Source organism: Camelina sativa, chromosome 11 (genome assembly GCF_030686135.1).
Source record: "Camelina sativa cultivar CO46 ecotype springtype chromosome 11, ASM3068613v1".
Classification (NCBI taxonomy): domain Eukaryota; kingdom Viridiplantae; phylum Streptophyta; class Magnoliopsida; order Brassicales; family Brassicaceae; genus Camelina; species Camelina sativa.
Window position 1 is genome coordinate 12,337,171 of NC_141890.1, and position 557,597 is coordinate 12,894,767.

A 557,597-nucleotide genomic window follows, 5' to 3' on the forward strand; every position below is an offset into this window, starting at 1 on the left:
CCTACTTAAGAAAGTATTCCCTAAATGGTTTGTATGCATTTCCCATACTACACTCTGGATAAATCTCATCTTATCCGTTAAAGTAGAGTATTTTTCTTTTCTTTTCACGTCATGTGGGTTATGTGATCGTCGTCATATCATTAATGTGGCAGTTATCCATGTTTTCCGGTAACATAACGTTATAAATTTATGAACACCCCAGTAAATCGAGTTTGAAGTATGATAGATACCAATGGTATCATACCATTGTAGTTAGTTTTCGTATTCGTTTGAGAGACACCCAAATTTGTTTGTATCATATATAAAGATGACAGTATAGTAAAACCTCTATAAATTAATAATGTTGGGACTAAGACATTTTATTAATTTATAATGATATTAATTTATGTATAAATTAATAATTATTATTTTATAGTGTAAACTAATAATTATTAATTTATAGATATATTTTTAATTGTTTATTTTTTAAAAAATTATGAATTGGAACAACTATAGCAAAATAAGATTAAACTTTCGGATGTTATAAATTTTATGGTTTAGGAATTGAACTTGTAATATTTAGAAAGTACTATTTACAATAAATTACAAATATTATAGACAAATTGACTTATACACATGAGACACATAAATTCAAATCTATGAATAATAATATCAATTCTCCTATTTTAATAATATGTCAAATTATCAAATTGTAAATGATGTATATCTAAAAATTAAAACTTTAAATTTAATTATTTGTATGACATGTTATAAAATATTTTAGAGATATTATTATAGGTTGAAAATACAACATTACAATTGTTCTATAGAATTGAGCTTTAGGAGAAACATACACTATTATATCAGTATATATATATATATAAATTTATATAATTATTAATTTATGATATTATTGGAACCATATTTTATAAGAAGATTTCGAAAAAATTATTATCTTATTATCTTATCGAATATTGTTAATTTTTACACTGGCCTGACTTGGGACCAACAAAATTTATTAATTTATAGTGTTTATTAATTTATAGAGTATTAATTTATAGAGGTTTTACTGTACTATCATGCAAACATTAGTAGTAAATTATTAGTATCATTTATGATTAGAAACTGAAAAGTGTCACTTGATGGAATTGATGAAGGGTTCTTCAAGTCTTCAACAACCAACCGAAAATATGGACGCACTTTATTTATAGACTTTTTAAAGTGTACAAGAAATTACTCTTGAATCTAGATGTCATTGTCAGGCCAGCGTAACTATCTCAGGTTTTACAAGTTTTGTTAGTATCCGATCCATATCAAACTGTTAAAATTTTTTCCTAAGGTTTTTTTAGTTTCCATATATTTTGCTCGTTTTTATTACGGTATTATCCATCCTAACATAGCAGCATCTACCTATCTGGTTTATGAACCATAGCTAAATCTCTACTGTAAATATATGTTAAACCATTCGCCGTGGTACCATTTTGTGATTTGTGAAGACTAAAGAAAAAATTTTCATTATGAATATTTTGTAGGTAAAAACACTATACCCATCTATGATTAAAATTTGTGGTGCACATAAAACTGCCAGTTGTACATTTGTCCGAGTAATCGTTTTACCATGAGTTAGATTTACATACTAATCGTGAAAACAAAGCTGATCATTTGTAATATGATAGAAAAACCTAAAATATTTTCAGATGGTATGTAGAATTATAACTGATTCGAGGAACCTTTTTTTTTTCCCAAATGAAAACACTTCGGATATACATTGAATGTTGTATCGTATTGTGTTCCCATGATCCCATCAGAAGGGAAGATGTCTTAGCTCCAGAACTCAAACTTGTAACATATCAAATATCAATGGCCATGAGCCAAGGATCACGGGAAATCATTTTGATGTTATTAGTTTGATTAAAAACTCAATCACATGTTTTAGTAACCAAAAATAAACATTTTAAATATCATTATTTTAAAACTTATTGGGACTAAAAAGCTAAAACAAATAAAATATCATTGTCAAACAATCAAATACGTTTTATACTAAAAATACTTTGGGGCATTACACTGTGAATTAATACAACTGTAAATCCCTTCTTTCGACAAAAACCCGAGACTAATTATTTTAGTGATATGATATAATAAGTTAAATTTTTGATTAAGAAAATAATATAGATTGATTGGCATTATTTCTAGAAATAAATTCGTAAAGCTGATGCGAGAAATGTCGTCAGATCAACGCAATCATAAGCGAAGAAAGTTCGAAAAAGATGCAACTAATGAATATAATGCACAATGTTCGTGTTGAATTCATAATAATTATGTCACTCAATACAGTAATATTAACCATATCACGATCTGCTCATACAAATTAACGTTATTGGTCGAGTGGATAATTAATAATATTGTTATTGACAAGATGCGCAAGTTTCTTTTAAACAGAGACTTTGACTAATACGCCCATCGAATTAACAATAGTTAAAAGACTTTTTTTTGTTAGAATTACGAATGTAATGATGGACAATAACTATAATTTGTACTTTCAAGAAGTGACTTGGGTGGTTACATTTTTTCTTAATGCGCATGCAGATTCTCTAACCTCCCACTATTTACATTTACATTCGACATAGATCCCATTCACACGTGACTTTTACAAATGATATTAGAAAATAATGGACACTTTTGGAAATCAGTGTGTTTAAAATGGTTTGTTATTTGATTAGTAATTCATCAAAGAAGTATGAAATCAAATTATTATTACATGCTACAGAGTTTACATATATTTGCATGCTTGCGTAGATCATTTTCTTCCTTGAGGGTTTTAAAAGTATTGATTGTTTATTGCATTTACTATATTAGTACTATATTTGATTAACAAAAAAGTGACTTGACTTTAAATGATACAATATATTTAAAAAGTTCTTACAATACCAAATCGGGATTTTGTAACGATATCTTAGGCTTTTGAGTGACGCTTTACGTCATAAAGATAGAAGAATTAGTTGTTAAGATTTCATAACTTTTGTGTGGCAGAAAAAGACTTTAATTACTAGACATTGTTGTGTTCTTTTTCTGAGTTGAAATTAGTTACCTACTGTCGCAAAAGTCGTTAGTATAACCGTCAACTAATCACGGTTCCCTAATTTATACGTCGAGCTCTTCAACAATCAAGTTTATGTGTGCCTAGTGATGTTAAAATGGGCTCAGAGCCCGCGGGCCTAAACGGGTACGGTTATAAAAATTTAGGCCCGTGACCCGTTTATTAACACTATAAAATAAACGGGTTTTAAACGGGTAAGCCCGTTTAAACCCACGAGCGTGACGGGTATGATAAAACATAAATGGGTAGCCCGTTTAATATTTTTTTTTTTCTGAGTTTTTGTTTTTTTGCAAAACGATGTCGTTGAGTTTGAAGGCATGAAGCATCTATTGTTCTTATGTTTTTTTCTAAATTAATTGCGTTACACCATATCACTCGACTTTCTTATAGAGAGTTCGAATCTTTTCCCCTTCATATAGAGAGTTCGAATCACTTTGCAGATTTAAAAGTTGAATATAATTTGACAAATTAGAATTCTTCTGTTTAAAGCACAACTCAAGAGATACATATATGTGAACGTATATAACTCAAGAGATTCTTGATGAGTTGAAAAAAGGCTTATAAAGTCACACTCACACCCTCACACGATTACCATAATCATAGGAGCTAAAAACAAACCTAAAGAAAAAGAAGAAAAGAAACTGCAAAATTTGGTATCAGTGGTCGAATCCAACGACCATCACGGGCTTCAAAGAAACAAGTGATCCCTGCGGGTCTTTTCAAGACCGCTTGCTTCCATATTTGCGAGAGACATCAGCGTCCAATAGTGTATCCCAAACCTGAAAACGTAAACAAGATTAATTGAAAATTTATGAAAAGATGATATGTTTTATAACTACATGATTGATTAATCTTCTTGCATCTGATTTCCCACTCACATGTAGCTCTCCCTTTGAGCCACCAATAGCAAGCAAGAAAGGGTTGTCCACCGCAAAGGAAATGGAAAACACAGCTCCCTGATTACAAAAATCAGAATGGTTAGGGATAAAGCAGTAGAGATACTAATGGGAAAGGAGGCAAAAGATTAATGTTGATTTGGTTCTTACAGCTTTTGGTTTGTGTAAAGCAATGCACGAAGGTTGATTGTTTGAAAGATCCCAAAGCTTTACCGTTTTATCCATAGACCCCGTAGCCAAAAGCTGTTAATTCCAGCTCATAAATGGTGAGAACTGATTATTCAAAAGAAAGAAAACGAAATGCCATAAGGACATAGAAGATAGGGAGAAATTTACATTGGGTGCAGAAACGTTGTATGAGATGGAGGAGACTCCTTTGTCTTGGTCATGTGCTTGGATAGTGAAACTTGGTTTTAAATCAGAATCTGAACCTGACTGCGCGGTACGTATATCAAAACCTTTCACGGTTCCATCTTCAAGACTTGCCTAAAGAAACAACAAACGATCTATTTAAAAATGTCTTGAAACCACTGATTTGTCTATCAGAAGAAAAAGGAAAGTGTCATGTACCACAAAGGAGTGTTCACTATGAGGATCCCAGGCTAAGCTTTCGACATCAGACATGACAGACCATTTGAAACCCGAGTGTGAAGGCTGTCTTCCGTCTTTCTGCAACATAATGTACATACAGATATTAATGATCACTGTTAAGGGAATAGACCGGAACACACAAAAATAAAACCATGGAATAAAACAGTTACCAAGACAACAGTTTGATCAAACGACCCACTGAGAAGCACTTCCGGAGCATAATGGTTCCAAGCAACAGCTTGAACCTGTAATCATACAAACAATAAACCCTGAGAATGCCATCGAATTAAGAAATTTCTCGTTTTACGAATTTCCTTCTTACCTCCTTTGTGTGATGCTCCATCGTAATCTTACATACTCCAGTAGCCACATCCCAGACCTTAACTTTTTTGTCGGCACTAGCACTAGCAAGTATGTTCCTTTTATCCAAACAAATCAAACGAAAATCAGACACGCCTAAAGAGCAAACCAGATTAAACTTACAAAATTATGCGCACTAGTAAACTTGGACATACCTAAACTCCTTATTCCAAGCAAGACCAAGTACTGAATCAGTATGGCTACCTTCTTTGTATTTCTATAAAGAAAAAGACAGACCACATACATCAATATAAATACACAAGTACTTGCCATAAAAAACAATTTAGAAGAACTAGAGACAGACAAGTTTGATGCACACACCTGTTTCTTACTCTTCTCTTTCTTACTCTTATCTTTCTTATTCTTCTTTTTCTTAGTCACTAACATCTCCTCTTTTCCTCCTAATTGTATACAAGGTAGCACCTCGTCTCTCTGAAGCATTATAATAACCTTATCAATAAGACTCATAATCGATATAGGCAAACATAAATAAAAAGTCAGTTATATTTACATACAACGTCAAGGTCCCATATCTCGATTGTCGGTGATTCTTTTGAACCAATAGCTACAAAATTCCCTGCCAGTACCAAGGCAAAAAAAAAAAGTAAGAATGATATTTCATCCATAGTAAGAAGGAAAAAACCAGACTCATATGAATTTCAAAGCGTACACCAACCTTTCTCCCCGCCTTTAAGAGGACAATCAATCCATGCAGTACATAATGGAAACTCCGGTATAATTATGTGATGATGAACATACATGTTTGGTGAGCCAGATGATTCCTCGTATACATAAACCTGGTTGTATGTATACATAGCTTTCATATGAGCACCAATGTTTTTAACATATATAACCTACAGAGCAAGAAGGATTGACCATACCTCTAGATGGCTGACTTCATCTTCATTCCTAGCGCAGATAATGACTGAATCGGTTGGCTTGATTGTCGTGTCATCAATATCCTCTTCATCATCCTCATCCTAATAGACCAAACATTTAGGTTGCATACAAAAGGAATTTAACCACTATAAGTTTCAATGTAGATAGAAACAGTTAAATGGCTTACTTCAACATCCTTCAGATATGGATCCATCTCATTACTTGGATAATAAAGATCCCCAATTCCAGAACTGAAAAGTTCAATTCCTGAGTCCAACACCAACCAAAAAAAAAGGTTACTTTACATATGGAAGACACCAAATTTGCTGTTCTATTCAAAATGACACAATTGCAGAACAAACACCAAAAGAAAAACTGAATGAGCTAAAAACGTACCATCATCCTCTTCATCATAATTATCCATGTCAAGTTCTTTCAATCCTTCAGCTACCTCATCAACCTCCATCGATGAAGAAGCAATCTTGCTGTTAGAAGTTTTACCAAAAGCTTCAGCTACAGCCTTGGCATGATCAACTTCACTAATCTCTTCTCCATCCTCTTCAATCTCTTCATCATCCTCGTTACTACCGTCCACGCTATACATCATATAACCAAAATATTATTATCACAATCTCCTCATTTCCTAATATTAGAGAAACAGGAACAATATTATTAAGTAAAATCTCACCTTCTAGCAAAAGCTCCACTCTCAATAAGCTCTTTGAGTTCTTCCTTTGAAGGAGGCTCAGCTACATCAGGAACAGCTTTTAGATTCCCTTTTGGTATCCATGACACTGCAGTTATCATTCTGCAAAATACGCAAAACCAAAGAACACTTATTTCGAATTGAGCACAGAGAGATGAATCATCAAATCGGTGAAATCTCTCAAAAAGGTACGTTCTTGGGTACAGGGCAGCTCGAAATTAGGGTTTTTTTCGTCATTTGATCAACACAGCACAACGATTTCATAACTGAGTTACAGTTTTTGATTAACCTTTCTTAAACTCTTAAGAGGAATCAAAGAGAACTTACGTTTAGAAACGGGACCTAACGCGGCGTAGAACCAAGATGAGAGCACCAAACAAAAAAGGTTTTTATTTTGTAGGTTTAGGGTTTAACAATTGAAGACTTGTTTTGCTTCTCTGAGGATTTTTTTTTCCCTGAGAGTGAGATATAGCGGCGCTAAGCGGCGAAGAAGAAGAAGAAGAAGAAACAAATTAAAGGAAATATACTTTAAAGCCCCAAAACTATTTAATTGTTTTACTAAAGACGTTAAACTTCAAAATATACATAGAAAGCCCTGAAACTGTTAAAGATGCAAATTAAGTAACTTGTTCATAATTTTGTTTATTTTATTTTTACTCTATGAACTAGAAGAATTTTAGAGAAATAAATTTTCACAAATCAAAATAATCCTAACTGAAGACCCCTTGCTTACCACATACATATGCTTGTTAAATAAGTAAATAACTTATAAATATACTGAGCTTCTTCTGATGAAATATATATATATATATGGGCTTTTGTTATGATTAAACAAACATTTAGGCAGAAGTTATAATAGCCAAATTAGCCATCACAAGAAGAAAAAAAAAGAAACTACTACAAAATTTTGGTTTAAGTGTGTCCGAATGTGAGACGACCAATCATAGCTTAGCTGGACGTTCACGGTCGGACAGGTCTGGTTCCGTATCTGTTGGAGACATTAGCGTCCGAAAGTGTATCCCAAACTTTTAACTTCCCCTTTACGCCACCCATAGCGAGTACGAAAGGATTGTCCGGAGAGAAAGCAATGTAAAATAAGCCTCCCTGGGTGATATCAAAAGTTTTGAGTCATACAAACATATAAAACAAACCATGTTAATATAAGGGAACCAATGTTTTTTGTAAAAATGGTTGATTATTGGTTCTTACAACATTGGGTGTGTGTGTAGCAATGCATGAAGGCTCATTGTTGGAAAGATCCCATAGCTTTACCGATTTATCCGTAGATCCAGTTGCCAAAAGCTGTTAATTACAACTCAATGGTGAGACCAACTAAACAAACATCACAAAGAACAATGACACAAAGAGCTAGAGTACTACTGGACGTAGGGGCACATAAGTCCAAATCTATGCTAACTGAGTATAGTATGTAACATATTCATAGTATAATAGATGTTATGTTTTCAAAATTTTAGTTTTGTGATTTGTATTACTCGTCCTAACATATAGTGACTTTTTTTTAATATTCGCTTTGCTCCATAGAACTAGAGTTATTCGGATTTTCAAATCGAATCACTTGACAGAGAGACTTACATTAGGTGCAGAAATGTTGTATGAGACGGAAGTGACTGCTCTAGTTCCATGTTGGAGAATGAAACTTGGATTTAAATCAGAAGTTGAACTTGAGGCTTGACGAACATCAAAGCCATTCACAGTTCCATTTTTGAGACTTACCTGTAAAGAAGGGAAATAAATGAAAAATGCCTCAAAACCGCTGAAAATCAGATAGTAGTTTAAACTTTAAAGTGTAACGCACCACAAAGGAGTGTTCGCTATGTGGATCCCAGGCTAAGCTTTCAACTTTTGAATTGACTGACCATTTGAAACCCGAGTGTGAAGGCTTTCTTACATCTTTCTGCAGCATATATATAAATAAATATGTACAAACCGGTATTGATTAATCAATGATCACTTTATTTTTTTTATAGGTACTGATATAAAACACTTACCAATACAACAGTGCGATCAAACGACCCACTAAGAAGTACTTCCGGAGCATAATGGTTCCAAGCAACCGCTTGAACCTGTGTGAACCGCACAACCAATATATAAGCCATAATAATGCCACTGAATTAAGAAATTAATCGTTCTATCAAACCTTTTTATACCTTATATGTATGATGCGCCATAGTAATCTGGCATGTTCTAGTAGCAACATCCCAAACTTTAACTTGTTTGTCGGCACTGGCGCTAGCAAGCATATTCCTAATTTTTTCCAATAAAGTTTCAAAAGATAAATAATCAGACACGTCTAGAAACAAGCAAATCTAAAGAAATATAATCAAAATCGTATTGGGCATACCTAAACTCCTTATTCCAAGCAAGACCAAGAACTGATCTAGTATGGCTGCCTTCTTTGTATTTCTAAGACAAAAGACGAGAAATCAAATTAACGGATACATTTTGTTGTTGCCATCAAACGAAATGAAGTACTACTCACCCCTTTCTCCTTTTTTCCTCCAAGTTGTACACAAGGGAGTACCTCCTCCCTCTGAAGCATTACATACAAGTATTTTAATTACAATAGATTCTAAGAGAAACAATATATACTATACGCAAAAAACATATTTTACTTTCTACATACAATGTCAAGATCCCATATCTCTATCTTGGACGTTTTATACGAACCAACAGCTAGAAAATTCCCTGCCAACAAGAAACGAATTTTAGAAAAATATGAAAATTTCATCCATTGCATGAATGAAGAGTCCCATTGAGATGATTGATAAAACGTTTTTGTTACATATCACTAACCTTTTTCTACTCCTTTAAGTGGACAATCAAGCCAAGCAGTACACAATGGCATTTTTGGTATCATTATTTCATGATGACTATATACGTTTGGAGGGCCAATAGATGTCTCCTCGCATAGATAAATCTGGTCACATATTCATTTTACAAATTCCATGTGAGATCACTACTATATTTTCACAATTAATTAATAATTATATTGATATCGATCGAGAAGGATTGACAAACATCAAGATTATTGTTGGTCCTAGCACAAACAATTGGTGAATCGGTTGGTAAGATTGTTGAATCATCATCCGAGTCATCACCACCATCCTGGAAAAAAAAATTTATATTATATATACAAAACATATACGGCAAGTTTCCATGGAAAAAAATATCAAAAACATATAAAGTGATATACTACAAGAAAACAGTTTAAAACTGACGAGCATAACTGTCAGTAAGCCGTCGGAAACATCTATTACCGACAAATTATTTGACAGATGGCGTTTGTCGATTCTAGATTGTCGGAAAAATAAATCTGTCAGAAATCCGACAGTAATTACCGACGGAATTCTGACAAGCATTTACCGACAGATTACCGACAATAATAGTAATGGTAAACTATCAGTAACAGCCTGTCGGACAGCCGTCGGAGACGTGTTTGTCGGTAATTCCGTCGGTAATTTGCTGTCAGACATCCGTCAGAAATATATTTCCGACAAAATTACCGACAGAACAATATCGGAAAATATCCGTCGAACCGACAGAAAAATCGACGATTTAACGACGGAATTTCGAGAAATATCCGTCGGATGATCTGGAACGGTAACCAAAATCGAAAGGAAAAGAAACTCTCAACGCATGCACAAAGATGGCGGTAAGTTATTAGGTGCTACGATTACTGGCCACAACGAATATTGTCTTCCATGCTTTCCAAATGGGTTGAAACCATCTGTAGATAATCCTAGGTACACATTTCTTGGCTCATACGCAAAATCTGGATACACAGATTGGAAATGCCTCCATGCTTCTGCATCTGAAGGATGCGTAATCTCTTCGTTTGATCTATGTACTGCGTGCCATCTCATTGGACCAGCCGTACGCTCAGATTGATATAATCGCTTCAGCCTTTCTGTGATTTGGTAAATACCACATCCGCTTATATGGAACTGGAACCCTACCGCCTGTTTCCTGATATCTTGGTTTTTGACAAAATCGACACTGTGTCCTATCTTCGTCTTCTCTCCAATAGATCATGCAATTATCTTCGCATACATCTATCATTTGATACGGCAAACCAAGACCAGCGACCAATTTCTGAATCTCGTAATATGTACCTGGAAAATGATTATCTTCACGCAAAATGTCTTTCACAAAATCTGTTATCGCATCCACACATTCCTCAACCAAATTGTAGTCCGTCTTTATGGTCATCAATCTGCTTGCAGATGATAAAGTCGAATGACCTTCCCTACAACCTTCATATAACGGCTGCTTAGCTGCGTCCAACATAGAAAAAAAACTTGCATGCCTCTGCATTAGGTTCCTCTAACCTATCAACATTTTGACCCATCGATTGCATATTTTCCCTATATGCATCATTCACCATCTCAACAGTACTCACACCATAATCTACATATGTTATAGGTTCCTCTACGCTATCAACAATATATGGTTCGCTAGAACTAATATACTCTGGTCTTTCACCATGGAGAAACCAAATTTTGTAACCCGGCATAAAACCATTCGAATAAAGAGGACCCCATACTAAATCAATCCTAATATTGTGAGAATTTCGGCAAATCGAACATGGACATTTCAACTTACGGGTTTGAAGAACGATCGGTTGTTGACATGCCAACTCCATAAACTCGCCTACACCATGAGCATACTCATCATTCAATAAATTTGATTCTGGATCGAGCATCGGTCCGTCCATCCAAGATCGAAAATAAGAAGAAGAAGACATTTTTTTTTCTAAAAAAATGAGTGAGAGTATGAGAAGGAGTGGTTCGTTTTTATAGAGAAAGTAAATTTTGTATCCGTCCGTACTCTGTCAGTAATCCGTCAGTAATTTTTGAAATTTTCAACGGCTATATTAACGGATATATTTACCGACGGATATTTATTTAAACGGCTATAATAAGTTTACAGACGCATTTTCGACGTCTGTAAATTAATACCCGTCGGAAATCTGTCGGTAATTGAATAATATATAAATGACACCAACAATGGATATATTTACCGACAAAATTCCGACGGAAAATACTGACGGTAGTATCTGGTCGGTAATCCGTCGGAAATGTTGATTTACCGATGAAATTCCGACGGTAATATCTGATCGGTAATCCGTCGGAAATGTTGACAAATTACTGACGGATAATGTTTATCGATAAATTTCTGACGGAAAACTGACAAACTTTTATGGTGTCAGAAATCGGTCAGTATACCGTCGGTAATTACCAACAGATAATTGTCCGTCAGAAGTGCCGTCAGTTATGACCTTGTTTTCGTAGTGATATATATACATCATTGTTCTTGAGGTATGGATCCATCTTATTACTTGCGTAATAAAGACCCCCACGTCCGGAGCTAAAAATTTCAATTCCTGAATTCAAAACACAAAAATGAGAATATAACATTACACAATGAAAACGGAAACAGAGATTCGAAAAGAGATATAAGCCTAGCTTACCATCATCCTCTTCATCGTAATTATCCATGTCGAGTTCTTTCAAACCATCAGCTACCTCACCATCAACCTCCATTGAAGAATTAGCATTCTTGGTTTTGAAAGCTTTTCCAAACTCTTCCGCTACGGCTTTTGCATGAGCAACTTCACTATTCTCTTCTTCATCATCGGTCTCTTCGTCCTCTTCTTCATCTTCACTGTAAAATTCACAACTCTCTTTGAGCTTTTCGATTTCCTCCTTAGAAGGAAGTTTAGCATGATCGGGCAAGGCTTTTGCTGCCCCTTTTGGTACCCATGACAATGCAGTTATCATTCTGCCAAAATAAAACAAAATCTAAATCAACATAAACCCTTTTTATCAGCCTCTCACCGAAACCCTAATAGAGAAGAGCCTATGTAACAGTACAATAAGCCATATCCTAAATGAAACGTTACCACAACGGAAAACCCTAAAATCACCGCGACCGACGAAGAAGATGACCAAATTATTTAATTCTCTTTGATTGAAAAGGAGAAGAAGAGAACTTACGTTACAAACGAAACTACACTTAACGCTGGAAATACAATCTACCGACCGCCGAGAAGGAAGACAGAGAAACAGGGAACACTTATGTAGGGGTTCGGTTTGGTAACCCTTTTTTAATTACTTGGTAATAAATCATTTCGTTTCCAAAAAAAAGGTTTCAGTAAATATGGGCCTAAATTTTGCGGATTAAGATCATTTGGACATGTAAACTGGATCCAATAAGCAATTTATTGACTCATATGTATCTAGTTGAAGTAGCAACTCATATTGTTCGTGCAATTGCGTACGAACTGTGTAGCGTATACGTTAATGGAAAAGATAAATCACATGTGGTCGTCATTGTAATAGTTGACTCCCACTTTTTATTGGGTTTCATACGACTTTAAGACTAAAGTCTTTCAACGTAATCTAGTTTTACGTTACTTAGCTTAAAATATGCAAAATTTTCAACGATAGATACTGATATTTTCTCACGTTCACAATGGTTACGGAAAGTCCAATTTGGCTTCATTGTATTATACGAAGCCGATTATAATATAACATCACTAATCTCAAATCGAATTTCCACTTATAATTAAACAAAAAAAGCTTCCAGTGATAAAATAGATTCTAACTACAACTTTAGTCAAAAGAGCCAACCAAAAAAAAAAAAAAAAAGTATAAACAGAGCTCAAAATGTCCTTTTTTTTCTTTTTCTTCTTTTCTCTCAATCACCTTTCAACATCACACTTAAAAAAAAAACAGACCAATTAAAAAGATGAGAAAAGAACTACTATGATAAGAGAGTTTGATTGATGATAGTAAACGACATTTGATTGTTCTCTGAAATCATCATCTGGTTCTTGAGTTTCCAAGTGTAAGTTCTAAATCATCTGAAACACATTCTCCATGTATCCTTTCACCTTCCCAAGGCTTCACCATTCCTATCACAGTGGTTGCGTTACAACCAAACGCAAACTCAGCCGCCATTCCATCAGCCATTGGCACATCAGAGTTCTGATCAACACCAGCAGGAATAGCTGGAGAGCAGTTTCCACTTTGTCCAGGAGTCCACATTGGTGAATTACAATCTCCCATTTTAAAGGCCTCTTTGTCGAAAAACGGGTTTCTTGAAACTAAGCTGAACGTAGGAGAAGAGGGTCCGCTCTGTGGAGTTTGCATTCCAGAGAGCCATCCAGAGTCAGGGATGGTTACTTGATCACGAGTAGGGCTTCGAGCCAATGGCGGAGTCACAGGAGCGCTTATGGAGTTTCCATGGAAGAATGGGAGCTTGGAAGGTGAGTTTGAAGAGAGGTTCTTGAGCCAGGGGATTAGCGAGTTAGCATCACCGAATGGGTTAGTAGGACTCGGGAATGATGAAGATGAAGGGCTTGGATTGTAAGAAGCACGAGGGCTATGTTGATACGATGAACATGGACTCGCTGAAGTAGAACCATTCATGAGTTCCATTCGATCCATTGGTTTGCATCCCTACACAAGAGTTTATGCAAAATGTAAGAAATAGCACAAAACATATATTAACCAAAACAATCCTCTTCTGCTAGTGGACTAATTACATAGAGGAGAGTTAAATTAATGTGTCTTTCTTTTTACATAATGCAAAAGCTGGTGAGCAACAAGCCAACAAACAAAAAGACATTATGATTGATAATTGTAAATCTAAATGCACCAAGAAAAAAAACGTAGAGCACAATGATTTTGTTTGGTTTATAATGGTCAAAAGAACAATCTTTGCTAATGGATTATTTACATAAAAGAGAGCATAGAATGATTTTTTATCGTTGTCACAAAATGTAAGAGCTGGTGAGCATGAACAAGATAACACTATGATTGAAAATCAAAATGCACCTAAGCAGGAAAAAGCGTAAAGAACAATGATTTTCTTTGGTGCTATATAAGTGGTCTTAGAACAATCTTTAGTTCTTTACTAATGGATCGAGAATCTCTCTAAGTAACAGAGAGTTTTTCTTTTTGTCAATAAAAGAGAGTTTAAAATTGTTTCTTTTATTCTTTTGCCATTTTACGAAATGCAAAAAGGCTGGTGAGCAACGAATAAGATGACATAATAATTGATAATTGAAAATCCAAATGCAACTAGGTAACAAAAAAAAAAAAGGTAAAAAAAAAACATTGATTTTCTTTGGCATTTAATGGTCAAACAATGAAAGAATTACAATTTATTTTATCCCCACACAAGCAAAATCAAAACATCATCATTAGATGTTGGCAAAAGGGAAATCATTTCCCCAGTCTCACCATTGACTGGTTAAAACAAGAATTAGCATAAATAAATTAAAGTATTTAAACCAACAACAATAATAAACACTCATGGAAACTATTTGATCACACGAGTCCAGAATTCAAAAATCTTTATTTTAGTCTATTTTCTAGTATTACATATGCTCCTAATAAATGTATATGTACTACATACTATTGGTATTGGGTCTTATTTTGATGTCAATGTAACAAAATGGATTGTACTTTATTAGTGTAAGTGTGAATGTGAGCAAATAAAGAAAAAGTTTTTTAACGGGAAAATTTGTATGATTCAAGAAAAGAAAAAAAAGAAGCAAAATTGGAATTTCAGAGAAAGCGTCAGTCTGAAAAGGAAAAAATCCATGTGGGCAAGAAGAAAAATAAAAAGTCACCCTCGATCGTTGTACTACAAGGAATCCAACCCATTACCAAACAGCAGTTTCGTGAAACAGACGTGTCCTAAAGTTAAAAAAAAAAATTCACATAAAGCAAAAGGTTTTGTAAATTGAGACCAAAGAAAAACACAAAAAGAAATACCTAGATAGACGAAAAGCACCCTGAAAAATTCTGTTAGACCGTGTGATTAGTTAAGGGTAAATTAGACATTAAGTAAGTAAATTCTCCATCTGAAAGTGAAACAGAGAGTGTCGAAGCAAGCAGCAAAGCATCAGCGAATCTTAAAAACATATTCATGCTTTTGTTTCAGTTCACCGGAACGGTTTCGACCTGACGTTTGCAATGACTTTTTACTAAACCCGGTCAAATATTAAATCACAACCGTCCATTTTTTTATTTTTCTCCCCCCCAAAAAAAAAACTAACGCTCAGATCTATTCGCAACTCTTAACAAGCAAAACCTTTTTAAAAAAAAATCTACAAAAATCGATTAAAAAAATTAGAGCTTTTGGTTTGTTTAGGGGTTTGGGTTGTTTACCTTGCGGTAAGTAGTTCCGTCGTCTTCAACAGTCCAGCCAGCTTCATTGCATAACGCTTTAAGGACTTCGTTGTTGTCGCAGTGTTTAGGTAGCTTGAAGTTTCCATGAATCCTAAGCCCTGCGAAGATCTTAGCCGCAATCGCTCGTCTTCTCCTCTCTCGCCGCTTGTTGTTCTCTCTCTCTTTCCATGTCGGCGTTCGTGTCCCCGACGTCATTTTTTAAGGATCACCGCCGGAATATTGGAGAAAAACAAAGAACAGCGTCGTTTCTACTTCTTCTAATCTTTATAGCTCGTCGTAGAAAAGACAAAACAAAAAAAAAAAACTCGCGCTTTATGTTTTGTTTTTTTTAACGATTTCTCTGGTTTTAAGTTTTTTTGTTTGTTTTTCTGGTCTGGTGACGAGTAATAAATGAAGAAGCCCTTAGGCAGGGCTGAAGGAAAAAAAAAAAAGGTAAAGGTAGATATCTAAAAAGACGAAATTACCCTTAAAGTATATTGTAATTTACAAGGATGCATCGTATGTGTTAACACGTGCTCAGGCTTTTTTTTTTTTTTTTTTTTTTATTAATAAAGCAGGAAAAAGATGAATATGTGTATTTTCACCACCAACGACGTCGTTTGGTGTACATTGTTATGAAGAATTAGAGTTTAGTTTTTTTTTAAAAAGTCAAGAATATCAAGCTGCTTTTATGAGTTATCTTTTATAAATGTCTATTTTTGGACATTAGTAAATCTAGCTTCTATTATTATTAATAAAAAAATTCAACTTTATTCTTTATTTATTGACAGCATTTTCCAACTATCCACATCTAAGAGCCAGGAACTATAAATTAAAGAAGAAAAAAAACATAGGAGTATTATGTTACTTACTAATCTAGATTTAGCTAAACTAATTACATTACTAGTTAATGAAAATTATTGTGGACTCCAATATACGTGGCAGAGATTGCGGCATCTTCTTTGAGGAATGTGACATGTCACCTTTCAACTTTGTTAGAGAGACCACAAATCGTTTTTATGTAATATCTAATCATAACCGTTAAATCGGGTGGGTCACGTGATGCTCTCGATCTGCTTCCCATCAACTTGTCATTGCTCGTGACTCGTTTGCTCTTTCTTTTCCATTAATTTCTTCTTTTTTTGATTAGTCTATAAAGTATTAAATCAATTAGAATAAATAAGCTACTCTTCGACATTTTTATACTACAACATTCATACCATCCCAACCAATAAATATTCATACCCCTACTATTATCGAACACATTCCTATGATGTTCGTGTAACCTCTAATCTATATATTTGCATCTTTGATTCCCAGTTTCTTATAATGAACAACAGTTTTGTGTGTCTTGTCTACTACACACATGCCTTTTATCATCCGACACTTAATATTTTGTAGTACTACTTGCCTTTATGTCTCTCTCTATATATATTTGGTTTTAAATTAGACTTATTATTTATACTATATAGTATACTAACCAACACACATTACGTAATTAATATGTCAAATTTGTGTATATATGACTCGAGTATGAAGGAGACACTTCGTTCGACCAACAATACTCGGCCCCCAAAGTTGAAACAATATATTTCATCATTATCAAACAATTTCATTTAGTTCCATGTATATATTGTATATCAATTATACTACTGGATAACAAAACCAATAGTAAACCACATTACATATGTTACATATTTTAATTTCCTTTTACATGTAATTCCGATTGCATGCTGGTTATCTACGATTTCTAGAAGCAATTTACTCCTGAATTTAAAACTGAGTTTTTCTTTTCATTTTTTTTTTGTTTTACTATTATAGTTTAATTAGACAATTGAATTTTTTTAATAAAAAATAGTTATTGTCTTATTTAACTGGAAAAAAAATAAATTTATTTTTTCTTATCAGAATTTTGGAATATACCGTTGACTGGGGACAGTGAACTAAGCACATACGTATACATTATTTGGAGAAATATTAATATTTTGCTCGTCGAACCGGATTGATAACATCACAATATTCATTTACATGAACACTGCCACAGGTGTAATCTAACGTTTGACATGAATTTAAAATCCTCTTTCAGGTGATACTTGAAATTCAAGTTCAATCCGACTTTTTCTTATACACAAGCGTTAAACTTACATAATGAATACAGACTTAATATTCAGTTTCTTGTTTACATAATGCGAAATCTGAATAAATTACGTATGTCGTTGCAAGCTAGAGAGCTTTGAACATGTATGTCTTTCACGAGCATGTTTAGTCTACAGATGAGTTCTAGTACTATAAGTGTACAACAGTACAACTGCAGATTACTAAGCCAAAATTGGTATATCGACAACGTACGGCCACATAAAAACTATTTACATATCCTCCTATTTGTTTTACCATGAAACTAATACAGTATGTTTCATGATAATTATTATATGTTCATCAAAATTAACAATAAAGAATTTTCAGACGTTTAATTAAACAAAAAGAAGGCATGCATGATATCTCTACGAAATGCCATCACAAATTCACAATAGAATATTCAAAGTGGACCTTTCGATTTCGTTTCGTGCCCTCCAAAAAAACAAGACTTTTTATTAAATTTTATTTATAAATTCCAAAAGATAATAACAACTATAATTTTTTTTCTCACGGTCATAAATGCTTCTACATTACCACAAACAAACAAGATCTCTAAATGATTTTTTTTGTTTTTCTGTTATATTCATTGACTATTTCATATTTTATATACTTAAAAAAAAAGTTATATGCCAAAAACAGCTCTATCATCATCTCATGGGGTGATTTTGATATAAAGAAAAAAAATAATAATAATAAAATAGTAAAAAAAAAATTCGACCAAACCCAATCTTAGCAAAAACAATGAAACAGCTGTTCTGTTCTGATTCGAACACGGCTTCATCTAATAAAAAGCTTAAAAAAATTTCCTGACTTAAAAACTCACAAATCCCCAGAAATTTATACTCTCAGCAATTCTTTCTCCTGTTTTTGTTTCCCAATTACGCGTAATTATTAATCGATCAAATAAAAAACGACGGAAAGGTTTGACGAATCTTCTTCGTAAATCTGCAGCAGCTGCTTCCCCACCGGGTCAATCGACTCGTTTACTTTTCTACGGTCTTCTCTCCACAGATAAAACTTTGATATTTCAGCAGCAATAATGGCAAGGAGAGAGGTACACGTAAGAAGACAAATCGTTTCTGTTTGATATTATTCTCTGTCTGATTTACTTAAATACCCACACAAGTCGAGAAGCTTTTCTTTCTTTCTTTCTTTCTTTGTGTTCGAGAAGCAGAGAGGGTTCCAGAAGCAATATAAAAGGTTGTTCCTTTTTTTACTTATCTGATTAAGTGAGATTTTAATGTTAAAAGGGTTTCTAGATTCGTTGAATTTTAAAGGGGTTTATGGTTTTAAGGGCTTCTTAGAAGCTTTTAGTTTCATTTTGAGAAACAGTGGTGAGGTTTTGGGGTTTTTGTTTCAAGTTCAAAACTTTCTTTTCTTTTAAGGGAATTTTGGGTTTTGGGTTTTGAATCTTATCCAGTTTTGATCGAAACTAGTGAGTCCTTTAACTCTAGTTTATGTGTACTAAAGTTATTGACTTGAAAAGGTTTTATCTTTTGGTTCTTGAAGCTTATAGTTGATATAAAAGACTCTCTCTTGCTCTGCTTTTTTTGAGTGTGATTTGTATAGCTTTTTGTGGCAGTAGATTGAATCAAGGAGTTGAAAGTTTTAAAAGATTTTGAAAGTGTTTTAGAGATGGATGAGAATAATCATGGAGGTTCATCAAGCTCACTACCACCTTTTCTTACAAAAACATATGAGATGGTTGATGATTCTTCATCGGATTCGATCGTCTCGTGGAGTCAAAGCAACAAGAGTTTCATCGTTTGGAATCCTCCGGAGTTTTCTAGAGATCTTCTTCCGAGATTCTTTAAACACAATAACTTCTCAAGTTTTATCCGTCAGCTTAACACATATGTAAGTGTTGTTGGTCTTTTGTGTGTTTGATTTTGAATCAGTCATCTTCTTTGGTTTGTTTAGTTCAGTTTGGGTTTTTGTATTGTAGGGTTTTAGAAAAGCTGATCCTGAGCAGTGGGAATTTGCAAATGATGATTTTGTGAGAGGTCAACCTCATCTTATGAAGAACATTCGTAGACGCAAACCTGTTCATAGCCACTCTTTACCGAATCTTCAAGCTCAGCAAAACCTCTTGACGGATTCAGAACGAGTGAGGATGAAGAATCAGATCGAGAGATTGACGAAAGAGAAAGAAGGGTTGCTTGAAGAGTTACAAAAGCAAGATGAGGAACGTGAAGGGTTTGAGATGCAAGTGAAAGAACTAAAAGAACGGTTACAACACATGGAGAAGCGTCAGAAAACAATGGTTTCGTTTGTTTCTCAAGTACTTGAAAAACCAGGGCTTGCTTTGAACCTCTCACCGTGTGTTCCCGAACCAAACGAGAGGAAAAGAAGGTTCCCTAGGATCGGGTTCTTGCCTGATGAACCGATGATGGAAGAGAACCAAACATGTGTTGTTGTGAGAGAGGAAGGTTCTACAAGCCCGTCTTCACACACAACAGAGCAGCAGGTGGAACAGTTAGGGTCATCAATAGCGATTTGGGAGAATCTTGTATCGGATTCTTGTGAGAGTATGTTACAAACAAGAAGCATGATGACACTTGATGTGGATGACTCGTCTACTTGTCCAGAAAGCCCTCCTCTTTCTTGCATACAGTTAAGTATCGATAAACGTCCCAAATCTCCTCCTTCACCAAGGATCATCGACATGAACTCTGAGCCCGATGTTACGAAAGAACAGAACAACACTGTTGCTGCTGCAGCTGCTCCTCCTCCTTCAGTAGCAGGAGCGAATGATGTTTTCTGGCAGCAGTTCTTCTCAGAGAATCCTGGCTCAACTGAGCAACGAGATAAAGCTGAAGATCGTAGTGAGAAATCGTGGTGGAATTCAAGGAATGTAAATACAATTACAGAACAGCTTGGACATCTGACTTCTTCAGAGAGAAGTTGATAAAGTCAAAGATTAAACTCTTTTAGTCTGTTTTAGTTTCTTGTAAAATAGGTTTTGGCAGTTTTGTTGTCTTCAGTTTATAGTATTTGGATCTGGTTCGGCTGTTTATGATCACATGTATGTTCGGACTAGGAGCTTAACCGAAAAACTTATTAATGGATTCAAACAAAAAGCAGAAAGAGATGGTAAAGCAACTGTTGTACTAACAAAGACAATACTGATAAACTTGAACTTCAATGGTAATGATAATAAGCTAGAACTTATGGATGTTGTTCACTAGATGCGATTGACTTCGAACGAAATCATAATTTGCGAAAGTCCTATAGGCTGAAGTCAAACCTCTAGATCCTTTACTTGCTTCGCCTTCTCCTCTTTAATACTCTCTCGAATAATGTTCTCCATAAGATGAGGTTGATCGTTAGTGACAAAAAAAAAAAAAGATGAGGTTGATCTCGGATAAAATTCTCATTTGCGAATTCCCATTTCTCAGGGTCGATCATCTTAAATCCAACCCAAAAAAAAAGATAGAAGATAACAGCTTACAAATATACTTACATAGTTACATATACAAGTAACTTACATATATTATCAAGTCGAAAGAAGAAGGATCATATTGTTGTAAGGAGCTTTTTGTACTCATGAAGCAAGTATCTTTCAAAACTATTAGGTAACAACCCGCTACTGCGGTATAAAATAATTATTAAATGTTTTTATGTAATTTTTATTCACAAAATCTATTATACTTATCTGTAATTGAAATCTAAAATTCGATATATATAATTTTTGTATAATAATTAAAATTTAACCCATGAGAATTATTATCATCTTATATAAACAAAAAGTTCTTAAAATTTATTTTAAAGATTTTATGAAAATATAATTAAAGTATATAATTAAGTTAGAAAGAGAATATAAAATTTTAATTTTAGGTGTTAATAAAAATACAATAGTATAGAAATGTAATTATTATTAAAAATACAATAGTTTTTAAAGGCTTTTGTTTCATCACTAAAGCCTAGAGCTGGCATTCTGGTTTTGTTTTTCTCGTGTAGGATTTTGATCCGGTAAAGCATATTTTGAAGAATGTGCTGGATGATTAAAGTGAGCTAGCTTATTTTGAGAAGGAGGTATTAACTCCTCTCCGGGAATTGAATATTGGTATATCCTGAATGATTAAGAATGCTGTTTTTAGCATAAAACATATCGGTTTTGAGCATTAAACAAGATGATTAAGCATATAACATATCGGTTTTTGCGCACTTTGTATTGGTTTCCCGTAGGTCAAGGCGGTTGAAGCCAGTTATTGTTGATCCAGGGCTCTATCTTATGGAGAAAACCAATATGTTTTTTGCTTCACAGAAACGGGAGTTGCCTAAGGCTTTTAAGTTATTCTCATGTATCTTAATCTTTCCCAAGCTCCGTTACATGTCGTCTGTTCTCTAACTTATGTTTTCTGCTTTTCTCTGTGGAGCTATCATCTTGTTTTTGTTTGGCATATTGTGTGTGTTATGCAAGCATGATGTTCTGGATACTTATTTCCCTATTCATGCTGTTCTGTCGGAAGTAATTCATTTTCATAATTCTGTAGGTAAAATACGTGATAAAAGATGCTAAAAATAGTTGTTATGTGTAGGTGAAACCTCTCTATTACTATAAACTTGCGTGGAAGAATATAGGCTACAGAACGTGTTGTTTAGACCATTTTCAATGTATATCTCTATTTTTTACTCTATTATAGAGTAACTCTAAAATAGAGGATGATTTTTCTCCAATGTGTTACTTTATACTTGACTCTAAAATAGAGGTAGTGTAAAAAAATAGAGTTAGAATAGAGTTACTCTAAATAGAGAGCAATCTCATCATTTTCTCTATATTAAAGTAAAATATAGAGCAAATATTACTCTATAATAGAGTTTTGATTCTAAAATAGAGTGGGGTTGGAGATGCCCTATGAGTAGTGTTGTTAATTATCACTAACATAGGTGAAAAGAATTCTAAAATAGAGTGGGGTTGAAGATGCCCTATGAGTAGTGTTGTTAGTTATCACTAACATAGGTGAAAAGAATGGTCTGAGATAATGTCATACGTCTTTGAGGATTATACTAAATGCAATCATTTCTTTTTGGCAGGTCCATCTTTCTCCATCTTAAGCCGTAATTTTTTATAGAGCACTGTGTCTTCGACACTGACAACTTCCCTCGGACTCTACTCATGTACTTGTCCAACACACCTTGTCTCAACTTCCCTTGGACTAGAATATTTAATTTATCTTGTCTCATAGTGATACTTTATGCTAGAAAATCTCAATTGTGTGCTCCAGATTCAACCTTTTGTATAGAGTTATGTTTTATTATAGACTTTTGTTTTTTGGCTTATTTGTTTAACAAAAGTAAACATAAGTTTTGATATCTAACAATTTCTTCACATGATAACTATATATATGTATATATATCTATACATATATATATTATAATTCGGTAGAGGAATATAAAGAGTTAATTTGATTATAATTGGGTAGAGGAATGTAAGGGTGGTACTCCTTTGTGTGCTTGAGAAAATTTTCAAATTGAACTCTAAGATAAGTTTTAATTATTTTAATAAGGTAAATGCAATCTGATTTTTATTTTATTTCAAAATAAACACCATATAAAATTAACCAGGGAAAAAAAACAAAAAACAATCCCGCGGCATAGCGCGAGTACTATCCTAGGTGTTGTTAAATTATCGAACTACAAACTTTTTTTTTCAGTCAAAATAACATTTACCTGCACTTTGATATAAAAAAACAGCAAGTTATTTTTCTTTTAAATATAATTAACATTAAATTCAAAAATAAATAGATAAATACTTAGAATTATGAATTCATTAATGTCACTAAAATGAATCAAATTTGAACAATTTATATTTGGGATCGTGGCCTAAAAACTGTTTTGTAGTTAGTGACTTTCAGCATTTGCCCATTTTTCTTATAGGCGAGTACACCAATTGTGCAACTAACAATTTTCCTCAAAGTCTAATCTCAAATAACCTTAAATTTTACAAACTATCATTACTTTTGAAAGTAAATGCAATTGGTAAAAAACCTGCATCGCTCATTTAAATATGGCTCTATCTATTGGGCTTCCAATAATCTCTTTTTCACCATCCTAAGACCATGACTGTTCTTCACAGAGGCATTTGTCTCCCCATCTATTCTTTTAATAGCCCGTATCAAAACCGCATGCCATGCTTTGAACTTAGAATTTTTTGATTCATGTCCACAATACTTTCCCTAAACAGATTAGAAAATAACATGCGGTTTCAATCAAAAACAAGTTTATATATACACTATTAACTAAAATTATCATAGAAAATTACATAAATTGCATTACTTACGTCTTCGACTCGATAGAACTCGGAAAAGAAGATAGTCATGCGAGATATCTACATACATGTTTTACATAAATTCCATGGAAATATATTGAACATATTTTTGCCATAAAACATTAAACTTTACAAACTATTATTACTTTTGAAATGATGGACATATCGCGTTATCATCCAAATCAGCCAAATAGTCCAAATAAGTTTTGCTGGTATTTTGCTTTAACTTATCTAAGGAAGCCTATGATCAAAAATGAGAATTAGAAAAATATTAAAAATGAACAAAACATAAACCAAATACGAAATATCTACATATATGTTTTTCATCATCGGTCATCGCTTTTGAGGCATAGATTCTAAACAAATTTCAATAATTATAATCAATATAACAACATAACAAATTTCAATAAACTTTAAACTACCAATAAATAATTTATACCAAAGATGGCTAATAGAACCATGTTTTCATAAGGTAAGAACAACCTGTGTATTACATTTCTTTTACAGATCCGTGTTTGTAATCTCTTTGATTGCCACAGCAATACATATTAAATTTCTTTCAGCCATGTTGTCGTTAGCACCTCAGTTTTCTAAGATGATAGAAGTTAATTAAGAACAAAAATATGATTTTGACATATTAAGAACAAAAAATTTATTAGAATTATACTAATTCCCTTTCTAATAAACATATGTTGAATATTATGTTAGTTGTGGAGTTTGTTGGTCTTATATAATATATTAACGATGTTTTATCATAATATACTTATGTTCTGTTTAAGCAGTTGAATATCTTGAAAAACCAAAAGAAAAAATTAAAAATGTTGAGAAATTAGTTTGAGTAACAAATACTACTACAGTATTGAAGTTGTGAATTTACAAGAATTGCATTCGAGTGAACGTGAGGTGGATATATAAACATGATAAATCAGTTAGGTATGTTGTTCATGTTTATAACTATATATCCACTAGGTGGATATATAAACATGATAAATCATCTAGTCCAACATTAAAGTTACGCTGGTTACATTAACGTATGTTGTTCCTTAATCCTGTGATATCGAAAGATCCAAACAAAGTTTACAAGCCCAATTATAGCCCAAGAGAAAAAGATTCTCAAAGACATCACATGTGACATACACATACCCTTGGATATTTGAAGTGTGCTAAGTAGTGTTGGACAAGTAACACCATATGGCTTTCCCGATAAATTTAAAGGTGACACCCATAAGAAAAAATATCTTCATTTTCGCGAGAAGTTAAAGTATTTGAAGTGTGCTAAGTAGTGTTGGACAAGTAACACCATATGGCTTTCCCGATAAATTTAAAGGTGACACCCATAAGAAAAAATATCTTCATTTTCGCGAGAAGTTAAAGTATTTGAAGTGTGCTAAGCAGGGTTGGACAAGTAACACCATCAAATTATGTATAACACAAGTATAACGTCCAACATATGTATTTAGAAGGAACTTTCAAATATGCGATCTGTCCAAGTTAAATGTATGTTTTTGTTGATAGTTGGTATATGTTCCAGTTAACTATATGTATTTGTTGATAGGCGAATATGTCTCAACAAAAGTATATCTAGTTATGTTTTAGATATAAAAAAATGTGTTATGCAATGCAATAAATGAGGAGAGAGAGAGACAGATATATAGTTATACTCTTTTTATTAATATTAGGTTTTTTATAAATTTTATACAGAAGATTAAAGCAACTAACTTTCCACGAGATGTTAAAAAAAAATTCAAATGTTCTTTTAAGGAACTTTTTGAAAATGCTCGTATCTTTTTGATGTGAGAGCAAATGTATTTACTAAAGCAACTAATTTACTGCATATGTAAATTTCAATTCGAGAAAACCGTGTGCTAATCAATAATGAAATAATTGGACGACCTCCAAAGATTCTACCATATATAGTCTTAGTATAGTAATATTATTTGAAATGAGTCGATCCATTAAGTGTTTTAGCTCTATATATTGTTGGATAAGCTTGAATTAGCTTGAGGCCAAAGATAAATATATTTAGTAGAAAAACTAAATATACATATTTGAAATTTAGGGGTTGTGTGATAAATTAGTTTTTCAATTTGAATTAGGAAAGTTTGTCTAAAGATTTTACTATATAAAAATATGCAAGGGTGTTACATAACTTACACATAACTTATGAGTTTTAGAGAAAATAACTTAGAGAAAGCTTTAGGTTTTGAGTGATTTTCCTAAAGATTAATAAAAGAGAATAATTCTTTTAATCTTTTGTTCTTAATTCTTTGAAATTCTTTTGTTCTAGTTTTATATATATATTATGTTCCTTAAGATTATCCAAAATAACATTAAAAGTATAATGTAATTTATAATCAGAAAACTTTTGCTGGTATATAGGTAGCTCCTGATCGTATTTCTCTTTGATTAATCAATGTAATTAAAAAGAAAAAAGATATAAACCAGAATACATGTGATCAGTAACTTTTCCAGTAGTCAATGTAATTAAAAAGAAAAAAAGATATAAACCAGAATACATGTGATCACTAAACCGCTTCCACTAATAAAAAGTGGATGTTTAGAAATTCACTACTCACAAATGGAAAAAATAAGAATTAGAGTACTACAAAAAACTAATTAATCTGAACTTAGAGATAACGCTAATGTGGTTTTAAAAAATAAATTCTATACAATTCTGAAAACAGTAATTCTTAATGCAATGTGCTGGTGGGTACAACTTAACAAACGATTTAGCAAGAAATAATATTGCTTACACAGTCATTGTAAACCACATCCGATCAAGTTTCAAACAATTTACCGGAAATGATGATCATAGCTTCTTTCGTATTATTGTAAAAGACCTACCTAAAATGATCACGTCTCGGCTATATAATTCCATCTTAATCACCATCATCTTCTCATCTTAATTTCATTTCCCAAGCTTTTACTTTACTTTATTCTTTTTTTTTTATCTGGTTCATTTGCAAAAACTACAATGGCGGAGGAAGTCGTGAACGCTAGAGAAAATATTTCCGATGTGTTAGATAGGTACCGCACAAATGTTGTTGCGCACGTTAATAATCTCGTAGACGAGGTAAGCTTCAAATGCTGCGTATTTTATTCACTTAATCTTTTAGTTTATTACATTTTTTTTTGCGGTTTGCTAATTAATGTTTTTGTTTAGCTAGAAGAACGAACGTAACTGAAGAAATAAATTTCTTAACAGAATATATATTTTTTTTTTTGTAAAATTTGCTACAAATTTGAACAGTGTCTAGCATTAACATGATATTTTCTTAAATGTTAACTATGAGTCTAAACGGTAACATATGTTGTAAGGAATTTTTGAGCAATTGTTGAGAAATTTCGAAGGAAAAAAATGTTACATCATTTCAGAACTTAAAGAATTCTTGAAGAATTGGTGGATTTTTTTGATTTTTTTGATTTTTTTTAGATATTAGTTTATTTTCCTTTTCTAGTTTTAATTAAAAAAAAAGTTTATGGAATTTTAGATATTACCATGCGTATTCAGTTTCCTCCGTTCATCCATCCATAGGTTCATGTTTAGAAGGACCGCTTGGAATGTGTCCTTTCTCACTCTTTCTCATAGTTAACACCTAAAGAAAATATCATGTTAATGCTAGATAATGAAAAGAGTGAGAAAGGACACATTCCATCCATGCCTGGTCGATCGTAGGTTCTTATCTCCTCGAAAAAGTCGTGATCCCTTGGCAGTGTGCTTCACGACTTATCTACTCGAAAAAGTTGTGATATCCATGCTTTCTACAGTGATAACATACACGAACCGCCATCTGAACTGCCGTTGTAGCACTCCTTTAGGGACAGCTACCCACCTTGTGGTTCATATTACCATATTCGTAGCACCCTGCACCACTCGACTTATGCGTAGTCTTCCATTTCTTCTTGCCAGAACCTCCTGCATGCTAAGCCTTCCTCGGCTGGACCGCTGGACTAACTGTCACAACATATGCCCAGATATCCTACTTGATTTCCACTGCGGTCTCTACCAGCTCCGCCTTCGTAGCATAGCTCTGTCCTCTGCAATGAACCCTCAAATCATCATGAAATGTGCCTCCTCAGACTACATCGCCCAGCCCCCATATATCAGAAGCCGACTGAACTCCATGTCTAACTCATGCACAGTCCAAGTCTCCTGAGACAACTGTAGGAACTGCACCTCCAACTGGTCTAGTGCCTCAGGAGAAAAATACTTGCGGTTGAACTCTTCCACGAAATCAACCCAAGTTATCTCCCTCTGCACCTTCCTAGCAGCAACTGACCTCCACCACAAGTGAACATCATCTACCAGGTAGTGGACCCCTATGTCCATCCAGTACTCCTAAGGACATCTCAGAGACTGGAAGTTGCGTTCCAGCCTCGTTCTCCATGCATCAACTACAGTAGGGTCGGTACCACCCGAGAAATGCTCTGTACCGATCCTACTTATCTCCCTCAGCATACTGACATACTGAGAATGTGTTCCTGCACCTGCAGCCATTGGCTGCTACAACTCTGCTGCCAAAGACGGCACCACCTGAGCTTGTGCCGGTACAACTTCCAGTAACCACTCCAAAAACTGCGCCAACAAGTCCACCAGAGGCTCCACCTACTGAAACTCTTGCACCCTGAACTCCAATACCACTGGCCAACCCGGCACCGACACCACCCACACCGACTCCATCAGCGCCTATGGTCCTATCGACACCACCACCGGCCACACTCACAGACCCCTTCTTGAATGTCTGCGACTTGCTGATGCCCTCTTTTGTCACACTTTGATCCACAATGTCATTAACCGCTGGACATCTGCCCCTACCACAACCATGTCCGCGTCCACGACCACGTCCACGTCCTGCAATAGCACCACCTCTAATCATCTGCACTACCATGATCAGAAGGCTAAACAACAATCTAAACCATACACAAAAACACAACTTACCGTGGAATCACATTGAAGGCTCGAAGAGGATTTTTAGGAATTCATGCCACACACAATTGACTAAATCATATATTCAATCAAAGCATATAAATCCACAACATCAACAACACAAAGCCTAGTGAACTCGTACCTAGAACCATAAGGGCTCTGATACCAAACTGAAACGATCTGACCCATTTTTATTGTTTTAAATATATTATTAAACTAGTGATTTTATACTCACTAACATTCTAACTCCAATCAACATACAGCGGAAATAAACAATAACATTAAACCAGAAACTCCACAGAAATAATAACCAATAACTAATGAATTTGATACCAATAACCAACAGTTATAAAGCAATGAGATAACATCCTAAACAACCATTCTAGACCACTACAATCCATTCTAGTAGCATTTCCATCAATGATACTCTAATAATTGTCTTAAATATTAATTAATAATAAAATTAATATTAAATCTCCCACTAACTTCTAGTTATTTTTTTCCTTCCATTGGTCATCTTTTACATATGAATGTCTTAAGAATAAAAAAAACACAAATATATTGCATTTTTGATTCTTTGACGACAAGACAAAAAAAATATCAAACTAGAGTTTTGATTCCAAGTGACACCTAAAAGCTCCAGTACATGAAGATACAAAAACAAGTTGTAGATAGGAGAGTGAAACACCTATCTTAGGAAGTTGATGATCACCAAATGGAGGACTGAGTTGCAGAGAACAAAATCAGCAAAAGCTCTCTCCGGTATCAATCTGGTTGTTTGCAAAGCTCTCTTCAACATCTTTCTTATACATGGCGGTGATTGTGTTGATTTCTCGTTTTAATGAACCAAGCCTCCTTTTAAGAAGAATATGAATCTCTCTCTTCATTTTTTTTTCGGAGCAACAACGAGCATAATTAATCAGAGAAACAAAGTGAGAGAGACCACTAGATTTCGTGGTCTGCATATTATTGTCAATAGTGTCTTCTATGTCCTCTCTGCTTCTCCTAACGATACATGTTTCATGGAAGAATTAGTTGCTGCTTCTTCAGGGTTTTGAGGCTTCGGCAATGACACAACAACTTCTAACACCAACGCCAGCCTTGATTCTTCATCTTATGAGGATTTGTTATTAGCAGATGGCCAGTGTAAATAGGATCAATCAGAATTTCTTGATACCTTTAAAAAAGATACAAAGCAATCAGACTCCATTAAAGACTCCATTGTATGAGCTCCCTTTAAAAAAAATTATCACCATGTCAAAGAGGTGTTAAATACCAATTCAATAACATGGGTTCACAAGCCTAAAGCCTTGCATTGTATGAGCTTCAAGGTTTCTCCATACAAACCAATAAAAATAAGGATTCACACATATTCTCAGCTCACACAAACTAAAAGAAACTATTCTAAAAAAAACAGGATTAAAAAACTAATGAAGAGCCTTCAACTTCTTTAATGGGAGGAAAAAGCCTAAAATTCTAAAAGCTTCGAATGATACTACTGTGAGTGGACAAACAGAGAGAGTTTTGAAGAAGGGGAAACACTTATGGGTGTTATAACAGAGGATACAGAAAATATGATCAGAGAGACAATGAATCATAAACTGACTAAACCGCAACGATCTAGTAGAATTCAAAACAGATTGAATCTGGAATCAATCATTAGAAACCAAGGATTACAATTTACAACAACGGAAACATGCTTACCGTCCAAAATTTCAGCTTGATTTACAAAAGGAAAACGAAGAACTCACCGTGAAGACCTCTTCCAATGATTATGGGGATGTTAGCTTCTATGTTAGATAGCCATTAACCCACGATCAAAGGACTCGAGGGATTACATAAGGAGAAGGTGTGTACGGCTAAGAAGACTTGTTTTTTTTTCAATTGATGAAGAACAAAAATAAGAACCAATATAATAATGACACGTAAGGTGTCCTAAAGTAACTAAAAGTGTCGCGGCAGAGATATTTAGAGACACGAAATCTCTTCTGTTCACCTATTAATTTTTTAATTTTATTTTCTTTTAATCATTCTATATTTGTAGACACTCAATAAAGTTGTGGGATAAAAATGCCCTAATAGCAGCATAGAACAAACAACCGAGTTTCTAGAACATCATCTTCTTTATTGCCTTGATTCTACGATTACACTTTGCATTTACCTGCACCACAAAGATAAATTGAGATGCATGAGTATTGTCATAAACATTTAGTGAGGCGATCTTCCCATCTACTGGGCTATACACAAACAATTGAGAATCCGATGTTAAACAATCAACAAACAACACAACAAACCAGGATAAACAAGTATTAGCCGCCTGCTGAAAGGGTTGGTGTCAACCGACACTCTCCTGGTGTCGATCAACACTAACTTTTGATGTCGAGTGACACTGCCTCTTGATGTCGACCGACACTACTTCTTGATGTCGACTGACACCGCCTCCTCGTGTCGATCGACATTCTTCCCCGACCTGAAAATCCTAGCACCGACACATAAATCAACAAAACTATATATCATGACATGATTTTACAGAAGTAATCATATAAACAACTTACATGTGTATCAAGTGAAAGGAAAAAGGACATTAAACTGTTGTCCTTGAAACAGAATTTTTGAATGAGATGGTTGTAAAACTCTTCCGAGTTCCAAATGATGAAACTCTTGCTGCTCTGGCTCCAAGAAATTATTGAATCTGATGAACTATCATCGACCATGTCATATGTTGTGGTGATGAAAAATGATGTCGAGGTTGACGAGCCTTCATTTTCAGTCATGTTTACCATTTTTGAATCTATAATCGTTACACACTGAAAACCGAGATGGAGATTATTATCTAATTTATCTCAACCAAACTTCAAAATCCAAAGAAATCTGCTTTCAGTCTAAGCACCCTTTAACTTTTTTTTTTTTTTTTTTGTGCAAAGTTACATATACTCACAATCTATAAATATTTACAAGTAAAATAGGTCCAAAAATTAAATGTTACCCAAATAAAGTAATTTTCTTTTATAAAAAATCCACAATAATACTATTGTATCTTGTATATTATAGGAATTTTAATAATAAAATTAATATTAAATTAAGAGTATATATTTTGATTTTTTTTCTAAAATGTATTAAATTTTGATAAAATTTTATTATATTTAAAATTTAAAGACCAATTTGGGTAACAATCCAATATTCCCTACATATAATAAATACTAGTTTAACAAATATAGTTTAAATTCTAGATCCAAAGTTTAAGTTAAATAAATTTTACTAAATTTTATTACTGTAATTTATACACTGTATTTTAAATTATTGATCCAAAGTTTAACTTAATAAAAATTTACTAAATTTTATTATTGTAATCTATACACTTGATAGATACAAATTTTAACTTTTTTTTTTTTTGACAAAATTAAGTTAATAATTTGAATTAAGTTATTTTTCTTGGAAAAATAATTTGAATGAAACCAGCTAATGAAGTTGTTAATGCAAACCGAATAGATACGGTGGACCGGCAGAAAGTGGATTCCCACAAATAAGGGTCCAAAAAGCCCAAAAAGGGAACTTGTTGGAAAAATGGGAGAGAGTTCCATTGTTTAGCTTAAGATACACAGTAGCAAGAAAATATATCTTGTTACGTTAATGTTAATAACATTTTCCTATGTTTTTGAAACAACCTCTCCCCCACCCTCAGGACCTTGCTTATTTTTCACAATCTACTGGTAAGTTAATCCATCTTTCATGATGATATATGAATATGATTTAATCATCTACTCGCCATGAAACCGAATAACCGATTGTTCTAGTAGTATGTGTTTTCTTGTGCTTGAAGGTGAACTTTTCTATAATTAGAGGGTCTAGAGCTCACAGCTAAAACTCAAAATTTTGTCGCGTGCCCAACATTATTTAAAAGATAATTAAGGTATCGCGTGTTAAACTTATAGAAGGTTGAATTGTGAGTTAAAGCTGGTTCATATTAAGTGTGTGTTCAAAAGATTCGTTGAAACCACATGCTGGAGTGACATTGTTGTGGATGGAGGTTAAAATCGCGTTCATTGGGCTGGGTGTGTCAGATTTTTGGTCAATAGCAATATCATTTTCGTCTAAAAATGTGAAAAGAGTTGAAATGTGAACTTTCTAAGAGCTAGAGAAGTAACATGTCTAATGAGCATGCAGTTTCGTTTTTACCAATTATTATTCGTGAAATTAATTCGTTTATCTTAATTAGATTTGTGCATACATATATCACTATTTAGAGATGAAAAAGAACATCGTAAATTCGTTATATATAATAATTCCACATAATTATATTTAGAAACGAGCATCCTATTTTGTTATAAATTATAACGTTTGTCTATACCATCATCAGCTAGGTTGTCTTAATAGAAACAACCATAATTGTTTAGAAATTATAAAAGATAGGTCATCATCCTATCTCGTTACATATATATTATTTCTTCATAACTTTGATACCGCCGTACGTGGACGTCAATCATGGTGATCTTTCAGTTGCCGATCATGGTTTCGCTTTGTTGGCCTTCGATGGTTTCTCCGATGGTCCGGCCTCTCCCTCCACCGGTCTCACCGTGATCGCCATGATATCAATGCAGCACTGGAGAAGCTTCTCGGCAATTGCTTCTAACTCAGCCTCCGTCGTCGTGTTGTTGCGCACGCGCACATTGACGGCTTTAGTCAGGTCGCACAAGTTCTCAGACAATTGTTTTCTCTTGCTCTCCATAGCGCTCTGTTCTTACTCTCTCTTCTTCTCGATTTTTTTTGTTTTTTGTTTTTTTGTTTGATAAGAATAAATTTCGTTTGTGATACTGTAACTAAACGCAATCACCTATGTAATGTTTATATATGAGATTAGCTTATACATATCATGTCTACTAGACTTGTTCTTTAAGTTTTGTTTCGGCTACTACTTATGAGCTATATGCATGTTTGCGTTAGGTCTTCTTAATTACCACTTTTGTATACATGATCTGTAATTTTAATTTCATCTACACGTCTATTGCTATTGCTTAGTTTAAACCACAAATGCGATGATAGTTAATTTATTATCTATATCTATAAAGTTAGTTTTCATTTCTTCTCATTCTGCCATCTAAGCAACATTATTTTTTTAACTTAAAAATAAATTTAAAATATTCATTTAGCCCTTACCTATAATTAATAGAGAGTTTAAATAAATAAAAAATTAATTATGTAAAATAAAAGAAATGTTAAAATAAGAAAACAAAACTATAAATTCTTTATTAATGATAATAATAGAATTTAACTTTTCTTTTAACTAGCCATAATTTAAAATTTCAAATGTGTAAGCAATTTTTAAAATGGAAGTAAATTTTAAATTCATGGTAGGATAAAACAAAATTAATGTAATTGTATTTATAATATTTTAAACAAAAAAATTTGAAAGTGAATCTATATTTATAAAGTTAGATTTCCTCTCTTCTCGTTCTGCCACCTAAGCAACATTATTTTCTTAACTTTAAAATAAACTTAAAATATTCATTAGTCTATATTTATGTTACCTATAATTAATAGGGAGATTAAATAAATAAAAAAAATTAATTATGTAAAATAAATGAAATGTTAAAATGAAAAAACAGTACTATAAATTTTTTGGGGATTTTCAAAAATACCTCTTTTTCGATGTCACTTTTCAAAAATACCTTTTTATAGTGTCTATTTTCAAAAATACACTTTTTAATATATAAAATGACAATATTCTAGACCCTAAACCCCAAATACTAAACTCTAACCCGTAAAAACTATACCCTAAATGTAAAATGGAGAATTCAAACCTAAAAAAAATTCTAAAATTAATTTAACATAGGGTAATTGTGTAAAAAAGGGCAAAAATAAAAAAATTAAAAAAGATATTTTTTAGAAAAGTTATCTAAAAAAGACATTTCTAACAAATTCAGTAAATTTTAAATTAGTCATCTTTTTACACTACCCACGGCAACAAAGTTCCCCAATTTCTTCAAAGAAAAAATTTCGGTAATCTAAACACAAAACCTAAGATAAAAATCGATATGTATGGATTAGAGAACCAAATACACTTTTGTTACCTTAAAGTTTAATTGTAGCCTAAACTAGTTTAGTACTACTAGTGCCACTGTCGTATCACACAACATGAGTTCAAGTATGAGTTGTAGTACTTCTAGTGATAATAACGGACATATGCAACATTTAGGAAACTGAACCAAAAAAAAAAAAAAAAATGAGTGTTGTTAGTTCATCATCAACTCTTCAAGTACCGATTCTGACATTTACAGAGAGAGCGAAATCTCTGTCGGAGATTAAACAAGCTCATGCCTTTATGCTCAAAACAGGTCTTTTTCAGGACACCTATTCCGCGAGCAAGCTTATCGCCTTTGCTGCAACCCAAACAAACCCAGAACCCAATACTGTCTCTTACGCTCACTCTATCCTCAATCGGATCGATAGCCCTAATGGGTTCACTCACAATTCCGTCATCAGGGCTTATGCTAATAGCTCTACCCCTGAGATGGCTCTAGTCGTGTTTCGTGATATGCTTCTCGGCCCTGTTTTCCCCGATAAGTACAGCTTCACGTTCGCGTTGAAAGCTTGTGCTGCGTTTTGTGGGTTTGAGCAAGGAAGGCAAATTCACGGTCTTTTTATGAAGAGTGGTCTGATGACTGATGTGTTTGTCGAGAATACTTTGGTTAACGTTTATGCGAGGAGCGGTTACTTCCAGATTGCGCGTAAAGTGCTCGACGAAATGCCTGTGAGAGATGCTGTTTCGTGGAACTCGTTGTTGAGTGCTTATCTTGCAAAGGGTTTGGTAGAAGAAGCTCGTGCGTTGTTTGATGAGATGGAGGAACGGAATGTGGAGTCTTGGAATTTTATGATTTCGGGTTATGCTGCTGCTGGTTTGGTTAAGGAAGCCAAGGAGATCTTCGACTCTATGCCGGGGAAAGATGTGGTTTCTTGGAACGCTATGGTGACTGCTTATGCACATGTGGGTTGCTACGACGAGGTGTTAGAGGTTTTCAATGAGATGCTGGATAGTTCCACAGAGGAACCAGATGGTTTTACTCTTGTTAATGTTTTATCTGCGTGTGCTAGTCTTGGATCCCTGAGTCAAGGTGAGTGGGTACATGTTTACATAGACAAGCATGGGATTGAGATTGAAGGGTTTTTAGCTACAGCTCTTGTAGATATGTATTCTAAATGTGGGAAGATTGATAAGGCTCTTGAAGTGTTTAGAGCTACTTCAAAGAGAGATGTCAGTACATGGAACTCGATCATCTCGGGTTTAAGCGTCCATGGTCTTGGAAATGATGCTTTAGAGATCTTCTCAGAGATGGTGTATGAAGGTTTTAAACCAAACGGTATCACATTTGTTGGTGTTCTGTCTGCCTGCAATCATGTAGGTTTGTTAGACCAGGCTCGCAAACTTTTTGAAATGATTAATAGTGTTTATGGGGTTGAGCCAACTATTGAACACTATGGTTGTATGGTGGATTTGCTTGGTCGGATGGGAAAAATTGAGGAAGCAGAGGAGCTTGTGAACGAGATTCCAGCAGAAGAGGCTTCGGTTTTACTAGAATCTCTCCTTGGTGCCTGTAAAAGGTTTGGAAGATTGGAACAAGCAGAGCGTATAGCAAATCGGTTACTGGAATTGAATCCACGTGAGAGTTCAGGTTATGTTCAGATGTCAAACTTGTATGCCTCTAATGGGAGATGGGATGAGGTTATGGAGGTGAGAAGAAAGATGAGAGCAGTAAACGTAAACAAGAAGCCTGGATGCAGCATGATTGAAGTTGACGGGGTTGTCCATGAGTTCCTAGCTGGAGAAGGACTAAGAATCGACTAAAACTTGGTAATTTCCAAAAATTATGTTGCTCTTATTCTGTCAATTATATAGAATAATTAGTTATAACCAAGAAGCATGAAGTTAGGGGAGGTACATCCTAGAAAGCTTAAACTATTCACAGATCATAATGATGAATCATGCACTGATCTTTATATTACTATATATTATACACCAAAATTAATGAAAATTCATATCATTATGCACTTGCTGAAACACATGGATGATCATATCATGATATTCATTGGTATTGAGTCTGAGATAACAAACCAGAAGCTCTTTGAGTTCTTCAGGGTGGTTGATACCATTCTCCATGATCATTTCAATCATTGAATCTCTAAAATCCTTCTGAGGATCGCTCGAGCATTTCACTACTGCGAAGCTTTCGTTCTCCATTCCTCCATCTGCTGTTTCTATCAGAATCTCGTGCTCCCGTGCTCTCAGTTTAGCCTTCTTCAAGTCTTCGATAGCTTTAACTCTGCATTTTTCAGATGCTCTTGGTGAAAACACTCTAACCTTGTTGTTTTCTTTTGCTCCTAATCTGTTTAGCTCCCTTTTTAGGTACAGAGATTTTCTCTGTTGGTCAGCCTTCAGCTTCACTTCTCTTAGTTTTACTTCCTTGAGCTTTTGCCATTGAGGAGCTGATTTTGTTACAGTATGACCAAGATTCATGGAATCCTCTTTACTGTAACTTCCTGTACCTGTCCTTCTCGCTGGTTTTTTCGCCTTGACCTCTACATCTTGTTCTGATCTCTTTGGCTTTTGTTCGAGAAGCCTTTGGTCACGCCTCTCACATCTCTGCTTATCTCTGTTCACCTGAATTCTTGGCGTCATGATCACAGTTCCTTTGTCTCTATCCATTGCCTCTACTTCCAGAAAGCCACACGTCTCTCTTTTGAAGTCTCTTACTTTCTTCCTTACACTGCTCATTATCTCTTCAAACTTCTCATTGGACTCCCTATCTGCTGATCTTGTTGCAGCGTTCTCCTTTTCTATTTGTACTCTCTGAAAGCTTTTTCTGCTCTCACTAATATCATTCCGACGTTTAGTAGAACTTAAGGAAGATTTTGTAGACATGGTCTGGCTAGCTTCATCATCTTGCTTCTTCTCTTTTGCAGGTTTCAAGTCAGAAGAACCGCTTAACTTTGAAAACCAAGAAACAGGAGGAGCACGAGACAACCCGGAAGAAGAAGAAGATGAAGAAGAAACAGGTTTCTTCCTTCCCCATCTCATCATTCCTAATGATGGAAGAATCTGAAAAAGTTTGGTGCTGTCTTTGTTAACCGGGTTTCTTAGGCTATAGACTATGAAGAGATGTATAAAAGTGAAGGGATGTATCTAGAGCTTACTGCTGTAATATTGTTAGGTCGTTGTGTTTAATAGGGAGATGAACTTTAACGGGTAAAAGCTAGTTGCAGTTTGAAAAAAAGAACCAAACCCGCCTGAAGAATCCTGTGACCACTTTTAGCCTAGTTAACTTTTTCTTTTATTGGTTCTGTTATCTCTGGGTACGTTCTGGAATTTATAACAAAGTGGGGGACCAGTTTTATCAATCAAAAACCAAACTTCATTGATGACAAAGACGTAGGCCTCTCTCTCTCTCTCTTTCTCTTCTTTCGGTGTAACGTGACCGACCCAAGAACCACAAGAATCTTCCCATCCTTTTAGTTTGTAGTAGCTGTCTTAATACCGTAAGAACATTGAGTTCTTAGATCATGGAATCTAGTGGCTTTGCAGTGGTTACATGATTTACACATCCTTAGTCATGTCGCAAAGCTGATACAAATATTACCCTCGAAACCCGAGTGTCGTCCAACATAACAATATGATTGGTACTGGTCCCGGTCTCTCTCTGGTCCTAGTCTGAGAGGTGTTATATAATCATGAAGAAGGTAAAGTTGATGGATTTTGTGTTATCTCAAAGTTAGAGATTTTGTGAAGTTTTGAGGAAGATGTGGTCCTGACCTTTAAAAGAACAGCTAAAAAACTCTCCATATGGATATATCACCTACCTTGAGGTATGGTTTGTGTCACCCCCCCCCCCCCCCCCCCCCCCCCCCCCCCCCCCCCCCCCCCAACAACTTGTTCATGATTTTAATTTAATTTTAGTTTCTTTTTTGTTTCTTCTTCTATATAGTATAGCCATCAAAATGGGGATAGAGAAGAGTTTTGAATTTTTATACATTATTTTTGTGTGTCGCTTGTATTGTCAAGACTTGGGTTTGAAGCATTAACCAATTTCAGTCTCTTCTACTTTACTATCTGAAAAGGAATAAAAGAATAATTACAAAAAAGAATAAAACCCCATCCCGTAATTTTTTTTTTTCCTGACCAAGAAGATAAATAAAACTGTAATTTTGTAGTTATATCTTTTAAGATTTTTTGGAGACTAGTCTCATTCTCATATATATTTATCAAATAGGACAAGACATTATAATATAATCACGGCTACGTCCTTGGTGATAGCGACGATACGTACCCCCGTTATGTTTTCTTGATATAGAAGAGTACATACATGTTGTAAATTAATTTTTATGAATAATTTGAGTTATCAATTAAACCCTGTACTAAAAAGTTAAGTAGAGAGTTAAAAGATGGCTTATTATATATTAGAAGACTATAGTTTGAATGTGGTTAATGTTAGCCAATAGCCACGTGATTAAATTGATTGGTTTGATCATGTGGTTAACATAACAACAGCATTCAATCTTTGGTCTACTACTTATTCAAGATTATTTTCTGTGTTTACTTGCAGATTAGTTTATACAAAAAAAAAACATATATAAAAAGAACATACAGTAAACATATATAGTTTGTAGAAGAAAAAAAATATTGATCCAAACAGTCATTATTTTGGTTTTTTAAGAATCTTTGACCCCCGATCGGATCCGGCCGAATGCAGTGATCCGCTGATACCAAAAGACATTTCAGGTCGTCGTTGCGTGTTGTTTTACAAACTTGTTGTAAATTAATACACGATCATCAAGTCACCTTTTGACTGTTTTAAACTTTTAATTGACTCGATTATTGTTATCATGTAGTATTAAATTGTGTTTCCACAAATCAGTAGTATCATCATCAATGCAATGTTATTTTGAAAAACATATGATTTTCTTGTTGATACTAAAATTATAGTTGAATATTTGCGTTCGGTATGGTATTCATTATTAGCAAACAAACAATTGGGAACACTGTATATGTAACCAATCTACTTTTATCATAAGTCATTTTTAACACTTAAATATCCGAAAAATTAATGGTCCACACAAGAATTATTGTCTTCGTTTTCCTCGCTCTCACCATTCTACTTGCGGGTAAGACTTGTCTCATTAGATCGAAACCGCATTAAAGGGGTTCTTTTATTCTGGTTACTACTACAGTTTTTTTGTTTTTTTTTTTTTTTGAAACAGAATTACTATACTTTAAACCGAAGATTTTGAATATGTGGTGTGTGTGTATACGTTGTTTTGCAGATATTGAAGCGACAAAGGTGGTGAATGAAGATTCAGTTTGGTCTTTCATTAACAAAGGAGCTTCATTGTGTCGCAACGATCACCCTGAATTTGGAGTATTTACTAATAATAGTAAGTGTAACAAAAGAGGTGGCTTTTGCAAGATAAAAATTTGTCATTGCTACTGCATGTAAACTATAAACTCCACACTTTTCAATAAATAACTGATTGTTAGGATACAAACAATGTCCCACATCTGAAGATTAGAAAATAAGTTTCTAATTTATAAGCCAAGACCAACTCCAATTAGTATGAGGTCTTTTAGGAATGAGCCCAATAAGAAATCCGTGCGGGCTTTACCACCTGGGCCCAAAGCGGACAATATCATACTAATAAGAGAGTTGGCTTGGGCTTGGAAAGCCCAATAATTGGTATCAGAGCTCGGGCTCAGGATTTCACAGACTCAAGCATGGCCTTGTAAACACACAAGGAGGATCCAGAGACTTTAAGGTGGAGTTATCTGCAGTGTTTGATTCAGGTTCAAGGCTGTGAAAGGTGAATTAAAGCATCATCCAAAAGGCTCAAACTTGTCAAAACAGGAATTCAATTTCCGCTGCGATCACAAGGTAATTGTGATGTTCTGTTTTGAAGCTTCTGAATATTCAAAACTGTTTCAGCTTAGGGAATCTAGACACTAGGAGAACACAAGGATGTAGACGTCTTCAACTATTGGAAAGTCAGTTTTCGGTTGTTGAAAGTCTATGTAGTGGTGTTCGGGAATTGGCTGAAGTTACAACTATAGGAGTCACAGATTTACTAAAGGACGCCTTCAGAGGTGAATCTGTGTGTAAGAGGGTTGTTAGGTCAACAAGTTGTATCGAAGATTCAGATGAGTATGAAGATGGACCAGACAATTTACGTTGAAATGGTCAGATTTGAGAGGTGCTGGGTGAATGGTTAAGTCTCAGGAATGGACCAAGTTGTCAGATATTTGAAAGGACTACAATCAAGGTAGGTTTACAGAGAATGGGAATGCAGAAGAGTACCAAGAGTCGAAGTTGCAGTCAGTGATATTTTCTTTGTCAAGGTGGAGTTTGTTCTTCAAGGTGACTTAAAATCTCTAGAAGACTTCTGTAGACGTTGTAGGACTGTGCAAGAGTTTGCAAGTAAGTGCAAGAATCTACAAGGTTGGCGCAAGGTTTCTGGGGTTAGGTTTTGCATTGAGAATAAAATCACAAACTAGAAAAGTTTTGGTTCACCTGTATGCATCTACAGAAATGATCTGGTGGATAAATCTTCTGAAGGTATCACTTGTAGAAAGTTTAAGTGTTCTGTAAATAACACTCAATAATGAAGCTTGTGAGTATAAGGGGAAGATTCAAGTAGATATTTGTTGGTTAAAGATGCATGTTATGATAGACAAGACTAGTAGAAGACTAGTGGGTCTAGTAACATCAATAAGTTTCTCAAGAATCACTTACATGGAGGTTAAGCGAAGATTCATCAATGGTGAAGACATGTCAAGTTGTATTGATGAATGGTGAGAAAAGGTATGATGCTGGTACCAAGTTTCATCTTGGTAAGGTCTGCAGAAGTGAAGAACTAATGCAGAGTTATGTTAACAGTAGGTGTGGCTTCTGGGATTCTAGAGTGAAGCACTAAAGACTGTTACAGGGAGACTAGCAGAGGTTCAAAAGCTGTTGATCGGACATCCGTTTTAACATGAGGTTGAGCAAGAGTTTGTATTGTCAGATCATACAAGCTGGGTTTAAAAGTCAGTTGGTTAAACAAATGGGATGTAAACTCAATCTTAGGAGTAATGCATTGAGTTGAGATTGTTTACATGATGAATCAGGGATTGTTTCAGGTTTGAAGCATGTATGATTCATGTGTTCTACATGGGATTCAGGAGAGTTTGGTTCAAGCTCAGTGCACATGAGGGGAATCAAAGGTCGACCAAGTGAATCAGGTTGCAGACGGATACAGATGATATACAATCATGATAACATGTCTGTGGTGTTTATCAGAAACCATGGAAAAGGTTGTGATGATTTGTGCTGAGAGGTTGATATCTCAGGCTTTACTTGTTATAAGGGTTTTCAAGACCAAAGTTCTACAAGTCAGGTGTTACCTGTGGTTAAATTAGAAGTTCTGGTTCTAAGTAGAGCTGTTGTGAGGAACATAAGAATCAAGTAAAGGTCTTCATAAGTGTTTCTAAGACCAAGAGAAATAAGATTGAAGAAGATGATTTGTGTAAGGAGTTACATGAACTTGTTGGGACAGCTGAAGTGCATCGTAAGCGATTCAGAGAAGCTGTCAAGAACAAGGGTGAAGTTGTATTGCTTCACAGACTGAAATTTCAGAAAATTTGAATATAGTGACAGTCATGAGACAGTCTAAGGATTCGATAGGTACTGAGAATTTCATAGCAATGTCAAAGGATGGCATTGGAGGACACAAAAGAACAGTCAATGTTGGTTGTGTTCTGTATTGATGATCAATGAATCAAGGTTGTAAGGGTTTCTTCAGATGTCGGATTCAGTGGTCAGAGTTCGTCTACAAGCGGGATTACAATCATAAGGAGAAGAAAGCTTGAGGGAGAGTCGCGAATCTCTTGAAGTTTCTAAAGATGAAGTTGAAAATTCCTAAGGTTGACGAAGATAGAGATCATTGCAAGTTGCAGGTTCTACAGAGAAGGAAAGTTTTGTTTATTCTTCTCAGGAAAGAATCAACACAAAGGGGATTTTTTGAGTTGGACCAAATGAAGCAAAAGGTGGAGTTTGTTGTAAATGTTTGCTTCATATGGGCTTATTTGGTCTGAGCTAGAAACTGGGCCCATATTGGTATGTAGCCCATACATGATCCAGGTTGTGTAATCTGCAAGGGTAAACCGACATAAGCTCTAGGGTTTCACTATAAAAGGGAAACTAGGGTCGAAGAAACAATATATGTGTTAAGCAAAAAGACGCACTAAAGAAGTTGGTGGTATGTTGGTGGCGGTTGTAGGGCATAGCGCAGGGCGCTGTGCAGGGCAGATGCAGAGACGCAGGGCACAATATAGAGAGCATGCCCAGGGCGTCGTACATGGGGCTTGAAGCTGTGCGCAGAACCATGATAAAGTAGCAGAAGCTTGGCTAGGGTCGAAGGGCTGAGAGCCGGGCATAACCTTGTCTAGGTTTAAGGTGTCTTCAGGACACTCTGATGAGAGACGAAGGTGGAGCTGCTTCTTTGGGTTCTGGAAGTATTTCAAGGTTATATATGGAGGTGAGAGCTGAACCAAAAACAGAGAGAGGGGAAGAAGAAAAGCTAGATCTATTATGTGTTTTCTTCTTCAGGTTTCTTTGTAGTTGTTAGCTCTCTAAGCTTGTATGTGAAACAGTAGTGTAAACCTTGGTTGATTGATAGTGGATGTTTGTGGGAGAAGGTTCCCACACGAGATGTACCCTCTGCATGAGGAGAACTCGTTAAATCTATGTGTTATGTTTATGTTGCATATTGATCTGTGAAGTAGAAGAGGAGTAGTGGCAGAGTCGCGGTATGCGGTTCACTACAGAGGTGAATCGGGGTCTGCGATTCTCAACAATTTATATGAGAGCCTAGGTCGAAAATTGGACCTAGGGGAATGGGTGTGGGCTCTCTGTTCGGTGTGGGAGGATCTCTCAAAAAGATGACATGATTAAGGATGCCTCAAGAATACTTCAGGAATAAAGGGGTACCGGAGCCTAGGTTCCTGGGTTTCGCTGAAGGGGAGGCCAAAGTATCATGGTACATAGGTTGAGAGGAGGTTTGTTGGGATACAAACAATGTCCCACATCTGAAGATTAGAAAATAAGTTTCTAAAATATAAGTCAAGACCAACTCCAATTAGTATGAGGCCTTTTGGGAATGAACTCAATAAGAAATCCGTGCGGACTTTGCCACTTGGACACAAAACGAACAATATTATACTAATAGGGAAATTGGCTTGGGCTTGGAAAACCCAAAACTAATCAATACAACTATCATTCTGTTCACATTTCGAGTTCAAATGTTTTTGTTTCAAACTTCAAATAATAATAATTAGTAGATGAAATCTTTAGGTGTAATAAGAATTAGTAAATGGGCCAATAAAATAAAACCAGTAGGTATTTGTATAAATAGCCAATCCTAAAATACATTTGAAGCTTGAAGCTGAAGCCACCTAACTAATAATACTCTTTCTTAACATTGACGTCATCGCAGAGACAATTTTGAGATTTAATTTTCTGTACTACTACTTCGCTTTCGATAGTCTTTATGAAAATATTATATATTTGGATTTGTGCTTCCTTGTAATCATTAAATCTGTTCATAAATTGTAAATCTGTTCTTAATTCAAAAGTTCACTAAAAGTAGTTAATTAATTTGTTTAAATTTCTTTTCAATAACAGTATATGTATATTACAGCAATAAAAGTGGATTTAAAAGTAATTTATCTAATAATATATGAAAAAATCAATCTAATAATATTAGATTTTAGAAGACTTTTTAACTTGACTAAATACATTCCTTTAATTTGGGGGTAAAAGAACTAAAATATTTAAATAATGAGATCTAATCTATATAATAATAACAGTATGAATAAATACCAACAACAGTTACGATTTTTTTGTCGTACCTTTTCATTATATAACTTTTTAATATTTACTTTTTTAAAAAATCGTATGATTGCGTCTGTTTATTGTAGAATTGTATTTTTAACAAAAAAAGAAAAACATATGGTTGCTTCTGTTCATTGTACAGTTGTGTCTTTTCACGATATCTTATTCACAACTTTTCGTTCCGATAGTTATGTTTATGTTTATGTCTTTTGAACTATATATACTAGATACCTGCCCGATGTACGGGTTTAAAGTTTTGTAAATAAAATTAAATTTAATAAAAATATAATAAAATTTATTGTACATTATTTATAACTTTTGTTTTTGCTATAATACATTGATTTATATCTATATACAAATCTTTGATTTATGTTACCATTAAAAGTGTATTTTTTACACCTATGTATATTGTATGTTACAAATATATTATTTATCACCACCTAGAAAATGTCTATATGAACAAATTAAACCAACGTCTCTTTAGTTTCATTTTTGCATAGTTTCTTTAATCACTAAAATTGTTGGCTCAAAAGATATTTTGAATAAAAAATAAATTACATCACAATAGTGTATGACTAACTAGGGGTGGGCAAAAAAATCGAAAACCGAAAAACCGAACCGAACCGAACCGAAATAATAGGTTTGGTTTGGTTATGGTTAAGTCTAAAAATCCGTTTGGTTTTCATTTTAGTTAAGCATTTGGTTTAGGTTTAGTCTGGTTAAAAACCGTAAAACCGAATGATTTTTTTGGTTTTTTTTTTTAAATATGATAAATTAGATATAATTAGTTTCTCCAACTTATAACTTTATATTATATAACAATATCAGTTCTGCCCTCCTCCCTTATGGAGAGAACCTTGCGTCCAACCTCCTCCATCATGGAGAGAACCTTCGCTCCGCCTTCCTCCCTTGGGGAGATAACATTGCATACAACCTCCCTCACCTTCCTTCCTTGGAGAGATAACCTTGCGTCTAACCTCCTCCATCATAGAAAGAACCTCGGCTCTTCCCTCCTCCTGTGTGGAGAGAACATGTTCACGTCTTTTAGCTATCTCAAAGTTGCTTGCTCCAACAACCAATGAAACTAAAGATCATTTTCCAACGTCACAAAATCTTATGTTTTTCAAATCTATCTATGTTTGTTGTAGGCTTGTGTTTGATTAGCCTATTTCATCCAACCATTAGGTTGATAACCTTCTCCTCTTTATCTACTTTTAAGATTCAACGAATGGTAACAATTATGTTTGCACAAAAAAAAAGGTCTATGACCAACCAATCAAGGTTGAAAAATAAGAAGAAAATTAATTTAATATAATTTATGAAATAATAAAAAATTGTAAGCGCAGTAATATATGAATCTCAAATAGTTCAAAGATGAAAATATAAATTAAATAAAACAATCTAAAACTACTACAATAAATTTTAAAATACAATATTAGAAAAAGAAGATGCATATATTAACCTTCCTTTTTTTTTGTCAACATATTAATCTTACCATTCCAAACAGAAAAATAGAAAGTAGGAGTATATTTTGGTTTAAAAATTAAGGGAAATTTGTCTTCCCATTAAAAAAAGTTTGACCAATAGAACAAAGTTGAAAACAATATTTTGAATAAATTATTTTGTTAGATGAATAATATGAGACAATCTATGTTTATATAGAAGTGAGTATTTACATTTTTTAGAATTAATATTTTTTTGTATATTTTCTTTAAGGGACGCTTGCAAAACTAGACCCCTAACTTGGGTCAATTGCAATACTAGACCCCTCTTTTTCTCTCTCCAACATTTGCCACTTTCTCCCAAATAAATCCTTATGTGTTCATTGTATTCAAAAAATGCCATTATTTCTGATTTATTTTGAATTTTTTGCGAAAAGCTTTATTACATCCATATCCTCATCTTCTTCTTTTATTTACGGTTGTGCCACCGCCATCAATTTTCCACCAACCATGACCAACCAAATTTGAAGCTCTTAATGCTTCAACAACCCGAATTTGTGAGCTTAAATAACACACAATGCTATGAAAACTTCATTTTTTTCCATCTCCTCTCCATTTTACTCCAAAATTTTTGCAAGTGCGTTTATCTTGTTATATGTCGTGATCGATTAAATTGGTGCTGGGTATCTTCCGTGGTGACTAAAGACGATGTTCTTGGTGCTTGACATTGCGAAACAACCACCGATAAGGTTATTTTCCGGTATATTCGTGATTTTCCTTGAGTTTTTGTCGAAATTAGACTTTATTTTTTAGTCCAACCGTCATAATATCATGTAAAGTCTAGTATGTGTTCAGTCTTGCAATTTAAAATTTATCGAGTTACGAGCCCGTAGACTGAAATTTCAGTCTGCTTAATTTCATTTGAAAACAAAAAAAATATGGTTTAGACTGCATTATAATCTTTTCGTCGGATACTTTGTTTGCAGTCTGCTAAGGTTTATATTTGCAATTGACCAAATTCTTAACTTTTTAGTTATGACTGCCGGATGAAGTCTTCTTACGATAATAAAAGAGTAGACTTCTATAGTGGCTATTTTTGGGGTTGACCAAAATATAAAAGCATTGACCGAAATATTATTGATAGAAAATTAATTAGTTGACTGCAAAAGAAGTCTACTAATTAAATAAATTAAAATGTTGGTGAACCCCAAAAATGACCACGGCAGACTGCAAACAAAGTCAACGTTTATGGAGACTTTGTACGTAGTCTACTTGGGGAAAATCTAACTTGGTCAATTGCAAAACTAACCACGACAAAGTTTACTTTTTCTAGTTGACGGATAGATGAAGTCTACTTGTTAGCTAGAAGTCTACTACAAAGTCAATGGTTTGGTCAATTGCAAAAATAACCAGAGTAGACTGTAATCGAAGTTAACCTGTTGAACTTGCCCTTGAAGTCGACTCTGTTCTATGTATTTAATTGCAAAATTGACCAAAAAATTAACAAAGGAAGACCACAAAAGAAGTCATCTATCCTAGTAGACTTCGTCCGCTGTCTATTTTGTTAAATTGTAATTGTAAAAATAGACCACACAAAATAGACTTCAAGGGGAAGTGTCTGCATAGAGGCTAGTTGATGTCTACACGTTTGACATCAACATGAAGTCGTCAGAATTTAAAAACCAATTTATTGCAAATTGGTGACTAATTTTTAAGAATTTCTTGTTGTATTCTTTGATATATGTTATGTACTTGCCTTTGTATGTTTTCGACATGATTATATATTATACATATGGAGAAATCAAGTTTTTGGTTTTCAGGCAGTTAGGTCATTAAATTAGACTTATTTTGGAAGTCAAAATGTTGAAGTTATCTGTGAAGTCTGTATAATTGAAATAGTCTTTAATTGGAAATTTATAAAGATTTTTTTTTTGATTTTTTAGTGCTTTTGTTTTATATCGGTTATGTACTTGCCTCTGTATATATTTTTCATGATAATATATTATACTTTTGGATCAATCATGTTTTTGGTTTTCTTAGGCAATTAGGTTATTAAGTTAAGACTTCTACAGATAGTCAACCATATAATAAGTATTTAACTTGCTGCTTAGCTTTCAGGTAAATGGCGCAAATACCTGTTGTTTTCGGAGTATGGCTGACGAGAAATGGGTCTTGGCATTTTGACATGGATGGACGCAAAGGTGGGAGAATGTTTTTTTTGCGACACGGTTGTACATACGCTGAGCTTGTTGAAATGGTTGTAGAAGATTATCTGATTGACAAAGAAACAGAGATGGTTCAGTTATCGTATCCCTTAACAGAGATGATGCTTCAGTAATTGCCCCAAGATACCCCTCCTGTCTATGTCACAAATGATAGATCAGTTCAGAACTTGATAGATTTTAGTAGTAGGAATGTCGTTCGCCTTTGTGTCTCTACGCGATGCATGGATGGACAGCCGGTTAAAGAATGTGTTAATGATATAAACAACTCTCGTTCTATTGATGATGGGGAGCCAACAGATGAATTTGGTAATGATGTAGATCCAGGTGCCGAAGAATGTGCAGAAGCTTTCCATGATATTGATCATACAGATGAGAAGCCGAAAGATGTTGATGACATGGATTTCGATTTCAGTGAGTACGGAAAATTTTTGAAGATGAAGATGACGATGGAGATGGAGATGACCTGGATGTAGATGCTGAAGAAGGGAAACCGTTTTTTGGTGGTATTCATGGACAGTTAAATAATCATTGGATAGACCAACTGAAAGTAGGTCAATGCTTTCCATGCAAAGATGATGTCATAACTGAGGTGCGTTTGACCGCTGTTATGTTAAAATTCTCTTTCAAAATTAAGAAGTCCACAAAGTCTTGGTTGGTGGTAATATGTTATGTGCCAAGATGCACATGGAGGGTCGTGGCCACTGTGAAGAATGATCCAAATACTTTTTGGATCACCAAATATCTGAACGTGCATACATGTTCTATTGTGGACCGCGTAGCTAACTGTAAGCGTTGCACCCCAAAATATATTGGGAGGCTTTAATTTTTATAGACCGGGTAGGAATAATATATTGTGTTGTCCCACAACACATCGAAGATTCAATGAGGAAAATGTTCGGCAAGAATTTGGATTACATAACTTCGTACAGGGCTTTACAATATGCTCAAAAATAGGTGAGAGGAAGCGCCGAATCTGGATATGCGAAGTTACCTTATTTTTCTTAGGAAAATAGAGCAGTCAAACCTGGGAAGCGTCGTTGACCTTGTTGTTGATGACGAGCATAGGTTTAAGTACCTTTTCATATCTTTCGATGCTTTAATCCGTGGTTTCAATTACGTGAGGCAAGTTATTGTGGTTGATGGAACCCATCTCACCGACAAGTATGAAGGTGTATTGCTAGTCGCTTGCACACAAGATGGTAACTTTCAGATATTTCCGTTGGCTTTTGGAATTGTCAACTCGGAGTGTGATGCTTCATGGGATTGGTTTTTCACCAAATTAAGTGAGTGTATCTCAGATGAATATCCATTCGTGGTAGTTTCGGATAGGCACAGTTGAATAGCTAAAGCATGTCGCAATGTTATGTCATGGGCAACACGAGGGATATGCACAGTTCAATAGCTAAAGCATGTCGCAAAATGTTATCAATTTTCTCATCTACTTCATCCTCTTCCTAAACAGGGCTAATCATGCCACCAATGGTTTTGAAGTGATTGAAACGAGTCTACAATTGATATAAAACAGTATAGTTGTTCAAATGTAACACAATAGTGGTTAACAGTGTTGTTAATAGACAAATCTAAGATAGTAGATAAACTATATGACATATTTTAAGATTATAGACAAATCTAAGATATGCGTACCTGTTTTAGAATGCCCTCTCTGACATATTTTATACCGCGAGAACCGTGGTAAGCAAGCAGCGGTGGATTTGGTTTATTAGGCAACGGGTCCCCAATTTCCTTGGAAAAACCCAGCATAGATTTGTACACCCATATCTGCAGAGTTTCGACAAATCCGTCTATGGTGTAACTCTTGTTTATGTCCTTCTCCTTCACAGACTGAATCAGGTTCGTGAAAGCAACTCTTCCCCATGGATAATCAAGAAATGCATCTAAATCCATGACTAGCCTAGCCATATTTAGACGGGTGGGCGTTGAGGGTTTCCTAGCTTCTATAAACCCAGTGTAGATGGCTAAATAACCCAACCTAATACGATCTACTATATCCCAATCGTGAGTGTTCTTACATGCTGTGACGAGTTGCTCAATACTCGGTCCGCTGTCTAAACTGACTCCAAGCTTCTCCCAAAACTCTTCCATCTCATCTAAAAGTTCAACCTGTGGCTGCTCCAAGGACTCGACATCTTCACAGTTAAGTCCAATGATGGCTTCAAACTCATTCAAAAAAAATCTTAATGGGTTAGATCCAACCAGAATCCATATCTTGTACTTTTTGTTGCAGACTATCTGAAAGCTGAGCATATAGTGAACCAGTTTGGAAGCCCATTCGAATTGGAGACGGCTGAACTGTAACAAGACACCCAGTCGAGATTGATAAATCTCATCCCATTCATCCGGTTCGAAAGCTTTGTACAGTTCATCAAACAGCTTCGTATCGTTGTTGTCATAGTCGATGCTTTTACACGGAAGTGGCTCCTCACCTTTTGTGTAAAACCTCTGAGGAAATTCTGGATTGTTCGCCTCCTCCATTCTACAAGATAAGATTAGGTTTGGCGGGAAATTAGAACACGGGAGATTGAGATGGAAGAAGACAGATACAATAAGTCTACAATCGAATTGAAAAAGAATGCTAAAATCGAATTGAAAAAGAAGTCAACCTTTAGTTTAATCAAAGAGGAAACGACGGCGACGACGAAGCGGTGGGGTTGAAGAATACAGAGTTCGTCAAGATCTGGTACAAATAAATTAAACAAAGTAAGCAAAATAACAATCCAAAAGATAGAGATTTAAGTTTAACACGAAAATAGATGGGAAAATCAACTGTAACTGATAAGCGAAAGAGATCAGCGGAAGAGAAAAGTTTACAAGAATATGAGCAAGACAGAATTAGAGATAACTGTAGTTGTTATCTCGGTTTTTAAGTTGTATAAAATTATAATAATTATAATAACCCTGGTTTTATAAAACTAAAACTTTTTTATTCGAAACAGTACCGGAAAATTATAAAGAAACCAATTAAAACCGGATCCCGCTTATCGGTAAAACAATTCTCGTTTATCTGTAAATTAAACATATATATATTACCGCCAACTAACGTCAAATCAATTTAAACCTTGTAATGATAATGTTGATGACTTCTCTGGTAGACTTCTCAACGGAAAACTGAACCGTCTGCAAATCCATCAAATCAAATTAATATTTGTACTGATTATGCTGAAGACTTATCAAGAAGACTTCTTCCTGGAAAATTAATACATCATTAACGACGATGAACGAGTTTCTATGGTATAGGGACAAAGGTTGCGGGTGAATATAGAATTCTACACTTATAAGTATGAAGTGAAATGATATAGAAACTTTCTAAGAATTATCCAACCGTGAATGATAGAATTCTACACTTATAAGTATGAAGTGAAGTGATATAGAGAAAGCTTCTATTACCCAACCGTGAAAAGTCTCCAATTTCTGCGTGGATGTGATGATTTAGATTGACTGATACAGGTACTGAAAGACTTTCAATCACCAGTTCTCCATCGTGAAAATGAACTACGGACTATTTTTTTTAGAGAAATGAAATGATTTACTGATAACTTTTTTGGGTTGCAGTTTTAAAATAATCAAAAGGCCCAGGGCTTGGTTTATATATACGAGACGAAGTGGTTACAATGAACAGTTACATATAATTAATTAATAACGCAAACCTTCGCGTCGTAAATCATTAACGAGTAGACTGTATTGCCTGACTTCTTTACACAGATTAACAAGTAGACTTCATAATCAAAATTTTAAGTCTTTATGTAAACGGTTGATGTCTACTAAGTTAGTCCACTACTGAAGTCAACGAAGTCGTCCAAATATTACAAAAACTGAAGCAAGTTCACAGATTACAGATATAAATACGTCATTCAAACAAACGGACACAATAAAGAAAGGTTCACATATTTTAGAACTTAATTGAAAGATCTACGAAACCAACGAGATCAATACAAAAATGAGGATTATACCAGCGATTAAGACATTCTCGACCACCCCGCGTACACAACGAACTGACAGACGTAATTTCTTCATCTGATCTTTCACCTTGTCTAGCTCTTGCTGAACCCATAGCATATCATCATTTTCCTGGATGGCTGGAATAGAATCCATTTGGTCAGCTAGTCCACCTCTCATTGCTTGAAGTTCTTGCATAATAGCCTCATCCCACCACTTCATAATATGGTCCTCTCCATCCTATACCATAGAAATAAATATACCATAAGAATATTATTTATACTCAAATAATAATTATACCAAACGAATAAACCACCAGAAAATCTAACAACCTTATGGTTATTGCATCCAAAGAAAATCCTTCCATGATTGTCGGCTGTAGTGGAACATTTCCTAACGGTTTCCCTTCCGCAGAAACATTTGTCAGGAATTCCAACTATCAGGCCAAGAAAGTTTACTTCAAGTGGACCTTCACTCCATACTTGCAAAGAACTAGAAGATGGTTGAGTGTAGCTATGTAACCCCATATCTGTGTGCAAAATGAACAAAAAACGATGAGAACATATATATTTTCGAACAAAATTAGCTAAAGCGTTACAAAAACAAATCGCCGACGAGAAATGATGAGAATACTTATCAACTGATGTCCTTGACTTTCGAAGACGATAAATGATGAGAATACAATCTGAATTTTCGAGAGCAACAATATCAGAATTTTTGAGAGAGAAATTTTGGAGAGAGAGATAACATAAAAACTAGGGTTAACTTACAGAAAGAAGTATATATATCGTTAAGTTATCCGTTTAGGTTAAAATCAGGGAATCGGTACGCATTCGGTTAGGTTCAGCTATCGGTTTGGTTAAATTATCAGTGAAATTAAAATAATAAAATATTAATGGTTGATGGCAAAACAAAATCAACGACCAATAGTCTACAGAGAAGTCTACTTAAGCAAACCCTAAATCAAATAATTTTAACCTAATCAGCCTTTCCTCCCTTAGTTTAACTCGTTTATATGTAAATTTATTTTATTTCAATGCAGGAAGTCTATGTGGTTATTATTTGGTCAATAGATTTATCAAATTATTTTTTATAATTTTTTTATTAAAATTTTGAACTATAATTAAGGAGTAGAGATATTTTTATGTCGTCTAGTTGACGTCAATTTGTAATCCACCTTAAAGAAATCTATTGCAGACTTCCTCCGGGTTACATTTGTCATTTCGGCTTCTGTTTTTTGTTTGGTCGTAAGGGAGTCAACTGTAATTTCAGTACCCTTAGTGGTCATGTTTCTCAAATATCGAATATGGGGTCTACTATTGCATTCAAGACCAAATAAAGGTCTACAAATTGTTCATTTCTTTAATCCTTTTTCTATTTTATGAGAAAATATATTCCAATGAGCCTGTTATTTTTTAAACAATTTCTTTTTTCCCACTTTCTTGTAAGACGTACTATCGTTTGACGATAAGAACGCTTTCTATTTAGTTGATCTAGTGTTATATAATCTTTGTTGTTATCTTGCATTTGTGTATTCATCTTTGTTTTGTGCTAACTGTCCTGCAAATTAATCGAAATAATAATAACACCGTGAGAAATTTGTTATCTCAAAAACCTTAGTTATTATGCATAAGAACTTTGTTAACACTACAAAATCAAAGATTGCATCGTATGCATTATGAAATTGAGAAACGAAAGAAATTTTTAAAAAACGACGACGAAAACACGTGGTAATATCTAGGAATCTTTTATATAGTTGCTTTGATTAGACAACAAACAAATTGCCTTCGAAACTTGTTCAAGAACGATGATGTGTCAAACAAAAAGTTAATAAAAAAAAAAATTTACCCAGAAAAATAAAGCTAGTCGAAATTATTATGTTTGGTGAAAATATGTCATCATCTATTTGCTTATATAGAGGGGTGTATTTACAATCCTTTTCCTTTTAGGATAAAGTTTTTTTTAATATAATAACATTACAATTATCTTATGCATCGTTTTACCAAGCTTGAAAACAGTGATTTCTAATCGTTAAAATTGACACGTGTCACGATCTGATGAGTTACTAACTTTGATATGTGATTTCTGATCGTTAAAATTGACACGTGTCACGATCTGATGAATTATTAACTTGGATATTTAATCGTTAAAACTAACACGTGTCACGATCTGGTGAGTTTTTAATTTTGATCTCTGATCGTTAAAACTAACACATGTCACGATCCGGTGAGTTACTAACTTTGAGAACCAAGCTTTATATAATAGGATATTGTTCTCTTCTTATATAATTAACAAATCATTGTTTGCTGACACAAATTTTCTGTTTCCTGTTGAATCTAAATAATAGAAATTTTGATATTCAATATCCAACGTTATTCTATAATCTAACAAAAGATTTTAGAAATGATTATATGTAGTAATATAGAAATTTAATCAACTCTAATTATGTAACTTATAGTTGCGTTTATTTATTGTAATTCTTCGTAAAATATGTGTTTTGTTTTAGATTTAAATATTTAATCTTTTATTTTTAGAAGATGTATATTATTATTATAATTATTGGTTGATAAATTTTCACTGAAGATGTGGAAAAAAAATACCTCAAGATAAAATTGATTTTATTTTTAAGATTATTTTATCAGAAAGTTGCATTTACTTATTATAATTATTCATTTGATATTCTCACTTAGGATCACTTCGTCATAATATTTGTTTATGAGTAATAGAAATATTAATAATTGTTATGATGTTTGTTACTCTTTAATAAATTTTTCATCAAATATCTTATAATTATATTACATACAATAACTTTTTTTTAAGGTTGGCTCGATTCATGATGACTTTTCATTTAATAATTTTTAACTTCAATTAGAGTTGAGTCTTTTTTTTATAATTTTTTTTATTAGAAGTTTTTATTTTGATGGTTGTGTTTTTAAAACTCCCTCTTATATATGTTTGAAATTTGTGTAGTTTTAGCCCTACTTAATTATTATTATCTTCTTTTGAGATCATTTTTAGTTTTAATATTTTACATATATTTTCAAACTATTTTATTACTTTCTAATAATTTTATAATATATAATTTTAAAATTTGAAATTTAATTTAAATTTTCTTTAAAAAAAGATAGTTGTAAACCTAAAATGTCACATTAGACAAAGACACATTATACAACGTAGTTTTTTTTTATTTTTGGAAAAAGACACATTAGACAACGTACGTAGTTGTTTTGTTTGTTAACCAATTTGGTCTCTAAATTTTTTTTTTAATAAAGAGTAACAAATTTAACTCAAGTGGTTCGGTTGGCGCTTGATTTATCTATCAAGATGGTTCCATCTTTTCAAGACACAACTCAACTTAACTCAAGTGTGACAGATTTTGATCTTTTGTGATCGGAAAAGGAAGACACAGACACAAAGTAGTCGTCAGCATGTTGTTTACACAAAAACAATGAATCCGGTTTCACGATCTAACAGTTAGGTACATAATCCAAATTCCAAAGAGTCAAAGACAATTAATACTAATTAATTTTCCATATAACTAGTTTGACGAAATGAAGAGTTAAACCTTAACTAATCAAATCTCTTGTTGTTCTCTTTTTCACTCTGCTTTCTTCCTTTATCCAACTGATCAATGAAAAAAAAAACATTTTGTTATCTCCAACTTTGGCAAAGCGTATAAAAGAAGCATGAACATTTTCATTTAGCAATGTAATACTCAATCTTTCCGTTGACTTGGCCGAAATGTATCCAAATGTATATATATATATATATATATATATATATATATATATATATATATATATTCCTAAGAAGAAAGACGAAAACCTGACTCAGGACATTGACCAAATATGGGTCCATTGTGCTTTTAGAACTAGAAGTCTAGAACTTAGAAATTGATGTAAAATTCAAAACGATAAGATCGTAAGTTGGATATAACTTATATTATACAAGTCAATCAAACCGAGACGGCTAGACAATGCAAGAGCTTCTGACGTAATCTGGGGACGGTATACAAAACATCAACCCACTCAGCTTTTCCCCAAACCCCACCTCCAACACGCTTTTCCAGCACGATCTGTGCGCCCCAAATATGCTTATTATCATTATCGAAACTATGGTTCCCGCACCCTTGCCAAATAAGCAAGAGTTTCCCTCCACAGCTAACCAATTTAGTTGTACTACCGTTCCAATCAAACCTATTCCTTAGTAAGTCTAGCCCTTTCACATTTTTCCACCCAAACTTTATGTCATACCAAAAGAACCCGCGGCGACCATTAGAGTCTCCATAGCAATACAATACATTCTCCATCACACATTCTGATCTCTCGATACCACCACATCCTTCCCACTTACTTTGTCTCTTCTTGTAGTAAGCATACATATTGATTCCACCCCCGGTGTGAATCTTCCTTTTTCGATATCTTCAAGTCTATAAGGAATGTACCAGTTACGTAACTCACTACCCGACGGGTCAGGGAGACGTTCCCAAGTCTGAGCCTTAATGTCGAATACCTCATCACATGATTCCACCCCAAGGCACCCTCCAATTACATATATTTTGCCATCGTGTAAACTTGCCATGGCATTCATCCTGACTATATTCATGCTAGGTGCATCGCGCCAAGTGTGAGTACAACAATCAAGCACCCGAACAGCGGAGGACGGTGCATAGTCTACTGGTCCGCCAATTACATAAATGTCTGAACCAAGACATTGACGAAACTGTGGATCCAATTTTCCAAAGTTAAGGATTGATATTTTGTCCCTATATGTTATGCAGATACTGTTATTTAATTTGAACTTGAAGACTGATGTTGAATTCCAAAAAAAGTTAAAACGACTGAACATACCTTGGATACAAGTCAATCAAACCGAGACAACAAAACAACGCCAGAGCTGACATGTTCTGGGGACACTATGCACAAAATCAACCCACTCAACATTTCCTCCATCACGCTTTTGCAACCCAATTTCCCCACACCAAATATTTATCCAATTAGTATTATTGGGATTGAAGTTCGTACATCCTTCCCAAAGAAGCAACAGTTTCCCACCAAAGCTAACTACTCTAGCTATATGTCCACCATTTTTGGCACCACTCCTCTTATAAGTTATACTTGTCTTTTAATGATTCTAACCCTTTAACTTCTTTCCATGCACCAGACTTAATGTCTTCGTTCATAGGAGTAGGATACATTCTCTATCACACATTTCGACATCGGAAACGTTGCAATCACACCTTTACCATATTCCCATTTACCTTGTTTTGTGTCATAAGCATACATCATCTTGTCTCTACTACCAAAGTAAATCTTTCCATCGATCTTTTCGATTCTATAAATGTAACACTTGCGTACCTCAGTACCCGGATCGGGGTGGCATGCCCAAGTCTGAGTCTTTGTATCATATACTTTCGCCCATGATTCATTCTCTAATACTTGGCGACCTCCCATTACATAGATTTTTCCATCGTCGACATATGTCATCGGAAGCATCCGGGGTACGATCATGCTAGGGACATCACGCCAAGTGTTACTGCGACAATCGAGGACCCGCACAGCTGAGGACACTTGATTCTAGCAAGTGGAGCAGAAGGATTTAAACATCCAATAACAGTATACTAGGTAACAACCCGCATTATGTGCCAGATAAATAGATTTAAAGAAAATAATTATAAGTATTATCCTAAAACTAATATATATTTCTGTCAAATATAATATCTAACTAAAGTTTTTTATTTATTTATTCAAAGCCGCGTTTTTCATGTAAAAGATATGTTTCACCCGTGAAATCTTTAAATGTGTAAGAGGTTTTATGTTAGAGAAAATATTGATAAAATGTTACTATTTATTGCAACATGTCTTTTGTGTGGTTTAAAAACCAAGTTCATATTTTCTTATGTTTTATTTTGTAATCATAACAATTTTGCATGTTTCTTATTTAATCATAACAACATATACTAAATTACTCGGTAGTTTAATTATTTAATTTTATTATATGTTAGTAACAATCGAATTCTAAACTAAATTTTCTGAAGATAATCTAATTTATTGATTTAATATTTTTGATTAGTCTATTTAAATATTTTGAGTTAGTTGGTTTGTTAATATTTTCTATAAATGACAGATTATTACCAAAAAAAACATTATGAAAAAATTAAATGAATTCCAAAATCAACTTATTCGTGTAAGAATACATTTCACCCATGAAATATGTGAACATGGTAAAGAGAATATTTATAAAATATTATAATTTATGGCAATATGTATTTTTGTATGTTTTAAAAATCAAATTTATATTTATGGTTTATCGAGTAACTATAACAATTTTGCATAATCTAATAATAACTCGTATTAAATATATTATGATTTTTTTTGGATACTAAGTTTTCTTTATAATGATAAGGGTTATTGTCTCATTCCTTTTTAATATCACATAAATGAATATACAATTAGAACATATATTTCTATTTGGTTATCAATATTTCTATTTTTAATGAATAATCACACTAAATGTTGAGATTAATTAGTTTACATACTTAGATATATATATATATATATATATATATAAAATCACACATCATGATATCCCCTAATTTGTTGTCATTTTTATATTTTTTATGAATATATATAAATCTATATTTATTGGGAATTAAGTTTCTTTTAATGAGTTGGAGATAATTCAGGGATAAAATACTTCTTTTTATAATCAATTATAATAGCTATTGAAAGCTTGTTATTTAAATTATTATGATAATAATACTAACATAAAAATAATATTTCATTTTTATATGATTATGTTAATAAGTTATATGTTCGTTATTTTTATTAAATTTATATTAATTGATATGTTTTTATAACCTTTTTAGAATATTTTACTTATATTGATTTTAAGAAATCAATATAACTTTGACTTGTATATTTGAATTGTTTTTTTTTTAAATATAATGATATGTTAATATAGGTAAGTAGAAAATTTAAAGATATTTTGCTAAAAAGTGCACAGAGCTCTCTAGTAGCGACACATGTTTCTCTATTAATATATACTAGGTTTTACCCCGTGGTACACCACGGGTCTATTATTTTGTTGATATATATACTGTTAACGGTTGTAGGTAGAGTTTTATAGAAACTCTTGATTCGCAAGGTTAGAATATACATTTTACGATTTGTTAGTTATGATTTAGGAATGAATGATCTGGCATATTCTTATTATGATTCTCAATTGATATTATTGGATTAATAGTGTACATTTAAAGCTAATAAGATCTTACCAAATATGTAATCGTTTCGCAAATTAGATATTTCTTAAGATGTATTCATCTTGAATTAGTTGATATATTATAATGATGTGATTAAGAGGATGTGATTACATAAATTAGGTTATCAATTCTTTTTGTCAAATTCGGTTCTAAAAATTCGGTATGCAAATTAGATATTTCCTAAGTTACAATGGGCATTAATTGGATGTAAATAAGTATGTTATGGATTAAAAACCGGCCCAAAATATTCGACAATCTTAAGGAGGATCCGGATAATTGAATCGGTTATAATTTTAGCTAAAAACCCGACCCGAAGTTGGCAAAAAGTGATAGCACCCTATTGTACTCCAAAAATGTATTCCGAGCTCTATATGTGGATATACATGTTTAGTTACAAATATCCTAAGATAATTTTTAATATATATTTGTTTATAAAAATTAAAATCACATTATATGCTGAATAAAATCTAAAATTTTATTAATTTTATGTATTGAATAGTAATTAAAATGATTAAATTTAATGTTAATAAAAATGAAAGAAAAATTATATTTTAATCTAACATATTTATTTAAATTAGATAGATATATTTTAGGAAATTAATATTATCAAATAAGGAAATGATTGTGTTTGGTTGTAAGGATTGTAGAGAATTTAGTTGAGACTTGTTTGGATACAAAGATAAGAGAAGATGGCACAAAAATGTACTTCAAAAATGTTAAGATAGACTAGGTTTTACCCCGTGGTACACCACGGGTCTATTATTTTATTGATATGATATTGTAATAGTTTAGTGGTGCTTGTAGTCGATGGTAAATTGCATTTATATATATATTGTTAACGGTTGTAGATAGGTTTTGTATAAACTCTTGATTCGTAAGTTGAGAATACAGTAGAAACTCTATAAATTAATACTCTTTAAATTAATACTCGCTATAAATTAATAAATTTTTCTAGTCCCGAGTTGGGCCGGTGTAAAAAATGACACAATTCGATAAAATAATATGATAATACTTTTTTTTGAAATCCTATGTAAAAATATAGTCCCATCAATATCATAAATTAATAATGATATAAACTAAATATATATATCAATATCATAAATTAATAATGACATAAACTATATATATATATATATATATATATATATATATATAAGAAAATTTAGTGAAATATGGCTCTATTGTTGTTTGTCTATTCTTGAATTTGCATTCTTGTTAGAGCTCTTCTATAATTTTTGTCATTGCATCAAAAACAATTTGTATTGTTTTCTCAAATTGTATCCAAAAATTATAGAGCGTCTTACACGCGACAGTTGCTTCTTTACGGGTAATTGGTTATAAAGATACCATAATATCTTCTTTGACTTCATCACGAAGAATAGTAACAACAGTTTCTTCTAAACTATGAACTTTTAAACATTTATCATTTTCACTTTGATAATCTAGTAAACTATTGACATCAATCATATTACGATAGCCAAAATTATAAATTAAGAAATATAAAAGTGTGAATTATAACAAAAATATCTTATTTTTAATCGAAAATATTCAAAACTATGAAAATAGAAATCTCTTCATTAATTTATTGATAAATGAATAATTATTAATTTATCGATAAATTAAAACCTCTATAAATTAATAAGGTCGGGACCACAATATTTTATTAATTTATAGAGGTTTTACTGTATACATTTTATGATTTGGTTAGTTATGATTTAGGAATGAATGATATGTCATATTTTTATTTTGATTCTCAGTTGATATTATTGGATTAATAGTGTACATTTAAAGCTAATAAGAACTTAGCAAATATGTAATCGTTTATTAAACGCATATTAGATATTTACTAAGATGTATTCATCTTGAATTAGTTGCTATATTATAGGGATGTGATTACAGAATTTGTGTTATCAATTCTTTTTGTCAAACTCAGTCCTAAAAATTCGGCATGTAAATTAGATCTTTTCTCAGATACAATGGGCATTAATTGACATTAATTGAATGTAAATAAGTACATTATGGATTAAAAACCGGCCCAAAATATTCATTAATCTTAAGGAGGATCCGGGTAATTGAATCGGTTATAATTTTAGTTAAAAATCTGACCCAAAGTTGACAAAAAGCCAAAAAGTGATGGCACCCTATTGTACTTTAAAAATGTATTTTGAGCTCTATATGTGGATATACTTGTTTGGTTATAAATATCCTAAGAAATTTTTTAAAATATATATCCGTTTATAAAAATTCAAATCACATCATATGCTGAAAAAAATCTAAAATTTTATTAACTTTATGTATTAAATAGTAATTAAAATAATTAAATATAAAATTAAATAAAAGTGCAAGGAGAATTATATTTTAATCTAACATATTGATTTAAATTAGGTAGATAGTTTTTAGGAAATTAATATTATCAAATAAGGAAATGATTGTGGTTGGTTGTAAGGATTGTATATAATTTAGTTGAAACTTGTTTGGATACAAAGATAAGAGAGGATGATACAAAAATGTACTTCAAAAATGTTAAGATAGATAGAGATATATTACAGTAATAAAAGGGGATTTAAAAATAATTTATCTAATAATATATGGAAAAAAAAATCAATCTGATAATATTAGATTTTAGAAAACTTTTTAACTTGATTGAATACATTCCTTTAATTTGGGGGTAAAGAACTAAAATATTTAAATAATGAGATCTAATTAATTAATCAAAGAGAAATTTGGTATTTATTAAACCGAGATCACTTTAGGGATTTGTTTCACTATATATTGTGTATAACCCTTGCTTTCAAAAAGACAATCGCACGAAACCATCACAATTTCACAAGGTCCCGATCACTTCTTCTTTGTTCTTGTTATGATGATATCTCTTATCCGATCACTGTCTGTTTTGATTTATTTCGATTCGATTGCTTGTTTTTCAGTTTAAGGGATTTCGTAGTTTTGAAAGTCATATTAGCAAGGGATAATATATATGGATGGTGACAATAATAATCATGGAGCTCCTCATCCTGTTTCTATAGAACAGAAGAAGATGTGCTTAGATTTCATGAGGAAAGCATATGCGATGGTAGATGATCCTTCGACGGATTTGATAATCTCGTGGGGATTTAACCGTGATAGTTTCATAGTCTGGCATCCTCCTGAATGCTACAGAGACCTTCTTCCTCGTCTCTTGGGTGTCCCAGACTTCTACAGATTTCGACTATATGTAAGTCACTCAGTTAATTTTAGTTACTTGTTCTTCTTTATAACATTGTAAAAATTGGGGCCAAATTAAAACATCTTTGTGTGTGTGTGTGTATATATAAACAAACGGGGGATGGCATTGGCAGGGGTTTAAAAAGGTTGTCTCGTCGGTACATTTGGAATATGCAAGGGATGATTTTGTTAAAGGGCGACCTGAGCTTTTGGAAAAGATTGGCCAAAGCTTCCTTGAAGAACGTGAGAAGAAGATGAAGCCACTTAGAGATGCGATGAGAAATTGCAAGAACATGGATGAGGAACGTTTAGTCACCAAGGAGTGGATGGCGACACTGGAAAGGGAGAGAAGAGTCCAAGTCGATAAAGATTTTTTAAAGGATGCTGATCTTCTTTTGCTACGCATCTCTAAGTATAAGGAGAGAAGGGCCAAATCTTTTACCAGATTTGGTGGATATTATTAAAGAAATCTCTTTTTTGATTTCTCTCTACCAAATGAGAATTCATTTATTTGTTTCTAGTAAAAAAGTATATTTGCAAATTTAATTTGTTCTAATTTGTTCTGTTGCATATGAAGTTTAAGATTATTTGTAGAGGCTGCAACACAAGCATATTTTCCAAAGATGATTCATTTGGTATTTGTGATTGCCCAGCATTCTCCAAAACTAAATGCTACATTAGATCTTAATAGGTGCAGATGTCTCCTAATGTAGCTAGGGCAAAAATTGATAAAGCTTTAGCAAATGAGAGGTCGAGGATTTTATGCAGAATGTATAGCATTCGAAAGGGAGAGAAGAGAAGAAGCTTTACCAAAACATGTTGAGAATCAATTACAACTTGTAGTGGATAGCCTCAACAATTTGATCAATCTTGCTGATGTTTGAGTTAAAAGTTGCAACATATATATTCATGAATAATCTCATATCTATTTTTCATTTGTTGCATAAATTTCTTTCATCTATCTAATGAGATCTTTAGTGTTGTGTAACTTATGAATACTCTCTACCGTACTTATTACTCTTTGGTCTCAAAGTTTTGTTTTCCTTTATGTTTTAAAAATCTCCGCATGATTACGTCTCGTAAAATCGATACACCCACCCTTTCCGCCTCGATTTTATCATAGATTATCTGATTATATTTGTCTAATTTGAATATAACCCGTCTAATCCGATCACTTTCCACTTAATTTTATGTATACTGATTATTCTCTTAAATAGCGATGATGATCTACGTGCTATTTTGTGTATACTGATTATTCTCTTAACTGACACAAACCGTGATCTTCGCTATTTTTGTTGTTGTTGATTGTTCGCTTATTTGCATTCGTTTCGTTTGTGTTAATTTAGTTTGGTTCGAATGATGTACTTAGGGCTGATATAAAATGGATGGTGAGAATAACAATCATGTTTTGCAATTGCCTGGAAGAGAAGAGATCTTTGATTTAGTGAACAAAGTATTGGGGATTAGGTCGGTTGTATAATTGGGCTTTATAATGATGGGCTTGTTACGTATTAGTCACGTCTATGACGGTTGTGTAAACCCTAGTGGTGTTGTGTATATAAGCTGTTCATAGCAGATTTAATAAAGTAAGGCAGTTTGATATCCAATTCTACATGGTATCAGAGCTAAGATCTCATAAAAACACATAAAATTTCTTTCGCTGTCTTTCTTTTTCTTCTTTCTCTGCTCGATAATTTTGAGTTTTCTTCTCTAAGTTTGAGAAGTCATGTCTGAAGAGTCCTCTGTTACGAAAAGCAAAGAAGTGGCGATGTCTCAACCCTCGTCCGTGATGGTTTCGCCCTATACTCTTGCTAGCTCTGACAATCCCGGTTCCATGATCTCTGGTGTTGTCTTGACCGATGATAATTACAACGAGTGGGCAACAGAGATGTTGAACGCTCTTCAAGCTAAGCGTACAACAGGGTTTAATAATGGTACGATTCCCAAGCCAACAAGCAGCGATCCTGACTTTGAGAATTGGCAAATCGTTAATTCGATGATTGTTGGGTGGATTCGAATTAGTATCGAACCAAAGGTGAAGTCTACTATTACCTTCATCTCTGATGCTCATCAGAAGTGGGTGGATTTGAAGGAACGTTTCTCTGTGGGAAACAAGGTGTGTGTTCATCAAATAAAATCTCAGCTTGCTTCGTGTCGTCAAGATGGGCAGACGGTTCTTGATTATTATGGGCGACTGTGTACGCTCTGGGAGAGAATATGGTCTTTACAAACCAATCAAAGCATGTACGTATGGTATGTGCGTCTGTGGCGCTACTCTTGAACCAGCTAAAGAACGTGAAGAAGAGAAGGTGCATCAGTTTGTTTTAGGGCTTTATGAATCCAGGTTTGGAGGAATTTGCACTAACATTATCTTGATGGATCTGTTGCCTTCTTTTGGTGAAGTGTACTCTCGAATAATAAGAGAAGAACGTCGTTTGTCTACGGTTCGGGTTTGCGAGCAGCAAACCGAGGCTGTGGGATTTCTTGCTCGTTGTGACCAAAGTGATTCGTCGTCTAATGTTGGAACCTCTCGGACTGACTCTTTTGTTGGCAACAAGTCAGACTTGTCACTTGTGAGGTCTCGGACGACCTGCTCCCATTGTGGACGTGTTGTTTATGAGAAAAAGGACTGTTGGCAGATTGTTGGTTTTCCGGAGTGGTGGTCGGAACGTAATGCTCTTGGTCGTGGTTCTGGAGGACGTGGTCATGGTGGTCGTGTTTCAGGCTTTAATGGCTCTGTTTCTGGTCGAGGTCGTGGGCAGATTATTGTTGTTCATGCTACAAGCGCTAACCCTTCTGCGTTTCCCAACTTTATTGAAGATCAGTTGAAGGTGCTGGCTCGAATGATAGAAGAAAAATCGTGCACTCCATCAGCGGACAAATTGTCTGGTAAGTTAGCTCTTGGTGATGTTGTTTTAGACACAGGCGCGTCTCATTACATAACCAGCAACCTGTCTTTTTTGCTTGATATGGTGCCTATTCTGCCGTGTTATGTGGGGTTTGTTGATGGTAGTAAAACAAATGCAACTAGCATGGGAGTTCTTCCTCTTTCAAACGAAGTCAAGTTGACTAACGTTCTTTATGTCCCTGCTTTAAATAGCACATAACTCTCGGTCTCTAAAATTGTGAAACAAATGAAGTGTTTCGCAACATTCACTGATACTATTTGCTTTTTACAGGACTGTTTTTCGAGGACTCTGATTGGGACCGGGGAAGAACGTGATGGGGTGTACTATCTTACGGATGTCACGACCGCAAAATTCATACGGCCGAAGTCTCTTCTGATCAAGTCTTGTGGCATAAACGCTTAGGATATCTAAGTTATTCAGTGTTTTCGTTTTTACCTATGTTTTCTCATTCGTCTTCATGTATTGGAACTCGATCTTGTGATGTGTGTTTTCGGGCAAAACAAACAAGAGAAACATTTCCAGAAAGCCTTACTAAACCTAGTGATTGCTTTTCTTTAATACATTGTGATGTTTGGGGGCCGTATTGTTCCTTCTTCCTGCGGAGCTGTGTATTTTTTGACAATAGTTGATGACTTTTCCAGAGCTGTTTAGACGTATCTTTTACTCGAGAAATCAGAAGTGCGTGTTGTTCTCAAGAATTTCTTGGCTTATACGGAAAAACAGTTTGGCCAGACGGTGAAAATGATCCGCAGTGATAATGGTATATAATTCATATCTCTCTCTGCTTATTTTCGTGAGCAAGACATTATTTACCAAACGTCCTGTGTCGGGACTCCACAAAAAAATGGACGTGTTGAACGTAAACATAGACATATTCTCAATGTCTCTTGGGCATTGCTGTTTCAAGCTCATCTTCCTACTAAATTTTGGGGAGAAGTTGTCCTAACTGCTGCTTATTTAATTAATCGTACACCTTCCTCTGTTCTTGGTGGTCGTACTCCGTACGAAGTTCTTCATGGCTCCAAACCTGTGTATGATCAACTTCGCATCTTTGGATCGGCTTGTTATACTCACCGTCTCTCTCGTGATAAAGAAAAGTTTGGTGAAAGGAGTCGCTTTTGTATGTTTGTTGGTTATCCTTTTGGTAAGAAATGATGGAAGGTCTATGATCTTGAGCGCAACGAATTCTTGGTCTCTCGAGATGTGGTTTTCAACGAAAATGTTTTCCCTTATGTACAAGCGGTTTCTCCGTCTTTGGTTGTTGTCCCTTCGGTCTCTTCCTCTGATGATGATTGGGTTGTGTCTTTGTCTTCCCTAGTAAGGGGGAGTGTTACTATGGATCATGTCGATTCTTCTGTTCCCGATGCTCATACTGATGTCCAAGATAGTGTTGTCGCATCTCCACCTGCTCGATTGTTCGAGCTGCCCCTTGTTCCTTCTCTTGTCGTTGAGCCTGATTCGTCTCTGTCTTCCTCTTCACCGCAAATAGAGGACTTAAAAACAGAGGACTTGCCTTCTCCAGCTGATTTAACACAAGTTGTGTCCACTGTTGTAGAGCCAGTGGCTCCTCGCCAAAGTACAAGACCAAATAATGCACATTTTTAGTTGAAAGACTATGTTACAAACTCTGCGATATGTACACCCGACTTTTCTCACGTTCTCCCTGGCTCCACGTCTCAGTCCTCTTCATCGGTTCCAGGTAATGTGCAATATCCTTTGACTGATTTTATCTCCGATGAACATTTTTCACCTCGTCATAGGGCCTTCTTGACTGATGTTACAACAAACATCGAACCAAAACATTTTGAAGCGGCTGTCAAGATTAAAGTACGGAATAATGTCATGACAAAAGAGGTTGATGCTCTTGAAGTAAAGCGTACTTGGGATGTTTGTGATATGCCGCCAGGCAAAGTTGCTCTTGGTAGTCAGTGGGTTTATAAGACCAAGTATAATTTTGCTGGATCGATTGAGTGTTGCAAATCTAGGCTTGTTGCTCTTGGTAATAATCATATTGAGGGAGAGGATATAATGAAGCATTTGCTCCGGTGGTGCGCATGACTACTGTTCGTACTCTCCTACGTCTAGTTGCGGCTAATGGCTGGGCAGTTTACCAAATAGATGTTCACAATGCGTTTCTTCATGGTGATTTGGATGAAGAAGTTTACATGCAGTTTCCTCCGGGTTTCCGTCATTCTCATCCTTACAAAGTTTTTTGCTTACGCAAGTCTATATATGGTCTTAAACAATCTCCAAGGTGTTGGTTTAAAAAGTTGTCGTACTCTCTTCTTCGGTTTGGCTTTGAGGCATCATATGATGACTACTCCTTGTTCATCTATTCTCATAAAGACATTGAATTACGGGTGCTTGTCTATGTCGATGATCTTATCATTACTGGTAATCATGGGTATATGATTCAAAAATTCAAGGAGTATCTGGGACGTTGTTTCTCTCTGAAAGATTTGGGCAAGCTTAAATATTTTTTTGGTATCAAAGTTAGTCATGGTACGAAGGGGATTTTCTTATCTCAACACAAATACACATTGGACCTTCTTGCTGATAGTGGTACTACAGCTGCACGTCCTGCTCTTACTCCTCTTGAGCAAAATCACAAGCTGGCTCTCGATGATGGCCCTCTTCTTGCTGATCCTCAGCCGTATCGACGATTCGTTGGTCGTTTGCTTTATCTCTTACACACTCGTCCAGAACTCAGTTACTCTATTCATGTTTTGGCTCAGTTCATCAAAAATCCACGGGAAGCTCATTGGAATGCTGCATTGCGTGTTGTTTATTTTTTCAAAGGATCCCCGGGTCAGGGTATTCTTCTCAAAGTCGATCAGGACTTGTCTCTTCACGTGTATTGTGATTCTGATTGGTCATCATGTCCTTTAACACGTCGGTCTCTTAGTGTGTATGTTGTGTTACTAGGTGATTCACCTATTGCTTGGAAAACAAAGAAAAGCAAGATGTTGTTTCTCATTCTTCAGCCTAAGCTGAATATCGGTCGATGGCTTTTGCATTGAAAGAAATTATGTGGTTGCGCAAGCTGTTGACAGGATTGGGTGTCAAACAGGTATCTTCCGCTCATCTCTATTGTGATAGTAAAGCTGCTCTTCACATTGCTTCAAATCCGGTATTTCATGAACGTACCAAACACATCGAAAATGATTGTCATGCTGTTCGGGATGCTGTTCTCAATGGTACGATTGTGTACGATTGTTACACATCATGTTCGTACTAACGAACAGTTGGTGGATATCTTTACTAAAGCTCTTGGTCGGTGTCAATTTGAATATATCATGTCCAAGTTGGGCGTTCAGGATCTTCATGCTCCAACGTGAGGGGGAGTATTGGAGATTAGATCGGTTGTATAATTGGGCTTTATAATGATGGGCTTGTTACGTATTAGTCACGTCTATGACGGTTGTGTAAACTCTAGTGGTGTTGTGTATATAAGCTGTTCATAGCAGATTTAATAAAGTAAGGCAGTTTGATATCCAATTCTACACAAAGCATATTCGATTGTGAATGATCCTTCAACGGATTTGATAATCTCGTGGGGATCGAACGGCAATAGTTTCATTGTTTGGAATCCGCAAGAATGTTGCCAAAACTTTCTTCCCCGACTTTTACAAATCGACGACTTTGGAAGATTTCTAGAATATGTAAGTTTTTGTAAATTCCTTCATGAGCCAAAAATTCAATTATTATAAAATCTTTTGTGATCGATGTTGCTAATATATACAGTATGTTGTTTGTACGTAACGTAACGTATATAGGGCTTTAGAAAATTTGAGCATGGACAAAAATTGCAATTTGCACGCATTGATTTCGTGAGAGGCCAACCTCAACTTTTGGACAAGATTGTCGAACGTTACTTGCTAAGGCTGAGAGATATTCATGCCACATGATTCCTTACCTTCGGAACCTTAGTTATAGCTGGGTGAGTTTTTTTTGGTCTCTTGCTTTAACTTAACTTAATTAGTTAAGTTAATCATATCATTAACCATTTTGAAATTCTTATTGTTTAATAATATATTCGCAGGAGACTTATAATGGGCTTGTTCGTTGGTTGACACAGGCAGTTGCGGTTGCGGCAGCGGCAGCGACTGCGTTTACGTTTTTAACCGCTAAATCGAAACTAACGTTTAAAAATGTTAGACGCAGTTGCCGCAGCGTCATGACGCAGGTACCTGCAAAAAACAAACGAACAATTATACCTGCGTCTGCCGCAGCCACAGGTACCTACGGCAGCAAAACGAACAAACCCAATATTGAAAATTTGCAAACTGGCCTTAAGCTTTTGGAAGATATCGACAACCTTTTAAGCAATTGGAAGATGTCCACTGAACCAGATGGATCAAATATCATCTCCTTGTTGCAAAACTTTCATTTACCGTCCTTCTCAAATAATCAAATGTGATTGAAGAAGACTTGAAGTGCTTTGCCTTTGTTCATCGATTTTACAAGACAAAACATGTTTTTGGCTTTTAACGATTTAAACTTTTCCAGCATTATTGAGATCTTGATAATTGACACACAAGATCCGTAGCTTGTGTTCATTGTGTAAACGCACTTCTTGATGCGTTAGCGTTTGTGGTTTACATAACGCAGTTCTTGATGCAATGCAAATAAGCTGTAAGCCTGTAATGAATGGTTCTAACAGTTAAAACTAATTCATTTATTATTTTGTGGTAAGAACATATCGATAAACATTATAAATTGCAAAGAAGCTACACTGATTTGTGATGATTACAATAAAATCTGCGTATGAACCGATCAAAGAACAAACGCTTTTTTTTTTCATCTAGTTGGAGATCTAGTCGACAAACATTTTCCGCATGACACGAGCTTCAATAACGAATGTGGTCTTGCCCTTCTTGTTCTCACCTTCAACCTCGTGGCCTATCATTTACAAAGTTTCCATTTTTTCAATTACCGATAACCAAAAGGTTTTGATTTTTACTTAAGATAGAGAGGGTTTTGTTGTTTACCTTGCGACGTGTGCCTCTTGAGGTTTTCCAGCATAACAAGCTTCTTGATCTTGGTTCAAGTCTCCTGTAAGAAATAGAAAGAGTCAACAAATTTACTTGATCTATCTATAGGATGTTCGATTTGAGTGTTTAGAGATTCTTACAGATTCTCTTGTTCCAGCTTCTCGGCTATAGACACGGCCTTACGTTTAGACCAACCGTTTTGGAGTGAGCATCCGTCAGCTTGCTGGATCACATGAGCCAACGAAACCTTACCTCTCACAATGCTTTGACTCTGGCTTGCTTCCAAATGTTTCCTTCTAGCTCGGGCTAATGCAGAAGAACCAACTCGCTCTGTCCTCTCTTCTTCCTGTTGCTTCTGTTGTTGTTGTCGTCTTTGTCCATTAGATTCAGTAACTTCAACTATCTCACTTCTTCCACTTCCATCAATGTTGTAATCGTGGCCAATGAGTGCTAAAGATTGTGGCAAGCTTTTGTCTTTCACAGGTGGGTGAGGATGATGATGATGATGCCCATTGTTTCTAGGATCTTTCTTTGTCTCGCATCGGATCTCTATAGTGATTGGACACTCAAGAACCTCCTCAAATGCTTGCATAATATGGCCACGAAATTTCTCAGCCGTGGATTTGGTTAACGGCGAGCTGAACATTAGATGCACAGTAGGAGCTGCCATAACACACACAAAAATCAAAAACATTTAGCTTCCAATTTTTTTTGAACATCTAATCAAAATACGAAATGCATTACCTGATCCAAGGCTAAGAGAGACAATCCTTCCTTCTTTATAAAGAAACTCTCTCAAACCATTAACTCGAAGCTTCTCGATAACTTCTAACCAAATTTCTTCAACAGCAGGTCGGTTTTTTCTACTATCACCTCTTCTTCTGTCCAAACCAGAACTTCTTCCACCTGCTGGATCACTAGAAGGATCCAGATGGTGATCTGAGCTATCTCTGCCTCCATTGTTCTCTAGCGGTAATGGGCTACGGTTAAAGCTAGTATCTGCAGTGGACGAACGTTGAAGCAGATAGTTCTGATCAGGAGCTAGTTGGAGCAACGCAGCTGTGAGCCAAGTCAGTTTATCGTTTGATACTCTCAGCTGTTTCTCTGCCTCGGATAACGTCTTAAGGGCCTGTCTCAGTTTCTCCATATCTTCTTTAGGTACTATAAATGGTGAACAAAACCAAAAGTTGGATTAGAACAAATGACCATAAACAAAGCTATTGTAATATGTTAAGGTAGGTTGGAGAATGTAGAAACTCACATGGTTGTCGCCGGAAAAACTTTCTTTTGTGCCGATCTTTAGTGAAATCGTAACTACCAGCAAGAATATCTGTTATGACCGTTGCAAGCTGAGACATTAAAGCCAATGGTTCTACACTTGTTTCCATTATAGTTCTCAGATTCTTCACAGTATTTACAGTATCTGCAGATAAAGCTAAATCAAGAAGATCCACTAATTTCTCATCAGAAACAAGCCCAACCTGAAAAGATTAAAAGAGAAATTTCAGTTAAGAGAACTTTCCAACTTCCAGTTGTTATACCGGTGAGACAGAGCAGTGCTTACCAGTTCCTGAACTAAAGGAACAGAGATCCTCTGTCCTAACAAACTCAGCTGTTCAAGAGTCATCTCAGCATCTCTTAATGAACCATCTGATCTCGAAGCAATAAGCTTCAATGCATCTTTATCTATTTCAATCTCTTCTTTTGATGCAATCCATTGCAACGAGTAAACTATATCCGCATCCTTCAGTTTCGGGAAAAAGAATTTCTGACATCTCGATATGATCACATGAGGCAAAACATCAAGACTCGAACACACGAGGATAAAGACTACACGGCGCGGCGCTGCTCGGTCCACCACTTTGGACAATGCATTCCAACAATCAGATGACAATGTATCACAATCATCAAATATGAACACCCGAGGTGACTGAGATGAAACCATCACATTACCACCATCAAGTAAATCCATGATGTTCTCAAAGTCATAGTTCCCAACAGGACCCACTTCACGAATGTTCCAGCTTTTACCCATATCATGTGAAACACAAGAACTGCAAGCGCCACAAGGCTTTGGCTGTTCCATGGAATGACAGTTCAAAGCCCTAGCAAATATCCTAGCGCAAGAGGTCTTTCCAGTTCCATTTGGACCATGGAAGACATACAAAAGTCCAAGCTTTCGTCTAGCAACTGCATTAGAAAGAGCTTGTACCACCAGATTCTGCCCCAGGAGATCCCGGAACGTTTTAGGCGTGTATTTCTCCGTAAGACTCTGATGCTGTTGCTGATGTCGATGCCGAGCATTTATATGACTCTTCTTTTTGTGTTTTTTCTCCCCTGACCTTCCTTCTGAAGCAAGGTCAGAATCATCTTCGTTCTTGAGAAGATTGTCTGCAAAAATCCCTAGCTCCCCTGAGTAATCATGCACCCAACCTTCATTCTCTGCACTATCAACTAGTAAAGGAAGTGCTTCACCATCAGAGTGGATAAAGGAGCTTGAGTCATCATCAGATTGTATCATCATCATATCAGAACCATTTCTCTCATTGGTTTCACCTTTCCTTCCTCTTGAATCAGACATACCACAAGACAAACTCCTACCCGCCTTATCAAGAAAAGTTTTCCCTCGGTGATGAATTCTCGACCAGTTAAACGGAATCCCACAAGCCTTAGTCATGTTCTGTTCCCCAAATCCTTCTTTTTCTACCTCATGCTTCTCACCTTGAGGCAATGTATTAGAAGCAACGGACATCTCACTCTTACCACCACCACCACCAGTATCTCTACTCTTACCTCGAACTCTCCTCGTCCCTCTAAATTTACGCCTTTTAGGCCGACTCATTCCACCCGTACATCCCCGAGTATTACCACCTCCTCCAACTCCATACCTAACCCGTGGACGAACATTAGATGAAACCACATCATCACTATCACCTACAACAACCTCATTAAGCTGATCAGATAATGTCTTAACCATAGCATCATTAACCCTGCTAAGCCTCCTACTAGCTTTTGATCCCGAATTAACTGAAGCAACACCATGAGAAATAGCCTCATCCCCAATTCTATAACTTTTCCTACTAGATTCCTCTCTCTTAACTCTCCTACCACTGTCCCTTTCACCACTAATAACAGGACCCGACCTCTCATCAGAAGGAGTCACTTTAGATGTACCAAAATTAACAACAGGTGAAGAACCGCTCAAAGCAGAGAGCCTACGACCAGACTTCTTATGATCAACAGACCTTCTTCCTCCTTCAACATGATCTCCTTTCTTCGGAAGCAAATCAACAACGGAAGGAGGAGTGCTCCAAGCAGGAGGGCTAGCAGAAGGATCTCTAAGAGAGCGTGACCTTTGGAGAACAATGAGGTCTCTCATTAAGGCACGGTTAGTTAAAACAGGACTCTGCTTATGCATATGGTTCTTCAAGTGAATACAGTTGGTTAAATGGATGTGGTTACGGAGATGCTCACCGATGTCTCCATTTGCATCTTTGAGAATTCGATTCCGAGTTGAAGAAGAAGAAGCAACCCTTGTCGTAGTAGTAGTAGTAGTCGTCGTCATTTATCAGAGCTTTGTCTCTTTCCTCCTCGGAATCTTGCACAAGAACCAAATCGAATTGTATCTCATTTTTTAAAAACCAAATCTTCGCAAGTTACCAAATTTGAAGTGATTTTGTTGGGAACAAACTATGGCAATTAGCTTTGAATTCCACAAAAAGATTGCAAAATCTCTCACAAACCCACTACAAAGAGAGAAGTTCCCAAATCGAACTAAATTAGTGAAATTGAGAAAATAAAACCCAAATGGGGAAAAGAGTTAAAAATGGAAACTTTGGAGCTCTGCTCTGTTAGTCTGTTACAAACAAAGTCAAGGGAGGAAGCTAAAGCATCAAAATTTCTGGTTCTTGTACACTAAAGATGAGAAAACTTTGTATTCTCATTAAAGATGAGAGAGAGGGAGATAGAAGAAATTGATGAGAGTGAAAAAAATAAAAGAGAGAGGCAAGTGGGGATTGTCGTTGTTGTTAGTGACCTCATCAGCCACAGAATCAAACAGAAACCAAGAGAAAGAGAAAAAAAAGCAAAAGAAAACGGCAGCGTTTTAAAAGGAATCACAGATCTCTCCTCATTTCTTCACCAAACTTTCACATGCAGGATTCAGAGGAAAACTAATGGGGGTTTTTGATTTGTGGAGAAAACGATGGCTTTTGGCAGAGAGTAGTAAACACCTCCCTTTCGGGTAGAGGCTTTTGTTGTTCTTTTTTATGTTTCTAGTGAAAGAGAGAGAGAACTTAAAAAGGAGGGGAGGGGAGGGGACAGATCTGTTTACAGACACGAACACAGAGGCATATAATATGAACAATAAAGAAGTGTGTGTCCGTTTGTAGGAGAAGCATGCAAAGATTAAATTATGTCCTTTTCTCTTCTTTTTTTGCTGAATTAAAAAAGTTACGGCTTGGTTTTTTGTTAATCTTTGTTACGGGTTTTTTATAAAAAATAGTCGAAATTGGCATTTATTTTTCTTATTCTTGTTTTTTTTTTCATTTTTGTTGCTTTTTTTGTCCCTAATATGATTGGGTCATTTGAAAGCTTGGAAAAATACATTTTAAATGTACAACAATTTTAAGAACTTCATCTAATGACAAAAATACTTTATTAGATGACATTATTTGGGTTAATAATAATGTGTAATATGTTTGTTTTCTAATGAAATAAAGTTAAAGGAGAGGTGTCCACTCAAGCTAGTCAAATCTTTCTAGTCATCAAAATAACAATACAACTATTTTTCCTTGGTAATATGATTGGGTCATTGGTGGATTCTACCGTTAGAATCCATTAAAAATATTCTTACATTAATCCTCAATTCAATGACAAAAGTTTACATTCTTACTACATTAATGATTCATTTTTATTTACTCATAAAATATGGTAAAAGGATTAAGAGATGTCCACTCAAGCTAGCCAAATCTATCTACTCATAAAACAGTAACAATCCAAAGTACTAATCATATTCTTTTTCCTTCTTAACCATCATGGATATTTGTAGAAGCTCTTTGATTTATATCCTCCTTTGTTTAAGTTAAGGTTTCTACTTGCAACTATTCAACATGGATATGTCTCATCAATTCTAAATAGAATCACTGTTACCAATCATTAAATGATCGAGATGAATAGTATCTACGTAAGTCGTCACGGACTAAAATTTATTTTCTAAATGGACGGAAAACAAAAGAAAGTCGTATGCGTTATATATAAACTATATTGAAATGGTTTCTATCTCAAGTAAGATTCCATAGTTCCATTATCAAAATATGTACTTAGTGTGTGTTTTATTGCCAAAACTGCAATTAGGCAAGAAATAGGATACGACAAAACGAAAACAAAAAAGCATCCGGGGGATAACTATTGCGGTCAACGTCCGATCACGTGCGCACATTGAGAGTTTGAGACTGAGATTGATCATTACAAAACAAAAAAAAATAGTATGATCACTAAATTTATATATCAAGTTGCTTTTGTTATTACTATGGGATAAAAACGAGGAAAATGTAATATATCATGGAGAGTTCATATGATAGTTGATAGACTGATAGCAGGGGCGGATCTAGGTGTAAAGGAGATGGGGCACGTGCCCCACACTCATTGTTAATAACTCTTCAGTTTGACCTCTTTTGTATATGTTAACTTAGCACATTTGGTAAGAAGTGCCACATGCTGTCCTAATGGAAGAGGGTTCAATTCCTCTTATCTACAATTTGTTTATCATTTTTATGTTTTGGCCTTCAATTAATATTGCTAAAAAAAAATCTTAAGGTAAGTATCCATTCATGCCCCATGTAAATTATCGTCCTGGATCCGTCACTGACTGATAGTATATGACTGATCATAACTGCGATATATCGTATAACTTTTACTAACTAACATTGTCAAAAGATATTAAATGTTAGTAATTAGTACAACACAAGTGAAGAAGGCATAGGATTCGGATAAAAATAATAAATGGGGGGAAAGAGGGTACGTATGGAGTAGCAAAGCATGATGGACCACCGATTTGGGTATTGGAAATTAGTAATATAGTCTGTCGAAGGAAGGCGAGATCACGTGTCTTTTGCGAGACTCATATCATGAGACATTTCTTTCACTAATACAATAAAAACATATCAACATGGATTCATGTGTCTACGTGCAACCTATGCTGCCTATATACAACATATATGTATATACACGGTAACACGAATTTAAATTTAGGCACCTGAATTTTTTTATATGTTGAATCGATCTATATATACTGTAGTACTTAAGTTCGGTACGTAGAATTAGAATGCTTTTAACTGCGACATATAGATAATTCATAATGGTCAAACTATATTATATCTAAATATCTCTTCTTATTGACACATCATCTAGTCAGAACTTTTTTGTGTGTGTATCTTTGCTTTCACTTTTCATGGCCTAGTTGAAGAACTTAATACCTAACCTTACATTTTTTTTGGACCAAAATCATAATTTAAGCGAAACATTAGACAAACATTAGACTGGTCCCAGAAAAACAAAATTTATGTTTTATCGCAGCTAATAGATTTTATATACATGGGTAAAAAAAAGTCATATATCTATTGGACTCTTCTTTATAATTTGTTATAACTGTAAGTTGATGAATTATCTTGAGGGATTATGTATTACCATTAGCAAAATATATACAAAGTTGTGTAGCGTAATTACAGGGATTATACTTGTTACAAGAGGATCATATCAATCAGAATTAATTACACAATATTCTAATATCTATCACCCTTCCTCAGTGAAAGCGTTGGGCTTGCAGACGGTTAAACTGGATCGGAAATCGTTGAACAGGATGGTTGGGAGACCTTTGGTGAAGATATCTGCAAATTGAAGAGAGAATGGTACATGAAGAACTTTAACCTGTCCCATGGCGACCTTCTCTCGAACAAAGTGGATGTCGATTTCAATGTGTTTGGTCCGTTGATGCTTGACAGGATTGCTAGAGAGGTAGACAGCGCTCACGTTATCACAGTAGACTATGGAAGCTTTCGTAATGGGGCATCCGATTTCAAGAAGCAGATTGCATATCCAACAGAGTTCAGCGACGGTATTGGCAACACCTTTGTATTCAGACTCTGCACTGGAGCGTGAGACGGTAGGCTGGCGTTTGGAGGACCAAGAGATCAAGTTGGCGCCAAGATATACACAGTATCCAGAAGTAGAACGACGGGAGTTTGGGCACCCTGCCCAATCAGAATTGGAGTAAGCTGTGAGTGAATCAATGCGGCCTTTGAGTAATTGTAAACCGTGAGTTTTCGTGCCTTGGATGTAGCGAATTATGCGCTTAAGAGCTTGAAGATGAGGTTGGCGTGGAGAATGCATGAATAAACAGATTTGTTGGACAGCGTAGGAGATTTCTGGGTGAGTGAATGTGAGGTACTGCAACGCGCCTGCCAAACTCCGATAATAGGTTGGATCATAGATCAGTTCACCAACGTCTGCGGAGAGCTTGGAGTTCGCGTCAACGGGAGTTGCACAAGGGTTGCAGTGAGTCATGCCAACCCGATCGATAATGTCTTGTGCATAAGCAGCCTGACTGAGAAAGAGACCGTGAGTTCTGAACTCAGCTTTAATGCCAAGGAAGTAACTTAATTGGCCTGTATGTGTCATGGGGAACTCTGTTTTGAGAGAGGTGATGATCGACTGAAGAAAGGAGTGATTCGAAGCCGTGAGTATTATGTCATCCACATAGAGGAGAAGATAAGCTTGTTGTGAGCCTTTGCGACAAACAAATAAAGACGTATCAGATTTGCAAGTGTGAAAGCCAAGAGTGTGAAGAAAGTTTGCAAACTGGGCATTCCATGCTCTAGGGGCCTGTTTAAGGCCGTATATAGCTTTATGAAGCTTGCAGACATAGTCAGGATGTTGGGGGTCGACAAAACCAGGAGGCTGATGCATATATACCGTCTCATCAAGGTCACCGTGTAGAAATGCATTTTGAACATCGAGCAGATGGATAGGCCAGTCGCGGGCAAGACTAACATCAAGAACAGTTCTTATGGTGGCTGGTTTGACAACAGGACTGAATGTTTCATCAAAATCTATTCCAGCTTCCTGTGATTTGCCATTAGCCACCAAGCGAGCCTTGTGACGTGAGAGAGACCCACCTGCATCATATTTGTTTTTGAATAGCCACATAGAGCGAACAATGTTGGTGTCTTTAGGTCGAGGAACCAGATCTCATGTCTGAGTCTTAATCATAGCACCATACTCAGTTGTCATTTCAGGATTCCAATTAGGATCAGAAAGAGCTTTTAGATGGTTGTTTGGGAGTGGGGAAACAGAGGTAAGAAGCGAGAGGACCTGTCGAGGCTTATGGATGCCACGTTTGCTTCTCGTAGTCATGGAGTGACCAGAGGGAGCAGGTGGAACAGCGACGACATGCGGTTCAGGTTGGGTATGTGTTGGAGTGTTTGGGGTGGTTTGAAGTATGTCAAGGAAAACTGGAGATGGTTCATCAGGAATGTCAAGAAAGTGATAGAGCTGAGGTGGAGGATGCTTTTCTGCGGCTGGAAAAATAGTTTCATCAAACAGAACGTGGCGAGAGATGATAATTTTGTTTGTCTTGAGGTCACGACAACGGTAGCCACGGTGTTGAGAAGGATAGCCGAGAAAGAGACATGGTGTTGAGCGAGGTGACAGTTTATGGAGATTGAAGTGGTTCAGACTGGGAAAACAAAGGCACCCAAAAACACGTAAATGGTCGTATGACGGTGGTTTGTGAAAGAGGATAGAGAAGGGGGTTTGGTTGTTAATGGCAGAGGAAGGAAGAATGTTGAGAAGATGGACAGAGACATGAAGAACTTCAACCCAATAAGTAGGAGAGAGATGAGCTTGAAAGAGAAGAGCATGAATCATGTTGTTGATAGTACGAATCATACGTTCGGACTTGCCATTTTGTTGAGAGGTATGAGGGCAAGAAAAACGGACTTTTATGCCATGAGTGTCAAAATAGTTGTGAAAATCAGAGTTGTTGTACTCACCACCATTGTCACACTGGAAGGATTTAATGGTGGCTCCGAATTGTGTTTTAATGAACTGAGTAAAATGGAAAAATTTGGAGAATACATCGCCCTTGAGAGGAACAGGATAAACCCATAAAAAATGAGAGTGGTGATCAAGGAACAAAACATAGTAACAAATGCCACTGATGCTGGAGAGAGGGGATGTCCAAACATCATAGTGGATTAAATCAAAGACATGAGAAACTGATGTATCTGATGTTTGAAAAGGAAGTTTTATTGCTTTTCCCAAATGACAAGCCGTACAAGACTGTGAGAGGTTGTCTTTATTACAAGAAACAGAATTAGAAGAAATAATAGAGTGAAGAGTGGCATTATTTGTGTGTCCGAGACGTTTGTGCCAGAGATCCGGTGAAGCAAGGAAGGCAAATGAAGTTGACGAAGAGGGAGGTGAGGAAGGTGTGATGGGATAGAGTTCACTGGAGCTGTTGCTGCGGAGCAGGATTTGGCGTGTCTGGAGATCCTTCACAGAAAAACCAAAAAGATCAAATTCAACCGAACACCAATTGTCAGTCGTGAATTTACAAACAGACACAAGATTTTTGACAATTTGAGGAGTGACAAGAATTTGTTTGAGGGAGAGGGGACGAGAACAAAGAGGGAAGGAAGGAAGAACCATAGGAAGTGACAGGGATAGAGGATCTGTTTCCAACAATGATAGAGTGTTTGGTGTTAGAATTAAGAGCGGAGGGAATCATACCTTCTGAGGCGGCTAAGTGAGCAGTTGCGCCTGTGTCCATGTACCAGTCAGCAGCGGAGGGATCAGGCAGCGTCATGGTGTTGAAGGCGTGAGAAAAGTCAGTAGTCGGCTATGGTGCGGTGAGAAGAGCCTGCTGAGGATGAGGGAAAGCAGGGCGGGAACCAAGGAGACCACGGTTCTGCAGAGGAAGAGACCATGGCATGGGCTGATTTGGCCACTGCTGATATGAGTCGGGCCAGAAATTGGGGGCCCAATTAGGATAACAAGGTCGAAAAGAGTTGTTGTGACGACCGCGAGATTGGTTGTTGTGTTGGCGGCAAGAACCGCGGCTGTGCGGAGGGTAGTGGTTGTCCGGTCGAGTGGTGACGGTGAGAGCGGAGGGAGATGAAGCATGGTCGGTGTTTGAAGCCATTGGTTTATGTAACTTCTGGAGACGAGATTCTTCTAACTCAAGCATGAATTTGTCCGTGGAGAAACTGGGAAACGGATCTTTGTGTTTGATGAGATTGATGATATTGTCAAATTTGCCATTCAATCAATTGAGAAGGTACATAACCAGGTTGCGATCGGAGACTGGGGCATCAACGTTCTCAAGACGATCGGAGAACGACTTTAGTTTTTGACAGTATTCCTGAATGGATTGGTCGCCGATTTCGAGGGTGCGAAGATCGTTATCAAGTTGAATCGCCCGCGCCTCCTTGTTGTTGCGGAATTGGTTCTCGATGCGAAGCCAGATGTCCCGGGCATAACCACCAGTTTTGAAAGAGCTGCAGAAGAGTTGAGGAGCCAAGGTGCCATAAAGCCAAAGTTTGACCAAGCCGTCACGCTTCTGCCAAGCAACATCAGCATGACCAGTGGGAAGAGAGGTACCATCGATGTGGCCAGACACATCAAAGGTGAGACAATGAGTGAGGAAAAGTTCACGCCATGCATCATAGTTGTGGTTATCAAGATCCAAAATCAGAGGAATGTGAGATTTGATGTTGGTGACACGAAAAGCACGCTCGTTATTAACGGGAGCAGCCATGAGGAGAGGAAGAGAAAGGAGAGATCGAACTAACGAAGAAAAAGAGAAGAAAAGAAGAGGAAAAAAATCAGGAGTAGAGAGGCTATGATACCATGTAAGTTGATGAATTCCCTTGAAGGATTCAGTATTACTATTAGCAAAATATATACAGAGTTGTATAGCGTAATTACATAAATTATACTTGATACAGAAGGATCGTATCAATCAGAATTAATTACACAATATTCTAATATCTATCAATAACGTTATTCACGTTATTTTTGGTTGCATATATTAATAGTTGTTGTGTATATATAGAAAGAGATGGGTGGAGCTAGTGTGGATGATTTAAATTTATCAACTACTTTGGAAAAAAGGTTGAGAATCGGCACGGCTCGTGAACAAGAATTTTTTTTTTTCAACTTTAAGTACAACGATCATGATGATTTAACAGCATATTGCATCAATTTGGTTAAGTGATTCATATCTTATAAACAAGGATTATGCTGTTTTCATGTTTCTGCGTTAAATATATTATCTTCATATTGTTTTGGGGTCAAATATATTGTTATCTACTTACTTCACTAATTATCTATACCAAAAAAAGAAAAAGAACATATGGAAACGTTGACAAAATAAATGGAGACAAATTAGGAATATATAAAATGAAACAAGTACTACTCCTCGATTCCTAAATAGTTTTCGCTTAATAGACCAAACACTGACAAAAATTCTGTACCAAATAAAAACTATGTAGTCAAAGGTTAATTTTCTTAATTCTTTTTAAGTTATAGGTTATTCAGTATCTACTGTATTCTCTTAATAATTAAGGGATGGAATGCACCTAAAAACGAGGTCTTTTGTAGTTGCAAAATTCAATGAACTAACTAAAGTGAATCCACATATTTTTGATAGACTCATGACACATTAAATTAAAGTTCTATTTTGGAAAGTATTTTGATTCCCGAGCCCAAACTGAAGCTTTATCTAACACTTGGAACTTGTAAGAGTGGAGTGGAAAAGAATATTTTATCTATAGACTCATGTAACTTACTGCTCCTAGCTATAGCTATATAACCTTTTGTATTTCTTATAAATTTATTCAAACTACAGTGACAAAATGTCAAATTCCTGAAGCTAATGTAATATTCAATTATCCATTGGTGGAGGAAGCTATTTTTGGAATATCGAGATAGAAACTCATCCTTATTCAAAACCATTTAAAATCGTAACAAAAAATCAAAAGAATAAATATGTGAAAAATAAGATCATGGTAACAATCAGTAATGAATATTTTTTATAGTCATATGAATCTGATGAACTACTTACTATACAAATTCCAGATGGAATCTTCAAACATCCATGTCTAAAAATTCTCAGTATCGAACCTAAAACCTAAATCACGTGCCCACCGTTGCTATTTTGCGGCGGCCCATTGCTAGTTTCCACGTGCCAGTCTTGAATTTTAAGCAAAAGTAAACAACACAGAACAAAATGTTTCCTCCACATGTGCTTCTCAGTAGTTTGTTCGGTAAAAGCCTAGTTTTAATTGTCCCAGAAAGGTTACTAGACTAAAACAAAAGTCAAAAGCTGAAGCTAAAGAAAGACATTTCCATTACATACTACTAAATCACTACTTGTTAGTATGATATTGGCTTATGAATAGTACTTACATATAGCTCAATAGTTTCAAATAAAATTTTGTATTTATCTTTTTCTGTGATTATATGAAAAAAAAAAATGGATATCTATAGTTTTCAGGTAATACAAGTTTCTAAACTTATGTTTGTTTTACTAGGAATCCGATATTTAAGTTATAGTTTCGATTCAACCACAAAGCGTCTGTAGTCCAACGGTTAGGATAATTGCCTTCCAAGCAATAGACCCGGGTTCGACTCCCGGCAGACGCAATCTTTTTTTTTCTTTTAAAACTTCATCGGACTATACCGTTTTAATTAAATCAGTATCACCACCGTACCCGGTTATGTAAACCGAAAAACCCAAAACGTTTGAGTTTGAGACTTCCCCACGTGTGTGGTCTACAAATCTCTCTCTATCGATTTCACAGCACAAAAATCTCCGACGCTTTTGAGATTTTTCGAGTGTTGTAGAATTGAGAAAATGGAGGTTTCGTCTTCACTCAAGCTCTCATCGTCGTCGTTATCTCCTTCCATCATCAACCTTCAGGTTTACTTAAAAAACTCGTTTTTTTTTTCTTTTTATCTCTGTCCTCTGTTGTTCTCTGTTCTCTGTTCTTATTATATTCGTTTGGTTTCTGAAACTGGGTCTGCTAATTCTTGATAAATTCGAAGAATTTCCTATTTAATACTGTAATCTCTTGCAGGGTTCTTCATCAAGTGTTGATTTTAAACTCTCTAAGTTCAACACTTCACTTCCTAAACCGTTTCTTCAACTTGATGATAGAAGCCGACGTCTTCGTGACCAACAAGTTTCACATTCTCTCAATCTAAGGTCATATAGAAATCGGGTTACTGCAAAATCAGGCTCTCAAGGTTGGGACTTTGGTAGATTCGTCAAAACATTGTACTTCTTCAACGGACCACCATCTCCTTTAAAGGTATATATATGAGCGTTTCATTGATTCTCATTTCTCGTTGAGGTGTAATATAGTCGTTTGGGGTAATTGATTGTATCTTGCATGTGAAGTTTGTTTCATCGGTGTTTGAGAAACTGACTAACGGATCAACGGAGGAACCGGTTAATGAAATGGAAACTACTGGAATCATACTTGTGGCTGGAGCTACTGGTGGTGTAGGAAGAAGGGTTGTTGATATCTTGAAGATGAGAGGGTTGCCTGTTAAAGCATTGGTACTTAAACCTTTACCATGGATTTCTCGATGCTTTTGTTCTCAAAATGTGGTCACAGTCTTTAACTTGTGTGGGGAATTTTCATAGGTTAGAAATGAAGAAAAGGCTCGGAAGATGTTAGGACCTGACATTGACTTGGTGAGAAATTTTACAGAAACTTTCAACATTTTGTTTCTTGGTGTCTTTTATGGTTATAACAGCGATAACTATTTGCATATATTTCAATGTTGTTAGATTGTTGCCGATATTACAAAGGAGAATACACTGGTTCCTGAAAAGTTCAAAGGAGTGAGGAAAGCGATCAATGCTGTTTCTTGTATTGTTGGTCCAAAGGAAGGAGATACACCTGAGAGACAAAAATACAATCAGGTCGCTGAATTTTCCTGAAATAGAGTTTTCTTAGAGCTGCGTTTTTTTATATTCTAGCTTTGAGTATTGACCCTGTTTAAAATTTGGGATTTAAATGCAGGGGGTCAGGTTCTTCGAGCCAGAGGTACTGGAACTAAAAGAGCATCTTTTGAGTTTTTGTTTGTGAAATTTAGTGCTCATTGTTCAACAACACTAAACCATTAGATTTTGGGGATGCACAGATCAAAGGCGACTCACCTGAGTTAGTGGAATATATTGGAATGAAGAACTTAATCAATGCTGTTAGAGATGGTGTTGGACTTGAGAACGGAAAGCTTATTTTCGGTGTTGGAGGTAAGTTAAGTCACGTCACTTGATTAGGCTTTTAACTTGTTATGGCCATTTTATAATGTTTTCCCGATGTTTTTGTTTAGATAACACATTTAAAGATCTACCTTGGGGAGCCTTGGATGATGTTGTAATGGGTGGTGTCAGCGAAAGCAACTTTCTAGTAGATCTAACTGCTGGTGAAAACGGTGGACCTACCGGGATTTTCAAAGGTTTGATAATATAACAACTCTATTTGCCATTTTTCTTCTCGTAGGGTCTTACTTATATAAACATAACTTGTTTTGTTAGGAACTGTTTCAACAACAAATAATGGCGGATTTACGAGTGTCCGGAACAAGGTAAAGGGTACGACTTAATGTCAGAATCTCTCTTATCCTTCGTAATCTCACTGAAGCATGAGTCTTTCTTAAAAATTTCTTATAGAACTTTCCAGAGGCGGAGAATCTCTCTGCTTATGATGGTCTAGAGCTACGATTAAAAGGTGATGGACTCCGTTATAAGCTAATCGTCCGGACAAGCCAAAATTGGGATACTGTTGGTTACACCGCTAGTTTCGACACTTCACCAGGCCAATGGCAATCTGTTAGTGCAATCACTCTTCTCATTTATTTTTGATCTAATTTTGTAAGTAGATCAATTATATTTCTGTTAATTCAAATCGTAGGTACGCTTACCTTTCTCGTCTTTAAGACCTGTACTTCGTGCACGTACAGTGACAGATGCACCGCCTTTTAATGCAAGCAGTATCATGTCACTACAGGTTTGTTTTACTTTTCCCACTCAACCCTCTTAAACTTTCCATTCTAAATGTTTGATTCAGTGTTATTGTTTTCAGCTTATGTTTAGTAAATTTGAGTATGACGGTAAGCTTAACCCGACTTTCAAAGAAGGACCTTTCGAGCTTCCTCTATCGAGCATTCGAGCTTATATCCAAGAACCTGTCACTCCAAGGTCTGATTTTAGTTTCTTGCTCTTCAGACACCAAAATCTTCACTAAACGCTGAATTGGCATTTTGTTACTTACGGTTACAGGTTTGTTCATGTTGGCTCTGCGGGAGTGACCAGACCAGAGAGACCTGGTTTGGATCTAAGCAAACAACCTCCGGCTGTGAGATTAAACAAGGAGCTTGATTTCATTCTCACTTACAAGTTAAAGGTTTGTCACTCTATACTATCTTCTTTGCAGAAAATTGGAGTAGTCACTATCACAAGATGTTAAAGCTCTTCTTTCTTTGGATGAATAGGGAGAGGATCTGATACGCGAAAGCGGGATTCCGTTTGCGATTGTACGGCCATGTGCTTTAACAGAAGAGCCTGCCGGAGCTGATCTCATTTTCGAACAAGGAGACAACATTACGGTATTTCAATATTGCTTCCCCTCGAAACCAAAACTCTTTAACTAACTTAACCAACTTTGGCTTTATTATATAGGGGAAGGTATCGAGAGACGAAGTTGCACGTATATGCATCGCTGCATTGGAAAGCCCATCTGCTCTAAACAAGACATTCGAGGTTTTAAAAGAATAGATGACAAAATCAAGTTCACATTTTTCGAAGTTTTTTACTTCCAAGATGTTAAATTTTGTCGATTGGGCTGTTTTGTTAGGTTAAAAGTACAGTTCCGTTTAGTGAGCCATTCACGGTAGATCCTGAGAATCCACCACCAGAGAAAGACTACAATGAGTATTTCAAGAATCTGAAAGATGGAATCACCGGTAAAGAAGCTCTAGAACAGAGCACTGCTGCAGTTTAAACCAAGTTTCCTCTACTTAAGATGTAACTTTTTGTTTTTGTTTCTTCTCCGTCATCAAAAAAGTCTTTTGAAAAGTATAAAAACAACAAAAAGAGTCGTGTAGAAACCTGTTTGTATATTCCATATATACGGATCCGTACATTGTAGATTAGATTTTACAAAAAGATTACTGAAGACAACAGTAAAGATTGTACCTTTTGATCCGTGGAGGTGGTTGTACAAGATTCTGAAATTTCTCTGCCATGTCTTTGTCCGTGAGAATTTTGCCTTGTGGTGTAAGAAAAGCACTGCGTTGAAACGGTGGAGACCAGATTCCGCTTGTCTGGTAATCGAACTGAAACTCAGACACATCATTGTACTTGTGAAGAAGTTTGTCTGAAACAGGTTTTGGTACGTTCTGAGTTAAAACAGATGAGGATGGAGGTGGGGATGAAGAAGATGAAGACATTCTTTAAAAACAAAATACCAATAGTTTTGATTGGAGGGTTTCATGAGGTAAAAAAAGCTGGATGGAGACTTTTATGGTAATGACAAAATAATGGATTCTTTTGCAAATAATGGAGGATGAGTGGAGAGGAGCACAGAACATTTGAGTCTCTCTTCTTTTTCTTCTCTTTTTATTTTGTTTCTTTTCTTATGTACAGATGCGTTTTTGGATTTTCATAATGACAAATCATTGAGCTCTTTCACATACAAATGTGTGTATTGTGCTAAAAACCTCAAAAGAATTTTAAGACTTCAAATTAAAGAACTCATATGGGCTTCAATAATTGAACATTAATTAGAACCCAATGGGTTTTCCTTGGTAGATAGAGCCACAAATGTTTCATTTTTATTAGATCATCATCGTTTTTGCTTCTTCTTTTTTTTTTTTTTTTGTCGAAATTGAGAGAGAGTGACTGAATGAATTATCGCCGTTTACCAATGTAAAACATGACCACCACCACTTTGTGACCTTTTCAAGAAAGTGAAAGCATTTAAACAATGGATACAAAACCCACAACAAAATGTCAGATCTGCCCCTTGTCTCAGAGCTTTTTAAGGGACTTAAGCCGGGGTACTTTGGTAAATTCAGATATTTTTATTCACCGAGAAATCCATCGGTGGTGATTAAGGAAGGTACAGCTAGAAGAAAGGCAGCACAAGTCTTACCCTAAACCTTTTTTTTTCAAAGTCTCTGTCTTTCTGTAGAAATCTGGGGAAAATGTTTTGAATCTAAGGAGAAAAAGTAAAATCGAAGTTGAAGTCTTTTTTTTTTTGAGTTGAGGAAGCGCAAAGTGTGAACAGTGTTGTAATGGCGGGTTACAGAGCAGATGATGATTATGATTACCTTTTCAAGGTGGTTCTGATCGGTGATTCCGGTGTTGGGAAGTCCAATCTGCTTTCTCGATTCACCAGGAACGAGTTCAGTCTTGAGTCTAAATCAACGATCGGGGTTGAGTTCGCGACTCGTAGCTTGAATGTTAATGACAAAGTTATCAAAGCCCAGATTTGGGATACTGCTGGTCAAGAAAGGTTGGTTTAAGCTCTCTCTCTCTCTTCATTTCTCGATCTGGGTTTTATTAAAGTCTTGGCCTTTAGATGCATTGGTGGAGTCAAGACCAATCCCTCTCTGTTTATAGTTCTTGAGAACTGAATTGTTTAGGTTAAGCAAACAAATTTAGGTTAGAACTTGTGTTTTTCTGTGGATCAGTGTGAACTGTGGCGTTTATGGTTTGTTCAATTGCCAAAGGAGAACTCAAATGGAGCTCAAACTATGTTTAGATCTGTCTTAGTGTTATTGTAAAGAAAGCTTGAGAAAGAAACCTGTGATTGTGTTAATTACTCTGGAGATGAAATGATACATTGTGTTTGTGTATAAGGAGAGAGCCCAATGATATGCTTTTAAGTTACCAATTTTGTAGAATGTATGTTATTTTGCTGATTTGTTTAATCGACTGAGATCAGCCACAGGTAGAGAAGCTAATTCATTGTCCATATATATGTTCCTTAATTCTTATTTCTGTTGTTTAGGGGATCTTTAGGATTGAGTGTATTCGTATATCGGTTTCTTTAGTGATGAGTTTCTACCATTGCAGCTAAAAAGCTTATTGCTTTGAAGTCTTTTTTGACGTTTTGGTTCTTCTTATGCGTTTGCTGACTAAATCTTTAACGGGAATTTTACCATCTCTCTTATTTTTAGATACCGAGCAATCACTAGTGCATACTACCGAGGAGCTGTTGGGGCACTTCTTGTCTACGACGTAACCCGACACTCCACATTTGAAAACGTTGAGAGATGGCTAAGGGAACTCCGTGACCATACCGACCCAAACATAGTCGTGATGCTAGTAGGAAACAAATCCGATCTTCGCCATCTTGTGGCTGTCCAAACCGAAGATGCGAAATCTTTTGCAGAGACTGAATCACTCTACTTCATGGAAACCTCAGCTCTTGAATCTACCAACGTTGAGAACGCGTTTTCCGAAGTACTCACTCAGATTTACCATGTGGTGAGCAAGAAAGCAATGGAGGCTGGTGAAGACTCGGGTAATGTTCCTTCCAAAGGAGAGAAGATCGATGTCGATGTTTCCGCTGTGAAGAAAACTGGTTGCTGCTCCAACTAAAACACTACAAAGATTGAAGGATTTGGTCATGTATCCTCAAGCTAAGATCGTTTTTTCTTTCTTCCTTCCTGTTAACATTCAAAATTCTTTTGAAGATGTTTGCTTTCTTAGGAAACAACAATCTTATCTTATGCTTTTGATTTTTGCTTGCTTGAAAAATTGCTTAGCTTTTGGTCTGGTACTATTGTATCGGTTAAGGGATTTTGTAATTTAACCGGTTCCAATCTATGGGTTTATTCAGCTCTGTTTTCTTAATTCAATCCGCAAATATCTCTAAACCAATAATTGATAGTGCTAATTGGTGACAACTTACAATCAAAACCTAAATTCTTGATCATTGATTCAGCCTCTAATATTAGAAAATCTTGACAACATTTATAATTCAATTTTAGAAAAAGTTACCTTTTTTTTTTTGGTTTCGTTATTGACTTTTCTTGACTTTTTTTTATTTGTGAAAGAAACAAAAAAAAATCCATGTGATTTTTAAAATTTTCCTTAAAAAATTACGTCGTCAGTAACGCCGAAAGAATATTCCGTTACTAAGATGACGGATTCGACCGTTTCCCGCCAAGAAAACAGCCCAAAGAAACCTAACGACAGTAACGGAGAATTCAAACGTCTCTTAGTTCCCGAAACCTCTGACCCGGAGGAGGATGACGAGCGCCGCGAATCGCCACCGGAGAATCAAATCCTGAACGTCGAAGAAGAAAGAGACAGAACCTACGACACGGTTCCTCCGTTCTCATGGGCGAAGCTATGGAAATTCACCGGACCTGGGTTTCTAATGAGCATAGCGTTCTTAGATCCAGGAAACATCGAAGGAGATCTACAAGCCGGAGTTGTGGCTGGTTACTCTCTCCTATGGCTTCTTCTATGGGCTACGCTAATGGGACTTCTGATGCAGCTTCTCTCTGCTCGGATCGGTGTCGCGACTGGTCGGCATCTGGCGGAGATTTGCCGAAACGAGTACCCATCGTGGGCTCGGATCTTGCTTTGGTTCATGGCGGAGGTCGCTTTGATCGGAGCTGATATTCAAGAAGTCATCGGAAGCGCCATCGCTCTTCAGATCTTGACTCGTGGGTTTTTGCCTATTTGGGTTGGTGTTATCATCACTTCGTTTGATTGGTAAGTAAAAATTAGGTCAAAATTGAAAAAAAAAATATAGGTCAAAATTGAAAACGTGAAGCTTAAGCATGTGATTGATTTGTGTTCTTGTGAAAAAAAAAAAACAGCTTCTTGATTTCGTATTTGGAGAAATGTGGAATGAGGAAATTAGAAGGTCTTTTTGCGGTTTTGATTGCGACGATGGCTCTTTCGTTTGCTTGGATGTTTAATGAAACTAAGCCAAGTGTAGAAGAGCTATTCATAGGTATTATTGTTCCGAAGCTCGGATCAAAGACGATAAGAGAAGCTGTTGGAGTTGTGGGATGTGTAATAACGCCTCACAATGTGTTTTTGCATTCAGCTTTAGTGCAGTCTAGGAAGACAAATCCAAAGGAGAGTAACAGAGTTCAGGAAGCTCTTAACTACTATACAATCGAATCAACGGCTGCGCTTTTCTTCTCTTTTATGATCAATCTGTTTGTGACTGCGGTTTTCGCTAAAGGGTTTTATGGAACCAAACAGGCTGATAGTATAGGACTGGTTAATGCGGGACATTACTTACAGGAGAAGTATGGCGGTGGGGTTTTCCCGATACTTTACATTTGGGGAATTGGTTTGTTAGCTGCTGGACAAAGCAGTACTATAACTGGGACTTATGCTGGACAGTTTATAATGGAAGGGTTCTTAGATCTTCAGATGGAGCAATGGCTATCAGCTTTTATAACTAGAAGCTTTGCGATTGTACCTACTATGATTGTAGCTCTTATGTTTAACACATCTGAGGGCTCGCTCGATGTTTTAAACGAATGGCTTAACATTCTTCAGTCGATGCAGATTCCTTTCGCGGTTATTCCTCTTCTGACTATGGTTTCTAAAGAACATATCATGGGTGTCTTCAAAATCGGACCTTCGCTTGAGGTAAAGCCATTTTGTTGTCATTTGTCTTCTTTACTGTAATGTGCTTTTGATTGTAACGAGTTAGTTGGGATCTTTTGCAGAAGCTAGCGTGGACTGTGGCAGTGTTTGTGATGATGATAAATGGGTATCTTCTTCTTGATTTCTTCATGGCTGCAGTGGAAGGTTTTTTTGTTGGGTTTTTGGTTTTTGCTGGAATAGTAGGATACATCAGTTTCATCATCTATCTTGTTTCCTATAGAAGCTCACAATCTTCTTCTTGGTCGAGCTTAGAAATGTCACAGAGAGTTGTTTCCACAGAGACGTAGCAACCCATAACTCCATTGACTCTTGACTTCTTCAACCCCAAAACTTATCTGAGCAATGGCAGATGCGGTTTGGTCTATTTTGAGGGATGGTTTTGCTGCATTTGCTCGACGATTTGAATTGAGACAGTAGACTAGAGGAAACTCAGATGTGAGATGATGCAAAGACCGCTTCGGTTAAGATTGTAGATTGATTTGTTAAGTTATCTTCTAACATTGCAAATGTAGAGTAGAATTATGTAAAAGACGTGAACAGAGAAGTGATTAACCAGAAACAAAATTAGAGAAGTGATACTAAATCTCAAACTTATTTTTGGTCAGAACTCAAAACCTTATGGAGAAGCTATACACCTAGACCTGGGCATATTAACCGAACCCGAAATCCGAACCCGAATCCGACCCGAACTAGGAGGTTCGGTTCGGGTTCGGGAAGTATGTAAACCCCGATCGGGTGTAATCTATCTAAGGTTCGGATACCCGAAGTAAAACCCGATTAACCCGAACATATATACATACATATCCGAATATATACATATATTCTAAATCCCTAAATCCCTAATATTTACTTTACTCTTTCTCTTTTATTGCAGAGTCTGTTCGATTTCCTATCTTAAAAAAAAATATATATAATCAGTTTTAATCCCCAAATCGTCAAACTGGATACACTAAATCACGTTGTCGCATCTTCTCCTCCTTCTGAAACTTCACAGAGGAAATCAAAGGTTTGTCTTCTTTCTCTTCATCTTCAAAATTGGGATTTTGTTTTTGTAGCTCTTTGTATCTTAATTGTAAAACTGAATCAGTTGTATTGTTGTTATCTTTACCAATGATTGCGAAGTTTAGCTGAAAAGATTTTGATAGAATTTACTGTGAGTTTTGTGGCTTTGTATGGGTGTTATCGGATTGTTCTTGATTGGTATCATTGTGGTCTATTTTTGTGTGTAAATGTCTAAGTAAATCAAATAGAAGTTGTAGTTATAAGTTGAGGGTTGTTCAGAGATACTATGACTTATGCTAATCACGACCATCTTATCTTTCTTGTTGCCATGATTTTTAACCTTCTTTGAATCTAACCAAGTCCTATTGATATCTTATTTTTTGTTTCACCTGTTGAGCATTTCGTAGCCCTCTTCTCTGGTCTATTGTTTGTCACCTTTTTTAGCCGCATTATGTTGTTGAGAAATGAATTTACCCATTCACAACGGCTATTATGGTTAAACTCTATTATCCTTGACTGATAATGATGATGCATTAGTGTACTTTTAATTCTTTAGCTCTTTGTTTCCTATAAGTTTGTTTAGCTCTCTGTTTATTTAGCTCTTTGTTTCCTATAAGTTTGTTTAGCTCTCTGTTTGTTTAGCTCACTGTTATGGATTCCTAGAAGTTTGTTTACGTCTCTGTTTGTTTAGCTATCTATTTATATTTTAACTATCTGTTTATGTCTCTGAGTTTTGTTTTAGTTTGAACAAGCAATACAAATTAGTTCTTAAAGTGTTACTTATGATTTTGCAGATGGATTCATCATCTCCAAATTTTAATGATGACGAGAGAGATATACACGAAGAAGAAGAGTTTCTAACACCCGAGTCTAATCGAAGGAGCAAAAAGAAACAGACTCGTAATAGCGGATCAGAGTCTGAGCAGCCTGAGTCTAAGACCCAAAGACTCTCAACCCAAGATCAAATGTATGGCAACATTTCACGAGATTGAAGGACAATCGTGACAAATGTAACTGCAACTATTGTGGAAAAGAATTCAGCTGTCCAACAAAATCAGGGACAAAAACCTTGTGGAATCATCTAAAAATATGCAAGGCATATTTGGCATGGGAAGACTGTCAAAATCCATCCGAAGGTCAACAGGTTATTAGTAAAGATGGGAGTTTACAATCTGGAAAAGTGCCTGAGCATATTTTTAGAGAAGCTTTGAATGAAATGGTGGTGATAGGAGAGTTACCATTGTCGTTTGTAGAATGTGCGGCAATGAAACATTTTTGCAACAAGGTGCCACTTCTATCTTCTTAGATGGCTTGTTAGTAACCTGATTTTAAGACATGATTCTAATCAATGTTTTTTCTTATGTAATCCACTTAAGTGAACCTGTACAAGCCGCATTCAAGAAGGACAACAGGAAGAGACATAGTAAAGATTTTTGTTGAGAGGAAAGCTACTCTTAAAAAATGGTTTCTCACAACCAAGCAAAGAGTCTCACTCACAACTGATATATGGGTTTCCTCTGTAACTGGTACGGTTTTTGTAAATCAAATTGCAATATATTCTGATTAATGTTTCTACTCAATTAGTGAAGATGCTTATCAATGTTACATTTTTTTATTCACAGGTTCAAGTTATATGGTTATAACTGCCCACTACATTGATAAAAATTGGCGTATAAAGAAGCTAATTATAGGATTCAAGCATGTCGAAGATCGCAAAAGTAAAACAATCGCCAATACACTGCTGAAATGTCTAGCTGAATGGGGGATAGAAAGGTTGTTTACTATTACTGTTGATAATGCAACAGCTAATACTAGTGCTTTGAGTCAGTTTCAGTTTGCTTTCTCTTTAGTTAGTGAGGATTCTCTGGTTTTGGGTGGAGATTTTATGCATATGAGATGCGCTAGACATATTATTAACTTGATAGTGAAGGATGGGCTGACTGAGATTGATTCAAGTGTGACTGCAATCCGCAATGGAATCTCATATGTTAGAGGAGGACCAAATAGGAGGAAGTCATTTCAGCTGAGAGTAGATTCTAGTAAATTTTCAACAGGAAGTTTGCCACTAGATGTCTGCACTAGATGGAATTCGACATTTTTGATGTTGAATAGGGCGTCAAAGTTCAAAGGAGCATTTGATAGGATGGAGTTTGAAGATAAGTTGTATTATGATCATTTCTTAGAGACTGAGAATGGAGTGAAAAGGATTGGACCTCCTCAGAGAGATGATTGGCGTAAGGTTGAAAGGTTAGTGAAGTTTCTCCAAGTTTTCTACCATGCGACATTGGTTGTATCTACATCTACGACTATGAATGCATACAAGTGTTATGGTGAGATAGTTAACATAGCATTCAAGCTTCAATTGCTTTGTCATAGTTCTGATAATGACGTGAAAGTAAATGCACAAAAGATGTTTGACAAATTCGACAAGTACTGGGATGGCATGAAGAACATCAACAAGATGTTGGTACTTGTTAGTGTTTTTGATCCGAGAAAGAAGATGCAGTATGCAAATTTGTGTTTTGAGGAGCTATATAGGGAAAAGAGTATAACAGCTACGTCTCTGTATGATTCAGTTTTGAGCATCCTTCGTGATATGTATAAAGAATATAGTACAAGATACGATGCAGGAGCAAATGAGGAACTTTTTCATTCTCAGTCTTCAACTCAGAGTACTCAAGATAGACAAACAGACCGAATATTTGACTCCATGGAGGATGAGTTTGATGGATACAACCCAGTGGACCATAAATATGATACATTGCTTAGAAAGATTGGAGTTAGAAACACAAATGAGTTGGATACTTATCTCAGGGAAGAAGTTGAGAATCCTGAATTGATGATGGGAATTGAGTATGATGTACTCTTTTGGTGGAAAGTCAACAGTGGCAAGTATCCTATTTTATCTCAGATGGCTAGGGATTTATTTGCTATGCAAGTGTCTTCAGTTGCGTCTGAAAGTGCTTTTAGCACTAGTGGAAGGATAATAAACCCATATAGAAGTTGTCTCACACACTATATGGTAGAGATTTTGATGTGTACAGAGCAGTGGTTCAAGCAAGACCTTAAGTTTGAAGATATTGTGCTTACAAATGCACAAATTCTTGCTGAGTTTGAGTTTGAGGATGGGCTTGAAAGAGGTTTGTTTCTAATCTTGCTTAATGCTTACTATCTTAAGTTTTTGGTGTTAATATAAACTTATCTCTCAATGCTTGTAATTGTTTTTTTTTTCAGAGTTTGAAAGTGATTCAGATGGACCTTAAGTTATTCACATGCCAAAGGGAATATGCAAAAGAGAAGTGAACCAAATAATGAAAGAAGCTGTTTTGGAAGATTTCAAGTTGATTTTCTCTTTATTTCGAATACTTGAACTTCTCAATTGTTTGTAGAATGTTTTAGAAGACTTGGATTTCTTTTTTCTTTTGCTTTGAACATTTGACATTGCATTTAAGTCACCTTTGTAAGCATTTGACATTGCATTGCTTTGAACATTGACATTGCATTGCTTTGAACATGATCGAGTTTTGATCGGGTTTTGGACAATCCGATCGGGTTCTTCGGGTTTTGGGTATACCCGAACAAAACCCAAACCCAAAGGAACCCGATCCTAACCCGACCTGATAGTAGATAAAACCCGATCGGGTACTATAGGTATAAACCTGAAAACCCGAAAACCCGAGAACCCGAACCCGATCAGGTTCGGGAACCCAAATGCCCAGGCCTATATACACCAAATGATGAGTGTTTTTTGGTAGTAAACAATAAAAATGCTATTTCTGACAAAGACATATGAATTTTTTATATTTTATCATTGTATTATGCAAAATAGTTAAAACAACTTTTTAAACCAGTTGACATAGGTTGTAATGGCGTGCTTTTCCTAAACATGAAATGTTTAGGAAAAATTTGAGTGCTATGGATTTTGTCGTTTATACTAAAAAAACTTAAGATATCACAAATCTAAAAAAAATAATAAAAATGTTAGCTTGATAGAGAAAGTATGGTGACGCTTAGGAGGCAAGCAAGCATCTACCGCTGGTTAGAGACAAAGAGATATGTGTCACCTCTCTCACCTGAAACTTTCCTTCACTTTCCCGCAAAAATCATTTCAAAGAAGTCCCAACACTTAGCCAACAAAGCAGAGTGTTGTGTTAGCTTACCCATCAGCTTTCTCAGAAAGAAACTTCTCAACTTCCGATTTTTTTTTTTCACAATCCACCAAACTTTGTTTAATCTTCCTTTTTCCCTCCCCTTACAAAACCTCAACTCCATGGCTTCTCAGACTCGTTACCCATCCAAATCTCAATCCCTAATTAGGTTTTTGTTTTTTTCCTATCACTCTCTCTGTTCTCCAAACAGGGGTATTCCAAGATGATGGAGTCTAGGTCTCCGATCTGCAACACTTGTGGTGAAGAGATTGGTGTTAAATCAAACGGAGAGTTCTTTGTGGCTTGTCATGAGTGTAGTTTCCCGATCTGCAAAGCTTGTCTTGAGTATGAATTCAAAGAAGGTCGACGAATTTGCTTGCGTTGTGGCAATCCCTACGATGGTAAAAAAATCATATAATTTGCAAATCTTTATTCAAAATGTTTACAACTTTTTCGTTAATAGTTTTTGGTTTCTTTCTCAGAGAATGTGTTTGATGATGTTGAGACAAAGACATCTAAAACTCAATCCACCATTGCAACACATATCAATAACACTCCTCAGGTGTGTTGTCCTAAGATTAGTTGTTTTTGTTTTATGTCTTCAATTAGAATTTGCAAATTTGATAACTTTTCTTGATTTTTGTTTTGCAGGATTCTGGGATTCATGCTAGACATATAAGTACAGTCTCCACAATTGACAGTGGTAAGAGAACTAAGAAGCAAACTCCAATATTTTCTTAAAACGTTATGATGAGGTTTAAGTAGTTTGAACTAATTTTAAGATTGTGATTTTGTTGTTGAAGATCTGAATGATGAATATGGGAATCCAATATGGAAGAACAGAGTTGAGAGCTGGAAAGACAAGAAAGACAAGAAGAGCAAGAAGAAGAAGAAAGATGCAAAAACAACCAAACCTGAAGAACATGATGCTAAGGTTCCTCCTCAACAGCACATGGAAGATATGCCACCGTAAGCACATCCTCGTACTAATCAAATCTACGGTTTATGTTCTCATCAGAAAGTTTGAGACGTTGGTTTTGGTCTGTTGCCATTTGTATTCTCAGGAACACAGAGGCTGGTGCTACAGATGTGCTTTCGGTTGTGATTCCTATTCCAAGGACAAAGATCACTTCATACAGGATCGTTATCATCATGAGATTGATCATCTTGGCTCTATTTTTCAACTACCGTATCACTCATCCTGTCGATAGTGCTTATGGTTTATGGCTAACATCTGTGATATGTGAGATTTGGTTTGCTATTTCATGGGTGTTGGATCAGTTCCCTAAATGGTCTCCTATTAACCGAGAAACTTACATTGATCGCTTATCCTCAAGGTACACATCTTTCAGAACCTTTTATGTTCTTCTATGAGGTAGTACAAATCTTGAAGTCTTATATGAAATCATTTGTCAAAACTATGTAGATTTGAAAGAGATGGCGAGCAATCACAGCTTGCAGCTGTAGATTTCTTTGTTAGTACGGTAGATCCATTGAAGGAGCCACCTTTAATCACTGCAAACACGGTTCTTTCGATCCTCGCCTTAGACTACCCCGTGGATAAAGTCTCTTGCTATGTATCTGATGATGGTGCTGCGATGCTTTCATTTGAGTCTTTGGTTGAGACAGCAGATTTTGCTAGGAAATGGGTACCTTTCTGTAAAAAGTACTCAATCGAGCCACGAGCTCCCGAGTTTTACTTCTCGCTTAAAATCGATTACTTGAGGGATAAAGTTCAACCTTCTTTTGTTAAAGAACGTAGAGCTATGAAAGTAAGTAACCAAGGGCTCATAACACTATCCAAGAAACTAAAATTGAAAAACTTATCTCTGATTGCTCTTTGTTGTAGAGAGACTATGAAGAGTTCAAGATCAGAATGAATGCTTTAGTCGCCAAGGCTCAAAAGACACCAGAAGAAGGATGGACAATGCAAGATGGAACCTCTTGGCCTGGAAACAATACTCGTGACCATCCTGGGATGATTCAGGTTTGCTATGTCTTACATTCAAACATGTCTTAAGAAGATACTTGTTGAGTTTTCTTCTGAATCTTTTATCTTCTTTCTTGTAGGTATTCCTTGGATATAGCGGTGCTCGTGACATTGAAGGAAACGAACTTCCAAGATTAGTTTACGTCTCTAGAGAGAAGAGACCTGGATATCAACATCACAAGAAGGCCGGGGCAGAGAACGCATTGGTACAACTTTTGCATTTTTCGTTATTTTTCTAATCGAAAACTTAACATTTGAATGTTGTAACACAATCCTCATGATTTTGTTCTCTTTAGGTGAGGGTGTCAGCGGTTTTAACGAATGCTCCATTCATTCTTAACCTTGATTGTGATCACTACGTCAACAATAGCAAAGCCGTGCGTGAAGCAATGTGCTTTTTAATGGATCCTGTTGTTGGTCAAGACGTTTGCTTTGTTCAATTCCCACAGAGATTTGATGGAATCGACAAGAGTGATCGATATGCTAACCGCAACATAGTTTTCTTCGATGTAAGTTTCCGCAATATTCCAACTCATAAATTTAAGCAAGTTTTGGGCTTTCTTTTGATATCTTGTGTTTTTGATTTGATGATTTCAGGTTAATATGAGAGGGCTTGATGGGATTCAAGGGCCAGTTTATGTTGGTACTGGTACTGTCTTTAGAAGACAAGCACTTTACGGATATAGTCCTCCTTCTAAACCAAGGATGTTACCACAATCTTCTTCCTCGTCTTGTTGCTGTCTAACTAAGAAGAAACAACCTCAAGATCCTTCCGAGTTATACAAAGACGCAAAGAGAGAAGAACTCGATGCTGCAATCTTTAACCTTGGAGACCTAGACAACTACGATGAGTACGAGAGATCAATGCTGATCTCACAAACAAGCTTCGAGAAAACGTTTGGTCTCTCTGCTGTTTTCATCGAGTCTACTCTTATGGAGAATGGTGGTGTTCCTGACTCTGTAAACCCTTCAACGCTCATAAAAGAAGCCATTCATGTCATTAGCTGCGGATATGAAGAGAAAAGCGAATGGGGAAAAGAAGTAAGTTTTGTTTTCTTGGAACCAAAGTTATCAAAGATCTTATCTATGGAATCCCTTTGTTAACCTCTCATTCTGTTTTTCGCAGATCGGATGGATTTACGGATCAATCACGGAAGACATTTTGACGGGTTTCAAGATGCATTGCCGCGGATGGAGGTCCATTTACTGTATGCCATTGAGACCAGCTTTTAAAGGATCTGCTCCAATCAATTTATCAGATAGACTTCACCAGGTGTTGCGTTGGGCTCTTGGTTCAGTCGAGATCTTCCTTAGCCGGCATTGTCCTCTCTGGTATGGTTGCAGCGGAGGACGCCTCAAGTTGCTCCAGAGATTAGCTTATATAAATACTATTGTTTATCCATTCACTTCTTTGCCTCTTGTTGCTTACTGTACCCTTCCTGCTATCTGCCTTCTCACCGGCAAATTCATCATCCCAACGGTAACTTGCTCAACACTTCATACTACTGTTTGTGTCTTGAACACTCTAATGATTTGATATTTGCTTGCTGTTCGTTATTGCAGCTATCAAACTTAGCAAGCATGCTGTTTCTAGGTCTCTTTATATCAATCATCTTAACAAGTGTCCTCGAGCTTCGATGGAGCGGAGTTAGCATCGAAGACTTATGGAGAAACGAACAGTTTTGGGTTATTGGAGGTGTCTCAGCTCATCTCTTTGCTGTTTTCCAAGGATTCCTCAAAATGCTTGCTGGTCTCGACACAAATTTCACAGTCACATCGAAAACCGCAGACGATCAAGAATTTGGTGAGCTGTACATTGTCAAATGGACAACTCTCTTGATCCCTCCGACATCACTACTCATAATCAATTTGGTCGGAGTCGTTGCTGGATTCTCTGACGCTTTAAACAAAGGTTATGAAGCTTGGGGACCTTTGTTTGGGAAAGTGTTTTTCGCCTTTTGGGTGATTCTTCATCTTTATCCTTTCCTCAAAGGTCTTATGGGAAGACAAAACAGAACACCCACCATTGTTATTCTCTGGTCTATCTTGCTTGCTTCTGTGTTTTCACTTGTTTGGGTTCGTATCAATCCTTTCGTCTCCAAAACCGATACGACCTCCCTTTCTCTGAACTGTCTTTTGATCGATTGCTAAGAGAATATGTTTGTATGTTGAACGATGGATGGTCTGTTTTTGGTTGTTTTATAAATTTTTCCTCCCTTGTGAGAGAAGTTATCTCATATAATTGCTTGAGACGCAAGTAAGTACTGTTCTTATTTAGCAGCAAGTTAGGTTTCTTATTATTTTCAACTTACAACATGTCTTAAAACAAAGTATTTTATATTTTTCAAATTATTAGTGTGTGGTGGAATCTGTCTCGTATAACATAAAAAGAAAACCAAAAACAACAAAACGAAGGAAATACAAATCAGATTCCGTGAACAACAGCATCAATGTCAGGCTGAGGAATGTCATCAAGCAAAGAGTCAATGCTACATCCTTCCTCAAGCAGCTTCTCATTGAATCCAAAATCATCAGTAAACACACATTCAGGCACAACCCTGTCTTGTCCGTAAATCTCCTCTTGATCCTTCTTCTTCTCCTCAACCGCGGCAACAACATCCTTCTTCTTGCTACTCTCTCTGCGTCTACCTCTTGCAGGAACAGATGTAGCCGACAGAACTCCCAAATTCAAGCTCTTGATGTAGTCCTGCAACAGAGAAGGTCTTGGATACTTAGACCTACATTTTCTTTTAGAGAACTGTCTTCGTTTTGTCGCGTTCCAATGGTTCTTGATTGAGTTCTCTGTTCTTCCGGGGAGTCTTTTCGCAATCTCTGCCCATTTGTTTCCAATCTCTTTGTGGAATTCTATCAACACTCTGTCCTCTTCTTCACTCCATGTCTCTTTCTGTCAAAAAAGATTAAAAATTAGTCCTTTCAAAATCATTATCTTTGCTTTCCTTAATCATTCATTACATGATTTGATTAGCTACTAGTTAATACCTTGATGTCAGGTCTCAAATGGTTATGCCACCTCTCTCTACATTGTTTCCCAATCCTTCCCGGTAACACTTGAGCGATATGCGACCATTTACGCAATCCATGCTTCTCCACGAGTTGAATCAATATTCTATTATAGCCAAAACAAGAAAACTTTTATTTAACTAAGTGTCACAAATTCCATATAAGTCACAAAATCTTGCAGAATCATATAAACTAGGAGTGTATAGGGTGCAATATTATAATATCATCAACAAAATTGATAATTTTAATTGGTTCTTCAGCTTTGTTATGTTAATTAATGACAAACCTGTCTTCTTCAGCAGTCCATTGGCCTTTGACTAAGGTTGACGGTTTCTTTTCTTTCCATGATGATGATGAAGAAGAAGAAGACAACTTTCGTGTAAGATATGGTTTGGTCTTGTTGAAACTCGACGATGATCTATAATAATCATTATCTGCAGAAACACATGAAATTTCATCTGGCATCACGAAGTTCATAGCTGGTTTCATGGTCTCTGTAGGAGGGTAATCAAAAGGGATCATCCTCATCATCATCATGTTGTTTTGCTCCAAATCCATATGATCATTTTCATCGACCAAATTGATCTCTTGATGGTGATGAGGACGATGATTACGAGTGAAGTATGTTGGGTTTTCCGCAGCTTGGAAATGATGGTTCATCAATTGTGGTTTAGATTCATAAAACTCGACCATGTTTTCTTGGTAAGAGCAATGCTCGAAAGGAGCGTTATTGATACAAGAAGACATGGTTTGAAGACCTAGCAAATGGTTTGAAGATGACGAGCCATGGTGATGATGATGGTGGTGATGATCGAACTGATGATCATGGTCAAGATGGTGAAAATCTTGAAGAAAGCTTGTGGGTTTTGATTGGTCGACAACTTCGAATGGGAAATCTTCTTCTTTCATGTGTTCTTGATGATGATCACGTGTGAAGATGTTTTGGTTTAGAGGAACGAAACCACTCTCGTCGACAAAATTCTCCATTTTTTGGGAAAGGAGAAAAAAAAACTAATTAATTAGTAAAAAAAATTATGAAAAAAAGAACTAGTGAAGTCTCTTGAGGTCTTTGTGTTAGCTTTGTTCTTCCTCGTATTTGTAAGGTAGGGAAAGAAAGAAAAGACATTTAATGTGTGTTTTTACTGTACCCATAAATTTGTTATGGAATTGAAATCTAACGTTTGGTGTTTGTTGGTAGCATTAGTGTAATTTTTTAATATATATTGAATTAATTAAGTAATATCTTAAATGCTTAGCCATGTTGGTGTTTTTCTCAAAACATATTTCAACATAAAAGTGAGGACAAAATGAAGTAAATTAATTTACCTTTAAACTTAATTAGTTTATGATGAGAAAGTAGAAAGAAAAAAAAAGATATTACTAATACTAATTAAGTAAATATAGTTCAAGTTAATTGTTTATTTAGAATATATTAATCTGAATTTTGATGGAAATTAAAACATCTTATAAATCAAGTTAGAAATTGTGAGATTATAATCTTTGTTGACGTTACACATTAGGTGTTGTTGAATTTGGGGTAAACATAGTTGAATGTTTGTGAAAACGCTAGGAGAACATTTAATCTAGTTTTTAATGTGTTAACAACTCATTAATTGTGTTTAGTTAATTGCTCATAAGTGTATTAATATAGTCAACATAAATGTAATTACCATTTTAAAGGCCAAGGACAAAAAGTGTATTGACCATTTAGCTCTAAGCTCTAAATTAATCGATTCAAAAAGAATAAATATCTGCTGTTTCACGTAAAAAGGAATAGTCTTACTTATATGGTATAGAATACTATACTAGATTTTGGCACTCTTAATATCTTACAAGAGTTTGTATTAATCGTTTAGTTTATTGTACAACTTAATAGATGGGATAAAAACTTGATACATGAGTTGCATGAGCCCATCTAGCCCACGTGGTTGCTTGAGGCGTAAGTGATTTAGTGTTATCTTCTGCCTAGCACGAGAACCGAACAAAAATTAAAGGAAAGTTTGAACCGGCGGAGAAAACTTCATCAACATAAAGTCGATAATGTATGTGTGTGCGTGTGTGTGTTTATATACGTTGATTTGAGAATTATAACATGAGTGAGCATGTGCTATATTATGAGGAACTAGATTTGGTCGAGAAGATCATCAAACGCTTCAATGTCTCTTTTTTGTTGATAGAAAATGTTTTTATATTGAACGTCAAAAAAAAAAAAAATGGTTTAATATAACATGTAAACCGATGGAGCAAGTGTTGAGAATGGGCAATGGTGTTCGTTTCGTTCAGTGTAGGTTTAAGCCATTAACTTAGTTCATGTAGATTTTCTCTCAGTTAAGTCAAGTTTGTCTGTTTGTGTATGAACGTGTACAAGTTGGTTAGTTCATAAGTTCTTCTAAATCTGAAGTTCTGTCCGAAACTTTATACTCAAGACCTTTATTTATTCATGTATGGGGGGGGGGGGGGGGGGGGGGTTACCAAAAATAAAATAAAATAAAAAAGATGATTCCTATGATATTCTTCTTGTCTCCACTCAATGCATAAGGACTGGACAGCTGCTAATTTCGATGAAGTTTTCTTTCTTTTACAAAAGTAAAATCAACAGACACTTATTATTACATTTACACGATCCAATCCAGAGCAGAGCATATAAATCGTCCGCTAAAATAGCATTTGGTACCTTATTTATATACTCTTCTTTATAGATTTTGCATGAATGGTTACAATGAAACAGAGAAAAATGTAGTGTAAGGCTACTAAAATAATCATGGGTCAGTAACGAAACTATCATCTTCTATGACAATGACTATAAAAATGTTGCCAGGCCCAACTATCATATTTAACTAATAAACATTTTGAATGTTCAAATGAACTTTTCCTTGTTGTCTTGGCCTTTTGATGTACATTTGTCAAAACTTGTCCGTATGAGTAAACACATTGAACAAACGTAAACAAAAGAATCCTTATCCATCCACAATTTAACTAAACGAAAGCCTAAAATAACCAATTAATGCAACAAAACAAAGTTCAAACTTCAAAGTACATTGTGAAAGAAAGTCCTATAAATAAAAGAAGAAGAAGATTAGGAAGAAGGTCAATCTCGTAATTAAACCAAAACAGAAGCCTAAAAAGTATACAAAACTCCAACTGTCACATGACCCATCTTTGAAAAATCCAATCTTTCTCTTCTTCTCTTCTTCTTCTTTCTTTCTCTCTTTTACTTTCTCTGACACACTTCCTTCTCTTTCTCAATCTCTCTCTCTCTCTCTCTCTCTCTCTCTCTCTCTCTCTCATTCTTCACAATGAAACCTCCGTCATTACCGTTACTCATCCTCCTCCTACACCTCTCAGCCACTATCTCCGCCGCTCCTTCCCTCTCTCCAACTCCTGCTCCAACCACAGCTCCCATTCCACCTCTCAAAAAACCCTCTTCCTCCTCTGCCCCATTAGACCCAAAACAACTCAAAGCCCTCGAATCTCTAAACATCCCCACCGCCAAAGATCCCTGCAGCCACCATCCAACCACCAAACCCACCTCCGTCGTAATCTGCGACGCCAGCTCACCATTTCGCCTCGTCACTTCAATCTCCTTCACGAATTGCTCCGCCGATCTCTCTATCTCCACCACAGCTCTCAGAGCTCTCTCCCCATCTCTCACATCTCTCTCTTTCCTCAACTGCCCATCTCTCTCGCCTCCTCCACGTCTCCCTGGCTCACTACACTCCTTCACCGCCGTCTCGTCCTTCCTCCGCCGCCGCAATGGTCTCTCCGGAGTCTTCCTAGCTCGTCTCGTTAACCTCACTGACCTCACTGTCTCCTCTGTTCCTGTCTCAACCTCTGGCCTCTTCGTCATCCTCGGAAACATGCACAAGATCGTCTCTTTGACAATCTCACACGCGAATCTCTCCGGAAACATACCTAAATCGCTTCACTCCAATCTCACATTCATCGATTTATCAGACAACTTGCTCAAAGGCTCAATACCCACTTCGGTAACTCTACTCTCCAACCTAAAGTCTCTAAATTTATCCAAAAACTCCATCTCCGGCGACATACCCGACGGAATCGGAGACCTAATATCCCTAAAAAACCTATCTTTAGCCTCCAACAAGCTATCAGGACCAATCCCAGATTCAATCTCGTCGATTCCAGAGCTTACACACTTAGATCTGAGTGGGAACCAACTAAACGGCACCGTTCCAAGGTTCATCTCCAAAATGAAGCATCTCACTCACCTGAATCTTGCTAACAATGACTTCCGTGGAGTCCTACCCTTCAATGCGAGCTTCATCAAGAACCTCGAAGTCTTCAAAATCGGTGGGAACAGTGATCTTTGTTACAACCACACTGTTCTGTCATCGAAGATGAAATTGGGTATTGCAAAGTGTGATAAACATGGTTTGCCTTTGTCTCCGCCGCCTCAGAAAGAAGATTCGAATTCAGATTATGATTATGGTAATGAAGATGACACTAGTGAGAAGAAGAAAGAAGAGCACCATGGTCCTAATAAGGTTGTGCTTGGTGTTGCTATTGGACTTTCTTCTCTTGTCTTCTTAATCATCTTCATGATCCTTCTCGCCAAATGGTGTGGTTGATTCAAGATAAACAAAGGTGTAATCTTTTTACTTCTCATTCGTTCGTTAGTGAATACAGATAAAGCAAAAAAAAAGCCCTAATGGGAGATTAGGGTTCTTATGGGATGATGATTTTTTTGGAGAATAACCGAACCGGTTCTCCGCACTAATCCCGGTTTACTCTTCTTTGCTTTTCCTATTTTACATTTGATTTCACATTATAGGTCTTTGGTATTGTTATGAGATTTTGTTGTAATTTTAAGTGTATGTGGTTTAAAAAGGATTATTTTGTAATAATTATTGAATTATTCTTATCAATTATTTTTCTTCAACCATAACATTGTTCCTTATGACTTATGAGTTGTGTGTTTATATGTGTAATACGGCACATGTGGTTGAACATGGTTCAATTGATCCAAATAAAGAAACGTGTCACTTGTTACAAATGATTGAAAGTTCTAACAAACACTTGAATGTATAAAGTACATGAATCAAAACAGTTTGATTTTCACCAGAAACCTCTGCAAGAACAATGTCCATCTTTAAATTGGTGAAACCGGTTTGAATCTCTAAGGACAATTTCTCTTCTGGTTAACTTAGACATGAACTTGGCCATTTCGTGACAATCTCCACAAACTCTTAGATTCTTAGTAACTCTTATGATTTTTCCATGTCCAGAGCTAAAAATCCCTAACGCCATTGCCAGTTTCTCACTATGACCACACAAAGCTTCTTCCTTTTCCATCTCTTCCGCATCTATCAATGCATATTTAGTCTGCGGTGAATGCCCTTCTTCTCTCATTCTAGCTCTTACTCTCCTTAAAAAAGCTTCAATCTGCTCGGTTTCCGGGTTTGAACTGTCTCCAGCTACAAAGATGTTAACTTTACCTTTAATCTCTATCCAGCTACATCCCGGATTCTTCCTCAATCCGCGTTGCCCTATCCTCCTCCTTAGCCTTTTTACTTCTTCCCATTTCTCAGCTTCCGCGTAGATGTTCGCCATGAGTACATAATACCCTGTGTTCTCTGGTTCAAGCTCGAAGACCTTCTCTGAGACTCTCTCAGCTAGCTTAACATCATGATGTATCCTGCAGCCACACAGCAATGCTCCCCAGATTGTAGCATCTGGCGGAATTGGCATGTTCTCGATGAACCTATAAGCTTTTGACAAGTTTCCGGTTCTTGCAAGCATGTCGACTATACAAGCATAATGTTCTACCGTTGGCTCGATCTTGCATTCATGTCTCATGATGTTAAAGAATCTCCATCCTTCATCCACTAGTCCTGAATGGCTACAAGCATACAACAAAGATACAAAGGATATTTCGTCAGGCTCAATACCCGCTTGTCTCATTTGATTGAAAAGAGCTATCGCTTCTTTTCCAAACCCGTGCATCCCATATCCAGCTATCATCACTGTCCAGGAAACAAGATCCTTGGAAGCAATACCATCAAAGAGCATACGTGCGAGTAACAACGCTCCACATTTCGCGTACATGTCTACCAGGGAATTAGCAACATGCCTATCTGAGAAATACCCGTTTCTCATGATGTAACCGTGGATCTCTCTGCCTTTATCGAAAGCAGAAAGACTTGCACAAGCTGGAAGAACACACGCCACTGTTCTCTCATCAGGACTAAATCGCTTCTCTTCCAACAGCAAATTAAACAGGCTTAGAGCTTCATTGGCGTAACAGTTCTTTGAGTACCCACCAATAACAGTGTTCCACGAGATAATATCTTTCACACGCATCTCAGAGAACACTAGCTCCGCCTCTCTCATGCTTCCACATTTCGCATACATATCCATCAGAGCATTCGATACAAAGATATCAAATCCCATATCATTTTCCTTTATCCACTCATGGACTCGCTTACCTTCATCTAATAACCGATTACGTGAACAACAGTTCAAAACCGCAGTGACTGTATAAACATCAGGACTAATACCTTCTTCCTCCATTTGTTCAAATAACTTCACAGCTTCACCAGCCAAACCTTCCCTAGCATAACCAGCAATCATGGAAGTATATGACACAACACTTCGATCACTCATCTCCGTAAACACAGCTTTAGCAGAGTCTAAATCACCACACTTCGAATACATATCAAGCAACGTATTACAAAACCGATCTTCTCTACTGTAACAAGCTTTCATTCCAAAACTATGGACAGCTCTACCTAATGAGATCAAACGAGAATCAGCACAGCCTGCAAAAACGCTAACAATAGTAGCCAAATCAACCTCTACTCCTGAAACCAACATCTTCACAAAAACAGACAGCCCTTTTTCAGCTAACCCGTTAGATACATACCCATTAATAATCGAATTCCAAGATATAACATCCCTCGCAGTCATTCCATCGAACACCTTACGTGCACTATCAACTCTCTGATTCTTCAAATAAAACGCCACCAGAGAATTCCCTACAGAGTTCCGATCACCAAAACCTGATTTCAGAATATAACCATGAAGCTGCTCTCCTCCGTTAACACTTCGCAAAGACAAAAAGCTCTTTGAAATACAAGAAAAAGTATAGCTATCCATTTCAACACCAGAACTCATCATCTTCTTAAACAATCCAATACTGCCACTGAAATCACCAGACTTTGCTAGCTCGTTCATCAAAATATTCCAGAACAGAGGTTTCTCGATCTTAACCTGATCGAAAACTCGAGTCGCTTGTTTCAAATCTCCGCAATTTGTGTACATGAGAGCTAGTTTCGAACCCAAACTCGAATCTATCAAAAACCCATTACCACGGATAAAGGAATCAACTTCTTTACCATCTTCGAGAGATTTCGAATCGGAACAGAGTTGAAGAACAGAGCATAGAGTTCTGGGATCAATATCCCATTTTCCAGATACGCGGAGAAGCTTCACGGCGCTCTCTAGGTTCCCTGATTCGCAGAATCTACGTAATCGAGTGTTCGCATCCGTTGCGCTTCGATCAAACGTCGAAATCGAATCCGTTCTCAACGAGGCTCTGTTGAAAATCACATTTTGTCTAACTCTAACATCGCTTACTAATATCTCTCTCTGGGTTTGGAACCACCGGTGATGAGAGGAAGAGAAACACAAGCTTGGCGAAGACAAATTCGCCACCAACATCGCCATCTCTCTCTTATCTTCCTCTACTCATCAAACGAAAAAGCGCGGGAAAATTAAAATGATTGATTGTTTCAGTAAAAAAGAAAAAGTTTCAACAGACTTAGTTTATAGTATCGTGAAAGAGCAGTCCACCCACTCGAGAGCGATGTTCTTAGAAAAAAAAACTTAAAAAGTTTAAACCTTTACTGTCCACAAGTTTCTGCGTAGCTGTAATTGGACCCCAAACATATAAAGGTTAGTTTTTTTTTTTTTTTTTTTTTTTGAGGATAAATTTTTGTTTTGTTGTTGCGAGGAAAGAGGCCAAAGAGAGAGAGAGAGATTGAGAGAGAATCAGATTTTTTCAGGGAAGGTGTCAGGAACTAAAAAAAGCTATGGATTTGGCTCTTCATATTACTTGTGCTTACCCGTTGATCAAACAAGGATTAATGAGAGCCAAATCAACCAATCATCTTCCTGTTCGAGGTTATCGAAACTTCCCTATAGTTACAGTTTTTCTGATAATTTCTCTCGGATTCTAGACAGATATAGTTACAGTGTTTCTCTACAGCTAACTGAATTTAGACAGATAGCAGATAAACTTTCGCCGCGGTTTGTGTTGCAAAACTCGTGCCTTGAGCTGAGTCTTTCAAGAATCATGCTTCGAGAGAACCCTTTGTCTTCAATGGGGAGAGCAAAGAAAGTATCTGTTTGTTGCAAGAAACCGTCTAATAGAGGAGCTTCAAACCCGAGTAAATCTAACCAAGAGGAGATCATTTCTCTCTTGAAACGAATTCAATCTTCAATCTCCAAAGAAGCAGCTAGGGACGTTGAAGAGAAGAACCGTGATGAGTCTTCTGAGAGCAAGCCGCTGACCAAAGCTGTTGTTGACGTTCTTGAGAAATCAAGAAAGAAAACTGAGGGTAATCAACTATTCTCGATCAAATCCCAATCCATCTTCTTGCCATTTGTTGATATAATGACCAACTATTCAACTGTAGGAGATTCTAGTGTGAAGAAGGAGCCACCAAAGAGACAAGTAGAGGTTCCCCGACCAGCGTCTAGTTTAGTTAAGAAAACTCCTACATCTTCTGCCTCAGGTCCAAGAGGTACGCTTCCAGTATCAATCAGCGATAAAGCTTTAGGAGAAATGACAAAGGAGGAAGAGAAAGCTTCATTGATAGAAACTATGAAACTTGCAGAGCTCAAAGAAGTTGCAAAGAAGAGAGGAATCAAAGGATACTCAAAGTTGAGGAAGAGTGAACTACTGGAGCTGATCAGATCGTCCTAGTGGTAATCTTGAGACAAACATTGTCTCTGACATGCAAACCAGATAACAAATGTGGTTGGAGTTGTTACATTTGGAAACTTATTCATGTAAAGTTGATAGATGTTCAAGAAGTTCAACCTTGTAAAATTCGGTTTTTCACCATCTGTTGTCAAACAAAGTTAATAATAGGAAGAAAAAAATCCCCAAAAATGGTTCATATCTCGAAGGCACTTGAAGATTCTTAACCAAAAGAAGTCAAAAAGGTTACCACAACACGAAATCCTTACTATCCAGAATCGTAAATATAAGAACTTGAAAACAGAGCTAACGCCAGAAAACAAAATAGCAAAAGACTCTTCAACCAGTGATGTTCTGAGACTTGTTGAGGATAACACCTTCATACTTAACCTGGAACCACTTCATGGCATCATCCTTAGTAACTCTATGCTGAATACCAACGCGAGCCTTGCATCTACGGCGACGGGCCACACGGTACCCTGGGCGTTCAAGAACAACGTAGAAATCCATACCGTAGATACCGGTAGAAGGATCATACCTAAGAAAGAAAGAAATGCAGAATGATTAGAACATCCCCCTCACAATCAAATTTGTTTCACTAAATCAGCCCATAATGCCCTTATCACCACACTTACTTGATTCCAAGATCAATGTGCTCCTGGATACCGAATCCGAAGCAGCCAGTGTCACTGAAGTTCCTCCTCAACAGCTCGTACTCCTTCACTTTCAAGCCACTCTCAAGAAGCTGCATTGCCTTCTCACCCCTAACGGTGACATAGCACGCAATCTTTTCATTACGCCTGATACCGAAAGACCTCACAGTGTACCTTGCTGTTTACAATTAAGACCACTCTAAATCAAAACTCTAAAGTCTTTAAGTTACAGATATAAAACATCAAAGATTCAACATGAAGATGATTACATACCCTTGGAGAAGACAGGGGTTTGACCACTGAGCTGTTCCAAAACCTACAATTACCAAAAGTGGAAAGGATAAAACTTTTAACTTTCAATTACAATACCTCAGTGCCATCTATGAACTAAACAACCCATTTCAAAGTAGCTAAAACGTAAAGGTCTCAATTTTTTTGCAGTGTTTCCTAGTAAATGATTATTCTAAGAGGAAATAAAGAACGAACCTTGGAGGCACGAGTGAGACGATCACCACTCTCACCAACAGAGATGTTAAGAACGAGCTTCTGAACCTTAATATCCCTCATAGGGTTCGAGAGCTTCTTCTCCGACGCCTGCATCACGTAAACACACAATTAAAATCCCAAAAAATGAGAGGAACGAAGATATATCCATAGATCAAAAAAGGATGACACCTTACCATCTTAAAGACTCTGGATTCAAAATCGAAGGGAGATGAGCAAAAAGAGTGGCAGACGAATTGCGTCGGCTGCGAAGTGTGATAGTTATATGAAAGAATATTAGGGTTTCTTCCTCTAGAAAATGACGAAAGTACCCCTTACCTAGGTTTTAAAATTTTAAAAAAGCCCCGTTGCCGGGACTCGAACCCGGGTCTCTCGGGTGAGAGCCGAGTATCCTGACCCGCTAGACTACAACGGATTGATGTCTTCTCATAAGATTCGGAATTCTTAACTGGAGATACTAAGCTCATTTTGTTATCACTTTCTTATTTTCTGTTCTTTGTTTACTTTGATTGGTATGGTGAATCTTTACACAAAGCCAAGAAAGAGTCTTCAAGAATTGCATTTGTAAGAGACTTTGAGTCATAAACAAACCATCTTCATTAAACTTGGTAACAAAATAGAAGAAGACAAACATTCAAAAGCAGAAAAGAAAGAAAAAAACCAAAGGAACCCCTTAAACTGCAGCAACTCCCGCCTTTTCTCTCTTCATGGTAGACAGATGAAACACTTTGTATCACCTTCTCCTCAAACTTTTACTATATAAAAATATCTGAACTAAACTCATTTACATATGCAGAAACAAAAGAAGAAAAGAAGCAAAGAGGAGATTTTGTGTTTTTTTCACCAAATTCAAAAGGAGAGAAAGAAGCAAGCAGATACAACTGGAGGGTTTTTGTTTCAGCAGATTTGGGGAAGTTGGTTGGTTTGTAGCAGCTGGCTTTGACCATCAAACTTGTCTGAACAGAACATTTCTTGAACGAATTTGAGGAGGTAAAACTTCGAATTGTGTCCTCCGCATTATCTTCAACTACTACTACCTTCTGGCTCGTGTAATGGTACATTATATATATAAAGTTGTTTGTCTTTTGCAGATTCTTTTTATGTTCCAGATTGACTCAAGAAACTAAGACCCAATTGTCTCTTGATATGGTCTGGAATCAACTTGTTGACCAGTTCAGGTGATGCTCCAGCTACCTCTTGTTTGAAGTTGAAGAGAGGCGGGAATGGCCGTCCATTTGGTAAACGCGCGTTTGGTTCTCTAAGTTCATCAAAGAACGGATGTGCACAAGCTTCGAGCTGTAATACGTAGAACATCAAAAAAACATTAAGCATTCAGTTTATATTTTTATAGACAGAAGATATGTCAAGACAATGCTCACCGCGGTGCATCTAAGACTTGGAGAATATTGAAGCAGCCTTGATGCAAAATCAATCGCTTCTGGAGGCATCCTTTTGTGGAAGATCTAAATTAAAATGTAAATATAATTATGTTGATGTACTAAGTGGAAACTGAAACAAAACAAAATGTATGTAAAAGAGAAGAAAAAATAACAAACCTTGTGCCAAGGGTGTGCCTTTATTTGTGGAAACCTAAAATCTGTGTAATGTGGATTCATACAACGGATCTCTTCTCGAGTTGGTGTACCAAGAACCTGTGTCCAACAACTCCATACAATGAGGATTTGTAGCTAATAAATGTAACTTGAAATATATTATTGTTAAGAATTCTTACCTTTATAATTTCAACGAGCTGATCCACAGCATTTTCTCCAGGGAACAACGGCTGTATAAAAGAAAAGATATCCTCAGAAAGAGTCCTACCGCAAAATTACGAGAGGCTAAAGAAGCAACTTACTGAAATATTGTTTACCTGACCAAGAAGAAGCTCAGCAAGAACACAACCAGCAGACCAAATATCAATTGAAGTTGTGTACTCCGTGGCACCAAATATGAGTTCAGGTGCACGGTAGAATCGTGAACAGATGTAAGATATGTTGGCTTCGCCTTTAACCTGAAGCAACAGTAAATTTCATCAGTAAGTGGCAAGATCACACAAAACAATAAACGCTAAGAGTTCATATGTGCCGAAGTCTTACCAGCTGTTTGGCACTGCCAAAGTCACAGATCTTGACTTGATGAGTAAGAGGATCAACCTGTGTATAAAGAGACCAGAAGAGATACATTAACAAAGAAAGAACCAAGAGATGAAACAATACATAAAGCTGTTTCTTGAATGTAAATGCATACCAGCAGATTTTGAGGCTTTAGATCTCTGTGACAAACTCCAGCAACGTTGTGAGTGTAGGCAAGTCCCCTGAAGATCTAACATGACAAAAGGGTATATAATATCAGAATAAGTACAAATTTTTATGTACATCAGTTATGTGTACAGAAGATGGCAAAGTGTGATGTTGTTGTTACCTGGTACATGTAGAGTTTAACATAAACAAGCGGCATTCTTTGGTTAGCACTGCTATAATGTTTAAGAACTCGATACAAGCTCTCAGGGACATACTCCATAACCAAATTAAGGAATAGCTCATCTTTACTTGTGGTCGAAAAGAAGCAATGCTTCAAACAAACCACATTTGGATGATCCATGACACGCATCAACTGAAGTTCTCGGTTCTTGTATCTTCTGTCTTGCAAAACCTTCTTTATCGCCACGGTTTCTCCAGTCTCCAAACACTTAGCTTGGAAAACTATTCCGAACGAGCCTGTACCTACAACTCGCTCCGCCATGTAACTAATTGTCTAACAAAAACATAGGAAATAAATATCTTCGTTAAGGAACAAATCTTTGCATATACATAAAAAGTGTATCTACTTGGTTTAGTCCTGCCTATATAAATATACCTGTTTTGGTTCACCATTTTTGCCTCCGATTGTGGTGGAAATTATATGACCAGTGACTTGATCATGTCCGCCATCAACTACAGCATCAGGCATCTCCTGCAAAAGACAAAGCATCAAGGTCAATAAAAACGCAAGTAAAAGCTGAAAAGTATAATGCTCGTCTGAGAATCAAAAAGCCTAAAGAAGGAAACTTTATCCTAAAAGAGTGGTTAAGAAATAGCCGTTACGCAGAATGAAACTGATTTTAGTAAAAAAAAAAACATGTACGTTTTTTGTCACGCCAGAAGAAAGGTATAACAAAAATAAAACTAGAATGAATGAATCTATATAGCTCAATTCTGGATCTAGCAACTTGTGCAAACTGTGGATTCAATTACAGATCGAGACAAATTAGACATAAATAAATCCCAGCAACAGCAAAGCTACTGATTTAGAAAGTCAAAAGATGCTCAATTTACACAACTAAGGAGATACAAATCAGCTATAAAGAACTATTTTTGTTTCCTCAGAACTCAAAACTCATTGAGAGCAGGCCATATCTAGAGCTAACTCAAAAAAGGTAAAAACTTTGAACAAACCCAGAACTCAAAAAACCCCCTTTAACTTCAAAGAGTACTAAAACTAATAAGACTTCTCTACAAGAACAAGAACTCTCAAAAAGACCAGTAATTGAAAAGGTTAAAAAAAAAAACAGGATCTTATTCTATCTGAAAGACAGCAAAAAGGAACACAAGTAGGTTTACCTTATCGTCAGCCATGGTGATAGATAGAGAGACACAGAAGAAGAGAGAAGATAAAGAGAGAAAGAGAGAGGGAGTGGATTTGAGAGAGAGAGAGAGAGAGAGAACAAATGAGTTTCAATCAGTTTGGTTGGTAATGATGATCATGGTGGAGAGAGAGGAGAGAGAGAGAGAGAGAAGCCGCAAGATGAGAAAGAAGAAAAAGGGAAGAGAGAGAAAGGAACAAGAGCATGTGAATCCAGCTCGCTCTCTTTCTCCCTCCTATTATCTCCCCTTTGCTTTCCGTTTTCTTCGCCATCTTCTTTCTTTCGTGTTTTTTTTATTATTGTTTTATTTATTTTCTTTTTATGGTTTGTTAAGACGAATTTACAAATACATCCTCGGACTTGTTGTTTAATTACGAATACAGACCCGGTAAACTCTTTTGTGGAAATTTCGTCATCAAAGGGAGGGAGGGGGCATCATGTTCTTGTCGGTCAAATTTGAATCCCCCCTTTCAATGGACTCATGGTGCTTTGCTTACTAATCTTCTTTTTTTCTCAATATTGACTGACATTTTCAAGGTATATCTCTCATTGTATGTCAAAAAAAAAAAAGTTCAAAGGTTTTTAAACAAACAAACAAAAAGTCAAATGTATTATCAGTAATCTCTATGAAAACTTGGCTAAAACGGTTATACTATCTCCGTTTCATAATATACGATGTTTTAGTGATTTTTCTTTGTTTTATAATATAAGATGTTTTTAACTTTTTAAGTAATTTTTAGATTACTTTTATATTTTCTTATTACTTATTTTATGCAGTTTTGTTTATGATTGGTTGAACTTTTTTAAAGTGGTTATTTTTTAATCTACGGGTTTTTACTTAAAACATATTATATTTTGAGATGGGGAGAGTATATAATTCCATGGTCCAATTGATAACACAAAACGGTATAAGTTTTTTAGTCTTATCAATAAGTGGTATACAAATATAGTTATAAACCGTAAGTTACTAACATATACATAATAATATTTGATAGCGGTTAATTTCATATCGTATTCGATATTATTTTTACAAATGATTACGATGAAAGTGATATATAGAATTGACAATCTAGTTTTGGTCGGCTGCTCTATATTCAATTTATTAGATCTAAGTCTAGCTAAATTGATCTTAGTTTACTCGTTACTTTACATCTAGTTTTGTTTTGTACCTATCGATGAATTACACCAAACATTAACTATTTAAAAAACACTTATCTAAGGCATAAATAGAAAAGTTAGAGCATGATGAACTGGAACAAATTTGTCAAAGATCCAAGTTTGACCATTTGGTGGGAAAACTTCTTTTTTGACAATTGATGAAAGAAAAAAAGCATTTATGTTTCTTTGGTCTTAGCTTTTTAATGTTTTTCTTATTTTATAAAAAAATTCAGACTTAAATTGGCTTTATAATTATTACCTAATAGTGTAGCTTTACTTATTGTGTTTTTTGTTTTCTTCTTTATATTTTTTTAATATATATATTTTTTTCTGGAGACATCAATATTAAAATCAATGATGATAATGATAGCAGTACTAGCATTTTTGCAGAAGACAACAAAATAAATAATAATATAATTTTCTTTTTGTTCAATTATGCATGGGACATACATACTTTTGGCTGTATGGATGGATTTACATTGCATATTTTTTGAGTTATCTTTAGACTCAATAATTTCTATGTCGATAGATGTATTATCCAACCGTATATATATAGTATACAATAGCAACCAGCCAACCAGTTTAAATGTTCATATACACATACGCTCAGGTTTTAGCTGCAGATTTGCACTGTAGTAAGCTGTTACGATTTATATATATAGTTTAGTAAACTTGAACCTATTATTTGTCTGCAAACGCGAATGAACCTAGTACACTTGAAATCATTGTGCGATCTAGTTGTAATTTTATACAAATTACATTTTAATTTGTATAAAATCATAATTTCACAATGTTTAATGAGACAAAATACATATATCTAAGTTTTCTATAATAATGTTTTTGATACTTTATGTCTATTGTTTCATTGTACGACTTTAAAATCTGACGAATATAATACATACAATAGTAAAACTATTGAAGCATAGTGAAATGACTAAGAGAAAATCGGTCTCATTCGATAAGCTTTTGGGTTTTTTCTTTTCTTTTCTTTTGGTGGATAATGAAAAACATATATTTTATACGAATAACGAAAATACTATAATTAGATAAAAAGATTATGTTTATCTCTTGTGGTATGGGAAATAACAGTAACGTGCACCATGTGAAGAGGCTCGAGACAAGGCAGAGAGTGAAGAACTAATTATTTTGAATAAAATTGACTAATAATGTAATGTAACGAAGAAATATGACAACATGAAAATGAAACGCAAAGTTAAGTATATATATACATAAAGAAGAGAATAATAATTGGATTCGTACGAAAGGGAAGACAAAATCCTAAAAATGAATGATCTGTTTTTGCCTAACTAACAGCTAACCGTCGGCAAGAGAAATGAAAAAATCATAACACCTCTCCTTGAAGCATTATTCTTGCCATTTCTTCAAGCATCCCAACAATATTATTGTCTGTCTTCCTTAGTTTGGCTATTGAACTTTTCTATATTTGAATTATTGTTTCCCTTCTAAACTCTCTTATTAAATATATCCTTTAGTACAACATCTATAAATAAAATATTTGAATAACCAAACTTAATTTTCAAACATATATAAAGTCAGTTTTCTTACGTCAAAGATATCTATAATGTTCTGAAGAAACGGTGTCAAATTAAAACATTTAATTAAGTTCATTAACTAGTTATAAATGTTTCCCTAACTAACGTCTATGGTATTCCAATATCATACTAACAAGTAACAAGTTATTATCTACAAACAACATATGATGTAGTTTAATAATGAATGAAAATAGTCCTAGAAGTCTTTTTTTTTCTTCTAATTATTCATTCAAAGTTCATAAACGTATTTATCAATTTTGAATTCAGATTATAGTTATTCCGAAAGTGTGAATATTACAAGTTATAAACTCCGGTAATTTGCAATTAGTTTGCACCATTTTATAATTGAAGTTTAGACCACACTATGAGTAGAAGAAAACTAAACAGATTTGAAAAATAAATGTATCGAATTTAATAGGAAAAAAGATGGCTAATTACACGAAGTATAGAAGAATACATGGTCACACATACCAAGTATACTATTGTATCCTCAACTACACAAAGTATATAAATTACATGGCTATATGCATGAACTATATGACGTTATATGGTCAACACCATAAACATACAATTCGGTACACTGGTCGACTGACTCCGACGAAGACCGACGTTGACTCCGGCGAAGTCCGATGTTGACTCCGGTGTTGACCAAAAAAATGTATTAATTTTTTTTCTATTAAAACTCAAAAATAAGAAATATTATGTAAACATTTTTGTTTTTCATGATTAAAAAATATATTCAGTTCAATATCTAAATATTTTATATCTCTAACTTATTCATTCTTATAATTAGTTAATTTTTATTTTTAAAGCTAAAATAATGATTAATTATAAATCTTTGATAATAAGATTATTTAAATACTACAAAATCATAAAATCAAATTCAACTACTTTCATTATAAAAAATAATATGCAAAAGATTGAGTATATGACTCTTTACTTTATAGTTTGCATAGTAAATGTTGTATAAAATTTTAGATATTTTTACTATAAAATTTGCATATTTTTAATAACATGTATACAACAACAAAATAAATTCACAATATTTACTTCTAATATATAAAAGATAAACATACAAAAAATTGATTTTAGCTAAACAATATAGAGGGTATGTTTGCAAAAGGGTATAAAATAAGAATATTTTTGCAAATACCTTTATATTACATCTTGAAAATAATTATCAATGATTTTTATTTTACTATTAGTTTATGTTTTAAAAATAAAAATTAACTAATTATAAGAATGAATACATTAGAGATATATAAAAATATTAATATATTGAATTGAATATGTTTTTTAATCATAAAAAACTATTAATGATTTAATATAATTTTTAAAAAAAATTTAGAATACAATTTTTTAGTCAACGCCGGAGTCAACGTCGGTCTTCGCCGGAGTCAACGTCGGTCTTCGCCGGAGTCAACGTCGGAGTCAATCGACCGGTGTACCGGATTGTATGTCTATGGTGTTGACTACATAACATTATATAGTTCATGCATGTGGTCATGTAATACATATATTTTGTGTAGTTGAAGATATAATAATATATTTGGTATGTGTGACCATGTATTCTCCTATATTTGGTGTATTTAGCTATTTTTTTCCAATTTAATATTATGGGAGAAATGAAGACAGAAGATGGGATTGGAAGACGGATGGGTTGGCAGTCGGTGGGAGAAGGTGGCCCTGGTCAAAACTTCAAACTTGTTTTAGTCAAAAACTTCTCATAACTCATTATCTCCCTCTGCCTCTCTGTCTTTATTTATTCTTTTAAAAGACAGTTCTTGTTGTTGTTGCTGTAAAACGTTAAAGTCCTTTTATAGTGCACTTCACCATCCATTGTGATGTTAACATTTGGCAGTCTTCGGTTGAAAGACTAGTAGTAATTTAGCCTACTATACCAATACCATACATAACCGTTGCTAGCTACTCGTGGTGGATAATGAGCTTTTTTCTAACAAGGTCTATAAATTCATACAATCTCCTATGTACAATACATGGTCTACAAGAAAGATAAATGAGAACTTAGGAGAGTTTAATTTATTATAGTTTTGCATAATGGTTTAACGATATATATGTTTTTTTGGTTCTTATTCACGTGTAAAGATGTGATATATGGCATCTCATTGAGGGAACTTGTTTATACTTTGAAGAAATCTATAATATAGGCCCATTTTTATAGTTGCCAAACTGATAAAAGCCCAAATCTGTTGCTTTTGAAATACAAAAATGTTCAAACTTCAAACGCCACCTAAATATGGACTTACTGTTTTCAGGCTCATGAGACCTCTCTCATGGAGATTTTTGTTATTTTTCTCATAAACTCGTTGAGAAATCAAATAACAGGTTTTCTTTTGAAAAATAAATAGTCAATTGAGCCGATATTGACAACGGTAACAATACTAGGGATCAAATAACCGCATTTGATCAAACTGTTGATCTGACGATATGTTTTTTTTTGTAACTTGTAAGCGTACTTATGAATCGTAGCGGTCTTAGGGCAGGTTCGGCAGGAAGACATAAACGACTGTAACAGACATCGGCCGCATTCTCAAATTATTCATAGGATTGTTAAATTCAATTGACAAAAAAAAAAAAAAAAAGAAAGAAAGAAATAAACTTGTCTGATTTGCTTACAGCAGAAACAAAAGAGAGGTGGATGCCTCCACCCAGGTTATGGTTCAAGTGCATTGTCGGGGTGTCTTGGTCGCGAAAGAACCAACTTGCAGGTTGTTCTTGGGTTTTGAGAGATGATGGGATGGTGTTGTTGCACAGTCGCAGAGCGTTCACTAATGTCCCAAACAAAGATCAGGCCAGTTTCCTAGCTATTCGATGGGATGTGGAAAACTTGATTAGTCATAGATGTGTTAATGACAATTTTGCCATTGAAGATGTTTCCCTAATGCAATGTCTTTTGAGACCCAAAGCATGGCCATCTTTTTATTATGAATCCGGCAAATTGTTAAGTTTGTTGGGGGTTTTTGTACAGTGGAGATTGGAAATAGAGAGACCAAAAGTTTATAGAGGAGTTCATCTCATCGCTCATAGTATTACAACTTACAAGTGAGTGCAGATTTCAATCTTATGTTGCTTATAGTTTTCCAGCTTGGCTTCATAAGCGTTCGAAGATAAGAGGGTTTCATCTTCTATTTAGCTAGGATTGTATCTTTGTCTCCCGATGGTTTAGCTTTAACCATATTTTTGTAAAGGTCAGGTTTTCTCAATTGGAGTAGATCAGTTTAGACAGTATGCTAACTTTGGAATCTTCCGGTTCTGTTGCGAAAGTATCTGAATTTCTTTGTAATCTTTTGGAATCATACCAACAAAATCCGTAATTTAAATCAGTTGACCAGAAAAAAAAACTTGTTTTTTTTTTTTTGTCATCTGATTTTATATTAGAACTGAACTGAACAAATTACAATCTCTTGATTACAAAAAAGGTGAAAACATAGAAATCACCTAAACTAAGCCCAAACAAGGGAAGCATAAGCTGACAAGTTACACTTCCAGAGACATAAGCCGGCAAGTTACACACTTCCGGAAACAAATATACAAAGGCTAAACAACCTAGCTAAAGAACAGGTTACTAAGGAATAAACAAGAACCAAAGAACTAAAACTGCCCTACTGAACCAGAAAGAAACTCGCAAGCTTTCCCATAGAACCTGTAAACGTCGGAGAGTACCAATAAGACCGGAAGAGCCATAAACATAATAGCACACCGTCGACAAACCATCATCAACACCGGCAGGAAAGAAAGCAAGCTCGAGCGATATTAGAGAAACAGAAGCCACAACCATCCAGCCACACAAAACCAGTCAGGAGAAGGCGAGCCAAACTAGGTACAAAGAATAAACCTTGAGATTCGACCTGAGACAAGCCAAAGAGGACTAACCGCTCTTACACGTGGACCCTCGTCGACCCAGCTTTAACCATCTACAAAATCAAAACTGGTGACCTCCTCGCAAGAGAACAGTTGAAAGACGATTCCACTACTATGCCTAAAACCCAAAACCACAACTCAAAGGAGCCGCCGAAAAGAGCTAGTAGATGGCTAGCAACAAAATACCATCTGGATGACAAGCAGAAAGAACGAAACCTAGCATATATCACAAACACTCACTAGCCAGGAGACCTAATAGAACAGAAGAACTAAGGAATGAGTTCCAACCAACAGAGAAGGCAAGTTTGAGAGAAGACACAAACCACAAAATTCACTAAGCAACTTGAAACCAACGGTTGAAGCCAAACTAACACCAACAACACAGCCTAGTTGAAAAACCCACAGTCCAAAGAAGAGAGGATCGAAAGAGAACCCATACCAGACCAGGAAACGTTCTTCTCCTTCAAACCAGCAGTCGCAAGAGAACCACCAGAACCAAATTACAACCAAGACTAACCCAATAACAAACGGATCTGTTTCTGCCACCACCAAAAAAATCTTGTCTTTAAATATAGAAGTTTGTTTCAAAGTACACAACAAAAGCTCCAAGAGAAGAATAGTTGAACCAATATACGTAATATATATATTGAAATGGGATCCTCTATAAACGTAACATATAATCTGGGCCATAAGGCATTTGCCTCTTTCGTTTTGAATTTGCCTCATTTGTTCCAAGGTAGGCACGAATATTGTATACCATATAGTCTTCTCATCTATGTATTACATTTACATAAAGAATTAACATATATTAAATCATGTAAACAAAACGTGTGTGCGTACAATCTACGAAGAAGACAAGCTAAATCTATGTGAAAATATTAACTTAATGCAAGTGCCAAATGCGATTGTACTATATAGTCTATAGGAGAAAAAAAGTTGTTATTCAATAGTTAGTGTGGAACATTTGTAACCAAGCAAAAAAAAAAACTTGTGTTTTCTTAATCAGCATCAAAAGAATAGAGATAAAAGGAAAATTATCTAAAATATCATTTACATCATTATCGTTTCAAATGGACTATCTAACCTTTTTTCATATGATAATTACTCTTGCTTATAATAATAAACTCTTGACCGACCATTACGTACGTTGACCTTACGACCCCACCAACCTTCTTCACCAACCGTTACAGTAGATTTGGATTCGATTATTACAAGTTAATTATTTTAGATTTTTCTTAATCAAACCATTTTATAGTATAGTTTGAATCAATGAATTAGATATTTTCGATCGAGTTTTTTTGGCGTATGAAACGCTTATGAATTTCTGGTGAAATCACTAGTATTAGTATTATACTAGTATAGCTTGATTCCGTAATTTCCGTGACTCTCTATGTAAAGACAACAACGTTTTCATGTGCCGCAAGCCAACGGCTGTGGTTAAACCCAACAGCTGTTTGATCAAATGACGTAGGTCCCAACACTAACCAGATAGAAAGCTCGAGACTCGAGACTCGAGACCACTTACAATAAAGCAATCGCTGAGTAACAGCCACGTGTAAAACAAATCTAATAAACTACCGTTTGAATATACAGCCACAGAACACACTAATGATGTCATCTTTAACGCTACGTGGAATTTATGATGTGATGTGATATTTATTTTTTATTTTTTGAACTCATATGTAATCTACGATCTAGATTCGTCTCGAGACCACCAACTTGACCTACTCCTCTCATATAGCTATTGGTGGTAATTGTCTTTCCCTATCATTAATCAAGTGTATTCTACGACTAATTATTTTTCTTAATCCCATGTAATTAACCATTAAACATAGTACTTACTTATTTGTTTAGAATTTTTGAATTTGAAAATACAAAAATATACAAAAATCATTCTAAGCCTTCTTAATCGTTCAGTTTTCTTAAAAGCGTTTATAATGCAATGTATCTAGTTAAAAAAACTATTGAAAAAACAATGTTATTAAAAATACAAAGTCGTTTGGACCACAACTACAATAATTTAAAATGATTCAACATCAATCCGATTTTTAACCATTTTTATTTCTTCAATTGTTTGCGTTATTGTTTGACATTAGCGGTTCTAAACGAAGGATTTATAGCAAAACAAAAGCTATGATAGTGACTTATGTTTTTGTTTTGAGTATTTGTAGCAATTAGCAAACAAGTGGTGTATATATAATTGATGTACAGGCATGAGAAGTACGGTTGGTTGGAAAAAAAACAGAATACATGCAGCAAGTAATAAAACCAAAAATGTACTAACAAGTTGTAATAATAAACTTTACGGATGATTAAAATTGTATTATCTTCACGTGAATGATGATCCTACTAGAAAATGATCGTCACGCGTCTTATTCATCGGGTTCAATACGTTTTAAATGTACCTTCATGTTCAAATAAAAACAATTTAGAAATTGGCAAGTTGATGATATTGTTTTTAAAATTTTGAAACAAATTATATATATCGTCGGGAAAATGACGCATTAGTACTAAAAATATCTTACAATAAAAGTGACTTTATAAAGTGATACAATACAAGTCGATATCTTATTTCAAGAAAAAAAAAAAAAAACGTAACCGTATTTTTGGGTCATTAGAGAGGAACACTCATAAAAGCATATTCCCAAATATATATGGCGACGATATAAACAGAAGCTATTTTTAGTGAATCCCTAAAATACACACTAGAGAGAGAGAAAGAGAGAAGAGAGAGAAACTTCGTCTTCTTCATCTTCATCTTCTTCTTCTTCCTCTACAACAATCTCCAAATTTTCAAACAAACGAAAGAGAGAGAGAGAGAAGAATCAACAGGTGAGAAATTCGAAATCTTTGCGAGCAACAAACTCGCCCAGATTCTCGATTTCTCCCCACTCCCCCTTTCTCTCGATTCCTTCAAAAACAGAACAAACAAAACCCCCCCAAAAAAGACTCAAACTTTAACCATCAATGGCCAATAAAATAGTGAGAGAGACATCTTTACCAAAAGAGAGAAGCAGCCCACAAGCTCTAATCCTCGGAAGATACGAAATGGGTAAGCTTCTCGGCCATGGAACCTTCGCTAAAGTTTACCTCGCTCGTAACGTCAAAACAAACGAGAGCGTAGCAATCAAAGTAATCGACAAGGAGAAAGTTCTCAAAGGCGGTTTAATCGCACACATCAAACGCGAGATCTCGATCCTACGACGTGTTCGTCACCCAAACATCGTCCAGCTCTTCGAAGTCATGGCTACGAAAGCTAAGATCTATTTCGTCATGGAGTACGTTCGCGGAGGTGAGCTTTTCAACAAAGTAGCTAAAGGTCGTCTTAAAGAAGAAGTAGCTCGCAAATATTTCCAGCAATTGATCTCAGCTGTTACCTTCTGTCACGCGAGAGGTGTTTACCATAGAGATCTGAAACCTGAGAATCTCTTGTTGGATGAGAATGGTAACCTTAAAGTCTCTGACTTTGGGCTTAGTGCTGTCTCTGATCAGATGCGTCAAGATGGGCTTTTTCATACGTTTTGTGGCACGCCTGCTTATGTTGCTCCTGAGGTTTTGGCTAGGAAAGGTTATGATGCTGCTAAAGTTGATATTTGGTCTTGTGGTGTTATCTTGTTTGTGTTGATGGCTGGTTACTTGCCTTTTCATGATCGGAATGTTATGGCTATGTATAAGAAGATTTACAGAGGGGAGTTTAGGTGTCCTAGGTGGTTTTCTCCTGAGCTTACGAGGCTCTTGTCTCGGCTCTTGGAGACTAATCCGGAGAAGAGGTTTACTTTCCCTGAGATTATGGAGAATTCTTGGTTCAAGAAAGGGTTTAAGCATATTAAGTTTTATGTGGAAGATGATAAGCTTTGTAATGTTGTTGATGATGATGAGTTGGAGTCTGAATCCGTTGAATCGGATAGAGACTCTGCGGTTTCTGAGTCTGAGATTGAGTATTTGGAGCCTAGAAGGAGAGTTGGAGGGTTGCCTAGACCAGCGAGTTTGAATGCTTTCGATATTATATCGTTTTCTCAAGGGTTTGATTTGTCAGGTTTGTTTGATGACGATGGTGAGGGTTCTAGGTTTGTTTCTGGTGCTCCGGTTACGAAGATTATATCGAAGTTGGAAGAGATTGCTAAAGTTGTGAGCTTTACAGTGAGGAAGAAGGATTGTAGGGTGAGTCTCGAAGGTTCAAGACAAGGAGTGAAAGGTCCATTGACGATTGCTGCTGAGATATTCGAGTTGACACCTTCGTTGGTTGTTGTGGAAGTTAAGAAGAAGGGAGGTGATAAAACCGAGTATGAAGACTTTTGTAACAACGAGTTGAAACCTCAGTTGCAGAATTTGACAGCGGATGAAGTATCAGAGCCTGCGGCTGTTTCAGCGGTTGATGAAACCGAAACCGCAATCGCAGCAATCACGAATTCGCCGCCCGTTTGTTACTTGCCTTCTGACACTGATGAATAGAAGATGAAAAAGGCCACAGAACCAGAGATCATGAGGGGTTATGTATACGTACTGATTCTCCTTTCCTGTTGTCTAATGGGAGTTTTGGGTTTTGGTTATCTGAATTGAAAAGAAGAAAAAAAAAAGCTGCTTAGGGTTGGTGAAAGTTAGAATCATGTTATGTAACAATGTTATTATGTTTTATGTTGGAGAGAATCGTTAGAGAAATTGAGTTGTGTCTTTTTACTAACCTTTTAGCAGTTTTTTTTTTTTTTTATTGGTAAGGGAGAATTGTAAACAGTTTCGCATAAATCATATCTTTGATATGTACAAAGACAACGATATGAATAAGAAAAGTTGCTTTTTTCATCTTTGTAGTTCATCTTTTTGTCATTCTGATGATAATGGTTTTATTTCTGTTTTGGGTTTGTCTTATAATTTGCTAAAATGGGTAAAGTACAAGAAGAGAAGAATGTTCTTGTTCTTTGCTCTTGTTTTTGGTTGATTCTTAGAAGATTTTAATGGCGGGAGACTCTTGATGGTGAAGTTTATTTCTTTTCGTATTGGGAATTTTTAACTATTTGTGGGTAGAGAAATTGACCAACAACCATGTGAAGTGTTTTGTCTTTTGGTGTGAAGCAAGTTGGTTTTGATTTGATTGCAGTTTGTCTTTTTCTACAAAGATATTTATGTTTTGTAAGATTTGACAATCACGGATACAGAAAACTGTTTTCCTTGATGTGGCCAAGCTTTGCTTGATTTACATGTGAGAGTGTAAAGCATATATGTTTGTGACAATGATTGTGATGCTGATTAATGATGATGCAATTGATGATATAACTAACTTGTAAACTTCTTTGTTTTTTTTGAGCTTTTGTTTAAATGTGCTTAATGATAATCATCAGTCTCATTGGTTTGTTTCTCTTTCCCACCTTATTTGGTTTTTGTTCTATTGCTGAAAAAAAAAGTTGAAATAATGCAATATCATCACTTGCTTGGGTATTGTGATTTCAGGGTTTTTTTAGTTACAGATGAAAATTAAAATGTAACTTGTTGCCTTGTTGGTGTGTAAGAAACATAATTTTGTTTTTAAACTTACAGCAAAAAAAAAAAAATCAAGTCCTCCTTGTCTTTTTTTTTGTGCAGAAGAAAGAATGTATTTGCAAGTGGTGAGTTTTGGTGACCCAATTTAGCAACAGAACCCACATGCACCATTAAAGCCCATCTGCAGATGTCTTCTCTTTTGCGCAATAATAATAATAATTTGGGAGAAAAACTAGATCGACCCAAATTTAAGAGGTTAATTACTAAAGTAACTCATAAAATGTGAGAGTTATATGAGTTATTTTTTTTGTCTAAAATACTTTTTTTGTTTTGTTAGGAAATAAAAAATAAAGTCAAATTTACCCTCCCAGAAATTTTCTAAAGAAAATTAAATTATTTTCAAAAGTCTGCCACACTAGTTATGACAGATTTATTTGTGTATGAAAAATTTGTTTTTGTACAACCGATTTATTTTTGTATGACAGATTTTTTATGACAGACTTATTTTGGACGACAGATTTTTTAACTACAGTGATGACAGATTTATAATTGATGAGAGAGTTATTTTTTACGACAGACTTATTTATAAAGACACCACAGACTTTCACAATATATGACAGATTTGATATAATATTTGGCAGATTTATTTTCCACAGTTATTTCAGATTTATTTTCTTGATTAAAAATTTGTCGTAGAAACGACATATTTTTTTATAGAAAAATAATTACTAGGTTGACCTCTAGTGATAACAGATTTGTTTTAAGTTACGAAATTTTTTTTAATTTAACCAAAAATATGTCGTTTAATAACAAATTTATAACGTTTTTTAAAAATTGCTAAAGTGACCTATGTGAAAACAATATGTTATGGTAAATTTGTTATTGTTATGAAAGTTTTTTTGGTTGCTTCCATAAATCTGGTATTTGATAACAGATTTATCTCCTATATATTAAAAGAGGAACATTTTGACAAAAAAACTGAGTTGTCAGCATTACAGAGCTCATAATACTTTTTATCAAATAACCCTCAAAACATCAACTTATTTACAAAAAACTGCCATTATATTTATTTAAAAGACAATTTTTAAAAAACAAATGATACCTACACATGCCTATATTGAAGGCATAACCTATACTAACATGTACCTTCAACACGAAATCATAAAATGTTTGATTAAAGGACACACATCAATTTTAAAATATATTGATCACCGTTATAATGTTTGATACGAAATCATGAGTTAAAATGTTTGATTAAAAGACACACAACAATTTATATATACATTTTTTGAAACATTTATAAAATAAATCCTGAAGTTGACACTTATTTACAAGGATGTCATTGGTATTTATTATCTAAAAATGAAAAATTTAAATGCTAACGATAATTAAGGAAATATTTTCATGGTTCAGTGTTAAATGAGAAACAAATTATATGGTATATTCTCCATATATTCCGTGACATATTTGAGAAAGTAACATTGCTTAAATCAAATCATCATCCATGAAAATTAAAAAATCTTACCTAATCTCACGCGGAGCTTTTATTTTGGTACAACATATTTTTTATCTCTCTCGCATTTATATCCTTCTTCTGATAATCTGATTCATTATTATCATCTACAATGGAGATAAAACATGGCTTCATCACAATTCCAAAGGCTTATTGCAGTTTTTTTATGGATTACGCAGAGAACTCGAGGGCTTCAAGATTATTAACCGATAAGATATGTATGTGCTTCACATTGACAAGAATGGCATCAGGTTAATAAAATTTTCAATTTTTATCCCATTTCTATTTATTTTTGATAGGTTAAGATTTTTCAAGTAATGTTCAATTTATTTTGTGCATATATACAACCTACAGGCTGGTGAAAGTGAAGGGGATTCTCAATTTATGTTTTGATTGAGGTTAGTAATTTGATTCATTTCTCTGCTCTATAAACTGATGATTTCTCTAGACAACATGAATTATGTATGTATTTGTCATTTTTTGTGCTAAATTTGTAGGGTATATACATATATGTGTGTGTATTCACTGTCTTTTTTTTTTTTTTTTTTGTGAAACTTTGTGTTGGTATCTCAATAGATAATGACTAGAAAAAACTTTGTGATTCTCTCTCGATATGGTGAAATCGAGATAAGGATGTGTGCCAAGATCACCATATCAACATTTGGGATTTTAAAGGTATTTTCCTTTCTTTCTTTTTTTTGGTAGGATTGTTGTTGGAATCAAGTGCAAAAACGGGATTGTAATGGTTTGATTCTTCCTCTTTGCTACTTTTGATTTTTTTAATCATACTTTATGAATGATAGATCATGCAACACCCTTTTAAAGGGATACCTAGAGTATGGAAAACAAGTGCAAGAAGAGAGAATTTATGATCTGATGAGAAAATACGCTAGCGTTCATAGTAAAGCTTGACTATATCCTGACATCCTGAGCTTTTTTAGTGGAAGGTTTTGGAAAAACGTTTGCTTTGTTGTTGAGGCTTTACTAATTTGGATATTATGCACATGTTTTGGCAGGTAACTTTCGGAGTTACTTGTGGAGCGTCATAAACTTATTCCATTCTTTCATGTGCTTCCACACGCATATCGACTACTAAACCAAGGTGAGCGTTGTTGTTTGTGTTGTTTATAATCTATGTTCATTCCTTGCTTCAGAACTTTTAAGCTCTCATATAGCTGATGAACACTTAAATTGCTGTTAAGAGATACATATATAATAAGTAATAGCTAGCAGTTAAAGGTAATATAAAAAGTGGGTTATTGTCTAATCTTACAACCCACATAGAGACTAATGTTAGAGTAATAGAACACAAAATTACTAATTATGTATTCTTATAGTCACTTATGTCATTCTATTTAACTATAGGGTAAGAGCAAAAAAAGTAAAACTATTCTTTGCCAACTCAATTAACTATGTTGTCTCTCCATTCATTGGTGTCTTGCTGACTACATTTGTTCACTACTTCTAACTGTTGCGTCTTACTCTTGGAAATTGACAGATTGGGAACATAAATTTTGCGGTGCACCACACTCTTGGAGAATGCCACAGTTTTTAGTCAGAGTGAGCTTGACCACCATAGCCCTCTGGCTTTTGGAGGGATATTTCAAAATGAAGAGCTGACATGAACGGATAGGCGTCACAGTTTCCGTCATAAGCTAACAATTTACATAACTCTTTTTGTCTAATACAATACTACTGCGATTGATTATTTATTTTATTGACTTTAGTTACGCTGACGTAATTATATTGGTTTCATAATTATGGTGAGTTTTTTTGAGTGGATCTGAATGTAAGTTTGCTTTGTCTTTGAGACTTTATTAATTATATACTAGAGTGTTAGATTATTTATATATGAATCAGTGAAAATGAAAAAGCTAAATTGTCCTTCACTAACAGTTAAATTTATATGTATAATAAAAATACTATTAGGTAAAAATTAAAAAATTAAATAAAACAGTGTATTTCTTCACGTACCAACTTCTTAGTCGCTCATAGATTTTAAACGATTAAACATAAAACATGGTAATTGAACACTAAATGATTTAGGTTACCATGTAAAATATTAAAAGAAGTATTAGTCAAATATATAGTTAATTTACTAAACAAATTATATTATTATTATTTTTTTAAATAGTCCCGTAGTGTACCGCGGGTGAAAATCTAGTATATTTGTAAGTTAGCCAGCATACGAAATCATAAAATATCTGACTAATTATTAATTCGGTAAACATTAGATTCGGGTATACTATGTTGTTTTGTGAATCTTAATTTTATGCTGAAACCTTTATTATTTCAAAAATCACAAACTGAATGAAACCAAACTAATATAAGTTTAAACTGTAAATAATTTAACAAATAATTATATCTATAAATGTAACTCTATGTGTAAATAATATATTACAAACTTTATAGTAAACAAAGTTTTTAAAATCAATTACGCACGTACGTGCGGGTCTGTACCTAGTTAGATGTAAAATGTAAATATAGTGACAATAGATTTGTTTTAAGTTATATTTTTTCAGTCATATTTTTTATTAATTATATTTTTTTATAAATCATACTATGAATCATATTTTTAAACTCACATATTTAAAGCATATTTTATACATTTTAAATTTCCTAAATCATATTAAATAATTAACAACATATTTTAAAATCATATTTTTATATATTATATTATTTTTGATAAATCTTACTTTAATATTTTTTATATACATTATTTTTAGTTATAATTTCATACATTATATTTTTTATAAAACTTCTTTAAACTATATTATCTTAAACTTCATATTTTTAAATCATATCTTTATACATAATATTTTTATAAATATTTTTGAATATTATTTTTATACATTATATTTTAAGTCATATTTTATTTTTATAAATTATATATATATATATATAAACATTATATTTTTTAATCATTTTCTATTTTTATTAATCATATGTTTAAATCAAAATATTAAATACTATATTTTTTGGGTTTTTCGTTTTTCAAAAAAAATATATATAAAAAAATTCTGGGCTTTTAGTCTTTTTACGTAAAAATTGTGTCATTCTAGTTATTGGATAAGATGGAGTGTTAATCTAGCAATTAATTGCCAATTTTGTGTCAAACTGGTATATTTTCACTAATAATTATTATCTCCTATCTAATAAAACGGAAGCGCACAACATTGTTTTGTAGACTATATAATTTTAATAAGTTGGTTACAAATAGGTTACAGATTAACTTTTATATTATTTGTATAGTCTGGATTAATTGTTTCCAAAAATCTTAAAGAGAATATTCTAAAGAATCATTTGAAATCATCTAACTTACCATATTAATTTTCTTTATTAAATTATTCATCAAATAAAATCTTTTGATATCTAACTTAACATATTAATTTGTTAATTATTATTATACTTCACCTCTCATTTTTATATATGAGTCTATTTTGTAAAACAAATAAATTCTCATATTATTTATTATAATTAAAAAAATAGTTTTATTTCCGGATATACCATAAGTTGAATTTTTAAAAACAAATATAAATGATTCAATCTATAAAATATTCAATTTTTATTAATATTATTCTTTAAAAATAATATCTATTGAATTAAAAAAATTACTGAGTAACGATCAAAATTTGAATATTTAATTCAATTTCATACTTTTTGTTGAATTTTATAATTTTCTATAATATAATAAACTTTAAATAATTTATTTTGAAATATTTTTAAAATATTGAAACTTGATATTAAAGTTAGAAACTATAAACACTCTAAATTAGTTTGTTATAGGCTTATAGCAATGTCAATAATATGTCACTATAATATGAAAGAATTTAAAAAAACCAAGTATATTAAAACAAAAAATATAACAATATATTAAATTATTCATATTATAATAACTCGCTTTTTAAAAACCAAATTCACAAAATTATGTCTTATAATGACATTCAAGTCATGAGGTAGAATATACATTGTTGAAATAATTTCACGTACATAAACTAATACAACATATTAAAATTTTATTTTAAAATAGCAAGTATACAAAATTTTATATAAAATAAAATTTAACTAGTGTTATAGCACATGTACTTATCTAGAATCATTAAAAATATAAAACTTGCAAAATAAGTGTCTTTTTCAAGTCATCATATTTAACATATGATTTTATTACATAATATTTTATCCAAAAAAACTTTTATAAATAATCACATAAATTATATTTTATAAAAAAATTACAATGTAAATAAAATAAATTTCAACCCGTGCTCTAGCACGGATCTTAATCTAGTATATATAATATTAAGAAAATTGTGCATTGTCCCTAAAAATGCTTAATGATTAAAAATTATGTACAGACTGAACAAAAAAGATAATATATACATGTAGCATATATTTATTACTCTCTCCATTTCACTTTAAATGAAATTTTAACAAAACAATTTTATTTCATTTGAAGTAATGTTTTTAATTATATTTATTATTTTTTAATCAATCATATTTTATATAATATTTTGTTTTTTTTTTTAATTCTGGATTTATTATTGATTGTAAATAATGAGAACTATTACATATGAATCTACCATGGACAATTCCTTTCTCTATGCTCACTTTGAGTTGTATGTAGAATCACGGTGAACGGTAATAATTGCATATCACTAGAGATTGTCTAGACCTCCTGGTGTAGAAGCATTAATGAAGCCTAAACCAACCACGGGACCAAAAAGGTTTCCACTATTATATTTTGTTATTGGTTGAATTTATTTTAGTTAATGATCTTTCTATATAAAAGAGATAAATTAAATTATATGTTTTCTTAATTGGTGTACAAAAAATCTAAACAAACAGAAGGAATATATTATATGAAACAAAAGTAATTTGTAGAGAGTTTTAAGTTAATTTGCAACCCTCAGTTTAATTGGGCACTAAGACCATTCAAACATTCTAAGCTTAATAATACGTCGAGTCTGGTATTTTATAAGTACTTCTTTATTGCAAGTCCTTGTGCACTCTCCATCTAGCCAGCGTGTTGGGGAACAAGGTGATGTAGTTGCCACGCACACCTTCTACTCATCGGCAGATGTACATGTCAGTATGTCATACCTTTTGAACCTTCGAGTGTTTGATTTGTCTGGTTCATATAAATATCTCCTTCTGGTTACCAACAAAATATACGTATAACAGTTTTTTACTTTGTAAAACGGAATCTAATTTTTTTTGGTAATAATGATTATTCGAATAATATAAAGATTCAATACTGCCAAGCACCAAACTCCCACGTACAGTATATTGATAAAATCTTTTAGGTTTTAAATATGTTGTTCAAGATTATTTACTCCAATCTGTGTGAGTCATTACATCTAAAATTACAATATTTCAACTAAGAAAAGAGAAATTGCATAATATATACTTTACTCTTAGATAGTGAACAAATAAAATTACTCAAAGAAAAATCATGGTGTTTAGAGCGAAACCAACAATTTATTTTGTATTCATACAAAAAAAAAAAGAACGTCTCTTGACATTTTGCAGCTTTTGTTATTCATTATATAAAACAAAAGCAAAAGCTTATGCTTGCATCATCTCCTAACTGCGCCGCAGGCCGCACTCACTCGTACACATTTTACTAGACACTTAACCTGTTCTTATCTCTACTTGGACAAATATTACACAAGATTACAAAAACGTACTAAAACGCAAACTTACCCTTACATTCAACTTTTAAACTCATGCACGCTCACATTAACAAGTGGTTGACTTCCCGGTTCCACTTCTTGCGGCGGTAGCATCCTCAGCACGTGCACACCCAAAACGTCCCTCTTCTCTTACTCTTCCCCACTCGTGCAACGACACGTGTAGTCTTTTCCCGGCGAGCAAAAACTCCGCCGCTTGAACCGGCGTAACAACCTCCACGATCTTCCTAAGCGTCTCAAACCTCAGCTTATCACCTTCCGTCACTAAAGCCGCCATGTCCTCCTCGTGTTTATCTAAAGCATCCTTCACCACCACGTTGCCATCAACCAAATCCATGGTGTAAGCTGCGATGGCGATAGGCATATCCGCAACATTCTCTTGCAAATTCGCCGATTTCTTTGTTATCTTGTCTTCTTTCTCTATGACCTCCATATGCAACTCATTGATTTTTGCAAGCTGTGTCGCGGTAAGATCACTCATGAAACCACTATGGTTTACTTCGACGCTTTCATCGATCTTGAGAAGATATTGGGAAAGCTGCGTCTCGGCCTGTGATCCACATAGAGCGTAAATAACTCTGATGAAGGACGAAGGGCGACATCCTCCCATCCATAGCAAACCATTCTCTAGAGAAGAGTTCCACGACGGTGAAAGGTAGCTTGAGCAGCTTCGGTGAGACAGCTCCGATCGTTTCTCGGCGTACTTTTCGAAGTCATTGAGGATTTGACCAACGAGCTCTCCGAGTTTGTGATCGTCGTCGCTTGCTCGATGATGATTTATGAGTGCTTCTTTGAGATCAACGATGTGTTTAGCTTGTAAACCCATCCACTCATAGTAACATCCTTTTCGAAGTTGTTCAATCCCATAACTCGAAGAACCAGCTGCCATCTCTCTTCGTTGGTTAGTTCGTGAATATATTTTAACGTTACTTTATAGCCTTAGAGATACATTGGGTTGGTGCAAGTATATGTTCTCTACATGTGGTCTAAGATTTTTTATTTGTCGTCATATACTTTAACAACATGCATATACGACGATACGTGGAATCAAGATACGATGGGCGTTTATGTGAAATCGTGGGTTTAAGTTCAAACCTCTCTTAAAGTGGTAAGTTTCTCTCTTGGTTTGTGGATCTTTGCTTTTAGACGGAAACGACAAAAGGGCACATATGAAATATACGAGTTACATGCTGACGAAAGAGTGGTATACAATCGTAGATATTTTTCAAATGATAATGTATTACTACTTACTAGACGAGAAAAAGAATTCATAGATAGGATTATATTAAAATATAATCTAAATCGCAGTCCTCTTTTATTAATTAATGTTAAGATATATATGTATTACAATATGCTTGGTAGTATTTGATCTTATATCTGTAAACCATGTTTAAGAGCTTTTATAATTTGGTGCTATTCAGTTCAATTTTGATAAATACTTCATCGATGAAATCCAGTACTAGTATTTAAAATCAAATAATTTTTTTTTGTATGAATTTTATGAGTAAATGTGTATACTGATCAGTGGAATCTATGAGTGAATTACTAGAAACACAATCTAAAGTATACTGTAAAGATGTTAGAATCCACAAACGTGTATCTTTTCTTACGAATCAAATTTTAAATTTTGAAAATAATTTTATATCCATGATTAAATAATATTTTAACAATAAAAACTATATATACTAGGACTCAGACTCCCGCGATGTCGCGGAAAAAGTATTTTAGAAAAAAATAATAATTTAAATTTAAAATTTAAAAATATACATTATGAAATTATTTGAATGTAATAGAATGGTTTGAATACATAAACTGTTACTAAAAACACAATCATCAAAATGAAAACTTATAACAAAAAATATTATATAGAATAAACGCAACTTTGCAAAACATATTGTTTAAAGTATTATAAATATAAGTTATTTTTATGAAGAATTATGGTAAAGAGCCTACAACTAAAAAAAATCATTATGACGAAATGATCATTACTGAAAATATCAAACTAATGGTTATAGTGAATAATGTAATTTTCTAATAAATAACTTTAATTAAAAATATATTTAATAATGAGTGAAACAATATCAATGGAAATTTAAATTAAAATACACAACTCTTAAGAACAAAATAAAATAAATTTTAAATATTAAAATAGTTTTTAACGAAAAGTGATGATAAATAGACACAACTGTAAATTCTTTATTAAGTTTTATTAAATTTCTATATTACTATAATCATTTCTAAAATTTTAGTTAGATTATAGAATAACATTGAATATTAGATATTAATATTCAAATTATTTAGATTTAACATAAAATGAAAAATTTGTTTCAACAGCAATGACTTGTTAGTTATTGATGAAGAGACAAATATATAGAGAGTTCAAAATATATGAATAGACACACCTAATATAACAAAAAGTTGTGATGAAAAAATATGAATAAAATATAGTGAAAAGACACAACTCTACAATGAACAAATACAACTATTTGAGTTTTTAAAAAAAACAAATAAAACCAATTTTTTTTCAAAAAATACTACGAAGTCTCAACTGTTGTTCTTATTTATTCAGGTTGTTATTATTATTTTTAAATATTAAAATATTTTTTTAACGGAAAGTTAAGATAAATAGACACAACTGTAAATTCAATATTAAGTTGTATAAAATTTCTCTATTGCTATAATCATTTTTGAAATTTTAGTTAGATTATAGAATATATTCAATTATCTAGACTCAACATAAAATGGAAATTTTGTTTCAACGAACTTGTTAGTTAGTGATGAAGAGACAAATATAAAGAGAGTTCAAAAAGCATGACTATTTAAAATGACACACCTATTAAAACGAAAAGTTGTGATGAAAAAATATAAATAAAATATAGTGAAAAGACACAACTCTACAATGAACAGATACAACCATTTGAATTTAAAAAAAACAAATAAAAATAATTTTTTTACGAAAAGGTACTACGAAAAATTGCAACTGTTGTATGTGCACTTGATTATACCTACAAACTCATATAAACTGGTTTTAAATAGAAGACATCTTTATTACCATATTCAAAAGTCAAATCTAAAAGCTTATTATATAATCCATTTAACTCTTCGAAAAAGACTCTAGGTATAAAATTAACTAAAAGTTGTAAATTAGATTCATCATTCCAAAAATCTTTTTGTTAAATCAAGAATTGGAGGAATCTCTTTACATTTAAAAGAATGAATGCTAGAGAATAATTTAGAGAGCTGTAAAAACCATTGAAATTAAAATTTTATATTATTTGGTGTCATGGCAAAAAAATGAAAACAGTTTAAACAAACAAATATATATATATTTCAAAAGATACGAATATTCGAATAAACACAACTCTACAATGAACAGTTGCAACTTTACAAAAAAACCGTTACAATAAACAATCGCAACTTTGTGTAAAACACACAATTTAAAATTTCTACATATTTTTTTGGAAAATTATCCAAAAAGTACGATTGAAAAAACACAACTTTGGTTGCATTTATTCGGATTGCTATTATATATAGGTATTTTCATTAAATTTTTATATAAAATTAACTAAAAGTTGTAAATTAGATTCATCATTCCAAAAATCTTTTGTTAAATCAAGAATTGGAGGAATTTCTTACTTTTAAAAGAATGAATGCTAGAGAATAATCTAGAGATCTGTAAAAACCGTTGAGATTGAAATTTTATATTATTTTGTGTCATGGCAAAAAAAAAACAGTTCAAACAGACAAATATATAGATTTCAAAAGATATGAATATTCGAATAGACACAGCTCTACAATGAGGAGTTGCAACTTTAAAAAAAAAACCGTTACAATGAACAATCGCAACTTTTTGTTAAACATATAATTTAAATTTTCTACAGAGTTTTTGGAAGATTATCCAAAAAGTATGATTGAAAAACACAACCTTTGGTGGCATTTATTCGGATTGTTACCATATTGAAAAGTCAAATCCAAAAACTCACTATGTAATCCATCTAACTCTTGGAAAAACACTCTAGATATTTTCATTAAACTTTTATATTTAAAATTAACTTTTATATTTTCATCATTCCAAAAATCTTTTGTTAAATCAAGAATTAGAGGAATTTCTTGACTTTTAAAAGAATGAATACTAGAAAATAATTTAGAAAAATGTATAAACCGTTGAAATTAAAATTTTAGTTAATTTTGTGTCATGGCAAAAAAATAAATGAAAACAGTTCAAACAGAAAAATATATATAGATTTCAAAAGATACGAATGTTTCAATCAACACAACTTTACAGTGAACAGTTGTAACTTTTCATAAATAACCGTTTTAATGATCTATCACGACTTTTCAAAAGATATTCAAAAGGTACGATTAAAAAAAACAACTGTTGGTCGTATCTATTCGGATTATTATTATTATATAGATTTGTAAGAGTTGTAAACAATGGTTAGTAAACAAAAAACACAACGAACGAAAAACAAAAGAAAGTTAAAGTAAGAAATATCCACAGATTGACTAGTGGTTGACCAAGAAAAAAAAAAAAAGACTAATTACTGTTTTATTACTTAAAGCTCATCTTATCTTATAGTACGAGATTCCTAGTGTTATTTTTAAAAACGATGGTTATATAATGTTTATTATTTTTATCTGTAAGCTTAATTTACACTCCTAGACCAACAATATTCCCATCAAACAACATGCATACATGCATTAATATCTATACATGTTACATGACTTCTAGTTCAAATAAACAAATTGGCATATAATATCTTACTAGGTAATAACCAGCATGTAGTGTGGGATAAATCGATTTAAAGAAAATTATTATAAGTAAAATTATTACCTTAGAACCAATATTTATTTGTGTCAAACATAATATGTAACTAAAGTTTTTTATTTATTTTTTAAAGTTGCGTTTTTCATGTAAAAAATACGTTTAACCCATGAAATCTTTAAATGTGTAAGAGGCTTTATGGTAGAGAAAATATTGATAAATTGTTACTATTTATTGCAACATGTCTTTTATGTGGTTTAAAAATCAAATTCAAATCTCTTATGTTTTATTTTCTAATCATAACAATTTTGCATGTTTCTTATTTAACCATAACAACATACAGTAGAACCACTATAAATTAATAAATTCTTCCAGTCCCGAGTTGGGCCGGTGTAAAAAATGATATATTTCAATAAAATAATAAGATAATAATTTTTTTAGAATTTCTATGTAAAAATATGGTCCCCTTAATATCGAAATTAATAATCAAATAGACTAATATATATATATATATATATATAAGAAAATCTAGTGAAATATGACTCTATTATTGTTTGTTTACTCTTCAATTTGTATTGTTGTTGGTGCTCATCTCTAATCTTTCTGACTACATCAAAAATTGTAGAGAGTTCTATATGCAATAATTGCTTCCTAACGTGTAATTGGTTCTGAAGGTACCACAATATCTTCTTCAATTTCATCATTACCATGAAAGATAGTAGTAGCGATTTTTTCTAAACTTTGAACTTCTTAACAATTATCATAAAAATGGAAGAATTCATAAAACAATATGTAAATTATAAAAGAATAACAAATTATAAAATAAAAAATTACTACAAAAATGTGAATTATAACAAAGTATTATCTTTTAACAGAAAATATTTTCAAAACTATGAAAATGAAAAATCCTCTTCATAAATTAATAAATATTAATTTATCGATAAAATTAACAATTATTAATTTATCGATAAATTAAAATCTCTATAAATTAATAAAATTTCATGGTCACGACCTTATTAATTTATAGAGGTTTTACTGTATACTAAATTACTCTGTAATTTAATTATTTAATTTTATTATATGTTAGTAACAATCAGATTCTAAACTAAGTTTTCTGAAGATAATCTAATTTATTGATTTAATATTTGTGATTAGGCTATTTAATTATTTTGAGTTATTCGGTTTGTTAATATTTTCTGTAAATGACGGATTATTACCAAAAAACCATTATGAAAAGTTAATGAAATTCCAAAATCAACGTATTCATGTAAGTATACATTTCACCCGTGAAATATGTGAACGTGGTAAAGAAATTATTTATAAAATGTTACAATTTATGGCAATATATATTTTTGTGTGCTTTAAAAATCAAATTTATATTTATGGCTAATCGAGTAACTATAATAATTTTGCATAATCTAATAATCACTCATTTTAAATATATTATGATTTTTTTTAGGTATTAAGTTTATTTATAATGATAAAGGTTATTGTCTCATTCCTTTTTAATAGCACATAGATTATGTACAATTAGAACGTATATTCCTATTCGGTTATCAATATTTCCATTTTTTTAATGAATAATCACACTAAATGTTGAGATTAATTAGTTTACATACTTAGATATATATAAATAATCACACATCATGATATCCCCTAATTTGTTGTCATTTTTATATTTATTTATGAATATATATAAATCTATATTTATTGGGAATTAAGTTTTTTCAATGAGTTGGAGATAATTCAGGGGTAATATATTTCTTTTTATAATCAATTATAATAACTATTGAAAGCTTGTTTTTTAAATTATTATGGTAATAATACTAACATAAAAAATAACATTTTGTTTTATATGATTTTGTTAATAAGTTATATGTTCTTTATTTTTATTAACTTTATTTAATGAAATGTTTTTATAGCCTTTGTAGAATATTTTACTTATATTGATTTTAAGAAATCAACATAAAATAAAAATCAATATAACTTTGATTTGTATATGTATCTAAGTAAATTTTAGTGAAATTTTGCCTTAAAATAGTATGTAATTATCTGATTAGTTTGAATATGTGATATTTAAATTTGTGTGAAAAATAATACACATATCTAATTATTATTCGGTTAATTATTATTTTTTGAAAATATAATGACAAGTTAATGTAATTAAGTAAGAAATTTAAGGGTATTTTGCTAAAAAGTACATGAAACTCTCTAGTGACAACACATCAGCTTTTTCAACATTATACTTCTCTATTAATATATACGGACGTAACATCTTCAATAAAAAGTGAAGCTTTAATTTTTTGCACTAAAGGATGTTTAAAAAACGTCATGTCATAAAATCGTCTAATCATCAGTAACACGTAAACTTATAATCTCTTCGGATCGGAAATCATCAAAAATTGTAAATTTAACTTCTTATGTCACTGTGATTTTGAAAAAGAACTCTATATTGTTCTTTATATCACTCTTCATAAGCATTAAAATGAAATAAAACGATACTCTTTTTTTTTTTATCACTTCTACTCTACACACAAAAAAAACAAAGTAGCATCGACACTCGCAGTGACATCAAAGGGGTAAACATAACAATTATAACACTATTGTTTTCATTATTTTCTACTAACTTATGAGACTGTGGGAGTGGGACATGTCGTTTTTAAGACTATTCCGATTTCCGACATAGAACAGTTAATTGTTGAACTGTTTATTAATGGTTTGGGACACCTCAAAATAAAAATGAATGCACGTGAGTTACGAGTTTCAACTTTCAACTAATCCATTTACTTACTACTAACTTACACAGTAACACATTATTGTTGCTGTGAACTACAAAAGCCCAACATTATTTCATTTTGATGCTGGGCTTAAACAATAATTATGATCCACGCATCGATTAAAATAAAAAATGATACCATAGTTGAACTCATTTCGATTTAAATTTCTTTAAATTTATTTGGCTTTGGTTTTGATATTCTAATCTACATTAAGAAGATAAGAATTGGGGCAGTAGCAACTTTAGATTGGATGGGATCGAAAAATATATCACTACAGTAGATACAAATGTTTTCCAATACTAGCCAAAGTTGATATGATGTTAAACAAAAAATTAAACTACCTAGTGCCTAGAGCAATGTAAAAATGTCTTTAATCCAAGCTTAAAAAGTGTTGACCAAAAAACCTTTAAACAATTGTATAATTTTGTAACGTCTATAAAATCAATCATGTGATTAGTTCAAAAAGGTTACCCCAAAAAAGTCGATCTTACATTTATATACTTGTTAGGTAATTTATGGACACACATCATTTAATTAACATTATTACTATTTTCAAAGTGTTAGTAAAACAGTGTGTTAAAAAACTCGTAGGGCTGAGCTGTGCAAAAGACATCGTCTCTCTCTCTCTCACTTAATAATTCATTTCCCTCTTCACTATCTCTTCTCCTTCACTGCAAACTTTCTCCACAAATGTCATGAAGCAATGAAGACGAAGATGATGATGAAGACGACGACGACCATGTCTCAGATCTATGTTCTTCTTTTCACCTTCTTCTTCTCGACGAGCCTCTCTCACTCTCTTCCACTCACTTTCAATGACAACCTCTCCGACAACGAAGTCCGGCTAATCACAAAACGTCAGCTTCTCTACTACCGCGACGAGTTCGGCGACCGGGGCGAGAATGTCGTCGTCGATCCGAATCTTGTCTTCGAGAATCCACGCCTCCGTAACGCTTACGTAGCTCTCCAAGCTTGGAAACAAGCTATTCTCTCTGATCCCAACAACTTCACCACCAACTGGATCGGCTCTAACGTTTGCAGTTACACCGGAGTTTTCTGCGCTCCAGCGTTAGATAACCGCCGGATCCGTACCGTCGCCGGGATAGATCTCAACCACGCTGACATTGCTGGCTACTTGCCTCAAGAACTCGGTTTGTTAACGGATCTCGCTCTGTTTCATGTTAATTCAAACCGGTTTTGTGGAACCGTACCGCATCGGTTTAATCGGCTTAAGCTTTTGTTCGAGCTTGATCTCAGTAATAACCGGTTCGCCGGGATATTCCCTGCCGTTGTGCTCCAGTTACCGTCGTTGAAGTTTCTGGATCTGAGGTTCAACGAGTTCGAAGGACCTGTACCGAGAGAGCTCTTCAGCAAAGATCTAGATGCGATTTTTATTAACCATAACCGGTTCCGGTTCGAGTTACCGGATAATTTGGGAGATTCTCCGGTTTCAGTCATCGTCGTGGCGAACAATCACTTCCACGGTTGTATTCCGACGAGTTTGGGTGATATGAGGAACCTTGAAGAGATCATCTTCATGAACAATGGGTTTAACTCTTGTTTGCCGTCACAGATCGGGCGGTTGAAAAATGTAACGGTATTTGATTTCAGTTTTAACGAACTTGTTGGGCCGTTACCAGGGAGTGTTGGCGGGATGGTCTCGTTGGAGCAGTTGAATGTGGCGCATAACAGATTCTCCGGTAAGATTCCGGCGAGTGTTTGTCAGTTGCCGAGGCTGGAGAACTTTACTTTCAGTTATAATTTCTTCACCGGAGAACCGCCGGTATGTCTGGGGTTGCCTGGGTTTGATGATCGGCGTAATTGTTTGCCGGCGAGACCTGCGCAGAGATCTCCGGGACAATGTGCGGCTTTCTCTTCTCTTCCGCCGGTTGATTGTGGATCGTTCGGATGTGGTCGTTCTTCTCGGCCTCCGGTTGTTGTCCCGTCACCGCCGACGACACCTTCACCTGGTTCCCCTCCGGTTGTTGTCCCGTCACCGCCGACAACACCTTCACCTCCATCAACTCCTGGTTCGCCTCCGTCAACGCCTGGTTCCCCTCCATCAACGCCCGGTTCCCCTCCGTCAACTCCTGGTTCGCCTCCGTCAACTCCTGGTTCGCCTCCGTCAACTCCCGGTTCGCCTCCGTCAACGCCCGGTTCCCCCCCGTCAACTCCTGGTTCCCCCCCGTCAGCTCCTGGTTCGCCTCCGTCAACGCCCGGTTCCCCCCCGTCAACTCCTGGTTCGCCTCCGTCAACTCCTGGTTCGCCTCCGTCAACTCCTGGTTCGCCTCCGTCAGCTCCTGGTTCGCCTCCGTCAACGCCCGGTTCCCCTCCGTCAACTCCTGGTTCGCCTCCGATCACTGTCCCCTCTCCTCCGTTAACTCCCGGTTCACCTCCGTCAACTCCTGGTTCACCTCCGTCAACTCCTGGAACTCCGCCTCCGTCAACTCCTGGTTCACCTCCGTCAACTCCTGGAACTCCGCCTCCGTCAACTCCTGGTTCACCTCCGTCACCGTCTATTTCTCCGAGTCCCCCATCGCCATCTAGTCCACCATACACAGGCCCTTCTCCGCCGTCAACTCCTGGTTATCCTTCACCGCCTATGATTCCTAGTCCTCCCAGCATTGTACCGTACCCGCCGTCAACTCCACCCTCAACACCTTCCCCTCTGCCTCCGTCTTACTCTCCTACGCCGCCACCTCCACCGTCAACAGGATACTCTCCACCATCACCACCGCCACCACCTCCGCCAACATATATTCCGTTCCCATCACCCCCACCTCCTCCGCCGCCAACATACAATCCACCGCAGCCAACTCCATCACAACCACCGCAAGCTCCAGTTTACTACATTCCTCCTCCTCCACCTCCCCCTCACTCACAGTTGTCACCCCCATCACCAGCCCCCTACTACTACAGCTCACCACCACCGCCGCCGCATTACTCATTACCGCCACCACCCCATGCACCATGCATAGAATACACACCACCTCCACCTCCAGCCGTACATTACAATCCCCCGCCGCCACCACCGGAGCACTACAGTCCCCCACCGTCACCACCGGTTTACTACTACAACTCACCGCCACCACCACCAACAGTACATTACAGTCCCCCACCTCCACCGGTAATTCATCACAGCCCACCACCGCCGTCTCCAGCATACGAGGGACCACTGCCGCCGATTCCCGGAATATCATACGCTTCACCACCACCGCCTCCCTTCTACTGATTCTTTCTTTTTCAGAATTTTCTCAAAAACGGGTCCTACCACTTACGCTAAAACCCGAAGCCGAAAACGATGTCGTCTCAGATTGATGGAAACATCAGACACACGCCGTCGTTTTACCCATTTCTTGCCGAGAGAGAGAGAGAGAAAGAGAGGGGTACGTCCGTACGCGTGGTTGGTTGGATAATCTCCGAAAGATTTATTTTGGGGGGGTGAAAAAAAATTTAAAAAGAGGAAAATTAGGGTTTGCAGGTAAAAAAAGTTGTATGTAATTAGAGGGAAAATTATAATAAGATATATGGAGCAACCTCATCTTTATGCTCCTTATTACTCGTCTATTTAACTAATATAATAATTATCATTTTTGCTCAAAGTGTCCTGTTTTAAAAATATTAAACTCTTATCTTTTTTGGATTTATTTGTGGCTTATGTATTTATAATTTGATTTATTAGAAAATATATATATATATTTATGGTATATGTAGTTTTGAATTCAATAATTATATGATACATGCATGAAACATTGAAAACGTATGTGCGAGACTGAGTGTGAATCCGGGAGTGTGAAGTAAAGTCATACTAATAATAATACAAATCCGGTCCAGCACGAAACGCCCTGTTTTGAATGATGAAGCAAAAGTAGGGAGTAGGGACAATGTCACATGTGCCCAGCACCACGTACCTGACTGACTATGTATTTGGAATTTATTACACCATCAGATCCTTGACTGCCGCTTTAATTATTTTTTCTGAAAACATTTACCGTCTGTCTCTAATAGTTTTGATTTGATGTTTAGGAGTTTTTATATATTTTTAAAAAATAATGATTATTAATTTTAATTATATTATTTTCTTTCACTATAAATATATTATTTAATTTTAGACTATTAACAATTCAAAAATTTAAATGTTTTCAATAATTACTTTTTAAAATTTACAAAATATTAACTTTAATTAATTTAAAATTGTAGAAAATCAATCTTTGAAGAACAAAGAAAATTTTCTAAAACATCAATTTATATGAGATAGAAGTAGTAAATACTTACATTGTATTATTATAGTATAGTACTATTTAATTTAAGCTTTGTACTTGTGAATAATTATTATGAGATTATGATAATATATATATATATATATATATATATATATTTACACTTTGTCGGCAGAAAAAAAAACTACTTCGCGTGAAAAAGAATTGCCTCGGGTGGAAAAATGTGGGTGAAATTGAATACTAGTTCCTATTTCCCAAGTTATGTTTATTTTACAAACTCAGTATTTGGGTTTGGGTGAGAACTATAGTTTTTTTCTGCCGACAAAGTCATACAATAGATAAACATTTGAATCTGTCTAAGCGTTCTAAGTCAAATAGTATTTGGAAAACAAAACAATTACTACTATTCGTTCTAATCAAAAATCAAGAATATTTAAGAATCATAGTAATTGTTTACTATTTATAGTTTATAAATGAAATATGGTGAAAAAATCAACAAACCCTAATCGATCGGGCTATTTGTTTTTGATAACCTTAATATGGTGTGAAAATTCATACTACTTCAGTAATTCTCATTTCCAAAAGAAACACCAAAATGGGCAAAGGAGAATGGGCGCTGTTGGTTTATCGTATATATTGGCTGCAGGTGCAAGAGCGCAATGGCCTTTGCTCCTTCGATTGCAGAAGAATATGACTCATTCATTTTTTGGTACAATTTTCTGATTATAGCATGCTCATTTTCACAATTTACATGCTCGTAGAATTAGGTAATTGTATTTTCTTTAGTAAAGCACTAAGCATTATGGTTAAACAACATTAGTTACTTGCCAAGGTAAGAAGTACTTTTCTGTAATCAATAGTATAACATTTCAATTCTCGTTACCATTCATCAATAATCAATACATATTTTCTACGATACGCGCGAGAGTCGACCCCGACAAAAGAGATGACTCACCTCTAATTGACAATGAAAATGACTAAATTAATTTAAAATTGCGGCCGAGTCTTGTAAAGAGCTTCTGACCGAGTGCCGACTGTCAGCCGAGAACAAGTTACCGCCACATCACAAATATCCTACCATCACCAATACTTTTTATTTGTCATTTTTTTTCCATCTATGTTACGTCACTTTTTTTTGTCGACACCGTACTGTCTATCACATGTGGACGTGGACTGGGTCGAGAAATCTAAAACCGAATACGTAAAGTTATAGGGTCCGTCCGACTCGTATAACTCTGTCTCTATCAATACAAGACAAAAGATAAACTTACACTAGAAATACCTAAAGATAGAACAATAAGTATTATAGTATAGCGATATTATCCTAAAAATCTACGAATTAAAGCATTTTACTTACTACGAAACTAAACAAAACAAATTTTCTAAAAATCAAAAATACTACTATATAATTATTGCCAAGATCAGTCCAATCTTTTTTAGTTTATTTTTTAACAAAAAAGATCAGTCCAATCTTGTTATTATTGTACGACTTAACTATTGATTAATGACAACAATCACTCTCCGGCAGCTTCTCCATCCGAATCACCACCAACATAAGCTTCGACCCGGCGATGTTCTCTACATCTTCCCCACTCATGCATCGCCAAATGAAGTTTTTTCCCGGCGAGAAGAAAATCCACCGCCTGAACCGCCGTCAAAATCTCAACGATCTTAGTCAACGTGGTCAACCTCAGCTTATCCGCTTCAACTAATAAACCAGCCATATCCTCTTCATGCTTATCAAGCGCACGCTCCACAACCACGTCAGCTTCGCCGATCTCCTCTTTGTAAAACGCCGCCATGGCCATAGGTATATCCGCCGTGTCCTCTTGTAAGCTTGCAGATTGCTTACTCAGCTTGTTCTCTGCCTGCACCGTTTTCAGATGAAGCTCGTTGATCTTGAATAATTGCTCAGCCGTTAGATCACTCATCGAATCTCCTCCTCCTATTTCGCCATGTGTCTCACCAAGAGCCATGCTTAGATCTAGGGAAGGGCAAATGAAATTATTGTTATTTATTTATTTTAAAGCAATAAAATTTGAAGTGTTATCATAAAGAATTATCATGAAAATAATCTTAAATTTTATATCAAAGCTATATATACTACATTCCATCCTTCTATATTTGTTACTTGTGTCCATATTACTAAAATTCCAATTGTATATATATGTTAAATCCAAAAAACTAGAAAACTAACCTTCAAAAACTATATAAAAATAATAGACCCTAACTTAACAATTACAAATCATAAATATAAATCTATAGTTTCCAAATTAAATGCACTTAACCACCAAATAAAGAGTTTTGCAGCTTTCATGCATGGAACCCTAAAATTTACATATACAAACTTGGAAGTATTCCTGAGCTAAGTCTTACCGTCGATGTTGTCGTTACGGAGGAAGTTAGAGAAACGGTGCTCAGTTTGAGACCCACACATGGCGTATATGAGTCGTATAAACGAAGAAGGACGACAACCTCCAATCCAAAGAAGTGCGTTTTCAAGACAAGTGTTCCATGTCGGAGCGTAATAGTTTGAGCTATATCGACGGGAGTGTTTGGACCGTTTTCCGGCGTAATCTTCAAAGTCTCTGAGCGCCGTTCGTGCCAAATCTCGAAGCTTGGCATAATCTTTTTCACCGTTGGATAGAGCTTGTTTAAGCTCCGTCATGCGTCTGGCTTGTAAACTCATCCACTCGTTATAACAATCTTCTTGAACTTTTTCTATGTTTGAGCTCGGATTCTCCATTTTTCTTTTCCTTGAAGTTTTGTATTTTTTGTTTTGGTTTCGTGCGGTATATATTGTTTGAGATTATGCACCAGTACCAAACTTGCAATATTTTATTTATATATGTATGTTTGTTTTAACGTTTTGTGTTTATGCTTAGGAGTTAGGAAGTAGTAAGAAATGCGTATTTTGAGGATAGAAAAAGCCAAAACAAAGTCATGCATGGATGCGTTACGTGCAACCACGGTCACGGAGACGGAGGACTTCTCGTTTTTTACAAAACTAAAATAAAATTCACTACTAACTTTTGTCGTTTATTAACATCAGTTTATTTTCCGTATGTTTTATAAATAAAGTAAGTATTTTTAGTTGCATACCCTCCTCTTAGGCTCTCACTGCCGAGCGGTCATCATCGAAGGCGGAAAAGAGTAAACCTCTCGACTAAGTTACCGAAGTTTATATATTCCAATTGATGCAAATTAGAAAAGAAAGGTAGATATAAAACGACAACAACCTAAAAACTATATTATTGTAAGATCTTTATCAGTTGTCGAAGACATATAGTGATGTAGAGGTTTTTAGATAATGGAAAAGAAAACTGTCTAACACGAAAAATAATTAGACAACACCCTTACAGGTTTAGAAATCATAAATCTAAGGGGTTCGATAATTTGGGGTCGAAAGCAAACTGAAATGAATAGTCGATATATTTGATAAATTGATGCTGTACAATACACTAAATTATTAATTAATACTCAGAATGAATTTTCTAAATGACAAATATATAATATTAGGTTTTAACTCCTACCGCAGGATTATATTTTTAAAAGTAAAATAAAAATGTAATTTTTTAAATAAATAAATAAATTATATATGACTAATGTTTTGTAAATTTTAAATATATATCCCTTTATATCTATATATAGGTTTACCGGTTTAAAAATTTAGGTTTACTGGTTTAAATTATTAAATTCAGAATATAACATGTGGTATACCGTAGTAATATTTGTTTATTTTACATAATCGTAATTTAATAAACTTAATTAGATATACCTAATATGCAAACGTCGATGGTGTTAATAAAATAATTTTTAATTTATATTAATATCCAAACTCATCCCGCTAGATATCCAACACCATTTTTCTTCTTTGTACAATATGCACGTTTTTCAAAATCTAAATAACGATAATGCAAAAAAATATAGTACCAAAAATCTTGCTAATCAAGTATACATTATCTTCAAAATATCTTAATTTTAGAATTGTTTACATATGTGATATATCATGGTTTCTACGGTTTTTTAACCATGATATAAGTGTGCTTTATGAGTCCTTTGATTTGTTTTCTAGGATGTTTTAGAGTCTTAACATGTTTTCTAGGATTTTGGCACGAAAATAGTGAAATGGAGCGATTTGGATCATTTTGAAGCATTTAATGGAAGAAATCAATTTGGAGTCTGATCATATGACCAGCGTCGACCGACACCAAAGGAGCATCGGTCGACACCAAGACAATCCGACTCAAGTCTTCATAATTGGAAGTTTTACAAATTTTGCCCGAAGTCTTCCATAATTGCAACACAAGTCTCTGACATGTTTTAGGACATATATATAGTATTTTTAGGTTTTAGAAACCCTTAAGTTATTTTCCAGCAAGTTCTATTCCAGCAAGTTTTATTCCAACAAGTTTTATTTTCTGCAACCCTGTGAGATATTGAGAGCTTTTGGGAGAGAGATCTGAACTCCTTCGAGAGAAGAATTCCTGAACTCCTTTCTTTACTCTTTTAAATTCAGGTGCTTATTATTCAAAATTATGTTTTGTTCTTCATTGAATATGTCTGAGTAGTTTGCTTGTTAGGTTCATGGTTTTTCACAAGGATTTTATGATTTATTAGATCTGTTTATTTAGGATTCATTATCATTCTAGATCTTCATCATAGGTTGTTCTTCGTATTAATCCTTGATTGACCATCTAGAATTAATACTCTAGGAAAATAAATTAATATGAGAATATAATTGATTTTCCTGATAAAACCTTTTGATGAGCAAAATTACTTTCTGCAAAGAGATTTGATTTAGTAATTTTGTGAACTTATCTAAACCTGTTTTTAAAGCTGATTTTTAAACTAGAATTTTACAAAGAGATTTGGATTTTTTGGTTTTAAATTTAGATAGTATTTGCAGTTAGAACTGATTTATTTTACAAAAGTGTTTAGAGTTCTAGATCTGATTTTTAATTGCTTGAATCCTAATTTATTGATTGATTTAATACTTCATAATTTCCTGAAAAATTCCCTAGACCTAGCTTTTTAATCCCTTGAATTTACAAAAGTTTTATTTTAATATTTTGTGTTGCTTTTCTTATTTAAATCAACTTTTTTAGCGTAATCATAAAACTCTATAATTTATTGTGTAGTCTAGAGTCCTTGTGGAATTCGACCCCTAAACACTGTAGTGACCTCTTAATTTGAGAGAGTAGTTCTAGGGTTTAATTTGAGCATATCAAATTTTGGCGCCGTTGCCGGAGATCGAACCCGGGTCCCCCGCGTGAGAGGCGGGAATACTTACCATTATACTACAACGACCAAAGGAATGACTTTGAGTTGAAGCCTGCTTACTTCCAGCTGGTTGGGCAAAAACCCTTCTCTAACCTGCCCCATGAGAAACCTTTGGACCACATTGAGCATTTTGAGGATCTTGTTACCAGTATCAAGGCCAATGGTGTGACTGAAGACTACATCTACTCCAAGCTTTTTCCATACTCACTTGCAGGAGAAGCATCTCATTGGTTGAAGTAGTTGCCAGCTGGATCTTTGACATCTTGGCAACAAATCAAGGTGGCTTTCCTGAATTATTTCTATGATGATGCAATGTCTGATGAGTTGAGAGTCAAGCTGTCCTCCTTCAAACAAAGACCAGATGAAGCTTTCAAGGCAGCTTGGGTGAGATTCAAGGCATATCAGAGAGACTGTCCACACCATGACTTTTCAAGAGTGCAACTGCTCAGTATCTTTTTCAGAGGGATTGACTGGGAATATCAGCTAGCCTTGGATGCGGCAAGCCATGGAAACTTCAAGACAAGATATCCAGATGAAGCTGAGAACTTGATTGAGAATCTGGCCTCCAGCAATAACACTAAGAGAGCTGATGCTGAACGGAAAAGACTACATGGAGGTTTTGATGCAAACCAGCTAGCTTCAGTCAATGCTAAACTTGATTCAGTTCACAATCTCCTAGTTGGTAAGAAATCAGTTCACTTTGCTGCTGAAGTTGAATCATTTGAACCACAGCCTGAGACAGGGAATGAAGAAGCAGATGTCAACTTTGTCTATGGAAATCAAGAGCAGAGATTCGGTAATCAACAAAGCAACAAGCCTTACAGTGGGAACTCTTTAGGTTACACTCCTAAGCCGGATTATCAGAAGCAGAAACAGAACAATGGTTATACTAGAACCTATGGGAACTCATCTTATCAGTCTCCTCCTCCATAGACTTCTTTTGAGAATAAAATAGAAGCAATGCTAGAGCAACTTTTGCAAGGTCAAGAGCAGTTAACTATGACATTCAATGGAAAGATTGATAATGTCTACACAAAGCTTACTGTAAGGATTGATGCATTGAGTATTCATGTTAAGAAGCTGGAGAATCAGGTTGCGCAGACTGCTGGGTCTGTGAAGAGACAAGAGGGTTTTCTTCCTGGAAGAACTGAGTCAAACCCCAAGCATGCTTGCAATGTCATATCAGTGAGGGATGAAGAATTTGATGAAATTGCTTCTACAGAACTGAGAGAGCAATCGGCAAATTTCTCGGCTTCAGATGATGGTGTCGATCGACACCACCTAGGTGTCGGTCGACACTCATCTCAGACAGAACCCGAAACTGCAAAATCTCAGGTTCCAGCAGCTGTTGAGAGGGTGTACAAGCCTAAGGTCCCTTTTTCCTAAGCCAAGAAGGTCCAAGCAGGAGATTGAAGATGCTAGATGCAAGGCAATGATGGACAAGGTGATGATTGAGATGCCTTTGATTGATGCAGTAAAGTTTTCACCACCACTTAAGCGTTATGTGAAGAGAATGGTATCAAATGGTTTGAGCCCTGAGGAAGGAGCTTTGCTAAATAAGGATGTCAGTGCAATTCTTTTGAACTAGTCTCCACAGAAAAAGAAAGAGAAGAAGTAAGAGGTGGTTGTCTTTAAGAAAGTGAGTGCAATGATTCAGTGCAGAACTGCTGAGAAATTACCAGATTTTGGGAGCTTTTTACTTGATTGCACTATCTCTGCAGAACGGTTTGCTCACTCACTCTGTGATCTCAGTTCTAGTATCAACTTGATGCCACTATCTATTGCTGTAAAACTTGGGATGACCGAATTCAAGCCAACTAGATTGTCTCTTATCTTAGCTGATAGATCTCAGACAATTCCTGAAGGTGTCTTAGAGGATATTCCAATTAAGGTTGAAAACTTCATGATTCCCACTGACTTTGTGGTGCTGAAGTATGATAAAGAGCCTAAAGACCCTTACATCTTAGGAAGATCTTTCTTACCTACAGCTGGTGCCATCATAGATGTGCTAATGACTTAAAACAAGGGTTTGATGGGAGGCAACCCACTGGTAGGAACTACTTATCTTTCAATTTTTTTTTTTAGGATTACTAACTTATTGATATTTGGTTTTGAGTTTTATTTATTCAGAAAAAAAAACAAATTGAAAAGTTTTGGACATCATCGATCAAGGAGGAGTGTCGACCGACGCCACCTGGGCATCGGTCGACACCAGTTGGAGAACTGTTCAAATTTTTCATACATTTTCCATAGATTTTTGTTTCTTTCCCTTGCTTGATAACACTGGGGACAATATCGTTTAAGTCTGGGGAATGTTAGTACTAACTACTAACATAGTTTTGGTTTTTAGTGTGTCAAAATCGTATTTTTGTTTTATTGAGTCAAATTTTTCAAAATTTTGTTGGGAACTATGATTTTTAGTTTTAGTGTATTGCCTTGGTTGATTAATGCTACAGACTGAATCCACAAATCGACTAATGAAAAATCCAATGGCTGACCAGTAAACCAGAGACATCCAAATTTCCAACAGAATCCATAAAAGTCTGAGGTAACTTCTGCACTTTTCTTTTTACCTCATCAAGGAGATTGATGTTCATAGAACTTGATTTCTTGTTCATACCTGACAAGTTAGATTTCAAAAAAAATGGTACTCCTCTCCTTTATTCAAGTTTAAAAAAAAAAGTCCCTGAAAGCTTTGTTAAAAAAAAAGAGAGAATAAAAGATGAAATAATTTTGATCAGTTTAGAGAGGTAGATAAATTACTTGTGACCTCATTATTCTACTCTTGAGTCAAATGATCACACAAAGCTTGGAAGGGAGGGGTAGGTAATTACCGATGATCCAATTATTCGCCTACAACTTTGAAAAAAAAAAGAGTTAGTAAAAAAAAAACAGCAAAGCAAAGCTCAAAGGAGGATAAGAATAGAATAAGTCTGGGGGAGAGAAAGAGTACCACATGTGGTAAAAGCTATATCTTGTTATGGTATAATACGGGAATAAGTCTAGAAGGTTCTTGACATTGATCAAATTGATGAGACCCACCGATGAAGGCTTAATGGAGGAAGTAGTGGAATTTGGTTTGAATTTGGGATGCTACGAATGTCAACGGAGAAGTACATGGTGGTTCGATTTGGATTTATCTGCTAAGCATATGGATTATGGTTTGAATGATCATGGCTAAAAGAAAATGAGTTTCTGTGTTTTCAAACCTCTTTCACAGATTTCAGTTTATGTTTTGCTTGAGGGCAAGCAAATGCTAAGTATGGGGGAGTTGATATATCAGGGTTTTTACGTTTTTTAACCATGATATAAGTGTGCTTTTTGAGTCCTTTGATTTGTTTCTAGGATGTTTTAGAATCTTAACATGTTTTCTAGAATTTTGGCACGGAAGAAGCGAAATAGAGCGATTTGAATCATTTTGGAGCATTTAACCGGAAGAGATCAATTTAGAGTCTGATCATGTGACCAGCGTCGACCGACACCAAAGGAGCATCGACCGACACCAAGACAACCTGACTCAAGTCTTCATAATTGGAAGTTTTACAAATTTTGCCTGAAGTCTTCCATAATTGCAACACAAGTCCCTGACGTGTTTTAGGACATATATATAGTATTTTTAGATTTTAGAAACCCTAAATTATTTTCCAGCAAATTTTATTTTCTGCAATCCTGTGAGATATTGAGAGTTTTTGGGAGAGAGATCTGAACTCCTTCGAGAGAAGAATTCCTGAACTCCTTTCTTTACTCTTTTAATTTCAATTACTTATTATTTAGAATTATATTTTGTTCTTCATTGAATATGTCTGAGTAGTTTGCTTGTTATGTTCAGGGTTTTCACAAGGATTTTATAATTTATTAGGTCTGTTTATTTAGGATTCATTATCATTCTAGATCTTCATCATAGGTTGTTCTTCATATTAATCTTTAATTGGCCATCTAGAATTTATAATCTAAGAAAATAAATTGATATGAAAATATAATTGATTTTCCTGATAAAACCTTTTGATGAGCAAAATTACTTTCTGCAAAGAGATTTGATTTAGTAATTTTGTGAACTTATCTAAAACTGTTTTAAAGCTGATTTTTAACCTAGAATTTTACAAAGAGATTTGAATTTTCTGGTTTTAAATTTAGATAATATTTGCAGTGAGAACTGATTTATTTGACAAAAGTGTCTAGATGTGATTTTTAATTGCTTGAATCCTAATTTATTGATTGATTTAATACTTCATAATTTCCTGAAAATTTTCCTAGACCTACCTTTTTAATCTCTTGAATTTACAACAGTTTTATTTTATTATTTTGTATTGCTTTTCTTATTTAAATCAACTTGTTTAGCATAATCATAAAACTCTATAATTTATTGTGTAGTTTAGAGTTCTTGTGGAATTTGACCCCTAAATACTGCAGTGACCTCTTATTTTGAGAGAATAGCTCTAGTTTTAATTTGAACATATCAATATGATTCAGAAATAAGTTATGAAATATGATAATTTTTTTTATTTTTCCTTTTTTTTGCAGATAAAATGGATAAATATGTATTAACGTAAAGATTAATTTGGGATTTGCACATACATTTTTATTATTAGCATTAAATATTGTAATGAATTAAAGAGATTTTTTAGAAAATATTTAAAAATTTTACAAAACAAATATTTAATAAGATATTGTAATTAGTCGTTGATTGATTAAAGAGATATTTTAGGAATTTTGTTATGCACAAAATTTTGGTTTTAAATTTCATTTTATAAATTAAAATTAAAAATATTTATTATCAATAGCATGCTGATAAATAAATATAAACTTCAGAATTTATTTCATAAATATTTCCAAAAATATATATATAGATATTGGGTTGACAAAAAAAGAAAGAGTTTTGATATATTTGGATTCTATAATTTGGTCATTTTCAACAAACCAAAAAACATAATTCTTTCGATTTCAACGGTGGCCATATACATATATACCTCATAATATTAACATTTTCTACAGCTAATTGTTTCATTTATACGGAACATTTCATAGAAAACTGAAAATAGAGATAATAGGCAAACTGGCAAAGGGTAAAAATTCAATACAACAATCAGTAAAACTCTCTTCTGACTATTTAACTCCTCCTTTTTTTTTTTTTTTTTTTTAATAATAATTTACCCCGCTTAATTACTCGGCGAGCTAATATAGAACATTGAAAATTTTAATAAAGGCTCACTGAAGTTAATTAAGACTTACGCTAAAGAGCATCTCCATTGTGCTGCCCTCAGCCCTCTTGTCTTCTTCTCACCTGCGCCTCTCTGCGCCCACCGAGTCATGTGCTCTCCACATTTAACTTTTGTTGTTGGGAATCTCTACTTTCTTCTCCTCTTTAGTTGTTTGTTTCTTATTGCCAAAAAAAAAAAGGTATCGGTAAACCTGCCAAAAAAATTATGCTTAAAATATATCCACATCTTCAAACTTAAACAAGTTCACACGCATTTTGAAATCTAAAAAAGACACAAAAAAAGAAAAAAAAAATTGGTATAAACTAAAAGAGGATCCTATTCATCAGTCTTGAAAAATATGAATCTACAAAATCATACTAGTAGTATATAAAAAAGAATCAGTTTATTTCAAGGATAAAAATTTGGTAGAATGAAGTTGTTTCTATTTATAGTTTAGTGAATCTAGACAACGTACTTTGAGAACGCTTCCGTCCATGAGTTTTCGCGTAGGCAGTAGGCTCGTCGACACGTAACATACGTGTCTCGTTTTCAGGTAGCAGATCTGTAACGCTTGACTTACTCTATATGTACCGTACTTACGTAATCTTCATATCCAAAAACAAAGAGAAATTTAGGGTTTTTTTCAGTCAATCGAAACAAAAATAAAAATTGGAAATTATTCGATTAGAATTTAAAACTAACATTAGTATTGTAAACCCGAAAATTTTAATTGAATTTGGAAATGTCTGTCTATCATTTTTTCTTTCTTTCTCTTAGTTTATCATCGACTCTCAAAGAATAAAAAAACAGATACGAAACATGATATCTTCTTCCGAAATCGAAAAGATATAAGATAGGAAGGATGTATGGTTATGTGGTTTGCAACGAGATGATCACGAAACCCTTCTTTGCTTTCGATTAGTTCCATATATATATCTTGATAGACATTGTTTTATTTTCTTCTTGTTTTTTCTCTCTCCCAAAGTAACTGCACCAAAAAAATTTGCATACGATTACATGAACTCAGTTAATAGACTGACAAGCAAGATCGAAGTCTCACATTTCAGAATTTATAACGAGTCCCATACTCGAAACAATTGACTTTTCCACCACGTCCTTAGCCGTACTTCCGTTTGCAGCCCATCAAAGGCCAGCCAACCAGAAAAAAAATTAAGAAGCCCACTTTAAATAGCTCTGGTCTTAATATTATTGGTTTGTATCTGTGTAAACTGAATCCAATACCGCTCTGCATGTTCATTACTTGGAGTTTTAATTTGTACTAGATAAACATCCCCACAAAAATAAGTTACAAGACTACAAAAATAAGGTTAACTTTGACAAATATAGACACAAAATCATCCTTTTTCCTGAATTGGCTTTGGTGATTTATATTTAAATACACTCTTTATCCAAAAGTAAACTTACAAACACATATCTCTTCTTCTTTTTTTTTTTTTTTTTTTGAAACACACAAACAAACATCTCTTCAGAGACCAACCTTCAAAATATAACCAAAACTTGATGGTATATAGATTTGATTACATATATAACAGAACTGTGCATATGTACATTTTACATGTACACACTAGCTAAGCTAGTAGACGTTGACTGGCAACTTACGTGGGAGATATGTTCCACGTTGACGCTAATGGTGGCTAGAAGAGTGACACGTGAATCCACGTGAGCCATCTATTCTCTGTATGACTTGCCGTTTCGGGTCTCTCAGAGGTCAAAACCCGTTAGCCATTTTTTCGATTGTTCTTCACATTGAAGAAAGATGTTTACTAGTATTATAGTATTTCATTCTTATCGATTTTATCAACACATCAATTTCTGTAGCTGTTGATATATATGCATAAATGTTCTCATTGTTATATTAGTAGTGGTTTGTTAAATAACATGCGAGGAATTAAATTCATCACATTATATATAATTAATCAAGATAAGTAATTTAAATTAAATTAAAAGACTATTTAGTAATTTTGCAAAGCGTCACATATTTGCAGTCGGCCACTGATGCGCGTAAGCCATGCAACTATTGTAATCTCCCTTCCCTTCCATCTGTTACGTCTTCTCTTTCAAGGTTTTGATTTTTCTTTCACAAAAATTAATTTATATTGTTGAATTTTCTCCGATGACCGTTACGAAAAAAATACACGTATATATATATATATACACATACATATATATATATATATATATATGTAAAACATAGATATACGTTTCACATTAAATCACATGTTGCATATATGTCGACATTGTCGACCGAGGTCCTCGTAATATTGTTCTATGCAGCACTATATCGTCAAATATTCCTCCATGTTTTTTATAAGATTTTGTATTGAATATTAAAGGCAAGACTCAAGAGAATCCACCATATTAGTAACATAAACTAAAATATGAGTATTTGATTAGCAAACCAATAAATATTGTTACGATTCCGGAAAATTTTCGTCCTCTGTATAAATTTCAAATTATATATAATGTTTTTGGTTATTGTAAATATGTGTTCGAACATTATTTTTAGTGATTTAAAGGTTTTGTACCTACATCCATATACATTTCTTAAGTCGAAATGTCACTTTATATGTTGAATTGTGTTGACTTCTAAGTCACTTTATTATAGTTGAACTGTAGTACTTAGCTTGATGATCATTTTTAATGTATCGAAATGTCATTTTATTTGTTTAATGTTAATCTATTATTTGCTTCATTTCCTAAACTGACTCCGTACGTAGTGTTGGTATTATAAAACCATGACGACGATGTAATATAGTAAGATAAAAAATGATTACATATGCATGCACCTGCGCGGAAGACATATAAGCAGTACTGTAAGTGTATGTATATATAGATAGACGTAGGTATATATATATATATATATATATATATATATATATATATATATTGTCCCACAATGCAAAGTTTCTTAAAGAATATAACAAGTAAAGAGCTAAATGAGAAACCGAGTAGAAGAAAAGTTCCTAGAGTTCTACGAGAATTGGGTTATTCAACTTGAGCAATATCTTCATCAACTTTTAATTGCTCATAACACTACTATGAGTGAGATCGAGCTTAGAGCTTTGATCTCGAAGCTAACCACACATCACAAAGCTTATTATACGGCAAAATGGGCAGCCATAGGAGAAGATGTCTTAGCCTTCTTCGGACCGGTTTGGCTAACCCCGTTAGAGAAAGCTTGTTTCTGGTTAACCGGATGGAAACCTTCGACGGTGTTTCGGATGGTTGATAGGCTGAGGAAGTCGAGGTTGGTGCTTGTGGAGGCTCAGGTGAGGAAACTGGAGGAGCTGAGAGCTAAGACCAAGTTCGAGGAGCAAAAAATTGAGAGAGAGGTTGAGCGGTATCAGGTGGGTCCATGATTTGATCCGTACGGATCTTAGATTTTTAAAACTATTATTTCCAAACATTTGGTATTTTATTTATGAATTAGAATTCTTTATTGAAATTTCAACTGGATTTTTTTTTTCTTAGAGAAATATGTATTTAACAAATTCATTAAAATATGTTTTTCTTGGAAAATATGTCATAAACTTTAAGACTGTCTCTAGGTGGCTATGGGTGATAGGAAGATGGTTGAGCTTGCGAGGCTTGGATGTCACGTAGGAGGAGAATCTGTGGTGGTGATTGAGGCAGCGGTGAAGGGTTTGGCGACGGGGCTCGAGAAGATGGTGAAGGCGGCGGATTGTGTGAGGCTGAAAACGCTTAAAGGTATTTTAGACATATTAGCTCCACCGCAGTGCGTTGAGTTTTTGGCAGCGGCGGCTGCATTTCAGGTTCAGTTACGTCGGTGGGGAAACCAAAGACATAATGTCACTCACTCCTATGGTTACTGACACATACGTACCTAAGGATAGTTTCGTCTTTTGTCATGTGTTTTTTTCTTTTCGTATTTACAAAGTCAATGAGAAAATTTTAACTTCCATCAGCAATAGAATGTAATTTCATGGCTTGAAATATATGATGCATGTCCAATACATCCAGTGACCACAAAAATAAGCTATACCTAGTTAATACAAAAATAATTATAATTACACATATTTCATCAGAAATATAATACGCGCGTCCAATACGTGATAGATACTAGTACTATGCATTATACACACACATATTGAAAATCGTATATATCAAATCCATCGAGAAGGACTTATTGCATCTATAGTTGATAGTGGCAATGACTTCTTCTACCTTAAGAATTATAAAGCAATATCAAAGAAAACGCCGAGGGTCGTAACATTCTTTTTTTTCTTTCTTATATGAGCTTTTGGTTTCTTAATTCAACGTTCGGTTTGTTTTATACACACATATTGCATCTATAGTCAAACTTTATTTCATTTGGTAGCGTTCATAAGTTTGGCCTAATAATTGGTTTGATTTATTCCTTATTGATCAACCATCGAAGGTCATCTTCTCTCATTCATAACGTTGACATATATGTATGTTGGAATAGTGTAGAAGTTGTACCATGAGTCAACGATCTAAATTTTTTAACTCCTATAAATTATTTTCTTATAACAAACTAATAAAATATATAATCAATTTTGATCTATTATAAAAGAAAATTTATGAAGGGAGATTCTCGTAAATAGCATCAAAATAAGTTTATTTTCCAAATTTAGCACAACATTTCTAAAATTTCAAAAATAACATTATATTTCAAAATTAATATTTTAAAATTAATTATTAAATTCAAAATACTAAACCCTACCTCTTAAAACTATACCTTAAATGTGAAATTGAGAACTCAAATCTAAAAAAAAAAGTCTAAAAATTAATTTTAAATATTATAATATATTAAATAATGTTATTTTTGGAAATTTATGTAATGTGCTATAATTGTCCATTAAACTTGTTTTAGTGCTATTTTAGGATATTTGTGTAAATGACACTTCATTTGCGGCGAATACAAGAAAATTTGGTATGCAATTATTAGGTTGTAGGAGCATTTCATATTTTTTAAAAATTCCACATACATGGGGAAAGTTGAACAGTGCACTGTTGTTGTGCATAGAGTCTCCATGTCCGTATAAGCTCTTTATCGATTCTCGTACCTTGATAAACGATATCATCCTTGCAATACTCTCTGAACAATCGTAAGGCATCTGCTAAAATCTTGATATTTCTATCACCATCAATGGTGGTCAAACTCACTGTTTTCCTAACCCCAACTATTGTCCATATTTGTTATGCTCTACCTTTGAGACGCGACACTATCTCCACGAGATGAACTTTCCTTCCTACAAACTGGAAAAACTGAATCAAGATTTGATAGTTGAGAAAGTGAAAGGAAGTCTTTACAATCACACACAATCCCAAATGCTCATGTAATTTGGTTCTTGACTATATCATAAGCATGTACGTCAGCAGTGTTCTCGTAAGCAACTCTCTCACACAAGTCTGAATCATTCGCTTTCGTTCCTGAAACTTTTCTTTGTTGTCGATGCTTTTCAATTCACCTGTCAAGGATCTAATCTAATTTGCTTCCTGTTAGCTTCATCTCCTCATTTCCTTGCAAATCAAACCACCTTAGTGTCGGAAAAGCACATCGGACACAATATACCAATGAGGTGAAATTATTATGTTATTATTGAGTAAACATTATTTTTCGTTCTATATGAGTATGATGAAGTTGCAAGTTTTATACATCAAGGACTACAAAAATAAGAGAAACCTAATAAATAAAATTTATAATTACACACATATTTCATCAGGAAAATAATACGTCCAATACGTGACATATACTTGAATGATACAAATGCACATATCGAAACTCGTATATATCAAATCCATCGAGAAGGACACACTAATCAAAACAAACTGAACGTTGAAAAATCAAGAAACCAAAAGCTCATATAAGAAAAATAGAAAAAAATGTTACAATGTAAGAGAGAGAGAGAGAGAGAGAGAGAGAGAGAGAGAGAGAGAGAGAGAGAGAGAGAGAGAGAGAGAGAGAGAGAGAGAGAGAGAGAGAGCATTAAATGAATAGGAGAAACCTCTGACTGGTCAAGTTGCTTCAGAGGACAAGATCTCGAGCTCTGCCCACCAAAGAGGAGAGGATCTAGGGGTAGCTTTCTCGGGAGTTATGTTAATAACTTGTTTAAGTTGTTCCGCTACATCTTTCATTGAAGGTCGATGTCTCGGCTCTGTTTTCAGACATTCTCGTATCACATCGCATATCACTTCAAGCTCTTCTTCTTTGAATGTCTTTAACGATGGATCTATCATTTCTCCTGAGTCCTCGTTTCCAAGGTACTTTGATGCCTGAAACATGGACCGGACCGTTTAGTATATGGATAAAGTTCTATGCATGTTTTGTTGTTTCGGTTAGAGTGGTGTTATTAATAATGCTTATATATATATATATATATACCCATTGCTCGATGGAACCGTATTCGTCTGAGAAAGAGAGCTTTCCGGAGATTATTTCGAGCATTAAGACTCCGAAGCTATGGACATTAGCCTCTGGCTCTGGAGGTAGTAGCAATGACGTTTGTTCCAAGTCACCACTCACTTGTTTCTTCGGATTTAATCTTGCCTCTAAGTTGAAAGGAATCTCCGAGACCTACAAATTCGATTAACTAACTCTTTTTAGCATCTTAAAGACAACAAATGCAGCTTAACAAAACACCTCTAAAAGTTTTTAAGAGATTTTAGAGCAAACCTTGGCTGCATAGTCATCAGTTAGGTAGATTTCTGATGAGTTGACGTCCGAATGTGCCATGGGAGGGTTCATCTCGTGCATATGTTGCAAACAATAAGCTGTTCCCATTATTATTCTCATCCGTGCGCCCCAATCAAGATGCTCCATCTCCTTATCTGATATGCGAAAAAACGTTATTAACTGAGAGCTAGAGTGATGCCAAGAGAACATCGATCATGAGACCGAGACCGATGTTTTTACCGTGCAAATGCTCGAAAAGGGTTCCATTTGGAGCATATTCGAAGACCATCATCCTATTAAAAGGATCATCTTCTTCACAATATCCAATCAGATTCACAAAGTTCTTATGGTTGATCCGGGACAGTGAATCAATCTACAAAAAAAAAAAGACATACACCAACTCCAGTTCAAAAGACTATAATTAATGTGGTAACACCTTTTTTTTTTCTTTCTAGTAAGGAGTAATTAACCTTTCTACGGTATGCCATTTCCATGGCTCTTGTCCATTCTTTAGACTCAGCAATCGCGGTTGAAGCCACCGCTATCTCAACACCACTCGACAAAGTTCCTTTGTACACAGTGTAACCGTCAAATGCCTCTATAATATTGCTGAAATCCTCACACGCTGTTTCTAGCTCAGCCCGATTGAGCTTTGGTACCCCTAGAAATTTTTGTTCATGTCCTCAGTTTCAATGTTAAAAGAAACAGAGTAAACATGGAAACACTAGAGAAAAAAAAAGATTTTACCGGTAACAAAAGCTTTCTGTAACTGTCCACTAAGACCAGTTTTCCAAGGACCTATGCTCTTCACAGCTCTTTTCCGGCAGAAGAATATACCCGCTACTATAATCAGTAAACCGACGAAAGAAGCAACCGCAATAACCACGTACAGCCACACATGTTTTGACTGTTTATTATCTTGTGGCTGATTCTTAGAGGAATCAGGACTAGTGTCCTCATCAGGAGAAGGAGGGAGTAAAGGCGGTCTTCTCTTCTTTGCATTAGTTACTGCTGGGAAAGACCCGCTGCTTCGAGGGGAAGCTTCAGTTATAATCCCGGGAGAAGGACTAGGAGCGGAAGGAGCAGGCTCAGCTGCCAAATTACTTGTCTCCTCGAGTAACTCACGTCGTTTGAGGATATCAGTTTCCTCCAAAAAACCTGCAAGAATCATATATTGAAATTTTCAAGTACTAATCTTTAGTTTCTACGCTAAACATTGATGAAAACAGAACTGTTTTGGGCTTACTCGGGAGTGCTTTCAAGAAACGTCTGGAAGTCGCTTTGATATGGAATACAAAAGCTTCTATCTTTTTTACTCGAATGAAACGGTTTCTTGAAACACTGTCAAGAGAGATGAACTGTGAAGAGATGAATAAACCAAAAGACACTCTCCTGTTAGATGAATTAATATCAGACAGAGCTTACCAATGTCCAAGTCTTCTGTTTGCACATCCGAGAACAGCCAAAGGAGATAACTTTGGACTCTTGTTTAACCGGACTTCATACGATGCTTGAAGTCTCAGGATCTTTATTCTCACATCACCCGGAAATTTGTTACCAGAAAGCAACCTAAGGTCATAGCAACAAAAGGTAAGGTATACTTTTTTCAATACATTTTTGTTAAGCATTGAACAATAGAAATGTTAACTCACAAGTGTTTTAGCGATGAGTCATTGGTTAGCTCAGGTGGAATCTGTCCGCTCAAATCGTTATCTCTCAAATCTAAGACTTGCAAGTTTTCGAAACTCCCATACTCCTTTGGAATTCCACCAGAGAAATGATTCCTAGAGAGTATTCTGTAAAAACAAGAAAGCAGATTAGTCCCGCTTAAGTTACTCATTCAAGATTCAAAGAGAAGCTATAGAGAAGAGATCCTTACAGAGATTTTAAGTTACTCAATTGGCTAAGCTCAGGAGCTAACGTTCCTTCCAAAGAACAACCGCTAAGATCCCTATATCAAAAACAACACTTATAAGAACATAAAGACAACTAATGATGTCATCTGCTCATAGTCTTAGTCTACAAAAACAGAGGAACTTACAGAATCTGCACTTTACCGTCAACACAAGTAACCCCTGACCAAAAGCAGAGATCATTACCAGAAACATTCCAATTTGCAAGAGTTCCATGAGGATCCGAGTTCACTCTTGCCCGGAACTTCAACAATGCGGATCCTATCAATTCATCACAAACTATTTAAGAACCAAAACCCTAAAACAAAAAACATGAGAAGTAAAAACAAGAAGATAGGATCATAAAAACAAAGTCTAACCTTGGGAATTGAGGGACAATGAGAGAGGAGCTTGAAGGCTAATGATCAAGAAGAGGAAGCAAGGGAAGTGGTATCCACCCATTATACGGTTTTTTTTTTATGTTTTTACAACAAACACTATACTAAAAACTTTTTCCTAAATTACACAAATCAAAATCCCAAAAAACCCATTTCCCAGAAAACCAAAAAAAAAAAGATATGTTCTATATATTAATTACAATGTACAACAGGATGAGGCAGAAGAAAATTCTCGGATATCAGGGTCGACCTTCATCATTTTTTCTCCTTAGGTTTGAAAATTTGATTTCACAAAACCCTTTTCATCACTGTGTTTGATATCTCTGGGATCTATAACAGCTCGTTATGAGTCTTTTGATACCTGAAGAAAAATGCAATAAAAATTCAGATAAAGAATCATTACAAAAGGGGTACCTTTACGAAGAAGCAATGTATATATATCCAAAACAAATACAGAGAAATCATCATAAGAAAGAACATTGCAAATTACGTAAAGGAATCATTTGTATGATTGGAAAAAAGAAAAAAACTTACTGTAAAAAAGGGGGTTCCTTGTAATACGAGCAAACGTATTATTATGTTTATGGCAAACAAAAAACAAAGTGAGCGGGTAGGGCAAGCAAGATAATGTTGGTGATTTTGGGAAATTAAAATATCCTCAGAAATCGATGTTAACTATATTCAAAATTAAATAAAAAAATCGATTTCTTGTGTGTTTGTTTGCAGGAAGATGATGATGATGATCTCAGAGTTTTCTCTCTTCGACCATCTTTGGTCTCTCCAGGGCCAAAGGGGGGGTGGTAGCCTTCTCTCTCTCCTCCTCCCTCTTCCCTTTTCTTCCCTTCTCTCTCTTTTGCAACAATTTGTTGTCTTTTTTAATTGCTTCGAAACTTTTTCCAATTTCACAACCCTCCTAATTCCTTGTAATTTACTTTCTTTTTTTGTTTTTTTCTTTTTAATAATCATACGTGCTTAATTATACTGCACTAGGACACGTCACCTTGCTGCATAAATATTTTAAACACAAAATGAAAATGATTATCTATTTTAAATTTGGTTAGTATCCAAATCTCTTCTCATTCTTTATTTTATTAAGAATCCAATTCAATAACACTTATGGATTATGGGACGTGCCTGCCTCTTAATGCCATTACTAGTGGGACCGGTGATAGAATAGTGAATCTTTCTGACCGTTGGATATCGTTAATCTTACGGTTATGTATGATGATGAGCACTTGAGCACTATCACACCCACACAGTTTTTGGGAATTGATGTGCATGAATATCATCATTAAACTACATGCCTCCCATTACTTCTTAAATATTCCGTCATGATCAAAATGTCAAAAACAATTGCAGCTGATGATATTAAGAAAATACAAAAGTCAATCAAAAACTTATACTATTAATATTTGTGCATCCTTAGTCTATTAGACAAAAGATAGCTCTCTAGTTCCAATTTGGGGGTTTTTATTGTTTAAAGAAAAAGAAAAAACATTGGATTGAGTATCTGCCGCCAGTGGATTTAGATGTTTCGTCGGTTCCAATGAACCGGAAAATTTCTTATAGAGGCCACATGTTAAAATTATTGAATCGATATTATGATTCAGCATGGTTATGTTGTATAATTATGACGGTCTAAACCGGATAAGTCTAAACCGGTTCGCATCAAACATCAATAACATAAATTCCTTCAATTACAAAACATGCGGTCGGAAAAACGAAACCACAGTTATATAACACGCATTAACACACATACACAAAAAGAATTGAAACACAAAGAAACAATCTCTGGTACATTTGTGTTGCCTACAAGAAAAAGAAGAGGCAAACCTTAAAACTATTTATTAATTTAATTGTAACGTGAAAAAAAACAAGTAATTGTGTCTGGTTTTATGTATTTTGCTGGCGAGACGATGGATGAACAATCAGCTCCTGCATATAAATTTCACAAAAGAAAAGATAAATACATTGAACCAAAAGATAGAAAAAATAATATAAAAGTTATATTTGGATTTTTAAAGAACCAAAAGATGTTCAAAGAGTATTATTATTTAGTAGTACCTGAGAATAACGAGCGTGATCGTTGTGAACGTACGATGTTTTAACGATCGTTTCCCATTTCGTAGATTCAAGAACTTCTTGATCATGTTTCTTGGTACCAACTTGACCTAAAACGACTCCGTATGGTCTAGGGTTCACCGGCGGAAGGAGGGTTCGTCGGAGCCAAGACCGAGACGGAGTTTCCGGTAACGGCGGAGGAGAAATATCCGGCGTATATTCCGGCGATGTTTTGAGAAGATTCCCTGACCTGTTGTTGATCCTTCTTCTGTTTACTTCCTCCACAAGAAACCTCGAGTCGGGAATCGCCGTCCGTTGGTTCCTCGAAGGAGTTGAGACCGAGTTTCTGAACGTTCTGATTTCACCAGAGTTTGAATAATTAGGAAGAATCAAGTCTCTTCTTGTTCTTGTTGGATACAGTTCTTGAGACTTGCTTATTCCTCTGTTTAGCCTTTTGAAGCTCTCTGTTGGTTTCTCTGGAGTACCGAGAAAACCGGAATCAGAACACGAGGTTCGGTACGGAGATATAAAACCGGAGAGACGCCTAGTTGACCAGTTTGGTAAACTGGTTTGTTCACCCGACGAGTGTTTCATAGACCGGTTTGATGATACTGAATCCAAAGGAACCGGGTTTAGAAACTTGAATGAGTTCTTAGCACAAAGCCTTGGCAAGAATCCGCAAGCTTTCTTGGTAACATTTGGGCAGATCTTGTTGTGATCACCATCACCATAATCATCATCATCATCATCATCGTCATCATCGTCATCATCATCATCGTCATCGATGTTTAAATCATCGTAAAGGCTCTGAACAATGGCGAAATGTTCATGTTCTGAGACTAATTGACTTCTTTGGCGGATTACAAGAGCTCCTTTGGTCTGAGTGATTTGCTTCTGCTCTGAAGAGTTATATGAAGATTGATATTTCTGAGGTATCTGAAGAGCCATTGCTTTAGCAGCCGGTAAGAATCTGGACATCATTAGATCTAGACTTTCTCTAGATTTCTCATCATCACCGTCCGACTTCTCACCATTCTTCTCGATTTCGCTTACTCCACTTGTGCTGCAGTTAACAGAGAAGCTTTCATTTGAATGAACCGTATCCAAATCTTCATCTTCATCTTCGTCTTCTTCTTCATCGGTTTCTAGTAAACCTGATTCTTGAATCAATGTAGCCATGTCATCTTTTGGTTTTCCAGGGCTTTGTTCCCACACAAAAGGAACTGAAGCTGATTCAGTTAGATGATAGAAGCTCTGGTCTGGTAATACAAAAACCGGCGTTTCTTGTTTTGTACTCGGACATGATCTAAGCACTGGTCTTGTAATCATCGTCTTCTTGTTCTCTGATTCACTCGAACGCTCTATAAAAGATGGTATCCGTCTTATAGATGGTAATGGAGCATACAAATTCAGTTTCCTCCCCTCCATTCTTAAGAAGGAAAAAAAGAAGAATGAGAATTAAAGAAGTAATAGAAGAAGATCAAAGAAATATGAAAACGAACATGAAAAAACACAGAAGCTTTTAAAATACCTCCACTTGGTTAAATCAAGAATCAGCTTCTGTTGTGTGTTTGAGATTGCAGTTGTTCTTATTAAAGTAAAAGAATAGGAAAAAATAATAATAGAGAGATAATATATATTGTATATACTAGCGAATGTCTAGGGCCGAGATTGAAGGCTTGAGTTTAGGGGAAATAGCAGATGAATCTAAGAAGAATTGTGTGTGAGAGACTAAAGAATTGTCAATAAAAGAGACTTTTGCTTTGATCTTATGTTTTCATTTTGTATAATTGAGTCTCATAACAAATCATATATCCCCACAAAGATTTGATTGAAATGTAATGATGAGAACAACTACTTTTGTTTTCTTGTTGGAATTTTTATGTGCTGTGCCGATAGAAAACGATGTCGTTACTAAATTAGCAGACGAATACAAGAAGATCATAGACAAGCAAAAAAAGTGGCATCAAGGTGATTAGGTGAATTAATCAATAGGCCAAATTGCCAAAACGTGAGGAGTAGTTGTGGTTCAAGTTTCTAAAAGTAATGAAAAAAAAAAAAAAGTTGGGAAAAGACAGTTTATGTGAGCCAAATAAGCACTAGTGAAGTGGACCGACTTTGGTAAATGTAACACATGTTCTGTCCTGTCCTTTTCCGAGCCACACAAACGTTTTGTTATGCTGCACTAATTTTTCCATTTTCCCGAATGCACTAATTTATTTGTTTAAACTTTTACAAATCTTTGAAGAAAAGTCGCGGCATCGCCTCGACGGATGATTGATAGGGCTTGATTTTAGATTAATTAATTATTTTAAGTTTACACACAACATGAAAACTTTTTAACCACAAAAAAAGTTGCACACAACATTCCGAAAAAAAAACTAATTAAGAATTGAAAAGCAAAAAAATTGACTTATAATTGCTGAATAACCAACTGGCATTGGTGGCTAAAAAACAAAAAGACCAACCGGCATTAGAAAACACTCTTTCAAAGTCTTACTTAATGTTTACGTCTTATAAATAACACACATATAAAGATTTTACTGTTAGATACTACTACATGGAGTAGTTAAGTCATCGTTTTGAGAAAGGAAAAAAAAAACACTCAGCCACTTCTTTCCAATCTCTAAACATACAAAGCTTTGGTTTAGTTCAAAAAATAAATAGAAATAGATATAGAGTTCTTGCAGAGAAAAAAAAAATAGAAATAGAATTTTTTAGAAATAATTATAAGACCTATTAAGTTTTGACTTTTTGTGTAGCGTGAAATGTGGTGTGGACTGTGGACCAACCCTTGAATTCTACTATATGGCACTAAATATTAACTTTTGTTTTTTTTTAATATTAATATTTATTAACAAACAAATCTCCAAAAGTGTCTCTAATTATATTCTAAATTTGTGGAAGCAACAGATGAAAAATAGTGGAGAACTCGATAAATAGTGAAACACATTAGAGAAAAAAAATCGATTTAAAATTTCTGCATCTCTTTTCTACTTTGCTTTTTTTTTTTTTTTTTTAGAAAGCAAAAAAAAAGAAAAGAAAGTGAAATTAGTTTAGTTGACCCAGATGAGATCCCTTAAACTGCGGGGAAAGAAAAGGGAAAGGAGAATAAGTAGTGTGATCCTTTCACGTGGCAACCACTCTTACACTGCCCCCACCAACACACTCAAGCTTTAAATTGGCCCATTCATTAGCCCATTTTGTTATGGCCCATTTCTCGACCGCACACGAGAAAGACTAAAAAAAAACTTCGTTACTGTACTAAATTTCTATCTTCTCTTCCTCATTGGAGATAAAAGTGGCTCAACCTATTAATTACAATGTCACACTAAAGAAAACAACAAAGAGAAGACTACAAAACAGCAATGTGTCACTTTGCCAAAATCTATAAAATGATAAGTAACAAAAGGTATTTCGTCATTTCCTTCTGTCTTTTTTGGTCATTTGATAACACATATTGATAATGTTACCGAAAAATCACTTTAACATTACATCATAGCCCACAAAAACCGATTAACTCTGAATTTTAGGAAGACATAGCCAATAACATTAAATACAAAAACTTTTAGAAACAACTAAGCAAGAGCACATGAGATTAAATTAGCCATATCACTCGAACATCAATCACCGTTAGTTCCAGACAATGGAAACAAATCAAACAAGCCGTCATTTTTTGTTCTCAACAGCATGTGTATATGATTTAGATTTGGTCACTAAAACGTCGACATATTCAAAATTTAGAATCGCCACTAAAATAAGAAAGGTTTTTTTTTTTTGCTATCATTTATCTATTTTAAGGACCACTAATTGTAACAATGTTGTTGAATTAGTCTTCATCTTATTTCTAACATGATGTTCTCAGAAAATAGTACGAGAGAAAAAAAACATGTATACAAGGACGTAGAAAAGGATACGATATAAAAACAATTTATTTTAATGCTAAAAAAATAAGACTAATCCAACGATTTATAGTTATAGAGCTTAATTAGCTTATCCCATCATCTCCTTTGTGAGCTTAGCAAGTGATGAAAGGTTATACCGAATGATGTTATCAACAAAATATATCGTATCTTCCTCACTATTTCCTTCCGGCACATCCACCACGTAACTCTCCACCACCACCGTCTTCTCCACCGACGAAGCATCCACCGTTGTCTTCGATCTGAAATTTGCAAGCCTATGGTTACCACCAATGATACTAACAACCATCACATGAGACTCATCGTCAAGCTCATCGAGCCTCTCCGTGCTGAAATCCGCTGGAAGGCCGGAGACTAACTTCAGTTCCCGGACTAAGCATTTTCCTTCCCCTTCTTCGCAGGAGCCGGAGCGCATAGTGCAACTTTTGACGAAACGTTGGTAAGCTTGTGGTTTGTGGAACTGACGTAGTATTGACCACACTAGTGCCAATGGTGCTTCAATGGTCTCGACTACGCTAGAATGACATTGTTTTTGCTTAGAACTTTCCATCTTTTTTTTGTTTATATGAGTTTGTCTTCTATCGACTAATATTTCCGTGTCTAACTTTAAGATTTGTTTCGTATGGCTTGTTAAGTTCTAAAGCGGGTCGAACGAACTACATATAAATGAAGGCAAACACCGACTACAACATTTTTTTATTTTATTTTATATCTACAAATTCGTCATGCATGTTAAATGAAACTTTTGAGTTCGATTCGGGTTCCTCTTACTATATACTAACAAAAAACATTTTACAATAAAAACTACACAGTATTATACACTGCAATAATTCGATTTTTTATAAAATCTTGTCGATCGGAATATTTAGGAAGTTTCCTAGGGTATATAGACGATCGATGTTTACACTTAAATGCGCAAATTGCTTTCTTAGACACAATGATAACATGCAATTGTTTTTCAAAAAGTACTGTATTCCTTATTTTGTTTACTCAAATTCTGTTTTTCTTTTCCTGATAAGATTATACAAATATCTCTGATGCAACCATACGACCCTCGTTTTGACTTCACACCGAGGAAAGCATGGGTTAAGTAAAACCCATGACCTTGGTGACTGGGCAACCTAAGGTCACGTTGCCATCCCTTAAATGTACTCAACTTGTCGATAATTCTTTTAAGTTTTCACAAAACCCCCTGTCAAGGTTTTTCTCTCATTTTAATATTTGACTATTAAACAAAAAAAAATGAACATACAAATACTTTTGACAAAATATCTTACGTAGCAACTGATAAAAATTAATTACCACACTTATATTTATATTGCTAATATGGGCCAAATATTATAAGTATCATAAGTTACGATACTATTTATATGATTCCCTATATAATAAAACGGAAGTACACAGTATTATTTTGTAAATTATATAATTTTAATAAGTTAATTACAAATATGTTATACATTAATGATATATTAATTGGTTACAAATAGGTCATACCAAAAATCTTAAAAAAAATATATTCTAAAGAATCATATCATTTAACTTACCATATTAATTTCTTTTATTAAATTATTCATCAAATAAAATCTTTTGAAATCTAACTTAACATATTAATTTGTTAACTATCATTATACTTCACCTTTCATTTTTATATATGAGTCTATTTTGTGAAACAAATAAATTATCATATTATTTATTATAATTAAAAAATAGTTTTATTTCCGGATAAATCATAAGTTGAATTTTTAAAAACAAATATAAATTGTTCAATCTATAAAATATTCAAGCTTTAGTAATATTATTCTTTAAATATAATATCTGAATCAAAAAATTCACTGAGTAACGGGTCAAAATTTGAATATTTAAATTCAAATTTACAAAATTATGTCTTATAATGACATTCAAGTCATGATGTAGAATATACATTGTTGAAATAACTTCACATATAAGATTTTATTAAAAATAAAATATACAAAATTTGGTATAAAATAAAATTTAACCAGTATTATAGCACGAGTAATTATCTAGAATCATTAACAATATAAAACTTACAAAATATGTGTTTTTGCAAGCCATCGTATTTAAAATATGATTTTATTGCATAATATTTTATTTAAATAAACTTTTAAAAATAATCACATAAATTATATTTTATATAAAAATTACAATATAAATAAAATAAATTTCAACTCGTGTTCGTGTTCTAACACAGATGTTAATATAGTTTTTTAAATATTATGATAATATAGTCGATCGGTCTAATTTGGAATCTTGTTGCAGCAATGTTTTGAGAGCTAAATATAGATATGTCTTTGGCTTTGCTCACGAGGTAAATACAGATGTCATTTAAACCGAAAAGCACACACTTGAATTTTAGCGAAACATACACTTGTTTACAAAAAACTTAATTTGTTGCCGACCTGTTTTTTTTTTTTTTTTTTTCTGTTTCTTCACAAATTCAGAGCCGATTGATTGCCTATTAAAAAGACGGCCCGATATGCCCGTCTAAGCCCAACGTTTAGTGATTATATTGTCTATCTTATGTGGCTATCAGTATATATGCTCGCTCAGACGCTCACCCCCACAGGTTACATTTCCGAACAAAATACTGTTTTTGCAAAACTCGATTCCTTGTGGTTTATTTTATTTTTTATAATCCACTTGTGAAAGTTAATTTATTATTTTTCTATTCATTCATATCTTTTCCCAGTTTTAGTTTGGAATATATTTTAAATTGACAGTAATACTAAAAACAATGTCTATATATAACATGAGATTTGCGGATGGATAGCAGTAAATTATATTTGGATTCATGTATTAAATCTATGATTAAATAAACTTTTATATTCAAATTCTTCTTCTCCTAGAAACCATGATATTCATGATAATGTTTGGAAACCAAAAGATGGGCACCTGTTCTTATAATCCTTCGGTGGGTATCCTTCTCGAGAACATATATGAACATGAAGATATAAAGTCAAAATTTACATAAGAAAACGTCCTGGAATTGTAGCATTTGATTCACTTGAGCTGTACCCATATATTTGTTTATTGTTTGGCTCGCGATCAAAAATAGTATCTCTCAAAACATCTTAAGCAAGAGAAAAAAACAGTTGCCAATTTGTCTTCGCCTGCCTTCGCATATATCACCTGGTCGCAGATGTATGGTTGTCTTCTTGGAGCAAGTATCACTCATAAATGGTATGATACGGTGAACCAGTTCTCCACTCATACCTTTCCTATCCTAGAGAGTAGAGGCTATTTTTATGTTTGATCCAATTGGTTTTCGAGTTCAGATTATATTATGCGTGGAGGGAGTAGGGAGAAGAATGGGAGGCGACACAACAAATCGTCACCTTCCCAATCAGCATCATTCATAACTCATTTCGCAACCGTATCAACTTTCTTTGTTAGTAAGAAGGAAAAATGTTCGGAAGTAATGGAAGAATTGTTGTAACAATTGGAGTTTCACATTACTGATCCGATCGATGGTGTGACACTCCGGTTTCAGAGACTTAAAAGGTTTAAAAGAATTGATTTGGCCACCTATGTCACCAAAGTGCACTTAGTTTTTCGGTCAAGGGTCCTAAGGGAAATCTACAGTTAAGCGTGCTTATGTTGGAGTAGTTTCAAGATGGGTGATCTTCCGGGAAGTGATTGTCGGAATTGTGTGAGTGAGGACAAAATATAGGGAAATATCATGTTGTGACTTTTAGGGACGGTAATAAGTCTTAAAACCTCCCGGACGTAGCAAACCGGCCGTTAGATATAGATAGGTTTACGGGCCTAGTGAGAGAACGTGAGGCCCATTAAAAAAGGTGAGCCCATGTACTGAGATTGGATATAGAGTCCACTAAAGTGGCAGTCGGACGTTACAGATGGTCCAACATAAAAGGTTATACGCCAACTTTGCTTATTACTATTTTCCACTTCAAGTTTTTGTTCGTCTCTATAATTAATTTTTTTTTGTTTACTGATGATCAATAAATTTAACATTCAAAGAAAATTAATTAGAAGTATACGGGCGCAAGTAAAGCCGAGTTGATAACAACTCTACAAGTATGATAAATTAAAACTTCCGGTTTGTAACTAATCGATCAACTACAAGTATGATAGATTTAAACTTGCATTTTGTATAACAAAGCAATACTTCCAAACCCATGAATAACATACTAATTCATAAAGAAACATGGCACTATGGAATCATATTAAAACAATCTTATCCTTAAACTCATGACTCCAGGCCATTATTATTTAATACTATGGCCTATGGCTAATTTATAACTAGCTACAAACAGATATATATACATTAACTTTAGGTATAAGTATAACTAAAGTTCGTACATATAGATAGCCCTCTCCGGGATCTAGGGTTTCTGAAAACACTTTCTATACCGTACCGACTCGATCGTTTTAACTTCTTAATCTTGTGATTATTGAAGACAGGTTTATTGCCCGTTCGATCCTAAGTTCGGTTTGCTACATAAATCACGATTTGGTAATGCTGGTATAACTGGTTTCCTTTTCAGTTCTTTGCATAGTTGGGCTCTAGACCTTGTAATACAACTACAAATTTTGTATACGTGTGCACATATATATATATATATGTATATATATATATATACACATAAAAGTAATACTTAATTCTATACATGTAATACAAAAACTATTATTTATCTAGTTGTGTATTCCAACATGTGTACCAGACTACTACGGTATACTAGTATACTACCAATGTATACATGTTAATACATCATGAGGCATGCAACGTACAGAAATTTAATGTCATTTAAATACATTCACAGTTGGCACACACTCTAATAGTCTAATAGCTAAGAACTGCTTTGTATCGGCTAAGTTCTATGACAAACTATAAACTACATTTTAGTGATATATTCTCCCTTAATCTTAGGTGATTTTGAGTACCTAATCAGTCTAAAAAATATATACACACACGCATTAGGATAAATAACAATAGAAAATCATCAGGAAATTTTGATGGAAATCAATCACTATTATTAATCCGATATATTGAGTTTTGTGGTCTATAGATATCCAGAGAGAATAATTTCAATTTAAAAAAAAAAGATCATACTACGAAACTTTAAATTTGTTTTAAAAACAGAATTTTAAAATTGATTACCTATATTGGAAATTGTTTTATATGATATAATTATCAAGTGGACGACTGTTTAGAAGTCGAAGAGTTTGCAACATCCTTCTTGACAACAGCGACGTCGTTTTTAATCTTTCTCCTCTTCTTCTTCCTGTACGGAATCCCACGGGCCTTGGCTTGAGACTCTCTCACTTCCCTCAAGTGAACCCGGATCGACCCGTTTGCAAACGGGTTAGTATCAGGTGACCCGCCACCGTGTTCCTCGTAAGCAGCTCTCAACCTTCCGATCAAAGCATCTAGGCTTCCCCAAGCTTGTTTGAGAGGACACGTGCAAGGTCCTGGTGGATCGGGTTGTCCGAAGAAGACACAAGCTTGGTGATGTACTTTGGTCTTACCAAACTGATCTAAGTACCTTAGGAAACTTAGCACGTGCGTGTAGTCGAACTGAGACATCATCAACGGTGGATTCTGCGATTTTAGGTATTGGATGAACGTGTTCCAATCTCGGCGTTTCTGAGATTCGTAGCGGCTGAGGGGTTGCTGCGGTTGAGGTTGAAGCGGTTGCTTGTGGTGGTTAAAGGAAGAAGATGGATGATCCGGTGGATCTTTCGTCGGTGTGTGATTATCCGAAGACATTATTAGGGGAATTCTGATTCTTTTTTTTGTATGGTGTTGTTTGGGAGTATTATATTTTTGGTTTGAGAGCAAATTGAAGAAGGTTTAAAAGTAACAATAAAGTAAGGGAAATATAAAGAGAGAGATAGATACCTGAGAAATAATGGAACGAGGAGAAATTATTCACGAAAAAATGATTACTATGTATATATACGTTACTGTATGTATATATACGTTACTGTTATAAGTTACAACTAGATTAGGAGGAGCGATTGAAACTTCTTTTATTTATATTATAATTTTAGAATAAAATATAATTTATAAGATTGTTTTTAAAAGTTTTTTTTGGATAAAAACATTATGTAATAAAATCATATGCTAAATATGATGGCTTGAAAAAAATATCTATTTTGTAAGTTTTATATTGTTAATTTTATAATTTTATGTATGAAAAATGGTTATGTTTGTTTTTATTTTAATTTTTGAACATGTTTGGTGAATTTTTTTTTAATATGACGCGTGCTCAGGTAAGATTTTATTTTCAACTGCATAATAAGATCTCGGAAATCACGATTAAATGTGATAAATTACAAAGATTTTTTTTATGTCTAACAGTATATTTTTATGTCTAATAGTAAAGATTTTATTTTGAAAATAATATAAATAATTGAAATATTCTCTTTAAGAGGATTCTTTGGGATATTCTTTATTGTATTATGTAGCTCACAGACCAATTAATTTATAACATCTTTTATCTTTTGTAACCAAACTATATTTAATCAATAACCTATTTTGTAACCAATTTATAAAAATTATATAGTCTACAAAAAAAAGTTGTGTACTTCCGTTTTATTATATAGGGGATGAATTCCTATCATTTCATGCGAATAACAAATAGTTATTTTATTTGAATTTTTTTAAAAAATTATGCTTATATGCTATCATTTTTAATCGAAGAATTCACTTCTTTTTTTAAACTAGTACTTCCTCCATTTCTTATTACTTGTCATTTAGAGTTTTTCACATAAATTAGAAAAATAGAGAAACTTTCTATTATACCTTTGTTTGATTATTAGAATTCTAAAAAATTTAACTTTTTATTCATTTAATAAAGAGCAAATAGAATATTTTTTTTATAATAAAAATGACATTGAAATAAAAAAAATAGGTCTAGAATGAGAACTATTTTAAAACGAAGGTAGTTATTTGGTTAAGATGTCCTAACCTAGCAAATCCAATTAATTAGCCAAAATAATATATATATATATATATATATATATATATATATATCAATTAAGGAGTTAATCCAATTCTTATTCTCGGATAGTTATAAATATAATAACTAAATAATGATAACTAGTTTACAAATATCATGCAAAAACACTAAATGATTTTGATCTTAGTCATTTTTGAGATGATGTGAAAGCTCTTTTATCTTTACAGACAACAAACTATTATATATGTAAATGACCAATCTATATAGTTTGACATGGAAGAAGATCTATTTCAATGAGATTTTTATTCTATTTTTTTTTCTATTATGCCACTAAGCGTGGATTACCTCCGATTTTATATATTGGATTATATATTATGTTTGTATTATGTTAATGTTGTGTTCACACGTTACTTTCTATGACTTTTTTTGTCATCATCCAAGAAAAAATAGTTTATCAACGTACAGAAAAAAAATCAAATATCGTCTTTGTAATAATATATACTACAAATTAGTACAGATTATTATTATATAGAGCAAAAAGAGAGAGTATATTTCAATGGATGGGACCCGTGCAGAAGGTGCTCTTGTTCCTTTAATTTTTATTCTAAAATATCAAAATTTGTTATTTTATTTGGTTTGTTAATTATTTTTTTGTCACTGATGTGGCTATTTAATTTACACACTGTTATGATATACTCTTCCTTTTTAAAATGCCTTGGGAAATATTAGTTTAAGCTATCCATTGTACGACTAGCAACCAAATCAATCATTATAAGTTTTAATAATGATTTATTAATTAATTTCTCCAACTTGCTTAATTTAGTGGCTATTGTTGAATTATGTAGCCTATTATATCTATAACTTTATACATAAGAAATTTCTAATAGCATAATTATAATAATTATTACAATACTAACGTTGATGAATGATGATGACCGTCATCATCCTACTCGTAGCAATAGCCATTAACAATAGATTAGTGAGTATTACACCTACTAATTTCTTTCTTTGAAGAAAACAACGATATTCCAATTTGTGATGATTTCTATAAAAGTGCTTTTCATATACGTGAAATAAGAGAAATACTGACACCATAATCATATATAAGCAGTTACTTTGTAGTTTGTATATACATGGAAAACACTATATAATAACATATCTCTTACTTACTATACAATGAGTGATTGCTTAAGCATAAATGTGTCTGAAAGTGGAGGACGCATAATATATTGGCTTCCATTATCTTACCTATGAATGAATAATGTTATAAAATAAAAAAGGACAAAACAATCCAAGCTCTTTTCTTTAGAAATTGCTTTATAATCCTCAAGGTAGAATTCATTGTCACTATTACATGTATTATAGTATAATATACGTACGTGTTTTGTGCTCAATGCGTGTTCACAAAGAAAAATTAACTACTAATATATATGTGCTGTTGACAAAAACAAGAAACCCTACTATAATGTCTTATGTGTATAAATGTGGTTGCTCATGGACAAGAGAAGTACAAGTTCAACGAATAAGTTCGAAGACATAAACACCTAAAAAGCATGAAAATTATAGTGAAATAAAAGAGAAAACATAATAATTAAAGACAAGCATATTATTTGATACACACATTGACACATTTAGTACCCTTTGTCGGCCGGGAATAAAAATATATAACATGCAGCCTGTAAAATCTAGATTCCGGTGACCGGAGAACTACAGGAATCCGACGCGATAATTAAACCCTAAGTAAAAAAAGCATTTTGAGACAAGATTTTGTAAGAGAAGATCTTGTGTGGGGCAATATATCTTTCGATATACTTTTGTCCGCTACATCAATAGAAATCCACTCGATACCAAAAAACAAAAATTAAAGATATATAGGAATATGTTAAAAATTCACGTGGGACTTGGGTCCATCTGTTTATTTTCACCTGGGATCATATCTATATGGTATTATTTCGTATACTACTGTGATATTTTTTTTTGGCCTTAATAAGAATGCCTTTTCTTTTGTTAAGAAAAGTTACAAGGATGTCTTTAGATTGCATTTTTTATCCTTTAAGGGTTGATACGAAATGATGGCGTAAGTCGTGACTAATAATCAATCATCTTCTTCTTTTTTTTTTTTTTTTTTTTTTTTTTATAAGTTAATTAATGAAAAGAGAAACCATGGGAATGAATATAATTGTTCCATTGAAACCTTTATTTGTTCCATAAACTGTTTAATATATGTAAAAGATTTTGTTCTTACTAAATAAATACCAACTAGTATCCCCCAAAAAATGCTACTATAAGTCTTGGCTCGGTCTTCAAATCATGGACATAGACGGACCATAGTTCTAGTCTTTGTGCCACAATTTTTGTTATAGCCAATACTTCTAATCTCCAGTGTTCCGTAATTTTGTTCAAGTTACATATACACTAATCCGAAATCTGCTGCTTATAAAAGGAAAAGTTAAAATATTTCTAAATTATTTTGTTATATTAATATTTTATTTGTAAAGTAACCTATTTTATTTTGCTTCTTTGTAAAGTGTAAAATGCCAAGCAATGTTATATATATAAATTTAGCCTGGTAACTATAAACCCAATAAAGGCCCATATACATGATGTTATTTAAGGCCCATATAGTTCGGGATGTAAAGGGGGTTAACAAAAGAAGAAAGTGACAAAATTATCTGGAAAAGGTGAATCACACAAATGATATTATATAAATGTTCATGACAAAATTACTCATTAACAAGATCGTGACATGTGTCAATTCTATCATTTAGATGTTGACATATGTCAATTTGTTATTAAAATTTTTTAAAATAAAAATATAAAAATTCAAAACCTAACCTAAAAATGTTTTATATAAAAGTAAATAGATAAAATAAAATTAGTTATTAAAATTTTAAAAAATAAAAATGTAAAATTTCAAAACCTAACCTAAAAAGGTTTTATATAAAAGTAAATAGATAAAATAAAACCTAATTTTATTTAAAATATAATTATAAGATAACTATATATATATATTATAAAATTCAAAATTACAATATTATTTACTTATTTTAATTTTAAGTTGCTATATTACAAGAAAAATATTACTTTTTATATAAGATAAAAAAATGATTGTGAAAAAATACTCATTAATAAACCTTGATGACAAAATTACTCATTAACAAGATCGTGACATGTGTCAATTATATCATTCAGATGTTGACACATGTCAATTCGTTATTAAAATTTTTAAAAATAAAAATGTAAAAATTCAAAACCTAACCTAAAAAGGTTTTATATAAAAGTAAATAGATTAAATAAAACCTAATTTTATTTAAAATATAATTATAAGATAAATTATATATATATTATAAAATTCAAAATTACAATATTGTTTACTTATTTTAATTTTAAGTTGCTATATTACAAGAAAAATATTACTTTTTATATAAGATAAAAAAATGATTGTGAAAAATTACTCATTAACAAGATCGTGACACATGTCAATTATATCATTCAGATGTTGACACATGTCAATTTGTTATTAAAATTTTTAAAAATAAAAATGTAAAATTCAAAACCTAACCTAAAAAGGTTTTATATAAAAGTAAATAGATAAAATAAAACCTAATTTTATTTAAAATCTAATTATAAGATAAATTATATATATATAAATATACCATAAAATTCAAAATTATAATATTGTTTACTTATTTTAATTTTAAGTTGCTATATTACAAGAAAAAGATTACTTTTTATATAAGATAAAAAAATGATTGTGAAAATTATACAATTAGTTATTGTTTCTAAAAAAATGTAAATACTCACCTTTACATAAAAAAAAAGATTGTTGGAGTAAAAAAAAAAAGATCGTCTCATATTTTTTTCACCAATCAAATAATTTATTCAAAAGACTGCTATTGTAATATATATGATAGGAGTAAGTATGTAAGATTAACGTATGCGTTTTTGTAACTATAAAAATGTTAAAGTGAATATTTTATTATATAAAGCTTGATGTCAAAATTACTCATTAACAAGATCGTGACACATATCAAATATATTGATTAGATGTTGACACGTGTCAAAATATATATATATATATATATATATTAATAAACGTAGTAGGACTAATTATATTTACAGGATTTGACATGTTTCTATTTTAAAAAAAATATTTCTCTAAATCAAAAAGGAAAACTAACAAAATCAATATATTTTCCATTGTATGCTACTTATATTATACATATGTGTGTTCTCAATAAAATTTAACATGTGTAAGCAAAAACTTAATTTATTAAGCATGTATATTAATCAATAAATAATAAATAACAAAGTTAAGTTATTTAACATAATTTTAGTCAGATGTAAATTGTATTTTATCGTTGTAATATAAATTTTTATTGTAAGTAAGTACACAAAACATTGAAAGAAAATAAACTTAAAAAGAAAAAAAATCAATACATGATGTGTATTAGTATAGTTTTACATGTTTTATTTTAAAGATCTTAATGCATGTAGTAATATGAGAAACCTGGAAAAAAAATTATAAAAAATGAGTTTGTACGAATGAATTTTTGGTTAATTGATGAAAACTGACAAAAGTATTACTCATGAAATTATGACATATAGAAGCATAATATTTAGGATATTTTTGGATTTCCAAAAATTTTGTGGATGTTAACTGATTTTTTTACTGATTATTTTTATTGTTAAATTTAAAATACTAACCAATATACATATTATCTTATATGATGCTCATATTATTTTTTTATACTAACCAATATACCTATTATCTCATATGATGCTCATATTATTTTTTTATTAAAATTTTAACTCTAATCTATGAAGAAGTGAATTATAGTTTTACGATAAAATAGATAATTAAATGTGATTACTAAACTGATGTCTAATGATGGAATTTATTTTAGATTTAAATTTTTTCAAATATTAATATGTATAATTTTAAACAAATTCATTTAAGAATATTAGTCATTTTTATGTTTGATTTTATAATTTCAACACATGTATTTTTGTAACGCATATGTTAAAACATAAGATAATTTGAAGTAAATTATAATTTATAGGAATGAATATTCTTCAGTTATTTGATGAGAATGTCTCTATATCTTTATATATGTTTTTATTTTATAAATTTCACTCATTTAAAATTGATTATGACATGAGGTAAAATTAGCACTTATGAGATACCAACATAACAAATATATCCTAAATAATGTTGATTCAGTTTTTTTTTGTAAATTATATTTTGTTAATTTTTATTTGTATTTTCAGTTCTTACTAAGGTATAGTTTTGATATGATGTATTAATTGTGTTTGATATACTGCATAGTTCAAATAGTCAAAAATTGTTATATTAATAAAAATTGTACATAGAAATTTGAGAAAATATTTTAAAATAGAGCAAAAAAGCCTTAAAACTCTTATATAATAGAACTGAGAGAGTATTAAAATGAAATATGAGAGATTCATATTCAATATTAAAATGTTACAAGATAAAATCTAAAAACAAGTATATTATATAGTGAGCATATAAGAATCAAAACTTTAGGACTTCTCTAATTATGATGATGATTCATACAGAAGCTTTTATTTAATTAGGTAAAGTTTCAAATTTACTCCCCCTGTCTCACAAAGATTGATGTTTTGGAATATTTTTTTTGTCCCACAAAGATTGATGTTTTGTAAACTTCAAAAAATAATCATTGAAAATATTTAAAATTTTGAATTGTTATTGATTTAAAATTAAATAATATCTTTTTAGTCAAAGAAAAAAATATATTTAAACTCAATAATTATTGTTTTTGTGTAAAACTTTCAAAATATCAATTTATGTGAGAGGGGGAGTAATAAAGAAGAAGGAAGTCATATTAATTCGACAAAATCTATAATGGTCACAGCTTTTATTTATTAACTTATTTATTAGTATTTATTAAAGCTCTCTCAGTTTCACAAGAGAGAGAGACAATGCCGTTGGTGAGGTTCAAGATACGGAACGAGCTAAGCTTAGGTGGGCCGGAGCTGAATCGTAGCGCCGCCGTGGAAGATGAGGAACCCAAGGCGATTCTCGGCGCTGTTGAAGTTGCTGGACTTATCGGCATACTTCGTCAGTTAGGCGATCTCGCCGAGTAAGTTTCTCCTACTGTTGCATTACCCTTATAAGATTTTTGAATTCGGGGTACTTGTAGCTGATTTTGTAGGTTTTGAAGCTTGTTTCTTGTGATTAGGATTAGTATTAGCTCATCAATTTTGTTTTTAGTTCGAGTATTAAGGGTTTCAGTAAACATTTCTATATTTTGATTTCCGTTTGGGGGTTTAGGGCTTTTTGCAATAGTTTTGATTTTAAAGCTCAGTTCGTGGAACTAGTAACTGATTAATTGACTCCGAGTTAAGTAAAGTGTTGATTAGTGAATATCCTGGTGAAACCTCAACATGGTTAACTTGAGTTTAGGACAGTTGAAATGAAGTAAAGATTGCTAATTTATGTAAACATCTCATCTATTGAAGATGGTAAGTTGAAGTTTCTTAATGGGTACCATGGATTATGAGTTTTTTTTGTTGTTGTTGTTGTCTATTCATGTGAAAGTTTTGCATAGTGCGTTTTGCAAGAAGATGTTAATTCTCCCGTAGTCAAAATCCTTTCTTTTATAACTCTTTTGCATCGAATAAAAGATAAATTTGCTCAGAGCGAATGTAAACTGATAGAGAGTTCTTTAACCAGGTGGCATTTCTTATATGTAGATTTTCCGCAGAAGTATTTAATGGCATACAAGAAGAAGTGACTGTTACTGCGTCTAGGTGTCAGAAATTGACAAGCCGTGTTAGGCGGATAGAGTCTGCGCTGTCACCTCTTGAAAAGGCTGTGCTCTCACAGACTAGCCACATTCATTTTGCATACACAGCAGGTATGGCTTTACTCCTCTCATCCTATCGGCCTCTGGTCTTATTTTTGAGTTTCTGTTTTGGAGGTTCTCTATGCCTTTACATCTTTTTTCCTGTACCACTCTTGCTTTCTTATCCGGCACCTCACTTGTGTAGAGGAATGAAAGATGTTATGAACACATTTCCTCCAAATTTGCATGATATATTTTTAAGAGTTTTTGTTTCTCCTGTAGGCTCTGAGTGGCATCCTCGTATAAGGAATGGACATAGTCATTTTGTGCAGAGCGATTTGCCACTTTGTGTTATGGAAAGTTATGAACAATGCAGAGATCCTCCTCCTTTGCATCTGCTTGACAGGTAAGGGACAGGCTTTTAGTTTGATAAATCCTAAATATAAAAAATAATGCATTGGATCTTTATTCTGAAGTGGCTGATTTTCTTCCCTCTTGCAGATTTGCTATAGGTGGACCTGGATCGTGTCTGAGAAAATACTCTGACCCAACATTTTTTAGAAAGGAATTAGGCAACCCCAATAAAGCAGATGATATCAAGGTCCAGAGAGATCAGGCTCACCGCAAGAGAAAGGTTTGTAATACTCTGAACCATTCTAAGAGTTTATCTTCTGTTTATGAACTCTTTCCAAATTCTTACAACTGTACCTTGTACCATACCACTTGTAAAAGAACCTTTGTGACTTGAAGAAAATATGATTTTGTTAGACATCACAAGTACTATGGTTTCTTATTGTTGTGTTTTTTTGGCTGGTTTAACTAATTTTATAGCTGATTTCTGCTTGTCTGAAATGACAGAAAAAGAGGTTACCACAAAGAAACATTTGCAGATCAAATGCAGTGTCTACATCTGATGAAACTAATGGGTGGGTGATTTGAAAACTTAGTAATTCTCGTCAATTCATGTTCTAAATATGCTCTTGACAATTACATTTGCTAACCTGAACTTTTGTGCAGGGCTCATCTCAGTTCTCTTACTGATGACAGACAGACAACATCTCAGAGTACTTCCACAGTTGACATGCCACGAGGCTCTAATATGCAGGATTTATCTGATATTATAGACCAATCTCAACTGCAAGATGCGCAAGAACAAAGTGAAGCACAAGTACAATTAGATTTCCAAGAGTCATCAAAAGCTCGTGATTCTATAACTGGTTCAGGTTATATCGAGTATGTCATCAATCAAAGTCCTGTTAATGAGCCTGAAGTGAAGCTAGTAGAGGGTTATCTGTCTGGGTCCTTACAACCTGCTGATGGAATATGTTCAGTGGTTCCTGAAGGCTGCATTGTTGTTGTAGATGATAATATCCTATATAACCCTTCAGAAGACCTACATGGGCCTTGTGCCTCTGTTGTTCGTGATAAGAAAAAAGAAACATTTGAACCAATTGAAGAGAAAAGCAGCAAAGTTGAACAAGTGTCAGAGATACATGAGTCAAAATTTGGTCCAGAGACACCAGACAGGGTTAAGCAAAATCAAAGGGACTTTGATAGGACGCATATTTTGTTTGATGAGGTAGATATTGTGCGAGAAAAACAGAGTAAGAGTCAGGCCAACAATATTGATGGAATACTAGTAATTGAGAGCGAAGAAGAAGATAAGAGTGAACAAGGAAGTGAAGTAGATGAGTTTGTGGATGCACGTAATACAATTGAATCGGAATCGGAGAGTGATCTTGATGGAGTACCAAAACCAAAACTGGAGCATTATTTTGGGGATGTTAGTACTTATTGTTCGGAAGATGCTAACAGTGACAACAATGACGGATCAGAAGAAGATATACCATATGAACAAATGGAACATGATCTACACCATGAAAACCCTCTAGATGAATCTTGTTCAGGTTCCTGCCTTCCTAATGATGCTAATGTTTCCTGTCGCCTTTCAGATCCAGTGTGTGGGAAAATTCTGTCTCATAATGAGACTTTTGAAAAGCCTTGGGAATTTTTTTCCAAGTGCCCGTCATTATTGGCTGAAGAAGCCTTTCCGAATATAGCAGTTTTGCGAGAAGAACCTGTTGCTGCACATCCCGTTTTGGCAGGAGACTCTGCTAATGAGAAGTTTTCATCTGAAGATCCGACATCCTTATGTCAGTCACGGAGAGACGCTATTCCTGCTGAAAAGATACTGCCAGAAGAACATTTGGCGAACTATCCATCTCTCGCAGAAGCTGTTATCCATGAAAAGATCTCACCAGGAGAGTCTGTTGCCAAATTTCCGTCTTTTGCAGAAAGGATGGAGCTTTCGAGTGAGGATTTGCCGAGGACAGTTCGAGATGTACCGGGAATCCTCCCCCAAGAAAAAATCTTGCCTGTGAAATCTCTTCCCAAAACTCTGTCTGTGGCAGAATCTGTGTCTGACAATATGACCCCGTCAAGAGAACCTGACACAGTTCATCCATCTTTTCCCAAAGCTATTCAAGAAAATAACATTTCCCCAGAAGTTATTGATTCGAAAAATCTGTCTGTGCCAAAAGCTGATTCACAAAAAAAAATCTTACTTGAAGAATCTGTTGGCATAAATCCGTGTATGGTAAAATCTGTTCCAGATGAAAGGTTCTTGACAGAAGAAGTAGAAGAACCTGCCACCAGAGAAGAACTTTTGGAAGAGGATCTTTACTTGGCAGAACTGCATAAAGAAAAGGTCTCGCAAGAAACATTTGTTGGTTTTACACATCCATCGTGTGCCAAAGCCGGTCCAGAAGCAAATCCATCATCAGAAGTTCTTACTTCCCCAATTTTGTCTGTGGCCGAAGCTGTTCCACAAGAGCAAATCTCACTTGAAGAATTTTTTGGCGTAAATCCGTATCTGGCAGAAGCTATTCCTGATGAAAGGTTCTCGCCAGAAGAACCTGTCACCACACATCTGACAAAATCCGTGGCTATTGAAAAGGTCTTGGCAGAAGAGCTTTTGGAAACATATCCTTCTTTGGAAGATTTGCCTGAAGAAAAGATTTCGCATGAGGAAACTTATGATGATACTGATCCATCTGAAGCTGTTAGTGATGAAGATATCTCATCAGAAGTTTCTAATTCCACAAATTTGTCATTGGAAGAAGCTGTTCCACAAGAGCAAATCTCACTTGATGAATTTGTTGGCAGAAATCCGTGTTTGGCAGAAGCTACTCCTGATGAAAGTTTTTTGCAAGATGAACATGTAACCAAACAAGGATATGGATTTTGTCTCTCTTTGACAAAAGCGGCAGCAATTGAAGGAGTCTTGCCAGAAAAACCTTTGGAAACATATCCTTCCTTGGTAGAATTGTCTAAAGAAAAGATTTTGCATGCGGAAACTAATGATGCCACACATCCGTCTGAAGCTGTTCGTGATGAAGAAATTTCATCAGAAGTTTCTGATTCCACAAATTTGTCCCTAGAAGAAGCTCTTCCACAAGAACAAATCTCACTTGAAGAATTTGTGGGCATAAATCCGTGTTTGACAGAGACTATTCCTGATGAAAGGTTATTGCCAGAAGAACCTGTCACCCCATATCTCTCTTTGGCAAAAGCTGCGGAAATTAAAGGAATCTTGCCAGAAAAACCTTTGGAAGCGTATCCTTCACTGGCAGAATTGCCTGAAGAAAAGATTTTGCATAAAGAAGCTGATGATGCCACACATCCATCTCTTTTTGAAGCTTTTAGTGATGAACAAATCTTACCAGAACCTCTTGATTCCACAAATTTTCTTGTGGCAGAAGCTGTTCCACAAGAGCAAATCTCAGTTGAAGAATGTGTTGGCAGAGATCCATGTTTTACAGAAGCTATTCTTGATAAGAGGGTTTTGCCAGAGGAACCAGTAACCACATGTATGTCTCTAACAAAAGTGGTGCCTATCGAAGAAGTCTTGCCAGAAGAACCGTTAGAAACATACGCTTCTTTGGAAGAATTGCCTAAAAATAAGGCATCACAAGAAAAACCTGATGATACCAAACACCCATGTTGTGCCAAAACTGAAAGTGATGAAAACATCGCACCAGAAGTTCTTGATTCAACAAATTTGTCTGTCGCAGAAGCTTTTCCACAAATGCAATGCTCAGTTGAAGAATTATATGGCATAGATCCGTTTTTGGCGAAAGCTGTTCCTGGTGGAAGGATTTCGCCAGACGAACCTATCACCACATGTCTGCCTTCGGCAAAAGCTGCGGCTATCGAAATAATCCTTCCAGAAGAATCTTCGGAAGTGTCTCTTTCTTTGGAAGAATCGCATGAAGAAAAGATCTTGCAAGAAGAAGAATTTGATGATGCCGCACATCCATCTTTTTCTGAAGCTGTTGGGAATGAAAAGATCTCGCCACTAGAAGTAGAAGGTTCTGGTTTCACATACCCATCTTTGGAAGAATCTGTTCCGCACGAGAAAACCGTACACGAAGAACTTGTTAACACAAATCCGTTTCTGGCAGTTGCTGTTCCTGATGAAAGGATTTTGTCAGAAGAATCTGTCACCACATGTCTGCCTTTGACAAAAGCCGCGCCTATGGAAACAATCTTTCCAGAAGAATCTTTGGAAGTGTATCCTTCTCTGGAAGAATCGCAGGAAGAAAAGATCTTGCAAGAAGAAGAACTTGATGATGCCATACACCCATCATTTTCTGAAGCTGTTGGTGATGAAAAGATCTCGTCACTAGTAGGTCCTGGTTCCACATATCCATCTTTGGAAGAATCTGTTCCGAACGAGAAAATCTCACATGAAGAACTTGTTAGCACAAATCCGTTTTTGGAATTAGCCGTTCCCAACAAAAGGAGTTTTCCAGACGAACTTGGCCTCATATATCAGTCGATGGCAGAAACTGTTTCCAAGGAAAATAACTTGCCAGAAGAACCCTTGCCTTCATATCCGTCTTTGGCAGAAGCCGTACCCAATGAAAAATTCTCTCTAGAAGAACCTGGTGCTTCATGTCCAACTTCTGCAGAAGCTGTTTTTGATGAAAATATCTCAGGCTCAGAAGCTCCTGTTTCCATGATAGAAACTGGTCCACACAACAAAGTCTTCCCTGAAAAACCTTTTGCCATAGATAGTTCCTTGGCCGAAGCTGGCTTTCATGAAAAGATCCCAGACGCAGAAGCTCCTGGCTCCACAACAGAAACTGGTCCACACAACAAAACCTTCCCTGTTCCCGACGGCGATAGTCTGCCAAAAGAACCTGTTGCTACATATCTGGCTTTGGCGGAAGGTATTCCTGACCAAAAGGTATTTTTGGACGATGCCGCACTTCTACTATTTGCAGAAGCTATTTTCGACCAAAAGTTCTCACCAGAAGTTCCGGATCCCACTTATCCTTCTTTGAAAGAACCAGAAATGCATGTTGCGGCACCATCTTTGGTAACAGATCTTCCTGCTAAAAACAACTTGGTAAAAGAAGGTGAAGCGTATGATGAATCCTACCCAGCATCTGATGTTTCTATGAATCAGAAGAGTGGTTTCGTGGAATCAGAATCTGCTGATAGAACAATTCCCTTGAGTGGTGGTACTGTCACAATTTCTCCAGATACTCGGGAATCTCTTTCAAATGGTACAAATGTTGAATCAGTGAGTATATGGAGCAATGGGGGACTCCTTGGACTTGCGCCATTGAAACCTCCAGTTTTTGCTGAGCCTAATTCGGTAAGTGAACATTTACAGAACGAGATCAACAAAGCTAATGTTCTTTCTACAAGGAAGCAGGGATCAGCAAGCCGATCAGTTGAGAATACTGAGAATAGCTCACTTCCATTAGTTGTTTCAGATCCTTCATCTCAACAACATAGCAACATGTTGAGTCCCTCTCACCTACAGAGCACTGGAACCTCATTTAGAGTCTTTGGCTTAAGTCATAGACTACTCATGGCTGGGTTTCGTGGAAACTCTTCTTCGACTTGCAAATTTGAATCCGTACCTAGTAGTAGCTATAATACCGGAATAGCAGCTGAAGACAAGTCTCAACAAACTCGTGGTGACTCAAGCTTTGAGGAGCAACTGGATTATGAATCATCTCTCTTTGGCTCGCCTACTTCATCACCTCTGGTTGAACATATGAAAATATCATTCAACCCAAAAGACGCCTCTCCAGTTCCCAAATTGAAACTGAGAATCCCAAGCCAACCTCAGTACAATGGGGAAAATGCAGATATGTTCCCTTCGTTTCAGTTAGTTCCAGAGGCTAGCAACTCTGATGATGACGACAACAGTGATACCTTTTGCCAGTCATCTCCATGTGTTTCAGACAATTGTTTGTCGGATTCTGAGCTGTGGGAATCTGATGAAAGTCCTAGAAAATCTGAATTAAGCTTGAAGCAAGTTGGAGAGAAAAGTAGGCATGGTGATATGGGTTCTTTCTCTGGTTCGTTTCTGGATCTTCCATGTTACGACGCCGTAGATCATCAATCCACATCTTCAAGACTAGAGCAAGAACAAGTGCCAGAATACAAACCATCTGTCTTAGAGATCATCCGTGATTGGCCACCAAATCAACCAAAAAACAGTCCCAGTAATGAAGCAGACACAGTTCCGAAGAATACGCAAGATCAATCTCCCGGGTACATATAGCAAAACTCACTCTCCTTTCGTTCCCTTAAATCATCTGCGTTAGTCGTAGACTCTTAGATCATTAGCCTCATGAGACTAACGAACAAATTCTTAACTGTTAATTAGGCTGTTAGCTACAGATGACGGTGGTGAAAGATAAATCGGTGATAGTGTCTTGCTGAACTTAAAATCAAACGAATCTAACAATTGAATCTTTGTTGTACTTGTACATTCCTCTTGCCATTTCAATTGTCTGATTTCATGTAAAAAAACAAATCTTTTTATAAATCAGAAATATAAATTTGACGCTCTAGAAAAAAAAAAGATAATAAATTATTTAATTACCGCGTTGTTTTTTGTATTTTATCAAATTACATTCTTTTGTTTTGGTTATAAGTGAAAACAAACAATACATCACATGACGACGATCTTGAAGTCGCCATCATATTTAGAAAGTAACGTCAGGGACGATTCCAATCTCCTTGAAAGCAGCGGGACATTCAGCTGAGGGAGTCTTAACCATGAAACCGAGAGGGTTAACGATACGTGTCTCGTGAGAGACGATTCCGTCATTTGCGGTCAGGCTGATCTTAGCGGCGTTACGTAGGTAAGCCTCTTTGCTAACATCACTGCATTCACTGTCTGGTGATTCAACGAGCACGAGCTCGCAAACTTCCTCCTCGTGGTCACCGGTCACTTCCATTTTGTAGCTCCCTGACTTGTCTGTTACGGCTTCTTTTGTCAACGTCACTGTTCCGTTTACTCTGCTCCTGCACTCTAGCTTCACTTTCGCTCCTAAAAAAATCACAAATGTAGAAATTATAATAACCATAAAACTAATGATATAAACGATATGTGTAGATAGATGTGTATGGAAATGTTACCTTCAAGGAATTTGCTGAGACGGGTAACGAATTGGACACGGCATGTATCACAATAAACCGATCCCTGAATCTGGAAACGGTCAAAGTCATCGGCGTCAGCGATGGCCACGCCGGCTAGGGAGGATAGGCACACGGCCGAGACAAAGAAGAAGAAGATGGCTTTGGATGCCATTTGTTTGAAAATGTTTAAAGATTCTGGTCTTTTTTTGATACCTCTTCTCTTTTGTAATCGTTTTTTTTCTTGAGGTGTCGTTAGAGAAGAGGACAACTAATTCACAAGAGCCACAAAGTTCGGTTTTATACAAAAACAATAAATAAAAACCAACTGTTATTTTTAGCTAATTAGAAACTAATCGTTCATTAGTAACTAAATTAATTAGTTAATTGTTTTAATTATAGCCTCTAATTTCCATATGTGTAACCTTTTGTCTCCCTATTTTTTCTGTCTTGGGGTTAACTCCTAAAATTAGAATGACAAAAGAAGAATACACATAACTAACTCTGTTTGAATTCAAACAACACTTTTGAGATTAAGCTAATAAACATTGTTGGATTTTGTAACCAAAAAACCCCTTTTAGGACATTCAACACAATATGGCTTCATTTGATCTTATTATCTCAAAGAGTTTAAAATCTTCTCCTTTCATCCAGTTTCTGTCTTTAGGTTCGGGTTTGGCTCGGATTTACACTCGTCTATCCGGCTTTTATTAAGCTGGAAAGCCGGATTAACCCATGCGCCGCAGCTACATTGCATCCCAGACCAGTTGAAATAACCTAACCGACCATTACATCCAAAACAAAGAAGCTTCTCTTCCACCAATCCATCATGTACTGTTAAAAATCAAATGGTGTTAATAATAAGATCATTAGAAAGAAACTGGATGAAAGACTCTCACTTGTTAAGGAATTATTAAGAAAGATTCTCTCACTTGTCTGCATCCATTTCATAGGCTCGACAAAGATGGAAGAGCATTGCACATGTTCGGGGTTTCCGCTTCTCTTTTTCCAAGCAAAGCATTCTTCACCTTTACCAGGTTCATGCGGGACAACGTTTTCCTCAACAGCTACTATCCTTCTGCATTTCTTACATCTGTATATGACTTGAGGCTTCGGGACAGGCTCCTTCAGGACAGACTCCTGCAATGAAGAATTGGTATCTACCTCCATTTGCAATTCAGTCATAGCCTACAAGATTAAAGAAAGAGAATACTCAGACTATGTTTCACAATCCAATGATATCCACCAAATGGTTCAGGATCAATATAAAAAAGGTCAACAGAGAGACAGTGAATGCCATAGTTAATAATACAAACGAGACTAAAGATCTCCAATTTATTGTTAACTTGAGTATCAAAAAGTTTTGATTTTGAAGCCACCAACAAGTCCAAAACTATCACAGAGCAATTATAAATCAACAAAACCAAAAATTGATCCTATGTGAATCTTTCTTAATTGCAGAATTCTCAAATCCCTAATAAAGTTCTCAGCTTTCCAACAAGAAATGATTTTCCTCTGAGTCCACTGATTAACCAATCCAACAAACCAAAGACACATAAAATTCAATTGCAAGAGTAGTGATTTGCCCAAAAACTGAAGAAAAGAATCAGAATCGCAAAAACAAAAACACAAAACACCAAAGCAATCAAAACCTCAAAATCCCCTTTGCCAAGGCGTCTCGTGTCGTGTGTGTGCTACACTGATTTCGTTCTTCGTCACAAAAAAAGTCTGTTCGGTTTAGGTTTTTTAAGGTTTTTGATTCTTTAAATCAATGAATTAAATCTCTCAATAGTCCGGTTCAACCAAACCAGTCTCATGTCGTTTTAACCTGGACTGGGCCGTGGGCTTTGGTAGAATGATAAACAAAGTTGTGTGTATACTTTTTTTGTGACCAATAATTGTGTGTTTTCTTTATGTAGATGTAGTAGTTTTACTCACCAAATCACTCTAGCTAGGAACCAAATTGTGTGATAAATAAAATCAAAAGAAAAGCAAAGAGGAACCAAAACACTGAAACCAGAAACATATGATTCAAAGAGCAATATTTCAACAACCAAAGATCAAATGCTGAGAGATATCTCAATAGCTCCAACCTCAAGAATCTACAAGGGAATATGAAATGCTAGGAAACAACTTCTACTTTTTTATTATCCCTGAGGCCGTGTGCCCTGTGATTTTAGATGAACAAGTGCCTAAACTCACCATTTGCAAGCTTACATAGTTCATTGTAGTTCTGTGCATCTGCAAGCAACCAAACAAGATCCAACTCAAGACACAAAAGGATTTTGGATAACCAATTAAACTCAATTCAGAAGAAAATTAATTAAAAGGAAAGAACTTTTAAGCATACCGAAACTATCACCAAAGTTGGTCCAAACTTCAGCACGAATGGTGTTGTCACTCTCAGCAATCCCAATCACCTCAAGGTAACTAGTTAAAGGCGGTTGAGGCGATCCCTTGACAACAATCTGTTGATCATCAGTCGATTTACCAACCACGGATCCAATTTCTGACCTGATCACTTGAATCACTGCTCTCACTTTCTGACCAATGTACCTTCTCAACAACGCTCCATTCACAAATACAGCAGGACTTGTTGTATCCATTTTTCTCTATAACAAAAAAAAAAAAAAAAAAAAAAACCCCACAACATTGTTATTAGTCTTTTCCTCATTTGATGTAACGCACATACAAAACCTAAGTTATCAAATTTCATATTTATCTAAGTCAAAACAAAAGTATTTATCCCTAAAGCAAAGAGAAGAACATAACTACCAAAAACGACTTAAGCAGACCTAAAGATTCGAAATTCTTACTAAGGACTTGTGATTTGACAGTACCCGGAAGACGAATTGAGAGACGGCGGATACAATTTCCGGTGAGTGTTCGGCGGGAAGAAAAACCTAATTTTTCTTGATTTACTAATTGAGAAGATGAGAGAGAGAGAGAGAGAGAGGTCGGCTCGAGAAATAATAATAGTGTTAACCGAACCGGTTTATAAGGAATCTAAACCGCTTGAATTTTTGGTTTAATCAATGACACGTCAGCTATTAAAAATAATTAATAAAACCTTTTAGAAAAAGGAAACAAATTAATGAATAAAAACCCTATTTATATCGCTGATACACCTCCCAGAATCGTTAATCTCAAGTTTTAGCCACCGCTAATCTCTCTGCTCTTCTTCTCCCCCTGACTGAGTTGTTTTTGATAATTCGAACGACCATCCAATTTTTCGAGAGATCTGATTTAGCAGTTTCATCTTTAATCTTCTTAAGGTAATATCATACATAACTATTTCATACTGATTTTTTTTTTTTCCTTCGAGGTTTGGTTACGGAAACTAGGGTTTACTTTGTTTTTGTTTTTGCTTGCGGAGTAATTTTCCTGCATATCTCTGCTTCGAACGATATGAATCTCTTGTTTTTAATATGTTTTCGTCGATCAGGTGTACAAAGATGATAAGTTTCTTAATCCTCTAAGGGTTCTTTCATAAATTTTTCAATCTTTTTTAGTCGATTGGGTATACAAACTTTAATATAGGGTTCTCTTTTTGAGGGTACTTTAGGTTTAGGCTGATCTCTTTGGTTCTCATAAAAGTAAGTTCTCACAATTGCTTCACTTGATTGATAATGAATTACTGTTCTGAATCAGGACATGGCGAAGTTGGAACCAGTTTATGCTGATTGTCTCATGGATTCTCGTAAGAGGAAAGGCTGTAATGGTGAGTTGATTCACTTGTGTCACGGTTTGGTCTTGTTCAACAATTTGATTTTTATGTTCCTTTTTGTTTCATGTTCTGTGTTTTTTGAACTGGAAAATTTTGTGTCTTGGTTGATTTTGGTTTTTTTTTTTTTTTTTTTTTTTTGCAGGAGTGCCTTTACCATATTTGATTCGACCTCGTAGGGTTCTTCCTCCTTTTGATACGTTTGACTTCTACAACGAATACTCATCTGATGATGAAGGTGACTCTGCAATGGAGGAGGCTGACAAAGGTAATTTTAGTTTTTTTTTCTCCTTTTATATGAGATTGTTGCGAATTTATCTGAAAGGGGTAACTAAATCCGGTCTTTATCGATCTGTACTGTCTTTGATCAGGTCATTCAGATGACGAATATGTTATTGTGGACAATGTTGTTGAAGCTTTACCCAATGCTAAAATAGAGAAAGCAGCAGTTCTTCAAATGGTGTGTATTCTTGTTTCTCAGGACATGTCTTTCAACTCTGTTTTTTTTTAATTCCTTTGTCCTAACAAATACGTCCTTTATGTTTTCAGATGGAACTCTGTAAAGATGCAGTTGATGGTGATGGGTCTGAATCCGAAGATGCGGGATACAAAAGTGACAAAAGTGATAGTTGGGTGGTTGTGTAAGTAGGAGGTGCAATCATAAGTGCATGCTCTGAGTTCTTGGTTTTAGGACAATGGAATTTAGTTTTACTTCTGTCTTTCTGAGACATTTTTTTTGTTATAACTTTTATTAGCAGTACATATGATAAAGATGGTTTTTGATTGATTTATCCTCTCTTTGTTTCATTCAGCAAGAAAAGAACGTATATTCACAAGAGTTATCGGTCTAGATAAAAAAAAAAAAAAACAAATTGAATCGATCGAGATAATGACAACAGTGAGGTTGGATATATATGAAGCTAAGTTTGCTTCTTCAACAAGGGGTAGATCGATAACAAAGTTTATGTTGATGTGTTTGGCTTTGACACTGAACATGACATGATCTTGCTTTATCCCTTAGCTCTTGAAATGCCCTCATTGTCTCTGCATCGAATCCTCCGGCAAACTGAACAAAAACAACATTGTTTATAAGAGCGTTGGACAAAACAAATGTTGTAACAAAACCAAATCGATGATCAAGGTCTCTTTTACCTGATGAACACGGAATGCGAATCTAACACCTTGAACAATAAGCTCTTCCTCTTCAGGACCACCACCTCCAGTGGCTTCGAGCTTGGCTGATACTCTCTTCATATACTTCATCGCTAGTTTCACGGATGCTAGTTTAATCTGAAATCCCATTCGTAACAAAACAAGACACTTAATACGAAACTTCTATCTTTACCCTTATTCTAAGTTATTACTAAACAAATATGAGTGAGAAAGAAGGTATCCAAAGTCATTAGAGAATCTGATTCCAATCTCTCTGTTGATTTGTCTATTTGTTACTTGTGGTGTGTGCGTATGTATTAAAAAAAAAACTGATGAATCCCGAAGCAAGAAAACAAAGGAAACAGACAGGAAGATACAATAGGAGAAAATCTCGAAAAATATCACAGGCGTGCACATAGGAAAAACCCCACCAAAAAAATTAAAGTAAAACACTGTATCCAACAAGTTTACTTTTGCTGAAATAATTTGTATCTATCTGAATTTGTCATCTAGTACATTCATTCACCATGTCAACAAGCAAAAAAAACTAATAATAGAGTGAAGAAGACAGTGTCCAAATAAACAATTTTTCACAATTGCCCTGCCCTCAACAATTGACTTTTATCAGAAATTGGGGACCATAAGAATTGTTGTTCTTGTGATCTAACCCTATATGTTTTCTATATTCCAAAATGAATTTTATCATCCAATCAAAATGCAATAATTGCACACAGAATTGGGAAGTATTGATCATGAGTCATGACCATTTAAAGAACCAATATTGTAATCTAGTAGCAAGTAACACCAAAGCATCAGTAATGTAAATCTCGAGATTAGCTATGTTGCTGACCTGGCTAGTAATGCCGGTTTCGAGCATCCAATCAACCGGAATCTGGAAACTCTTGAATTTAGTCGCAGCCGACTCTTTCATCCTCGACAGACTATAAACACCATGCTCTAACCTTTAAAAACCAACCAAAAAAAAAAAAAACCTTGATTAGTCATCTCACAATCAAAAGAGTTCTGTAAGTTTTGGATTTTAAAATTTTTACTTTTCAAACAAAGCTTGCATTTTTTTAAGAGCAGAGCCTGAAGATTGACGAGGGTCTTCCCGAAAACGAGAAGCTTCTGATATGAGTTTCTTAAGATCGAAATAACAAAACGCTGCTTCTCGTAAAGCATCGGCTTTTTGCTCCGGCCATTCGAAGTGTTTCAACACTGCTCTCTCATCAACCTTTTGAAAGAGACATCAAAAAAGAATTCAATACGTCAAATCTCTATTTAATCAAAGAAGCAAACCAAGAAAGCTTTCTTCATATCATACCAAGTAAGAGAGTTCGTCGTCGAGCCATTTGACGAAAGGAACAACGTCTTCGATATCTGAAAACGCAGCGTTTTCTACTTCTTTGATCAAGAACCTTATGAAATCTCCTTGCGTTTCCACGTCGGTTTTTATCTGCAATTTTCGGTTAAGGTTAAACCAAAACCGGTTTATAATTTTTTAAAATTTTAAAAGTAGTTACTCGAAAAAGGACGAGGAAAAAGTGGAACGAACGACCCAGTCAATTCTCACTGACGCACTCAAAGTCAGAGATTGAAGAAACTAAACCGAAATGTACTGAACCGGTTAAAGAGCTAGATTTGATAATTACCGCGAGAAGATAAACCGATCGGTTTTCTATTTCTCCGATCATGTCTCTAGCATTGGAGTTAGCGAGTATCGCCTCTGCGGCGGTGCCACCACCGGTGGAATCTCTTCTCGAGTTTGTTGAGTCTCTTCTCATCAGCGAGTGGTAAAACTCCACGACTTCTGGTACTCTTCTCACTTTCGCCGACGCAATGCCTAAACTCTTCGGCGGCGGCGGTGGAGGAGGCGGAGGAGGACCTTTGGAAACAGACGGAGGTGGTGGTGGTTGTTGAAGAAGCGGCGGTGGAGGCGGAGGAGGAGGAGGCGGAATAGATTTCTGCGGCGGCGGTGGAGGATCTGCTCTGTTCTCCGTCGAATCACCTAATGAAGAAAATGACCGTTTCGGCGGTGGTTTAGGGACTCTCGGAACCCTAGATCTGACTGTTGAGAGTGACGACGACTCGGTGAACTCGTCCGAGTTACAGCTCCGAGGATAATTCTCGATCTCGTCTTTCCGATAAATGTCGCCGTCGGCGTCGCCGGATGAAGAAACGCTTTTGCTGTTCTCTTGGTTCTGAATCGGGTCGGGTATGTTCCTCAACGACCCGAGCCGTTTTAAACTTCTGATGAGATTCGACTTCGCCGACACATCCATTAAACCCTGAAACCTCTGCGAATTCGAGAGCGCGTGGTCGTCACTCTCCGACGAAACAACAAGTTTCCGAAGCTCAACTATCTCCGCCTCTGTTTCCTTCTCTCTCCTCTCGCTCTCTCTCCGCATCTCCTCGCTCCTGTCAAACTCTCGCCGTAATGTCTCGTTCTCATCCGCTAACCTCGCCGTCTCTTTCCTCAAACTCTCGACTTCGCCGCTTTTCTCGGCGATCTGCGACTCGAGCAACGGGATGACTGAAACGGACTCTCTGAGAAGCTTAAGCTCGAGGACCTCTGTTTTCAACAGAGCTTCTCTCTCACGAAGCTCCTCGACCTGACGACGAAGCTCAGAGACGACGCCGTTTTGTGAAGAAGCAGCAGCAGCAGCGTGGACTTGAGCGGAAGCGCGTGGGAAATAAACGCCGAAAGAGCGAGTGAAACCCGGTTTACCAGGATGATTAGTAGACGGTTTAGTAGTAGAACCGGAAGAAGGCGGTTTAAGAGACGGAGGAGGAGGTGGAAGAGGGAGAGGTAAAGGAAGAGGAGAAGTCATGTCTTTGGTTTTTTTAGTGGAAGGTGATTTATGAAAACCCATTGTTACACGAACCTTACCACCGGCCACCATTGATTGATGTCTTGATGATAACTGATAAGAGAGGAAAAATGTTTCAATTTTTCAAAAATGGTTTCTTGAGAAGAAAGGAGTGATTTGCATGGAAATTAAAAGCATGTCGTTGTCCGTGCAGTTTCTTGAGTGAGAGAGAGTGATAGTGATGATTCAAAGTTTGGGCCTTTGGGATTAAGAAGAAGGATGAGAGACTTGTTTGGAAGGATTGATAATAAAAATAAAAAAAATAAAGATTTTGTATAATGTATTTTTATAATAAATTGGTTTTTTACCTTTTTCGACCGTTGGAAGAATAATAATCTGAATGAAATTGAAACTATGCTTTATTTTTTGAAGTAGAGAGTGCACAGATGACGAGGAACGTTCTTCTGTTCATCTTAGATTTTCAAATTTTAAAACCAAAGTAAACAACACTTTAAGTCTTTGGTCCCTCTCTCGGTTCTTTTTTACCTTTGTCTTTGACAATTTCAGTTTGTGTTCGGCAATACTGAGAATGATCAGTTTAATAGGAATGATGGGATTACTTACATTTTTTTTTTTGTTACGTAATATGGTATTAACTAGATAGCACGGGTTGAAATTCATTTTATTTATATTATAATTTTTATATAAAATATAATTTATGTAATTATTTTTAAAAGTTTGTTTAGATAGATCATTATGCAATAAAATCATATGTTAAATATGATGGCATGAAAAAGACATTTATTTTGTAAGTTTTATATTATTAATGATTCTAGATAATTACTCGTGCTATAACAATAGTTAAATTTTATTTTATACCAAATTTTGTATATTTAATATTTTAATAAAATTTTATATATGAAATTATTTCAACAATGTATATTCTACATCATGACTTGAATGTCATTATAAGACATAATTTTGTAAATTTGAATTTAGATATTCAAATTTTGACATGTTACTCACTGAATTTTTTGATTCAATAGATATTATATTAAAAGAATAATATTACTAAAGCTTGAATATAGATTGAACAATTTATATTTATTTTTAAAAATTCAACTTATGGTTTATCCGGAAATAAAACTATTTTTTAATTATAATAAATAATATGATAATTTATTTGTTTCACAAAATAGACTCATATATAAAAATGAAAGGTGAAGTATAATGATAGTTAACAAATTAATATGTTAAGTTAGATTTAAAATATATTATTTGATGAATAATTTAATAAAGAAAATTAATATGGTAAGTTAGATGATATGATTTTTCAGAATATTCTTTTTAAGATTTTTGGTATGACCTATTTGTAACCAATAATATATTATTAATATATAACCTATTTGTAACCAACTTATTAAAGTTAGATAGTCTACAAAACAATGTTGTGTACTTTCGTTTTATTATATAGGGGATAACTTATTTCTAAAAAATTAGTAACTAAACTCGTTTCTAAAGAAGTTATGGTAAATAACTGTTATGATAATAGACTTATTGACGATTAGATTTTTGGTAACAAACAGACACAATAAACGTAATAGAGTTATTGACGATTAGATTTAATAATGGTAAAATAACTACATTAGTGTGCATTAATTTTAATGCTACTTAAGGTCTGATTTAAACCCCCACATTAAATTTTACACGGTAAAAGTACCATTGTTTCGGTTTCCACAAACATCGTTGTTTTAGAGTTGTTTTCTGTACGAAATGCATAACGTTTTAATATTTTCTGATGGTGATTTTCAAACTAAAATCATAATTTATCCCTTACTCAAAGTTAATAAACTTTAAATTTTTAAATCATTATCATCTATAGACTCGTTGTTTAAGTAAGTGTTTGCTTATAATTCAAAGTTTAAATAAGACTTAACCCAATAATCTAAACCGGCACATAGCGTCCTAGTTTAGCTGATTCGTTGTTAGTATTACACCATCATAACTTAAACCCGGTATTATTGTTCCAACGTAGATCACTTTGGGAGAAGAAGAGCTGTTTTGATGCTGACTTTTTCCCGCATTACTTTCTCAGCACAGATCATATTGATTTTGCCCTTCTTTTTGTAAATTGATCAAACACTTCTTTTTGTAAATTGATCAAACACATATTCAGACATTTATTTATTTTAAGTTTTAATGTTATAAAAATAGCTTGACACTATATAACTCTTATATTACTTATTACTTTATTAGTAATGTAAATGGATAGAATAAAATGACGATATTCTGATACTATTGGACCTTTCATTGCAACATATTGATTGTAGTAATCACGAAATTAAATTTGAATTTTAGTAAATTTATAAAATATTTGATTATTATTTTTACCAATACTGTATACTTTATATGTTTCATCGTTAGAGCCTTAGAGGGTTGAAAGTTTATAGTTTTGTTTAACTTAATAACTTTTCGAATTGACAAACCGTGTCGTTTCCAAATCTTTTTACCCAATTTCGACATAGTTCCAAATTTTCTCACACAGACAAAAAGTTAATCGCCGAACAGTTAAGTAACTTGATGTTCAAATGTAGATAGACAAAAAAACAAAAAGAAGAAGGTATACGTGTTTACTGGTTGGTCTTTTTGAGAATGATTAGATTGATTTATTGAGAAAAAGCTTAGCTAACTACGAAAGGGAAAGGGGAAATTAATGTGAGCAGCGTCGAAGAAGGGGAAAGAACAGAGAATTGAAAAGAATGTCACATAACCTAGTGGGGGTGGCATACATGTATCCATGTGTGTATATTTTCTATATGTTTTTTCAATAATTAATAAAACCCTAATAATAACAATATTCGAAGGTGGTCCTTTTACAAAAAATCAACATCTTGTCTCTTCTATACTTTGCTTTAACTTAAAAAATATACACAAATTTATACATATTAACGCATGTGCACACATACCTAACTATATCTTGTACACACATTTTTAAATTTCTGATTATGGTGCCATGATTTTGTTTTATACTTGATTTCATTGTTGTTACAGGCACTACAATTTGCAAATCGCGTCTCGTAAATGCCTCGCAAATTTTGTGAGGAAATTTTTTCCTCGCAAATTTTGTGAGGAAATTTTTTCCTCGCAAACGCCTCGCAATTTGCGAGGATCACATTCCTCGCACATCATTAGCAGTTTGCGAGAAACCTCTTGACTCGCAAATCTGAAGCAATTTGCGAGAAACTGAATCCATCGCAAATACGTTGCAAGCTGGATTAAAATTAAATTTGAATTTGAATTAGAATTGAAATTGAATTGAAACTGAATTGAAACTGAATTGAAACTGAATTGAAGTTTTAATTTGAATTGGCAATTGGGAATATAATTAAAATTTCTATAAAATCCAAACTGAAATGGAATTTAAATTGTCTTAACAAAAAATTCAAACTAAAATGAAATTTAAATTGTTTTAAAAAAATATTTACATTACAAAACACAAGGTTTTAAAAAGTTTGAGAGAGAGAGTTGGTAGTGTTGGTAGTGTTGCCCTCTGCACCGGGGTTTCCTGTTTCATCGATGTTGGTAGTGTTGCCCTCTCCTCCGACTTCTGGGTTGGTCCTTGTCGTGTTTCCAAAATTAGAAGCAAATTCCGGATCCTTTTCAGTGAGATACTCGAAGTATGCATCATAGCTATGGATCCTCTCTGAACTTTGTTGGATTTGAGTCGCCTGAGTTTGAATTTGAGTCGCCTGAGTTTGAATACAGTCCTCAGCGGCAGCTAGCTTCTGAGCCAATATTACCGGATCATTAGCCGGAGACATAGGCAGTGGACCGCTACTGGTAGAGGATGCTTCAAACTGCAAAGAACCAACGCCATAAATCATGTTTTTCTTCTTTGGAGCAACCTACCAACAAAACAACAACACAACAATGAAACTTCAAAGAAAGACGAAGACAACACTCAAACAAAAACAAAGACATTCAAAGTATATAAAATAGACAACTTACTGATGTGTAAATTTTGTTTTTGACATGAATGGACACCCCACCAGAAGCAGTGCTCTCTCCATTATCCCCTGTGTAAAGCTCAGATTCTAACTCTTGAATCTTGGACAATACCTCGTTGAACAGAAACTCAGACTTTCCATCCGTAAAAGACCCATCAGGCTTTCGATGAGTCTCTTCTAGGATGCGTACAAAATCAGGAGTTAACTCACCAGTTAGCTCACACTGAAACAGAAAAACAGACAAATGATTAGTGTATTGATTGTCCATAAGGTCAATGCTAGTTCAAAAAAAAGAAGGCCTAAACACTTACATGTTTTCGAGCTCGAGCTTTAAAAGAGGTTTGACCTGAGGGATGCTTATATATGCTGGTGCCATCAGGATCATAATATCGAGCATTCTGGCTGTTGGTACTCTTGACTTCTGATTTGGGATCAAGCCAATATTTAACAAGACCACTCCATACTTGAGGATCAATCCACCGTGGCTTTGCCTCATCACCTTTCAGTTTCCACTTTAACTTCCACCTCGAGACTTGATCACACATCCTGTCCTTAAGCTTGTCTTCAAACTCGTTCCTAACTCTATCGTTTATGGAACGGTCCCAATTATATATTTGCTTCCAAAAAACAAAAAAAGTAAATTAGTATATGTTTAAACTTGACATACAAAACATATTGTAAAGTAGCAAAATAGATTTGACTTACCGCAAAAGATTCATACCAACGGTCTACCACTTTAGTCGGCGTCTGTATCCAATTGGCATGAGGCTCTTTGAAATCTCTTTCAAAGATGCTTCGTACAATAGCGGAAACATAGAAATCTTTGTCAAACCTCCAAACAAAATACAAAATGAAAGGAGTGAATGATTCGGATTCAACATGAAGACTGATTCAGATTCAACATGCAACTATCATTCAACATGCAAATATCAGATTTCAACATGAAATTAAAAACTTTAAAGCATTGCTTACCAGACAGTTCCTGGAGGTTGAAGTGGGTCAAGCTTCGTTAAACCTCCACGCCCAGGACTATCGAGCAACTCTTCCAGTGTAAGATTGTTGAGACGTGTAGAAGCTCCTGTAGACGACGAACGAGCAGGTGGAGTCACCTCCTGATGATCCCCAAAGCCAAGATTCACATTAGAGGATGAAGGAGAAGGAGTATGATAAGACGGTGTCTGAGGTAGTGGTTGCGAGGTTGAATGACGAGAATTAGAACCAGTGAGAGTCCGTATACGGTTAGAACCAGTGGGAGCAAGTACACCTTGATCAGACAGGAACCTTGTGTAATCGTTTCCATTAAACATCTATAAGAAAATCAAAATCAATTTAATCATATCTAAGAGAAATTAGATGAAATTAGGGTTAATAGATGAAATTAGGGTTAATTGAAAAATTAGGATTAATTGAAGAGATTATGGTTAATTGAAGAAATTAGGATTAATTGAAGAGATTATGGTTAATTGAAGAAATTAGGGTTAATTGAAGAGATTAGGGTTTGACGAGGAGGATAGAAACAAAGATGAAGAGATATTAGGGTTAATACCTTGATGGAGAAGACGAAGGTTCGACGAAGAAGACGAAGGGTTTGTCGGAGAAGACGTAGGTTTGACGGAGAAGACCAAGGTTCGATGGAGAAGATGAAGGTTCGACGGAGAAGAGTGGCTACGGTTTGCCGGAGAAGACGAAGAAGAAGAGAGATTAGGGTTTGAGAGGATGAAGAAGGGAGATTAGGGTTTAGGTGAATGGGTTTGAGCTTCGCTCAAACTAGAGCTCGCTGGTATATATAAATATTTTGTGCCCTCGTAAATCCTTCGCAAATATTGCGACGGAATAACTAGGAACCGACAAACTGACCAATTAAAATTCACCAAATTTGCGAGGGATTATCGTGGAAACCTCGCACATCCCTCGCAAAAAAGTCGCAACAACCGACAAACTGAAGAATAAAAATACACCAACTTTGCGAGGGATTAGCGTGGGAACCTCGCACATCCCTCGCAACCAAGTCGCAACAACCGACAAACTGACCAATTAAAATACACCAACTTTGCGAGGGATCTGCAAGGCCAAGTAAGAAATCCGTCGCAACTCCCTCGCACTTTTATAATCAAATTCATTTTATATACCAAGATCATCCTCATTAAAATGTACTCAGTCAAAAGCTAAAGAAAGTTTTCCTATGCTTTGGCAATTATTGATCCAATATTATTAGTTTGCTAAGTTCATATTTTCCTACAAAATATGAAAATAGTTTGCTATGAGTAGACAATTAATGGAAACTACTAGGTGTATACACAAATAGTTTGCTATGTGTAGATAAAATTAAAGTAGGTTCATACTATTAGTTTGCTATGTTCATGTTATTAGTTTGCTAAGTTCAGCTTTTCCTAGGCCTGGGACTTCGGTTATTTCGGTGAATTCGGTTCGGTTATTTCGGTTATTCGGTTTTTTTGAGTTTTGAAAATCTTACCGAATTGAACCGAAATATATTTCGGTTCGGTTATTTCGGTTTCTCGGTTAATTCGGTTTTCAAATTTCAAAACCGAAATTAACCGAAATTTGATTAAAAACATGAAAAATCGGATTTTTCGGTTATTTAGGGTAAATTTCGGTTTTATTAGTTTTTTTCCTAAAAAAAATAAAAAAAAAAGTTAAAAAAAAAAATCGGTTAACCGAAAACCAAACCGAAATAACCGAAATATTTCGGTTTTTTTGAAAAAAAAATTGTACCGATCGGTTCAGCCGCCATAACCGAAACCGAACCGAACACCAAAAATATCGGTTCGGTTATTTCGGTTTGGTTTAAAATCTCAGGGCTAGCTTTTCCTATGCTTTGGAAATTAACCTCCAAAGTTTCTTGTCTCTTGATGCAATATTGGTTAGTAATGATCTTCTTTAATTTGCATGTAAAATATCAAATTGTGAGGGAACCGTGAGGACTTAGCGAGGGATTAGCTAGGGTGAATCGCACATCCCTTGCAAATTGTGAGTGATCTGCGAGACTCTTGTGGGGAATTTTCGCTTATCCACCGCACATCCCTCGCAAGTGTATATATTCTTTTGTATCAACTTTATTTTCTTAATGATACAATCTCTATTAATTTCATGTTTTTCCTATGTTTTGGAAAGTTCATTGTTCATATAGTTGGTGATTACTGGACTATGGACTCTATATTGCAATTGTTGATCAAAACACTTTAACACTTGGTCTTATATGTTCATAATGAAAGTAAATCACATCTTGATTTACATATATATATATATCTTATGTGTTTTCTTTACACATGTTGATTCATCTCAAAAAAAATTTGTCTCTTGATGTTTACTGGGAACTTTATTTCAGAATTCAACCTAAGCTCAAACCTTAATCTCAAACCCTAAGCTCAAACCCTAAACCCTAAACCCTAAACCATAATGACCTCACAAATCCCTCGTTTCTTCCTTGCAAATTTGCTATGGATTATATTACTCGCTAATTTGTCGCAAGACTGCGATAGATTTGCGAGGGACAGCTTTTTCTCACAAATTAACCGCACATCGCTCACAAATTTGCGAGGGATTGTCGAGGAACTTTTCTCTCGCAAATTGTGAGGGTCCTCTTCTTCGTAGTAAATGACCCGTAAATTCATCGCAAATTTACGAGAGAATTTATCCGTTGGAGATTTCCGTCGCAAAGAGCGTATTTTCTTGTAGTGAGGGTTTTATATTGGATGAGAAGATGAAAATCTTTAACAATATATACATTTAAAATTTTTTGGTCGTCTCCTCACATTAAATAAGATTCATTAGTTTTGAAGTTGGTGATGCTGACTTGTGTACTAATAAAATTGTAATTAGACATATTAAATGAATTGTTCCTATTTCGAGTATTGCATCTTTGTTTCTGAAAAGTGGGCTCTATTGAATTGCTGGTTATGTCATGGAAATTTGTTATATGTGTGAATTTATGAAAAGGATTTGTGTTGGGGACTCTTAGCCATATTAGAGGTGTTAAAGGGAGCTTTCTCTTCCCACATGCTTTTGTTTATTCTTTTAAGCAAGAAAATAAAATGGTATCCATATCTATCTCTACTCCATCAGTCATCAATGTACCAACCCTATTAATCTAATAGCCAGTCTTGTATACATATATATTTCCAAATCATGCGTTAGGGTGTATAACTGTATATATATATATATATATATACTACGAATTTTAATGTTCTTTAACATGAACAAAAGAGTGGTATTCAGTAACACGACATTAGAATGGTGAAAAGATTCTCTAGTAGGTTCTTTTGTGGGTCTAGTATATGCACCCCACCATCTACGGATCACCATTACATAGATCCTTGACAACTGTATTCGTTCTAAGTGGTATTCTTAAACAAGAAAAGTTTATATATTACCAGATAATAGATACTTACTAAGTTCAAACCGAATATTATGCTATGATGTAAGAGTAGTTTACGTAGATTAGTATATGTTTCCAAATACAGGTGCCGTCACACAGAAAAAAATGTCCAATTATAGGTAGCATTTTTGTTCCTTGTTACAACTCTGAGCAGGAAGACTTTAATTTACTTCAATAATGTATTTCTTTTTGGTCGACTTCAATATTTGTTTAAGATACAAAACCCAATACTTAAAATTATTTGAAATCAAATGTGATTAGATTTTTTAAGCAAATCAAATCATATGTCATCCATGATAATACACTTTTACGGGCATCTTTCCACATTCACAATTTGGTATTAGTAAAACAATGTTAGACCAAAATCTTACTCCCGGCAAATTCGACACCCTTATCTACTTCACAACACACAACATTTACAAAATTGGACCACAACTTGATTAGGATGATCTTCCAAACCACGATCCATCATATGTGGAAAGAAGAAATAAAAAAACGACGTCAACAAAGTTGGCTCTCGACAGTCGACATCTCACGTATCATTGACAAGACGATTACGAATAAATTTATATGTCTTCGTTACGAAAAAAACTCGTATGTTTAACGGACTATTGCACATATGGTTTGAAGATCGTCTATCATAAACATTAGTCATCACCCTAGGCAAATTATTTTCTCGACCCTCTAGGTTTCTCCACCTTGAAATTGCTCTGGTTCCAAAGCTTTTTTTCTCTTAGCTTCACCAACTTCAGGTTTTTAATTCATTTCCCACATTGCAAATGACTAGTCTTTTCTTTGAAAAAAAAACAAAAAATTGAGCAACAAATATTAAAAAATGATATTGCACCTAATTAAAATCTATCATATATTTAGTTTTTCAAATAATTTACATATTTGTTATTTACTAATTAATCTATTTAAAAAATTTTAAATTTAATTTATTTGGTTGGTAAAAAAAGAAAGGATTATTCGAAACTCTAACAGGTTAATTAGCCCTGTTAAACCCATGAGACTACTAAACCTAATCCAAAAAACTCATTCATTTCAAAGGATCTCACAGGATATATATATCACCAATTTTGACAAACCCTATCGTCTATCGCTGAGGCCTAAGGGTGAGGGTAACACACAACCTCTGTGTTCATCTATAATTACACGTGTGTATGTGACTAATTTTGTGGAGACAGTAATGCAATGATCCTTGTGAAGCCATGCATTGGACTCAGGACCATTTTCAGTTTTTCACCAAAATGGTCATACTAACATTGTACACCAATTATTACGTACTGTACATTTGGATTTTCTGCAGCTGTACAATCATATATTTATCTTATAGTATGATGGCTTTTTCCATATAGTATTATGATGTACCATGTCAAATAAATTATCAATTTTTCACCGGATATATTGTGACGGTCAAGTTTCACATGTAAAAAATATTTTAAACTTGGTGTGAGAGACTAAAAACAAGTAGAAGAGAAGAAATTAGGCCCTATACATTATGGACGAAAACTGAAAGCTTCAAGCCCATTTTGTAAAAGGCCTGTCTTAATGTTTAGTTACAACACATATATATTTTGAGTACTAAAATATTTATTATGCGAAACAAATTTATTATTAATATGCACTGACCCGCTATGGATTTTAGATTTATTTAACAACTTGTTTGCATAACGTGTGCACGGTTTTAGCTAAGCCTCCATGTTACGAAGCTTCCACGGATAAGAAAATATTTTTTTAAAAAACAAGGGACAAATCAATCTATATAATTGTGATCTGAAATCATGTAATGTATCAACGTGTGGACTTTTTAGTTGGTAACACACATATGATATGACCGTCAATTTCGGAGCTATACGTGACTATCGACTATATTATAATGTGAGATAAGATCAAATTATTTGTATGAAATTAGTTGCAAATCATTTTAAAATATTTTTCTATAGTTAAATGATCGCATATATATATGATCTTATTCCAAAGAAGTTTGTGTCGACCCTATTTAAAGCATATATTAGTATTATGTTAGATAGCTTGCTCCACGTTTACAAGCAATTGACAATTTACTCAATTAGTGACATCCACACTCATGCTTTCACGTAATATGATAGTAGATATGCTCGATTCGTTTTTTCTTCGAATTTTGACTTTACGGTTTAAATATAGAGTAGCTTGATCCAAGTTTGGTAAGGTTCGGTACAGTTTTAGTTTCAATTGAATTTTGAACCAATTTTACATCGAACCCTTTTATATATTTTTTGGTTGGTTTGGTCAAATCCAACTCGAATAGTCATAGTCATAGCATAGATCATGACAGAAAAGTGAAAGAAGATTATAAGAAAAGAAAGGAATCGTTTGTTTGATGAGCTATTGCTTTCCTTAAACGTTAAAAAGAACTTGTTTCCGGACATATTAAGAAACTTAAACTTTTTGTCTATCAAACAAATTTGATATTTAATACCAAATATATCGAGAACGATGCTTCCTCTACAGCACGCCTAAGATACGCGATTAAATATTTATATCTTCAAACCAAATATCATCTCTTAAAGTTTTCAACATAATTCATCTTCTTTGACTCAAAGAGTTTCTTCTCTGATCAAATAAACTTCAGAGATATATCTGAACGATTAATTATGGAGGAAGAAGACAAGAAAGCGATGAGGTGTTTTAGCTTCAAGAGAATCATGAAGAGGAAGAAGAAAGAGGAGGAGGAGAAGTTGATAGTGGCTAAAGAATTCGCAAAGAGATGGAGAGATCTGAGCGGTCTAAACCACTGGAAAGGGATGTTACAGCCGTTGGATCAAGATCTCCGGGAGTATATCATACATTACGGCGAGATGGCTCAGGCTGGTTATGATACTTTCAACATCAACACCGAGTCTAAGTTCGCTGGCGCTAGCATCTACTCTAGAAAAGACTTCTTCGCCAAGGTAACATCGGAATAAATGAAAAGAAAAGTTTACGTATCTAACGTTTTGATCGATCGGTACAGGTTTTAGAATTGTGAAACGTGAAAAGTTGAAATTCCTTCCATGATTATTTGCCAAGGTTACTTTGTTATACCCATCATATACTTTTGCGGAATAAACCAAATGATGCAATATGCCTTATTTCATCTTACGTCAATCAAAAACGGTGTAAATTACCCAAATGATGGAATATGCTTTATTTGTTAGAGTGTACATACTATATGATATATTACAACTTACTCCACATATGTTGTTTTTCATTTTTTATACTATTTTATAATGTCACCAATCGAAGCAAGAAATATATTTATTTAATAAGGGAAAAGGTACTTTCTTCTTATGCAAGAAACAATGATGCAAACCGTTTTTGTTTTCTTAAAACGCAGGTGGGTCTAGAGAAAGCACATCCGTACACAAAGTACAAAGTAACCAAGTTTCTATACGCGACATCACAGGTCCACGTGCCTGAGTCATTCCTATTGTTCCCGGTTTCACGTGAGGGATGGACAAAGGAGTCGAATTGGATGGGTTACGTGGCGGTAACAGACGACCAAGGCACGGCGCTTCTTGGCCGGAGAGATATTGTGGTTGCTTGGAGAGGCTCAGTTCAACCGCTTGAATGGGTTAACGACTTCGAATTCGGTTTAGTGAACGCCAAGAAAATCTTCGGTGAGAAAAATGATCAAGTTCAAATTCATCAAGGTTGGTATTTAATATACATGTCTCAAGATGAACGATCACCTTTTACTAAGGCCAATGCTCGTGACCAGGTCCGTTTATATATTAATTTTGAAATGACGATTTTTACCACTTTGGTTTTTGTTTGCAAAAGTATATATCTGAGAGAGAATAACAAAATAGGTATTACGAGAGGTTGGGAGATTGTTGGATAAGTATAAGGACGAAGAAGTTAGTATAACTATCTGTGGTCATAGTCTTGGAGCTGCACTCGCGACGCTTAATGCTGCGGATATTGTGGCTAATGGTTATAACCGACCAAAGAGTCGTCCTGATAAGTCTTTTCCAGTTACGGCCTTTGTCTTTGCTAGTCCTCGTGTTGGGGATTCTGACTTTAAGAAACTCTTCTCCGGGTACGTCCATCCTATCTACTATATATTTTTCACAATATTTACAAAATTTTCATTTCATAACAAAACTACTCTTTTATATGATTTCTGATGAGCCGAAGTTGGGTTAAGCCTTAAAGATCGCGGATACATTGATAAATGAATGTCTTTAGTACAAATTGATCAAGACGTAAAAGAGATATAAATATATAATCACTTAGTTAACAAATAATTTTCGTTACCATTTAAAAACAAAACTATGATTCAGAAGTTATTGTAAAGATATGCTATATGCATCATGTGTGTAATACATACCTAGAAGAAAAAAAAGTCAGGATGTTCATGTTCGAGCAGATATTCTATCTTAATATTTGTATTCAAATTTAATTTTTGGATTTTAAGATTTTCCGTTGAAAAGTTTTATGTACGTGCAAGCCTCCATACCCTATCCGAATTATTTTTGAGAAATCATTGATAAAAGACATATATCAATTTATCATTATGATAGGTGTCAAGTGGAAGTCAGTGATGTATGCCTTAAATGAGGTCTAGTTTTATACAAAACATGAAGAGACCCTTTTTCTTTTGAAACAAAGAAAGAACCGTCATGAAATAATTAAGATAAAATATGATATTAAATATCATCCACGTATTTTGATTAATAGTACTATCAACTAACCTTATTATGAAGGTCCTATATAAATTTATAATATAGCCTTGTTATTATTTTACATGGTACGTTCTTACAAATGAAGCATGACTTATAATGCAATGAAAAACAGGTTGGAAGATCTCCGAGTGTTACGGACAAGGAATCTACCGGACGTAATTCCGATATATCCCCCAATAGGTTACTCCGAGGTTGGAGACGAGCTTCCAATAGACACAAGAAAGTCACAATACATGAAATCTCCAGGAAACCTCGCGACCTTCCACTGCCTAGAGGCTTACTTGCACGGCGTTGCAGGGACTCAAGGAACGGCCAAAGCTGACGAATTCAGACTCGATGTGAAAAGAGATATCGGATTGGTCAATAAATCAGTGGATGGGTTAAAAGACGAGTGTATGGTCCCAGGAAAATGGAGAGTTCTTAAAAACAAAGGTATGGTCCAACAAGACGATGGCTCTTGGAATTTATTGGACCATGAGATTGATGATAATGAAGATTTTGATTTGTGATTTTTTTTTTTTTTTTTTTACTTTTTTTCTTTCTTTCTTTCAAGTTGATGTTTGAAAAGACTGTATTTTTCATATATATTCTTTGTATCGTATTCTTGAATTTTACTTATTTAACAACAAAAATTTATTTTTAATTTAATATTTTGAATGTAAAAAATCAGAACCTTTTGGCAATTTAGTACAAAATAATTTTTACTTTTTTGGAAATTTATTGATGCTTAAAATATAATGTATTTTGCTTCTATTTAACGTTGTATTTTACCCTAATGCATGTACTATATATATGAATGTCTGGCCATAGTTGTGTTGTGTCGTACTCGTATATATGTCTTTATTGTGTTTTAAGTTTTTAAGCTTTAAAGCATTTATGTTCTTTTATACAACTTGGATCCCCAGCTACATAGCCCGTATTAATAACATCCGACTCTGACGCACGCGAATAATCAACTGACAAGAGTGAAGAAGAAAGAATAGACAAGAACGTCGTCGACATAATTCGAAGAGAAATAAGTTTTTAAGGTTAATTTTTCTTTAGGGTTACTCACCGTACATCTTGACCGTCCACATGCACACCCTAATGATAGTTGTCGACCAAATTTAGTTGTGTAGAAAATCCTAATTGGTCAGACTTAATACCTTGAATTAGCATTATAAAGGAGCTATATTATCTTACATGGTATGTTCAACCAAATGGATTGTGTCTTATAATGCAATAAAAAAACAGACTGGTTCATCTCCGAGTGTTACCGACAAAGAATATCTAGGATGATTCTGATTAATTACCCATTGATAGTTTACGTTGAGGTTGGAGACGAGCTTCCAATATAGATACAAGAAAGTCACGATATATGAAATCTCTAGGAAACCTCGCAGCCTTTCATATATTGCCTATAGAGGCTTACTTTCACGGCGTTGCAAGGGCTTAAGGAACGACCAAATCTGACTATTTAGACTGGATGGGAACAGAGACATCGGATTGTTCAATAAATGAGTGGATGAGTAATGAGTTAAAAGACAAGTGCATGGTCCCAGGGAAACGGAGGGTTCTTCAAAAAAACAAAGGTAAAGTCCAACAAAACGATATGGGTCTTGGTTTCTTGGAAGTTATAGACAATGAGATTGATGATATATAACGAAGATCTCGATTTTCTGATTTTTTGGTTCTTTTTACTTTTTTGGTCAACTGTTGATGTTTGAGAAAATACTGTAATTTCTTAATATATAGAGTTTTGTATATTTCATTTTTTCAATATTTTTAATTTAGAAAACCCGATCCACTTATTTCAAGAAAATTCTGTATAGTTTCTTCCTTTTTCTTACAAAAAAAAATTCCAACTGTAGATTTTATTTTGGAATACTGTAAGTACTGGTTTGGATTTTTAAACTTGAAAGTTGGTTTGATTGTTATTGATCTTTTTACTTTTTGTTTATTTGGATATCGAATATATACAATTATGTTTTTATTTTAGATAATAATAATGGAATATGTAAACTTAGACCGATAAAAAAAAAACAATTCAAGATTTACTTCTACTGCAATGTAGCTAGATTACAATTACGATTAAATAAATAACAAATGATTGATTATATTTTTTAGCGGGTTGTGACTCAGTATTCACTCTATCTCTATGACCAAACCGTTTCATATAATCAAACCATCCATGTCTAAAGCAATAATCAAATATTTTGGCTAATAAATCTCAATGCATGCCACTTGCATTTTCTGATTGAGTATTTAATTGTATAGTGGAACTAGTTTGACAAATTCTTCGTCCATTGGACACATCATGTGAGTTTCATATCATGTGGAGTATCGTTTTCACGCGTCATGGATTAAACTAAATGAAGAAAGATATATAGTACAAAACAAAATAGTTAGTTATTGGTTCCTCTTTTCGTAACAACATTTATAATGCAATTAACAATATGGGTGCTAAATTGTAACTTAGTGATGAAACCCTTATGGGATGAAACTAAAGCTATTTTCAGATTCAATATTTCGAGAAAAGGAAAAAAACAAAAAACAGTATGGTAATGGGTAAGTGGTAACTCACAGACACTACACACGAACAGCTGTAACACAAATCAGTAAAATGTCAATTATGGTCAAATTTCAATGAATTAATCCTCCAAACTTCTATTAATCATATATACAATGTGAATGTAGTAAGAGTTTCTCCATCACAATCAGTGTGTTATTTGACAATTTCAGAGCTTCCAAGTCAGAGTCAAAGGAAAGACATACAAAACAGAACTCTTTATGGTCCTACCTTAATAACAAAACGAAACAAAAAAATGGCGTGAAAAAGACGTTTTTATCCGAGTCAATGATGAAATTTTTGAATATGGTGATACCAAATTACGATATAAAAAGGCATGAAGTTCATGAACAATCCATAAAGCTAAAACCAACAACAAGAGCTCGATAAAACTCATCCTTGCCTTGTTTCTTAAGCCATCCTTCTTGTTTCCTCTTAATCTAAGCCAACAAAAGAGATAGCAAAAATGGAAAAACCTTCGACCGTGAGATTCTCTAGCTGTCGAGGAGTAGCGTTTGAGATAAAACCTCATGCAGACCCTTTTGCTGTCGTTACCATTGATCAAAACCGCAACGCAAACCTTGAACGCGAGGGAACGTTCAGCAGGTTTAGACGTCCATGGGATTTCTTGAGAAACCCCTCAAAAGTTTTTCCTTCGTCGATTCAACGCTCCATGAGCCGACCCAGCAGCCATTTCTGCGATTTGGAGTCTGACAACGACGATGACGAAGAAGATAAAGATGATATTTTCTACTTAGAAGAAGGTGGGATCAAGGAAGGAAACGAAGAACACAGTGAGACTGACGAACATCCAATCCTTACTTATTCCACAAGCAAACACAGCGAGAAACCTCAGCAACCACCGGTTCCAAAGAAACGTCCTTCAAGACTCTCAATTATACTTCTTGATCAAGGCTTATTCACTGTTTACAAGCGTCTCTTCGTCCTTTCGTTCTTTCTGAACGTCCTAGCTCTTGTTCTCGCGGCCACGGGAAATTTCGCTTACGCTAGAAACAGAGCAGCTCTGTTTTCAATCGCCAATATTCTTGCCCTAACTCTCTGCAGAAGCGAAGCCTTCTTGAGAATCGTTTTCTACTTAACCGTGAAACTCCTTGGACGCTCCTTTGTCCCTCTCCGCATCAAAATCATGGTCACATCACTCTTACAAAGTCTAGGTGGCATCCACAGCGGTTGTGGCGTTTCCTCGGTAGCTTGGCTCATCTACGCATTGGTTCTCACTCTTAAAGATAGAGACAACACTTCAAATGCAATCATAGCGGTTGCGTCCGCGATTCTCTGTCTCCTCTTCCTCACTTGTGCTGCCGCGTTCCCACTTGTTCGCCATTTACACCACAACGTCTTCGAACGCATCCACAGATTCGTAGGCTGGTCCGCTTTAGGTCTTGTTTGGGTGTTTATAATTCTGACGATTTCCTACGATCCAATATCAAGATCTTACAGCGATAATCTCGGCTCGAAGCTGATCAAAACACAAGAGTTTTGGTTTACGCTAGCGATCACGATCGCGATTTTGCTCCCTTGGTTAACCGTGAGACGTGTTCCGGTTGACGTATCATCTCTCTCGGGCCACGCGTCCCTGATCAAATTCAGGGGAGGCGTGAAATCAGGGATCTTGGGTCGGATCAGTCCATCGCCGTTGTCGGAATGGCACGCTTTTGGGATAATCTCTGATGGGAAGACATCTCACATGATGTTGGCTGGTGCTGTCGGCGACTTCACAAAGTCCCTAGTCTCACAACCTCCAACACACTTATGGGTCCGTACGGTTCACTTCGCCGGCTTACCTTACCTCGTTAACTTGTATGACAAGGTAAATAAATCTCTCTTAAACATTTGGGAGTAACAGATTTTAACAGCTTTTTGTTGACTTCTTTAGGGTTTAGTAATCATATAGTCCACCGACATAACAATTGATAAATTATTTGGTGAAAATATAAATCATTACTAATTATACTTTTATTTGTTTTCACAGGTATTACTTGTGGCCACAGGATCAGGGATTTGCGTATTTTTATCGTTTCTTATGCAACAGAGCAAGGCTGAGGTATATTTGATATGGGTGGCAAAAGGATTAGATGATAATTTCGGGTCGGAGATTGTGAATAGGCTTAAAGATTATCCTCATCAAGATAGGATCATAGTTCACGATACTGCGGTTCTAGGAAGGCCTAATGTCTCGGAAATGACCGTGGAAGCTTCAAAGAAGTTTGGAGCTCAAGTTGTGATTGTTACAAGCAATCCTGAAGGAAGTCGTGATGTTGTTAATGCTTGCAAGGCTTCTAGTGTTCCTGCTTTTGGTCCTATTTGGGATTCTTAATTAGATTACTCTTTTTTTTTTTTTGGTTACTTCTCTGGTTACGTTATTTATTTCTTTGTCTGTTTATTTAACAATAATGTAAACTTGTGTGATATTATCGTAATAAAGGAAATCTTATCAAGAGTAATGAGTTAATAAGATAAGACATGTTCATGTGTGACAATGAGTTTGTTAGCTTACCTCCATACAAATTAAATAACGTTTTGCCAACTACGGAGACTTTGACTATACTAGACTACTAGTATATGAAGTCTACTTCTAAACAAAACAGTTTGGCTTAGGACATGATTAGTTCAGTTGGGACTTTCAAACCTGTTAATTACTTCTTTAAAAAAAAAGTTAACAGTCAATTATATCAAGTACTTGCCACTTTTTTCTTTTCTTTACAGTCTAAACAGAACACATTTTTTTCCCTCACAATTTTTTGAAGTCCCAAAAATGAGACTTTTGTCGTCTTTTACGTGAGCAATTTTTTTAATTAATTAATTGAGTATTTCCGTAACGATTTATTTTATCTTATATTTATATCACAATTAATTATTCTTTAAAATATAAACTATATATTTTACTATTAATAGAAGCAAGAATTCAATAAAAATAAAAACATTAAAAACATAATTTTTATGTTTTATTCGGTCAAAAATGTATATTTGTGTTTTATATTAATAGTGAAAATTATTGTAAAACAATAAAGTCAATAAAGAAACATTCTATTCAAAACAAATTAGCACATGATAGTGGATCAAGAATCATTCAAAAACAATAAAAGATAAATTTTAAATAACATATTCAAAACGAAAAAATAAATTTAATTGTTTAGAATATTTATCGCTAAATTCTGTTAAAATGTATACAGTAACAACAACCTATACCAAAAATCTTAACCAGTTTGACTTCTCAGTTCTCATCATACATACGACTACAAGATTTGATCAAGTCAAACTCAAAACCCATAAGGATCTGAGCTATTATACGTTAGGGTCAACACGAAATAGGACTGTACACAATTACACATGAACAAGTTGACTTTTATAAGGTGCAATGGTGCATCATGATCAATATTCTCTAGGGTTTTCACCGTTCTTGTTATATGACATTGTATTACCTTCAATCATTTATCTATGCAAGACCTTAAGACCTCTATACTTCATGGTTTTCTCGCAATACATGTACATATACATACATTTAATAAATTAGATGCCTAAATTAAACAAAAACATGTTACAGAAACAAAAATTAATTGTTTTTTTATATATAACAAATGTGAACACTTATAATCAAACGGGATAGAATTGATACTAATATCATGCTTCTTCACTAGGTTTCTAGAGTGAATACGATTTGTCATTTTAATTAGGACACGCTTTATCGGAAATCGATTTGTTTACTTTTAGGTCATTTACATTAAAAAGTGGGTCCAAATATGTGTTTTGCTCATGTATAATTATTGCATAATCAATAAGGAAACAGATGTTCGAATGTATATATATCGTTCGTGTCCCATAATCAACGTCTAATTTATTACATGATTTATTAGGATTGCAAATTAAAAATTGATTTTGTAAAACGTCATAAATTAGATATCCAGATAACAAAAGAATTTGTTATCAGAAAATCACCTTCCCACCAAAATTGAAACGCATAACCAAAATTAGACATCACCTAAATTACATCCCATTTTTGTAAATTTACGTAAATATATATAATCATGAGATATTTTACTAAGTACAAAAACACTTTTGTATAAATAATGCTACAAAATGTGAAATCTACAGTAAAACCTCTATAAATTAATAATGTTGGGACTAAGACATTTTATTAATTTATAGTGATATTAATTTATTTATAAATTAATAATTATTATTTTATAGTGTAAATTAATAATTATTAATTTATAGATATATTTTTAATTGTTTATTTTTTAAAAAATTATGAATTGGAACAACTATAGCAAAATAAGATTAAACTTTCGGATGTTATAAATTTTATGGTTTAAGAATTGAACTTATAATATTTAGAAAGCACTATTTACAATAAATTACAAATATTATAGACAAATTGACTTATACACATGAGACACATAAATTCAAATCTATGAATAATAATATCAATTCTCCTATTTTAATAATCTGTCAAATTATCAAATTGTAAATGATGCATATCTAAAAATTAAAACTTTAAATTTTAATTATTTGTATGACATGTTATAAAATATTTTAGAGATATTATTATAGGTTGAAAATACAACATTACAATTGTTCTATAGAATTGAGCTTTAGGAGAAACATACACTATTATATCAGTTATATATATATATATATATAAATTTACATAATTATTAATTTATGATATTATTGGGACCATATTTTATAAAGAGATTTTAAAAAAATTATTATCTTATTATCTTATCAAATATTGTTAATTTTTACACTGACCCGACTTGGAACCAGCAAAATTTATTAATTTATAGAGTATTAATTTATAGAGGTTCTAGTGTACTTGGTGGTCCATAAAACACTTAAATACAGAACTGGTCTATTCCAAATAAAACAAAAAAAAATCTATGTACCAAATAATGGTATACAATGGATCGATCACACAAAAGCATACTCAAACAAGAGACAATATCAACACTATTGGAGGTAATCCCAATTTGGTTCGGTTTACTTAAACCACTCAGGTTTCTAATACGGATCGACCCAACATCTATCATCTCTCACAGCTTTCTTCCAACGTTCCTTAAATCTCTTCATCTCTATGAATGATTTCATCCTCACTTCTGGTCTATTATCTACTTCACGAGACTCCAATGATTCCTGTGAACCTCAACCAAATAATAAGACATAACTCCATCAACAAAATATATACAAAATCACTTGAAGAGCGTACCGTTGATTTCGGGTCTGTCTCATTCCGTATAGAGCTTAAAGCGGTTTCAACCACACCGAGCGTTGGAAGACCATAATGAATTATGTACTCCGCATCAACAACACCAACATTTTTCTTACGATCACCCTATCCACATCCATGAACATGTTAATAAGTACACTAAGTGAGGGATTATCAAAACCAGTTAAGAAATATAAAAGTAGTTAGAGAAGAAACCAACTTGAGCACAATAACCTAGCTGCGTATCCAGACCCCATGCATGGATCAAATCATTCTGCAACACAAACCAAAGCATTAAACCCCCAAAGACTCGAGGAACCAAAAACGAATGCCGAGATATATATATATGAAAATGTCACCTGAATCATATACCAAGAACATCTCCATGCTCCTCTTGAGAAGACAGGTGCCATCATTTCTACCCACCTACACATCCAAGTTACGGGTTAACCGGAGAAAGAGGGAGATAGAGAGTTTGTTAAAAAGCTTTTTACCCGATGCAGGGAGGATTGGTGCTATGGTCATCACATCTCCCGCTACCTTTGTATTTATACATCCTCCTGTGAACTTTTGATTTCTTGCGACGAGCAGTTATAGGATGATGCACTTCTGATTTTGTAGTGTCGAGAGCTGGTTGCGATATCTGAAGCCCCTCTTCTTTTACAATAGATAGGTACCTAAAAATGAGAAAATGATTCCATCATGTAAATGAAAAAAAAGAAAAAGATAAAATAAAATAAAAAGGTGACAAGTCCTATATTTGGTTGATTACCGTTGAGGATTAAAATGAGCTACACCAAGATCCTCGTCCCAAAGAAATATATATTCATACTCCGACACTATATCGGGATGCAAGAATCGCTTGGCGAACCACCTGTACACATCATTCAGTTGTTAAGATAATATATATGTGAAGATTTGTGAGAATAATAACAAGAATTGCAAAGAAAACAGACCATTTTGTTTGATTCATTACGGAAACATGAATTGCATGCTCATTCCATGGATACTGCTTCCAATCATCGACAACACCATCGTAATGAAAAAGCATGACCGCGAAATCTTGAGGGGGAAACTGAAGTCACAGCCAATTTGTATCATCAAAAAGGTGAAAAAACTTAGTGATAGAAACAAGCAAAAGACAAGTTTAAAACCTTTTGGATAACTTTGTTGACTAGCTCCTTTTGTTTGATTCCAACTGCCATAGCTAGCAAACTCATTGAGCGGTTTGGACTTCTCTGAAAGAACGAAAGATTAAGCTACATAAATAACAAGCCATGAATATTTACAAATCTTTAAGGAGTGTTTTACAACCTTTTTTGTGTCATCGTAGTTCCATAGATGTTGCGTTTCCAAGTTCGATGTTCTCTCGATTATTCCTTTCGGTAATGCTTCAGTACCCAATGGCTTATCGGAATTCTAGCGAAAAAATATAAATTTGAACATTTTGATATCAAAAAATCTCATAAAGCAAACTCAACGATAAAAAAACCGAACTTCTATGAAGACAAACCTCGCACATACTGGTGGATGTTGTGTTCTGCATCTTATCAGTGATCTGCCACTTTAGCAATCTCTGTAAATCAAAATCTTATGCATCAAAATCAGAATTACTCTATCGTGGTTCCTAGACTTATTGATTTGGTGTAGACTATAAAACATGAATTCCTCAGTAAGGTCATGTTCTACACATGTAGGAAAAATACAAATTACTGATTACACACAAAATAACAAACTGAACAACCCAACCAAAACAAATACAGCATCATAGAAACATATATAGAGCTTAAGGTGAGTGATGTCAGATACAAAATAAATCTTACCTCTTTAAATTCTTCAGCAAGATAAGCATTGCCAATGAAGTAAGCACCACAGATGAGAGCAGCAGTGATTAAGATACTACAGAGACACGATCGATTCATCGAACTCTGCAAATTAAAGAATTGATAATGAAACTTCTTTCTTCAAAGAAGAAAACAAACAACAGAGTCTAGAGACAGAGGCTTTAAAATCATATATCAGAACACTGAACAAGGTCGAGTATCTGAAGAAAACTTGTTTGATTCAATAGGACAAATGAGGTCAATTTGGAAAAAAGATAACAAATTGACAAAAGATTTTGTAGTTTTTTATTCCCTAATGTATACACACACATGAGAGGAAGCAGCTATTAAGCTAGCAAATCCGTAATTTTATCGTACATGTTCAACAATTAACCAACCAAACCATAGACACAAAAATTGGATTTTAGTAAAAAGAAAAAAAAAAGGAGACGAAAGGAAGAAGAAAAGCTAGTCTCTTTTTTACCTGTTTCATGAATTTGGATGATTTGATATCTCTCTGTTTCTGCCTTTTGGGTTTTCTCTGAAAAAAATTGAAACTTTTCTTCCTCTCCTTAAAAAAAGGTTTTATTTTTATTATGTAGAGACAGAATAAAACCCTTTTGTCGAGAGAAGAGGAAGAGACCAAAAAAGCAGAAGAAGAAACGAATAAATCCCGAACTTGGTCTGGTCGTTTTATATTCTCGGCTCCACGAATTCTAAAGCTTTTTAAACAAAAATAAATAACCAATCTATCTAAGAGAAGCTTTTAGCTAAAGAACAATTTCATCTGCTCTGTTAACTTCATAAAACCCAGAAACGAAAGTGATCAAATTTAAGCTGAAAGATGGAAAAAGATGAACACTTTAGAAACGGAACCTAAAGGGATTGATGAGTAAGACTGAAGTCAGAGAGACACGTTTACGAGATCGTGTTGCAATTTCTCAAAGGGCTTTTTTTTTTTTTGTTTGAGACAAATGCTGATGAGATAGAGAGAGAGAGGAAAGTGGTAAGTGGTAAGAAACGTGGTTGTTGCTAATTGGCTGTAAATTGATATTTATTTAAGTCGTGTTCTGTTCTGTTCTGTGTATATTTGTCTCTCGTAGGAATTTGAAAAAACCGACCGAGATATTATTTGTTGTCGTCGTCATAATTACCAGATCAGATCAGATTATTAAAAAAAAAATCGAAAGCTTCTCTCATTTCTCTCAATCAATGTTTTCATTAGCTTTAATTCAACCGCGTCTTCGGGTTTCAGAGATTCCGGTTACTCAAACCTTCAAATCTCCGACGATATGTTACAGTAGCGATTCAAGAACGAAGCGGGAGGAACAGAGGCACGGGAGGTTTCGACTTGTTTCTGGAAAGAAGCCATCTTTTGATTCGGGGTTTACTGATTCTTTCGGGTTACGTCAGTTTAAAGAAGAGGATTTGAATCGTGATGATTCTTTCGATAGCGAACGAGTTGATTACGCTCTGTTAGCTGAGTGGCTTCAGTCTTCTAATGGGATGCGACTAATTAAAAGGATTCACGCCATGGCTTTGAAGTGTTTTGATGATCAAGTGATCTATTTTGGTAATAATTTGATTAGTTCTTGTGTGAGATTAGGGGATTTGGTTTATGCACGGAAGGTGTTCGACAGTATGCCTGATAGAAACACTGTTACTTGGACGGCGATGATTGATGGGTATTTGAAGTATGGTCTTGAGGATGAGGCTTTTGCGCTGTTTGAAGACTATGTGAAGCATGGGATACGTTTTACTAACCAGAGGATGTTTGTGTGTTTGTTGAATCTGTGTAGTAGGAGATCAGAGTTTGAGTTAGGGAGACAGGTTCATGGTAATATGGTGAAAGTTGGAGTTGACAATCTCATTGTAGAGAGTTCTCTTGTTTACTTTTATGCGCAGTGCGGTGAGTTGACGAGTGCGTTACGAGCGTTTGATATGATGGAGGAGAAGGATGTGATATCTTGGACAGCTGTTATATCGGCTTGTTCAAGAAAAGGGCATGGGAATAAAGCTATAGTCATGTTTATGGGAATGTTGAATCATGGTTTTTTGCCTAACGAGTTCACGGTGTGCAGTATCTTGAAGGCTTGTAGTGAGGAGAAAGCGATGAGATTTGGAAGGCAAGTACACAGCTTGGTAGTTAAAAAGATGATTAAGACTGATGTTTTTGTTGGAACTTCGCTGATGGACATGTATGCTAAATGTGGGGAGATATATGATTGCAGAAAAGTGTTTGATGGAATGAGCAATAGAAACACGGTCACATGGACTTCGATTATAGCTGCACATGCTCGGGAAGGTTTTGGTGAGGACGCTATCAGCCTCTTCAGGGTGATGAAGAGGCGGCATTTGATAGCTAACAATTTGACAGTAGTAAGCATCCTTAGAGCGTGTGGATCTGTTGGTGCTTTATTGTTGGGGAAGGAACTTCATGCACAGATTATCAAGAATTCTATTGAAAAGAATGTTTATATTGGAAGTACTTTGGTTTGGCTGTATTGTAAATGCGGAGCATCTCGTGACGCTTTCAATGTTCTGCAGCAATTGCCATCTAGAGATGTGGTTTCATGGACAGCTATGATCTCTGGATGTTCGAGTTTAGGACATGAATCAGAAGCGCTAGACTTCTTGAAAGAGATGATACAAGATGGTGTAGAGCCAAACCCATTTACTTACTCTTCTGCTTTAAAAGCTTGTGCGAATTCAGAATCTCTTCTTATAGGCAGATCAATACATTCCATTGCAAAGAAGAATCATGCTCTGTCAAATGTCTTTGTGGGGAGTGCTTTGATTCATATGTATGCAAAATGTGGATTTGTCTCGGAAGCTTTTAGGGTTTTCGACAGTATGCCCGAGAAGAACTTGGTCTCATGGAAGGCGATGATAATGGGTTACGCGAGGAATGGGTTTTGCAGGGAAGCATTGAAGCTAATGTATAGAATGGAGGCAGAAGGATTTGAGGTGGATGATTATATATTTGCTACAATTCTCTCTACTTGTGGAGATATTGAGCTCGATGAAACTGAATCTTCTGCAACTTGTTACTTGGAGACCTCTTCTTAATCTTTCTTCTTTAAAAGCTCTTTCCCAAGGATTTATATGATAAAGTTTCTAATAGAAAAAACGTTCCCATTAAATGTACAAATTTCATCTTGATGATATAAGGATTCGAAGATTTTGAATTTGCAATTTTCAAATGCAAATGCAAAGATTTAAAATTATAAATAGTGATTTTAAATCAATAAGGATATAGACTGTGGTGAATTCTAGGATAGGAAATCTATAGGTAATATGAAAACAACAATATAGTAGAATCAACAACATAAATGAGAAGATGACAAATTTAGAAAGATTTTCTAATTATACTAGAATTTGTACCCGCACACGTTTAATTTAAAATATTTTCTATCAATAAAAATTGTTGAGCTCAAGTATAATTATTCCAACTTTTGAATATAAATATATAACTTACTTTACACAGTGATATACAACATATATATATATATATTTTATTATAATATTTCTTTGTTATATCTATTTACGATTTTACGTGGGATTTTAGTTAAATTTTTTATCAATAAGAATCATTGAATATGAATATAATTTGAAGATTAAAAGATAAATCTATATAAATGTCGTACTTATTTTACTAATCTATATATTACATATATTGTCTAGTGTTGCAATAATATTATCGACAATCTTCTGACCTTTTATCTTTAAAAAATTTCATTCCATATTCATATACCATGAAAACATAATTTTAAAAGTTCTAACATCAATGTCGACCGTTGACCAAATTATAGAGACCATTTAAACATATTGATATCCTATATTAAATGCGAATAAACAAAGTTTCATGAACAGTTTTACTGCTATGTCGCTACAATAAAGTTGTCCAAATGCATCATCTGTCATAATAGAATTTCATACTAAGTCAAGAATGCTTAAATGATGAAACATTTAAACCTCACAATGAATATCTATTCACTAATCCAAGCTATATATTTTTCTAAAATCTCATATGTTATTTTCAGATGTTAATTTTGTGATGCAACCCCAGCTTCGTCTTCTCAAAAAAAAAAAAAAAACATAGTGTACTTTAAATATGTTGTTTTTGCCAATGTTTTGGGTTAAAAGCATTTGATAATATATATATATATATATATATATGTTATATTTGTTATCTATGCTTTATATCATGTTATAAAATTGTAGCCCTAGTTGATAATATACCTTATGAGATATGCTACCCAAATCACATGCCACTTTTTTGTAACGGTTTGCATATCATTTTTTCTATATTTTCTGACAATTGATTTTGTTTTTTAGATAGATTATTTTTTCAAAATTCTTTTTCATAGTTTTCTCAAAAAAAAGTGTGCCCCTTGCAATGTATTTGTTTTAGATCAAAACTTTTTAGTTAAGTTAAATTAAGTAATTAATCTTTTCTTTCTTATAAGTAAAATTTAATAATAAATCTTTATGGTATATGTTTCTTAGAAACTAATGTTTCACTTCAATTTTATTTTCATGTTTAGATTTTTATAAATACAATTACATAACTTGTTTTTTTACTCCACCATGTATTAAAATCTTACATACATTCTAAAACTCATTAACCCATTCTAAATTTTGGAATATAATTATTTTTTGGTTATGATTTTAATAATAACATTATTACTAAAACAAATTTATAGTATTATTTTTACTATTTTAATTTTTTCATTTAATTTACTTAATTCATTTTTAGATAGTTATTATTTTTATTATTTACTAAAAATTATATTATTGTTTATACTATTTTAAAATTTAATTAATTTTAGTTAATTCATTTTTATTTACTTTTTACTATTATTAATTATAATTAATAAATATGCAATGAATGAATATTAAAAATAATATTTTTAATGCAAAAGAAAAATGATTAGGTAGATGCTGATGTGGAGGAAGGAGAAGTGAGCAAAGTTAATTTGTATATACTAGGATAGTGCCCGCGCTACGTCGCGGGGTTGTTTTTTGTATTTTTTTATTTTAATTATTTTTAAGATAATTTTTGTATGGCTTTTGTAATTAAAAATCATTATTAATATAGTTTTTGACAATTTTAATTGGAAATTTTTTATTTTTAGGTTTTTATTATTATTTGTTTTTGGTTATATTTTATTTTAGTATTGTAATGAAATTATAGACTAAAATCAATTTTAGTTTTTCTTGTATTATGATGCATTGGAGCACTAAAACCTATGAACTATTATAATCAATCCTAAAATTTCCAAATATAGCAACATGTATAAGAAGAAATTTAAACAGTATTTCCGTATATAGGTAATGAGCACAAATCACTGTTAAAAAGTAACTATACTTCGATTATACCCTATATGTAAATGTAACAAAATTAAACAAACAACTTGATTAGTTTTATACACATCATACAAAATGGGTATGTGTAGTATTTTTTGTAAGATGTGTTTTAAAACTAATCAAGTAAATAATATTTTGGTGTTTCAGTCTCTAACACTTAACAAACTAATGTTATTTACTCTAGAATCATGGTCTCTTACATTTGAGAGAATCAAGAGGATTAGTAGCTCTATTGAAGAGTTTATACGAAACTGTTTTGAGTAATATATTTTGTGAATATTTCATGAAGAAACTGAAACAAGACATATATAAATGAGAAGACACTCGTACTCACATATTTTGTGAATATTGCATTCTCACTAAATCTGGGTTCGAACTAAGTCTTTCTCAAAGACAAACGTATATTTGTAATGTTGTAAAAAAAAAATGATATATATTACTTTATAAAATGATGAATGTATTGTACAGTGATCGTATTCGCTTTTTTCTTATGTTTTAAGTCTATGTGTATAACTTTTTACAGACAATTTTTTTTTTTGTTTACAGATAATTAATTTGTCTTTATATTGTAATATATATATATGTGTATAATTTCATCGACTATCACACTAAAGAAAACCTTTTATATGTACTTGGAATATACAAATTTAAGATGATTTAAGATTTATAATTTTTTATTTGCTCCCATTTTAGTAATTTTATTTTACGATTTTATTACAAATGCATTCATTAATAATTACTTGTTACATATATTAGTTTTACACAGTAAATATATTGTAAAATCCCTAAGTATTTACATTTATGAATAATATTTACGTAAAGTCCCTGCATATATTTTGTATGCATTTATATAGACAATATTCCATGTAATGTTTCCAAACTCTTAACATCGTCATACCACTTAAATGGTTTGTTGCATTTGGCTAAAAATCATATGCAGCTTCTAAAGCAAAGCATTGCAAAATCTTCTAGGCCAGAAAGTGATATAAATGCCCATATAAAAACTTTATTATGAGAAAAGAACATTGTGCTTTGTGCATTCCCAAAACTCATGTTAACATGACAAAGCCAAAATCATTTTCAAGAAAATTAAATTAGCTGCAGAAATTAAGAACAAATAATAAAAAACAATTCCAATTCTTTAAATGACCAACTAAATCAACAACAGTGGTATAACGCAATATTATATGCAAGTTAAGCAATAATTAGGAACAAAACTAATACCAAACGAAATATAAACAATAGTTTGACTCTGATTAGTACACTAATATTATGAGATTTGCTTTAATAGGCTGTGTAAACATCATCAAGAGACAACACTAATTAACATCTGGCATGCCATCAATCTTATCTCTCAATGACAAATCCAGATCATTCTTCCATCATCAAACTCTTCCTTTGAAAGCCCTCTGACCTGAGAATATATAATTTTTATCATGAGATATAAGAAAACCAATCAACAATACGGAAGAAACAAATCATCAGGTTTTTAGGTCACGAAAAAAACCCTATTTGAGAGCAATCTTTTGAAGTTTTGGAATTTCTTCAAGTAATCGAGATTTGGTTCTTCAAATCTCTGCGTTCATCGCCGCAATTGTCGCCTCCTCTGTTTTTATAATGTTCCCCACAATCTTCCATTTACAAAAGAAAAAACAAATTCACAAAAACAAAACAAAACAGATAAATGAAATTGAAGAACAGCTGTAAGAAATCGTCTTCTTGCCTTATTGGTTGCTATGGTGTTACCCACAAAATTTAATAGGAGTTTACCATTCATCAAAGCAGTCTTCTCTTAACCTTGATAGTGTTATCATAACTGCAAGAGAACAAAACATCCGTAGTGGATTAAAAGGAGACGAAAACTAAAAAAAGAAACTTTCTTCTTTTTGTGTCGGATACTGCAGAAGCTTGAACTATATGCTTCACTGTGAGGGTTTGGGACCAAGCACGACGATCGATAGAGTTGCTGCCGCGTATGTTCGATGGCACGTCCTTATTTTTTAGAACTTAGGTCAAATGCCCTTATCCGTGGCTCATGACATTTCTCTACATATTCACATATTTATAATTTTATACAACTACATGAAACACACCAAACCAAATCGATCCACATGAAAAGCTCAAGTTTAGTATTTGATTTATTCTTCATGGGCCAACTAACTTGGGCTATTTAGATTCAAATTTGGTTTGCTAAATATATTTTGACTCGGCTGATTAACTCTTCTAGATTTTGTAACATTTTATTTCTTATGGTCTTTAATAGAATATCAATTAAAAAAAGGAGTAAAGTGACGTGGAATAGATGGTATTAATTAAAATGTTTTCATTGGTTACCTATTTTAATTGATGTGTCATCTCCAGAATGCTTCACAATGCTGATGTGTCATGCTGTGGAGAGAAACATTAAAGTTTTAGAGGGGGTATTGAACTTATGTTTTAGAGGATTTGGTGGAATTTTAATATTTTAGAATTTTGCAAGATTTGAGTAAGCTTTTAGAAGATTTGAGTAATTTGTTAGAATTTTTATATTGAGAAAATGAAAATGAAATGACAATCTGTGAGATTTTGACAGATTTTGTGAGTGATTTTAGAATGATCAAACACATCATCGTCTCATTATTGATCATTTGCGGAGATAGAGTGATATCTTCCGGTAGACACTGCTGACTGAGACGAGGTCGGCCTCATTAGAACGATAAGCCTTGTGGCTTCAAATTTATATGCATACCAGTTCTGGGTTCCTTCTAGATCGGTGGGAAACTGCTCTCCAAGTCGTGACGGCGAGCTGATAGCTAGGGTTTCGAACAGGATGTGTCTGTTCCGGAGATAGGGTGATATCCTTCGGTAGATACGTCAGTTTGAGTTGAGGTCGGTCTTTCTGGAAAGATGACTCCAAGTGCTATCCGTGGATAGGTTATGCGTAATCTGATTCATAGTATTTTATCCGGAAATCGATTTCGAAGCTGACTGATGCGATAAAGACGGATCTGTATTTCAACAGATTGAGTACGCTGCAGAGAGACGGCGATATCTTTCGGCTGACAGGTCCGATCAACATGAAAATGGGTTCTATAGAAAGCTGATTCTCGGGGCGGCTATGAGTAGGTTATTCAAAACCAGGTTCGTCGTACTCAGCTGGGAAATCGATCCCTAGGCGGGCTGGTCGAAAATAGACGGATCTGTCTTTGAAGGATAGAGTATGTTGCAGAGAAACTGCGATATCTTTCAGAAGGGAGCTCGGATTGAAACGAAATTGGGTTTTACGGAAAGCTGGTTTCCGGGGCAATCCATAGATTGGTTATTCGTCTTCTAGTTCGTCGGGAGCTGCAGGGAATTCGCCTTGCAAGGAGGCGGTTCGGATGGTTGAATTTGATCTTCTGGTTTGTTTTATGTTTGGTAATAAAGAGAAAAAACGTAGAACTCTTGGTGATGACCAGGATCATTACTTAGGCCAATTTAGGTGATGACCAGTTGCAACCGTGCTATAGCCAGTTGCAGGAACAAAACTTTTAAGAATTTTGGAAATCGTTCAAAATTCCATCTTAAAGGGTGTGGTTTTATAAGTCACATTTTTCAACTAAAAAACAAAAAAAAAGTCTCTTAAAATTATTCAAAGTAGATCTTTTAAAAAAAATTGTGATATTTGAATAATAGTAGATTTTAAGTAAGTTTTACAAATTATGGATTGAATAACAAGAGATTGTGAATCATTTTAAATGATTTTACATAAATATCAAGTTCAATAACATATGATTTCAAAAGGTTTTTAAAAATCATCAATTGAAATAACAAGTGATTTTGAAAATACCTGAAAATCTTCTAAAATATAAGTTGAATACCCCTTCTTATTGTATTGATTGATATAGATTGTCACTAATTATTTTTGATGATGATCAATTACTAAGAAAAACGTAGAGTGATTCATAAAATATCTAGAACCTTGTTTTTAATGGGCTTTATGAATAGATATGTGCATTAGTGGTAGAATTAGGGATATCAAAAATTGGTAACCCACCCCATTTAAGTATAAACCTATTTAACCTACCTATTTAAATATTTCTAAACTCACTTAAGCTATACATATAATGGTTTTTGAAATAGATGATTAATTATTTGGTTGTTGATTATATTTTATTTATGGTTTAAGTTATTACGTAAATGCAATTTTATGATTTTGACCAAAAACACAGTTTTGGTGTGAAAAACGCGATTTTGGGTGTAAATATTTTCTGTGATTAAAACAATTTTATGGTTTTGGCGTTACAACACAAGTTTTTGAATAAACACTTTTGGTGATAAATACATAATTTTGTGGTTTATTTTGGCGGAAAAAAATACTTATTAAAATTTATATGTGTCTAAATCGGTACTATTGATTTTAATACCCATACAATAAATGGATCTAAATGAGGTGACCCATTTAGCCTCATTTAATTGTTTTCCATAAACAGTTTAAAATAGACTAATTTTTATTCAATATACCCATATTAATATCTCTAGGTAGAATGAATATAGTATGATTTACGATTTAATTAAAAGATTCAGCTGAGGTGCCAATAAAGTGAGAAATGAAAAAAAATATTATAAAGTGGGATCTTCTTTACTAATAATTAGAACGCACTATAAATTATTTAATCAATTTTCTAAGTTGAACCTTTAATAAACATTTCATTAATGTACTTATATATGCTATATATAGTAGAGGATCAAAATATTAAGATAATTTCCTTTAACTTTTTTTAAAATAATAACATTTTCAATTTAAGTAATGATCTCCTCTTTCTTGAATTAGAATGCACATAATGTATTATCATACGGTGACGGTCCCCACTTTGGCACGATGAACATGAACCGATTTGCTCCTCTCTAGTTTTCAACCTTTTGAGGTTTTAAATTTTTAGTTATCACTAAAGTTTGATTCTTTTGCATCTCAACGCATAAATAATCCTCAGTGCCCGATAAGACCCGTTGAATTTGTGTTGATTACTGACTATTTAGATTCGTATCTATTCTAGTTAATAGACAAATAATATCTATATATCAACTAGTTGCACTTTCATAGTACTGTTTTATTACATTGTGAAACCATTTTGTCTTTCAAAATTCATAAACTACATGTATTTCATATGTTAAGCATTATTTTCCGTAGGATAGTACCCTATAAAGTATATACTATAAAGGTGCCTACTGATCTTTTTGCTTAATTAGTGATATATTTGATTTTTATTTTAACATTATTGTATTTACTTTATACAAATGGATGTCAACACAACACTATTGTATATACTTTATATAAGGGAAATGGGGTAGATAACTCATTTTGTTATATTAATTTGTCTCAGTAACCTACTCTCATATTTCTTTTAGATATGGCATTTTAGCCCGAAAATTTTTTGATTTTATTTTCTATCTCTTCTGTCTTTTTTTTTTCTTTTGTTCTTTTTTTTTTTCCAGTTATACTTACAAGTCTTCCTTGTACAATTTATCTGCCACCACCACCGTGCATTGCTATATACTTTCTTGTTTAGAATTTAGTGCTTTTTTCTAAGTTTTGGCAACAACTATAATTTAGTATTTAGCTTCTTATTCAGATTTTGAGATTTAGAGTTTAGTTACATTAGAAGAAGAAAAAAAATCTGGCCATTGAAGATTTTTAAAAGAATGACTAACCTTTTAAATGAGAGATTGATAATAAAATTTCCAAAACTTGTGAAAGCTCAATACCATATATATACTGTATGAAAGTTTGCTAATATTTTGGTATAATGCAAAAACATAATTATATTACCAAAACATTATTCGGGTAAATAACGTCCGGAGAAAATAAAGTATATATTTTAAAATCATATAAGTTTTTGAATTTTTAAAAAATATTTATTTATTCAAAGATTTTAAAGTTTCCCGAAAATATTCGATATGTAAAAAGAATTTATGTTTTTCGACGTAAATAAGATGATTTGCTAATTTGCGTCCTTGAACACTAAATTCCTGTCTAAAAGAAAACAAAAGTGTGAACTATTATATTTATATGTATATATGTGTGTATGTATTATGTAAATTAACTTTTGTTTTTGTGTTCATTACCTCATTGCCGCAATAACATCCAAATTTGTGCGTATGTTTAAAATAAGATAAGAAGGTCACGATGCTTATAATATCTATTGGGTGATATATATTAATCTATTTTAAATTAAAAAGAAAAAGCTTATAATATAATTTACAATGGGTCCATTTGGGTCGTCGTGTGATAACCCATTAATTAGGTTTTGGCGTTCTTCGTAAAATACACTTTGCTTTTTAACAAAATAAGGAATGCCTCACGTTCGCCGTCTTTTTGTTCGTCGATAAAGTAGACTTTTTATTAGTATTTGATGCCATTTACAGCCGATTAAAACCCATTTTTGGTCTTCACGTTCGTTAACTTTTAGGTCGATGCTTTTTTCATATTGATTTTTAAATTGATACATAAAATAATGATATCTTATTATATTAATAATTAATGTTAGGTTAAATTTAATTATTTTCTCCTGATAAGCATTTGGTTTTTTTCATCGGAATTGTCTTTTTCACTCATGAGTCATACATAGTATATCATCCATAAGGCGATCATAGTATTAGGTGTTTGGTTTACTGTAAAGCATGATTAATTAAAAGATAAACAGCCCTTTATGTAAAGCTTATTCATCTTTGAAAAATTTGTGGACCAAACTCCTAGAGGGAAGGGGATATTGAACGTATAAGAATTTGAAGGAACTTATAATGTTATGTATTTTTTAGATTTTATTGAATTCTAGTGTTATTCCACTTATTAATTAATAAATTATATTAAATGATAGTGTTATTCAATATTAGGATGGTTTTGATGGTAATGTTATTTTAAAGGAATTTAATTGAATGTTCACCTAAACAAGTTATAATCCACCAAACATATATTATTAAAATACATGTATAATTTTGAAAAATTCAAGTTAGAACCAAAAGAAAATCGATTCGATATATATATATATATATATATATATATATCAATTTTCTTACGATGTTTGGAAAAGTATATACAAATAAATTATAACTGTTAAAATCAGCTAAATTTTATTTAATTTAGTTTGAAGGGGGTTTTGCCCCCAAAAAACCCCCTAAATGATTTTTTTTTGCAACTTTATTTTCGGGTTGTAACCTTGAGAAAATGTCATTTGGAAGGTTTTTCTCCAAAAAGCCCTAAACTAAAGCATCTATCAAAAATGATTTTTATTTTAAGTATTTACAATTAAACTGGATGTAAAAAAAATTGTTTGTTTTCTTTAATTGCAAAAGAAGTTCCTTTCTGTAAAGAAATCAAAGATGAATGTAATTAGGTTGCATCCAATATTTAAATGTCGTTAATTTTTTTTATTTTAAAAGTTGTCGTTTATTTCATTGTCTTCAAGTTCAACAGTTTGAACTTTTATTTACTAGTCATGATCAATCTAAAACTCAAGTAATTACGGAGATTGATCTCATATACAGTTATATGACCCATCTAGATCGACCACGCCGTAATTGAACTTTCCTTCCATTCTACTATTTCATCTATTAAAAAAAAATGTTTGTTTAATTTTTGTTTTTAACATAATATAAGTCACAATCAACATATAAACAAACACACGAGATAATCATAAGACAGAATCATATGTATTGCATGCAGGACCATCTAAATCAACGTCACACTGACGTTGCTATATGTATTGTAAAGGCACAAAATAATAATGAAAAGCAAAAGTGGATAATAAAAATATATATGGTCTTTGTTTCAGTCTGGAACGTAAAATAACGAAACTTTAGAATATCTAACGTACGTACGATAACGAAACGTAGAATAGAATAATAATGTATAGAAGTGTAAATTCTTTTATTATTGGAGTTGTCAAAAAAAGAAAAAAAAAACTGTAAATTTTGTAATAATCTTACAAACGCAAATTCACAATTTTATTACAAAACAAAAACAGAATCATTGCAACCAAATTATTGATAAGAAATGCATATCTCGAAGAAATGGAAAACAACTCTTAATTATAAAGGGAACCCTAAATAACTAATGATGTTGTGGGTCGGGTCCTCCTGGACTTAACCGCTCTGGAGATTTCCCGTGGCTACTGCTGCTACCCGCAGCTTGATCATTCGCTACAGTCGGACTCGTAGCTTCGCTAGAAGGGATTAGACCTTTAACCTTCACCCCAACCGGTGCCTGCTTAAGAGGGCGGCTTCCAGCGGCGACTGAAGATAACAGAAGAAACAACAAGAAGCATACAGTGAAGCTTAACTTAGCCATTACAATTAGTTGCTATATTTAGAAAAGCAAAATATATAGGAGGGAGAGAGAGAGAGAGAGATTGCAATTGGGAAGTAGTTCACGTGGTGTGTATTTCTGTATTAGTGTATATGAGGAAAGAAGAGATCTATGGAGGGTTTCTATTTATAGAGTTTTGTTTGAAGGGTTTCTAGTTGTGGTGGTTCTAGCTAGATTAGGGCTTGAGTGCTTATGGCAAGTGCAAGCGTGAGTTGTCACCGACGACAGTTTATCTCGTTGCCTACATTTTTCTTCATTACCAAAAACTTCTACAATAATCATATTAAATCCGTACCAGCTTAGCAAAGTGACTCTTCCGACTTGCAAAATGCAAATTGGTGCTTTGAATAGTACAAAAGAATTATAAAGATCGCCGCATTACATTATAGTACACATAATTAATACAATCGACAGCTTAGTATATACATATTGTGTTAGGGTCTAGGATTGGCCAAGCCCTTTTTTAGACTCATGTGCGGTTCATTTTTAAACACTTGTTGATTTGTTAGGTGGCCTTGTCTCTTGGATGAATTTTATACTAATCCTCCCCAAAAGAACTAGGTGAATATGTCATAGTGGTTACAATGCGTTTTGCAGTCTATATCACTAGAGTTAAAATAAACGGGTAATTAAATTTAAACAATAACTGATCTGAAATTATGTTGAACATTTGGGTTCCCAACCGAATCTCTTTTTGGAAGAATTTTTTTTCCACCGTGTTTCGATATTTGTCAAAACCGACCTTTTTCATGCATGCGATCGTTACATTTTGAATACTCGCTGATTTGTTACGACCGAGATTATGAACAAAATATACTAATCTCGAAACATAAACGAACAAAAGTAAATAGGACTAATATCGAAATGTAGTTTATTTAAATACGAAGCTTGAAGACAGAGTTTTATCCATTTGTACGATCGTTTTGCGTAATTACATCATCAAAACTAACTGAATCTTATGTATATTACATTGGACAGTTAAAAAGAGCGATAAGCGACGGCATCAAGTGCCAATTATAATAAATATATAATTATGTCGATAAAGCAAAAATATTCAATACCAAACCTTACACCATATATTTATAACTCGACCGTCTCTATCCAGTGACATTATATATAATATGTGCATGCGCACAATATTATAATACGTGTGCGAGTGTGTGCGAGAGAGAGAGTGAATAATATACGAGGTAATGATAATGGACGAGGATGGTGATTCATGAAAATCCAATAAGATAGAAAAGGAAAGGAGTAAAATATGAAAATGAGGTCAAAGGGCGAGAGCACTTATGTGTCTCGTGTTGGTTTTGGATTGGTGGAGTTGGACATTTTCACTATTTTTCTATTTACACATTTGATTCATCAGGAGATTTCATTACAAAGAAGAATATTCAAAAAAAGTTTCAACCCCATTCGAGTAAAGATATTATAATCTGTATTTTTACATTTGTCAATTGTCAGGACGTGTGGTAGTGTATACTTTAAGATTCCACTAAGTCGAGGTTTAAGTGATTTAGTTAAAAGGATAAGTTTCGAACCAATCACACTTCTTACATTGTAATAATGTTTTTAACTGAATAGTTTTCTTATCCAAATCCAGATTTCATCATCAAAGGTGTGCAAATTTTGATTGTCCAAAATATTATGCAACACATCAGTAAATCACTAGCTAGAGCATCGTGGATTCGTGGTGACATTTATGTATGTTTTAGGGTTTAATCAATGACTCAATGACGACATATAAAAGGAATTTACTTCTTTCTTTTAAATGTATACATATTTAGTGAGTTAGTGTTTTACTTGTGAGAAATGGATACCAAAAATATTGGGAAAGGATTAGCATGAAGGTGATATAGTGTTCTTATCTCTCTATGTGTCATATGCCACTCTTCCCCATTTTAATGGTTCACATTTTTAGTTGACTATTACGTATTTAAAGTTAGACTAGAAGAAACAAAATCATAATGAAGAGTTAATGTATATATAATACGGTCTATAATAACTAACTTTATCTCCATCTCAAATGTTCGTAACCAAACCAGATCAGATCACATTCACATGTATACTGCGTCGAGTCCAATTTGTTGATCAGGGATACAAACAACGATACTGATATTAAACATATGATCTGCAAGAATCACAACCAGTATACTCATGGAAATAAATATTGTGTCGGTACATGAATGCGTGACAGGGTATTGATAAAATACTCCTAATACATATTCTGATACAGATTTCATAATAGGAAAAGAACCCATCTAGAGGATTAACAACAATTTCCAAAAAAAAACACAAAAGAAAAGAAGAAAATCATCTAAATTTTTTACAAGAGAAGGTCGAAGAAGTAGCAGCAGCCTTGACACCAACAACACCAGGTCTTCTCTTCATGCATTTGGGATCAAGTGATAGTGATGGCGAAGAGGGAACGTGACGAATCACAAACGAAGAGGACAATGTTGATGACGAAGCAAAGAGATTGGTGATGTCTCGAAGAGGCTGCCTAGATCTTTTCCTTCTTATTCTGATTTGTGTTTTTTCTTTATCAATGGATGAAGAATTCAGAGGCTTGGCAAATATCGTGGCCATGTTTGAAGGTGCGATATTCTCTTTGTTGTCGCTTTGAGACTTTAAATCAAGAGCGGCCATTGATGTAGCAGAGAGAGAAAGAGAGAAGAGTCAGAGAAAGAGAGAGAGAGAGAGAGAGAGAGAGAGAGAGAGAGAGAGAGAGATGGAGGTGGATTGAGGATGGAAGGAGGAACTGAGGAAATGTATATGAAGAATGTGAATAGGAGGGACTTTGAACCAGATTTGGAAGTGACGGATCTGAGATTTGATTTTTGATGTTTTCATTTTGTGGAGGGATTTTGAGAATTGTTCTAAAATCCTGAAACTTGTAAAGAGGGCTCTGTGTTGTGGAGGGAACTAAGAAGATTCTCTGTTTTCTGTTTTGGTTCGAAATTTAAAATATTTTGGTATAGAAATGTTTGACTTGGAGACCAGACGCTGGTATGTTTTACCGTTTTACGCGCCCCTTGGTTTTAGCCTTTTAGGATGTGCGCCAAAAAGAAGAGGGAACAACCGGGTTAAAAAAAAAAAAAAATTAGAAAATCATTTTATCAAATTGGACTCAACAAGACTTATATTATTGGGCTTTATTTATGAGCCCATTTAGTTTTTCGTTTGTAATGAATTTACTTGGTTTGGGACCTAGATACGTATCTGTGTATGCATTTAGATTCAACCCCTTCATATTTTAAAATCATCATAACCAGATATAGTAGTCGTGTATGGTACGATTGATGATACGTATCTGTGTATGCATTTAGATTCAACCCCCTCAATCATCTAACTCACGTAGTAGTCGTGTATGGTATGATTGATGGTACGTCTTTCACGTGTATTGATGCGAGACACAATTGAAAAGAACACCCGATTTACATTTAACACATTTCTAATTCATTATCTGTTAACCATCAAACTTTTAATATGTTCCACATTTTAATGTGTTTTTCTTTATTATCTTAAAAGACGATTGTAAAAGATTGATCAAAGCTTTTCTGATTGATACTTGAAAGAGAATACAACTTGCTCCTTATATACGGAGACTTCAACTACTGGAAACACAAAACAACTAACTCCAAAGAAATAGCAAAACACAACTGAACACAACCCATGACTCGTTCTAGTCCACGACTCACGACTCTGCTCCTACAAACTCGGTTTGAATTATTCTTGCTTTGACCACTTCAAACCCAACATACCTTCCCCCAAACTGAATGCGGCTAACGCATTACAGTTTGCTCTTTGATCTTCGGATTCTCCTGCACTCCAAGCAGCTCTCTCAGCTTGAAGAACGTATCAAGCTTCAAAGGCTTTGTCATGATATCTGCTACTTGGTCCTTAGTTCCACAATGAATCAAACTAACCTCTTCTTCCTTCACTAAATCACGGAGAAAATGAAACCTGACCTGAATGTGTTTAGTTCTGCCATGTAGGACAGGATTCTTTGAAAGCTTGATCGTAGAACTGTTGTCACAAAGAACGTTAACACACTCCTCCTTGGCTTCATTGAAACTTCCCAGTACCCTCTTCATCCAAAGACATTGAGTAGCACAAACCGATGCAGCAATGTACTCCGCCTCTGTTGTGGAAAGAGCCACAACGGGCTGCTTCTTCGAACTCCATGCTACAGCTGCATTACTCATCATGAAAACGTACCCAGAAGTGCTTCTTCCACTGTCTATGTCACCAGCAAAGTCGCTGTCTGTGTATGCTTTTAAGGAGCCTTCCCCGTCACCTGAATACAACAGCCCCATTGCTAAAGTTCCTTTAATGTACCTTAACACTCTCTTGACAGCCAAGAGGTGACCAGCCTTGGGTTGCATCATAAAACGACTCAGAAAACACACCACAAACATGATATCGGGTCTTGTAGCAGTGAGATACATAAGACTACCAATCAACTGTTTGTATAAGGATGGATCTGCATCTTCTCCCTCCATCTCCTTTGACAGCTTTGTTCCGGGAACAATCGGATTATTCACCGGATTACACTCGTCCATCCCGTACCGTGCCAACACCTCAGCTGCATATTTCTTTTGACAGATAAAGATCCCATTCTCACTCTGTTCTACCTCCACGCCTAAGAAATAACGCATTTTCCCCAAATCCGTCATCTCAAACTCCTTATTCATTGAAGCCTTGAACTCCTCACACAACTCTGCATCATTTCCTGTGAAGATAAGATCATCAACATATAGACTTACAATGAGCACTCTTCCTCCATGTTCATTTTTTATGAATAGAGTGTGTTCAATTTCACACTTGATGAAGCCCTCCCTTTGAAAGTACTCTTCGATCTTGCTGTACCAAGCCCTCGGAGCCTGCTTGAGACCATAAAGTGCCTTCTTTAATTTGTACACTTTGTTCTCCTCATCACCTTTCACGTAACCTTCCGGTTGCTCCACAAACACAGTCTCCTTTAACACTCCATGAAGGAACGCGCTCTTGACGTCAAGTTGATACACACTCCACCTTCTTTTAGCCGCTTCAGCAAGTAATATCCTGATAGTGTCCCACCGTGCTACTGGTGCGAAAACTTCATCGTAATCAACCCCATGCTTTTGTGAATATCCCTTAGCAACAAGTCTCGCTTTAAACTTGTCGACTTCTCCCTTCTCATTCAGCTTGGTCTTGAATACCCATTTAACTCCAATCTTTTTCATCCCTTCAGGCAATTCAACCAACTCCCACGTACCATTTCTTTCAATTGATTGGATCTCAGCGTCCATTGCTTCTTTCCACTTCGATTCCTCAGCTGCTTCCCAATAGTTCACCGGATCATCAAGAGAGACGTTTAAAGCCCAATGTAATTCTTCTTCTTCCTCATCAGTGGAGCCCTCTCCCCTTACATAATCCTGTAAATATCTTGGTGGAGCTCTGGTTCTTGGTTGCACTTGAACTGTTGCAGCAGGTGTAGTTGATGTTGTTGTGATATGCGGCTCTGCCTCAAGATTCTCAGCTTCTTCCCGAGTGTTGTTTGTGTGCGAACTCTGACTTTCTGCAACCTCTTCTTCTTCTTCAAACACCAACACATCATTTGTTTCTTCAGCACTGCTTCGTTCCCACCTCCAATTTTGATTTTCATCAAATATGACATCCCTGCTCACAATGACCTTGTTTTCAGTGGGATCAAACATCTTGTAAGCTTTGGAGCCATCACTTACACCGAGAAATATGCACCTCTGGCCTCTGTCATCAAGCTTCACTCGTTTTTGGTTTGGGACATGAGCATATCCAACACACCCAAACACTCTGAAATGCTCCACATTCGGTTTGATACCAGTCCAACACTCTTGAGGTGTCGTCTCCTTTAATGCAGTAGTGGGGGACCGGTTCAGAATGTGAGTTGCCCAGCTCGCAGCTTCTCCCCAGAATTTCTTCGGTAGACCCTTTTCAATGAGTAAACATCTCACCATGTTCATGATAGTTCAATTTTTACGTTCTGCAACGCCGTTTTGCTGAGGTGTAAACGCTGCTGTGATTTGTCGCTTGATACCATTGGATGCACAGAAATCATTAAACTCCTTAGAAGTGAATTCTCCTCCACGATCACTTCTTAGACACCCTATTTTCACTCTTGCTTCATTCTCAACCATTAGCTTAAAGGTTTTGAAAAATGTGAACGCTTCACTCTTCATAGACAACAAGTAGATCCAGCTTTTTCTGCTAAAATCGTCGATAAAACAGAGAATGTACCTCTTTTCTCCAATTGTATTAGGCTGAATGGGTCCACACAAGTCAGTGTGTACAAGCTGCAGCTTCTCCGTTGCGCGCCAATTAGCTTGCTTAGGGAAGACTTCTCTGTGTTGTTTTCCCTTAGCACATACCTCACACACCTCATTTACTTTCTCAATTGGGGAAAGCCCTACCACCATCTGCTTTGTTGATAGACTCTGCAAGCTTTGTTGATTCAGATGTCCAAATCTTTTGTGCCATAGATTTGGATCATTGTTTGACACTTGCAAGCACGACATTTCCGAAGACTCGGCTAGGATGGCGAACATTCTATTAGTTGTCATAGATGTGCTCATGATCAGACCCCAATCATCATGAAACACTTTGCAGCTCCCATCTTTTATGAGTATTGCCATCTTCCTTTCTTGCAACTGTCCAAGGCTCAAGAGATTTGTTGTTAACTCTGGTACATAGTACACATCTGATATGATGTGGCTTCTCCCTTTGAATGTTAATCTTACGCTCCCTTGGCCTTGAACCCTCATCTTCGAATTATTTCCCAATCTTACCGTGTGCATCGCCTTTTCATCCAGATTAGTGAACCAGCTTCTATCTCCCGTCATGTGATTTGAGCAGCCCGAATCCAGAAACCACACACGATCTCTCTGCGATCCCTCCTCTTCTACAAACGACATCAGCAATAATTCTTCTTTCTCATGTAACTCAACATAGTTTGCAGTACTGTTCCAAGCAGGGCACTCAGATTGGTAGTGTCCCAGCTTGTGACACTTAAAGCATTCTATGGTGGCTCTGTTGTTGAATCTCCCACGACCTCTGCCTCTAAAGCCTCCTCTTCCTCTTCCTCTACCTTCAGATGAGATTTTCAAGACATGTTCTTCTTCTGCCACTCCTCCTCCCATTCGTTGTTCATGAACTAGAAGACTGCTTTGAAGCTCATCCAAGGTCAGCTTATCGAGATTACTTGATTCCTCAATTGAACACACCACATAGTTAAACTTCATTGTCAGAGATCGCAAGATTTTCTCCGAGATACTGTTCTCACTTAGCGCATCTCCATACGCTCTCATCTTCTTTGCTATTGCAAGGGTCCTTGCAAAATAGCTATTCACGTTCTCTCCATCTCGCATCTGTAGGATCTCGTACTCCTTACGCAAGGCTTGGAGTTGTGCCTGCTTCACCTTTGTTGATCCTTCAAACTTCTGTTTCATGCTCTCCCAGATTTGTTTGCTTGTATCCGTGTTGAGGATTGTGTCAAGAATGTCTCTATCGATGGATTGATAGAGAAAATTCTTGAGTTTCAGATCCTTCAGCTTCTGTTCCTCAATCACCTTATGTTGCGCCTCAGTAGGGACGACCCCGTCAACCTCACTGATCCCATTCTCTATGAGATCCCAATACTCCTTCGAACGAATGAAATTCTCCATCAAACGTGCCCAATGATCATAGTGACCATCGAACTTTGGAATAGCTGGAACCACGAACCCTTTCGCACTGTTACTGCTATCTCCCATCGGAATTTCGTTCTCTCTCTCTGCTCTCAACAACTCAGGTCTCGTTAGTGATGAGCGCTCTGATACCAAATCTTAAAAGACGATTGTAAAAGATTGATCAAAGCTTTTCTGATTGATACTTGAAAGAGAATACAACTTGCTCCTTATATACGGAGACTTCAACTACTGGAAACACAAAACAACTAACTCCAAAGAAATAGCAAAACACAACTGAACACAACCCATGACTCGTTCTAGTCCACGACTCACGACTCTGCTCCTACAAACTCGGTTTGAATTATTCTTGCTTTGACCACTTCAAACCCAACATATTATCCAGCAAAATGAGAAAAGAGGATCAAGTTACCTTTGGACTAATGTGACGTCAACCTTTCTGTACGTTTGACGATAACGTGTTGGTGTAAATCCACTGAACCTATATAAACTCGGGCCAATAGGACATGCCATCAGGTCAAGAAATGAACAATCGGAGTGTACTCGACTCTTCAGATAAAGTCTCTTGAGATAGTTTCTAAGAAAAGAAAAAGGATCATGATTCTAACCTCATAAAGCAACAGTTGTTTGAGTGTTCTTCATGTGTCCCTTATAGTCAACTTGGCTGCGAACTTCTGGACCATACGAATGTTTCTGATTATTAAGGCAATACACACGAATTTTCGTTATACATAGACAAAATTTAACACAGGCATTAAAAAACAATTAAAAGGATATCTTGTCTTCATATAAAGGATGGTTGAGAATCAGCAGCTTATTGTTGTTTACTACAGCACGGACAAGTAACTCTTTCGCTTCCTCATGTTTCTTCTTCAGAATGTTGCAGATCTGCAAATGGAACAAAAAGGCATAACTAAAAAGATTTCGAAATGTCTGTACTATGAGAATGGTCCTGATCGAGACGCGAGCTCTGCAACCTCTGTTTATATTTTTAGAAACTTACATTGTCGAGTTCTTTTGCGTATGCTTCAGCTTTCTCTATGTTATCAGCATTCTCCGTGATTGGGATCTCCAGATTTGCCATGTTTATGTTCTGGTAATGAGACTTAGTCCGTGGACTTTCCTTGACAAGTTCTTTTGTTGTATCATTATCTATTATACTCTCTTGCATTGAGAACTGGAAATCAATTGCGTGACAAGTGTTAAGTAAGCTACAGAAAGTTTGTCCTGATAACAATAATCAAAGATTTGTTGGTGAATCTAACCTTTCCTTGCACAGCTCTATGTGTGAGCTCCTCAACGTTCCTGTGCAACCTCAGCCATATCATTTATATAAGAACTAATGAAGCAAGGTTATAGATTTGGTTTAGATAAACAAAACTAGAAACCTTTTTTCTCTTGGAGACATAGAAAAACGTTTAAGTTGTGGCTTCAGTGACCTATCTGCATCCTGTGGAAGTAAAAATACTTTTATTTGAGCTCCAGATATGTTCACGAAGTAAGAACACAAAAATGTGAGTTGAGGAATAAACCTCATCAGCTTTCCGCTTTAAAGAAGATGGGCAGTGCAGGATTTGTGTTTTGTCTCTAGGAGCCAAATGATGAACCTCAGAGCTTTTTTTAACTGGCGCTTCAGTTTTTCTCTCCTTGCTTATGGAAGAGCTAACTTCTGGTTGCACTGCAGAACTCGGTTGGTCTTTATTTACTCCAATTGTCCTATAGTGGAAGAGATTAGGGGATTTGAATTGATATGTTATCGTAAAATTCCATACTAGAATCTGTTTTGTGTTCCATTTGTACCTTTGAGTTTTCACTGCACGAAGATCAGATATAATATTTCCAAGTTTAGGCCTTTCGAGAGATGCAATCCTGGACTTCTGCAAAGATTCGGCTCCAGAACTCAAATGTTTGCTTAGCTTCTGAGTCAAGCTGGAAGCATCAAGTTTTGAGCTGTGAAAAAATCAAAATGCAAGGAAGCTTAAGATAGAACAGTCTAATAGAACTTCCTAAGATAAAATTTAACGGCTACTAGTTTATAAACAATGAGTCACATCGGGTTATAACCTGTTTAGGGAGCATGGCAAGAGATAGGAAACAAGTGAATGAAAATGAGTTTATTTTACCTTATATTGATCTGCAAGATGGACTTCTCTCTAGTTGTATTTTTGGCTTGCAGCTTTAAATGATCCATCTGCCCAGCCACATTTTCTACAGTCTTGGGATTTGAATGGTCCTTGTCGATTATCTTTTCATAGGAACTGCTGGTAGAAGTAATTGGATTATATCATCTTAAAAGAAAGAGAGAAGCTTATTCTTATGCTTTAATATAAAAGCCCAGAACATTACCTGGTCGGATTAAGATTTGCTGCATTTTTTTCGGAATCTGTGTTGACAAGCTCAATCGGACATGATCTAGTTTTGGATCCAGGTAACGCATCTTTAGTATCACGTCTGCATATTGGAGAGAAACGAAATAGTGAAAAAATAGTTACACAGACGACGAAGAAAATAAATACTACCTCCTATCATTTGAAGGGATCAAGTTCGATCCAATCCTTTCTCGGGCAACTGGCTGCATCTTTGTTTGAATTGAAGAGGACTCCAACACATGGGATTGTGGTTTTTCTGGCTTCTTAAAGAACTTGGATCTGATGAGTCCTGAGTCTTTGTTTTGCATGGCCCTCAAATTATTGATCCCTAGCTCGCTGCACTCAGTTAGATATATATATTTCAGCTTCATAGTTTACTGGCAGAATGACAAATTACCTAATAAATTTTTGGGGTATAATAGAAGAAGTTTGTTTTGTTTTTTCTAACCTGTGTGATGGATCCAGAGGTAGCTTTCCACTCAAATCTTCTACCTGGGCAGTTTGGCTTGGACGAGTGCCTGGTGGTATATTTCCTGAGAAAGTTGTTAGAGAACGTCCAGGATCTGGAACACACAGTGTTCCATTAGCGTGATCGTGTATTTCTGCCTGAGTATGTGTACTCATTTCTTCCTTTTGATGTTCTATCTTGTCTGAACATAGCTGAGATGAGATGCTTGCTGAAGTTTGTTCAGTCTTCTCATAACTTGATTCCATGGTGGAAATCATTTTATTCTTGGCGCTCTGTTCTAGATCTTTAGCACTGTCTTCTTTTGTGCCAGGCCTGTAGATTTCATGGATACCTGGACTAGTTCCTCTGCTTACTGCAGTATGTGCAGTCTCAGAAGCATGTAATGGCGAGGGTGCTGCGGTTTCAGTTAAAGGACGTGGTTCATCCTTTTCTTCAACCATTGAACATGATGTCTTAAATGGTGAAGTGTTTATGGATTGAGGTTGCACAGGCATTGTATGAGTTGTTGAGGTTTTTAAACTTGGACCTTGAGGTGATTCCACCGCCTCCAAATTTTCCATGCTCTCTAATGTAGCTTGATCAGAGTGTGTGCTACTATCAACAACCACAGTAGCTGTAGTCTTGGAACCTTGGTTCTCTTTTTCAGCTGAAGCTTTTACCTGTACATCTGTATTTGCCTTGGAGGGAGCTTGTCTAGTTATTGGTAAGTCTAGATCAAAGTCCAAATCGTCTGACTTATCAATCTTTCTTCTTGCAGAAATTTCTTCGCAATCCATGTTCTTGCTCATAGTCTTGTTTCCCTTCTTCAGTGGGCTTGAACCAAGATCAAAGTCCAAATCGTCTGACTTATCAATCTTTCTTCTTGCAGAAATTTCTTCGCAATCCACGTTCTTGCTCATAATCTTGTTTCCCTTCTTCAGTGGGCTTGAACCAAGATCAAAGTCGTCTAACCTGCTTGCAGAAAAACATGGTGTTAAGTAATTTCAGATGACATAGATTTTAAAAGAAAATTGATTTATAGTGGACTCATACGCATCAAAATCATAAGAGAAGGCAAATGGATTCTTTTTCTGTTTTGAATTTTCACTAGATTTATCATCAGAGCTTTCTTTCGTTTTTGTGGTTTTCTTGGCTGGGCTTGAGAAATCAAAGTCTGGCATGTCCATTTTGAATGATGATAGATTTCCAAAATCTCCACCTAGATCGAAACCCATATCCCTGAGAAAGAGACAGAAACAGAACCATATGAGACAGTAGGCCTGTTGTCAAGCAACAGCAACTTAGAGTATTCATCAATGATCAAAGAGGTAAAATTCCATGTTGAACTACATTCGCTTAGATGCAAACATGGTTTAAGATGTATATCACATAGGTTACACTCACAGCTTGAAGGCATTCTTCTTATTTTTTGCTGGTGAGTCAAAGCCAAAATCCATTGGATCATCATCCGTCATTGACTTAAAGTTCCATGTGTCCTTTTCCATGTCTTTGTCTGCAGGTAAACCATGGAAATTAAAAGACAATGTACTATGACCTGTTTTAACTATGGCAACATCTTATGGTCTCTACCTATGCCACAAAAAACCACAACTGGCAAAAAGTTGAGGAATAAAACAATGAGTAAGATAACGAAGACTGAAAGATAACTTGCATGATCTTTCTGATGTTAAGCTTTTAACATCAAGTTACCAAGAAGTCTATTTGATGTTTCCTTCTCTTAAATGTATTTTTCCACAAGTGACTTGAAAGGCATTTCACTAACAATTCCATATTTGTATGATTTGTTGGATTCAATAACTTTCGGATCATAGAAACTAACTCTTAAACACTTGAAAAACCATACCGAGCATTAGATCTTTCTCCTGAGTATCTGTAGAACTTCTTTTAGCAGATGCAGACATGGCAAAATCTGTTCAGTATTCCTCTTGACAATCAACTGCAATGGAAAAAATCTACCATCAAAATCATTTCAGCAATCACTCACGAAAGTACCTTATGTTATGTGATGAACACAAAGCAACCAACACATAAATCACGCTGCGTCACAAACTAAAATATAGCAGAGAAGAACAAATGTTATCACACAAATCATAAGTTCCATTAAAAATCTTCTAAAACTATCACTAAGGAGCTATGACGCATAGGTCTTGAGTTAAGGAGAAGAGACTGAGGAAAATAACAAATCAAACAGTGTGATTATCCGAGAAGCAATCAAAACGAAGAAGAACAGTAGCAGAAATCAAATTCTGAGATTCAACACCAGTTTAGCCAAAACAAACCAGACGATTCGTAGATTTTAGGCAAGGAGACGCCACTCGAGACTATTTGAGTATTTTCAGGAAGAACGAGCAGTACGAAACTAAATTTAGGAGAAACGAGAATCAGAAGTGAAAAATTAAACACAGTCCGAACATTTCTACACACAATCGATATCTCTAACAAAGAATCAACGATCGTCAAATCGTCGAACCTCAACTAAACCGAAAGCCAGAACAACGCGCAGAAGAGTGAGAGATTCTACTTAATCGAAGAGAAACGAGAGTAGATTCTTACCAGTTGAATCTGAGGTATGCGCTAACGGTAAAACGTTCAACGGGAACAAGACGATGGCACCGGAGAGAAAATCGCCGACGGAGGAACTCGGAAGGGGGAAGATTTGAAATTAGCTAAGCGAATGATTTTGATTTGGGCCTTTCTACTTTTTTTTTTTTTTTTTAATAACCATCTGAAAAAGTTGACTAAATTGCAATTTACTAGTTTTCAAGGGGCTGAATAATAATAATTTATTTATTAAAAAAAAAATGAAAAAGGGGATAGAGAAGAGAATCTATCTTCTTATCCTGCTGACCTGACCACAGAGGAAGCAAACATAAACCAATAGAAACCAAATTTTCTTAAGGAGAGAACAAAGCCAATCAGAAAGCTGAGTAAACCTCTGAGCTCACACAAAAATGGCGTCTCTTCTTGGAACATCTTCCTCCGCAATCTGGGCTGCTCCTTCTCTTTCTTCTTCTTCTTCTTCTTCTTCTTCTTCAACACCTTCGACCTCCCCCATTTGCTTCAGACCAGGTAAACCAAAATTCTCTCGAAACCTTGAACCCTTGCTGTTTCCATAATTCGCCAAAACGAAGTGAGTTGGATTCTTGTTTGTAGGGAAAATTTGTGGAAGTAAGTTAAATGCAGGAATCAAAATAAGGCCAAAGAAGAACAGGTCTCGTTACCATGTCTCGGTTATGAATGTAGCCACTGAAATCAACTCTACTGAACAAGTATGTATGCAATTTTTTTTGATGATGTTTTCACATAAAGTTTAAAACTTTGCTTGATTTTTTAAGTTAGGAACGTATATATTGATTGTTGTTGATGTAATGGTGGTTTTTTGGGTTTTAGGTAGAGAAGAAGTTTGATTCAAAGAAGAGTGCAAGGCCGGTTTATCCATTTGCAGCTATTGTAGGGCAAGATGAGATGAAGCTTTGTCTTCTGTTGAATGTGATTGATCCAAAGATTGGTGGTGTGATGATTATGGGAGATAGAGGAACTGGCAAATCTACAACTGTTAGATCATTGGTTGATCTGTTGCCTGAGATTAAGGTAGTTGCTGGTGACCCTTATAACTCTGATCCGATTGATCCTGAGTTCATGGGAGTTGAGGTAAGAGAGAGAGTCGAAAGAGGAGAGCAAGTTCCAGTTGTTGCAACTAAGATTAATATGGTTGATCTTCCATTGGGTGCAACAGAAGATAGAGTTTGTGGAACAATTGATATTGAAAAGGCTTTGACAGAAGGTGTTAAAGCTTTTGAGCCTGGTTTGTTGGCTAAGGCCAATAGAGGGATTCTCTATGTTGATGAAGTCAATCTCTTGGATGATCATTTGGTTGATGTTCTTTTGGATTCAGCTGCTTCTGGTTGGAACACGGTTGAGAGAGAAGGTATTTCGATTTCTCACCCGGCTAGGTTTATCTTGATTGGTTCAGGAAATCCTGAAGAAGGAGAGCTTAGGCCACAGCTTCTTGATCGGTTTGGAATGCATGCGCAAGTAGGGACGGTTAGAGATGCTGATTTACGTGTCAAGATTGTCGAAGAGAGAGCTCGTTTCGATAGCAACCCAAAGGACTTCCGTGAAACTTACAAAACAGAGCAGGACAAGCTTCAAGACCAGATTTCAACTGCTAGAGCAAATCTTGCCTCGGTTCAGATTGATCGGGAGTTGAAGGTGAAGATCTCTAGGGTGTGTTCCGAGCTCAATGTAGACGGGTTGAGAGGAGACATTGTGACTAACAGAGCAGCAAAAGCACTTGCAGCTCTCAAAGGAAAAGATCGAGTTACTCCAGATGATGTTGCTACCGTTATCCCTAACTGCTTAAGGCACCGTCTGAGGAAAGATCCTCTGGAATCTATCGATTCAGGAGTTCTAGTTTCCGAGAAGTTCGCCGAGATTTTCAGCTGAAAAGGAGATTCGATTCTGTGATCATTTTTTCTTAACTGTTCCTACTCTGTAAACGGTGAGAAGAACCAAAACTATAAACAGGCAAGATCTGATTGAATATAGAGTCTATGCTTTATCCATTAAGTTGAGTTGTTCAAATCATATACTCAATAGAACTCTGTATGTTTTTTTTTTTTTTTTGCATCTGCAAACAGTCTTGCATTGAATAATGAAGCTATAAAACTATCAAGAAACGGTGTCAGGATCAACTGTTATTATGTCTTGAATTGCTGGTGATAGGCTTGTTGACTAGAAGGAGATAGCGTTTTGCCGGTTCTGGTAAAAGTGTGGAGCAACTTCAGTCAGCCAAGATGGATTGATAGTTACGACATTCCGCATATATTGACGCTCTGTTGAGACAATGGATTGGTAAACCACCCATTTCGGATTCACCCTGAAGATTGTATATAAATATACCAAATAAGCTTTCCATTCCAAAAGAAAAATCTTCAAACGTTGTGATGTTATTGAGGCTTTTGCTAAAATCATAGCAACAAGTACTACTAACCTGAATAATACGGATGACGGGTGAATATAAACTTCTTCAGAGCCTCTAATGGTCTTAAATACCCCATTGCTATGTGGCTAAAACATCACAACACAAAAATAAAATTTTGATTTCTTTAAAAAACCGAAAAGGATGTGTAGAAACAGAAACTTGAAATGTGTTACTTACTTCTAAGCGGCATGCATTAGCGAAAAACCCTGCAGTCACAGCTTTTCGCACAGCCTGAAAATAAAGTAACATTAAAAACCTGCAACCTTTTTTATTGTTTTCAGTTGAAGCAAGGTGGTATGATTTCCTACCTCCATGTCTCCGTCACATGATTTCAGGGTGACGCCTAATCTCCGAGCAATCCGTTTGAGTTGATCCCTGATTTCAACCACTTTTTTCTGCCAAAGGAAACAAAAACAAATAAAAATTGGAGCCCCGAATATAAGGACTAAATGCCAACTCTGTTATTATACAAACCATGGATTGGTAGTTGAGGAAGTTCTTGGCACACCACTGTGAAGACTTTTTCGACTCAAGAAACCCTTTGTATACATTCAGGAATGTGACATGGTCACCCTGAATAGACAAGAACAATGATGATTACTGTCAAAAAAAAAAATGAGATATAGTTTGCTCATAGTTATGTGGCAATATATACCTCTGCAGCTGCAAATCTCAGTTTGGCTTCATCCTGTTCTTTCTGTACTCCCCTAGCAATGACCCAAACGGACTGCATATAAACAATATTAAGATTTCATCCATTTAGTTTCAAATCCCATAGATCAAATGGAAAACAAAACATTAGAGCTGCAATATGGTTCTTATGCATTATAAAAAAGAAACTTTTAGCAGAGGAAAAGGGTGAAGAGTCTTTACTTGGATAGAGAGAACTGCAGCGATTGTAATGATCTCATCTGTACAACCAAGCTCACTTGAAGCTAAAATCATTTTTGATATCATTGGGTCCTAGCAAGACAAAACTGAGACGTAAACATGCAGCAGAGAATGCAAATGAATTTTATAAGTAACTCAAGGTTAAGAAGAAATAGTACCAGTGGAAGTTCTGCAACTTGGAATCCTGTTGGCGATGTGAGTTTTGCATCATCATCAAGGATCTGAAGTGAATAGAGTACTTCAAGTGCCCGGATCATTGCTTGTGGGGATGGAGGTGAAGGCCAATCAAAACCCAATATATTATCTATGCCCAAAGCCTTTAGCTGAAAAAATAAATCAACAGAGCTTGAACATTTTAGGACAAGAACTTCTTCTCATCTGGTTTTATACATGCTGGAAAGGTGAAAAGCTTGAATTTTTTTTTAAAAACTATCTATACTTTTGTGTAACACATCCCAAATTGTGAGTTCTTAAGAAAAGCTATATGACAAGAGCTGAGTAAGTATTGGACCTGTATTACAGTAGAGACAAGATTCGACCTCTGCATTTCCGGTATGCCTTCTCCAGGCATTTGGTTGAGAAAATAATCTTCAGTGTAAAGCCTAGTTACCATTGAAAACCATATATTAGGAAGAAGACTAATGAGCACAAAACCATTAAATAAGGCACAATTCTGTCACTTTTATAAACGGAAAGAGAGTTACCTGTAACACTTCCCAGGTCGGACTCGCCCAGCCCTACCAGACCTTTGTCTAGCAGATGCTTTGGATATTGGTGCCACCACAAGACTTTCGATATCTGAAATCTGTGAGGGTAAGAAATGTTAAATCTGTGAGGGTAAGAAATGTTAAGATGTTTCGGAAATGTCCAATATATTACACAGGACGGAACTAAAAGATATAAATAAAAGAAATGGAGATGGAGTTACTGGGTTATAGAACTTTTGCTTCGAGAAACCACTATCAATCACATAGACAACACCCTGGAAAATTAAAGGAAACAGTTTATTGTCAATGATGTTTCAGCAATATATGTATGAGAAAAAAACTTGCAACGAAAAGACAATAATGAGGGAACCTTGCCTCCAGAGTCAATGATGTTTCTGCAATATTTGTTGAGAGTATAACTTTTCTCTTTCCTCTGGGAGTTGGAGAAAAGATCAATTCCTAATATAAAGAAATGACAAAACAACATCTCCTCGTTTCAGTTTTTTCTCAAAAAGTATGGTTTAGCTTGTCTAGAGGCTTGCAACAAGAACCAACCTGATCTGATCGAGAAAGTCCTGAATATAGTGGCAGAGGTAGCAGTCCTGGAATAGATATGAATTAGAATATAGTGCTGAAAAACTGAGGGTAAATGCTAAAGTTGATTGACACGATCTTATTATTGTGTAACATGTATTATACCTGAAGAATTCTTTTGATTGCTATGAGCTTCTTCTTCAAGAAGTTTAATTGCAGTTTCAATATCTTCTTGACCAGTAAGAAATACAAGAACATCCCCAGGTGGCTCCTGAACATAAGAAGATACAATTTTAAGATAACAGCCCAAGGAAAATAATATACTACAAGATTTTAACACATTGGATGATTACAAAGCACCAAATCAAAGTACCCGCTCATTTATCAATAATATCGTTGAAACAACTGATCGAATATAATCTGAGACAGGCTCCTCAACATAGTGAATTTTCACACTGAAGCCTCTGCCCTAAGAAAATTTCATCAACAAAACAAGTATCAGAAACTATTACACTGAAAAAAGAGTAAAGAAAAAATAGTCTTAAGCAAGATAGGAGTTCCAATATACCTCGAAAGATAAGATTGCAGGTTCCAACTTTGGTCCCTGGGCACTACCTTCTGGCGCATGGCGTTTTTTGCTATTTATTTTTCATAATGTATAAGAATATATATCGTATTACTGATTCCAAAAGCCCGAGACTTCCAGGGAAAAGAACTATAACCATTGAGTAAGATGAGAACCTGGAATTGAAGAAATTGAACATGGCTTTTGCTTCGATTGTGGCGGACGATATAATCAGGCGTAGCTCAGGACGGCGACGTTGTATCTGAGATTAAAAATTTATAGGAATTTAGAAAGCAAACTGTAAACTAAAGAGTTCAAAAAGATCTGATGAAGTCTATTTCTTAATGCTATACCTTCTTTAAGAGACCCAGTAAAATGTCAGTTGAAATAGATCTCTCATGAGCTTCATCTATCATAATAACACTACACAATGACACATATGATAAGAGAAGGTTAACCAGCACCAGTTACTAACCTAACTTATAAACTGTACGAGATTATGCAGTGCAACAAAAAACATTACCTATACTTTGACAAGAGAGGATCTTCCATCATCTCTCGGATTAAAACCCCATCTGTGAGAAATTTTACACTAGTCACACCCTGTACTAACCAAGCAAAAGATCTTTGTAAGCATCATCAGAATAGTCCATAAAATTAAGGAAAAACAGAAGAATGTTAAGGGAAGAGTCTCACGGAAGTTGTCTGATCTTCAAATCGAATTGTGTAGCCAACTTCATTCCCAAGATTTACTCCCATCTCTTCAGCCACTCTTGCAGAAACCGCCTAAGCAAATTACAAAAGAAAGAGTATTATGTGATCAAGCACGAATTGCCAAACTTGAGCTGAGACATCACTTTTCAAACTGAAGCTGTAAGGTTTGGTGGAGGAAAGAGAAAACAAACCTGGACAGCTAAACGTCTTGGCTGTGTGCAAGCAATAACTCGGCCTCCTTCAGCCCATCCAGCTTCTTTCAGGTACTACAAAATATGATAAACAAAGCGGTATCAACACTTGCGGGCAAGAAACAAGAAGATTCTGCTAGTGATTGAATTGAAGATATCTCCAGTTTCTCCAACTTCCTAACCAGCTAATGAGCTAAAACATTGCAGGATTTTGAGAAATTGAACAAGTTTTATGCCTCTCTAGCTACATTGCGCATATGTCGGAAAGTAACTATTACCATCCAATTCATAACCTTTTAACTCCAATCAAAACTTGCCTATTGGTCTAAGAACCCTGAAATCAGCAAAGCTAGGTGCTTTCCCCCAAAAAAAACTAAACCAAGAACAAAGAAGGAAGAACAAACCTGAGGAATCTGAGTGGTTTTACCACTGCCCGTCTCGCCAACGATAATGGTGGTAGCGTGATTCTCCACCAAATAGAGAATCTCAGTTCTGTACTTGTACACTGGCAATCTCTGTCTTTGCTTCTCTATATTCGCATACCCATAACTACAAATTCCCAACCTTTTAAGTTATAATCAACCGTAGAACAAGCACGAGTACTTAACCACAGCAATAAAGAGAGAGAGAGAGAGAAGCTTACCTAGAAGAAGACGAGGATGCGAGATTGTTGGACATGAACACTATACCTCCTTCTCCATCATCTTCGAAACGACGTTTCTCAGTCCCTGGTTTCCAAAACGCCATCTTTTTTTTTTTCTCCCAGAGAGCTTTTGGCTTCTTCGGTTGTTTCAGTTAAATGTGTCGCCTCTTTCTCTCTTCTATGCCTATTTCTTTGGATGTTCACGGTGACGGTGAGGCGGTCACCGGCGATTTACAGGTTCGGTTCTAATTTAGGCATTTGGTTTAAATTATTTCGGTTCAATTTCAAAAAATTTCAAATTTGGTTCGGTTTAGTTTCGGTTATATGTTCATCATCCTTCATCAGGAGGACTTATATCAATTGCAAGAAAATGAACTGTCTTGCTGCTTCTGTGTTTCCTTCTTCTCACACAACTCTACTCCTCAACAAGCTCTCACCTTTACTCCTCCGACGCAATCGCCGCCACCAAAGTCAGCGACTTCACCGTCGGAATTATCAGATCAGCGCAATGAGAGCTGTAATCCAGAGAGTCTCATCTTCCTCTGTTACTGTGGATGGTCAAATCGTATCGGAGATTGGCCATGGTCTCTTGGTTTTAATTGGAATCCATGAATCAGATACAGATTCTGACGCTGATTACATGTAAGCTTGCACAAAAAATATCACCGCTAGCTTAATTCTTCCATTTAAAGTTTCGTTATAAAGATTCTGACATTTAAACAATTTTTTTTAGATGTCGAAAAGTTTTAAACATGAGACTGTTCACTAATGAAACCACTGGCAAAGGATGGGACCAAAATGTAAGTTTTGTTACAATGGATTCGTTTTATGAACTTTAAAAAAAAAAATTGAACTTGGATGCGGTTTTGTGCAGGTAATGCAGAGGAATTATGGAGTTTTACTTGGTAATGCATCTGTTTATTATGCTTTACCTTCTGATTAGAGAAAGATTCAGCTTCTGGTATATGTGTACTGAGATGTGTCTCCTTTGCTTGCTCTGGTCTTTGGATCTTGTTTGTGTTAATACAGTTAGTCAGTTTACATTATACGGATTCTTGAAAGGTAACAAACCTGATTTTCATGTCGCAATGCCACCTGATAAAGCCAAACCATTTTACGCTTCTTTAGTCGAGAGATTCCAGAAAGCATATAATCCTGATGCTGTAAAGGGTACTAGTACACATTCTCATTGTTCTTTCTTGATCAAAACTTGGGAGCTTCACCATTTTTGTTTAGTCTTTCTGAATTGGTCAACTCTTATTCTTTATAAAACAGATGGTGTGTTTGGAGCTATGATGCAGGTAAGAGGTTAATCCTTCCTATAGTCAAATTTAATCCATTGACATCGACTTTGTGTGGTTAAAACAAGTTCTCTTGCTTATGACATTACTTGAATCATATTGTAAGGTCAATCTTGTAAACGACGGTCCAGTCACGATGCAGCTCGAATCACCTCAATCCTCCAAGTAAGCAAAGATGTTTTGCATAAACTTTATCAGGCACTGATTTGTTACTTAAGCAAGTCTTAATTTGTTGCAGGAATGAGACAAAGGCATCAACATAATCATAAAATCACTCATCTTGAATTCTTGTATCAGTGAAACTATAGAAATACCTACCATTCTGTGAAACTCGAATCATATCTATTGATGTGAAACAGTCATAATTCATTGGACGGTAACTGTTAATTCCTGCATTACATGTAACTTCTCTGCTTTTAATGAAAGCCTCTAGATTTGCTAAAATCGTGGTTCCTAGATGCCTAATGCTTTAAGCTTTTGCCTTGAGTATCATTCCAGCTGTAAACAACACTTCTTTCCCGAACGATAGAATCTCGATTTTCCTGTAACAACCATGAAAGCTTTTGATTGGACAAAGGAAAGCTATATATTGTAAATGAATTAAGGTTAAAAGAAACTGCTGCTTACTGATCTACTTGCTTAAGACTAGTAAATGCAGAGATGATACTATTGCATATCTCTGTTATAGAGTCTCCGTCATTTGGGTTAGAGAATGTGAGCCGAGCCTGAAGATAACTAATCAAATTAGGACAAGGAAGCAAAGAAAAAACTCAGAATGTGGAAAGAGAAACAAAGATATCATTCATTATTACCAGAAAGGCATGTCCGATGAGGATCTGAACAATGTCAGCTCCTATCTTTTTAGTAATGTTCTTCGAATTTGTGCCACTTGAAAAGGTCTTTAAGATCCCATTTAGTGTTTGTGGACCCTCTGCTTGAGGAATGTTTGATCTTCGGGTACGAACAGAAGGCTGCAACCAAAGATAAATTTCCTCAAGAGAGAAAAATCAAAGAATTAACTATACGAACAACATTTGCTGGAGAAGATGAACAAAGGGAAATCAGAGGATTATAAACAAACCTTAGGAATGTATTTGGTGAGGTATTGGAGAACAATCTCTAGCTTCCATATAGGATCGTCAAAAACCTGCTTGAAAAATGTGCACTCAAGAACCACAGAGAAGAATTTAGACAACACAAAGAGTTTCAAAAGGTGGTTTTTTTGTCCCTTACCTGAAGAAAATTTGACAGCAAGTATCCATCATAAGTCAGCTCGTCAAGAATGATCTCCATTGCAGGGGTCCTGCACAAAAATGGATCACAAACATGGCGAAACACACAATTCAAAAGAGAGGCCGAAATTTGAATACCTTACGCCATCTCCTCTAGAGGTAATCCCTTCTAAGTCAGCTTTCTGCTTTGAGGCATCAAGGTCCATGATCTAAACAAGGAACATACATGTGAGAGAAGAGAACTTCAAATATAGTAACTTCAATACTCTGGTCATACATAACCTACAACTTACCATGACTAGAAGTTCCTTCATAGCAGAAAGTGTGCCCTTGTGCAATTCTACCAAACTGATAGACTTTTCATCAGCATTAATGGTTGCACACATTGTTGATAGGTAATCTTTCATTAGAAGTTTGAACTTCACTTGTCTTGAAGCCTACAAATGGAACCACAACACTAAGTCACGGATAAAGTTATGGAGTACACTAGTTCTAAGCCATTGATTATGGGATGTACCAGAAGTAGATTCAGTGAGGATTCCTTTAAAAGACTCCAGTTGTTGGTTTCTGGAGCACAAAAAGGACACAAAGCTTCTGAAATTGTCCCCAGATTACACAAGAAAAAAGACAAAATCTTGAAACTATGACGACATCATACGTACGTACCTTTATACACTTGATTTCGTGGTGTAAAATCCAACTTAAGAACATGAACAAGATACTTGAACAGGAACATATTTCCCAGGATCTACAGAATTCCAAATAAAAGGAGCAAGAGGTGTTAAATTTAAGCGTATCTGCAACAGAGCAAGGCAAAACAGGGTTTCGTAGAAACAAGTAAACCAACCTTTAATTCCGATTCCTCAGACCCATTAACTCCTTTGTTCATGTTTTGAATCAGCTGTTGAAAAACTGAAATCACAAAAGCAATAAGTCATACAAAACAAGAACCCAACAAAAAGCTAACTCAATAGAGGAGACAGCGTCCTTACATAAGCTTTTCACTGATAATTCCTTACCATCGAAATCAACATCAGACCCGAAATCAAACGGTGACCAAGCCTGCCATACAAAACCATTAACAAACAAATGCAATCAACCATACCTACCATAACTAAGAATGAACAACAGATCAAAACTTTAGTAACAAGTACCTCGTCAACGATTTCCAACTGATCAGCTGAATCAGATACATAAACCCAAGGAAACCGCTGAAAACAAAAACAAAATCATAAGCAAAACAATGAAAACTTACACAAATTGTGGAGACAAAAAAAAAAAGAAACAACAGAACATCTAAGAACCTGATGTAATTGTGTCAAAAGCTGGAAACTTGCTGTTATAAGTTCCAATGTTCTTCCAAATCTCAATATCCTAAACATCGCTTGGTACATTTTGCTAGAAATTTAACAAAAAACCCAAATCAAAATCACGAGTCTTTTGAGGCAATATTTCTACAAAAAAAAACAGAGTAAAGTACTTGGTTGGAGGAATTCCAATTTCGGGTACAAGTGAAGCAGCACGAACAGCTTCCAGATACTGCAAACCTAGGGTTTCATTCAACGGATCAATATAGCAAAACCAAACAAAGGGTAAAAAGCGGAAACGAAGACGGAAACTGAGAAAACGTACGATCTTCGTTAGCGTCGCGACTGTCTTTAGCGCCGGTGGAATCAAGCATGGCCAAGGTGTTTGCTTCCAAGCCACCGCCATAGCCACTCATCACTCTGCTAGTACTATTGTTACCCTTCGTCTCTTTCGACATCTTCTCTTCCCCAAATTCGCTAATTTCTTCGCAGCGGAACAATTACAAAAAAAAAAAAAAAAAAAAAAACGATTTGAAATCTAAACCCAAAATTAGAACGGAGAGAGATTTACTAGAAGAACCCTAATTTGGTCGAAAGAAGGCAATTTTCCCGCCATAAGAGAAATTGTTCTCAACCAAAATTAATTAATTCCACGGAACCGGGTTTATCAGGTGATAAACCGGGTATATTTTGGGGAATTAATTAACTAAATAATGACGTGACGACTTAAATAGAAAACGTCTTTTTTTTTTGAACACCTGAACTTTGTATTAAGTAGTAATAGTGTTATACAATGAGTTATTCAACCAAGTTGGTGGAATTGTATACACCTGACCTCATACAAAGAATTAATATTGAGAGCATTGCGTGATAGTTTATCTGCAGCAACATTCTTTTCACGAGAGACATGATCAATTGATGAATATGGAAGCTTTCCCATCCAGTGTCGGATATCACAAAGTAAGGTTCCCAGAATCTTATGACCTCCACAAGTATTAATGAGAGTGATGAGCTCCTTATTGTCACCTTCGAACCAGATGTATCTGAACACCCATAAGCCCACATTACCTGTAGAATATGTAGAAATCCGAGAGCCTCCGCTTGTAACGCTGAATATGATTCCTGTAACCGTGTGCTTCCTACTAAAATGACCAAACCGGTACTATCTCGTAGCACCCAACCTGTAGTAGTATAAGGCCGGTCTTGCATATATCCACTGTCAAAGTTGCATTTGAGCCAACCATTTGGTGGTGGTGACCAGTCTCGGTTGGTACTATAACCTTGTCCTGTCCTATCTTGGAACGTGGTCTCTTCCTCTGCAATCTTTGAGTTTACTTCATACCACTCATAAGCATCATGTGTTCCTTTCATTGCTACCTCCTCAGGAATTCTTGATATCTTTTGAAATATAAATTCATTTCTGGATTTCCACAGACGCCACATTATCCAGAATGGCAATAGGCGCTGATCCAACGGGAAGGTTGCATTCTTATATTGATGAAGCAAAATCCCAATATTTGCTCCAAGATCATTATCAAATCGTCCTTGGTTCATCTGACTACTGGCACATCTCCAAGCAGCTTGTGCATAAGGGCAAGTAAAGAGAATGTGATTGATAGTTTCTTCTTCTTTTCAGCATCTTTGACATGTTGGATCTGCAGGTATCAACCTTGTTCGAAGCTGTGTTGTGGTAGATATAGATCCTGATAAGCATTTCCAGATGAAGTGATGTAATTTTGGAGCAATATTCAGTTTCCAAACTTCTTTTTTCAAAGCTACCGATCCTAGAGGAGGGATAGCTCGCAGATGTTCCGGGGTATCTACATGAGTAGCCACCCAATAGCCTGATCGAACACTATACTGAGCATTATAAGAATATGCCCAGATATAATTGTCTTCGTTGGCATACTTTGATAGGTATAATTGAGTTGCTAGTCGTTGATCCTCTGGAGTAAGCACGCCTTCAAATATGGTAGAGTCCCATTCTCTTTTACCTTCTTTCCAAAGATCGGAGATTGTCCAAGTGGAATATATTACTGGGCCTATAGCAGGTCGTGGAGGTAGTGTAGGCAGCCATGGATCTTCCCAGATTCTTATTGATTTTCCATTGCCGATTTTTGCTTGAAGACCCACTTTTAGTAGCTCTTTCCCATGTTGTATCGATTTCCAACCATATGAAGCTCTAGATCCATTAGCAGCTTGTAGGTAAGAAGAGTTAGGGTGGTACATACCTTTATAAATTCTTGTCAGTAGACTTTGAGGATTTTTCAGGATTCTCCAAGCTTGTTTTTCCAACAGGGCTTTATTGAACTCATGAAGATCTTTAAACCCCAAGCCTCCTTCTGATTTTGGTAGAGACATTCTATCCCAGGCTACCCATGGAATTTTCTTTCGACCTTTTTCCTTTCCCCACCAAAAGGTTGCAAGAACACTCTGTATTTCGACAGATATGGAGACAGGTAGTAAAAAGCAGTTCATGGAGTACACTGGTAGAGCCATTGCCACTGACTTAATGAGGATCTCCTTCCCAGCAGGTGATAAATATTTGAAAGACCATCCTTCTATTCTTTCCTTTACTTTCTTGACAATATATTCAAAAATTTCCACTTTCCTTCTGCCAATCTGTTCTGGGAGTCCCAAGTATTTTCCACCACCTCCAACATTAAAGATCTTCAAGTGTCTCTGTAATCTTTGCCGCTTAGCCTCTGGAATTTTCATACCAAATATGATCGAAGACTTAGTGTAGTTGATCATTTGCCCCGATATTTCTTCATACTTTTGGAAGATCGCCGCCATATTCTTACAATTTGACTCAGTAGCACGGCAAAAGAATAATGAATCATCAGCAAAAAGGAGGTGAGAGATATTGGGGCATTCTCTTCCTAATCGTATACCATGAATTTCTCTGTTATCGACTGCCTTTGTGACCATATGGCTTAACACTTCAGCACAAAAGAGGAAAAGATAACGAGATAACGGATCACCTTGACGAAGACCTCTAGATGGTTTAATGTAGCCATAAGGAGAGCCATTGATTATCACTTCATAGGAGACTGATCGCACACAAACCATAATCCACTGAACCCATTCTCTATCAAATCCCAACTGGATCATAACCTCTTCCAAAAATTTCCACTCAACTCTGTCGTAGGCCTTGCTAATATCGGTTTTTATTGCCATGTAGCCATTTTGCCATTCTCTGCGTGATCTTAAGGAGTGGATCAACTCCTGAGCAACAAGGACATTGTCTGATATATGACGACCCGGAACAAAGGCAGCTTGGGTATCAGAAATAATTATGCCCAACCATTTCTTAAGTCTCATCACAAGGATTTTTGAGATGATTTTGTACTTAACTGTACACAGACTAATAGGGCGGTAGTCAATCATACCTCTCGCATCTGTTTTTGGAATGAGGCAGAGCTGTGTGTGGTTAATCGAGTGATCTAATTGTCCTGAGTCGAAGAACTGACATACCATTTTGCAGACATCCGTACCAATCAGATCCCAGAATTATTGGTAAAAACGAGCAGTGAATCCATCAAATCCTGGTACACGGTCAGCTCCGATGAGAAAAACCACATCTTTTATCTCCTTATCCGTAACTTATTTGAGCAAGTCACTATTTATTTCAGGTGTGACCCTTGGAGAGATATCTGAAATAATACTATCAAAGTCAGTGCTTGGTGTTGCTGTGAATAGCTTTTGAAAGTATGCCTCTGCAACCTTGCCTATCACGTTATCCCTGAAATGCTCAATACCATTGTCATCAAGTATTGATTTTATACGGTTTCGTGATTTCCGAGCCTTTGAAGAGGCATGGAAATACTTGGTATTGCGATCTCCCTCGTTCAACCATTTGTTCCTGCTTTTTAACTTCCAGTGCGTCTCTTCATCTTTATAAGCTTGGTTTAGTTGTCGTCGAAGTTGTTGAATGGCATGAGTAGGTGTGGAGTGATTGCGAACTGCTGCATCCAACTGAAATTTGAGACTCTGAATTAACTCTGCAGAGTTTGACTTATTTCGTTTCTTCCATTGAGAGAGCTCCCTTCGACACATTTTTAGCTTGTTTTGGAAACCTCCTGAATCATCAGTGACACCACGATTCCATCCTCGATGAACTGAGGCAATAAAGTCTTCACAACCTGAATAGCGTTTATCATAACGAAACTGACCTCGCTTTGTCTGTATTTCCTCTTCAATGTCAATTATAACCGGGGCATGATCTGATCCTGCTAAGGTAAGAAATTCAGACCCTGAAGCTGGATACATTGATTGCCAATCTGCGTTCACAAACACTCTATCAAGGCAGGATTCAATTGTTTCCTTCTGTCTCTTTCCTACCCAGCTAAACGGATTCCCTTTATACATCAGATCTTTCATATTGCAACAAGATATCATATTGTTGAAGTCTCTGCAACTAGTTATACTTCAAGTTCTACCCCTTTTTTCTCTGAAGCATGCAATATCTCATTAAAGTTACCGCATAACATCCACGGGCCAGTTCTATTCACTGCTATTCTTTGTAGTCTTTCCCATAAATAGAAAACGTCTATTGTTGAAAAATTTTCATTTTTTTTTTTTTTGATAAAAGTTATTTAACAATTATTTATTTTTTTAAGTCCAACATCTACGTTTTTTACACGACTCAAGAGTTCAATGTTGTTATTAGTATCTTTATAGTTCTCGAATAAACTCAAGTCTCGGCTTTTAAACTACCGAACCATAAAAATAGTTCATGTACGTGGTTGATTTGAGTACTTTTCTATAAGGAAAACTGTTTGATGGATCAAAATGGATTCAAACTCACAATTAGTTGGATTCAAACTGATATATATTTAAAATTTTAATATAAATTAGAACAGTTTTAAAATTTTATTGGTGTCAATTGCACCCACAACATTCAACGTGCCTCCGTCCATGATAACACTCCTGATTACATGGTATCCCTCCAACTATGGATAGTCCATGGAGTATATGTGTCCCATAATTAGTTTTAATGAACGTTATATAGTAACCAAGGGTGTGTAGGCTAGTAGTTTAGCACTTGGAGTTGGTTTTACTGTGCTCCTACTCCATTCCTCCTTGAGAGGAGACTATTCCCAAAGAAAATAGATTAAATGTTAGTTTTATATATTTAATTTTAACAGCTAACTAATTACAAATACATTGAATAAAGATCTTACTCTTCTTCTTTTTTTAATTGGACACTATGTAACAAAGCGTGTGGAATATATATATATATATATATATATATATATATGTGTGTGTGTGGATGATTGTATCTTACGCTATATTCGGAAATATTAAATTTACACATTAGTTTATATTTTATTTGCCTCTCATGATTGTGTCAAATCTTTAGACCGTCAGAAAATCATATGGACACGAATAAGCACTTGGAGAAAAGGTTGCTAAATGACTTAGGTTTATCCCAACGTAGAGTTCTAAGAGGGGTTTTAGTGGAGAAGGAAAAAAAAAATCAGAATAAAGAAAAAAAATGTAAGAGAGGTTCTAATATTGCATACTCGATTATGGTTTAAGAGTTCGTCTGTGTCGAGTATTCTTTGGCTGGACAAAAAAATAGAAGAACCAAAAAAACATTTGTTTCTCCGACCAAAAAAAACAATATAATTTGTCTCGATCTCTTTCTCTCTCAATCTCTCTCTCTAGAGATTCGACGATTTCTCTCTCAATTTCTCTCTTCCGCTTCCCCTTCCTCTCTCAATTTCTCTCTCGACCTCAATCAGATTCGACGATTATAATTTTTTCTCTCTCGATCTCTTTCTCTCTCAATCTCTCTCTCTCTCGATCTCTCTATTGTTGTTTCTCTCTCGATCGAAGGCCATTCTTGACAAAAAGAAGGAGAAGGATATGTTACAGCTATGGAATCAGAGGCGAATGTGGAGAAGAAAGGGGAAGCGGAAGGGATTTAATCTCGGAGGTGAATCAGATGATATTGATTTGAGTTTGGAGTCGAGTCATTCAGATGAGGTTGAAGCAATTGGAAGCAAGGGTAAGTTTCTCTGTGTAGTAGGTTGAATTCGTGAATAGTTAGTAGGGATTTGGGTTTATTCGATTTTGTTCGTAAATTTGGGATTAGGGTTGGTTGTTCTCATTTCTTTGTTTCTGAATTTGTACTTTGGTTCATTTGATTCTTACCTCTTGGAGGATGCTTTGCTGGTCGGTGATGGTTCTGATGGATCGTTTTCTTCTCTGCCCTACATCTTCAGGTAGTGTTCTTTCTCTTAACCGATTTTTTCTGTCTTTCTATATAAGTGAAATTAAATACCTTTGTCTCTTTGATGCAAGCAGTCGAGGTACAAGGATTAATGTGTGAGAGGGTTTGAAGAGAGAAACATCATGTTACTAACTGGTCTCTTGCCCTATATCTCTGTTGGTTTCTCATGTTCCATCGTATTTGTGATGTGTTTTTCAGATTCTCTTGATGTGTTTTATTGTGTGTTCTTTTGCTTGGATAGGTTTTGGTTATTCTTTTGAATGCGTTTCTTGCAGTTTAAAACTGTTTTGGTTTACTATCATGTTGTGTTGTCTTAATCCGACAAGGTGAGGCGCTGAGATGAATCGATTGATGCTTGGTGATGCTATGCTTGATGATGCTTGGTGCTGCTATTCAGAGGACCGAGAGATTAATGTAAGTGATTTCTCTTTTTTAACTCTATTCCTATAACACTTCATTCTTGATGACACCATTGATGTTTACTTGTCTTTTTTGTTATTTCAGGTTTTCGATGATGCTTTTAACAATCAGTAATTGGCTTCTCTTGTGTTTGTTGATCTTGTGTATGTGGTTTGGTGTTTGTAATCGGCTTCAGCTCTATTAAAGTTTGTCCATGTTTATAAAGCAAGAGAGAAACGGGTTAGTGTGTGTCTCTTTTTGCAATCAATGTTATTGTTTTTGAGTTATTCACATAAAGATTTGTCGGAGATGTTGTTGATTTGATGTTTTTCTTCTTGTTGGGTTGTGAGAATTTTAGGTGTTGTGTTGTGTTGTTGTCGTTGATAGTTTCGTTTGTGACACTTAAACACAAATGCTTGGTAGGTAGTTGTAATAGTTAAACACTTGTTGTGAATGGTTTAGTGAATCGTTTTACAACATGGTTTTGTTCTTATAACATGGTTCTGTTCTTATAACATAGTTTTGTTCTTATAACATGGTTATGTTTTTATAACATAGTTCTCTTCTTATAACATGGTTCTGTTCTTATAACATGGTTTTGTTCTGTTTTTAATTCTTATCTCATGTGTTGTTTGCTTATCCTCGGCAGGTTTACGTTCTGCTCTTCCCGTGAACCTTGTGATCTCACGTCGGCACAAGAGAACGAAACTGGTCTGTGGTTCTGCTCTTCCCGTGAACCTGCAGCTGTCACGTCGGCACAAGAGAACATAAGTCTTTGTGCTTTTCCTTCCCGTGAACACGTTTTGTGTTTTTCTTTCTACAATTGTTGTTCAATAAACTTGTATATATAGCAAACTAGAATCGGCTACTCTTGATTGTAAGCACTCTCATATTCAGTCTGCTTTATTCTCAAGTTTCAAATACTTTCTCATCCCAACTTACTCTCAAACAAGTACAGGTTTTGTTTTTATCTCACCAAACCACAAACTTTCTTACGATTTTAAACCACAAATTTTTGGAGATAAAAGTCTATAAAACGATTGTTCGGACTTATCAAACACTCACCAATTCACTCTCTATCTTATCAAACACTATATATCTTTTATTTCACTTTTCTTCTAAAATGGCATCTTCTTCACACAATAATTTTGATGACACCATTGATGAATGCTTAAATTAAGTTTGTGACCAAATTTCCAATCAAGTTTGGCAATCTCTTCTCACTCCACCTGTTCAACATCAACAACCACCCAATTTGGTTTGGTTGAGAATCTTTGGGCAAAATTTGGAGAATACAATTAAGCATTTCCTTTTTTATGAATTTTACATCTCTTTTATTATGTTTTAATGTTTTCCTATGTTTAAAATTTTATGAAATACAATAATTTTCTAAACATATATGACTTATTTAAATTTTTTATTTTCAAAAAAAAATTAAATTAAAAAATTCAAAATAAGAACCTACCATTGAAAGAGAACTTTTAATTAACAACCCGAAAGTTTTTAATCATCTCAAACTACAAAATATATGAATAAACAATTTAAGAGCCCCTAAAATATATCCCCATTGGAGTTGCCCTTAGGTCTTACACTTGATCTGATTTCGTTTCACATTTGATATTTTAGAAAATGTTGCTGGGCAATCATACTAAATTAATAATTATCAACAAACTTAACCCATAAACTGAATGATCATTGTTGAATAGAGACTAGAGAGCTTACTCAAAATATTAGGTTCATCAATCCTTTCTTTATAGAAAAATCTAGTAATTTAGAAGCTCTTTTAAACTAAATTTATTACCGTTTAAACAAGATTTACAATTCTCCAAAACAGTTTTGTGCCTCTCGTGGGAACACATCATATATTCTCATGAAGCGTACAACCAAAGATAACAAAAGTAAACACGAAAATTTTGGGAAATAAAAAACAACGCCGTCTTTTAGTCGTTAAAAAAAAAACATCTCTTTTTTAGTTTATTTTTATGCGTATCAGCATATACGTATAGTCTTATTCAGAGGATATAACATTTACTTCTATTTTTAAGTGGTTTGACAAAAGAGAAATGTTTATTAGTACTCTGCATCTAGTCTTTTTCAAGAGTCAACAATCTTTATACTTCAAAACCAAGAAACATTACAATATTAAGCTATAGAAAAACCCTGATTTTGTACGTGTGGCACCTAAAACCCTGAATAAGTTACATGAAACGAGGTGGTCAGTACCTTGGAAAACAATTTTCACCAACTGTACTTCCCAATTATCCTGCCGCAGATTTCCCATTCAACGTACACACAAAATCCCCAAAAGCAACGGATCTCTTTAAAAAGTCCTATATCTCACCAATACATACTCCTCTCTGATATTTCAAAATGGCTTTTGGCAATATTCAAGAACCAGACGGAGAGATCCTAAAGAATGTTTGGGCGAATTACATCAGAAAACCACAACAAACCGATAAAAGATCAACAGGTCATGTTCAAGAAGTTTCTAGAACTTGGGAAGCGTTGCCTACTATTGATAACATACCGGAAGATTCTAAAGAATGGCTTCCAAGCCTAGATACGTCGATGGAGGCCCAAGAGTGGACAGAGTTTCTCAACGCGGTTACTTCTTTCCCAAACAAAACCAATCATGACCCTTTAACCAACCCTACCATTAATTCATGTTCTTTGTCTTCTCGAGCTTCTTGCAAAACAAGGAAATACAGGGGAGTACGGAGGCGTCCATGGGGGAAATTTGCAGCTGAAATCAGGGATTCGACAAGAAACGGTGTTAGGGTTTGGCTCGGAACGTTCCAAACTGCAGAAGAAGCAGCTATGGCTTACGACAAAGCCGCGGTTAGAATAAGAGGGACTCAAAAGGCTAACACAAATTTTCAACTCGAGACGGTTATTAAAGCTATGGAAATGGATTGCGCCCCAAACTACTACCCGATACACAGCTCAAATACATCCCAACCGTTAAGAAGCGGCCACGAAATAGGATCAAGAACAGAAAAAGAAGCCATTGAGGCTTATGATAAAGTCGTTGACGATGGGATGGTTGAAAACCATTGTACTCTTGGTCATCCTTCAACTAAGGATTATACGGAGATTTGTGGATTGCTTGGGAGTGGAGAAACTTGGTTACGTTCAAGAAAGAGACCAAGGAGTGACGAAGATTTTATGTTTCAAGAAGTTAAAATGAAGAAGATGGTTACCGAAGAAGAGACATTATGTGATGTGTTTGGATTGTTTGAGTTTGAGGATTTGGGAAGTGATTATTTGGACACATTATTATCTTCTTTTTGACAGAAAAGAAAACATTACTATTGTTAATTTAATTACATAATTATGTCAAAACATTTGTTTATTCTTTATCTTCAACAAAAAAAAAACTTTATATATAAGAAATATGTAGGGTTTTTGTGTAGGAATCAATTCTTTTTTTCTTGTATATATAATTATTAAATATTTGTCGACAAGAAACTAAATTCTACACCATAAATATTGCTACAATTTATATTTTATTTTTATTTTTAAAAACCTACAATTTATATAAATTATGAAAGTTTTATTCTTTAACAAAATTCGAAGAGCTCAAGTGCTCAACCAACGTATAAGCGTAATAAGTAGGGGTAACAAGGGTAAAAGTGGAGTTTTAAAAAGAACAGAAATGTGCAACTGTGTGTTGTTGTTTAATCGGAATCTCCTAAAACCCTAAAATACTAATTTATCGGCGGTACATTAACGCCAAGCATCCACACACACTCACTCACTTCTAAGCTTTTGATTCTGGAATCTAATTCTAAAGAGCTCAATTTTTTTTTTCGATGGCTTTAACCAACACCAAAATCCCTTGTCTCGGCCTTACACCAACCACCAGAAGTCTCTTAAACCCATCAAAATCGGTGTGCTTGGCTCCGAGAGTCTCGTTCTCTGTCTCTTCTACTGATTCTCTCAAGCTAACGACTTCAAGAAAGGTAAAGTCTTGCTTTTTGTTAATGGGTTTTGCTGAAAAGCTGGGTCTTGGATGTAATCTGATGGTTTTGTCTATACGAATTGGCGACTTAAATGTATATGCTTTAGGTGATAGCAATGGCTGGTGCTAGTTCCAGAGACTTGGAGATGTCTAATTTAACTGCTTTATCGCCTTTGGATGGACGTTATTGGGGGAAAGTTAATGAATTGGCTTCTTCTATGAGCGAGTTTGGGTTGATCTATTTCAGAGTACTTGTCGAGGTGAAGATTTGTCATTCTATATCCTTTGTGCGAGTAGTTTAGTTGTCTGTTCTAATGCACCCATTTGCCAAAAATTTGATCTTTTTGTATATGTTTGCTAGATCAAATGGCTTCTTAAGCTTTCAAATATTCCTGAAGTCACCGAGGTTCCAAGCTTTAGCAAAGAAGCTCAGGAGTATTTGCAAGGCATCATTGATGGATTTAGCATGGATGATGCATTGGAAGTTAAGAAGATTGAGAGAGTAACAAATCACGATGTGAAAGCAGTGGAGTATTTCTTGAAACAAAAGTGTGAATCACATCCAGAGATTGCTAAGGTTTTTGAAACTTTTCTCTCGCTTCTAAGTTCTTAGAGTTTGGATGCTTTTGATGGTCTGTAACTTTATTTCTCTGTCTTTTAATTGATTAGGTTCTTGAGTTTTTCCATTTTGCTTGTACGTCTGAGGACATCAACAATCTTTCCCATGCGTTGATGCTTCGCGAAGCACTTAGTTCGGTTATACTTCCTACCATGGATGAGCTGATTAAGTCAATCTCTCTGATGGCTAAGAGTTTTGCGTATGTCCCAATGCTTTCACATACTCATGGGCAGGTAATGTCGAAAGAGAAGACTTTCACCAGTTTACCTTTTCCGTTGATTCAGTATGTCAGTTCTGTATATCTCTATGTTGAAGCACCAGTCATGATTTTGATTCTGTCAATCTCTTTGGATAATGCAGGCAGCTTCTCCTACAACTTTGGGTAAGGAAATGGCGATTTTTGCTGTGAGGTTGAGCGAAGAAAGGAGATATCTTTCACAAACTAAGATTAAGGGGAAATTTGCGGGTGCTGTTGGGAACTATAACGCCCATATTTCAGCATATTCTAATATCGACTGGCCTCATGTTGCAGAGGAGTTTGTTACTTCTCTCGGATTAACATTCAACCCATACGTGACTCAGGTAATATAGTTTCTCTTGCTGGTGTAGCGGTTTTGTTCGCATCTTATATAGTTCTTCACTGATTGATTGTTCCTCGTGGGTTTTGCAGATTGAACCCCATGACTATATGGCTAGACTTTTTAATACTATTAGCCAGTTCAACAATATTTTAATCGACTTTGACAGAGATATATGGAGCTACATATCTCTAGGGTACTTTAAACAGGCAAGTATTAACAAATTATTAAAAAAACATATGTCAAATCATTTGAATGGGAAAGGGAACATCGTCTCATTGTTTGAAAGTTTGAATGCAGATAACTAAAGCAGGTGAAATTGGATCGTCGACAATGCCTCACAAAGTGAATCCTATTGACTTTGAGAACAGTGAAGGGAATCTAGGTATAGCAAATGCACAGCTTGCTTTTCTCAGCATGAAGCTTCCCATTTCAAGAATGCAGGTCTGACCATTTTTTGCCATATCAAGTGTATCCTGTATATTTTTTCTAATACTAATGGACCCTGAAAATTATATTTTACAATCTGCAGCGTGATTTAACCGATTCAACTGTCTTGAGAAACATGGGTGTAGCTTTAGGACACTCCCTTCTCGCTTTCAAGAGCGCGATTCAGGGAATCGGGAAGCTTCAGGTATTATTATTACCGTAGCCCTAAGCTTTGTTCCACTTTGTCATAAACTAAGAATGTTCATGCTATAGGTTAATGAAGCTCGGTTAAAAGAACATTTGGATCATACTTGGGAAGTCCTTGCTGAACCGATACAAACTGTAAATTTCTCGACTTTTCTAGTCTTTAATATCGATCAAGTTATGCTGCCATGTATTGCTAATTCACGGAATTATTATGGTCCCATAAAAAAAGGTGATGAGGAGATACGGTGTTCCAGAGCCGTATGAGAAGCTGAAGGAGCTAACAAGAGGAAGAGCTGTTGATGAAGAAAACATTAGAAAGTTTATCAAAGGTTTGGATATGCCTGAAGAAGCAAAAGACCAACTTCTGGAGCTAACTCCACACAAATATGTTGGTGCTGCTGCTGCGTTGGCGCTAGCCGTGGATGAAGCTGTGCACTTGGGACATTGATGAATATCAAAATCGGTGGTAGATTGTGCTCTTTTGTATTATGCTATTCCTTTCCAAATCCACTGGAAAACAAAGTCAATTTATAGGTCGATGGCTTATACGTTTTACAATGTTGAGGAAAATCTTGTACTGTTGTGTAATTTTTCTATTAGAGTTTTTGGCCATTACCAATGAATTAGAGCCTCTCTTTGATCTAAAATTCCTGAATTATTTGTGATCAATGATTCTCAAACCAATACTATAAAAAATTATGGTAATTAAACAGTTCAAATAATGAAAATAATTACATTTGTCAAATAATAAAGAGTTCACAAGTTGAGTGGTTTTTGTTTTTCATAACCCAAGTGTTATGTATCAAAAAATCAAGTCAAATAAATTATACCAGAAAACAAATTGTGAAATATTGTTAGTCAATTAAGAGCTAAAGCAATTCTATTTATAGTTAACATTTACATGCACTCACACACATATGTTATACAGTATGTCTAAAATAAATACCACAAGATCTACGTAATTTCTCAGAAATACACTCTACTAGTTTTCCTTTAGAGTTGGTATGATAAGAATCATAAGATATATATCTCTACACATTCAATTAATTAAAGGTCTAAACATATGTCTCTCATATTTAGTAGTATATACAACAACTTCTTCAAATTAAAAACACAACACAAATAGAAAAAGTCATGAGAAAAATACCACAAATGATATGGAATAGTTTCCAAGTGATTTAATTGGACAAAAACTATAAATTTGAATTTAAGAAATATTCCTTATAGATAATATTTATATTTTCCCTGCAAGTGTTTTGTTCTGCGTTTACTAGTTCATGGCGGCCATAAACCCGAAGATTTTGTCAAACATGTTTGTTCTCTAATCTTTCCAACGACTTTCAAAAACATAATACATATGCTTAGTCATGCATATAATAATCACAAATCATTGAATCTCAAACTAATAATCTTTTTTTAAAAAAAGACAAACAAAACCAATAAGGTTTCGTCGTTACCCACTACCCCTTTGTTTCATTTCATTACAAAACACAACAAACACATCATCTATTTCATAAAGATCATTACAAACATCTCTCTGAATTCTTCCTTTTTAAGTTTTCGTTACATCGATTCGAAGATCTCAAAATAATGGGAGCGTACAGAGCCGACGACGACTACGATTACCTCTTCAAACTAGTCTTGATCGGAGACTCCGGTGTCGGGAAATCAAACCTTTTGTCTCGATTCACAAGAAACGAATTCAGCATCGAGTCAAAGTCAACCATCGGTGTAGAGTTCGCAACGAGAAGCGTTCATGTCGACGAGAAAATCATCAAAGCTCAGCTTTGGGACACCGCCGGTCAAGAAAGGTAACAAATCCTCAAGAACTCTCTGTTTATTTCCTTCTCCGGCTGTGTTTTTGAGCAGTTTCGTTTTTTTTTGTGATATAGATACAGAGCAATCACGAGTGCATACTACAGAGGAGCAGTAGGGGCACTTCTAGTATACGACATAACTCGACACGTAACGTTTGAAAACGTTGAACGATGGCTCAAGGAGCTTCGTGACCACACTGATGCCAACGTTGTGATCATGCTAGTTGGAAACAAAGCTGATCTTCGTCATCTTCGCGCGGTTCCCACAGAAGAAGCTAGAGCGTTCTCTGAAAGAGAGAACATGTTCTTCATGGAGACTTCTGCTTTGGATGCTACAAATGTTGAGCAAGCTTTTACTCATGTATTGACTCAGATCTATCGTGTAATGAGCCGTAAAGCTCTTGATGGTACTGGAGATCCCATGTCTTTACCTAAAGGACAGACCATTGATATCGGAAACAAGGATGATGTTACTGCTGTTAAATCCTCTGGCTGTTGCTCAGGTTGAGATTATTAATTGTTTTTGTTTTTTTTTTTTTTGTAAACTGTCTTTTTTTGGAAGGAGGTTTTGGTTTTGGGATTTGGATTTGTTGTATCTGACTTTTTGTTGGAGGGGCTTCAATTTTTTTAAGGTTATCAGACCGGTTTGGTTTTACAATACAAACCGAATTTGTATCAAATTGGACAAGACTTGGTCAGGTTAATAAGGACGTTTTAGACGTGAATAGGGATGGACATTACAACCGAACCGCTCACTCTCACATTACGTAGAATTTAGGTTTTATAGAACCGAATTAACTAAACCAACCCCGGGAAATATGTGCATAGAAATATAAAAATCGAGTTTGAGTTATGGGGGGTTTGAGTTCAAAGTAGGCGCAAGTGTATTAACATCTCTCCACGTCATCACTTTTAACCAATTTAATTCACATAATTAAAAGAACATAAAGGCTAAAGTTTTTTTTTTTTTTGGTGAAACCACAGCCCCCTGAATTTATTAGAAAAAGCATAAAAAACAAATGTTACACATAGGTCCGTCTACAACACCGAATGCCATGGACATCATCATGGAGCAAAGGTTCAAGTACATTAGGAACTACCGTAAAAACATGCCAACCAAGAGGTAGAGAAAAGTCATATATAGTTTGCTAACTCATCCGCTAGGCAGTTAGCTTCTCTATACACATGCGTAACATGGACTATATAGTCCCTCACAAGAAAGCCATGGTACATCCGCACCAGGAACGATATGGATGAGACTCGCCTATCTCTTGTTTCAGAAAACCCACCACCATCTCCGAGTCCACTTCCGGAACAACCCACTGAACTCGCTGCTCCCACGCTGTTTACAATCCATAATACACCCCCATAACTCCGCTAACTGTGCAGAGCATCTCTCAATATTAACCGCAAACCTGCCACACCAACTCCCAGAGCTTTCTCTTAACACTCCCCCCGCTGCTGCAAGCCCCGAGTTACCCCTTGAAGCTCCATCCGTGTTAACCTTATACCAACCAAAATCTGGAGCCAGCCAACCAATTTCTCGTGCCACCCGCATCCTTGACGAAAGCTGTTCACGACGCCATGTATCAGCTAGAATAACTTCCGCGACCAGATCCTTGACAAACCGAACTCTATCCCTGCAAGTTCGATTCTCACCAAAGATATTATAACACCGCCATTTCCAACCCCACCATATAGCCATCCCAAACTGCGTAGCCCAAGCTCCACCATTTGAAACAGCAACAACACTCGCTAAATTAGCATACACCCATTCTAACAAGGATATCGTAAAGAAATTAGAACGCATTGAAGTCGACATTATCCTATCCCAAAGACCCGTCATGACAGGACAATCACGTAGTACATGGATAATAGTTTCCACTCCCCCTCGACAAACTTGACAAACCTCAGAATCTGCAAGATGTCGCCTCTTCCTTTCCACATTCGTCATAATCACCTGATGAACCATCAGCCAAAGAAACAATTTTACTCTCTCCGACACTATCATTCTCTAGATGCGGCCATAAAAACACCTCATGTTTTGTTTACATACTCCATCCTTAGTTAATAGACTATAGGCAGAGCGAACATTAAACTCACCCTCTGAGGTCCCAGTCCAAGACAACCTGTCCTTAGGGCATGTAAAACTATCAATCACAACCGCAACAAGCCCTAACAGTTTATCTTTTGAGAGATATGGGGAGATTCGAGTGAAATCCCAACCACCACATTACTCCAGAGATATCTAGTCGTAATGTCCGCAAAAGCAATAGGCAGATCATGTGTGATATCCTCGACCAACGATTTAGAGGAAAGCCAAGCATTCGTCCAGAATCTTATATGTCACCCATCTCCAACAACCCAACCAAGTCCTTTAAACACTACTTCTCGCAGCCCTATTCCCACACTCTGCCAAGTTGACGATCAATGACTCTTAGCCACATTCCAATCCGGCTCATGAACATCCCCTACCTTGTACTTAGCTCTGAAAACTTTCACCCAAAGACTATGCTGGTCATGCAGTATCTGCCATCCTACCTTGGCAATCAATGCTTTATTCATGTCTTTCGCTGTTTGGATTCCCAAACCACCTTCCCATTTAGGCAAACAAACTCTCTTCCAGGCCACAAAATGATGCTTTCTTTTTTTAGGAGAGCTACCCCATAAGAAATCTCGTGCCACCCTGTCCAGACTGTCCAGCGTAGCCTGTGGCAGCTTGATCGTACTCATAGTATGAACCGAGATAGCAGACAAAACCTACTTTGTCAAAGTCAACCTCCCAGCAAAACTTAAACATAGCCCCTTCAACCTATGAGCCTCAAGGAGACCCTTTCCACCACCTCGCTGAAAGTCTCCTTATTAAAACGATTCTGGAGAAATGGCATTCCAAGGTACTTACCCAATTCCTTTGTCGATTTTATTCCACTTTCTCCACTGATTAACTGCCCCAACTCCCGAGACGCATTCTCCGAGACGAAGATTTTTGATTTCTCGAGACTAACTTTCTGCCCAGATTCCATGCAAAAACGTTCCAACACACCTCGGATTACACGAATTTGAGCTACAAAAGCTTCTGCTAGAAGAATCAGATCATCAGCGAAAACGATGTGGGAGAGTCTCGAACCCATTTGAGACAAACTGATTGGCTTCCATCTCTTAGCTTCAACTGAGTCCTCAATTAAATGACAAAGGCTCTCCATACACAACACAAACAAGTAGGGAGACAACGAATCACCCTGTCGCAACCCCTTGAGCGGTTTAAACGACTCTATGTCCTCACCGTTCCACAAGAGATTCATTGAAGGTCCGGTCACACATTGCATGATCCAATTAATCCAAACATCTGACAAACCCACCGCCTTCAAAGTATCTTCAAGAAAATCCCACCATATTCGATCATATGCTTTTTCCAAGTCCAGCTTGAGCAGCATAAAACCTTTCCTACCATTTTCCGGTGCATGGTGTGAACAGCCTTTTGAACAATGATGATATTATCAGAGCTCAGCCTTCCCGGGATGAAGCTTGTTTGTGCAGGCCCAATTACTCTTGTCATGAATCCCTTCAATCTCTCCACCGTTACCTTTGTGATTGTCTTAAACAACACACTACATAAGCTAATCAACCTGTCACTTTGGCAATAAGTACTAATAAAGCATTATTAGTCTCGGGCGGTAAAAGCCCTGTCCTGGAAAAAGTTAATACAAACCGATAGAGAGATTCACTCATCACTGCCCAATTATGCTGGTAGAAGAGTGGTTGGTATCCGTCTGGACCTGGCGCCTTGTAACTCCCCATGTTTCGAACAGCTTTTTCAACATCCGTTTCTGAAAAAAGCTTCGACAACACTCTCTGGTCCTCTTGGGAAATCCGCATAAAACCGTCATGCGGGAGAGACTCCACCACTGCTTCCACATCCTCCAGAGAGTACAACCGCCTATAATATTCGAGAGCTATTCCTTCAAGCTCCTTTGCATCTGTTATCCATCTACCATCATCACCCTTCAACATTTCAATCCGGTTTTTACGTCTGCGAATGATTGTAGAGGTATGGAAGAAACTTGTATTCCTATCACCATGAACAACCCAATTCACCCTAGACTTCTGAAACCATAAGACTTCCTCCTGCTCTAGTACCAAGTCAAGCTCACTCAAGAGCTCTTCTTCACGGTGTAGCAGAACATCTGTCTGGCGTAGGTCCAATTGCCCTTGAACATCTTTGATATCACCAAGTAACTTCTCCTTCTTCTTCTGTACATTACCAAAAACTTCTCTGTTCCATTCCTTCAGTGTCTCCTGCAACCTCTTAAAAGCGACTGGAGTTGCAATCTCGTTATTCCAAGAGTGAGCCAGTAACTCCTTAAAACTAAGATGTGTCAGCCACGCTGCTTCAAAATGAAAAGGGCGTCTCTTTGGATCCATCCTCACCTCTGAATTTAAACGTGCAAGCAAAGGCGCATGATCCGAAGCTAAAAACGGTAAATGTGTCACCGTTGCTTCTTCCCATTTCAAACGAGCATGAGCACAACACATAACACGATCCAGTCTCTTGGCCACAACAAACCACTCCTCTTTTCCTCTTCTCCAAATATATTTATTCCCTTTGAACCCATATCAATCAGAGAAAGGTCATTAATCCATCCTCCGAAAGATAGGGAGTCCGATGATAAACGGCCATTCCCACCCGACCGCTCATCCAACCGGAGAATTGTGTTAAAATCTCCTCCTATCACCACAGGTCCCTCTACCCCTCTTACCACATCACTAAGCCTACCCCACAACCCACCCCTTCGGCTCGTTGTGGGTGCCGCGTATACCACCAACCAATTGACTGAATCTAACCCATTCACAACTTTAGCGTGAATAAATTGGTCGGTAGACTCGACAATCATCACATCTCTAATTCTGGTGCGTCATAAGAGCCAAAGCCCCCCCACTCTGTCCCACCGCATCTAGCCGGAAAGAGTTATCAAACCCTAACCTGTGAAAAATACGACCTGCTCGATCACCACCGGCGTGAGTTTCAAAGACGGCTAACATATCTACAGGGAATTTCTTCAAAAGATAATGAATTGATCATCTCAACTTGGGTTTATTTGCCCCCCGACAATTCCACAAGATGCAATTCATCATGACTCTGCAATAACATAACAAAACTACCGGGGAACCCCGTTACTCCAGCTGAGCGACCTCGCCGCTCTCCGCCATGTCATTCTGGGCACCCGACCCCAAAACCATGAGTGACAAGGTCGAATCCAACTCATCTGCCTCTAAAGCGGAGTTGCTCCTCCCCTGTACAATACCATCATGTATCTGTGCAATCTCCGATGAGTACAAACCTCCCAATCTCCCAAAGCAGACAATTTATTTTCTCCCCTTAGTGGGCCGAACACTAGCCCCCTTGTAGGTCGTGCAACTTTCGAATGAGTGGGCTTCGGTCCATTAAGTGCTGAGCTTTTCATCCCAAGCCTTATCTCCTTTACTGTTTCCCGTGTCCGACCACTACTCCTCGGATCCGAACCCGTAGCCCCAAAAATCACTCCCTTTCCTTGAGCAACACTCTTTCCACTAATCAGTTGATTCTGATTGTTAACATTTTCCTTATCCACTCCTGTAGAATCAACTTATTGCCTTAAGTCCTCCCTATCAATATCCTCCACCAAGTTACCAAAAATATTAGATACTGTAATTAATGCAGAATCTTTCACCGCCAAGGGTTCTCGGCGGTAAGCTCCACCCCTACTACTCACCGCACCTCCGGTAGACCTCCTCGGACTCCCCTGCGAATCTGATCTCCTACCTTTCGCCGTCACCACTGTGAACCCGTCTTCGAACTGAGTACCCCGCTGTACTTCCGTGACAACAATCGTCAGCGGTGTCACTTCCACTGGAGGCATCTCTCGACGGTTGTGTGGGCATAAATGCACTAGATGACCATAGAGGCCACACAAAGAGCAAATGTTCGTAAGTCCCTCGTAGAATACATAAAATCTCACACCGTTCACCATCACTGATCCTTTCAAGGGCCTCTTCAAATCAACCTCCACACAAATTTGGGCAAATATTGCTCTCTCAAGGTTCAGAGTTTTCAGATCCACTCGAACCGGCTTCCCAAGACCCTTTGCAATACCCATTAGAATGTATCGGTGGTAAAAATGCACATGGATGTTTGTGAGTCGAACCCAAACAGGTGTAGTAACGATCTCATCCGTTAACAGATTGAACTCCGATGACCAAGCCTGCCCCATTAGGTAGCTCCCAAACACTCTCCACGGTCCCCCAGACAGTGCGGCCAAGTATTCCTCTTCCCTCTCAAAATGTACCATAAAAATTTGACGGGGCAGATCCATCATGAACATAGCAACGTTAGGTTTCCATAACTCCTGTAGCTTCTGACTCAACATTGCTATCGAGACATGCCTGCCTAAAACCTTGACAATCATGCACCTTTTCCATAAACTCTTCATCACCGACAAAAATTCATCTCCGATCGTGACTACCACCATCCTCCCCATTCGGAAACTCCAAAACAACCCTCTCCGACACAAACCCATCAGCCAAAACTTCCTCCGGGATAGGCAAACACCCGCTATTACAACCGATAACCTTTTGCACCCATGTCTGAGACGTATCCGGTGGATCTCCTAGAGGTTTCCCTCCAATATCCACCATAGTCGCGTCCTGATCGCCCCCACCCGAAACCCTAGAGTCCCCCATTACAATTATTCTCACCTCCTTTTCTTTGGTAGGTGTGAGCTCACATAAAGTCTAAAATTAATGCATCAATTAATTCATTATTTCTATAATATTTTACTATTATTAAAAATAATAATTTAAACTAAAATGTAAAACATAAACGAAATGAAAAAATACAACAAAAAAATATCAAAGTAAAATATGAATAGAGATTACGTAAATATAAAATTAGATATTTTAAAAAGACTAGAAATAGAGGAAAATAAAGCTATCATAATGGAACAACAATTACTTTCAAGAGTTACAATTATTAGGATATAGAAAATAAGCTTTTAAAAAAAATAAACACAAAAATTTAAAGGTTTTTTAAATCAAGAGGTTATTCAATTTTTGGTGTTAAATTATAAATTCATGTTATCGATTAAAAGTCGGTGCATATTATTATTTTCACTTATAGTATAATATAATTAATAAAAGATATATGTATTTTAAACTTTAGACTATGTTTGTTAGTGCTAATTTATAAATTCATGTTACCGATTACAACCAGAAGGATTTGCTCCATATTATTATTTAGAATTGTAAATAATATAAATAATTAAAATAGTTTGAGTGATCTATGTTATATATCGTTTTCAAATTTGAAAAATGATGAAATTTGTTATAAAAAAGGTATATCCAAAAAATGAGCAAATTTTAATCAAGTGCTCAAAAATTAAAATAATGTATATATTTAAGAGAAATGTATAAGATTACTTGAAATAAAACATATTAAAGAAAACTCACTATTGCAAAATTTTAATTAATTTTTTTTAAAAAAATTCTATTTAAAAGTAGAGTCTTATGAGTTTGTAGATTTATGAGAATCAAACTAAAAGAATACTACATAGAAACATACTAGACTATACATATTTTAAAGTATAAAAAATTATATATGTGAACATAATATTTCTTTTGTCAAACAGTTAAGATAAAATATAATATTTGATGTTATAATATGATGTTTATGAATAGAAACAAGTTCAATTATGAGATTTATTGCTAGAAAGCAAAATATACGTGTAGTAAAACATTGTTAAAAAAAACTTGGCGACAAAAGGTGGGTATATTCTCTAAGATTTTTTACGTGTATGTTAATAATTAATGATCACTCAACTGATAAAAAAACAAAAGAGTATTGGAAGTTGAAAGTAGATGAAAAATAGTTACAATATGTCTTCATAACCAATATGTTATAATTGTGATAATATAATGTAAAAAGACAGACGAGTGTATACGGAAAAATAAAAAAGAAAAAATTGTCAAAAAATGTTAAAGGAAATAGATAAATTATATATCGATTAATAAAATAAGTTTGAAATCTATATAGATTTATATTTTTAATAATGAATAATTATAATTATATTCAACAGGTCACATTAATAATAAAAATGTTATAGTCCCGCGCGTTGTGCGGGTTATAAGTCTAGACATCTCAATACTCTCTTGAAACAATTCGATCCGTTTTTTCTATAACCTAGTATCTAATGATCTCATACTCACTAGCAACCTACCCCTAATCATCAACAACAGCGAATAACCATAATAAACCAACTCCAATAATCAATAACCGTCAAGAAATAATATAACATCAATTCCAACAATAATCCAGAACATAACCAATAAGGAAACCAACATTCCTAACATCCATTCTAGACCACTAAGTTCCACTCTAGCATCCTAACAAAGACACAGAGAAAACAACCGAGTCTCTAGAACATCCTCCTCTTCATCGCCTTGATCCCACAATCACACTTTGCCTTTACCTGCGCCACAACACAAAAGAGAGGCGTAAGTATTACCAGAAATACTTAGTGAGGCAATCATTCCATCTAATAGGCTATACACAGAAGCAATAAGATCTCTCATGCCACAAACAACAATAATAAAACAAACCAGAAACATGCACAAAACAAAAAGACCTAAACCGCTCGCTGTCAGAAGGGTCTCGACCAACACCCAAAAGTGTCGACCGACACTGGTCAACTGGTGTCGACCGACACCACATTGATGTCGACCGACACCTGCTCGACACTCCCGAAACCCTAACGGTGTCGGTTGACACCTCCACATGGTGTCGGTTGACACCTCCACATGGTGTTGACCGACACCTCCACATGCTGTCGACTGACACCTCCACATGGTGTCGACCGATGCTCACTAAGTCCCTGTGTCGTCCTCGCGTTGGTGTCGACCGACACTGATGCCGAGCAGTGATTTCCTTCGAATAGAATCTCCGAATCTCGGCTCCAAGCTTCTCCTTTTCGTCCCACAAGATCCCATGAACGAATCCAAGCCTCAGGAGCTACGAAAAACTCACAAACAACCAAAGGAAACAACCACACAACACACAAAATCACAGAAACAAAAATCTTAGCTTATATAAGCTATGGTCATGCATTCACCTTAGCCAAACAACGAGATCTCACAAACACACGACTAAACCACACCACCACAAGATTCCACCATGTTCCTAGCTTTGGATCAACACCGTCCAGAAGAAAACTCACCTTATAGAGACAGAGAATCCACAAAAACCTCAAGAACTCTCACAGAGACTTTGTTCTCTCTTCTTTCTCTCTTAGATGTGCAGAAACAACTAAAAGAAGTGGAAGTCGTCGAGTTTTCCCTTAAAAACTCGAGTTTAGGGCTTTTCTAAACCAGCCACGCGAACCAGAGAATTGAAATCGAACCGATTTGACCAACCGCGAATGGTGTCAACCGACACACTAGGAGTGTCGATCGACACCCCTACCAAAAATTGAATTTCTGGTTCGCGGATGTTACACCTCTTCTCAATCTAATTCACTGACTATGTTGGGCTTATATCATTTTGATGGCTCGTTATTGCTCGACTTGGATCACAAAGGCACCAAAGTGTATTACAATATAAGAGTTACTTTCTGTACAACTATCTCTCGAGATATCTAAATCCCTCCATTAGCTCCAAATTAGCATACGAAACTATGATGAATAAACTTTATTTGTATCACACATTCATATGTAGCAAACTCTCACACTCTTTCATCTGAGTATATACATTCTAAGATTTTTCAATTCTTCCTACAGTTCATTGATTTGCTAAAATTTGAGTCAATCGGGGTAAATTTCAGTTTTTTATTTATTTGATTTTTAACTTGTTGATAAAATACTCGAGATCAAGATACTTTTTTTTTCTTGTTTAAAAACGTAATACAACTTTTTGTAAGATATCTTGTTAACCTTTTTTATTTATCCAGTCATACTCTTTATGTAAATCAATTGGGTTCTGAACAATAGAACCATCTTCATCATCTTTCTTTAAATAAACTCCATCTTCTCTTGCTCTCCAATCCCATAGGCCTTCCGTATCTAAATTACTGAAAAGTTTGAATGATGTAAAACTCTGATAATGTTTATAGTTATGACCTTGTTTCAGTTTACACATAAAACGTGTTGTATGAAAAAAGTTAGGGCCAAAATAAAATGAATAATCTTGTCCCATTGGTATTATTTTTGGACCAATAACGTCATTTTTGGAATAACATCTTATCCAAAGATTTTTGTTGAATTTAAGCTCGTTCGCGATCCTGATTCCGCTGCTAGATACATGGTTGAACAATCAAAGACTTAAAACAAATAAAATGACCGAGAAGTTTTTCATACTTTTTTTTGGAGTAGATGTTTAGATCTTGTGTTTTGTTAACTTGGTTTTTGTGTAGCTGGTATTTATATACATACACACATCTGTATAACTATGGTTGGAACACGATTTCTTGAGGTACTAGTTTCTAAGTTTTAGCTTATACGATATATGTCAAATGGCGTAATATTTTCCATAATTATTTCATATATGTAAATGTATTAAAAAAAATCAATATTAGGTATTTGTATCTATTAAAATGGAAGTTTGAAATAAAAAGGATAAAATCATGTAACTATAATTGTGTATGATAATCAATTAACGCAGTAGGAAATACTCCTCTAAGAACATCAGAAGTGAATAGAGCTGTGTGCATTACTATATTCTCAGAGATAAATTTCTAAAACGATATCAATTAATGACTTATACTGAAATATCAAACATAATCAATTATATATCTGAATTTTAACATAATCAATGATTCTACTATATATCTTTAAAATGTATATGTATCTTTAAAAATATTAACATAATCTATTTTCCAAATCCATTCAATTTTAATCAGTTAATTTATAAAAAAATATTCAAAAACGTGAATTAATAATTCATATTGACATATTTATCATTTATATAATAAAAACAAAAGTGAAAAGGGAAATAAATTCGGTATGAGTTATTATTTAAATATACTAGATAAAAGTAGGCGCAAGTGTATTAAGTTATTAACTATTAACATAGAAATATAAAGTTATTATTTATGAACAGAAGAAATCAACGTGGAAGGAAAAGTATAAAGGAAACCTAAAACTTACCACAAAACCAAAAGAACAGAAGAAGATAAATATATCTTGTTCCACACGAAAGCAAATTAGGTCCACCGTCCAAATTATGACAAGATCGTTCCTTCCAAGTCTCAGGATGTTTATTGTTTCGTGCACTTGATAATCATCATAATACTCATGCGAATGTGATTATTTATAAACTAAATCATGAGCTATGATAAAAATAAAAATAAACTATTACTGAAGAAATGAGAACTATGCAGCAAATAGAATCACCAAGCAACAATCAATCATAATTACGCTTTTTGTTTGTTGTTTCTTTCTATGTTCTTAGAAAATAATTTGGTATTTTAAGATTAATAAAATGTACAACGTGCAGGTCCCAATGCATGAAGTTTCGTAAATTAACAATTAAAATGATGATACAACTAATACCTAAATAAAGATTCTTTGAAAAAGGAACTATAAAGGTGAAAGAAACGAAAATTCGTGGGTTGACTAATTAAGCACTTTACGTTATTCAACAAATGTTTACCCAAGACCTTACAACACCTCCACGACGGATTAGTCATATTTTTTTTAAATTACGAGATAATCTAAAAGATTCTTTATATCCACTTTGAAAATGAGAAAACATGCTCGAGATCAAAATTATCTATTTTAAAACGATTATAGATGATATAATACAAGGCGCTTCTCATTGACAATTGACAGTTTGACACGGTCTGAATAAAACTCCCACTCGGAATAACAATTTACGAAATTGATTTAATACAAACAAAATAATTGTTTTTTTCAACAAAATGAATTACTATAAATTAAAGAACGTAAACAAAAATTACAAAGACATAGATTTGTTCATAGGACTCGGATATGTCACGAAACTCCATAGAAACCTTAAAACAATATTTTAAAACCTAAAAATAGAGACGTTACGAAAAACGTATAATTATCTTAAAAGAAAAAAGAAAAAAAAAAATATGATCCTCTCATAGATATATAAAAAAAAGTGTGCAAAGAACATGCTTCACTTAAACAAAGACTTTAGTTTGGTCTCAAAGGTTACTTGCAAGGAATAAGAAAAGTGTAAAGCTTATTTTCTCTCACCTTGCTCTATTATAAGTATATCCTCTACTTTAGATTTCCTCATCATTCTTTCTTACATCAAATCATTACCTAAAATCAGAGAAAAACATTGAGACACAAGGAAAGCAACTTCAAAGATATGGAGATCAAAGTTGATGAAGATCATCCAAGAAGTACTAAAGAAGACATCAAAAAGCCACTTCTTGAACAAGACAAAGACTTTCCAGATATAGAAAGAACAACATGGATACAAAAGGCAATAGGTCAAACGTTTCAAACCACTGCTCATTTAGCCAATCTCTTACCAACAGGAACGGTTCTCGCGTTTCAGCTCTTATCGCCAATTTTTTCAAAACGGCGGTCAATGCGATTTAGTTAGCAAGATCATGACATCGACACTAGTGGCAATATGTGGATTCTCTTGCTTTATACTTAGCTTCACGGACTCTTACAAAGACAAAAACGGTACTATTTGCTACGGATTCGCAACATTCCACGGGTTTTGGATCATCGACGGATCCACAACTCTTCCTCAGGAATTATCAAAGAGATACAAGCTAAGGTTTATAGATTTTGTTCACGCCTTCATGTCTTTTTTCGTGTTTGGTGCGGTGGTTTTATTCGATCGGAACGCGGTAAATTGTTTCTTTCCGGCACCGTCAGCTGAAGCATTGGAGGTTCTAACGGCGTTGCCGGTTGGCGTAGGGGTGTTTTGTAGTATGTTGTTTGCAACATTTCCTACAACACGCAACGGGATTGGTTTCCCACTTTCTAGTAAATGATTCGATCTATCTATGTAACTTGTGGTTCAAGATTCATTCTTTGATGTTCCCTTGAAAGAGACTTCTTAAAAAAAAAACCATGTATACTGTTTCTTGTACTCAAACTAATAATATTAATTATATGCTAAACCGTGACTCTGTGTTATTGTTAACACAGACCTGATATTACAAATGAATCAAAAAGCAAAAAAGAGAGGTAATTTAGATTACCTCAAGAAGACACATCTGCCACCGGTAGGTGGATGATGAGTTTTGAACAAGAGCCAATAGGCGGTTTAAGCAGAGAACAAACGTAACTCTGACGACGAGGTGCCAATTCCAACCCTGGTGGCGTGAAACTTGTTAGGGTGAACACAACCACTACGAAAGTATCGAATTGGTGACCTAAGCTTTAATTCAATTATACTTAGCCAACCCGTATAATCCGGTTTAGGCTGGTTTGCTATTACAATTTATGAAAACCAGAGACGAGTTCAAGATTAAAAGGTATTAACGAAGGTTATTTGCATTTGCATTTCATCTTCCTCAATCCTCATCATCAGTTTAAGGTCAGTGTGTTGGTTTTTTCGTTTATTCCTTCAGTTTTGAATCTCCATCTTTATGTTTACTTTGGTTTATTTCCCCTTTTTTGGTTCCACGACAGTCAAATGTTAGTTCTTGTGTGTCTTCGTTTACTCTTGGTTTACTGACAGTCTCTAAAATCTCTCTTTAGTCTTCGAGTTCCAAATCTCTGTTTCCTGTAAAACAATTCCAAATCCCCCATAAGCCATATGGGTTTCTCTAAAGATTCAAGATTTCAGAGTTGTTAAGTTTTTCTATCATTTAAAAAAAAAAAAAATTGAGTCCTAGTGTAAAATAAAAAGTGTAAAAAAGAGGTAATTTAGATTACCTCATTTGGGTCTAACCACAAGGGTGTGGAAGACAGACGTCCACGAGGAGTACGGCCCTCGGGTGTGGAAGACAGACGTCCACGAGGAGTACGGCCCTCGGGAGAGATGATTCTCCAGATTGACTGGGAGAGAGTTACATTCCACTACGGGAAGAAGATTCTCGGGACTTAGTGCTCGGACAATAGAAGATGCCAGAACCACACTGGGAAAGATTGTATTCCACTAGGGGAAGAAGAAGCGGCGCACGGAGACAGTCCTCCGGCGAGAAGAACATCCTCCTCGAGGCATGATGCTCGAAAGAAGCCAATGTAATTGGGTACCAATGTAAACTCGAACCCTGGTGGGAGTAGTTCTCAACTGAGAGACTCGACCACTTTGAACAGGCTCGAATTGGTGTCTAAACTTCAATTTTGTTTATACTTAAACGGAATCCTCGGGTAAAAATAGAGTAAACAAAGCCCGCTAAGAACCCAATAAACTGAGCCCATTAAAGTTTAATTTTAATTGCATTCTACAGCTGTGATATTTTTCTTCTCTTTGCTGTGTTTCTTCTCAAATTTGCCACAATCTAAATCAAGGCTTCATCAATATATCATATGATAAATCACCGTAATATCATTGGATAAAATGATAATTTGTTCACAATTTTCTAAAACCACTTAAAACGAAGAGACTAGATGTGTCATCACATGATAAAAGTATAAACCATAATAATAGGTGATAAACGAAACGATTATTTTGTTCACAAATCACATATATAAACACTTGGAGACAAAGAAACGAGCTATCTCAATGACCATTGAAACATCTTCACATTCATAGCAATGTCATCTTTGTCCTTCTCATATTTTTTATAAATTATATGATTTAAAACTAGCATATTAATTACAGTCTAGTGAAGACGAAGATGAATAATATAACAGTCTTTGTATAAGATTCAAACAACAATGACTCACAACCAAAACATGATACGACGACTACCACACTAAATCTCAATATCTTATCACTAAACGAAAGATCTTATGGAAGCAGAGAAAGTCTGGGATAAACTGAGAATCTGATTAAAAAAGAGGTAATTTAGATTACCTCAAATCGCCAACCAGAGAGAGCGCTCTCTCTAGATAGGCAACCCCTAAGTTAGGAATTCAGAACAAAGGGGGTTAGTTAAGCCTCCTTGCGAAAGCATAGCCACATAGGGGCACATAGTACTCGCTGAGGCGCCAAACATGTTGCAACTTCCTTTCTCAGGATTGCATAGGAGAGAATTGTCTCTCCATCGGTACCAATATAGATGTCGAACCCTGTCGGGATTAACTTTGCATGCTGAGTTATGACCACTTTGGTTGGGCCCGAATTGGTGACCTTACGTCTCTCTGCTTAGTACTTAAATTAGCTTTTTCACATTATAACCTAATTTATTCCTGGTTTAGTTCGGTTTGTTAAAGAAGTTAGTTCGGTTCGCTAAAGAAGTATATTTGTTTGGTGTTACGATCGAGTGTTTTTTTCCTTAGCGTTCTAAAATCATGCACCGGATTTTGGAACAAGGGAATGGCCATTGTTATTAGATATGAATCCCACGAGTTCATAGCAAGCAGTTTGACTGTAACGACAGAATTAAAGCCCACGAGTTCATAGCAAGCAGTTTGACTGTAACGACAGATTTAAAGCTTCTTTGGAGGGTTTTTGCCGGATTAGCATTAAAAGGTGTGGCTTCATGGAATGTTCTGCTTTTGTTCCTATGTGCAATGTGATTCTTGTTCGAAGCAATCAAGCGGTTTCGTCACATGGCATATATACTGGAATAAGGCCAAGCTGTTATCTCTGTAAGTCGAAACTCTAAGAGAATAAACTGAAAAGCTTCTTGTATTCACATTAAAGAGTTACAAGAAAAGGATTTATAGTAGAACTACAACTTAGCATTACTTCCTAAAAAACCTGCAACTTATTCAACAACTCCTACATGTTCGGAAGCCACCTTCCTATGAGTTGACTACTTCAAACTAGATGATAAAACACTTAAAAGACTAAATAAACTTGATAAAAGACTTCATTTCCTCCCCTAAACTGGAATACCTCCTTTCCAGTTTACACGTCCTTAGCTCTTACTCCCATCCTGCTCCTGAGATTCTTGAACACCTCAAGCTTCACATCCTTCGTCATTATGTCTGCTATCTGATCTTGCGTACCACAGTAGTTGAGTTGAATGATCCCATCATTCACCAACTCTCTTAGATAGTGAAACCTGACATGGATGTGCTTACTCCTTCCATGTAGCACTGGATTCTTTGACAACTTTATAGTGGAACTGTTGTCACAGAACATAACTGTTCCTTCCTCTTGTTCAAACCCGATTTCTGACAGAACATTCCTTCCTCTGCTTCTGTGGTATACAGCGTCACAATTGGTTGTTTCTTAGAGACCCATGATACCGCTGCTCCTCCCAACATAAAGACGTATCCTAAAGTGCTTTTAAAATCATCAACATCACCTGCATAATCACTGTCCACATATCCAACCAGCTTTTGTTCCCCTCCATACTTGTATTGAATACCAAAATCTCTTGTTCCCTGAATGTATCTCAGGATTCTCTTCACTGCAACCATATGTTGCTCATTCGGACTTTCCATGTATCTGCTAACCAAATTTACTGAGTAAATCAAATCTGGTCTTGTAGCAGTTAAATACCTGAGGCTACCAACAAGCTGCTTGAATGTCCTGGGATTCACCTCTTCTCCTGCTCCTGCCTTACTCAACTTATGACCTGGAACCATGGGATTCTTAACAGCATTGCACTTCTCCATCTCGTACTTCTGTAGAGTTTCTTCTGCATACTTTTTCTGATTTATGAATATCCCCTTTTCATCCTGAACAACCTCCACTCCCAAGAAGTACTTCATTTTCCCCAGATCCGTCATTGAAAACTCATTCATCATTGAGCTTTTAAACTCCTCAAGCATCCTAGTTGAGTTTCCCGTATAAATGAGGTCATCAACATAGAGACTTACAATGAGACAATGCTCCCCTTCCCTTTTGACGAACAGTGTGTGCTCACAGTAGCATTTTCCAAAGCCCTCCTTCTGAAAATAACCTTCAATGCGACTGTACCAAGCTCTAGGAGCTTGTTTCAGGTCGTACAACGCTTTCTTCAATCTATAAACCTTCTCTGATTCTCCACTGACCTCAAACCCCTTTGGTTGTTCTACAAAGACCTCCTCCATCAGTTCTCCGTGTAGGAAAGCACTTTTAACATCTAGTTGGTAAACAGTCCAACCGTTCTCTGCCGCTTTGCTCAGTATTACTCTTATCGTATCCCATCTTGCTACTGGTGCAAAGACTTCATGAAAGTCTACTCTTTTTTTCTGATGATAGCCCTTTGCAACCAATCTTGCCTTGAACTTATAAATCTCTCCATTCTCATTGAGTTTGGTTTTGAACACCCATTTTACTCCGATCACCTTAGCTCCTTCTGGCAACTCAATTAGTTCCCATGTGTTGTTTTCTTCTATTCCAGCAATCTCCTTTTCCATTGCTTTTCTCCACACTTCTTCTTGTGTTGCTTCCTCATAGCTCGTAGGATCCTCTATGAACAGTGCTAGTATCTCTCCTTCTTCTTCTGTCACCAAGAAACCAACCCCTTTAGTGTCAAAGTCTTTGAACCACATTGGTCTCCTAATCTCCCTCTTAGATCCTTCTCTGACAGGAACTTTAGCTTCTGCGATTGGTTCAGCCTCCTCTGCCACTGTATTTTCTTCTTCCCCAACTTGATTTTCTTCTTCTACATTCTCCTCTCCCACTGGTTCGATCTCAGAATCATCCCACACAAGCTCTTTCTCTCCTTGTTTTTCTTCCCAGTTCCAACCTTTACTCTCATCAAAGTGAATGTCTCTACTTATCACCATTTTCTTAGTTACTGGATTATAGAGACGATACGCCTTTGATTCTTTGCTCACTCCAAACATTACGCACTTGATACTCTTCTCGTCAAGCTTGATGTGCCTTTCATATGGTACAAGAGCATAAGCAATGCTTCCGAATACTCTGAGATGACTCACCGATGGTTTCTGGTTGCTCCACTTTTCCTCTAGTGTGATATCTCCTAGCGCCTTTGATGGACTTCGATTTAGTATATGAACAGCATATTGGACAGCTTCTGGCCAGAAACGTCTTGGAACCCCCATCTCTAGCATCATACACCGTGTCATGTTCATGACTATTCTGTTTTTCCTCTCTGCAATCCCGTTCTGTTGCGGTGTATATGCAGCTGTGAGTTGACGTTTGATACCATACTCTCTGCAGTACTCATTAAACTCCTGAGAATTGAATTCTCCTCCCCTGTCAGAACGTAGACACACCAAAAACTCTCCTAGTTCCCTTTCTACACCAGCCTTTAACTCCTTAAAGACTCTAAAAACATCTGATTTCTCTGACAAGAGATAAGTCCAACACTTTCTACTGTAATCATCTATAAAGTTGATGATGTACCTTTTTCCACTCTCATACACTGGAGTGATTGGTCCACATATGTCAGTGTGAACCAATTGGAGCCAACGAGTTGATTTCCACAAGCTTTTCCTTGGGATGCTTTCTCGATTATGCTTTCCTCTCATACAGATATCACATATAGCCTCTTCTGCTTCTTGACTCAGCTTTGGTAATCCAACCACCATGTTCTTTTCTGCTAGAGAGCTCAAGCCTTTGTTGTTGAGATGTCTGTATCTTCTGTGCCATAAGTTGTTTGTCTTCTCCATCATCTGTAGGCAGCAACCTTCTTCGGATTCTTTTCCATCTTTGACAACATCAAGGACTATGAACATCCGGTTCTTTGACATTATTGAGTGCATAATCATTCTCTTCTCCTCTTTGTGCCACACTTCATACACTCCGTCTTCAATAATGACTCTTAGTCCTTTCTCCTGCAGTTGTCCCACGCTAAAGAGATTGTTATTCAGTCCGGGTACATAATAGACATCTGAGATTACTTGGATCCTTCCATTGATCTCAAGTCGCAGCTTTCCTTTTCCGTCTACAGACATTCTCCTGTCATCTCCCAGTTTCACGTTTCTTTGAAAGGTATTGTCAAGCTCAATAAACCATTCCTTTGAACCACACATGTGATTGCTACAGCCTGAATCTAGGAACCAAACCTGTTCTTTTCGGTTTTTACCTCCTCAATTTGTGCCATCAGAAGCAAGTCTTCTTCCATCTCGACATAATTTGCTTCCTTGTCCCAATCTGGACATTCAGACTTGTAGTGACCCATTTTATGACACTTGAAACACTCCACATGTTCTTTACCACGACCTCTCCCTGGATAACCTCCTCTGCCTCTTCCTCTGGCTGAGTATCCTCCTCTGCCTCTACCTCTGATCAGTTTCCATTGATCTTCAATCTTCAGAACTTTCTCCTCTCCATCATGTTTGATCATGTTTTGCTCATGAACCATCAAGGAACTATGTAGACCATCTACCGTCATGCTCTTGATGTCTTTAGACTCTTCAATTGCACATACTATGTATGTGAACTTCTCAGCAAGAGTTCTGAGAATCTTCTCAACGATTTTCGAATCGGGCATGTCTTCTCCAAAATTGCGCTTTGGCAACCTCCATCACTCGTGAGAAATACTCTATCGTCTCACCATACCTCATCTCAATGACTTCAAAGTTTCTTCTCAGCCTTTGTAGTTGTGCACTCTGCACCCTCTCATTCCCTTGATGTTTCTTCTTCATCGATTCCCATAACTCCTTAGCCGTGTTCTTCTTGAGAATCGTTTTCAGAATCTTCTTGTCAATTGAGGCGAAGAAATAATTCTTCACTTTGTGATCTGTTACCGTCTTCTCTACAATCTTCTCTTGCAACTCGTTTCTTTGTGCACCTGACAGAACGGTTCCCCTCTCCTGACTTGGAATGCCGATTTCTATCAGATCCCACCATTCCTTTGACCGGAGAAAGTTCTCCATCAACATCGCCCAGTGCTCGTAGTCGCCATCGAACTTTGGTATGATCATCACGTCTTTGTCACCCATCGTTTCTCTCAGATTAGTAACAAGCTCTGATACCACTTGTTATCTCTGTAAGTCGAAACTCTAAGAGAATAAACTGAAAAGCTTCTTGTATTCACATTTAAAGAGTTACAGGAAAAGGATTTATAGTAGAACTACAACTTAGCACTACTTCCTAAAAAACCTGCAACTTATTCAACAACTCCTACATTTTCGGAAGCCACCTTCCTATGAGTTGACTACTTCAAACAGATGATAAAACACTTAAAAGACTAAATAAACTTGATAAAAGACTTCACAAGCGAGTTTAGTTTTGTTTACTTTTAACGCTTGTGCAACCCTATATATGAGATGTTAAAATGTTGCAGTAACTTCGTAAAACTCGATAATGATCCTGACGTTTTATTGTTGAATACACTTGTTGATATGTATGCCAAAGTCGGTAGCCTTATTAGATTTTCACTTCTTGTTTTCAAGGAAATAAAAGAGTTATGCCATTGTTTTTTTGGAATACTTCATGACATTAAGGCTTGGCTCTGGATTTAATTGTGAAGATTGATCAAAACGAAAATTCGTGCCAGCATGTTTGTTGTCTCAAGTTCATTAAAAGCGTTGTTTTTTTGGGATAGGGCTTGATGAAATGGGAACGCAGTTACATGGTGTCCTGGTGAAGTTGCTAACGTAGGGAATTTCGCCAAACCACATTACTCTAGCTAGTGAGCGTCCTCTGTGCGTGTAACCACGTAGGACTTGTCTTCGAAGCGAAACACTATGTTGAAACCCATGTAATCTCGGTTTGGTGTTAAACCGATACAAGATCACTTACGCTTATGAATGATGTGTGAGGCAGGGCAGGGAAACTAACTGAAGCGATGAGAAAATAAAATGCCGTTTGGATTACGTTTCTTGGCCCGGGAAGTGATAACAAGAACGTAAAGTTCACAAAATTTGCTGCAGAGAAAAATTAAAGAAAAGGTTCTTGAGCCTGAGAAATCAGGATCAAAGGTGCTTTTCAAGAATGGTATATAACCAGATGCGAGGATGTATGAGGAAGTAGTGAAGACTAGGAGAATAATGAGAGAGATTTAAATCAAAGACAAAAGCACATACTATTTCTGTATTTCATGTCCGAGATGGAACTCAATCCAAGGAGCAAAGAGACTTAAGAAAAGCTTGATGAGCTCAGAGAGTGTTTGAACAGAGTTGGTTATCGTTGGAGATAATCATATAGAAGATGCATGGTTTCTTGTTCTTGTAGTTGTAAAGATTAATGGTTGATTATTTGTATTTGTAAAATTATAATGGGACAATTGGTAAAATGATTAAAACTGGACCACTAATTGATTTTTTTTTTTTAAGTATTTTGATACATTTCTGAACTATATGACTGAAAAAAAACAACGGTGTAAATTGTAATTAATTATTTCGAAATAAAATACTATGTTATTTACACATAAGCTAAAGTATTTGTGAATTATGAAATTGACTTTATATATATATATATATAGAAAAAAAGTTTGTTGGTATTAAGGGCATCTTCAACTCCACTCTATTTTACAGTCAAAACTCTATTATAGAGCAACATTTGGTCTAACCCTACTTTATATTTTATTCTAAAATAGAGAAAATGATAGGATTGCTCTATATTATAGAGCAACTCTATTTTTATCTCTATTTTTTTACACTACTTCTATTTTTACCTTTAAAATAGAATAATACATTAGAGGAAAACAATGCTCTATTTTAGAGAAAAAAATAGAGTAACACATTGGAGATGATCTAAGTACTGATTAAAACTATTTTTTTGATTTTTTTGGGAGTGTAAAAGGAGTTGTTTGTTTGGAAATAGAATGAAAAGAAGATAGTTAGCGTCTACAAGTTGTAAAAGATACTGAAACGTGTTGACAAACTTTAAACGAATATCTCATTAGTCTCATGTCGTGTGTGACTCTCTGGTACGTACACGTAGAGATACAGCTAACCAAACAAGACTTGTAAAGCTAAATGTGGACTCCATACTAAGAACTACTTCCACTGTTCGTACGTATAGTTCTCCCATATTTCTTCTTTCTTCTTCTCACGTCGTCTTCTCCTAAACTCAAGTTGTAAGATTATTTTAATATTTTAGATTTTTTTTCTTTATGAATAATTTTAAAATCAAACCTAAAATATCAGGACCTACATAATTATGATATTTCAAAAGTATCAGTGATAGAAACTACAATATTAGTATTTTTTTATTAAAAAATAATTGGTTATAATTTTATTAATTGGAAGAAGAAAAAAAACATACATAATACTTTTCGAATTGATATATTTGATCCAATGTAAGCAAACACATATTTCAAAACAATAGGCATAGTAAATATCTTGATAATTATATCCCAAAGATAATTTTGAGAAATTTGATTGGTGTGTGTTAGTCTATGCATCAACAAATCATAGAGACAATTTTGTCGTTAGTTCTACAATCGCTAATATTGTCGATATCAATTTGGACCAAAGACAACCGTTGATCCATCTGTTTTCTTTTTTACTTGATTTTTTTCTTCCAAACGAATTGAAACCGTGTTTTCTTTTCTTTGTCGCCGTGCATTAAACTCTAGTCTCTATATAAATAGACCAAGTATGAAGTATTCACCATTGAAACTTATTAGAAATCCGAATACTTTCAAGAACTTTTTCGATCTTAAAACATTTTCAAGAACGGGAGAGAAACTAGCTAGAAAAGATCGAATTAAGGTCATCATGGTTAGATCAGAATTAGTAAGACGAAGATTCCTATCTGGAAATGAAATGGCGCCGGCGCCGGTGATTTCTCGCCGGACATGTTCAATGTCTCCGACACTAGAGACCATTTTCGAGGATGATTTTAATCATCAAGATCCACATTACAGAGTCGTCGTCGTAGGAAAACGACATCGTTTGTTTCTTCTTGTTCCGGCGATCATATCTGCCGTATCTTGTGCTTTGTTGTATAGACAAGATCGTGTTGTTCGATTTTCTTGAACATACATACATATATGTTATGTATTTTAATGTAACTATGTATAAGCTAAAGAGTTTTTTTTTTAATATAATCTTATGTCTTTGTTTCAATTTATTGTGTTAATTTGGTCATTTGATTCACAAATAATAATATCAATTTATAGCATGTGTTTTATTCTTAATTAGTTCTTGGTTTTTTACCAATAGGACATTTCTGAACGTGGCTCGAATTTTTTTGACAAATGGATTCATATGCAAAAACGCGTCCTAGAAATCAACAAAACGAGACGGTATCAAATTATGCCGATAACTTATAGGTCTTTGGCCAATATATAACTTTTCGAAAACATGGTTAAAATGGGTGTTTTGACCTATGCAAAACACGTTTTCTTGTAAAAAAAAAATAAACCCGAGTCTTTAAAGTCCGAACTCTTTCTTGACCTAAAATCATGGATAGATTTTGTTATTAACAACACATTCAAATTACAAATCAAAGAAAGCAATCAACAGTCCTTGATAATCTTGTACAAGACAAAGTACAAAAGCGTAGAGAGTAGAAGAGGAAGAAATATCACAATCCGTTTAGGGGCCTTGACCGCAAAACTATCACATCCTTCTTCAAATATCGTTTCCAGTTTAGGCTGTGAGATGCTCTTCGATAATCGTCTCTGCTGAATCCGACGAGACATTGAAGGTGCAACCTCTCCCCATGTTTGAATAAACCTCATTTCAGTCGCCATTGATGCAGTTTTAGGAGTTTTGCTTGGGTTGAAATGGGCAGATGAATTAAGATTAAAGGTGTTATCGAAAGATTTTGGTTGTCCAATTAGTGGATGAGCACAAAGGAAGAAGGGCTTATATAGAGAAGGATTAGAAGACTTTTTTTAAAAGGTTATAAAAATATGCGAAAAATGTCAGTATCCAAAAATATCAAGTCAACACGTAGTAATCTCTTAAATTAATTCTTGTGCTAACTTTAGAGGTTCTAGAAAGTAAAAAAGGAAAAACAGTTGGTATAGATACCGGAATAAACAAACAAATTGTTCTTTTTATAGTGACATGTAAATTAGTTATATACTTATACATGTTGTATGTAAATAAAGATGTCATTAAAAGTTAAACATACTGATAAAAACGGTTATAAAAAAATGTGAAAATCTCGATTTTGAAAACAAAAAGAAACTAGAAAAGCAAATGTAGAATACTACTCCATTTTACTTAAATGCATATATTAATTTTTTTGTTTAGATAAAAATTAAAATAAGTGAAGTCAACATTTTTAGTCAACGTAAAACACAAAACAGAGCTTTAATAATCACAGTGGAGAAAGAATACAATTTCATCAATTAGATAACCAAAACCAAAAAAAAATCACAGAAGGAAAAAAAGAAACTTGAAACTTTCTTCAATGGCGAAAGAAGAAGAGAAGCGAACTCCACCGTCGTTGGAACCTCTTCTTCCTTCTTTGTCGCAATCTTTACCCCAACCCGAAGATCTTCCGCCGGAAACCTCTACTCCTCCGTCTAAGTTTGATCCTAGTCGAAGTAATTTCTCTAATTTTGTTTCCGCAACATCAAAAATTGATTTCTAGGGTTTTGCTTTCTGGGTTTTTTTGGTTGTTGCTCTTTCTTCAATTAGACTGTTGAGTTATCCTCCACCATTGTTAATCTTACCCAAAAAGCTCTCATTTTCTTAAAATTTCTCAATTCTAATCTGAACTCCTTTGGTACTAGCATAATCACGAATCTGACAGATCACTCTATGAAGAGAGAGCTTAGAGCTGTGATTGGTGTGAACAATCACTCTGTTTATATATGAATTTTGTTGGTTATAGCTTCATTAAGATCCTTCCTTGTTATGTTGTTGTTGTTGTTCTGTTCATATGAGTCCCTCACCACTAGCTTGCTGTGTTTCAATAGCTGTGCATTGTGTGGTATATTGTATCTAAACCAACTCCTTTGGAATTGATTCTGTTATTTTGAAAGTGATTGGGATCATCAAAAGGAAAGCTTTGGTTAAGGATTTGGCTGCAGCTTACCACACTGAGTGTCTTGCTCTTTGTCGAGATCTTCTTGAGCTCCAAAAGAGAAAAGACGAGGTTAGAATTCCAACTCTCCTGTCTCTCTCTATTCTTCATTGTGCATGTTTCTCATCATCTCTTTGTACATTGAAATGAACCTGTTATCTAAAGTCAAGTCCTGGTTTATCGTATATCGCATATGACTCAATGAATTGTTAAACCAAGGGCATGAAATCCAAAGTTGGGATTGAAATTGTTAGACTTGGAACCAAAACAGTGAAACTTGATGACAACAAAACTGCGCATCAGGCTAAACCGGCTTTTATGTGTTCTAAGTTTGCTCTTTTATTTTATTTGATGCAGCCGTTTCTGGACACAAAAGCAACTGAAGATCTGAGAAAAGAGACGTTAAGGTCTTCTTCCAAACGAGCTAAGAAAAAGCGTTATAAAGTATGTATGATGCCTTAATCTTACTACGTAGGTATGATTTGTTCATAGATGGGATTCTTATGATACTTCAGGTGATGTAAGAAACTTTGTTGGAAAAAAAAAATTGAAACTTTACAACACATTTACTAAGAAGAATTAGAATCACCCTTTCTAAAAACATCTCTTTAACTAGACCGAGCGAAAATCCGGCAAACCGGTCTAAGACAATCAATCGCAGCAACCGCCTGATGCTTAGCCTTCAAACAGAATCTCCGGAACCAGTTCGTGTCGGGAGCAATGACAACCATAGAAGACTGAAGATACATAGAAGCCGCTCTTTTCACTAGCTCGTTTCTAATGGCGATGTTAGAAGAATCCATCTCGGACAAGAGAAACCCGTCTTGACAAGAAGGAAGACAGTGTTGGCTGGGAGAAAAGAACGAACCGAATCCATCGGAACTTGTTGAGATCACGTCTTTCAAGCTCGTGTACTGGAGATTATTGTGATGATCATTGTCCTCGGAGATAAAGAGGTAGGGTGGTTTTTGCAACATTTGGAAACCTTTGTCTCCATGTTCGTACTAGAGTTTTGATGGTGGGGAAGCTGATGAGTTAAATATCTTCCCCTGTTTCCGACGACAGGTGATTCCTTCGATATAGCCAGTTTTATCGGAAAGGCCCTAAATTTTTAAGACTAACCACTTTTTTTTTCTGACGAAAATATAAAGGAACCTAGGGTGGTGCACATATAAACCGCACTATACCAAACCAAAGTTTTAAACCGAAAAATCAACCAAATTACAAAAAATCGAATTTAGTTCTAACTCAAACCGACATAAGAGATAAAATTATGTTATTTATTTGCCCATCGTTTTTAAATATACTCTTATTGAAAAAATCAGTGTATAGCTAACAAGTCAGTTAATTTGAATGGTAGATTCGGTAAGGGTAAGTAGTATATTCAGACACCGACATAAGACTCTAGTTAATTTGACAATGACCAGTGACACTGTCTTGTTGTAGTATTTTTTTTTGTAGTCGTTAATGACTAAAGTCGCTAAACTTTGCATTGTCATTGTCTCATTGATATTTCAGCTAATATTTTTAACCACTAACAACGATTAAACTTTTGAGCTATTATAAGATAATGACAGCCCAAAATGATGGAAATACATTGGGCCTTAACTCAAAGTACATTCTTGTTCAAATTATTATTTTGGAAAAATAACTTTAACCAGAAAACAATTAAAATTTGACATTATTTTTATTTTCGTCTACTTTAATCATAATTTTGAACCTCGATGGAAACATGACTTTGAAATCACTTAAACTATGCTATAACATGTATTATATTAGAAAATTTGATGCAAACAAATATATGGGTGTATGTTGTGTTGTGGTCCTTCCATGATTGTCTGAAAGATAAATAACCAATAAAAATCAAGTTTAGTTCATAGACTAGTATGAATTGATTTACATGTAATAGGGTAACAATAAATTAATTAGAGTTAATCTAATAATGGAAAGGTATATACCTCTGAGTAGACCTATCTTTCAAATCACAATTAGGGTTTATTCCATATAGAGCATATAGAGAAGCTTAATGGACAAAATTAATCATGAGTCTCATGACCCACTAGATTCATTAATTGTCCATTATAAAAATGACATCAACTTCACTTATATTTTAATGTGCTCTCATAAGTCTTAATCAATACACTTGAACCAATAGTTTAAGAAAGACCCCTATTCAAAATTATGGTGTCTAAATTTTTTTCTCCTCTTCTTTTGTTTGTACAATAAAAAAAAAAATAATAAGTTAAATCAGTCAAACTATATTTCGAGTTGTACGATTATTTTCTTTTTCGAATTTAATTTTGTTTTTTTAGATAGTATTAAAAAAGAATAGTTACGAATTTAGCCCACTTCAAATTTTGTTCGTTTTTTGCCAAAGAAATGTTTTTTTGTTTGAAATCAAGAAATTATTATTTTGGGGTTTATACAAGAGTTTCATACTGATCAAATAAACCATGAAAAATATATAGCGTGGAAACTTAGTTAACTACGTTATGTTCCTTAATGCAATTGGCATCTAATACGATAGTTCAATTATTATTTAAAAGGTATTTGTAATCCAGTGGCTTAAAAGTTGACCCACATATTATGATAGGTTGTTCCTAGAACCTAAAAAGCTTAAAACTCAAATATACTGTTATCTAATTTATTGTTATAGAGTTAAACTGAATATTTTTTAAAACATAGAGTGATATTTTAGAGATTAATAATGGCTTAGCAAAGGAAAAATATCTAAAGAAGTGAAAAATAACTTGGCATTTGCTTTCATTCACGGCTATTTGAATATGTTCATCGATCTAGATATATCATACGAAGTCTATTTTTATGTTCATCGATCTAGATATATCATACGAAGTCTATTTTTATTTTTTTGGTCAAACATCAGAAGTCTTTATCATTGAAAAAAAATGTATATATAACTGTATAATAAAATAAGAGAAGCGTGTGAACGCAAGTCTTCTTCGTATGACATTATTTGATTTGTACATGTTCATTTGGTACTTAGACTATCCTTATTGTGTTTGTAAAAGGTTTTTTAGAATTTTCCTCTTACCAAAATAATAATAAAATAAGTAATGTTCTTAGACAAATCAAAAGGACGTTTCTAATATAAAGAATGTTGGAAACGTTTCTTACTTGATACATTCCTTTATATTATTAAAAAATGATTTAAGAAACAAAACTAATGAGGACAGTCTAAGAATTTCTATAAAGTTTAAACATAAAAAGACAAATTAACTCAAAATATAGACTAATAGTACTGGAAGAAAACTTCAGTTTGTATACATTTTTTTGTAGGGAGATATTGGTAATATATATATAGGCTCTGATTGGTAACGGTTGTTATTTATGACTTTAAAGACTTTAACTTTAAAATTTTAGCTGTAGAGAATTTAGCTGTAGATACTTTGACTGTAGAAACTTTTACTGTTAAAATTTGATTGGTAACAAATACTTTTAAAACTGAAGCTGTTACTTTTATTATTAAAATATATTAAAATGATGATAATGAAAATAAAAATAATTATTATTGAAATGGATCATAAAAGAAAGAAAAAAAGTAAGAATAATTAATGTGTAAAAATAATTTATGTAAAATTTATATATAAATTTTTGGAGAGCTTTTAAGTATAATGGAAAGAGAAAAAAATAAAATTTTATATTTTAAAGTTTGGTTTTGACGCCTTAAAAAATCTGGAAAAACAAAGAAGGAAAAAAAAAGTGACTTACACAACTGGTTTTAAATGGTTTTGACGCTTTAAAAAATCTGAGAAAACAAAGAAGGAAAAAAAAAGTACCAATCAGGCCATAGTGTGTTTAGCCATTTTAAATGGTTTTACCTTGCACAATATATGTATTTAAGCATTTTTAAATATAAAATAGATTGATGTCGAAAATTTATATATATAGACTATAGTCTTATATTGTGTATAGCGAAGTGATACAATTTGTTTATTTAACCGTCCATTTTTTCAAACCAAATATATTTGGTACACTGAAAGACTATTTTTCTGATAAAATATATATATATATATATATATAATAGTTTTTTTTTTATCAACTGGAATTATATTCTCAAAAGATTGTATTACAAATACTATTGGCCAATAGCCTCCATCCTATGCACCGAAGCCCTACAAATGTTTCTACTTATAAACAAACCTCTCTATCCTACGATAGGAAGTTTTACAAAAAAATATGGTCAAAGAACTAACCATAGCCCACAAAACTCAAAACCAAACAGACTCAAAAGATATTTCGTCTTGGAAGACAAGATTCATCCACATGGGATAGCCTCTTGCCACATACGAGTTGAGCCTATCATCATTGGTAACACTATTAGCGATTAGATTAGCTCCTCTGTCTGAGGTTGAGTTTTCCAAAAGAATTTTCCAAGCTCCGATTTTTGCCAAGGCAGCCAGAACTTCCCTCGACTGAAATATGTAGGAGAGCCAAGCCGCTGGACGATTGATTGCCTTAGCCAAAGAGCCTTTCTGAAACGCAAAAACCACTTGTGACTCTTCATACTTTCAATAGCCCAAAGAACACCTGTTAGTATTGCTTCTTGATACTCCACAACCTGTGAGAATGCCTTTTTACTATGTAGAATAGCGTTTCCCTTATAGTCCCTCACTACTCAAGCACCACCAACCAAGTTATTTCTTTTGGACCACAATATACCTATATTACACTTAAGCCAGTCTCGAGGAGGGGGTAACCAAGCATTACTCACTCGAATGATACCCCCTGACTTATTAAACCCCCCTTACCAGTGTACACACCAACTGGGGACTCTTCCTTTTCATTGACTCTTTGAGCTTCCATCCACTCAAAGCAGTCTTCTTTGGCTTTCTGAGACGTATCCAAAGGAGAGAAACACACCCCTTTGAAAGCCACTTGATTCCTATTTTTCCATAGCCTCCATAGGACTCAAGGGAAAGATTTCCTTATTGAATCCGGCCAAATTTTGTTCCCCTGGTTTTCTAAAAGATAGTGAATGTTTGAGAAAACCGAACCATTGTGGAAACCATGTTCTGGAGAGGGAATGCCAGCTAGAGCCCAGACTTGTCTCGCCACCGCACATGTGAAAAGGACGTGATTTATAGTTTCACCTTCGTTCCCACATATCTGACATATGTTATCCCCGAACATTCCTCTTTTATTTATCGCCTCAACAACCAGTAATGCTCCAGAAAAGATTTTCCAGAGGAAAACTTTTAGTTTTGGATCAGTGGGAATCTTCCACACTTAAGCTTTCAATGGATTGGTGGAAGGGAGTTGGTTTGCATGTTCTCTAGTAGCCTTGTTGTTGGATTGAGAAGCCAACCAGTAAGCGGATTTTACTAAGAAAACGCCGCTTTTATTGAATTTCCAAGAGTAGAAATCTTCAATATCAGTAGTCGGTTTAATCTTTATGATTCTCAGTATGTCAGCAGGGAAAAATTATCCTGCAGCTTAAGTTGATCCCAGGTCCTTGTTCTTCTATCAATCAAATCAGAGACCCTGAGGTTAGGATCAAAAAACGTATTTTTCCTCCATGGAAGTCTCTTTTCACCATCTTCCAGCCAATTGTCCATCCAGACTCTTGTAGACTTCCCATTACCAATGTTTTTGACTAGACCTTTCATCAGAAGTTCTCTACCGTACAAGATACTCCTCCAAGCAAAGAAAGGCCTTTTGCCTAGCTTGGCACTCAAAAAATCCGACTGAGGAAAATATTTGCTCTTCATTACCTGAGAAAACAAGCAGCTCGGGTCTTGAAAATTTCCACGCTTGTTTGGCTAGAAGAGCATGATTGAAGATCTGAATATCTCTAAACCCATTCCTCATTGGTCCTTAGGCAGACAAAGTTTATTCTACCTTTGCCAGTGAATCTTGCTCCTATGATCTGAGGTATGCCACCAATAATCTGTCATCACACTTGAGAGATTGGCAACCGTCGTTTTGGGAAGCTTGAAACAGGACATCACAAAAACTGGCATGGCCAAAGCTACTGACTTAATTAAGACTTCCTTGCCACCCTGTGATAAGGATTTAGCATACCAGCAACTCGTTTTAGTTTTCACCCTATCTTTTATGTAGTTCAAGAGCTGGATTTTTGACCTACTAAAACACTCTAGCATTCCCATATAAGAACTTGCACCACCTTCTTTATGTATCCCCATCTTGTACTGAATCCCTGCTTTTAATTGGGGATTAACATTTACACCAAAGGTGATAGAGGATTTTTGCAGATTGACCATCTGTCATGTTGCTTTTCCATACCTCTGAAGGATCGACTGTAAAGCGTGACTTTGATCCATGGTTGCTTTACACATGAACAAACTGTCGTCTGCAAAGAGTAAGTGATGTACTTCAGGATCTCTGTCATCAAACCTGACACCTTCGATCTTACCTTTCCTCTGAGCTTTATTTAACATATAAGATAATCCTTCGGTACACAGATCGAAGAGAAACGAAGATAGGGGGTCTCCCTGCCTTAAACCTCTCTAAGGAACTATCAACCCAAAAGGTTAATCATTGATGAGGATCGAGAAAGAAACAGAGCTCACACAACACATGATCCACTCTATCCACTTACGATGAAAACCAACAACACCCAAAAGAGATTGTAAATAACTCCACTCGACCCGATCATATGCTTTAGACATGTCTGTCTTCACCGCCATGAAGTTATCCGGAAAAGCTTGTCTTCCACTTAAACTGTGCACCATTTCATGTGACACCAGGATGTTGTCTGTGATTAACATTTCTGGAACAAATGTTGTTTGATTGATAGACACTATGTGAGGCAAAAAAGGCTGTAACCGATTCACCAGGACCTTAGAAATGATTTTATAAATGACAGTACACATACTGATTGGACGAAGATCATTCATCTCTGTAGGATGATGCGTTTTTGGTAGGAGGAAAATATGAGTGAAGTTCCAATCCACTGGGAATTAACCATAGTTAAAAAAGCTTTGAATCTCCTTCGTAATTTGACCCCCTACCGTAGACTAATTGGACTGGAAAAAAGTTGCAGACATCCCATCTGGTCCATAAGCATTGGAAGCATCAATAGCAAATAGGACTGATTTGATCTCATCCACTGTTACTCTTTGAATTAAACTCTCATTCATATCTTAAGAGCAAGCGCATCGGTTATCCTCTAAGGATGTCTTTTTGTTTTTTAATAATAATAATAAAAAAAAGATTTATTCGTGATATTTCGCTGATCTGTGTCTCTGCACAACTCAAATTAGACACTCACAGACCCTTTACGTGTCAAAATTGTTTTGGTTGCCTTTGTTTTTTTTATTTTGTTGTTTTCTTTATTTCTGGATAAGCTTCTCTCTCCTTTGATACAAACGAAAGTTCGAAGGCGAAACAGATTTTCCAAAACTTGATTCACAACCCAATCGAAGATCTCATCGATTTCCATACAAAATTGATGTCTCCTCATCGTCTTCTTTTGATATCCGATTCCTCTTAGTTCTTCTCTGTTAGGTAAGAAGCTGATTTGGTTGACACAATCAAAGTAATTTCTGAATAATTTTTGTTTCCTACAAGTCCGTATACATCTGGGTTTCTATATGAATCTGTTTGTTTCAATAGGTTTTGAGTAGAATTTGTTTTGCAAGAATCTATTTTGAGTAATCTGGGTTTTGAGGAGCTATTTTTGGGTATTAATCTTTTGATTTGTGAGATAAAAAATTGAAAATTGGGATTGTAAAGCAGAAGTAATGAGCTCCAATGGCGGTGGCGACGTCTACAGCAGCAAAAGCTTTTGGTGAGTCTCACTCAAATTACTTATCCAATTTTGTAATTTTCAGAGTTCTATGTTTGAATTGTTTTTGAGAGGTTTATCGGGTTTGTTTTTAGATGATCCGCGAGAGCTATAAAATGACTTGCAGTTGGAGAATTGGAGGCTACGAATGTCAAGTTTCGATGGGACTGAAGCCATTGGAGTGGGTTTCTTAGTCGAAGGTTTGTTATTCCTCAGACTTGTATCTATTTTAGCTTCAGCTTTGTTTCTCTTCTTACGATTCTTAAACATTAAAGATGTTTATTCAGTTGTTGGTTGAATTATATTGCTTGCTGGAACAAAATTTAGGGAATAAAATTGTCAAAACTATAAACAAGAAACAGAAAGTCTTACATTGTGTTTTGTGGATGTTTTGCTTTAGTTGTTGGCCTCATATAACATTGCGGTTACATTGTACAAAACTTAGTTAAAATAGTCTTGATTCGCCTATTGTTTTGGTTACCTTGTAAGTCTTTGTTTAACTTTTGTTTGGTTGTTGACATTGATAGCTTGTTTTGTCACACTTTAAACACTAATTGCTTGGTAGTTGTAATAGTTAAGCACTTATTGTCGAGTAAGTGCTTAAACTCAATGCTAGGTAGTTGTGTGTTATGTCACACTTAAACACAACAAACAGTTGAACCTTACCTAACCACTTTACCATAAACACAACAACCAAACACTAGAAACACTTAAACGCTTGAACTCTATATATGCCGCTTGTTGTTCTCTATCCACCAAACCAATTCTTCTTTTCTCCATCTTTCATATAGATTAGGCTATGGGTTCGAGCAATTCTTATAGTTTAGCTCGAAACTTTACCAACCTCTTGAATAGCCAACAAGAGATGAATAATCCAGAATCTCTTCCTTCTTTTTCTCCTCCTATTCAAATAAGCTCATCACCTATCCCTCAATTCAGTTCACAAGATGTACAAGACCTATATGATAACACAAGAGAAGCTAGACACAGATGGACTCCGCAAGAAGATGTTGTCTTGATCAGTGGTTGGTTAAACACCAGCAAAGATCCAGTCGTGAGCAATGGGAAAAAGCTAGGTTCTTTTTGGGATCAAATAGCATTCTATTATGGAGAAAGTGAAGCAGTAGCGGGTAAACCAAAAAGAGGAGCCAGTCAATGTAAGTAGAGTTGGAATAAAATCAATGAGACTGTCAACAAGTTTGTAGGATGCTACAACCAAGCTTCGAGTCGGAGAAGTAGTGGCCAGTCTGAAGATGATGTTCTCCAAATGGCAAACGAGTTGTACTTCAATGATCAGAAATTGAAGTTCAACCTAGAGCATGCTTGGAGGGAGCTACGCCACGAACAGAAGTGGTGTACTTCTAATGCTTATAGAGGATATGAAAACTCCAAAAGAACTAAGCTTGATGTGAGTGGCACATACTCCTCAAGCTCAAATACAACATCTCGTGTTGAGGAAGAAACTGAAGAACGCCCTCCAGGTATTAAGGCATCCAAAAGCAAAACAAAGAAAACTGCTCGCGGTGAAGCTACTCAAGGTGATTCCTTGCAAAAGTTACAGCAGGCGTGGGAGATCAGAGAGAAAGAAATTGCTGCGAGAGAAAGAATATCAAAGCAGTGATTTCTAGAGATTCTCGTCGGTAGAACTGATCTATCCGAACCTGAACTCAACCTGAGAAAGAAGCTAGTAGATGAGATGTTAGGATAATTTGGTTACTAATTATTCTAATCCTATGTTTCATGTTTGTGTCTTAATTATTGTCTTGTTTAGGAGCCGTTTACTAATCCTGAAATCAATCTTCTTGTTTGTGTCTTGTTTATGAGTCGTTTCTATTAATGAAATCCTATGTTTCATGTTTCTTCTTATTTGTGTCTTGTCTATAAGGTGTTTTTATTACTCAAATCCTTGTAAACAATATTGGTGATGTTTTGCTATATGTGTTCGTGTTCCAAACGTAACAGGACAATGTCTCAGATTCAGAACAATAAAACGTAATTGGTATGTTTCTTTTTTTTTTGTGAAGAAAAACATGTGTGTGTTCGTTTTATGTTTTATTAGCAATGGAACAAGAATCTCAGCTATATGTTTTGTTATGCTAGGTTTGTTTCTTCCTTTTTTGTGAAGGAAACATGTGTGTGTTTTTGTGGTCTGATTGTTTATGTTATGTTATGCAGCGAACCCGTGATTGGGAGCAGTCGACACAAGACAACAATAAAATCAAGAAAGACAACCCGTGATTGGGAGCAGTCGGCACAAGACAACACTCCAATATGCTTGTTTTTTGCTAACCCGTGTTTCTGTCAGCTCCATGGTTTGTTTTTTGTAACCCGTGAACAAGACAACCAGTGGCTAATTTGTTTTTTTCCTTTCCCAACTTGTAGTTGAATGACCGTGTATATATAGTTTTCATAATCGGCTTCTCTATTTTGTAAAAACTCCCAATGCAGTCTACTTCTTTCTTTTAAGTTTCACATCTTTTCTCCCAAATCTCTCTTACTAGCTCCCTATTTTTTTATTTCTCACCATAAAATATCTTTCTGCTGGGAATTAAATATTTCTATGACATGTCATCTCCAAATTAGATGATGAGTAAGATGAAATGTTTGATGGATACTTTGATAGTCTAGTTCAAAATTGCCTAGATGATTATGGCAATGATCAACAACCAACTAGTTCAAGGCCGCCAAGAGCTTTTATTGAAAGAGACCGCAAGGAAGGGCACACTCGTTTATGAAATGATTATTTCAGCGAAAATTCTACTTACTCTCACGCTAGTTTCCGTCGTCGTTTTCGAATGAACAAGTCATTGTTCATTCGTATTGTTGATGCACTATCCAATGAAGTATCATATTTCCAACAAAGAAGAGATGCTACGGGAAGGTTGGGTCTGTCTGGATTACAAAATTGTACAACAACCATTCGTTTATTGGCATATGGTTGTGCAGCAGATGCGGTGGATGAATACCTCCGCCTCGCAGGTAGCACCGCAAGGCTATGCTTGGAAAATTTTGTGGAGGGAATTATATATTTGTTTCAGGATACGTACCTAAGAAGACCTACGGCAGAGGATCTCCAACGATTACTCAATCAAGGAGAGGCACACAGATTTCCCGGGATGATAGGAAGCATTGATTGTATGCATTGAGAATGGAAGAATTGCCCAACAGTTTGGAAAGGTCAATATTCTCGTGGATCTGGAAAGCCTACAATCGTTTTAGAGGCTGTGGTTTCGCAAGATCTCTGGATTTGGCATGCATTTTTTGGACCTCCAGGTACTTTAAATGATATTAATGTCCTTGACCGTTCACCAGTTTTTGATGACATATTAGAAGGTCGAGCTCCGAGAGTAGATTACTTTGTCAATAGTCGACATTACAATATGGCTTACTACCTCACTGATGGTATATATCCGAAATGAGCAAAACTCATCCAATCAATTTCACTTCCACAAGACCCGAAAGCATCATTATTTGCTCATTATCAAGAAGCTGCCCGAAAAGATGTTGAACGTGCTTTCGGGGTTTTGCAAGCTCGATTTGCAATTGTAAAAAATTCCGCCCTTTTTTGGATAAGACAAAAATAGAAAAGATAATGAGAGCATGTATCATATTGTGTAGAAGATGAACGAGATGGATACAATCTGTACAATGTCGCAGAATTCCATCAAGAAGAAGAAAGCGAGACTTCACGTGTCAATTTAACATATTCTACAGAAATGATTGCCGATATGAACAATGTGATGAGCGCTTGGAATCAAGTTCGTGATACAAAGATACATCGACGGTTGAAAGCTGATTTGGTTGAACATATTTGGCAAAAATTTGGCACAACTCAAAATTAACCAATGTTAATTAAGTTATTGATAATGTTTTTATATGTTTCTATTATTCTATGTTTTTTTATTGTAATATATGTTTGAATTGTTTTTATAATGTAATATATTTGTTTTTTTAATAAAATGTATTATACTATAACTACAGTTTCTAGTTTTATTTTCTTAATATTGTATACATTATATACCAACATTTATAACATTATAAAATATACTTAAAACACAATTTTAATAAAATTTATATAAGACACCCATGTTTAAGAATGACTAATGGGAGGGGGGAAATTAAAACAATGGCATGAGAATCAAAACATAGATTAATATTATTTTTAATCTTATTAAAAGATTAAGACACAAAGATGAGTATGACCAATGAATATGCCCTGAGATACTAGTTAAATAGCTAAGTATTTTGATTTATTGTTTTGGGTCGTGCAACGCGCTACAGTAAGGCATGTCTACATAGTTGCAATGACCAGTAGATTGTACATAGTAGCAATGTCCATAAAATAGTACATGTGCAATAAAAAGGCTGTTTATAAAATCATAACATCACATCACGAACTGTGGTCAAAACAGTACCACTACAATACGAATCTAGTAAAGATTCAGATCCATGCATTTTATTTTCATTTTCTAATTATTTGTTGATAGTTTGTTTTAAAATAGTATATACTCTAATCTTTATTCAACGCATGATATAGGTATATCTTATATGCCTGCCTATATATATGTGATAGTTATTAAAAAGAAATGCTTATTAGCAATTACATTTTACTGTATAATGTTTATTTAATAGATTAAACGGCACTTACACATGCATGGCTTTATCTTAAACCCTGTATTAATCTTAAACTAACATGGGATTTTTTTTTTCTAACATGGAAGTTTCAAGCATAAACAAACCTTGAATGGGAAATTATACACTAACCACATATAAAATTTTGATTTATTTGAAAGATATTGATCATGAGAAAGGCTTGGGGTCGATACTCAAATGTAGAACCTTGTAGTATTAGTAACAGTACTGTAAAATCAACATCTACTTTATTATTTAAATTAACTAGAGACTTATTCCTAAAAACTTATGTTACGAGCAAAATATCCATGGTTATAAGCATTTAATACACAGTATTAACTGGTAAGTACATAATTAACATTTTCCTAACTAACAAATAGCATGATACTATTACTAAAGATGTAAAATGAAGACATGAGTATGAATAACTTATTAAATATAGAAACATCCAAAGTCACTCCCAGTACGTTATTATAATTTACCAATTTAATAATGTTAACACAACATAAACGAACCAACCAGGTCCAAAGTTTTAGAAATTTTAGTTGCTTATTAGCAGAAATTAAAAAAAATTAAGCAGGAAAAAATAAAAATAGAGAGTAAGCAGAAATTTGGGTGACCAAGAAGCAGACACGTGCAGTGGTCTGGTAAAGGTAACAGTGATCGAGAAGTCAGCAAGTGTCCGTTAAGACAGCGACACGTGCTCTCGAGCCCGTCGTGAACCACTTGCATCTCATATCTCTCCTTTTTCATCATTAATCCTAAATTATCTATTATTAAATTCCTAAAACCACATTTAACTAAACTAAAAGCATATTAAAGTTAATCAATGTGGTGCAATCCCACCACTTGACTAAGGTGACAAAAAAAGATCTAGGTTATTAAAATTGCTCGAATGCAAAACAGTTGTTAAGTTCTTGAATTAATAATAATCTCTACGTGTTTTTTCCATGAAGTTCGAAGTGATTGTGATGTGGGTTTCACATAGTATAAGGTATTATAATATGGGTTTTGGATTCTTGATCAATATGATTAGTTAGGTGGAAAAAGAAGTTTTGCTCAAAAAAAAAAACAAAAAAAAAAAAGGTGGAAAAAGAAGTATAGAAAGATTTAATAAAGTAAGAAAATAGTTTTCATGCTGTCTTTGAATACAATTTCCTCCGTAAATTTAGTCATTTCTACTTTAAAATACTTTGTTTAGTTTTAGATATATGCTTGGATTCTGTGCTTACACTTTGATGATTGCATTGCATTGTCTCCAAAATAACATTTGTTTTTTAGATGTGATTTAGGTTAAGTTAACCTTATGGTTGTACTTTATATGTTGGAGTTGGTTTTCTAGTTATCAAATACGTTTGTCACATGTGAATTAAACTTCGTTGCAAATACAAAAGAGCAAGTTAAAAGAATCCATATAATTTAACAATAATAAAATGTTTTCAGATTACCAAATTCGTCTAATCTGATCGACCATATGTCAGTATAATTTTATATTTTTTAAATTAAAATAAACGTAATTTTTGTCATCTTAACGAGTTTTTTAATACCTTATGAATATAACAGTTTTTGAAGAATCTAAATTCAAGATAGGATTAATCAAAACCAAACAAACATTATAGGATTATAACATGTTTTGAAAAATCATAAATTGCATAACTGGATAAATTGATTCCGATCTGGGAAAATCTTCAGCGCCATATTAAAGGTATGACCGTAGTTTTGAGGCATGAATGAAGAAGAAGGCTTTTATCTCTATGAAATGTCTTTTAATTCTCTATTTTATGCATTTATAAAATACTCTACTCTAGTTTTTATTGATTATGGCAATTTGTTTTATCAGACTGGCAAATCGTTTTTGGATAGCTTCTCGCTATTTCATGTAAACTATCGCTTTTGCGGTTCACATTATCATTTTGACTTTTATGTCCTTGTATCTTTGTATTAGTTTATCTAGTTATACTTGTTGTTTTATTGAAATGTTATGGTTCGTTAGAAATCAATCGGTCAATCTTTATATTGTTACTTTCCTATTTAAGTTTCATGACTGCTGTAAAGCTCATTTTAAAGGAAAGTTTCATATCACCAACTTAATGAAACGAGTTTGCACGAAAACAAAAAAATATTGTACTCTAGTGTCTTTTCAATGTTTGGTAACTCTACTCTAGTATGTCTTTTGTAATATAATTGATTACTACTCGACCGTTCGTATACAGTAATTAACCCGTTTTTACTTAAAAATAAAATAATAAATAAATAAATTTTTCAAAAAAAAAAAAGAATTTAAATTAAATACGAACGGTTTTGCTCAAATGAGAACCAAACTCAGGGTAAATGAGCGCTTACATGGAGAAAAGAATCTTGTGATTGTGTTTTTAGAAAATATATATGTCAAAACGAATTTATACTAATAAAAAGTAAAAACTATAAGTTCTTAAATATGTCCACATAGGATTTAAAACTTCTAATTGTGATTAAACATGTCACTAATTAACATTTTTTAAAATTTCTAAAATTTTCTATATTAAGAATTATTTTAAACATCCTATCAGGATTTGATATGTCATTCATTAACATTTTTTAAATTTCCAGAATTTTTTAGAAAAAGGAAAATTTTAAATTTATGGAAATAAAAGAATTATGTACAATATCCCACATCGGCTAGAAAATTTTTAGACAATGGTTCAGAACCATTATAAATAATATTAATATGCTTTCAACATTGAATTAGCAGGAAAATTTGATTTATCAGGCGTCCCAGTTTAATAGTTTTATTCGGTTTGATCCTGTTTTTTATTCGACCAAACTAAAACTTTAAAAAGTTTCAAAAAATATATTAGAATATTTCAAATTTTTAAAAGTTTAAATATTATAAATATTGAAACTTTTAAAAGTTCTTAGCTTTTAAAAAGTTTTTAAATATTATAATTTTTAAATTTTAAAAGTTTAAAATATAATAAATATTGAAACTTTTTAAAGGTTCAAATTTTATATTTCGAAATCTTTTAAAATTTTAAAATATTATAAATATTGATGTAATACATAAATTCTCTTATTTATCTACGTTTGTGCTTTTTATTTCTTATGAGCTGGCCACAATTGGCCGGCCCATTAGCCAAATTCCTACATTCGTAGGAACCGAGACTCCATCCCGGGTGTGATGGTGCCTTCTACAAATGGACTTACCTCCTGCCACTGCACTAAGGACACTTCATAGCTGTAAAATATATTTTTGTGTATGATTTTATAGATGAGTTGATATTCTTTTATTAATTTTTTATTTTTATCTTATTTTTTATTTTTATGAGAAAAGAAATGATTTTGTTCTTGGAGTTTGATGGGTTAACAAGTTGTGTGGTAGTCTAAAAAAAATGTTTTTCAGTGGAAGAATGTGAAGAAGTTGACGAGGAAGAAGAATAAAAAGATATAACGAAGATTCAAACGGTAAAAGTTACGATGACAATTACCACAAAATTTGATAATGAAAATGACAGGAAAGAATATGAAGAATAAGAAAACATGGAATAAAAAACACGAAAATATAGGCCATAGCGATCAATTAAATATGAAAACGAGTTAAATTCATGATGATAAAATTGTTCTGTTTTTCTGGTGGTTAAAAAAATTGTTTAGGATATGTGAGGCCATCAGTTTGATTCGCCTCGCCTCGACGTCGAGTTAAATTCATGATTTTATAACACAACTGATTTTTATATTTTTAAAAGATGTGTATCTTAAATTTAATTTTTTTCCTTAATACTAATTTAATTTTTTTATAAAATAATATTTTATTACCGTCATCAATTATATATAATTTTTATTAAAATATATCAAATAAACCAACAACTCAAAACCTAGTTTAAATAGAAGGATGTGTGTATAGAGAATCTTAATTCTATGAAAATAGAAATCATGAAAATCAGAAGCCCATAATATGATTTTTGTTAAGTTCTCATCTCCTCTATAAACATACATTGGGTATTTTTTTCATGTCGAAGAATTGATATGTGTGTGACATTTCTATAGCATTAATATGTACAATTTTTTTTTTTTTTTTTAAAACATCAAAGAATGTAATATTTCTTGTGGTTTTAATGCCAATACGAATAGATGTTCTGCTTATAAAACAATCAAATTGAATTCACTGAATTTTTTTCAAAAGTTTAAACATTTTTCCACTTTATCAACTGAATTCAGTGTCTTTTTAAAAGAAAAAAAAAACTGAATTCGAATTTTAAATCATAAAAATAGAAGATACTACAAGTAAGGATGATATAATTAAATTCAGATATTTTGTAGAGGACCATGGCAGTTGCAGTGAAAAAGTCATGTAGTAAGGCGCAAAAAAGGGAAAAAAAAGATCAAAGACAGGTTTATGCCCCCAAAACCAATATATATCTCTCTCTCTCTCCCATCTGATCATCACTCCTTTAAATTCACCATCAAAGAAATTCCAATTTTCTCGGATTTTTTTTTTTTTTTTTTTAAATTTTTCTTACAAATCCCTAAAACCCTACTAGTCCCTTCCTCTCCTACTAACTCAAGAAGCTCCTCTGTTTCTGTAAGTCTCAAATTCTCTCTTTACACTCTCTCCTCTAGTTTTAAATTTTCCTGTAAACCAATCTTTTTTTCACATCAAGAACCTCTCAATTTCAAGTTTTTCTTCTTTACTCTTCAATTTTGGTTGGCAAAAAACTCAATTCTAGATCTACGATTTTGATTCCCTGATGAGAATTTCTAATCAAAGTAAAAAAAAAAAAAAAAGAAAAAAGAAAAAAGAAGTATGTTTGTCTCTTTAAATTTGGTTTCTTCGAGCTAATATAAATCAAAGACAAGAGCTTGACACCTGTTTCATCCAGAGTCCAACGATCTCTGTTGCATAGAATCCACAACAGCAATAATGATTCCTTTATAAAGATTATATTTAAAATCTCCTTGTTGGTAACTAAGAAACAAGTCTCTTCTCTTTTCATAATTAGAAACCACCAAATCTTTATTTAGAGTAGAAAAGTTTTAAAAAAAATATAAACACCATTGAAATACTCATTTTATTGTCTTCTTATCTTTTTAAAGTCCCCCTCCATTGATATTCGCTTCAGCCGAAAGCTATAGAGAGTCTTAATTAATATATAGCTTCTGATTCTTCATTTAATTAAAATATGGTTTTAACTTTAATTAAACTCTCTTATCTTTTGTTTGTTGTTGCTGTTGTTATGTCAGATCTAAAACGAGTAGAGAATAAATTCGAATCAGAATAACTGATAATCTTAAATATGTATATATATGTGATATGAAAGAAAGAAAAAAAAGTTAGATAAGGATGTAACATTTATATATTTATTAGTATATATATAAAAATGTATATGTAAAGATTTGTTCTTATGAGATTGATTGTTGTTTCTTTGTTTTTGTTTCATCGGTTTTAATTTGTGTAGGCTTGTGGTTGATATCATTTCAGAGAAAGTGCTTTTGATGACTCTGCCAACTACAACAACAGCAGCAGCAGCTACTGCAGACAAAGCTTAAACGAAGCTGTATCTACTGACTTTTGATGGTGAAATATCAAAAACCCTAAATTAATTTACACTTTTTTTTTTTTTTTTTTAATTTTTTTTTTGGGGTCCTCTGAGGGTTTTCATCATCAATGCTTACAACAAAGTACAGTGTGTAAAACCAAAACCCAAAAAAAAAGACTGGGTCAGTTTTTTTTGCTTTCTCCTTTCTTCTTTAAATCCCCAAAGCCAACCCAAAAAAAAAAAAACCCTACATTTTGGAAAAGGTTAGTGATGAGATTGTTGGTGAGGAGATGTTTCGGAAGCTCGGAGATGATGATGGGATGATTGGAGATCTAATGAAGAGTAATAACAACAACAATGGCGACGTGGTTGATAACAACAACGGAAACAACCGGTTAAGCCGGTGGCATCACAATTCATCCCGGATAATTAGGGTTTCTCGAGCTTCCGGCGGTAAAGATCGGCACAGCAAAGTCTTAACCTCCAAAGGACCACGTGACCGGCGTGTCCGGTTATCAGTCTCAACCGCTCTTCAATTCTACGATCTCCAAGATCGGTTAGGTTACGATCAGCCTAGCAAAGCTGTTGAGTGGTTAATCAAAGCTGCTGAAGACTCAATCTCCGAGCTTCCTTCACTCAACAACACTAATTTCCCGACAGATGACGACGAGAACCAGAATCATCAGAACCGGACATTAACTACAACAACAACGGCTGCTGCGAATTCGTTGTCTAAATCGGCATGTAGTAGCAATTCAGACACGAGCAAGAACTCTTCTGGTTTGTCTTTATTGAGATCGGAGCTAAGGGATAAAGCTAGAGAGAGAGCGAGAGAGAGAACAGCTAAAGAGACGAAAGAGAGATCATCAGATCATCATCATCATCAAAGCCACACTACTACTTCGTTTACAGATTTGTTAAATTCCAGTTCAGATCCGGTTAACTCAAACCGGCAATGGATGGCTCAAGCCCCTTCTGCTTCGTCTCCCATGGAGTATTTTACTTCGGGTTTGATTCTCGGGTCGGGTCAACAAACCCATTTCCCGATTTCGACAAATTCTCATCCTTTCTCGTCAATCTCAGATCATCACCTCGACCATCAACATCATCATCCGCATCAAGAGTTTTCGTTCGTTCCCGACCATTTGATATCTCCGGCAGGATCCAACGGCGGAGCATTCAATCTTGATTTCAACATGTCGACACCCTCCGGAGCCGGAGCTGCCGTATCCGCCAGTTCAGGTGGTGGGTTCAGTGGTTTCAACAGGGGGACCCTTCAGTCCAATTCAACAACAAGTAATCAGCATCAGTCGTTTCTGGCTAATCTACAGAGGTTTCCAACATCATCAGAAGGTGGTGGAGGAGGTCCACAGTTCTTGTTCGGTGCACTGCCTGCAGAGAATCACCACCACAACCACAATCACAATCAGAACAACAACCACCAGTTTCAGCTTTACTATGAAAATGGATGCAGGAACTCATCAGACCATAAGGGTAAAGGCAAGAACTGATGATGATTCTATTTTTATTTGCATCTTTTGGTTTTTTTTTCTCAGATCCTCATTTTAATTGTATGCTTATTTTTGGTTTATTTATCTTCTGATTATCATCGTTAATGTGTTTTTAAATTTGTTTAGGGTTTTGTTTTAGTTTTGAGGGTCTTTGGAATTCATTTTCGCATTTGGGTTTGTAATGTTGTATTTTGTGATAATAGCATTTTGTTTGTGGTTTTGTAATTCAATTTTTAGTGTTGTTTTTTTTTGGCACTCATGTTATTATTATTATTATTGTTTCTTTAGTTAATTGTTGCTATAGTACTGTGATATACTGTTTCTTGGTATTCATGAACAAGGAGAGTAGGTCAAGGCAATAGGGCGATCCTTTTAAGGATACTAGATTGAATCAAATCAAATCAAAATATCAGAAGAAAGTAAATACAGAAACTTTAAGTGAAGAGACAAGAAACTTTGGAAAATATATAGCTACTGTATATATTGATAAGTGAAGAAATAAATAATTATGAGCCTGAAAAATTTGGGAGTAAGGTATCGCCATAATGCGTTGAAGAGAGTGAAAATTAAAATGATTTGTCTCCTGTTATGCTCTATGTTTGGTTCCCTTCTTCCTTAGCATCTCTCTTCTCTTTTCTTTCTCTCTCTCTCTCTATATGTATTTGTTTTATAATCCAATGTAATTATGATTATATATTTCTTCCTCATTTGACAGCTGTTGTCTTCAACAATGGCTATTCCCAAATTTTCATGATCTGTTTACATTATTTTAAGTTTTTAACTTTTTCTTTCATGGGCTACTTGATCCTTCTGCACCCACATGGCTAACCCATCTTTTAGGGTACCATATAAAGTATTATTTAATTCATTATTTTTAGTTCTTTATATTAGAAGGCTTTCAACTTTTGTGTGGTTTTGGGATTTAGAGTAAAGTTGATTTTAACTTGTGATTCATGTGTGTTTGAGGCTTAGGCATCTTCAAGTAATTTTCCAAAAGTGAGAAAGATAATATCTTAAAAAACTTTTGAATGAAAGAAACTTTATTTTGGCATGGAACATATTAGAAACAAACAGACATTACAAAAATATATTGTATATACCACATGATATTTGTTGGAGATACTTTATACAGTATAAAATTTGTATCAACATATTAGTGTAAGTGTTAGGAATTTGCTTCTCTCATAAGTTAGTGTCAAGATATTAATTGGTGTTTCAAGTTCCAATGTATGATATTATCGTTTGTGTTCATTGCGCACACTTATTGAGTTGATAAATCTTCTCTGCACCTTATGATGAATGAAAAGAGTCAATTGGTCCATCCATATTATTTATTATAACGATTTGTAAGTTTTATCACGTTTATAATGATTTAAAAGATTGATAACAAAAGAAACAAAATTTATTTTGGTGGGTCATTGATCAGATCGACTTCGGTTTTTCACTAGACATGCCTTTATTTTATGGGTTATTACTGTAGACTTTTACATAGTTGTTGTAGCCTTATAGGTAAGGGAGTAAGGGACCATTTCCTTTTTGTTCATCAACGGCAAACTAGTAAGATTATGGGATTTCGCCATAGGATTCTGTTTTCTGTTTTCACCCCACGTGAAGTTTAAGAATGATAATATACCTAAAACCTAAAACCTGATAATTTAGAACATTGGACCATATCTAAGCGATACACACCTAATTATTATTCTTATAATAGTTATTAAAAAGTTTTTGTAGATTCCGTAAGAAAAGCCCAATATAAAATATTGTTTTGAAAATTTATAGACCCATTTGAGGTTTTCTTTTACACATGAGTTTATTTATGTGATCTAACAGAGTTGCATAGGGAAGACTAATATTAAAGAGTTAAGACCTAACCAATATATACTTTATTCAGATATTCTAGCTAAACCATTTTTAAAAGTTAATATTATTTCATTTTGAATTAAACAGTATTCTTTATACAGGCTCTCAACTCTGAAGAGTGGAGAGGTCATTCTCTGCATGTGTGCTTTTACTTCTTATGCGAGAAAAAGCCTTAACGTTCGGGAAGCCTTAACGTTCGGGAAGCCTTTTAAATCATCTATTTCTTTTCTCTTTTCTCTACAAGCCGTTAAAGTTTCAAAGTATCTATTATTGTGTCTCTCTTCGTTTTTTCTATTTACACATAAACAAACACAAACACAAACACAAACACAATGACTCGATGAGAAGTCCATGATTAATGTCAACAAAAAGAAAAGAGAAGTCCATGATTTTGTTCTTTTCGAAAATAAGTCTCTTTGGTTGTACCTTTATTCAATCAGATTTATTCATGAATATAGTAAAATTGATTAAGAGAGGAAGGTTGTAAGTTTTGTATGTATTGCATATTTTACAGAAGGGATTACATCTTAGTATATATACATAAGTCGAGTAGAGGAGACTAGGTTTAGCTAGATATGTAAAGTTCTGTACAAGGAAACAATATATTGCAGAGGTAATGAGATGATACGGACGTATCCTTAACATTCCCCCTCAAGATGGAGGGGCGGGGGTCACTCCAATCTTGCCTCTTAGTAATAGGAACTGGTGTCGTGGTAGAGGTTTGGTAAGTGCATCAGCTAGCTGATCAGTTGTGTGCACATGAGCAACGCGTAGGAGACCGTTCTAAACCTGATCTCTAATGAAGTGATAGTCAATAGCGATATGTTTCATCCGTGAGTGGAATACCGGGTCAGCACAGAGAAATGTTGCTCCGACATTATCACAGTATATCACCGGAGGAGCACTTCGTTTGATCCCAAGCTTTGTCAGAAGGTTGCATATCCATCGTATCTCGGCAGCGGTGTTTGCAACGGCTCTATATTCAGCTTCAGTTGAGGATCTAGCAACACCATTCTGTTTCTTGGCAGACCAAGAGATGGGAGTTCGACCAAGATAGACTATGTAGGCATTTGTTGACACATAATCATGGGAGTCCCCTGCCCAGTCGGCGTCAGAGAACGCATGTAAAGAGAGTGGGTTGGTAGAGGAGAAGAAGATTCCGTGTGTGGGTGTGCCAGCAAGGTATCAGAGGACTCTCTTGGCTGCTTGCCAGTGAACATCAGTGGGGCGATGCATGAATTGAGAAAGCTTATTAACCGCATATGCTATATCAAGCCTTGTAAAAGTAAGATACTGGAGACTACCAACAAGTTTACGATAAGTAGTGGGATCCGAGAGAGCAGTACCAGAGGTGAGTGTGAGTTTTGGCGATGACGCCATGGGAGAACTAACTGCATTAGCAGTGGACATGTCATAGTTGTGAAGAGATCCACAATATATTTTCGCTGAGATAGATGGAGACCTTTGCTTGTGCGATGTGCTTCAAGTCCAAGAAAATAGTTGAGATCCTCAGGGTCTTTGACAGAGAAGCGCTCAGCTAAGAGGTTGAGGATCCTTTGAATATGTGCGTTGTTGCTACCTGTGACGAGGATGTCATCTACGTAGACAAGGAGATAGACATAGTCCTGTCCATGTTGTAGAACGAACAATGATGTGTCGGCGAGAGAGTTAACAAAACCGATGCTCACCAAATAATTCTTCAACTCAGTGTACCATTCCCGGGGGGCTTGTTTTAATCCATAGATTGCTTTCCGAAGCCTGCAAACATGATTAGGGAAATCCGAGTTCACAAAGCCAGGCGGCTGCTCCATATACACTTCATCCTCTAGAGTACCTTGAAGGAAGGCGTTGTTCACATCGAGCTGCTTGATTGGCCACGATTTTGAGACTGCAACATCGAGCACCAAACGAATCGTTGTGGATTTGATTACGGGACTAAAGGTTTCAGTATAGTCTCGGCCAAGTTGTTGAGAGTAACCCTTTGCAACCAATCGCGCCTCACACCTGCCAAGAGAACCATTAGAGAGAAATTTATTCTTAAACAGCCATTTACAACCAACAACATTAAAGTGAGGCTGACGAGGGACAAGATCAAGTGTTTGATTTTGTGCGAAGGCATCAATCTCAGTTGACATAGCTCCTCTCCACTTTTGATCCTTTAGAGCCTGGTTCACTGTAGTTGGTTCAGGAGGAATATGTCGGGATAGAGCAACAGAGAGATTGAGTTTGGTTTTTGGTTTCTGGATATTATTTTTCCAGCGAGTGGTCATCGGGTGTTGATTAGCAGCGAGAGGTTGTTGGACGGGTTGAGTAGGTATGGTTGGAGTTGGGTTAGTAGGAGGGGTTGGATTTGGGTTTGAAGTTGATGGATTTGAATGGGCCTTCGAGTTTGGGCCTGAAGTGGGTTTACGACGTTGATATTGTTTGAGTTGGCCTGGTTGGGTAACTGGTCGGGTTGGTGCGAGATCGGCGTTGACAACACTATCACAACCTGCATTGTTGACGGTTTCCTCGATTATCGGCTGGTGATGATCTGACGTCGGAGATCCGGGCAGTGGTGACGGCGGCGTTACGAGTGGTGACGGTGGCTGTGGTGAATGGAAGGTAGATGGCAATGGAGAAATGTCAGATCGTATGAGAAAAGCAGAGGGTTGAGGAATTGGAGAGGTTGGTGGTGTGGAGGCTGTTGGTGATTGTGACAGAGATCGCGACGGGAAGCTCTGTTCATCAAACTTGACATGGCGAGAGATGTATATACGACCAGAGGTGGGCTGAAGACATATGTAAGCACTTTGCGTCAGAGAGTATCCCAAGAAGATACACGGAGTTGAACGATTTTCAAGTTTATGTTTGGTGTAGGGACGGAGCCACGGGAAACACAAGCACCCAAATACGCGAAGTTTGTCATAATTTGGTGCCGTGCCAAACAGTTGTGAAGCGGATTCTCCATGTTGATAACAGGAGTGGGGAGGCGGTTGATGAGATAGACAGCAGTAGAGAATGCATAAGTCCAGTACTTGTGTGGTAGTCCAGCATGAGTGAGGAGAGATAGCCCAGTTTCAACAATGTGACGGTGTTTTCTCTCAGAGATTCCATTGTGCTCTGGGGTGTGTGGTGGAGAGGTGAGGTGAGAGATGTCATTGCTCGATAAGAATTGCCGGAGTGCTAAGAACTCACCGCCATTGTCGGAGTAGAAAGTGTCAATTCGTGTGCCAAATTTGTTTTCAACACGAGCTTTGAAGTTGATGAAGGTGTCGCGAACTTGGGATTTTTGTTTGAGAGGATATATCCAAGTATAGCGTGTATAATGGTCTATAAGCACTAGATAGTATTTGAAGTTATCAACTGAGAGAACTGGTGAGGTCCATATATCAGAGAAGATGATTTGAAGAGGGTAAGTGGTGAGAAGAGAGGATTACAAAAAAGGGAATTTATGACTTTTATTGATAGCACAATCAGTGCACAACATGGTCTGTGAATCTGATTGTAAATGCGGAAGTGAGAAATTTGAAACAACGGTTTTGAGAATAGAATGAGAAGGATGGCCTAAACGGGAGTGCCAATCTTGGAGAGATGGTTTTGTGGAAGAGGAAGCAAAAAAGGATTTGATGGTAGATGGTGAGACCGGCCACTCGTAAAGCTCGCCTTTAGTTCTGCCGAGTAGTAACGGGATTCCCGACATCAGATCCTTCACCTGAAAATAAGAAGGGAAAAATTCAACAGAGACCTTGTTAGTGTTGCAAAGACGATAGACGAAAATAAGGTTTTTATGGATATTTGGTACACAAAGAACATTGGTCAAGGATAAAGGTTTAGAGGAGGAGGAAGAAGGTAAAGACAGTGAACCAGAGTGAGAGATCGGGAGTCCAGAACCGTCGCCGATGAGAACGGCATCGTCACCATGGTATGGTTGGTGCAACGCCAAATTGCCTAGATGACTTGTCATGTGATGAGTAGCACCGCTATCAAGGAGCCATGAGGTTGTTGGTTGTTGATGTCCGACCGCCAGATTTGCACGTGGTTGCCACTGACGGAAGGGAGACGGAACGCAGACCACTTTGAGAGCCAAAGTGTGGTTGTCGTTGAAGCTGAGAGCACCGTTTGGCACTGTGCCCAAACACACCACAGATTTGGCACTTGCCTTGATAGCCTCTGGTCATACGAGTATCTTGCCGTGAGTATTGATGACGAGACGTGTTGTTGTTGTTGTTGTTGTTCCATGGCTGGTGAGGACGATAAGACTGCTTCCCGGAGGCGTGAGATGACCAATTGGTGGCAACATGAGCAGAAGTGGGTCCAGTGGTGACAGCGGACAGAGCAACAGCAAGAAGCTTGGCTTCTTTGTTGATGAGTTTCTCATGAACCTCAATAATCGATGGTGGAGTCTCACGACCCTCCACTTGATCAATGACAGTCTTGTAATCTTCTGGAAGACCACCAAAGATGTACTCGAGTTGCTCTTCATGTGCAAGTGGTTTACCAAGGAGAGCAAGTTGATCAAATCTAGTAGTGAGAGATTGCATATATTCATCAATGGTTTTGTCACCTTTAACAGCTTGCTTGATCTGGAGACGAAGTTGTTGAATGTGACCCCAACTTGGATTAGCATAGGTGGCAGAGATTGTCTACCACATCTCAGCAGAAGATTTGGTTTTAGACACCAGGGACTGCAAGGCGGGAGAGAGGGTACCAAGAAGCCCACTAAAGATGAGCTTATCTTGTCGTCGCCATGTTGCATAGGCTGGATTTGGAGTAGGCGGATCTGAGGTAGTGAGCATGGAATCTGGAGGGACGGAAGTGCCATCGACATATCCAGCAAGATCGTAGCCGTCAAGGAGGGAGTGAACCTGGAGGCTCCATGTCATGTAGTTTGTTGATGTGAGTTTAGTGATGTTCATCATGTTGATGTTGAGGAGACCTTATGTGTCAACTGTTTCAGCGATTGCAGCCATGGCGAAATGACGAGAATATTAGATCTGAAAGAAGACTGAAATTAGAGGAAGAAGAATGGAAAAGATGAGAACAGAAGGAAGAAACACGAAAGAAGAAACAGAGGAGGAGGAGGAGGCTGCAGAGATTTAAAAGAAATTTTTAAAAAGGGTATCGATAAGCTCTGATACCATGTAAGTTTTGTATGTATTACATATTTTACAGAAGGGATTACATCTTAGTATATATACATAAGTCGAGTAGAGGGAGACTAGGTTTAGCTAGATATGTAAAGTTCTGTACAAAGAAACAATATATTGCAGAGGTAATGAGATGATAGGGACGTATCCTTAACAAAGGTAATGTTTATCTATCTTTTCGTATAATAGATGATGCTATGTTTATTAAAGTTAAAGCAAAGAAAATTAGATGAATGGTTTGCAACAATAATTATTTGAGAGTTAAGCAATGCCTAACCCTGAGCTTAAGCAATGCTTGAATCATAAAATGTCACCATAAAGTGGAGACGACAAAACTAAGTGTAGTTGGAGACATGTTCTTTATCTTTTTTTTTTATATAGTGAAAATACAATTGTAGACTTAATAATCATAACTTTCGTTCGTCACCAGATCCTTTGATTATTGGAAGCAGGGCCGGCGCAATATATTCACTTCAGCAAAATATAAAAATGAAAAGCAAGATTTCTTTGACAAAATTGTTCTTTAACAAAAAAAGACTATGTCAAACGCTATTTTTTACAAAAAAAATTAAAAACTATACAATTACTAAACCCCCATAGATAACAAAAGCATATGATCACTTTGTTTTCTGTAAGTTATATATTTTTGGTAAAAAGTGTTGTGTGAACATATCTGATAAATAGTTTTTTTCATCAGATCATTAAAAAAAATATATATATTTATTTGATATAAATAAATACTATTGTGACATACACATTTTTTTTTTTTTTTTGTCATCTAGATATTATATTAATCCATCAAAGGAACCAAGTTGTTACATCTTGATACTGGAACCAAATTAACCGATTAAAATTAGCCTAACCCACACACTTTTAGACAGATAGCTGGATGACTAAACACGACCCAGACCTTAAAAGATCTCCTACTGGATCACAACAAACAAAAGAATGATCCCTTTACAGAGAACTATTCACAAAAAACTGACAATCAAACATAAGACAAACCCCTTTCCTCCATAAAGACATTACGCGTCTATTGAGGAAATCCTTGAGCAACATAAGACTGAAATCTCATATCTTCAGTAACACTCTTCGCTATAAGGTTTGCTCCTCTGTTTGCTAACCGCTTTCAATTCCACAAAAAAACTTAAAGCTCTTAGTAAAGCCGCTGAGTAAGGTTTAAAGGACGGCCAAGCAATTGGTCTGTTCACTGCTCCTACCAAAGATTTGTCTTGAAAGGAGATAATGAGTCTGTCCAATTTATGACTAGCCATACTTTCTAAAACCCATAGTAAAGTCCTGAGCATAGCATCACCTTTTGATGAAATGTTTGAGAAGGCTCGCCGACTATGCAAGAGCACTATCCCTTCTTCATCTCTTATGACCCAGGAACCATGCGAGCTGGTTTCTTTTTGACCAAGAAGAGCCTACGTTACACTTTAACCAGTTTCTTGGTGGTTTCTCCCATACTCTAACACTGCACCCCCGATCCTCTTGATCTCTACTCCGGTTAGATTCGTCAGACTCGACTATTTGAGCCTCGAACCACTCTGCAACAACTTCTCTGATTTTTTCCACTATTTCAACGGCTGAGAAACACTTACCCTTAAAATTAAGAGCGTTTCTATTTTTCCAGATTCTCCAGACAATCCACGAGAAAGACTTTCTAAGCATAGTAGGCCAAGCCCGATTGTCCCTGTTTTCCAGCAAGTGATACATGTTTGAAAAAATAGAACCGTTGTTAAAGCCTTCTAGAGGAGAGGGGAAATCAGAAAGAGCCTAGACCTACCTTGAAAGAGGGCATAAAAAGACAGTGTGATTGGTGGATTCACCTAACTCCCCACAGACCTGACATGTCTCATCAACCCTCATTCCTCTTCCATTTAGGTTTACTGCAACTGGCAAGATACCACTCAACACTTTCCATAAGAAGACTTTAATTTTTGGATCAGTTTGCAACTTCCATACCAGTTTTTTAAGTTCCATCGTTGATGGCTAAATCAAGGCTTCTTTTATGAGAGCACTGCTGGATTCTTGATCCGCTAACCAATACGCTGATTTCACAGAGAAATCTCCACTTTTGGTATAAAGCCAGACGTAGAAGTCTTCTATGGAAACCATTGGTTTTAAGGCCTTGATTCTTGTTATATCTTGAGGAAGAAAAAGATCATTCAAAATCTCAGGATCCCAGAATCCTGTTCTTTGGTTAATTAGGGAGCTGACCTTTAATGTGACATACACATTCTACATTACCATTATTGATGTCCCACTAAAATATCGATAAGCAATCATGCTTTTATTGTCAAAAGCGAGATAAAGTCATAAAACTAAAAGGGTACAATAATTTCACTCCAGTCACAAAACTTTTTGCTCGCCCGAAAGTAAACAAGTGGGCTCTCTTCTATTTGTACCGGGGATTATACAGTTTAAACAAATAAAATTTAGTGGGAAAGAGCGAGCAAGTTCTTTATTAATCGGGGAAAACGTGAGATCGTCACTTAAACAAGTCGAATTAGAGCTTGTTAGTTCACAGACGAACTAGTAAGCTTAAAATGACGAACTGAAAACAAGACGAATTATATGAAAGATAATAGCGGTTTTCGATGCAAAGTATTGCTCTGTGGGTATTGTCCGCGGGTCAGGATGATGATCCCAATAAATATTTTCTCCTTTTATAGGAGACTGTTGACCTAGGAGAGTTTAGGGTTCCCTTCACGAATTTCCGAGATTGCCCTCTTGCGGGAATTAATGACTTGCTTCCAATCTCGCTGGGCCGAGAATGCAACTAATGAGTTTCGTTGGGCCGAGTGGCATATTGGGCATAGCCCATATCCAACATTATCTAATATCTTCCAAACAGACTAAACATATCTAATATTAAAACTTCTTGTCATGTGATATGCATATGTAATCAATGTAAAGCGGAATTAGAAAAGAAAGAAAATAACATTATCGATATTGTTCTAAGTTGGCCATTTGGTGCTTTAAGACATTAGGCATACATTGAGTACTGCCTTTAGGTAATCCGTTACAAACATCTATGAGACATTCATTGTTAAGGGTTCCCCGGTGAAACTCTTTTATAAAACACTTGTGTCTGAATCGCAACCATGTCTTATCAATTCTCTTTTGACTATGTACAAGATTCTTTAATAGTCCTCATTTATGATTGTATGAAGTATAAAATATTGATCTCTATCATCTTTTACTTGGTGCAGACATTTTTTTATGTGGTTGTGGTTTGTAAAATTTAAAGCAAAACTTCTATGGTGATGCACTTTCGCACACACATGACATTACGTATTTTAGCAAGCGACGCCGGATTTAGACCAAGTATTATTTGGGTGTTAGATGATTCGATTAACAGAAAGTGCAAAACTTTGGTTATAAAATGAGTTCAATGTCCATATGTAATTAACATGGGAGATCATGAAGAGATTAATATTTTAAATATATGATGCTTTAAGTCGAGATCTTTGCTTTCTTTTAATTAGAAATATAATTTTAGTTAGCTTGGAACCGGACCCAAAAAAGCCAATGGTGGTAGTTTCAGGAGTCAGGACTGAGCTTACAGTGGTACTGGTCCCTGAGTCTCCTAAACCACTCTTCGTCTTTGGCATTAATCAAAAAACCAATCTATATATATAATTAGGGAGTTCTCTCTCCATCTGAAGGTCTCCATCAGTTAGAACTTTAGAAATCATCTCTCAATAAAAAATCCTCAAAACGCTCTCCCTTTTCACTAAATAAAAACTTGCCGCCAGTCTAGGTTAACCGGCTCTGGTGGCTCTCTCAGCACTGGAGTCAGGTTTTCTCTCTTTCTTTAGCTTTGTTTCTCTTTTCATCGGTACATCCTTCTCTTTTTTCTTCCAACGACATTAGATCTAGTTTTTCATATCTAGATTTTTAAAGCTTAAATCTTCCCATCTTTAGGTTAGTGGCTTGGTTCTTGTGTTATAATCACGCGCATATTCAGATCTGGCCGTCCTCCATGGCAGAGGCAATCTTCAACTGGTTTCTTCACTGCCTCAGATGAAGAAATCTCACCACCGTAGATCTAGATCTCCTTCCTTTCCTCCTGAAGAGTCAGTAGGGTTTGAAGCTGTGTCACTGCCTCCGTTGTTCCATGCCAGAGCAACAAAAAGAGGTCGCATGACACTTTATTCCGGGTCAAGTATTGCGGTTAGGAGATTCTTGTATTAGCATCCGTTTGTGTGGTTTTTCTTGTCTCAGATCTGTTTTAAGTTTTAATTTTTAAAGATTTAAGTTTTAATTGTCTATTTTTGGGTCTCTATTTTCTGATTCAGGTTATAATTGAATGGATTTTATGTTTTAAGTTGTTTGGGTCTTTTCCCTTTAATCTCCGGGAATGTTTTGTACTTGCCGACTTAAGCCTCTGGAAGGATTAAGATCCTTGCCGGCTCTTGTATCTGACATTGTAATCTTATGTTGTTATCAATGAAATTCTGTTGACAAAAAAAAAAAGGTTCTCTCTCCATCTCGGATGTCCACATCAACATCTATGTATCATATTTTACATTTTTTTAGGATCCACCATCTTATTTGTTAAAACAGAAAAAAATATTATAACTAAAAATTATTTCACACATTTCAAACGATTGTTTTCATCGAATAAAACATAATTTGCAGAAAAGAACTTCAGTACTAAAAGACAAAATAATAAAAATAATAAAATAATAAAAATAATATTAAAATATGAATAGAGGTTGGAAAAATATAAAATTAAATAAATATGTCTGAACATACAATGTGTAATTATTTATAAATAATTGAAAATAGGAAAATAAATATATCATATATTTAATGGTGCAACAATCATTTATAAAAGTTACGGTTATTTATTAGAATGAAGAACATTAGAATTTTTGAAATAATAAATACCAAATTTTTTAAAAACTTACTAAATAAAAAGTAATTCACTTATGAAGAAAATACGCATTTGAAATTTGAGAATATATTTATTAATTTTAATTTTAAAGTATCAGTTCATGATATCAATTAAAAAATAAGAAGGATTTTGTATATATTATTATGGGAGATTTGCTAAACTAGACCGTTTTTAGAAATAAGTTTCAAAGGGGTAAAATCATTTGGAAAAATTGTGCAAATGAAACATTTTTAATTGAATTTACAATTTATCCCTTTCTTTTTAAACTAATAACAAAAATGTCATTATTCATGTTTTTACAAGCGACTAATTCCTTCTTCTCATTTGAACCTTCCGGTCTATTTTTTATTTTCTTGCAAGAGTTACAAGCGACTAATTTCACAACTTTTTATTGTTTGAATATATGGTTTTGTCATTATAATCTTTCTATATATTTGGCGATAAGAAAGGTGTCGGTTCTGAGAACGTTATATGTCATGTTAATCTTTCTATGTATTTGGCGATAAGAAAAATATCGGTTATCAAAACGTTATATGGAAACCCCGCAAACTATACTGAAATGATCCTACCCGTTTTTTAATAAATAATAAATAATAATAATAAATAACTACAACTAGTAGTCTCATACCCACTAGCCACCTAACCACAACCACAACCAACAGTGGAAATAAACAATACCAATATCCAATAAATATCTAATAATAAAATAACCAATAACCAAATATAACAACAATTCAATAACCAATCATCATGAAACATGAAACCAGCAACCTAGCAATGTTTCTAATGACCCAACTCTAGCAACCTAGCAATACCAGACAACATCCAATCGAGTCCCTAGAACATCCTCCTCTTCATTGCCTTGACTCCACGATCACACTTTGCCTTTACCTGCACCACAAACACATATCGCAATGCAAGAGTATTTAATAAACACTCAGTAAGGCAATCCTCCCATCTACTGGGCTTTTCTTACAAGCAATAGAGACATCTCTAACCATCAACCAACAATCAACAAACAACAAAATAACAAACCAGGACTCTGCATCGACCGACACCAACATGCATCGTTCGACACCACATGGGGATGCATCGACCGACACAAGGGATGCATCGACCGACACAAGGGATGCATCGACTAATGCAAGTTACACATGCATCGACCGACACTCGCACTGCATCGTCCGATGCATGCTCGACATAACATGAAAACCCTAGGTTTTACGCGCCATCCTCGCACTTGCATCGACCGATGCAACATGTCGAGCATCGTGTTTCCCCGAAGCTTCTCGTCGGATCTTTGTTCCTACAACCACATAACTCGATCCCAAGCCACAAGAAAGCTTCCTAACATCCCAAATAACCATCTAACAAGCCTAACAACACATAAACAAGCATATCAGAGAAGCTCTAGCTTAGATAAGCTCTAGCTTAGATAAGCCATGGTCATGCACTTACCTTTGCCAAGAAGATTCTGAACCTTACACAAGCAAACAAACACTTCCAGGAAGCTCCTAGAATGATCCCTGATATATCGTGGTTTTTAGGTGTTTTTAGCCATGATATAAGTCTTATTTATAGAGTCTTTTTGGTATTTTTAGAGTCTTTTGAGTTTTTATAAGATTTAGCATGGATGGGAACATAATGGAACTAAATAGTAATATTTGGAGCTTAATAAAGCATTGAGGCTGAGCTACGAAGTTGGGAGACAAGTTAAGAGACTTGCATCGACCGATGCAAGTGATGGTGTCGATCGATGCAGTATCCACAAGACAAATCGGAAGTTTTCCCACAAGTTTTGAAGATTTACAATTCTGCCCCAAAGTTTCCATTTTTGCATCATTAGTCCCCATTCGTTTTTTAGGAATATATATAGGATTTTTATGGTCATTGTCTAGACCTAAGCTTTATTTTCCTGCAACTTTTGAGAGAGAAAACCCAGAGATATTTAGAGAGTTTTTGGAGAAAAGAATCAAGACTCCTTCCAGAGAAGATTCAGAACTCCTTTTCTTCTTCCTTTAATCTCTTAATGCTATCTATTTTATTCATGATTTGTGTTCTTGCAATAATGTCTGAGTAGATCTGCTTGTTAGGTTTAGGGTTTCTCATTAGGGATTTCATGGATTGTTAGATTGATTAATTGTTTGGATTCATTATCTTTCTTGTTCTTAATGCTAGATATTTGATTAGTCATCTGGATTTAGATCTTAGGATTATTGATTGATATGAAAATATAATTGATTTTCCTGACAAAAAACTTTGGTGAGCAAAATACCTATTTGCAAAGAGATTTGATTTAGGGATTTTGTGAACTTATCTAAACTTGAATTTATTGCTGGTTTTTAACTTGAATTTTGCAAAGAGATTTGGACTTTCGGGTTTTAAAACTTAGATAATATTTGCAGTGAAAACTGATTTATTTTATAATTGTGTTTAGAGTTCAAGAACAATGCTTAATTGTTGAATCCTGCTTGTTTAATTAATTGATCTGATTTTCCATGATTTTCTGAGAATTTCCCTAAGCCTAGCGTTTAATCCTTCTGAATTTACATCTCTTTTATTTTCTGTTTTATTTTGCAATTTAATTAAAATATTTCTGTTTAGCATAATTAAAAGATTATAAAGTCTATTGTGTGAAGTGGATATGATCCCTAAGTACTACAATTGATCTCTTAATTTGAGAGAGTAGCTCAGGGTTAAATTTGAGCATATCAATCCCAACTACAGATCTCTACAAGAACTTCCTCAAATCACCCAAAACGCTCAAGAACGCTCAAGAACGCTCAAGAACCCTTAGGAACCTTTTCTCTCTTTTAATTTCTCTCAAAAAAGGCCAAACTCACCGAATGAGACAAAACTCCTGTTAAGGGTTTTTCCCTAAACCCAAAACGCAGCATTTAACTTAAACTCGTCCGCACTTAACCGGCCTTGCATCGACCGATGCAATCCTTAAACCGGGATTTCGGTTCGTGGATGTTACAATTCCCCCCCACCAACATAGATTCGTCCTTGAATCTCGAACATCCATTAGCCAAGGACTCCCGTGCGACCGTCTCCACGGTCTGCACTCCTCCAACCGATCTACAGAAGATCACCTCTAGGCGATAGGCTCACGCTTCAGGCATTATTTGCTCTCGACTTTTGGACTTTCCTTTACTCACAGGCCTAAACCTTGAGTTTTTATTGGCTCCTCATAAGACCTAAGTCTGCATGCCATAATGTTGGCTCCTCATTGGGCCTAAGCCCGCATGCTATAATATATAAGGAAGTCCAATATTTGTCTCTTGGGTTGCCACCCTACAGCGCTCTCTCGGATCGTCATCCGAAGTCAGTATACCAACCATACTTCCAAGCCATAAAGTCTTAGAATATGGCAGTACTAGGAGAACCTAAGTCCCCCAAGAGTCACGAGCAAACTATTCCGAACACGTCTGAGTCCTATCCCTATCCAGGCTTCCTTTCCGTGGCTCGCGTAAGCATCACAATGTCCTACCAACCACATATCCTCTCACTAGGATACCTCATGACCACACATGGATTATCTCACTACCACTAGGGTCGCCACAAAGGCCAAACAAATATCCTAAACAGGACCGCCACCAAGGCCAAACAAATGTGCTAAATAGGACCGCCACCAAGGCCAAACAATTTTCCTAAACAGGACCGTCACAAAGACCATCTGTCCCAAAAGACCGTCACAAAGACCATCTGTCCCGAAGGACCTCCTAAACAGGCACTCTGGCTAAACAGCCCGCCACAGAGGCCACACATCTGGCTAAACAGCCCGCCACAAAGGCCACACAATTGGCTAAAAAGCCTGCCACTAAGACCACACAAGCCCCTACAAGGCTCACAACCACTAAAATGGACAAATTCTAACTCCCATAAAACTTTCTATTTTAGCACTTCCCCCTTTTGGAAGCTTTCCCCCAAAACCCCGCCTCACAGAAACTTTGTACCCCGAGCACCACCTCATCTTGTTACTTAGTCGCACAACCAACCACCCCAAGCGACCAAGTAAACAAGAGAGATGGACTGGAATACTCCATACCCGCTCCAGCCACAAATTACACATGGAACCAGGCTAGACAAGCTCAAGTCGTGGCTTGTTTCTCACCACTTCTTAAAACTTGCCTTCATCCTCCCCTCTGGCTCCCAAGTCTGCTCCTCAACACCATCACAGTCCCAAAGGACTGTGATCAAAGGAATTTTCTTCTTCCGAAGTTCCTTGATCCTCCTCTCGAGAACCCTCACTGGTCTCGCTTCCAAAGTCATGTTAGGCTGAAGATCCTCCGGAATCTTAGCTAACAACTGATCATCCTCACGGAGACACTTCCGCAACATAGACACATGGAAAACCTCATGGAAAGCACGCATAACCTCAGGTAACTCCAGTCTATAAGCCACTGGTCCAACCCGCTCAATCACTCTGAATGGACCCATATACCTCAGACTCAACTTAGTCTCAGTCAATGACCTGTTCGGACCCGCAACATTGCCATCTTGAGGTACACTCTGTCTCCTACCTGAAACTCAAGATCTCTCCTCCTCCTATCGGCATAATCCTCTGCCGATCCTGAGCTTCCTTTATGTTCAGCTTGAGAACCCGAATCTTCTCTGAGGTCTCCTGAACAAAATTTGCCTCGAACATGCTCATCTCCCCCACCAGAATCCAGCATAACGGTGCACGTCATGACCTCCCATACAAAGCCTCATAAAGTGTCATCTTAATACTCGCTTGATAGCTGTTGTTGTAAGCAAACTCTACCAGGTTTAGGTGATCTGCCCAATGGCCACCCCAATCCAACACACACATCCTCAACATATCCTACAGCGTCTGGATCGTCCGCTTTGACTGTCCATCTGTCTGGAGATGATAAGTTGTACTCATATGCACCTTAGTGCCCATCTCTGCCTGAAATGCTCTCCAGAACACCGAAGTAAATTTAGAATCCCTATCAGACACAATGCTCGATGGCACTCCATGCAACCTGACTATCTCCTTCACACACTTCTTAGCCAAGACCGCTGCTCCATTAGTCTTCTTAATGGCCAGAAAATGTGCCGACTTAGTTACCCGGTCAACAATGACCCAAATAGCATCAAATGTCCTGGACACTAGCAAACCTACCACGAAGTCCATAGTAATCATATCCCACTTCCAATCTGGAATGGGAAGACTCTTCAGTAACCCTCCTGGAACATGATGCTCAGCCTTCACTAGCTGAAACACGTCGCACCTCGCGACCCAACTAGCTACATCTTTCTTCATCCCGACCCAATGATAGTACCTCTTGAGATCACGATACATCTTAGTCGCTCCTGGATGAATAGAAAACTTGCTCCCATGAGCCTCGCTCAGGATCTCCTGCCTCAACTCCTCATCCTTGGGCACACATATCCGATCGTGCACCAAGATAGTACCATTATCTGAGACCTGATACTCTGAATCCACATCCTTTGAGGTATTCACCAGCCCCACGTCCTTCTCCTGAGCCAACCGCACTCTGCTCAGAAGATCTACTCCATCAATCGCCTCCAAACCCAACAGTTCCTGAGAAACAACACACAAACTCAAAGCACCGATCTCTCCTACTACAGACTCCATCTCCTGCTCCTGAGCTGAAACTACCCTCTTCCGGCTCAGAGCATCTGCAACCGAGTTAGCCTTACCAGGGTGGTAGGCTGTCTCCAAATCATAATCCGCCACCAGCTTCATCCACTGCCTCTGCTCAAGTTCAGCTCGGGCTGAGTGCCTATATACTTCAGGCTCTTATGATCTGTAAACATCTGCACCTTTGCACCATAAAGATAAGATCTCCAAATCTTCAGGGCAAAAACTACATCACCCATCTCCAAATCATGAGTAGGATAGTTACCTTCATGCTTCCGCAACTGCCGCGAAGCATAGGCAATCACCTTCCCATGTTGCATCAACACACATCAAAAACCAACTCTACATGCATCTGTATAAACCAAATAGGGTTCTCCCTGCTCAGGCAAAGCCAACACTAGCGCAGTAGTCAACATCTCCTTCAGGCTTGCAAAGCCTTCCTCACACTCCTCTAACCAAACAAAAAGAACATCCTTCCCTATCAACTTAGTCATAGGACGTGCTCTGCTCGCAAACCCCTGCACAAACCTCCTGTATTAACCTGCCAATCCAAGAAAACTCCTGATCTCTGTGGCATTCTGCGGTCTAGGCCAATCCCTGATAGCATGTATCTTCTCTGGATCTACAGAAACCCCATCTGTAGACACAATATGACCCAGAAAACCCATCTCACGCTGCCAAAAACTGCACTTTCTCAACTTAGCAAACAACTTCTGCTCTCGCAGCTTCTCCAAAACCACTCTCAAATGCATTGCATGCTCCTTAGGACTCTTAGAGTAAACCATGATATCGTCGATGAAAATAATGAAAGACACGTCCAAAAACTCCTGAAACACGCTGTTCATCAATCTCATAAACACTGTTGGTGCGTTAGTCAACCCAATCAGCATCACCACAAACTCATAATGCATGTATCTCGTCCTGAATGCAGTCTTCCTCACATCTGCCTCATCTATCGGAATTTGATGATAACCCGACGCCAGATCTATCTTGGAGAACCAAGTATCACCTCTCAACTGATCCAACAACTCATCGATCCTAGGAAGAGGGTACTTGTTCTTCACAGTGACCCGGTTCAACCCCTGTAATCAATACACATCCGGAAACTCCCATCCTTCCTCTTGACAAATAACATCGGCGCTCCCCACGATGATACACTAGGACAGATGAATCCATTACTCAACAAATCCTCTAGCTGCTTCTTCAGTTTTGCCAGACTAATAATCCAGTATGCCGACATCAACTCACCGCCACTCGAATATCAACCCCTCTTGCCTGTCCAAGAATCTCTAGTAACTTGTCTCTTAAGGAAACTTCCACAAGATAGCTTATTCCAAAAATAGCTTTTCCACTTGGCAATTTTCCACAGCAAATCATCAAGTACCATACATTCGCATATTCTGATTCACCGCATCAAATGCTTTGCAGGCTGCTAACTCAAACCACTTGACTTATTCCCTCCAACAAGCTTACCAAAACCTTGAATCTAGCAACCTTGTCCATCTCCAATGGACTTCATCCAACATCGTCGCAACGATTAGTTTATCCTACCATGAAGGCTTCTCGTGAACTTATGTATCTGGCAAACATGCCTTTCTCCGCTCATACCTGCTGCAATTCCCCTTCTCGGGACTCCAGCACCACCGCCCGCACAATCCTGGCCCAACAGCCATTCATTCGTGACCGCTCCAGTCATAAAACCCTGACCCATTGGTCAACACATCCAAAACCCGAGATTAAACCACCATCACTCTCTCGAGGTCTACCATCAGTCGTTATGTTTATACTCACGTCCTAGGCATAGCTTGCTCCCAACTCTTCCACCCTTAGGTCGCAACCTTCGAGCCATACCGATCTCACTCTCAGACCACCGTCTTCGAGTTATACCGTCTCACTCTTGGACCATAATCCTTAAGATCTCGGTATCAGGAGAACTAATCATCCCCTTTGCTACTCTCGGAACCCACAGCCCCTCGAGCTATCGGTATTCTGGGAAATCCACCATCCCTTCAGGAGAAACAATCCTTAAAGACTATAAACATCTTTCGACAAAAGGTACTTCCCATGGTACGAGTATAACATTACAATGATACACCTACCCACACAACTTCTAATATCCAACTGGATTACCCACCAAACAGAGAAATACCTGCTCCAACTACATATGTCCATCTATCCACCTCTCTTGGCTCGATACCTCTCAAGAAGAATCTCGCACCGGTCATCTACCACTGCTCCATCCTCCTCACATAAGATGGAAAGTCCTCAACATCCGTAGCCCTCGGCTGCACCCCGCCACATGCGGCACAACTAGAGCCTGCACTGGTACTCCTCTCGGTAACCGCTCCGACAGTACGCCAACAGATCCATCAAGCGATCATCTCGAACCTGGGCTCCACCTGCTGCAACCCCACACATGGGTTCCCAGCACCCCCGGCACGCTCACCGGCTAACCCTTTCTGGTCCCTCCTGATACGCTTGCGACCATCTGACGTACCTACTCGTGGAACTCCGGACCACACACTCGCTGGCCTCGGGACCCACCCGACCATGACCACGACCACGTCCCCGTCTACGACCAACAACTCAAACACCTTTAGCCACTGCACTTCCAAGAACAGAGACTAACAAGCAATCTTAACATAATACAAAAGCACAAAAACCAAAACTCACCGTGGAATCACACTGTAGGCTCGAAGAGGATATTCTAGGCCTCCATGCCACACACAATTGACTATCTCACATAATCAATCAAGATATGCAATCCCAGACATCTACAGCACAAAGCCTAGTGAACACAAACCTATAACCGTAAGGGCTCTGATACCAAACTGAAACGATCCGACCCGTATTTTTTAAATAAATAATAATAAAAAATAACTACAACTAGTGGTCCCATACCCACTAGCCACCTAACCACAACCACAACCAACAGCGGAAATAAACAATACCTATATCCAATAAATATCCAATAATAAAATAACCAATAACCAAATATAACAACAATATAATAACCAATTATCAGGAAACATGAAACCAGCAACCTAGCAATGTTTCTAATGACCCAACTCTAGCAACATAACAATGCCAGACAACATCCAATCGAGTTCCTAGAACATCCTCCTCTTCGTTACCTTGACTCCACGATCACACTTTGCCTTTACCTGCACCACAAATACATATTGCAATGCATGAATATTTAATAAACACTCAGTAAGGCAATCCTCCCATCTACTGGGCTATACACACAAGCAGTAGAGACATCTCTAACCATCAACCAACAATCAACAAACAACAAAATAACAAACCAGGACTCTGCATCGACCGACACCAACATGCATCGACCGACACCACATGGGGATGCATCGACCGACACTCTCACTGCATCAACCGACACATGCTCGACATAACACAAAAACTCTAGGTTTTACGCGTCGTCCTCGCACTTGCATCGACCGATTCAACATGCCGAGCATCGTGTTTCCCCGAAGCTTCTCGCCTGATCTTTGTTCCTGCAACCACAAAACTCGAACCCAAGCCACAAGAAAGCTTCCTAACGTCCCAGATAACCATCTAACAAGCTTAACAACACATAAACAAGCATATCAGAGAAGCTCTAACTTAGATAAGCCATAGTCCTGCACTTACCTTTGCCAAGAAGATTCTGAACCTTACACAAGCAAACAAACACTTCCAGGAAGCTCCTAGAATGATCCCAGCTACAGATCTCTACAGGAACCTCCTCAAGTCACCCAAAATCCTCAAGAACGCTCAAGAACCCTTAGGAACCTTTTCTCTCTTTTAATTTCTCTCAAAAACGGCCAAACTCACCGAATGAGACAAAACTCCAGTTAAGAGTTTTTCCCTAAGCCCAAAACGCAATGTTTAACTTAAACTCGTCCGCACTTAACCGGCCTTGCATCAGTCGATGCACTATTTCGGTTCGCGGATGTTACATATACAAACACGAGGACACTCTTATAATTGTAATATACTATCCCCTTTATAATAAAACGGAAGTACACAACATTGTTTTTTTAGACTATATAATTTTAATAAGTTGTTACAAACAGGTTATAGATTAGTTGATAAATTAATTGGTTACAAGTTAAATAGTGAGTGCAACTTTAATTTATTTCCGAAAATCTTAAAGAGAATATTCTAAAAAATCATTTGATATTATCTAACTTACCAAATTAATTTCTTTTATTAAATTATTCATCCATATTAAAATCTTTTGATATCTAACTTAACATATTAATTTGATAATTATCATTATACATCACCTTTCATTTTTATATATGACTTTATTTTGTGAAATAAATAAATTATCATATTATTTATACTAATTAAAAATAGTTTTATTTCTGGATATACTATAAGTTGAATTTTTTAATAAAAAATACAATTTGTTCAGTCTATAAAATATTCAAACTTTAGTAATGTTATTCTTTAAAAATAATATTTATTGAATTGAAAATTTTACTAAGTAACAGGTCAAAATTTGAATATTTAAATTCAATTTCATATTTTATTGTTGAGTTTTATAATTTTATATAATATAATAAACTTTAAATAATTTATTTTGAAATATTTTTAAAATATTGAAACTTGATATAAAGTTAGAAACTATAAACACTCTAGATTGATTTGTTATAGCAATGTTAATAATATTTCACTATAATATGAAAGAATTTCAAGAAACCAAGTATATTAAAACAAAAAGTATAGCAATATATTAAATTACCCATAATATGATAACTCGCTTTTTAAAAACCAAATTTACTAAATTATGTCTTATAATGACATTCAAGTCATGATGTAGAATATATATTGTTGAAATAACTTTACATACATAAACTAATACAACATATTAATTTTTTTAAAATATAAAATATACAAATTTTTTGTATAAAATAAAATTTAACCAGTATTATAGCACGTGTACTTATCTATAATCATTAACAATATAAAACTTACAAAATAGATGTTTTTTTTCAAGCCATCATATTTAGTATATGATTTTATTGCATAATGTTTTATCTAAAAAAACTTTTAAAAAGAATCACAAAAATTATATTTTATATAAAAATTACAATACAAATAAAATTAATTTCAACCCGTGCTATCTAGTATATCTGTAAAATAATAGTATGTTTATATATCTTTTTTTTTCTTAATTTTGTGAAAATTTAAATTGGAATTTTCAGATATTTCTGATATACATATTCTCATATTCAAATGGTGATTTGAAAACAGTTTTTTTAGAAAGAGCGAGTTTCATGCCTTTTTAATCTCAGTTAATTAAGCAATCTGAATCAAAATTTAAGGAGATAGGTAGCTTAAAATAGAAATGCTCTAATGTGTGATACATTCATCAATTTCTCATATACTGTACATATATATATATGTGTGTGTGTTCATTTTCAAACAAACAATCAATTTTAGAAAGAAAACAAAATAATTCATTTATATTACCGAAGATGCATAAATCATTCTTATTTACCATTCTAATTCTTCTCATCATTCCTGTCCTAGGTTAGTATTTTGATTTAACATTTAGTCATATTCATAAAATATTTATATATGTGGCATTTAAAACTTTCTAATTTTAGCATTTGTGTCGTAATTACTTTTCACTACTGAATTTATTATAATGAGTTTAGCTCTGTTACAAATATTCCATAATATACCTAGAAACTGATACCCAAAAAGAATTTTTGTGATACTTTCGCCTATTTTGTTGATTTTTTATTTATAAATATAGATGGTCATATATTAAGAAGAAGTATTGTGTTATAATCTGATTTGACCTATTTTTTACTATTATTCTTTTTTTTTTATTGTTTGTTCATCCTCAAAACAATTTCTTATTAAATCTCTTATCAATTTAACAAAAAAAAATAAATCTCTTATTCTTACTTTTAATCTGTTCAAAGTATCTATTTTTCCAAGACAAAAATAATTCTTTTTAAAAATTAAATAACTTATAATTCATGTTTTATGTACAACAATAATAGGATTGGTGGATGATATATCGCAAAAAAGAGAAAAAAACCTAACAAAATGGTTGTGTTTTGAGCCTTTACCTGACCAAAAACCCGGGCAATGTAACAATGACCGTTGTTTGGCCAGGTGCGGAGCGCATCCTAAGTTTAAGTTGAAAAGAGGGGAACAGTGGGTACTTGCACAAGTAATAATACTTGCACTTGCATTTATGGTTGTCCATAGTTTTAATGCATGTTACAAATAAAATCTAAATAAATGAGGTAAGTTTATTCTAATAAAAAAAGAAGATGTATTAAACGTTTAAATAAAAAATAAATGGCAGTGAGTGAAGTGACCTTAGAGCATCTCCAATGGTCCTCTATTTTTGCCTTTATAATAGAGAAACTCTATAATAGAGGTGAGTTTTACTCTAACACACCTCTATTCTCACTTTTATAATAGAGATTGCTATTTTTTCCTCTATTTATAGAGGGACTTTATTTTTTTTTATAAAGGTTCCTCTATAAAAATAGTAATCTCTATTTTAGAGGTGAGAATAGAGGTGGATTGAAGTAAAACTCACATTTATTATAGAGTTCTTCTATTATAGAGGAAAAATAGGGAAATCCATTGAAGATGGTCTTAGTGCAGTGGCAGGAGGTAAGTCCATTTGTAGAAGGCACCATCACACCAGAGATCGAGTTCTGCTTCCTACGAATGTAGACATTTGGCGAATGGGCCGGTCAGTTGTGGTCCAATGGTCAACAAAAAAAAATAAAAATAAATAAATGGCAGTGCTTCAGTTTATTCTCCGTTTTTGTAACGACTGTTGAGTCGAAAGGTTGAATCTATCAATAAATAAAAAGTTAAAAATATTTTTGACAACATTTCCAGTAAAAAAAAAAAGATACCTTATTGATTTAAATGAGGTAAATTAGATGACGTATTTCAGCTTTTGCCAAGGATACTTAAATTTAAATATTTTGATATTTATGTAATACTTTCTAAAATTATTAGTATTTTTAGCTATATATTTTTTGTATATATCTCTATCTAATTTTACATCACATATTCATCTTTTTATGAAATTAAACCATAATTTGGGAAAACAAAGATTCATATTAATTAGGATAACATAAGAATTAGTGAAATTACCATCTCTATTTTATTCATATGTAGTTCCGAGAAAAGAAAAATACTACTACTAAAAATAAAGGAGCTTTTAAGCGTATCTTTATAGCTGGTAACTGCTTCCAGTACCGTACGAATGTGGTGGTTTATTTGTTAGGCTGAACGGTAGTTTTCTAGTATATTTAAAATTAGAGGAACTACGACCAAGTAAGAACACCAATTTTTTTTCAGTTGGCCAACGAAATTACCTTATATGGTAAAAAGTAATAAAGTACTTACATTACATTGCTCAATATTATTTATTTAACAACTTGGGAGAAGAAGAAGTATACAAAGACAAGGAAGGAGAAAGCAAAGCAACTGTATCTCTTACCTACAAATAATATTCACATAATGAAAGAAAAAGAAAAAAAAGGCACATTGAAGATTTTATAAGCTAAAAAAACTAGCTCTTCTTGCACGAGATTGCTTTGCGAGCTGAAACAAAAGCAGCCAGCGAGTGCGGTTTCCGGTGTCCATCCAAGCAGATCGGAATCCGAAGCTTCCAAGAGACCAAGACCATATAGCATTGATGAATCTAGCATCATTAGTCACACTTAATACAAAACTGATCTTTATGCATTGTAGTTGTCTCTCTTTCAAAACCTGGCTAGCCCTTTGTGATTCATTCACCTATTAAACAAGGAAGAACCAAGAATTAGGTTGTGACAATGAAACTTATCATTTAAAACAGGCACATAAACCAATTCAGGACTAATACTACTACTAGGCCCTTGATCTCACAATTGATACATAAACAGAGCATTTCCATGCACAATTCATACCTCAGATCCGGCTTTGTGAAATCTCTCAGCTTTTAAAACGAATTCATCTCAAGACAATAAGTCCGTCTCTTAACAAGCATCTTAGCAGCAACCCCATAAGGCTCATCAAACGCAGAAGAAACCCAAGAAACATCACAGGCATCTTTCTTGGACTCACTGGGTCTAATCGCCACAAGGGTAGCTCCTTTCAACACCGACCCATCAGGCAATTCCAAAGTAGGAGCATACCAAAGTCTCATATTCAAAGCAGGTACGAGAGTCCTCTTAGAAGCCGAAGAAGCTGACAACGGTTTCACCCTCAACTCTTCCAACTGATCTCGATTCATACACAACACTCCTTGGCCATCAACATCCGTGAGCACCAAGCTATCAAGCGTCTTATGCTCTGTTATTATAGGCTGCAACAAGTAATGTCTCGCAGATGCAGCAATCAAAGAGCTTATAGTCCATACAACACGAAGCTTAAGCCCTCCGTTTGTATAAAACGATTCAGGTATACTTCCGTTATCTTCCACCACCACGGCGTTGTTGTTGTTGTTGTTGTTGTTGTTGTTGTTGTTACTGGTACCAAGATCAACAGAGTTCGTCGCGGGGATGACAGAGGAAGCACCGAGGATCACACAATTCTCAAGCGTGGAACCAAACTCAGCTCTCCATTTCAACAGAACACCATCATCTATCCCTAATTCACCACTAGGAAGCTCGATTCGAAGGAAGCGAAGCTCATCGAAGTTTTTCAAAACCTGAGTTGGAGAATGATGCGTCACGCCTCCTTGTTCAATCTCACCATCATCTCCACCAATACCACCACTAATCAACAACGACGAAGCTGAAGAAGACGCTGAAGAAGGTGAAGAGGAAGAAGAACCTGAGCGTTTAAGGAACTGTCCCAAAGCTTGTAACGGCTTGATCACGAGACGAAAGATGGCGAAGAAAGGAGTAGCGGCGACGGAAGCAACGGATCGAGGCTTGTCAGAGACGAGAGATGAAGAGTCGTCGTCGGAGATAACGCAGTCGACGCGAACGACGACATTTTCGACTTGAGGGATCAGAGAATGGAATCTTTTGGAGACGACGCAGCAACGACCTAGGGATTTGACGTCGCCGATGTTGTTGAGGATGAGGAGGAGGATTGAGTCCGGGAGGTGATCGAAGTGGTCGATTTGTTGTTTTGGTTCGGGATGGATACGTGAAAGTGGATCTGATGAACGGAGAGTTATCGCCATTTCAGAGAGAGAGGGAGAGAAGAAGAGAATCAGATCTTTGTGGAGAAGAAGAAGATAAAAGAGCATTAGAGAGAGAGAGAGAGAGAGGTTTGTGGAAGGAATCTAGCTACAGAGGGAAAAAAAATGGGATGTAAAATGGGAAGGTGTAAAAATAGACAGAACCCACTTTGTGTTTTTTTTTGGTTTTGTCTGTAGTTTGAAGAAGGAAATATATGAATAAAATATATTAAGCGCGTGAGACGCGTGAAGAGATTTTGATTAGTTTAATCAGGAGAATTATTAAATGATTAGAAAGAATTCACAAGTGAATTTATTTAAAACAGTAAAATCCAAACACACGTTAACGATATCCACCACTCATTTCCAATAGCCAAAAATTTTTAAAAGCGAAATTACAACAACGACGATATTAGAATAGACCCTAGTAAGCTAGACGATCGTATTTTTTATATAACTGTGTAATTATTTATTCTGTACAGCAAATTATTGTAATTAAGGCTTCGTGGGTATTCAATAATCAAATATGGATTAGATGAGAAGATACAGTTATATAGTAATTTTATACGAAGATGATTCATTCGCATGATATGGAATATGGACTGTATTATTATAATATACGCTCACTCAATAACTGATTTTCGACTTAGCTGTACCACATGATATAAATCTGTATTAGGTCATTTGTTGAGAATGAATTGGATTTGCCTATAGTGGTCTAATCGTATGCAAGTTACTATTACATTACATGAGTTGGTAAAATACTTTTAGGATGATACAATATTACAATGTTCTCTGCACAGCTTGTTAAGTATTTTACTATAATCAACGTCAATGTGATTTAATAATATAACTTGAGATGATAATATTGCTGCCTATTGGGGAGAACAAGATATGAATGAAAGTGCATCGGACAAGTCATGTGTTAAATCAGAAATAGCACAGTACAGAGCATTGATTTAGATCTGAATCAAAATCAATCAATACGGGGGAAGGAAGAGACTTAGCAAGGAAGTAAAAAAATGCTAGCCGCAGATATTGGTTGGTCTCACATGCACGTCTTGTCATGTGTCTATTCTTAATTCGCACGCCCCGCCGGGTTCCACCTTTCATCTTCGTCGTAAAAACGCCGCATCATCCGTCCGTACAAGATCATCCATCGACTTTCACATTCTTTATCTTACATTGTACGTACTCACCTTTTTCTCATTTGGATTTTATTCTTCTTGACAAATTCAATCTACTGTAAATTTCTTAAAACGGGTATAAAAGAAGTAAAAATGAAAGTGATTGTCAAAAAAAAAAAAGAAGTAAAAATGAAAGCTCAAAGTCTTTTTTTTAAAAAAGAAGTAAAATTTTGGTGTGGGATAAAATTTATAGGTAGAAAAGTAAATGATAAAATATAGAAAATGATGCAACATAATGGAGTACAACAGAGAAACATGTGACTATTAAATGCAAAAACAGCAACATAACTCTTAAAAAATAGAGAAACAAAAAGATCATGAAACATCTAAGATTCTTCCGTCCTAATCCTAAATAACAACACTCTTGCATCATCATCATAATTCAAGAAAACTACATATTAATAAATCCAGCTAAATATATATTCGTTACACGATTTCCAGATCATCTAACTACTATTATTTCTCAGAATTATTAAGCTTTCTTGTTATGATCGTACATAATATTATAAATTGGGGAAGCCAACAAAAGAATCAATCATATATTATATACTATATATGTACATGTGCTCAACACAAACATATACATATTTGATTACGTTAATATATTGATAATTAAGCAAAAAGCAAAATATTTTCATCTCGGTCCAATGGTATATCCTAAAACTATATTTTTTTTTTCAAGTGGACATAATAAAAGCTTGGAACAAGTTCTCTGCACTATGCATCTGTTCAAGTGTACCGGATAGGAGAGCAATGTGATCACCATGTGAAGTTTTAGAATCAGAAATTTCTATCAACGCTCCTGATATCTGAAGGAGAGAGATATAGCGAGGTTTATTGCCAAATCAAAGAAGAAGAGAAAACCAAAATAATGATTATCAAAAAAGATTTCATAAACAGACCCTTCTTATGTTTTCCAAATTGCATCCTCCTTTGCCCATAACTTTACTCATTGCATTAGCCGGGATTAGAATCTCAAGAACAGAAGATGAAGATGGCAATCTATAAACAAAGAAAGATCATTTACAGAGAAAAAAGAGTCTAAAATGATAAAGAGAGAAGCCAACTTCTTAGTTTTTAGTTTGCTAACTTACCGTCCAAATGAGTATGACTATGGACCAAGTGATATCCAAAATCGTTATCTTATGCCTGTTTATTAAAATCTAAGTCACGAGTATGGAATTGATCACAAGAGATTCAGCAGAAAGTGACTTTACCGGTAAGCTTCCATAACCATGACAATGGAATCCACTTGTAGAAGCCTCAGACATGAACGACGGAAGTGTATAACCCGCACTACTACTACTACCCGAGAAGAAACTATAATTATCAGACCTTGCAGGAAGTTTCCTAGCAGAAACACAGTCATCTCTAACTCTCTATCTCCTAAAACATCTTCTCGAAGTCTTAGAACAATCTGAATGAGAGCATCTCTCACACTGCTGACTTCACCCAATACCTAATGGATATAATAAACAACTTGAATACAAAGCAACAGAAGAAAACAAGATTTTAGAAATTTTATTAAGGATTTTATAACCTCAACGCGGTCATCTCTATTCCCTTTCGAGATATGGATATTGGCATTGGTCCTTTTCCTTATTTCGTTTATGACCGAGCCACTTTTTCCTATAACGCATCCAATAACCTGATAAAGAAGAAACTCCGATACTTTATTGATAACGAAAGAGGAATACAAGAGAGGAACGAACACTAGCACAGCACTAGCTCAATTCCACAATCTCACATACGAGACTTTCACAAACATTCAACATACCTCTCTAAACAATGAGAGTCCCTTATTTATACTATTGCAGAGTTTGTTACAAATATTTATAAAAGCTAAAATATCTTTCTTCTTTCTTCAATTTAAATTTTGAATCTCTTCATGCGTGTGGTCCCCAACACGTGTCCTCGCACGCCTCACATACACCCTTCTAAGCTTATCATAACCTTAGAAGGAACAAGTAGTTGCATCTTAACTTTTTCTGCATCATCATCATTGATACTCCCTTGCAGAAGAAGAACAGCTTCAACAGCCATAGACTTCGTATCATCATGAGACTGAAGAAAAAACACACAAAAAGGCAAAGTACTCAAACAACAAAACAATACCTCCATGACTTCTAAAAATAAAGATAAAAAAGCAGAACCAAACCTCAGTAGCAGTGACAATGATAACACACTCATCATCACCACACTTTGTTATTCAGTCATTAACCTCAAATTACGAGAACCGCTTGCTTCTCTTATTCTTTCGATGGTTGATCCTCCTTTCCCGATTACACGAGTAACATTGGACAAAGGACACAACACTTTTAAAACCAGCTCTTCTGTTCTGGAAGACCCGCCAAAACCATGAGTCACAACAGGGAGAGATGTAGCGGTCACTGCATAACCTTGAAAGTCAGATACATGTAGTGCACTGAAATATGACGGAACGTAACACCCGCCTTGTGCTGAAGAATATGATTCTGATTTGAGTAAACAGAATGAAAAAGATCTGATGAAACTAAACTACTAGCTGTAACAACATCTTGGCTGGTTGAATCTAGAGGAATCTGTTCACGAGCACTGATATTGTACATGATTGCAGAAACAGCGATAGACTCACCAGATATCTAAATGATAGAGAAAAGACTGAAAACATCAATAAAAAATAGCTACAAACAGGTAAAAAATTGAGATACTAACCACAACAATATTGTCATATTCCATAGCACAAGCATGTGAAGGATCCGAAACATCTTTCGAGACAACCTTAACACTAGCTTGAGTTCTACTTCTAATCCTCTTAATGTTCGAACTAGCCTTACCAATCACACACACTAGAACATTGACTAGAGGGTACTAAAATACGGCATTCCATCTTATCATCTCTATCCATCTTATTATTCTTAGTGTTCTCCCCAGCACTAGCTACAATTGCATCATGGACTCTAATAAGAGCATCTTGTGCACTACAAAGAGGCTCGGTTATAATGTCGATTTCTTCATCTTTTCTCAATAGATTGTGATTACTCTTTCGTTGCAACCAGGTAACTGATCAAAAACTTTGATCTTGGCTTTCGTCTCATGCCTAATACCATTTATGACTTTACCACTCTTACCTATAACACCTCCAACGACATCAATATGACATGAGATTCTGTCAATCACAAGCTCATCTCTATTGATATTTTCATTATTATTATTATTATGTGAAACTCGTCTCTTTTGATTCCTCTTGCCCTCATTGTTGTTTCTTTGATTTTGTTTCCGTTTCTTGCGCTCAACCATTGTTAGTGTCAAAAGATTTAGAACCTGGAAACAGATTAAGATCAAATGCTGATTGAAAAGCACGCAAAGGAACAAACTTTTTCTAAGAACAATTGAGATTTAAGACTAATTCAAGTCCGAGAATTGTTGAAATCGGGTGAAACTAGACGAAATCAAAGTGGCAAAAGTGTTCAACTTTGAAGGTCACAAGACATTCGAAAGTATCTAAAAAAAGGGTTAGTAAAGGCAATGGGAGAGATTTTCATACAGAGATTCTTCGAGGTGAACAGAAACAACTTTTGAGATCGGTCGGAGAAAGCCCTTCGGAAGATGATAACGGAAGAATAATAAGATATCTTCGGTTAAGACCAAACCTGTGTTTTTATTTATTTTCGAATTGGTCACGTTATCTTTTAATTGACTAATAAGAACCCAATTTCGTGCAAAAGATTGAGTTGTTTTCGATTATTGACCACAGGGCGTAAATTGACATAAAAAGTTAAAAATTATAAAACAAAATATTTTAAAAGTACAATGACCAAACTGTAATTTTGTAGACAAAGCCTTTTTTTTGTTTTTGAGCTTTCTTCTCCTCTCTCTCGGTCTTTAACTTAACAATAAGAAAAAACTCTGTAATCAAGAACCAAAGTAAGAAAGCCCTAAAGGTTTGATCTTTATCCCCAATTCCCTCTTATTATTCGTGTGTAAGGGCATTGAGGATTTTTCGGTACCCTCAGTTTTGAATTTACTTCATCAATGTGAAACTCTTATTATTATTATTTTTTTTTTTCCGCACTTCTGCTTGCATCGCTAGACTCGAAAGTTGTGAAATTAGGATTTCTCCTGGGAAAATTGATTGGCTTTTGGTTCATATGTGTTATCTATATAGACTTTTGAGATTCTGAAGTAGCCTTGTTTGAATGATTGAGCCAACAGCCAAGAACCAGATAAATCTAAGAGTTTCAAACAATGGGTGTTAAAAAGTTTAGAACTTTGGTTAACTACATCTATAAGATTCTAATGTTACTCTGTTTCTTCATAAAGTTGATTGTTCCCATTTTGTGTTATTGATGTTTAAGCTTGTTTTTGGTTTATTAAGCATATAACAAGAGTAAGAAGCCAGTTGTTGGGAATGGAACAAGAAGCAGAGAGAAGCACCAACGTTGTTGCGTCGACCTCTGAAGGGTCGGATCTATCTCCGATTGCACGAGTGAAGAAGCTCTTGTTCCGTCAGATGCTAGTAGGAACCAAAGACGGGAGATTCTTCCTTGGCAATTTCCATTGTATTGACAAGCAAGGAAACATTATTCTCCAAGACACTGTTGAGTACCGAAGCATAAGAAGATCGTCTCCTTCACCTACTGAACAGCGTTGTCTCGGTATGATCTTAATCCCTTCCTCTTGCAGGACGTCTTGCCATGTCGATTGTTCTATCGAGGAACAGCTTTCATTGATTCAGCTGAAATAGTAGAGCTTCTGTTGAGACTTTATGAGAGAATCTTTCCAAATTTCTCATCAATGTTGTAACCAATAATAGTCTTCTTCTCATCTTGGATGTAGTCTCTTCATTATGCCCAAAGTCAAAAACTATATTCCATGTCCGTGTATGATCAATGATTCACATGTTATTGTGAAGTTATATGTATACATACATGCATTGGAAACTCTTTTGGAAATTTTTTGTATTTACATTTAGAAGACAGAAAGTCTGAAACTTCTTATATTGTATTATCAACAACAAGAAGATGTTTTGTTATTCTTCAGAATCTGTCTCTGTAAGCTGTTCCATACACAATGAGGTAGGGTACTGTTCGGACAACTGTGTCAATGGGAATAGCAAAGTTCACACCGGAAGACATACCACTTCCTGCAACAAAAAAAATTAATCACTTCTATGTTATGCATGTCGACAAAAGCATCGAATCAAAGAACAGAGTTATGGTTATGTTCTTAGATTTGGTAAAAGATCATATTTCACCTTTTCGGGTGAACGTTGCAGTGTTCACGCCTATAGTATGGCCATAAGAATCAAGCAATGGCCCTCCAGAATTACCTATATAACCAAAATCTGTGAGTTTCAAATAACTAAAATGGGATGAGAAAATTGATAGACATGTTTGTGAATTACCTGAGTTAATATCAGCATCTGTTTGGATAGCTTCTCGAATACTCTTCCCATTAGGTGAAGGTATCTCTCTTCCCAACCCACTCACTACCTACAAAGAGCCCCATGATAACAAATCCACTTTCATGTGAAATCTTTAGACTTCAGAGTGTCTATATGAATACAAACTCAGGATCTTTCTTATTACTCTTACCCCTATTGTCAAGGTGTTTTCATATCCATATGGGTTCCCAATCGCGTAGCAACTTTGACCTACGCGTAGGTCATTCGAGGTACCAAGAACAACTGGATTTAGTTCGCGACCCTCGGTTTCAATCTGGATATATATAGAACAATAGTTTAAAAAAAAAGGACTATACAAGTATGACTCAAATGGTCTGAATATATGTTCCACATCATTGGCTTAGAATATACCTTCAACACAGCTAGATCATTATCTGGATCAAGACCCACAATTTTCCCGTCCTTGGTGAATCTTGTTCCTGTAGCCTCAACTAGAGACACCTACACAAACAACCAAACTGTGATTGCTTCGTAACTTACTTGACATGGCTTTGTGATTTTTAAGCTACTATTGAAATAAAGAAGATGGAGACCTTACAACGTTGTAAACCAATCTGATCTGTAGCTAACTTGGCAATGACATGATAGTTTGTTACCTACATTGTACAAGAAACAAGCTTTTAGTTCTTCAAGGATTTCAGAACACAGAAACATAACAGATGGAGGTAGTTTTTCCTACAATGTGACCAAGCTTATCCCAAACGAAGCCTGAACCTGTGCCTTCAATCTTTGCATTTTCCTCATCATTAGTAAAATCACCAGAAGACGTTTTGGGCAGCTCAATGTCTTCTATGTAAACAACAGACGACGAAGTTTTCTGCAAAAAAAAAGAAAGCAAAATTGTGAATCTTTTCAAACCAGAGTGACAAAAAAAAAAAACAAAGCTTTTGAAGGAACAATTAAGGCAAAACCTGGAAGAGATTGACATTTCTATCTTCTTCTTCCTCAAGCTCATCTTCTTTCTCCTTCAATTTCTCCATTGCGATCGCAGATTCCACCGGTAGTATCTGTAAATTGGAACCAAGCAGAGTCGACGCGAGAGCCAAACTCGAACCGAAGATGACGATTCTTCTTCTTCTCCGATCAACGACGTCTATATGATTCGAACCGGAGCAAGCTAACACAAAATTCGACCGGTTAATTGGAGCTACAGTATAGAAGATTGACGAAAAAGCTTTGGAAGAAGCAAGAGCAATAGACATGGCTTCTTCTTCCTTTTCTCGGAGCGCTCCTACAATGGCTCTCTCACTCAAGCTTCCACTCAGAGATGATGATAAGGCAGAGACAGAGAGAGTAAATTTCGGTTTGGTTCTAGTTGAACAATTTGTTAACCGGATTCATTTGAGGATGTATTAACCATCGTCACGTGACAAGCACACACATACATATGTTTACACACAGTGACTTAAAATACTTAGATAGATTGGTTCATGATTGATTACTACTAGCTATATGCATGCATCTTGTGCAGAGACTCTTGTTGCTCTGTGACTCCGTGTGACGATTGACTCACAGAGGATGATTCATTAATTTAACTTAACCATCTCATATGTTTTCTTTTGGTCAGAAAAGGTGGGTCGTGGGAGTGAGCTTTGAAGAAAGCTACATGAATGAATCCATAGAGATGTTCTTTGTTTAATACTTGTACATAACATTTAGAGATCAACATTGCTTCAACAACACTCAATTCACAAAACTGGGGCCAAAAACACAAATGAGTAATTTGGTTATAGATGTTATTGAATATTGATAATGGGTCTTATTAACTAATGTTGGTAAAATTATAAAAAAGCCTAGTGTGTTTCTTGGAAACGCGGACCCATCACAACTGACAAATACACACAGAGACGTATGTCTCTTTGTGACTTAAGAGTGTATCCATATTAGGAATATTCAATTAACAAAAACATTTTTTTCTTCGCCACCTTCACGAGAAGACCAAAGTCGCTCTCTAGACCTCTAAGGTACGCTCTCTGTTACTTTTTCTCGTTCATGATCGTTCATTTGATTGTTGGATTTTAATCGATAATCCAACGAGTCAAGATCCTGTGAATTTTAGAATCTGGGTTAGATTTTTATTATTCGTTGATTACTATTGAAGTGTTGATTGATCTTTTTTAGTGTCAGTCTCATCTTTTGGTTTCTGATTCTTGAATTCTGGAATTTTTTAGAAGTTGATTTTGATAATCATATAACTTCTCGTGACAGGAAACAAAAAAAAATAATGGAGATAACAAACGTGATGGAATATGAGAAGATAGCAAAGGAGAAATTACCAAAGATGGTTTATGATTACTATGCATCAGGTGCTGAGGATCAATGGACGCTTCAGGAGAACCGAAACGCTTTCTCTAGGATCTTGTAAGACAAACAACAATTCAACACAACAAAAAAATATATCTCTTTTTAGTTTATTTTGGGGGAATTCAATCGTTTGTGTTTGTTTTATGAGTTGGAAAACAGATTTAGGCCACGGATTCTTATCGATGTTAGCAAGATTGACGTGAGCACTACGGTTTTAGGGTTTAACATTTCTATGCCGATCATGATTGCTCCTACTGCTATGCAGAAAATGGCCCATCCTGATGGTAAGTAATAGCAAGTTTTTCTTTCCAGAGTTGTGTAAATGTGTATAACCAAAAGACAATCTTGAGGTCTCTTCTCTTGTCAAGAACAAGACTTTGGTTTAGAGTAACTTTATCTGATGTTCGTAGCTTAGATTGTTAAAGATCTTGGGCTCACTATGGGAAGTGGTTTTATTATCGTTGTAGGTGAGCTTGCAACCGCGAGAGCTACTTCTGCTGCTGGAACAATTATGGTTTTGATTCTTTGTCTCTGTCCCTTTCACTTGTTTGGATATCTACTTTATGTCATGTTCTGTATTCTTTGATGTTTTCAGACATTATCGTCATGGGCTACTTGTAGTGTTGAGGAAGTTGCTTCCACAGGACCCGGGATTCGTTTTTTCCAACTTTATGTAAGTTTCCAGATAGTTCTAGTTGTTCTTTTGAATATTTGGCTTTGAATGGACTGTTTGTTCTCTTGATTCAGGTGTATAAGGATAGAAATGTGGTAAGACAGCTTGTAAAAAGAGCTGAAGAAGCTGGATTTAAAGCGATCGCTCTTACCGTTGATACTCCAAGGCTTGGAAGAAGAGAATCCGACATCAAAAACAGGTGAATGAAACTTCACACCATCACATCAAACCAATTTGGTTTGTTCGATCTTTTGGTGTTCTTGATGGATATTATCTTGCAGATTTGCGCTTCCTCGAGGTCTTACGTTGAAGAACTTCGAAGGGTTGGATCTTGGGAAAATAGTCAAGGTTATAAGATAAGACATATAACAAACTTGAATTCGATCTAATAGCTCAATACTAATACTTGTTTTTTGCTCTGTTGAAAATTGCAGACTGATGACTCAGGGCTAGCTTCATATGTTGCTGGTCAAGTTGATCAGTCACTAAGTTGGAAGGTCAGAATATGGAACAAGATCAACTCTTTCTTTATTGCCCACCAAGATTCATGTACATAATAATCTCGCTGTCTGTTCTTTTCTTACAGGATATAAAGTGGCTACAATCTATCACAAGCTTGCCAATTCTTGTCAAGGGTGTTATTACAGCTGAGGATGGTAAGAAAACAGTACTAAGAATGATAAAAATATGCATTAAACGTTTACTTATAAGTTTCATAATGATTAGAAAACTAACTCTGATCATTTGAAATTTTGGCAGCAAGAGTTGCTGTTGAATATGGAGCTGCAGGGATAATAGTCTCTAATCACGGAGCTCGTCAGCTCGATTATGTCCCTGCAACTATCATGGCCCTGGAAGAGGTTGTCCTTCTAACTTTTAAGTGGATTTATAGTATAAACTGTTTTCAAATAAAGGTTTCAGCTTTCTTTGTTGATCAATCGAGCAAAAATCGCAGGTAGTGAAAGCCGTGGAGGGTCGGATACCAGTTTTTCTTGACGGTGGGGTTCGCCGTGGAACCGATGTCTTTAAGGCCTTGGCTCTTGGCGCTTCAGGTGTCTTTGTAAGTTCATTCTTCATCACATACTCTTACTTAGCTCTTGTAGTATCCCCTGTTTTGCTCTTATCCTTTTCAACTTGATCCCTTCATTATTAATTTTTATTGGAGTAACCCTTTTTTACCTCTTTTTCACATTGTGCCTCAAAATTATAAAATATTCAAAACAAACCCAAACATAACCGCTGTTTTTGTATTGTACTTTTGTTCGATTAGGTTGGGAGGCCGAGCTTGTTCTCGCTTGCAGCGGATGGAGAAGCGGGAGTGAGAAAGATGCTGCAAATGCTAAGAGACGAGTTTGAGCTGACAATGGCACTTAGTGGCTGCTGTTCTCTGAGAGAGATCAGTCGAAACCACATCAAGACTGATTGGGACACTCCTCATTACCTCCCGGCCAAGCTGTAGGGATCATCTTATTCACTTCTTTTAAAGGTCATCAGAGAAATGAAAAGAGAGATGGATGTTTGAATTTGTGATCCAATAATGTATTCCCATCCAACTTTATAATTGAATATTTTCATTAAGTAAAATAATTGGATATGAGATTTGTAGCTTAAGTTCAATAAATAAATTCATGATGGTAAAAGTACTATGTAAGTTGAGGGACTAGCACTAGTGCTTCATAATTGAGTACTCGGATTTGAACTTAAGAGTTAAGATTGTGATTTTCTTGTAAAATATAAGTTTAGTTACTTTTATTTGTGTAGAAAAATATATTAGCAACAAATAGCTCCATTACTACATATATATATATATATATATATATATATTATAGTAACAATAAATAGCTTCCTTCAACCTCAATATGTTGATTTACTATACAATATTTTACAACCTCAATATTTTATAAGGCATCAGAATTCAAATCTTTTTTATTCCTCCAAATACAACTTTGACTTTTTGCATGATTTATAATTGTTATTATTATTTTTTTTAATAAACGTAGTTTCGAGACGTTTCTGATATGGAACTACATATATGGAACATAACAGAACTGATGAAATATATGGGTGTGTACCTTCACTGTATAAACTATTTGTTTTACGTGACGACCATCAACAGATAACAACAATTTTGGACCAAATAATTCGGATAAAACGAAATGGTTACAACGTACGTGTAACATTAACCATGCAACGTTTGTAAATACCATGAGGTCCATGACATCATCGTCATACATTCATCTGACAATCCCACCGATTGTGTCCATTAATATAGACATATATACGTACATATCGACTCTATGGCCACCATATACGCTTTGCAATATAGTATCTATATAGTATTAACTAGTTTATACAGACGTGGATTCACTTAATACCACAAACACGTTGCCCATCATTTGTAAATTGCTCGAAAACTTCGGAATCTATGGGAATATTCAACAGGCTTTTGCTGGTTTCGGGTGTTTTCAGTATATATACGTACGTACGAGAAAATCTGCGTCTGATTTTCTCATCGTCATTTCTTCAGTTTCGTCATTGCATTAGTCATCTTCGATAGTACTACAGCTAAGTTTCTATAATGCTATACAGAGTCAATGCATGAACCGGTGAACGCAAATGATCCTAATCAGAACCCATGCACATATATATATATATAAAGCCATTTACGGAACAACTGTTTATGAGATGACAATGAATGGCAATTGTTCTATAGAAATGGCTCACTAAAATATCATAATAACCAAGTGTTACGCAATTACGTGAACTGAAGTATAAAAAATAACAAGATCGCATGATAATCAAGTCATATTGCATAGTCAATTTCTTTGTAACATATTTTAATTCTGAGTTTTTAATTTTTAATTACGTATTATGTTAATTCTGACTTCTGAGGGAGTTTAGGACGGGAACTGGTTCAAGTCTTCGAGAACAAAATGTTGTATTTCTTTATGTTTTAAAATATGTCTCTGTCTCTACGATGCATGTCCGAAGAAAGCCAAATCATATAATCTAACCATTCGTTACTAACTTATATAAATCGTTAGAACAATCGATCGATCAAACTATATCAAACCTATCTATTTTTTATAATTTATAACATCATCAAACGTTATAATAATTATTATAATTGATCCACGAGTTCACTCGAATCCACAAATGTGCCATGGAACCCATACGGTACTCTAGACGGTAGCTTAATCGTAGCTTCAAGCTCTAAACTACCGGCATTAATAATCTGAAGCTCCGACGTCTCTTTTTCTTCGTCATGAACGTGACAAAATATATAACCGTCATCTTCATTTTCTCCGCCGTCACCACCGGGCAAGAAAAACGGTTCACCGCCGTATTTCTCCCCGCCGTAAATGTACTTTTTCATCTCTCCGGTGGAAAGATCGACCTTAGCGAAACCGGAAACTTTCGGCCAAGGATCAGCGATAGCCAAAAACGCGAACCGGGTTTTTCTACCTAACCGGTTCCGGTTAACCATACCGATCTCTAAATTCACATCCTCGTTATTAACCAACAAAGCCCGGCGCGTGGCTTCACGCGTCCTGAGGTTTATCCTGATCTCTGACAAGACGCTTCTCAAGCTCTCGTCTCTCTCGTTAAAGATCGAATCCGCCGGCGTCATACACGACCCGATCACCACGATCTCCTCCGTCTCCGGTGATTCCCACGCGTTCCAGAGATGGAAACAGAACGTCTCCGGCGAATTCACCCATATGATCTCAGAAGCCTCCGTCGCGTCTTTGTGCATTATCCCCAACCGCGAAACCTTTTCTCCGTCGAAAACCACCGGAGATTTACCGGAAATCATCTCGCCGAGCTTAAACACGACTTGCTGGTCTGGAATCACCACGTAATTCTCCGTAATTGCGAAATCGTGGATCATCGTCGGGGTTTCGAGCGGGATCTCCAATTCCGGCGATTTAACGCCGTCCGGCGAGAATCTGAAGTATTTCAGGTAAGGCTTCTTGACGACGTCGTAGCTTAACGAGTGAAGCTCCTTCGTAACCGGGTCGAGTTTCGGGTGGGCGATCATTGCGGAATTTAACTGACCGTCGAAGTCGTAACGTCCAACGGTTTGGAGATCGCCGGTTTGAGTTATTTTTAATTGGTAAGGTAAATCGTCTTCTGACATAGCTAAAAGCCGGTTATTGAAGTAAACCAAACCGGCGTTTGCTACTCCGACGCCGTTTTGGTTGTTGATGAGACCGCAAAGCCCACGCGCATAAAACAGCATCAAACGTGCGACTCCCGAGTGGCCGTGAAGCTCGCCGATTGCTTTCGGGAACACCGGTCGACCCAATCGTTTTTCCTGAACCAATCTCTCGGTTTTAGTAAACCGGCACGCGTAGCTAGCTGAACCGTTAGTTATTTTAACGGCGTGAACCATACCGTCTCCGTCGAATAAATGGTGCCCGGCTATAGGCTCGAACATCGGATTTGCGCCGTTACGGACATAAGCTCCGTCAATGCAGTCAGGGATTGTTCCTTCAACGGTGAGGTTTCGCCGGACGGGGGATTCAGGTACCGGAGAATAGTTTCCGGCGATTTGAACACGTGGATCGGCGGTTTTGGGAAGAGGAGTATCTTGCTCACGTGAGATCAAAACGCGCTCAGCGGCGTCGATGGCGATGGCCGCCGCTTTTTGGAAAATGTTAAGCCGGAGAGGATTATGCTGAGGCGGAGTCGCGGTGGTTCGAGGTGTAAATAACTGGCGTTTTTGGGTTAAGTCCGTAACGTCGATCTGCACCGTGCATTTAATAACAACATTCGGCTTTCTTTTAATGGGCCGAAAGCCCAAATCAGTTTGGGTTTGAGGCCATGTTTTAGCAGCACCACTCATCGGCATTGTAAGAAGAGAGACCATGATGGCTTTTGTTTGTTTTGATAGTAGTTATTGAAAGGTTTCAGACACTCTCACTGATTGTTTCTTTTTTGTTCGGGTCCGAAGGGTGAGAGTAGAGAGAAGAGAGAGAGGAAATTTCGATGAGAAGAAAAAAAGAAGAAGGAGAAATCTTATATAGAGTTGGGTAAGAAAGAGAGAAAGAGAGAAAGAGAGAAATAGAGGAGAGTAATGAGTAAATGACTAATGACATAAGCATGCCGCATGCGGCAACAAAATAATAAAATGAAAACATTTGAAGTCGTACAGAGTAATGTATTACTAATACTTTGTGGTTTTTTTTTTTTTACTTCTCTGTGTGGAGAAATTTCAAATTTAATGTTATATTTAAATGACAAATATATAGTTTTAGGCTTTTAGCTATATGTTATTTCTGATAGTTTTAGGCGTTTAGCTATTTTATTTGTTGGAATCCAATAAAACAGAAGATTACATTCATCTTGTTGACAAAAGATGATAACTATTTTTTTTTTTCCAAATATTTAAAATACACTAGCTTCAACATTATGTATTATTTGTGTACTCATCAATCAAAAACTGATGTTTAAGGATGATAAATTCTCCAAATGATTATATATCATGCTTTATAAATGATGAACAACAAAAAAGAGCCGGTTATTGAAGTAAACCAAACCAGCGTTGAAGTAAATAATTTCAAATTGTGGGTTTAAAACGATCACTACTGTTGAGAAACTTGCTCTTTGGAAACTTGGTAACCGATTGAGATCTAAAATAAATTAATTAACGAATTAAAAACTTGATGGAAGAAAGAAGATCCTAAAGTTTCAAGAAAGTAGCTTTCTCAACAAATACGAAGAGATCAGTAGCAGTAATAAATAAAATTTGAAATTCTCGAGGGAAGAAATGAAGCAGGAGGAAGTCCTCCTCATAATGCGTGGACGAAGATACCACGTGTGTATATCACTAAGCCAACACGTGAACTCACAACATATAACTAAAGTATACGTAAATAATAGATTTTGTCGACGCTGTCATGAATATAGCAATTTTTTAAAATGAATATACAAATAATAAATAAACATTCGAACGTTGAGAAGAACATAGAACATGCAAAAACATTTCTTACCAGAAAAATAATAATTAGGATTATATGTCAATAAGTATAGAAATAAGTGGACGTGGAGGATAAACTAGTGCCTCCCTCCCTCAGGTCGGTCAGGTGTTGGAATTGTCAGTTGTGATTTTTGTTTCTCTCATTTGAGGGTTTCTAATAACTATAATACTCAAAAAATTTAGATTTTATCACACAAATGTACTCTATCCAGCCATTTTATATAGATTATGATTTCTGTTAAATAGTTTTAGCCTTGCTATGTAACAGTTCAGTCAATTAAGTATAGTTTATCTAAATATGTGCTTCTTTTGCCACATAATAACGCTAACTATTACAATTTACAGTAATGCTTGTTCACTTTAGCCAGTACCTAATTAATATTATAAAGCTTTCAGAAACTTTCATTTTTAATATAATTATTTATTGATCATAATTATTGATGTATGTGATTACAGTTTTTTTTTGTTTTTTTTGACATCATCTGATTACAATTCAAAAAGCGAATCCGGAAAAAAAAAAGTCAAGATTTGATGTATGGATGTTCAGATTCAATGCACATAAAGATGCTGAGACTATAGTACCCATCAAACCAAACTGAATACACTAACCGAAATTTATAATGTAGTATTAATATATGTGTTGTTAAACCTATGAACAAAAAAACCTAAATACTTTAGCCTACATGTATGACAATATAATGTTATGATAAAGACTATGACAACATAATCTTCATCTATAAAAATATTGCTGGGTTGCGATTTATGTGGTGTAATTATGCTTTTTTTATTATTTAATGAATGCTAGTATTATTAAACTTTCAGGCGCCTGCTGTTTTGGGTTATCAGGTTAAAAGAAAATATATAAGTAGATGATCATACGTACTAGAAATAATAATTTACAAAACAAAACACATGTTGGTACGTAGTATTTTTGTAAACTATGGGCAAAAGGCACAAAAGTGCATATGTTTGATCCCATATTGATGCTAATTCAATTGTCTTCTAACGTTGTAATCTCACAATTTCTTTTATTAACTGATCTTTTTTTTTTTTTTTTTTTTTTTTTTAATTAAATTGATGATCTATTTAAACATAGTAATACGCTATATTCAATTTTCTCAAATAATTGGAGCTATAGAATTATTATTTACTATGGAAAGATTAATGGCAGTTTATTTACTTGTTAGAGAAGACCTTACATTAGGCTATAAACTAAAACCATCATCGAGTTTTTTGACTAGAAAAATGCAATAAAAGATAGTCAAAATTGGCAAAAACATGATGATTGCTATCTAAATCGTATAAAGTGTTTGAATGTTGCTAGCTAGCTAGATCCAATTGTTAGTACGTGTCCAAAATCTTGAATAAAAAAGGTATTTTAAACACGTTGAGGTGGTATAATTTATGTGAATTAATAATGAATGTGGTTATGCCTAGAAAATTAATGTTATTTTAACCTGTCAATATTTAGACTTTGCTATCTACCTATGAGATAAAGATGAGTAGAAAGTATTTTGATTGGTAAGATCAAAAACAAATTCGAGAGTGGTTAATAATAGAACTAAGGCAGGTAAGATATAAGCAAATCAAGAAATGTGTTGACCACGGCATCCTAGCCAAGTAGCCATTATCAACATTTGATCATGACCATTCTTTTACGTCAATGACAAAGCCCATTCACACTCGCACAATTCAAACACCACTAATAAAAAAAAATAACTAACGATAAAGCTTCATATCCATCATATACATGGAATGGGCTTAACAAGAGATTTTTTGTTTTTTTTTTCCTAAAACATAATCGTTTCAGCCAGTTTTTGTTCTTTGACAGTTTACAACTCCCGTATTCCACTGGATTCTTCAATTTAATTTATAATAAACACTACCATTTTTTCCTTAATTATGAAACCAGTTGAGAAAAAAAACATATTTGTAAGAAGATGTCACACGTATTTTATTCATCAAAAAGGCGAAATATTTGAGAATTGATGGTTTGAAATATCCACCGACCTCAACAAAAATAAAACTTTCCAAACTTGAAGGGGGCCCTGACTAATATAAAATGCCCTAAAGTATAACTAAATCATGAAAATTGGGAATCCATATTTCTTTATTTAGTTAGGTTCTAATTATAAAAACATTACTAATATTAATATTAAACTTCGGTAGTCTATCGCTTGAAATATACGCTATAGTTTCCCTACTCATAATGCTAATTTTCTAAACGTATATACGAGAAAAAATCTAACTCTTTTAAGATTAGCTATAGAGCTTCAATGAGTAAATTATGGTCTTAGTGATCTAAACTATTTGATAACTCTTAACTCTTTAGAGATTAGCTAGTCTAAGAAATGCATATTTACGAGAATAGAACTGAGAAAAACGAGAATCAAATGTTTGTAGATTTGTTGTTGTTTTTTTTTTTTTTTTTTTTTTCTCTTTTCATTATTTACATATAGTGGACAGCTTGTTGAGTAAAGAACCGGCTTGTGTGGTACAAAAGGCACAAAGAAAATGAAATGTTAGTTTTTCTTTTGTTAAAGGAGAAAATAAAATGTTTAAATAACTGAATCTTGATAATGTTTCAGGGATAAAAGTTATTATAACTAGAACTCCATGGGAAATGTCATTTGGTATACGTACGATGTGGTAAGACACGTCTATATTCAGATAGCTAGACTCTATAAGTTTCACAAATGTATTTTAGATTTGAGTACAAATAAACATTTTTAAAGTTTGATATTTATAAGACAATTCTCATAAATATAAATAAAATAAGTTCTTTTTTCTCCAAAAATACCATTATTAATTAATTTTCTTTTCAAAATAATACTGACAGTCAGAATCTGTTTATTACATCATATGTGCAATCATCAGTTTAGTCAAGGCTAGCCTACTTGACCTTCAGTCGTAAACAATGAATTTATCAGAAACAAATTGCTAAGAAAATATTTATTGAAAATTATCTCTCTTAGAAATAGAACTATGTACAGTATGCATATATAGGGAAATTATTTAGGTTCTTGTTATTCGTATTTTATGAAATTTGGATGAGCTAGACTTTGTCGGAATAAAAGTCAAATGCTTCTACCAAAAAAGAAATCAGATAATCTTTAAGAATATAGAAAAAAAATATAGGGATCTTCCTTGTCAAACAGAGTCAGAGCGGTGTTCCTTATTCTATTATTTTTGGTGCACATTTTATATACTTAAAAAAAATAGCTACATCTACATGTAACAAAAGAGGATATTAAAACTTTTATCTGTTTAATTTTCTTTCCTTACGTTACATGTTATATTCTGTGTTTTATACTGTTCCACTATACATTCATGAAGTCAACACGCACGTTGTTATAATGTTTACCTTTTGATATCGTTCTCAAATTCTTTATTTTCAGATTTCTTTGGAAGTATCAAGTATGGAATCTTAATTTGAAGCCTAATTAGAAAATAACAGGTCCAACGAATGTGGTCGATTTTGTTTCGTTCATAGAGTTGAATATCTAAGTCGTGTTTCTTTCGTATCAACTAAGTGCTTACGGAAAGAAGTTGCCAATGCACGAAAACAGAATAAATTATTTATCGCTATTTTAAGTAAGAGAAACTAAAAATGTTCATGCTATAAGTGATTTATGACTATAAAACATTCCATCTTACAATTCAAAGGTTTGGCTAAATACCACTATCATTGACTTAAAATATAAAGTTCCAAATCGAGTATGTATCTTGGGATTTTATGTGTGCCTTCACGCAAATAAATTAATCTTTATACTTCGAGAGGTAATCTGCATTTTTTTTTAAAATAAATATACTTGTTTTTAATTGTAAAAAATGACCTCTTTTAGTTTTCTAGATAACTAAAAATTGAGAATTTTTCAAATTCTGTTAACTAATTTCTCCAATAGAAATCAAACAAAAATACAATTGATTAAAAATATATTTTGAATAGTTTAAATTTCATAGAAGAGGAAGATATGAAAATAGCTTGTATATTAACAATATTTGGATTCATTTATAGAGGTGAACCTCCTTATAAATAAAATAAAAAATCGGTATAAATCATTGTAATATTAAAAACCCAAAATATCTTATTATATAAAACTTCGTTCTCAAAGTTAGTAACTCACCAAATCGTGACACGTGTTAGTTTTAAGGTCAGAGATCAAAGTTAAAATCTCACAAGATCCTGACACGTGTCAGTTTTAACGATTAAATATCAAAGTTAGTAACTCATCAGATCGTGACACGTGTCAATTTTAACGATCAAAAACCACAATTTTCAAGCTTGGTAAAACGAAACATAAGATAATTTTAATCGTATTATATTAAAAAACTTTGTGAATCCTAAAAGTAAAAGGATCGTAAATACACCCCTCTATATAAACAAATAGATGATGCCATATTTTACACCAAACAAAATAATTTCTACTAGCTTTGTTTTTCTTGGTAAAATTTTCTTCAAATGTAAAACAAAACTATTAACAGTTTAAAAAATATTAAAAGGCAATTTTAAAATTTAAACAGCTTTAATTTTTTAAAATATCATTATAAGGAAATTATATAACAAAATATCATAAAATTCGAAATTATAATATTTTTTATTATTTTAATTTTAAGTTGCTAATTTTACAAAAAAAGATTACTTTTTATATAAGGTAAACAATGTATCTATATACTTTTTTTTTCAACCAAACAATAAATTAAAATGAAATTCCTCGGTTAGTTGTCCAAGCTGAACGGAAGGGGTTTACAAAGGAAACTTCAGAGATAAGAGAACACGAAGCACATGCAAGACAATCTATCTTCATATTTGACGCACGCGGGTTTCAAGAGATACAGAATAGTGGGAAGGACTCCAGCGAGTTAAACTCATAGAGCAGCTTGGAGAAAGACGGTCAATCTTTAGAGACTGCACAATAGTGAGTAACTCAGCACAATCAGTCTCGAAATGTTGACAAGCGATCCCTGCAGCACGTATGCGCTCCATGACCCACAACAACGCTTCTAACTCCAAATGTAGGGGGGATGGGTTCCGTCTTAGACACTTGGCCCCCAACAATAAGGTTCGCTCCTCACCAACGCAACACCACCAGCCCAATCCTAAATGCACATTAGCTGCTTTCCAATAACCATCAATATGACAACCAGGTGAAGAAACCTGGACATCTGAAGACGGGGATGGAGTTGACATGACCGTCGTAAAAGAGAGCGCCTCTTCCTAGACTAACTTATCGCCCAAAGCCTGAGCAATTCATTCGCCTCGATCTCTAAACCTTGAATAACTTTTTTTATTTATGGCCTTCCTGATTACCTATAAAATCCATGGTAATTGAAGAAGTTGATCAGGATCACCCTGTTGAGAGGCACCCCTCCAGAAAACAAAATCCAAATTCGAGTACACCGACTCATATGGAAAACCTTTTGACGACACCAGAGTCGGAGATAAATCTCAAACTTCACATGAGCAAGGGCATTCAAAAAAACATGATTAATAGTCTCAACCGCAGAATCATACCTTTTACACCAAATATCACATTGGACAATTCGGTGTATCTATTTATTTTATAGATAGTTTTTACTTACTAAATAAATTTACTTTATATTCTTTGTTAAGTTTAATTTTATTTTAAAAACTCTAAACCTCCACATCGGACGGGTCCTAATCTAGTTTTTTATAAACCCAAACCGACATAATTTCGTTATAATTATAAAATTAAAATTCTAATCTTTATTTTAATTGTAAAATCTAAATCTTAACCACTCATTTGTAACAAACTGATATATAATTTTGATTCAACTGTAAAATCCAAATCTTAATTTTTATTTCTAAACTTTAACCCATATATAACTTCGTTTAGTTGTGAAATTTAAACTAAGCTAATATTTAACTTTCTTTAATTAAAAGTATGCATAATTTGTTTCTTTAATTTGTTTTACTTTTTTGAATTTAATTTTGATTTATTTTTTAAATGTAATATTACATAGAAAATTTTGATTGATTAAAAAAAGAAGAAGTTAATAAAAATGTTTACCTCTAGGATGAACCCAATTATTTTTTAATCAATGGTTGTTTGTCAAAAAAGAAAAAGAAGAAAGAAAGTAATCAATGGACCTGTGACAAAAAAAAAAAGAAGAAGTAATCAATTTCTTAAAGGGCTGATGACAATGATGAGGTCAATAGATCATAATTTTAGTTAAAGTCTCTATATGGGCCAAATTATCTAACAGATTATAGTTTCGTTTTGATTACGCATTTACTTCTCACACGCTCAATTAACATTAGAGCCCAAAAAAGAATTTATTTAAAGAAATCAGTAAACAATCTTAATTTGATTATATTTATTTTTCTTTCCTAAACCTTATATTTATTTTTCTTTCCTAAACCTTAGCAGAATAATACAAAACCAAGACTATTTAAGAAGAACTAAGTTAACATCCGCGCTACGGGAGAATTTTTTTAAATTAATATTATAAAGAAGAAGAATCATCAAATTAGTTCCTATAGTAATATGTTAAGGTAAATCTGAATATTTAATAAAATATTTATCCTAATTTTTTTTTGTTCAACTATTTATTTAATTCCATAATTTGTATATACTGTATGTACAACTATTTATTTAATTTCATAATTTTTAAATGGTTACAATCTTAATAAATATTATATTAACTCATCTAATCCTGAAACGATCCGACCCGTTTTTTTTTTAAATAATAAATAATAGAAATAGTAATAATAATAATAAGTAAACTACAACTAGTGGTCCATACCCACTAGCCACCTAACCACAAACACAATCAACAGCGGAAATAACTAATAACAATATCCAATAATTATAACATAAACAATATCCAATAATTATAACATAAACAATATCCAAACAATCAACCAACACGAATCATAGAACCAGCAACCTAGCAATGTCAGACAACAACCAATCGAGTCCCTAGAACATCCTCCTTTTCATTGCCTTGATTCCACGATCACACTTTGCCTTTACCTGCACCACAAACACAAATTGAAATGTATGAGTATTTTATAAACACTCAGTAAGGCAATCATCCCATCTACTGGGATATACACACAAGCAATAGAGACATCTCTAACCATCAACCAACAACCAACAATCAACAATCAACAATAACAAACCAGGACTTTGCATCGACCGACACCAATCATGCATCAACTGACACCAGTTGGGGTTGCGTCGACCGACGCATGATATGCATCGACCGATGCAAGGTTCACTTGCTTCGACCGATTCTCCCATTGCATCGACCGACGCATGCTCAACATAGCACGAAAACCCTAGGTTTTACGTTCCGTCCTCGCACTTGCATCGACTGATGCACATGCCGAGCATCGTTTTCCCCGAAGCTTCTCGCCGGATTTTCGTTCCTACAACCACAAAACTCGATCCCAAGCCACATGAAAGCTTCCTAACGTCCCAAATAACATTCTAACAAGCCAAACAACACAAAAACAAGCAGATCAGAGAAATCTCCAGCTTAGATAAGCCATGGTCATGCACTTACCTTGCCAAGACGATTCTGAACCTCAAACAAGCAAGAAAACACTTCCAGGAAGCTCCTGCAACGATTCCGGCTACAGATCTCTACATGAACAGCCTCAAACTCCCAAAATCTCACCAAGAACACTTAGAACTCTTTTCCTCTCTTCTTTTCTCTCAGAAACGGCTAAACTCGTCGAATGAGACAAAACACTCGAGTTAAGGGTTTTTCCTAACCCAAAACGTAGCGTTTAACTTAAAATCGTCTGCACTAAACCGGCTATGCATCAACCGATGCAATCCCTAAATCGGAATTTCGGTTCGCGGATGTTACAAATCCTTATAAAATAAAACTATAAATATTAAAAAGTAAGATGATATTATTAAAGAAAAATGTTTATTATGCGGTGTACAACGAGTTAAAATACCACGGGACATTATTATATGATGGGACGAGTTTGGATCGATATTGATAGAAATCTAAAATTCCATTAATTCAAAGCTACACGGTCAAAAACATCATATTCATTATTTTGTCGACACTATCAATATTGAGTAATATACATATTTACTAAGTTGAAATTAATATTATGTAAAAAAAACAAATTGTTTCACAGTATACCGTGGGCTCAATCTTAAAATTACAATCAAAATACAAATATGCAATCTTAAACACTAAACTAAGCTAACAAAATTGACAAGTAAATAAAACTTAAAATTTTTAAAAATTAGTAATAAATAATTAGCTCCGCCGTTTGGGCGGATTAAAAACTAGTGTTTGTTATACTATATGGATCAAAGTAGAATTAAATTATAACTAAATATGTTTCTTTAAACAGCTTTGACGTCATATCTTCCTGACTCAACAATCCTCCCCTCCCGCATAACCTGAAAGTCCATTTATTTCATAAGAACAAGTTTGAGTCTTTGGATTTCGATAAGATAAAACATCACAATACCAAAAATCAACGCAACCTGTTTTACCTTTTAATACATGAAAAAGTTTTTTTATTTTTCTATCCCTTGTTACCTTGAATATATCTGAACCGGTATGAGCATCCACTGCGCTAAAAACATTGTCAAGCAAGTATACAATGCATTCCTGATAGACCGCACGTGCGAGCTGTATACGCTGCTTCTGCCCTCCGCTGAGGTTGATACCGCGTTCCCCAATCTCAGTCTGATCGCTAAACTCCATCATTTGTAGGTCTTTGTCAAGGCAACAGACATTGAGAACGTCTTCGTACTTTGTATCTAACTATTGGAAGACCAAACTGTCCCGTTTTTGATCCATGATACATAACCTGTGCTACCAAAAACTCTCACTTAAAAATAAATGAATCAATCAAATGTTCCGAGTGTTAGTTCTCTAATTCCCCAAACTACATAAACAAAAAAAAGTCAGCACCTGCCCCAAGTCCTAATAACCCAGAAAGAACAAAGGTTTCCCCATAATCAAAATCAGGGGTCTCCACCAATTCCATATATCAGATTCATGATACAAAGAGTGCAAAACAAATTTAAAAACTCTTTAATCTCAATTTCACACAAATGAAATACCACAGAGAATCGAGTAGAATTAAGGGATGCGTTTTGCTTCAAGCCATGTTTCTTAATCAGATAATCTTCTACTTTATGTATGATAATCTCCTTCTCCATCTTCTCTCTCAACATCCATCTTCTCTCTTAACATCCATCTCTCTCTCGTTTTTCAGATTTTTCTTAGTCTTCTGCTCCGTCTCCGATTAATCTTTCTCAATCTTGATCCATCTTAATTTTGTTTTTGTTTTTGGATTAGCATTTTTTTATGGGAAATTGGCATAAATAACTTACAAAAAAAATTATAATTCATTCACTAACCAATGAAAGGTAATATACTCTATATTATCTATATTATATACTATTTTAACCTTCCCATAACCACAACCCTTACCACCTTGCCACCATCACCTTTACCCCCTACCACTACCACTACCATCTCTTTACCACCATCACCACTAGAATTCTCAATGTACTAACCTTTAGGGTTTAGATTTTCTCCAGCCACTATCACCGGTCGCCACCACCTCCGGTCACCGGTCACCGCCACCTCCGATCTCCGGCCACCACCATCTCCGACGACCTTTTCCGGTCACCATTCCTGACTACATTCTACGATCACCATTTCCGGCGATCAACTCCGGCGACCAATTCCGGCGAACTTCTCTGGTGACATTTTCCGGCGACCATCTCCGGCGACCAACTCTGGCGATTACCTCCGCCGGCCATCCCCGCCGGCCACCTCCTCCAGCCACCTCCGCTAGCTACCTCCATCGGCCACCTCCGCCAGCCATATCTGCCGGCCACCTCCGCTGGCCATCTCTGCCAGCTACTTTAGCCGGCCGGCCACCATCACCACCATCAACCAACACTACATTGGTAATTTTCTCTGTCCCTAATCTTAAATTCCTATTTTTTTTAAATAGTTGGTTATTTTCTTCTATAGTTTTTTTGTTTTGGTCAGTGAATTAATTCACCCTTTATTTTTTATTTTGTGAATTCATGTTATATGACGACAAATTATTGTGATGTGTCAAGAAGTAAAGGAGAAAAATGCTTAGGTGTAAATAAACGAAACTGAACTGTACTAATAAAATGATTTTATAGGCAGAAAAATAATCTGATGTATCAGCTTCAGATTAACTTAAAATGCTTAAGTGTCTAACACTAAGAGAGAAACTCATCATGTTTTTATCGTGGTGATGTTATTTTTAGTAATTACACAAACAGAAATACAACTATATTGTCGGAAAATAGATATAAACGGAAAACGTTTAGCTGATCAAATGAGTGACATTAACATATTGATTTTAGTTATATCATTTCCAATTGAGAACTATATTGTCGGAAAATGGATATAAACGGAAAGCTATTTTTTATTTGCAATCGGTTTTTTTATTTTTAACTAACGTCGGCAAAAATGTCTTCCCTTTAATTTTTGACGAAAAGAAAAGTAATTACTTTTTGGGGATCTCTTTTTTTTTTGGATACGAATCGTCACATATAATATGTGCATAAATATTAGCAAACGTGAATCCACACACGCATACAATCACTCTTTTACATGTCAAGCCATGTGCCAAAAAAAGGGATTGAAATGTTTAAAAAGTTAAATAAGAATAATACTAGAGCATCCTTTGGATGACAATAAAGAGAAAGATGGTTCTAAGAAGTGACTAAAGAAGTATATGCACAACCCTATATACATGGCCAACATATATATATATATATATATATACAAACGACAGACATATATTATGAAATTACAGTGTAAGATCAGCGACCAATCTCGTTATGTACAATAAATTAAAGCTGTATAGTGTAAAATCTACTTTAGAAAAAAAAACGATGTATGACTAGACAACATGTTGGATTTCTCATTTTAGAGTTGTCTCTTTATATTATTTTTGTCATTATGATAACAAACGCACAATAGGTTACTTGCTACGTACAGAACGTTACTCTATAAGGTTCAACAATGTGATTTTTTTTTTTTTTTTTGGTTACTGATTAGGTTTCGATTTAAATGGATACAATGTTTTTCGATCAAATTTTGGGTTGGCCTTACAAAATAAAGTAAACAAAAACGAATTTGCTCAATGCTAGTATAGATAATTTCCTGGATGCCTATGAGTCCAATGCAGCGCCATTTGGGATAAGAAAGATTGTGATTTTTGATGTACATATACGAAATCTTGTTGTATCTAAATAATAGCACTGATTGGTAACCACTTTACAAAGCTGTACAAATATACAGTTTTAACATTTACCAATCACAAAAGTTGTACCAAAAGTTTTTTTGTACAGATTTTATGTACAGTTATTTATTACAGTTTTGCACTATTTTGTTATAACTTACAGTTCTAACTTACAGCTTTTTGTACTGCTTTATGGATGTTACTAATCATACCCTATATATTTAATGTTTTTTGGTTAGTGCCTAAACAAAATTACTACATAATTTTTTCTTTTTTTTTAATCAACCAAACATTAATTAAAATAAAATTTTAAGATTGGTAGTCTAAACTGGAAAAAAAAAAATTACAAGACTTCGAACAATAACGTTTTAGAATACAGAATGAGACAATCCGTGCTAAAATTGGACGAACGAGGGAAATTTATCTTTTCAGTGGGTTTCACATATGGAGACTCTTACATATACTCTGATCTATACAAGGTACCATTCTCCGATACATAACTAAAATTCTAGAATATAAGAGTCTAAAAGCTTATGACATCACATTATACAACTAGTTGACAAAAATAAAATAAAAGAAAAATATACAACTAAACAAACGATAAGCTGTTTCAAATATAAAAATTGAAATCTCATTATAAATGTCTAATGTCTTACGTGTCTTATCCTTTAATGTCGCACCCAAATTTATATACATATTATAAAATATTTTAAATTCTCTTTTTTCTTGTCGTTCACACAAAAAGGTAGAGGAAAAGGAGAAACATACACATAGATTTAAGGCCCTTTTTACGTATGCGCGTCATAAATGACGAACACTTTGATTAATATATATTTTTTTAAATTTTAATTAGCGTAAAGAAAAAAAGCAAATTTTTTACTGGTTATCGAGAAAGCAGTATCGCCGATGGATAAGACCTTAACTTTCTCTCTTATATCGTAAAGGTTATATTTTCTTTCTTATATCTTCCCTCTTAAGCCTTATCCATTATCCAACAAAAATTCAATTTGTAGGCAGCTTTATGAAAAAAAGATTCGAGTAATGCTTACACCATTTTGACTCGATTATATGTATTATATGTTTCCACCATTGATTCGAAATGGCCCACAATATCTGTTTTTAATATGACGTCAAATATACCTTATTTTTGTCTAATATATGAACCCAAATCAAGTACAATTATATGTGAATATCTTGGTAATATAAGCTGTCATAACTCCTGTATACAGTTCAATTCAGATATAAAATGTAAGTTTATGACGTCAAAAATTAACGTGTAGGCGCATTGTAATTAAACTATATTTTCACTTTTGGTGCTTAATATCTTTCATGAAGATGAAATTTGAATTTTTGATCCGATGAATTACATATTGTAAGCTAATAAACATATAAAAACATGTCGGTCGTCAGGCAAGTTTTATTGTAGTGGTTTAGGCTCACCGTGTGTTCGTTAATGTCCTTGTTAAAAAAAGTAACCAAAAAAAAAAACAAAAAAAAAGAAACAGTTAAGTGTCTTACCTGGAAAGTGGAAACTTCTTTTTCTGACCACTTTCAATGATATCCAGCTTCCGCCAAGGAACCTCTCCCCGCCATAACACTTCGTGAAACGTGAATGATTCATGCGGGAGAATTTAACGGTACCTTATTATCACCTCGCAAAGCAAGCGCACTGTGGTCCAAGTTGGAGATGGTTAACTAATTTTAGTCATCTATCACTATCAAATCCCAACAGTTAACTGGGATCAGTGATACATCATACATTTGTAATACCATACCAAAGAGATATGGCAGGATGTCGAGCATATAAAACTGAACCAAGTAAAAACCTATAAACACTCTCTTTTTTCACGTATAAAAACCTTTTAATTCTATTGCATGTAGATACAATTTATAAGCTTTAAAACATTCCTATCGGTGCTTTGCTAGTTAAAAGCTCCTATGTCATTTTCTTTTCTAGACGCAGATTTATTACTTCCCAAATGTTCATTCAACAATTCTACAACGGAAGTATAGTAAATAATTAACACAGTAGATCATGAATAAAATATAAACCAAAATTGTTAACTTTAATCATTACAAATAAATAAAAACTTGTGTCATATATAATAAATCAAATTTTCATTAACTTTTAGTCTTTTACACATAGACATAACCTAACACAATCTGTTCGGCCGTGTATGGTATATACTTATGTCATCTATCAAATCAATCTATGGAACTGCCATAAGTCGACCGGTCGTCCATCCCCAGCCACGAAATCAAACTTTTAAAACGACGAACTAAAAGTTTTCAGCTAACTATAAACAGGCCAATCTAGAATATTGACCCATTTTTACATATATAATTCTAACATCGAATTATTACTGATTTCTTTAATTATGACAAGTTCAGTCGCTTGAGATGTAGATTTCTTATAAGTTGTATTCATGCGTTCAAATAAAACGGCCCTTGGTGTCGCGAAAAAGAGAGAAGATTTCGTATTAAAAATATAAAAAAGAAGACACTACGGTATTTTGGATTAGATCAATACCGCCAAAAGTTCCACTATAAAACTAATGTAACTTTTTTAGCTAGCCACCCTTTCGTGAAAACGAATTGACTATATCGTACGTGATCAAGTTTAACCCTTTATTTTTTACCAATTTAAAAATATAGTAAGTAGAAATCAATTGGCTAAAAAATCAATCGCCCAACCAGATACAGGCAGTTGCTAATATTTTGGTTTTATTGTATCATCATCATCAGGTGATTAAAATAAAACTGATGGTTGAAATTGACTGACGGCTCCAAGTGTGTGACACTTCTCCGCCAACTTGTCTTATTCCCCTCGAAAGCAGGTTAGCAACATAATCCTTAATTGACCATTTTATTATAATTTTAATTTTAAATTTATTAACGCGATGCTTTTTAGTAGTTGTTCGTCAATTTATACATATCCTCACAATTGTGAATTGTCCCGTTTGATTTTACAAGTGCCTGATCAGCATTAATATATTGGCTTTTGCCTCGTGAAAAAAAAAAAACAAAAGTTAAAACTATACTGGCTTTTGTCTAGAGGAAGTTTCTCGTCCTCTATCATCTTAATTTGAATACGATATTATCGTCTTGAGAAATTGTCATATACAAATATCATCAAGGGTTTGTTCCAAAAAAATAATAATTAACAAGTGTGACAAAAAAGAAAAAAGAAAAAAAAAAGAATGTACAACAACAAGTTGAAAACCCAAAATGTCAATATCTTTAAGTCTTTTAATTTTCTTGACCATTTGTGGTGCGCATAATGGTTTGTGTCTTACAGAAATTATATTTTGGATTTCTTGTTCTTCACGTGCTTTGAGGACTAGTATGAATGTTCGTCCGTGGTCTCTCGATTGCATTAAAGAAATATATTACATTTTCCAGAAACTTTAAAGTTGAAACGGAGGAGGCTTCCTTTAGTGTTACTATTGACACGTCAAGTCAAATCGGATCTCCAATTAGCTTTTGTCGAAAGAAATTTAGCTGATGGTATAAATTAGGCTAGGATACACTTGCGGTCAAGATTCATGCGAAAATGTAATTGTTATTCTTCGAATCGTTTGAAGTTATGATTAAACTAACCACCATTAACATGTGAACAGAAAAATTAATGATTCTTTCATTTAGTATAAATAATAAGAAAAATAAACAGTATTTTTCTTTATGATTGAGTATTTTATATGACATTAATAGTTGATTATCAGTTAAAAGAAAATTCGAATTTCCTGGACTAGGATTTAGTATGACTGGAAAAAAAAAATCTATATAACCTTGAAATAAGTCAATTTTTTTTGTTTTAAGAACTAGTTGAAGTAAGAATGCTTAAATATTAAAAGTTATTGTTTTGATATATACTTTTATATATTTTTTCCTTCCGGATTGACGTAGAATAAGCTTTTGGTGTGTAGCAAAAGATTGTTTATATTGACGACTACTCACCTACTAATTGAAACGGATTTTCAAATATTATCCGGTACTTTATGAAAATTCTGCAATAATATTATATACGTCCACTTAATTATGTATATCCCATTCTATTCTACTTTCTTTTTCTTAATTAATATTATAACATTGCTCACTTTTTTTACCAACCCAATGGCTAGCACAACTTGTATAACACAGTACATGTAATGAAACCAAAACACACACGAATGTGTTTCCATACATGTGGATGCAATTTCTCTTTTCATACGAGTCTCCATCAAATACTAATTAAAGAAAATTTACATACTACACAATATAAATGTTTTATATAACCTAATATATTTCTTTAATAAGAAATCCTTCGTTGTGGTTTTATAGATAGCCGTCGTCAATGGATAAAAAAGGCATAAATGAGAAAAGCAATATAGGGAAGGCAAAGCTAAACAATTTATTAACATAAAAAAGATTAAAAAAACATAAAACTTCAACACTAAACCATTTCCTTTTACACGAAAAAAAACACGGAAAAAAAAAACAAGCGAAGAAAAGTATTCTTCAACTTGGCTTGGCTTATTGTGTATGGTCTATATATATTCCATTACACCCTCTCTTAAAACCCAAAACCTTCACAATCTTTTTCCTCTCTCTTTTTCTCTCTCTCTTTCTTTCTTCCTCAACATGACATCAAGAACATTCACAAGACTTTCCAATCTCATTCATCTTTTTCTCATGCTTTCTCTCGTTTTCTCAGGTGAGTTCATTATTATATATATATGAGATTTTAAAATCGAGCTCTTAAGTTATGAACTACGTTGCCGCGTTAATTATGAATGATGTGACATTATGATTTTCTAAAAGTTTCGATTCTTTGTTTGGAAATAAATGCAGGGAATATACTACAAAGAGTAACGTCTCTTGGCATCAATTACGGGCAAGTTGGGAACAATTTGCCTTCACCGGATAAAGTCATTAACCTCTTGAGATCTCTAAGGATTACCAAAACAAGAATCTACGACACTAATCCTCAAATCCTTACTTCCTTTGCAAATTCAAACATTGAGATCATTGTCACCATCGAAAATCAAGTTTTACCTATGTTACAAGATCCTCAACAAGCTCTCCAATGGGTGAATTCTCACATCAAACCTTATGTTCCGGCCACTAGGATCACCGGAATCATGGTTGGCAACGAGCTTTTCACCGACGACGACTCTAGTTTAATAGGGTAAGTTATAATATTTGAAAATGAGATCTTTACACTGATTTCACTTTTTCTAAAATAGTGCTTTGTCACTTATAAGTTATAACAATCAGTCAATCACATTTGAAAAAGAAAAAAAACTTGCTATATTGTTTTTAAGAGTTAGATGTAATGTTTTTTCGTCCACTAATGCTAATTTTGATGTATTCTCTTCTTTTTTAATAAATAGATATATGGTGCCGGCGATAATCAATATACACAAGGCCTTGGTCCAATTAGGTTTAGACAGATACATTCAAGTCTCGTCTCCGAGCTCTCTTGCCGTCCTCGGCGAATCATATCCTCCATCTGCCGGAAGTTTCAAGCCGGAGGTATCCTCCGTGATGCAACAACTTCTAGCTTTCTTGGAAGCTACGAAATCTCCCTTTTGGATCAATGCTTACCCTTACTTTGCCTACAAAGATAACCCAAAAGAAATCCCAATCGATTACGTTCTATTCAACCGTAACATTGGCATGACCGACCCGAACACGAGACTACACTACGACAACATGATGTATGCTCAAGTCGATGCAGTTGCTTTCGCAGCTGCCAAATTAGGGTACCGTAACATAGAAGTTAGGGTTGCGGAAACAGGGTGGCCTTCAAAAGGAGATGCTGGAGAGATTGGAGCGTCTCCTATGAATGCTGCCACGTACAACCGTAATCTTATGATGAGGCAATTCGCAGGAGAAGGAACTCCAGCGAGACGAAACGAAAGACTCGACGTTTATATATTTGCGTTGTTTAATGAGGACATGAAACCAGGTCCTACTTCCGAAAAAAATTACGGTATATTCCGACCAGATGGTTCATTAGCTTACAACTTGGGTTTTTCTACAATGTCAACAACGACGGCGAATTCAGAAACTGTCACTTACTCATCCTCTGCCACTAAGGTACAATTTAGTATTCTATGTTCTGTTTTATTCGAATTTGGAAATATCGGGGTCCTAACGATCAACGAGGATAAATGTTTGTTAAATGTGTAACAATGAATTAATTCTCTGTTTTTTCTTCTTCTTTCAGGCAAAGAGGAACTTGGAGTATTGGACATTTTTGATATTGGCGATGATTCAAGTTGTAATGTCGAGACTATTTTAGAGAAAGAGTATCGAGGATATAATAACGTGATTGGTTAGGATATATTTATGTGTAAACAATTTAATTATTTAAGCTTGAAAAATATAATCTCATATTCAATTCAATATTCCAAAAATCAAGTCGGTCAATAGTTAAAAAATTATAAATTTATTGTTGTCGTTTAACAAGTAAATTGACATATGGATATTAAAATAATTTGATACTATTAATTAATAAACAAAGTTTATTTCTGAAGAAAAACGTATATCGGCGTCTTGACGTACATGAAAAGATTTGAGTAGCTTTGACCCTTAGGCATAGAATCGATAAACAACAGTCGGTTTAGAATCAACCATATAGGCATATACTATATTTATTTCTCTAATTCAAGAAATATGAATAACCTTAATTCATTTATATATAACTTTGGATATATATTGAATATAAATTCCTAGTTATAATATGAATATTAGAATGCAAAATCTATGCATTGGAGTGAACGGTACGAAGAATTGGAACTGATGCTAAGAAAGAAAAGAAGAAATTAAAAGCCATGAAACAAGAGCTTATGCTCACGATGCAAATACACATGCTCATTTCCAATTCTATCGGCTTAATATACTCCCTTGTTTTTGCCCGCAAGACGATGCGTTTTTGGCCTTGAAATATGAGACAAGTATGCTCTTTTTCTCCATCTTTATTAATTCTCCGTCGTCTCTATCTTATTTTGCCGACTTCTTTAGTTTAGTTTTACAAAAAATATAACAATTAATTTAGCCGCACGTACGTCAATTTATTTTAGTATGCTAGTATTATATTTTGATAATTCCTTAATAAACAATCTTGATGAACAATTAATCATGAAAATTATTTTCATACATTGGAGTATTGGACAGTCAGAAAATCAATCGATTATTTTCCATATATGATATATCTATATAAAAAGTAATAATGTTTGTAAAAGAAATGAAAATTACAAAAGTGCCATGGGAGGAACAAAATCGTTTCACGTACCGGTTAACGATCTCTAAGGTTGTGTTTGTGTAGAAAGATCGCAAAAGAGAGTGGTAGCGGAATTAGGGTTCTGGTTATGGCATGGAGATGAACCGGAAGGAGGTACGAATCCTTTGGGAAGCATAACCGAGAATGCATCCGGTCGAATCGGATGGTTTAAGCCGTTACTCTTCTTGGCCATCATCTTGAAGTAGTCATCAGCACGATGATGAAGACCACGGCGACGAAGACTATGACGATATTCATAGTAGTAGTAGTGGTGATTGTAACGACGACGGTGGTGGTGATGATCACGTTGCAACCGCCGGTTTAAGATGAACGGTATCGTTTTCTTGATGTAGACGAGTTGGTGCGGTGATTCGTTGCCGTTGAGATAGGTTTCTTTCTTTTGTGTAGTAGTAGATACTCTTGTTTCTTGATTCGGAGATGATGATGATGATGGTGAGGTGAGGAAGACGAGAGTGAGAATGAGAGAGACGATGAAGATTTTGAGAAGGCTCTGTTTCATCAAATCATCCATTGCGATTGTGGATTGAGATAGAGAGTATAGTTTCTGTTTATGAAAGAGAGAGTATAATGAAACATAAATGGAAGCGATGCAGTATATATGTGACTAGGTGGTTCCAATATTTATAGTGAATTAGCTAAATACTAATGAGTTTTCTTTAGTTAAACAAACCTACAAATGGTTAAATTAAATCAAACTTATAATTTGATTAATGGAAAATGAGTAGGGGAGTGATTTAGTAGTGGCACATTGACCATTTACGACATTCTTTTCATGAAATAATTATGTATTTAGAAAATGAAGTAACCAAAACTTTAATTCTTATTCCCTCTGTTTCATACAGAGTATCATTCTACACAGATTTTTTTGTTTCACAAAGAATGTCACTTTATATTTCCAATGTAATTTTTTACATCAAATTTCTTATTCTACCCTTAGCCCAAACCTCTTTTTATTAAATTTGAATGATTAATTACTCATTAAATAAGGGCAAATATGTATAATTCATTTTTTTCTTAATTTGTGTGTAATGTGTCAAATGACACTCTTTGTGAAACAGATGGAGTATTAATTATAATGATGTTTACTAACCTGATAAAACTATTTTTTTTATAATTATATAATGGACAATTCTTGGGTTCACCCCTAGGGGTGAACCTTTCTTATTCAGCCCATCTTAGTTAAAGAAACAAATTATTGATTAAAGAAATAAATTATGTATATCAGTTAATTTTATAATTATTAATTCTAAACATTATATTATAATTTTAAATTATAACATCTAAACCCAAATCACTCTTTTTATAAACTCAAATTAAAATACAGTTTTCTTTAATTGTAAAATCTAAACCCTAACCACTATTTAATAAACCCAAACCGACATATAATTTTGTTTAATTGTAAAATCTAAACCCTAACCACTCTTTTGTAACCCAAACCGACATATAATTTTGTTTAATTGTAAAATCTAAACCTTAAACTCTAACCACTCTTTTGTAAACCCAAACCGACGTATAATTTCATTTAATTGTAAAATCTAAACCCTAAACTCTAACCACTCTTTTGTAAACCCAAACCGACACATAATTTTGTTTAATTGTAAAAACTAAACCCTAACCACTTTTTTGTAAACTCAAACCGACATATGATACAATTAAACGAATCTAAACTCTAATCATTATTTTATAAACCTAAACCAACATAATTTCCTTAATAAAAAATCTACAGAATTGGTTTCCTTAACTTGTTTTGTCTTTTTATTTTAGTTTTGATTTACTTTATAAATATGAAATGACATGGCAGTTTGTTGTGTTTTGATTTGTTAATTAAGAGGGGGTGAATGAGAGTGGTTCACTCCTAGGGTGAACCCAAGAATTTTTCTTATATAATTACATTTTAAGGGTTTAACTGTACCATTAACAAACGGATTTTGATGCGGCTATTTTTCATGGTTAACATTTATGATTTAACCGGTCGTATTGCTTACGGTCCGGTTATGATTTAGAAATGGTCTGAATTGTGTATTATGTATATACGAATAACATAAGAACTGCAAAATAGTGGTAGATAAATATACCCAAATTCTTAATAACTTTAATCGAAACTAGCCCATCACGGTATCATCTTTTAGGTTAAAATATATAGTATAAATTTGAATTATATATGATTATACCGTAAAACACACATTAGAATTAGAATATATATGGTGATCATTTTTTTATTTTCAATGCGTACCAAGTCACAGACTCTGAGCTAGCGTGATTTTAGAAACCAATGTATTGCCTATTTGCCTTTCCATAGAGTATCCTATTATATAAAGCTTGTTGTAAAATATTTAGAGTGGACTTGCATAACCGGCCCGTTACATGTCTTATTCTATAAGGCCCATCGGCTTTTCTTCCTTATGTTAAAATCAGTTTAGGAATTAGAAAAATAAGGCTTAGCCTTCTACTATATATATGATGTACTAATCGATTCATTAATAATAATAAGAAGAGAAAATCTCCTTCGAGTTTCTCTAGTTTACAACACGTTATCAGCACGAGGTCGCTCTAAAACCCTAAACGAAAAATCCCTAAAACCCTATAGCCGTCGCACATCTTCTCCTGCCGTCCAAGCTCTCAACCGGATCAAGTTCGTGACCAGTTCGAGGTTCGTTGCTAGTTCGTGATCAAGTTCAAAGTTAAATCCGAGGTCTTTAGCTCCCGGATCAATTCCACTCAACCCCAAACGGTGTAAGGTAAATAAATCAAACTCATGGGACATAGATATATATCGAACCTGATCTTAAATCTATAAGAACCCTAAAATCTACAAGTAAACAATCAACAAACAAAAACCCTAAGCTTTGAATCCCTAAAACCCTAAAACTTTAAAATCGATTGTTGTGAGGTTTAGGATTGCTTAGATTGTTTGCAATTACACAAATTGTATCATGTTTAAAATCCGGTTGTGATTGCTTTTTTGCTTGAGAATTGTTTGCATGAGAACCTTAGAAATAGAAACCTAAAATCGAAAAGAAAAAAATATTAAGTTGTTTGTTCTAAGTTGTAAATCCGATTGTTCTTGATTGTTTGTCTAAAATCAAAACCCTAAAATCAATCCTTAAAATCGGAAATCCTAGAGAATTTTTGTCTCCTTAAAATTTGTCATTATCCTGTTTAAAGAAAAAGGAAAATTTAATAAAAGAAAATCTTATCTAAAGAAAAAAGGAATTTTTCTAAAACCTGAAATTATGTGCATATTTCCTGTTCATACTAGAATTTGTCTAGGATTGTTTTTCATGCATAACAACCACGAAAATATTGATAAAGGCATGTCATGTTTCAGTCTCAAATACCGCATGGCTTAAAGTTTAAATTGATGGCATGTTTCGGTCTCAAATACCGCATGACCTAAGACTAAAATAAATGTATGGTTCGGTCTCAAATACCGCATGCTAATGATCAGATGCATGTCTTGTATTGTGTAGATGGCAAAGCTAAAAAATCTCCAATATGCTGTCCTTAATGTCTCTGGAGACAATTACTTACAATGGGCATTGGACACTAAGATCAACCTGAAATCAAAAGACCTATGCGAATGCATTGAGGATGAGAATGATTGCAATGAAAAAAGTAAATATAAGGCGATATTACATATACGCCATCACCTTGCTGAGAGTCTCAAGAACCAATACCTTACCATAGAGAATCCTCTTGACCTTTGGATAGAATTGAAAAACAGATATGGACACCAAAAGACGGTGCTCCTACCAAAGGATTAATTCGATTGGAAAAATCTAAGGATCCAGGATTTTAAATCTGTGGATGAGTATAATTCAGAGCTATTTAAGATAGTCTCGATCTTGAAATTATGTGGTACGAAAGTTACTAAGGAAGACTTGCTAGAGAAAACATTCTCAACCTTTCACACTAATAACATACTGCTTCAGCAACAATATCGTGAAAAGGGGTTTACGACATATGCAAGTCTAATCTCTTGTTTGCTATTTTCTGAGCAGAACAATGAGTTATTACTAATGAACAGTGCAATGAGACCTCCTGGTTCTGCCCCATTACCAGAAGCCCATAATGTTTATATGACCAAAAAAGAGCCTCAAGGGCCTAAAGAAATTAAAGAGTCCAACTACGTCCGTAGAGACAAGTATCACGGCCGTGGCCGTGGTAGAGGACGTAGTGGTCGTGGCAATTACGAAGTAAATAATTATGATGGTCATGGCCGTGGGAATCGATCAGACTTCGGTCGTGGTCGAGGTAGAGGACGCGGAATTTTCAAACCGCAACATAAGACCAAATCCATTTGCCTTAGATGTGGTATGGAGAATCATTGGGTAAAGACATGCAGAACATCTAAGCACCTTGTTTATCTCTATAAAGAGAGTCTAAAAAAAAGAGAATCCAAAAGCTAACCTGGTTCATCTCGATGGTGAAGAAGATTTCGACCATGAGAATGATGACCAATTGGATTATAAGACTTCATATTGTCTAGGAGAGGATAATTAAATTTAAAATTGTCTTGATTTAATTTTTATGTTTTATACTTTGAATTTTATTGAACTATGATTTTGGTTTAAATTCAATTATATTATTACCTTTAAATATTTATTTGTTATGCTTTTATGGCTAAAACATAATTCTTGTCCATATTGAGAAATGGCTGAGGACAAGAATATAATTGTGGTGGATAGTGGATCAAGCCACACAATTTTGAAAGATAAGAGATATTTTGCATAATCTCATTTTGAAAAATACCAATATTAGCACAATAGCGGGTATAACAAGTTTAATTGAAGGCTACGGACATGCACATATTTTATTACCAAATGGCACACATCTTGAACTAAGTGATGCCTTATATTCACCAAGCTCAAAGAGAAGCTTATTAAGTTTTAAGGACATTCGTTTGAATGGTTTCCATGTTGAAACAAAGGGTGAAGGAAAAAAAGAGTTCCTATATATTACTGAAATTACCCAAGGACATAAGAAAGTCCTAGAGACTATACCCGCACTAGCTACTGGTCTTTACCATGCTAAGATTAATATGATAGAGGCTAATATGGCAATGAACAAGATGTTCAATGAAAAATTCACTTTATGGCATGACCGGCTTGGCCATCCGGGTTCTAACATGATGCGTATGCTGATATTAAATTCACATGGGCACACCCTAAAAGAGAGAAGATTTATCCCTAAAAAATCTCACGTGTGTAGCATGTACACAAGGGAAACTCATTATAAGGCCATCACCAGGCAAAATAACTAAATGGATTTTCCACTTAAGACTATACGTCTAGACAATGCTGGTGAATTTACATCCCAAGCGTTTAATGCTTATTGTATGTCCATGGGGGTAAGTGTGGAACATCCCGTGGCACATGTACATACACAAAATGGATTAGCTGAATCCTTCATTAAACGGATCCAATTGATTGCTCGACCATTACTCCTAAGGTCGAAGCTTCCTGTGTCGGCTTGGGGTCACGCAATATTGCATGCATCAGAACTTATACACATCAGGCCATCTAGTGAGCATAAATATTCGCCATCCTAATTATTAACGGGTCATGAGCCAGACATATCCCATCTAAAGACATTCGGGTGTGCCGTTTATGTACCGATTGCACCATCACAGAGAACAAAGATAGGACTTCTAAGGAGGATGGGAATATATGTTGAATATGATTCTCCCACCATTATTAAGTATCTTGAGCCAACTACGGGTGATTTTTTTAAGGCCAGATACGCGGATTGTTAGTTTGCTGAATCCGAATTTCCTATGTTGGGTGGAGAGAAAAAACAAGCTGGTCAAAGAAATATTATTGAATCAAACATCCTTAAATTGGCAAGATCCTCAGACTCTAGCATGTGATGCAGAGGTCCAAAATATTATACATTTGCAAAAGCTAGCTATTCGATTGCCAGATTCCTTTGCTGACCCAAAGAGAGTAACAAAATCGTACATACTACCTTGTAATGCACCAATACGTATTGATGTTCAAAAGGAACACAATAATCAAGTTGCTACAGAGTCTAAGGCCCGTTTGAAACGTGGTAGACCATTAGGTTCCACAGATAAGAACCCTCAGAAATCTAAGAAAGGTGCAAAACAAATCGAGGTTAAGGAAATTATAGACATGGCCACGGAAAATCCTAAGGTACCGAATGAAGTTTGAGACAATGAACCTCAAGGACCTGAATGTATTGATAATAATGAGATCTCAATCAATTATATCATGTTTGGAATACAATAGAACCGTAAGAATGTCGACATTGATGAAATATTTGCATACAAGGTAGCACTTGAGATAAATGAGGATCATGAACCCACGTCTATATTAGAGTGCACTCAAATTAAAGATTGGTTAAAATGGAAAGAAGCCATTGACGTGGAGTAAAGTTTATTAAAGAAAAGGAATGTGTTTGGTCCGATCTTAAGGACACCATTGAATATAAAGCCAGTTGGACACAAGTGGGTTTTTGTAAGGAAGAGAAATGAGAGTAATGAAATCGTGAGATATAAGGCACGACTTGTAGCACAAGGATTCTGTCAAAGACCAGGAATAGATTATGAGGAGACATACTCCCCTGTGATGGATGCAACGACTTTAGATATTTGCTAAGTCTGGCTATAAGAGAAAAACTGGATTTGCGGTTAATGGATGTTGTAACCGCATACTTATATGGTCCACTAGATAATGAAATTTATATGAGATTACCAGAGGGTATTGAGCTCAAAGATAAGAGTGGTTCTCAAGAACAATACTGCATAAGGCTAAACAAATCCCTTTATGGACTGAAACAAAGTGGGCGTATGTGGTACAATAGGCTAAGTGAGTACCTAGCCAAGGAAGGCTATAAGAATGATCCCATCAGTCCATGTATTTTTAAAAGAAGTTTGCAAACAAAGGATTTGTAATCGTAGCAGTATATGTGGATGATTTGAATATCATAGGAACCTCTGGGGAAATCGCCCAAACAGTTGATTATCTCAAGAAAGAGTTTGAAATGAAAGACCTAGGTAAAACTAAGTTATGTTTGGGATTGCAGCTTGAGTACATAAATAATGGAATCCTTGTGCATCAAATGGCATATACTGAAAAGGTACTCATGAGGTTTAATATGGACCAAGCTCACCCATTGACTAGCCCAATGGTTGTAAGGAGCCTTGATTTGGATAAAGATCCATTCGGTCCAAAGAAGGACAATGAAGAAGTTCTTGGTCCTGAATTGTCATACCTCAGTGTTATAAGAGCGTTAATGTTCTTGGCTAGCCACACTAGACCAGACATATGTTTTGCCGTGAACCTCCTAGCTAGATTTAGCTCTTGTCCAACCCAAAGGCACTGGAACGGTATTAAACATGTATTGCGTTACCTACAAGGGACGACATATTTGGGTTTATATTATACTAACTATAACAAAGAAGGTTTAGTTGGTTTTGCTGATGCAGGTTACTTATTAGATCCACATAACTCAAAGTCTCAAACCGGCTATGTGTTTACACACGGTGGTACATCGATTTTGTGGCGTTCTATGAAGCAGAGCATTGTGGCCACTTCATCTAATCATGCAGAGATTTTGGCAATGCATGAATCCAGCCGTGAGTGTGTTTGGTTGAGATTGATGACTCAACATATCAGGACAAATTGTGGCATGACCGACGATAAGGAGCCGACGGTACTATATGAAGACAATATGACCTACATCGCACAACTCAAGGAAGGATATATCAAGGGAGATCAGACGAAGCATATTTTGCCAAAGTTCTTCTTCACACATGAACTACAAAAGACCGGACAAGTTTAAGTGGTACAAGTTCAATCATGCGACAAATCAGCCTATCTCTTCACCAAATCATTACCGACATCAACATTCAAGAAGCTCACGCACCAGATTGGAATGCGGAGACTTAAAGACTTTTAGTGATGCTTAGAACAGGGGGAGCAATGCGTGCTGTACTCCTTTTCCTTCACCATGGTTTTGTCCCACTGGGTTTTCCTGGTAAGGTTTTAATGAGGCAGCACCCCAAGCGTATTGCGCTGATCCTTTAGCATCGGCACGGTTATGTCATCCAAGGGGGGGTGTTGTAAAACACTTGGAGTGGACTTCCATAACCGGCCCGTTACATGTCTTATTCTGTAAGGCCCATCGGCCCTTCTTCCTTATGTCAAAGTCGGTTTAGGAATTAGGAAGATAAGGCTTAGCCTTCTACTATATATATGATGTACTAATCGATTCATTAATAATAATAAGAAGAGAAAACCTCCTTCGAGTTTCTCTAGTTTACAACAAAGCTTGATGTCAAAATTACTCATTAACAAAATTGTGACACGTGTCAAATGTATCATTCAGATATTAACACATGTCAATTTTAAATTTATTAAAATCTTAAAAACTAAAAATGTAAAAATTTAAAACTTACCATAAAAAGGTTTTATATAAAAGTAAAATAGAGAAAGAAAACCTAATTTTATTTAAAAATTTTTAAAGAAAAAAAACCTTTGTAAACTTCCAAATATAAAACAAAGTTTTGTTTATAACAGTTTTAAAAATATTAACAGATTTAAAATTTAGAAAGATCATTATAAGAAAATTATATATATATATATATATATATATCATAAAATTCGAAATTGTAATATTATTTTATTTTTAAGTTGCTAAATTTACAAGAAAAATTATTACATTTTATATAAGATAAGAAAAATGATTATGAAAATTATAAAATTAATTATTGCTTCTAAAAAATGTAAATACTCACCTTTACATAAAGAAAAATATTGTTGAAGTAAAAAAAAAATAGATCGTCTTATATTTTTTCACCAATCAAATAATTTATTTAAAAAGATTGCTATTGTAATATATAAGTTAGAAGTATGTAAGATTAACATATGCGTTTAACTATTAAAAATGTTAAAGTGAAGAGACATATAATAGATTATTTAACGTGTTCATAAAGACAATTTGTTGGTAGTAGTAAAGATTAAAAAGTATATTTTAATAGTAAAATATATTTGTGTGTACAAATACACTTTTAATGGTAATGTAGATAGTAGATTTATAAATGGATATACATAAGTGTATTATAGCAAAAAAAAACAACTATTTTCTATAACTAAAATTTTATTTTTTTACTTTTATACATTGTTTATACTTACAAAAATAATTAAATATATATTCTTTGTTAAATTTAATATGTTCATAAAGGCAATTTGTTCATAGTAGTAAAGACTAAAGAGTATATTTTAACAGTAAAATATATTTGTGTATACAAATACACTTTTAATGGTAATGTAGATAGTAGATTTGTAAATGTATATACATTAGTGTATTATAGCAAAAAAAAAACAACTATTTTCTATAACTAAAAGTTTATATCTTTACTTTTATACATTGTTTATACTTACAAAAATAATTAAATATATATTCTTTGTTAAATTTAATTTTATTTTGACTTTGAACTCATCTACAACTATTTTCTTTAACTAAAAGTGTATATATTTACTTTTTTTTTCAACCAAACAATAAATTAAAAGTAAATTCCTCAGTTAGTTGTCCAAGCTGGAGGGAAGGGGTTTACAAAAGAAACTTCAGAGATAAGAGAATACGAAGCACGGGTAAGACAATCTGCCTTCGTATTTGACGCACATGGATCCAAGAGATGAAGAATAGTGGGAAAGACTCCAGCGAGTTAAACTCATCGAGCAGGTTGTAGAAGGACGGCCAATCTTCAGTGGATTGCACCATAGTGAGTAACTCAACACAATCAGTCTTGAAATGTTGATAAGTGATTCTTGCAGCAGGTATCCGCTCCATGGTCCACAACAACGCTTCTAACTCCGAATGTAGGGGGAGGGGCTCCGTCTTAGACACTTGGCCCCCAATACCAAAGTTCGCTCCTCACCAACGCAACACCACCAGCCCAATCTTGAATGCACATTAGTTTCTTTCCAAGAACCATCAATCTGACAACTAGATGAAGAAATCTGGACATCTGAAGACGGAGATGGAGCTGACACGACCGCCGTAAAAGAGAGCGCCTCTTCTCAGGCTAACTTATCACCCAAAGCCTGAGCAATTATATCATTCGCCTCGATCTCTAAACCTTAGAAAAACTCTTTTATTTATAGCCTTCCAGATTGCCCATAAAATCCATGGTAATTGAAGAAGTTGCTCAGGATCATCCTATTGAGAGGAACCCCTCCAGAAAACAAAATCCAAATTCGAGTACACCGACTCATATGGAAAACCTTCTGACGAGAACGGAGTTGGAGATAAATTCCAAAATTCATATGAGCGAGGGCATTCAAAGAAAACATGATTAATAGTTTCAACCGCAGAGTCCTACTTTTTACACCAAATATCACATTGATGTATCTATTTAATTTTTTTCTATAGTTTTTACTTATTAAAAATATTTATTTTATATTCTTTGTTAAATTTTATTTTATTTCAAAAACTCTAAACTCGCACATCGGGCGGGTCCTAATCTAGTGTATGTATATACATGAAGGCAATGTAATTTTTCACCAAGTTATTTAGCAAAAAAAATTAGATCATGAAGGGAGACTATAGAAAACTTAACTGCACATTGCTAATCCATCAAAAAACTTATGATAAAAAAAAAAGAAACTGATCGAAATTGACTTTACTCGGCCAACCACAATCAATGAGGGTTCAAAACAAAGATCATGTAATCAAACATCAAACATTTGACTAAGGTTAATTATTGGGCTTAGTTTAGTTATATCTGCTAAGTTACCAATAATGAGACTTGGCCTAAGTTATTATCCTATTTTAAATAGATAAAAGAATAAGCATTTTTTTCTCTATCAAAATCAGTAGTGTGAATCGAGGGAGATTCAGAGGAGGAGACGACGAGACATGGGTGCTCAGAAGAAGAAAGACGCGGCTAGGGTTCCGGAGGATCTAGGTCGTCAACGGTTACAAGCCATTGTGATAGCGGACAGCTTCACCACTTGACTCCGTCCCTCGACCCCAGAACGCCCAAAGGTACTCTTACCTTTAGTAAAACATCCCGATGATTGATTACACCTTAGCATGGCTCGAATCAGCTGGAATAGAGGAGCTTTTCGTGGAGGTTTGATGGACTATGCCTTTGAGTTTATTATCAAAAATGGTGGTATTGATACCGAACAGGATTATCCATACAAGGCTTCTGATGGACGTTGTGATCAGAACAGGGTTAGTTTTGTTTTGTTTCGTTCTGTGCATTTTAGTTTTGGGAAACCTCAAAAACATTAGGCTTTGAAATTGAAATTTTTTCTCTTTTTTATTGGTTATGTTTGCAGAAAAATGCAAAGGTTGTCACAATTGATTCTTACGAGGATGTGTCTGAGAACAGTGAGGCGTCTTTAAAGAAAGCATTGGCTCACCAACCTATTAGTGTCGCCATTGAAGCTGGTGGTCGCGCTTTCCATCTCTACTCTTCGGTATGAAATAATAACTCAATTGTTTCAAGAAAATGCTAGATTTTGAAGATGTTAAAATGTTTGGTTGGCTATTTTGTCTTCAGAGTGTATTTGATGGATTTTGTGGGACAGAGCTAGACCACAGAGTTGTTGCTGTAGTTTACGGTACTGAGAACGGAAAGGACTACTGGAGTTGTTGCTGTAGGTTACGGTACTGAGAAATGGATTGTGAGCAGTGCGTGCTTAGGTTCATATAGGCTTATGGCGAATAAAAAAAATGTTCTTTATTATTAAAAAAGGTTAAAAATGATATATATACTAGATGATTACCTATAGGATAGGTAGATGATATGTATTTTTAATTGTTTATATATTTATATTATTTTGTGACTATGATAAAATCATCTATATATATATATAAATTATTTAATTGTTTGATACATTGATTATAGTTTAAATTAAATTCTATATAAATATGAATTGTATGTTTGATTGTTTATATATGGCAGAAATTAGTTATTTTTTTGTTCTTTGAAATGTTGAATATATATTAACAAAAAATAAGCAAAACATATATAAAATATGAATAAAACATGAGTAAAATATTTTTACGTATGTGTTTTTATAACATATAAAAAAACTTTCATATATCATATCATCTACTTTTTATTGTCACATTAACATTTTGTTAGTTCATTAAAAATATATTCTTGTACAAAATTTTAAAACAAGTTTTCAATTTTCATTTGTTTTTTCATTTTACTTTCAAACATAAAAAAATGTTTTTTGTTATTAAAAAAGGTTAAAAATGATATATATACTAGATGGTTACCTATACGATAGGTAGATGATATGTATTTTTAATTGTTTATATATTTATATTATTTTGTGACTATGATAAAATCATCTATATATATATATATATATATAAATTATTTGATTGTTTGATACATTGAGTATATTTTATATTAAATTCTATCTATACTATTAAAAGGGAAACATTTTTTACTCTGTAGAAATAAAATTGACAAAATATGACATGAAATACCCTTGAAAATATAATAAAGCATAGAAAACGATATGGGTATTAAAATAATTTTATAAGTCAAAACACGCGGATCGTATTGTCACTCTGTTTTTGTTAGTTCGGATTGGGTTTTGTGTTTCCAGAGTAAGAATACTTATTTCCGTCACCAAACAAGATATCATTCAGTGGAAAAACATTTGGTCCATAAATAAGATATATAAAATGGTAAACGAGCGGCCCATAAAATCAATATCCAATATGCAAACATTTAGTGGCCTAATTACATTAAATACAATATTCCAAAAACATCATTCTTTAAATAACAAATATTGACTATTATCATATTGAATTCCTATAATTTCTACGAATAGCAACAATAATGAGAAACATATAATACTTATGTCCCTATAATCAAGCGAATTACCAATTTGCATATCTCCAATTTATTACAAAATCAATAAAGGGAATCATCTACCGAAATCATTTAAAATTAAAGCTTGCCTAAATATATAAAATTAAATAAAACAACGACACAATGTAATAAACTATACCAAACTTTAAAAATTACCAACAATATCGTTTCAAATCATGTTACCTAAACTAACAAAAGAAAATTACGCGAAATCTTTGCTACTTACCATATTCCCATATGATCATTTACTAGCCAAATATATGCTAGGTATATTCTAAATACCTAGGTCTTCAACTATAAATATATGAGTCGTCTAAAGCAATGTAGCTTACAATAATATACTCGATACCCAGTTAATATATTCTAGAAAAAAAGGCTGCAAAAAAATGGAATCACGAGTCTTGCTAATATTAAGCCATCCAAGCCGACTTTGAAGATTCAAGTGCGGATTGTTCACTCATGGCGACAGTACATGAGTTTTATTGGATAAACCTTAGAAGTGATCTTAGCAGATGTCGAAGTGGGCTTATCTTGGTAAATATAAATCTTTTATCTATGTACTTATATTTGTTTAAAACATAGATGATTACGATTAATCCTGATAATTTACTATGTGATTGTATGAAATTGCAATGTTTTTCACATGGACAGCTTTATGTTCTTATATCAAGAGTGACTTTCAAATAATGGCTAAGGTGCTAATCTTTGGTAAAGAAGTTTTTCAAAATATATAAGCAATTTATGGACTTCTGAGTCTCTTACATTCCTTGGGTATGCATTTTTTTTAACTATTACAATATGTATAGAATACATGAGTTTACTTTCTATTGCTTTAGTTTATTCTCGCTTATCTTATTTATAGATAGCTACTGTTCAAGGCGTCAGTGATGATTAATGGTGGATTATGCCTCTTACATGAAACCAGTTTGTCTAAGTTTATATGATTTGCGAGAGGCAGTCATGTAACATTATACATTCTTTAAATCTTTATTTATTTTGACTAACATTATATTATCTTTCATAACGAAATCTTTGTTGGGAACTAAAATTTTTTGAGATTTTTTTAAAACAGGTTGACCATAGATTTAATAAGGAAATTATCTAGAGTTAGAAATTGAATGTTGAAAGTGTAGATTATTTATTTTCAAGATATATATTTAGGTGTTTAGTAAGTATGAAGAAAATTTTATAATCAGAATGACAAGGTTCCGATTTAGATTTTGGGGTTGTGATCATACTATCAAATTTTTTTTAATCTAATTTACATCTCCTAGAAAAACCAGATAATATGAAAATTTACTTAACTTGATCAACGATGGTGAGCCTTGCTTTTGGGTACATTGATTATTTCCAAGAAAAATGGATTTATAAAACAAGAATTAACACCTAATATAAAACCCAAAACCAGATTAAATAAAAACTAAAAATTAAGATTGCTTACCTTTGAACATAGTTTTATATACTCACTGGATTCTGTAAATTATTGATGAACTTGGATGTTTATTGATGTCTCTGTTGGATTTGATAATGTGGAAGACGAAGGTTAAAGAAATTGCCTCTTCAATACACACTAATTTTTTCCTTTTCTGTTTTTGGTCAGATAGTCACAGAAGGTGTTTTTTTCAATTTTTCTCTTCCAATGAGTTTATAGAAAAGAATAAAAATGCCTTTTGTTAAATTTATCGGGCATGGCAAAGTATGTTACTTTGAAGGTGGAGTTAATAACCAATAGATTGAAACTATAAGATTGATCAGTGTTATTTCTCCATGGATGGCCATTGTTAACCCTATGTTTTATAATGTTCTACACTAACTTGGAGGAGGATCGAGAATACAACGTGCGAGTAGTTTTCGAGTTGCACCCACGCGAACATAGTATGGAACTATAGACTGATAAAAGTTAACTATTTTAAGTTATGATTTTATTGTTAAACACAAACACAAAATTGATTACGTTGTATAATTCTTTTTATGAACAAATTAATTTAAATTATATAATACTATAGATTTTACTATAAAAACTTATGGAAGTACTTCGACACCTTATTAATTATTATGGACTGGAGATAAAACAGTCTAACAATACTTGAAGACTCTTCCGAGTCTAAATATTGTATAGATTTGTCATTACAAATTATAATATACTATTGTTTACTAATATTAATTAATATAATTACAACTACTATACCACATTTACGACACATTTTCTTCTCGTCTTTATTATCCATAAACAAATTATAAAAAATAATTACAGTATTATTCTTTAAAATTACAGTTTCACTAAACAGTAAACTTAGTTTTTGAAAATAATTTCGCACGTACATGCGGGTCTAAATCTAGTCTATACTATTAATTGGGAAACACACTTAGGAATAAAAAAAAATAAACAAAACAGAATTTCATGAATTACCCCTACGAATTAAAGAAACGAAGAAGAATGAAAAAAAAAGAGAGGGCAAAGTGGTAAACTAAAGAGATCAAAACACGCGGACCCTAAATGTTTAGGGATTACATCATTCGGATCTTGGATATCATGCATGTGTATCCAAACAGTTTGTACTTGCCAAACCTGTAAGCAAATTCAAATAATAAATACGAAAATGTGCACGTTAGATTAGGAAATAAGCTTATAATCAAATCTGTACACCATAAAAAGTGGAGCGAGTAAACAGAAAACTTATTTCTTCATTCAATTTTCGAAAAAAATAATAATCAAAAACTCGAATCAATGGATTTATTACCTAACATCAGTGTTCAAGAAAACGGTCTAGGCGTCTGCTGAGCGCCTAGACCGTCTAGGCGCTAGGCGCTCAGCAGACGCCTAGATGACCGCCTAACCCGTTTAAAATTACATACATTTTATTTTAATATTTATTTTTGATTTTTAAATTACATATAATTAAATTATTATGTTTTATATCTATATATGTAATTATAAACATTTATATGATGTTAATATAACTTAAATAAATAGATTTTTCTTACCGTTGTTTATAATTTATAATTTTTTTTTATTTTTATAACATATATTTTAATATAATTATATATAATGTTTTATGTTGTAAACGCCTAAACCACATAAAAATCATTTAGACTCCGACTAAGCGTTCTAGGCGCTAGGCGTTGGGTCACCGCCCAGATACCACCTAGCGCTTTCTTGAACACTGCCTAACATGTAGTTCAAAATATTTTAGATTGCCAAACAAATAAATAATTATGCAAATTTAACGCCGATGAAATATTCCGAATCTACACATTTCAGTAAGTTTTAAATATATTATAGCTAAATTATAGTAACTTTTAAAATTGTATTAACTAATTATTCGCGTCTTCTAAACTTTAGCAACTAACACGGATTTGAAAATTAAGAATTTATGTTTAAAATATATTATTACCATATCTCATCATAATAAGCACATTCTAGAATTATACCATTTCACCAAACTGACTCCATTAGTTCTATAAATACAAACCTCTACTCAAGATCTAATATACCACTTGAATTATTCAAACACACAAAAAAAAAAACTCAATCCCAAATTTAGTGTATCACTTTGATCCCAAAGTGTCCAAGCTTAATTCTCTTTATTCTTATGCATTGTTTATCAGAATATGAAACTAATGTCACCATTGTCGTTATATGAAACAGGATGAAGAAGACATCGAATAGAAGGAGGCCTAGACCATCTCTCAACTCTCAAACCCGAAATTCATGAGGAATTGTTTTTCATATAATTTCTCAAGAAATTAGAAACTTACTTGGATCATGCGGAGAACCATATACGACTTATCTAATAATCAGATCTTTTCTCCTGCAAGGATATGAGCTTTTAAAGGTGAGAACTTTTTGTTTAAATGTAAAACCTTTTTCTACAAGGGCGACTTTTATCACCCTCTTTTGATTTTATATAACTAATATCATTTTATTAATTGTGTAGGAATGAGAGTTGTCACGCCAATTAGAAGTTCAAAGAAACTTAAAAGTAAATTCTTCAGGTTCATGTAAGAGTTTCTATTTAAAAGACGTTTTTTTCTATATGTATACATTCAGCAGATGTTTGAAAGATCAGTGGTTGTTATTTTACTAATCAAGTTTTGTTTCATGAATTGGCTAAAAAATTGTTTCTCTTTCGGTAATTAGTTGTCTTTCTATTCAAGCAGACTTTGAATTATAATTTAGGAGATTTATACTAGATATTTCTAACATACCAAACTGAGGCCACACCAAAACGCCCGGGAGGAAGAGGAGATCTGGAAATAAAATGATGCACCCTCGGAAAACCAGATCTCAGAAGCAAGCCCCAAAAGAGGAGAGCTCCGACACAACTACCGATCCATCAGAGCCGTCAACCAAATTGGATAAAGGAGCCACGACAAACCACTGAGATTCGGGGACTGAGTCGGCGAGCCACAGAAACCGCCGGCCAAGAGATTTTTTGGATCGCAATCAAAGGAGAAACAACTTTCCCTTTCCTTTTTCTTTTAATTTGTCGGCACAATTTTGTTTTCTCTCCAAGTTGTATTAAGTATTAACAAATTAAAAAATGTTTGGGTTCCCAATATTAACAAAAAAAACCAACCAGTATTAAAACTGAAAAAAAAAAAACAAAACGCTGACGTAACAATTTTTTTTTTTTAAATGATCCAAAAGCCTTCTATGTAAATTTGATAATTTTAGTCAGCTTATTGCAAACCTCCTTCTTCTATGTAAGTACGTAATCAAAATGTAGGAAAATACCAAGACATTATTATTTTTTTTATACAGTTTTTATATAATGAGTTACAAATTAGCTATGTTAGAACAAGAAATAAAACGAAGAAATATTGTAAGTTTGTTATGAATATAGAGTTTAGGGATAGAGCTCTTGTGTATTCTTATTGATTAAACTCTAGGTTACATACATATATATAGTAGGGTACAAAAGCCTAAGCTAAACCGACATAAAATTAAGGTGTTGCCGAGGAGGTCTCGGCCGATGGGCCGAAGGTGCACGGGCCGAGGGACCAAGTACTCACGGACTATATATGGGCCGGTCTATGAAGTCCACTAAGTGTTTTACAACACTCCCCCTTGGACGAGATGACCGTGCCTATGTTGGATGGGATCGACGCAATGTGCTTAGGGGATGCTGCCTCATTAAAACCTTACCAGGAAAACCCAGTGGGACAAAACCTTGGTGAAGGAAAAAGAGTACAACACACATTGCTCCCCCTGTTCCAAACATCACTCCAAGTCCTTAAGCCTCCGCATTCCAATCTGATGCGTGAGCTTCTTGAACGTCGGTAGCGATTTGGTGAAGAGATCGGCTGAGTTGTCGCATGACTGAACTTGCACTACTTGAACTTCTCGGCCTTTTGTAGTTCATGTGTGAAAAAGAACTTTGGCAGTATGTGCTTCGTCCGATCTCCCTTGATGTAACCTTCCTTGAGCTGTGCAATGCAAGCCGTATTGTCCTCATAGATTACGGTTGCTTCCTTGTTGTCTTCCAATCCACTATCTGTCCGAATATGCTGAGTCATGGACCGCAACCAAACACACTCACGGCTGGCTTCATGTATTGCTAGGATCTTTGCGTGATTTGATGATGTGGCTACAAGGGTTTGCTTCATAGAACGCCAAGAGATTGCAGTACCACCGTGTGTAAACACATAACCTGTTTGTGACTTGCCATTGTGTGGATCAGATAGATAACCTGTATCAGCAAAACCAACTAAACCTTCTTTGCTATAGTTAGTATAATATAAACCAAAGTATGTCGTTCCTTGTAGGTAACGCAGAACATGTCTAATACCATTCCAGTGCCTTATAGTCGGACAAGAACTATATCTCGCTAGGAGGTTCACGGCAAAACATATGTCTGGTCTAGTGTGGCTAGCCAAGAACATTAACGCCCCTATAGCACTGAGGTAAGGCACTTCAGGACCAAGAACTTCTTCATTGGCCTTCTTTGGACCAAATAGATCTTTATCCAAGTCTAAGCTTCTAACAACCATTGGGCTAGTCAATGGGTGAGCTTGGTCCTTTTTAAACCTCTTGAGTACCTTTTCTGTATATGCCTTTTGATGCACAAGGATACCATTGTTTCTGTACTCAAGCTGCAATCCCAAACAGAATTTTGTCTTACCTAGGTCTTTCATCTCAAATTCTTTCTTGAGATATTCTACAGTTTGGGCGATTTCCCCAGAGGTCCCAAGGATGTTTAAATCATCCACATAGACTGCTATTATCACAAATCCTTTGTTTGCAAACTTCTTTATAAATATACATGGACTGATTGGGTCATTCTTATAGCCTTTCTTAGCTAAATACTCACTTAGTCGGTTATACCACATTCGACCAATCTGTTTCAGTCCATAAAGCGATTTGTATAGCCTTATGCAGTACTGTTCTCGAGAACCACTCTTATCTTTGAGTTCAATACCCTCTGGTAATCTCATATAGATTTCATTATCCAGTGGACCATATAAGTATGCAGTTACAACATCCATTAACCGCAAATCCAGTTTTTCTCTAATGGCCAAACTTATTAAGTACCGAAATGTTGTTGCATCCATCACATGGGAGTATGTCTCCTCATAATCTATGCCTGGTCTTTGAGAGAATCCTTGTGCTACAAGCCGTGCTTTATATCTCACAATTTCATTGTTCTCATTTCTCTTTCTTACAAAGACCCACTTATGTCCAACTGGTTTAATTTCAGGTGTTGTCCTTAAGATTGGACCAAACACACTTCTCTTCTTCAAAGAGTTTAACTCCACATCAATAGCTTCTTTCCATTTAAGCCAATATTTTCTTTGAGTGCACTCTAATATAGATGTGGGTTCTAGATCCTCATTTATCTCAAGTGCTACCTTGTATGCAAATATATCATCGATGTCGACATATTTACGGTTCCATTTAATTCCAGACATTATATAATTGATAGATATCTCATTATTATCAATACCTTCAGGACCTTGAGGTTCAGTGTCCTGAACCCCATTCGGCTCCTTAGGATTTGCCGCGGCTATGTCTGCATTTTCTTTAATTCCCTGAACCTCGGTCTGTTTTGCACCTTTAGACTTCCGAGGGTTCTTATCTTTGGAACCTAATGGTCTACCTCGTTTCAAACGGGCTTTAGACTCTGTAGCAACTTGATTATTGTATTCCTTCTGAACATCAATACGTACTGGTGCATTGCAAGCTGGTATGTACGATTTTGTTACTCTATTTGGGTCAGCAAAGGAATCTGGCAATTGATTAGCTAGCTTCTGTAGATGTATAATCTTTTGAACCTCTGCATCACATGCTAGAGTTCGAGGATCTTGCCAATTTAAGGATGTTTGATTCCATGTTAATTCCTTGACCAGCTTGCTAGTCTCACCACCTAATACAAGGAATTCAGACTCAACGAATTGACAGTCCGCGTATCTGGCCTTAATTAAATCTCATGTGGTTGGCTCAAGATACTTTATAATGGTGGGAGACTCATATCCAACATATATTCCCATCCTCCTCTGAGGTCCCATCTTAGTTCTCTGTGGTGGAGCAATCGGTACATAAACGGCACAACCGAATGTTTTGAGATGGGATATGTTTGGCTCATGACCCGTTAATAGTTGGGATGCTGAATATTTGTGTTCACTGGATGGCCTGTTGCGTATGATTTCTGTTGCATGTAATACTGCGTGTCCCCAAGCCGACACAGGGAGCTTCGATCTCATTAACAATGGTCGAGCTATCAATTGTATTCGTTTAATGAAGGATTCAGCTAATCCATTTTGTGTATGGACATGTGCCACAGGATGTTCCACACTCACCCCCATGGACATACAGAAATCATTAAACGCTTGGGATGTGAATTCACCAGCATTATCTAGACGTATAGTCTTAAGTGGAAAATCTGGAAAATGTGCTCTTAGCCTTATAATCTGAGCCAACATTCTAGCAAATGCTAGGTTTCTTGTGGATAACAAGCAAACGTGTGACCATCTGGTTGATGCATCTATCATCACCATAAAATATCTAAATGTCCCACAGGCAGGGTGTATTGGTCCACATATATCACCTTGTATCCTTTCCAGAAAATGTAAAGTCTCTCTTGTGACTTTTACTGGTGATGGCATTATAATAAGTTTCCCTTGTGCACATGCTACACAAGTGAGATGTTTAGAGATAACTTTTTTCTCTGTAAGGTTGTGCCCATTCGAACTCTTAATTAGTTTACGCATCATGTTCGAACCCGGATGGCCTAACCGGTCATGCCATAGAGTGAACTGTTCATTGAACATTCTGTGCTTTGCCAAGTTAGCCTCTATCATGTTAATCTTAGCATGGTATAAACCAGTGGCTAGTGCAGGTATAGTCTCTAGGACTTTCTTTTGTCTGTTACAATTTCTGTAATATATAGGAATTCTTTAGTTCCTTCACCCTTGGTTTCAACATGATAACCATTTAGTCTTATATCTTTAAAGCTCAATAAGTTTCTCTTAGATCTGGGTGAGTATAGGGCATCACTTAGTTCAATATGTGTGCCTTTAGGCAACAATATGTGAGCCTGGCCGTAGCCCTCTATCAAGTTTGCTATACCCGCAATTGTACTAACATTGGCATTTTTCATGGTGAGATTGATAAAATATCTTTTATCTTTTAGTATAGTGTGGCTGGATCCACTATCCACCACTAGCTCACTCATATCCTCAGCCATTTCTATATAAAATAACATTTTGTGTTTTAATTTAATAAGGCAATAAAATAAAATAAAATCCTTAAATTTAAATCAAATCAATTATCCAATACATAGGAATAAAATAGAGCATAGAATTAAACCAAAATAAAACCGAAAATTCATTCATCATCTTTAAAACTATCGGAAGTCTCTAGGGAGTCATCATTCTCATGATCGAAGTCTCCTACATCATCGAGATGCACATGGTTGGCTTCTGGATTCTTCTTCAAGATCTCTTGATATGCATCAATAAGATGTTTGGGAGTCATGCAGTTCTTTGCCCAATGGTTTGACATACCACATCGGTGAAAAACCGATTTTGTCTTGGTTTGTGGCTTGAAGGACCCACGGCCCTTGCTGTCACGTCCGCGGCCGGCTTGGCCTCCTCGACCACTACGTCCTCTGCCACCACGGCCACGGCCGTAGTGTCTTTCTCTGTGGACGTAGTTGGTCTCTTTAGGCTCTCTAAGCTCCTTAGGCTATGCAGCATTTTTCTTTCCCAAATCAACTTTGTGTGCTTATGGTAATGGGGTTGTACCATGAGGTCTCATAGCACTATTCATCAGCAACAGTTCATTGTTCTGCTCAGCTAGCAATAAACACTCATTGAGTTCCCCATAGTCAGCAAATTTCGTTTGCCGGTATTGTTGCTGATGGACAATATTATTAGGGCTAAAGGTAGACAATGTCTTATCCAGTAGCTCCTTCTCTGTCACTATAGTACCACACAACCTAAGGACTGAGACAATCATAAAAAGCTCAGAGTTATAATCGTCCACGGATTTGTAATCTTGGATTCTTAGGTGCTTCCAATCGTACTCGGCCTTTGGTAGGAGCACCGTATTTTGGTGTCCGTATCGGCGTTTAAGCGCTGTCCAAAGGGCGAGAGGATCCTCTATGAATAGGTACTGATTCTTGAGACTCTCAGCAATGTGATGATGCATGTGCTGGATACACTTATTCTTTTGCTTGTCCGTGCATACGGAACCTTCTTCGATGCACTCGAACAAGTCCTTTGACTTCAGGTTGATCTTGGTGTTCATTGCCCATAGCAAGTAGTTGTCACCAGAAGCATTCAGGATAGCATAGTCTAAGCTCTTAAGGCTTGCCATCTGCATAAAACAGAAGTAGACATCCGAATGTTAGCATGCGATATTTAAGATCGAACCATGCACTTAATCAATAGGTCATGCGGTATTTGAGACCGAACCATGCCTTAGGCCATGCGGTATTTGAGACCGAAACATGCCTTGCCACTTATGGTTTTATGGTTTAAATTCATGCATGCAAAACAACAAAAGCAAATAGGCTAATGCATGCAACAATTTCTAGATAGGATTTCCTTTTTTCTTAAGTTTACCTATTTAGTCTAGGATTTTAGTAAATATTGTTTTTAATCCTTTTAGATAACCACTAAATTAATTTAGAAGTTTATTTTAATTATGTTTTAATTCCAATTTCATTGTTTTTAGTTTTATGGAATTTTAACATAACTTTTAATATCAATCGGATTTAATCCTAGAACACAAAACTAATTCATGCAGCCGATTAAACATCATTAAGCAAATTTTGATTTTAATTATGATGCATGAACAATCCAAGTTTTAAATCTTTTAGAACAGTTTGATCAATTTCTATCTTATGATTCTAACAATACAGTTCTAGGTTCTTATGCAACAAATAATCAAGCAAGCATAGACAATTAATCAATCAATCGGATTTTAAGCTTGATATATCTTGGTGCAATTCACAAACAATCTAACAGCCCTATGCAACCGGTTTTAAAGTTTTACAGGGATAGAACTCTTAAGATTTGTTTGTTTGTATACTTGGATGTTTTAGGGTTCAATAGTTGTTAAGGTTCGGATTCGATTACATGGTTCTAAGAGGGTTCAACTTTATTTTACCTTTCACCGATTTGGATCTGACTGGATATGAGCCGAGAGCTAACAGACCTCGGTTGTACCTCTTTCTCGATCACGAACCTCGAATAGACCACGAACAGCTTTCCTCACGAACAGCTCCTTGTACCGCTTGCACTCGAACTCACCCCCAATCCGCGAACCACGAACCTCGATCAGGTTTTGTATGTAACTTGATCACGAGCTAAAGGATGCTCGTGAATCACCAAAAGAACTTTGAGACAAAGAGGTAAGTCTCGGAGGAGAGGAAGAACAAGAGGCGGTTTAGGGTTTTAGGGAAAAGAGAATCAGCGGCTGCCTTAGGGTTTTAGGGTTAGAGGCTATCGTGCTGATAACGTGTTATGAATATAGAGTTTAGGGATAAAGCTCTTGTGTATTCTTATTGATTAAACTCGAGGTTACATACATATATATAGTAGGGTACAAAAGCCTAAGCTAAACCAACATAAGATTAAGGTGTTGCCGAGAAGGTTTCGGTCGATGGGCCTATGGGCTGAAGGTGCACGGGCCGAGGGACCAAGTACTCACGGACTGTATATGGGCCGGTCTATGAAGTCCACTAAGTGTTTTACAACAAAGTTAAGATTTAATCAAAGAAAAGTTTAACCAAACTCTATTGTTAAGATTTAAAACAATGGGTTTTTAATCTTTTTTGTTTGGCAAATAAACATCAATGCCCAAAAAATATGCTAAATATATTTTTTTTCTGTTAAGAATCAAACTTATTTAATTTAGCAAGGTAAAGAAACAAAAGAATTTGGGATTAAGTTTTAGTAAAATATTGGTTAGATATGAGATATTTCCATATTTTCTTTGGAAAAAACAAACCAGATTAATTTTAAAAAAAAAAATCAGACCAAATTTGAGTCTTAATAGAAATAGATTTCCATATATAAATTCGAATAAAATTCAAAGAAACATTTATTTTAGAGCTTAATTATAGTTCAAACAAATTTCCATAATTAACCAATTAGAATAATAGATAATGAAAACTTTTATATTTAATTTAAATAATAATAATCTCTATATTTAAAAATCCTAATTTCAGTATTTCATATATATTTTCCTAATATATAGGACTACCATTACCATATATCAATAATTTTCTTAATTTTACAATTAACATATTATAAAATTTTAGAGATTTTTAAAAAGATCTCAACAAGAAATTTGATTTAAAATTCTGAAATCAAACAAAAATCACAGTTAAAATATTCCAAAAATTAAAATATACAATCTCAAACAAATAAACAGTTATTAAAATCACGGTTATAAGATGGAAACCATGATATATATGAGACGGGACGGGTTTTCAATCAAGAAATAGACATACCACTTTTCTCTTACAGTTTTTTTTTTAATTTATTTATCTTTGCTCATAATAAAACAAATCCAATCATTTTTTTGTCTAGACGGTTAAAAACAAATGTAATACTAAAGTGGTATGAGTTTTGATTATGAATTGTTAATAACATTTCTAAAAATTTGGCTTGGGCATAAAAACCATACCCGAATACCCAATCCGTAAGCCGATCCGATAAACTAGGTTCGGGTTGGGTACATATTTACCTATAAAATCCTATTGGTTTCTATTTGCTAATGCATGTGAGTTTGGATTAGGGTCCGATAATTCGGGTATCCGTCCGGGTACCCATCAAACCAGTATATTTAAATGTATTTAATATAATTCAATTACCCAAAGTTATAATTATAATTTTTGAATATTTCAATTAGTTTTATACCTAAATATCAAAAATAGTCAAAGTATATAAAATTATTGGTTACTCAGTAGTTTGGGTACTAATCGGGTTCTCAAATTTGTAACTCGAACCGACCCAAAGTCGATAGTACTCGAACCAAACCGAATCCATATATCAAAAAAATATCCAATAGATTCTATTTTTCAAAATCCGTTTACTCAAACCTAAGCGGGTAATATCCCAACCTGAACGGGTTACCCGAATGTTTAACCCTTCTAAAAATAGGTTTACAAACATAATCCGTATATACATTATATATTGCAAATCTGATTACTAACTTAGTTCTTGAAATTAATCCCACACGTACGTGCGGGTCTGAACCTAGTAGAAACATAAATTGTAGGTGTGATTGTTTTAAAACTCCTCGCCTAGCACCAATTACATTCCATAAAATCGCTAGGCCCACCCTCTCCGCCTCGATTAATGACTAATCCTTGCTTAGCATCGATTATCTAATTATGCTTGTCTAATTTGATTATAATCCATCTAATTTGATTACTTCCCGCTTAATTTTTTGTATACGGATTATTTTTGGAGCCAAATATGAATTATAATCCGTCTAATTTGATTACTTCCCGCTTAATTATGCTTGTCTAATTTGATTATAATCCGTCTAATTCGATTATTTTTTTAACATAAATAGATTTTTTTTTGGGGTAGAAGACAAGGAGACAAAGTTGCCCTGCTATTTATTCAAACTTAAAAAAACAAACTACAAACCGACAGTTCTTGTGACTGGAGCCCCGCGAACATCATCCTCAAGAAGCGACTCCACAACAACCAGAGCGTCCTCTAACAAATGAAAACCTAAAGGCAAAGTAAAAACATAGTTGGCTAATCCATCCGCAAGGCGATTAGCTTCTCTATAAATGTGAAAAATTCTGACTATCCAGTCCCGCGAGATAAAACCATGGGACAAGCATACCAGAAAAGACAAGGGATGAGTATCACAAAACCTTGTCTTCAAAAACCCAACAACCAACTCCGAATCAACTTCCAGTTCCAGCCTCTCCACTCTCTTACCCCAAGCAATGTATAAGCCGTAATAAACACCCCACAGTTCCGCTAATGGCGCTGAACAGATCCCAACATTAAACGCAAATCCTCTGCTCCATCGACCCAATGAATCCCGCAATGCACCCCCAGGCGAGGCTAAACCACTGTTCCCACGTGAGACTCCATCAGTGTTCAGCTTAAGCCAGCCATCCCCTGACGCTTGCCACTTAATCAACCTTTCAACTCTCTCCCTCAAACCAATCTTCTCCTGAACCTGCTTATAAGCGCAGCTTACCTCAACAGCATAATCCTTAAGGTACTTCACACGGTCCCGCCACTTACCAACCTCGCCAAACACATAACCACATCTCCACTTCCAACCCCACCAAACTCCCAAACCGAAGATCGTTGACCATGCATACTCCGTCCCGGCCACAGTGGAGCGTAAAAACCTGTACAACCACTCCAACAGTGTGTTCGTAAAGAACTGTTGTCGCTTGCGAACCGGTACCAGTCTCCGCCATAACCCTGCAATCGAAGGACAGTCTCTCAACACATGGAGGTGATGCGTAGCGAAGGAGATAGAATCGGCGGAGGTGATGAGTAGCGGAAGAGATTTCGCGATTAGGTGAACGAATTAGGATTGTTTGATTTTTGATCCCATATAGGCCATTTTATAGCAATTCCTTTCTGACCAAGTTTATTTTCGTAATCTTATGGACAGTTACTTGCTTCTAGTGGATTAGATGGTGTTGTTCAGATCTTTGATGCTTCATCAGGAGATTTTAAATGTGTTTTGGACGGTCCCGGTGGTGGAATCGAATCGAGGTATCAACATAGCTACTTGTGCTTGACACAGTAAGGTGTTGACTTTGGTGTATTTTGTATGTGTTTTAGGGTTTAGTTTTGTGTTTTGTCGCTTGGTAGTGTCATAATTCTTGTCAAAGTTTAAAGCTTTAGTATCGATTTAGGAAAATATCTCAACCAGTGTATCAAAATTGCTAGTTGTTTGATCCTTTGATTATGAATGCTTGATTATGAATGCAGGGAATTTTGTTTGACAGAGAGTAATAGTATTTTTACTTGTCATTAGTATGATGTTCATCCATTGTGTGACTTGAGAAAGTATCCCCATTGTTAGTTGTTAGTAGAAATAGTGTTATATGACTTAAGTGGTTTGATTAGATTTGGGTCTGATTTGTTTCTCAATGAGCAGAGGCCGTGGCAGATGCAAACAAAGCAATTGAGTTGGATCCTTCACTGACCAAAGTTTATCTAAGAAAATGGTACGTTATTGCTCTTTCCTCCTATGTATCATTGTTAGTCATGTCTTTTAAGTTTTAGTGAGAGTTAAATTCTATCTGATTCCTTTGTTTGTCATATTAGCAATTTATGCGGTTTACAGTCAAGTTATTAGTTCAATAGTTCATGTTTTGGTTTTTGTATTTGCAGAACTGCTTGTATGAAGCTTGAAGATTATCTGACTGCGAAAACAGCTCTTGAAAAGGGTGATTCCATCGCACCTAGTGACTCCAAATTTAAGAAGTTGATAGATGAATGCGATCTGCGAATCACAGGTATATTCTTAATGCTTTGTTCTTGTTTTCTGGTTGTTTCGGTTTACAACTTTACATACTATGGGTGATTGTATTGTTTGCTATGTTGTTAACATCGACTTTGGTGAACAAATTGTGAGTATACTGAGTCAAGAGAGAGAGAGCGTACGAGTAGGTAATACGGTTGCAACCTCTATCAACATCAAATGCAAGCATCGACCTGCAATTCCTGCATCTCCTCCATCCTAAACTCTTAGCCATAGCTTCGTAACATCCCGCAGGAGATGACTTATAAGTGTCTGTTTCACGGAATTCATCACATGTCATGTTCTAATGACATTCTGTTATGCAGTTTACGCAGAAACAATACCCACACCCCATGCACTTTCTGGCTCCTCCTAACAGCTCAGCATCAACGAAGAACGTTTTGAGTATTCAATGAGCTTGGTCTTCTCCATTCTAACCGTACATTCGATATGTTTAAATACATTTGTATTTTCCCATTTGTAAATTTAAAAGTTTAAATACATTTGTACGTTTAAAAATTAATTAAATACAATATTTTTCTATTTTAAAAACATCTTAAATGTTTAATCATTTATATTACTTCTAATCTATTTAAACTTTTAAATTTCAAAAAACTATATTTTCAAAATAAGAGACCCATAATTATATAGAGAAATTCCCTTTAATAGCACTAATCTAAGTCTTTCTTCCAAGTCTAGCACATACTCTCAATTTTTCTAAAAGTAGAATTTGTGTATATTAACTCTCTTATTTAATTTAAATAATAAAATTTAGTATGAGATTATTAAACTTACATTTTGATAGGTCCCGTGAAGGTTCCGTCGAAGCTTATGGTGAAGCTTCCAACGATGAACTTTTGGTGAAGCTTCTTCTTCTTCTTTTTCTTCGTATATTTTTTTTTAGTCTCAGATTTTGTAATTCTCAGCGAGATCGTGATTTTATATAAAGAAGAAGAAGAAGAAGAAGAAGAAGAAGAAGAAGAAGAAGAAGCAGAAGAAGAAGAAGCTTTGTGTATTGGCATTGTTGGGTATTAAATAAAATCTTACTATGAATTATGAACTATTGGAAATTGTTGAGTATTGTTGGGTATTGAAATTGTTGGGTACTGTTGAATATTGGAACTGTTTTGTTAGGTAATACAAAAGCATGGGTAATTTTGAAGCTGAAATATCTATTTGAGTGCTATCTTCTCATCTTTGGACACCAAAATTGTTGCATACTAAGTGTTTGATATAATGTCATTGAGAACAAAGAAGTTGGTAAATAGTAAGAAAATTAGTTGGTTTTGATGTCTTTGGCTTCTTCGGGTTATACTTCATTGGTTATGGAGTTGGTTAGTAGTGTTGATGAGGTAGAGTACAGTGGGGGAGGATCTTCTCGTTCTGGTCATAACCATTTTTGGGATTTATGAATATTTAGGAAAAACTTCCTAAATTTCAAAGATGTTTTCCTAAATATTATGAAATCCTTCCTAAGTCTACAGAAATGAGTTTTAAAAAAAAAATTATATTTTACTTTAATGTATCATATATTACTCCATTTAGTGAGAGATTTTTGATTTTATTTTGTGCATATCCTGATATTTTATCTACAAGTAACAATTGGATTTTGTGTATTTCTAAATATTTTATGAAGGCTATCATTAAGTTTAAGGGTTTCTCCTTAATATTATCAAATCATTCCTAAATTTAAATAAATGTGTTTCTAAATCTATTTTGGTGTTTTACCACAATATGTCAAAGATTACTCCATTTAATAAGGGGTATTGTGCATATCATGTTGTTTACCACTATCCAGACTTTTTATGAAATTCATCAGAAAATTCAAACTTTTCATGAAGGTCATCATGAAGTTCAAGGAATCCTTCCTGAATTTCGTGTAAGCTTACATGAATTTTGTGGAATCCTTCCCGAATTTTCAAGGATTCCTTGAAATTAAAGAGAACATGTAGCAAACTCAATCACATTCTAGTGTTCTTGTGATCCATCATCTACAACTATTGTAACATAAAATAACCTAAAGTTTTTGACAAAAAAAATAATAATAACCTAAAGTATAATGGAACCTAGCACATGTCATCAGCTTGAACACTAACAAGATCACATTTTACCTTGAAGACTCAAGGTTCTACTTCTTCCCTATATTCTGAGACCTCTTAGGCTTGACCCAATTTACTATTGTCCAGACTTTTTATGAAGACCATCATATATTCCAAACGTTTTATGAAGGTCATCCTAAAATCAATAAAGCTTTCCAGAATTTGTGGAATCTTTCCTGAATTTTGTGGAATCGTTATTTAATTTTCTTGAAATAAATGAGAATTTGTAGCAAACTGAATCACATTTACCTCAACAACTAGTAACTTGTCTAATAGAAAACATGTGACACTCTTATAGTGCATAAACATTGTAATGTACCAAAACAATATAAAAAATGTTTTAAAACTCTCATAGATGTCTAACAACAGTCCATTTGCCAAACCATCAACTCCAGCAACGTTGCCATGACCATACCCAGAATCTGCTTGTTCTTCTAGAAAAGACGGCAAGAATCATCAAATCCTCATGTCGTTGTCTCTATTTCTCAATCAAATATGACTGTCTTTTATACCTGAAACAATCAGGTTTAATCACAATTGATTCTTGTTCAGCTCTCTCCATTATGACAACCACTAGAGTCATCTTCTTCTTCTCCCTAATATCCCTTTTCTTCCTTCTCTTCTTCTGCAACCCCAGTTTCAACTTTATGTTCTCAATTAGAGATCCATGAAGAAATCATTTTCTCTTCCTTCTCAGTTTCCTCTCTCAATCTATCTATTATCAGATTCTCAAGCGAGGCGAGGACAATCGGTGACAAGAATGCGGCCCAACAATGAACATAGAAAATCAATCAGAATCTAGTACATGTTAAATCCAATGAACATAGAAAAGGTGGAAGAGAAGCTTACCGATTTGGAAATTGAGATACCCAAATCACAAATCATCCAATCTACTAAAAAACTGACACTTTCTGAAAATTAGAAAGGGAAGTTAATCACAACAGAGGTTTCAATCAGACAAAACAATGAGACTTAAGAATCGAGCTTCACAACAAGAATCCAAAATATCGATCTTACCGTAAGTTTAAAATCTAACTCTGAAAAAGCAATACAGCGAGAGAGAATCGTCGGTGGCGGCAATAACCATCATCTCTCCGATTTCATTTACTGCATCATTCCTCAAAATCAAAGCTTTCCCTCTCTCTCCTCGCTTCTTCCCCATACGTACGCTTTGTTGCTCTGTCTCCTTCTCCTCCTCTGAGCCTCTCGAATTCAACTGAAAGTTTTTGATCGGATATGGAATATTCGGTTTCAAACATACCAAATATCGGTTCAGATATTTCAGATGTCTAGTCCTTGATCTTAGGAATATTGAACTCACTTTGTAACTAATATGTCTTTAAATACCTTGTAATCTCGATGGTAAAGGGGTAGAGAAATACAAAGACTTTCATGGTATCAGAGCCAAGTCTCTTGATCTAGTTCTCTCCTCTCTTTTTCTTTCTCACTCTTTTCACGTCTTTCAATTCTCTCACTCTTTCTTTTTCTTTCTTTCTGCTTCAATGGCTGTTCCTACAAAACGAGCATTTGGTGTCACCAACATCAAATCGCACATCCCTCTGATTCTTGACATGGATGATCATAACTACGATGCGTGGCGGGAACTGTTCCTCACCCACTGCTTCACATTTGATGTCTTAGGACACGTTGATGGTTCCTCAAATCCAGCGAATGCCAACGACCAACCTTGGCTAAAGCGTGATGGGTTAGTTAAACTCTGGATTTATGGAACCCTTGCTCCACCATTGTTCAAATCAACATTCAAAACGGGAGGCACCGCAAGAGACATATGGCTACGCGTTAAAAATCAGTTCTGCAACAACAAAGATGCGAGAGTTATGCAGGTTGAAAATGAGCTGCGTACGCTGGAAATAGGAGACCAATCAATTCAAGCTTATTGCCAATCTCTGAAGTCCCTTGTTGATCTTCTCTCCAATCTTGATGCTCCTGTCAATGACCGCAATCTTGTGATGTACATGTTGAATGGACTCAATAACAAGTTTGATAAAATAATCAATGTTATTAAACATCAGAAACCATTTCCATCGTTTGATGATGCTAAGTCTATGCTGCAAGAAGAGGAATCTCGCTTGAAGAAGACTCATAAGGTTGTTGCTTCACATGCTGATCATGCCTCATCTCCCACGACGCTTGTCACCACAACCTCTGCAAATCACAATCCAAGCAACCAATCCAATTCTCCAAACAAAACCGACCTTGGCGACGCAACTACAATAACAATCGCAACAACAACAACAGAGGTAGACACAACAACAACTTTCTTCCGAACTTTCAGAACCAACCTCAACAGCGACCGGAGGCTCAAAACTGGGGACCTCCTCCACACTACTGGCCAGCCACATTCAACATTTGGCCTACATATCCTTATCCACAATGGAGCCCTTATCAGCCAAGTGCTCAGAACCGTGGTGTTCTCGGATCAAGTCCACGACCATTTGCAACATCTCAAGCTGCTGCAAATATCACAACTCTTCAACCAACACAAGATGTGGCTGAAGCATTTCATACCATGACCCTCACAGATCTGACGTCAGGTGGATGGTACATGGATATGGCTGCGACTGCTCACTTAGCATCTACGGCAGGTATGCTCCACTCTAACTTTAATTCGAACACCAACACGTCAGTTATGGTCGGTAACGGTTCCTCTCTTCCTGTTCTTCTTTCTTGTTCTACTTCTCTTCATTCCAACTCTCGCCCTCTAAATCTTTATCATGTTCTTGTCACTCCAAAAATCATCAAAAATCTTATATCTGTTCGCCAGTTTACAAAAGATAATGCTTGCACTGTGGAGTTTGACCCCTTTGGATTTTCTGTGAAGGATCTTCTCACACGGACGATTCTACTCCGCAGTGATAGCAATGTCGACCTCTATCCCCTCAACTCATCCACCAATAACACCGCTGCTATGCACTCATCTTGCTTGGCTGTTTCTCCTTCACTTTGGCATATGAGGCTAGGCCACACAAATAATGAAACATTCAAATCTCTTCTTTCCTCAAAGATGTTTCAGTATAATAAGCAAAGCTTACCATCTTCTTGTAATGCTTGTCAGTTGGTAAAACATGTCAAACTTCTTTTTCATAAATTTCAAACAGTTTCTTTTAAACCATTTGAACTTATCCACTCCGATGTGTGGACCTCTCCAGTGCCAAGTATGAGTGGCCTTCTTTATTATGTTATCTTTCTTGATGATTTTTCTCATTTCCTTTGGGTTTACCCTCTTCGTAGAAAAAGTGAAGTCTTCACAAAATTCCTGCATTTTTCTACGTATGTTAAAACTCAGTTCAATGCCATTATCAAATCGTTTTAGTGTGATAATGGAGGAGAATATTCAAATGAGAAGTTTATTCATCATTTTGATACTAATGGAATCAACGTTCGCTTTTCTTGTCCATATACTTCTCAACAAAATGGGAAATCAGAAAGAATGATAAGAACCATAAATAATCTCATTCGAACTCTCTTGTTTCAGGCTCAGCTCCCTCCTACTTATTGGGCTGAAGCACTTCATACCTCTGTTCACCTTCTAAACTTTCTTCCTTCGTCATCAATCAATTTTCAAAGCCCCTATTTTGCTCTCTTTGTCAAGACACCAACATATGATCACGTAAGAGTGTTTGGTTGTCTCTGTTATCCAAACTTGAACAACTCCACCATTCACAAACTCTCACCTCGTTCTTCCCCATGTCTATTCCTGGGTTATCCACTTCAACACTGGGAATACCGTTGTCTAGATCTTAAGACTAATAAGATTATAATCTCTAGACATGTGGTGTTTGATGAGAATACATTTCTCGCGGCTCAAAATCACTCTCAGGTACAGACTACTTATGACTTTCTAAGTCAGGTCGATGAGCCATCGACGATGTTTCGTAATATTCTTCAAACACCAACAACGGTATCTAACCCGGTTCCTTCTCCTCCGAGTACTAAGCACCCACTTGACTTGCCTACAGTCACAGCTCTGGTACCTCAGCCTACTCGCTATCAAATAAAAACAAGATGCCAAACAGGTTGCAGAAAAACAAAGCAGCATTTATCACTTCACACATCCTCTGTTTCCCCGATTCCTTCAACCCACCAAAAAGCCTTGGTAGATCCTAACTGGAATCCGGCAGTAACTGATGAGTATGATGCTCAAATTAAAGCTAAGACCTGGAACTTAGTACCTCGTCCGCCAAATGCTAACATTGTGAATTCTATGTTGTTGTTTAAGCACAAATATGATGCAGATGGAAACTTATCTCGCTACAAAGTAAGACTGGTCGCAAATGGGAAAACACAAGAGGAAGGGGTTGATTTCTTTGAAACGTTTGCCCCCGTAGTAAAACCTGCAACGATACGAGCAGTTTTACATGTCTCGGTTTCCAAAGGCTGGGATACTAAACAACAAGATGTAAAGAATGCCTTCCTCCATAGAGACCTAGAAGAGACAATATATATGCATTAACCTCCCGGTTTCATCGACAAAGCTGGTCCTCGTCATGTCTGCAAGTTAAATAAAGCTATCTATGGCTTAAAGCAAGCTTCCCGGGCATGTAATGCACGATTTAAGAATTTTGTCACTAAGCTTGGCTTTCATATGAGCAAAAGCGACAATTCTTTGTTTATCTACAAGATAGGAGCTGACATTGCTTATCTCCTTTTATATGTTGATGATATAATACTCACAGGTTCAAGTCAACGTCTAATTGCTGACATCACTACCTCACTCAAGGGAGAGTTTCCAATGACAGACGGCGGCAGACTGCATCATTTTCTTGGAGTAAAGGCTGAATACAACAAGGCTGGTCTAATCCTATCTCAATCACATTATGCAAAGGACATCATCTTAAAAGCTGGTATGAAGGAATGTAAGCCTGTTTCGACACCAGTGGATGTCAATTTGAAGCTCTCAAGTGAAGTCGGTGACAAGATCTTAAATCCAAAAGAATATCGAAGTCTCGCTGGTGCTTTGCAATACCTCACATTTACAAGACCTGATATATCTTATGCGGTCCAGCAAATCTGTTTGTTCATGCATGATCCACGAGTCCCACATATGCAGGCCTTGCGACGGATAATAAGATATATTCAAGGCACACAACTTCACGGTCTGCAATTGTTTCGTGGCAATGTTAGGTCACTAACAGCCTATACAGATGCGGATTGGGCAGGTTGTGTGGATACAAGACGGTCTACATCTGGCTACTGTGTCTATCTAGGAAATAATTTGCTCTCGTGGTCGGCCAAACGTCAACCAACTGTTTCACGTTCAAGCGCCGAAGCAGAGTACAAGGGTGTTGCGAATGTGGTTGCAGAAACATATTGGATACGCAATCTGCTTCTCGAGATGCATTGCCCGGTGCAAACTGCAACCTTGGTGTATTGTGACAACATCAGTTCAGTGTACCTCTCCAACAATCCAGTTCAACACCAACGTACAAAACATATAGAGATTGATCTACATTTTGTTCGTGAGAAGGTAGCTCTCGGCCAGGTTAAAGTTCTTCACGTACCATCATCTCTGCAGTTGGCAGACATATTCACCAAAGGATTGCCATCTACACTGTTCAAGGACGTTAGAACCAGTTTAACCGTTCGGTGCGCGGACGATTTCACTGCGGGAGGGTGATCGGATATGGAATATTCGGTTTTAAACATACCAAATATCGGTTCAGATATTTTAGATATCTAGTCCTTGATCTTAGGAAGATTGAACTCACTTTGTAACTAATATGTCTTTAAATACCTTGTAATCTCGATTGTAAAGGGGTAGAGAAATACAAAGACTTTCAGTTTTTAGGTTTTTTGCATAGACGGTGACCGCTGTGTTTTTCCCTTTTTCTTTTAATTTTGTTTAATATTTTCTTTTATTTTAATAATTTTCCTAAAATTAAAGTTGTGCTAGATTTGGAATAAATAAGATTGTGTGTTAGTTTTGGAGCAGAAACTTAAATTAGTGCTATATTTGAGAATTGTCCAATTATATATTACCATTGGAAGATACAATTTTTAATTAAGAGATCAAGAGTTCTTAGAATTTAAACAGTACATAATTAATTCATAAAAAAAAAAATCAAACAGTACATAAGAACCTCAAAATTAAAACCTCCCATTGGCCTTGCTCTCACGCTCCAATAACATTATCAACAACCACCACCGATAACTCAAGTTGAATAGCCCACAAAAGATATGGCAGTATCCTACTCAGATCACAGCCTACATAAATAGAATTATACATATATTTAGTAATGATGTGTTTTGGTCTCAATCTGAGATAGAAAGGCAAATTAATCAGGTTTCGGTTTCTGTCTTTCAGTCTCAGATATGAACAAAAGCAGCTCCAAGCAAGATGTGCTCATATGAAGGCAATGTTAATCTACACCAATGGGTATGAGTTTAGGGTTTGAGGATTAGGGTATAGGATTTAAATCTAAAACAATAAAATTATAATAATTTTTTTGGATTAATTAATATTTAATTTAGGGAATATGTATAAATTCACACTTGGGAAATATGTTTTGCTAATCCTCAATGAAGAAAAATAAAATAGAATGTTAATCAGTTTTTGAACTAGAGTTAAGGGTATAAAGAGTATAGGAATTTGAGATATACATTTTTGTGTTATCAACAATAAAAATATATTATTTTTGTTACCGCATTTTATTTTATAATTAAAAAAAATACTCATATTTATATGAAGATTGAAATATTAACTCTACACACTAAATGGTTTAGGGTATAGGATTTAAGTATTCAATCTTTAAACTTATTTGTGTATTTCTCAATAAACATAATAAAATGCAATGAACATAAATTAGGTAAGAAATTAATTTTACAAATTAACTATAAAAATCGGTTAGTTTAATAAAAGTATTTATAAATATTTTAAATTAAAAGAACTGCTTAAAATAGCATTAAAAAAGAAATGTTGACTAGACAATCAGTAGTATTTATACGTTGTGGGAAACGTTCTGTAGATAAGACATAAGAGTAAGAAGATTTACATGTTAGTGTCAAACAAAACTTAACTTGGTCAGTGGAATTTTCTCAAATGTTTAATTCCAAAACAACCTTTACTTTTATCATTACGTCTCCAAACCAGTATTACCGTCTTTGGTTACTTCATAACGTGCATATGGGACCAGCATAGATAGAATAGATAGAACTTCAGGGTACGCGGAAAAAAAAGAAGAGAAAGTGTAGTGTAATAAACCTAAAATTTGTTGGAATTCTCACTTCTGACCTCTGTTTTACTCACAAAGGTTTGAAATCTTACTTTCTCTCTTTCACTCTCTTTGATTCACTTTCGTTGGTGTAGAGAGAAAAGATCCAAGAAGCGTTTATGTTTAACCTTCTACATTGATAATATCTTGGATAATGTTCTATTACAGCAACACAACACTTTTATACTTAGGTTTCATTGTTAACCTAATTACTATAGCTAACACACTTAGCCCACTAATGTTAATGGGCCTTTACTACACTAGTGGCCCATGGCTTCTCTTCCTTCTTCTTCTCTTCTTTCACCGTACGACACAAAAGCTTATGCTCTTCTTCTTCGATGCTTAGCGTCTCTGTTCTCTTCATTCTCTCACCTTTCTCTTTGTTTCTTCTTTTGCAGGATTAACCAATTAATCAACTTCCAACAAAATTGACCTGCTATGATCACCATCTCTACTAACTAATTCTTAAAAGCTTAGTTACTTAATATAGGACTACTTTGAATTATGGTGGTTGGAGTGTGCATCACCATCGATTCTCCTTGGTGGCAATTTTGGTGTGGTATATTGAGATAGAACCCAAGACTGGAATGTATACAGCTGCGCAAGCCTCAGTGAATTAATATATTAAGTAACTAAGCTTTTAAGATCTAGTTAGCAGCTGTACATGATTTAAGTGATACTTGTTTGAAGAGAGAAATCTCGTTTGATGAATAATGTGTGGGAAGAGAGAATTAAGACAATACAGCTGCTGCGCATGCCTCGGTGAATTAATATACTGACTACTGAGACATGTATATGACTAATTATTATAACTTCAAATGGTTGCACACAGGTTAATACGTTTATTTGTACGATATGGTAGTTAATTAATATACTTTGTCTGTACATATGAACGCAGAGACAGATGTTGTACAATGAGGTTAGAGTTCTTTGTTTTTTGTTTATTATATTGAACGTAAAATAAATTAATAAAAGATCAGAAACTTTTATTATTATTATAAACAAACCAACGTCGAGTTTTTAACCAAACCACAATAAGTAGAGCTTGCAACACAATAAAATATAGTAAATACTACAAATCTTAAACCACACACATATTTAAACGAAATAGAAGAACAGAGACATAACTTGAGAGTCATGACTCATGAGGGAGGTATGTAGGTAGATATAAAAGAAAAGAAACATCATGCTAAGCGCGAACCTCAACCCAAACTCCTTCAATGTAAGAAACGCTAGGATTGCCATCCTCCCAAGTGCGGTTTTTCACCCTCTGGCGACCGGTTTTAGTGCCAATAATGGCTAGAGTTGTGGGAATCTGTGGAGATATCTGAAGTCGATGTTTTATCTGGTCAAAAGTTTGGCCGTGGAAAGGATTCCATTCGATGGAATCATTCTCTTGAGTCTCTCTGACACTCCAGTCATAGTTTTGGAAGGTGAAGTCAAAACTATGGCCCCTTATAATAATTGATATTTTGCCCGCACATGGGGAGATGGACTCTATAGTCGAGCCATGAATTGGAAGGTTGTTTAAAGGAGGGAAAGAAGTCGCTGACCAATACTGAGACCAGTTTCCGTTCCTCTTGGCTACATAATAAATGTGTAGCCTAGGATGATTCCTAACATCCATGAAATCATATATGCGAAAGTCATCGATTAAGAGACAAACATAAGTGTTGTCTTCACGTGGATCTCCGGTGAGCACACCGTAACGGACCACAGTACTGGGATATGGGTTTGCAAGGATGATAGGGGGTAGTTCGTCCCGTTGTAAAGTGAAAGGGTTGAATAAGAAAGTTTGGTGGTGATTGCGTTGCTCTAAGGAAACGGAGTTGGACATGACAACCCAACCGAATGTTGATCCCAGGAATCTGGTACCTTCAAGATTTGGGTGTTCCTTATAGTGTAGCTGCTCTCTCACAGGGTCATACAAACGGGCCTTTCGGGATCCCATTTCACGGTACAACAACCAAGACCTGCAAGAGAAACATATTTAAGGGGAAATGAGATGGCAGCATAAAAAGCTATATGAATAAAAAAAAATTAAAAAAAATGGAAGATATCAGAAGTCTCTCCAAACTAAATGAAATGATTTCTACCCAAAAAAAACTAAATGAAATGATAGCAAGAAAAATAATCTTTCAGAGAAATGAGATTATGATAGCGCATAAACTATATATGAGTTAACAAAAAATGGAAGAAGATATTTTGCTAGCTATATTTTCAGAAAATCCTTACAAGAAATGAGTAAATGTAATGATGATAGCAAGAATATGACATGAGAAAAAGAGAATGGAAGAGGGGTAGTTACATTTTGAAGAAGTAGTTAGTAGATATCGCAGACTTTAAGTAATTCTTGTTTGAAGAGAGAAATTTCCTTTGATGAATGTGTGGGAAGACAGAATGAAGAGAATACAATCTTTTTATAGAAGATGTGAACCATAGCTTTTAAGTTAAACGTAAGGGAAATACAAAAATTACAAAAGAAAAAAAGAAATATAATTAATGATTCCGTGCTTTCTATCTCAATATACCACCAAAATTGCCACCAAGGAGAAGCGTTGGTGATGCACACTCCAACCACCATAATTCAAAGTAGTCCTATACTAAGTAACTAAGCTTTTACGAACTAGTTAGTAGAGAATAGATGGTGATCATAGCAGGTCAATTTTAAGTTTGTTACACTTTCTCTTCTTTTATTTCCGCGTACCCTGAAGTCCATGCTGGTCCCATATATTATTCACGTTATGAAGGTACCAAAGACGGTAATACTGTTTTGCAGACGTAATGACAAAAGTAGAGGTTGTTTTGGAATCAAACTTCTGAGAAAATTCCACTGACCAAGTTAAGCTTTGTTTGACACTTAACATGTCTTCTTACTCTCTATCTACAGAACGTTTCCAACAACGTATGAATCCTACTGATTGTCTAGTCAACATTTCTCTAGCACATACAACAAAAACGCGAAATATCAAATTCAACAACAAAACAAACGTAAGATTGTTGATGATGCCAGTTCAAATAACAGAGTATCGCTTACATGTAAAATTATCAACTTAAAAAATAGGTTGTATACTGAAACTACATTGCAATCCATCGGAAACCCAACGTTTACCAATTCAGCTATCTTCTTCATCTTCTTCTTCCTCAGATGCTTCCTTGAGCCACTGTATGAATGCCTCACATTGATTCAGATAAACTTTGTCAGATTCGTCTGCACCCGCTTTCTCTTCTCCCCATCTCAAGATCGCATCTTCTTGCACCACGTCTTTGTCATACAGAAAATGCACAATCTGAGCAAACAAAGGGACCAACTCTGCAGTTTCCTCACACATCTCTTCGAATTTCATTATCACCTCTATCTGTTCATCAATTTGCTTTACATAGAACCCAAGAAGTCCCTTGCTTTTGTTGATGATACTCGTGGCGTTTCTATACAATTCACTAGTAGAGTTATGTGGACTATCAACTGCCAGTCTCATCATAGAGTAGAATATTGCTCCAGCACAATCTGCAGATGCCATGTTGTATGAGAACCGGAGTGAGTTAATCAAGGGAGTTACATGGTCCACATTGTTATCCTCTTCAACGGCCCTTAAGAAGGTTTCCCTAACCTCTCTCTGAAAGTAGCCATAGTCATCATCATTGGGATCATTTGCATCAGTGCTAATACTATCATTATCAGATTTCAACTCTCCACGAGGTGGGACAACACTTTCATCCTCTATGTCACCATCGTCCGTGACCTGAGTGATATCGGCAAGTTTCTCCATGGGGATTGGTACAATGGAATGCTTCCACCACTCCTCGTCGTGAGAACTGTCAAAAACTTCCCATATGTAACCGGCTCCATCAGGACCAAGTTCAGATGCTTTGGACTCCATTTGCAAATTATTCACGCCAGACAAAAGATCTGCTGTCCCCCTGCTACTGTAAGCATATTCCAGTTCTTCATCGCTGTCGTCTTTAATCGCCTGTTGAAGCAGAGAAACCTTTGAGTATGCAGGCACAACAAAGTCCCGCCCAACTACAACATTGAAAGACAAAACAACACCAGGCTGCAGAACAGCTCCTGCTCTGATTTTCACCCCATCACAGACAACAGCGTTCCTTATCTCACACCCATCTTCAATCGTAACATTGTTCCATATGTATGAGCCTTGTATCACCACATTTGATCCAATAGAACATCCATTCCCAATAACAGAGTTAAAGATTTTACCACCATTACCAATTCTTGTGCCGTATCCAATGACAGTAGAAGCTCCAATATCAGCAGATCGTGATTGAACTGCATCAGAAGCCCGGTACATCCCTCGTCTCCCGAGCTTTAGAGGGCGATTCCCACTGAAACTTATATCAGGTACATACGGGTAAGTCCACCTCTGGATGATATCCTTGCTAACCGTATCATAGCTCCGTAAATTGTCGATCCTTGCAGCATAACAACTCGAGTGAACCTCATGAGTGAAAATCTTGTAACCCATAATATCATCAACAAGCAAACCCTTGACAAAATGACGGCGCAGATGTTGATAATCAAAGTTATCCTCAAAGAGACTAAGCACCTCCGGAGAACAAATGTCAATGTAGCAATCCTTCACATCATTGCATACTAAAACACTAGTATCCAGCACTAGTGACTTATCTAAGCAAACCTCTCCGCCCTCGTTGTAATAAAGAAGCTGTTTCGTTACGGGATCTACCGCAACAAAGAGCTGATCAGATCCTAACCTTAGCCTACTACACTGCTTCTTAATAACCATAGTCATGATAGCTTTCTCATCTCTCTTCTTCCTCTCCCTATGTTCTCGAATCAACTCAGCTAGTGGCATATTACTCACAGTATCACCACTAACAAGAACAAAATCTCCCTGAATCTGAGACGTCTCTGTATGCTGCTGTTCATAAATGTAACGCAGAGCGTCTCCAACACTGGTGGATTTGTGAGACACAATCGTTCTCACCAACGAGCACCACTGGGATTTTTTCAGGTGATCGATCAATTGCAACGAGTGAGCACAACAGAATACGAAAATCTCATCTATACCAGCTGATTCGAGCCATGCTAAGGTGTAATCAATCATCGGGATGTTTACTAGAGGTAAGAGTACCTTTGGGCGTTCTAGGGTTAAGGGACGGAATCGAGTGTTGAAGCTGTCCGCTATCACAATGGCTTGTAACCGTTGACGACTTAGACCCTCCGGAACCCTAGCCGCGTCTTTCTTCTTCTGAGCACCCATGTCTCCTCGATTCACTGATCAATTTCGAGACGTACGACAGACTTAAACCAATTTCCGCATGATTAAAGTGTTTAATTATTTAATTAACTTTGCAAGTTTGTATGATTAACTTAGGCCCAGTATTATTTTGACAAATTTAAGCCCAATGAGGCCCAATATTGAAATGTATATACGTTATGTAGGATGTAGAATTGACTTTGACGCCAAGTGTTTGATTATATGACGAGTTGAAACCTCGAGTCAATTTCGATCAACGTTTTCTTTCATTAGTTTTTTTTTTTTGTTTTTTTGTTTTTGATGGATTAGTATTCTCCAGTTAAGTTCTGTAGAGTCTTCGTGATGATCAGATTTTTTTGGCTATATAACTTGGGGTGAAAAATTACATTGCTTGCAGATATGCATACTCTAATGAAAAAAAGGCAATATTGGTTACAAAAATATGTCACGCTAGGATTCTTCTATGCCTTGGTACTCATTGATGACAAAATACAAATGATCACCATCTCTAATCACATCGACATCTTCTATTTCTGCGTTTTCCGCATTGGTGACCTTTGTGAAGCTTCCATATCCAAATTTGTCACCTGCATTATTTTCAAGTTTATTTAATGAAGCTTCTAGTATATGGAGAGTATTTTCTTATTGTTTTTTTTTATAAGAAGTAACAAAAGAGCTTACCTGCAAGTCGTAGCAACTCTTCTATGGACCCGGGTAGGATTATCAGCTTTGATAAATCTTTTCCATGTGACTTCAAGTGGATGGTAACTCTCTTGTCTTTTGGTTTTTCAGCTTCGTGTTGATTGATTGGGATGTTGGATCTGCAATATGGATACTGTGAATGAAGTTCAAATGAGGTATGATCTGCATCAGACCAACTTTTTCCATCAATTTCTTTATCTGGTTTCTCCCCTTCTTCTATCTCTATCCTATGTTCTCGAGCTCTTCTCTTTTCAGTTAGGCTCATTCGTTCAAAATCGATGTTTTCTGAATCATGCAGTTTTAAATATTTGTGTCCTTGTTTTTGATCACTGGCATTCCCTTCTTCTGTCTTTGGACCACCACCAAGCCACTCCTGGAGAAGTGCATCTGGTTGGTTACTTGTTTCATCAATTACTATTGATTGTTGTCCTCCAAGTTTCTGCAAATAGCAGTTGGTATTCGTTAACTTTGTTGTGAAAATATCTCTGAAATATATAAACTTAGTTCCCATGTACTGTATACTGTAATCTTTCTATTCTTACCATGAACAGGTTGTTCATTATGATACGTCCATCTTCAGTATGAGCTCGCATAGCACTCATTAGAGATGTTTTGTTTATCCTTAGTATCTGAGATAGTTTAGTTGTCCTAACTGTGAAAGGTTGTGGTGTATAGCATAACACACCAATCTCTCCGAAGGCATCTCCAACAACTGCCTTGCCTTGAACCTACATATACATGAATGTACGGATTGTGGTTATTTCTCATTCTTTTTGCTAACAGTTCCACAGTTAAGTTCTTTTGGTTATATATATATATATATATATATCTTTGTTTACTTACCTGATCTTCTTCGCCAACGTAGACAGTAAAATCCTGCACAATCACCAAAGGAGCGAGTAACTATGTGTCAGAAGGTTACTTCGAAATTCATATACCGTTATTGAGTTCTTTTATTTCAGTCACTCACCACTGCCCCTGAGACTAAAATGTAAAGGTCTGTAGGAGCTTCGTTCTGTAGTATAACATCTTCTCTTGGTGGGAAATACTCGGCATCTATATCTGAAACCTTAGTCGGACAAGGTATATCGATCGAGTTGGTAACTTTATGGAACAATATAAACCAGAAATGGACAAAGAAAGAGTAATTTTACCAACTGAAATAGGAAGTTGCGAGAAACTCCATGAAAGAGGTAGACGTTCTGAACGATTGGGAAGAAGAGATAGTTTGCAATGCTTAATCGAATTGCTTTCGGCAAACCGTTCAAGGTTTCTTGTTGTTTCAGACCCTCTGTTTTGAACTTTAAGCAAATGTGTGATAACATCTGGTCTTGTATGTTTGGTGGGAGTTGGTTTCTTGATGCAAACTCTGAAGCAGCTCTAACAGTATCTCTCTGTTGAATTTGAAAAAAAAAAAAAAGGTTTCTTTATTTTGCAGGCTAAGGGATTGATGTGAAGTCGAAAGGAAGTGATTGAACTTACAAAGTTTCTTGTACGGCTAGTCCAGTGAACCACAAGGTTGGTCATATTACCAATCAGGTAAGATGTGAAACCGAGGTTGAAGAGCATGAAAAATACAAAAAACAACATTTCCCTTGGATTCTCAGCATGTAAGTCTCCATATCCTGTTGTTGTTAATGTCGTAATTGACCAGTAAAGAGCGGTAACATATCTACTCCATACGCTTGCCTCCTTGAAATTTGGGTACACAGCTCCAATCCATGTTTTTGTTGGATCAGGATATCGATCTGCAATGAGGTAGTTGAAGCATCCAGCACAATGTACTGCGAAAAGGGTGACCTGATATAATAAAAAATTGTAAGTTGTAAGTTATAACTCATCACCTAGTAGCTTTTATAGATGAAAAGAAAAGAGCTTTCTCTGTTTTTAGAGAAGAGTTTCCTCTGTTTTTAGAAAAAAGTTTCCTCTGTTTTTGAGAGACTTACCGAAATGAGTTTTGTGCAACGTGTCCAGAAATAGTTGAAGCGGATATCTTTCTCAAGCCTGACGCAAAGGGAATAATGAGGGAGATATATTAAGATTTTATGCTGCTTCTTTAAATGGGTGACTCTTTATAACTTCAAAGAAAATGGTTTACTTATCATTTAGTATTTACAAACGAACCTTGCAAACAGCGAGCTAACTCGTCTGAGACGCCAGAGCCTTAGCATACTAAGAACTCTGAATCCTATTTCGCTTCCATTGTAATTGAAAAGAAGACTCAGTGACTGGAATGGAGCTGTTGAGCAGACATCAAAGGCGAACCAAGTAGAAAGGTACCTGAAAACCAATTAATTATTAAAAATCTACTTCCTTTGAAAACTTAATAATTGTACCAGTGTCATTATGTACTTGTTTCTCACCTTATAGCTATTTTCTTAGGTTTATCGACCAGAAGATAAGAGTGGCTGTCTAGGTAAGCAACGAAGAAGGTGAGAATGATGTCAATGGCAAAGAAGCCATTGACAATGTTGTCTATGAAGAAAAGCGCGTCTTTCTTGTAGGTGATGAAGGCAAACTCAAAAGGACAAATCCAAGCTGAGTATATCACAAGAATGACCAGCCACATCTCCCATGCCCTGAATTCAACGTTACGCCACAACTCAAGAAGACAACAAAACAAAAAACAGAACAGAACAGAACGCGGAAATGTGCAAGAAAGAGTTGTGAAGATGTACGACACCTGAAACGTGGATCGAAAGGAGAGATGATGTGTTTACGGAGTTTAGTTGATTGGTTTATTCTAGCTCCAAGAGATGGCAAGAGATCAGCAGAGAGGAAGCTGCTGTGTTTGAATGTGTCCATATTGTATTCTTCGACGCAGAATCGTTTGAAGAAGTTTCTTGTGCAAGAGATAGACATCGTTCTTGTGTTGAGGTTCAACAAAGGTTAGTTATAAATATAGTGGTGAAACTTGTGATAATTTTCACAAGCTAACGAACTTTTTTTTTGCTTTCTCTATCTCACGTTGCTTCTGACTTTTACAACACCAACTTGCTCTGACCCATTTCTTGTGGTTTTCTGAAAAGGAGAAAGGGAAAAAAAGAAGAATTTTTGTTTTTGCAGGGGAAGGTTTTAACTGTTTAGCACAGACTTAGTGCACCAGTAATGCTGCAAAAAAACCAACAAGAAGGCTTACACAAGAAAATGATTAAGAGGGTGAAATAAGGCGCTGAGTTTCACGCTTGGTAAGTAAGATGTGTTTAAGTGGCAGACATTGAGATTTTACAGCAAGCAATGCTCAGAGTTTATGCTTTTGACAGGAAGTAAAGATTTGAAATTTAGAGAGATAGAGAGAGAGAGGAAGAAGAAGATGAAGGAGGACGCAATGTGGTAATGGGACTTGATGAGATTGTGACTCTGGTGGGATATCCATTTACTTTGCATTTGAGGCTAATATATATATGTACACAAATGCGTGTGTGTGTGTGTGTATGTGATTTATTGAGTAATTTTTGTGTGTGTTTTTATTACAGGAATCCAGAAATGGACCAGGTAAGGGAAATAAATAAAAAAGAAAGAAAAGATGGTCAGAATAGAATTTTTAAGGGCCAAAAGGTATAAAGAAGATAAGTAAATTCTAGTATTCGTTAAGTATCTAATATACTTTACGGTATGCATTTTCAAAACACTGCTTAATTGAATTGAGTTCTCCCTTGGTAAAAACCAAAAGGGGTTTAGATACAAGAAACAAACAATTCTTAGATTCTTACCTGAACAGCTCATAAATAATGATGACAATTGGACCAATATAGGTTTCCACATTAGTTGTTTCTTGCTTTTGATTCAGGTTAGTTTTTCGTAATTATTGAACTTTTTAGCGTCTTGATTTATGTTTGATAGTATTTTGTTGTTTTGTTTTTTCCTCATGGAAAGCTCATATAGACCGTTCGTTTCCTTTTGATTTAGAAAGATTTAATCCTTAATTACGCGTAAACATCTAATCAGAGAAATTGACACACGAAAAAAACATCTAATCAGAGAATCTGACACGACATGTAAAGAACAAAAATACTAGTAATTAGATAGTAAAAGCAGACAACTAAATTCTGTTTCACACTAAAATTTATAATGGAAACAGATTGAAGTAGCAACAATCTTTTTTTTTTTTTGTTTTTTTTTTTTTTTGAACAAACAAAGTAGCAACAATCAAATCGTGTATTTCAGTGATAATGTTTTCTCATTCAGGGAAATTTTCTTAAATAAGATTTTGTAGAGACTTATTCTCATAGATGATGTTTCAATAAAATATATCTATTATTTCTTTTTTGTCTTTTCTTGCAGAAATTTGTTTTGACTCACTCCAGTTTAGCTATACTTAAACATTTCTGATACAGTAATACATATACTTGCAAATATTTATTAAAAAAAACCAGATATGCCATGATGCTAATTAGATTGCTCTCTTTTTAAAAAAAAAAATACTATTTCTGCTTTGCCTTTATTAATGATCACTAGGCACACTTATGCTTGTGGATATATTCTTGTTGTTTTGTACAAAATAGAGTATTCTTTGTACTTAGTTCTTACAATATATGTTCTTTGTCGTAGATGGCTTTTAAACTGTAGATTAATTGTCTAAAAAGACTTAACAAAAACATTAAACTGATTTAGTTCTTCGCTTGCCATTTTTTCTTTGAAGTAGCACACTATCGTCTATCGTAAACGGCTCCACTATAATCAACCGCTCGGTATAAGAATCGGTTAAATCTTGCACATGCAAAAAGTGACATTGGGTCCAAATGGTTCAATATTTTTTGTCGTTTTTTTCAATGGGGAAAACACAGTGTTGGACTCAGAATGATTACCCAATTTAGGTGATATACATTTTCACTATCTAATCTGACTGAGAGACAGAGTCCTTAACACTAATCCGATATTTTTCCAGAGACAGCCGGGGGATTTTCTTGGTTTAGCTCGTAACAAATGTTTGATATTAATTCATATCATTAAAAAAATACATGAATTTATTGTTAGACGGTTAATTAAGTGATTGATGAGTCAATGTTTAAATTTCAATTTAATTTAAGTTCCCTTTTTATAGGAATGAAAGAAAGGATTTAATTCCTTTGCATTTCGTCTTAGGTCTTCTAATTTAATTTTATTGCCTTATCATGATAAAATCATTGTAATCTTAAATAGAGTATGTAGCACCCATATGTAGGTATAGCGATGGTTTATCCTCTTTAATCTATCATCATGATTCATCTCTGGTTAACACACAAAAGAGTAAACGATAATTCTAATTAAGTAGGATTAGCTCTGATCCAAATGACAGCTTTAGTAGTGGGTCGAACATACACGGTCCGGTTTCATGCATGGAATGTCTCCATATTGCCCATTTAGTCCACGTGTGTTTAATAAGTTTATCTTGACGTAGAAATGCTTTCTTACTTCTTCCGCCTTTTTCTATAGGAATGCTTTTATCTTCTCTATAATAAAATGATACATTCAAAACATAATTTAAAAGTATCAATCAATATATTTTAACCGATCTTCTTTTGTTGGATTTTTAGAATCTTTTATGTTACTTGTACTTAATTTTATTTATTTATTTGGTTTAACTAAGCTACTTAAGGTTAACCAGATAGGTTTCGATTTTGCTTTGTAGTAGGTTATGCCTCACGTGATTAGAGATTTATGTAGTTAGAGGTAGTTAGACGTAGTTAGAGATTTTGGTAAGTAGAGACTCTAGAGTCAAACCCATTCATTCCTCGTGACCACAGTTCCAAAATGTGAGACTTTTTTTTTATATATGTGTACTTGTCCATGCGTTTAACTCATGTGCATGAAGAACTGTTTTAAGCCTTTGAAAAACCTCTAAAATACAAACAACCACAAGAACAAATTTGTTTTACAATTAAGACTTAAGTTAAAACCTAGTTAAATGAAAAGAAAATAAGAGAGACATAAAACTATACAAGGCAAAGAGAGAATCTTGGTAGTGGATCTCATAAGATAAAGCCAAGAGTTAAAGTGGTCCTTGAGGACAATGATGAAGGGTGTCCTTAATTACTGCCTTCAAAGCTTCTATCTTCGGCCTTCATATTCACGTGGTCCGTTTAGTTTCTTATATGTTTGTATAGCCAAATTCATGCATGAGTATGATTATTTAAAAAAAAAAAAATTGGAAGCTTAGAAGAAATTTGTATAACAAAATATAATAACATTATATTTTGTCATCAGTGCATTAACATGATAATGTATATAAACTATACTTAGAGGATATTATGTTGACAGTGTTAGAAAAAAAAAATTATGAATTGACAAAAGATGCATGAATAGTATTGAATAAAATTTAACTCATTCTAGCAATTTCGAATCTTAAAAGTTAACTTATGGTAATAACAACATACATTTTCTTATCAACAAAGTTTGTTTTTGTATAAACTATACAGGGTCTAACATTACGCTCAGTCTGACAGTAATAGAATTACGAATTGATAAATTATATGTTTTTGGTATCGTTATTTTTATATCATAAAATATATCATGCTTTAAAATGTGTTTTCTAGAAATGATATTGTAGGTTTCCTACGCGATATAGAGAGTATTAACATGAGTTATGTTATATTGAGAAATAAATTGCCTCCAAAGATTATGCAGTCATAAAGTAATATTTTTAATGGAGTTTTGTGAATGGTTAACATGACATTTAACGCAGGAGAGCACTAACAGATAATAATAACTCGGATTCAACTCCGGTAATCACAATATAAATAATTAAATGAAAAAGTACATTGGAAGGTTGGGTCCGTGAAGGAAACTAGTTCACGAGTTCTCTGGTAATTTGAATGGAACAATTTGTTTCAACAAAAAAAGAAAATGCTTGACAGCTCGGTTGCTAAATTTGGTCTAGCTTCTGAGTATTTGAATCCCTCTCTTGTTTATTGTCAAAGAGACAATTGTTTACGACGGAATCACTATATTTTGTTGGAGGGAGAATAAAATAAAAAGAAAAAATTGTTCAAAACGGCCATCTTAGAAATGAGAACGAAACCGATCCACCACAAAAAGTTGATAGAAAGTGAATGTCATAGTTGATTCCCATATTAAGATATGAAAATTCGATAACAACATTTGCTTCACCAATACTTATTTACTTTTGAAATATAAAATTGAGAAATAAGAAATCATATATTCTCAAATCAGTGAAATATTTTTATAATGTATGGAACGAAAAACTGGTGAACTGCGTGTGTAAAATTGGTCATGTGTTAATAGTTTGTCCTAAGATGAAACACATTATGGACTGACTAATGTGGTGTAATTTGTGGTTCTAAAATATTTTGTTTTAATCTACAAACCTCGTTTTAAAATCCATGTGAACTATAGCTGTGGTACGTACACATTATGTTATGTTTTACCAGAGTTTTTCTTTTGGAACTTTTTACTCAGATTATTTTCTTTATATATTTTCATAGAATATCATGTAAAGAGGAAAAAATATAGTTGTATATAAAGGGTATTAGAAAGTGAAGATCAAATTTGATTCTAGTAGTTTGTAGGCTAAAAGACATTAAAATGAAGTTGACTCTTTGAATTCAACAAAAACTGACTTGACATAGTATATTGATTAGCTCGAATATTTTCGAATATAATATGATATTATATTTGGTGTAATGAGAAATGTATGGTGTATATATTACTTTTGTTCTCCTTATCATCAAATTCTTCACGCCATAGTTGCGGAAGATCTTAAAATATGCCATTTCCATAAGTGGTTATCATTAAAAAGTGTGTATTGCATACATATCATATAAAATAATACAAAAATTTGTAATGAATTGGACGACATAATTTTATTTTTCTTCTTTCAAAAGGTAAACTCAGATTCCTCATGAGAATACTAATTAATATACCAATATTGATATTCAAGCAACCCATATATTAAAAGTTATCTTCCGGAAACCTGTATAGATTTAATTTGGAAATGAGAATTTTGTTTTGTTTTTGTTTTTTTAAATGATTAGTTTTCCTTTTTCTTGAATTTTTTTTGTTTAATAATTGTACTAACTCGTACATGCATGATAGAATCCACTGAACTCGTCTAGATTCATAACACATGTTCTTCGTGTATACTATTATTCCTACATAATCCTACCCTTCCCCAATCCCAAACTATGGGTTCAATTAGGTTTTAAGCTGTAAATATTTTTAAAAAACAATTGGTAAATACTTGTTGCGTATTATATATAAATTAATCTACACTTCGAGTCTATATAGATATATGCATATAAACAATACGTATAATAAACGTAACCAATAAAATAATACCCGGATGTGTGACTCGTTTGTCAAACAATTCATGCGTTGTAATTTGGATAAGTTGATTGACTTTTTTTTTTTTTTTTTTTAAACCACTTGCATTCAGTACTCAAAAGAGAAGGTTCATATAAACAAAGTTAAGAGAATAATAAACAAAGGCATTCTCCAATACCACAACAACAATGAAACAAAGCTGAAATAAAGATAGTCGGCAATATGTTCTTGAGAGCTTTGAGCCAAAAACTTGGAAGGATCTTGGTACATGTGAAATCAAGATTGTCGACAAGCTCTTCCATGACAAGTCGATAGATGAGAGATAGCCATTGTCATAAGACGTATTGGCGTTAAGGAAAGGGTCAAGGCTGAGCTTCTCACCGGTTTGAGAAGGTCTACACGGAGTGCTTTGTCGCTTGAGGATCTCTAGTGGATTTGCCATAAGGTGTATAATGGTCTCAGATAATTCAAAACCGAAACCAACACTCGAACAACTTGAGTTCTGGGTCAGAACACCATAGACATTAAAGCAATAGGGTTCAAAGGTCAGGGCCAAGAGGGTTACTATTACCAGGATTCTCAGGAGGAGCGAAAGACGCCAAAGCAACAATGGTGAATTACTTCTCAGATGGAAACCATAGAGAACGTAATCTCGATCACACCATTGGCTAAGTATTGACGTCAACACAAGATATAAAGCATCGTACCTGGGTTGAGATAGCATTAGGATTGGAGCCACCATTGTATGATCTTTTCCCCGAGGAAAGATATATTGAACATGATTAACAGCAGTGATCACGCGAGATGGAGGCAGAGGAGTATGGAAGTTTTGGTAACCAGCGCTCCGTGGAGGCATGGTCATAATGCCGTTCTTCCTCACTCCGCAGAAGTAGTTAGAGACCAGAACCAAAGTTCCCGATAGCCTAGAGCGTAGATGGAGAGTGAGCGTCAATGGATTGCTTTGGATCAGGGGTTGGGGATAGCATTTATGGACCTCAATCACAGCTAACGAGATGAGATGTAGAAGGTGTTTTATCCCCTTACAATCAACACGAAAGAGCGATGTAAAAATTCTTAGTGAATGCTCGGATAAATGAAACCTGGACTTCCCTGAGACCTTTACTTCCTGAATTGTTAACGGGCCGACGACAAAGATAAGGCCCACCAAAAGAAGCCCAATGTTCTTTTTGGTTGACCTAGTTGTAGTTGTAGTGAACGCACGGCGGCGACAACTGTTCGGAGACGGTGAATAGATATTCAAGGTAATACACATCTCCGGTAAGCAAGGTTCCAACAAAACCAAGCCAGATGAAATATGAAAGGTTGGGACAGGGATCCACAAAGACAATTCGTGATTGGGAGGATGAGGATTTGACCTGAAAAAGAAGACACCGTGTGCCGTCGATGTCTCCACCGAGTGAGAAATAGAGGCTGGTCCAAAGGAGGACTCACCTGCTAAACTCGGTGCCTCAGGGGAAGCTTTCTCAGGGGTGAATAAACATCCAGATCTGATGGGACGCATGTCGTTTGATTGTGGAAACGGTACACCGGCTGAAGCGTTCAGAGGAAAGAGGAGGGGGTTCACCGGACACCACAAGCCTCTTTTAGCTCTGTCTATTGATATCTCGACGGGATCTGAAGGTTGTGGAGGAGTTCGTAACCGAAAAAGAAATGGGGAAACAAGTAAAGAAAAAACGGAAGAAACAAAAGAAGCTTTAGCAAAAGGAAGAGTAGGTGGACCGGGATCCTGACGCCGGCGAGCAAAAGGTTCACCGGCGTCGGAAGGGATTGACTTTTCTTAGATAACAAAGTAACACCTCATTCCTCAATACATATATATTTATATATAAGTAATGTTATCATAATTTACTAATATTCATAATTATTAATTTATGGGTGCAAATGAATGCAATGTTGTTACAAAAAGAAAACAAACTATTAGTTACTCTGATTTTATACCTTTTACACCTATCAACTATGAAAAAAAATTGTACTTTTTAGTCCTGAAAACAACTTATTCTACTGGAAAACACGAAACAGCCTAAAGTTTTATTCTATAAAACTATAGAGAAATGGAAATAATTTCTTTGTTTTCTGATTGTTTTTTAAATATTATGTTCTCAATCTATCTTAACATTTTTGAAGTACATTTTTGTGCCATCTTTTTTTATCTTTGTATCCAAACTAAATTATCTACAATCCTTATAATCAAACACAATCATTTCCTTATTTTATAATATTAATTTCCAAGTTTCTAAAATCTATCTACCTAATTTAAAGCAATATGATTAAAATATAATTCTTCACTTTTATTTAATTATTTGAATTACTATTTAACACATAAAATTAATAAAATTTTAGATTTTTTTCAGCATATGATGTGATTTAAATTTTTATAAACGGATATATATTTTAAAAATTATTTTAGGATTTTTACTTTCACAACTACTAATTGTTAATAATCAAACTTCACATAATAATGTTTATTTTGCGAAAACAAAAAACTATCAACAATATATATAATAGTCAAACTAATTTTAGACCTCAAAAAATATATATATATATATATATATATTATAAGCATATAAATTTTATGAAATTGAAAGCATAATCCTAGAAAAATACTGTTTCCTGGGGTTTTCACAATTTATCACGAAAAATAAATCGCTAAATGTATGGCGTTACAAGAGGAGACCATCAGATCATGTTGATGGAGAATTAAAAAAAAAACTCAAGAAACAAATATCAGTGAGAACATAGACATTCACTAACACATATTATAATTAACTAAAAAACAGTATACTTTTATATACATGCATAATACTGTAACGCATATATTAAAATTAATTCAAAAAATACATACTACTTATAAACAAAACCATAAAATTTATATACAAAAATAAAATTCAAAAATTGTCCCGTGGTTTAATAAATATAAAGAGATCAAACAACTAATATTGATCTGTTTTTTTTTTTAATTATAGTTATAATATTTGTTGCCGCCTCTTATTAGCATAGTTTTTAAGCAATGAATAGTTACTGAGATTTTTCATATTATACCAATGCATTTTTGACTTTTGGTTGATAAATTAACATCTTTTTTGTTTCTTTTCCTGTACGCCTATACATGTATATTATCAAGTTCACTTCAGTAACTTAAGTTTCTCTGCCTCATATTAGCAAGTTTTAAATCAGTGAGATATCCATTATTTTTTCGTCAGCTTTCGTTTTTTTTTCGTTTTCTCATGATGATGACCTTTTTTTTTCCCTGACTTCCATGTGTCTCTAAAAGGAGATGTAAGAAGTGGAGTTTTAGATTTGGTCAAATCTGCCATTTGAAAATGGAAGACCAAAATCAAGGAGCATATCCCTTTAAATTTTGAGAGTAATAGAGAAAAATATATATGAGAATTAAGAAATCTCTCACTATCAAAAATCCTTAATGATTTTGCAAAATCCTTTGGCCCTACCAACTATTGTAGAGGCAGCAAAAATATAAGTTTTTTCTTGGATGTTATAGCGTCTTGCATTTGTCTTCAATAATTATCAAATTGATTTTTCTAGTTATATTAACTCATACAATACGAATTTTTATAGAACTGAAATGGTTCAGAGTAGTTATATAATTTTATATTAGTTGATCTCGCTAAGAAAAACCAATTTCTACTCGTTAAGCAGGGCAGATGAAGGTTTGGTGGACTGGGATCGGGTTCTCTCAAGCCACGCCAAATTTTCGCTGGTTGCTTGGCTTGCCACTTTAAATAGACCCACGACTGGTCACAGAATGGTGCAATGGAAGTGTGGAACTTAGGGTCGACTCTACTTGTATTCTCTGTCAGGATCAATATGAAACACGAGACCATCTTTTTTTCACTTGTCCATATTCGACAGAGGTCTGGACAAATCTCATGACTAAACTTCTTCAAGCTAAATTCTCGGTGGTTTGGGGACACTTCTAAATTTGCTCACGGACAAGACTTTGGGAAAAGATGCACTGTATTTGTTGAGATACTTTTCAAGCTTCAATTCACACAATCTGGAAGGAACGGAACAATCGACGACATGGGGAACCTCAGACATTACTCACGCTTGCTCACCAAACAATAAGACAAACAAGTTCCAAATAGGCTACTCTCCCTCCAAGGTCAAAACAATGACAAATTTGTAGGTTGTATGGCTTTGTGGTTTGCAACAAGATGAATGTTTAGATTTTTTGGTAGATCATTTTCAATACCTTAAACAAACGATGTACTTGATGTAAAAAAAAAAAAATCGAATAAATTTTACATATATTCAAAAAAAAAACCAATTTCTAAAAGTTTGGTTGGTTTAGCGGTCGAAAGTATTCAGCATAATAATTTTGATCAAATCGGCTATATTAATCGACCAAAAAAAATTCATCACTTTCTTTTACCTAACTACGTCCAATTAATTATTTTTATGGAGCACTTAGTATATACATATACTAGTTTTTATACTAAATAATCTTAAAACGCTCAAATTAATTATATAAGTCTATAGGTAAATGTGGTAAGTAGAATCCAAGCGTGTGTCCCAAGTTCGTTCTATTTTTTTTTTTAAATTGACTATAGATTAAAATTTTCTCTAGTCTCACTACAAAATATAAGATATGATTACTTTATATTTAGAGTAACTTAAATTTTTACACTATTTGTTGTAAAATAAAAAATAGAGTAATAGATTGAAGTTAAACTCTATTGTATATAAGACTTACTCTATTTTAGAATTAAAATAGATAGATGAATACATTGAAAATCGTCTTAAACTTTATTGGTTTTAAAAAGATTACTTATCCGTTTTCATATTGTAGTAAGATTTGTACATTAGAAGTTCTGACTGATTTAACTAAATAAATAGCCAATGATATATCGACTTAAAGAGTATCAATCAATAAAAATAGTGATCATGCAATGCTGTGTGGATTATCCTCTACATGCACAAGTATAAAGAATTTGTACTTGATATAGACCACCGCACCTGCATACAAATTGTGAGAGCAAACGTTCCATTAATAGGTCGAGGACCAATGGGGACCCAAGCCAATTGAATCTCAAGATAGCGAAATGAAGTTGCAGTTGCAATGCTTCATAAAATAATTGAGTATACCTTTTCTTTTTTGTTTTAGCATGCCCTTATTTTTGTGTTATTTTCTTTTTAAACTTTGTGTGGCCAATTTATTAGAAACACTTACTTCTCAACGAGGCAAACGTAACTTTCCTTTATTGTTCCACATAACCCGATTTACTTGTCCTTCTTCTCTCTTTTTTAGCTATTTCTTCTTAGGTCTTTTTAAGCTTTTTCTACTTTTTAGCTCCCCTCGACCGTTCCCCAACCGCATGCAACCTGTAGCCGATCTAAAATCCAGGGAGATCAGTGGGGGGTCGGAGCTCCGCAGCTCTTATCCGCTACTCGCTTCCATTTCGGTGAAGCTATCAAAAGAACCAACAACTCTCAGATCTAGAATTCCGATTCCCCAACAAGAGATCTATCACCGGGTATCGTTGATGGCAGGAGCTGAATCCCTTGGTCCATCAGAGGCGAGTTACCTGGTGGAGTCGTCTACGACACACAACGATCTTCTCTTCTTGACCTCGACTTTCTGTACCGGAGAACACAAGCTCCTAGGTTTCTCTTCTGATGCTTCAAGCCCCGCTATAAACCCTCAACCACCATCCTTTCCTTTACCGGAGATGTCTGAGTCCCTGAATCCGACACCAGCTCAACCAGGCCGCCGCGCGATTTCTCTGCCCCCAAATGAGAAATTAGGGTTTTCTTTGGTGGGCTCAATAATCCTCAGCCCATTAAGGTTTATGAGCCCAGTAAAAAACGGTGTTGTACGAGTCCTTCCTCTGCGTTTATCCAGGTTTGATCGGATCTTAATTCTCTTCCACCCTAGTCAATCTTTGTGTCGAATTGTGGAACCTTTTGTTCGAAGACTGCATTTGGAACATAAGTCACCACTGTTGCTAGCTTGGTTAGAGATTTCTTTAGAAAACCTGCTACTAGATTCACTTAGGGACCTTGCTTTTGAAGATAGAAGCTTGATTGAAATCGGCATTATGATCCAGACTCTATGGAGCTGTGATTACTGATGTGTCTCCAGGCTCCCTCCATTATCCCATATGGTCTCTGAACCATTTAAATTGCAAGTTATCAACTTTTTGAAGTCTCCGCCTAAACATTTGAAGACTAGTGGCATTATGATCCCAAACCAATGGAGTTGGGGTTACCACAAAATCTTCAAGTGTCTCACACCTGCTCCAAGAACCGTAACCAACTCCTTTATTACCCACAACCAGAGCACCATCAACCTTGCCCCAACCCTTGACAAAGCTCTCCTTCGGAGACCCTTGGTTAGGATCCCTACTTCAACGTCAAAGAGTCAAATGACCATGACAAACGTATCATCTGTCGAGTCCCTCGAGGATGTGCTTTCAAGTAATCGTGACCTCACATGTTCCAAACTGTCTTTAGGCGTTTGTATCACAGCTTTCATGGACTACTACTTGATGTCTTATGTTTCTACTTTTATGTTTAAGGCTTTGGGGAAAGCCCTTCTTTGTAACTTTTTAAACTTTGGGATTTGATCCCTGTATGTGGTTTATTTTGAATGAATGAATCCATATGTTTGAACAAAAAAAAAAAAAGCTGCTAGTGGTGTCCAAATATGATCCAATTCTCTCCTTTTAATTTTTCACACGTGTAGAGTAGGTTTTTTAAAATTAAACTGAAAATTATGGCTATAATATATCTGGCCGTTTCTCGTAGACATATAACAACTTAATTGTTGTTTTTTTTGTGTTGCTGTTCAAAAAAAAAATTGTTAAGGAAATTTAATATGATATTTAAATGGGAGGATTACTATATTAGGTCGTAAATCGTTGTTTATTACTAGAATGGGGGTAAGGAGGTTTGATTATAAATGGCAAAATCTCCCTTGGAGAAATGTTTAACGAAAAAAATAATTACGAAACATGCCATCGTAATTAAAAGCCACGTAGGAAAGAGAGTGTTAAAAGGGAGCTGTGTTTGGAAGGAAAATATCCCGCCAATCTATAAGTCTACCATTGTAGTTACGGTAGAGTTAGATGAGGTTGGTAGAGTTAGTAAATAGATTTATGGATTTTCAGAGAGTAATGCCGTAGATTGAAGTAGAGTGGTGGTAGAGATATAGTTATATGAGAGAGTTAAAACACTAGTAGAGTTAAGAGACAGAGATATAAATAGTTATGGTAGAGTTAGTAAAACTCGTAGAGTTATGAGGTAGAGTAAGCATCAGCCGTAGACTTAACTTCAGTGGTGGTAGAGTAAACAAGAAAAAGATTCTTAGAGTTATGGGCGAAATAGAGATATGCGATAGACTTAATTGTAGTGGTGGTAGAGTAAGAGGGTAGAATTGAGTTATATGACATACTAATAAATAGTGACAGTAGAGTTATTGTTGATGATAGAGTTATTGTTGAGAATAGAGTTTTTGAATTATGTTGTGGCAAAGCTAACACTTACTAAAATAGGTTAAAATTCGTAGACTTAGCATTTCGTGTGGTGATAGAGTTAGTAGATTAGAAAAATAATTTTTAGGTTAAATGAGATTGTCTAAATGGTGAAAAGACAAAATTGCCCTAAACAAAAAATACTGAATTTGTAGTAAGTTATATATGTATTTGCTGGTAAAGTGCTGATGGAGATCACTATAATTGCAAATTTTTGTATGGCCTAAGATGGGCTAAGAGAGTTAACTTATACTTATCTAGTTATCTTCATGATCTAAAAACAAATCATGTTGTTTTCATTTGCCTCCTTGGTATGTACATGTTATAATAAAGTTTGAGGCAATTGAGTTGGGTTTATAAATGTGATCAAGCCAATTGGATATATGCACAATAAAGCTAATGGTGGTATAAATTGCATATAAGTGGTATGAAGCTACTCAAAGAGTCGATGAAGAACAAAATAATAATTTCATAAATTTCAAAACAAGACAATATCCCAAGTTGTTTTAATTTGTATTTATCCAAACATAAAGAATAGAGGTATACAGTAAGCCTATATAATTCACTGGAGATAACATAACACCATGTCGTTTCTTCTTACAATATGATTACTAAAGACTAAACATAAACACCATGTCGTAGCTCTTTGTTCTGCCAGTGTTGAAGTTGGTTCTGAGCTCATCTACAACCAAAACGTGAAACTTTAAAAACAAAAACCTGCATTTCAAAAACCAAAACCTGCAATTTAAACTAGAACCTGCAGTTTTTGAAAAACCAGAACCTACAGTTTTTGAAAACCAAAACCAGAACCTGCATTTTAAACTAGAACCAACAGCCATAATAGCACCCTAGAGATTTGAGAACAACAAGATAAGTAGATATAGCTTGTAACCACTGATCAAATAGAGGCAAATTCAATTTTATTTTACATACCTATCCTGGCGGAATAATATATATCTTTAATCACAATCCTTAAACACACTTCACATGTGTATCATCTAAAAAGTAAAGAAAAGGAAGCAACAAGATGAAAGCACAAATATGGTTTAGAAAGCAACAAGATGAACGCAAAAATAGAAACTTGTAACACTCAAGGAAGGGAAAAGACGTAATGGTTCTCTCTTACCCTGTCATATGTGTCCAACCATATGTTGTTTTCAGTCCCGTTATACCACAAAGGCACAAAGTGCTGGGACACGAACAGAAACACAAAATGCATCAAAACATCAGATCATGAGGAAATAACCAAGAGGTCAATTCAAACATGAAACATCAGATCGCATGACAACAAAAGTCCTCTATTTCTGAAGTCATGATTACAGAGCAAACATTTCACTAATCAAATTCATCACATCTAATCCATACAAAAAATGAAAAATCGAGCTCAGTCCGTTCATCGTGGATCAAATAACATAGAAGATCAATACATTAATCCAAATAAATCAATCATGAATTCAGATAAGAGGTTTTTTTTTAAAAAACGAGATACGAATCAAGAGGAAAGAGGATCGAAACCTTGACACCATCGACGGAAAGGAAACCACTAAGGATACACTCTTTGAGACCGGTGACGAGAACGATAACCTCGTACTCTTCATCCATGGCTGATTCTGAAAGGTTCGTAGAGCAGAAGAGAGAAAGAGATCGGACAGAGAATTTTTTTTCGGCCATTGCCGGCCATCAAAGAATATTTTTTCTTGACGGCTAGGGCGAAGAGTTTTTGTTTTTGAGAGAAAGAACAGTTTTTGTTTTTTTCTCCCAAAAATAATTTTTAAGGCACTTATGTAAATACAAGATTATAAAAGTGGTTTAAAGTCTTTTGGCAACATATTAGTACTACTCTAGTAAGTTAAAGAAAACAGATACTAGTCTAGTAATAAACCACGATTTATGCACTAATTCTTTCTATTTAAATTTGTTCAAGTTGTACATGGAAAATCAAAAAATACATATTGATGCACAAATGTTAATTGTATGAAAGCTGGTGCCGTTATACAAAACTGCATCTACATATAAACTAGGACAAACTGATTTAAGTTAAACTTTCAAAGCAATTATGATTTTAATATACATGTGCCTTACTTGATGAGACTATTATGCGCATGTAATTGTCGAATGATGACATGCTTGAAGACTCGTTTCAATTTTAGATTATTATTTTATTTTTTTGTAAGTCATATATATATCAATTGAACATGTGAACGATCGGTTAGATTCTTCCAAAACATAATGGGAAGTGAACTAATGTGAATGCGTAATGGTGTTGTTACGTCAAAATCTTGAGATTATAATGATCCGATAAACTCAAAATGGCGATCCCATTATCACATCAATATCATGCATAGTTTTGTTTGTATGTCAACGTAATTTAATTGCCGGTATGAAACTTAATCGTTGTCTTATGTGATTAAGAAAATGTTGCTATATATGATCCGGTCTATGATTTTGCGATAATTGTATATATATTACATTACGTTTCATCGAATTGTAGATTTACGAAAGTGTGTAAATGCTAATGTTATCCAGATATATATATATATACACACACACACACAACTGCCATGTGATTGTAAAATGGTGTGTATCCAAGTTCCAAGTCTTCAAGGGGACCAAAGTGTTCGAATCCATTATTGCTGTTTCCATCTTCTGTCTCCAATTCCCCAAACTTGATAACCTCATTTTTGTGTTAGGGGTAAAATTATGAGGCTTCAGAAGAATGAAATAATTAATTTTCATGGTTTAGTTAACTGTAGACTAATCATAGAAATTTTCACCTCATGTGAATTATGCACGGATTTATTGCATGTAATTTGGTCGTAATCGATCAACAAATATCAATCCTCTTTATAATAAAACAGAAGTAAACAACATTATTTTGTAGACTATATAATTTTAATAAGTTGGTTACAAATAGGTTATAAATTAATGATAGATTAATTAGTTACAAATAGGTTATACCGAAAATCTTAAAGAGAATATTATAAAGAATGATATCATCTAACTTACCATATTAATTTCTTTTATTAAATTATCAAATAAAATATTTTGATATCTAACTTAACATATTAATTTGTTAACTATCATTATACTTCACCTTTCATTTTTATATATGAGTCTATTATGTGAAACAAATAAATTATCATATTATTTATTATAATTAAAAAATAGTTTTATTTCTGGATATACCATAAGTTGAATTTTTAAAAACAAATATAAATTGTTCAATCTATAAAATATTCAAGCTTTAGTAATATTATTCTTTAAATATAATATCTATTGAATTAAAAAAATTTACTGAGTAACGGGTCAAAATTTGAATATTTAAATTCAAATTTACAAAATTATGTCTTATAATGACATTCAAGTCATGATGTAGAATATACATTGTTGAAATAACACCACATATATAACCTAATACACCATATTAAAATTTTATTTTATAATATAAAATAAAATTTGGTATAAAATAAAATTTAACCAGTGTTATAGTACGAGTAATTATATAGAATCATTAACAATATAAAACTTACAAAATATGTGTTTTTTTTCAAGCCATCATATTTAGCATATGATTTTATTGTATATTGTTTTATCCAAAAAACTTTTAAAAACAATCACATAAATTATATTTTATATAAAAATTATAATAAAAATAGAATGAATTTCAATCTGTGCTATAGCATGAGTCTTAATCTAATAGAATATTGAAACGTCAGTGCTTGATGGTTGCACAAGTTAGGTTATCCCAATAGAGGATTTTAAGAGAGATTCTAGTGGAAAAAAAGAAAAAAAATTAAATCAGTGAAATCAAGAGCTCATACGTGTCACATTTGCGTTGGCCAAACAAGAAATAGAAGTAGAATTTTTTTTTTTGACAGACGATGGAATATTTTTTTTCCTCTCTCTCTCTTTCTCTCGATCGAATTCCAGAATTGTCAAATGAATGAGAAGAAATCAAACGCCATAGAATCAGAGAATCGACTCCGAGATTGATTAGTTTGATATTTGAGTTTGGAGTCGATTCATTCGGTTGAGGTAGAAGCAATTGGAATCGGAGGGTAAGCTTCTCTGTTTAGTAGTATGAATTCGCGATTAGTTAAACGGATTAGGGTTGTTTGGATTTTGTTCGCAAATTAGGGTTTAGGGTTGGTTGTTAGAAATGGGTTCTTGCTTGCCTCGCCTCTGTTTTGATATGATGCAGCTTTGGTTCAGTTTTTGTTATTGTTCAATTACTATGAAGCAAAAAAGCTATAAGTTTGTCTTGACTGAAGTTTACTTTGTTGCAGGTTGTTCATGATCATAAGCTAGTGAAGTTGTGATCGCTGGAGGAGGAGTATCTGAGCTACGCTTTCTAAACCAGGTCTGAAAGAGGAAGCAAAGACGACCAAACCTTAGAAGACCTCTTCCTATACAATTAAACTTGGTCTAAGTCTCTCTCTCTCTCTCTCTATCTTCTCCTTTGGTAACTTACTTGAAAACCCATAACAATGAAATGTTGACTCTTTGTCAATTCCCATGGTGATTTCCAGTGTTGGTTTCACTTGCAGATCAAATTTAGAGGTTGTAGTCTTCAGTACCACCACCGGTTGTGGAAGGTGAACTCTTTTGCTGTTGCTGCTGCAATTGAAACAATTGATGACTCAGATGGTTTTATCAAAGACGGTGATCTTCAAGACAAGGTTCCTATTCGAACAAGTAAGCTTAAGTTCATTGTACTTAGTCATAATGTTAGGACTATACTCTATTTCTACAATCTTGTTGATATGTCAAACATTTTGGGTAGATACTAATTAGGACATGATGTTTACCTTGTGGGAGGTTGTGTACGAGATCATATTCTAAAGAGGACACCGAAAGACTTTGATATACTCACCTCTGCAGAACTTAAAGAGGTTGGTCTCGTCATGTTTTCTTTTTCTTCTTTTTTCTTTTCTCACAGTTTACATTATCCCAATCTGATTTTAAGTGTGTCTTTTTGGCATCAATGATGTTTAGGTGGTTCAGACTTTCCCAAGATGTGAAATTGTTGGAAGAAGGTTTCCTATACACGTTGGAGATGATTTAGTAGAGGTTTTTGCTTTAACTAGTCATTTTATTTCTTTCTTTCGAGTATACTCTATGCATAGCAAAAGAAAAGCTTATGTCTTTGTTAATTTTTCTGAATATGCAATAATTTTATAAACATTCTTCTGAATATGCAATAATTTCATATTGTACTTTAATTTATTTATTTAAAAAAAAAAGTTCAAATTAAGAGACTCAATATTATAACCCACCATTGGAGGGGAACATTTTAATTAGAGTTCCCAAAATTCTTATTCAACCATAAATACAAAATGTATTAATTAAAAATTTTAAGAGCTCCAAAAGTATAACCCTCCATTGTGGATGCCCTTAGTGAAATTTGGTAGATATGTAGTTAATTGACTAAATGATGTTAGTCCAATTATTAGTTAGATCATTTTATATTTAGGCATGATGATTGTAAAAGAATATATTTCTCCCACAAATCAATCAAAACATAGTAAATACGCAATTACTTAAAGCTACCTAGTGTTTTTGTCTGTTTCTTCACAAATGGTTGCAGACAAAAACAAAGATTCTTTGTCATTTCTCCAACTGCTAATCCTTTTTTGTTGTCAACTCCAACTACAAATCCTCAATAACCCACTGTTCTATAAGTATCTTCTTAATTGTTCATTTTTTTGGTTCAATTTTTTTTTAAATTTCGACCATTTATTTTTGATTGGATACGAAGCCTCCATTGTGATTCCACAGTTTCCAGTTGGCTCTGCAATGTTACGTGCCATCATTATGTATCCGCTCTCTCTCCATCTGTTTCCCCATGAGTTTCTCACAATCAAATAGTCATTTCCGTTCTCAGTACCGTAACCTACAGTAACAACTCCGTGGTCTAGCTCTGTCCCACAAAATCCATTTTTTTGGTTCAGTTTTTTTCCTTTAAAATTTCGACCATTTATTTTTCTCCTCAGCCTTCTAGCTAGTGAATATATGTGTGCCTAGTTACTACTAGCTAGTCCATTTGCTTGAATTGGGATCATACGTATAACAAGAAAAACAAAATTGGATCTTACATATTCTCTTTATTTAAAATTCCTCAAAAGTCATATGTTCATTACTAAAAGCTATTTTTGCTTGACTGCATTTCTAAAGGGTAATTAATAGGGGAACCCATATATGAAAATACGCAATCTGAAGTTTTACAATCTTTTATTTTTTTTTTACCTCTAGTTTGTTATTAACTAATAATCAAATTCAACCCGTTTTTATAACTAACTATCTTATTATATAAACCTTAGTTTTTAAAGTTAGTAATTCATATAATCGCGACATGTGTCAAGTATATCGATAATATTTTGACATGTGTGAAAAAAATTATTTAATAATTATAAGAAAATTAAAAAATCCTAAGAATATAAGGATTACAATTATTATTTTTGAAAGTATATAAAACCAAAAGTAATCTATTATACAACTAATTCTAATAGGAAACTTATCTATAAAGAAAATATGTGCAATTAATAAGGAAAATATTTGCAATTAATAAGGAAAATATGAAATCATGTGACTCACTATCTTATTATATAAACCTTGGTTTTCAAAGTTAGTAACTCATGTGATAACGACACGTGTCAATTTAAAAATTGAAGATTTTGTCATGTGTTATACAAAAACTTTGTTTAACATATTTGTAAATTATAGAAATTAAAAATTTAAACAAAAAATAATACTAATTCTATAAGAAAAAGAATTAAGAAAATTATACAATTAATTACTATAATATCATAATTAAATAAATTATACTGTCAATTATTAATCCTAAAAGAAAAAGGATTGTAGATACTCACTTTTACATAAACAAATAATTTTTTCATAATAACGTCTTTGAATTTTTGATTAATTTATGATAATGTTGGACAAGTAGTAAAACTATTATTTCTGAGATTAAAAAATATGAAACAAATATATTTAAAATATTGTTACTTTTTCAAATATGAGAAAAAAATAGTTTTCATATTTTTTTGAGAATTATTTTTTATTAATTTTTAGTTTTTATAAAATATTAAGTAAGGTATAAATTTGATACAATTCACATTTTTTTGATATGAAAATTATAAATATTACTCATTGGGATTGATTGCATAGAATTAAAATCTAATTTTATTATCATGTAATAATATACAAAAAAAATTTGTATTGTAAAAAGGAGTGTGTAAACTCTAAATCCAATTTTTAAAAAATCAAATGAAATAAAATTAATATTTTGAATACAACTTAGAATTTCACATATTTATTTTATATCCGCGTCAATACGGACCTAATCTAGTGTAGTATAATTTTTTAATAGGCGGACGTGATTGTCATATTGTCAAGATTTTGATGCACATTCCCTTTTATACAATTTGAAGCAATACAATACACAACTCCATACCACCGAATCAAGATCAACCTCATCTCTTCTGTAAGTAACGAATCACCTTATCTGAGTCCCTATCTCAAACTCAACTTAACTCTCCATCCATGAAATCCTACCTCCCTAGTTTTTGTAAAATATGAAGTCTTATAAAACTAAAGAAAAAAACTAATACGTATAAAAAACGTTTTTTTTTTTCACTTCTATAGTACTAACCATAAAGAAAATAAGTAGGTGTGCTTGATGAATATATAGAAGCCAAAAGTATACTCCTAAAAACGGTTGGTGAGGGTTATGTTTTTTTTTTTTTTTTTTTTTTTTTTTTTTTGTCAACGGTGAGGGTTATGTTTGATGGTATATATATAATATATGTGACCGTTGATGCTGAGGGAGGAGAAATAGAATGGGCCTCGTGAAGTATTGGATTAAGGACCAATTTTTTCACCAATATGTTTGATACTTATTTCAATTTTTGTAATTTTGTAACACTAATAGTATCCCTTTAATCTAAAGAGGGTTCCTTGTGAAGCAAGCAACACAGATGCACTATTTTCACTTTCAAGGTTCAATCAACCAATCAACCAATCAAACAAGACTCAAACTCTTCAAATCATGTGAACAAATAAACCATAGTGGGGCAAATTCCCTAGCTAAAGCCTAAATCTATCCAAGTCGAAAGCTAATCTACTCAAAGTATTGGGCCCAAAACTATGGGTCTAAACCGGTTCGGTTTTATTTGTCGTTAGGTGGACCCTGGATGCATATGGAATTGATTCGACCAGTGTTTCTTTTCTTTTTCTTCCGTCTACATCTTGACTTACATACGGCTTTGAATAATCAGTTTGTACAGATAATTTAACCAGCCTTTGTTTGGTAATTAATTATCATATAGTCTACGAATTTAAAAACACATATCATTTTCACTATTTGTAATATGATCGATCATAATCTGTACGTATTAAATTTGAACTCACTACATAGGTTTGGCGCATGGAAGAACACAATATATTATAGGTTTAGATATAATACAAAGTACAGCGGTAATTAAAGCCCAACTACTTATTCTTTTGATCCTTATTTATGCATTAATTAAGTAAGCTGCCAATATAGTATTTTCTCTTTTTCCTTCTTTAAGTCTTATCATCTTATGCATGTATGATTCTGTTAAGGTAATATAACAAGAACGCTCATATTAGCGGTGTTGGCTCCTCTCTCTCCGAACTGGTGATCCTCCACCATTTCCATCGCCTGAGCCACCACCTTCACCTGCGTGCCCGGTCCCACTTCCATGGCCAGAACCACCGTCTGTGGCTCCTCCTCCTCCGGAACCAGACCCAAATCCAGTTCCTGAACCCGTACCCGAACCAAACCCGAATCCACCCCCTTTGCCTCCTCCTTCTGGTGACGAACCAGAACCAGAACCATAGCCATAACCACCTCCTGGGGTTGAACCCCATCCCCAACTATATCCCCAATTAGGTCCATGAGCCGAACCGCTTGAACCGCTGGATCCTCCGGTTGGACTACTCGGTGTAGCGGCTGCATTAGAAGGTGTTCCAGACTCCTCTCCTCCATGAACAAATGAGAAGGCTAAGAGTAGAGACATTATTGCCAACAATGTAAAGAACTCACCCTTCATTTCTCTCATGAAATAAATATCAGTTTTAGCTCTTTCTCTATGGCTCAACCCGTTAAGACTTCTTTATATACGCAATAACACAAGAACACGCATTAGACACGTATTATAAGTATAACTATTACTATTATTATGTGATGAATCTCAATGACAAAAAAAAATCTTTTAAGAAAAAAATGCCAATAGAAAAAAAATCTTTTTAGTAAAAAGGAGATGAAGTTAGTGACATCCGTGAGATGTCTCTCTTTTCAGACATGTGAGAATCCGATTTTAGGGTTAGAATTAAAATGTCGGTTTATGTGATATCTTTTTTAAGGCTCCCATAGTAATGAGTCACACCACTCATGCTTTGTGCTATTTTTGTTGTTACCCCCACTAACTCTTTGGACATTATTATTTTTTCTTTTCCTTATTTGGGTCAAAAATTTATTTCGTCTTCTTCATATTATTTCAATAATTAAAAAAAAAATGCAATTACAATGTTATAACATATTAGCATGTAATATAATAACATGTGAAACGGTTCCGTGAATATAACTTGTGCATGTAACGTTTTCGAGAATCATTTTCAATACGTTTAGTGTATCAAATGGTTTTTTTTTGTCTCTAACGAGTGAGTACTCTTCTCATTTTCGGTGAAAAGTTTAATATAATGTTGAAAAAAGAAGTGTACTACTTGAAAGTTGAAAGAAAACAGTTCTCGTGACTTGTTGACAAATGGCAGCTCACACATTCTAAAAAAATCTGTCGTTATCTCTCTAGAGATTTCCACTGAAAGAGTAATTGAATATTATGTTGTTGGCAGTTAACATAATTCCTACTTCGAAGACTTTTTTCATGTGTTTCGGGGGGTCTATTATTAGTTTTAAAAGAAATAGTTGAGAATTTATGAATTGTATAGTATAATAGTCACTTTCCATAATATTCTCCGAGAGGAAACCATTACCTCCTGCCCTCCTGGTGTAGAAGCACCTAAATTTGAAAATAAGTTAGTGGCTAAAAAGTTTTTTTTTTTTTCAAGTTAAAGGAATTGATTACGCTTAATGAGATATTTTTCCCATGTTCTAAAACGTATATATATATATATATATATATATATATATATATATCAACCTTGTACTTTCATTTAATACAACTGAAATACTTGGATGTAAAGACTCTATACAGTATATATATATTTACAAGAAGATATTTATATGCAATAGTCATAACGTTTATATGAGAAAAGTGATCATGTATGTTTGTTCAAAAATTTTTTTTTTATAAAAAACTCTATGGATTGAAAGATGCACATAGACAATAAAATCATAAGATTGACACTTTCATTATATATCATGATCCATATGTTTAGGTAAAGAGGTCTATCTACCGTCATAAATGAAGATGAATGTATTGACTGAGTTTTATAAGCTGTCCGGAACATGTCATGGGATTGCTAATGAAAACAAGATCTCATACAACCAGGTATATGTGAAAACAATGAGCAGAACTAACAAAGATGTTGAGGCACTACTTGACAATATTGCGGTAAGAACATATGTAAAGTTCCGAAGTAGTACAAAAGGTAGTACAGGAAGCCAAGTTGTGTGAATACTTTGAAGAGTTGGAGAACAAACGTTTGAGACAACTTGAACAAGCCAAGAAGGTTAGATATATCAGAGGATGTATCAAACGTCTGGACCAGTTCTTGTACTAGTTCGACGTTAATACAGGAAGTAGTACAAGAAGCTGAATTAAAGAGTTTGAGTACATAAGCTTAAGACCAACTTGGACAAGCCAAGTGGCAGCTGCTGAGCTGAATGAACATCTTGAATGGAAGATTCAAGATGAGATCATGGAGAGAAACTTTCCTTATCCAAAAAGAAAAGGAAAGTTCTCAATTTCCTATTTGTTGTATAATAGGAAAGTTGCCAACTCTAGGGGTTTGGCAATTGATATAAATACCAAGAGGACGCTTCATGAAGACCTGCGCGCTTCAAGGTATTCTCAAGAGATGCACACAAGATGTGTGGTGTCGCCCCATCAATAAGATAGAGAGATCTTTTGATGGTTTATTCATCTAGAAAAGAATGATAGGCATAGTAGTGCTTGTATCATATGCAGTTGTAATTGCTATCTTGTTCTAGTGAATTTGTTCTGGACTAGGTCTCGGGGATGTAGGAAAAACCGAACCCCGGTAACAAAGCTTGTGTGTTATTTACTTTATGCACATACAATCTCGAAGTCCATCGTACACGTAATTAGACTTAGCCACAAATATGCGTTTTCAATTGGTATCAGAGCGGTGCTCGATAGAGATCTGTTCTTGCTTCGGGTGTGATCCTGGATTTGTGGCAAGTGAAGTGATACGATGTGTTAGGGATTTGTTAAAAAGTTGGCGATGTATCGATTTCACGCGGAGATTCAGAATCACCTATAGAACCTAGCTTCTTGTGTTGTCAAGAGAAGGAGTTTGAACGAAGAGGATCCTGTTACCCGTAGAGGATTTATGAATCATGGGCTTGTATTTAATTTTTGAGTGAAGTTAAAAAAAAAGGGGCAATTGAAGAACGATGTCAGCATTGTGATGTTCATATCCTAGGAAAAGAAGCGGTCGAGGAAGCAAGAAGAATCTGCCTATTGGGTTTGGTTTGACAACTTTGACTAGGGGATGGATGAGTCCAATAATATAATTGGGCCTCTAAGAAGCCCACTGTGAAAAGAAGAATGAAAGTTGGATTCTATAGAAGCGGCGTCGTAAACGAAGGTTCTTCTATAGTTCTGAATTTCTGATCTTTTAGAAGGGTAATGAAAGAAAGACGTCATAGAGTAGTGATTCGGGAAGTCGTCTCAAGCCAGTTAGTGGTATTCTCGAGTACAAATTTGAAACTAAGGAGGAACTAGGAAGGTCAGTATCTATGTCAGATGAAAGAGGCGAATCTAGTCTTGGCGGATGATTCACGAGATACTGAGGTCAAAATTTCAGTTTTAGTCATCGATGACTACACAATTGATTGGAGAAAGAAAAACATGTGTGGGGTTTGGCCGAGATGGTGCTTGACAAAGACTCGTCAAAGTGACCAAAGATGGTGAAGAGATGAGCTTTGCCGGTCTCGTGTCGAAGCTGTGTGATGGGTTTGTTCCGAAACTTGGTTAAGCTGACAAATTTTCATTGGGGATTACAGATTACAGTAGTAACTAAGCATGGTTTGGTTTCTGATCTCAAAAGAGTATTGGATAAAGACGTCACTAGAGAGGGTATGTTTGTGAATCATGATTGACTGATTGGTCACAAAAAAAAAAAAAAAAAGAGGAGTTGCGCACAAGAGCTTATGAAATCAAAAGTATTGACTGTTTCGGTTGTCAAAGTTGAGAGTTTTCCTTACAGATTAGGATTCATCATGACGGAGATTTCAGCAGAGATGACGTTCAAAATTGCATCAAACTCTTAAGAAAGTAGGTTCTATTATCAGGAAAGTAGCTTGAAGGCAGAGATAATGAGATGGGTCACATGAAAGAAACTTTAAAAAATTAGGGAGATCTAAGAATAGAAGGAAAAGAAGATTAACTTGTGTTTCTTGTTGCAAAGATTTCAGTTCGTTTATTTTTGAGGAAGAATCAATAGTGACTCAAGTGGAAAGCTTAGAGTGCTCTCTTTGTCCAGGTTGGCTAAAGAATTCAGTTAAAGAGGAAAACTGTTTCACCGAGATTATGAGGGCTTATGTTTAAGCACAGATCAGAAGATGAGTGTTCTTTAAAGTTTTATCATGAAAGCCAGAATTTGAAGATTCCAAGAGGGCTCATGAGATGGTTGAAAAGAGTTTTTTTTTTTTTTTTTTTTAAAGAAGGTGGAGCTAACTGTGCATAAACAAGGAAATTTCAAAAGATGATTTAGTTAGTGAATTGGAAGTCTATTGATGTATGTGTCGTGAAAAAGAAAGTTGAGCTTCATAGAAAGAGCTTCATGAGAAGAAAATAAATAGATTTGTTCTTATTCTTGTTCAAAGCAAAGGGAGTTTAGTTCTTCATGCAGCTAACAATGGTTCATGCCATGAGAAGGACAGATGAATCTCAAAGATGAGCCTATAGGATATGGTTCTTAAGGATATCTTTGATATTTATGAAGAAACCGAAGAATGATGAAAAGAAAGAACATTTCAGGTTACAAAAAGAGTTTCTATCTCGGGTTGCTACTTTCTGAGATTAGTTTCATTAGCTTCAGACCTCGGATTCTAGCTTTGAAAGATGTTTTAGAAACTTTAAAGCAAGATCTTTCCAAGGATATAAAGATCACCTTCTGATTCCTTGTGGTTCGATGGTAAATCACTCTCAAAGTTGCCTGCTCGCTAGTCTGTTTTGTTTCAGAGCTGTCCTACGGTTTTGATCATAACTCGCTAATCGTAAAACAAAATCGTGATCTGCTTCTTCCTGTGGCTTCATATGACTGGTGTGGATGTTTGTATTGAATTTCATAATTTCTGGAGTATCTTGCTACTCCGTTTATGCTCTGCATCAAGACTGCATCAAGAGAGATATAAAAAAGAAGGTGGTTTTAGTACAACTTGATGGAGTCCTTGCAAGCTAAAAGAATAAGATATACAAAAAGATATTTGGCTTATTAAAGTTCTGAAGCATATATATGTTTCAAGTTACCTGCAAGTGAATCAACAACTTTACACACACAAAAAAAAGGGATGATGGGGGTTGCAGATCCTATTGTGTTGTTTGTGTTACTCATCTTGAGACAGAATGATGTTATGAATCATGGTTTGATTAAAGAAGGTGTTTGTGATAGTAACAAGATAAATAGAGACCACTGAGGAAGAGATAGATGCATCCATGGGGGAGAAGAAAGGGAAGAGGAGATATGAACTGCATCATCAATGTTAAACTATATAATTATCAGATTAGGAAAGAAAGGAGAAAACGTTTTCGAGATGAAACCTAATCTGATCAAGCCGAAACTTGGTGGAAATATTTTTGGTAATGTTGTATTGAGTTTCAACGGTGGGATTGAGATTTTGACGGTCAGTTTGTGTTTTATCCGAGCTTCTTCAACCTGATCCGGGCATAGTTCATCATAAGTTTCATATTTGACCAGTTCCAGTGGAAACTTCAAACGGAAGTCCAAATGAACTCGGAATGGAATGAAGTTTTGCAGAGGCATTCTACACTCATAGATTTAGGCTATGGTTGAAGGAAATTGATATCGGAGTTTTAGAATCAAGTTAAGTGATGGTGTTTCAGAATAGTTATGTGAGTCTTTTTATTAGAGACTATAATAGAGATTGGATCAGAAATTAACACAGAATCAGATCAAGCTGAATTTTGAGTTGAGTGATGGTTGAAGCGGTTTAGTAATTATCTAAAAGAAAGACTAAAATGCTGGAACTTGCAGGAGATTCATAAAAGGAGTTCATGAAAAAAGATGAAATTATGTGGCGAAGAGTGATTGAAGATTGTCATTTCAGATTATCAGAAAAATTCATAGATTCTTGTTGAGGACTTATGCTGAGAATTTAGAAGTTCTACTACGTGTAAGACAAGCCAGTATGGATGTGAAGGAGAAGATGCTCTTCTCAATGATTATGATAAGTTCAGTCATAGGTTTTCAAAAGAAATTTGCAAGGAGATGTCAAACTTGGGTCATGGTGGAGATAAAGTGTAAGGAAAATGGTTCATCTTGAAGAAAAACCAAGAGTGAAAACCATTGGAAAAGAAAATCCTAAGTAATGATTCACTCTATATGAGAGGCTAATTGAGATCAATCTAAGAAATTGAAACTTGGTTAACATAAGCATGGAAGAATGAAGGCAAGGAAGATCTGAACTGCAACATCAAAGAAGGGAACTTTAATTTTTCAGATCTAAAAGCAATACGATCGAGCTGAAACTTTATGATGTGCTTCATGCTGTTTTTGTCTGGATATTTAACGTTCTGGTAGTGACATCAAAAGGAGGATCAATCAAACTCGAGATAAGGTGAGATAAGGTGAGATTTTCCAGAGAAATTTTATATGTGTGAGCAAGATTTTGATAGATGTGCAAAGGATTCATAAGCCAGGAACATAGTTAAAAGAAGCTTTTTCGAGCAGTGAGGTTGGTAGTTAAATCATTTGATCAGTTGGTGAGAGATATCTACAAAGAAAGCTAGCAATTTGAGTTGTTCAGAAACTGGGAATTCTAAACAAGAAGCATGTATGATTCAAGTTATCTGCAAGTAATTTAGGAAGCAGATTGTTCAAAGAGAAGGAGACTACTAAGGAGATTGTCAAGAAAAATCCTTGCAAGTTACTCAAGTTAAGTTACAGTTTTTCAACAGGATGTGCTGGTACTCTTGTGTCAAATTGAGATGTTGATATCAAAGTTTTGAAGAGTATTCAAGGCTGCACATGAGAAAGGGATTATCTAAAACTACTCAATGTCTCATGAATAAGTTATCGGATGGTTCATGCACATAAGTAGACTTAAGGCTGAGAAGTGATGGGCAATGAAGAAGAGTCTTAAGCAAATCTTGGTTTTGGTTAGAGGATTTTCTAGAAGTATTAACCATGGGTTTAAGGATGTTAAGCACAGATTTTTTAATTTAGTTTGCACTCAAGTTGGGGGAGAAGAGATTGTCAAGGCTGTCAAGTCTGGTGTGAGCTAAGAGCAAAAATTATGGGGGAGTTCTACTATGTAAAGAATGCTTGAGTATCAAACTAAGTTAAAAGGGGGGAGAATAAATATGTTCGATATTTTGAGTCTAATATATGATGCAACATGAAGTGCTAAGGATTTAAAACACAGCCATCAAGGGAGAGATTGAAGATGTTTTGCTGACTGGTTTTAAAAGATGTATGAATTATAGAACACAATCACCAAGGGAGAGAGAGATTGAAGGTGTTGTGTTGACTGGTTTTAGTAGGTGCATGTATTATAAAACTCAATCACCAAGGGAGAGATTGAAGATGAATGTTTTGACTGAGTTTTATAAGCATTCCGGAACATATCATGGGATTGCTAATGAAAACAAGATCTCATACAACCAGGTGTATGTGAAAACAATGAGCAGAACTAACAAAGATGTTGAGGCACTACTTGACAATATTGCGGTAAGAACATATGTAAAGTTCCGAAGTAGTACAAGAAGCCAAGTTGTTTGAATACTTTGAAGAGTTGGAGAACAAACGTTTGGGACAACTTGGAAAAGCCAAGAAGGTTAGATATATCAGAGGATGTATCAAACGTCTGAACCAGTTCTTGTACTAGTCCGACGTTAATACAGGAAGTAGTACAAGAAGCTGAATTAAAGAGTTTGAGTACATAAGCTTAAGACCGACTTGGACAAGCCAAGTGGCAGCTGCTGAGCTGGATGAACATCTTGAATGGAAGATTCAAGATGATATCATGGAGAGAAACTTTCCTTATCCAAAAAGAAAAAGGAAAGTTCTCAATTTCCTATTTGTTGTATAATAGGAAAGTTGCCAACTCTAGGGGTTTGGCAATTGATATAAATATCAAGAGGGCGCTTCATGAAGACCTGCGAGCTTCAAGGTATTCTCAAGAGATGCACACAAGATGTGTGGTGTCGTCTCTCTATCTTTTTGATGGTTTATTCATCTAGAAAAGAATGATAGGCATAGTAGTGATTGTATCATATGCAGTTGTAATTGCTATCTTGTTCTAGTGAATTTATTCTGGACTAGGTTCCGGGGATGTAGGAAAAACCGAACCCCGTTAACAAAGTTTATGTGTTATTTACTTTATGCACGTACAATCTCGAAGTCGATCGTACACATAATTAGACTTAGCCACAAATATGCGTTTTCAATAAATAGAGATACATGTTAGGAACTTCAAAAAGACATCACATAAATTTAACATACTGAAGTTCAAGATTGGTGTTATGTATAAATTAAAGAACAAAAAACTAGCCGAAGCATTATCCCTCTTGATGATAAATTGATTATTGTGTGTATTAAGAAATCTGAGATACTAAAAATGAGATTGAGAAGTCAGTCTCTAAAAAGTTCTAAACATTCACAAAACAATCAAAGTTTTAAAGATCAGAGGCTTTTACGAGCTGGCGTAAACCTATAACATAATTGCTTGCTTGTGTATCTCTATCGGACCGGTTCCGGTTCAATTCTCTTTGATCAAATCTTCAGTTTCGTTACAAAGAAAAAAAAAAAAAAACTGTTACTTGTGTAATAGACTAGATAGCGTCGAATTTACAAAAAAGTAGACTCTAATTAAAACATTGCCGACCTAAAAAAGACATCTAATGAAGACCCAAAAAAAAAAAAAAAACACAAAAGGACAAAAATCAAACCAAACACAAGATATTTGGTTGGTGTCTGTCTGCAACATAAAAAAGATTTCTGAGGTTTTTGAGTCAGTCACACCCAATCAGTATCACAGAACCAAAGCTTGACGACCCAATCGTTTCTTCTTCTTCTTCTTCTTCTTCTTCTTCTTCTTCTTCTTCTTCAAGTACGACGCCATTTACGTTTACTCTTCATCGCACACCACCTTCCGTACCATCTCTGACTCTGAGCGATCTGATGAGAATTTCCCTGTTAACTCCGAGTTCTAACAGATTCTATCATCCAAATCCGTTTCGATCTCTCGAATCGATTCCTCCCCTCTTCGTTACACGTCCTCGCCTCGAATCTGGGTCTCCCTCTTCTTACAAGGTACTGATTGATTGATTGATATCTATGGTAAAAGCGTTCGACGTTCTGTAGTTTAAAAAAAAGAAAAATTGAATCTTTGAACTCGTGATTAAGATGGCTAGTTTCTAATGTGATGCTCAATTTTGATTTGTGTTTGACTGCTTCTTCACTTTTTTACAATTTTGTTTTGTTTGATTGATTCTATTGCAGTTCATTGCAGTGAGCTTGCAGAGACATGGATGTAGTAGTACAATGAGGCATAGCTCTGTCTCTGTTAAGGCATTTGATGATGTAAAATTTTTTCAATATCCATTTTTAGATTAGAATGTGGGTTTTTGACTACTATGTCTAGCATCAAAGTTTATACTTTTTCTTCTTCTTTTTTTTTTCTTTTAGGATTCATTTGATTTTTACTCTGGTGACATATTTACTGCTACGTATTCAATTTCGTCGAGTGAAGGCGAAGAGAGTGATGGGGATTACGCGTTGAATGTGGTAACTGAAACAACTGCACAAAAGCTTGGAAAGTTTCCAAGAGGTCGCCAAAAGCACAGGCACGTTTTGCTTGTTTCAGATTACTGGTCTTAATCACTTACTGCTATGTCTACTTTATTATTATTGAATCCACACTAGATCATGTGTATGTAAGTGAAAGGAGGCTATGAATCATTTGATTTTAGTATTTGGTGTTTTACCTATTCTTAAGTCTTATGACTATTATAACATATTTTATGTGTATGTAAGTGTTCTTTAAGTCTTATAACTATTCTAGTTTTAAATCCACTAGATGTGTGTGTAAGTGAATTGTAGTATATAGTGATTAAGTGAGAAAGGCGGCTATGAGTCATTTGATTTTAGGATTTTATGTTTAACAATTCTAGTTGTTAACTCTTATGACTATCATAGCATATTTATTTCAGATCAACCATGGCACCACTCTTAAGCATCAATTTGCCGCTATGTTTGTTTCCATTGTTCCGTTTGGAGTGGGGACAAATCCACTAGAATGTGTGTGTAGGTTGTGTAGTATTAAGTGAATGAATCTAGGATCTGGTTTTTGTTCACTTTAGAGATTCTTTCTGGTGGATTCGTCTTATGGATATCATAGCAAATTGTTCTCTTGTGAACTTCCAATGTTTTGACATTGCTTTTGTTTCGTCATATGCAGAATCAGATATGGGATTAATTTGGGGCTTCTGGCCTTTTTGTCACTGCTACTTATATTGATGGACTCTTTTGCTTGGAAGATTGTTAGACTGCCTTTGCCTCCATATTTCTTAAGCCTCCCCTTCTTCATATCAGCCGTTTTAGTCACCTTAGCTGGTTATATTTTTGTTCCGCTTCTAGACAGACTAAAAGTACATGAGGCAATTAGGACACTAGGTCCAGTTCCACATAACCGCAGACCAACAATCCCAACAATGGGTGGGTTGTTTTTTGTTCCAATTGGTGTTACTGTCGCAATAGCCTTGACAAAATTTTCGTCCATCGAAGTCTGTGGAGCAGCAGCTGCAACTATAGCATTTGCATTGATTGGATTAATTGATGACTCCTTAAGCCTTTACAGTGAGAATAACATTGGTTTGTCTGCTAAAACACAACTTCTTTTGGAGGTATTTAACTAAATTTCCCTCTATATCTTATGTTTTTAAGTGTTTTGTTCCTCTTAAATTGATCCATTTGCATGCATCACAGGCAGCGGTTGGGACTTGCTTTGCGTTTTGGTTGGAGACTGCAAACATATCATCTCCTTATGGCATGTATAGCCTCTTATAACTAATCTGATCAACGCATATATGATGGTAACTCGCGTATCTACTTTCATATAAATGTACATGAGAATACATGATTATATGCAAACCAATCCGCAAATTAGCTTTCTAGATTTATCTTAAAGCGTTAAAAAATGTGTAATTCAGAAGTTTATTATAACGTCTTATTGATTTTGTACATTTTTCCAGGAAAATGTTGATTCCTTTGCCTTCACCAATAGGTATCGTTTGCTTGGGAAAACTTTACCTATTGTTGACATCTTTTTACTTCGTTTCTATGGGAAACTTAGTCAAAGCAACAGATGGTCTTGATGGACTGGCTGGAGGTATTGCTGCTTTGGCTTTTGTTGCAATGGCAATAGCAGTTCTTCCAATCTGCTCTGGTTAGTCCTTAATGTCTATACTTACAAAAATAGCATTTTATTTCAAGTGAAGATAGTTAGTGTGGCCTCGCTCACTACTCTTCTTCTGTAATGGTAATTCGAGATCAGATCTTTCTGTGTTTGGAGCTTCGATGGCTGGAGCTTGTTTTGGATTTCTACTTCATAATCGATACAGAGCATCAGTTTCCATGGGGGATACAGGATCATTGGCCCTTGGTGGAGCTTTGGCTGCAATGGCTGCATGCTCAGGAATGTTCTTTCCATTGTTCATATCATCCGGTGTCGCAGTTTTAGAAGCTTCTTCTGTCATTATTCAGGTAAAAAGAATTTAATAACTTCACTAAGTGCATCTCTTTCTCTAACCACAACCGCAACCGCTAATGATAGATACATGTATTTCTGACCCGCAGGCCGTGTATTACTCCGTGACTAAGCGTTTAAAGGGAAAAGGGCGTCGATTTTTCAAGACAGTACCGTTTCATCATCACCTTAGACTCAGTGGTTTGAAGGAGCCAATGATAGTAACTATGGCATATGTTATATCCTCTTTGCTCTCTCTTTCAGCAGCTTACATAGGTCTTATTTCTGCATAAGCTTCATTACTTTTTGCTTAGTCTCTACTCAATTTTTGTTTTCTTAAATTCTTTAAATGAAGTCATATTAATTATACTGACTACCTATTTATTTTGTTTTGGTTTAAAAAGTCCCTATAACCATTTTTTTTTGTTGAATCTGATCTTCCATAATCCATACCTTTTGTAACTTAATGTTAAATATTCATATTCTCAATCTTAAGGAGGAGGTATTGGTTTGGGATTTTAAGAGAATTTTAATGACTTTAAAAGTTATGTAAAATATGTTGTTATTCAATTAAGACTTTCTAAAACTCTTTTAAAATTTGGTGTTATTAGTTGTGGATTTATAAAAAGTAATCTAAAATCTTGATAAATCTATTGTTATTGGATTAAGAGTTTTACAAAGTCATTAAAAGTTTTATGTTATTCAAATAAAACAAAAGAATCTTGGATTGTTAATGAATTCAAATATTATGTTATTGGTTTAAGATTTTATACCATTTTCTTCATAAAAAGAGTCATGAAAACTCTCTCATCAAATAGAGAGATTTGTGAATCATAGTCCATGACTTTTTGGGAGGCAGAGAAGAAGAACCGAAGACGTCGCAAACCAAACTCATATACCCAGAAAAAAATAGTGGCTAGGTTCCGGCTTTTGCTCCGACCCAAACCTGTCGTGTCGTTGTTACCCTACAAGCCTCCTCCTCCTTCTTCTTCATTGATTACTCCGGCGATAGAGTCAGTACCTTCGCAGCCAGCACATGAATTTTGATAGACAAAGAGCAAACATGTACTTATGATTGTGAATTGTGAATGTGAATTGTTAAAGAAGATACATTTTACTAGTTATCTTGCAGAGAGCAAACGTATGTGAACAGAGAGCACTAAAAATACAAATCAAAACAAAAACTTGAGTTATTCAATGTCAAGAGGCGTTGAATAAAGATGATTTTATAGAAGATGAGATAAGCAAGAGATTTTTTTTTCTTTCACAGAAGCGTTGAATCAAAAGAATATTGTGCAATATTTTTTGAGAAAGATTTTACAAGATTTTACGAGTAATTTTACAAGATTAGAAAAAACAAATCAGCAAGATTTTAAACAACTTTCTAAACAATCACTTAGAATCCTCAATTTTATACTTTCCATGATTTTATTTAAAGTCATTAAAATTCTCTTAAAATCTCAAACCAATACCTCCCCCTTATATATATACATTTTTTAAGACAATTATAAAATAAATCCTGAAGTTCAAACCTATTTACAAGTATGCCATTGACATTAATTATTAATTTAATAAATAAATTGACTTTATCTCTATTCGATTTTTTTTATAGAAACTAAGTGTTTTAAAAGGTAACAAACATAATTGCAAATGTATGCAGATTTTGTTTTCTTATTTTATAAAAATGTGAATGAAGAAGTTCACCCCTAAGGGTGAACCCAAATATTGTTCTTTACTATAAATTTTTTTGTATACACATAAAAATATACACTAACATATGTTTAATACTATAAAACAAAACTAAGTGTTTTAAAATTTTATATTATATCTAATAACAAATTTAATGTAACTAGGTTCTAAACTATATCAAACGTAAGAAGAAGAAAAAAACATTCTAAACAAATTGTAAATTAATTAGATAAAAGTTAATTAATTGAAAATTTGAAAACTAAATAAATTAAAAATTATTATTTAAAATACAATAATTTATAATTTAGTCATACGGTGTACCGCGGGTGAAAACCTAGTGATATAGTAATATGCAATGATGAATCTCTATTATATTATTTAAGCAACCCTTTAAATAAATAACCCTACTCCATTTAGTATATTACACACAATACCACTATATCTATATATACATTTTTGGAGATATTTATAAAATAAATCCTGAAGTTGACACTTATTTATAGGCATGCCATTGACATTAAATAATTAATTTAATAAATAAATTAACTTTACTTATATTCGATTTTTTATAGAAATTAAGTGTTTTAAAAGGTAACAAACATAATTGTAAATGTATACAAGTTTTATTTCTTTATTTTATAAGGAGGTGAGTGAAGAGCTATTGTGCTTTAAAAATTTGAAAAACTGTTTTGATAAAAAGTGACTTTTAGTCTCACATACTATATTTTACTTTCACGGATTTCGTATGATAAGTTTTTGCGGATTAAAAATCTTTGAACATGTTGTGTGATCCGCCTAGCATGGCGGGTTTGGACTATAGAACCAACACTAAAACTATTAGTTTATTTCATATACTATAGATTTGTAGTCATAGTTTGGAAAATTAACTTATAAATGATTTAATATATATATGAACTACAAAATATTACACATACTACAACACATTCTTAATATTCAAAAAAAAAAAATTGTATACACATAAAAATATACACTAACATACCATATATGCATATACCTCTATTTAATTATAGAAAACAAAACTAAGTGTTTTAAAATTTTATATTCTATCTAATAATAAACTTAATGTAATTAGGTTATAAAATGTATAAAACGTAAGAAGAAAAAAAAACATTATAAACAAAATTATAAATTAATTAGAAAAAAGTTAATTAATTGAAAATTTGAAAACTAAATAAATTATAAATTATTATTTAAAATACAATAATTTATAATTTAGTCTCGCGGTGTACCGCGGGTGAAAACCTAGTTTTAATACAAAATATAATAACAGAATTTTAATATTAATTTGTTGTAAGCAGAAAATGTTTATCCACAAAAATAGCAAGTAAAACATAACCTATTATGAAGTGTTTCACAAAAAAAAAAAAAACCTAGAGATAAGTTATTAATGAGAGAATTTGGAGAAATTTTTGTTTTCCAACCAAACATTAATTAATATATATTTTGGAGAATTTTACCTGATCAATAGATATAATTATATATGTAGTAAACGTAATGGGTTTTTGGGGATTGAATGCGGTCATTCATATTAAGATTCAGACATTTTACATATTATACCCGTTGCCGATATACATAGTCCATCATATGTATTTATTTTATATTATACACAAAAAATAAATAGATCATTCATACGTAGATAAAATGTACAAATAACAATTATTTTCCATTAAAAATAAAGCTAAGTTGAACTTAGACTTTAACTTATATATATATATATATATATATATATATATATATAAATTATTAATAAATGATAATACTACAAAATATTAATGGGTATTTACGGGTCGGATAATAACACAGATAACAAGATGAGTAACGACATGGATATCAAAAATTAAATTAATACCCGATACTCGATCCTTACTCACAAATAATATAATTATAATATTTTTCACTCGACCCTAAAGTTGCAGGTACCCTTTTTCAGGACGGAAACAAGCCAAGTAACAGATCAAATACGGTTAACGGTATTAGTTTCTATACCTACTTATTAGTAGTTTAATATGACTCAAAACTCACCATATAGTACTATATTATATAACATGTAAATGAATGATACAACATAATCATAATCTTAACAAATAACGAAATAAAAAAATTTCCCGTGCTACCAACGCGGGTGATCATCTAGTGTTATTCGGGTGATTATCTAGTGTTATTTATTTCTTACCAACTTGATGATTTAGCCTTTAACCAAACACTAAAAAAGCTTGATGCTATGTTTTCTTTTTACTGAATTCTAAAGAAACAAGAGTTTTTAGAATGGACTTAGAAATGATCGAGAAATTGTTATTGAGTTGATTTATTTGTAATACTTTTGTCATTGAAAGACTACTCTGATAACGAAGTAAATTAAGAAAAGAAAAGAGGTAAAGGGGGAAAAAGTGTATATATGAATGGACTGCTTACCAAAAATTTCATTAGGTGTAAAATTATACTAGTATATAGTTTGTTAGTGCTTTAGTCGATGATATTAGAGACTTTTACCCATGCATTTGTAATCATTTCGATGATCGTTAAGTCACCGCGAGACATTAAAAAGAAACATAATGCGGATTAATAAAATGAACCATAATATAGTTGTTGTTAGGTGATCTTCGCAATTCTCGAGTTCTGACAGATATTATCACTTACAAACCTTAATCTGTCTAATATTATACTTTAACCTAAAAAATTGGAACAGTCACATACAAATACATGAAAATGATTTGTATATATTTTTTTAAAAGAAAATAAAAAATTACTAATAACTAAAAGTTGTCAATTTAGTAATTTTACATAATAATCTACACATTCTTTGTTTATATTACAAATTTTTAAAAATATTATAAAATGGAATTTTCACACTTAAATTCGTTTGCTAAGAGGTTGTTTGCAAGTTTTTTTTTTTTTTTTTTTTATATATATGCAAATATAGATAATACAGTCATGATGACATGAAGAGATTAATGAACTCTCTCATTCTATATTATCGGTTATAAATTATAACTGATAGTCGGATAACAAGACAATTTGCAAAGAAACCTATAAATCTATGCGCATATTAAGCGTAAATTACATCATTGGAGCCAAGAACAAGCGGATTAGTTGATTGGTCATATGGGACCAAATTGAAAAGCTTAAATTAGTACTTATTTATTTCCTTTGGTAACACAAAAAGTCCAAACTCTCTCACATGTGAGTAGTGTGTGTGTGTAGTCTATATGAGCATATACACACAGACGCACACATATGTGGGTGCATATATTAACTTATCAAGAAGAACAGGGTTGTGATCATGATTCAATTACATGAAGATACTAAATATGCAATTGAATTTTTCCAAGCACATATATAATATTTATATACTTTTTTTCCTTCTTTTTTTTTTTCTTTTTTTTGTCAAGGACTTTTTTTTTTCTTCTTAAAACCCTTTTTGACTTGTTGTATAATGATCATGATTATGTTGGATGGTATCTTGGATTTGGTGATTGAATTTATAACATCAAGGAAAATTAACATTATAATGATCATTTGAATTTGGCCCATCCCTCCCTCCATGATCAAATTGAATATCATTTCTTTAACTAAGTCCTCAAAGCATTCCATTAAAAGCCTCTTTTGCACCAGCCACCACATGCATCCTCTCTCTATTTGTCTCTCTCCCTCTTCCATCACACATACACCCCTTTTCACAGTTATACATGTACTCATATATGTTTTATGCATGTGTATATATTTCATGAGTCTTGCTCTAAATTTCATAGAGTGATATGAACTGATTTAGAGAGAGGGCCAGAGTTAAAGGAAAATTTTAGAGAGTGGGTTTTGTGATTTGAGATTCTTTTTAGCTGTTGAGATTGAGATCAGAATGAAAATTTCTAAATATCTCACGAATGTTTTGATTTCTATTATCTTCTATCTTTCTTCTGCTCCACCATTTGTCATCTGTTCATCTCTTGAAGTTACCATTGATGACCATTCACCAAGCGATCTCAAGAATAAAGGATCCCTACAAGACAAGGTATTCTTTTTCTTTTTTGGGTTTTTAATTACTTGGTTTTTTGTTTCCTCATTTCTATAATTTTGTATGGCAGATGAGTCATCAAATGATAAACAGCATAAAACTTCATGGCATTCTCTTATGGGTTTCCATGGGGTTTCTTATGCCAATGGGGATTCTCTTCGTTAGAATGGCCAATAAAGCTCATGAAAATGGAAGACAGGTTAAAGTGTTCGTCTATCTTCATGTCATTTTCCAGGTAAATTAATAATTATTAGCCACTCCATAAGTATATCTAATAACGTAAATGATTTATGATCAAGTATTTTATAAATGCAAATTGAGCTTAGTTCAAAACTCATGATGACATCTCAGTGATCTCACTTTAATCATTTTCTCCACTATAAATATATTGTCGAATATACTATTTAAGGGAAAATATATGTGTATACGATTTTAATTAGAGTGAAAAACAAGAAGCACTCATAGTCATAGATTTACTCAATTTTCAACAGCTAGATATAGATGCACTGAAATTAATTTCAAAATACATAGCTTATAGGGGAATTGCTTCTTGAATTTTCTATATAGCTTTGATCATGATTTCTTGAATATTAAGGGAAAGGAACTAAGGACACACTATGATTACACTCTTACACAAATATTCAAAATTCGATGTAGTAATCAAATCAATATATACACAGATAAAATAGCCATCTGAGATACTCATTACATTTTTTTTTTTTGATGAGCAGATACTAGCAGTGGTTTTAGCAACAATAGGAGCTATAATGTCCATAAGAACATTGGAGAACTCTTTCGACAACAACCATCAAAGACTTGGCTTGGCTCTTTATGCTGCCATGTGGCTCCAATTCTTGACTGGTGTCTTCAAGCCCTCTAGGTACATTTAAACATATACACGTAAATATATACATCTTTGTATATAAATGCCTCACACTTATCGCGTTTCTTTTTGATGTGTGTTGTAGAGGGAGCAAAAGGAGGTTGAAATGGTTCTTATTACATTGGATTCTTGGAACAACAGTGTCACTAGTTGGCATAATAAACATATATACTGGCATAAGAGCTTACCAAAAGAAGACATCATCAAGTAGAGACTCAAGTCTTTGGACAATCTTGTTCACAGCTCAAATCGCTTGTCTCGTCTTCTTCTATCTATTTCAAGACAAATGGGAACATTTTCAGAAGCAAAGAGCTATTCTTAATAATGAATTGGATCACCAAAATAATAACACAAATGGAAGTAGTGACCAAATCATCCAAGTGGTAACAAGAAATGATCACGAACCAAAGGTCATGGTTCCTCAGCCTTGTCGCAAAAGTAATGCACTTGTAAATCTGTTTAAATTGATTTGATTGGTGTGAATTTAAGTTCAGTTATAATATTCTTACCATCTTTTTTTTTCTTTCTTCAATGATAGATACCGTTGGATTTTGATTTGGTTTGTTTTTGTAGTGTTTGTATTTTTGTAAGTATAATTTTTTTTTTTTTTGTTACGTATGTATTATTGGGAAAACAAGTTATTTCTCCCTTGAAATTATTATATCTAGCTAGATAGAACCGGAACTTTGACCACTATGTAGATGTCAATGAGAAAAAAGTTTGATTTCTATTTCCCCAAGAAAAAACAAAATCTATACTTACATCTCCCTGAACCTAAATTGCATCGGTTTAGATTGTGAACCGGAGAACAAACCATATTATCCAAAATTAAACCAATAAAAATACGATTTCTTACCAATTTCTGATCCGCAAAATAATAAACCCAAAAATCCCCAATTTTCAAACATAAAAACCCTAAAATCGATTTGGCATAGTTCTTTCTTCTTTTTTTGGATTTCCACTTTCGAATTCGAGTTTCATGATTAATAAAGCAAATAACCTAAACGCCATTGATAACTAAAAAACGAAGCTTATTGTACTATCATAACCAGTCCAATTATGTTTCTGTTTATTATAATTAATCAAAATCATTGTGGTTATCAAAGATGAGAACTTGTTCGATTTCTAGTGAGAAATTGTACAATTTTTTTTAAAGAAGAGCGATGACATTACCAGAACAAAATACAATTCTCGAAGACGAGATTACATCTTTTAGAAACTCGCATCTGGGAATTAACTAGTGATTGATACTTCAGAAGACAACGCGAAACTGCCGCGCGTCTTTGCCGTCGCTGGAGATCGTCGGAAACGGGACAGTATCGAGCGAGAGTGACTCTGTCTCCGGTGGCCGCAACAGAGCCGAACTCGACCGCGCGATCGGGTCGAGGAACTTCTATGGCTCCGTTCATCTCCGGAGCTAAAGTTTATGATTTCGGCATCTGTATCATCTCCGGCTTCAACGTCTCGGACTGTGATGGCTTAGGACTTCCCGTGAACCATGATAGAATCCCCATGGCTACTCTCGAACCAATGGTTCTATTTGTAGGTTAAAACGAAAATAGGGTCAAATTCAGGTTTAGTTTGGTCTAGTTAGGTTTAGGTTTTTTATTAGACCCTTAAGTAAATAATAAATCAGTAGAAACCCAGGACTGGGGTAATTAGACCTCGAACTTTTAATTCGGGGCAAAATAGGAATCGAACTTTATTCTTGTGGATATGTAGTTCGTCGTTAAAGTTTCCGTTCTATACAATAGTTTTTAGGAAGAAATAGCTCGTTTCCCAATACATTTAATAGTTCACATAATAAAAAATGAGATAAAGTTATATGAAAAGAAAATATGGGCCTAGTTAAAGGAAGATAAGCCCAATAATGAGGAACGAACGTATTTACGATCTGATAAACTTCGATTTCAAAATCTTCAATCGAAGTTTAACCTCTGAGGATAAAATCGAAACAGAGAGATTCAAAAAGCTCTGATTTAGAGAGAAGAAGAAGAAGATGGGAGGCGAAGAGGAGACGAAGAAGAGAGTGGTAACTGAATCGCTGGGATGGTTAACGGAATCTTCGATTATGCCAAAGAAGCAGCGCGCCATCGAAGGTGTAGGTCCTTCTTCGATCATGGAGCTTAAAGCTCAGCTCTATAATTCTCAGGAAGAAGCTAAACTGACCAAGGATTTGAACGGATCCGATGCTCAGTACCATCGCGCTAAAGAAAGGATTGCCGCGAAAGACTCTTTCTCCGCGAAAAACTCCGGCGTCGAGAGTCGCAATCTTAAGTAAGTCGGTGATTTGGTTTCAATTTGGTGACGCGAGAGGATTTGGGAGTTAGGGTTTGAAATTTGGATTGGATAATGATTTGGTTAAGTAGGATGCTTCTGTATCTGGAAACGAGATTATTTGGGGATTAGGGTTTCGATCTTTAGTTATCAATCAAAATATTCGTCGCTAAGTAAGAATCATTGGTTTGAAATTGAATGTCGATTAAAGCGAAAACTACAGGATTATGTTATGTTGTGGAAGAATCTCATATTGGCTGCTTCATCATGATTTTTGTTTAACCATCTTCATTGGTTTTTAAGTGTTTTGTTATGGTCCAGACTCCAGAATCACTTAAGATTTAGCGTTCGTGTGGATTAATTTAGTTATTAATCAAAAACTGTATGTTTGGAAAATGAAGGGACAAGCTTGAGCACAAAGCCGTTAAAGAAGGAGCAGTTAGTTATGCAGCATTGGAGAAAAAGGCTCAGTTGTATGAGAAACTTGTTAGAGGAGAGCTATCTGACGAAGAAGGTGAAGAGAAGTACTGTGTTGATTTCTTCAGGAAAGGAATTGAACATGAAGATCCAAAACCATCGAGGAGTTACAACAGTTCCATTTCAGCACCGCCTGAAGATTTAAAACATGATGATGAAGACGACGGTTCGCTGTTTAGCACCAAATTTGCTGGACTTGGACGAGCAATTGGGACAACTGATGTAGGTCAGCATGTGCGCATGGTCAGGTAAATTCCATTTCTAATCTCCTTTCTCTGTTAATTATTTGATTCATCGTATCTCTTAGAAAGAAGGAAACAAGTACATTGCTGTAGATTTTACTCTGTTTTAGGAAGTGAATCGTCATATCTCTATTGTTTATGTAGGGAAGTTCATGAAGAAGTGAATCAAGAGAGGGAAAAGGCAACTGAGTTGAAGCAAAAGAGACAAGAACAGGCAACAAATCGTCGGGAGAAACTCAAACAAGCTTATCTACGGAAGCAGCTCGAGAAACTGAAGGCCCAACGACAACTACAACAAGAACAACAACAAGAGCAAAAATCTTGATTTTTTCACTTCGCCAAGCTTTGGGATTTTGAGTTGTGGCCTGAACGCAGAGAAGACAATGACTGAGTTGTGTCGACGGAACCAGAACTGATTTTGATATGGCTGCAACAAAAACATATAAGCCATCATTGAAAATTCCAAACACTTCTTCTGGGATGAAGCTGTAATTTATATGCTCTTAAAGCGATATATGTACTGTGGGTTGTTAAGCTATATCAATCAACAGATTCTACGCCAAGGATATAGACAACACTTTTAACAAATCTTTATAAATTTTTCTATAAGTCAAGTACTGAGACACCTTTTTTACTTGACTTGAGTTTATAAAGATTTTAACAAATTTATGGACAACACTTTTAACAAATTTATAGACGTACGTCAAGTATATAGACAACACTTAAAAAAAAAAAAGTGCCTCAATACTTAATATACAGTTAATTGAATAGACTTTACAGTTATAATTGACTTGTAGAAAAATTTTAAAACTTGAGGGTGGTGGGATACAATTCAAGTCCCATATGGAAAATTTGAAAAAATCATTAATATATGAAGGCTAGGATTAATACACTAATTACTAATTGGATTTTAGTTAGAAATCCAAGATAAACCCAAATTTAACAGGTATTAGAATCCATTGAAAATTTGAAAAGACTATCATTAATATAGAGGAATGTCAACGAGTGATTTTAGTTACGTAACTATTTCACAAAAAGTAATAAAATATATAAATAATCATGAAAATATAAAAGGGGGGGGGAGGGGGGGGGGGGGGGGTTATATTCTCTTTGAAGCTAAAACGAGCTTCTGGAAGACGGTTCGCCGAATGGTTGCAAATTTAATTACAAAACACTCACGTTCAATATGTGGACATGCATGCTTGAACCTGACAAACAAGTGAACAACCCTTGTTTATAATTAACATTTTCAAGATCTACATCATGGGCAACTCCCTTCACTTTTAGCACGCCTCGTTCAAACGGAATAACATGCAAGCTTAATAGCTTATCCTTTATGATTTATGAAGTACTGGGAGATCATGAAAGACGAGATGAGAGATTACTAAAAAAGGTAAAGACATTTCTTCAAACTAAAGCCTTTCGCGCCAAACCAAAATAGAACGACACAAATATATGCCTCAATACTTGTTATATAAAAAATACGTATGCATCAACCAAAAGATAAAAGAGCCTATCAAAGGTGAAAAAGCTAAGCCTCTGCAAGGTACAATATACAAATTGCATTTTTGGAAAGAAATAAAACCTCTTCTTTTTTATTACATAAAATCTACCATGAAAAAGCCATGTCGGCGCCATAATTAACTCTTACAGATCTTGGAAGCTTAAAGGTTAAAACAAACCTGCCTAATTGAAAAGTAATACAAAATAATTTTCACGTAAACTTAACTGCGTCATAAACAAAAGCCATCGTAAATTTTGTTCACACTAAATGCCATAAAAAAATTTCTGACGATAACAACACCTTCACATGTCTAAAATTTGTGTTTAAATAAAATTTTATAGAGTTTTTAAATCAAATACTAAAAAGTACTATAAAAGATGACAACAAAAAAGATAAATGATAAGGATGATAAGTTCAAATTTGTAGTTAAAACACTTACACAATGTAATTAACTGACTAAACCTACAAAAAAATATTTGTCAAATACGGCCAAAAAAATATGATTGAGGATGTGGCCAAGGGCTATTATTATTGCCCCTTTTTAACGTCAAAACATCACATGCCTCCAATTTCGACTAATCAATATTTTTAATTTTATTTTTACAAGGTTAAGATGTTGGACTTTTCAGCCAATTCATGAGGTTGGATTCTGTCCGTCCGCCATATATAAATGAAGAAAAATATCTTCGAAAATAGTAAACATAACACAAGTGCATTGTTAGTATTCAATTCACTCTTTGGAACAGTTTTTATTTTAGGCCAATGACGGAGAGATTGCCATTGATTCTCCTCCTTGCTTCACACTTGTTCGTATCAGGTACCATATTTTGCATCCCGCCGATGATTATTTGATTTGTTGATTATTGTTTTCTCTTTATAATCTTGATTTTGTTCGCAGGAGTGTTTTCCACGAGCATCCTTACCATAGAGAACAAATGCAATACCACAATTTGGCCAGTCCTCTTTTCATGGCGGTCACAAGTCTCCACCACCGGCTTCACTCTCAAAAGCGGAGAGGCGCGTGACATACAAGCGCCTTCTTCATGGTAGGATCTTATCTCGGCCAGGACGCTCTGCTCCAACGATTTAACAGGAAAATTCACGTGCGCCACGGGAGACTGCGAATCCGGCGTGACCGAGTGTCGTCGCCATTACGATTGGGCTTCGGTGACTTACGTCTTATTTAGAATCGATGACGACGGAATCAACAGCTATAGCATCAGCGTCGAGTACGGTTACAACCTTCCACTAAAGGTTGTTCCATCAATCCCGACATGTATCAGCTCAGGTTGTATGGTTGACTTGAGCAAGACATGTCCAGATAATCTTAAGAAATTTGTCGGGGGAAATCTAGTCGCCTGCAATAGCGCATGTCGAGAAGACAACTCCCAGGAGAACTGTTGCACTCGTTACTTCAACTCAAAACAAACTTGCAAGCCTACACAGTACGTGCAGAACTTCGGCCGCGCTTGCCCATTCGCCTATAGCTACGCCTTCAACGACAATAATAGCACCTTCACATGCTCAAATTCAACTGACTACGTGATCACGTTTTGCCCCTCCTCCATTCCCAACATCACCGGGTAATTATGTTCCCTCACTCCTTTCTATCTCGTTATTTCGCTTTTGATTGGGTTGATTAAGTCAAACATCACACTATGATACTACACATCTTCGCACTAGGTAGATAGTCATTTGTACTTTGTCAGAAGAATGGAAAACTAAGTGATGATATTTTTTGTAAATACGTAGCTCATCGTTTAAAGGGTAAACAGAAAAAAAAAATAGATAAGTTTTTGCGGTTGACAAAAAATTTGTGGTGTGTAGAAAATAAATAGGTAAGATAAGTCTGCTCTTCACAACAAAATCTGCGGCAATTTATAAATCTGTGTAATAAGAGAACAAATCTTTGACAAAAATAAATTTGTAAAACAAATTTCTAATTAAAACAAACAGTCTACAAATTTGATAACTACGTAAACAAATCTGCTGTTGATTTACCTTACACATTTATTCGACAAATGGCTATTATGCCGGGCTTTTTTTGTTGTAAATATCTTGAACTACCATGGTAGCTAAAATATTTGAATGACATTTTTGTATAAATTGTTTAGTTTAGAGCATGTGAGGTGGATATGAGTCGCGTTACTCCGTTTCATAATATAAGATGCTTTAGAGGTTATTGTTTCATAATATTATATGTTTTCAAGTTTCTATGCAATTTTTAAATTAATCTTATATTTTTTATTATTTATTTGGGTGTGTTGTAGGTTTAGTACGTTTTCATAAAAAAATTAAGTTTTTAGTACGTTTACTATTTATAATAGTGAAAGTAGGTGTGAGAGAGTGTGAAAGAGTTTGTGGTTGTGTGGGGTCCAGTTGTCTGTGAGGGTGAGAGAGGGTGTAAGAGACGTAGGACCCATTTCTGTGAGAGAGTGGGAAATTGTGTCTGAGAGAAATATGACCCATTTTTTTGTGGGTGAGAGAATGAGAGAGGGCGAGAGTGTGCGTGAGAGAGGTTGCGAGAGAAAGAGAATTTATGTGGGATCTATTTGTGTGAGATATAATTTTTGTTTTTTTTTTTAAAAACACCATTTTTTTTTAAAAAACACCCTATATCTTGTTATTCAAATATTTGATAGTATAATTTTATTTTATTTTTTTTTCAGATACAAAAATACTAATTTTTTTCTTTATAATTTGATATGCATTTTATTTTTTTATTATTATTTTTTTTTAATATCACAACTGATGTATATGATTATTCTGTACACATTTATTGTTGGATAGTTGTTAATCCGTACACTGGATTGTTTTGATAAGTAAAAGTTTATGGCTGGATGGTTTTGATCCGTACACGTTTATGGCTGGATGGTTTTGCTGGAAATCATATAGCTAACAATCCAGTATACGGATTAAAACCATCAAACAATAAATATATACAGAACAGTAATATACATCAGTTGTGATATAATATATATTTAAAAATAATAAAACAAAATGCATATCAAATTATAGAGAAAAAAACATAAAAATATTTTGTTTCTAAAAAGTTTTAGAAACATAGAATTATTAACAAATATTTTAATGATAAAAGAGAGAGATGTGATAAAATTTGTTAAAAATATTTAATATTATTAAATAAAATCATCAAACAAAATGCATATCAAATTATAAAGAAAAAAATGTAGATTTTTTGTATCTGAAAAAAATTTCGAAAAAAAATTAATATAATCAAATATTTAAGTAACTAAACACAAGGGGTATGTAAAAAAAAAAAAAAAAAAAAAAAAAGCTACGGTACCACGTTGCTACAGTGAGACACCACCTATTTCTATAATTATGAATAGTAAACGTACTAAACTCTTCATATCTTCCCAAAAACGTACTAAAATTACAAATACCTCTATTTATTTTATGCAATCTTGTTTATGATTGGTTAAACTTTTTAAAATTAGACATTTCCTATTATGCGTGCTTTTAGGTAAAACATCTTATATTTTGAAACGGAGAGTATACAAAAATTAAAATTATTACATGTTAACTGTCTTTCGAGATGCTCTGTTTATTTCTTTTACTTTTCTTTAATAGATTGGTGATAATTTCTTTTTTATTTTTTTGGCAACAGTGATAATTTCTATAAAACATTTCCACTACACTTGCTCTTATAAATAGTGTTTTGGGATTTTAAGAAAGAAAAAAAAAACTCTAGTTATTTCTAGAATCTCTAGAAAATAAGAATTATTCTACTTATTAATCCTAAATTGTAGGCTATTCTAGTAATTATCCCAAAAGAAAAAGTAAGGTAGGGAAGTGTGTTAAGTCAAAAAGTTACGACAGAGTTCGACTTCACTAAATCGTATTACTGTGCATAGTAGAGATTGAATATGAATCGAGATTTGTCGTATCAATGATAATAAAAAAAACAATGTCAACACTATTTTCATATTTTCTAAATATAAAAATAAGAAAAATTAAAATAATTTGTAGAAGACACTAACTCAGTTCTAATGCATGGTATTTTTCATTGATTTAGGTCTAACACAAAATTAGAAAGCAAACACACAATCCACACTAGACTCAAATTCATTCTTGAATTTTACCGAGTAATATACTAGTAAGACTCGAAAACTCAGGTTTTGAAGCATGCTTTTGATTATATGAATTTGAGTTGTTTTGACATCAAAAGATGATATTTGGTGGTTTGGTGTTAAAATAGGATTTCACGGTTTTGTTGCCAAAAACGGATGATGTAGTTTTGATGTATGTGACTAGGCACCAAAACAGAATTATGTGATTTTAATGTATCAACAATATTATATGATCGTCGCGCCCAAACCACGAATCTGTAATTTTTGCGCCAAAAAATAGGATGTGGTTTTTTGACAAAACAAAATTTAGGATTTTCGTGGCAAAACAAGATTCCAGCATTTTATAATATGATAAATCTACATTTCATAGGTTATAGTTGTGTAGATTTATAAAATAGTACTTTGTGTTTTTTTTTGTTTTGTTAATGCAATCTAATAAGCTAATACATACAAATATGTTATTTTCTTGGAAAAACAATACCAGAAGCTCGATGGCTCCATTACCAGAACCAAAACGTAAGTTAATTTTTTTGTTTTATTTCTCCTATACTAATGTATGAGATGTTTATTTTGGTTTTGTTTGATTAATGTTAATCAATAATCATAATTTTTGTTTGATACATTTGGCAGATAATTCTCAACGGATGTTAAAACCCATAATTGGTACCACCTTCATTGCAATCATATCTCTGTTGGCCTATCATGTACATATATAACAACTAAGTTTTGCTTGTTTTATCTTCCAGGAGTCGCAGCAGCTTTACCTGTGTTGATCATTATTATTGTGGTTGCGGTAGTTGTGAGAGCAAAGAATGCGAAAAGAAAAAGTGAATTAAGTGACGAGAACATTGAAGCGGTTGTGATGTTGAAGAGATATAGTTTTCAACAAGTCAAGAAGATGACAAACTCGTTTGCTCATGTTCTAGGGAAAGGAGGATTTGGAATTGTCTATAAAGGAAAACTACCCGATAAGAGCGGCCGAGATATTGCACTGAAGATCTTGAAAGAGTCACAAGGAAATGGAGAGGAGTTCATCAATGAACTAGTTAGCATGAGCAGAGCATCTCATGTTAATATCGTTTCTCTCTTTGGATTTTGCTATGAAGGGAACCACAGAGCTATAATTTATGAGTTCATGCCGAATGGATCGCTTGACAAGTTTATTTCCGAGAATATGTCAACAAAGAAAGACTGGACAGCTTTATACAATATTGCGGTAGGTGTTGCTCGCGGGTTAGAGTACTTGCACAATAGTTGTGTATCCAAGATTGTGCATTTTGATATAAAGCCTCAGAATATACTCATAGACGAAGACTTTTGTCCAAAGATTTCGGATTTCGGCCTTGCGAAGCTCGGCAAACGAAAAGAAAGTATCATATCCATGTTAGATGCAAGAGGGACCGTAGGGTATATTGCTCCTGAAATGTTTTCCAAAAACTATGGAGGAGTTTCACATAAGTCAGATGTGTATAGTTATGGAATGGTGGTTCTTGAGATGATCGGGGCAACAAAAAGAGAAGAAGTAGAAACTTCTACGTCCAATAAAAGTTCAGTTTACTTTCCAGATTGGGTCTATGACGATCTTGAGAGGAAAGAAACCATGAGACGTTTAGAAGATCATATAATCGAAGAAGAGGATGAGAAGACAGTTAAGAAAATGACATTAGTGGGTTTGTGGTGTATACAGAATACTCCATCTAATCGTCCACCAATGAGAAAAGTTGTTGAAATGTTAGAGGGAAATCTAGAAGCTCTACAGGTTCCACCTAAGGCTCCCTTGAATTTACACGTTGTAACAGCTTGGGAAAATGCTGAAGATAGTCTGGAGTCTTCGACACTAAGCTTGTTAGAGAGAAAACCTCCTTCGACTTGCCAATATACTCCAGGCGAGGCAACAAGAATTTTGTGATAATGTTGGGATTTTCTTGTTAAATTCTTGATGAATCTCAAATTTAATTAAGTTGATCTTTAAATTTAATATTGAAATATTTACTGTTTCTTCATCATTCAGTCGCTAGTATTACCCAAAATAAAAGGAACTTTGGGATGTATATGTTATTTTAGATGCTAAAATCTGACATCGTTAGTTGACCAAAAAAAAAAGAAAACTGACATCGTTAGGTCAATTTATGGTTATGGAGTTTTGGATAATTAAATATATACCATATTCTTCGAATGTACGTAGGATTAATTCTACAGAAGTTAATTTTGAAATGAGATTAAGGTTGAAACGTTAGGGAGAAGTTCTTTTAGCTTTTTATATTATCAATTTTTAAGAAAACATTACAAGATTTGATGTTATATCCACTTAGACATATGAAACAAGTAGTAGTACAGAGTTTTGATTTGAGGAGAGAGAGAGAGCCGGAGAGTACTTCCCACAGGTTCAGAATAACATAATTATGCTTGACCATTTAAAACGGATTATATAAAATACTATCACGTAATGAAGGCAAAGGAAAGTTTGGCCGAGTGGTCTAAGGCGCCAGATTTAGGCTCTGGTCCGAAAGGGCGTGGGTTCAAATCTCACAGCAGTCATTTAGTTTTTTTTTCTTCAGACTTTGATAAGATTTAAGCCTAAACAATTTTTTGCAAATTAGTGTAACACATGGATTACCCAAACTAGCATCACAATCTCTCTTTCTCAAAATGAACCACCATTTCATTGCCTTCTGCCTGCTTATTATGTGTCATTGATAAAACCTGTTTCCCCCTTTGCTTTGAAGAGCATTAAGCATCTTTTTTGTCCACTTGTTGTAAACCCTTCATTAATTGCAATACCCGTTTTGTATGGTCGAATCCGGGCCAAATCGTTGTATGGTGTTTTGCGGGTTATTCTAAATGCAAATATGGAAAGATTTTGGTCCATAGCAAAATAGTTTTTACCCATGTTTGATCAGGTTTGGATGCTAAGATAAAAGAGTTGGTAGTAGCCTTGTAGGAATTGGATGAGAGATCATGATAATCTTTATTCTACAATATGAAGAATATACGAAAATGTTATTTTCAGTGGAACTTCAATGGAAATAGTGAAAGGCTAATGAGTGGCCAATCAAACGAGAGCGAATAATTAAAAGGAACAAAAAAAAAAGGAAGACAATGACTTTGATATTATCTAGCCTTCAACAAGTTTCCATCTTATTTTTTTCTAAATATCTCTAGCTAATTCTCTAAAAATTTATTTAACAGTGAATAACTTTAAAAAAAACGGGAACAAAAAATAAAATAAAACGAAGCATGATTTAGGTATTTGGCTGTTTGCTAACCTCAAGTCAAACCATCTTTTTATTTATGAATTAGGGAGATGAAATTCAGAAAATAGTAATAACGAAAATTATGATTTTTGTTTTTCTGTTGTAACGTAATTATTCTGTTGAGCGAATTGATCAAATGAACACGTATACGTATCGTTTGTTTGTTTTTTTTTTTTTTTTTTTTTTTGTAACAGGTTTGAAAAAGGAAAAATCGTTCTTATTCCCATTCACACTACAAATGCAATTATTAATCTCGTCTTTCTTGGCAAGTTCCCAAAAATAAATACAATTAGAAAAAGGGTTGTACTGTATTATTTCCTCTATCTGCTTTCTTCCTCCTATTTATACTCACGGTGACTGACTAATTCATCACCAAGATACTAATAATCCAGTTCTTTGGAACGTTTCAATTTTTTCTTTCAGCCAATGGCGGAAAGGTTGCCAATGATTTTCCTCTTTGCTTTACATTTGTTAGTATCGGGTAAGATTTTCTTGATTGATAATACTATTTTATTTTTGGTTGTTACTTGTTTGTTTCTTTCTAAGTTTGATGTTCCTCGCAGGAGTGTTTTCCATGAGTATACTTACCATAGAGAACAAGTGCAATCACACAGTTTGGCCAGTTATCTTCTCATGGAACGTGGACTCACAGGTCTCCCCAACAGGCTTCGCTCTCAGGAGAGGTGAGGCGCGAGCCATACAGACGCCATCTTCATGGTACGGTCTTATCTCGGGTAGGACGCTATGCTCCACCGACTCAACAGGAAAATTCTCTTGCGCCACAGGAGACTGCGAATCCGGCAAGATTGAGTGTCCCGGCTCATACAGTTGGGCTCCGGTGACTTATGTCTACTTTAGAATTGATAATGGTGGCATCAACAGCTACACCATCAGTGTTGAATACGGTTACAACCTTCCAGTAATGGTGGTCCCTTCACAGCGTAGCCGGACATGTATCAGCGCCGGTTGTGATGTTGAACTGAACAAGACTTGTCCAAAAGATCTTATGATAATGTCCAGAGGAACTCCAGTCGCTTGTAGTAGCACGTGCATGGAATCTAATACTCCGGAGACTTGTTGCACCCGCGACTTCAAGTCAAAGCAAAACTGCAAGCCGACGGTATACACGCAAAACTTCGAGCGAGCTTGCCCACTCGCTCATGTATACGCCTATGACGATAATAATAGCACCGTTACATGCCTCAACTCTACTGACTATGTCATCACGTTTTGCCCTTCCTCTAATCCAAACAAAACCAAGTAGAGTTACGTAAGTACCCCGTAGCTGGTTTTATTACAATTTTGCTAGGGGTTGATTACGTCAAACAAACATCACATGTTTTCAACTTCGATTAGAAAATAGAAAAATGTGTTTTCAAGTCAATGTGTATTTTTTTCTTTAGTAATTATAATAAGAGTGAATTGTGTTCCCATCTACAACAAGATATATATATATATATACATAACAACACCTTCACATAACTAAGACTTCCGTATAATCCCTCCTAGTCCCTATCCATCTCTTTTTCTGTTGGGGCCTGCATGGGACGACTATGTCAAACGTTACATGCCTGACCAGTCAATCCTTTTTTTGTCAAAAGAAAGCTTAATGCATTACTAGGTCAAGTTGTTGACTTTTCAGCTAATACATGAGGGCAGATTCTGTCCACAATAGATAAATTTATAACAATATCTTCGGAAGTAGTAAAGGTGCGGAAATATTTGGCTATACTGTCCCCTACTTGATTTGCTTGACGGGGAGTGAAAGAGAGGGAGGGTATGTCGAACTTCTCGTTATTACACCTTACGTTCTTGGCACCTGTTAAAATGTCACTCTTCATAAGCTTAGAAGCCTGGTGGACACAACGGAATCGTTCTGCTTAGTGTCGCTAGAGTTAAAACCAGGTTCGAGATGACTTTTTCTCCCCGATATAAGTTTTCGACTAGTCGATCTAAAAATGTTTTTGGTCAATCTAGATTGTTAAAAGCTAAGTTTAATTGTAAAATGTTGTAAATAAACGGGAGATAAAGAGAAAATCGTTGAATCGCATGGACTTTGTTATCTGCTAATCTTTGATGGCTAATGAAGGGAAAAGGGTATATTTCTACCTGTACTTTTCCAAAAGTGTATTTTCATACTCAATACTACAATATAGTGTCTATTTCAACCTCAACTCCTTCCAAAACTTAAATTAACTACATGAACTTTTCTTTTAGAGTAAATATCAACATTGACTAAACGAAACGTTAGTCAACCGTTAAAGGATATTGACGTGGCAAAACACATGTTTTTTTAAGTTAAAACGACATTGTTTTTGTGAGCACACAAAAAACTAAAATTTTTAAAGATCATACAAATACGGGTCGAACCCAAGACAGTGTAGACAAAAGGAACTGTTATACTAGTTGAACCAAAGACAATTTGGATTAGTTGTTACACACACATATATTTATTATTACATATATATATATATATAGTTATAGATGCATATTTCTCAAACTCCGAGAAAGAAGCGGGACCATCGTGAAGAACCATGGGAAAGAGGGAGGCGGCCAAGAAGATAGATTCGCCGTTGTCAGGACGAGCGCCACAGCAAACCACCGCCGATTTAGCCTCAGATTTTGTCTCTCACAATGAAACCAGTTCAGATCTGTTGCTTGTGTACTAAAGGAAAATTGTCGGAGACGAAAGGATCTGAGCAGAGAAAACAATAGAGTGCCTATTACAGCAACGGCGAGGAGCACTAGTGACCGGAGAGGCAACCGTGAAGCAGATCTGTGGCGTGTACTAAGTGGCAATACATATATTTGTTTGTAAGTTTGTAACATTGAATTGAAATTGTCTTTGGTTCAAATGATCTAAACCCTCCCTCATGTCTTCGTTGTCTCAGGTACGAACCTTCAAAACTAAAGAGTGTAGAATTTTTGGGATTTTTTTAAATTTTCGTTTTTGTGTGATGACGAAACGACGTCGTTGTAACTAAGATGCCATGTGTTTTGCCATGTAATTATCCTTTAACGGTTTGACTAACGTCTCTTTTACTCAATGTTGATATTCACTCTAAAAGAAAAGTTCATGTAGTTAATTTAAGTTTTGGATAGAGTTGAGGTTGAAATAGATGGGCATGTTCGTTTCATCGCCGCAAGTATCTGCGGTTGCGGCAGTCACAGCTATTGTTTTTCGTTTGGTTGCCGCAGGTACTTGCGGCGTGACGCTGCGACAAACGCATCTTCACATTTTAAACGTTGATTAGATGCGGCGATTAAAAATGTTGTGTTTACCGCTGTTGCTGCCGCAGCCGCAACCGCCTGCGTCGATGAAACGAACATACAAACTATATTATAGTATGAGTATGAAAATACACTTTTGGAAAAGTACTGGTAGAAATATACCCTTTTCCCGGCTAATGAAGGTGTTGTTAGCTTGGGCTCTCTTATTCCCAATTATCTGCTAATATAATAATAACACCTTCACATGCCCAAGTAAAAGAGCCCAAACTGGTAAATCAAATAAGAGAGCCTAAAGTCCTAAACTGGAAAAGTTTCCATTTTTTTGATTTAAACATGGACTTTGTTGTCTACTAATCTTTGATGGTTAATGACTTTTGGTTCAGTTGAATATATGCGAAATCTGACACCAACACTAAAACAAATGTGATAACATAGGATAATGTCTCAGAAATCTGTCTCTGTTGTTCTTGTTCATAGTATTGATTTTCGATTCTTATAATTAAATAAGGTACCAATCTTTAGCAGGCAAATATTGTTAGTACCAACTCACTCCTCGGAAATTCTACCTAAGGTGTTATTAACACCTTAATCTTATTTCGTCTGCCCATTTCAAGAAAACACATAACCCAATTCTTTCATAACAAAACTCCTAAAACTGCATCGATGGCCAATGAAATGAGGTTTATTCAAAGGAGAGGTTGCACCTTCAATGTCTCGTCGGATTCAGCAGAGACGAGCATCTCACAACCTAAACTGGAAACGGTATTTGAAGAAGGATGTGATAGTTTTGCGGTCAAGGCCCCTAAACGGATTGTGATATTTCCTCCTCTTCTACTCTCAACGCTTTTGTAATTTGTCCAAGACTGTTGATTTGCTTCTTTGATTTGTAAGTTGAATGTGTTGTTAATAACAAAATTTATCCATGATTTTAGGTCAAGAGAAAGGGTTCAAACTTTAAAGACCCGGGTTTATTTTTTTTACAAGAAAATGTGTTTTGCATAGGTCAAAACACCCATTTTAACCATGTTTTTCAAGAGTTATATATTGGCCAAAGACCCATAAGTTGTCGGCATAATTTGATATCATCTCGTTTTGTTGATTTCGGGGACGCGTTTTTGCATATGAACGATGAAATGCCCATTTGTGAACGATGGACATGTTAAATTGATGCATTTTGTCAAAAAAAAAAATCGTGCCACGTTAAGAAATGTCCTATTTGACCAAGAACTAGGAGAATAAAACACGTTATAAATTGATGTTTGTGAATCAAATGACCAAATTAACACTATAAATTGAAACAAAGACATAAGGTTATATATAAAAGAACTCTTTTGCTTACTGTTCATACATACATTAAACTACAAAACTCTTTTGTTTAAAGAAATCAAACAACACGATCTTGTCTATATATGATCGCCGGAACAAGAAGAAACAAACGATGTCGTTGTCCTACGACGACTCTGTAATGTGGATCTTGATGATTAAAATCATCGGACCTTTCTTCGAAAATGGTCTCTAGTGTCGGAGACAGTGAACATGTCCGGCGAGAAATCACCGGCGCCGACGCCATTTCATTTCCAGATAAGAGTCTTCGTATTACTAATTCTAATCTAACTGATAAGCATCAACATTCCTTACTCAAATCCCACAATTTTTTAGAATCTCTGAAATCTCTATTGTCATCTCATTACATAAATTAAAGCAAGTACATGTGAGTTCTTACCTTGGTGTATCGATCAGTGGCATATGGACTCTGTTCAAGCCAAAATATTCTTCATACATCTCCTTTCCTCTCCCTTTTCTCACTTCAAAAGAGTTGATTTCTCCCAATTTTTTTTTTTTTAAACAAAGGTGTAAGCGAATACCGGGGTCATTGGTAATTTACCTACCCCTTGCTTCCAAGCTTTGTGTGATCATCTGACTCAAGAGTAGAATAATGAGGTCACAGGTAATTTACCTACATCTCTAAACTGATCAAAATCATCTCATCTTTTATTCTCCTCTCTTTTTTTTTTTTTCTGATCTCTTTTTTTTTTAAGTACTGAAGGGAAGAGAGAGGGGAGACATACTTTGAAAAATTGCACAGTCTTGTATGGCCCGAAGAAGAATTCAAGTCCACTGATTTCCAGCCCCAAAGTAAGAGATTAAGTCCGGTTAAAATCCTGATAAAAGTTGAGACAACGTTAGATCAATCAGATATCCATTGAATAAGGGCTTTCGGGATTGTTGATAAGGCTCATAGTCTTTCTAAGCTTCAGTTCTGAGATCAAGCGTAAACAAATAATCATTAGAGTGTTAGCCAAATAAGAGAAATCATTAGTCAAGATCATAATTCCCAAAGATAAAAAGAAATTTTTTGAAAAATTTGACTTGACTGACACAACTGAAACTCAAAAACAAAAACTTAGTTAGTAGACAACCTCCCCCAGACTTAAACAACACTGTCCCCAGTGTTATCAAGTAAGAGGAAAGCAAAAAGAAACAAAAACGTATTGAAACTTGTAATGAAAAGATGAACTGATTCTCGGGTTACCCAGCGGTGTCGGCCGACACCATTTCAGTGTCGATCGACACTCATCACAAATGGTGTTTTGTTGGCCGAAACTCCTTGTTAGTTGCAGATAGTTGTGTTGATGGATCAATCCTTGGATGATTATTCTGTTAAGAAGCACTCAAACACAAGTTAAAAGCAACATGATAGATAGACAATTCATAATTTCAAACAAAAACTGACTCAATGCAAAAATGAAAATGACTCAAAAGGAAAAGAAAAACCTAGAAGTGGGTTGCCTCCTACTAAGCGCTTGTTTTCAGTCATTACCTTGACTGTGTTGAAGCTCAGGCATCGGGTGGATCAGAATGTGGCAGTGAATGCCTCCGAGAAAATGTCCTCTTCATCCAAGGTGGTGTATAAGCAGTAGAAGAGTGGGGTATACCAAGGACATGAGGAACCGGACCAGGGCGGGATTTAGGGATGGGTTTGCTTCTCTTATGTCCTGCAAAATCATCAACAGAAGAAACAAGCGCTCTATGATAATCTCGTGGTTTGGTTAACTGCAAAACAGTTTTTGTATCTTTGAAATTCTTATTGATGATAGGAGGGGGTTTGGGTGAAGAAAATGCATACCTTGGTCTTACCTGAGGACTCTGGAGTGTGGAGTTGGGAGGTTTCTGCTTGGGAACAGATTTCTGACTTGAAGCATAGAGAATGTCTTGCGAGTTCTCAGTTATGGTCAAGTGTGGGCTCGGTCGTGGAGGGGTGTCGACCGACACCCAGTTGGTGTCGATCGACACTGAGCCTGATGCTCGAATATCAGAAACTTCCTCAACAGAATAAGTTTGTCCATCAATAGTAGGAGCCCTCCTTAGCTTATCCATCTCAAAGTTCATATCCAAACCATCCACATTCAGTGTTATGTGTCCCTTCTGCACATCTATAATAGCACCAGCTGTAGCCAAGAAAGATCTTCCTAAGATGAGAGGATCTTTAGGCTCTTTATCATACTTCAGCACCACAAAGTCAGTGGGAATCATGAAATTTCCAACCTTAATTGGAATATCCTCTAAAACACCTTCAGGAATTCTTCGGGAGCAATCAACTAAGATAAAAGAAATCTGAGTTGGCTTGAATTCTGTCATCCCAAGTCTCACAGCAACAGAATGTGGCATCAGATTAATACTAGAGCCAAGATCACAAAGTGAGTGAGAAAACCTTCCTGATGAGATTGAGCAATCAAGTACAAAGCTTCCAGGATCTGGTAACTTCTTTGCAGTCCTACACTGAATTTCTGCACTGTCTCTCGCAGAGACTACCACTTCTTGTTTCCTCTCTTTCCTCCTTTGAATAGGCTGGTTCAACAGAATTGCACTAACATCCTTAGTTAGCAAAGCTCCTTCTTCAGGGCTCAAACCATTGGATACCATTCTTTTCACATACCGCTTCAGTGGTGGTGAAAGCTTTACTGCATCAATCAAAGGCATCTCAATCATCACCTTGTCCATCATTGCCTTGCATCTAGCTTTCTCCATCTCCTGCTTGGACTTTCTTGGCTTAGGAAAAGGAATCTTCGGTTTGTACACCCTCAGCAGCTAGAACCTGAGATTTTACAGTTTCGGGTTCTGTCTGAGAGGGGTGTCGACCGAAACCCAGGTGGTGTCGATCGACACCATCGTCTGAACCCGAGAATTTGGTCGATTTTTCTCCCTGTTCTGCAGAAACAATTGCACTAGCATCTTCATCTCTCACTGATATAGCATTACAAGCATGCTTGGGGTTTGATTCAGTTCTTCCAGGAAGAAAACCCTCTTGCCTTTTAACAGACCCAGCAGTCTGTGCCACTTGACTCTCCAATTGCTTAACATATACATTCAGTGCATCAATCCTTCCAGTAAGCTCTGTGTAGACATTATCAATCTTCCCATTGAATGTCACTGTCATATTCTCTTGTCCCTGAAGAAGCTGCTCAAGCATGGCTTCCATTCTACTCTCAAAAGGAGTTTGTGGAGGTAGAGACTGATAGGAAGACTTCCCATAAGTCCTTGTGAAGTTGTTCCCTTGTTGCTGCTTCTGAAAATCAGGCTTAGGAGTGTAGCCCAAAGAGTTCCCACGGTAAGGCTTGTTGCTTTGCTGATTACCGAATCTCTGACCCTGATTTCCATAGACAAAGTTGACATCTGCTTCTTAATTCCCTATCTCAGGTTGTGGCTCAAATGTCTCAACTTCAGCACCAAAATGAACCGATTTCTTACCGACCAGGAGATTAGGAACTGAATCAAGCTTAGCATTAACAAAAGCTAGCTGGTTTGAATCAAATCCTCCATGCAATCTCTTCCTTTCAGTATCTGCTCTCTTAGTGCTATTGCTGGAAGCCAAATTCTCAATCAAAGCTTCAGCATTTCCATGGCTTGCAGCATCCAAAGCTAGCTGATATTCCCAGTTAATTCCTCTGAAAAAGATGCTTAACAGCTGCACCCTTGAAAAACCATGGTGTGGACAGTCCCTCTGATAAGCTTTGAATCTCACCCAAGCTGCTTTGAAAGCCTCATCTGATCTCTGTTTGAAGGAGGACAGCTTGACTCTTAGCTCATCTGACATTGCATCATCATAAAAGTAGTTGAGAAAAGACACTTTGACTTGTTGCCAAGATGTCAAAGATCCAGCTGGTAACTGCTTCAACCAATGAGATGCCTCTCCTGCAAGTGAGTAAGGAAAGAGTTTGCAGTAGATGTAATTCTCAGTCACTCCATTAGCCTTGATACTGGTCACAAGATCCTCAAAATGCTCAATGTGGTCCAAAGGCTTCTCATTGGGCAGGTTAGAGAAAGGTCTCTGCCCAACTAGTTGAAAGTATGCAAAAACGTGTTAGTTGAAAATAAAATGAAAAATTTAGACAAAATCAAAAACTCAAATCTAATGGTAGATCAAAGAGTCTACGGCAACGGCGCCAAAATTTGATAAGCTCAAATTAAAACCCTAGAGCTATTCTCTCAAATTAAGAGATTACTGTAGTACTTAGGGGTCGAATTCCACAAAGACTCAAGTCTACACAATAAATTATAGAGTTTTTTTTTAACTATGCTAAATAGATTAATTTAAAATTGAAATAACTATTCAAAGTATTAAATAAAAGTTGTTGTAAATTCAGAATATCAAAAAGCTAGGCCTAGGGAATTTCTCAGGAAATTACAAATTATCAAATCAAGAAATAATTAGGATTCAAGCAATTAAGAACAGATCTAGAACTCTAAACACCTTTGTAAAATAAATCAGTTCTCATTGCAAATATTATCTAAATTTAAAACCAGAAAATCCAAATCTCTTTGCAAAATTATAGGTAATAAATCAGCTTTAAAAATAAGTTTAAATTATTCACAAAATCACTAAATCAAATCTCTTTGCAAGAAGTAATTTTGCTCATCAAAAGGTTTTATCAGGAAAATCAATTATATTCTCATATCAATTTATTTTCCTAAAGTATTAATTCTAGGTGATCAATCAAGAATTAATGTGAAGAACAACCTAAGATGAAGATCTAGAAAGATAATGAATCCTAAATAAACAGATCTAATAAATCATAAAATCCCTGTGAAAAACCCTGACCCTAACAAGCAAACTACTCAGACATATTCAATGAAGAACAAAACATAATTCTGAATAATAAGCAATTGAAATTAAAAGAGTAAAAGGGAGTTCAAAAATTCTTCTTCTACAAAGTAGATCTCTCTCTCTCCAAAGCTCTCAAAATCTCACAGGGTTGCAGGAAAATAAAACTTGCTAGAAAATAACTTAAGGGTTTACAAAACCCAAAAACACCATAAATATGTCCTAAAACACGTCTAGGGGCTTATGTTGCAAATATGGAAAAATTTGGCTGAATTTGTAAAACTTCCAAAACTTGGCTTCTCTCGCAGACAAAACAGGGTGTCCACCGACACGAAGGTGGTGTCGATCGACACCATCACTCTTCATCGATTCCAAATTCTCTTCCTTAGCTGAATTGCTCCAAAATCCCTTCTAATTGCTCCATTTTGCTCCTTTCATGCCAAAATCCTAGAAAACCTGTTAAGACTCTAAAACATCCTACAAAACAAATAAAAAAACTCTAAAAGACTCATTATATCATGGTTAAAAACCACAAAAACCATGATATATCACTAACCATTGTAAGTTTTTAAGTAGAATCAAGGTGACTTGTAGAGTATGAAGAGATTTGTGAGGGAATGTAGTATCGAACAGAGACTGAAACAGAGTGTAGAACAGAGTGAAACAGAGTAAAGAGAGTAGAGAGAGTTTGAGAGGTTTGGAGTGTAATGGAGAAAGAGATAATCTCTTTTTTACTTGATTTAGATCCTAGTTACAATCTAGATATAGACATATACAATACAGAATATTCTACTAAGATGCTATGCACAATTACATATAATGAGAGTGACATCTCCTTAAGCTAACATGTGATCTTGGTTTGACTTGCTTCCCACTTGCTTACTCTCACCAACGGCTCTATGGAAGGATCTCGAAGTATTGGTGATCATTGGAGGTTGTTCTATATGGACTGGACTCGCTAAGCCTCCAATTCGTACGGACGGCCCAACTTGAGGAGTGTACGAACGTACGTACATTGGTGTGAGTTCTCATACCCCCCCCCCCCTCAAGCTTGATCAAGAGGATCAATCAAGCTTGAACTCATGAACACCCAACTCATTAAAAACCTTAGTGTAGAAAACCTCTTGGGAAAAACTATACATAGAGGAAAAAGAGTGTAGGTGCCATATTGGGAATTTATGGCCGAGTAAGGTCTTTAAGACCAAGCTTGGAGTGAATATACTCACATACTTGTGGGCTGGCTGCTTTGGTGAGTACATCGGCCAACTGTTCGGAGCTTTCAGTGTGACATGAGAGGACAACTCCGAGTTTGATTTGTTCTCGAACTTTGTGACAATCAACCTCGATGTGCTTGGTCCTTTCATGGAACACCGAGTTTGTTGCTATATGAATGGCGGCTTCATTATCACAATGCATTGTGATTGGCTTTGATGATTCAACTCCAAGATCCTTGAGAAGAGCTTTGAGCCACATCAATTAAGTAGTAAGTTTCCTCATGGCTCTATATTCTGATTCAGCGCTTGATAGTGATACAACTTTTTGATTCTTGCTCTTCCATGTGACACGGTTGCCACCTAGGAATGTGCAGTAGCCAGTAGTCAAGCGACGGTCTTCACGGTCTCCGGCATAATCGGCATCGCAATATCCCACATGCTCAGTGCTATCATTGCGCCCCATCCAAATGCCTTGTCCTGGTGAGCCTTTGATATATTTGAGTATTCGGTTCACCATGTTCCAGTGGTGTATGGTTGGATTTTGTATGTGTTGGCTGGCCTGATTCACAGCAAAACAGATGTCAGGCCGTGTGATAGTGAGGTATATAAGTTTACCTACTAAGCGCCGATACTGTTTGACATCTTCGAATGGAGCTGCATCGAGCTCCCCCCTTCCTTCTACCTTGTAGTTCTCCTCAAGTGGTGTTCATACTGCCTTTGAACCTAATTTACTTGCTTCACTTAAAAGATCAAGAGCATATTTCCTTTGTGATAAAAACAATCCCTCATCACATCTATATACTTCAATTCCAAGAAAATATTTAAGTTCTCCTAGGTCTTTAATATCAAACACAGATTTGAGGAAATCTTTAGTGTCTTAAATTCCTACCTTGTCATTCCCTGTGATGATAATATCATCTACATAAACGAGAATGACTATGATACCTTTGTTGCTTGGCAATGTAAAGAGAGTGTGATCGGCCTCTGATTTGCGAAATCCTCTTTCAAGTAATGTGGTGCTTAACTTATGGTACCACGCTCTTGGAGACTGTTTCAGACCGTAAATCGCTTTGTTGAGTTTCAAAACCTTGCCAGGACCAATGGTGTCTTCTAAGCCCGGTGGAGGTCGCATATAGACTTCATCTTCAAGCTCACCTTGTAAGGACGCATTCTTAACGTCCATTTGCCACAATTCCCAGTTTAAGTTAGTTGCAAGAGATAGAACCACTCGAACCGTGTGGAGTTTAGCTACTGGTGCAAACATATTAAGGTAGTCCTCCCCATACGTTTGTGTGAATCCTCTTGCTACAAGCCGAGCTTTATAGCGTTCGATCTCCCCGTCACTCTTGTATTTGATGGTGAAAATCCATCTTGATGTAACAGCTTTCTTTCCCTTGGGTAGATCAGCCTCATCCCAAGTTTGGTTTGAGATCATAGCATTCTTCTCAGCACTAACTGCATCATTCCATTCTTTGTGGTCTTTGGCTTCTTCATAGCTCTGGGGAATCCAATGTTTATCGATTTGACCGAGAAACGCTTGATGTTCAAAGGGAAAGTGGGCAAGAGTGCATACGGCTTGGATAGGATGAGCAACATCCACATTATTGTAGAAGATATGCGGGTTTTTCCAGTTGGTGGGAACAGATTTAAGTCGTTCACTTCTTCTTAGAGGGATGATGTCTTCTTGATGATCCTCAGCAGTGTCATCTTCATTATCGTTAGGCATCTCGTCTTCTACATTGGAGACATCATTCACATCGACTGAATTATCTGCATCAGTTGCAGGTTGTGATGTATCCTTTGTTTTTGTTGCAGGGGTTGTGTCTGCACTTCTCTGATTCCCTGTGTCTGATGGAGTAGATTTGTCGGAGTTAGGTGTGATTCGAGAGTTGTCGACACCAAGTTTCTCAAGTATGATGCGAAGATTCCTTGCACGATTAGATGGTGAGGTGGACAGATCCTTGAGATTGTCCCAATCCTTCTCATCATAAAATCCTTGAGATTCCACAAACTTGACATCGCGGGAGACTAACACTCTCTTTGTGTTCGGCTCATAGCACTTGTATCCTTTTTGGGTTGTAGAGTATCCAATGAACATGCTTTTAACACTTTTGGCGTCGAGTTTGTCTCGTTGTTCACCTGGTTTTAGTACATAACAAACACAGCCAAATACACGTAAGTGATCAAAGGTGGGTTTCTCTTTGTTCAATACTTCAAATGGTGATATGTCATGAAGAAACTTTGTAGATGTTCTGTTGATGAGGTAGCAAGCAGCAAGGAAAACATCTCCCCAAAACCTCTTTGGAACACATGTATGGAACATCATGGATCTTGCAACCTCCATAAAGTGTCTATTCTTTCTTTCAGCTATACCATTTTGTTATGGTGTGTAGGGGCAACTTGTTTGGTGAATAATGCCATTGATAACTCTCTAATTTACACGTTTTAAGCATCTCCTTTTGTCCATATTTTGCATTGTTTTTACCCTAACCTTAGCATTTTTAGGTCATTTACTGTAGGAATCCACATTTACGCCATTTAGGGTGTTGCATTCTTGCATTTGCATATTTTGGATGAAAACAGGTGCTTAAGAGCCAAAAATGGGGAGGAACAAGGTCGAATTCGAGCATGTATCCGAAGGAGCTATGGAGTAGGAAGAACAATCCGAACACCAACCCGATCAAGGAGGATCTAAGAACAGACAGAACAATCCGAGAGCCTACCCGAAGAGTAACCTGAGCTCATCCTCGTGCACCCCATCGAGCAGACCCTCGGGCAGGACTGGGAAGCTAGGGTTAATGGGTTTCCATATATAAACCCCCCCCCTCTTCTTCCTTTCGCCCTAGCACGCCGCAGACCCTCAAAACAGAGAGCGAGAGCTTCTGGGAGAGAAACGGAGCGACTCAAAACTCTTTCTACACTTTGTTAGGATTTAATTTCATTTATTTTTATATTTTCGATTCTATACTCTTCCACTTTACTATATTTTTAATATAATGCAATTTTCTTTTATCTATGCTCTTGTTTTTTCTGCAATGAGATCTGAATAGTGAAACAAAGTTTCTAGGGATGGGATAGATGATTTTGTGTTCTTGATCGGTTAGGATGTCTTAGCTTTGATATTTGTGTTTTATAAATTCCCTTCTAGATTGGTGATCTTGATCCTATCAACAGACCGAGAGGTTGAGATTAGATATGTAGATGAAATGCTTGAATCAATCAATGCTAGAGATTTACTCACTTAGCCTAAGAGATTAGATGAGTAAGGGGTTTATTGACAATAATGAATCGGTTTGTATTGCCTGCTTGGTCATGTTTCTCCAACGAGAGTTGGGTAGGGGAGGGATCAAGGTTGATTGTTTCTATCACAAGAGTGATTTAACAAGATTTTAGAGATTCATTGTCTACGGAATATTTGCTTGAGGCATGTAGGACATCCATATTGGTCAGGAACACTTAGGAGTCGATTACTCCATCCTTAGGAGCTTTCGTATTTAGATTGTTTACATTTTATTCATAACTCGATCCCTTACCCGAACAGGTACACGATCACCTGCTTTGATTATACCTTTGAGCTGTTCTTGCCTATCTTGTTTACTCGATCACCCCACCCGATCCTGTACTCGAATGCTTGCATCGAGTGCTGAGGTCGTGTGGTTCTTGTTTATTTGCTTTATTTTGTTTATTTTAGGATTGTTAGATTAAACCCAACTATTGCTTGGCTTGACTTGCATAGTTCTGATTGTATCTTATCTGCTAGCATAACAACCATTTGGATTGATAACCATTTGTACTACAATTGCATAGGGAATTGATACCGTGGGTGAAAGTCCTGTTATCAAATTGGCGCCATTGCCATTTGGTTGAATTTCATTTGCTATGTTTAGGATTTCAGCACTTGCTAGATCAAGTTCTATCTTCCATTTTGGTTCGGTACTGACTTGTTTACATTCGTGTTTGCTTGTTTTGCATTTCAGGTACAAACCCGAGAACCCACCCGACCAGTCACTCGATCACCTGGATCGAGTTGACCCTCGTGTACTCACTCGGTCGACAGACCTATGCTACTACGTCACAACAAGTTCAGCAACCGCAAAACACCAACGATTGAGGAGGCGATGAATAATCAGAATGGTCCACCAGCTCCTCAAGCAAGGACCAACATAGGAGCAGGAGATGCTCCATCTACTCACACTCAAAGGAATGGCATTGTGCCACCTGCTGTCCAGAACAACAATTTTGAGATCAAGAGTAGCCTCATCCAGATGATACAAAGCAACAAGTTTCACGGACTGCCAATGAAGGACCCATTAGACCATCTGGATGAATTTGATAGGCTCTGTAGCCTCACCAAGATAAATGGAGTTAGTGAGGATGGATTCAAACTCTGGATTTTTCCATTCTCTTTGGGAGACAAAGCACACATCTAGGAGAAATCACTCCCCAAGGAATCCATCACCACTTGGGAAGCGGGTAAAAAGGCGTTTCTAGCCAAATTTTTCTCCAACTCGAGAACAGCAAGGCTGCGAAATGACATTTCCAGTTTTGTTCAGAAAAGCAATGAGACGTTCAGTGAAGCTTGGGAACGTTTCAAGGGATACACCACCAGATGCCCTCATCATGGATTCGGCAATGCTTCATTGCTAAGTACACTATATCGAGGAGTGGTCCCAAAAATATGGATGTTGCTGGACACCGCAAACAATGGTAACTTCCTCAACAAGGATGTCGATGAAGGTTGGGATCTCGTTGAGAACTTAGCTCAATCTGATGGGCATTACAATGAGGAGTACGATCGCTCTGTGCAATCTACTGGAGAGGAAGATGCCAAGTACAAGAGGGACATGAAAGCCCTAAATGACAAGTTGGATAAGCTGCTAAGCCAGCAGCAGCATGTCCATGCCATCCCATAGGAAGAGCAGTTACTCCAACAAGATGGGGAGAATGCTCAGCTAGAGGATGTAAACTACATCAACAACCAAGGCGGTTACAACAAGTGGTACAACAACTACAAACCAAACCCGAACCTGTCCTACCGTAACCCCAACGTTGCTAATCCACAAGACCAAGTCTACCCATCCGGAGTTCAAGGGAACCAAAGCCAGCAAAAGCCTTTTGTCCAATACAATCAAGGCTATGCTCCTAAGCAGCAGTATTCTGGTAACTACCACCAACCCATTGCACCACCTGGATTCCAACAACAACAAGGCCCGCAGAACCAATCCCACGAAGAGGACCTCCGCGGCCTAATTCAGCAAATGATTCAAAATCAAGCCTCGACTGCTATGGACAACGCGAAACGGTTTGCGGAAATGAGTAACAAGATCGATTCTGGATACAATGACTTGACTGCCAAGTATGATTCGCTCAACACTAAGCTGAGATACCTCAAGGGCAACCACTACCCAAGACATTTTCCTTGATGATGATTATGAAGTTTACCTCACTGAGGACAGTGATGTTCAAGATGGGGAGGCTATGGATCATTATGGGATGAATGAGTATAAGTACTACAAATCCGAGTATGATTCCGAGCCTTTACCCGAGGAGACTGATCGAGTCAATGATCGAGCACTGGTTCAAGAATCACAAATCGAAGAACCACCCGAGGAAGGACCCGATGACTCACCCGATGATAGTGATCGAGTAGATGTTCAAATGAGAGCTCAACCTCAACTGCCTGTAGCAGCAAAAGGGGAGCTAAAGGAAAGATTCAATGCTGCACTTGACATCCAACTGGAGGCTCCTGCAGAGCGTATGGCCAAGCGAAAAGCTCCACCTCCTAAGCTCTTACCACCACACGAACTTCAAGAGGAAATCTCCAAGGAGGCAGTTCAGCTGGAGATTGGGTATGAAATTCTCAGGAGTGGAGTGTGCTTAGATCCTGAATTGCGAATCGAGGAGAAATTGGAGGATCCTGGTTCTTTTACTCTGCCATGTTCAATAGGTCTTAGGATTTTCAACAATTGCTTGTGCGATCTGGGAGCTTCAGTCAGCATCATGCCGCTATCAGTTGCTAATAAGATGGGTTTCAGCAGTTTTAAACCGAGTTGTCTGTATTTGGTTCTAGCTGATAGAACAATCAGACATCCGATTGGGATCCTGGAAAATTTGCCTCTCACGATAGGAAGAGTAGAAGTCCCTACTGATTTTATGATGCTTGACATGGATAAGGAACCATATGATCTACTGATCCTAGGGAGACCATTCTTGGCAATAGTAGGTGCAGTGATTGAGGTGAAACAAGGCAAGATCAGAATTGAGCATGGAGAGCATTTCAAGATGGAATTTGATGTCAAGAAAGGGATTAAAATGTCAACCATTGATGGTCAAGTTTTTTCCACTAAGACAAAGCAGAGAAAAGTCAAGCATCTTGAAGAAGTCAACACTATATTTGCGGTGGAACCCGGACAAGACTTGGAGAATCCATTGAATCAGCCTGCTAAAGTGGAAAGGATTCCAGAACCTTTCCCTCCTAAATCCCATGTTTAAAGAGCATGAAGAGTCAAGCTTAGTGACTTAAAACAAGCTCACTTGGGAGGAAGTCCCAAATGTATCATTTATTTTGTTTTAATTCTTACTTATTTATTTGATCTTATTTTCTATTTTTGCATATTTACATTTAAAAAAAAAAAAAAAAAAACAGAAAAAAAAAAAAAAAGATAAATTTTGGGGAACCCGAGGCTCTACCCAAATGCGTACCCGACGCGCCTGGTCGTGTTCCCCATCGAGTGGCGAGTGGAGTCTGAATTCCACATCCCCAAGCCCACTCTCGGCGAAGCCTAAGTTGAAAACCCTAGAGGCAGCCACTTCTATTTAAAGAGGACTCTCTCTTCCCCAAAACAAAACCGATAAGTCCTAAAAAATTTTAAACTTCTTTCATCTTACTTTTTCTCTCTCTAAAACTCGAGTGTTCTGAGATTTTTGGGAACTAACCCTATTGATCTCGAGTTTAGCTTTTCTTTCTCTTTATGGATTCTACCAATGGCACCAAAGATGAAGACCTACCAAAAGAAGGGGAGCAGATCAACCTCCGCCGCTGCTAGAACCGGAGGTGAGACCGCCGAAACTCGCGATTCGCAAGGAAAGGGAGACGTTCCACATTCTCAACCGTTGGCTGGACGTTTCGCATCCCCAATCCGATGCTCAACCCGATCCGCCACCCGAGAGGATGCTCGAGTAACCGATCGTGTAGAGACCCGTGTTCTCTGTCCCGATCTTGTAGCTCTCGCAGTCCGTCGATCTCCTCGATGTAGGGACCTGTCTACGTCCGAGAGAACTGTTACTGACCCTATGGAGGTCGATTCTGATGCTGGTGGAGGAGAACCAGAGGAGAACCAGAGGAGATCCGAACCTCGCGGTTAAGGAGTAGAGCTGCGGTTGCAAGAGGTAAGAGACCAGCCTCTGAAAGGGCTGAGAAGGTAGCTGAGAGAGCAGCGGAAGAAGAAGATCGAGATTCAGAGGAGGAGAGCCGTGACCGAGAGGAGGAGCAGAGAGAACGCACACGCCAGGCTTCGCGGAGGCTGAAGCAGAAGGAGGTGGAAACTCCGGCGAAGCTCTTCAAGGTCCTCCGCAAGATGAGCTTCGTTGGTACCCGCTTTCCCCACCGAGAAACGATGAAGCAATTGGGCATCGCTAGAGACGTCGAGTTCCTGTTCGACATGTGCCACCTGGGCAAGATGATGCGAGCCAACCTCGAGGCTTATGAGGAGGAGACTATACACTTTCTATCCACGCTGCGGTTACACTTCTTTGAGGACCACCCGACCCTACTACCCGATGGGGGGATCGGGTTCATCACCTTCTCCGTGCGCAACAAGGAGTACCGCTTACATTCAAGGAGATGGAGTAGTTGTACGGTTTCAAGGCTGGGACTAGAGAGAACATGAAAGTGAGCAAGGAGGAGATGAAGTCCCTATGGCTGACAATAGGCGAAAAGCTTCCTTACAAGTTTACAAGCTCTAAGTCTGCTCAAATAAGGAACCCTGTTTTGAGGTATTTTCACAAGTCCCTAGCATGCACTCTTTTTGCTAGAAAGGAGACTGGGAATGTGAATGACATGAGCTCCAGCTACTAGACATTGCCTTGTGTGGAGTATTAGACAATGTTAGGGATGGTACACCACTAGTAGGAGATGTTGCGGATACTAGCATGGTCTTTGTGCTGCTCGATCAGTTCCTCTACCTGAAGTCTTGGGCAATGAAAACTGAGAGAAGGGATGGAGCTGGAGAGATATCCATTGAGGATTGGTCACACCAATTTTGGTAGCTTGCGATGTGCCCCTAAAGGGAGTGGTTCATGAGCCAAGATGGCTATACATCGACTACCTCACATTGGCGAGGTTCCTGGCTTATGAAAAGCCAAACGACATGCTGCTCTTCAAGTTTGTCCATACAACTACCGGAGCCAGCCAAATGATCCTACCCAACGTCATGTGCACCAAAGTCCGGCTAGGGGACAACATAGACTTCACACCACCTTTGGAGGAGCTGTACAATCCGGAGGAGGAATCCGAAGCTGAGGGAGAGCAAGCTAGGCAAGAACAGGGAGACAACTCGGATGAGTATGATTTTGAGGAGTATGTTTGCTCCCAAAAGCAATCTGTTGGGGTGAAGGAAGCTCACAAGAGGATCGGCTGGTTGAAAAGGATGAACAAGTTCCTAGCCAAGAAGGTAAAAGACCTCACTGGCTCAGTGAAGGTAATGGGAGGACAGATCAAGGAGCTGCAAGACAAGGAAAGCTGTGCCTCAGCTCCCACTTCGGCTTATGCACCCTCATGGATGGGAAGAAGCGGACCATTGGGAGGAATCCGAGGATTACCACCTCCAGAGCCTCACAGGGCATCCTCCTAGGAGCCCCAAGCAGAGGAGGATGTCACCAGACCAGATAGATCGCAGAGAAGCCACTCGGATGCCTATCCGATGCATAACCCGATGGGGTACACGATGCCCTATCCGATGCCACCTCCGAGCACACATCCGGGTGACCACTCAGGTACTTTCCCTCCGCCTTACCAGATGCCGTATCAGATGCCCTACTCGATGCATCCTGCAAGCGGCTATACGGGTGATCATTCTGGACCTCTTCGACCATACCCGTCGTACTACCCGATGCCATACCTGATGACCTTCGCGAGCACTTACCCGATCAACCTCTCGGATGCTGGTCCAAGCAAGTCGTCCGTGCGCATAACCGAGCTCTCGGATGAGCGAATCGCAGCACCTGCTGAAGCCGGTGGCGACCCTGGTTACACGTTGGCGAGTATGGAGGCTGCCACAACCTCCTTCTTCACCAACCCATGAGGTACCACATTCATCCAACCTTTGTAAATAACATTGCATTTAGTTTAATTTCATTTTGTGTGATTCTTGGAACCTTTTTCAGACTTTTATTTACAGAGGGACTGTGTAATTTAAGTTTGGGGGAGGGTCCTAGAATGTATAAAACATTTTGTTTTATTTTCTTATTTTCTTATTTCAAATTTTTGCATGCTAGTTTTATTCATTTGAGTCTGCATCTATTTGCATTGAAAAACCCAAAAAAATTGAAAAATTAAAAAAAAAAAAAGTGTGTTCATGTAGTTGCATTATCATATTAGGATTGAGTCTAGATTGCTTCATATAGGATTGTTGCATATGCATTTTAGGGGACAATGATTAAAACCACATTGTTTAATGTCAAACCTTAGGATTGAAGCTATAGCCCTTAATCACAGTTCATTGTTGCTAGATCAATCTTTGGGAAAAAATGAAAAAATTTTGCTTAGAACCTTATGTATTTTGAATGCTTCCTCCACTTGCTTGGACATTGAATCATTTCTATATTATTGGACTTAACCTGAACTTAAATTCTCTTGCTTATGGAATTTGAATACTTGCTCATGGTAACTCTAAACTCGGGTTAGCACTCCATTTTTACCAATCTTTTCGTTTAACCCGATTTGTTTTTTCCTACCCTTGAACCCAAACCTTTCTTTCAAACCTTGTTGTGAATTGTTGAGTGAGGCATTTTTATTGTGCTATAGGTTATGAAACCTTGAGAGTATTGAGAACGACAAAGAACTAGCTCTTGATTTAGCTAAGTTAGAATCATTTGGACTAGCTAATAGAATCGGTTTTGAAAGATAGGTGGTTAGCATGTTTATTCGGGATGGGGTTGAAAAAAAAAAAAAAAAAAGTCCCTAAGGTTCAGTTCAATTAGCTCTAAATAAAAAAAAAAGATCTTGCTATAGTCTCCTAGAAAAAAAAGAAAAAAAAAATATATATATATATATATATATACATATTAGGAATTTAGCAAAGAAAGAAAAGAAAAAAAAAGAGCTAAATGATTAAAGTTTAGACTTTAGGGATTACAAAACAAAAGGGGAGTTAAAATCAAGGTCGTGGGTAGTTTTGTTCTAGAGGGTTTGATAAAAAAAAAAAAAAAAAAAAAAAAAAAAAAAAAAAAAAAAAAAAAAGATGAATGAGAAAAGGGTAGATTATCAAGAGTTAAGCTTTGTATGCCCAAATTGTTCTCAATCTTAGATAGTTTTCACAACTGTCTAGCATTCCTTCTTTTGAGAGAAAACCACCCAAAGAATTTGTTTGAAGTCACCTTACCAAAAAAGTCTTACCCTTGAAACCGATTGAGCTTGATTCACCTTCCATTTGCAAGAATTCGCCAAACACTTTAATGAATGTAAAAGAGATGTTCTTTGGAATTCCAAGTCCTTGCTGTTAGTTGGAGGTTGAACTAAATCGATGTATGGTGATAAGCATAGAAAAATATTTGTAAGTATGTTGATTGATCTTAGCACCATTAAACTATCTTTAAGGATTATAACTTGAATCATTCGCTTAGCTTCAAAGGTTATGAGTCCCATTTTAGAACGACACCCTCCTACTTCCTTGCTAGAGGACTAGCAAGATTTAAGTTTGGGGGTCTCATAACTCTCTAATTTACACGTTTTAAGCATCTCTTTTTGTCCATATTTTGCATTGTTTTTACCCTAACCTTGGCATTTTTAGGTCATTTACTTTAGGAATCCACATTTAGGCCATTTAGGGTGTTGCATTCTTGCATTTGCATATTTTAGATGAAAACAAGTGCTTAAGAGCCAAAAATGGAGAGGAACAAGGTCGAATCCGAGCATGTATCCGAAGGAGCTATGGAGCAGGAAGAACAGTCCGAACACCAACCTGATCAAGGAGGATCTAAGAACAGACAGAACAATCCGAGAGCCTACCCGAAGAGTAACCTGAGCTCATCCTCGTGCACCCCATCGAGCAGACCCTTGGGCAGGACTGGGAAGCTAGGGTTAATGGGTTGCCATATATAAACCCCCCCCCCCCTCTTCTTCCTTTCGCCCTAGCACGCCGCAGACCCTCAAAACAGAGAGCGAGAGCTTCTGGGAGAGAAACGGAGCGACTCAAAACTCTTTCTACACTTTGTTAGGATTTAATTTCATTTATTTTTATATTTTCGATTCTATACTCTTCCACTTTACTATATTTTTAATATAATGCAATTTTCTTTTATCTATGCTCTTGTTTTTTCTGCAATGAGATCTGAATAGTGAAACAAAGTTTCTAGGGATGGGATAGATGATTTTGTGTTCTTGATCGGTTAGGATGTCTTAGCTTTGATATTTGTGTTTTATAAATTCCCTTCTAGATTGGTGATCTTAATCCTATCAACAGACCGAGAGGTTGAGATTAGATATGTAGATGAAATGCTTGAATCAATCAATGCTAGAGATTTACTCACTTAGCCTAAGAGATTAGATGAGTAAGGGGTTTATTGACAATAATGAATCGGTTTGTATTGCCTGCTTGGTCATGTTTCTCCAACGAGAGTTGGGTAGGGGAGGGATCAAGGTTGATTGTTTCTATCACAAGAGTGATTTAACAAGATTTTAGAGATTCATTGTCTACGGAATATTTGCTTGAGGCATGTAGGACATCCATATTGGTCAGGAACACTTAGGAGTCGATTACTCCATCCTTAGGAGCTTTCGTATTTAGATTGTTTACATTTTATTCATAACTCGATCCCTTACCCGAACAGGTACACGATCACCTGCTTTGATTATACCTTTGAGCTGTTCTTGCCTATCTTGTTTACTCGATCACCCCACCCGATCCTGTACTCGAATGCTTGCATCGAGTGCTGAGGTCGTGTGGTTCTTGTTTATTTGCTTTATTTTGTTTATTTTAGGATTGTTAGATTAAACCCAACTATTGCTTGGCTTGACTTGCATAGTTCTGATTGTATCTTATCTGCTAGCATAACAACCATTTGGATTGATAACCCTTTGTACTACAACTGCATAGGGAGTTGATACCCTGGGTGAAAATCCTGTTATCAGCCATGGTTAGCCAGATGTTGTTTGAAAGTGTGACTTGTGTACTCCCCACCATTATCTATTCTCAAAATTTTAATCTTGGCATTATAATGGTTAGTCACATAGTTTTGAAAGTTAATAAATGCTTCAAGAACCCTATCCTTAGATGGGAGCAATGTTAACCAAGTATACTTAGACTTTTCATCAATAAAAGTAACAAAATATTTTTGATTTTCTCTATATAAGCAAGGAGATGTCCATACATCCGAATGAACCAAATCAAAACAATGATCATAAATTGTCATAGACTTAGGAAACACTGATTTACAATGTTTACCAAGAATACAAGCCTCACATTCATCATTTTGAAAGACATACTTGGTAACATAAGTTCTAAAGCTCAAAAATGGGGATATCCTAGTCTAGCATGCCAAATAGCACTATTAGCTTTAAGAATAATGGAGCTCAAACAAGATGATGAAGTAGTGGATATGTTTGAGTCCTCAAGCACATAGAGGTCATCTTTTGAGACTCCTTGGCCAAGCACTCTACTTGTGTCAATATCCTGAAAATGTACATTGTTAGGACCAAATATTGCATAACAATTTAGATCAGTAGTATCTCTCTTGACTGATAGCAAATTTGAAGTGAAACTAGGCATGTAGAACGCTTTAGAGGTTTTGTCAAATAATTTTAGGTTTCCAATTCCTTTTACTGGAACTTTTTCTCCATTGGCTATGATCGCATTTCCATTTGCTGTTTTAATTTCACTAATCAACTTAGAATCACTAATCATGTGATGAGATGCACCAGAATCAACGATAAGAGGTTTGAAAGAATTTAAAGTAAGGTAAGAGTTATCGGACGCCTCTTTGAGGGCTTTGATGAGAGCGTCTAGGTCCGACTTCCTCACCAGCTCCGAAGACGCCATTAAAGCAGCTCCATTACCCTCCGGAGTGTGGCCATTTGATATGGGAGTTGTTGTTTCTCCCACCATGTTTGCTTGGTGAGCTCTTGGTCCTCCACGAATTGGTCCCCCACGATTGATACGAAGATGGGGATGAAGAATCCAGCATCGGCTCTTGAAGTGACCAGTCTTCTTGCAATGTTCACAAAATGGTGGATTCTTGTCTTCATGCTTGAAGTATCCTTTGTTTGCAGTAGAAATCTCCACCTTGTTGGCTGTCACAAGCTCTCCTTTGCTTCCAAAGAGCCCTATAGAGCCATGTTCTTTTTGAATCTGGTTACAAACATCATCAAGGCTTGGAAGTTTGTCTGACCTCAAAATGTGCTTGATGAGGTCGTTGTAAGAGGGGTTTAGTGTCAAGAGTAGGCCAAAAAATTTGTCTTGTTCACGCCTTTCGTTTAGGACCGCCGGATTAACAGTCGCAGGTAGAAGCATTTCTAGTTCCGCCCAAAGAGATCCGAACTTGCCAAAGTGTTTGGTAAACTCCATATCCTCTTGATTGAGGTTGTTGATGGCGCGTTTGATCTCATAGATGTGGTTGACATTTGTGACATTTCCGAACACATTTTGAAGTGTGTCCCATAGATCCTTTGCGGTTTCGCAATATGAGTAGGCCTCAAGGATAGCTTTTTTTGTGGTTCTTGCCCACAATAAGTAGTTCTCGCCTTTGAGAGTGACTGGAACAATCAAGGTTTTGGTGCTCTCCATGATCAACTGACCGTTGGTTAAGTGAATTGTCCAACGGGTAAAGAGAAAGAAATTTTAAGAACTCAACGAAAGAAATAAGAATTCTGGTGCGGAAGAGTTTGGTGGGTGTAAGAATCAAAAGAGAGGAGTGTTTTGCTCTGATACCATGTAAGTTTTTAAGTAGAATCAAGGTGACTTGTAGAGTATGAAGAGATTTGTGAGGGAGTGTAGTATCGAACAGAGACCGAAACAGAGTGTAGAACAAAGTGAAACAGAGTAAAGAGAGTAGAGAGAGTTTGAGAGTTTTGAAGTGTAATGGAGAAAGAGATAATCTCTTTTCTTACTTGATTTAGATCCTAGTTACAATCTAGATATAGACATTTACAATACAGAATATTCTATTAAGATGCTATGCACAATTACATATAATGAGAGTGACATCTCCTTAAGCTAACATGTGATCTTGGTTTGACTTGCTTCCCACTTGCTTACTCTCACCAACGGCTCTATGGAAGGATCTCGAAGTATTGGTGATCGTTGGAGGTTGTTCTATATGGACTGGACTCGCTAAGCTTCCAATTCGTACGGACGGTCCAACTTGAGGACTGTACGGACGTACGTACGTTGGTGTGAGTTCTCATAAACATGATGACCTACGATCTTCTTTTTTAGTTTCTCTCGTTCTTGAAAATGTTTAAAGATCGAAAAAGTTCTTGAAAGTATTCGGATTTCTAATAAGTTTCAATGGTGAACTTGGTCTGTCTATATAGAGACTAAACTAGAGTTTAATGCACGACGACAAAGAAAGAAAAAACAGATGGATCACCAAAGGAAAGTGAACTCGATTGTAACACCTATAACCGAATTAAACCGGATATTAATTATAAGTTATAATATTGAAAGCTAATTTAAGTACTAATTTGACCAAAAAAAAAAATTTAAGTACTAATTAGAGAGACATAAGGTCACCAATTCGGGCCCAACCAAAGTGGTAATAACTCAGTACGGAGAGTATTCCCACCAGGGTTCGACAACTATATTGGTACTGATTGATTGAGAGACAATTCTCTCCGCATTTGGGAAAAACGCTTACGCATGCTTCCGCAAGGAGGCTCAACAGATGATCCCCTTTGTTCTGAATGTAACTTAGGGGGCGACTCTTGTCTATCTAGAAAGATCATAGTCTCTCTGGTTGGCGATTTGAGGTAATCCAAATTACCTTTTTTGAGGTAATCTAAATTATCTCTTTTTATCAAACAAAAAAAATAAATTTTGATTCTCATTTTTGTTTCTATCTTTCTCTTTCTCTGTTTCCATGAAATATTTCTTTTAGCCATGAGATTTTGTCGTTAATCATGGTTTAATTGTAACTGTAACTAACTGCTGTTTGAATAATAATAATAATAATAATAAATTAGAAGGACGAAGATGACATTGCTGTGAGCCTGTGAATATGAAGAATAAGATGTTTCAATGGTCATATCTCAATAGCTTGTTTCTTTGTCTGAAGTGTTTATGTGATTTGTGAACAAAATAATCGTTTCTTTAATCATTTATAATTGGTAGGATATGGTTTCTCGTCTCTTTCGTTTTAAGTGGTTTTATGAAATTGTGAAAAAAATTATCATTTTTCTCCAATGACCTTATTTAATTATCATCTGTCGGCATGATATATTGATGAAGCGTTGATTCAGAAGTTGTTGCAAATTTGAGAAGAAACACATAAGAACAGAAAAAAAAAATCACCGCTGCGGAGTGCAATAAAAATTAAACTTTGATGGCTTAGTTTACCATTTTTCACCCGATGAATGAGGTTAACTACCAGTAAAATAGAGCTTTATGCACCAATTCAAGCCTGTTCAAAGTGGTCGAGTCTCTCAGCTGAGAAACACTCCCACCAGGCTTCTATTTGACATACGAGCATTACATCTCGAGAAAATCTTCAACTGTCCGGAGGATAAATTCCACCAAAAAAACGTTTTTTTGGTTAAACAAAAAAACGTTTTACATAATAAGCATCCTATTTTAAAAGAATTTCAATAGAGAGAAGTGTTATGAAACAATAGCCAAGACCTTCAATCTTCTATCTTCTTGTCCCAAACCAATTATACGTAATTTTTTCTTTGTTTGACCCGAGATATCAAGCGAAGGGAGTCGATTTCGAATTGTACGATCAATGCTTTTGGTAAGAAAATCTGGAATGTTTAGGCCTAGCTGGATATGTGCGCAATCTGACACAAACACGCATGATAGTTGTTGTTAGTGATATCTTTACCAAAGAGAACAAATGCGACCACGCAGTGTGGACAACTTGGAAATTATATATTTCATTTTTTATTCAAAGTAAGTAGTTGTTAACTCTTTTCAAATTTTTCAACCAAAATAAGAAAAAGAAAAAAAAATCTTTTCAATTTGTATTCCTACTTGCTGACTAATTTATTGCTTGTGAACTTTTTATAACTAAGACACCAATTAACTCCACTAACCCAAAAACAACATCAGCAAGAGAATTGGAACGTTTTCTATTTTTCTTTAAGGCCAATGACGGAGAGGTTGCCATTGATTCTCCTCCTTGCTCTACACTTGTTCGTGTCTGGTACGACCTTTTTACGATGATTATTTGATTTGTTGTTTTAAAAAAAAAAAAAAAAAATCTAATCTCTTAAGCTTGTTCGCAGGAGTGTTTTCCACTAGTATCCTTACCATAGAGAACAAATGCAATAAAACAATTTGGCCAGTCATCTTTTCATGGCGGTCACAAGTCTCCACCAGTGGCTTCACTCTCAAGAGCGGAGAGGCGCGTGCCATACAAGCGCCGTCTTCATGGTACGGTCTTGTCTCGGCTAGGACGCTCTGCTCCAACGACTCAACAGGAAATTTCACGTGCGCCACGGGAGACTGCGAATCCGGCGGGATCGAGTGTCCCGGCTCATATAGTTGGTCTCCGGTCACTTATCTCTTATTTCGGATCGATGACGGTGGAATCAACAGCTATACCATCAGCCTAGAGTACGGTTACAACCTTCCACTAAAGGTTGTTCCATCAATCCCGACATGTATCAGCTCAGGTTGTATGGTTGACTTGAGCAAGACATGTCCAAATGATCTTAAGAAATTTGTCGGGCGAGATATAGTCGCATGCAATAGCGCATGCCGAGAAGACAACTCCCAGGAGAACTGTTGCACTCGTTACTTCAACTCAAAACAAACTTGCAAGCCTACACAGTACGTGCAAAACTTCGACCGCGCTTGCCCATTCGCCTATAGCTACGCCTTCAACGACAATAACAGCACCTTCACATGCACAAATTCAACTGACTACGTGATCACGTTTTGTCCCTCCTCCATTCCCAACACCACCAGGTAAATTCACAAGCCCTGCTAGACTCCGATCAGTTTTAATTAATTCTCTATTGCGTAGGTTGATTAAGTCAAACATCACACTACATATGATTACATATTATAATATGTAGATAGGGTTAGGTAGATAGTCATTTGTAGGAAAATTAAGGATGATGATATTTACGTAAATAATGTAGTCCATTTTCCTCCTTTGTTTTAAGGAAAAAAAAACCATTATATTATGTAAACTGACGTGTTATCGTATAAATCAACCAGTATGTTTAAGACTTTAATTAAGATTTGCGTGGCCACTCTACCCACTTGAGAATTGAGAATACAGATGAGAGCAATCTATAGATATATTTTCGCAAATAAAACTATTACAATTTCAATTTTTACTATATATGATTATTCTTTTTTTTTTTTTTTTTTTTCTGTCTATCGGTTATAAAATAAAGTCAACTAGGACTAGCGATAAAATATCTTATCGAAACGCTGGTGTGATAAAATATCTTATCGAAACGCTGGTGTGTATGGCAATTAGCGAGTGCGTTAGTTGGAAGACCAAAAGAATCAAAATAACTTTTGTAGTTTACGTAAAGACAATTTTGGAAAACCACCAAAATAAATAATAAGGATGGACGAAGTAAACTGGATTATCCTGATATTTTTGTGGTATTTGTGATTCACTCTACATTTTCCAGATTAGTTTTTACTCTACAACGAATTTGATATAGATATTCGTAAAAATCTGGATATTGCGCTCGATATCTGATCTCCTTGGTATTGTTATTATGATTATAGAAATTTTTCAAATTCAACAGAAATTTTATACCACTCGTAGAAAAATTATTTTTCTTTCTAATAGAATTTTAAATACTTTTAAAATTAACTGATTAGTGTAAATATGTAAACAAGACTATAGTTTATCATTCATTGTTCAAATTAACGTTTGACATAAATTTTTAGAATATATAATAGAAACTAGATAGTCCAATGACACACACATATGTATCTTTATAGAATACTAAATGCTACTTTTGAAAAAGCAATGACACCAATGCCATTTTTACAGTTGTATTAGTGTCTTTTACAAAAAAAAACTAAATGGTAGTTGTCTTTTGGTTCAACGTTGAGATAAAAAAATTTACATATAAAGCTTGTAACTCAAAATTACAAAGCAAATACAACACCACTAGGCTCAAATTCAATATTCTTAGAAAATCAAAATAAATCTTGATTACTAGCTTCACTTAGCTCTAGTTACTGAGTTATAAAATAAGTTGCTCAAAACTCATGTTTTGGCGTCTACTTTTGATTATGCAATACTAGTGCCCAAATTCAATTATATGACTCTGAGAAATTCCCCTGTTTCGATATCACATGGTATCTGGCGATTTGATGCCAAACAAGATTATACAGTTTTGGCGTCAAAGTGGGATTTCACGGTTTTGCTGCAAATTGGATCCCTCGGTTTTGGCATTGAAACATGATACTGTGATTTTGACACCAGTATACAATTATGCGGTTTTGGTGTCTAAACTCTAAACAAGATTATGTGATTGCCCCAAACCACGAACTATAGTTTTGGAGCCAAAACAAAATTATATGTTTTTTGAGGCGAAACAAATTCTAGGATATTGGTTCCAAAACAAGATACCAGGATTTAATAGAATAATAAATCTAAAATTTATGATCTACATTTATAAAATAGTACTTTATATTTTTGGTTGTTTTGGATGGAATTTAATAAGCTAATCCATGTAATTATGTTACCAGAAGCTCGATGGCTCCATTACCAGCAGAACCAAAACGTAAGTTTATTTTTTGTTTTATTATATTCCTCCTATAATAATGTATGAGATGTTTATTTTGGTTTTGTCTAATTAATGCTAATCAAAATTTTTGTTTGATACATTGGCAGATGATTCTCAAGGGATGATGTTAAACACCATACTTGGTACCACCTAATTCAATGCAATCATATCTCTGTTGCCCTATCATGTACATATAACACCTAAGTTTTGCTTGTTTTATCTTCCAGGAGTCGCAGCAGCTTTAGCTGTGTCGATCATTATTGTTGTGATTGCGATAGTTGTGAGAGCAAAGAATGCGAAAAGAAAGAATGAATTAAGTGACGAGAACATCGACGCGGTTGTGATGTTGAAGAGATATAGTTTTGAGCAAGTCAAGAAGATGACAAACTCGTTTGCTCATGTTCTAGGGAAAGGAGGATTTGGAATTGTCTATAAAGGAAAATTACCCGATAAGAGCGGCCGAGATATTGCACTGAAGATCTTGAAAGAGTCGTCACAGGGTAATGGAGAAGAGTTCATCAATGAACTAGTTAGCATGAGTAGAGCATCTCATGTTAATATTGTTTCTCTCTTTGGATTTTGCTATGAAGGGAACAACAGAGCTATCATTTATGAGTTCATGCCGAATGGATCGCTTGACAAGTTTATTTCCGAGAATATGTCAACGAAGAAAGACTGGAAAGCTTTATACAACATTGCGGTAGGTGTTGCTCGCGGGTTAGAGTACTTGCACAATAGTTGTGTATCCAAGATTGTGCATTTTGATATAAAGCCTCAGAATATACTCATAGACGAAGAATTTTGTCCAAAGATTTCGGATTTCGGACTTGCGAAGCTCGGCAAACGGAAAGAAAGTATCATATCCATGTTAGATGCAAGAGGGACCGTAGGGTATATTGCTCCTGAAATGTTTTCCAAAAACTATGGAGGAGTTTCACATAAGTCGGATGTGTATAGTTATGGAATGGTGGTTCTTGAGATGATCGGGGCAACAAAAAGAGAAGGAGTTGAAACTTCTACGTCCAATAAAAGTTCAGTGTACTTTCCAGATTGGGTCTATGATGATCTTGAGAGGAAAGAAACCATGAGACTTTTAGAAGATCATATAATCGACGAAGAAGATGAGAAGATAGTTAAGAAAATGACATTAGTGGGTTTGTGGTGTATATAGAATACTCCATCTGATCGTCCACCAATGAGAAAAGTTGTTCAAATGTTAGAGGGAAGTCTAGATGCTCTACAGGTTCCACCTAAGGCTCCGTTGAGTTTACACGTGGTAACGGATTGGGAAAATGCTGAAGATAGTCAGCAGTCTTCGACACTAAGCTTGTTAGAGAGGAAATCTTCGTCGACTGGCCAATATACTTCAGGATTTTCCAAAGAGGCGGTTTAAGATTTTGTGAAAGAGAAACAAGGTATTTCATAATCCTCGTAAACCAAAGGCAACAAGAACGTTGTAAAATGTTGGGATCTTCTTGTTGGATTCTTGATGAACTCATTTTTTTTTGTTTTATAATAAATACTTACTATTGCTTCATCACTCGTTCGTGCGCAAGTATTACTTCAAGCAATCGAGCCGGCACTTGTACTTCAAGATAGATGATGTTCATCAAATATATTTATTCCAAGAAAAGATCTAGAAAATGATTGCTAGTTTAGTAGATTAACCAAATAGTTTGCATGTCCTAGAATGTATTTAGATAGGAAAAATGTACAATAGTAAGATTATTAAAATTGCAGTGTAAGTTGCTAATCGTCACAACAATCGTAATTTTGAATATGAAACCATCCTATCCTATTAGGTTAATCAATAAAGACCTTACTTAACCTACTGTACTTCTTTACGGTTAATTTGTATACTAATTTTATATAATGACTCTCAAATTCATATCATCGTTTTTAAATACACCGAGCCAATTCAGCTGATTCGTTTTTAGTTAAATTAAGAAAATATCCAAACCTTCAATACTAAGTAAAATTAGTAAAGTATGTTACATTTTTATCTAGTCTTCATATCATAAAATGTAGCAGACAAAGCTTTTAGTTAGGTGGTTAAATATCATCATCAACCTGGATTGCATCATCTCTTAGGCCCTACTCTACAATTAATATAAAGACGATCTTATCAGATATACTAAAAACTACATAGTTAACTAATCTGAACCATGGTTAAATACAAAGAAAAAAGAAAATAGAAGAGACATGATTCGTGAAAGCAACATCATTTAATATCTACACTACAAAATGGACCGAGTCTACCATTTAACATTACAATAAGTTGATTGAATATAACTGAAGGTAGTGATTAGTGAAGGAAGAAAGAAAAAAATAGAGTCAACCCGACAACAACAGCTACAAAAACCAAACTGTTAACGTTTGAAATCGTCAACCTTTAAACTATTATTATAAATCTCCCGAACCGACAAACACAACGCAGAATTATATAATTAACACTAACGAACGTAGTTTAGGTTCTAGTAACCCTAAACTCTATACAAATCAGGGAAAAAGTAAGAGAAAAAACATTAACACAATATAGGTCATTAGAGTGTGTTTGGTCAGATGGGGGAGAGGAATCCATTTATTTTCTTCCTTGCTTCACATTTGTTCATCTCCCGTATGACTTCTTTTCCTAATTGATGGTTCATCATTTTTATTATTGATTTGTTAAGTCTTCTTTAATTTCTTACATATTTCGTAGGAGTGTTGTCAAGGACTATCATAACCATAGAGAACAAATGTGATCAGACTGTGTGGCCAGTAATCTACTCATGGAACTCGCAAATCACCACCACCGGCTTCACCCTCAAAACAGGGGAGGCCCGTGACATCAACGCGCCTTCGTCGTGATACGGTATTATTTCCGGTAGGACGCTTTGCTCCACCGCCGCAGGAAATTTCTCTTGCGTCACTGGAGACTGCGACTCAGGAAAAATCGAATGTTCTCTTGATGATTACGGTTGGTCTCCGGTGACTTACGCCTACTTCAGATTCGATAACAAAGGCGGTTCCGACAGCTACACCATAAGTGTCGAATACGGTTATAATCTTCCAATCGTGGTGATCCCGTCGCAAAATACTAGCACATGTATCCCCGCCGGTTGTGTGGTTGATGACCTGAACAAGACTTGTCCAGAGGATCTTAAGACGTTCTCGGGAGATAAGCTAGTAGCTTGTAGTAGCGCGTGTCAAGAATCCGGTGAGCCGGAGATTTGTTGCACCAATGATTATAAGTCCAAAGAAAATTGCAAACCGACAACGTACACGAACAACTTCGAGAGTGCGTGTCCACGTGCTTATGTCTATGCTTACGACGAGTATGTCAGTACTTTCACTTGTCCAAACTCAACTGATTACGTCGTCACGTTTTGCGCTTCTTCATTGATTCTCAACAACACTACTAACAGGTGAATTCCCTCAATTACGAGTCTCAGTTCATTTTTTACTTCGCTTCTTCGTCAAAACATCACACGCTTCTCTAACATCCAGTTTTCGACTAACAACTTTGTTTTCTCTTAGGTCTTTTAGTTATCAAATTAGTATGGAATTGATTTTCAATATTTTCACATATATTAATAAAAAATTAAGTATAATACTCTTTTTTTTTTTGTAAGAAACAATTTTCATAACTCTAAACAATGTAATTTTCAATTTTTAGTCAATATTTTTTTGAGTTTTGTATAATCATATAAATAAATGTAAGGTTTCACTCTCTCTTTATTGGTCCACTTGGCAATGCAATTTAAGAAAAAAAAATATTTATAATTCAACACAAATTAAAAACAATTAATCTTCACATTTAACTCACATATTATAAAACTGAAATCATATAAACTTCCTCTATAATTATGCATTAACTTTATTTCTCCACTAAGTTGTATTAATTAATTGTATTAGAACAAAATAATAAATCAGAAACAAAAAAATATTAATATTAAAACACAAATTAAAAAACAATTAATCTTCACATTTAACTCACATAATATAAAACTGAAATCATATAAATTCCCCCTATAAATTATGCATTAACTTTATTTCTCCACTAAGTTGTATTAATCAATTGTATTAAAACAAAACAATAAATTAGAATTGTAACTCTCATTTTCCTACATGTAATTTTTCATCACTTCTCTTCCTATAAATACTCATTATCTTATTCTCTTAGTCTCACACTCTTTCATTATCTCATTTTCTTCCACTATATCTCAAATCTCTTTTCTTTTCTTTTGTTTTATTTTGTGTTTTTTTTGTTATTGTTGTCGTATGGGTTTAAAAAAATCAAATCAAATATCATTGTAAAAGCTTAGTTTTAGAGTTTGTATGATATGTATATCTTATATTGTTTTTTTTTTAATGTTTTAAAAGGTTTATCTCCATTGTCTATTTTATATTAACATCTTATAAGTCATTATTTTCATACTTTCTTACAATATTCACCACCCAATAAGATCATGAAGTTGAAATGATCCATATCTAATTATCTATTATGTCTCCGGTTATCTCAAATATTCATGTATTATTTTTAATAATTTATAAAGATCAATATAATATTTAAAGATGAATATAATTATCCATTTATAAAGTCTATTTTATTTTGTAAAGTGTATCAACTCTATTTATAAAGTCTATTTTGTTTTGTGATCCAATAGATAAATATGGAAAGATCAATATAATATTTATTTTATTTATGATCTGAGGTTTTTGAAAACAAAAAGAACATAATTAAAAAAATTGGTCTTTGTGTTTTAATCAAAATGAAAAATGATCCTAAAAAGAAATCATATTTAACTGGAAGTGAAATATAAAAAAATATATAATTTTAAAAATACCATTTAACCAAATTCTCTAAAGATGAAACCATTAGTATGAAATCTAGCACTATAAATTAAATTGATGAGTGAAAAACAAAAACAAAGAAAACCAAAAAGATATAAGTTATCCTTGGGATTTTAAAAATTCTTGAGATTGAAGTTCATATAATTTTATAAGAAAACTAATTTAGTTTGTCACTTCAAAAGTAATATTTTCATTTTGAAATATTATGTGTAAGTGTTGAGTTTATATCAACAAACAACCAAATCATGTGAATTTTGATTAGGCCACTTGGTATTCCTTTTATTTTAAGTTATAACAAATTAAAATATTTATGTATAATTAACTCACTTTTAAAGGCATGTAACTCCATTTAACTCTACATTTAACTCAAATGTAACTCCTATCCAATAATTTTACATTAATTCATTCATCCTACTAACTTATTTATCTTTCAAAAACAGTTCAATGTACTTCCCAGATTGAATCTATGAAGATCTCGAGAGGAAAGAAACCATGAAATATTTCGGAGATCATATAGTCGAAGAAGAAGAGAAGATAGTGAAGAAAATGGCATTGGTGGGATTGTGGTGTATCCAGACCAATCCATCAGATCGTCCACCAATGAGAAAAGTCGTTGAAATGTTGGAAGGAAGCCTAGAAGCTCTACAGGTTCCACCTAAGCCTCTACTGGATTTACATGTGGTAACGGCTTGGGAAAGTGTTGACGAGAGTCAAGAGACTTGTTTCTCGACACCAAACCAATTAGAGAGACCCATTACTCTTTAAGATATTCTTAAGCTTTTCTTCAAGACATATAGGCATGGTATGAACTTGGGGTGTGTAAAACTTAAAAACTTCAAATAAATGCTAAGATTAATCAAGAACTCACGTATTGATAAAATATGAAACAAACGTGGTCTTCTACTAAGATTGATTTTTCTAGTTTTCCCTTGTACAATATATGAGTTCAAATCCATAAAGTATATAACTTGACATAATATGTATAAAGTAATAATATTAGTATTGTTCATAACTATATTGAGAAGTGTTTAGCGTGCGAAACTGATGAACGTAGATTATCATATTGAAAGACTGTAAGTTTGTAACTCCCAAATGTTATTTCTATTATGAACAAGTAAAGATATATATAACTAAATATGAATGTGTACTGTCACAAGAAAGAATCTCTGTGAGCCATTTGAAACTCACATGCGGTTAGTAGCAGATCTTGCTCTGGCCACTGATCTCGTGTAGAGTTCTTCGTACTGTGTAGCCGATGATCCCCAACTGAAATCTATACTCATCACTTTCTCTATTAGTCTTATCCATTTATCTTCATCATTCTTGTAGTGATTGAATGCTCGCTCCAATGCATGATTGAAACTCTGTTTTAACATTTTCTTTTTCAGTACATATAAACTGCACCACTGTTTTCAGCTATGAAGAGCAACGACAGGTGAAGATTTGAAAAGAAGGGAGAATCGTTAAGTTACCTGTTCGTCCGCGGTTTGAAATGTAAATCCGTTTTGAAATTGGGCTGGTATTGTGTCATCATCGATGTCAAAGACACTGCAAAAAGATTGAGAATAAGAAGAAATGTATTTTGAAACCAATGTCATCTGAAGGTAAGTAATGTTCCTGACCAGGTCTTAAGTTTTGGTTTTACCTGTCGTTTAAGCCTCCGGTTTTTCGCACAATTGGAATGGAGCCATATCTCATTGCGATCATCTGTGTAAGAGAGAAAGAATCCGACAATGAGTAGCCGATATTTAGTCACATCAATGGTTTGGTTTCAGATCATGTTTTGTATTTATACCTGAGTAAGTCCACAAGGCTCAAATATTGAAGGGATGATGAACATATCAGATGCTGCATAAATCGTATGAGACAGAGCTTCATCGTACTTCAGTAACAACCGGACATGATCATGGCTCTTAAACTGTTGTTCAATACCTTCAAATTCCCTCTAGAAAAAACCAAAATCAAGAAATTTGAAATTAGATAGACGAAATGAAGAGGGAGAAGCTAGTCAGTATCTGAAGGACCAGATCGGTTACCTGAATATGTGGAACCGGGCTAGAACCAAGAAGTACAAACTGTCCACCTAACTCTAATGTTCTGTATATGGCATGTCTGATTAGATGAACTCCTTTCTGTGGTACTAATCTTGTTATGCAACCAACCTACACCAAAATGAATGTATTATAAATTAACTGAATCTGTATGCTCAAGACTCTCTCAGCATTCGCGGAAACATGAAATTACCAGCGGCCGTTTTGACTCGGCTGAAGAAAGTCCAAGTTGCTTTCTAAGGGCGTATTTGTTTTCTTCTTTCCCTTGTAGATCTTTAACATTGAACTGAGCCTTGAGGAAAGGGTCGGTGGCAGGATTCCATGAATCCGTGTCAATGCCATTAAGGATTCCGATGAATTTCTTGGAGTGAAGATTAAGCGTTGAATGGAGTCCTTTTCCTCCCTGTAAATACATGTTAGTTAATAAACATTGAAACAAAATACCAAAGCAAATTCTCTACCTCGGATGTTCGAACTTCTTGTGCATAAGTAGGGGACACGGTTGTTACAATATTTGAGAAAATTATAGCACCCTGTGAGCAAAAGGAGAAAGAGACATGAATAAGGGTAAAATGTCTAATATTTCTCTCGGTTTATATTGGCTTTGTAATCATTATTTACCTTCACAGGATTGACTCTATCTCCAGAGGAATGATCCTGCATTCTGTCTGGTCTATTTAACTGGTTAACATCAAGCCCACAAGATCCCAATTCTGAAGCAGACGCGGTACCTTGATACTCAAAATTGTGACATGTAAAGCATATTCTTGCAGAATCTAATCCCTTTGGAGCATACAGATCCCAATAAAGCGGCGCCTGTAATAAAAAATAACAACGAAATAGCTTCAAAATGTATCCTAAACAAAGTCAATTATGCGACTGCTTCAATATAAAGATCAAACCGTACAACAAAAGCTGTTTGCCAGTCATGGCAATGTATGATGTCGGGTTTTTTGCCGGACTGAAGAAGCAACTCTAATGCAGCTCGGCTAAAATATGAGAAGCGTCTGAAATCATCTTGCTCTCCGTAAAACTGTCCTCTCCAGAAGAATTTGCTCGGATGTTGAGGTTCAATGAAATGTACAGGCAAACCTATAACCAAAGAGAAAATTTAAAGCACTTTGAAAACCAAAAGGCACAAACACAAGCAAAAAACAAGAGTCACTTCACCTTCAACAGTGCCAATCCAGATTTTGTTTTTATATAGCTTCCCATCAAAATATGACTCCACAACAGTATCCAAAGCCTGCAGTGATAAATCAACCATCATCAAGAACAACTAAAAGTTTAAAGCTAAAGTCCTCTCATACTTTATTGATTCATCATATTGGACAGCAACATTACCCTTAAGTCACGCACACGATCATACTTCATACAGTCATATTTGGGGAGAATAATCTCCACCAGATGACCTCGTCTTTGCAATGCCTTACCAAGACCTGCCACAACATCTCCCAAACCTCCCACCTACAGAAATTACATAAGGAAATTAGGAATGGGGATAAAGTTGAAAAATTACCATGCAATCTGCTTCTATTCCGGAAAATTAACATGTAAGCAAGGGATATTTTGGGGGTTTAGCTAAACACACCTTAGCTACAGGTGCCATCTCAGCTGCAATGTGAACGACATACAATCCTGAACTAGAATCAACATAAGAAGAAGAAAATAAGTTATTTTTCAAAAAGCTTTGAAACCCCAGAAAAACAAGCGTTTCCAAAAGATGATGATAACCTTGCTGGGGATGACACAAGCTTGAGAAATGCAGAGATGGCATCACGTTCATTCTTATCTTTGACGTCGATATAAGTATCATGAATTCTTCTATCTTTCTTCCATACCATTTCTCTTAGTGAGTCAGCATCGTTGCTTACTATTTTCTTTTCAAGCAGCCATCCATCAACAGTTAAAAGTAACCGACTCCAGTAATCCCAAGGCATATCATCAACAGGTTCATCTTTTGATTTTTTCTTGCTTTCTTCCTTCAAACTTTCAAGTGTTTCCTGGAATTCTTTTATCGATTCTTGATATAACGTAACATACGAGAATATCTCTGCATCAGACTTTTCAAGCCGCTCCTCGAGTAATGTCACCTTATGTTGCATTAGCTCATTGTACTGCTGAATTTTTTCAGAAGATTCTTTATAAATATTGGCCTCTTTAAGTGATTCCTCGATTTTATCAACCTTATTTCTGAGATCTTGATTCTGCTGTAACACCATAACTGCTTGCTCTGCTTGTTTTGTAGCTCTATCTAACAACAGCTGTAGATTCTCCACCTTCGCCCATAGATCAGTGCATTCGGTTTTAAGAGTAGAAAGGTTCGAGACATCTTCTTGAGAAGCCGATAACTTAGACTCCAAATCCTTCACAGAAGATTCCAAACCTGAGCACTCCTCTTCCAACACAACCACACGTTCACCGGTATTTTTAACACTTTCAAGTTCTGACTTAAGCATTTCTATATCGTTTCTCAACGAGAGATTCTCCATCTTCAATGTTTCGAGCTCCTTGCTAAGAGCTAGAACATAACCATCACTTTCTGGAGGGGAGATCATTTCATGACGAAGCTTCTCTAATTGTTCTTCCAGAAGCTCCACATGTATTTTCTCTTGAGCAGCAGTTTTAATCCTGTCATCAGTCTCAGCCAATTTCATTTCCAAGACATTGATTTCTCCCTGCAATGATTCCTTTTCACTTAGAATCTTCTTAAGGTCGTCAAGAGCACTGGCCTGGGCTTGATCAAGCCGAAGAATATCTGCCACAATAAGACATCCGTAATTAATAAGGCTTTCACAAATCAGGAAATACACATAACCAATCAGATTGGGAAAAATTACTTTTTTCTGCATTTCTTATCATTGTCATTAGTTCCCCAAACTGTCCATCTGAAATCTGCTCGCCTCCATTTTTGTTAATGGACTGAAAAAGATTACAAAAAATTTATCCAATGAAGGCCTTTTTATCAGAAGTGGAGAGTTATGATACTACCATAAACACTAAAACGAAATCTATACCAAAGCTTTTGCAACCTCAGGCACAGACAAATTGTTCAAGTTCTGCCCATCATCAGTAGTGGCATTAACAATCTCCTCCTTCTTCTTCGCAGGTCTACTTCTGCGCCGTGTTACTTCAACCATTTGTATATCATCTCTCTTTTCAGTACTCTCATCAGCATGATTAACATCTACGGTACCATGAATACTATTGCCCTTTTCTACATCTGACTCGAGACTCGGCACACTGTCAGCAGAACAATTTTCAGGTTCTGATCTTTCATCGCTGTTGCTCTGAAGACTTGAATTTATCGATATGATAGGTTCAGGAGAGCCTTTCTTGATTTCTTGTCTTTTACTCGGGCTGAAAAAATTTTCAATGGAAATCAGAAGAAATGGGAGAATTGATAGGAATCAAAGAGGCTAGACGAGCTACATATCATCCATATAACAAACTAAAGTCATCAAAAACTCAAAATGCAACATTTTTATCTAGTTTCTAACTAAAGTCGACATTTTTATCCTCTCTAAACTCACAATGCCCCAAACATATGAACCCTAAATCAAGATTATCATAACCAAATTCACACATCTATGACTATGAGCATTCACCAAAACAGGCTAAGCTGAGTGTTAAAAATATTCAAAATCAAAACTTTGGATATAAGTTTAAAGGTAAGATCAACGCAAGATACCTAAGAGCAGAATCGTTAAATTCCAAAAATGCCAAGTGAAATTATTGGTTGCATACAAAAATCAATCAAATTCATACATAAATTCTCAAAACCCTACACAGAAATCGAAAAAAAAAAAGAAAGAAGACAACACTCACTCGAAACCACGTTGTTGACGCATCTTACAAGAAGTAGAAACCAATCGACGAGACGAAGGCAGATAGAAAAATCTACGAGAAGCTCGATGTTCTCTCTCGCAGGAGACTCTTCCTGCTGATGCTAATCCATTGGTCAAGAAACAGAAGCTCGATAGCTTCGTCGTCATCTCTAATCAGATTTTAAAAAAAATCCCAAAACTAAACGAGGAAAGATACAAAAGTTGTTGCTTCAATGGAGGTTTTGCTGAAAAATCTCTTTTTTTTTTTTGTTTTATTTACACTACTCTGTACACATATTATATCTTCTTCTTCTTCTTCATGAGTTCTTCTAAGTATCTTTTTGCAAGAAATTAAAAAATTTGGGGGAATAATCATATGTTCGCTGGTCCACCACAAGATTATAAGTCACGTGCTCACGCCACGTGTATTCTAAGCAATATCCAAATCGAACGGTGGTAAAAGTAAAAGACACGTTAACCAATCTTTCTCGATCTCGCCACCGCGCCGGTATTCTCCGTCGCCGGTGAGTTTCTTTTTTTTTTGACGATTTTAACGATTATTTTTAGGGTTTGTGGTTTGATTTTGAGTTATATCTCGATTTGACGTTTTTTTTCAATCTGATCTAGCGTAAAGTTTTAATTTTTATTCTTTCTTTTCGATTCACTGATGTAGCTTTGGGAAAGAGAAGAGTGTTATCAGGATCATGGAGGAAGGTTGCAACTGCTTTACCTCGAAGATGGTCTCAAATTTGAGCATTGGTTTATTGATTGTATTGGGGATCGTTCTTCTGATGGTTCGTGTACTGTACGTTGTATACAAGTGTGGCAAACCCTTTCCAAAAGGAGCTTCACAGTCTTTTACTACTCTTGTTGTTCTTGGTTCTGGTATGAAGAGTTAATATATAGAGTGTCTTGTTTCAATTGATTCTATGTGATGTGGATATTATGATTAGCTGAAATGTTGTTGTTGTGTAGGGGGGCACACGGCAGAGATGTTGAGTCTCCTCTCTGTTTTGCGTATGGATAGATTTACACCAAGATTTTACATTGCTGCAGCTACTGATAGCATGAGCCTCCAGAAAGCTCGTAGTTTTGAAGATTCTCTAGCTGTTAAGGTTTTGTTGATTTTTTGTCCTTCCTCTTTTAGATTTTTCTGTGTCTAGCTTATGACTGTCTTGTGGAATTTGAAAGATGCCATTGGTTTCTTGCGTGCTTGATACTGCATTGATCAGTATGAAACTCGATAATTCTTCAACCGAATGATTGATTCTGTTTTTCTTTTTTTTTGCTGGATATGGCTGTGACATAGCCTGCTGTTAAGGAAGCATCATCACAGTTCATGCAAATTTACCGAAGTCGTGAAGTTGGTCAGTCTTATGTGACTTCTGTTTGGACTACCATTGTTGCTATTGTTCACGGTCTGTGGCTAATGATCCGGATCAGACCACAAGTGGTATGATATTTAACTGAATACTTTCAGACTTTTCTTCTAAGGGTTTTTTTATAAAAACATTTGAATCAGGTTATTAATTTGAAGTTTTTCAGATCCTTTGCAATGGTCCTGGGACCTGTATTCCTCTGTGTGTGATTGCTTTCTTATTCAAGGTATACACACTTCAGAACTATTCTATCACGCAGTTCTTTCCTCTACTTTTTACATGACCTTGGACGGACCTGTTGCAAAAGAACCGAGGATTTCTTTTTCTTTTTTGATTCTTAGTCATGGTTTCTCCACTACATCTAGAATTCCAATAAGTGCTTGTTTCATCTTGGGTATTACAGGTGCTAGGAATCAGATGGTCATCAATCTTTTATGTTGAGAGTGTAGCAAGAGTTAAGAAGCTCTCATTAAGTGGATTGCTACTTTACAAATTGAGGATAGCTGATCAATTCTTTGTCCAGTGGCCTCAACTGCAAAAGAAGTGTCCTCGGGCACACTATGTTGGGTGCCTGATGTAAGCTGACTGGAACCCTCCTCACACCAAAATTTATTACAGTAACTTAGAATAGCTACAAAGCCTACACCTTCTCTTTATATACAGGATTAAGTCACACTTTAGTAATATTTCATCTTTGTTGCTATGAAGGCAAGTTTTAAATACTGAAGTTCTGTAATCAGCTGTTCTCGAGTTGTTAATGCTATTTCACTGAGCGTATGATGTGATTTGGGCGAACATATTCAAAACTAAACCAGAGTCCAGAGTCGCTCACTATTTATTTACTGAAATCTACTTCCTGTTACAACGATGCAAAAAGTGTCAAGCTGAAACTTCACTTCAGTTGCATCAAAAAAATTGTATTATTTTTATTCTTCATTGTAGGGTGCCCGGACACCATCTTTCAAGATATCAGCTTATTTTGACTGCCAACTTGACTCTTCTGCTTCTGGTGGATCAGGGGATTCTGTTGTTGTGATTCCATGACTTTTCTTCAAGTTTTTTTCATCAAGATATTGTTGGTAAACATAGGAAGCGAAACCCCAAATAGCTAGGATCATAGAAATCACCTTTAACCCATTCATTTTGTCATGGAAAATGATTACAGCCAGGATAGGAACCACTGGGAGTCCCAGAGCGCTTATTACATTTGAGAATAGAGAGGAAAGCTCGAAGATCAGTCCTGTGCCACCGATGGAGAATACCTGCCAGGTAACAGCTGTCCACACTAGGTTCATAATGTAGGATACCTTCCCAAGTTTGTAGTTTTTCATTTCATTGCTCAAAGTATTCCACTCGCTACTAGCAAAAAGCCCCACCACGCCAACACAACTGGCCACTAGACTCACGTAGATTATCATCTCCATAACTTCTGAAAAAGTTTGCTTCTTTAGAACTTTACGGAAGGCTAGCTGTTGTAGGGATAAAAGTAGACCAAACCCAGCAGATGAAGAAACGGTGCATATGAAGCCTTTGACATACTCTCCTTTTGTAACTTTTTTGGAATTTAATTCTTCATTATTAAATGCAAGGAGGGTAGAAGATATAGTGAGGAGGATAAGAGAATTCAAAATGATAGGAGTAAGTTTTTGTGAGTTGAGGAAATAAGAGAAGAAAGCGGTGAAGGCTAACTGTGATGCACAGATCAGGGACAGGGTAGAAACAGGTAGGTAAAGCAGTCCGATGGAGTATAGGTAGCAAGCTGCTCCTACAAGAAATCCAAGCACTATGTAAACCAATGCACGGTTCCTAAGTGAGGTTATTTTGTCGTCTCTTTGAGTTGTTGTATGTGTTTTGACTGACAAGAGATAATATGGAAGTAGAATAGGAAAGCCTACAGGCTGAACTACTGTTGCTAGCCATTTGCTGTTTCCTCCATTGTCATAGTATAGTCTCCCCAGAATTGTAGCAACTGATTGGCCTGAAATGGCAAAGAATGTATAGACGGCTATCCGGAGCCACCGTTTGTATGTATTAGAGTTTGTTTGGCTGCCACTGACCGATTTTTTTTCATCCTTATCTGTTGGATTTGGTTCTTTCTCCTGCTGAACTGGTAAGTGATAATAACACAAGAAATTAGTTTACGATTTATTTGTTGTCACACATAATGAATTTTGATATATTATTGAATTATAAGATACCATGATAATCTTTTCGGTTCTTTTTTTTCTTATGATAAAAGACCAGTAGGTTCTTGACGAACTGGTTTATGCTTACTCACCAATGACTTGTAGTTCTTGATCCCCCTTCATAGTGGATATGGAATCCCCTCCTTGGAGATGGACAAGGAGGAACTAACAATGTTCTGAACAGATTTGAAGTATTAGGTATCTTATTATCAATTTTCTTGGTTACCGATGCTACCAAGTGATTGCTTCTGTGATATGGGTAGACATGCTGTAGCTATATATTAAGGGAATAGGAGTCGGTCACCGTCTAAGTTTTCATTGTATGTGTCCCCACATTCAGTAAATGCCAAATTGTATATATCTTTCTCTTGCCATGAATTTTATATCTTTTGTTATCTACAACCAGAGATGTCACTATTGTTGATCTAGAGATGGGTCGGGTCAAGTCAAGAAGGAAAATGATGTGTCGCCATTATTCACTCAGTATCTTAAAGCTGTGTGGAGACACATCAACCATACGCATAGATAGAAACTTAACACGCATGAACACAATTTGTATGATTGTGTGACCTGTCACTCTGTCAGGATGACTATTTTGAAAGTTCTTCGTCTTCTTTAATTTCTTTGGGTTGTTCCGTCTGATTATCTTTCTCTTATGATCAGGCATATGGATTAGGAACACATTTATGGACTTTATGTCATAAATGTCTTATCTTTTCAAAAGAATATTGGGTGGCAGAGGAAGTCACTTTATTAACTGCTATGAATGAGACTTCCAAATGGTACTATTTCTGGTTATTTACCTGTCTTATTAAGATTTTCTTCTTTTTTTGGTTAGACATGAATTTATGTTTGTCCTTGTTTCAGGTAAAACTAGAAAGCGGAGTAGTGCATTAATAATATCTTCGTAAGTCATGTCTAACTGGTCAATTTTTATCGAGTGACAAAATCATAAATTGAAGATATCACAAAATTGACATGGTTTTTTTGTTATATAAATGTCTACTATGACTATTCTGCACATTTTCGTAGTACTCATCTTAAGTTGTTATGATTCCAAGTTGTTAGCGATGAACTTTTGTAATCAGCTATCTTGAACTTGGTAATGCCGTTTCACTGATCTTACGATGTAATTTGGGTAATCATAATCAAAACTAAACCAGAGTCATTCACTATTTATTGAAATGAAATCTATCTCCTGTTACAATGATGCAAAAGAAAATTCAGCTGAGACTTCATTTGAGTTGCATCAAAATTATTGTATGTTTATTCTTCATTGTAGGCTGCCTCCAGGCCGATATCAGCTCGATGAAGTCTGTGAAATGTGGAACACCATCTTTCAAGATTTCAGCTTATTTTGATTGCCAAATGACTCTTCTGCTTCTGGTAAGTCAGGAGATTCTGTTGTTGTGATTCCATGACTTTTCTTCAAGTTCTTTTCATCAAGATATTGTTGGTAAACATAGGAAGCAAAACCCCAAATAGCTAGGATCATAGAAATCACCTTTAACCCATTCATTGTGTCATGGAAAATGATGACAGCCAGGATAGGAACCACTGGGAGTCCCAGAACGCTTATTGCATTTGAGAATAGAGAGGAAAGCTCGAAGATTAGTCCTGTGCCACCGATGGAGAATACCTGCCAGGTAATAGCTGTCCACACGAGGTTCATAATGTAGGATACCTTCCCAAGTTTGTAGTTTTCCATTTCTTTGCTCAAAGTTTTCCACTCGCTGCTAGCAAAAAGACCCACCATGCTAACACAGCTGGCCACTAGACTCACGTAAATTATAGCATCCATAACTTCTGAGAAAGTTTGCCTCTTTAGGACTTTAAGGAAGGCTAGCTGTTGTAGGGATAAGACTAGACCGTACCCAGCAGACGCACCAACAGTGCATATGAAACCTTTGACATACTCTCCTTTTGTAACTTTTGTGGCAGTTGACTCCTCATTATTGAACGCAAGGAGGACGGAAGATATAGTAAGTAGGAAAAGAGAATTCAAAATGATAGGAGTAAGTTTTTGTGAGTTGAGGAAATAAGAGAAGAAAGCGTTGAAGGCTAACTGAGATGCACAGATCAGGGAATAGGTAGAAACGGGCAAGTAAAGCAGTCCGATGGAGTACAGATAGCAATCTGCTCCTACGAGAAGTCCAAGCACTACGTAAACCAATACACGGTTCCTCGGTGAGGTTCTTTTTCCATCTCTAGGAGTTGTTTCATGTGTTTTGAGTGAGAAGAGATAATATGGAAATAGGACCGGAAAGCCAACAAGTTGAACTACCGTTGCTAGCCATTTACTGTTTCCTCCGTTGTCATAGTATAAATTCCCCAGAATTGTAGCAACTGTTTGGCCTGAAATGACAAGGAATGTATAGATAGTCACCCGGAGCCACCGTTTGTATTTGTCTGAGTGAGATACTTCTGTTTGGCTGCTGCTGACCGAATCTCTTTCATCTTGAACTGTCAGATTTGGTTCTTTCCCCTGCTGAACTGGTAAGTTAGAGAAAAATAACGCAAATTAGTATATACTTTATTTTGTTGTTAATTGTTTCATATATTAAATAATAATATATCATAACCATATATTTCTTTCTTTTTTTTGAAGATGAAAGACTAGTACGTTCACTACGAACTGGTTTATGCTTACTCACCGATGACTTGTAGCTCTTGATCCCCCCTCATGTTGGATTTGGAATGACCTCCTTGGAGATGGACAAGGAGGAACAGACGATATTCTGTACAAATTTTAAGTATTAGGTATCTTGTTATCAATTTTCTTGGTATATAAATGCTACCAAATGATTGCTCCTTTGATATGGGTAAGGTATGCTATAGCTATATTTTCAGAGATTAGGAATCGGTCACCGTCTAAGTTTTCATTGTTCTTGGTCCCACATTCAGTAAATGCCAACCATATATATCTCTTCTCTTTCCAGGATTTTAGTTCCTGTAGTCTTTCTGCATGCAAAGATGCCACTATTGTTGACCAAGAGATGAGTTAAGTCAAGGAACAATGATCATTCAGACTTTTTTTTCTGCACCTTGGAGAAACATGAACCACATACGTATATAGACAAACATAAACTCCACGCATACACATATATAAACATGTGCACAAATTCTATTATTGTGTGATCTTGAAGACGACAATTTTGAAGGTTTGTCATCTTTATAAATTTCTTTGGCTTGCTCTGTCCGATTATTTTTATATGGTGCTGGTGGCATGTGTATTAGCAACACGTTTGGGGTTTCCCTGGCTAGTCTTGAAGTTGTTGTCCCCCCTATCTTTTCAAGAGAAGACATTTGTAACAATAATATCTTGGACGGCAGAGAAGTCGCTTTACAATCTATTTAGTCATAGACTTCTAAATGGTATTATTTCTGGTCATTTACTTTTTGTTCAAAGCTTTGTTTCCCCAAGGATGTCGGGACCTGTTTGTCTAAGATATATTCTTTTTTTCATTATAGTATACAGTACATGATTTGTTGTTTCCTCTTGTTTCTGTTTCAGGTGCATTTCAAAAACTAGAAAGCAGTATAGTGCATTAACATCTTTGTAAGTTACAGTTAACTGTTCAAGTTTTATCGTGTGTCACTCTCACGTGATGAAAATATCACAAAATAGACATGGTTTTATGTTAGAGAGATGTCTGCTTTATCACCCTGCTTGTAATGTACAATTTTAGATAATAGAAGTTCTACATACCTGAGATGTGGGTACCTTATGTATAAAATTACAGTTGTACTCAATACTGGAAATTTGGCCAAAGAGACTTGCACATTTCTGATATATATGCTCAAGAGACATGCGTCCCATTTGCATTGACAATTACAGAAATTACACGGACAAGCTTTATGTATGTAATATGCATGATTGCATGCACAACTTTTTTTGTTTGATTGTGTGACATTTAAAGCAGCTACGTTTCATCATGTTTGCGTATTTTGCTCGACTGGATTTGTCTGGCAAGTCTTCAACTTCTTTTCGTCGAGGTAGTGCTGATAGACAAATGAAAGGAAGCCCCAAATAGCTAAAACTATGGAGAAGATCTTTGATGCGTCCATCTTATCATGGAAAACGATCACTGCTACAACTGGAACGATAGGCAACCCGACAGCAGTTATGGAATTGGAGAACACAGAAGATGACTCGAAGATTAATCCCACACAACCAACAGTGTATACTTGCCATGAGATAGCTGCTGAGGCCAAAGTGAAGATATATGACATTTTCCCCAGTTTGTAGTTTCTCATCTCACTTGGCAGAGTTTTCCACTCTCCACTTGCAAACAGTCCTATGAGTACCACACAACTTGCAATTAGAGATTGGTAATTGGCCAAGTCCAGGACTGCTGAGGATGTATGCTTTGTGAAAACTTTCCTGAAGAGCAGTTGTATCAGAGATAGCACCAATCCAATCCCAGCGGAAGCACCGATAGTACATATGAACCCGATCACATAATTTGCTCTAGACACATTTGTTGTGTTTTCCGAGACAGTGTTGACCACGAGGAGGGCAGAGGAAACCGTAAGGAGAAACAATGAATTGACTATGAAAGGAGTGAACTTTTGCGAGTTGAGGAAATACGAGAAAAAGGCAGTGAAGGCCAACTGTGAGGCCATGATAAGGGAGAAAGTAGAGACTGGTAAGTAGAGTAACCCAAATGCAGACAAATAAGCAGAAGCAGACACTAGCAGTCCAGTGCACATGTAAACCGATGCAAGGGTGCTGAATGAAGGGGACTGACTGAAATTTGTATCTTTTGATTTGGGTTGTCTGATTCGTGAAAAGAAGCGGAAGAGAACCAGTACAGGGAAGCCAATGAGTTGAAGAAGTGTTACCACATATGTGCTTTTCCCTCCATTTTCATAGTACAATCTACCTAGAATTGTAGCAAGTGGTTGGCAGAAGATGACAAAGATTGCGTACATGGAGACACGGAGCCACCTTTTACAGTTCTTCGTTTGAGGTACTAATAATGACTCAGTTACCTCATGATCTATTAGGTTTGCTTCTAAGTTCTGGTCACCTGAAAATTTAACACTCATGATTATTATATTTCATGAAAAAAAGAATCAAAGGATCTAATGTTATCAGGTGCTTTTTGCATACCATTGGCATAGTGTTCTTGAGATCTGTCCATGAGAAATGAGAAGGTGAGAAAGAAAGAATATTGTTGTTTATTGATATCTTTCTTCTGTGATGTCTTGCAGACACACAAGAGACCTTACTTGATACACAAATTGAAAGTTATATTATAAGTTTCACTATCAAACTTGAAAGGCTTTTACTAAATCCATTATATAGATGGGACGGGCGATATATGACAGCAGTATCATAACTTAGTAGTCTCACACATGACTTGAAATTCTCGTAACCTTTGAATGGCGGCTCTGAGAAAACTTTTGTTTTACCAATGCAGTATATCAGAAATTTACAGAGATACAAGAAGCCAAACTCCTGCAATGGAATAAAATAGTTACTGTTCAAGTCACTACATTGTTTATTTGTTATGTCAGTGGCGGCGTCCAAGGGGTATTGTTTTTGTTCCCTTGTTTTTCTATTCAAAGCTCTGTTTTCTCAAGGATGCATTAGCCTGTCTGTCTCTCTGCTTTCGTTGTTTGCTCTTGTTTTCGGTGTTTCAGATGCACTGCAAAATGAAAAAGCAGAGTATAGCATTGTATCTTTTTGTTATGGTTATCTCTGATGTCACACTCACAAACGGAAATATCGCAAATGTGACATGGTTATCTGCTAAAATTCATTGCTTTAATCTTCGTTGCTGGTATTACACATTTCTCTATAACCTATAGGATAGAAGTTAAAAACAAATCTGAAATATTAGGTATCTTATGTACAAAATGCTTATCAGTGACTAGTTGGCCATATAGAGTTCCACTTTTCTTTTTATCTTTTCTCAAATACAAGACATGAACTTTATACAGTATATGCCCGATCATACACTTTGTATGTTTGTGTGACCTTCTTCAACAGGTAGGTGAGGACCTCCAACAGGACTTGTGTGGCTAGTCTTCAACTTCTTTTCGTCAAGGTAGTGCTGATAGACATATGAAATGAAGCCCCAGATAGCTAAAATGATGGAAAAGATCTTTGACGCATTCATTTTATCATGGAAAACAATCACTGCTACAACTGGAACTATAGGCAACCCCACAACAGATATGGAATTGGAGAACACAGAAGACGACTCGAAGATCAATCCCACAACACCAATGGTGTAGACTTGCCAGGATATAGCTGCCGAGGCCAAAGTCATAACGTAGGGCGCTTTCCCCAGTTTGTAGCTTTCCATCTCACTTGTTAGAGTTTTCCACTCCCCGCTAGCAAAAAGTCCTATGAGAACCACACAGCTTGCAACTAGAGATTGGTAGGCGACCATGTCCATGACTGTTGAGAACGTTTGCTTCTTTATGACCTTCCTGAGGATCAGTTGTACCAGAGATAGCAACAGTCCAATCCCAGCAGAAGCACCAACGGTACATATGAACCCTATCACATATTTTACTCTAGACGCTTTTGTTGTGTTTTCTGAATCAGTGTTGACCACGAGGAGGGCAGAGGAAATAGTAAGGAGAAATAGAGAATTCACGATAAAAGGTGTGAACTTCTGTGAGTTTAGGAGATAAGAGAAGAAGGCAGTGAAGGCCAACTGTGAGGCCAAGATGAGTGAGAAAGTAGAAACTGGTAAGTAGAGCAACCCAACAGAGGACATATAAGAAACAGCAGCCCCTAACAGTCCAATAACAATGTAAACTGACGCAAGGGTGGTGAATGAAGGGAAGTGTCTGAAATCTGCGTCTGTTGATTTAGGAATTTTGATTTGGGAAAAGAAGCGGAAGAGAAACAGAACAGGGAAGCCGATGAGTTGGACAAGTGTTCCCATCCATGTACTCTTCCCACCGTTTTCATAGTACAATCTGCCTAGAATTGTAGAAAGTGCTTGGCAGGCAAGGACAAAGAACACGTAAATGGAAATCCGAAGCCACCTCTTGTAGTTCTTCGATTGAAGTACGAACAATGATTCGATTTCCATAGTCGTATTCATTTCCTCTTGACCTCTCAGGTTTGCTTCTATGTTTTGATGATCTGAAAAACATTTAAGAAAAAAGAAACTCTCATGGCTTAGCATATATCATGAAACTAATCACATAGTATCCATGTTTTCAGATGATTCTTAAAGGGGTCTACTACACGAGCTCTTCTTGCTTACCATTAACATTGAGTTCTTGAGTTCTTTCCATGACGGCTTTAAGAGGACTTCCCACTGACAGATTTTTAGTGAAGATGTTATATAGATGGAGCTTGAAGGCAAGTGGCCAAGTGCATCATATTCTATTAGAGGTAGGCTCGTATTGTAATTATTGGCTCTCGTGTCCCACATAATTATTGGCTTTATTTTGTTCTCTTAATTTAATCTTAGTGGGTCGAGTGTTAGTGTCTATTTAGTGGATTTAGAAATTCAACAAACGATACAACAAGACAAGGGGTTTCAACTACACTTGACATTTAGAAAGTTTTTAATTTTCTTGTTGTGGTGTCTAGTCTACTGTATATGTAACTGCTTACTTGAAATGATATTAGGTCAAAATTACAAGAGTTTTGGTTCTTGGATCTTTAACTAAGCTTGGATATGACTGTTTTCTTCTTGTGCACCTTCTTCAGGTTGAGAAAGCTTCATCATCTCTTCTTCTTCTTTCTCCTGATTTGCTTCTTCTGGTTTTTGATCATCGACATAGTCGTGATAAGCATAAGAAACAAATCCCCATATGGCCAAAAACAATGCAATCAACTTGATTCCACTCATCTCATCATGGAAGAACAAAACACCGAGAAAAGGAACAATAGGTAAACCAACAGTGCTTATGACATTTGAGAAAAGCGATGAAACTTCAAGGATCAAACCCAAACAACCAATGGAAAAAGCTTGCCATGATATCGTGGAACCGATATTTATCAATATGTAAGACAGTTTCCCAAGTTTAAACTCTTCCATATCTGTCCTCAACGTTTTCCACCCACCACTTCCAAAAATTCCAACCACAACTACACAAGTAGCTACTAAAGATGGGTAAGTGTCCATATCTAAAATCTCTTTGAAAGTGTGTTTCTTTAGAACCTTTTCAAAAGCATAGTCTATTAACGAAAGCGTCAAAGAATACCCAGCTGAGCTACCAAAAGCGCAGATGTATCCAATCACATAATTGTATTTGGCCAAGGACTTTGAAGAAGATTCAGGCTCAGGTTGGATGACAAGAAGTGTTGAAGATAAGGTCAAGAGAACAAGTGAATTGAGTATAAAAGGTGTAATCTTTTGTGAGTTTAAGAAGTAAGAGAAGACGGCATTAAAAGCCAACTGAGACGCAGATATCAAAGAGAAAGTTGAGACAGGAAGGTAGAGTAATCCAAAAGAGTATAAACCACTCTGTCCAGCAACAAACAAGCCAATTCCAATATACACTAAAGATAGTGTCAAGAAGGAAGTAGTTTCTTTGGTGATGGTCTTGGAAGGCTCAGGCTTTATGTAATAATAACAAGGAAAGGTTAAAGGAAACCCAACAAGTTGAACCAAGGTCTCGAGCCATGTACTCTTACCGCCTTTTTCATAGTAAAGTCTACCTAAAAGAGTCGCCATTGTCTCTCCAGCTAAGAGGAGAAATACATAGAGAGACACTTTTATCCTCCACGAGTAGCTGTGACATCTTTGTTCCGTTGAAAAATTCCTTGCATGTTCTATCATCAACACATGAAACAGAACAAGAAAATGAGTATATAAAGACAAGATCACAATAGGCTCTATCTATGCCGAATTTTCTGATTGTTTGATTGATTGAATCATGTTCTTGAGTGTAAATTAAACTACTTACCACCATTGACATGGAGACAGAGTTCTTGAGTTTCTGATTCTATTTCCATCATAGAAACCAGAGGGGAGCTAAATCTCAGGGAACAAATAAAGATGATGTATGCTTGCTTTACTAATACATGCAAATGCGTTACATAGTATCTATTATATAAGAGAACAAAAAAAAAAGAATTGAAAAGAGAGAAAGGTAAACAAACCATCTTAAGGTTTTAACCAAATTAAAAATAAGTAGTCATCAAAAAAGATATTTTAACATAAAATTTAGTCAAATAAAAATTACCAAATATATTAATATATTATTCTTAAATACTTGCATAAAACCACATTAAATAGGAATATAATCAGAAACACAAGTGAAGATATAATAATTTAGGTAAATATTTCAATCCTAAAATCTTTTATTTAATAGAAACAAATATGTTGTCAATACAAACAAATACAATAATTTAGGTAAATATTTTAATATTTAATTTAATAAAAACAAATGTTTGCATATAAAATCGAGGGAAAATAAATGTTGTCAGTTTTGAAACTTAACAAATTGCCAAAAAAGCAATTGGAGTTTTAAAAGTGGCATACGTGGAGTAACTTCAAATATTGGGTAAAGAAGTCTCTCCAAATCTCTATATAATAAAAACAAAAGTGAAGACATCCAAACTTTGACCAAACTTGCATATAAATCCTAGGTAACTTTGTCATTCAAAACTTAAAACTGCAAAATATTAATTGTGGTTTGAAAATGAAAGTCACAAAACATGGAATAGAATACTTAAAAATGGTGAGTAAATTAGTAAATGTCTTAGTCTTAATTCTATATAGACAATTTAGTTTTTACAGTATTTTGTTCCCTCATTTTAGAGTGTGTCTACTTGACTTTTTTTTTTCTAAGTTGATGTCTTTGGTTTTGTGTCCTCTTAATCACTTGAGTCTTGAATTTATTCAGAAGTTAATAAAGATACAAGAAAGACGGATAGAGATTTTCCAGTTTTATTCTAGTGTCTACTATTTATAACTGTTAACTTATATTATATTGTTGGTTCACATTTACAAGCTTTGGTTAGTGGAACTTTGTCTAAGCTTGGACATGACATTTATCATCTTTTGTTACTTCTTTTTCTTCTTCAGGTTGAGGAAGCTCTTGCTCTTCTTCTGGATTTTGCTCATCGACATAATGCTGGTAAGCATACGAAACAAATCCCCAAATGGCCAAAAGCATTGCAACGAACTTGATTCCGTTCATCTCATCGCGGAAGAACACAACAGCGAGAACAGGAACAACGGGTAAACAAAGAGTGCTTATGACATTAGAAAATAGAGATGAAACTTCAAGAATCAAACCAATACTACTAATCGAACAAGCTTGCCATGATATCGTCGAACCGACAGCTATCAAAACGTACGAGCCTTTCCCAAGTTCAAACTCATCCATTTCCATCCTCAACATTTTCCACCCACCACTTCCAAAAAGTCCAACCACAACTGCAATAGTAGCCACTAAAGATGGATATGTGGCCATATCTAAAATCACCTTGAAAGTGTATTTCCTTAGGATCTTTTCGAACGCATAATCTGTTAAAGAAAGCACCAGAGAATACCCTGCTGAGCTACCTATCGCGCAGATGTATCCAATCACATAACTGGACTTAGAGGAAGAAGAATAAGAAGATTCAGGCTCATCTTGGAGAACTAGAAGTATAGAAGATGTGGTTAAGAGAACAAGTGAATTGAGTATAAAAGGAGTAATTTTTTGTGAATTTAGGAAGTAAGAGAAAATGGCATTAAAAGCCAATTGCGACGCGGAGATCAAAGAGAAAGTTGAGACAGGAAGGTAGAGTAATCCAAAGGAGTACATAACACAGTGTGCAGCAACAAGCAAGCCAAGTCCAACATACACTAAAGATAGTGTCAAGAAAGAAGAATAAGTGTTTTTGGTTTTGGTTTTGGTTTTAGTCTTGGACGGCTCAGGCTTTATGTAATAATAGCAAGGAAGTGTTAGAGGGAATCCAACAAGCTGAACCAAGGTCTCCAGCCACGTGCTTTTACCGCCTTTTTCGTAGTAAAGTCTACCTAAGAGAGTGGCTATTGTCTCTCCAGCTAAGAGGAGAGTGACGTAGAGAGATACTCTTAACCTCCATGAGTAGTTGTGACTTCTCTCTTTTGTTGAATTTTTCCCTTCAGGTTCTACATATAAACATGAAACCAAACAAGCACGTAAGTAAGACAAGAACACAAGAAGCTCTACTCTGAAATTTCTGTTAGAATACTTACCGCCATTTACGTGAAGATGGAGTTCTTGAGTTTCTGATTCTAGTTCCATCTTAGAAACCGGAAGGAGCAATATCTCAGGGAACAAATAAAGATGGTGTTGCTTACTTATGAGACAGGCAAAGGAGAATGCATAAATTATTCTTATATAAACAAACTTGGTATTATTTTACATTAAGATTTCAGTTTAAAAAAATAAGTGCTATATTGTTATTATTTTGTGCTACTAGCCATTACCCGGAAATTGTTAAATGGCACTCTTGGAATGAACCATTTCCTCCATTTTTGTAGGATCCAATCTTTAAACGAACCAAATTTTTATTACCAACCACGATTTTCTAATCATATTTCTTTTATTAGTTAGCCAAGATTTTGTCCTAATTAATTAGGGTACTAGCAATTTATGTATAGACAAAATTTTCAAACTTAATATGACCGATATGAAGAAAACGTGTCCCAAAAGAAAGCACAATAGTTCATTACAAGAGAAACTTCAAAATGATGAATCGATCATAGTGATGATGGATGATGATTAGTGACATGGAGGTGGGAGTTGAGTCCCAATGTAATTAACTCTAACGTTTCTACAAGAAGAAGAGACAGCTTCATCTCCTCTGTTTCTGCTCTGTTTCATTCCTGCATCAGAAGAAGAAAGATCAAGATGAACATTCTCCAAGTATACTTTTTTACATGGCATTCCTCTGCTACAATGCAGCTGCACCGCGACCCGTGAAGATGATGTGCCTCTTATATTCTTGAAATATATATCACTCAGCTTAACCTTCGAAGGTACCTACAACAACAACAACAACAAAAAATCAATCAAAACATCTCTCTCAGACCCATTTCAGTTAAAACATTCTTATCTTGAGTGTTAAAGAAGACTCACATTTGAAATGCAAGAAGAGAAAGGACAATAAGATTGATCAATGATGATTGGATTAGTCACATTGTTCATTATAATGTTCTGAAAAGTCATGTTGGTAGCAGCACTTTGACCAGGAGAATTAGCCCAAGTTTTGATCCTTATCCCATTCGTCGTACCACTCATCTTGCAATCCTTCACCACCAGCCCCTTCACATCTTTCTCATTTGGATATCTCCCTAAACTCCCAACGCTTTAATTTCAAAAGAAACAAACCGTTTCAAAAACTCAACAGCAGAAACAAGTTACAAAAACAAAAAGCGGTTTTGTTACATTTTTTACCTGATACCATGTCCTGGTCCACATTTGATACTTGTGATTGTGATCTGAGAATTTCCTTGTCCTATGGAAACACAATCATCTCCAGTTGCGATATGTGAACGCGAGAAATACACATTCGAGCTGCGTTCGATATGGATACCATCTGTATTTGGACTATCAGAAGGAGCAGTGATGTTGAGTCTTGTGCCTTTGAAGTCTCTGCACTCTACTATCGCTATGTGAAAGAACTTGCTGTTCACTGAGCTTATCCTTCTTACAACTGTTCTGTTCATCCCCACAAACTTCAAGCTCTGAAATCAACAGCATGGTTCTGATTAATAAAGGGAAAACTTAATAGATCAAAGATCAATGTTTGTAGAGTATATCTCACAGTTGGGAGGAGTTTGCAGTTAGAATCAGAAGTACAGTTATTAAACGGCCAAGCTAAAGCGCCTTGACCGTCAAATGTACCACCTCCGGTAAGAGTTAAGCCATTGATCCATCCAAACTCAATCCAACCGCCGCCTGATCTATACTTTGACAGATCAGTCGAGGCCTTTAGATGACCCTAATTTCAGTTACGTGAGCAATAAGAAACCATTAAATCAAACACAAATGACAAAACGAAGACAGATTATGGAGAGTGTTGGAAACTACATTACCTTAACTCGGACAGTGAGATTTGATACGTTAGTGCAAGGACCAGAGAATCTGAGAGGACCAACAGAGAATTCACCTCTTGGGATTATAAGATGTACAGAGCTTGAAGATGATTTACATGCCTTGTCCCATGCTGCTACAAAGGCCTTTAACAAAAAACATCAATTCATTAGCTGATTCTTGTAACTAAATAGATGAATCTACAACAACAAAAAAACACAGATCTGTAGCAAACCTTGGTGTGGTCTCTGTGGTCATTAGCTCGAGCACCGAAGCTACGGACATTAACAAAGGAAACAGAGCTTTTGTCTACTCTGTTTCGCAGAGACAAGGTTCCTGCTACAGAGGAAGATAATGTGGAGATGAAGATTAAGAAAAATATCAGGTAACGAAAACTTTCCATCTCGATCAGTGCTCCTAAAGATTGAAAACTGCTTTTAAGAGTGTTTTCGAAAGTTCACTTCTGCTTTTGCTGTAAATTTTAATTGAAGGGAAAAAAAATTAAAAATCATTTTTTAACCGTTTTCTTTTTACCCCCACGATCTTACTTTTCTTCTTTCCCACCACCTGAGCTTGTAGGAGCTTCGTGAGAGCTTTATTGTTCATTGGATCACAACTTTGGGCTCAATTTGGATTTTCATACTTTTTGGGCCCATTTGTTACATTATTTGGAGAATTTTAGAAAGCGATCGATTTGGATAATTTCGTGTTAATACAATCCTTGTAATGAAGATTATTTATGTCCACTTAATTAGAAGTAATAATGACACTTAAATAGTTAAATTGAGTGATTGACGTCCCTAAAAGTTGGATTATTGTATTTGTATCTGTCATTTGGATAGGAACTAGGAAGAGACGTATCAAAGATGTATGAGGAAGGATAGTGAATACATTATTTATTTACCATAAACTCCAATTATTGATTGAGAAGATTGGTCCTCATTCGTAACATATCATATACTTCCAACAACATTATATAATGTGAAAATGTAAGTCAAAAAGAAGGTGGTAAAACAATAAGACCAACTGACCAAATGATATATCCCTAAAAAGCATATGGTTGTTTATAAACTCTATATATTACTTATTTGTTTATATATTTGTTGATAATACAAAGGATTTCATATTTTAGGTATTCATCTTGAATACATTCGAATGTAGTATTTTGTCTGACCCAGTGAGTTTACGTCTTCGTTTGTAACATTTTGCATGCACCCATATATATGATGAATTTGTCAACTATAAACTTTTTCAACAATATCCATGCATTTTTCATTTTTATGATATTACAAAATCAATCGGTCATTGGCAATTGACGTAATTAAGGTATTTTGTTTTTAAGATAAAAGATTCTTTTTATTTTTTATTTTAAAACGGAGCTTTCTAGACTTGTGTATGTTTTTGCTATATTATAAAATGTTTGTCATATCATTATAGTTGTCTAGGGACTAGGAGGTTTGGCAATTACTTGATTCTCCCGGAAGATCTTTTATAACTTTGCTTCTCTTTCTAACATTCTCGCTTTCTTTTTTTTTTTGTTAGGTGAATTTGATAACGACCCCGAAAAAGCAAAAAAAACAAAAAAAATATTATCATCGAGATTTTGTTTGTATCAGCAAATTAATATATTGCTGAAAAATAGTAAAATACTAAAATAATATATGTTTCATCTAATACAGATTTGTGTCAAATAGATTTTTCCGTATGATTCGATTTATGATTGGACTTGGTTTGATCACATCTGTGTAGGCCAAATCATTCTCAGTCAAAACATGTACGCATTTAGTCAAAATCTAGAATATATAAAGGTTTTATATATATGTATGTTTCTCAAAATTGCTATAACGTTTTTGCGAACTTACCTACCTTCTTAGCTTTGTTAGGGCATGTGCATCGGTTAGGACTGATATTAGGTCCTTCAAATATTTTATTTTTATTTTGAGAGTTTCTTAAGTTTTGTACGAGCATTGGTGTCCTTTACAGTTGCCCCTGGAAAAAATAATAGTATTTTTAATTTAAAAAATTAATTATTTAAATAAATATGTAAAAAAATATTAAAGTTTTAATTAAAATAAAACATATAACATTAACATTATAAACATAAGAAAATGACAAAGTGAATCTGAAAATTTCATCAAGAAACTGATAAATCTCAACATTTCCATGGAAACTACAAGCACCTAAAAGAGTTCCCCATACAACAGTGTCTGGTTTCATTGGCATTGTTTTGATGAGATCACATGCTTCTTCCAGTTTCCCAACACGTCCCAAGAGATCGATCATGCATCCGTAGTGCTCTAGCTTTGGCGAAACCTTGTGAACTTCCTCCATGGACTTGAACAATTCTTGTCCCTTCACTACCATCCCACCATGAACATAAGCTAGCAGCAACCCGACAAATGTCACTGCATCTGGTTTTCCTCCTTCTCGCTAAAGTACCAATAGAAAAATCATAAGTGTTAGAACTCTAAAGAACAGAGGAATCAACATGCATTTGAACTGAAGAAGAAACAAAACAAAAAATGCTCACCAACATTTGTGAATAAAGCTTAAGAGCTTCGTTGTGTTTCCCGTGAGTAGCTAGACTACCAATCATTGAGTTCCAGGAGCACAAATTTCTCTGGTTCCCAATTTCATCGAACAAACGTTTCGCTACATCAATCATTCCACATGTTATCTTATTACAAACCTTTGGTAGCTTATACCAGATCTTTCCTGAAACAGAACATACCTCAGTTATAAGTTTAAACTGATGAACATAGTCTTTCCCCGGGAATAGAGGCTCCCCTGTCATAATCTCAGCAAATATGCAACCAACAGACCAAACATCAATCGCATATCATTTCCAGAGTTCCTATAGATATAACAGAAGTAGCCAATAGCCATATTAACACAAATGATGTCAATAGCTTAGTAAAATAAGTGGGAGCGTCGATGTTTGGAACATACATGAGTTCAGAGAGACCGCATTTCATATCCTTCTATGCTAAAGTCGTCCTCTCAAGCAATTTCTTGCTCTCCTTTTTCATTAAGTCTGCAGACATGTTCAACTCCTGAACATGCTTCTCAGCTCTCAAGAACTGTGCCTGAAGAAATGATTTTGAAGTTGATCTAAAAACAAGAGAAGGGACACAAACCAGGGCAAGTATAACAACGAACAAATTGGAATAGTAGATACCTCTTCGCTTTGAAATCGGCCTAGTGTTTGACGTATGTCAATTCTTCTGCAAAGAAAACAAAACCAGTAGAGGATACAATCGATACATAAAACTTAGCACCATGTCAACACATAAAAACGTCTAATTCGGAGCAAAACCTGTTTTGAATCGAACTCATTTCAAGTAATTAAAGCTTATGAGATATTGAATTCCAAATCCATGCTTTTGTTGCTAATAAGAATCTCGATTCATAAGAAACGTCATGGCGAACAAAAGAGAGAGAGATTTAACAAACCTGTATAGAGCGGAAATGAGAGGTCGAGTTTTCACGGAAGGAACGAGCAGAGCGCATGGCAGAATCCGTCGATTCCTTCACCGCCTGGTTGAGATCACCCACCCATTTCTCCGCTTCTTCCATGGCTTCCCCCACCGAATCAACAACTCCGATCGCTTTATGCTCAATCGCAGCAGAAACGGTTTCATTCGCGATCGCTAGAGCCGAATCTTCGGTAACGCCGGTTGCTTCGGTTTCGCTCATCGTCTCCGATTTGCCTTTTCTGACACCCGAGACAAACGCTACGCTTCTTCTTTCAACTTAAGAACAGAAAAAGAAAAAGAAAAAAAGATGAGATTTTTTAAACACCGCCACGTGTTGTGAAGGACGGACGAAAATACGTCCCGTTTGTAGATACGTCCCATTCATAATTCATTCATTTTGATTTAAATTTAACATTTTAATTATGTGGGATGGAAGCAAAATACGCTGATGTACATGGTCTTAGAATTATTGATAGAAGTTTCAAGTTCTCTTTTCTTGTTTAAAAAAATACTCCAATGCAAATTTTGCGAGTGAGAACTGTGAATGTGTCACAACTCACAACACTTAAATACTACTGTATGTTGGAAGTGATTTAATACAAAATGATTATGATAATTGATCATGAATAGATTCGAGATTGGACATATCAGTTGAATTTTAAAATTTAATATTGTTTTCAAATAGGAAAATGAAAGTTACATGATCTATATATCTATGATGGAACTATTTTCTCTATAAAGATTTTTGTAATTACATTGGAGCACGCATGTTGGAATTCAGAAAGCCACATGATCTATGATGCTCTCTCATGAATCATTACATCTCATGTTTTCAGCTAAATTCAGTGACCTTGGTATATGACATAAATGCGCTCCAAAATAATACTACTACTACTCTATTACTTTTTTCAGAAATTTGGTATTGTTTTTATCATAAAATACATTTATGATAAACAGTAATTAAACTGTATTGTAGAATCCGAGAGGAGATAGAATTCTCTGTGCATTGTGGAATCTCCTCTCGGATTCTACAATACAGTTTAATTACTGTTTACATCAACACTTTTAGTAGGAATTTGCTATTGGTGGATAAATATTTGGATTTTTTTTTCTTCAAAATATGATATCAACAATAAACTAGTTCTAGTTCATCAATCAAAAGGTTACTAAAGAGATATTTTTCTCTAAGGTTCTTTCTTCGCATCATTCTCTTTTACAAATTTGAGATTTGGTATTTATTCAAAATAACGTTTTTATTATTATTATTTTGTGTTCTTATTTAAAATTTCTCGCTAATGGAATTTAAACATTGTCTTCAGTTTTGATGGTAGGGGTAATATTACTGGTCCACAGACTATACATGTTTCCATGTGTGTGTGGATAAGATAGAAAAGCAGAAGGTAGTCAAATCTGTATTTGGGTCCATTTCTCTTAGGACACAAGCTTAAGGAGAACTCAACTTGGTTTGTTTTTTTACTTCACTTGTTCACACTCATAGATATTCGTCGTCCACAACTTCAAATTTTAATATCGACGACGCCCTTATATTGAAATCTCAATTATATATTCTTCATCTTATATGAGCTGGTTGATATTTTCAAAAAGTATCTGAATATTCAAAAATTGTGAGAATTAGTGAATGTTCACAATGAACAACCAAAATTTTAAATAATAAGTTTACCATTTGAACTAGTAATTTAAAAATTAAGTTTGCCAAAAACCATATGTATATAATCAACATTTGGGAGGAAATATCCTAGAATCCTAGCTAGAGTTATGTCTTTGTCCCTTCGACATATGATGACAGTACACATTACACAACATAATATCATAGATTCATAATGTTCACTAAGTAAAACTACCCAAAAATGGAAAATATTATATTACAAAGTCGAAGCGAAAAATGTATCCAACATCATCAAATATAATCCAAACCCAATCTCCGTCTCATTCTAGCTCTCATGAAAAGATATCTACATGCAAACAAGAGAGACAAAATAAGATCTTAAGTTATACATATATATAAGTTTTGTTCTCTCTCAATATATATATATAAGTAGTATATATGAGTGTATATATGTTGTTATAACAATGATCCATCAAGGCTCTTGCTTGAAGAAAACTGAAGGAAAGATCTCCCTCAACAGCTCATATTGATCACCCCCATTATGATTATACTCTTGATGAGAACTAGGGTTTGCATTCACACTACCATAACCACTTTGTCCATATCCATAATCCAAGGCAGCCGCCGCAGCACCGCCGTTAGTATAAGCCGCCGTCCGAAACATATCATGTGCAAAGCTTCTCGGAGTCATGAGGCCGTCTGCGGAGAACATAGCAGCAGCGGCAGAATTTCCTCGGAGATTAGTGGGAATCGGGTGGTTGTGTTGACCCTCGTAAGTTGTAATCACAACCGTTGGATCTTGAAACGATCTCTCCACTCGTTTCTTCACGTTGCACCTTTGCGTTGTACATCTATAGTAACTCCTATATATTTTGGATTGCATTGGCTAATATCAGTTACACTATAATGGTCCGCATTTTTGTAACACTTTTTTACGGTCAAACTAAGAACAAGACTTAGCAACGCAAATGCAAAGAAAATAAGAAAAAAAAAGGAAATAAGTAATTACCTTGGATAAGGGCTATTTTTAACAGCCTTTTGGCCGTATTTTCTCCATCTATAACCATCTTCAAGATGATCAACTTCACTTTTAGTCATAAACGAGACTCGTGGCTCTCTTTGTTTCTTCACCTCGTTCTTTTTTGTTTTCCCACTGAAATCATATACGCACCATAAAATTAGTATACACATGCTAGAATAAATTGTTATTCCATATATTATTCCATCAATAAATCCTCTATATATAGTTATGGCTTACACTTTTTTGGAACTTTGATCTTCTTCATCTCCGACTAACTCTCGTTTCCTCCCGCTCTTACCGGAATCTTCACCGGGATGATCAGCCTCACTAGAGGAAGAGGATGCAGATACCCTAGTTGTAGTCTCGGTGCATGCACCACCATTGATTACGTCATTATTAGTAACATCGCGGTTGGATTCTTGATCGATGGAAGAGTTGAAAACCTCTGACGAAGAGGGAGATTGACCAAAAGTTTTGTGAAGTAGAGATTCATACGCTCCTAGAGTACTTTGGAGGCAATCGGTGAAGGAGTAAGAAGATGGATCGAAGCCGTTTTGCGATGCGATGGTGTTTCCATAAGAAGATGGATTTGAAGTAGGCAGATTCATCATTTCGTGCAAGGAAAACGATGGAGGGTATTGGTAGTTGTAGAGATCTCTGGTTTCATTAGACATGGTGAAGAACAACAATGAAGAGAGAAACAAAAGCAAAAAAACAACAAAGAGAAGACAAAGAAGAAGAGAGGAGAGAAGCCTTTTTAGGTTTGGGGATTAGGTTTTTAGGTTTTTTTTCCCTGAAGAGGTCTAGATTGGTGCTTGGACATTAATTGGGTCTTCGTCTCCCTTTCTCGTATTTATGCATTTTGAAACTCAAAAAAGGTAGAGAGAGAAGAATATTATTATGACAATATATATATATATATATATATATATATTATTATGGTTTTGGTTTTGGGGCTAGTTGGTTTGGAAATAAGTAAATTATGTAAAAAGTATAATGGGATATAATTCAATGGTACGTGTGTGAATTCATACTCGTGTTGCTACTTTCGTTTTTCTCTATGAACTTTGTTTTTAACCAATTTCAGTTTTAAATTGTATAACTTTTTTCTCTATGCAGATTAATTTTACGATTCGCCTTTTAAAAGATTTCATTTTTCATTTATCAATTTTTTCCTCACGTTTATCAGTAGAATTTTGAATCCATATGTAGAAAACAAAACAAACAAAAAGGTCATTTATTATTATTTATCAGTCAAAATGTGTTATTAAGTTTAATGTGAACTCTCTTTAAGCAAGTTATGATCTTATATATAATAAAACGGAAGTACACGACATTGTTTTGTATACTATATAATTTTAATAAGTTAGTTGCAAATAGATTATAAATTAAGTTTTATATTATTTGTATAGTCTGGATTTATTGTTTACAAAAATCTTAAAGAAAATATTCAAAAAAATCATTTGATATCATATAACTTACCATATTAATTTTCTTTATTAAATTATTCATCAAATAAAACCCTTTGATATCTAACTTAACATATTAATTTGTTAATTATTATAATACTTCACCTCTCATTTTTATATATGAGTCTATTTTGTGAAACAAATAAATTCTCATATTATTTATTATAATTAAAAAATAGTTTTATTTTCGGATATACCATACGTTGAATTTTTAAAAACAAATATAAATGATTCAATCTATAAAATATTCAATTTTTATTAATATTATTCTTTAAAAATAATATCTATTGAATTAAAATTTTTACTGAGTAACGGGTCAAAATTTGAATATTTAAATTCAATTTCATACTTTTTGTTGAATTTTATAATTTTATATAGTATAATAAACTTTAAATAATTTATTTTGAAATATTTTTAAAATATTGAAACTTGATATTAAATTTAGAAACTATAAACACTCTAAATTGGTTTGTTATAGCAATAATATGTCACTATAATATGAAATTTTTTTAAAAAACCAACTATACTAAAACAAAAAGTATAACAATATATTATGTCTTATAATGACATTCAAGTCATGAGGTAGAATTTACACTGTTGAAATAACTTCACGTACATAAACTAATACAACATATTAAAATTTTATTTTAAAATAGAAAATATACAAAATTTTGTATAAAATAAAAATTTAACCAGTGTTATAGCACATATACTTATCTAGAATCATTAACAATATAAAACTTACAAAATAAGTGTCTTTTTCAAGTTTCAAGTCATTATATTTAGCATATGATTTTATTACATAATATTTTATCCAAAAAAACTTTTAAAAATAATCACATAAATTATATTTTATAAAAAAATTACAATGTAAATAAAATGAATTTCAACATGTGCTCTAGCACGGATCTTAATCTAGTATATATATATTCAACAAAAAAAAGATATAGAAGTGGATATTAATTTTTATGTATGAGATCATGTAATGCCTTTTGAATGACTTTTTTTTTTGTTTCCGGCAATAAGAACTTTACATAAAGCTAAGTTGACAAAAATAGAGCTGCAAAACTGGCTTCTAGTGAGGAAACATACTTAATTAGCTTCTGTATTTTCTAAATACATATATATATATATATATATATATAATGCTTTCTTCCAAAATTTATTTAATTGCAAGTCCTACTACATACCAAATATATATATTTCTTGAAGTCTTGCGTATCATCATCTTTAAATCTCCCAAAACTATTACTTTTTATTTTTTCCACATTTTGATAAACGTGGGTAAATTTTGGGGGTTCTATGAGTTTACTTCCTTTATTTACGGGGCCAAAAAGCAAAGACATGAAAAGTAATTTCTCTTCTCACTTTCGATATGTTTTCACTTTCCACCACTCTACACGTGACACAGTGGACGGAATAAAGAAACACGCGCTGCGACTAAGCGGCGCGTAGAGAAAAGGCGTCGTAATTGAAGGAGTCTTAGTCAGCGAGAAGACTATAAAGTGACCGGAAACCGGAAACAGTCCGCCACCCGCCGTTTGGCTTGGTGTGAAGAACGAAGTAAGAGGCAGTCAAAGATTCAAACAGAACAAAACTACAAGTTATGAAAATAAAAATAAAAATTGGGTTTTGGGAGTATTAGGCTGCCACGTGGAAATAATGGCACCGTCATTTGACCGTAGCCGACACATGATGACTTGGCACGTGCTAGAGAGACTGCCTTCTCTTCTTCTCTTCTTCTTTCTTTCAATTACTGCTTCACGAACCTTAATATTCAATTCAATAATTCATAGTCAAGAGGCAATAATTTAGACCCTACATATTTTTGCGTATTTAAAATATATATATATATATATATACGATTCTCTTGATATTGAAAATTTTTAATGCTATAAAAAAAACAAATTATATAGAAATTAGTATAATATTCAAAGGAAAATAGTAAACATAGTATATGGGATTTTTTTCGAGTGACGTAGATATGTGGAGTGGATGGGTTACTTATGCTGACGGGTAAATGAGATCATGTTTACGCTATGTATAACGATTTCTTTTCACATTAGACCTTTTCTGTTGGCAAGTTAAAAAAAGAGCATCTAGATTTATAAAAATATATTTTTATTGAGGAAAAGATGGTCAAACTAAATTGTTGCATAAATTACGAAACATTGTGTTCATCACTTTATATTCAGTCAGAAATTAATATTATTCGTACAATTTTTATTTTGCGATAATTGTGGGGAAATTATGGATTGAACCTTATGCTTTCTTTCATGTAGCTAGTAATCGCTTTCATCAGTTTGTGGAAATTGATAAGAACATATACTCTATGAGTAAAAAAAAAAAAGGAGACATATATATAATGCCTAACCGACATGACAAATGAGAAGGGGACATACATCAACTTTAAATGTGGTCAAAGTGAAATGCTTAGTATAAAAAAATCTATGGCTAAAATATGTCCAAAAGAACATATCCAGGATGCATTCGTTTTAATCACTAAAATTTTACTAAGTTTCATGGTCTAGTGATTTCGCCCACAATCCATTTGTTAGGTAGGCGAAGGGTTTAAAACTCGTTCTCTTTACGTAAATTACCTTCCTGCACAAAATCTTACTATTTTTTTCGTTTCTTTTTTTTTTTGTGTTACATACACCTAAGATTTTAGATAAATCTATAATTCTCATATATATCTCGATCAAGTATCAATTTCCGAAAATTACAAGTACATGCGGATAGATTAGTCAGTCTATGATATACAGTTACTTATAAAAATGATGAATCAAAAGACTATATGGCTTAGGTGTATAAATGATTTTGTTCGATGAAAAAAGTTAAATCATAGTTTCCATGTTTTTAACGCTTTTTGGTCAAAACAAAGTATGATGAAAAACGTTTTCTAGAAAGTCGATAAACAATCTATGGTAGTAATCTTTTGTCGAAGTAAAAGGAGCGAATAATTTTCTTCGAACAGAAAAGAGACATTATAACTATTCTCTCATTTGACCAAAAAACATCTAATCGTACGTATACATATGCTTTAAAATTCGAAAAAAAAAAAGAAGTAAAACCGCAACTATATATTATCGGATTCCATAAGTAGTAGTACGTAGTACAATACTAATCTCTCTAAACACAAATAAATTTCAACCTTCGAAGTCAAATATATTCAATCTTCTATTACAAATAATAGCAATTGCCATAATGGTAGTATCTATCCACTTCTTGTACCTAACCACATAAATGTATACTAAGTAGAAGATGTCAATAAAACAACATTTATAGTTTAATTTAGGCACAAGCTGAACGCCGTAATTGGTGCCTAATTGTTTAAGTTATCATATAGATATATAAAGCTTAACTTGAATATTAGATAGACTCACATTTAAATTAACTTCTTAATTACCTTAAGCTAGACCGCGGACCTCTTTGTATTTGTAACTTGTATGATATAAAAAGCATTAGCTATACACACTGACATATAACTGTATCTGTCTGCAGTTGAAAAGTCTGACCTATTTTCGGGATATGTGCCCTAACATGTAAAGATATGATTTCTACTTTCTAGTAAACATATTACTGTAACTATTTTTTATAAAAAGAAAATATAAGTTGAATTTAAAACCGTAAAGAAAAATAAAAAGAAAAGAGAATGAAATTGTTGACTTTAGCTTTTAAAATAGAATAGTTGGGGCAGGTTTGTTGTTAGGTTTGTCATGTGTGACATTATTATTTTGTTATTATATATAAAGTATAAACTACACATGAATATAAAGGAATCTCTTGTATTTTCTGTTCTTTCACACACATCTTCTTTCTGAAATTTGAGTTGTTAGAGCTGATAAGTTTAAATATATATATGTATATATATATATATAAATTATGTGTATATATAGAATTATAAAGTATAAAAAATACATTAAACATCCATTTGTAATATGAAAAAAATATATATATTTTTCATTGCTTGTTATCATGAAGATGTTGAGTTACTACATGATATTATGATCAATTACATTTTGGCCACAATGCAAATTATCTGCATAGAAATATTTTGAAAAAACCTAATAATATAACAGAAACTCTTTTAAAAAGTTGTTGAGAAAAGGATTCGAAATTTTTATTTCTAGGTAGAATGTTACTGTTTATTTCCATATTGGACCAAACAAACTTGGATCAAACATAATCAACCCAAATTTGTATATACACTGAACCCATATAACTTTTGATCCTAAGTTCCTAACTATCATATTCATATCTGCAAAAATTACATGGGTTCCCATATAAATCTCTGATACAGATGAGAAAACATAACTGCCATCGTACCAAAGTAAACCGATGACAACCATTTGGCAACATATCAAACCGGTTAACGAAAACCCAAGATTCATCCTCATGATCTTGAGTGAAAGGAGATGTTAACTTTTGGTTGTGAAATGGTGATTCCTGCTTAACCAAAATTATGCAAGACAAGACCACAGACAAGATCGGTCCAAAACGGTTTAAATAAACCAGAGACTGGACTCCTTATCCTCAGCATCATTGATCAGTTTGTAAATTTGCATTTGTAAACTAAGCTATATAACAAAAAAGGTTGCAGAGCTATCAATCGCCACTGCTACTATCCAAGAGATCTACAAGAGTAATCTTTCCATTGCTGCATCGGTCGAGTTTGTCAAACTGTTTGGATATTGGAATTATGTCCTTATCGGTTATCTTCTCCATCTCCTTCAGTTTGTATATCACGTACTCTGCTTTACTGGCAAACACACAAAAACAAGCAGAAGATATCTCAGAGTTAAGCTTGCAAGCAAAGCATTTACATGTATCAAAAACAATGTGACGAAGTCTCCTTTAGATAAAACTGAAAACATCATAATCTCTAGGTGATCACAATGACAAAAGAACAATGCTTTGACATCACATATTCACAGATCTTCAACTCAGCATAATAACTTAAACTATGTTCTTGCATGAAAAGATTCAAGCAAAAAGTGCAGAAGATGCATTAAAGTCGGAATCTAATGAACTAATGAGCATATAATGTTTTTGGTGTTTCCCAAGATACTCTACGCAAACGAAAATGGAAAAAGACTAACACCAAAGACTAAGAAATGCATAAACCCTAAGAAGATGTCACAAATGGTTATATTTGTTCAAAAAACTAAGGATCACATCATAAATTCGGAGATCAGTTTAAGATTCACAAAACCTTAAAGGAGTGTGTCAGAGCACATAAAACGGATAGGGAAATGAGTCAAATACCTCACACAGCCATTGTTATCAATATCTGCAGCAAAAAACTGAGAGACAGACATTGTCTCACAAAGCACTTTCTTAGCCCGTTCCCTATTCCTCTTATCCACTCTCGCCTCAGCCAAGTACAAAAAAGCCCGAGCCACAGCTAATGTAGACACAAGTAGCCATATCGCAGCGAAAAGCCTACCGGGCAATGTCTTAAAGGCCCTATCTCCATATCCAACAGTAGTAACCGACATAACTGACAGATAAAACGAATCCAACCACCCAATGTTCTCAATGAAATGCATAATCCCAACACCAACAGCAATGCATAAAACCACAACACCTAATGCTAAAGCCACTTTCAACCTAATCCTCATCCTCCCTTTCTTAACATCGATTATATAAGACCTCCTCTTCTCTGGCTCGTCTCTCCGCTGAGCAGAGTTTAACATATAGCTCTCTTGAAGGTCAAGAACATAAGAGACCATCCCACTAAGCAATATATCAATGAAACCAAACCCAACAAGCACAAACATGATAGAGAACAGCTTAGTAACCACACTATTCGGAGTGATGTCACCATAACCAATCGTGCACATTGTAACGATACAAAAGTACAACCCATCAACTACAGGATGGGTTTGATTCACAACGTAATGATCACGATTGAGCCAATAGATAAGCACACCTAAGGAGAGATACACAACGAGAAGAGCAAAAGCTTGTCTTACAACAGATCGTGACGCCTCAGTGAGATCTTTCTGACGAATTGGGTGATGCACATCGTTGATTACAGCCATCGCTGGTGCGGTTTTGGAACGGTGAAGTGGGTGGCCACCGTGGGAATGATTCGAGTATCCATCGGAAACCCATGGCTCCGGTTGTGGTGGTGATGTTGATGGTGGGAGGAGAGGCTCTAGGGTTGTGGAATCGGTGAAAGGGTTAACGGCGGCGGAAGAAGAAGACGGTGAGGGTTGTTTCTGAGAGATGGAATCGATGAATTGAGAAGACGAATCACGCGGGGAACGTGACAAGGGTCCGAAGATTAAACGGTCTTTGAACTCCGACGGTGTCATCGGCATCGGAATCGCGACTTCGTTGTCTTCAGGTAATGGAAACAGAAGCTGCGGCGGTCTTTTCATTTTCGGACTCATCATGTATTGAAGTAATGGGTCAGTCCCGTCGTTAGCCATCTCGCCGGGAAACACTAAACCGGAAAAATTCGATTTTTTTGTTTTTTTTTTGGTTTGATCAGAAGTCGAAACTTGTAGGGCTTGAAGAAGTAAGAGGTGGGACGTGAAACGTGGGGAAAAGAAAGAAACTTTTTATCTCTCTCTCTTTCTCGCAAGGATCGAAGTAAGAAGAAGCAGAAATGGCGCTTTCTTTCTCCTTGTGGCTGTTAACATTTTAAGAGAGAAATTTGTGGTTTTTATTCATTATTACATTAAATATGATTAGCAAAAGGAAACAATAAACATTACATTTCTTTTTTTTGATACTATAATGATTATGGTGTTATTATTGGAAAATGAAGAATCTTCTTAGTAATATAATCAATCAGATCAGCTTCTTTTGTATATTGTTGATGACTAAGATGCACAAAATACACATGTTGGGTTGATACTTGAGTTTGTTTTCTTGTGACTATCTTTGAAAAGAACTAGATTTTAACTGCGTGCACATAATTTTTATTATTATTTATATTTATATTGTATTTATTTGTTAAATATTGGATGATTTGCATAGAGGAATAACTAAATTTCCCGACCGTTTGTGCGGCTAAATGCAGAGTCAGTCTTTGATACAGGCAGGTGAAACACATGTTTGTGGTCTCCAAATAAGATAGTGAATATTCGACCCTTTTTCCTAAAAACTTCATTAGTTCTACTGATAAAAAGTTAAGATATTAGTACTAAAGGTCAATGTTTCAAATCTTTTATAGTATTTTTTGTGTTTTTCAAGTCTTTTTCTTAATATTAATGTATAATTGGCCCCACCAAAAACATGAGCTTGTGGCCTTAATATTTTTAGAGAAGGCTCTAACTAATTGTTTATATTAATTTTTTAACCCTGCAATATACTTCATTATCATTTGTTTGTTATATTTAGTTTGTTTTGTTTAGTGTTTGAGATTCTATTTTGATTGTTAATTATTATAACAGAAAATAAGGGATCTAAATACATAGTAGGTCATTTATAAGCTATGTTAAGTCATGTTTTTCCTAATGATTTAATTGTTTTACACAATCTTAGTTAAATCAACTTAACTTTTCTATGTCAGATATTTTAATATTAATATTGTTGACAAATAATAAAATGAGGATTTAACCCGTGTTAGCATAAATTTAAAGATATTTTATTAATTCCAACATATTCTCTTTATAACACATCTACTATATAACCATATCATATAGTATTTTTTAAAAACTAATTTTACATATTTGTAATATTTTAAAATTTTATTAAGTTTATATATATTAATTATAATATTTAAATAAATGTGAATCGAAGTTCTTCTTACGTTAAGAATCAAAGCTCACAGGTTTTGAAAAACAAAATAGGAATCAAATTGTTGTTTTATTTGTTTGCAAATGATTCATAGATAGAATATCTTTAATGCATAATAGAAAGTGTGGTTAAATATATCATAGTTTATGTTTTCATATTTATTTTGCTGTATTTTTTAGTTGGAATGGTATGTAAAATATTAAGGAAACAAAATCTGAAATAATGTTATTTTTGGGAACTTTTTGGAGGTTAATGTTGTAAATAAAATTTTAAATAAGTAAAACTAAAAGGGCATAACACAAAATGTACTTCAAAAATGTTAATATAGATTTTAAATAAACAAAACTAAAAAGGCATAATACAAAATGTACTTCAAAAATGTTAATATAGATACCCTTATTAAGTTGAAATTGAATTTGAGTCCTTATCTTATTCTTGATTTTACTCTGACTTACTCTTAACCTTTTAAAATCCAGGCTATGTTAATCTTTTTTCCAACAATCGAGCAACATTTTAAAACTCTAAGAATTACGTATATTCTTTGTGTTAATTGTTGATTTATGTTTTTATTTTATGTGCGTTTGATTATTAGTAAGTTAGTATTTATAACAAAATTAGAAAAAAATTAACAAAATCAAAAACAATACTATGATTTTTATGTCAACTATGTTTGACAAAACAGCACGGCGTCTCTCTTATATTGAACACTAAAATGTAAAAAGACTTGAATGTTTTCTGAGCTGAAGGAAGAAGATAAAACGGCGAGATGTGTCGTCTTTTCAATAAATCTCAGATGACGTGGTTTTCCAGATTAGATAAGTACAGCTCTATTAACTAATCCTATTAAATATGTGTAGTCTAGTACCAAACAATAACACATGATTAGTGTTCTTGTCTTCATTCATAATTTCTTTTGTCTTCATAATTTAGCTGTCTTCATTCATAATTTTTTTTTTCCATCCAAACGATACTAATTTTAATTTCATTCATGATTAGTGATCTTGCCTTCATTCATAGACATATTTTAATTTTTTTTCTAAAAGATCACATAATTTTATATTTCTTTCGTTAGAGTAAAGTTTGTTAAATAAATAGTATTAATTCGTATATACTTGATAAAAAATTCGGTTTATTCTGATTGTTTTAATAAATTGAATAATAAACAATTATATAGTTAACAAGTAAAATATAAATATATGTGAATACAACAAAAATATAAATTTTTTTTTCCTCAGTATGAAGTTTTAAAGGACAGTTAATCTGAAACATAAAGAATATGATTAGATACACAACTTGTTTAGTATTAGTATAATAGAGCATTATCAGTTATCACACACGGATAATGTGTGTATAATAAATCTTATTTCTCTGTTTCTAAGTTTATTTTTTGTATATTTCTCTTTTACCTTAAATTATATTATATTCCAATTAAAACATGTAAAATATACACTTTTCTTCTCCAACAACATGCAAACTACTAGATTACAAATTATGAAAGTGAAATTTGAGGAATGTATTATAAACAGGTTGGGATAAAGGTGTATTAGATGCCACTAATTTGGGAGATAATGATGTCAAGAAAATATATATGTGAAAACTCATAATGGGATATTGTGTATAAACATATCTCACATGTTTAGAGAAATCATATCGTATATATATATATTAAATGTTAGTAGATATCATATCATTGTATTTATGTTTTAAGATCCTCTATCAGTTTATATAAGCTATGTAATCGTCTCTCTACAATAGATCAGAATATTCACTCGATTTGGTCTTCCTCCTCTGTTCATTTCATGATATCAAAGCCTGAAACACATTTTTAAACGCATTTTTTCCCGATTGTTTTTCTGTTCTCTGATGTCTGAAGAACAAATGACCCCAACCCGACCAAACTCGACCCCAGCTGTTACGGAGGTTTGCCGCACGATCTCTCCATACGATTTGACAGCTGCTGACAACCCTGGTGCGGTGATTTCCCACCCCTTGCTCCTGGGTACGAACTATGACGAGTGGGATTGTGGCATGAAGACAGCGTTGTTGTCTCGAAAGAAGTTTGGTTTCCTTGATGGTACCATTGCTCGACCGAATGAAGGATCGTCAGATCTCGAAGACTGGTGGACGATTCAGGCGCTTCTTGTATCATGGATCAAGATGTCCATTGATCCAGTGTTACGTTCGAATATCTCTCACCGGGATGTTGCGAAAGATCTGTGGGATCATCTCAAGAAGCGGTTTTCTGTCATCAATGGTCCTAAGCTTCAACAAATCAAAGCAGAGTTGGCAAGTTGCAAACAGAGAGGTCTCGCCATTGAACCATATTTTGGCAAGCTGAATCGCATTTGGGATAGTATGGCTACCTACCGTCCTCTTCGTGTTTGTAAGTGCGGTAAGTGTGAGTGCAATCTTGGAGAGGTTCAAGAGAAAGATCGTGAAGACGACAAGGTTCACCAATTCCTTTTTGGTTTTGATGATACCTCGTTTCGCACCGTCCGGTCTAGTTTGATCTCTTGGGTTCCACTACAACCGATGGAGGAGGTGTATAATATTGTTCGCCAAGAGGAAGACCTCGTGCGAAATGGCACTCTCAACCGTGATGATCAACAAGAAATTACGGCGTTTGCTGCTCAGACCAAACCATGCTTTCGTCGGGATGACAAAGACAAAAATCTGTTTTGTAAACATTGCAACCGTCCTGGTCATGCTTCAGAGAGTTGCTATGGTGTGATTGGTTATCCTGAGTGGTGGGGTGACCATCCTCGGTCTCGTACGTCTTCTGGTCGAGGTCGTGGTGTGTCTCCTTTGGGTGGTCAAGGACGTGGTCGTAGCGGTCTATCCTATGCTAATGCTGTACATGTCACTCCCACTCCACTCATCCAAACTGCGAATCATGTGATCACTGATAAAGACAAAGATTCGGTGACTGGTCTCAGTGACACTTAATGGCGAACATTCATGACTCTTCTCAACGGTGGTGCTAGTTCAAGTACTGAAAAACTCTCCGGTAAGTTCTCTTCTCCATCGTGGATACTCGACACAAGGGCCTCTCATCATCTTACTGGAAATTTAAGTATTCTTACTAATATGAGGGAAATGAAGCAACCTGTTTTGGTTATTTTAGCTGATGGTCGTGAACGTATATCTGTTAAAGAAGGCATCGTCGTTTTGGGTGACAACTTAGTTTTGAAATCTGTTTTTTATGTTGCTGGTTTTCATTCTAATCTGATATCACTTGGTCAACTGATGGATGAAAATGGTTGTGTGGTTCAACTGGCTGAAAAATTCCTTGTTATCCAGGACCACGTTTCGAGGACGTTGATTGGTGCGGGGAAGCGTGATGCTGGTACGTTCCGTTTCTGCAGATTGGAGTTAGCTGCATCGGTGTTACCTAGGGAGGAGAAGTCTTATGATTTGTGGCATAAGGGGATGGGTCATCCTTCTGCTAGGATAGTTGGTTCTCTTTCAAACCTTGATGTTTCTGTTGTTTCTGAACTTTCCAATAAGGCGTGCGATGTTTGTCTCCGCGCTAAGCATACAAGATCTGTTTTTCCACTAGGCAGTAATAAAACAACTTCTATTTTTGAGTTGTTTCATATCGATCTTTGGGGTCCTTACAAAACACCATCTCACTCTGGCGCTCGCTATTTTCTTACCATAGTTGACGATTACTCTAGAAGTGTTTGGTTGTATCTCCAAGTTGACAAAACTGAGACAGCTGCAAATTTCAAACATCTTCTCTCCATGGCTGAACGTCAGTTTCACAAACGTGTACAACGCGTCCGTAGCGACAATGGTACTGAATTTGTGGCTATGTCCGCTTATTTCCGGTCTCAAGGCATTATACACGAAACCTCTTGTGTCGCGACACCACAGCAGAATAGTCGTGTGGAACGGAAACACCGCCACATTCTCAATGTTGCCCGAGCTCTTCACTTCCAAGCTTCTCTACCTATTGGGGTGAGTGCGTCTTAACAGCCACATACTTAATAAATCGAACTCCTAGTTCCGTTTTGAACGGTGTGACACCGTATGAACGCATTCACAATACGGTTCCTGATTATGGTCACTTACGAATTTTTGGTAGTCTCTGCTATGCTTATGCTCACACACACAAAGGTGATAAGTTTGCAGCAAGAAGTCGCAAGTGCGTTTTCGTCGGCTACCCATATGGAAAAAAGGCCTGACGTTTATATGATCTTCAGACAAATGAGTTTTTTACTTCTCGCGATGTGAAATTCTATGAGGATATTTATCCTTTCGCAGAGGTTTCGCCAACATTATCGTCTCCTCGATTAGAAGAAGAAGGCGATGAATTGTGGGCTTCTGTTGCACCAGGTCCATTACCTGTTGATGATATTGGGCTTACACCACATGCCCACAACATAATTCAGGTCCATCTACCTCTTCTTCATCGGTTATGTCTTCTCCGCCACTTAACGACTCACCTTTGACCTCTGTTGCTCCCTCTGACATCGAGGATTCATCTCCGACCTCCCCCAACCTCGGGGACTCATCTCCGGCGAGTTCCGATACAGATTCACCCTCTCCGGAACCGGCCGCAATCAATGAACCCACATCTCCGGCCCCCATACCTCTTCGTCGCAGTGAACAAACTCGCTCTCAGCTTGTGGCTTTGAATGATTACGTCACCAATTATGCTCAAACACATTTTTTACAACCGACGAAAGGTACATGTCTATACCCCATTCATCATTATGTTGGCGACACTCGATTTTCGGAAACACATTGGGCGTATTTGGTTGCTGTTACAGCGGCTGTTGAACCTCACAGTTTTAAGCAAGCTGTTCAGAAACAAGTCTGGAGGAAAGCAATGGGTACAGAGGTCCAAGCTTTGGAGGAGAACAAGACTTGTACCATTGTTGACTTTCCTCCAGGAAAACGAGCAATTTGTTCGAAGTGGGTATATAAAATCAAGCATCACACCGATGGCACCATCGAGCGGTATAAGGCTAGGTATTGATTATGGAGATACGTTTGCCCCCCGTTGCAAAAATGGAGACAGTTCGTTTATTTCTCGAGGTTGCTGCTGGTCGAAACTGGATTGTTCACCAAATGGATGTGCACAATGCCTTCCTCCATGGTGATCTTGAAGAAGAGGTATATATGAAACCTCTACCCGGTTTTCATGTTGCTGATGAAAAGAAGGTTTGTAGATTGCGGAAATCCTTGTACGGTCTCAAACAAGCCCCTAGGTGTTGGTTTGCAAAACTAACCACTTCTCTTCGTGAATATGGTTTCGTTCAATCCTTATCTGACTATTCTTTGTTTACATTCGACAAAGGCGGCATCCAGATCAATATTCTCATATATGTCGATGACATGATTGTGGCAAGTAATTCATCCGGAGCGCTGCAACTTTTCAAAGATTATTTGGCAACCTTTTTTAAGATGAAAGATTTGGGACCCCTTAAATATTTCTTGGGCATTGAAGTATCTAGGGGAAGCACAGGTTTTTATCTAAGTCAGAGGAAGTATGCTCTTGAAATTGTTGTCGAAGCTGGTTTACTTGGGTCCAAACCCGCTGATTTCCCGCTTGAACAGAATCATAAATTGGCTCTTTCCAAGTCGCCATTGCTTTCACAACCTGCACAGTATCAGCGGCTCATTGGACGTTTGATCTACCTTGCTGCAACACGACCTGATTTGGTGTTCTCTGTTCATATCCTCTCTCAGTTTATGCAAAATCCTCGCGAGGATCATTGGCAAGCAGCTCTCCGCGTGGTCAAGTATCTCAAAGGTACGGTTGGTCGAGGGATTCTGTTAAAGGCACGGACAAACTTTCAGGTCACAGGATGGTGTGATTCAGATTATTCCAGTTGTCCTCTCACTCGTCGCTCTGTCACCGGTTACATTGTTCAACTAGGAGCTTCACCCGTTTCCTGGAAAACGAAGAAGCAGGACACGGTTAGTCTTTCCTCTGCTGAAGCAGAGTATCGGGCCATGGTACATCTCACTAAAGAGTTACTCTGGGTGAAACGTGTTCTAACAGATCTTGGCATTGTACACCCTCAACCTATGCACGTTTTGTGTGATAGTTAATCGGCTATCTACATTGCTACAAATCATGTGTTTCATGAACGCACAAAGCACATCGAAAATGACAGTTATTTTGTCTGGGAAAAGATCCAGTTAGGTGTTATTAGTCCAGTTCATGTTGATACACATCACCAACTTGCATATATCTTCACCAAACCACTAGGCGGCCCACAATTTGAAACTTTCCGTTGCAAGTTGGGCATTCGCAACCTCCATTCGCAACTTGAAGGGGAGTAATGGAATATTGTGTATAATCATATCCCACATGTTTAGGGAAATCATATCGTATATATATATATATTAAATGCTAGCAGATATCATATCATTGTATTTATGTCTTAGGATCCTCTATCAGCTTATATAAGCTATGTAATCGTCTCTCTGCAATAGATCAGAAATATTCACTCGATCTGGTCTTCCTCCTCTGTTCATTTCAACTAATATCACTGACTGACTAACCTATGCATGTGAGACATCAATACTTAAACATCAAAGAAACAAAATTGCTGTAACAGAAATGAACCAAACAACAAATCAACCATAGTCCTTAAGTTTTGCGTATTTCAGATTAAGTTTTTTTCCCAACTCAAATTAAAACCCAAAAATCAAAATGAAGTTTTTAGCTTCTTTTTTTTTTTGTAAGGTTTTAGCTTTTAAATCGAGAAAGTAGTTTTGGTGTGAGTTGCTTCTCGTTTCATCTAGGATATAGGCTTTTTGATTTATTTTAGTCTTAGAATAAGTCTTCCACTACGTAAACGATTTTATCAAAACTATTTTTATCAAAACAAATCAAATTGTTTTATCAAAGCGAATTTTAATTAGTGTTGTTCATCTTTGTATTAGGATACACATGAATAAAACCATTTTGTCGTGACTGGTTTCAATTATCTTCTGGTTTTGTGACATATTTGATATGGTTACATGTTTGATGTAGCTTTATGGCATATTTGATTCAGGATGGATTCTCAGTCACTAGAAACAATGGCAGGTTTAAATGCGCAGAATAAGTACATGGAAATGAATATTGAGGCTGAGGCTGAGGCTGAAGCTGAAGGAGCAAGTGAAACGCAGCTTAGTCAAGTGAGTGATATGATATTTAATTCTAATAAACCATTAAAGTCTTATGTTTGGAAATAGTTTATACCGGTAGGAGTAGAACCAGATGGAAATCCCTGAGGTCGTTGCCTTTATTGTAATAAGAAGCTAATCATAGATACTAGTCAAGGAACATCCCTTAAAACGTCATTTAGATATTTGTCCAAAGAGACCTCTAGGTCTGAGTGAAGAAAGTTTTTATGATCACATAGTAGATCGCGATATGGTTAGTGAAATTATTGTATACCATATTTTCCTTTCCAATATGTTGAATATAAGAAAGTGAGAACTAGAGATAGGTTCTGGGAATGATGTGT

The 557,597-nt window shown here is 35.2% G+C and overlaps 81 protein-coding genes, 10 long non-coding RNA genes, 6 other non-coding genes and 12 pseudogenes across 154 annotated transcripts; 51 read left to right on the forward strand and 58 right to left on the reverse strand.

Annotated features, from left to right (window-relative positions):
* Positions 1-3,517: 3,517 nt before the first annotated feature.
* On the reverse strand, positions 3,518-7,056 carry LOC104723171 (uncharacterized). Its single transcript, XM_010441491.3, has 16 exons — positions 6,836-7,056; positions 6,491-6,610; positions 6,199-6,398; positions 5,990-6,069; positions 5,805-5,903; positions 5,600-5,720; positions 5,439-5,500; positions 5,245-5,355; positions 5,079-5,140; positions 4,886-4,982; positions 4,734-4,808; positions 4,543-4,641; positions 4,309-4,458; positions 4,123-4,215; positions 3,955-4,032; positions 3,518-3,855 (listed from the first exon to the last, which is right to left on the reverse strand). The coding sequence occupies exons 2-16, from the start codon at positions 6,607-6,609 to the stop codon at positions 3,796-3,798; spliced, it is 1,506 nt and encodes a 501-aa protein (XP_010439793.2). The 5' UTR covers position 6,610; positions 6,836-7,056; the 3' UTR covers positions 3,518-3,795.
* Positions 7,057-7,468: 412 nt separating this feature from the next.
* LOC104723172 (uncharacterized) lies at positions 7,469-12,309 on the reverse strand. Its single transcript, XM_010441492.2, has 13 exons — positions 12,000-12,309; positions 11,833-11,912; positions 9,548-9,634; positions 9,323-9,446; positions 9,153-9,214; positions 9,009-9,059; positions 8,871-8,932; positions 8,677-8,773; positions 8,518-8,592; positions 8,325-8,423; positions 8,102-8,242; positions 7,718-7,810; positions 7,469-7,612 (listed from the first exon to the last, which is right to left on the reverse strand). Exons 1-13 carry the CDS (start codon positions 12,307-12,309, stop codon positions 7,469-7,471), a joined length of 1,425 nt encoding a protein of 474 aa, XP_010439794.2.
* A 759-nt stretch (positions 12,310-13,068) lies between these two features.
* On the reverse strand, positions 13,069-16,111 carry LOC104723173 (BES1/BZR1 homolog protein 3). Its single transcript, XM_010441494.3, is given in 3 exon segments — positions 13,069-13,427; positions 13,429-13,992; positions 15,712-16,111. Coding segments are annotated over 3 exon segments (822 nt in total). The 5' UTR covers positions 15,928-16,111; the 3' UTR covers positions 13,069-13,385.
* Positions 16,112-18,572: 2,461 nt separating this feature from the next.
* Positions 18,573-20,934, forward strand: LOC104723174 (heat stress transcription factor A-4a). Of its 5 annotated transcripts, none has more exons than XM_010441496.3 (3): positions 18,573-19,047; positions 19,433-19,704; positions 19,793-20,934. In XM_010441496.3, the coding sequence occupies exons 2-3, from the start codon at positions 19,483-19,485 to the stop codon at positions 20,753-20,755; spliced, it is 1,185 nt and encodes a 394-aa protein (XP_010439798.1). In that variant the 5' UTR covers positions 18,573-19,047; positions 19,433-19,482; the 3' UTR covers positions 20,756-20,934. The 5 variants fall into 5 exon arrangements, with proteins under 5 accessions (XP_010439798.1, XP_010439803.1, XP_010439801.1 ...); XM_010441501.3 differs by having other exon boundaries at positions 18,573-18,907; XM_010441499.3 differs by having other exon boundaries at positions 18,596-18,901.
* A 6,573-nt stretch (positions 20,935-27,507) lies between these two features.
* On the reverse strand, positions 27,508-32,052 carry LOC104723175 (uncharacterized). 3 transcript variants are annotated; one of them, XM_087472100.1, is made up of 4 exons: positions 31,601-31,963; positions 31,340-31,524; positions 31,146-31,206; positions 27,508-30,222 (listed from the first exon to the last, which is right to left on the reverse strand). In XM_087472100.1, exon 4 carries the CDS (start codon positions 29,005-29,007, stop codon positions 28,558-28,560), a length of 450 nt encoding a protein of 149 aa, XP_087328226.1. In that variant the 5' UTR covers positions 29,008-30,222; positions 31,146-31,206; positions 31,340-31,524; positions 31,601-31,963; the 3' UTR covers positions 27,508-28,557. The 3 variants fall into 3 exon arrangements, 1 of the variants encoding a protein (XP_087328226.1); XR_015571256.1 differs by having other exon boundaries at positions 29,493-30,222; positions 30,322-31,206; positions 31,340-31,515; positions 31,601-32,052; XR_015571255.1 differs by having other exon boundaries at positions 29,493-30,222; positions 30,322-31,206; positions 31,601-31,965.
* Positions 32,053-32,624: 572 nt separating this feature from the next.
* Positions 32,625-33,916, forward strand: LOC147933892 (uncharacterized). Its single transcript, XR_015571257.1, has 2 exons — positions 32,625-32,755; positions 33,543-33,916. It is a non-coding gene; the product is annotated as an uncharacterized LOC147933892 (long non-coding RNA).
* A 1,154-nt stretch (positions 33,917-35,070) lies between these two features.
* On the forward strand, positions 35,071-38,463 carry LOC104723177 (pentatricopeptide repeat-containing protein At4g18840 pseudogene; annotated as a pseudogene). The gene is made up of 2 exons (XR_015571254.1): positions 35,071-36,891; positions 38,001-38,463. The product of XR_015571254.1 is annotated as a pentatricopeptide repeat-containing protein At4g18840 pseudogene (transcript).
* LOC104723176 (transcription repressor OFP5) lies at positions 37,014-38,118 on the reverse strand. The gene has a single exon (XM_010441502.3). It carries the CDS (start codon positions 38,116-38,118, stop codon positions 37,063-37,065), a length of 1,056 nt encoding a protein of 351 aa, XP_010439804.2. The 3' UTR covers positions 37,014-37,062.
* Positions 38,464-62,594: 24,131 nt separating the features above from the next.
* On the forward strand, positions 62,595-63,642 carry LOC104733507 (heat stress transcription factor A-4a-like). Of its 2 annotated transcripts, XM_019233906.2 has the most exons (3): positions 62,595-62,666; positions 62,763-63,049; positions 63,174-63,642. In XM_019233906.2, the coding sequence occupies exons 2-3, from the start codon at positions 62,813-62,815 to the stop codon at positions 63,501-63,503; spliced, it is 567 nt and encodes a 188-aa protein (XP_019089451.2). In that variant the 5' UTR covers positions 62,595-62,666; positions 62,763-62,812; the 3' UTR covers positions 63,504-63,642. The 2 variants fall into 2 exon arrangements, with proteins under 2 accessions (XP_019089451.2, XP_087328225.1); XM_087472099.1 differs by lacking the exon at positions 62,595-62,666 and having other exon boundaries at positions 62,673-63,049.
* Positions 63,643-64,765: 1,123 nt separating this feature from the next.
* LOC147933893 (uncharacterized) lies at positions 64,766-66,262 on the forward strand (annotated as a pseudogene).
* A 701-nt stretch (positions 66,263-66,963) lies between these two features.
* LOC147933894 (uncharacterized) lies at positions 66,964-68,006 on the forward strand. The gene is made up of 3 exons (XM_087472373.1): positions 66,964-67,068; positions 67,110-67,524; positions 67,648-68,006. Exons 1-3 carry the CDS (start codon positions 66,964-66,966, stop codon positions 68,004-68,006), a joined length of 879 nt encoding a protein of 292 aa, XP_087328499.1.
* Positions 68,007-70,609: 2,603 nt separating this feature from the next.
* Positions 70,610-75,325, reverse strand: LOC104723178 (protein STICHEL-like 3). The gene is made up of 6 exons (XM_010441504.3): positions 72,507-75,325; positions 72,204-72,423; positions 71,687-72,103; positions 71,083-71,605; positions 70,940-71,003; positions 70,610-70,850 (listed from the first exon to the last, which is right to left on the reverse strand). The coding sequence occupies exons 1-6, from the start codon at positions 74,505-74,507 to the stop codon at positions 70,749-70,751; spliced, it is 3,327 nt and encodes a 1,108-aa protein (XP_010439806.2). The 5' UTR covers positions 74,508-75,325; the 3' UTR covers positions 70,610-70,748.
* A 5,412-nt stretch (positions 75,326-80,737) lies between these two features.
* Positions 80,738-81,915, reverse strand: LOC147933895 (uncharacterized; annotated as a pseudogene).
* A 1,660-nt stretch (positions 81,916-83,575) lies between these two features.
* On the forward strand, positions 83,576-83,647 carry TRNAG-UCC (transfer RNA glycine (anticodon UCC)). Its single transcript has one exon. It is a non-coding gene; the product is annotated as a tRNA-Gly (tRNA).
* Positions 83,648-83,721: 74 nt separating this feature from the next.
* Positions 83,722-87,630, forward strand: LOC104723179 (protein HIGH CHLOROPHYLL FLUORESCENCE PHENOTYPE 173, chloroplastic). Of its 2 annotated transcripts, XM_010441507.3 has the most exons (17): positions 83,734-83,924; positions 84,082-84,315; positions 84,405-84,566; positions 84,654-84,704; positions 84,801-84,935; positions 85,036-85,059; positions 85,157-85,268; positions 85,349-85,474; positions 85,554-85,603; positions 85,689-85,847; positions 85,930-86,025; positions 86,101-86,216; positions 86,298-86,421; positions 86,510-86,623; positions 86,697-86,777; positions 86,872-87,012; positions 87,299-87,630. In XM_010441507.3, the coding sequence occupies exons 1-17, from the start codon at positions 83,859-83,861 to the stop codon at positions 87,395-87,397; spliced, it is 1,890 nt and encodes a 629-aa protein (XP_010439809.2). In that variant the 5' UTR covers positions 83,734-83,858; the 3' UTR covers positions 87,398-87,630. The 2 variants fall into 2 exon arrangements, with proteins under 2 accessions (XP_010439808.2, XP_010439809.2); XM_010441506.3 differs by lacking the exon at positions 87,299-87,630 and having other exon boundaries at positions 83,722-83,924; positions 86,872-87,221.
* A 323-nt stretch (positions 87,631-87,953) lies between these two features.
* Positions 87,954-89,864, forward strand: LOC104723180 (ras-related protein RABA1d). The gene is made up of 2 exons (XM_010441508.3): positions 87,954-88,533; positions 89,201-89,864. The coding sequence occupies exons 1-2, from the start codon at positions 88,313-88,315 to the stop codon at positions 89,622-89,624; spliced, it is 645 nt and encodes a 214-aa protein (XP_010439810.1). The 5' UTR covers positions 87,954-88,312; the 3' UTR covers positions 89,625-89,864.
* Positions 89,865-90,027: 163 nt separating this feature from the next.
* LOC104723181 (metal transporter Nramp5) lies at positions 90,028-92,238 on the forward strand. The gene is made up of 3 exons (XM_010441509.2): positions 90,028-90,749; positions 90,857-91,646; positions 91,727-92,238. The coding sequence occupies exons 1-3, from the start codon at positions 90,169-90,171 to the stop codon at positions 91,949-91,951; spliced, it is 1,596 nt and encodes a 531-aa protein (XP_010439811.2). The 5' UTR covers positions 90,028-90,168; the 3' UTR covers positions 91,952-92,238.
* A 4,568-nt stretch (positions 92,239-96,806) lies between these two features.
* On the forward strand, positions 96,807-101,041 carry LOC104723182 (cellulose synthase A catalytic subunit 8 [UDP-forming]). The gene is made up of 12 exons (XM_010441510.3): positions 96,807-97,215; positions 97,297-97,376; positions 97,466-97,517; positions 97,618-97,783; positions 97,879-98,151; positions 98,241-98,586; positions 98,664-98,801; positions 98,885-99,010; positions 99,101-99,313; positions 99,402-99,845; positions 99,931-100,284; positions 100,368-101,041. The coding sequence occupies exons 1-12, from the start codon at positions 97,038-97,040 to the stop codon at positions 100,953-100,955; spliced, it is 2,958 nt and encodes a 985-aa protein (XP_010439812.2). The 5' UTR covers positions 96,807-97,037; the 3' UTR covers positions 100,956-101,041.
* A 36-nt stretch (positions 101,042-101,077) lies between these two features.
* On the reverse strand, positions 101,078-102,812 carry LOC104723183 (transcription factor MYB98-like). The gene is made up of 3 exons (XM_010441511.3): positions 102,112-102,812; positions 101,805-101,931; positions 101,078-101,709 (listed from the first exon to the last, which is right to left on the reverse strand). The coding sequence occupies exons 1-3, from the start codon at positions 102,810-102,812 to the stop codon at positions 101,230-101,232; spliced, it is 1,308 nt and encodes a 435-aa protein (XP_010439813.2). The 3' UTR covers positions 101,078-101,229.
* Positions 102,813-104,802: 1,990 nt separating this feature from the next.
* On the forward strand, positions 104,803-106,728 carry LOC147933896 (receptor-like protein 51 pseudogene; annotated as a pseudogene). The gene has a single exon (XR_015572534.1). The product of XR_015572534.1 is annotated as a receptor-like protein 51 pseudogene (transcript).
* A 57-nt stretch (positions 106,729-106,785) lies between these two features.
* LOC104723184 (pentatricopeptide repeat-containing protein DOT4, chloroplastic) lies at positions 106,786-109,788 on the reverse strand. Its single transcript, XM_010441512.3, has one exon. It carries the CDS (start codon positions 109,509-109,511, stop codon positions 106,902-106,904), a length of 2,610 nt encoding a protein of 869 aa, XP_010439814.2. The 5' UTR covers positions 109,512-109,788; the 3' UTR covers positions 106,786-106,901.
* On the forward strand, positions 109,745-110,961 carry LOC104723187 (uncharacterized). Of its 6 annotated transcripts, none has more exons than XM_087475558.1 (4): positions 109,768-109,967; positions 110,071-110,404; positions 110,483-110,590; positions 110,684-110,961. In XM_087475558.1, the coding sequence occupies exons 2-4, from the start codon at positions 110,140-110,142 to the stop codon at positions 110,770-110,772; spliced, it is 462 nt and encodes a 153-aa protein (XP_087331684.1). In that variant the 5' UTR covers positions 109,768-109,967; positions 110,071-110,139; the 3' UTR covers positions 110,773-110,961. The 6 variants fall into 6 exon arrangements, with proteins under 6 accessions (XP_010439818.2, XP_087331684.1, XP_010439821.2 ...); XM_087475557.1 differs by having other exon boundaries at positions 109,834-109,967; positions 110,078-110,404; XM_010441517.3 differs by having other exon boundaries at positions 109,835-109,967; positions 110,075-110,404.
* Positions 110,952-112,186, reverse strand: LOC104723185 (large ribosomal subunit protein uL5z). Of its 2 annotated transcripts, XM_010441514.3 has the most exons (5): positions 112,103-112,186; positions 111,909-112,016; positions 111,696-111,738; positions 111,405-111,600; positions 110,952-111,307 (listed from the first exon to the last, which is right to left on the reverse strand). In XM_010441514.3, exons 1-5 carry the CDS (start codon positions 112,103-112,105, stop codon positions 111,109-111,111), a joined length of 549 nt encoding a protein of 182 aa, XP_010439816.1. In that variant the 5' UTR covers positions 112,106-112,186; the 3' UTR covers positions 110,952-111,108. The 2 variants fall into 2 exon arrangements, with proteins under 2 accessions (XP_010439816.1, XP_010439815.1); XM_010441513.2 differs by lacking the exon at positions 112,103-112,186 and having other exon boundaries at positions 111,909-112,022.
* An 82-nt stretch (positions 112,187-112,268) lies between these two features.
* On the reverse strand, positions 112,269-112,341 carry TRNAE-CUC (transfer RNA glutamic acid (anticodon CUC)). The gene has a single exon. It is a non-coding gene; the product is annotated as a tRNA-Glu (tRNA).
* A 158-nt stretch (positions 112,342-112,499) lies between these two features.
* On the reverse strand, positions 112,500-115,840 carry LOC104723188 (shaggy-related protein kinase eta). Its single transcript, XM_010441520.3, has 10 exons — positions 115,526-115,840; positions 114,783-114,878; positions 114,348-114,680; positions 114,174-114,248; positions 114,023-114,079; positions 113,797-113,937; positions 113,659-113,709; positions 113,483-113,578; positions 113,306-113,389; positions 112,500-113,222 (listed from the first exon to the last, which is right to left on the reverse strand). The coding sequence occupies exons 1-10, from the start codon at positions 115,538-115,540 to the stop codon at positions 113,025-113,027; spliced, it is 1,146 nt and encodes a 381-aa protein (XP_010439822.1). The 5' UTR covers positions 115,541-115,840; the 3' UTR covers positions 112,500-113,024.
* Positions 115,841-124,717: 8,877 nt separating this feature from the next.
* Positions 124,718-126,941, forward strand: LOC104723189 (CBL-interacting serine/threonine-protein kinase 12 pseudogene; annotated as a pseudogene). Its single transcript, XR_015572535.1, has one exon. The product of XR_015572535.1 is annotated as a CBL-interacting serine/threonine-protein kinase 12 pseudogene (transcript).
* Positions 126,942-130,111: 3,170 nt separating this feature from the next.
* On the forward strand, positions 130,112-130,831 carry LOC147933897 (uncharacterized). Its single transcript, XR_015570948.1, has 2 exons — positions 130,112-130,231; positions 130,628-130,831. It is a non-coding gene; the product is annotated as an uncharacterized LOC147933897 (long non-coding RNA).
* Positions 130,832-134,584: 3,753 nt separating this feature from the next.
* LOC104723191 (protein DOG1-like 3 pseudogene) lies at positions 134,585-135,799 on the reverse strand (annotated as a pseudogene). The gene has a single exon (XR_015571230.1). The product of XR_015571230.1 is annotated as a protein DOG1-like 3 pseudogene (transcript).
* Positions 135,800-142,783: 6,984 nt separating this feature from the next.
* On the forward strand, positions 142,784-145,960 carry LOC104723192 (uncharacterized). Its single transcript, XM_087475559.1, has one exon. It carries the CDS (start codon positions 143,062-143,064, stop codon positions 145,588-145,590), a length of 2,529 nt encoding a protein of 842 aa, XP_087331685.1. The 5' UTR covers positions 142,784-143,061; the 3' UTR covers positions 145,591-145,960.
* Positions 145,961-147,776: 1,816 nt separating this feature from the next.
* Positions 147,777-149,396, reverse strand: LOC104723193 (protein DOG1-like 1). The gene is made up of 2 exons (XM_010441524.3): positions 148,955-149,396; positions 147,777-148,562 (listed from the first exon to the last, which is right to left on the reverse strand). The coding sequence occupies exons 1-2, from the start codon at positions 149,322-149,324 to the stop codon at positions 148,093-148,095; spliced, it is 840 nt and encodes a 279-aa protein (XP_010439826.1). The 5' UTR covers positions 149,325-149,396; the 3' UTR covers positions 147,777-148,092.
* Positions 149,397-151,816: 2,420 nt separating this feature from the next.
* Positions 151,817-151,888, reverse strand: TRNAE-CUC (transfer RNA glutamic acid (anticodon CUC)). The gene has a single exon. It is a non-coding gene; the product is annotated as a tRNA-Glu (tRNA).
* Positions 151,889-152,182: 294 nt separating this feature from the next.
* Positions 152,183-152,289, reverse strand: LOC147933898 (small nucleolar RNA R71). Its single transcript, XR_015573458.1, has one exon. It is a non-coding gene; the product is annotated as a small nucleolar RNA R71 (small nucleolar RNA).
* Positions 152,290-159,952: 7,663 nt separating this feature from the next.
* On the forward strand, positions 159,953-161,054 carry LOC104723195 (protein DOG1-like 4). Its single transcript, XM_010441525.3, has 2 exons — positions 159,953-160,427; positions 160,629-161,054. The coding sequence occupies exons 1-2, from the start codon at positions 160,017-160,019 to the stop codon at positions 160,911-160,913; spliced, it is 696 nt and encodes a 231-aa protein (XP_010439827.1). The 5' UTR covers positions 159,953-160,016; the 3' UTR covers positions 160,914-161,054.
* Positions 161,055-162,779: 1,725 nt separating this feature from the next.
* On the reverse strand, positions 162,780-166,977 carry LOC104723196 (protein MALE DISCOVERER 2). The gene is made up of 13 exons (XM_010441526.3): positions 166,563-166,977; positions 166,011-166,389; positions 165,780-165,912; positions 165,618-165,689; positions 165,391-165,534; positions 165,164-165,307; positions 164,985-165,079; positions 164,486-164,896; positions 164,209-164,399; positions 163,979-164,111; positions 163,739-163,893; positions 163,448-163,639; positions 162,780-163,338 (listed from the first exon to the last, which is right to left on the reverse strand). Exons 2-13 carry the CDS (start codon positions 166,090-166,092, stop codon positions 163,081-163,083), a joined length of 2,010 nt encoding a protein of 669 aa, XP_010439828.2. The 5' UTR covers positions 166,093-166,389; positions 166,563-166,977; the 3' UTR covers positions 162,780-163,080.
* Positions 166,978-167,690: 713 nt separating this feature from the next.
* Positions 167,691-170,087, reverse strand: LOC104723197 (uncharacterized). 2 transcript variants are annotated; one of them, XM_010441527.3, is made up of 3 exons: positions 169,621-170,087; positions 168,093-169,518; positions 167,691-167,963 (listed from the first exon to the last, which is right to left on the reverse strand). In XM_010441527.3, exons 2-3 carry the CDS (start codon positions 169,515-169,517, stop codon positions 167,922-167,924), a joined length of 1,467 nt encoding a protein of 488 aa, XP_010439829.2. In that variant the 5' UTR covers position 169,518; positions 169,621-170,087; the 3' UTR covers positions 167,691-167,921. The 2 variants fall into 2 exon arrangements, with proteins under 2 accessions (XP_010439829.2, XP_087331686.1); XM_087475560.1 differs by lacking the exon at positions 169,621-170,087 and having other exon boundaries at positions 168,093-169,614.
* Positions 170,088-172,059: 1,972 nt separating this feature from the next.
* On the reverse strand, positions 172,060-172,624 carry LOC104731714 (abscisic acid receptor PYL13 pseudogene; annotated as a pseudogene).
* A 4,378-nt stretch (positions 172,625-177,002) lies between these two features.
* LOC104723198 (protein LIGHT-DEPENDENT SHORT HYPOCOTYLS 9) lies at positions 177,003-177,911 on the reverse strand. The gene has a single exon (XM_010441529.3). It carries the CDS (start codon positions 177,759-177,761, stop codon positions 177,186-177,188), a length of 576 nt encoding a protein of 191 aa, XP_010439831.1. The 5' UTR covers positions 177,762-177,911; the 3' UTR covers positions 177,003-177,185.
* Positions 177,912-184,849: 6,938 nt separating this feature from the next.
* Positions 184,850-192,578, forward strand: LOC104723200 (scar-like domain-containing protein WAVE 5). 2 transcript variants are annotated; one of them, XM_087476334.1, is made up of 7 exons: positions 184,850-185,081; positions 185,675-185,858; positions 186,069-186,192; positions 186,288-186,420; positions 186,645-186,712; positions 186,804-192,362; positions 192,478-192,578. In XM_087476334.1, the coding sequence occupies exons 3-7, from the start codon at positions 186,140-186,142 to the stop codon at positions 192,509-192,511; spliced, it is 5,847 nt and encodes a 1,948-aa protein (XP_087332460.1). In that variant the 5' UTR covers positions 184,850-185,081; positions 185,675-185,858; positions 186,069-186,139; the 3' UTR covers positions 192,512-192,578. The 2 variants fall into 2 exon arrangements, with proteins under 2 accessions (XP_087332460.1, XP_087332459.1); XM_087476333.1 differs by having other exon boundaries at positions 184,856-185,081; positions 185,695-185,858.
* Positions 192,579-192,667: 89 nt separating this feature from the next.
* LOC104718455 (pollen-specific protein-like At4g18596) lies at positions 192,668-193,554 on the reverse strand. Its single transcript, XM_019230701.2, has 2 exons — positions 193,236-193,554; positions 192,668-193,146 (listed from the first exon to the last, which is right to left on the reverse strand). Exons 1-2 carry the CDS (start codon positions 193,405-193,407, stop codon positions 192,800-192,802), a joined length of 519 nt encoding a protein of 172 aa, XP_019086246.2. The 5' UTR covers positions 193,408-193,554; the 3' UTR covers positions 192,668-192,799.
* Positions 193,555-193,739: 185 nt separating this feature from the next.
* Positions 193,740-194,990, reverse strand: LOC104723201 (putative inactive dual specificity protein phosphatase-like At4g18593). Its single transcript, XM_010441532.3, has 3 exons — positions 194,885-194,990; positions 194,165-194,420; positions 193,740-194,066 (listed from the first exon to the last, which is right to left on the reverse strand). The coding sequence occupies exons 2-3, from the start codon at positions 194,415-194,417 to the stop codon at positions 193,879-193,881; spliced, it is 441 nt and encodes a 146-aa protein (XP_010439834.1). The 5' UTR covers positions 194,418-194,420; positions 194,885-194,990; the 3' UTR covers positions 193,740-193,878.
* Positions 194,991-195,238: 248 nt separating this feature from the next.
* Positions 195,239-195,838, reverse strand: LOC104723203 (replication protein A 14 kDa subunit B). The gene is made up of 2 exons (XM_010441533.2): positions 195,583-195,838; positions 195,239-195,473 (listed from the first exon to the last, which is right to left on the reverse strand). Exons 1-2 carry the CDS (start codon positions 195,836-195,838, stop codon positions 195,409-195,411), a joined length of 321 nt encoding a protein of 106 aa, XP_010439835.1. The 3' UTR covers positions 195,239-195,408.
* A 358-nt stretch (positions 195,839-196,196) lies between these two features.
* LOC104723205 (uncharacterized) lies at positions 196,197-197,745 on the forward strand. The gene is made up of 5 exons (XM_010441536.3): positions 196,197-196,507; positions 196,884-196,953; positions 197,102-197,224; positions 197,328-197,416; positions 197,506-197,745. The coding sequence occupies exons 2-5, from the start codon at positions 196,887-196,889 to the stop codon at positions 197,599-197,601; spliced, it is 375 nt and encodes a 124-aa protein (XP_010439838.1). The 5' UTR covers positions 196,197-196,507; positions 196,884-196,886; the 3' UTR covers positions 197,602-197,745.
* Positions 197,733-201,488, reverse strand: LOC104723204 (Tetratricopeptide repeat (TPR)-like superfamily protein). Its single transcript, XM_087476335.1, has 6 exons — positions 199,761-201,488; positions 199,433-199,564; positions 199,161-199,342; positions 198,959-199,070; positions 198,109-198,246; positions 197,733-198,022 (listed from the first exon to the last, which is right to left on the reverse strand). Exons 1-6 carry the CDS (start codon positions 201,009-201,011, stop codon positions 197,891-197,893), a joined length of 1,947 nt encoding a protein of 648 aa, XP_087332461.1. The 5' UTR covers positions 201,012-201,488; the 3' UTR covers positions 197,733-197,890.
* A 10,242-nt stretch (positions 201,489-211,730) lies between these two features.
* On the forward strand, positions 211,731-214,746 carry LOC104723207 (phospholipase A1-IIgamma-like). Its single transcript, XM_010441537.3, has 4 exons — positions 211,731-212,254; positions 212,680-213,063; positions 213,155-213,384; positions 214,143-214,746. Exons 1-4 carry the CDS (start codon positions 211,958-211,960, stop codon positions 214,537-214,539), a joined length of 1,308 nt encoding a protein of 435 aa, XP_010439839.1. The 5' UTR covers positions 211,731-211,957; the 3' UTR covers positions 214,540-214,746.
* A 2,156-nt stretch (positions 214,747-216,902) lies between these two features.
* On the forward strand, positions 216,903-219,037 carry LOC104723208 (adenylate-forming reductase 03009-like). The gene is made up of 2 exons (XM_087471607.1): positions 216,903-218,409; positions 218,572-219,037. Exons 1-2 carry the CDS (start codon positions 217,045-217,047, stop codon positions 218,914-218,916), a joined length of 1,710 nt encoding a protein of 569 aa, XP_087327733.1. The 5' UTR covers positions 216,903-217,044; the 3' UTR covers positions 218,917-219,037.
* Positions 219,038-221,356: 2,319 nt separating this feature from the next.
* LOC104723209 (uncharacterized) lies at positions 221,357-224,579 on the reverse strand. Its single transcript, XM_010441538.3, has 12 exons — positions 224,113-224,579; positions 223,629-223,733; positions 223,319-223,381; positions 223,120-223,224; positions 222,960-223,043; positions 222,762-222,880; positions 222,578-222,679; positions 222,300-222,482; positions 222,165-222,231; positions 222,026-222,079; positions 221,806-221,931; positions 221,357-221,732 (listed from the first exon to the last, which is right to left on the reverse strand). Exons 1-12 carry the CDS (start codon positions 224,119-224,121, stop codon positions 221,601-221,603), a joined length of 1,149 nt encoding a protein of 382 aa, XP_010439840.1. The 5' UTR covers positions 224,122-224,579; the 3' UTR covers positions 221,357-221,600.
* Positions 224,580-224,654: 75 nt separating this feature from the next.
* Positions 224,655-226,816, forward strand: LOC104723210 (pentatricopeptide repeat-containing protein At4g18520, chloroplastic). The gene has a single exon (XM_010441539.2). The coding sequence runs from the start codon at positions 224,841-224,843 to the stop codon at positions 226,695-226,697; it is 1,857 nt and encodes a 618-aa protein (XP_010439841.1). The 5' UTR covers positions 224,655-224,840; the 3' UTR covers positions 226,698-226,816.
* Positions 226,817-236,864: 10,048 nt separating this feature from the next.
* Positions 236,865-237,529, reverse strand: LOC109127584 (CLAVATA3/ESR (CLE)-related protein 2 pseudogene; annotated as a pseudogene).
* A 1,887-nt stretch (positions 237,530-239,416) lies between these two features.
* On the reverse strand, positions 239,417-240,061 carry LOC104723211 (uncharacterized). Its single transcript, XM_010441540.3, has one exon. The coding sequence runs from the start codon at positions 239,965-239,967 to the stop codon at positions 239,632-239,634; it is 336 nt and encodes a 111-aa protein (XP_010439842.2). The 5' UTR covers positions 239,968-240,061; the 3' UTR covers positions 239,417-239,631.
* LOC109127586 (uncharacterized) lies at positions 240,025-240,162 on the forward strand (the record flags this gene model as incomplete). The annotated part of the gene is made up of 1 exon (XM_087476341.1): positions 240,025-240,162. A coding segment is annotated over one exon (138 nt), but the record flags the coding sequence as incomplete, so codon positions are not given.
* Positions 240,163-240,863: 701 nt separating this feature from the next.
* On the reverse strand, positions 240,864-250,554 carry LOC104723212 (uncharacterized protein At4g18490). 6 transcript variants are annotated; one of them, XR_015573047.1, is made up of 16 exons: positions 250,416-250,554; positions 249,706-249,798; positions 249,246-249,354; positions 248,895-249,080; positions 247,842-248,813; positions 247,544-247,729; positions 247,371-247,475; positions 247,148-247,285; positions 246,557-246,974; positions 246,413-246,474; positions 246,290-246,329; positions 246,028-246,201; positions 245,800-245,912; positions 245,633-245,711; positions 245,437-245,505; positions 245,043-245,110 (listed from the first exon to the last, which is right to left on the reverse strand). XR_015573047.1 is itself a non-coding variant. In XM_087476339.1 (16 exons), the coding sequence occupies exons 2-15, from the start codon at positions 249,761-249,763 to the stop codon at positions 245,663-245,665; spliced, it is 2,523 nt and encodes an 840-aa protein (XP_087332465.1). In that variant the 5' UTR covers positions 249,764-249,798; positions 250,416-250,554; the 3' UTR covers positions 245,366-245,505; positions 245,633-245,662. The 6 variants fall into 6 exon arrangements, 5 of the variants coding, with proteins under 5 accessions (XP_087332466.1, XP_087332465.1, XP_087332464.1 ...); XM_087476339.1 differs by lacking the exon at positions 245,043-245,110 and having other exon boundaries at positions 245,366-245,505; positions 246,557-246,740; positions 246,825-246,974; positions 247,148-247,282; XM_087476338.1 differs by lacking the exon at positions 245,043-245,110 and having other exon boundaries at positions 245,366-245,505; positions 246,557-246,740; positions 246,825-246,974.
* Positions 250,555-250,677: 123 nt separating this feature from the next.
* On the forward strand, positions 250,678-252,541 carry LOC104723216 (magnesium-chelatase subunit ChlI-1, chloroplastic-like). Its single transcript, XM_010441547.3, has 3 exons — positions 250,678-250,931; positions 251,016-251,131; positions 251,253-252,541. The coding sequence occupies exons 1-3, from the start codon at positions 250,814-250,816 to the stop codon at positions 252,306-252,308; spliced, it is 1,290 nt and encodes a 429-aa protein (XP_010439849.2). The 5' UTR covers positions 250,678-250,813; the 3' UTR covers positions 252,309-252,541.
* Positions 252,398-257,484, reverse strand: LOC104723214 (putative pre-mRNA-splicing factor ATP-dependent RNA helicase DEAH9). 2 transcript variants are annotated; one of them, XM_010441546.3, is made up of 23 exons: positions 257,092-257,484; positions 256,853-256,997; positions 256,449-256,523; positions 256,240-256,329; positions 256,067-256,146; positions 255,897-255,966; positions 255,720-255,805; positions 255,547-255,616; positions 255,352-255,447; positions 255,144-255,249; positions 255,000-255,046; positions 254,820-254,903; positions 254,666-254,719; positions 254,442-254,542; positions 254,249-254,339; positions 253,896-254,060; positions 253,720-253,809; positions 253,502-253,573; positions 253,321-253,419; positions 253,155-253,241; positions 253,024-253,077; positions 252,856-252,932; positions 252,398-252,741 (listed from the first exon to the last, which is right to left on the reverse strand). In XM_010441546.3, exons 1-23 carry the CDS (start codon positions 257,193-257,195, stop codon positions 252,597-252,599), a joined length of 2,088 nt encoding a protein of 695 aa, XP_010439848.2. In that variant the 5' UTR covers positions 257,196-257,484; the 3' UTR covers positions 252,398-252,596. The 2 variants fall into 2 exon arrangements, with proteins under 2 accessions (XP_010439848.2, XP_087332468.1); XM_087476342.1 differs by having other exon boundaries at positions 255,352-255,442; positions 257,092-257,313.
* Positions 257,447-258,836, forward strand: LOC104723213 (D-Tyr-tRNA(Tyr) deacylase family protein). The gene is made up of 7 exons (XM_010441544.3): positions 257,447-257,733; positions 257,825-257,891; positions 257,966-257,996; positions 258,121-258,261; positions 258,367-258,392; positions 258,499-258,557; positions 258,631-258,836. Exons 1-7 carry the CDS (start codon positions 257,462-257,464, stop codon positions 258,653-258,655), a joined length of 621 nt encoding a protein of 206 aa, XP_010439846.1. The 5' UTR covers positions 257,447-257,461; the 3' UTR covers positions 258,656-258,836.
* SNI1 (negative regulator of systemic acquired resistance (SNI1)) lies at positions 258,655-261,545 on the reverse strand. Of its 4 annotated transcripts, none has more exons than XM_019232969.2 (15): positions 261,257-261,545; positions 261,105-261,171; positions 260,929-261,022; positions 260,779-260,835; positions 260,644-260,686; positions 260,472-260,536; positions 260,291-260,372; positions 260,142-260,191; positions 259,918-260,061; positions 259,763-259,833; positions 259,626-259,695; positions 259,474-259,539; positions 259,205-259,363; positions 259,020-259,117; positions 258,655-258,934 (listed from the first exon to the last, which is right to left on the reverse strand). In XM_019232969.2, the coding sequence occupies exons 1-15, from the start codon at positions 261,387-261,389 to the stop codon at positions 258,862-258,864; spliced, it is 1,272 nt and encodes a 423-aa protein (XP_019088514.1). In that variant the 5' UTR covers positions 261,390-261,545; the 3' UTR covers positions 258,655-258,861. The 4 variants fall into 4 exon arrangements, with proteins under 4 accessions (XP_019088514.1, XP_010439851.1, XP_087332469.1 ...); XM_010441549.3 differs by having other exon boundaries at positions 260,617-260,686; positions 261,257-261,496; XM_087476343.1 differs by having other exon boundaries at positions 259,205-259,384; positions 260,617-260,686; positions 261,257-261,488.
* Positions 261,546-261,729: 184 nt separating this feature from the next.
* Positions 261,730-262,485, reverse strand: LOC147933899 (uncharacterized). The gene has a single exon (XM_087472374.1). The coding sequence runs from the start codon at positions 262,483-262,485 to the stop codon at positions 261,730-261,732; it is 756 nt and encodes a 251-aa protein (XP_087328500.1).
* Positions 262,486-264,537: 2,052 nt separating this feature from the next.
* LOC104727934 (uncharacterized) lies at positions 264,538-265,314 on the reverse strand. The gene has a single exon (XM_010446989.1). The coding sequence runs from the start codon at positions 265,312-265,314 to the stop codon at positions 264,538-264,540; it is 777 nt and encodes a 258-aa protein (XP_010445291.1).
* A 1,066-nt stretch (positions 265,315-266,380) lies between these two features.
* On the forward strand, positions 266,381-268,492 carry LOC147933900 (uncharacterized). 5 transcript variants are annotated; one of them, XR_015571131.1, is made up of 6 exons: positions 266,410-266,947; positions 267,103-267,164; positions 267,247-267,307; positions 267,499-267,586; positions 267,677-267,811; positions 268,221-268,492. It is a non-coding gene; the product is annotated as an uncharacterized LOC147933900 (long non-coding RNA). The 5 variants fall into 5 exon arrangements; XR_015571130.1 differs by lacking the exon at positions 267,247-267,307 and having other exon boundaries at positions 266,393-266,947; XR_015571134.1 differs by lacking the exon at positions 267,103-267,164 and having other exon boundaries at positions 266,396-266,947.
* A 1,336-nt stretch (positions 268,493-269,828) lies between these two features.
* LOC104723218 (ethylene-responsive transcription factor ERF091) lies at positions 269,829-270,983 on the forward strand. The gene has a single exon (XM_010441551.3). The coding sequence runs from the start codon at positions 269,942-269,944 to the stop codon at positions 270,860-270,862; it is 921 nt and encodes a 306-aa protein (XP_010439853.1). The 5' UTR covers positions 269,829-269,941; the 3' UTR covers positions 270,863-270,983.
* Positions 270,984-271,138: 155 nt separating this feature from the next.
* On the forward strand, positions 271,139-274,012 carry LOC104723219 (uncharacterized). Its single transcript, XM_087475676.1, has 10 exons — positions 271,139-271,533; positions 271,640-271,792; positions 271,894-272,109; positions 272,202-272,384; positions 272,512-272,733; positions 272,822-272,938; positions 273,030-273,173; positions 273,262-273,363; positions 273,432-273,500; positions 273,595-274,012. The coding sequence occupies exons 1-10, from the start codon at positions 271,384-271,386 to the stop codon at positions 273,811-273,813; spliced, it is 1,575 nt and encodes a 524-aa protein (XP_087331802.1). The 5' UTR covers positions 271,139-271,383; the 3' UTR covers positions 273,814-274,012.
* A 735-nt stretch (positions 274,013-274,747) lies between these two features.
* On the forward strand, positions 274,748-275,862 carry LOC104723220 (ras-related protein RABA1e). Its single transcript, XM_010441554.3, has 2 exons — positions 274,748-275,176; positions 275,258-275,862. Exons 1-2 carry the CDS (start codon positions 274,956-274,958, stop codon positions 275,688-275,690), a joined length of 654 nt encoding a protein of 217 aa, XP_010439856.1. The 5' UTR covers positions 274,748-274,955; the 3' UTR covers positions 275,691-275,862.
* A 4,492-nt stretch (positions 275,863-280,354) lies between these two features.
* LOC147933901 (uncharacterized) lies at positions 280,355-281,586 on the reverse strand. Its single transcript, XM_087472376.1, has 3 exons — positions 280,851-281,586; positions 280,522-280,793; positions 280,355-280,474 (listed from the first exon to the last, which is right to left on the reverse strand). The coding sequence occupies exons 1-3, from the start codon at positions 281,584-281,586 to the stop codon at positions 280,355-280,357; spliced, it is 1,128 nt and encodes a 375-aa protein (XP_087328502.1).
* Positions 281,587-285,014: 3,428 nt separating this feature from the next.
* On the reverse strand, positions 285,015-285,571 carry LOC104727936 (S-protein homolog 17 pseudogene; annotated as a pseudogene).
* A 1,912-nt stretch (positions 285,572-287,483) lies between these two features.
* On the forward strand, positions 287,484-288,318 carry LOC104723221 (protein DMP4 pseudogene; annotated as a pseudogene).
* A 9,378-nt stretch (positions 288,319-297,696) lies between these two features.
* Positions 297,697-298,232, forward strand: LOC104723222 (uncharacterized). The gene has a single exon (XM_010441555.3). It carries the CDS (start codon positions 297,707-297,709, stop codon positions 298,085-298,087), a length of 381 nt encoding a protein of 126 aa, XP_010439857.2. The 5' UTR covers positions 297,697-297,706; the 3' UTR covers positions 298,088-298,232.
* A 1,155-nt stretch (positions 298,233-299,387) lies between these two features.
* LOC104723223 (uncharacterized) lies at positions 299,388-300,668 on the forward strand. Its single transcript, XM_010441556.3, has 3 exons — positions 299,388-299,610; positions 300,052-300,164; positions 300,450-300,668. The coding sequence occupies exons 1-3, from the start codon at positions 299,475-299,477 to the stop codon at positions 300,552-300,554; spliced, it is 354 nt and encodes a 117-aa protein (XP_010439858.2). The 5' UTR covers positions 299,388-299,474; the 3' UTR covers positions 300,555-300,668.
* On the reverse strand, positions 300,609-301,069 carry LOC104723225 (uncharacterized). The gene has a single exon (XM_010441557.3). It carries the CDS (start codon positions 301,067-301,069, stop codon positions 300,701-300,703), a length of 369 nt encoding a protein of 122 aa, XP_010439859.1. The 3' UTR covers positions 300,609-300,700.
* Positions 301,070-307,660: 6,591 nt separating this feature from the next.
* LOC104723226 (uncharacterized) lies at positions 307,661-310,124 on the forward strand. The gene is made up of 3 exons (XR_757305.3): positions 307,661-307,863; positions 307,956-308,060; positions 310,036-310,124. It is a non-coding gene; the product is annotated as an uncharacterized LOC104723226 (long non-coding RNA).
* A 6,655-nt stretch (positions 310,125-316,779) lies between these two features.
* LOC104723227 (transcription factor TCP2) lies at positions 316,780-319,771 on the forward strand. 2 transcript variants are annotated; one of them, XM_010441560.3, is made up of 2 exons: positions 316,780-317,050; positions 317,948-319,771. In XM_010441560.3, the coding sequence occupies exon 2, from the start codon at positions 318,296-318,298 to the stop codon at positions 319,514-319,516; it is 1,221 nt and encodes a 406-aa protein (XP_010439862.2). In that variant the 5' UTR covers positions 316,780-317,050; positions 317,948-318,295; the 3' UTR covers positions 319,517-319,771. The 2 variants fall into 2 exon arrangements, with proteins under 2 accessions (XP_010439862.2, XP_010439860.2); XM_010441558.3 differs by having other exon boundaries at positions 316,787-317,050; positions 317,925-319,771.
* Positions 319,772-327,876: 8,105 nt separating this feature from the next.
* LOC147933902 (uncharacterized) lies at positions 327,877-328,491 on the reverse strand. Its single transcript, XM_087472378.1, has 2 exons — positions 328,295-328,491; positions 327,877-328,201 (listed from the first exon to the last, which is right to left on the reverse strand). Exons 1-2 carry the CDS (start codon positions 328,489-328,491, stop codon positions 327,877-327,879), a joined length of 522 nt encoding a protein of 173 aa, XP_087328504.1.
* A 15,941-nt stretch (positions 328,492-344,432) lies between these two features.
* On the reverse strand, positions 344,433-346,390 carry LOC104723228 (F-box protein At4g18380). Its single transcript, XM_010441561.3, has 2 exons — positions 344,972-346,390; positions 344,433-344,819 (listed from the first exon to the last, which is right to left on the reverse strand). The coding sequence occupies exon 1, from the start codon at positions 346,261-346,263 to the stop codon at positions 345,004-345,006; it is 1,260 nt and encodes a 419-aa protein (XP_010439863.1). The 5' UTR covers positions 346,264-346,390; the 3' UTR covers positions 344,433-344,819; positions 344,972-345,003.
* A 709-nt stretch (positions 346,391-347,099) lies between these two features.
* LOC104723229 (KH domain-containing protein At4g18375-like) lies at positions 347,100-351,039 on the reverse strand (annotated as a pseudogene). Its single transcript, XR_015570679.1, has 9 exons — positions 350,908-351,039; positions 350,076-350,684; positions 349,540-350,002; positions 349,335-349,445; positions 348,922-349,029; positions 348,554-348,840; positions 348,476-348,492; positions 348,284-348,383; positions 347,100-348,190 (listed from the first exon to the last, which is right to left on the reverse strand). The product of XR_015570679.1 is annotated as a KH domain-containing protein At4g18375-like (transcript).
* Positions 351,040-351,771: 732 nt separating this feature from the next.
* Positions 351,772-352,402, forward strand: LOC104723230 (uncharacterized). The gene has a single exon (XM_010441562.3). The coding sequence runs from the start codon at positions 351,772-351,774 to the stop codon at positions 352,105-352,107; it is 336 nt and encodes a 111-aa protein (XP_010439864.1). The 3' UTR covers positions 352,108-352,402.
* LOC104723231 (protease Do-like 5, chloroplastic) lies at positions 352,208-354,206 on the reverse strand. Its single transcript, XM_010441563.3, has 8 exons — positions 353,739-354,206; positions 353,507-353,644; positions 353,361-353,423; positions 353,179-353,268; positions 352,958-353,080; positions 352,768-352,855; positions 352,618-352,692; positions 352,208-352,506 (listed from the first exon to the last, which is right to left on the reverse strand). The coding sequence occupies exons 1-8, from the start codon at positions 354,027-354,029 to the stop codon at positions 352,400-352,402; spliced, it is 975 nt and encodes a 324-aa protein (XP_010439865.1). The 5' UTR covers positions 354,030-354,206; the 3' UTR covers positions 352,208-352,399.
* A 389-nt stretch (positions 354,207-354,595) lies between these two features.
* On the forward strand, positions 354,596-357,444 carry LOC104723232 (glycolate oxidase 3). Of its 2 annotated transcripts, none has more exons than XM_010441564.3 (12): positions 354,596-354,791; positions 355,036-355,188; positions 355,291-355,415; positions 355,599-355,645; positions 355,727-355,804; positions 355,879-356,003; positions 356,086-356,152; positions 356,239-356,301; positions 356,391-356,460; positions 356,564-356,664; positions 356,760-356,864; positions 357,075-357,444. In XM_010441564.3, exons 2-12 carry the CDS (start codon positions 355,052-355,054, stop codon positions 357,261-357,263), a joined length of 1,107 nt encoding a protein of 368 aa, XP_010439866.1. In that variant the 5' UTR covers positions 354,596-354,791; positions 355,036-355,051; the 3' UTR covers positions 357,264-357,444. The 2 variants fall into 2 exon arrangements, with proteins under 2 accessions (XP_010439866.1, XP_010439867.1); XM_010441565.3 differs by having other exon boundaries at positions 354,782-354,893.
* A 1,360-nt stretch (positions 357,445-358,804) lies between these two features.
* LOC104723233 (9-cis-epoxycarotenoid dioxygenase NCED2, chloroplastic pseudogene) lies at positions 358,805-360,850 on the reverse strand (annotated as a pseudogene). Its single transcript, XR_015571303.1, has one exon. The product of XR_015571303.1 is annotated as a 9-cis-epoxycarotenoid dioxygenase NCED2, chloroplastic pseudogene (transcript).
* A 16,731-nt stretch (positions 360,851-377,581) lies between these two features.
* On the forward strand, positions 377,582-379,437 carry LOC104723236 (glucan endo-1,3-beta-glucosidase 14-like). Its single transcript, XM_010441567.2, has 4 exons — positions 377,582-377,725; positions 377,863-378,199; positions 378,405-379,113; positions 379,244-379,437. The coding sequence occupies exons 1-4, from the start codon at positions 377,653-377,655 to the stop codon at positions 379,316-379,318; spliced, it is 1,194 nt and encodes a 397-aa protein (XP_010439869.1). The 5' UTR covers positions 377,582-377,652; the 3' UTR covers positions 379,319-379,437.
* A 768-nt stretch (positions 379,438-380,205) lies between these two features.
* Positions 380,206-380,894, reverse strand: LOC104723237 (uncharacterized). The gene has a single exon (XM_010441568.2). The coding sequence runs from the start codon at positions 380,829-380,831 to the stop codon at positions 380,325-380,327; it is 507 nt and encodes a 168-aa protein (XP_010439870.1). The 5' UTR covers positions 380,832-380,894; the 3' UTR covers positions 380,206-380,324.
* A 14,489-nt stretch (positions 380,895-395,383) lies between these two features.
* On the reverse strand, positions 395,384-397,802 carry LOC104723239 (uncharacterized). The gene is made up of 3 exons (XR_757307.3): positions 397,401-397,802; positions 396,951-397,003; positions 395,384-395,760 (listed from the first exon to the last, which is right to left on the reverse strand). It is a non-coding gene; the product is annotated as an uncharacterized LOC104723239 (long non-coding RNA).
* LOC104723238 (uncharacterized) lies at positions 396,888-397,802 on the forward strand. 2 transcript variants are annotated; one of them, XR_015573139.1, is made up of 3 exons: positions 396,888-397,027; positions 397,130-397,193; positions 397,353-397,802. It is a non-coding gene; the product is annotated as an uncharacterized LOC104723238 (long non-coding RNA). The 2 variants fall into 2 exon arrangements; XR_757306.3 differs by lacking the exon at positions 397,353-397,802 and having other exon boundaries at positions 397,130-397,279.
* Positions 397,803-418,455: 20,653 nt separating this feature from the next.
* On the reverse strand, positions 418,456-419,932 carry LOC104723240 (uncharacterized). Its single transcript, XM_087473654.1, has 2 exons — positions 419,799-419,932; positions 418,456-419,463 (listed from the first exon to the last, which is right to left on the reverse strand). Coding segments are annotated over exons 1-2 (786 nt in total). The 5' UTR covers positions 419,801-419,932; the 3' UTR covers positions 418,456-418,679.
* A 506-nt stretch (positions 419,933-420,438) lies between these two features.
* On the reverse strand, positions 420,439-422,793 carry LOC104723241 (uncharacterized). Its single transcript, XM_010441571.2, has one exon. The coding sequence runs from the start codon at positions 422,728-422,730 to the stop codon at positions 420,607-420,609; it is 2,124 nt and encodes a 707-aa protein (XP_010439873.2). The 5' UTR covers positions 422,731-422,793; the 3' UTR covers positions 420,439-420,606.
* Positions 422,794-423,067: 274 nt separating this feature from the next.
* LOC104723242 (potassium channel KAT2) lies at positions 423,068-426,799 on the reverse strand. Of its 2 annotated transcripts, none has more exons than XR_015571695.1 (11): positions 426,113-426,799; positions 425,793-426,008; positions 425,554-425,709; positions 425,376-425,433; positions 424,912-425,229; positions 424,584-424,823; positions 424,400-424,491; positions 424,273-424,305; positions 423,972-424,157; positions 423,409-423,868; positions 423,068-423,314 (listed from the first exon to the last, which is right to left on the reverse strand). XR_015571695.1 is itself a non-coding variant. In XM_010441572.2 (11 exons), exons 1-11 carry the CDS (start codon positions 426,289-426,291, stop codon positions 423,178-423,180), a joined length of 2,082 nt encoding a protein of 693 aa, XP_010439874.1. In that variant the 5' UTR covers positions 426,292-426,799; the 3' UTR covers positions 423,068-423,177. The 2 variants fall into 2 exon arrangements, 1 of the variants encoding a protein (XP_010439874.1); XM_010441572.2 differs by having other exon boundaries at positions 424,400-424,498.
* On the forward strand, positions 425,573-427,179 carry LOC147933903 (uncharacterized). Its single transcript, XR_015571696.1, has 4 exons — positions 425,573-425,705; positions 425,812-426,617; positions 426,693-426,792; positions 426,906-427,179. It is a non-coding gene; the product is annotated as an uncharacterized LOC147933903 (long non-coding RNA).
* Positions 427,180-439,656: 12,477 nt separating this feature from the next.
* On the reverse strand, positions 439,657-441,188 carry LOC104723244 (uncharacterized). Of its 3 annotated transcripts, XR_757309.3 has the most exons (4): positions 440,721-441,011; positions 440,332-440,394; positions 440,139-440,203; positions 439,657-439,887 (listed from the first exon to the last, which is right to left on the reverse strand). It is a non-coding gene; the product is annotated as an uncharacterized LOC104723244 (long non-coding RNA). The 3 variants fall into 3 exon arrangements; XR_015571143.1 differs by lacking the exon at positions 440,139-440,203 and having other exon boundaries at positions 440,721-441,188; XR_015571142.1 differs by lacking the exon at positions 440,139-440,203 and having other exon boundaries at positions 439,657-439,922.
* Positions 441,189-443,028: 1,840 nt separating this feature from the next.
* Positions 443,029-444,459, forward strand: LOC104723245 (uncharacterized). 7 transcript variants are annotated; one of them, XR_757312.3, is made up of 5 exons: positions 443,029-443,263; positions 443,492-443,634; positions 443,735-443,900; positions 443,989-444,097; positions 444,201-444,459. It is a non-coding gene; the product is annotated as an uncharacterized LOC104723245 (long non-coding RNA). The 7 variants fall into 7 exon arrangements; XR_015573174.1 differs by having other exon boundaries at positions 443,040-443,263; positions 443,492-443,667; positions 443,753-443,900; XR_015573176.1 differs by having other exon boundaries at positions 443,040-443,263; positions 444,024-444,097.
* A 3,163-nt stretch (positions 444,460-447,622) lies between these two features.
* Positions 447,623-448,521, reverse strand: LOC104723247 (uncharacterized). The gene has a single exon (XM_019232528.2). It carries the CDS (start codon positions 448,286-448,288, stop codon positions 447,833-447,835), a length of 456 nt encoding a protein of 151 aa, XP_019088073.2. The 5' UTR covers positions 448,289-448,521; the 3' UTR covers positions 447,623-447,832.
* Positions 448,522-456,515: 7,994 nt separating this feature from the next.
* Positions 456,516-459,797, forward strand: LOC104723248 (phospho-N-acetylmuramoyl-pentapeptide-transferase homolog). 3 transcript variants are annotated; one of them, XR_015572839.1, is made up of 8 exons: positions 456,516-456,932; positions 457,122-457,202; positions 457,308-457,465; positions 458,080-458,524; positions 458,607-458,713; positions 458,873-459,066; positions 459,175-459,383; positions 459,477-459,797. XR_015572839.1 is itself a non-coding variant. In XM_010441575.2 (8 exons), exons 2-8 carry the CDS (start codon positions 457,164-457,166, stop codon positions 459,657-459,659), a joined length of 1,293 nt encoding a protein of 430 aa, XP_010439877.1. In that variant the 5' UTR covers positions 456,520-456,932; positions 457,132-457,163; the 3' UTR covers positions 459,660-459,797. The 3 variants fall into 3 exon arrangements, 2 of the variants coding, with proteins under 2 accessions (XP_010439877.1, XP_010439875.1); XM_010441575.2 differs by having other exon boundaries at positions 456,520-456,932; positions 457,132-457,202; positions 458,607-458,671; XM_010441573.2 differs by having other exon boundaries at positions 456,585-456,932; positions 458,607-458,671.
* Positions 459,798-464,586: 4,789 nt separating this feature from the next.
* On the forward strand, positions 464,587-466,623 carry LOC104723249 (cytochrome b561 domain-containing protein At4g18260). The gene is made up of 4 exons (XM_019232641.2): positions 464,587-465,082; positions 465,156-465,320; positions 465,817-465,965; positions 466,054-466,623. Exons 1-4 carry the CDS (start codon positions 464,930-464,932, stop codon positions 466,439-466,441), a joined length of 855 nt encoding a protein of 284 aa, XP_019088186.1. The 5' UTR covers positions 464,587-464,929; the 3' UTR covers positions 466,442-466,623.
* Positions 466,624-467,175: 552 nt separating this feature from the next.
* On the forward strand, positions 467,176-469,552 carry LOC109127188 (uncharacterized protein At4g18257). Of its 2 annotated transcripts, none has more exons than XM_019231668.2 (3): positions 467,176-468,245; positions 468,647-468,970; positions 469,109-469,552. In XM_019231668.2, exons 1-3 carry the CDS (start codon positions 467,968-467,970, stop codon positions 469,287-469,289), a joined length of 783 nt encoding a protein of 260 aa, XP_019087213.1. In that variant the 5' UTR covers positions 467,176-467,967; the 3' UTR covers positions 469,290-469,552. The 2 variants fall into 2 exon arrangements, with proteins under 2 accessions (XP_019087213.1, XP_087331601.1); XM_087475475.1 differs by having other exon boundaries at positions 467,848-468,245; positions 469,114-469,552.
* A 1,475-nt stretch (positions 469,553-471,027) lies between these two features.
* Positions 471,028-476,565, forward strand: LOC104723250 (PR5-like receptor kinase). Its single transcript, XM_010441578.3, has 5 exons — positions 471,028-471,285; positions 471,367-472,051; positions 475,044-475,075; positions 475,190-475,222; positions 475,306-476,565. Exons 2-5 carry the CDS (start codon positions 471,762-471,764, stop codon positions 476,466-476,468), a joined length of 1,518 nt encoding a protein of 505 aa, XP_010439880.2. The 5' UTR covers positions 471,028-471,285; positions 471,367-471,761; the 3' UTR covers positions 476,469-476,565.
* Positions 476,566-477,981: 1,416 nt separating this feature from the next.
* On the forward strand, positions 477,982-479,250 carry LOC104723251 (PR5-like receptor kinase). Its single transcript, XM_010441579.3, has 2 exons — positions 477,982-478,294; positions 478,377-479,250. Exons 1-2 carry the CDS (start codon positions 478,240-478,242, stop codon positions 479,075-479,077), a joined length of 756 nt encoding a protein of 251 aa, XP_010439881.1. The 5' UTR covers positions 477,982-478,239; the 3' UTR covers positions 479,078-479,250.
* Positions 479,251-486,023: 6,773 nt separating this feature from the next.
* On the forward strand, positions 486,024-486,130 carry LOC147933904 (small nucleolar RNA R71). The gene has a single exon (XR_015573468.1). It is a non-coding gene; the product is annotated as a small nucleolar RNA R71 (small nucleolar RNA).
* Positions 486,131-492,881: 6,751 nt separating this feature from the next.
* Positions 492,882-492,988, reverse strand: LOC147933905 (small nucleolar RNA R71). The gene has a single exon (XR_015573307.1). It is a non-coding gene; the product is annotated as a small nucleolar RNA R71 (small nucleolar RNA).
* Positions 492,989-504,781: 11,793 nt separating this feature from the next.
* Positions 504,782-509,039, forward strand: LOC104723252 (PR5-like receptor kinase). Its single transcript, XM_087471850.1, has 5 exons — positions 504,782-504,936; positions 505,019-505,703; positions 507,462-507,496; positions 507,607-507,642; positions 507,727-509,039. Exons 1-5 carry the CDS (start codon positions 504,882-504,884, stop codon positions 508,668-508,670), a joined length of 1,755 nt encoding a protein of 584 aa, XP_087327976.1. The 5' UTR covers positions 504,782-504,881; the 3' UTR covers positions 508,671-509,039.
* A 912-nt stretch (positions 509,040-509,951) lies between these two features.
* LOC104723253 (PR5-like receptor kinase) lies at positions 509,952-512,857 on the forward strand. Its single transcript, XM_087471851.1, is given in 3 exon segments — positions 509,952-510,116; positions 510,201-510,906; positions 512,776-512,857. Coding segments are annotated over 3 exon segments (783 nt in total). The 5' UTR covers positions 509,952-510,061; the 3' UTR covers positions 512,798-512,857.
* A 505-nt stretch (positions 512,858-513,362) lies between these two features.
* LOC104723254 (putative starch synthase 4, chloroplastic/amyloplastic) lies at positions 513,363-518,589 on the reverse strand. 6 transcript variants are annotated; one of them, XM_087471845.1, is made up of 16 exons: positions 518,215-518,589; positions 517,404-517,746; positions 517,227-517,308; positions 516,121-517,144; positions 515,978-516,029; positions 515,731-515,853; positions 515,557-515,632; positions 515,294-515,478; positions 515,008-515,202; positions 514,848-514,919; positions 514,580-514,789; positions 514,372-514,497; positions 514,131-514,280; positions 513,981-514,042; positions 513,808-513,883; positions 513,363-513,699 (listed from the first exon to the last, which is right to left on the reverse strand). In XM_087471845.1, the coding sequence occupies exons 1-16, from the start codon at positions 518,379-518,381 to the stop codon at positions 513,520-513,522; spliced, it is 3,123 nt and encodes a 1,040-aa protein (XP_087327971.1). In that variant the 5' UTR covers positions 518,382-518,589; the 3' UTR covers positions 513,363-513,519. The 6 variants fall into 6 exon arrangements, 4 of the variants coding, with proteins under 4 accessions (XP_087327971.1, XP_087327972.1, XP_087327974.1 ...); XM_087471846.1 differs by having other exon boundaries at positions 517,419-517,746; positions 518,215-518,540; XM_087471848.1 differs by having other exon boundaries at positions 515,978-516,024; positions 518,215-518,534.
* On the forward strand, positions 518,515-520,377 carry LOC109124633 (uncharacterized). 2 transcript variants are annotated; one of them, XM_010441583.3, is made up of 6 exons: positions 518,515-518,737; positions 518,887-519,098; positions 519,189-519,328; positions 519,523-519,666; positions 519,759-519,818; positions 519,996-520,377. In XM_010441583.3, exons 2-6 carry the CDS (start codon positions 518,918-518,920, stop codon positions 520,170-520,172), a joined length of 702 nt encoding a protein of 233 aa, XP_010439885.1. In that variant the 5' UTR covers positions 518,515-518,737; positions 518,887-518,917; the 3' UTR covers positions 520,173-520,377. The 2 variants fall into 2 exon arrangements, with proteins under 2 accessions (XP_010439885.1, XP_087327979.1); XM_087471853.1 differs by having other exon boundaries at positions 518,545-518,737; positions 519,751-519,818.
* Positions 520,378-520,391: 14 nt separating this feature from the next.
* Positions 520,392-522,102, reverse strand: LOC104723259 (purine permease 21). The gene is made up of 2 exons (XM_010441587.2): positions 521,871-522,102; positions 520,392-521,699 (listed from the first exon to the last, which is right to left on the reverse strand). Exons 1-2 carry the CDS (start codon positions 521,899-521,901, stop codon positions 520,567-520,569), a joined length of 1,164 nt encoding a protein of 387 aa, XP_010439889.2. The 5' UTR covers positions 521,902-522,102; the 3' UTR covers positions 520,392-520,566.
* Positions 522,103-522,295: 193 nt separating this feature from the next.
* LOC104723258 (uncharacterized) lies at positions 522,296-525,547 on the forward strand. Of its 2 annotated transcripts, XR_757314.3 has the most exons (8): positions 522,423-522,560; positions 522,646-522,685; positions 523,061-523,164; positions 523,321-523,424; positions 523,720-524,274; positions 524,387-524,538; positions 524,718-525,153; positions 525,293-525,547. It is a non-coding gene; the product is annotated as an uncharacterized LOC104723258 (long non-coding RNA). The 2 variants fall into 2 exon arrangements; XR_015571128.1 differs by lacking the exons at positions 524,718-525,153; positions 525,293-525,547 and having other exon boundaries at positions 522,296-522,560; positions 524,387-524,631.
* LOC104723257 (putative purine permease 10) lies at positions 522,927-524,566 on the reverse strand. Its single transcript, XM_010441586.3, has 2 exons — positions 524,433-524,566; positions 522,927-524,271 (listed from the first exon to the last, which is right to left on the reverse strand). Exons 1-2 carry the CDS (start codon positions 524,461-524,463, stop codon positions 523,118-523,120), a joined length of 1,185 nt encoding a protein of 394 aa, XP_010439888.2. The 5' UTR covers positions 524,464-524,566; the 3' UTR covers positions 522,927-523,117.
* Positions 525,541-526,935, reverse strand: LOC104723256 (putative purine permease 22). Its single transcript, XM_019232674.2, has 2 exons — positions 526,895-526,935; positions 525,541-526,811 (listed from the first exon to the last, which is right to left on the reverse strand). Exons 1-2 carry the CDS (start codon positions 526,923-526,925, stop codon positions 525,712-525,714), a joined length of 1,131 nt encoding a protein of 376 aa, XP_019088219.2. The 5' UTR covers positions 526,926-526,935; the 3' UTR covers positions 525,541-525,711.
* A 599-nt stretch (positions 526,936-527,534) lies between these two features.
* Positions 527,535-529,146, reverse strand: LOC104723260 (putative purine permease 8). Its single transcript, XM_010441588.3, is given in 3 exon segments — positions 527,535-527,743; positions 527,745-528,889; positions 529,014-529,146. Coding segments are annotated over 3 exon segments (1,200 nt in total). The 5' UTR covers positions 529,045-529,146; the 3' UTR covers positions 527,535-527,719.
* Positions 529,147-529,287: 141 nt separating this feature from the next.
* LOC104723261 (putative purine permease 6) lies at positions 529,288-530,806 on the reverse strand. Its single transcript, XM_010441589.3, has 2 exons — positions 530,668-530,806; positions 529,288-530,533 (listed from the first exon to the last, which is right to left on the reverse strand). The coding sequence occupies exons 1-2, from the start codon at positions 530,717-530,719 to the stop codon at positions 529,422-529,424; spliced, it is 1,164 nt and encodes a 387-aa protein (XP_010439891.2). The 5' UTR covers positions 530,720-530,806; the 3' UTR covers positions 529,288-529,421.
* A 774-nt stretch (positions 530,807-531,580) lies between these two features.
* Positions 531,581-533,083, reverse strand: LOC104723263 (putative purine permease 6). The gene is made up of 2 exons (XM_010441590.3): positions 532,935-533,083; positions 531,581-532,847 (listed from the first exon to the last, which is right to left on the reverse strand). The coding sequence occupies exons 1-2, from the start codon at positions 532,981-532,983 to the stop codon at positions 531,739-531,741; spliced, it is 1,158 nt and encodes a 385-aa protein (XP_010439892.1). The 5' UTR covers positions 532,984-533,083; the 3' UTR covers positions 531,581-531,738.
* Positions 533,084-533,437: 354 nt separating this feature from the next.
* LOC104723264 (exopolygalacturonase) lies at positions 533,438-535,215 on the reverse strand. Its single transcript, XM_019231850.2, has 6 exons — positions 535,013-535,215; positions 534,780-534,923; positions 534,509-534,685; positions 534,139-534,428; positions 533,821-534,049; positions 533,438-533,724 (listed from the first exon to the last, which is right to left on the reverse strand). The coding sequence occupies exons 1-6, from the start codon at positions 535,178-535,180 to the stop codon at positions 533,464-533,466; spliced, it is 1,269 nt and encodes a 422-aa protein (XP_019087395.2). The 5' UTR covers positions 535,181-535,215; the 3' UTR covers positions 533,438-533,463.
* A 4,747-nt stretch (positions 535,216-539,962) lies between these two features.
* LOC104723265 (WRKY transcription factor 28) lies at positions 539,963-541,930 on the reverse strand. The gene is made up of 3 exons (XM_010441592.3): positions 541,139-541,930; positions 540,890-541,033; positions 539,963-540,743 (listed from the first exon to the last, which is right to left on the reverse strand). The coding sequence occupies exons 1-3, from the start codon at positions 541,573-541,575 to the stop codon at positions 540,353-540,355; spliced, it is 972 nt and encodes a 323-aa protein (XP_010439894.1). The 5' UTR covers positions 541,576-541,930; the 3' UTR covers positions 539,963-540,352.
* A 4,666-nt stretch (positions 541,931-546,596) lies between these two features.
* Positions 546,597-549,086, reverse strand: LOC104723266 (two-pore potassium channel 3). Its single transcript, XM_010441594.3, has 2 exons — positions 547,639-549,086; positions 546,597-547,132 (listed from the first exon to the last, which is right to left on the reverse strand). The coding sequence occupies exons 1-2, from the start codon at positions 548,808-548,810 to the stop codon at positions 546,979-546,981; spliced, it is 1,326 nt and encodes a 441-aa protein (XP_010439896.2). The 5' UTR covers positions 548,811-549,086; the 3' UTR covers positions 546,597-546,978.
* A 2,917-nt stretch (positions 549,087-552,003) lies between these two features.
* On the forward strand, positions 552,004-553,071 carry LOC147933906 (uncharacterized). Its single transcript, XM_087472379.1, has one exon. The coding sequence runs from the start codon at positions 552,004-552,006 to the stop codon at positions 553,069-553,071; it is 1,068 nt and encodes a 355-aa protein (XP_087328505.1).
* The last annotated feature ends 4,526 nt before the right edge of the window (positions 553,072-557,597 follow it).

Bases quoted from the DNA above. Each gene is read 5' to 3' on its own strand.
- LOC104723182 (XM_010441510.3), top strand. From the start codon at position 97,038: ATGATGGAGTCTAGGTCTCCGATCTGCAACACTTGTGGTGAAGAGATT. The intron at 97,216-97,296 runs GTAAAAAAATCA...TTTCTTTCTCAG, and splicing joins TTGTGGCAATCCCTACGATG to AGAATGTGTTTGATGATGTT. The intron at 98,587-98,663 runs GTAAGTAACCAA...TCTTTGTTGTAG, and splicing joins AAGAACGTAGAGCTATGAAA to AGAGACTATGAAGAGTTCAA.
- LOC104723209 (XM_010441538.3), bottom strand. The intron at 222,881-222,959 runs GTTTTAAACTTG...CTGTGACTTCAG, and splicing joins TCAACAAAGTTATCCAAAAG to TTTCCCCCTCAAGATTTCGC. The intron at 222,080-222,164 runs GTGACATTTTCA...TTTGTGTTGCAG, and splicing joins GTTCTTGGTATATGATTCAG to AATGATTTGATCCATGCATG.
- LOC104723213 (XM_010441544.3), top strand. From the start codon at position 257,462: ATGAACTGTCTTGCTGCTTCTGTGTTTCCTTCTTCTCACACAACTCTA. The intron at 257,734-257,824 runs GTAAGCTTGCAC...AATTTTTTTTAG, and splicing joins GATTCTGACGCTGATTACAT to ATGTCGAAAAGTTTTAAACA. The intron at 258,558-258,630 runs GTAAGCAAAGAT...AATTTGTTGCAG, and splicing joins GAATCACCTCAATCCTCCAA to GAATGAGACAAAGGCATCAA.
- LOC109124633 (XM_010441583.3), top strand. From the start codon at position 518,918: ATGGAGGAAGGTTGCAACTGCTTTACCTCGAAGATGGTCTCAAATTTG. The intron at 519,099-519,188 runs GTATGAAGAGTT...GTTGTTGTGTAG, and splicing joins TCTTGTTGTTCTTGGTTCTG to GGGGGCACACGGCAGAGATG. The intron at 519,667-519,758 runs GTATGATATTTA...GAAGTTTTTCAG, and splicing joins TCCGGATCAGACCACAAGTG to ATCCTTTGCAATGGTCCTGG.
- LOC104723179 (XM_010441507.3), top strand. From the start codon at position 83,859: ATGGAGGTTTCGTCTTCACTCAAGCTCTCATCGTCGTCGTTATCTCCT. The intron at 85,269-85,348 runs GTAAGTTAAGTC...GTTTTTGTTTAG, and splicing joins GCTTATTTTCGGTGTTGGAG to ATAACACATTTAAAGATCTA. The intron at 86,422-86,509 runs GTTTGTCACTCT...TTGGATGAATAG, and splicing joins TTCTCACTTACAAGTTAAAG to GGAGAGGATCTGATACGCGA.
- LOC147933902 (XM_087472378.1), bottom strand. From the start codon at position 328,491: ATGGAACTTAAAAAACTGGTATGGAAGTTGCAAACTGATCCAAAAATT. The intron at 328,202-328,294 runs GTAGGTCTAGGC...GCTGGAAAACAG, and splicing joins TTTTTATGCCCTCTTTCAAG to GGACAATCGGGCTTGGCCTA.
- LOC104723197 (XM_010441527.3), bottom strand. From the start codon at position 169,517: ATGGAGGGGAGGAAACTGAATTTGTATGCTCCATTACCATCTATAAGA. The intron at 167,964-168,092 runs GTACTACTAAAT...ATTTATATGCAG, and splicing joins ATCACGCTCGTTATTCTCAG to GAGCTGATTGTTCATCCATC.
- LOC104723183 (XM_010441511.3), bottom strand. From the start codon at position 102,812: ATGGAGAATTTTGTCGACGAGAGTGGTTTCGTTCCTCTAAACCAAAAC. The intron at 101,932-102,111 runs GTTTGTCATTAA...TGGCTATAATAG, and splicing joins TGGACTGCTGAAGAAGACAG to AATATTGATTCAACTCGTGG. The intron at 101,710-101,804 runs GTATTAACTAGT...CTTTTTTGACAG, and splicing joins ATTTGAGACCTGACATCAAG to AAAGAGACATGGAGTGAAGA.
- LOC104723241 (XM_010441571.2), bottom strand. From the start codon at position 422,730: ATGGGTGCTCAGAAGAAGAAAGACGCGGCTAGGGTTCCGGAGGGTCTA.
- LOC104723193 (XM_010441524.3), bottom strand. From the start codon at position 149,324: ATGGAGAATCCGAGCTCAAACATAGAAAAAGTTCAAGAAGATTGTTAT. The intron at 148,563-148,954 runs GTAAGACTTAGC...GCCCTTCCCTAG, and splicing joins CCGTAACGACAACATCGACG to ATCTAAGCATGGCTCTTGGT.
- LOC104723172 (XM_010441492.2), bottom strand. From the start codon at position 12,309: ATGATAACTGCATTGTCATGGGTACCAAAAGGGGCAGCAAAAGCCTTG. The intron at 9,447-9,547 runs GTTTGTCAATCC...ATATGTGACCAG, and splicing joins GGACCAACAATAATCTTGAT to ATTTATCTATGCGAGGAGAC. The intron at 8,243-8,324 runs GTGCGTTACACT...CCTTCTTTACAG, and splicing joins ATAGCGAACACTCCTTTGTG to GTAAGTCTCAAAAATGGAAC.
- LOC104723231 (XM_010441563.3), bottom strand. From the start codon at position 354,029: ATGTCTATTGCTCTTGCTTCTTCCAAAGCTTTTTCGTCAATCTTCTAT. The intron at 353,424-353,506 runs GTAGGAAAAACT...TGTACAATGTAG, and splicing joins GGGATAAGCTTGGTCACATT to GTAACAAACTATCATGTCAT. The intron at 352,693-352,767 runs GTAATTCACAAA...TTGGTTATATAG, and splicing joins AGATGCTGATATTAACTCAG to GTAATTCTGGAGGGCCATTG.
- LOC104727934 (XM_010446989.1), bottom strand. From the start codon at position 265,314: ATGAAAGATCTGATGTATAAAGGGAATCCGTTTAGCTGGGTAGGAAAG.
- LOC104723208 (XM_087471607.1), top strand. From the start codon at position 217,045: ATGGAAAAACCTTCGACCGTGAGATTCTCTAGCTGTCGAGGAGTAGCG. The intron at 218,410-218,571 runs GTAAATAAATCT...TTGTTTTCACAG, and splicing joins TCGTTAACTTGTATGACAAG to GTATTACTTGTGGCCACAGG.
- LOC104723248 (XM_010441573.2), top strand. From the start codon at position 456,801: ATGAGAATTTCCCTGTTAACTCCGAGTTCTAACAGATTCTATCATCCA. The intron at 456,933-457,121 runs GTACTGATTGAT...ATTCTATTGCAG, and splicing joins GGTCTCCCTCTTCTTACAAG to TTCATTGCAGTGAGCTTGCA. The intron at 458,672-458,872 runs GTATAGCCTCTT...ACATTTTTCCAG, and splicing joins ATATCATCTCCTTATGGCAT to GAAAATGTTGATTCCTTTGC.
- LOC104723222 (XM_010441555.3), top strand. From the start codon at position 297,707: ATGAAGTATTCACCATTGAAACTTATTAGAAATCCGAATACTTTCAAG.
- LOC104723203 (XM_010441533.2), bottom strand. From the start codon at position 195,838: ATGGATACAACAAGTCCTGCTGTATTTGTGAATGGAGCGTTGTTGAGA. The intron at 195,474-195,582 runs GTATGCTTAAAA...GGTTGCTTGCAG, and splicing joins CAACTTTGGTGATAGTTTCG to ATGCACAGAACTACAATGAA.
- LOC104723257 (XM_010441586.3), bottom strand. From the start codon at position 524,463: ATGAGGGGGGATCAAGAGCTACAAGTCATCG. The intron at 524,272-524,432 runs GTGAGTAAGCAT...CTAACTTACCAG, and splicing joins TCAAGAGCTACAAGTCATCG to TTCAGCAGGGGAAAGAACCA.
- LOC104723232 (XM_010441564.3), top strand. From the start codon at position 355,052: ATGGAGATAACAAACGTGATGGAATATGAGAAGATAGCAAAGGAGAAA. The intron at 355,189-355,290 runs GTAAGACAAACA...GTTGGAAAACAG, and splicing joins AACGCTTTCTCTAGGATCTT to ATTTAGGCCACGGATTCTTA. The intron at 356,865-357,074 runs GTAAGTTCATTC...TTGTTCGATTAG, and splicing joins TTGGCGCTTCAGGTGTCTTT to GTTGGGAGGCCGAGCTTGTT.
- LOC104723178 (XM_010441504.3), bottom strand. From the start codon at position 74,507: ATGACGACGACTACTACTACTACTACGACAAGGGTTGCTTCTTCTTCT. The intron at 72,424-72,506 runs GTAAGCACTGCT...TAATCTTTTCAG, and splicing joins TTCCTTTAGTTCAGGAACTG to GTTGGGCTTGTTTCTGATGA. The intron at 71,004-71,082 runs GTAAGAATCTCT...TATTTCTTACAG, and splicing joins AAGCTGGAACAAGAGAATCT to GAGACTTGAACCAAGATCAA.
- LOC104723216 (XM_010441547.3), top strand. From the start codon at position 250,814: ATGGCGTCTCTTCTTGGAACATCTTCCTCCGCAATCTGGGCTGCTCCT. The intron at 250,932-251,015 runs GTAAACCAAAAT...TCTTGTTTGTAG, and splicing joins CCCCATTTGCTTCAGACCAG to GGAAAATTTGTGGAAGTAAG. The intron at 251,132-251,252 runs GTATGTATGCAA...TTTGGGTTTTAG, and splicing joins AAATCAACTCTACTGAACAA to GTAGAGAAGAAGTTTGATTC.
- LOC104723254 (XM_087471845.1), bottom strand. From the start codon at position 518,381: ATGACGACGAAGCTATCGAGCTTCTGTTTCTTGACCAATGGATTAGCA. The intron at 517,145-517,226 runs GTAATTTTTCCC...TTATTGTGGCAG, and splicing joins GATAAGAAATGCAGAAAAAA to ATATTCTTCGGCTTGATCAA. The intron at 513,700-513,807 runs GTAACTTAACGA...ATGTTAAAACAG, and splicing joins TTCAAACCGCGGACGAACAG to AGTTTCAATCATGCATTGGA.
- LOC104723261 (XM_010441589.3), bottom strand. From the start codon at position 530,719: ATGATGGAAATAGAATCAGAAACTCAAGAACTCTGTCTCCATGTCAAT. The intron at 530,534-530,667 runs GTAAGTAGTTTA...TGTTGATGATAG, and splicing joins CTGTCTCCATGTCAATGGTG to AACATGCAAGGAATTTTTCA.
- LOC104723198 (XM_010441529.3), bottom strand. From the start codon at position 177,761: ATGTCTTCGGATAATCACACACCGACGAAAGATCCACCGGATCATCCA.
- LOC104723185 (XM_010441513.2), bottom strand. From the start codon at position 112,022: ATGCAGGCGTCGGAGAAGAAGCTCTCGAACCCTATGAGGGATATTAAG. The intron at 111,601-111,695 runs GTATGTAATCAT...AATTGTAAACAG, and splicing joins AACCCCTGTCTTCTCCAAGG to CAAGGTACACTGTGAGGTCT. The intron at 111,308-111,404 runs GTAAGTGTGGTG...TTTCTTTCTTAG, and splicing joins CACATTGATCTTGGAATCAA to GTATGATCCTTCTACCGGTA.
- LOC104723204 (XM_087476335.1), bottom strand. From the start codon at position 201,011: ATGGTGGCCGGTGGTAAGGTTCGTGTAACAATGGGTTTTCATAAATCA. The intron at 199,071-199,160 runs GTAAAAATTTTA...TGGTTTTTAAAG, and splicing joins ATGCAAGCTTTGTTTGAAAA to GTTAGAGCATGGTGTTTATA. The intron at 198,023-198,108 runs GTAAAAGAGACC...GTTTTTGTTCAG, and splicing joins TCGCATTCCGTGTTCATCAG to TTTGCCGGAGGATTCGATGC.
- LOC104723265 (XM_010441592.3), bottom strand. From the start codon at position 541,575: ATGTCTAATGAAACCAGAGATCTCTACAACTACCAATACCCTCCATCG. The intron at 541,034-541,138 runs GTAAGCCATAAC...ATATGATTTCAG, and splicing joins GATCAAAGTTCCAAAAAAGT to TGGGAAAACAAAAAAGAACG. The intron at 540,744-540,889 runs GTAATTACTTAT...CAAAATATATAG, and splicing joins AAAAATAGCCCTTATCCAAG to GAGTTACTATAGATGTACAA.
- LOC104723264 (XM_019231850.2), bottom strand. From the start codon at position 535,180: ATGGAAAGTTTTCGTTACCTGATATTTTTCTTAATCTTCATCTCCACA. The intron at 534,429-534,508 runs GTGAGATATACT...TGTTGATTTCAG, and splicing joins ACTGCAAACTCCTCCCAACT to AGCTTGAAGTTTGTGGGGAT. The intron at 533,725-533,820 runs GTGAGTCTTCTT...TTGTTGTTGTAG, and splicing joins TCTCTTCTTGCATTTCAAAT to GTACCTTCGAAGGTTAAGCT.
- LOC147933906 (XM_087472379.1), top strand. From the start codon at position 552,004: ATGACCCCAACCCGACCAAACTCGACCCCAGCTGTTACGGAGGTTTGC.
- LOC104723251 (XM_010441579.3), top strand. From the start codon at position 478,240: ATGGCGGAAAGGTTGCCAATGATTTTCCTCTTTGCTTTACATTTGTTA. The intron at 478,295-478,376 runs GTAAGATTTTCT...TGTTCCTCGCAG, and splicing joins TTTACATTTGTTAGTATCGG to GAGTGTTTTCCATGAGTATA.
- LOC104723247 (XM_019232528.2), bottom strand. From the start codon at position 448,288: ATGAGAGAAATGAAGGGTGAGTTCTTTACATTGTTGGCAATAATGTCT.
- LOC104723174 (XM_010441496.3), top strand. From the start codon at position 19,483: ATGGATGAGAATAATCATGGAGGTTCATCAAGCTCACTACCACCTTTT. The intron at 19,705-19,792 runs GTAAGTGTTGTT...TTTGTATTGTAG, and splicing joins TCCGTCAGCTTAACACATAT to GGTTTTAGAAAAGCTGATCC.
- LOC104723211 (XM_010441540.3), bottom strand. From the start codon at position 239,967: ATGGCCGCTCTTGATTTAAAGTCTCAAAGCGACAACAAAGAGAATATC.
- LOC104723237 (XM_010441568.2), bottom strand. From the start codon at position 380,831: ATGGATGATTTGATGAAACAGAGCCTTCTCAAAATCTTCATCGTCTCT.
- LOC104723176 (XM_010441502.3), bottom strand. From the start codon at position 38,118: ATGATGAGATGGGGAAGGAAGAAACCTGTTTCTTCTTCATCTTCTTCT.
- LOC104723212 (XM_087476336.1), bottom strand. From the start codon at position 249,763: ATGTCTGCATCTGCTAAAAGAAGTTCTACAGATACTCAGGAGAAAGAT. The intron at 246,975-247,147 runs GTAAAATAAACT...ATTTTTTCACAG, and splicing joins ATCTTGCAGATCAATATAAG to CTCAAAACTTGATGCTTCCA. The intron at 245,913-246,027 runs GTAAGTTTCTAA...TTCCATTTGCAG, and splicing joins ACGCAAAAGAACTCGACAAT to ATCTGCAACATTCTGAAGAA.
- LOC104723236 (XM_010441567.2), top strand. From the start codon at position 377,653: ATGACATCAAGAACATTCACAAGACTTTCCAATCTCATTCATCTTTTT. The intron at 378,200-378,404 runs GTAAGTTATAAT...TTTAATAAATAG, and splicing joins GACGACTCTAGTTTAATAGG to ATATATGGTGCCGGCGATAA. The intron at 379,114-379,243 runs GTACAATTTAGT...TTCTTCTTTCAG, and splicing joins ACTCATCCTCTGCCACTAAG to GCAAAGAGGAACTTGGAGTA.
- LOC104723214 (XM_010441546.3), bottom strand. From the start codon at position 257,195: ATGGCGTTTTGGAAACCAGGGACTGAGAAACGTCGTTTCGAAGATGAT. The intron at 256,998-257,091 runs GTAAGCTTCTCT...GGGAATTTGTAG, and splicing joins GCATCCTCGTCTTCTTCTAG to TTATGGGTATGCGAATATAG. The intron at 253,242-253,320 runs GTTTGTATAATA...TTCCTTTGGCAG, and splicing joins TCCTCAACTACCAATCCATG to AAAAAAGTGGTTGAAATCAG.
- LOC104723223 (XM_010441556.3), top strand. From the start codon at position 299,475: ATGGCGAAAGAAGAAGAGAAGCGAACTCCACCGTCGTTGGAACCTCTT. The intron at 299,611-300,051 runs GTAATTTCTCTA...TTATTTTGAAAG, and splicing joins TAAGTTTGATCCTAGTCGAA to TGATTGGGATCATCAAAAGG. The intron at 300,165-300,449 runs GTTAGAATTCCA...TATTTGATGCAG, and splicing joins TCCAAAAGAGAAAAGACGAG to CCGTTTCTGGACACAAAAGC.
- LOC104723242 (XM_010441572.2), bottom strand. From the start codon at position 426,291: ATGTCTATCTCTTGCACAAGAAACTTCTTCAAACGATTCTGCGTCGAA. The intron at 425,434-425,553 runs GTTCGTTTGTAA...CCTTTGCGTCAG, and splicing joins GTTAGCTCGCTGTTTGCAAG to GCTTGAGAAAGATATCCGCT. The intron at 423,315-423,408 runs GTAAGCTCTTTT...AAAATAATGCAG, and splicing joins AGAGTTGCTACGACTTGCAG to GTGACAAATTTGGATATGGA.
- LOC104723263 (XM_010441590.3), bottom strand. From the start codon at position 532,983: ATGGAACTAGAATCAGAAACTCAAGAACTCCATCTTCACGTAAATGGC. The intron at 532,848-532,934 runs GTAAGTATTCTA...GTTTATATGTAG, and splicing joins CCATCTTCACGTAAATGGCG to AACCTGAAGGGAAAAATTCA.
- LOC104723230 (XM_010441562.3), top strand. From the start codon at position 351,772: ATGGAACAAGAAGCAGAGAGAAGCACCAACGTTGTTGCGTCGACCTCT.
- LOC104723187 (XM_010441515.3), top strand. From the start codon at position 109,877: ATGGATTTGGCTCTTCATATTACTTGTGCTTACCCGTTGATCAAACAA. The intron at 109,968-110,074 runs GTTATCGAAACT...TTAGACAGATAG, and splicing joins CAATCATCTTCCTGTTCGAG to CAGATAAACTTTCGCCGCGG. The intron at 110,405-110,482 runs GTAATCAACTAT...ATTCAACTGTAG, and splicing joins ATCAAGAAAGAAAACTGAGG to GAGATTCTAGTGTGAAGAAG.
- LOC104723200 (XM_087476333.1), top strand. From the start codon at position 184,921: ATGCCGTTGGTGAGGTTCAAGATACGGAACGAGCTAAGCTTAGGTGGG. The intron at 185,082-185,694 runs GTAAGTTTCTCC...TCTTATATGTAG, and splicing joins CAGTTAGGCGATCTCGCCGA to ATTTTCCGCAGAAGTATTTA. The intron at 192,363-192,477 runs GTACATATAGCA...ACTGTTAATTAG, and splicing joins ACGCAAGATCAATCTCCCGG to GCTGTTAGCTACAGATGACG.
- LOC104723249 (XM_019232641.2), top strand. From the start codon at position 464,930: ATGAAAATTTCTAAATATCTCACGAATGTTTTGATTTCTATTATCTTC. The intron at 465,083-465,155 runs GTATTCTTTTTC...TTTGTATGGCAG, and splicing joins AAGGATCCCTACAAGACAAG to ATGAGTCATCAAATGATAAA. The intron at 465,966-466,053 runs GTACATTTAAAC...TGTGTGTTGTAG, and splicing joins GGTGTCTTCAAGCCCTCTAG to AGGGAGCAAAAGGAGGTTGA.
- LOC104723181 (XM_010441509.2), top strand. From the start codon at position 90,169: ATGACGGATTCGACCGTTTCCCGCCAAGAAAACAGCCCAAAGAAACCT. The intron at 90,750-90,856 runs GTAAGTAAAAAT...AAAAAAAAACAG, and splicing joins ATCATCACTTCGTTTGATTG to CTTCTTGATTTCGTATTTGG. The intron at 91,647-91,726 runs GTAAAGCCATTT...GATCTTTTGCAG, and splicing joins AAATCGGACCTTCGCTTGAG to AAGCTAGCGTGGACTGTGGC.
- LOC104723205 (XM_010441536.3), top strand. From the start codon at position 196,887: ATGGCGAAGTTGGAACCAGTTTATGCTGATTGTCTCATGGATTCTCGT. The intron at 196,954-197,101 runs GTGAGTTGATTC...TTTTTTTTGCAG, and splicing joins TAAGAGGAAAGGCTGTAATG to GAGTGCCTTTACCATATTTG. The intron at 197,417-197,505 runs GTGTGTATTCTT...TTATGTTTTCAG, and splicing joins AAGCAGCAGTTCTTCAAATG to ATGGAACTCTGTAAAGATGC.
- LOC104723210 (XM_010441539.2), top strand. From the start codon at position 224,841: ATGTTTTCATTAGCTTTAATTCAACCGCGTCTTCGGGTTTCAGAGATT.
- LOC104723195 (XM_010441525.3), top strand. From the start codon at position 160,017: ATGAGAAACCGAGTAGAAGAAAAGTTCCTAGAGTTCTACGAGAATTGG. The intron at 160,428-160,628 runs GTGGGTCCATGA...GACTGTCTCTAG, and splicing joins GAGAGGTTGAGCGGTATCAG to GTGGCTATGGGTGATAGGAA.
- LOC104723184 (XM_010441512.3), bottom strand. From the start codon at position 109,511: ATGGCGATGTTGGTGGCGAATTTGTCTTCGCCAAGCTTGTGTTTCTCT.
- LOC104723196 (XM_010441526.3), bottom strand. From the start codon at position 166,092: ATGGGTGGATACCACTTCCCTTGCTTCCTCTTCTTGATCATTAGCCTT. The intron at 165,535-165,617 runs GTAAGGATCTCT...TTGTTTTTACAG, and splicing joins TTGAGTAACTTAAAATCTCT to AATACTCTCTAGGAATCATT. The intron at 163,640-163,738 runs GTTTGCTCTAAA...TCGAATTTGTAG, and splicing joins CTGATGACTATGCAGCCAAG to GTCTCGGAGATTCCTTTCAA.
- LOC147933901 (XM_087472376.1), bottom strand. From the start codon at position 281,586: ATGTTGAGTCAGAAGCTACAGGAGTTATGGAAACCTAACGTTGCTATG. The intron at 280,794-280,850 runs GTAACTTGGTGG...TTGATTCTACAG, and splicing joins TACAGTATCTAATATTTTTG to GAGTGGATAAGGAAAATGTT. The intron at 280,475-280,521 runs GTTTGTACTCAT...GGTATTGTACAG, and splicing joins CTGCTTTGGGAGATTGGGAG to GGGAGGAGCAACTCCGCTTT.
- LOC104723188 (XM_010441520.3), bottom strand. The intron at 114,681-114,782 runs GTATATTTATAT...TGTTTTTGTTAG, and splicing joins AAAATGGTGAACCAAAACAG to ACAATTAGTTACATGGCGGA. The intron at 114,080-114,173 runs GTATGCATTTAC...CTTTATACACAG, and splicing joins TAAAGCCTCAAAATCTGCTG to GTTGATCCTCTTACTCATCA.
- LOC109127188 (XM_019231668.2), top strand. From the start codon at position 467,968: ATGGGAGGCGAAGAGGAGACGAAGAAGAGAGTGGTAACTGAATCGCTG. The intron at 468,246-468,646 runs GTAAGTCGGTGA...TGGAAAATGAAG, and splicing joins GTCGAGAGTCGCAATCTTAA to GGACAAGCTTGAGCACAAAG. The intron at 468,971-469,108 runs GTAAATTCCATT...TTGTTTATGTAG, and splicing joins CAGCATGTGCGCATGGTCAG to GGAAGTTCATGAAGAAGTGA.
- LOC147933899 (XM_087472374.1), bottom strand. From the start codon at position 262,485: ATGAACCAAGGACGATTTGATAATGATCTTGGAGCAAATATTGGGATT.
- LOC104723252 (XM_087471850.1), top strand. From the start codon at position 504,882: ATGACGGAGAGGTTGCCATTGATTCTCCTCCTTGCTCTACACTTGTTC. The intron at 505,704-507,461 runs GTAAATTCACAA...TTATGTTACCAG, and splicing joins TCCATTCCCAACACCACCAG to AAGCTCGATGGCTCCATTAC. The intron at 507,643-507,726 runs GTACCACCTAAT...TTTATCTTCCAG, and splicing joins GATGTTAAACACCATACTTG to GAGTCGCAGCAGCTTTAGCT.
- LOC104723218 (XM_010441551.3), top strand. From the start codon at position 269,942: ATGGCTTTTGGCAATATTCAAGAACCAGACGGAGAGATCCTAAAGAAT.
- LOC104723266 (XM_010441594.3), bottom strand. From the start codon at position 548,810: ATGGCTAACGACGGGACTGACCCATTACTTCAATACATGATGAGTCCG. The intron at 547,133-547,638 runs GTATTTGACTCA...TGTGTTTGCCAG, and splicing joins GATAACAATGGCTGTGTGAG to TAAAGCAGAGTACGTGATAT.
- LOC104723256 (XM_019232674.2), bottom strand. From the start codon at position 526,925: ATGGACAGATCTCAAGAACACTATGCCAATG. The intron at 526,812-526,894 runs GTATGCAAAAAG...TTAAATTTTCAG, and splicing joins TCAAGAACACTATGCCAATG to GTGACCAGAACTTAGAAGCA.
- LOC104723259 (XM_010441587.2), bottom strand. From the start codon at position 521,901: ATGAAGGGGGATCAAGAACTACAAGTCATTG. The intron at 521,700-521,870 runs GTGAGTAAGCAT...ATCACTTACCAG, and splicing joins TCAAGAACTACAAGTCATTG to TTCAGCAGGAGAAAGAACCA.
- LOC104723175 (XM_087472100.1), bottom strand. From the start codon at position 29,007: ATGGTAGTGCAGATGATTAGAGGTGGTGCTATTGCAGGACGTGGACGT.
- LOC104733507 (XM_019233906.2), top strand. From the start codon at position 62,813: ATGGATGGTGACAATAATAATCATGGAGCTCCTCATCCTGTTTCTATA. The intron at 63,050-63,173 runs GTAAGTCACTCA...TGGCATTGGCAG, and splicing joins TCTACAGATTTCGACTATAT to GGGTTTAAAAAGGTTGTCTC.
- LOC104723207 (XM_010441537.3), top strand. From the start codon at position 211,958: ATGGAGGAAGAAGACAAGAAAGCGATGAGGTGTTTTAGCTTCAAGAGA. The intron at 212,255-212,679 runs GTAACATCGGAA...CTTAAAACGCAG, and splicing joins GAAAAGACTTCTTCGCCAAG to GTGGGTCTAGAGAAAGCACA. The intron at 213,064-213,154 runs GTCCGTTTATAT...ATAACAAAATAG, and splicing joins AGGCCAATGCTCGTGACCAG to GTATTACGAGAGGTTGGGAG.
- LOC104718455 (XM_019230701.2), bottom strand. From the start codon at position 193,407: ATGGCATCCAAAGCCATCTTCTTCTTCTTTGTCTCGGCCGTGTGCCTA. The intron at 193,147-193,235 runs GTAACATTTCCA...TGATTTTTTTAG, and splicing joins TCTCAGCAAATTCCTTGAAG to GAGCGAAAGTGAAGCTAGAG.
- LOC104723192 (XM_087475559.1), top strand. From the start codon at position 143,062: ATGAAGACGAAGATGATGATGAAGACGACGACGACCATGTCTCAGATC.
- LOC104723201 (XM_010441532.3), bottom strand. From the start codon at position 194,417: ATGACTGAATTGCAAATGGAGGTAGATACCAATTCTTCATTGCAGGAG. The intron at 194,067-194,164 runs GTGAGAGAATCT...GATTTTTAACAG, and splicing joins TATGAAATGGATGCAGACAA to TACATGATGGATTGGTGGAA.
- LOC104723250 (XM_010441578.3), top strand. From the start codon at position 471,762: ATGGTTGACTTGAGCAAGACATGTCCAGATAATCTTAAGAAATTTGTC. The intron at 472,052-475,043 runs GTAATTATGTTC...AAACAATACCAG, and splicing joins TCCATTCCCAACATCACCGG to AAGCTCGATGGCTCCATTAC. The intron at 475,223-475,305 runs GTACCACCTTCA...TTTATCTTCCAG, and splicing joins GATGTTAAAACCCATAATTG to GAGTCGCAGCAGCTTTACCT.
- LOC104723227 (XM_010441560.3), top strand. From the start codon at position 318,296: ATGTTTCGGAAGCTCGGAGATGATGATGGGATGATTGGAGATCTAATG.
- LOC104723180 (XM_010441508.3), top strand. From the start codon at position 88,313: ATGGCGGGTTACAGAGCAGATGATGATTATGATTACCTTTTCAAGGTG. The intron at 88,534-89,200 runs GTTGGTTTAAGC...TCTTATTTTTAG, and splicing joins GATACTGCTGGTCAAGAAAG to ATACCGAGCAATCACTAGTG.
- LOC147933894 (XM_087472373.1), top strand. From the start codon at position 66,964: ATGGCTCCAAACCTGTGTATGATCAACTTCGCATCTTTGGATCGGCTT. The intron at 67,069-67,109 runs GTATGTTTGTTG...AAATGATGGAAG, and splicing joins TGGTGAAAGGAGTCGCTTTT to GTCTATGATCTTGAGCGCAA. The intron at 67,525-67,647 runs GTACAAGACCAA...CATCGGTTCCAG, and splicing joins GCCAGTGGCTCCTCGCCAAA to GTAATGTGCAATATCCTTTG.
- LOC104723219 (XM_087475676.1), top strand. From the start codon at position 271,384: ATGGCTTTAACCAACACCAAAATCCCTTGTCTCGGCCTTACACCAACC. The intron at 271,534-271,639 runs GTAAAGTCTTGC...TATATGCTTTAG, and splicing joins AGCTAACGACTTCAAGAAAG to GTGATAGCAATGGCTGGTGC. The intron at 272,939-273,029 runs GCAAGTATTAAC...GTTTGAATGCAG, and splicing joins CTCTAGGGTACTTTAAACAG to ATAACTAAAGCAGGTGAAAT.
- LOC104723171 (XM_010441491.3), bottom strand. From the start codon at position 6,609: ATGATAACTGCAGTGTCATGGATACCAAAAGGGAATCTAAAAGCTGTT. The intron at 4,216-4,308 runs GTAAATTTCTCC...TGGAATTAACAG, and splicing joins ACAACGTTTCTGCACCCAAT to CTTTTGGCTACGGGGTCTAT. The intron at 3,856-3,954 runs GTGAGTGGGAAA...TTACGTTTTCAG, and splicing joins GCTCAAAGGGAGAGCTACAT to GTTTGGGATACACTATTGGA.
- LOC104723220 (XM_010441554.3), top strand. From the start codon at position 274,956: ATGGGAGCGTACAGAGCCGACGACGACTACGATTACCTCTTCAAACTA. The intron at 275,177-275,257 runs GTAACAAATCCT...TTTGTGATATAG, and splicing joins GACACCGCCGGTCAAGAAAG to ATACAGAGCAATCACGAGTG.
- LOC104723225 (XM_010441557.3), bottom strand. From the start codon at position 301,069: ATGTTGCAAAAACCACCCTACCTCTTTATCTCCGAGGACAATGATCAT.
- LOC104723228 (XM_010441561.3), bottom strand. From the start codon at position 346,263: ATGCTCTTTTATCTTCTTCTTCTCCACAAAGATCTGATTCTCTTCTTC.
- SNI1 (XM_087476343.1), bottom strand. From the start codon at position 261,389: ATGTCGAAAGAGACGAAGGGTAACAATAGTACTAGCAGAGTGATGAGT. The intron at 260,062-260,141 runs GTACATCCCATA...TTCCATTTGTAG, and splicing joins CCTCACTGAATCTACTTCTG to GCTTCAAGACAAGTGAAGTT. The intron at 258,935-259,019 runs GTAAGCAGCAGT...TGGTTGTTACAG, and splicing joins AGTCTTAAGCAAGTAGATCA to GAAAATCGAGATTCTATCGT.